Consider the following 576,716-nt stretch of genomic DNA (forward strand, 5'->3'; position numbering starts at 1 on the left):
AAACTCAGCCCTGTTTGCAGTGGACGTGAGGACAAGCAGAGCAGCTGGCTCTGGACAGAGCAGTGCAAAGGGAAGAAGCATGGAGATAGGACATTTGGGTGAGATGCAGTTGCTCCTACAGCCTGAGGGCATCTGCTTCCTTAGTCATGCAGCCAAGATGGCTTGTGCAGGGAATGTGGTTCCTTTATTTCCCTACTGTAGGGTTCCTGGGGTTTTCCTCACTAGGCAATGTCAAAATGAGACAGGCATGGGATGAAAGTGCTTGAAGAAGTGTGTGAGGTGGTGCCAGAGGTCTCACAGGTGACACTTCTTGTTTCTGAGCAAGAGTGGGGGTGGTGTGGGGAAGGGCATTACGTTGTGCTCTCTCAGATGAGTTGAGAAAGGAAGGTCACTAGAAAAGCTGCGTGGCTTGGTGCTGGAGCAGAGCTGTGTGTTGCAGCACACGCAAGGTTTTAAAGCCAAGCTGCGTGCACAGCTCCTCAGCCTCGCCTGGACTTTCTTGTTCTTGCAAATTAAGAAGCTTCATGCAAACCATCATTTCTCAGAGGAGCTGGATCAGGTGCTTGCTCAGGAGGATTCAGTAATTCGTTTTTTAGGCATCTGACCAGAAAGAGAGAGTTATACAAATAAGTTCCTTAGCAGAAAGGTCTTTTCCCAGACAGACTTCCTTTCACCCTCCTTGGTCTCCATCTCCCAGCAGGCGAGCACTGTGCTGCCACTCCCTTGGCATTTTGGAAGGGTGGGCTGATTCCTGTTGCTGTTAAGGGTGAGGGCTGCGCTTCAGTCCCCATGGAAACAATTTGGAGAGTTTTAGAGCTTGTGTAGCGTTGCTGTGCTGTGTTTTGCCTTCCTTTTCACTTCCATCAGGAGGGCTGCAAAGCTTTAATTCATTAATGTTTGAAAAGCACTTTGAGGTCCTTGAAGAAGGTGCTACAGAGCAGCAAAGTGTTATTACCTCAGATTAACTGTTTCTGTTTTGCCCTGGAGTCACAGCTGTGAGTGCTCCTGTGGTTGGTGGAAGCCAGAATAAAGGAGAGAGGTCTTCTTGTAACGATGGCCTCCTAGAGAGTTCTCCTGCTAGCATGGTCTGTGCTGCAGCAAGTGACCTCAGCACCGACGAGTGAAACTTCTGCAACTGCAGTCAGGCAGGGAATACGTTGTGGAAAGCTCAGCAGTCTGATTTACATCGGCAAAATGGATGGAATTCATGAGAGGAAGTGGCACTGCCTGGTTCCTCTGCTCTGGTGTATATCTAGACATGGCAGCCAGCGGGACAGAGAGGGTGAGAGCTTACAGTACTCTGCAGAGCAAGGGAAATGGGGAGCCTCTGCTGCCTTGGATGTGAGGGTCACCCCCAAAAGCTCTGTTAGAAGACATTATTCTCTGTTGTTAGAATATTGAGTCACTTCAGTGGTGTATATCCACTTAATCCAGCTGCAATTAGGAGGCAAATTTCTTCTCCTGACATTGGTGGAATGCAGAACTCTCTAGTATGACTTGGAGCAGATTGCACCCCGATGCTGTGGCAGAGTAATATGACATACTTGTCTGTAAGTCAGGAATGTAACAAGCTACAGCCTAAGGGATTTTACGTTTCTGTTCCCCACCAAATGTCTCAGCACTTTTCAGATATCTGCTACTCTCCAGCCACAGCTACACTCCTGGTAAACCCATTTGCACTTGGGAATCACTGCATAGCTCTGGGTACTTCTGCAATAATGAATGGGGCTCCAGTTTCCCCATCCCTCACTCCTCTCTCTGCTTCCTTGTAGGGGAAACTCCATAGGGTGGGTTTCCTGCAAAATCATCTTCAGCTTGTAGACCCATTGGCCTCTCCAGCTCTCGGAGAGGAGCTTGCAGCTGCTGACTAGGTTTCCTGAGGAGCCTGCCAATGTCTATTTTGTCTGGAATAGCCTTTTCTTTCTTCAGTTCTGCCTTTGTTTTCAGGAGATGGTGCTGCTGGCTTTATGGAACACAAGCCCTATGAGGAGAGGCTGAGGGAGCTGGGGCTGCTTAGCCTGGAGAAGAGGAGACTTAGGGGTGACCTTATCACTCTCTACAACTACCTGAAGGGAGGTTGTAGACAGGCTGATGATGGTCTCTTCTCCCAGGCACCCAGTACCAGAACAAGAGGACACAGTCTCAGGCTGCGCCAGGGGAGGTTCAGGTTGGATGTTAGGAAGAAGTTCTATACAGAAAGAGTGATTGCGCTATGGAATGGGTTGCCCGGGGAGGTGGTGGAGTCGCCGTCATTGAAGGTGTTCAGAAGGAGACTTGACGGGGTGCTTGGTGCCATGGGTTAGCTGTTTGGGTGGGTTGGATTGGTTGATGGGTTGGACACGATGATCTTGAAGGTCTCTTCCAACCTGGTTTGGTTTATTCTAATAAAGGTTTATTCTAATAAAGGTTTATTCTAATTTATTTATTTTATTTTCAATTAGTTGTGCTTTTTTCCTGGAAGTTGCAATTAATAAACACAAGCTAAATATGTACTGTCTGCCTTGTTATAGGTACAAAGAGCCAGGACCACACTGCCCCATCTCTACTCTCAGTTGCAGCAACAATTACAAAAGCCACTTCTAAAGTGTTTGACATTTAAACCGACTCTCTTCCCCTACATACTTTCTCCAGTTTGGAGAGATCAGCTGGAGTCCAACCGTACCAAAAAATGAAGGCATTGATTTCTATCTTGGTCAGGTCCTCTCCTGCAAGGCTATTCAGGCCCCAGGCAAGGGAGAAGAAATGGGGCACAAGCAGGGTGAATGCAGCCAGGAGGGGCCCTTTCTGTCACAGCAGTCTTAGGTCAGCTTGAGTCACCCCCAAGTACACCCTCACTTCATACGCCTCTTCCCCGGGGATATCCCATCCCCTTCCAGCCTCTCCCCTTGCTCCTCCACAGCAGGCACCAGGCTGCACTTTTATGCTCGTTCAGTCTGAGATTCCCCTTCCCCCTTCTGTACATCCTCTTGCTGCTGTTGCTGTGATTCATTAATGCTTCAGATATACCAGTGAATGGAAAAAAACTAACCAAACATCAGGTTGTGCTGCTCTGTACATTTTCTATAGTGACTCACAAGTCTGACCAGATAACTCTCCTCTCACTTAGTCACTCTCTCCCTCCCAGATAGGCTTGTCTGACTCCTCACTTTACTCCTGGCTTATAATTACTCTCTTTTCTTTGCCATTCCCTCTCCAGCCCTTGCACTATGGGAGAGCTTCAGGATGTGAAGTTCTCCCTCTCTGACCTGTTGCATACAATTGAAGAGCAAAGGAAAACACTGACTGCAGCAACTTTGCTTATGGAGAAACCATAAAGCAGAACTGCACTCTCACCACCCCCCCCCTCTGCTCCCCCCCCTCCCCTTTCTCCACTTGGGCTAGGCACAAATTACTTTGTCATTGTAGTGAAACAAATAAGGCTTCATTATCATTACCATCCTGATGGGAGTAAACAAGTTTATTTACACTTGAGCACTGCTGAAGAATAAAGTCGTAGAGAAAAGTTCAGGGTAGGTGGCCTGTCTTTGTCGTTAGGGACGGCTCACACAAAATCACTGCCCGCTCTGCCAGCCGGGCTGCTATTCAGGCAGGCCCGGGTTAAGCAAAGTACGGGCTGTGCTTGTTAAAAGGAGGACCACAACACTTGTAATCATGGGTGGTCACATTTTTATTTAATGATACGTATCCTGCCTTTCTCCAGCATCTGCTCCTAACCCTTTGCCTCCCACTCGCCTGTCCTCATGCCATGACTAATTATGACTCTCCAAGTCACATCTGATAGCAGGTCCAGATGAGCCTAAACCCACTCAACAAGTGATTTTTGTTTTTACAGAATCTTGTTATTAACAGCCTTGAGATTCCAAGGAAGCAAAAAGAGCTCAAAGCATGAAGGGCCCCACATGTGTAATCGCTGGAGTTAAAACAATAATAAAAGGACATCTGCAAACAAACTTGTGGGAAGAAAGGGCTGCAAAGCAGAGCGGCTTCCTTTCTTTCAAGGCCCTCGTGTGGCCCCAGTGATAAATCTGTTGCGACAAGGATACTTCAAAGGCAGAGGTCGAACTCTGCTCTTTCCTGTGTGAGTCTCACAACTCATATCAATAGAGTTACACCCAGGCAGGAGGCTCAGACCTGCTGCTCTGCTCTCACAAGTGCAATGAAAGACAAAGCCAGCCATGACAGGGAAAGCTATCTATTTATCTAGGAGATGACCTTGCTACAATCATGCTACATCAGGAAACATCAATGCCTCTCAGCTTTCCTGCTATTTCTTATAACTAGCCAGTCTGAAGTGTCCATAGCTGGAATATGAGGAAGTTCAAGCTCAGGATTTTTAAACACACACACACCACACACCCCCCATCTACTTGGTGTAATGAAGAGCTGGCAAAAAGGCACAGCTGGCACAGCTGACACAGAGGCAGAATTCACCACTGTTCCCCCAGTACTTTCACCTGCCTGTTGTAAGCGGTTACTTCTTTCTGTGGTCACACATGGAAAGTTTCTCTGCCTGTCTACCAGCACCACTGCCCCCACTAATTTTTGAGTTTATCATCAACTGACATCCTGAAGCCCTTCTCCTTGAGACCACTCACCCAGCCTATATTTGTGCTTGGGATTGCCCTGCCCCATGGTGGTTAACACCAGTCACCTCTTCATTTTCTGTATGCCTCAGCAAGGTCTTCAGAAGGATCTGCTCCATGATCTTGCTGGGCCTATAGTTTCCAGGGTCATCCTTTTCTTCCCTTTTTGAGGATGGGGGCTATGTTTTCCCTTTTCCAGTCAGCAGGGACTTCACCAGATTGCCATGACTTTTTGAATATGATGGACAGTTGTTTGGCAACTTTATCTGCCGGTTCTCTCAGGACCTGTGGGTGGATCTCATTGAGCCCCATGGACTTTTGCACCTTCAGGTTCCTTAGCTGGTCATTAGATGCATTAGTTAGCTGCAACCCATCTCTTTGGTTTCCTTACCAAATCAGAGAAGACATTCTCCTGCCCTGCTGTCATCTTATGCTTCCTTCACCTAAAAAGGGCTAAAACAGTCTATCCTCACATCCCCATCCAAGGCCCAGGGCAGCACTGTAACAGGAAGAGCTCTCACTGATACAGGAGGAGAAGGAGCAACATGAACACGTCACTGCCTGCCCTGGTGCTCCCAGCACTCCCTGCCCCTATTTTAACCTCTGTTTCTAGGTATATTTATTATTCCAGAGGAAACAGCCTGTTGGCTCCATGAGTTATGATAAGATAGAGAGTGATGGGCTTTCAAACTTGCAGCAGCCGGGTTCAGCAAAGAGAACTCAGGTAGCTAAAGATGTAATTCAGCACTGTTGTCACAAGTCTGTGGGAAATAACTTCAGCCAAGCTCCCATAGCTCCTGGGGAAAGGCTGCACAGGAACCAAGCTGAGAGACCACTGGAGACTGTCAGGAAGCTTGGCAATAGCCACAGGGCAAGCCACCCTCCTAGAGAAGTGACCAACAACCTCCTCCCCTTATTCTGCACAAAGCCACAGATGAAAATGGCTCTTATATTTCCCTTCAAAGCTAAGTGCACTCTTAAAAGCACAGGAACGTTGGCAGTGATCAGCATCGCCGAGGGGTTGGGTGGAGCAGTGAGATTGTGCCTTTGGCCCCAGAGCTCCAAGGTGCCGAGGAGGTGCAGGAAACCTGCCCAGGGTGGCTGTGCTGCACACAGCTGCTCTCCACACACCTCATCACCAAGGTGCGTGTGAAGACGTGTGTCAGGGGAAGTCTGCACAAACAAGGAGAGCGGGTGGAGCATCACGCTGCAGGATGGTGAATGGAAAGCATTGCTGAGGCTGCAGCTGACAAACAGGAGCATTGCCTCTGAAGCAGAGGATACAGATCTGTTACTTAAATAAATATGCTAAGATAATAGGCAATGCTGAAGCAATGTGCATTACTAATACTCGTTGCTTGAAAATCATTAACCTCTCCAAGTGTTTTACACATATTAGCAAGCAACCCATGGAGCCCTGCTGCTGTGTCCTGTGGGAGGCAAACTGAGATGCAGAGGGATCTCTCTGAATTTGGGAGGCCAGCACAAGCCCCTCTAAACTACAGGGAAAGCTTTGGAAAAAAAAAGGAGAAGAAAATTCTGATTTTTTGTTAATGCAGTAATAAGAATCATAGAATAGAATCACAGAATGCCAGGTTGGAAGGGGCCTTAAGAATGAATGGTCCAATCCTTCTAGGCAACAGCACAGTTTAAATGAGATGGCCCAGCACCCTGTCAAACTGAGTCTTAACACTGTCCAGTAAGAACTGTGTGTCTGTGCACACAGCAGAATGAAATCAGATGAAGAAAACTGAAAGTAAATATGGGAACCTCTCACCTGCCTTACTTCTCTGTGTTCAGAGGCAGAAGCAAACTCAGGCAGGAAACCAGCAACAGCCTGGCACTCCTCTGAGCTCTGTGCTCACTAAAGGAATCTCTTGGTGTCTTGCTTCACCTTTTCCTCTTTCTTTTCTGTCCTTTTCCCCATCAGAAGGAAGGAGACAGGGAGACCCTGGTGGTGCAAGGGTTAGTGAATGAAAGCTTGCACCTTGCTACAGTAAGTCAAAGACTTATGAGTCTTCATGCTGTCACCAAGGTGTTGCTGAGCTTACACTACATGAAAGATCCCATAACTCCTGCAAACTGTGGGATTTGAATTCACAGGCTATAATTACAGAGTCTCCAGCACCCTCCCACACTTAGCAATGCCTCCACAAGAGAGAGCAGCAAAAACACCTGTCCCAGGCTCCTGTGGGCTTGTAGGCCCTTGCCCACAGCCAGGCAGGGCTGGTTCCCTGGCAGGCAGCCGGGGCTGCGGGCTGACTGCTTCCAGCAAAGCTCCTGCCTGACAAGGACTGTGGGGTGGGAGTTGGAGTTCTCTTGGCTCCATTTAGGATACAACTTCAATGTGGAGTCACAGCAGTCATAGTTACAAACAGGTACTCACAGCCAGGCTAATTTGATGCCATTTTGCAGTCAGCTTGATAATTAACATAAACACAAGGCTGGGAAGACTTGGAGAGCAAAGAGCAGGAAAACAGCCTTCCTGGCTTCGGCCTGTGTGAGGACTCCCAGCAATGTTACTGAGTTTCTTTTGGACTTCCCCAGACCAACATCAGCACAGTGGAATTGATACAGGCCTGCTTCCCAGGGTGGGGCCCAGTTCTGGCCTTGGCTGCTGCTGTGCAAATCAGGTACATGAGAGAGTGGTTAAACTGATATAAAATGCCCAGTTATCAAAAGGGCAGTCCCATGGTACTTCAAGCTTATGTTAGGCCAGAAACCCACCTCCATACACACAGAGGCATCCCCTGCACACCTGGCAGGGATTTGGACAGCAGGCAAAGTCCCAGAGGCTTTGAGGCAGAGCACAGAGGCCCTCCAAGTTTCACCTGGGCCAGGCTGTCTCTGGTTTGCAGTATGTCTCCTCCATGGCTTGGAGCAGGTTCCCTCTGTGAATGTATGTCAGGGTCTCTTCCAGCATGTTGTGAAGCCACTTGTGAGCTGATGTCATGAGAGGCTCTGCCCAGACTGGCATAGGCAGGCTTCTGCACAGAGGTGGTTCTCTCTGCCTCCCAGGCACTTTTTGGAGAGCCCTTCATCAGCATCCTCCCTTCCCTGCCCCCACAGCCAAGCAGCAAGGTGAGGAGGAGAGCTTCCTTCCTCTTGCTCTTCGAGTTACAGCAATGCTAATGGCAGAGCCGGCAGAGCCACCTGGCCTCTGAGAAGCTCCCCAGGAACTCACTGGGCAGCAACTGAATTGCCTGGGGAAAGGGAGAGCCCACAGCTCACACCCTGGGCCACCTTGGGAGCACAGCTACAGCACCTACCCAACAAATCCCTGCCAAATGGGGTAAGTGTATGGGCTGGGGCTCTCGAGGCTATCTACAGCCACCAGCAAATGCAGTAGCACCAGGAGCTGGTGGTGCGTTAGGCTGTGTAGGGACAGTAACACCTACACTGTGTATGGTAACTGCACTGATGCTGAGCAAGCTCCTCAGTTTCTTCTATCCCTGTCCTTCTGCACCTACTCTTTTTGTTTATTTGTTTTTTAATCCTGTGCTGATGTTTATCTCATCCCACGGTAACATGGGAGGGGGTTTCTCATCATAGTGAGTTTGAGAGTCGATATTGGGTCCTCTGGTTTGGGGCTGAAGGTGCATTTAGTGCAGACTTGCAGCTATGCCCATGGCTCCAGCGTCTTCACACCCAAAATGGGCCTGTTTGCTCCTCAACATTCAACCTATCTCCTCCCTTCTGCCTGCAGTCATCTGCTTTCCTACTTGTTAGCTGCTTCAGCCACAAGTCCTGGAGCTGCAGGAAGGACCCTGCACAACCCCTTCAGCACTGGTCTACACGAACATCCTCTGCATGCTGGAGAAGCAGAGGTAGTTCTGAGCCTCCTCAGTGGGAGGGAGCAGGGCTCTTTGTGGTCTCTGCTTCAGGGTCTGCTGGTGGGATGTGTGCTGGGTCATCAGTGTGGCCGACTGCAACCCCTAAAGCAGCTCCTGCCTGGTCTGTGCTGGCATGACACTGCCTGAGCTTTCTACTGCTTATTTCTCTGATTCCACTCTGCCTGGATTTGGATTGACATTGAGCACCCCAAACACAACTCATTCACTGCTACCCATTACCATTGCAGCTGCTACCATAGGAGTCCTTCACAGCTGGTACTCTGCTGTTTCACTCTGAGGTGACTAACGCTACATCTGATAAAGTGCACCTGATACAACTGTGAATAGCTGATGTAAACTTAGCAGACAGTTGTATGACATGCCATGTGGGCAAATTAATAGACCCCCCAGTAAATTCAGCATGTGTCCCATAATCCCTCTTCAAGGGCATCTCTTATGTCAACATCACTAAGTTAGCTACTGTGCTCCCCTGGGAACACAGAACTGGAACTTTTCAGGTCAGAGGGATTCCCCTCTCACCACTGCGAAATGCTCCTGCTGAGATGGAGACAAGATGTGTGTTGTAGCTTAGAAGGCAATTTCCACTCAACAGCTACAAGAGGAGCACAAATTAACTCACTAATTTCTTTGTGGTGCCCAGATGGAAACAGAGTTTCAGGACTTCAGGTGCATTCCCTGTGAGAACAGACTCACCTGAAAGGGGGCACCTCTTGGACTGTCCACGGCATTGCAGGAGTCAGGTTTGCATTGAAAGATTTGGGAGCTCAAAAGCAGATTGGTTTCCAGCTCAAAGGGTCTGGTTCTCGCAGGGTTGGGTATCCCACCTGCCAGTGAGGTGCTCGGGGAGAATGGCACCATCATCTGCTCCCTACAGCTACCTGAAGGGAGGTTGTAGCCAGGTGGGGGGTGGTCTCTTCTCCCAGGCAACCAGCACCAGAACAAGAGGACACAGGCTCAAGCTGCACCAGGGGAAGTTTAGGTTTGAGGTGAGGAGAAAGTTCTTCCCAGAAAGAGTAATTGGCCATTGGAATGTGCTGCCCAGGGAGGTGGTGGAGTCACCATCACTGGAGGTGTTCAAGAGGGGATTGGATGTGGCACTTGAAGCCATGGTTTAGTTAGTCATGAAGTTTTGGGTGATAAGTTGCACTTGATGATCTTTGAGGTCTTTTCCAACCTTATTGATTCTATGATTCTATGTCTGTCATTTCTCATGGGTCACTCATCCATGCTGCCGAAAAGCTTTGATCAGCACCGCTCCTATACTGTGATCAAGGTGGTGTGAGACCCACAGTGACCACAAGTGCCCTGGAAAGGTTTCCCAGCAGGAGCCCTGCCTGGCCTGTGCTCTGCACTGGAGGCTGTAGGGCTGCTGGGAAAGGGTGGCCCTGAGCCTTGCTGCACTGCTCAGGGTCTTGCCTGAGCACCCTGTTCTTCACCTATAGAAAAAGCATCCAATTCAGTGCATGCTGGAGTGATGGCAGCATCCCCTCACATCAGAGGTCAGACATGTTCCCCCTTCAGAAAGGGCTTGTTCCCCCAGATTCCCATTGGAACCAACTATTGCAGTGATTATTTTGATCTTACCCAAATGAAAAAGGAAACTAAGGGATATGAAAAAGGCAGAAACAGAGAGTTTTGGCTTGCAGAAACCCCAAATCATCTGACTGAGGGGCCAAAGCATTTAAAACAGGATCCAAACCCATTCTGCATTTCTCATGGGACCAAGACAGCACTTCTCAAAGGGTTGCAAATTGCCATCACATCAGCCAGCAGCTTTACTGGCGAGCAGCACGATGCTGTGTCAGGGCAGCCAGAACCCCTCATGAGCTGCAGGCCACCCACAGAGCCTCCGCCTGCGTCATGCTTGCTCGGGAAGGCTGCGTCCAGCCGTGGGTGTCCCAGCTGAGGTCCCTCAGGGGCAGCTCTGAGCTCTAAGGTTCTCTGCATAGCAACACCAGGGTCCCCCATTCAACACTTGCATCTTCCCCTGCACTCTGCAGGATCACCCCTAGCTTCTTTTTTCCCTGGGCTGTCCTTCTGCAGTCACACAACCTCCCCATCATCCTCCCTCTGCTCCTCTGCATCCTTCCCCCAGTGGATATTTATTGGGAGGTCTTCATTAGATTATCACACCAACATCACTTGTACACAGCTACAAATTCATTTAGTCAGTTTGCATTTTAGCTGACCTGATATTCATTATATTCCAGTCAAGTGGCTGTGTTTTCTCTTTGATGGCTTGTTTCATGATAAGATATGTGGTCCAAAGTACTATACTTAGAAACAGAGGTAATATTTGCAGACACTCCATGCAAATACTGCAATTGCCTGATTAATTATAGTCCTTGCATTCAGTTCTGTGAATGACACTCTTAGCCCTCCTTTCCCCCCCTTTCCTTGTTGTCTTATTTGTGTATAGTAGGTAGGAATAGTCTTTAGATCAGTATAAACAAACTTGACAGGTTTTAGAGCCTAAACTCTCTGTGGTCACTCAGAGTCCCCCCATCTCTGCAGTGCTGCGGTGGCCTGCAGTGGATGGCAATGGCTGGGATGCCAGAGCATTACCAGTGCTGCATTTCAATAACAGTCTCTGTCCTGGAGATTGGAAATTGGAGTGTAAACATAGGCCTGAAGAAGGATGAAAAGGGAAGTTGAGAGGGACTTGGAAATAGTGTTAAACATGCAGGAGTGATATAATTGTGGTTCTCCTGTACCACACAAACCAAGCAAGATGCAGCCTGTGCTCTGGGGATGGACAGACAGACAACTGTACCAGGATACAGTACGTTGATACTTCTCGTCCCAGGAAGAACATCTGGCTTCCTTCTTGTGTGACACCAGCCTGCCCTTGTAACATCAGTGAAGTTGCTCCTGATGTACACCAATCTATGGCCTGTAGGTTAACCTTGTAACCCAAGCAATGGCTGAACTGTGCCATCTGGCTCAGGGTGGAGAATGGCATCAGCCCACCAGTGTTCTTCATGGGACAGCCTGGGGCAGAGGTGACCCTCATGGCAGCACAAATTTGACCTCAATGGAGAAGCCCAAAACAGATCAGTAGGATGGAAGTCTACTCTGAGCAGATGGCCATTGGTGTGCCATTGGGCACATCAGCACTCCAGATGCTCTGATGTGGCAAAGTACACCACCAGGACAGAGCGGAGAAACAGCGTGCCCCTAGTTTGACCACGTTTCAAACACTCTATGTGCTGGAGCCACGGGTCTCTTGTCCACTTAATGAAATGGATGTGTGTGATGGAAAGCAAAGCTGGACAGCTGGAAACTGCTTTGAGTCAACTGGCAATGGTGTGTGAGTGGGATTTGCCTAAGAGAACTCAACATGAAAAAGGAAGCAAAAGAAAGGAGCATGTGAGCTTGAGCTGGCCCCATCGCCCAGCTCATCCTTTTTGTCCTGTGTAGGACTCCTTCAGCCTCCCTCTGCTATTTCACCCTCTTCTCACATGGCTGGGGACTGCACATCATCATCCTCTGCTGTTCCTCACCTGCTCACAGGTACAACTCTTTCCTTCAGTCCCTTCCCATAATCCCTGCCAAATGCCATGCTTCCTGCCCCCTGCCAGGAGATTTCTTAAGGGCTTCTTTTGTGCTTAAGCACCTTATAGTCAGGAACCCTACAGCAATGCAGTTTCATTATCTGCATGCCAAATCCATCAGTGAGGGGATCTCCAAGGTGACATAAAAACATGCATAACAAATGAAATGCTCCACTGCTCTCCTTTGCCTCCTGCCATCACCGGAGCTCATTGTGGTTAGTTTTCAAGACAGCTCTTCCCTGCTAATTAACATTTAAAAGTCTTCCTCTGTCACCCTGCCACCACGACACAGGCTGAAACAGCCCAGGTTGTTTTCTGGAATAAATCATCACTGGAGAAACATCAGAGAGCTCGTTGCAATCCCACAGACCTGTCCTGAAACTAAACCTGTCCTCCTGCATCTGATGCAGTAGTCTCTGCAAAGACTGGCTCAGGAGTTTGACCACATTTGACTCTTAGGAAACTCTTCTCCGAGCAGTGTGTGCCTGGTTTGACACCCAAGATTTTGGTTTCCACACGGGTAAATAGTCTGAGCAACGAAACCCCTCTGTTGCAAGTCTCACAGTGAAAAATCACTGAATATACTCGTGTTTCCAAGTCTCCTGTTGAAATCCCACTCTTTCTTTGCACAGATCATAAGAAGCTGGAGAGAGATATTATCCTTTGCATATTTGCAGTGCTTAGTACAACAAGGGCCTAATTCCTCACAGCTTTGCTCTCGTTCTGCAAAACTCATAAGATACAATCCAGCTACATCTGCAGCTTCCCATGCAGGAGGAGAGTGACCTGGAGGAGAGTGACTTGTTTCAAAAGTGGCCTGATGTCCCCCTGGGCATCAACACCAGGAGTACCCCCAGCCTGTCCCCATCCTGGCATCAAACCTGTACAACACAGGAAATCCCATTCACTGCGACTCACATTCCATACCCTCAGGGTTTCAAACCATGATGACAGGGATACTCTCACTCTCTCTGTTTGTGGACCCCTGCAGCAGCAGTGAAGTCCAGAGGTCTTGGCAGGTTTGGTCCCACCTCTTTCCTCAATTGATGTTTCCACTGCCAGATGGAAGAGAGATTGGTTTTCCATGTGATCTAACTATCACTCAGCAAATGCTCCAGCCACAGAGCCTGGTTGTGCTCAGGCTTTCTGCAAATGCTTCTCAGGTTTTGTTAGCAGCCACCAGTGGATTTTGTGCTCAGACCTGTCCTTTGTATAGTCAGGGGAAAAAGCCAAAGAGTGAATCTGCTTAGCAGTGGCTCAACCTTGGAGGAGCAGAAGAAGTATTAAATCAATGACTGTTAACCTCTCTGGCCTAAACCAGCGGCTCCTTTTGCCCATACTATTGACATGAGAACAGGAGCACCCTGGGGCTCACTAGAGCAGTGCATCTTAGTTGGTTTGTCACAGGATGTGGCATGGGGCTTTGCAGGCAGGACCATGTGCTGCTCTGAAGGACTCTCTGTGCCACAGCATGTGCCATAAGTAGGCAACCATCACCTCCAAGACAGGGCTGGGGAGCAAGCCTCTCTTACTCTTGACTTGCTATTTTTCAGTGTGGTTATTGGTTTTGCAACACTGACCTACAGCAAGGTCTCCCTTGAAGACTGTGGGACACAGCCTCGTGAACAGAGCACGATCCTCTGGGAGCGTCTGGCTGGCTCTGCGCAGGCACAGCACGGCCCGTGGCCGCTATCATGGGCTGTGTCTGCTGGACCAACAGCCCTTTCTGAGAAGTGGGATGAATGACCCCTCACACCAGCCTGCTTGTAGCTACTCCTAATATCTCAGCACAAGTCTGACCTGTGCCACGAAGATGGTCAGGCTTTTTCATGATTCCACATACACCTGGCAGCAGCAGGTTGCCACCCTGTAAGCTGGGCACCTATCAAATCCACGTGAGATCCTACTGGGATTATTGTGACCCCCTTTCATTCTGCTCCCTTTGTGCTTTCTCTCCATCTTTCACACAGTATTTTGAAACTGCAAACTGTGGGTGCCAGCTCTAGAGACTGCTGCCCTGTATGCAGTTGTTTGGTATCTGTAGAAAGGGACAATGATGAGGATGAAGTTGCCCAGGCCCAAGGATGCACTGTGCTCGTTCTGTCAAGTGGATCTCCACCACTAAATAACAGGAAGCCAACAAGTGAGTCACTGTTGAGGCTGTTGTAAAAACTCTTCTCTGCCTAGATGTTGCTCTGTGTGTGTGGCAATAGAAGAATGGGAAGTGTGGTGTCCTGCTTTCTTTTGCTAATGAGTAAAGACCTGGTTCCAACATTCCCACGAACAGCAATTACCAGGTTGCTTTGCAGCACAAAGTACCAGGAGACACAGGGATGAGCACCAATCATTATCTGCTCTATGAGCCTGAAGGGCAGGAGCTGTGTGACCCAAGAGCTCCCTTGGAAGCCCTTGTCACAAAGAGACACCCAGCAGGGAAGTGTCTGTGCTGGTCTATAATGTCAAATGGCCCCTAGAAGTGGATTTTTTTTCAGTATAGCCTATGCTCCCAAACGTTAAGATGATGTGGTTTTGATTCAGGGCACTACAGAAGTATTTCAAAATGGTTCTTACTTCTCCAGGGCAGCTTTCTGTGAGATGCTGGTGAGCTTTCCTCCTCAGACTCACTAGTAGTCGTTGATAGGTGCCAGCGGGCAGTCAGGGCTTCTCTCCAGACCCTGGGAGTAATTTTGGCTAAAAGCAACACTTAGGTGTTCTTTGATGTTTTGTTAATTCAAGCAGGTCAGCAAATTATCTGCAGGCCCATTTGGGTATGTAACAGAGCATTTTCTATCTCTGCACATCAAATCCTAATCCTGATCCTGACCCTAACTCTAGCCCTGATGCTGTAAATCTACCCCTAAGCATGAGCCTATTGCTCCTGATCCTCAGAGGATCAGGAGCATCACTGTTTGTCTCTGGAGACAGGGCTTTCAGACTGTACACTCTCAAAAAGCACTTCCTGGCTGAGCTTTTCTGGCCCTATCACATCAAAACTTCCATAACTGGAACTTTTCACATGAACATTTGATAACTGGCTCTGTGGTTTTCCAAGAAGCAATCATCAAGACACACATGCCTGAGAGCAACAGCTCGAGGGATTATGCCTTCTCCGCACTTTCCCCTCTGGCACCCTTTGATAGAGGCTTTTGCATGGTCAGGTTGCTAGAGTTATCTGAGATTTTTTGTTTCCACCTGCACTAATGCAGGTTTATTCTGTAAAGCATGAATTTACACTTCAAGCCTGTGCTGCCTGCAGAGCAGTGAGGGAACTTGTCCCATGGCCTGGGCTCCATCCCATGGGTTTACTGGCATAAGCAGATCTTCTTCCTCATAGTGGGGACCTGCTTGTTTTCCCAGGACATCTTTCTGCCCACCTCAGGAAGAGTAGGATCAGCCATTGTTGCCTTGGTTTAATATTCTAAGGCAGGCAGGCTAAAGGACAGACAGACTTTTAACAAACTCAAGTTGCAAAACAATTCACTGAACACTTTCTCAGGGCTGTTTATTTCGCTATCAGCCCATGACACCATCTTAATGGCACAATGAATTATAGCTGCTGGAGGACGGAGGAACATGTTAATAGCCCTTTTCTACAAGCAAAGCTGTGTTTCTGAGAGACACTTTTTAGCTGCTATAATGTTCTATGTCTGAAGAGAAACAACAGCAAGTCATTTTATTGTTGTCTCATTGATAAAAGACTGCAGCTTACAGCTCGGAAACAACAGACACAGCACCCGAGCGGACAGCTCCGAAGGCAGGGATACCTAAATACCACAGCCTTTGGGAAGAAAGAGACTGTGGCTTCTTGCTCCAGTGCAAAACCAGGCAAAAGCATTTGGAGTGCTCTTTAACACACCAGTGCCCGTAATTATGGAAGTTTTGCTCTCTGCATGCCCCAAAAATATACGGATGTCAAGGAGAGGGCAGGAAATGCAGCTGCAAGCTCAAGGTAGGGAGAAGAGCCAGGTGATTGCAGCGCTGCGCACAGCCGCAGAGGTCTGCTCAACCTTTATCTTGGACTTTTAGTAGGACCCTGGGGAAAATCATCTGCAAATGTTCTGCTGCTGCTGTTTCCAAACTGCAAAACAAGACTAATGCATTTATCACTCCCCTTATGATCTCACCGGGAAGCTCTTTGCGACAAGGGACCGTGTTTTGCTGGTGCATTTGCTCAGCACCCAGTGCATCACAGCTCAAATTCCAGCTGAGCTGTGAGCACCCTGGTGAGATACAATTTGGTTCTGCTTTCCTTTAACTAGGCAGCAGCATCGCTCTCCCTATAGCTTCCTGCTTACCTACATCTCCAAACAGCCACATGTTTTGGTGTAATCAATGGGGGGGATGTTTCTAAGTGCTTGTTTGAAGGTTCCCACTATGAATCATCAAAATTGCTGTTCCAGCAGACAGTCCTAGGTCCCGAGCCTTCACTCCTTGGCAGATGTTGCCCATTCCCATGTGCCCACCACCTCGGGTGAGCTCCCTGGCAGCTTAGGATGCATCCCTCCTAACATGAGGTTTGTGTTATCACTTTCCCCTGTTTTTTCTTCCCTGCTTGTGTGTGATGGTGATGTCCCAGCCACTCTCCCCATGGCACTGGCAGGAGGACCCAGGACCAAACCCTAAAGCAGCTGGAAGGGTTTGGAAAAGGATGAGGTGCCCATTGCTTTGGATGATTTCAAGTTTTACAGACAAATCAGAATGTGGCACAAGGCTGTAAAGGCTCTGCCCTGGATAGAGCAGGAGGATCTGCTTTCGTGAGACTAGTTGGGAATGATACAATGAAAACCACCTGCAATGTGGGCAGACAAAGGCTTGTGCTCCCCCTTGCTCAGCCTCTGCTCAGCAGGGCTCCCAGTGCCCTCATTTTCATTTGCAACTATGGAGAAGAGAGCCTAATCCTGTCTCATTCATGGTCTGTTGTGAACTGGTATTTTGGATAGTGGGTCTAAAGGAGGTTTTAAAAATAGACCAGTGGTCGTTTCTTTTTTCTGCCCCTTCCTTGTTATAAACAGAAATTATTATCTCATGGAAACAGTTAACCTCCCATGGAACCTCCTCTAATTTTTGCCGTGTTTATTATAGCCTGTGAAATCCAAATGAGCATCACTGGTACAACTCTATATGATTAGTGAGCTGTGATAGGCCAGCTGGAAAACACTCAGCTGTCTGGATGAAGAACCAAAAGTTCTGATACCGTGCTGATCTTCATTGAACAATCCCAACCTACGAGGCAGCTAATGTTGGCTGTGAAAGCTCTGGGAATTCTCCTTTCTCGTTGTTTTTTATTGTTTCTCACCCTGGTCATGGCAGCAATCAGGAAATGGAGGAGTCAATGGGAAAAATGCAGAGCAGATCAAAAAGTCACTAGTTTGCTTGGGGAAAAAAAAGTGAATTAAACCCCACTAGTTCTACACCACTTCTTGTTGTACTTTTTCAGATTATTAAGAATGTCTGCAATGCAGAATGTTAGTATTCACATTTCCCATTTGGATGCAAGCCTAGATCATAGATTGATTTTACTGACTATAATGAATGTGTGAAATAGAATGCATAAAATATTGTCCTGGTTTTGCTGGGACAGAATCTCAGACCAGCTCCCAGCTACAGGGCATTAGCAATTTGGAGTCAACCAGGGCAGCTGACCTGATTTTGCCACAGGTGTATCCCAGCCCAGAAAGGTCCTGCTGAGTGGAAAGGGGGAAGGCTTTCTTGCTTAGCCTCCTGCTCTTGCTTGGGCTTCTGCTAATGCTGCTCTTCTTTCTCCTGCTCTTGGGGACTGCCTTCCCATTTAGTGTGAGCATTCTACCTTTGCTGGGCTGAGTGTATCTTTATATGCTCTATATTGTCAGGGGATCAGTTTGGCTGTTTCATTCATTCTGTTTTCATTTCAGTCCCAGGACTTTTTTTCCTTCTCCTAATTCCCTGTCTCTGCTAGGGAGGGGTCAGCAGGTGGCAGAGCCACTGCTACAGTTTAGGCCCACATATGGGGGCTAAATTTGGACAAATATATATAAGACACACATAATGCAAGTGCGATGGGGAGGTTTGGGCTGGCTGCACAGGAAGCTATCATTTTGGTTTCATTTCACTTGAGCCAGTACTTTTCCCATTACAAATTCAAAATTGAAATAACAGTTTAGGCAAATCTTTTCAATCCTGCAAACTGCTGTGATTTATGTAGGTTGGGGAATTCGAGGATTATCCTTTTGGTTCTGAGTCTGTATAGCTTCTGGGACACTGGCATCACATTTCATAGCTGGGTTTTCCAGCCATTATTCTAATAACCCTAACGATGGCTGCTAATGCATACAGGCATCAGAAGTGAAGTTTTCAGGACTCCTCACAGCTCAATGTATGCAATTTAAAAATAACTATGCTGATAAAGCTGTACAAACTCAGTCTGCTACACCTTCCCGTGTTTTTTCAAGTGGGGCAGAGACATGCTTTCCTCCAGGACTGATTTTCTGCAGGTGGGGTAGACCCCTGCCGCCACAAGAAGCACCACTGCTCTTTAACAGCTGCTGTTTTGGGACGTCTTCAAAAGCACTCCATTTGTAGTAGTACATTGCTGATCCATAGATTTGCTTTGGGAGGACCCTTCACCATCAGTGTAGGGCTCAGAAGGAACCTGCTTTCCAGTAGTGTCAGTACAATTGTTTGTACCAATGCTGATGGCCAGCATTTTAACATTTCATTGATGGTCTTTTAATTAACCAGGAGTAGGTAGCTGGAGCCAAGTATGGAGGCTGGGCTGCCCCAGGCTTGGAGTCCTGGGCTCTTCCCTTGATTTGCCAAGCACTTAAGCATTTGCTGACTTGGGGTTAGGGAAGGTGGAGGCATCAAAAGAGCTTTATTGACTCATGATATTTTCCAGCCCAGCTTGTTTGTTTTCATTGTGCACACAAGTCCTGTATACCTGGATCAAAGATGGCAAAATCAACAGCACTATGCAGACAGGGACTTGCAAAATTCCTATTGAAGGCATGACTGTGCCCAGACCTGTAGCTCCTGCTCTTCCCCCCCATCCTCCTTCTCTCTGCCATTGCACATTGTTTCTGCCTTACCCTACCCATACTGAGTCCTGTTTGCCAGGAAGCACCCCCAGCTGTTTGTCCCAAGAGTGGCAAAACAAAATTCCACTTTACCTAGCAGGGACTGCAGCAGGAGATGGGAATAATGAGGTGTGTGGGCACTGCAAGCTCCTCTTGCCCTGTGCATGATGTGGCTGTCCTAACAATTTTCAGTCTTGCACTAACATCTCCTGGTCATGATTGCTGTAAAGAAATGGCCATTTGAGTGCATTCCCTACTAATGGGCTTCCCTGGCAGAGAAGGCTGATGTGAAGCCTACACTCACTCTGCTAGGGTCTGCTCAGCTTTTGAGAGTTAGGGAGAAGCAGAAAAAAATTCAGATGGTACTGAAATTCTCTAGGCTGCAAGCAAGCCCCAAGCGAGTTTCTGCACAACCCCAGGAACAGCATCACTGAGATAAAGATCTTCTGTCTGCCCCAGCCCCTGGAAAGCTTCTGAACATGCACTCCTCAGAGGAGCCATTGCAGACATCCAGAACGTGCCGTAACAACAGAATTACAACTGGAGTTATGCAAAATCCATCTGCTGCTTACAGGTGTGATGCAATGGTCCAGCCTCAAGCAGCTCTTGCACAGGTTTTTGCAGCAGTTGCAATACTGAGGAGCCAACCTTAAGCAACATAAGGGGACCTTCAGCAGCCCTGTCAGCCCTCAGGAATGAGACAAAAGGCATTGGAAATGCTGTTTTCTTTTAGAATGTCTTTGCTCCCTCTGTCTGATTCCAATTGTTTAAATTTAAAAGGCAAGATAATTCTTTAGGTTTCTTCTGTCCAGCTGAAGCCTTCTCTCTGATCACAAGGGCAATTTTGTATGATGAAAGGCACTGAACAAACTTTTGCTCATGTTAAGAAAGCCTTTGTTAACAGGATGCCCACCTGTGGTCTTGTCTCAAGACTTAACAACTGAAATGCCATGAAGAAGCATTTGAAGATGCTTTTGGACTAATCCCCATTAACAGCCTACAAATTTCGTTTCCTCCTTCCTCAGCATCCCATAATTCCACCTATCAAAGCAAAACAAAAGAAGCAAGGCAAAGCCAGCTCTCATCAGCATAGGTAGCCACGGTGGGGATAGTTAGCACCCAGCAAAATCTGCTTTGCCTTTTGGTGGTACAGTGAGGTAAATTGGTGTAAAGTGGCCTCTATTTAGAGAGGAGCTGAGCCTGCCTGCAGGCTTTGCGGCTGGGGGGTTTTGTGTTTTTCCCCCCTCACTTTGCTCTGGAGGAAAGAGTTTTTTTTCAGTGAGGATCCAGGTTTGCGGGAGCGAAATCCACCCCACCTCTTGGCGTGCACCCCCAGACAGTCAATATGTCATGAGCAAAATATGTGGCGCCCTAAAAACCGGAGTGGAGTTTCACCGGGGTGGGATTGGGATCTGGAGGGAGACCTGTAGGTGCTGTGCACCCAGGGCAGCCCTAGAGCAAGGTGCCGGAGAAAACCACCCAGGTGGTTCCCACTGCCAAACCCCTGGCACCCCGTAGAAGATGGGCAGGACCGGGCGCCTCTCACCAGCACCCCTTCACCCCGAGCCATTCCCTGATCGACCGAGCACCGGGCACGGGCGGGTGGCTGGGCGTTAGCTTGTAGCGCCCCGAAACAGCCAGGCTCTCCTAGCTCTGAGGCTGCACGTTCAGACACACACGCAAGCAGAACGATTTCTGTGCCTCCACGGCTTCCATCGGATGTGGGTGGTCCCGGCGAGAGGAATGCGAGCAATCGGATCCACGTATCGGCTCGCTGCCGCTCAGCGCAGCGCGGAGACCTCCGGGGATTTTTCTGTAGGCGATTGACCCGGGGAGCATCCGAGCTCCAGCACGTTTTCCACGCACCTCTGATCACAACGACAAAGAAGAAATTGATTTCTCCCAGCGTAAACATCCCCACAATGACAAAAGGGTGGGATTTTTTGCCGCCCCCTCAACAGCAATAAAGGCGGAAAGAATAAAGTGTCACTAAACCCCTCGGTGCCTCACCACGACACAGATTTACATCTCTGAGTCAGATCTTTGCAGCTCCCTGCATATGGTCCGCATGATATGCAGTTTCTGGCTAGTGACTCACTCAACACCAATAGAAAGAAATCGTTTCAGACCGAGCAAGTAAACAGCCCGAATTTTGCCATCTCAGGCTCCCAGGAACAAGGGGGGGCAGCCTGGGCTGCCCAAGCCCGGCTCAGTTCTAGCTGGGATGAACTGGGAGTGACTCTTTTGGAGTCCTGTCACATGTATTAAAAAGCTTCTTAAATTTGTCTTTCTGTCTGATTTTTTTGCTGTGGTCTCAAATAACGTCTAGGATTACTAAAACTGAAGGAGACAAGAAGAATGGTTTGATCTCATTCTTCCCAGGTTGTTTACTTGGTTCATTTGATATCGCTCTGTGGAACGGGTATTTGGTTTCAATGTTTCCACTGTGGTCACTTTGGTAGTTTCCTTTCGTTCTTTATGTGGTTGGTTATAGTTTTGTTTTGCAGTTTTTGTTGTTGGTTGGTGTTGTTGGGGGGGTGGGGGGTGTGTGCGGTTGGTTGGTTGTTTCATTATAATGTAAAGAGAGTCAGAGGAGAAGTCTTTTAAAGTGCGATGGTTAGAGCCACAAAAACTGGCAGGTGGACTCGCCCGTGTCAATTCAGAGGAACAAAATCCAATCAGCCTCTCATTAATAAAAGAAGGATTTATTGTGGAATTGATTAAATTTCCAGTGGAGATTATGCCAGGGGAGCTCACAGCCCAGCTCTGTGGTGCCAAGTTGGAGTGACATTTTGTTTGCATTTCAGGTTTTGGGGATAGTTTCACATTTTAAAATCACTATCACGACACTGAGCAATAATTTCAGGGGAGGAAAAAAGTCATGGTAGGGCAAGTTGCTGATGTTACATCATCTAGAAATTTCCACAAAGAGGGTTGTCAGAAGCCCCATAGAAACACTTCTCTTAGTTCTGTGGGCTGAGCTGGTTCCCTGCACTTTTCCCTCTGCTTGTTCAGAATTCAGAACCTGGAAATACTTCCCCTCTGCAACTCAGCAAATACCCTTAAAAAAATAATCTGAGGAATCCAGAATTTATTCAAACAGCTATCTTGAGCCCTTCTTTGTTTGATTTAAAATAGCAATATGAAACCCAAAGCCATTTAATTAATTGGAAATTGTTACACTTATTCGTGTACAAAAAGGATGATTCAAAGGGATGTTACAGCCATTAAATAATCAAATAGCAATACCATTAAGTAAGCAATTAGCATGGGCAATAAATGGCCAGACTTGGTTAATGAGCTCTCTCATATATCCCAAGTTGGGTCTGATTCTTTGCCCAGGAAAGATCACTGAGCGGTGTTGTTTTTCTGCTGAGGGATGGGAACACGTCCTTTCCTTTTCCACAATATCTCCTACGTGCACAACATCTTCCAGCCAGCCTCAAGTACCAGAATTTGGCTTCTCAGCAGTCCTTCACCAAGGAAAGACTTCCATAAAGTTCCTGAGAATTCTGAGTGAGAAAATCAGGATCATTTTTCCTTTAGATCATTCTGAGCTGAAGTGCTTCCATACTCCCTGGTAGTGTAACTAGTTAAGCACCTGATTTCTGTGTTCAAGCACCCAGCCATTGACTAGTGCTGAAGAAGGAAGCAACTCAGACCATACTCACCTGATGACCCTTCTGTAGCTGTATGCAGGCATATCTGGGGGAGTAGCAGGTGTGACAGAGCGTGGCAACGAAAGACCATTAAAAGAAAAAAAAAGCCAAAAAGCACGAGCTTGTTTTGACTGCAGCTAAGGTCTGAGGAAGAATGAATGGCAGCATTGAGAGAAGGATGCTTCAAATGGTACCCAGATGATACGGTCCTAAATCTCTTTAGACATGTTAGCATGTGCTTGCATTTACCCTGAGCTGCTGCAGCGCCTCGCTGTGCCTTGGCTCCTGTACAGATGAGTGCACCTGCAGAGCCTCAGGACCAGGAAAATTACATTTGAGAGGATGAGCAAGGACAGAATTTTCTTGGCCAAGGTTGCCAAACAGGTCAAAAGGAACCTTAGCAATAAAATCCAGGACTTTGAAATGCTCCTCTGGAGATGGTTCCTTGGACCACTCTGCTTTCCACGTGAGCAACCCCACAGAGGGAGGATAAATGATATTTTTTTCGTATACCAGAACCTGGACCCCTCAATTTTGCAGCACAGCTGCCACAGAATCAGGCAAGACAACTTTTCTGTTCACCAGTAAAAAAGCCCCCAAGAGAAAAGATTCAAAAGCAACCCAGCTCCATTTCCAAATGATTTCCTGATTTTGACTGCTTACAGTCTACCACCCTGGCTCTGGAAAAGTTAATCCAGGCTGTGCACATTCCTGGGAGTGAATCCCACCAGACAATGTAACACTCTAATTGGGTAGTACCAAGGCAACTGTTTACAAGTCTCTTCCAAATGCCTCCCTTGCATTTGCACCCTCCTACTACAATGGCAATATTTAGTAGAAATGTCCTAGGTATAATTCTCCTGGGACTTATTCAAATGTCAGTCAGCTCAGCAGAAGTACACTGTGAAAATGGATGAAAACAAAAGAGGGTGAGCTGCTGTCTGTCTGGGGAAGCACAGTGTTTGTCAGTAGAAAGTTTCAATGCATTAGTGAATATTCTCCAGTAGAGACTGCCAGAAGTAAAACATGAGCCCACTGTGCAAAGGGCAGCCCCAAAGCCCCTACTTCATTGCTCAGGCCATATTCACAGCAAAAATTCATCTGACAGCCTGGTGGGACAGAAGTCCACACATCCCTGTACCACCAGTCCCTTCTGAAATCAATAGTAGCTCCCCTGTGGGGTACCTTGGCTGCTTGGTTGTAACACCACATAAACAGAGGATGGGAAAACACAGCCACCCTCATTAATGTTTCTCCTGCAGCCATAATTTATTGGTGTTTCTTGCTCTTGGAGAGGAAATAGGTTGTGCTGAGATGGGGTTGAAATGAAGCAGAAGATCTGATGGCTGAGCTGCTTGGGGAACACCACAAATGCTCCTATCACTGCGCATCCTGGCAAAGGAGGAGTCAGCTGGTGATGGAGAGACATAAAAACTGTGCTATGGGAGGCTCAGAGTATGATAGATGAGGTTCTGCTGTGGCTGGCTGCAATACTGTCCTTTTTATCCACCTCACACCATATGCTCTTGGCAAAATAGCGATAGCATAAAGAAATCACTTCACTTCCATTGAAATGCAGCTGTGTTAGACTGCTCAGCTGTAATCAATGAAAGAAGAATACTCAGTGCCTTTTAAGCTGTAAGAGGAATTTACAGAGGCATAATGAAATTATTCAGTGTGAATTCAGCTGGGCTAGGAGAACAGGCAAAACCTTCCCCTTCCAAATCCTGGAGCAGAACTTTATCCAGAAGTTGCTTTGGCTGTCTGTGATCACCAGATGAAAAATGACACAAAAAGGTCAAGGCTCAGCTGATACGACTGTGTCTGACTCAGAGCAGTGGAAACTACAGAGTATTGTCTGGGAGGGCTCCTGTGAGTTAATAAAAAGTTTCCTGGAATGATTTACAAATCTGTATTGCACAGAGGAGTACAATGAAGGGAACTGAGGAAACTCAGGTTACACAAAGCACTGCAGAGCATTTGTGAAAGTCATTTTCTAGCAGTTGTGAGTAAGGAGTTGAGGTGTATGAGTTCCTGGCATTTTGTACACTGCTAAGCACTTATTTGCCTTTGTATCCAACATTCCAGTTACTAAGAGAAGTAGCTTCACCTTTCCATTGTTTTGGGTTTTTTTCAAAGCTGTCCTAAGTGTGTTTTCTCCCCAACCATTTTGTACTTTGGAGTCAGGCTGAGCCACCCATTTACAGAAGAGGACTGAGTTAAAGCTTCATTCCTGTCTTGAAAAGCTGACCATCCAAACACTGCTTTGGGTATATGTGGGTGAGCTGAGGAGACAGTGGAAGAATAGAATAGTTGGTAAAATCTTCATTGAACAACAGAATAATGATCCTAACATCTGGCTTGTAACTCTAATGCAAATAGCATAACAATAAACCATGCCATCGAGTATTTACAATAGAATACCCAGGAAGATCATCAGACCTGTGACTTCAGTGGATCTCTGCTAGTTTTTGCCAGCTGGAGATCTCCTCGTTTACAACACAGGGAAGGGATTATGGAGATAGCATGCAGGTGTGGGTGATGTGAAGAAAACCAGGCTAGAGGGATGAACAGGAGGAAATAAGAGTAGATCAGTATGTATGTGATAAAGGAGGGAAGCAGGGGGTATTTTCATCTAGGACTGAACTATGAGAGGTACAGAGGATACCTAAGGTGACAATTTTTGTTTCATGGTGAATGTAAATGGCAGCTGAGGCCACAGAGGAGACATGGGTTGACCAGGATGGGTGAGGACATGACTGAAGGGACAGGGCTGGTACCTCATGTGAAGCTGCACTTTTCCTCCTGGCACATGTCTGCAATTATTTTGCTTTCCTCCCCCCATGGGGCCCCATAGCTCAGCTCAGGGTCTGACCCCTGGAAAGTGGCTGTTATGCTGCTACCAGTAAGGTTCAATTGGGGATGAACTGGGCTCAGGGATTTTCCTGTGACTGAAGAGGCTTCACAAGCTTCTTCTGCAGACCCCTGTTTTTGGAAAGCATATGCCAGCTGCTCACCAAGTCCCTCCAGCAGAGCTGTACATATTCTCCTTCTCTAGTCACTCAAATTCAAATAATATTCAGATAATAGCTGTAAAATATTAACCTGTTATACAACATGTTCTGGGGAAGTAAGTCCTGGTACGAAGGTAATTTCTTCAGTGTTAGGTACTGGTGAGAGACGACAGGCTGAAGATGAAAAGCAAATTCAACCCCCCCTGAAAGAATGGAGTGCTACAGCTGGATCTTCTCCTTTGTTCAGGGGCAGGCAGCTACCCTTGGACTAAGCAGGAGCCTGGAGTTACTACAGAAAAGCCCTCATCAATATGCAGGGAAGTTTTTTCATGGTTTTGTGGTGACAAATTTCTCTAAGTTTATCTGGAAGATTTCTAAACCGAACAGCATTTGTCGTATGAATATTACACAATTAATGTCTGGCTGCAATACCAGCAGCCTGCTATTAATTTTAACATAAGAATGGGAACATTAACGTTAGCTGAATTCCAATTACTGTGGGAAGGAGCAAAATACCACTAATGGGGGAAAAAAGCTCTTCTTTACTATTCCATTCTGTCTGGTGCTCGTTGCCCAGGTGCTGGGACACGTTTGCTATGAGAGAGTTGATTTAAGGCATTGGGAACCCAAAACGAAAGAGATTTTCTGGGCAAGATGCTCTCAGTTTGAAAATGTGATGACATTTAGTGTATCACAGACTTAATTTGTGTTAGCCTTGCATATGTGACAGTTTATTACCAGCACCCGAATCTTCTGAAGTGGCAAGGCATTGTACAAACACTGCTACCATCATTTTCCACTGCCCTTCACATCCCTCTTCCTGCTGGCAAGTAAAGGATGTGTTACAGCTACAGTGCTGCTTCTCGCTCAGCCACCCTGCCACGAAAGAGTCATTTCAGACCTGCTTTTCATAGGCACAATAGTGCTCTATAAAACTCTGTGAGCAATTCGAGCTGAGCTTGGGTTTCTTGCAATAGTGATCTTGGGAACATTCTCCATCAGGTTTTTTGGGGTTGGCTGGTTGTGTTGTTTCTTGGCTTTTGTTTGTTTGGAGACTTTCTGGTGAGTCTTTCTACAGGGATCTTCGCGTGGAGGCTCAGAAAAGAGACAAACCTGTGTGGGTTTGCGCAGTGACAGGAGGCTGCTCGAGGCATGATGCTCCTGTGACTCCTACAGAGAGGCAGAGGAATGCAAAGCCCAAAAGCAAGGCAATTTTTAACCTTAATTTCCAGCTATTCTCAGAGACTAGATTGGAAGATAGAGAGATATTCTGTTCTCTGGACCATCACAAAAATCCAGAGGCTGCAGAAGTGCCGAATGCCAAAGCTGTGGGGAGCATCATTCACATCTATATTTGGTGGGGAAGGGCTGTTGGCTAAACTGCAGTACAGCTCCAAGCTTTTCTGTGTAAACATGGACAAACTGACTTCCAGGAGTGCTCTCACTGGGGCAGAAGGGAAATAAGTTATCAAAAATGTTGATTCCATCTGAAGGGTTGGGTACAATGCTCAAAGCTTCATTCACACTGTGAGGATGTGTTAGGTCACACTGTGCAACACTGGAGACACTTCATGTCCTGACTTGGTGTTAAAGTGGGGAGGAGAGCTGGTTCTTAGAGAAGAAATCCTGGAGGGATTCCCACGAGGGTCTGAAACTTATTCTGCAGTTGAAAACTTTTCTCTTCTAACTGCAATTTAGGGGATCACTAGGCAGCAAAAGGCTGAAATCACATCCTTGATTTCACCAGCGTCTGTGTGGAAAACTCAACTTCAGTCACAGTAATACCACCACAATCCCAAGCTGCATCACCCAGCAGAAGCCAAGCATATACACAGCAAAGAGAAGAACATTTTTACAAGGGACTGGAAGTGCTGGAAATCACTCTCTGGTGTGCCAGAATTCAGAAGCAGCAGCACTGCTCATTATACAATATTAATAGTGTGATTTGGAGAAGCCACTGCTGCACTTGGGCTCTGAAGTTATATGGTGCCATAAGAAACTAACCACATAAGAATGTATTACCCTTTAAGATCTTGATTGTCTTCAGTTTATATGCCTGCTTGAGAGCGTTGTGCTTTACAAGGGACAATATTACAGTGTATGTGATAAAAATACTGTATCAGTACGGCCAGAGTGGCTCATGTTGTGCTCCTAGGGGCTAGGGGCACGTGTGGAAGCCAGGAGGCTCCAATGTTTACATGCCAGGAGTAATACATAGGATTCAGGGGCTGAGGGGGGAAGTGGCTCTACATGTCTTCTCTTCTTGTTCTTCAGGAGCAATGTCACCCTGGAAAGCTAACATTCTTCAAAGATTCTCTGTGAGGTTTCTGTTCTTCAGACCTGGTAAAGTCAGAAGATGCCTCTTGGTGGTTTATAAAATCTTTTTCTCCTCATGCCAGGCTTCACACAAATATTTCTAGTGAGAACACTGCAGCTTGAACTGATGCAGAATGGTGTTTTGGACCACCGGCAGAAAGAGTGTCGAGAGACAAAGGCTCTTCTATGGACCACATCTTCTGGCATTGCCTCTTCCATCTTTTGACTCAGAACAACTGAGGACGTTGTGTTGGGTTGTGTTCACGGTTCTGGCTTTGGCTAAGAAGCTGATAGTTCTTTAATATACTTTATCAGTTAAATGGTATATTTAAGGTGCACAGGGCACCAAGTGGCACTGCTGAATGACACAGTCCTGCTGTCTGGCTCCTTGTAGGAAGACACTTTGTAGAAATCTCCTCTCAGACTCAGGGTACTCAGTCCTCTGCCATGGTTTATCCTCAACAAAATGGACAAAGGTTCATCTTCTATGCACTTGTTCTTGATCCTTGAGACTGTGTTGCTAATCTTACATTAGAAATCTACTCTGAGGAGTCTACCTGCAGAAGACAAAAATCTGTATTAAGGGCCATTATTAAGAACCTACACTCGTGGCATGGTTTTATGTAAATTGTGAGTAATAGCTGCTACTATGAGTATCTGGAGTGGAGCAAAGGAGAAGCCACCACCTGGGAAGGAAGAAAGGTAGAAAAGAGCTTGAGCCTCCCTGGCACCCCTGCCATGCAGCTCGTGTTCTCACCAGGACAGCTGTGTGATGGAACTGCCCCCACTGCCTCCTCAGGAAAATGCCTGCAATTCTGTGTGTTGGCAAGTGAAAACAACATGTCACAAACATACACAGGCAGTTCCACACCAACTAGGAGCCAACAAGAGGATTTTTCAAAGGCTTATTGGACAGAGTACTTGGTACAACTAAATGCTCTGGAAGAATGCTTGGAGAACTTGAGCAGGTAACAGCATGGCCTTGTCTCTATCTGGATCAGGAAGGTGGAGAAAGTAGCCAGACATCTTCCTATCTGACTCAGCAGTTTCTCTTGAATTTACATAAACTAATCTATGCCAAAGTCTCTGATAAGATCATGCCCCTGTGATGATGGACACCCCTCTGCAAAATCTGCTCTCACCAGATTTTGCTGACGAATTGGAATCTCATGCCTTAACCCACACAGAAATTTTGCCTGGAGATGATAATGCTATTTTAATTTTTTTTACACTTGCTGTAGCAAATACTACGGAATGCAAATCCTCTGCCATGAAGATACAGTTATGTAAGACCTTGTTCAAAAGTGTCTTATTTAATAATGAACTTAAGCATATGTTCAGTTTTCTATGACACATCCTAAAGAGTGAGGGTCTTCAAAATGTACCTGAGAGTTTTCCTCCCCCCTCCGAGATTTCAGTAAAATAATCTCCCATGCAACAGAGCATTTTTCTCTGTGAGATGACTTAGCAGAAAGAGCATTTCTTCACACAAAATCACAGCCCTTTTCAGGAGAGATTCTTTCTTAAATGACTTGCAATACATGGTTTTTTTCAGTGATGTTTAAAAATCATTGCATAACAAATACTGGGTCATAAGAGAGAAAAATAAAAAGGGAGTAAATGAATTCTTTCTTTTAAGCCTCAAAAAAAAGAGGTGATCTTGGGCAGACAATCATTAAACAGGGGAAGTGTGAGCTCATGAGAACGTTTCAGATATTCACACTGAGGTACAATGGCAAAAGCAGCTTTGCAAGACTAGCAGGTATTTTTTTCCCCTACAATCTCTTGAAAAGACAGACTGACTCCTTTCCTAGGGACAGCAGAGAAGTGTATTATTCTTTGGGTCATTCCCTGCATTCAGTGAAGAAAGTTGTTGGGAAAGATGCCCAGATACTATGGACCAAGTTCAGCTCCAGCATAAGCAGACAGAATTCCCACTGAAATCAATGGGAGTTGCACCTGCTGACTTTGGAGTTGAATATGGCCCAATATGTGGATACTACAAAGGTTCTGTTTCCCAAGTTGCTTCTGGCCTGTTTTCTGGGAATGCAGACCTGGCGCCAGGAACGTCGGAAGGCCAGTAAATTCTCTATGGGAACTTCCAGGCAAATGACAGCTCTCTCACACAAAACAAATCCAGAAGCTCACACGACGCGGAGGGACAAATTGTCAGTGTTCCTCCAATTCATTTGCATGAATACCGGTTTGAGAAATGCTCGGAGAGAAGAAAATGGGGAGTGTGTGAATGGGAAAGAGACAAGAAGAAATGCTGTGATTGGTTTGTCCAGATTATTTGGATGAGTATTTTCAGTGTCCCAAATAGCTGTTAACTGGCAGCAATAGTGGTCCTAAGCCACTAAGGATGGTGTCATACATGTACACCTTATAAATACCCTCTGGAGGTATTCAAGACCCACCTGGATGAGTTCCTGCGTGGCCTGCTATAGGTGATCCTGCATTGGCAAGGGGGTTGGACTGGGTGATCTCTCAAGGTTCCTTCCAGCCCCTAACATTCTGTGATTCTGTGACAAATGCATATGAAATATATATAAATATATAATCAATAAAGATAGAAATATAAGGCTATTTGATGGCTGGTCTCAAGAGCTGCTATGCTACATCTTCCCAATTTGGACTGAATTTTAGCTGTGACTGTCTCCAAGAGCAGAATAGAAGTACAGACAGGGCTAGAGGAGCCCGTCCAGGAAAGAGCAGTAGCTTGAACATATCCACGTGGTGTTGAATAGAGAGGAGTTAACAAAAGCATTGTGTGAAGCAGACAGTTTGTCTCTGTTGGGGGTTATAATTGGCTGGTAACTGGGGTTTAAACAACTGAGATTCAAAGTCAGGTTTTTTGAGCAATTTCTCTATTAGGGCACTAGTCTCCCCATGCAGCACATGTCTTCTTGGCAAGTTGTTTGTAGGTAGAGGAAGTACAGAAAGAGAAAATTGAGACTGCAATGTAAGAAATAATCTTGGAGTCCCCATGTTAAAAAGAAGAAGAAGAAGAAAGTCAGTTTTAATTCTTTTAAAATTCTGAAGCAAACCAGCATTGGACCCATGTCCTTTATTTTGAGTTGACCTAAAGCTTGACAAGATTTTAAGTTGATATTTCATGTCCAAGTTCGCTTCATTAATACACAAAACAAGAGCCTTCTGTATCTCTGAGTTATTTGTTTAAATGCAGTAGTTTTCTGAATAACATATTGAGAAGGACACCTCGTAGCACGGGCATCATGCCCACTCTGAATGCTCCTATGTGGTATAAAACCCAAGGGCAGAGGAACGGGGTGAAGGCAGTGAGTGCCCAGTGCTGACGGGAAGGCATCTTTCAGAGGAATGTTGTCATTTTTGTATTCGGCATGCCCTGGAACAGACCAGTTAGAAAATTTTTTTCCAAGCTGCCCATGATTAACAACCTTCTTTCCACGTCCTTCATCTCTAGCCCACTGAACCTATGTGAGTCATCTGGTTTCAGACAGGCGGTGGCCATACAGCACACCAATGCATGCGCGCACCGAGTGGGTAAATGAGAGGGAAATTGGTGTCAAGACCTATCGAGTATGAAGGGCCTTTTAAAACCAACCTTCAGAATGTGCTAATATTTACACATTCCCAAACCACCTGGAAATATGTTCCACCTGCTTTAAAACATTTTCAGTATCACTTAGATGTATATGCAGCTATTCACGCTTGTACAGGAAATTACCCTAAAATCTAATGATAATCTGAGTTCTTTGAAAAAGCACCTGGCCCAATTCTTGCTTTTATAGGAAGTGAAAAATCCAATTGCGACCAAGAAGGAGTCAGGCTTGGGCTTTTTCCTCACAATTTTGGAAAACTTTTTCAGGGCTTTTTCCCCCCCCCCTTCTTTTTATGCTGGAGATCCTGGAAGAAACATCTTTTTTGCCTTCTTGCAACTTTTAAGGTAGTTTGGGTTTCATTCGGTTTGAAAGAGTTTTGATGCTACCATATAATGGAAACATGATTGAAAGAAAATACAATAAAAGCATTTAAAACATATTTAATAAATACAAAAATAGATTATAAAATATTTTATATGCAGTATTTAGCTCTTTTTATTCCATAGAGAATTCTACCAAGGATTTGTTATAAATGAGTATGTACAGCCCATGATTTAACACACTACTGACATTATTTTGGGTTCCATTTATATGTTGTGTCAAACTAGAACAAATAATATTAATTTTCATATATCCAGCTCCATCTGGAGTCAACTGCAAATATGGAGAGAAACAAGAAGTTTAGTTTGAAATCTATCAGAAATAAATTATTGTATACTTGAGGTTTAATGAAAAAAACCCCACAACACCAAAACCCCCAAACCTTACTAACCCCTGAGGTTTAAAAAACCCCAAGCCCCAATACGGGTGGTGAGACACTGGAATAGGTTGCCCACGGAGGTTGTGTATGCCCCTGCCCTGGAGATGTTCAAGGCCAGGTTGGATGAGGCCTTGAGCAACCTGGTCTGGTGGAAGGCGTCCCTGCCCATGGCAAGGGGGTTGGAACTGGATGATCTTTAAGGTCCCTTCCAACAAAAACCATTCTATGAGTCTATGAAACCTAGAAGCATTTATGGTCCTTTTAATTTTGCAACTAAAAGAGATGATCTTAAAGTCACTAGAGTCAATCTGCACCTGTGTTTCTTCCTGCTAGCAATAATTATCCTCTTTAGGAACGAACTGTGACATTTAATTGCCTATAAACACATTTTAAGATCTGAGGATGGATGTTACTATTCAACTGGAAAATGCAGCAAGTTTCTTTCACGTGCTGATCTGATTACAACCACTCTCAGTGCCATAGGTTGGCATCACGCTGTCCCACAGGGCACCTGAGTGGGCCTGGTTTATGTTCTACTGGATTCATGTAAATGAAAAGTTTTAGACGTGGAAACCCAAAAGTGCTCGGAGGGAAAAACAAACAGAATGTAATAGAGATAGATCCTTTCTGCCCACTACATGGGGTCAAATTCTGCTCCTTCTCCTGGTTAAGTTGGTGTAATTCTTGCTGGTAATAGTACATATTGAAGTTAAAAAAATATATGTTGCTTTGAAAGAGTTAATAGTACAAGATTAATAGCTGTTAAAAGCACGTTGCAGATATCAGGAGTTTGTGTTATAAAATGTAATGAGCACATCAACAGATGGTCTGGTAGATGCTTATAAGCCACGGTTACAAGCACGCGATTGACCTGTTGGACTCTGTAACAATCTCCACAACTGACTAGCCATGTATTCAAACACCTCTCAGTCATTCATTAACTCTTTGTAAACTATTTACACACACGCCATTAATATACAGTGTGATCATGTTGCCACCATCTGCAACAGGAGCAGGACAGAGCCCTAATTACTGGCAACAGATTATTAATTCAATGCATTAACGGTAGGCACGTTTCCACAGCCGTGGTGCCGGAGCGCGGAAGCCGACAGATGCTGGAAGCGAGTGGCAGCTGTTCCCCTGCACCTATCGCTGGCTCACGCCGCCGTGCTCACCTTTGAGGTATCTTTTCTGACTAATTTATCACATTTGGGAAGACCAGCTGGGAGACAAAGGTGAGAAGGTGGAGGTTTGGGAGGGAAGCGAAACCGCCGTGGCTGTGCCGCGCTGCAGAGGCTCGGTGTGATGGCAGAGTGCATCGCCAGCCTCCTAAAGCCCTGTCAGAAAGGCACAAACATCAGCATAATTTATTGGTGGCTATTTTAGGCAGGTGCACGGGAACTCTAAATATATGGCATTCTCCGCTTGCCGCCGTTGCTATGGATATGATATCTCAAGCCTGTAACTAGGGTTATAAATGCTGTTGTGTGCTTATTATTGTTGTTATTAAAACATGAATTTTATAGTTATTCCTGCTCAGCTGCTGCTCTAAATCGTCCATGTAACTGCACACTTCTTTGTTTGAAGGAGGAACGTGCGTGGGAAAGAAGTAATAAACAACCCCCGTTTCCCTTTTGCCTTTTATTTGCTTCAGAAGGGACCAACCTTGAGCCACTATTTGCAGTAGCATTAGGGCCAGGAGAATTAGAAAGCACTCAGAGCCAGAGAAATGTACTTAACTTGGGTCTGTCTGATCAGTAATTTGGTACTTAAGTCTTGTACACATCAAACATGTCCAATCTTTTTCTTTTCCTTCCCCCCACATTTGTCTTAAGAGGTTGGTCTCCTGCAGCTGCGTGAATTCTGCTCACCCTTCTCACTACTATGGTGATAGGATTCCTTCTACCCAAACCATAGCATGGTAGAATGGTTTGTGTTGGAAAGGACCTTTAAAGGCCATCTAGTCCAACCCCTCTGCAGTGACCAGGGACATCATTAGCTAGGTCATATTGCTCAGAGCCCCACCCAACCTGACCTTAAATTTTTCCAGGGATGTGGGGCATCTATCACCTCTCTGGGCAACCCGTGCCACTGTTCCACCACACTCACCATAAAAGAATTTCTTCTTTATATCTAAATCCTGCCCAGTGCTTCAGAACTGGGAAAGAAAACATGGCTGGTGGATGGAGAGGCTCTACTGACACCTTGACCACTGCAGAGGAGTCAACAGCAACCTGCCCGCCCAGCATCCATCCAAGTATGTGCTGTGTTCCTGTCCCCTTGCCAAGAGACAGCATTTTCCTGCAGTTGGGAGCTTGTGAAGGTCATTGGTATGTGATGCAATTTACAGCAGAGCAAAAAGGGCAAAATGTGGACAAGATGGTAAAAGTGGGCAACCTGCATTTTGCTTAGTATGGAAAGGCTTGTTATGAGCCATTTTTAAGTAGAGATTTTGGGGCAAAAGGAGCAATGTCCAAGGACTGTCTGCGACCTTCAGGTGTACATATCGCACCCAAGCTGTGCAAAAGATCTATCACTCACCCAGACAGAATTCCTACCTTCCTGCACTTGCTTTCCCACACCTACCTACAACATAAACATTCAGCCTGAAATGGAGCCTGAACATTTTGAGCTGGCAATATTAGGAGGAGAAGAGCAGGTGGCTGGAGGTAGGTGCTTTCTGTTGCTGGAAGCATGGCAAAGGCTACGCAAGGAGCTGCAGAGACCTTCAAAGAATCAGCACCTCAAGCAGACACAGGCAATGTTCCGCGACGGCTGACCTTCGTCCTGGGGAGCTGACATGGTTGGAGAAGGCAGGAGAATAAATTTCAACTGCTCCCTTATGCCGGTAATACAAAATGTTCAGATGCTGAAAGGTTGTGACAGGCTCGTGTCTGGGAAAGAGGTCAGTCTGCCCTGAAAGCGTTGCAGAAGCCAAAATAAAGTCTAGTCAAGCCTATGTGGAGCATGAGCATTGAGGCAGGGAAAATAGTAAGGCCTCTTTCTCCCCAGTGGTGGCCTCTGAAAGCGGTGGTAAGGCTGCTGTTAAAGTTGAAATATGGCTGAGCATTAGGATATTTGCCTTGGGCAGATAGATGTTTTGAGAGACCAGGGTCAGTGGCTGTTTTAACCACGTTGTTTCACCCCTACTGCCACACTTCCTGAATTTTCCACTTAAGTGGCATTTTAAACAGGTCACAGGTATGCTGGTGGCACTTGGCATCACACCCGAGAGAGTAAAGTGTGTGTGTGTGAATTCATGTGTTTCTTGGTGTCCATCTGTCTATCTCAAGGACCATAAACCAGCAGTGGAAAAAGAGGAGGCCTGAAGCCCAGCACCAGCAGAGAGGAGGAGTAATTGTAAGACCAATGGGACAGAGAAGAAAGTAATTTTCTACCACCAGGGAAGATCGAGTCATGATAAAATGAAAATTATAGACTTTAAAGTACAAAAGGAAAGAGGGAGAACCTTTGCAGAAATCTAGATGCATGATATATATTCAACAGTGCTTACCTTATTTTTAAAACATACTACTTAGTGGCCTCATGAAGGAGATACTGCCAAGGACTGGGACTCCAGTGAATTGCTACGGGACTGCTTCAGTTTATAGCTGTGCTGTTGGGCAAGATGCAGCAGGCAGAACAAGGGCAATGAGGTCCCAGCTGGGAGAATGACTGACAAAATAAACAGGTTACAAAAAGAATTGAGGGGTGGTTTTGCCAAATCTCAGTGAAGACTGCAAATGGCCACAGCTTGAGAAGCCTTCTCTTAACACATTCTTAATGTGTTCAGATGCCCTGTAGGAACTTCACGTTTTAACCAGCTCATTTAATCCACTGGCTGAAACATTTTCCTTTTGGAATGGGTGTCTTTATATTTGGTCAGTTTTGGTTTATAATCATAGAATTGTTAGGTTTGGAAGGGACCTCAAGTTCAAACCGCCCTGCCATGGGCAGGGATGCTTCGTACATCGGGTTGCTCAGAGCCACATCCAGCCTGGCCTTGAAAACCTCCAGGGATGAGGCTTCTACCACCTCCCTGTGAAACCTGTTCCAGTGTCTCACCACCCCCATGGTGAAGAACTTCTTCCTACATCCAATCTGAATCTACCCATTTCTATTTTTGTTCCATTCCCCCTAGTCCTATCATTACCTGACACCCTAAAAAGTCCTCCACCAGCTTTCTTGTAGCCCCCTTAAGATACTGGAAGGCCACAATTAGGGTCTCCTTGGAGCCTTCTCCAGACTGAACAGCCCCAACTCCCTCAGTCTGTCGTCACAGGAGAGGTGCTCCAGCCCTCTGCCCATCCTCGTGGCCCTTCTCTGGACACCTTCCAGCACATTCCAACAAAGCATTTGTAATAATTCTCAATCCAAAGAAAGGCTTAAGCCATCCAAGCTGCTTTTAGGATCTGATATTGTTCAGTCTGGAATAGGATGCCAGATCCAGGTTCCTGATAAATAAAAACTTCACACCCTTTATACCAACCTCCTTCGCACAGGTCTGTAGATAAAAGCAGAGGCACATAGCATTGAAAAGAAAATAGATTTCACCACGAAGCACCTTTGCACATTACCATGAAGATTAACTTTGATTTGTCCAAATGATAACTCTTCAATTTTGAAATGGGGCATGCACTGCAGTTTATGTGAGGTTAGAATAAACCTTGATTAGAATAAACCAAATCAGGTTGGAAGAGACCTTCAAGATCATCGTGTACAACCCATCAACCAATCCAACCCACCCAAACAGCTAAGCCATGGCACCAAGTACCCCAAGTCTCCTCCTGAACACCTTCAATGACGGTGACTCCACCACCTCCCCGGGCAGCCCACTCCATAGCGCAATCACTCTTTGTTTTCATGGAGGAAGATGCCAACGTACAGGAGCTGAATCTGATTAGAAGTGTGCACAGAAGCTGAGCACATGTATGTGCATGGCTAGCACTGAAAGCTGCCGAACACGTGAAGGACAGGTGAACGCCGGGCACAGCTCTCCTCTCAAGACTAGAGAGCTACGGGCATCTCAGCATTCACAGACAAACAGCTTCTCCCACATACCTCCAGAGCATAGAAGGTAAAGATATCCTGGCAGAATTCAGCCATATAATTCCAGTATATGAATTTCACACTGTTAGCTCAGGAGGATGGGAAGCACTGGGAGTGCCTCCATTAAATAAAGCAGTACAATTTTTGTGGCATCAACACCATAACATACACAGATGACACTCGCTCTGCTCAAGGTCTGGCACTAGTATTAGACATGGCTGTACACAGCAAAAGTATAAATTTACTGGACATGAAGATCTTTCTGGTCAAATTTAACTGAAGCCTTGAAAGCCTGTGTGCAGTTGATAAAGTCTATGTTATCCACATGTATGACAGTCTAGCACAGTCCGTATATGTGCATTTACCTTCTTAAACTGAATCTCAGAAGGGTTGTGCTGCCAACCAAATGGACATGCACCCGTGCTCTGACTTGTTATTACTGAATTACTGACATGATCCTGGACACGTGCATGTGTGACAACTCTGCCCTGTTGCACTCCCATGATCTTTCCCCCCTAACACCTGAGATGCAGAATAAAGTCTTTTCAACTTTCCTGAGGGGTATGAGAGCTAATGTGTAACTAAGACAACAATCCTTGGCCACTCTGATGAGGAAAGTGGTATAAAAACACACAGAGAAGAAAAATATGTATAAGATTGTAGAAAATGATATAGTAACATAGCTGAAGGTTATTGTAGTACCCAATGCTTGGGCTGAATTGAATGTAATTTTGACATTTGCATTAATAATGTGGCATTTGCATGTTTCTTCATGTAGGTGTGGTTGCTTGGGTCTTTTTTAACGAAAATATAACTAATGCTCCCAGTTGTCTGCGGTCTTCTACTTCAGCATCATTCTGCTATCTCCCCATGCCAAAGTACTGCAAATCAGCTGTGATGGCTCAGGACACCCACATGCCGTGCAGCACGGCTACTAACAGCTTGGGGGAAGCAGTGGGAACGCGGCCCACGTTTGCCCATCCCGAAAAGCCCAAACCTTGTCTCCTTTAGCTGATCCAGTCGATCCCCACTTGGTGCCTGGGCAGACAGGGGGCAAGAAGCGCGGAACCGGCAATGTTCGAGCGTTCGCTGCGGGCCGTGGGCACGGAAGGGGAAACGCTGAGCCGTTTGTTGCCCCAGGTGCGCCAAGCCCTGGCATTCCCTCCCCTCCCATCCGTGCAGCCGAGCGCTCAGGCTCTGCCTGTGCTTTCCGGAGATCGGCCCAGAGGGACTGGATTTAAACGCGGTAAATAAATAAATAGAGCACGTGCAAGCAGTGCTCCGCGTTTATCCGTGCCCCGAACTCTGTCCCGTCACATCTCTCTCTGCACACGTTTAATTTCAGGAGGCAGACGTGCTTTCTCTAGCAGGGGGTCGCTCATCGGCTCTCTCGCCGGGCGCCCCCAGCCCTCGGGGCTTTGCCGCCGCCTTTCTCTGTTAGCCCGGACGCCGGGGACGGAGCAGATGCAGTAGGCCGGGCCCGGTATCGGCCCCTCGCCCGCAGCAGCCCGCGCTGCCGCCGGCTTCCCGCTCCGCTCCGCGCTGCCGCCGCCGCCTCTCCGGCTTTTACCTCACGCCCGCTCGCGCTCCGCCGCCGCCGCCTCCGCGCGCGCCGCGGCCGCCGCCGCCTGGGCGAGGGGAGCCCGCGCGCGAGGGAGGCGGGGGGGTGGGGGGGGTGGAGGCGCGCGCCTCTGCGCGACAGAGGGAGCGTGCGTGCGCGCGCGCGCGAGCGCGAGAGGGCGGCCGCGAGCTCCGTCCCCGTGCGGCCGCAGAGAGGAGAAGCCGCGGCGGCGGGCGCGGCGGAGCGACGCCGAGGCCGTTGTTTACCAGCGTTCCTTCTCCGTCGCGCAAAGGGAGCCAGCGCGGAGGAGGAGGAGGAGGAAGGGGGGGCAGGACGCGGCAGCAGAGCGCCGCAAACCCTGTTGCAAGCGAGCGGCGAATTAATTGGGAGGAGCAGCAGACCCTTCCCCCCAACACACCCGCCGCCTTCCCTCCCAGGAGGAATTACAGACCCTTCGCAACGAGCGCTCCTGGGCTTTGACCTTCAGCAAACCGGATCGCCTTCCTCGTCCCCCCGCCGCTCCCCCCCGGCTTACACACGCCACACACACACACACCTCTTCCCGGCTCCCCCTCCCCCCTCCTTGGGCTGGGCAGCGGGAGGGGAAGGCTTGCAGCGCGCGCACACCCAGAGGCGGAGGGAAAAGAGAAGGGGAAAAAAAAGGAAAAGGATCTACAAATTCGCTGGGTGGTTTTTGTTGTTGTTGTTGTTGTCGTCGTCGTCCTCCCCCCCTTCCCCCCCCCGCCCGCCCCCGGCGCGATGGCAAGGCGGCTCTGAGGGATGCGAGGAGAGCTGCGGGGGGAGGAGGCGGGGTGCTGAGCCGCTCCGCTCGCCCTGCCGCCGCCGCCGCTGCTGCTGCTGCTTTGTGTGTGTGTCCTGGATTTTTTTTTTCCTTTTTGGAGAAGGAGCCTGTGGCAGCGGCGCCGAGGAGAGGAAGAGGAGGAGTAGGGGGGGAAGCCTTTTTAATTCATTTTCGTTCTAAATTCCGCATTTCGACCCCGCAGCCGGCCGGACTCGTGGTGTTGTTGTTGTGGGTGGTGGTTGTGCGTGGGGTGGTGGTTTTTTCCCACCCCCCTCCTCGCTGAGCGGGGAGAGGAGCCGGGGGGATTCCGCCAGGGCAGCCCCGGGCCCGTGCCGAGGGACGGAGAAGCTGTTGTTGTTTTGTAATAAGATTGTCTGGGTCGCGCTCCCCGCCTCCCCTTCCCCCTGCAGCCCTCCCAGTTTTTGTGTCTGTCTGCGCGCTGCCTCTCTGTGCGGTGTTTGAAAATGGAGGTTGAAGATGCAGACTGCCAGCTCCGATGTGCCTCATGTTTGCGACTCCTGTGCACGATGTACCACTGCAGCCAGCGCTGAGGGGAGACGGCGGCGCCCCCCGCCCCGCAGCCCGCCCCGCCGCCCCGGAGACAGCGTCGCCCCGGGGCTTTCATGCCTTCTTGTTGCCGTTAATACATCTTGAATATCTGTGTATTTTTGGTGTGCTTGCTCCGGAAGATCAACACCCAGGGACCTCAGGAACCCTCCGCTTTGCCAGTCCGAAGGGTCTTGGTTTTTTTTTTTTCATTTCTTGAGGCAACGTGGATTTATTTATCCTGCTTCTCCTTCGCCTTTTGCCTTCTGAAGTATTTTTAGAGAACGGGGAAAGAAAAGAAAGCGAACAGTTTCGGACTTTTTTGTTTTCGGAAAGGAAGATTTTGGCCAATTAAAGAGGAATGAAGTCTGGCGCTGGAGGAGGGTCCCTCGCCGTCGTCTGGGGGTTTCTGCTCATCTTCGCCGCACTTTGTCTGTGGCCAACGAATGGGGAAAGTGAGTACGCTGCGCCTCGGCCGGGGGTGGGGGGCAGATCGCCGTAGGGCCCCTGGGGCGTGAGGGAGCCGCGGAGGGCTTCCCAGTGTGGGCGTGAGGGCTTGCCTCCGAGAGGGTGGCAGGGCTTCGGCTGCCTGTGTGCCTGGGGGGGTGGGGGGCTCCCTGCCTGTGTGCCTGGGGGGGGGTGGGGGGCTCCCCGCGGGTGTGTCTGGGGGGCGTGGGGGGCTCCCTGCCTGTGTGTCTGGGGGGCGTGGGGGGCTCCCTGCCTGTGTGTCTGGGGGGCGTGGGGGGCTCCCCGCGGGTGTGTCTGGGGGGGGCGTGGGGGGGCTCCCCGCGGGTGTGTCTGGGGGGCGTGGGGGGCTCCCTGCCTGTGTGTCTGGGGGGGGGTGGGGGGCTCCCCGCGGGTGTGTCTGGGGGGCGTGGGGGGCTCCCTGCCTGTGTGTCTGGGGGGGGGTGGGGGGCTCCCCGCGGGTGTGTCTGGGGGGCGTGGGGGGCTCCCTGCCTGTGTGTCTGGGGGGGGCGTGGGGGGCTCCCCGCGGGTGTGTCTGGGGGGGGCGTGGGGGGCTCCCCGCGGGTGTGTCTGGGGGGGCGTGGGGGGCTCCCCGCGGGTGTGTTTTTGAGGAGCGCCCTGCATGTGTGTGTTTGGGGGTGTGTGTGTGTGTGTGAGGGGCTCCCCTCTGTGTGTTTAGGAGGGGGAGGTGCTTGTGGGGGGCTCTCTTGTGTTGCGTTTGGGGGGGTGTGTGAGGGGCTCCCCTCTGCGTGTGCGTGTTCGGATGTTCTTGTGTTAGGTGGTGTGTGCTTGAGGGGCTGCCGGGGTGCGGAGGGGCTGCCGGCGGGCGCCGTTTCCCGCCGCGGGGAGCGGGATTCACCCCAGCCCGCGGGGAGCTGCGTGTTTTCCTCCTGTAACGCATCTGCTTCTCTGGCACGTTCAGCCACCCGGGGCTGCACGTCTCCATCCCTTCTTTCCCTGGGCTGGTTTGACAAACGGGGTCGGCAGGGCCGCAGCCCCCAGCTTGCGGGCGGGCGGCCGTCCCTTCCTTTGTGTTTCCCCCACCTGACCCTCGTACTACTCTTAACCCCCTCCCTAGCCCGGCGCAGTGTTTAGACCTCTGCAGCCAGGGCTGCGAGCTGCGTAGTAAACACTTGCAGGCTGGGAAGAGCTGTTCTTGCTTTCCCCGCATGGAAGGCGCTTGATCTTTGTCAATATTTGGAAGCTGTATGCAATAACCTGCCATCGCGAGTGAAGGTTTCCTGGAAATAAGCGCCTTGCCTTTTATTGCCGCTTTATTGCCCTGGAAGGGTTTCACTCGCCCTGCTTGGGGTACAGAGTTACGCCAGCATCCCGCAATCTAAAGGTCACAGTCTGCTGTTACTATATATATATACTTTTTTTTTTTTTTTTTTAATAAATGTATGGGTTAATATTTTACGTTTGTGCGTAAATAGAAGCGTTTGATGCCCGGACGGGCTGTATTTTTAGAGGTGATTTTTGTTTTTTAAGCAGCTGCGTTGCACCCAGCAACAGGGTTTGTGCAGCTTCCTCCGCCTGTGCGGGCGCGGCGTGCTTCGTGCCGTGCGGCTGAGTCCCTCTTGCCGTTCATCGCCGGCGGATCGCCTGCTCTGTCGATCTGTTTTGCCTGGGAGTTGCCAAAGCCCCGAGTTTTGTTTTCATGCCTTTCAAACCTGTGGTGATATTGCAGTGCCCGCCCCCTTTGGGCACGGGGGAAAATAAAGAGGGTAGGGATGGCTGGCGCTGCGATTGATTAGACTGCAATCATCCCGGTGCTGATGGGTTTTCTTTCGTTGTGTCGGGCTCACGCTGGATTGAGGAGCTCTTGCTTGAAATTATCCTTCCCCTTGTTTTCTGGAGAGTCTCTGTAGGCAGGGAAATAGGAGTGTGCCGTGGAGCCCAACCATTTTAAAACCTGCTCTCTCTCCTTGGTGTCTGCAGAAGCAGGGATGTTTTTTTTTGCATCTTGATGCTTCGTTTCGTTGGCCGTGTGTTTTTCAGTTTGCTCCTTGAGCTGCTGTTGTGTGCACTCACAAGAAGACACTTGTTGGAGGGAAGGAACAGAGGGATCAATTTTCTCCATTTTAAATGTAAAGAATTTAGGAGCTGGAAAGGCTTTTGTAGAAGTAGTGTCAAGCTGAAAAGAGAGGGAAGTGGTTTGGATGAGGCTAACTGCAGAAGTAAAAAATGTGCAAGAAGCTCATGGATAGAATCTGTAATGCATGTTGAGTAATACCGTGTTTCATTAGCCAGTGAATGCTAATTAACTCCTTGCAAATTAAGGCCCAATTTAGGCTTTGGTGTATTGGTATGGCCAGCTAGGGCTGGAGAGCCACAGTCTTATGTCCACGAGTTGAACTTTTTGGCTTGAGTTGTTTCGAGAGAGATTTATCTCTGAGTTTAAAACCCAAATCCCAGTGCTGTCCTTTGGGGAAGGGCTTACAAAGGATTCAGTAGCATGGAGAAACAGGAGAGGAGGAGGAGATAGGGCATGTCCCTAAGGTGCTGGGATACATGCTTGCAGCTTTTTTTTTGTCCTTCCTTGTCTTACCTGGTACAGAACACTTTGGAATAAAAATGCTCGCCCAGCTCTGTCAATAAAATAGCACAGGAACAGAATGCTAGTATTTTAGGTTCCAGTCCTAAGTGTTTGTGGTTGCCACTTAGCTATAATGACCCATTTAAGAACCTCCCAACTGAATTTTTTTCTTCTGAAGATCTAGTCATTTAAACAGGGGAAGATATGCTGAAAAACTTGTCTTAGCTGAATACTGTCTCTAATAGATCGTCTTTGTAGTTTACAGTTTAATAGCCTTTGTTTTCACGAGTTATTGCTGAAAGAATTTTGCTGTTAGGGGGAAAAATGATCTTCAGAGCAGATGTTTCGCATCTCTTCATATTCTTCTCTCTCCCCACAATAGTGGAAGGAAGATTAATCTTAATTTTTATTTGTTTTTCATATATACTGTGTCATAGCTAAAAGGCACTTCCATTTTCGGTCAAACAAGCAAGGCATTCCTAAATAGGAATACAAAGGAGTTACAACTGGAGGGGAGAGACCCATCCCTTTAATGTTAAATTATATGTAATCTCTTCATGGTTATATGACAGAAGCCTCTTTAGAATTCAGGTAGCTTCAGTGGAAGGCTTCTGATTCCAAAGCGATCATCAAAAAATTCTGGGAATTCCCTGAGATTCTGTTACAACAGCCCCAAAATGAAAATAGGACCCTTCATTAAGTTAAAGTATGTGCTAGTCTGACAGTGCTTTTGATGTGTAAAGCTGCAACTGTTGGAGATTTTCATCCTGGAGGTGGGGTTAAGATGAAGCACAAACATGGTGTTTTCTTCCTTTTTTTACCTGGAGCGTGATGGGGTTTTGATTTTCGCCTTTGTGTACATCTCTGAACGTATTGTGTGCCTACAAAGGGAAAAGGCCCAGTGTTCCCCAGAAAAATAGGGAGTTTGGGTCTGATAGTACTTCAGATGTCTTGATTGATCTGTTCATGTTAGCTCTGAGTTTCTGTTTGTCTGTCCAGGCTGTATGTCATGTTTCTGATGTTAATGAACAGTAGCTCATGCTTGATGTTTAATTTCTCTCCCGGGTTGCTTAGTAAAAACACTCATGACCAGGTCCTGAGCGTTACACACACCTAGGCTTCACATCAGAGTTTTCACATACGCCTAGTGGTTAGTGAATGTTGTGAAGTATGAGTTGGATTATTCCCTCTCTCATTGTGGCTGGGAATAGAAAATGCCAGAGCGTTTAAGGAATTGGTGTCAGCTGGGTTCAGCAGGAGGAGAGGAGCAAAGTGTTCAGGGAGTGATGGTGATTAGAGTCCATAGGAAAGAGTAGTGTACTTTGGCTGTTTGATCATGTTAGATTGTGCTTTCAGAGCATTTCCATAGCAGAACTGGAGCAAAGGCTTGCATGACTCAGAAACTGAAAGGGTGAGGAAATGGTAGTGACTTAGCTAATATCAGGCAGAATGTGTTGAGAACGTGAGAGGGCACAGGAATGGGTGTGGAAGTGAGTATTAGAAGTTTCAGTGCTGAACCAACATTTGAGAAAAAGAAATACTCTTTGCATGAAGGAAATTTAACTTAGTTCTAGTATGTTGTGAGAAGTGAGGAAAGGAAGGGGCTGCAAAGATTGAGAAAACAAACGTGTTCAATTTGAGTACAGGAGAAGGCATGATTTGTTTGGGTTGATAGAGAGATTGCTCAGCTTGGATAAGCTCTTGTGTGCGTTTTAAAGGCAGCTTTTCCCTGCCCAGTTGTTCCTTCCGTCTAATTCTGGAGCAGAGGCAAAGCACGACTCCACTGACACTGAAATTGTTTTCATCTGGAAACAGGCATGCAAAATCTGGTGCTGAGGAATTTCCATGTGATGAGTTTTGAATCTGCTTTCACTGATGAATAATTAATTTCTATCGGCATACGTTACCTTGGGAAAAGTTGTTTCAAATCCTCTTTAATTTTCTGCCAAACTGACAGTTGCAAGGAAAATGGGGAGGAAAATGTTTTCATTGAGGAGATTGGGCAAGTTTTAATTTTTTTTAAACCATGTAACATTTACAATTAAAATACACTTTAGGCTTGGAACTGCTGGCTTGAAAGGAGAATTTCAGTTCATGTTTGATTGAAACCTTTTTCTCTGCCCCTGTGTTTTTTGTTTCCTTTTCACTGCTGTGAGGTAGATGTTGCTAGTGATCACTGAAACCATTAATTCAGTGAGACCAGAAGAGGCAGTTCTGTTAAATGATTAATTATATTGTGTGTATGTTCCATCTGTGTGAATTGTGAGCTACTGCAGACTTCATTGGAGAGAAGTTTGTTTATGGTCCTGAGCTTTGAGAAAGGGAAACGTGTGGGAAACCTGTTTTTCTCAGGTGATGTTAACTTTGCGATCCCCCACAGAAAACTTCTAGCTCATCACCTGTAATGGTCCTGTAGTTCATAACTTACCCAATGTACCGAATGAAATGATACGATCTAGAGACATCATCTGTTTATTTTGTGTGTAGTTAACTTCATGAACTTCAGAAGCATTAGTTTCTTGAGAAGGTGATGACTGAGGAGCAGTGGTAGCTTTCTGAAGGAGCTCAACTTTGGTTTATGAAATTCAGTATTTTTCAGATGTCATTGGAAAGCTTTGACAATTTGGAGATGCTTTGTGGTGTTATCAAGGTGCAACTTTATTTCTGTGTGTAGGTGCCCACACAGGAAGGGCTAAACTGCAGTTTATTACTGCAAACTATTGTGTATGCTAATCTCTTGAAGGAGCTGTAGTTCCGTTAGGAGACTCCTGAGACAGTTACTCAAAGGTGTCACAGATTTGTTTCAGTTTACTTAATGTTTTTCTGACAAAGTTGAGCTTTTAAGGTTTCTGGGCTTGGGTGGTAATGGAACATGCTGCTTTTGAGAGTTCCATGTTCAGAAAGATTTCAGGAGTGCAGTGATGTGTTTGAAAGGTAGAAATACTGTTTTAGTATTTTGATAGGCTTGACGTGTATAATTTTTCTATCACTGTAAATTGTATAGACAGCTGCTTTGTGTAGGTGAGTTGGATTAGTTTTTATGATTTATGAAAGCCACTTAGTTTCAAACTTTTTTTATTGTATAAAAGCAGAACTCAACAAACAGGAGTTGATGAAGACACATTTGTGGTTGTTAGCCAGCCTGTCTTGTATGTGGCTTTTTTGGGTTGGTTTTTTTCCCTCTTAGCCAAGTCATGACAGGTACAATCTGGACTGATTTCTCTAGTGCTATATTTGTCTTTTTTGTGTCCAGAACTGTCTGAGACAAACTTTGAGAGCAGCAAACGATTAGCAGCTTAGAGCGTTCATTCATCTATTTCTGTGCTCTGCAAACAGAGCTGTGTTCAGTCCTCAAACTCGAAAATGGGCTCTAGATCTTTTAGGCAGAGCTGCTTGTTTTTGCTAAACAAGTTTGCTAACATTTGCCGTGTTAGTTGAGGAGATGTGTTCTGGCAAGGGTGATGCTAGCACGGTGGTGTGTTACCAAGGTTTAACTTGCATTGATCACTGAAAGTTTTCCTTTTTAATCTTTGCAAATGCTAAATATGAGCAGTTCCCTTAGGATATCTTTCAAGACTCCAATTAACTTCCTCAGTGTTGATATCCTCAGGAAGATGCTGTTGTGGCACAAGATTATTTCAAATGTGCTGAAAGGCAAAACTTCCTTCTTTATTTCCATATTGATTTGCATAGGACTTGTGCACTTTACTGGCAGTTGGTTTGTTTATTAATTTTGGACTATCCAGGCATAGACATTTCTGCTGCTCTGTTTTGTATTTTATGTTTTGTTTTTGTGAACTTGATGGTAGGAGCAGAAGGAATCATCTATATATTACAGTGGCTCCCCAGACAGTGCTTTCTTGAGGTGTGAAGTCCTTTCTAACCGGGAAGGTAAAATCAGTCCGCTTGCAAAATGAAGATTATTCGTCTCGAGGAACAAATCTGCTGGTAAATATTTTGGTAGAACAGTAAATGTGTTGCTTTTGTAGCAGTATGGAGTAATTTGGGTAAAATCCTGGAGCAGTAATTCACATGAAGAGTGTCACTGAAGAAAAGCGCTAACCAGGTTGTGCTTTAAGAACTTGATGCTGTGCTGTTGACTTAAATGCATGTTATACAGCTGAGGAACTTACTAAGCAGGAAATAGGTGAACTGCATGTGTATGTGCTTTAATGGTTCAATAAATAGGTGTGTGTCCTTCTTTGTGAATACTCATTTTGTGAAGATGTGTATTTTGGGCAAGTCCAGTGACCTAATGAGCTCGTTTTTGATGTTGCCAGTGAAGCACATGTTGTTGAAGTAGCTCTGTGCACAGCCAGGGCCAGTGTTATCTGCAAACCTCTTATTGGTGCCATTACATGCTGTAAAGATAGCTCTGTTTACTTGGAGGTGTGAGCATCAGCTCTGATCAAAACACTTTCTCTTAACAGGTGGGCTTTTTTTGGAGTTCTTTGCTGACCATACCTTCTCCCTGTGGAGGAGGAGCAGTGTGACAAAGGGACAACATCTGTTAAATGTAAATAATACTCAGACCTCTCAGTGAAAGAGGCAAATTTCACCTGCTTTTTTTCCCCTGCTGTTTCGTGGGTAGTTGGTCATCTTTACTAATTGTTTCCAGAAGCTTTGTAGTTTTTTTTTAAGAGTTCATATATTAGTACAGTACTCATCTAAGCAGCTACTTAGAAAACACTTAAAATAGCAGAGGCCTGGTTGGAAGCAGCAAAGAAGAATTATTTGAAGTTCGGAACACATGAATACATGCTGAAGTAGTCAAAGATCTCTTGTACTTTATCAGGGAGCAGTCTGCTTGAATGAAAGGTACTGTACCTGCTGTTAAGTTTATAAGCTTGGTTTATACAGATTACTTCTTAAATTATTCATGATGCTACAATACAAGTGTATCTGACAGGTTTAAAATAAATGGCTTGATGGTAAGAAGGAGCATGCATAAATTACAGCTAGGATAATGTGCTCTTTGAAGTATCTCTTCCATTTGTTACTACTGGTATACAGTAGGTAGCTGCAGCTGAATGTGTGATTCTCAAGCATGGAGTACATCATTATCTTCAAACTGTGTTGTAGTGGCAGCTCTTATGTAAGGCAGATGAAGTGGTGGGGAGGACCCAAGGTGCTCCCGTGGTATGTAGTTACACGTTTCTGCGGAAACATGGAGAGCGTTTATGGGCTGAAACTTCTCTAAGCTCAGAAGTGGAAAGGATCTGCTAGTAGCTGTGGACAGCATCCCATAGTTTTATTTACTCTTTTGTGTTAGCATTGCTGTGGGTTTGTAAGTGTTTTAGCAAGGTAGTAGGAGGTTTTCCCTTGTACTTAGTGGGACGTTATTTACTTTGCTTGTGGATCACAGCACTCAAATGGAGAAGTATTGCTGATACTTAGGCACAGGAAGAGCTGAGCTGTTGTGTTTGAAAGAGGTTATTGGTGAGGAAAGATAATTCCACATCTCTAGAATGCAAAACCGGCTTCCCCAAATACAAATAGATACAGTGCTGGGTTTTCTGATTTTGTGGACAGCTCGTTATCTTTGAGTAGCAAGCTTCTGAAATAGTTTATGATGTAGTGAAAAAACCCTGAAATGCTGTGTGATTGAGCAGCCCTCAAAGAGAACGTGAGGTTTCTCTGAAAGTGGAAGGTCTTTTTATAGAGATGGATAATTCACATCTTAAGTCTTAATGAAATGGGTACAGCATCTTGGAGAAAGGTCTGTTCCAAGAACCAGTCTATAACCAAGCTTTTAAAAGAGAATTGGCTTGGTCTTTGGAAGGGCTTTATCTCTGCATCTCACTGGGGTGATTTCCTCATTTGTATTGGCTTCAGGTTAGAGTCGTCTCCACATTTTGTCCTTCTACAGATAAGTCATTTTGCTTCCCTGCTGCCTTTGCTACATCCTTGTGAGTCCTTGTGTGTGAGAGTAGTATGTACCTGAAAGGCTTGAAAGCACATTGCAGACCCCTCATGGGAGGAGTGCAGGGACCGGCACTGTAGTGTTGGAACAAATGTGTGTTTGCAGTGCCCAGCTGGTCTTGGAGTAAGATTTGGCTGTAGTGTTAGAGGTGGAATCAAATTGGAAATACCTTGTTTGTCCTATCCTCTGTGCCCTCTGCCAGTGCAGAAATTAATCTTATTGTGGTGTTTCTGTGGCTTTCTCCTGGGGCTTTTGATGTGTGGTTAAATTGTTACTATTGCCTTCTTCAGTCAAATTTCATGTATCTCACTGGGGATTTGGTTTGGTTTTCGCAATACTGATGGAGTTGACTGGTTCTCAGCTAAAAGAAAGCTAAAGATACCTGAAAGCTTACCAGGAACAATGTTAAGAGACACTTAACATGGTGTTGGCACAAACTTTAAGAGTTCACAGATGCACTAATCCACTGGGATGGAGGGGGGAGCCCACTGGAGTTGTGATGATGCCTGGTTGCTGGGAAAGGATTTTTAGCTGCTGCTTCTCTTTGGTCCTGTATCCCCAGCAGGTGGAAGCAGCTTGTGGTTCTATATTGATGGTAGCTAATATTTTTCAGTTCAGTGTGACTGAAGCTTTTTTCTTTGTATGTGCATGTTATTGGTCATGTGCAAATGCCATGTCTCCTTGGAAGTGTGGAGGGACTGAGCATCCAGCTGTGCTGAGATAGGCATAGAAGTTGCCATTACTGTGTGCGCTCTGTACTTCATCAAGAGGTGAGAGGTGCAGAGACTGGGGGAAGGGAAGTTGCAAACCAACAGGACCTATGACCATCTGTATGGGCAGGAGGATGACAAAAGTTGAAGGAAGTCTCGTTGCTTATGTATCTTGGATACAAAGGTTTTCCTTCAATATCTTACATTAATATTCCCTTGCCAATCTTCAAGTGGCTGCAGCCGTGATGGAAGTTGAGTCTTTGCAGTTGTCACCGTCAAAGGGGCTTTTAGAAAACCACCTTTGTTCCAAACTTGAGTATTGCCTTGGTTTGAGACTGACCTCAGCCTGCCCAGGTCCTGTCTGGGGGTGACTGAAGCTTTTGAGTGCTTGCCTGTTTTCTTTGTGTGTGTGCTAATCAAGTGTTTGTATTTTTGTCACAGTGGAGTAGGCTGACTACCTCGTTGGTATTATGTCTCAGCAAGAGGCACATAACATCTATTTAATACTTAAACGAGGTTTTGAGAGTCCCGTTTAAAATCTGCACTTTTATGTGCTTTGATGAGTTGTAGTTCTAAAATACGGCCAGGGTTACCAGTGAGCCAGCAAAAGTCCTTTCGAGTTGATTCAGTTGTTACCCTACAGAAACAAGATCCAGACAGAGAAACGCGTTTCAGTGTGTCTGTATGGTTCCAGACTTCTGCAGAAACACATGGGAAATGAACATCTGTTTTTACGTGGCTTGTGTTTTGTGTATCTCTTTTTGGTACTTCGTTGTTTAAATGAACATCTTCCATTAGCCTTAAGGCTTTAGTGCCAAATGCCCGCTGATGAGGTGCATTGGATTTTGTTACTCCCGTGCCATACTGAGAAACAACAGCTTCACAAGTGAGGAAGATTACCAAAAGAATTTGGAGTGGATCACCATCCCCACTTCAAAAGCAGTAACTTTGGAGTAACTGCTATAAGGCAGCGCAGCCCATGGAAAAAAGCTGTCATCTTAACAGATGCAGTGTTATTTTGGAGATTCCACTGTATAAATACATGGACTGTGGTTAAATTGTGATGGCAACAGATGCAATCTCGGTTCTCGATTCTTTCATCCCTTTAATATTTAAAAACACCTCACAAAGTAACAGGAAAAACCCCCAAATGACAACATCCAGGCTGAAAATACGCCTGCTGTAAGTTGTTGGGACTGTACTTTTTGGGCCTCATTTCATATCAGCTACATCACTACGGATTAGACTTGTGCAGAGTAAATGCTCGTCTCTGCGAGGGAGTCTCTGCAAGTGCTGCTACTCAGGGCTTATTGTATCATTTGCATATGAATGGAATTATTCAGCTGTACTTAACAGATGTCAGCAAGATTGAAGTCAGACTTAGTTAACCTGGCAAAAAGATATTTCCAGTATTTTTCATGAAAGGAAGTAATAGTATGAAGAGAAGAATTACACATTCCACTGGGTGAGCTAACATTGTCTGAGGATTTTCTTGCTGGTTTTGTAGTTGATATCAGTGACTTTATCTTTAAATTTTCCTGCAGCACCTTGCAGTGTTTGAGAGCAGGAGAATTGGATTGCAGGGAGCAGATACTGTGTTGTAATGCTGCACAGTTGTCTTCACGTGTGTTTTTCTTCCCAGATTTAGGTTAGGTTAAATAACTGATTGGACAAGGGTACATTGAGAGCAAGGGTCTTTTTAAAATGCTTATATTTTTGGGTTTTGGATGAACAGTAACTAAAATACAGCAAAATACTACCAGTGCATTCACTTCTATCCATCCACAAATTGAGCATAAACCCCCCTGGAGTTAACTACTGTAACTGGCTTTTAAAAAGGGACGAGGTAACTTCTGTGAGCAGCGGCATCGGTAGTCATGAATGCTAAAATAGGAGTGATCACATCTCGTGCTTCAGAAGCTGACAGTGTGCAGGGGTTGGGAAGAAATTGTATTCCTCCTCCAGGTGCCTGTATTTCTTACCCCATTTGTAAAACACAGAGAAATGCTCTCTTGAGGGGGGTCTAAAGACCTTTAGTTTCAGAACGCCAATGTGACTTCTGCTGTTTGTGTGACTCTCTCATCTAGGTGAGGGCACTCTTTGCTGGGAAGCTGTGCATTGGCAGGTACTCAGAAACTGTACTCCCAGCACGAGTATGAGGGGGTTGGAATCAGCTGGCTGATAGTATATTAGACTGAACATAAACCCCAGATCTTCACAGGCCTGTGATTACCTGCTGTCACATGCACTTAGAATGAAACAAAAGCTGTGGTTGTTAGAGCATTGTTTGGCCTCCCTAAAATGATGTTCTGTGATGCTGTTTGTTCCATGAGCCTTCTCTTTCATCAGGAGCAACTGCTCATGAAAATGTGCAGCTCTCCAGTGTTGCTTGCTTGTTGCATGTGTGCTTATTGCAAGGCCACAGACCTTGTTTACTGTGGTATCAAAATACTCTTCTGACCTCAGGATGGCTGCCACTGCTTGTGGCGTCTCATGCCTCTAGTTTAACAGCCTTGCAACTTTGCCCAGATGTCCTGAGATGAGAAGTGAATCTTGTTTCTAAAAGGGAAGTGGGAAGGGAAGAGCAGAGGGGCTGAGGATGCAGTTGCTGTGGGCACCGATTTTTGCAGGGGGAGAGGAAGGAATGCTTCATATAACGTGTCTGCATACCCTAGTTGGGTATGTACAACTCTCCTTCTGCATCGATACTCAACCTTCTGATGGTGTCATACACTCACTCTGTGGCTCCTTGATGCCTTGGCTGAAGAAGAGCATGACTGCAAGACTGTATTGGTGTTGAGCCTGGTGCCTGGAAAGTGATTAACATTGTTTTAGGCTGTGTGTCTGTGAGATGCTGTGCACCCTTGTAACTGCTGAGATATTCCGAGAGTGGAAGAGTACGTTCTCCTCTCAGCTGATTTAACCAGAGAGTTACACTGGGTGTGACGAGAGCCGGAGGGGATGGGATTGTGTGGTTGAGAACAAGGCAAGGGAGAAGGAAAGGAATTTGTTGCTTTAGCACAGTTCTCCAATCAGCAGTGCTTTTCCTGTCTGTGCCGTGAAAGGTGATTTTGATGACATAGCCGTGCACCATGCAGGATTCTGGGACTGGCAGGGGAAGCACTTCCTCTGGTTTAGGTAGTACTTGGTATGTGAATGAAAGGCTCTCTGCATGGGCTCTGAGTTGCAGCATTGCAGCCCACCCCTTGCTGGAAAGGGGCAGCTACCAGCAAAAGCAGGAGCTTCTTACTGACATGGCTGTGAATTTGTTTGTTACCATCCAGCCTTTTTCTTAAGGTGTCTGGATTGTTTTTACTGAAATATGAGGAGTTTGTTTAGCAAAGAGGCTTCAGTGAAAGCTGTAGAGGGCTAGGTAATAGTTTTACAGAACTAGACAATTATTCCACAGGACATTACAACTCTCTGCAGCTTTAACTTTCTGGTAGAAATGTGAATTTTGGTCCATTTTGTCCTTCAATTTGTTTATTCTTTGGTATGAAGGCCTCAGAGCACTATTAGCATATTACAATTTTGTTCCCCCTTTCTTTGAGACAAAATGATTTTCATAGTGACTTAAGACAACAAGCAGGAAAAGCTGGCTTTAAATGCACAGTTTTAGTTTTGCATAATTTTAGCTGGATTTTTTAATTGGTTGACAGCGGTTGGAACACCTTGACTTGAGAAGACATCCTTTTTGGAAAGTAGAGGCTTCTGGGTCAAAGAATAGCATTTGCCATTTGTGCACCTTAATGTAAATAATTAGATACCCTGGATACATTTGTTCAGAGCCTTCATGTTCAATCAACAAAAACATAGTTTGTGATTGTTTCTCCAAAGCTTAGCGCTCATAGACCTTGCCCACTGTCTGTCACAGGTTTGTGGGCAAGAGCCCTTTTTAATTTGGGATTAAGTGCTTCTTGAACTGAGCCATTTGTGTCAACTGAAATGAGGCACTTGCAGAAGCAGCTGTTGAATGTAAAAGCTATCTCAGCCTTTCAGCAAGGGGTGGCTCCAAGAGAGCACTAAGCACTAAATTCACCAGTCCAAACTTTGTTTTGGTGTAAATTAGCCGCTTGCTATTTTTATTGACAGCGCAGTGGGCATTTGCCCTAACACAGGCTGCGAGCGGGTGGTGCTGGGTCTGTAACGAAGGTTATTTTGGGGAAGGCGTTGAAGTGGCTTGGAGAAAATGATTTTCTATCTTTGTAAATGAAATAATTATTTTTTATTGACTTTTAATTTCATGCAAATGTGTTTTTTTGGCATGGAGGTTATGTAAGCAGAAAGAAATTAATGATTAGAGAGTATTCTCCTAAAGAACAGAAGATTCGTTGTCACTTGCTAGGGGCACCGGTAGGCAGAGTTAACTCTTACTTAGACGTGTTCAGATTGAGTGACAGATGTTGCAGAATGCATGCAGTGGGTTTATGTAATTATATTTTTCGATTACTCTCCCTGGTTAAGCTAAGCAAGCTCCATTGTCACTAGGTTGGGAATCTGCCAGGCAGATCAGGAGGGTGGTCATGGGGTGGTGGTATGTCAAGGTACCTGAATACCTTGCAATCCGTAGCAAATCCGAAGGACAACCGAGTGTTAAATGTGTGCGAGCCAGACTTGCTATTTTTAATTTGGCCCCGCTCTCGTGTCTCTTCACAGATGAATCTGAAGGCTAAGGGGAGCTGAGTGATGAGTCATTATTGAGTTAGCAAAATCACAATTGATCTCCATTTCCTGTTGATTCCAAAATTACCGAAGTGTGAAAGCCGAGAGTGACTGATGACTTCTTGGAGGGGAGTTTGAGGGTGGAATGTGGAAGTGACTCTATCTAAAGTAATTCAATGCTGCTCTGGGTGTTAGTACAAAAATGTCTATAGAGACAGGTGTGTGTCTGAGATGGGGGGCTCTGAAGAAAGTGTGATCGTCTAAGTTAAATTACCTAGAGGGAATGGTCATCTGGGCACTAAAATATGCCCTGCAGCAAGGTGGAGGGAAGAGTTGCTACTGCCAGAAGCTTGAGATTTCTCCCTAGTTGTCTCAGTATTGGAGATCTCTTCTGATTGACCTGTGTTTCTGGCACTGAGCTCAGAAGATTTTTATCTTGAAATCCCGCTGCTCCCAGGTGCTGTTTACCTTGAAAGTCTGGTGCTCTTCTGCAGCACGACTGCAGAATGACTGTCAGGCTGCTCAGGCACAGAAAACAGGGACAGCAGCCTTGTGTGAGAGAGAAATTCTTCTGTTTCTTGGTTATTGCTTATGATTGATTATATTGAATACAGAATTAACCAGGTTGGAAAAGAGCCTTGAGATCATCAAGTCCAACCTGTTGACGAATTCTTGATCTTGGCATTCTGAAGCTTTGTTCTTTTCTTGTGGTGAAATGGAAATAAAACACTTTTGACAGATACTAATTAGAAACACTCTGGTAACTTGTGCAGGTAAGATGCAAAATTTCCTTTCCTTCCCTTCCCTGCCAGAACTTACTGTTAGAAACACCTTTTTGTATTAGGAACTATTAAGTGACATTACTAAACTCTGCCCACATTGCTCACCTGAGAGCAGATGCTCCTGCAAGGGGATTTGTTGGAAGAAATCAAATGGAGGATGTATACTGTTCCGAGTTATGTTTGGGAGCAATCTATGAGGAAGCTTTCCAAGTATCACTTCAGGAAACTTAGCTTAGTTCCATGGAGGTGTGAGGTAAGGCTGTCCCTTACTGTATCCCTCACAACATTCTCACCTGAAAGATCTTTTTTTCAAAAGTATTTTGAAGGGCAAAAGACTCTCTGCTGACTCCTGCCTGTTCAGATGACTCTTGTAAACTTCCCCTGGATCTGCCTTCTGATGGGCTCTCTTGAAACAGGTAACTAGGAGGAGGAGACTTTCTCCTTGGAAAACGTGTGCAAGCTTTTCCTAGTGCTGCCATGTTTAGATTGTAGGAAACTGAGAAGGGTGCAAAAAAAGATGGTTCATCTTCTCTGAGAACAACTGGATTTTCAACTTTTTAAACATTACAGGACAAAAACCTTCTGGGCTGCTTGGCTGGCTGTGTGTATAGTTTTCACCTTCAGAAAAGCTGATTCAGTTGGTCTGGTGTTTGCAAGGGAACAATTAGAGAAGTAAATTACTGTCAGAGGATGTAAAGAACTTTTCTTCTAGAAAAAGTTGTGCAAACGTGGAGCACTGATGTGATGAAGCATCGAAGGGACACTCATTTTCAGAGAAGCATGATGTTCCTTCAGGCTGTTGTGAATTCAGAGTTAAGAGTTGCCACACAAAAGATGTCTCAGTCTTACTGAAGGTTATAGTTGCTGCAGGAGAGCTTAATTAGGAGTGATGATAGCAGTTCTCAAAGCTGTGGCTTGCAGAGGATCTTCCAATACTTGAAAGCCACACCTTCATACCTTATGACTTGTCTGTTGCTATGCCCCGGTACAAAGCACTTCGTTAAACCAATTAAATGCATAATATTTTTATAACACTTCTGGTTCAGGAAAATCAATCTGGCCAGTGTCCCTTTGAGATGACAAGCAGCCTGTTGTGCTGACAAAGGAGAATGGGTTAGAATGTGGCGCTTTCTATCCTCTCCAGAGTAAAGTGCTCTTGCTTTCTCCTAATCAGCAGGATGTTCTCCTGCGTGTCAGATTTCTTAGTCAGTTTTCTGATCTGTATCAGAGAAAAATGAAGGGGAAAATACATCAGAGAAAGAGAAGAGGTTGAAATGAGGTCTGTAGCCCTTTATCTGTTTTAGTAAAACTGGCAATCACCACATTAGTGTTGGACACTTTGTTTGTATTTTAAACAATAAATTAAAGAACAACTTGCCCTTCAGAAGAACATAATGCCTGGCCTGCTGAAAGGGTCTGGATCATAAGGGATGTAATTAACCCTCTTCCCTTAGCTTGGTTGTGTTGCAGAAGGCCATGCAAGATCTCCAAAATATGTGAAATGACTTATTTACCAGTTCAGTGAACTAAGGATTTTTCAAGTTGGTTGTCTGAAAATGAAACCTTTTTTCCTTCTCTCTGTTCCCTTTCCCTCCTTCCCTGATCTGCAGTTTCCACATTTGTCATAGGTCTAGTAGTGATTGCCTTTTTTTTTCTTAACTTAAAAGCAGCCATTGAGGAGGAAAGTTTATTTCCTGTCACTCTTGCTCAAGGCTATAGAAAATAGATCTTGAAAGTTTAGGCACTTGTTCAGGCCTTTCAGAGGAATTTATGAAAGATGCTTTGATTTTGATGCGGTGAAGGAAGGGCAACAACTTGAATGAACTGGCAGAACAACTGGGTTTTGGGTTCACTGTGTGGATGAAACCTTTTGCTGTGTTTTAGTGACTAGTTGTTCAAGTAGCACAAATGGCGCTTTTTGGTGGGAATGGGCTGAAAGGAGATAGAACCTGACATGCTTACAGCTTGTTGTTTCCATCTTGATTCTCCTTAAACAATGTGAATTAGTGTGGGAAAGTGTCTGTAGCTCCCACTGGGTCAAACACCTTGAGAGAAAGATGCATCTCTCTGTGTGTATTGTCATGTTGATCATCATGTGGTAAAGGAATTCCTTGCCAGTTTTACACTTCACTTGTAAATTTTAAAGGTGCAGTTTTGCTGCTGGCTCTGTGTTCAGACCTGCTTTTTGTTCTTTGATGAGTATCTTCTTCATGACATGCTTTTGACCAGCCTTTCTGTTCAGATAAAATGCTGTCCTTTGAATTGGTTAATGTGGCTGGAGCTCACCTGATCTGTTAGTTCACCAGCTACTGTCTTTTTCTTATGATACTTAATAAACTAATATTTTCCACAAAGACAGATTCCTGTCTCACCTCCTCCACCATGGGTGTGTACACACACCAAAACAAAGATTACTTCAGAGTCTCTCTTAAAAAAAAAGGCCAACCACCTGCTTTGTTTTTATCTGCTCCGTGCATTGCATTTTAAGGAGGAACACTGACCTGTGGGTCACTTCAGATCATCTCTTTTTCTTTGCTTTTTTCTGCATAACTTGTTCTAGTTGGGGGTTTTGATTAATGTGTGAATTTCAGATTATGACTTGGGGTTGGAGATGATGTTGTTCAAACTTTGGCAGCATAACTGAAGTGACTCTACTTCAATGCTTAGTTCTGTTGTGATTAATTTGTGCTGTCTTTTACTTTCCTCTTTGGTTTAACTTGACTCTGGCTATTTGAATAGAATAGAATTAACCAGGTTGGAAAAGACCTTCGAGATCATCGAGTCCAACCCGTCACCCAACACCATCTAATCAACTAAACCATGGCACCAAGAGCCTCATCCAGCCTCTTCCTAAACACTTCCAGTGATGGTGACTCCACCACCTGCCTGGGCAGCACATTCCAATGGCCAGTCTCTCTTTCTGGGAAGAACCTCTTCCTAACATCCAGCCTGAACCTCCCCTGCCACAGCTTGAGACTGTCCCTTCTTGCTCTGGTGCTGGTTGCCAGCAGAGACCAGCCCCCTCCTGGCTACAGCCTCCCTTCACTGAGCCTCCTCTTCTCCAGGCTAAGCAACCCCAGCTCCCTCAGCCCCTCCTCACAGGGCTGTGCTCCAAACCCCTTGCCAGCTTTGTTGCCCTTCTCTGGACATGTTCAAGTGTCTCAATGTCCTTCCTAAACTGAGGAGCCCAGAACTGGACACAGCACTCAAGGTGCGGTCTAACCAGTGCTGAGTACAGGGCATAATGTTCCTGCTGGCCACACTATTCCTGATGCAGGCCAAGATGCTTTCTTGGCCACCTGGGCACACTGCTGGCTCGTGTTCAGCTTACTATCAACCAGTACCCTTAGGTCCCTCTCTGCCTGGCTGCTCTCCAGCCACTCTGACCCCAGCCTGTAGCACTGCATGGGGTTGTTGTGGCCAATGTGCAGAACCCGGCACTTAGATGTGTTCAGTCTCCTGCCCTTGGACTCTGCCCATCTGTCCACCCTGGCAAGGTCCCTCTGCAGAGCTCTCCTACCCTCTAACAGATCAACACCTGCCCCCAGCTTGGTGTCAGCTGCAAATTTACTGATGATGGACTCAATCCAGATCATCAATAATGATATTGGACTGAGATTAAAGCGTGACTCTTCAGTGTTGTTTGCAGGATGCTGCCGTCCTGTGTTCTCCATATCAGGTGCAGGTTGGAAACACCTCTGTTTAACTTGGTAGCCTGCAGCTTTTCTCATCTGAAGTGGGCAGTAGGTATGTGCGTTTACAAAGAAAGATGCTGGGTGAGTGGCTCGGAGAGTTAGGCTCTAATGAGGGGTGCACAGAAGTGTTTGGAGAGTGAGAAGGATGGGCAGGCAGATATCTTCTGCCAGGTTGAGCACAGGAGGGGGATGATGGGGCAAATCTGCTTTTGTTGTCTGTAGAGGGCAGCAGAGATGGCTGTGGCTGTGGTGCCACCCCACGCAGTCATTCCTCGCACTGGGGGACTCGGTTTTTCCAGTGGGCACCGTTTCTAAACCCAAGTAGACCATTCTGTGTTCGAGACAGTATGTGACCTTGCACAGATGTGGGGGTGGCCTGCGAGTTCAGGACTTTCCCTCGGTGTCCTAAACCGCTGGTTAACTGTGGCGGAAGTGAGAGGAAGTCCTGGTTTCTGAATCTGAAGTTGAGTGAAGCTGGCGTGTGGTGAAGCAAAGCACGGGGTGCTCAGATGTGTTTTCTTAGCATGGAGCCGGCTGGCCTTGCGCAAATACCGTGGTTTTCTTTCACAACAGAAGCGAGAGGCCAGTAGAGCTGTCAGAAAAGCAAGGCAAGGCCAAGGACCATCCCTGAGCTGTGTTATCCAGGTGATTTTTGTGTTCAAGCCAGCAGCTGGACAGGAGATTTTGGTTGGTTGGTTTTGTCTTCCCGTTCAGATCCATTTTACCTTTTGGTTTCTATTAATCTGTGTTCTTGCTCAGATTAGACTTGGTTTAAAACTGCAGTGTAGCCGTGTGTAAATACATCTGTGGCACTGTTACTCAGTGCAGTTATGCCATTGAACATCTGCTCCATAGGTGCAGTTTGTGTTGGCAGGGGCTGTTTGGCTGCAGTGGCTTAATGCTGTTTGGGTAGGCAAATCATAAATACAGGCAGGACAACTTTTTTTGGAGGCGGTGGGTGGCTTTCACAGCACATCCTGTGGCGTAGAGATAAGGTTTTCCTTTACAGGATTGACAGCTGGTTTTACTATACCCTAGTGGAGACTGGGGGAAGATGCACAATGCTGGAGTTATTTCTGGGTCCCAGCAAAGAGAGGTGCCTAAAACTGGCACTCTCATGCATCCAGGTTTGATATTGCTGTTCGGTTTGCCTCTAAGTCTCAACCATAACTTCTTGGATCCCTTTCTTTCATTGCCCCTCCCCACAGTTTTGGCTCAGAAGGGGAGCAGAACAGATAACCTCTGGTGATGAGTTGCTGAATGAACTGTGCTGTGTTCTCTCACCCAGTTGGACCCACTGTTTTCTCATGGGAGGGTTTCTTTAGAAATGCATTGGGATGTCCTTTTGCATCCCAGACTGTCCAGAAGTACCTGCCAGAGGATGGATAATAAGTCTCCAGCTTGCTCTGCAATTCCAGCCCTCATCTAATGAAAGTGGGTATTGTTAGAACAATTGCAGTTGCTAACGCTGCAACTCAGTCGAGCAAGGCTGATTAAATACCTAAACCCTTGAGTTACCTAGAATTGTCATGTTGGTCATCGCCCACAGTGCTTACAGGCAGTGTCTGCACGCTGTCTGGAGGCTGGGAAATGCAGGGAAGGTCTTGGGCAATATTTCACTGTACAATGAAGAGTATGGGCTGAAATGTCACCTTGAACTTAAAAGCCAGCTGTGGACAGGCACTTGGGAATAGAGCACTGTTGGGACTCTTGACAAGGTGTTATGTTGGTTTTATGAGCTAAAAAAATATATTTTCAGTACTTCCCAGGGAAGGTCACAGTATCATCACAGTGTAACTAAGGTTGGAAGAGACCTCGGGGATCATCGAGTCCAACCTATCAACACAGACCCCATGACTAGCTAGTTGCTGAACAGAAGAGCTGCAAAGACACATTGAAAATTACATATTTAGGACTGGAAGGTGTCTTCCATCTTCAGAGAACAAAAGTCTTGGAGTTCTGGTCGCTGAACTCCAAGGGACGCCTACAGGGGCTCAAGTTTTCCACGCTTAGCACTATTTATCTGGTTGCTTCTCACCTGTGTGTACCAAGGGTGCTCTGTGGCAAGGCTCACCTTTGTGGGTGTCAGAACCGTGGGGGTCTTTGTTCCTTACTTCCCTGGTTGTTGTGCTGTGATTCCCTGTGTGAATGCTGGTGTTTGAAGCATAAAAGACAACCAGTTTTCCTTAGCTGAGCTGCATTTGTGACACTAAAACTGAGTTAAAAGCATCTGGTTGGCCAGGAGAATATGAGAACTCTGCTGGTGTGGCTACTTTGGTTTATATTTGCCCTAAATTGTGTTCTGGTGCAGCAGAGCCGCCAGTCACCTTCTCTCTGGTGCCAACTCACGTGTTCTACCTTGCATTTGGAGAGAAAGGTTCTTTTTTCAGTATAGTTAGCTCATTAACTGGAAAGCCCCACAGCACCTGCATATATATGTAATTTAATACTTTTAAAGGCCTTTTCAGGGGCTGGAAGTTGGTCGTATTTTAACTGCCTTGAGAGAGCAGGTTATAGCACGACTGCGATTTTAAGCTGTGGAGCTGCCACATAAAGGCAGGGGTGGGAGGTTTTCCTGTTCTGTTAAAGGAAGTTTGATAGCACTGTTGTGGTGGGGTGTTCTTTTCCTTTTTTTCTTTTTTCTCCTGTGCATTTAGGTGATTTTTTTTCTCTTCTCTTTATATTACCTTAAATCACTGTTCAGGTGGAAATACAGGATTAATGCAAGCCTTTGTCTTGTTGGTGAAAACAACCCTTAGTGCAGAAGACCAGAGAATGTAGGAGTTTTGCATTGGCTCAGGTAAGGGATGGTTAGTACAGGGTAGTAGGGCCATGTGTTGCATATTGTGATGAGTAATTGCATCAGACATCTAATTTTTCTGTGCATATAACTTGCTGATGACTCTGTTAAATCCTTTTGCTGATCATTTTGTATGCAATTACACGTTACGATACGGTTTTGTCAGTTTGTTTGTCATGAAGGCTTGTTTGTCAGTTTGTTTGTAAATGATGTGGCCTGGTTGGTCAGTCATTAAAAAACAAACAAAAAAAGAAGACTCCCCAAAGCCTTGAAAGGGCAGTGGCTTTCCTAGATTACTGCAGGATGGCAACTCAGCAAGCAGCTAAAAGCATAGCGAAGCCTCCCTGAATGTGAGTTGCTGAGCCCAGCCACACGATGAATTTTCACTCTGGAAGAATTGGATGCTTATCCCAGCTACCGAAGTGTATATCCCTTAGGTTTCTGTCAGCAATTGCTGAGTCATTTGGATGTGTAGAGATCTCCTTTAAAAATAAATAAAATCATGCATACAACTGTATTTTTGTCAAGGTGGAGAAGAACAGTCTCCGGGAGAGACAGTTTCTGTTAAGCTCTATTGTCATCACAGATTGTGAAATAGAAATTCAGTGTCAGAAACAGCTTGCAATTTCAGTCTTCCATTTTTGCTTTAGCAGGCATTAGACTGAAGCTACTGGAGTAGGGTTGAAACAGTACTATTATGGTTTAGAAATGTTTTCCTCTCCTAGTTATTGATCATAACACCCCACCTGCTCACTTCTGTAGTATCTGTTCTGTATAGAAGAACGTACTCTTAATTTGTGCTGGTGGTAGAAAAGTGATGATGCAGTGTAAGGTAGTGCAGGGGTTGGAAGTGTGCCTTTCTTCCTGGGAGGGTGGAGCTTCTCTTTAGTGATAAAAGCCCTACCTGCATGCTTCTGCAGGACTTTGTTTGTTTGGCTGAGATGATTTTCTCCCAAGCTGGCACACTTGACCATGCTGTGACTCTAAAGTGTGCAGGGTTGTTTATGGCATTATTCTGGAGCTGCATTCAGCAGATGCTTCAAAGAGCTTTCCTTTCCTTGTAAATACACAGAAGCATCTTGCCAGAGGTTTGGAGTGTTCAGCTTCAATCATAATGCTCAAGCAATGGCTTTCAGTGCTTGACCTGTACTGGCTGTTGATGGGTAAGGAATTTACTGTGGGTTTGATCTTCCTGTTGTTTCTGGGGGTCTTTTTTTTTTCTCTTCCTTTCCTTTTTTCTGCTCTGGTTGAGTTGCAGAGAATCTTGTAGACATTGTCCATAACCTAATTCTGATCTGTGGTGCCCAAAAGTTTGATGCTCTTTTGACTCAGTTTGATAGCTGGGGGCACAAGGGTGGCCGTGCAAGCTTGGCCACTTGTGTCTTACTAGCTCTCCAGTACCTTCTTCCATTTTTGCCCTGCGTACACATGAGGATGAACACAAGTCCATGCCAACTGAGCCACTCACAGTACGCTATTTCAGTAGCAGGAGCTAATAGATGTGGCTTCAGAGGAACCCCTGAGGGATGTGTTGGGTCAGTGAAGTCTTGGTAAGAGAGGATTAATTTGGAGGGATGACTTTGTCATGAGGATGTTTTCACGTGAGCTAGGCTAAATCTAGAGCCACTTGCTCTAGTGAGCTGTGTAGCGAAGGCATCAATCAGTATTATTAAAGGGATTCAGTTCATTTTGTTGGCTCCATTTTTTGCTAAGCTGCTGTTCCTGTTGACATTCAAAGTAAAATGTTGGCAGAGAGAAAGCAAGTCAGATGAGGGACAGAAACGTGATTGATTCTGAATTTTTTTGGTATAAACTTATGGGGAAGTTGGAGGAAGTTCATGGAAAGCAGCAATGCCAGAGTTATCTTTAGCCAATGACATCTGAAATTGCAAGAGCAAAAAGGCAGAGCCAGTTTGAGTTTGTGATGTGGGTCATAGTCCTTCTGTGTGTTATTTTTGTGAGTGTCTTGTTCTGGTCAGCTTGGTAACACAGTGACCCTTGGATTTGAAATATATAGTTGTTAGAGTGGTAGAAGAAAATGGAAGTAGGATGTGTGTCTTTTTCTCAGGGCTGTGGGAGATGAGAACATGTGCTCAGAGGGGGAATGTAATTGCTTTTTAAGGTATTTGTGCCAAATTTGACTGGCTTCCTGTGACACCACTTTGTCCTTCCAAAGGGGAGAGAGGAATGTGGGGAAAGACTGTTAGGAGTGACACAAGGTAAATTAATAGATCACCTTGTAGCTTCTGAGAAATAGCCATTGCAATACTACCTCCGGTCCCTTGAGTGTTTAGAAGATCCCGGTGGTCTGCCTTTGTCCTTAACTTGTAATTAAATGAAGAACCACCCCAAGCCCTCTTCCTGGACCTTAGATGTGTAAACAAGAATGTTCTTAAGACTTAAATTCAAATGGAAACAGTTGGTTTTCCTTGGGGTTAGAGTGTTCTCTTTCATGGTTTGCAAGTCAAAGATAGCAGCATTGTGCTAGTGCTAGAAATATGGACGACAAAATTCAATTGTGGGCTTCTTTGGCTGAAGCTAACATGGTTGACATTTTCTGGATATTGGGGTGCCTTTTATCTGTTCTCTTGCCCCTCCCATATAGAGAGATACAACTTCATCAAGCCTTGGTGAATGTGAAGTGCTTTAGGTAGCGTGTTTGCTGCAAAGGAATAGTTCAGTGGTTAGGGAGCCAGCTGGAATCGTGTGGCGTACGTTCAGTTCCCTCCTTGTTACCGATTCTGACATCCCAAGAGGTAATACAGAAGCTGGCTTCCCGGGAAGAGATCTAGTGATTGATGTGACACATGCAGGATAGGTGAGCTGAGAGAGTACAGAGATTTTGTGGGAGGCTGTGTAAGTACATTAAAGACACTAAAATATATATTTCATTCATAGTGTCACTATGAAGGCAAAACCAAGAGCTCAGTGGGTGGTGGAATTCTGTGTTAATGTAAAGTGTCATAAGCAATCTCTCCAACCACTGATTTCTGTGAACTCCACATTTAATTTCGTCTTTGCATAGTGTGCAATTAAAGAATCCTTAGACTTCTGTAGTAATTTTTTTGTCCTCCCTGCATCTGCAGATGGTGCAGCTATACTGGAACTTTTCGTGGGCTTGAAAGGAAATTGTGGCTGCTAATCAATTCCTTCTCAGAATTTCTACCTTCCAAGTCTTGGAGTGAAACTACAGCAGCAAATTAGGCTTGAGAGCAGGCCACGGCCCGCAGTATCTCGCTGTTCAGTGATGACTGAGTGAGAAGACTGAAAGATTTTTCTTCTTCAGGGCTGTGTGACAGTCCTGATGGTTTTCTTAAAACAAGCATAATACTTAACAGAGTGAAGAGAGAGGTTAGGGTCAAGTTTTACTTCTCCCTGTTTATAATCTGTATGGGGTAATGTTTTCAGATTATTCACTCTTGTTTCTACTGATCTGAACTTCTGCTTCTCTTCTGAGCAATTGCAGTTGTGTAGACAAGAGGCTCCTTATCTTCTGAGGGGCCTTAGTGTATGTTTAGTTCCTTTTTCCTAGCTTGATTCTAATCAGTTTTTCAGACAACCTGGAGATGAGGATGCTGTCATCAGTCAGTTGTTCTTTAACCTTTAAGTGTCTGAGGAAGTTTTTTTTGCACCTTTTTCCCCCCCTTTCTTTTTCCAGTGTGCTAGACAACCCTTCTATTGAGCTGATCTGGTAGATAGATAGTAAACATGCCAATGTGCAGATCTAAAGTCACTCAATGCACTTAAACTGTTCTTTGTTGTTGAGAGGCGTGGTAACTCTGGAGATGCTTGCCTTAAAAAGGAGGCAGCATGCAGTGGATCTGGGATGAGGGCTGCTGGCCCACAGCCATGTTCAGTAGCTGTTTCCAACTTTGTTTTTTTGAATAAGGACCTGCCATAGATTAAAAAACACGTGATGGAAAGGAGGTGGCTCTGTTGGGAATGACTAATAACGCTGTTCAGAAGCTATGCTGGTCTCCCAGAAAGGCGCAGAGCTCTGAGCTGATCTTACTGGAGGGTTATGTGGTCAGGCCTCTTTCATTAGAGGGGAGAGCAGTGTTGCTGTGTTCAGTAGAATTAGCTCTTGGCTGATCAAAGAGCAGCAGTAGGTGTTTAGGAAAGCAGACCTTCTGTGGAAGTGGAATGTGCTCAGAGAAAGCCCTTATTGGTAGAGTGAAGTTTTCCTTCTGGTGGCATGGGCAGGCTATTCTCTAAAGAGTAGAACTAGCCACAGTTGTGTGGGTGGGGTTTTTTGGGGGGGTGGGGTGGGGTTTTTTGCCTCGTAGTTCCTTTTTTGTGTAGGAAATCATCCAGCACTGATGGTCACATACTGTACTTGTTACTGCTGTACAGAATTTCAGGGTAGATGACAAGTTGAGCAACCTCATGCCCTGCCTTGAAAGAACCCTTCTGAACTTTGCGGCTCACAGACTGTCCTTGGAACAGCTGCTTTAACCCTTGGGCGGGAAGACACTGTGGAATTAGAACAAATTTTGCACCTTCAGTGCTTGCTTTCAGCAAGCAGTGTAAGGGGATACTTTTTTTTAGTGGAAAAGCTGAAGGTGTCCAGGCTTCTCACTTAAGTGAAAGCTGTTCACAGAAAGGAGGTCAGAAGAGGGGAACCAAAGGGAAATCCTAACTTGCTTTGGTAACATGCCATGAGTATACACAGCAAAGGAAAGGTGAACAGGAGTTGATGTCATGATTGCTCAGTAGGTGTTAATAGCAAGCAGTCAATCCTGATTCTTATTTCAGAAATGTGAATACCTGCACAGGCTGAGCAAGTCTGTTGCTAGGGAAAGCCTGACCCAGCTGGAGCAGGTTTAGGTTGAAGAGGCCTTAGGCTTGCAAATGGGTTGTGCTGAATTGACTCAGTGACTCAGAGCTGCCTTGGTGGTGCTTTGTCGAAGACTTTCTGGTGTTGAGAGAGCCAGATAGTGGTGGTTGCTCCATCTTTAATTTCTGGCTAGTTCAGAGGATACTGAGCCCCCTCAGTGTAGAACAACCCTTTAACATTACCCAGAAAAGTAAAAGGCCAAAGGAAAGGCTTCATGTGTGAATGTGTGTCCTTTGGCTGGTTGGTTTTTCCCTTGTAGTTTTATGTTTGTTTGTTTTACAAGAAAAACCTAAACAGGTGTGTTGCTTTAGGACTTCTACACAGGGTACCTGGGAGGCATGCATCATTTGAAAGCAATCCCTAGACCATGGGGGCCTTTAAAAATGTTTCAACATTTTTTTTTGTAGGAAATGAATTCTCTTATGGAAACCAGTCAGTGTGTGAATTCCTGCAATTCCTGTAGCAATTAATTTGTTAGGTGAGCATTGGCAAATCATAGTTACAGTTGAGAAGAAACTACTGAATTGCTGTAGTCTGAGCTTTCTAGCACACACGGCCTTTGCTTTAGTCTGCCCTGCCTGTGTGTACTTGGTTGTGTCAACTCCCTACCTGTGTGCTGTGCATTGTGTGTGTTCACAGTCTCTGTTCTGCTCCTTGATGCCCTGGCCTGGAGCATCACTTAGGAAGGAGATTCTGTCAGCTCAAGGAATAGGCTGCGGTCACATTAATTGCTTTTATCCTATGAACCTGTTATGGGCAGTCACTTTTCCTCGTAGTTCATTGACCCCTTCTCAGTTACATGATCAGGCTTGCATCTGTCTTCTGGCTAAGAATGGGCCACAAGTCCTCAGAAAGGTTGTGATGTGCAGTGGGGTTTTCTGTAACCTCTGGATATGAATGTGCCCTGCAGCGTGCTGCTCAGATGCTCCCAGAAAAAAACCCGAGCAAGCACGCTTCTTGTTGGATAACGGGTGAAGCTCAGCGCTTTTGGAGCTAGAGTGCTCCTTGCAGGGAGGCTTTTGTGCTCATCCAGGCAAAGAATGCTTTGCTTGTCTTTGGTAGTTACTGTATTAGGGAGTTAAACAAATAAATGCATATTTCTTTGAAGAGCTTGGCTTCCTACTCAGAAGTAGATAGGTAGTTTAGAGTAAGTCTGAGAAGTGATAGGCAGTTTAAGGAAAGGCTTGGAGATTGGTAAGCAGCTGAATGGAAACAGCATGAATGTGACTATTGGTAATTAGCTGGGGTCTTTACAATCTACCCAGAACTATTGTGGCAGGGCACTAAACAAATGTTGCATTTTTCTTTCCTGTTAGTGAGCAAAAGAAATACATATTAGTTGCTTTCCAGTTCTGAATTGAACATGAACCGAAGGTAACTCATAGTAGTCATGTAAAAAACCCCTCTGTTAACTGGAATATTGAAAACTATTAAATGAGGTATAAATGAAAGAGCATTTCATATGTACTTCATTGTGCCTGACATACCAGTTTAGATTGTAAGTCCAGACACACTTTCTCTAAAATGGGATCCAAAGAAAACCCAGCACAGCCGAATGGAAATGGTAGTTGACTTTGAGCTCTGATTAATTTGTGTTTCCTATAATCCTTCTCAGAGCAGCGAGAAAAATGTGAGAAGATGATTGTGGTGCAATTAACTTCCATGAGCAATGTGAACTTTAAAGCATTAAAAAAAAAAGAAAAGAAAAGTCTGCTGTAATTGGAAGCACTTTCTCCCAAGTGTTGGTCTGGACCAAGTGCCTGTCCTGTTTGTGTTGGGGTCTCTGTAGTTCTCGTTACATGCGTGAAGTCCCAAAAACATTAGAGTCCAGTGGACTTTATCCTTTTCCATGTTGAGGGGATGATGTTTCATAATTGAGGCAACCAAGTGCATACTTTTGCCATAAAGTTCTAGAGATCTCCTTGATTTATAATCGTGTTACATAGCTAAAATTGAGTAACTCTCGAGCTGAAACAAACATGAAGCTAAAAGCAGTATGACTTCTAAAGCCCAGCCTCCAGATAGAGACATGGGCAGATATAATGCTGTAGTTAACGCTTGCTGCCATTTCTCTTACAAATTGTTCTTTAGGGTATTGTAACTCAGCTGTTTTTAAACCCATCGCTCTGGAACCTTGCCTACAAAATGTCAGCACAAGTGCAAATTTTATTTCTTTCACAAAATAAAGGGCTTGGAGCAGTTAGGCTTTCTAAAATTTTATGGCAGGGAAATAAATTTTGCTACTTTTGCTTTGCCCTAACAGGAGCCATGCTGCTCACCTTGTCCTGCTAGCAGGTAGAGACAGAAGCTGAAGGAGCTGCACTGGGAGAACGCTGTGTGTTCTGACTTGCCCTTCTGAAAAACGAGAAGCCCAGCATAAGTGCAGCCATACTCGAGTCATTGTTGGGCTGTGCTTTGGGCAGAGGGCACTGTCCCTTGAGGGTGGGTGGAGGGATGGTTCTTCAGAAGAAGCTTTCAGAAATGCAGGGCAAGATGTCCGTACCAGCTTCAAAGGAGTTGAATGGGGTTTGAACTTGATTTTCCTACAGATTAAGGAGAGAAGCCCACACTTCTGCTGCACGTGCCTAGTACATCTCTTAGCATATCTACTATCTTGGAGCTCTTCAATGCTTGCTCTCTCATCTGGCTCCTGCAGCTGGGTGATGCCTACTCAGGCACTTCAAAAACCATTTTCTCAAAGCTGAAGTCTTGACACGTATTCCAGGCACTCGCATGCAGCTGGGCTGCAGCCACTGTGTACTGGCGTTTCCTGGCTCACTGGTCATGATGGTGAAGGGTTACTGTTGGTCCATTAGCTTTGGTGGCATGGGGTGGGTTTTTTGTGGCATTTTTGTTTTCTTTGTTGGTTTTGTTTTTAAAATGTGTAGGGAATTAACTTCCTTGGACTTTGAGCACAGCAAGTCACATTTCAATAGCTTCTGATTTCAGCTTGGATCTTTAGAGAAGGAAGATTAGGTAATAGTTTGTGTAGAAAACATCTGTTTCTTAACAAAGATCTCACCCTGTTGTTTTTTCATGTTGTCCCTCTAACAAGAAAGTCCTGTAGTCTTTCAAAGACTTCTGAGTCTTCAAGTCCTTTTTGGATAGCAGAATTGCTGTGGTTTTAGCATGCTCCTGCTCTGGAGTCTTTGTTAGCTTAAGTTATTAGTCTTAGATAAGTATTGTGGGATGAAAGGACTGCGTTCTATTGTCAGTGCAATTTCTGAATCTCTGGACAATTTGTCTGGGTTAGGATTTAAGTTTTTTGGCTCCAGTGTTTGTTTAGACCTTTTCCTTGTCTGAGGAAAAGATGTTGTTAAAATAATTAAGCCTAGCATGCATAAAACCAAATTGCTTGAGGTTTATTTAAGTTTGGGGTTGCTTAAATAAATGGGCATTTTGCTTTTGTTTGCTTACAAGCAGCTTATTATCTGTTCTGGGGAAATCTTTTTTCCCTGTTTTAAACAGAAGACCAGTTCTGAGGGTTTCCAAGAACAGCTCTATACGCTCTGTAGTTCTTTGTTTCACATCAAAGTGCCTTTTATGTGTCCAATTATTACATTATTAGTTCACTTTCCTTCCAGCCTCCCTAAAATTTTTATTGTGATACCTGTCTAATATGGAAGTATTTAATATGGACATTTATTAGGGGAATAATCCTTTTGGTTATGTTTTCTTGAGTGCATTGAGTTCAGTCTGTTGATTTAAAGGGAGATTCCTCACTGTGATGCTGTTTCTTCTTGTAAATAAACTTATCCAGTGTTTCTTAGAACTCCATAATCTTTTTTATGTCCTGGTTCCAAAATCAGTGAAACTTACAAACAGCAATTTGTGTTTGCTGCAAGTCCAAGCACTTTTCTTCTAGTCACAGTGCAGGAAGTGCCAACCAGTTCATGGTGGATTTTGTGTTTATTGCAAGACTAGCCTTCAAGGATTGGGGCTAGTCTGGTTTGTGACCTTTGGAAGGAAGAGCCCTGTGAGAACAAGTAATCATATGGAAGGCATTACCCTTTTTGTGCATGTATCTTAAGGGAGGTGGAGGAGTAAATTAGTGATGTAATGATTAGTGGATCACTGCGTATTAGCTCTAACTTGTCTGAAGTCACGGTGGCTGAACCCCTGGTCTGGACACACAAGTCATGATGTAACTTAGGCAGGGTTTGCAAATGCATTTCTTTAATCTTCATGCTCCTCAATCTAATGCAGCTCTTCTCAACAGCAGTAATAAAACAGTATTTGTCTGTCTGCTGCAGAATACAGAGAGATGCCTCTCTGAGCCGGTGCTGGCAGTGTTCACAGTGGTCAGTTAAACGAGATGCACGTTCAGTGCAGGTGTAAATCAAGTACTTATTTTCTGTTTAAAAACTGCAACCTAATTAAGAAGGTGAAAATTTTACGGCCCTTGGAATTGAGCTCCGATTTCGAAAGGCTTGAACGTCCTTGGTGTAGTAACTCTCCTCCCTGCATTTCTCTTGCAGTTTGCGGGCCCAACGTTGACATTCGCAATGACATCCATGAGCTGAAACGCCTGGAGAACTGCACGGTGATCGAGGGTTTCCTTCGAATCCTGCTCATCTCTAAAGCAGAGGATTACAGCAACTTCCGCTTCCCCAAGCTCACTGTCATAACTGACTATTTGCTGCTGTTCCGTGTGGCTGGCTTGGAAAGCCTCAGCGATCTCTTCCCCAACCTCACAGTCATTCGTGGGAGGAACCTCTTCTACAACTATGCCTTGGTCATCTTTGAAATGACAAATCTCAAGGAGATTGGGCTTCACAACCTGAGGAACATAACCCGCGGGGCCATACGGATTGAGAAGAACTCTGACCTGTGTTACCTCTCCACAGTGGACTGGTCTCTTATCCTAGATGCGGTGTCCAATAACTACATCGTTGGGAATAAACCTCCAAAGGAATGTGGGGACTTGTGTCCTGGAACAATGGAAGAGAAGCCATTGTGTGAGAAGACATCTATTAACAATGAGTACAACTACCGCTGCTGGACCACCAACCACTGTCAGAAAAGTAAGACTTGAGCAGTGTTTTTGTTACCTTTTATGAGTAAAGGTTAAATGTTGTGGCTTATTTTAAACTCCTCAGCAAACTAAGCTTTTATTCTAGTTGCTTGTAGTCAGCATAATGAGTTGTCTGGTTAGCACACACAGAGGTGCTTCCCTGGCCAGTGAAGGGTCATGTCACTTCTTTCTTAAAATACGTTTTTTGCTAACCAAAACCAAACTCACCACTACCAAAATAACTCCTCACAGATCTTCTGGGTTGCTTCCCCATGGAAAAGATGCAAAGTAAATATAGAACTAAAGATGTTATAGCAAAGCTGGAACCACTTTTACCTACCTGTAAGACTTTGGCAGGATGTGGCTTCTGAATGCCATCTCCCTCCTTGCTGAAGTGATGATACACGTGTGCCAGAGTCATTACCATACTGAAGCTGTTAACTGGACTTACTTTGACTTGGTTCTTTGTTTCCCTTGGCATGCACCTTCAGGAACTCCTGAAATGGCAGATTCTGTACATAGGAACCTTTATACTGAAATCAGTTTATATAGCATAGTCTGCAGTATTAGAGAGTGAGTAGATACAGACTCTGAATGAAATTACTCTTTCTCGTTTTGTCCTCATCTGTCATGACAGGGTTACTGTCTTGCTGATAGCAACCCCAAAATCTGATCTCTTCTCAGGTTTTAAAAATAGAGTAAACAAATACATAGTTTACTCAGATAACATGATTACATGGCAGGCTTTATGAGTTCATCCTGTAACTTTACGAAAGCTGAGCCCTGCAGTATCAGTAGGGCTTATTTACAAGCAGTCATCACTGGGAGGAACAGTTCCTGACTTCCATTAGCTGTCTGGCCCAAAGCTGCTGTAATGATAGGAAGCACCACAGTGTGAGGGTGAACAGGAACAGGGTGATATTCAGCTTACCTTCAGCAGGAATGCTGCCTTTTTTTTCTGAAGTGGCTCATCAGCTTCTTGGGAAGCCCTCATGTTCAGTTAGAACTGAAATAAAAGTACCTTGTAGGGCAGTGTCAGCCAAAAAGATCTCCAAACGTTTTGTAGGGTTGTGCTTCTTGCAGAAATGGGAAGTGTGTTTTTAAACAAAGGAAAGAAAACCCCTCAGCCTGATACTGGGAGACATTGATGTGTCCAAGGTGAGGGAAGTGAGCGGCATTGCTTTCTTACTGGCTGTTGATGTGAGTTGTTAAGCTTCTGCAGGCCAAATTTGTGTCTTCGTTAAAAGAGTGTAACTGTTGTCTACAGAGGGTGACCTGTGGGATTCCCCTGCAATCTCCTTGCTTTCAGTGGTTTGAATGCATGTAACTTAGAGTGTATTCAATGAGATATAACAATTCACCCACCTTCTGTTGTATGCTCTGGCAGTTTGGTGTAGACAAAAGTAATGTGCAAGAAAAGCTTGTTGACTTCGAGAGGATCATTGAAATAATTTGTGTCCCAAATGCACATGAGATCTGTTTAAATAAAACAAGGTCATAGTTACGCTATGAGGGCAGCACTTTTCAGCCAAGGCTGCTTTCTTTTCCTGTATGGTGGGAGATTGTGATGAAGAAAGCAAGTACTGGGGAAGAGCCTTGAAAAGCTTGAAAGAGCATTACACTGTGGAAAATCAGTGGAAATTAACAGTAATTTAGGATGCAGAGTGTATAAAGAAATGATCAAGTTCTAATCGATAGAAAGAGTGAGAAGGTTGGACCTATTTAATCTGTTCATCATGATGAGCCTCTGACTTTGAGGAAGAAGACTTTAAATCTGCCAGGCATTCATCTAAAACAAACCCCTAACCCTAATGTACTGCTGTTCTGAATTAAAACAAGGGAGGTATAAATGTGCAGTTGTTTAAAAAGGAAGCTTTCTGTCTCCTGCTAGATTGCTTGGACGCTTTGGCAATGAACTCCTGATCTGGAGAGGACTCTTGCAATATAAAATTACACCAGAACTGAAAAAGAATAGAAGTGAGGACTCTTGAGTGACCAAGTGTTTCAGGCTGTATTTTCCTACCGGTAGAGATGAGACCTAGGTTGTTTTCCAGGGAATATTTTACTAGTGTAGTACCTAATTTAACCCTGACATTCTCCTCATGTATCAGGATGTTAACATCTGTGATGTTAAACTGAAAGCGGTCTATCGCCCAGGGTTCTTTATGCCTTTTTATTTTCCTCTGCTCTGGATCTCTGGAGGAGTGTGTATTAAATCTCCTTTGTCCTTATTTAGGTTTTGCACTGAAAGATCTAAGGTTTGTGGGTAAATGTTGTGTGGGAACACTTGGTGCTTGAGTAGCCTGACTTCTGATCAGTTTTTCTGTTGAGTGGAAGTTGGTTTTGTCCTTCTTTTTCTTGCTCACAAACAAAGGAACCCCGTGTTTCCTTCAATATAACTTATGCAGGAATAATGTTGAGGGTGGAGGGAGCAGAGTGGGAAGGATATGCTGTGTTTGACCTAGAATAATCCATTGACGTGTCTATAGTGGAATAAGCTGCAAAGAAGATGTAGCTTTAAGGTTTGTTTTTGTTTCTTACTTTTGAAGGTTGGGCATAAAGAGTCAGTAGCCTCTCTGCCAGTGTTGTTGCCCTGGTTTCTGTGTAGGGTACATTCCTTTACCTTCGAGTGCCCCAAGGCAGCAGCCTTGCTAAGTCCGCTCGTTTGGAGCTGCCGTGTGCTGTGTTGGGCTTGGCCACCTGTCATCTCCCTGACTTGCACCTACTTTTCTTCTGGCATATCAAAAGCCAACTGTACAGGTCTACAGGGAAGAATCTCACCAGACAAAAGGAGAGTACTGACATTGTATGCATCAGTGGCTGTGCTTTGGGGCATACAAATAACTTTATGGCCTTCTGTTGGGTGTTTTGGTTTTGCGGTAGGGGTTTTTTGGTTGTGTTGTGTTTTGGTTTGTTTTTTCTGGCAGTTGTGACTGCTAGAAATGTTTATGGGAGCTGCCTGCCACCTTGCTTAGTGATTGATGTGAGAACTAGAAGAACTGTTTCTGCTGTACCTGTTGAAAGACTAGTCTCTGATGACACCCTTGATTCACTTGTCCATTGGTCTGTTGTGAAGAAAACTTCTGTTATTTTCTATATTCCTTTAGCTGATGACTAAGTTTGGAGGTCAGCTGTCATAGTCACTGTGCCTTTATAAGCCTGCGTAGCCCAAATGTGAATTTGAACCTTGAAAGCCTGCCTGGAAGTTCAGAACCTCTTGTCTACTGTAACGTTGTTTTCCAAACAGGTCAAGGTAATGCTTCCTGACATTTGCTGGGACCATCTGAAATGAACTAGGCAACCTGTTCATGTAGGAAAGCAATAGCAAGCCTAGCAGTGATTCTTATATCTGATCTATACTGTATGGGTGTGGTGTTTTGGGGTTTTTAACTACATCTTGATTATTTGTCTGTTTTTCATTCACTCCCCAGTGAAGTTGGAGGTACTTCCTGTCAAGTATTATCTGAAACCCTTTCTTTTCTACTTGGATCAAAGAAAGCCCAGGCTGTTAATACCTGCTATGAAGGGCTAATGGCTTCAACCGCAGCCTATGTATCAGGACAAGAGCAGGGCCTGGAAGGCTGAGCTCTCCCTCTGTGAGAGAGCAAATTATAATGCTGCACCAAGGGGATGATGTATCTCTGCTTCCCATTAAAATGATGAAGGTGAGGATCTGAAGTTTGTGAGGGACCTTTAAGATTAGATATGTCACTGGCATTAATAAAGCAGGTTTTAATTGGCGTTGTGAAGAGAGCATGGATTAGGGCCACAAGCATTAAGCACTCCTTTCAAAACCGGCGAATTTGATGTGGAAAACAATAGCTCACATAGACTGCTTCACAGTACAGCAGAAGAAAACTTTGAGCTTCTGAAGGTGTGAAACTGAAAAGCACAGAAAAGGCATGTGAGGATTTGGAGCCTGATAAAGCAGCAGATGGCAGCTAGGCGCAAAATGTTTTTAATGAAAATGTACCCTGGTTCCTTTCTGAATTGGCTTGAGAGTGGCCTGAAAAGATAGGGTGTACGTGAAGAGTGAGGAGCAGGAGGGAGAGAATGACAGTGAGTGGGAAGAGCAGTCCATATGTACCTTCCACTGAGATGTTTAAACATACGGGACAGTAACATGATGTATTAGCACAAATAGTCAGAATTTGCTCCTGTTTGTTTACAAGGAGCTCAGATGATAATGCAGTTGAGTGGTATCATCTGACATAGCTTCATTGACTTGTGCAGTACTTACCAGTGTCTGCCATCTGGGAATTTGCTCCCTGTTGATTCAGCAGAGTTAGTGGTGAAAACCATGTGCTGGGATTATTTTTACGTCCCCCCCCCCGCTTTCTCTCTTTATTGTTTCCCCCTCTGAGGAGCAGTCACCATGTTTCTTCAGAAGCATTGAATGTAACCAAACTGTGTAGATGTGAAGAGAGCCAGAGGTGCCTGAAGAGAGAGCCAGAGGTGCCAGATGAAATTGCACTTATTTTGCTTTAAATGACATCTGCATACTTGTTGCATTTAGGATTGTTTGTGTTCTTTCTTAAATGGCGAACTGTAGTAGAAACTGACTGTCAGCAGAGGACAAGGTGCTCTAAAAGTATTAACTCTCCTGGCAAGCAGGTCTGGGGTGGTATAATGTTCAGTGAAGCTAGTGTGTAACACCAATTCTACCTTCGGTTTGGGGGGAAAAAGAAAGCAGCCTATAAACCTGACCATATTTTGTAGTGGGCAGGTTGTTTGTCCACTGAGTCAGTGTGCAAATAAACATGTTCTGAATGGCATAAACAGAAGGGTAGGGGAGAAAAAAACTCACCAAAAGCCCAGCTGATGTCACTGAGTTAGAAAAATCTGGAGCATGTTGAAAAAATCTTGTTAGTATTTGTGTTCTGAATGAAGTTTTTTCCTGACTTTTGCTCCCCTCCTGAGAAGGCTGCTCTTTGGCCAGAGGTTTCCCAGAATTTTTATTATGGCTGTGAGAGCGTATTTAATTAGTAAGCTGGAATGGCTGCAGAGCAGTTCAGGCCAATCTGCAGTTAATTACTGTAGCAGTGGTTTATATTCTGAGAAAAGGGCTAAAATTAAACAAATGTATACTTGCCTTTTTCCTTTGTTCTGTTGCAAAGCGCCGTAACCTGGAAAGAACATTGTGAATCTTTCAGCCTGCACCACTCACCCAAAATTAAGTGCTAATGTCGAATGCTCAGCTTGGCTTCCTAGTTTTTTTTGGCAGAAAGATGCATAATGTTTTTGAGAGGATGTCAACTTTTGGAGCTTTGTTTTCCATTATGAAAAGAATTGATGCAGTTAACTAGGTGATACTTTGCCATGGGTTAAAAAAAGCTTTGAAAAAGCCTTTACAAAATGTAAACCTTTTCTCCACTTCATGTAACAGAGAATTAAAAAACCCCAAGCTTGGAAGCGTTCCTGGGGGTTTGAAAATACCTTGTGCTTTTTTTGCTCCTACCTGTACGTACCACATCTTTCTCCTTAGGAAACATTTCATTTTACACTTGCTTTATCTCTGTCAGCCCAGATGTGTGTTTATGTTTACCAGGAGATGTGTAGCCGTATTGCAGTGACTGTCCATGCCACTAGAGAAATTGATTTCTGGGGGTGTTGTTTCTGATAGTGGGGAAGGGGTAATCCCTGTGTTGTGGGATTGTCATTGTAGTCTGGGCTGCAGTGGAAGCTTGATACCTTGTGAGCGATAGTCGAGGTGTTTAAATGTGTCTGCCCATTTATTCCGACTGATACAAGTCCTGTTAGGCATGGAGGCCATTCTGGTTGAAGTGTGAGGATTAGCAGTTCTAGAGTTAACCCCTGACAAATTTGCTGAAGGTCAGAAGCGGAGGCAGAACTGTGCTTTACGTAAATGCATCTTGAAGAAGAGGGTGCTGTGGTTGAAACCTGGCTGGACGACACCTGGGACACTTCTGCTCTTCTTAGCTTTTCTCCTAGAGGAGGCTGAGGATGCTGCCGTCTTTAGAGAATTTTTTTTGTTGTTTTACCTTCCTGTGCTGCAGCACCACATTAAATCTATGAGATGGAACACGCATCTAAACTGGAACCAGATCTTTGATTAACCTGCTTATCATTGACTTCTCATTGGTGTATATTAGACAAATGTTTATTAGTAGAATAGACAGTTTTATTGGTTAGTTAATTACATGTAATGGAAGGCTTCAATTTTATGATGATGGGAACCAGGAATAGCCTAGCAGCATTGGAGGGGAAATGTCAAAGAAATGTCAAGTGTAAAACTGTAAGAAAGCTGTGTTTTTGCTGTGCCCTTGCAAATGTCGCAGGGACAAAGCAAACTCAGCCTGGTGTAGCATTTTCTCCAAGTCACTGTCTGTGGCCCTTACCTGTGCAAGAAGTCCTTGTGGTGGGTTGCTGGCTTTCCTGGGGATTCCTGTTTTGACAGTTGATGCTTGTATGGGTTTCTAACGAGGAGTGAACTTGAGCCAAAGTCTTTTTATCTTGGTGGAGGCCCTAAAAAAGATCTGCCTTCCACCCAGCTGTCCGTTTTCATGGAGCGTATCAAAATGCATCTTTTGTGATTACTGACCAACCTGCAATTGAGCTTGGCTGAAATGGGCTGAAGGCGAGTTGGGAGGTGGGTCTGGGAGCAAACTCACTGAACTTGCCAGCCAAAGTTTTATAAGTAGTAAAGGTAAAACTTAGGTTCAACCCTGGCCAGGAATCATGGCTTCTAAAATTTTTGTATAGTTGATGCCATTTTGCCTTTTTCCTTCCTAAAACGCACATGAACGTAGGAGTGAGTTGTCCTGAAGCATTCTCATGAATTGTGTTCATGTGGCAAACAAGTTTTCCAGTGTTAAACAGTGATGAAACAGCCTTTGTTTAGCTTTCCTTCCCACTAACAATGTGATTTCCTTCTAAAGTCTGTTTATGGCTCTGAGAATTAACTTGTAATAAAAAGCTGCTTGGATAATAGTATGTTAATACAGATTGTTGAATTGCCTTTTTCTTCAGAGGTGAACTCAGCCTGGTTCAGTTGTCAACTGTCTCTTCCTCCCCCTCCTCAGCAGACTTTTGAGTGTTTGGAATGGAATGTGCATGTGCTGTAAGCCAAGTGCTAAAAATGATTTAGCAAATAGCTTGCCCACCACAAAATGGTGAGGGTCTGAGGTGCCCATACAGAGGTTTTAAGGCTAGAAACCATACCCCATTCCCTCGGTTTTTTGCTTGTTTACTGTTTCTTGCTGGGCAAAGTAAACTTGTAGTTACCTGCTCCAAGTGTAGTTCTGTGTGCCCTGGCTAATTATTAAATACATTTGTGTAGCCCTTGAGTGTGTAGGCGAGAAGAATTCAACACATGACTTGAGGATCCCTGCTGAGAAGGCTGGTGGTTTTTTGGGAGTTTGGTTGCTGATTTGCATATCAGAGGGATTTGATAGGCAACTCAAAGTTCTTGTTGTTGCTAGTTCAGCTTATGCTCTTAGGTGGATCAGTCTGTTTTGTACACCAGTGTGACCTTCTTGATGGGCTTTTTCCTGGTTGCAACATCTTGGGTTTATAGGCACTTAACTGTTCTCCTCTTAATAAACAGCTCTGTAGCTGTTGAGACTCATCTCTGCCCAGCACACTCATCACCCCACTGTTCATGGCTTCTCTAACTTTTCACTAGTGTAGCTCAGCTGTGGGGGCTGTTTCTCCTGCTTTATTTCAAAGTTTCTGGTGATGTGAGAGGGATATGAATGCATAATTAAAGTTTATAGTTTTGGGAAATGATGCCATTTAGGAAGCATGTTTGAAGTGTTGAGCGTGCAGAGAAAGTCTTTTATATCAAGGCAGGCCTTGGGAGGAGGAGATGTTTTTCTATGTATAGAAACTTCCCGTATAGGATGGCAAGAGAAGGTTGCAGGGGGATTGCCTGTCTCTTTAAGTGGGTTTATAATTGGCTAGGAATTTTTGTCAGCTTAGTCACTGCAGCATTCAGCGGATGAGGGAAAAAAACCACAGGCCCCAACCGTTACAGGCCGTGGATAGGCTCTGTCATCCCAAAGGAATGCATGTGAACAAAACACTTTGTGCGGTGCAACCGTTGGCCTAAACAGTATTGCATTCTTAAAGCAGGCTCTGAGTCACATGGAGCAGATGGATTGTTTCACTAAAATGGAAGTTATGTATCACTGAGCGCTCCGATTGAGCTTTTAAGTGTGGTTCAAATGGGTCATGATATGTGAGTGTGATGAAGGGGTGGAGAGGCTGAAAAAAATAACAAATCAGGTCCTTATTCTGTGGTTCAAATAGTTTGTGTGGCATAAAAAAGGCAGGGAAGCCTTTTGCCTCATTAATTACTGGGCTGGCACATAGGTGTAAAGATTTCTCTCTGGATTTCAGATAAGCATGGCTTTAATTCTGAGGCACTTCATGTTCATCTGGGAAGCTTTATGCTATCCAAACTAATCCAAAGAAACCTCTGTTTAGGGAAGGGGGAGAAAACCTCCCAACCCAAACCTAGTGACTCCTCTCACAATGAAACCAGCTGCTCAGCTCTTCTTCCCTCACCCTGCCCAGCCTTTTGCCATTCTCTCTAGCGTGCACAGCATATCGCTTAGAGCTGCTCTGCCTCTGTGGGTGGTGGTACCCTTTAGTTGGCTTTATCCCTTTCCTTTAAGGGATTCGAAAGGATCTGATAGGAGCATTTCCAGTGCCCAGCCTTTGAAGCATGCAGAGGAGGAGCTAAACAATTTTAGACTTCTGCCTAAACAAACAGTGCTGCCAAGTGATTGATTTTATTTATTAATACAATGTTAAAAAAAGGAATAATCCCCTCCTGTTTTGTGGGTAATCCTTTTTAGAGAGTGATCTAGGGTTTAACTGCAAAGCCTAGCCTCCAGTTTGTCAATACTGACAACTGCTATCATTTGACAGGCTGTTGCTGTTTGGAGTGGAGTGAGCTTGGGGGTCTTAAGCTGGCTATTGCTGCAGCAGGTGTTTCAGAATTAGTGCCTCCCCATGTATAATTAATTGAATTTTAAATCATTATAACACAAAGGAGAAACATCAACTAAATTCCCTTCCATCTCTGGAGCTTTCCTCATGAAGGCAGTGCATGAATAGGAACCCTCTCTTACAGAAGATGCTTTACTTTTTAAATGCTGTTTGGCAGAATCAGAATTGACTGGTCCACGTGAAGCACTACATGCAGAACTGAAATTGCAGTGAGTCACTGTCTGCTCTCTTTTGTGATCTGAGAGACTGGGATAAAATACTGCAGTGGGTGTTTGAGATAAAACCCAGTATGCAAATCCTTAATTCAGAGATGAAGTGTTCTTCCTCTTCTGCTTATTGCAGTTGTTCATCTGTGTGCATCCATTCCTCTTTTGCAGAAGAGAAATGAAAATAATCAGCAATACCTTGCTCCAGAAAATGCAGAGTGATGGCAGGGAAAACAAATACCTCTTCCAGCAAACCAGCTGTGGAGAGTTTCTTGAGCTCAGGGGCTGGTTTGTGATTGAGTTGTTGATAGGAGAGTAATTGGAGAAGAGTAACTACTACGTATTGGAGAGATAGAAAAATGAATGTTCTTCCTGTGCAAAGATCTCACTGTGTGCTATGCTTGGGAAGCTTCTTGGTGCGGTTAGAAGTGTCTGCACGTGGCAGATTAGTGCTTTTAGGAAAACAGAGGAATACAGATATGAGAGAGTGAGAGGGTATCTCCAGAGTGGAGAATGCAGTGGAAAACTTTCAGTATGGCAGTGCCTGGTGAATGTGGTAGGCCACTGAAACCAGTGGTGATTGCAGGTCCCAGTCTCTAGCTTCTTGTCACTTGAGAGCTGGGCTGCTCGGTCAGGAATGTTGTGCTCTGCAAGCTGTGTGCTGTACCTGTGGTGTGCTGTTAGGGCTCTGGATACTGCGTCCATATGCTTCCTGGTTAGGTAAATTCAACACATGCCTCTAGTACCTTCAAGCATCAAGCTGTGAAATTTTCTTGCTCTTCTTGTCTACCTATTAAGTATATATTGAAATGATAGGTGGCCTGGGATGAGGGAGGAGGAAGTACTGACCAATGCAGGGCTCACCAGTCACCATGAATGGTGCAGAGCTTGATGCAGACCCTCCAAGAGATGTCGTCGTTTTACGGTACACCTGCTTAACAAACAGCATCTGTGATAAGGTTATTTCAGTGAAACTGTATAGCAAGGAGTAAAAACGTCAAAGCATTCTCCTCCTCTGTGTCTTCTGAGAGGGCAGCATCATCTGAACTGTATATGAGGGTGCTGTCTGGGCAGAGAATGTCATGAGAAAGGGGACAGCTGTTTTGCACAGATGTTCTACTCAGTCTTCTAGTATTGGGGAGTCATTGGAATGGGTACAAATAACTGTGTGATGCCTGGTTAAACATGATGCCTTAAACCAGGAATCAAACCTCTAAAATTATTACATCCTCGCTCCAAATCTTACTAGTGAAGAAAATGTTTCGTGTAGCTTATGTTCCCAGCCAGACTGACAAGGGTGGCAGTAACTTGCTTGGGCTCTCACAAGCTGTGCTTCTGTCTTCCTGTTAAGACCCCTGCATTTTCTGTTCTTGAGAAACTGGAAGCCTTCCTTTTGCCTGCCTGGTCCTTATCACCGTTCCCCGCAGCAGCATAGAAATGATGTGCCTATTTCATTCTGCCGCTGTTTGGTAATCTAATGAGCAGAGGCACTGCAGCTGCCAGGAGGAATTCCTTTCCAGCAGTTTTGCGAGAAAAGTCAGCAGGATTAGGGCCTGGTGAAAACTCGATGTTTCAGCAAATCTGCTATGCAAACCATTTGGGTGAGGAAGAGAGCAACCAGAGTGGCAACCAGCTTTGCTTGAGGCAGAAGTGAACTGTGGGAACAAGGAGGAGACTGACTTGTTCTCTGTGAGCCGTGGTGCTGCTTAGAGCGTTTTGGTGTGCTTATGTGTACTTTTTCTTTACTGCCGCAACACCACAAGTTACTGTCTCTCCTGGCTTAGAGGAAACAATTATTACAAGAGCCTTTCTTAATGGCGCTCTTAATAGCCTTTTGAGCTGCTCTGATGTTTTGCTGTTTTGATGTGCCTGCTCGTGCCAGATCCTGCACTGGATCTCACTGTTCTGGAGCACCTACTTAGTTATCTGTCTAGGCAGGGAGCATCGGGGCACCTCCCAAGTATTTAAAAATAGAAGTATCTCATGCTTGCTCTTCCTTCCTTGATTAAATCTATAGGGTTTGTGTTGGGCTTGTTTTGGTTTGTGTGGGTGACAGGGTGTGTCTTGTGGATGAACAAGTAATTGCAGGAGAGACAGAGTCAAGGCAATATGTTTCTACATTAGTTTAGAATCCTTGAGGTCTCTGGTCATTTTATTTTCTAGAGTCAGTTCACATGAAGGTTCTGCTTTATGTGCTTTACAGAGTTAATTTTTTTGGTTCCCAGTTACTGTCTAGAGAAATGCAGCTGCTGTGGAAGATAGTAGTCATAGCAGTGAGAGGTAGTCTCTCTTGGGTAGCTTTGGTCAGTGCCATGAAGTGTTTGAAGTATTTGAAGTATCTGAAGAGACCTTGATCTGCATTTCCTAGAGGAGTGGCTGCAGAAGGTAGATCTTGTCATTATGCTGTTGGAAAGACAGTCTGCAGCTTTCTAGGATATGGTAACTGAAGATGTCTAGTTATTGTAGTAGCCACCAGAGTCTACAGATGTGATTATAGTAATATGTGTTTGGGTAAAATTAGGTGAAGTAGGTATTGGGCTCTTTTTTTGCTTACTTACGTGCTTTGTTATACTAGTAATTTTCCATTCTTGTGAAGCAGGTGTGGCTTAACCTACAGTAATGAACACTTAGGCTTGTTGTATGTAATATAAGGAAAATAAGATTAGCAGAAATAATAAAAACACAGTGTTTGTATGGCTGCAGATGTGAGAGCTAACGCCAGAGGCAAGTGATGAACTAGTTTAGCAGGGACCAGGCACTCTGGTTTAACAAGCCCTTCTATTCAGAATGCAGGCAATGGATGCAAGTTAGACAGTGATTGCAAATTTGTTTGTTTGACTTTGCCTCAGTGCTTCCTGAGCCAAGTTCCCTTAATTATATGAAGGCATGGCTTCTCAAAATGACTTTCAGATAAATAATGACGTGTACCTGAATGACTCTTCCATCTGTAGCTGTTCTGTCTCCAGGTGAGGAAAGTATTCCTGAGGGTCTGTTCTATATGCATTTCCTTTGGAAGACCTCTGTTGACACGTTTGAATACGTTTTCTCACTGCCTGTTTTATAGGGATAACCCAAAAAACAGTGATTGTGGAGAAAAATACTCTAGGCCAAATGGTCTGCTTTGTAGCACACGTTATAGAGAGGGCTGTTTGATTTTTTTCAGCACTGTGCTTTGTGAATTGTAGCTGTGGAAAGCCTCCAGAGTAGAGTAATGGTTCAAAACCTTTTACATTCTGTCTTGTTGGGTAACTTAAAAATGGTTCATCGTTCTGAGAAACTTGTTGGTTCCTGTCAAAACAAAGGAAATGCTGATCTCCAGTTAGCTGATGGGAAAAGCCTTTGCAGATGTTGATAAAACACAAGAGTAAAAGCAATCTTCAGAAAGATTGCCTCTGTGGGCCACTGCCTACCTGAAAATGGCAAGCATCGTATTATGCACACGTTGTTATGCCTTTTCTTACATCTCTTACTGCTGCTGTTTTGGGCTGCTCCTGGGGTGGACAGACTGTGGTGACTTCAGGTAAAACGCAGACTAAGATGTGTCTGTAGAGGTCTGCTCTCATTAAGTGAGCTTACATTATGGAAGCATCTCTTAACTCCTGTCATGTTCTTGCTCTTTAGACACTCTGCCAAAACCAGTTTGCAAACCAAGGCTTCTGAATTAATGTTCTGTGCATGCATCGTGTTGTGTCTTGCTCCTTCCTTCGACATCATTGATAAAATCCAAGGCTTCCTACAATCTGTAGAAAGATTTTTATACATACGAACTGTCTGTTATTGACAGAAATGTGCCAAAGCCTTGCCACTGATTTCTTCTCTTGTTTCCTGTTTCTTGTGTCATTTGTGTACTTTTTTGGTTGTTTGGCTGGGGTTTATATCTATATATGAAGCAGTGGGGTCATTCTATAATATATTCTTTAGATTCTCCTTTTAATCCTCCTTCTCACTTTAAGGCCTCCTTTGGGAGGGAGGCTTGAGCTCTTCCCTGGACCTGGGAACTTAAAAAAAAAACGGTAGAATTTGGGTTTTTCAGTGATAAAGTCTGATTAATTTGATTTATGTTAGGAAGTGTTCTGGTCCACAGCTCTCTGGACAGTGTAACAGCTCAAATGTAAGGTTTCTGCAAACAGTTGTCTTGTTTGAAACTCTTGGCCGGAGGATTTCTGCAAAGTATAAACATTGACCCGTGCTATGAAAACAACCAAACAATTTGAGATCATTAATCAAATTCAGTTGAAGTCAGACAAGGTGTTTGACACGGCTGGTTATACCCAGGCTTTTCTGCCATTTGTGTATCTGGTTGATTTCTTAAATTGGTTGGCTTAGAGCAGGCCAACCAAAAGTGGCTTATTTAAGTGCTGTAGTAGTAATTCGTAGATTCTCCTTTTACGCTGAATGTAGTTTTTTTAAGTAGGCATCTTAAAAGTAATCTTACATTTGACTTCAGCAGAGGTTTCATTGGGTCTTTCCATGAGTTCCACCCCCCCACCACCCCTTTTCTGTGTTGGTTTTTTTGTTTGTTTAAGCCTGGAAGGCATCGAGCTTTTGGTTATTGCAGCTATGTCTGCAGATACCTGGTAAAAGCCGATCTGAACTGTAGAATTGGGGCCCATTCACCTCCCACTGGAGTCAGTATGTGGGTATACACTGCGGTTTCAAAGTGTTCCATGGTGGAAGCTCCAAAATCAGCATCTGGATCTCTGGTCTGCCTTGGAAGCAGAGAGCTGGGAAAGATGTTGCACTTGCGTCCCAGGGTGGAGCAACCTCCTTGGAAACGCTGCGGCTCTGTTCAGAAGCACACCTTGCTGGAGCTGCTCCCCTTCAGTTCTGGGGGGAAGGGGCAATGCCAGAGTAGTTAGTGCAGCTGTCTTGTAAGAGTTGCTGTCTCTTGTCAGCTCTCACTCTTTGCTTTTCCTTCCACCTACCCCAGCTACCTGATAAGAGCCAGAAGAGCACCTGAGACAGGTCGGTCATGCTGCCTTTCGCAAACATGCAGTGAAAATGGAGAGCTGTTGCAGGCTCTCTGCTATTAGAGGGGTAAACTCCCCTCTGATGTGGGCTTGAGAGCAATTTCACCCCATGCCTGGGTCACGTGGCTGTAATTTGGTTTATGGAATCTCCCCAGTCCTGTGTCTTCCCCAAGGTTTGTTGTTGTCAGACCTCGTTTTACCCCCCACACCCTTCATCCTCTTTTGTTAATCCATGAATTTTGGGAACGTCTGACTAGTGTTTATTGCTTTTATTGTTTGGGTGGGAAAATGGCCATGGAGCTTTGATTGTTTTATGGCAGGAGAAAGGCCTTGTGGAACCTCAGGCACTTTTTTTTTAACCCCAACTAGGAGTGCAGAAAAGTAAGCAGTAATTTAATTCCGAGTGAATAATCTCTTGCTGGCTGTAGCCTAGGGACATGTTTTATTTGAGTCCAAAAATCAACCAGAAAATAAATTTAATTACTTTCTAATATGTCTTGTTAAAGCATGGATTAGTTGTACTGCAGATGAGTTTTGGAGGTGCTGTTGAGAGAGAACGTAGACTTCAGTTTTGATGGCAGATTAACTGTTGGATGTCAGCGCTTTCTCTGATGATGATGTTGTTGAGCGGCATGCTGGCACAACAGATTGCCCTGCATGCCTGTAGCTGGCCGTGTAAGTTAACTTGGGACTTCAGCTTGTTTTGTCCTGCCTCATTTGGAAAGTTTTGATTTTTGAAGGGGGAAAACAATGCTGCCTGCTCTTAGGCATCTGAAAGAAAAGGGCAGAAAGCTGGAGTGGCTAACTTTGAAGCTTGTGAAAGAAGCTCTATACATTTCTGTTCAAAGAACAACTTTGTTGTATCTTGTTTTCTTTCAAAAGCTTGATCATTAGTATCACTAAGACATCAACAAAGTGATGAGTGTGTAGTCTTGCCTTGCCATTTCTTGCTTTTAAGGATCCCTTGCTGCAAGGTATGTGCATGTGATGTGTATTCAGTATTTTAGTTTCAGAAAGCTGCATGCTCTTGCATTTTTCCTATGAGGAAAGGGAAGAAATACTTTTAATAATTTAGTGTGTTCCCAACAGTTTCAAAATATTTGTAGACACTTTGTGTCTGTGTTAATTTGTATGCTAAACACTGTTGATAGTGATTTGAAACATGTCAGCTTGTTTGATATTTAATGTTTTCTGTATACAGAAATTTACATAGTTATGGGTTTAAGATTGTGGCATCTATGCCTGGTAAGAGAAGTAATTTATTGCTATTGTTCTCCACATAAAATACTTTGAATAATCTTCAAAGTGATCTTTTTGTTCAGTATTTTGGTATTTTACACTCTCTAATTGCACTGCACTGTTTAGATCAATCTGAGCTTGTTTTCATGTGTCTGAATTTTGAAGGTGTCTGCCTGTGTTCTGCTTGATGTGCTGTGTTTGTGTCTGCTCTGCGTTACCTGCCTGCGTATGGGCAGCTATTTAAAATGATCTCACACTTAGAGATTTTAGACCCAGCTCAGTCTAATTTCTCTGTCCTGTGCTTGCTTTATGGCAGAGTCACTTAGGCTGCAGTGTTCCATCTGTCCATTTAATGTGAATACTGTAGTGCACTAATTAATATGTTTAAAAAGTACTTGCAATTACCCATGGACAAGATAAAGAATCGATGAGCATCTCGGTTGGAAATTTTCTTGTTAAGTGCATTTTTATTACCGTGCAGCCCTGTTTTGGTATGTTGCAGTGGACCAGTGCTGTGCAGGACAGCTATAGCCATGCAGCTTGCTGCTTCTGGTAAAGAAATCTGTTTGGGTGAATATACTGGAATTCTTTTGAGAGCACAGTATGTGAAGCACATGAAGCAAAGGAAACTTAGATATATCACTGGAGTGTAAAGACCCAACAGAAGAGCTTACAGATTTTTCCTCCCGCCTCCTTCGAGACTTGAGATGCTGTAGGGGAAGGAAACTTTTGAATTGTTAAAAACTGCATCTTGGCAGCAGATGTGAGCATTACCTGTGAGTAGTGTGGACGAAACACTGTAGGAACCAAACCCTAGCTCTTCTAAAAGGTTGAAAATAAGGGAAGCATCTTACTGTAGAATTAATTCATGCTCCAGCTCTATTAGGAAGTTGTCTTTTACTTAATGCTGTCTTCATTAAAAATGAGACCAGACTTATCTCCAAGCCCAGTTAAGTTAGACATAGAAAGTGTGTAAGCAGTGTGAATCTAGCAGAGAATAGTCAAGGTGAACAGGAAAGTGAAATCAATTATCTGCTAAAATATTGGTGCAGGTATATCTTCAGGAAGATGAGCTGCTGTTCTGATGTTTGCCAAGAAGCCTGCAAGGTGTCTGCATCCTGACACCACATTTCCTCATTATGAGAGGGAAGAGACATTTTATAAAGAGACCCTGCTGTGACTGCCAAACCCCTCTTTTTCTTGCATTTGTAGTTGAAATGTCTCCGCTTTTTTGAGTTGTAGCAACAGTGGCATAAAAGCTGTTTGTATCCTTTTAGTATCTTTATCCAACCAAACTAAGTAAGCTATGAAGGACTAATGTATATTTGGCCTAGGAAAATAGGTCAGTTTTGTACTTAGAGTATCTTTTTAAGTGGTAGTTAGTGGGTAGCCTGCAGAAAGGAAGAGTGACTTCTGTTGTTTCATTGACATCAGCCACGCCACAGTCCTGCCGAGTCTGCCTTGCTGCCCGATCCGTTGTTGGTTGTGAAGAGAGGCCACTCCAGAAGCACAGAAGAAGCATCATTGGACCTGAAACAACAAATTTAGTGTGTCTGGTCCATCTACACCTTACCTGATACTTAGGAGCATCCTTTTGTAGTCTTGTAGGAGTGTGACTTTTCTTTGAGGTGCAGAAGAATTGCAGAAGGTTTGCCTGTAATAAACTAAGCCTTTAGCAGGCAAAAAGATTACTGTGAGGAGATTTTGTTTTATATGGCAAAAGTTATCTCAGGAATAGCTGGTTTGTGGGCAGCAAATACAGAAATTTTAATGTTATGGTGGGATGGTGTTGGAAAGATGGAGATCTGTGCACGTTTCTGAGAGTAAACCTTACAAAATTCTTCCAGTAGGATCCTTTCCCAGGACATACGATGTGGCTTGAAAGCCTGAAGTGAACTAGAACAAGTGAGGCTTAGATCTTGTGCATCAGGAAGAACATCCTGATTCTGTAAAGCATTTGACTGGGGGGTAATGCCATTGGAGGGACAGGAGGGAGTTTATGCTTGTGTATGGGGAAAATGAGATACAGAATACGTAAGTGACTTGATCAGATTCGCATGCCTGAGACAGTAATAGCGGAAGGAGAATCACGTGCTGCTTGTCGTGGTAATCCAGCTAGAAGGTTGTGCTTTGCCAGCTTAGTAGAAGAAAGAAGGACATAGCTTTCTGAGAGTTCCCACTGTGAATTGGCCATATCTGTGGATATTTAAACTAAAAAAGGTTGCTGTGCTTCTGTTCCATGTGAAACTACTGTCTAAAGACTAACATGAGAAGGCAGCATGGATCTGTTCCTTCATTCACCTCCTAGAATTGAGGACATGCTGAAGTGTCAGTGGATGGGGTGAGCATTTGAGGGTTGAAACTGGAAGATGCAATGGACTTGACTTTTAAAGAAGCTTAAGTCTTTGAAATAAATGGTCTGGGCAGTCATCGCGGTGTACTGCCTCGACTGAGCAAGACTGGCTTGGTCAGGTTCCGTTTGTAGAAGCAAACATGTCCTCCAAGACCCCAGTTACAATTCATAGTGCTTTGTCTATGAAGGCTTTTTCCCTGTGAGTTGGTTGGAGCACTCCAAGTGATCTCCTTGGCCTGTTTGGATTCCCTGTAGCTGGGTCTGTCCAGCGGCAAAGCACGTCGCCTTTGTGCGGCTCTTAATCCACCGTCTGAGCATCGTCCTTTAGCTTACTCACAAAGAAAGCCTGTGCTTGCAGGCAGCAGGGGAGGTCAGCTGGCAACATTTTTATCAATGCAATGACAGTGAGTCCAATCAAGTGGAGAAACAATGGGCTGCTTTTGTGGCTCACAGGTGGCAAACAGGTCTCTGTTTTGCTGTGGCTTTCAGATGAGACATCAAGGTTGCTGTTCTTGTGTTGCAACTTGATACTTCTCATCTGACAAACATGGACTAAGCTCTTTGGTCTAGCATGACTGCTCTGCCAAAGTCTAGGGATGGGCAATATTGAACTGTGACCTGCAAAAGTTTGCATAATTATCTTCCTTGTCCCTATTTCACACGGAAAACTCTCCTGGAAATGCCTAAAGGAAAGAAAGAGGGATTGGAAATGGCTGGTTGTTGCAAGCAGTAATGTTTTACTAGAACTGGGCCAATTTGAGAATTACTGGCAGAGTTCTGTGATTTTTTTCATTTCATTTGGCTTGTTTTGCTTTTTTTGAATAAGACTTACATGAAAGAAAAAATCTGGATAATGAGGAAGAAACTAATTCACTATTTTAGTTGCTCATCCTTACTCTAAATTGGGTAGAAGAGAGTGTTACCATCTCTATGCACCAGCAATATGAAGGTTGCAGACTTCTTTAGTCAACACTTGCAAAGCTCTACTCAAGACTGCTAAGTTCCCCTCATCCAAAAATAGTAAAGCTTTAAAAATATGCAAAGCTTTTCAAAGCTTTTGAGTACCAGTGTGCTGAGCTACCGAGTTTTTGCATTTGAAGAGTACCATTCTAGATGTGCCGTTGGCCTATTTGTGGTGTTCTGCAGGCGTGTTACCTTTGGCAGCTCCTGCCCTGTCAGATCTGGTACCTGAAGGAGGGTAAGGCCTAGTCAGTACTGGAAGGGACAGCTTCAGAGGAAGTGTAAATGGTGGAAGAACTCAACTAATTGCTGCAGCTTAGTATGGGAGGCATTGTTGTATTCCAAATGGCATCTTTCTGAGTGTTCAGTGGAGTTCCTCGCTGCTTGAACCAGCACATCTTGAAGGTACATTCTCCTCTAGAATTACACAGGCTAAGTAGTTCAGAGTGTGCAACTATCTGGTGTTTTCCTTGCTTTTTTGAAACTTAATTCTGCCATTGTGGCTTTGTGAACTTAACTGTGATGTGCTGTTAATCACCTCAGGAGCAGCTGCTATGTTGCTTCCAAGAAGTGAATGAAAACAGTGATACTGTTTGCAAAGCATGTTGGGATGTTTGGAAACGAAAGGCACCTAATAAACGTTATTTAGATGAGACAGTCTCTTTTATTGAGCATTTGAGCCATGTGCTGCAGGATGGTGTTCTGAGACAGGCACTTAGGTTGGGGATGGTAGTCTTGTCCTCAACCATAAAACCCAATTTAGTGTTGGAGAGTCCTTTTACATGAGGATTGTGTTAAAATTCTGCTGCAGATTGTCTTTGCATATTGCCTGATCTGAAACCCTGAAGCGCTGTAAGTTGTGGCTGTGGTGTTGGTTGTTGTGGGATTTTTAGACTTGGTCATTTCAAATCAAGCAAGTATAAAGGTGAAACAAAGAGCTGTGCTTATGTGCGTTTGAGTAGAAGCTGTGTGAAGCATTTGGATTTCAGATTTGCATGGAAACAATGCATTCTTTCAGACAATTAAATAGTTTACAAATTAGTCATACCTCACCTGGTAATTTTTTGCAGTAACCATAAAAGCGTTTATCGAGCTGGAAAAAGCCTTTTGTTGCTTCAACTCTAATGCAGATCAGTTGCTCTGATGCAACTGCCTAGCTTTGCCTTGAAAGTGTCTTAAACTTTGGAAGGCACAAATAAGTTCCAGCGGTGTACTTGGGAGCAATTTTGGTGTTCTAAAACAGCATTGTGTTGGTTTTTCACCTTGCCACACCCAGGAGATGATAAATCCCTGCATTTTGTGCTGGGTTGCAGCACAGTCACAGGGAAGTGTGCTCCAGCAGCTGCAGGCATTCAGTTGCTGTTTGTGACCACACCTACGTTAAGTCAGTGTTGAACATGAATTTTTTTAGGTTTGTGTTGGAAATAATGAAACTGTATCTGGGCATTATCTTTCTTTATAATGCATGCTCAAAGAGCAAAAGCTGCAAACCTCCTCTTGTTCTGTGCAAATCTGCGTTTTGAGCACCAGGGCAGTGAGCTACAAGGTTAGATACATGAAAGTAAGGCAAAACACTAAATGTTTGTAAGAGTAAAGATGTGCGTGGTGTTGTGTGTCTGTTTGAAGAATCATGACCTAATCTTATTTATGTTTCAAATGAAGAAGGAAAATGTTTTCCTTGTACATGCCACATCAACACCTGCAAAAGATGACTCTTAATTCCTTTAAAACAAAACAATCTGTACTGACAAGGCTGATTGGTGACACTCAGTGCTCATTTGAGGTCTTACTGACATACTTCTCTACCAGTAGAAGTTTGAAGTAGTAGTAAAAGTATTTTTGCCTGTGATTGCTTACATATAGTATCAAACAGGAGGATATAATTTGCATCATTACCTCTTCATTGAAGTTCATGTTCCTCCCCCTAGCTGGGTAGGTGAACATAAGCTGATGGTTCACAGTGTGGGGCTAGGATGTTGTTCTCATCTGTTGTGCAGACCCAGGTTGACATACCAAAAATCTTCTAGCTGTTACCACTGTGAAGAACTCCTTCAAAAGAAAAGAGGCAGTGGGGAACTAAAACCCCTGGAGCTGGAAATAAGTACTTGAGTTTGGATTATTTATATATATATTTATCCCTATCCCCCCTTGGGTCCCAATTTGAATTCTAGGGATCTTGTCTTAAACTAAGTTAATGATTCTTTAGGAGGGTCTGGGAATACAGGGATTGTATGAGGACTGCTGAAGTGGCCATGAAGTTGATATTTTGTAGGTATTAAAGGAAGGCAGGATGGCAATCTGTAAGCCCAGGCACAGCTGTACAGGAACAGCAATGCCTTTTTTCATTTATTTTCCTTCTGTAGAATGGCTGCCTTAAATGCTTCCTTGTCCTGTACCAACCTCTGTGTTGGTACAATTGTTTATGGGCTCAAGCAGTGACTAGGGGCAGAGTACTCCATCTGGGTTAAAAATAACTTAGTCCCAAAAAATAAACTGTATTTTTAACCTGGATCAAGTTTCCTGATCCAGAACACTGTGCAGCTCTGCAGAAGGTTGTGGTGACACAAGGTGCTGCAGCAGTCCCTGTGTGCAGCTGAGGCAGACTGAGCCAGGTTTTGCGTTGCGCCCCAAGTGCAGTAGGCTTGGCGGGCGGGTCGGGAAGGCGCTTGGTGCTGTTCCCCGCCTGCAGCAGAGGCACACGCTTGGTGGCTGTTGGCAGCCACGTTGGGTGCTAACTATTCTGTTACCATGCTTTACACTGTTGTGTAACCCATGCAGCATATTTGTCAGCAATAATAATTGTAAAAAGAAATTGTCTGTCTTAATACCGAAGTATTTTAGTGGAATGACTTGGGGAGTACCTGGCATGTGATGGGAGAGAGAAAGGGTGAAATCCAGAGGCTCCTGAAGTGCAGTCCCACACATTGTGTTTCCCTCGAGCTTGGTGGGTCTCTGCTAAGAAGGTAGGGTGGTTTTCAGGGCCTATCAAGTGGAGACAGAATACCATACCTTTTAGAGATAGGGAAGGGCTGCCAGCGATCTTTGTCACTCAGTGGAGACCTTTGGTATAAGTGTGTGTCATCCACTTGAAGGGATGTGCCAGTGCCTGAGTGGTCTGTCTGTTGTCTCCTGTCACCCACCCTAGGTGGCCTCATTCATGTGTCTTCTGCTCCCTAGAAGAGAAAGCACTAAGCCATCTGTTAGTCCCAGTGCTGTTACAGAGACAACCCAGGTCTGCTGACTGGCTTTTAGCAGGTAAAACTTGAGACGTTTTTGCTTCAGAAAGATTCAGCTGTTAATTTTAGGAAAAGTTAAGTCCTCTGTGTCTTACACTTGGGAGAAACTGAACACAGCTCTGAAGCAGTGAACTGTGTCATGTCTTTCAGCTGTAAATTCTATCAGAGGGCTGAGGATGTGGCTCTTCATTTCAGGCCTCTGGTGCAGCTTAAATGAATACCTTGTTTCAGTTTGTGGGTAGGAGGATGGAGGTACATGCCATGGGCCTGAGGATGTTGCTGTCATGGTCTTGAAACTGCATCTTGTTCAGACAAGTTGGTTGAGTCTGTCTTGGGTCAATCTTTTGCCCTCTTAAGAGTTTGCTTCTGCCTGAGTGTTAGGATGGGGGGCTGAACATGGGGAGTGAGCATCATCTCCCAGTGGAGCCATTGGCATTCTATAAACCATGGACCCATTTATGAAATAGGGTAGGATTTGTGAAGGGGTGGAGAGCTGGTGCAGCTGGGTTTTGGCTTTGGTTGGTGTGCGTGGTGGTTTTGTTTATTGGTTTTTGTGGTTGTTTAGAGATGTGATTTGAAGGTATTAGAAACAGGGAGTGAGAGTGAAACTTTTATTCCTGCCCCCCTTCCTCCCCTTGCACTTCAAAAAATACTCTTCTGGCATGGTAAATCTGCTTTTAGTATGGTTAGGGATCTAGTGATGGAATGCCTTGACTCCTAATATGGCAGATAGTACATCTGCTTCCTGTATGTTATCAGACATGTTTTAGGTCTGGGTTGTAATCTGCAAAGCTCTTGTGGAACTGCCCTGCCTATTTTAGAGGCCATTTCAGTCTGTGGTCCAGAATAACAGAGTAATCAGGGTCTCCAAGAGGACAGGGCTTAAAGTGATACTATAGGGGGGTGATGGGGAGCTTTCTTGGCAGTGCTTAGCCTGAAACTGTTTTGCATGCTCTCAGGTTGAGCCTGGATTTTACTGGGTTTTAGGGTGAAACGCGAGAAGGTCGTTTGACAGAAAGTTTATCTTCAGTATTAAAAAGTAGAGTGCTGCCATGAAGGGACTTTCTGGAGCTTCTCTGTTCCAGTAATTGAATGTAATCTGATTCTCCAGGGCTTCCGTTTTTTTAGAGATATATATATATATTTTTTTACACAACTACTATAGCTTGCCTAGTGTTTTATAGATCTATATGTATAAAGTGCAGCGAATGTTAGACACCGAAGTGTTTGACAAAAAGCTTTAGAGTGGCAGAAGTGGAGGAGGTGGGGAGAATTATGTTTGTTTGAAGATCAGTGCCCCCTGGAGAAGAAATTTATTATGATAGTATCAGAGTAAATAAAGTCCTCCTTTGGTGTAGTTTTGTTTGTGTCTTTCTAATTAGCATGGGTCCCTGGGGGCTAGTTTCTACTGGAGATTGACCTGCATGGCTTTCTATTAAGGGTACTCAAGAACTGGTTTTATTTTACTTTATTCTAAGCAGGTTGTTTTGTTTTCTTTACAATGGTCAAGTTCCAGAGAAGTCTTGGAATGCCTCTGGACATCTCCAGCACAGGATGGCCACAACAGTCTGGGAATAGCTTCACAGCTTTGGCAGTTCACAACTGGGACAGGCAAACTCTGCAAGCAGATGTGATTTAACTTGAAATGAAGAGCGTGTCTGCCATTTGGTCTCCCAAAGGCCCCCCCTCTGCTGAAGGAGCTAGTGTGCAGGGTACTTTGTCTTGTTGTATTGCTGCTTTTTTCTAGTGTTATTCTAGATCTGAGAAGCTACTGAGCCCCTGACTTTGTTGGCTTAGATGGATTTTATGAAGGTCATAACCTATTTGTCCAGTTTTCTGTAAAGGTTGTGAGCAGGTTGCAGTGGGACCGTCTTGATTTCTGGTACAAACACTGTCTGATGCCATGTTCTTGCTGGAGTGTTTATATGCTTCAGTTCATACGGGGTTTCCCTCCTCCTAGTTATTTGCCCTGAGAAAGCATTATAGCAACTAGAAGAACAGAAGTACTGGAAGCTGTTGTGCCCTGTTTGTTCGAAGAATGCATTCTCAGCTTTTCCAATAGTAAATTCCACTTAAGGTTGTGCTTGTAGGGATGTGGAGGTAGTGCAATGGCTTCTGCTCAGTGTCATGTCTAGGTTTGCAGGCTGGATTAGGGTAAATCCTGTCTTTGAACTTTATAATCATAAAGACACTGCATTTTTTCCAGGCTTTTTTGTTGTTGTTAATTTTCACATTGAACAGAGAAAAGGCAATAAATACCAACTCTGATTACAAGCTCCATCTTCATCTTTGTCCTGCACCTCAGAGATCAGCATTGCTTTGCTGCTTCAGTGGAACCAGTCACAGACTTTCTCAGTTGTGGCACAGTTGTTTTATTTATATTGCATAGAAGAAGAACTTTTTATGTCAGGAATAGAGGGTATCAGAGTTGCAGGTGAAACACACAGCACCCTGATAAACACTTACTTTTAGCTAAGATGAATAAAGCCAGGATCTGTGAATTCCTGGGATGTTTTAATGGTTCAGAAATGTGTGTCACTTCATTTGGTGTGACAGTTTCTTCCACCTGATTGCCTGCAACTGCTGATCATCCCCTTTCCTTGTTGCACATGAACCTTGTAATCTCCCCTGGAGTCACCCAGGACTGAGACGCTGCTTTGACTGTTGCCAGTGTGGGCAACTACTGCCCAAGGCTGTGAGCTGATCTTCTGCACCCTCTTCCAGGCTCAGGGGGTGTTGAACATCGCTCCTGCTAGTAGACTGAGCTCCCTGCATCACAAGCAGGGAAGGTGGAGACTTTCATCTGCTGTGCTGCAGCGCTTGGTGCTGGCTGCCACTGCATGGCAGGCAGTAAGCCCTGCTGCCTGTCCTGCCTGCTGAAGTGCTGCCTTACCTTCCCCAGCCAAGATTTAAAGGGTTAGACTGCCAATTAAATTAAGCTACTGATGTGTTTTAATGAAGAATTGAACCACATTGCATCCCCACTCATGCATTTAGAGATGCAGGAGTAGTTTTTCACAAAATTCCATGAATTATTGATTACTCTGGGCTTCCTTTAAGTCTCAGATCCTGCTGCTTTCATTGACTGCAAAGCTGAAAAGGTCTCTGCTCTACAGCGTCGCTCGGCTGTGGCAGGGAAGGGGAGACTCCATCACCTTCAGTGTTTCGGTGATCTAACAGGGTAGCTAGCGAGAAGCCCTGTTGGACACTGATAGTTCAGCACTGATAATCACCATTTTTTTTAAATGCTTATGTGGTTAGAAGCAGGTAGGAAGTACCTCTGGGTCACTGTGACCTTTTTTTTTTACCTTGAAGAAAGCAGCACAGTTGAAGAACAGTATAGCATGTACCTCTGATCCCCCTGGGATCAGGCCAAAAGAGACTTCAGTTGCAATAAGAAAAGTTAGCTAAAGCTCTCAGTATTTCTGTTGTATTTTTACTGATAGTGAAAGGGGAGAGGTGGGGGGAATAATATGGTGGGAAATCACATAGTGTTAACATTATGTACTTTGCTTAGAAAATAGCATGTTGCAGTTTACTTAGGTGCTGGGATTGAGAGCAGAGGCACACGGCATTTGTGTCCCTGAGCTGGTTGTGTGTGCTGCTCTCTGGCCTGAATCATGGCCATCTTATCAGTGCCCTGAGTGTGTGCATTTCTTGTCTCTTTTCTAAGAACTGAACACTGCTTTCTTGCCCAACTCCTCTACCTGACATTGCAGTGCTCCTTTTCTCTCCATGCAAGAAATCCACTCCTGCTGCCTGGCATGTGCTGTGCTCCTGTGGCAGCTGCATTTCGGTTGCTATGCAAATGCCTCTTGATGGAGGGACTGTAGAAATACCCATGATGTTGCTGCTGCTATAATCCTGGCCTTGAAAGCAAGAATGTTTCTGGAATCTTGGTCTTATTCTTTAGGTCTTGCATTCCTCAGTAAATAACAGTATTTGACTGTAAAATACCATTTGGGGTTTGAGTAAGGAAATGTATGAGAGGCCCAAATGCAGGAATAGGGATGCTTTCATTCTGCGGCCTGCGCCTTCCGAGCAGGGTGAACAGGATGTGCAGTCAGTTCATGAGGTTGTACTCCAGCTCTTTGCTGCATATCAAGTGTTTGAAATGTACATTGTCTTCCCTCTTCTCTCTCTAGAAAAGAAACACCCACCTGTCCAAGTAAATCTGTGAGTCTCATCAGCTGGGGTGGATGCTCAGTGTTCTGTCCGTAATACTCGCTGTAACAAAATACACTGAACCTGGTCCTTTCTGCTTGCTGACAGTAATGAGAGGGGTTGACTTGAGGCAGGAAGCATCTTCCCATCCTTCTCTGATAATCTAGTCAGCTTGGAAAAGCTTAATCACTGTGGCCTGCTTGGAAGTGTTTACTGTGTGCAGTCAGGGAAGAACTGCAGCACTTATCACCCCTCCTGTTTTTCCTGTTTTTAGAAGCTTGAAACCGTCACTCCTCAGGAATTTCCCATGCTTCAAATCCCCATTTCTCTTGTGTGCTCATGTATCCTAAATGACCCTTACCTGTGCAGGCAGGGCTTTAGTGACCAGCTGATCTAGATCTGGGTAGCCACTCTTTCTTATCTTGCCACACTGACTTCATTTTGAGAGCAGATTCTGATGGTCATGATTGGAAATTACTGCAGTTCTAGCTGACTCTCTGGCTGTTTGAGTCCTGCTTGAGAAGCTGGATAACAGTTCTTAGACAAGAACCCTTTAAAAGAAAAAAAAAAAAAGGGGGGTGGGTGGGTTGGGCCTTTTGGACTGTATGCTTTTCTCATGACTGAATATGAGGGAAGTAAATGTCTCTGCCATTACCTGTAACAAATTCAAGCAGATCTAGTATCCTGTGGTGGTTGTGCTGCTACACATTATAGTAGTCAGTGCAGGGGACGTGGTTAACCCATGCTGGTGTGATTCAGTCATTGCCTCTCATAGCTTTGTTCACCATCTCCCCTTTAATCATGTAAGATTCCAAAGGCAGCACATCTATACATTCTGGTTTAGAAGCTGTACTCTTTTATTGATTGATTTATTAATAAAACAGTTGGTTGGTAGGTTGGACTTGGTGATCTCAAAGGTCTTTTCCAACCTATTCTATTCTATTCTATTCTATTCTATTCTATTCTATTCTATTCTATTCTATTCTATTCTATTCTATTCTATTCTATTCTATTCTATTCTATGTTCTGTAAGGGCAAACACCAAGGCCTTGGTGTCTTGTGGCTGGGTTTTTTGACTGTTCCTTTTGCTAACTGAGCAAGGAATGATAAAAACACCGTGTGAAGTGGCTCTGAAAATCTACCAGCAGAGTGCTCAATCTTCTGTCCCACAGACACTGCTCTCTTCTGGGGAGGGAGAGTGGAAAGGGAGAACACACCAGTCAGTTTTTTCTTGGAAAATGCCTCTGTGTTAGAAGGTTCCAGTTGCACAAATGCAGAAAGGAGAGTGAGGCTTTGCCGACAACATCTCTGTCCCTGTGGTTCCTAAGTTTTGAACAATTAGTCAGTGTCAGATGTGGTTGAAATCTCTCCAAGGCTTATAGCTTATGTTGAGATCCACATGAGTAGTTTTCCATGTTAGAATGAATCCTTCAAATTCAAACTAGATGCATGTGTCAGGACAGTTTAGTTTACAGTAGCTGTCTGTGCCTGCTAGGCTGTTAGTCAACTAGATAGCAGGAAGCTGTGGCTTTCCATGCCCACCATCTAATTTTTAACCCATTGGGGGCCAGAACAGTTGCCTTTTCTTCTCAGTGCACTGTGGGTATAGATTTACTTCTTACAATCCTTTTAAGGTCCTCTGTCAAGGGCTTTTGGTATTAAAAGACATTTGCCTATAGAATGAGGCCTTCAGAAGAGTCTAGTGTGAGTGGTGCCTCCATAAATGCCTTTGTAGGTCATGCATGGTAGCTCAGGACCCTCTCTAGCATGAGTTGCTGTGTTGTCATGCCAGCCTGAAATCTTGAGGAGTCCAGTAGATGCAGGAAGTACTTGCAGATAGGAAGCCTACATATGACTGAAGAGAATGTTAGTAGCTTTTTGCAGGGACCTGTGTAATATCATTTTTTCCTCTATCTTAATGAAGCATTACGGTTAGTTTACATAGTGATATAGTAATTATTGTAGCAATGGCTGTGTGCCCAAGATGCCTAGAAAGCTGAATATGAAATCTTTATAATGGCATCATAATGGTATTTGTAAGTGTTACAGATTTCCTAGTGTTAAGTATAATAAATAATGCACATGATTTTCCAGTGGACTCATACAGCTCAACAGTGTGTACACACAGCAGAGAAACTGATTCTTTTCTGTGGCAACTTTCTCTGCTTAGACAGTGTCCAGCAGTGGAAACACACTACCGAGATAAGCAAACATTACACGGGGCTGGCTGGGGAGGGAACCTTGTGGAATTGTGGGGAGACACATGCTAGCTTTTGGAGAGTCAATTGAGTGTCTTCCTGTCTTCAGGAATAGATTTTGGTGCATTAATTTCTATTTTGTAAGTACTACATGGCATGAGGATGCACAGGCTTGGCACAGGAGGGCTTCCTTCCCCTCTCCATCTTTAGTCTCTCACGGGAAACAATCTGTAGCCAATGTGAGGTGCTTGTTCGTGGATGCTGCTTCACTTGGCAAACTATGCCTCTTTTTGCTTTGCCATTCCTGGCAAGGGTCAAACGTTTAACTACAGAAATCAGCAGGAAGCTGTTGGACCGAAGTGCATCAGGCAAGAGAAAAGCTGTCTGTGTGTGTTAGCTTTTTAAACTTCTTCCAGCAGATTTGAGTTAAAAGTTTGTGGCAAGTGTTAGGTCTTTGAATGTTTAATACTGAAATGTACTACTACTTCGTGTTTCAAATTCTATGCCAAGAATGTCTGCACCAGAATTTGTTGAAGATGGACCATGAATGTTCAGAGTTGTGTGTGGTCCCTGTGCTTAAGGAGAAGGGCTTCTGGCAGCTCTGTGGTTTTGGGATTCGTGAGTCAGGTAAGAGTTAACAGTCGAACGATTGTGATCTGAGCAGAACAAAATACTGCAGCCATAGCAACTACAAATGAGACAATACTAAAATCAGGGATTTTAAATCATTCTATGCCATATTTGTCATGTTCTGTGAAAAGTAAAAGGGGAACAAGTAATGAGAAAATATTTATATCTCTGGCGATTTTCAGAGCCATGATTGCTTTATTACTTTGTCTAATCTCAATAATTTGGCTTATTCCTTGTAAAGAGCACAGGATCTCAAAGGCATCTGGCATGGTGGTGTGGCACAGATGACTACTTGATGAAACTCAGCATTAGGGACTTATTTTTACTGTGACTTTGATGCTTTGGCAGAGAAGGGAGTGGAACAGAGATGAGAAAAAAAGGGTGGCTGGCGAATAAAATAAGTGGCTTTTTCCCATAGCGATACAACATACGTCCTCTGCCTCTTGAGGAAACCTTTGCAAGCTTCATTCCTTTCAGTTCAAGCAGAATTCAGAGAGGTCTTCTAAACAATCTATTTTCACTATGAATCTTGTCCAGCAAAACCTTCCCAGTGCTAGAATAGAATAGAATAGACCAGGTTGGAAGAGACCTTCAAGATCATTGCGTCCAACCTATCATCCAGCACCACCTAATCAACTAACCCATGGCACCCAGCACCCTATCAAGTCTCCTCCTGAACACCTCCAATGATGGTGACTCCACCACCTCCCTGGGCAGCCCATTCCAAGGGGCAATCACTCTCTCTGTATAGAATTTCTTCCTAACCTCCAGCCTGAACCTCCCCTGGCACAGCTTGAGACTGTGTCCTCTTGTTCTGGTGCTGGTTGCCTGCCTGGGAGGAGAGACCAACCTCCGCCTGTCCACAACCATTGGCCCACATGACTGTATTCTTACAGCACTCCCTTTGAATGAGGGCTTTGGGGTATCTCTCCAAATGTAGCTGTACCTAAGGAACAGTTCATACCTGACAGCCTTACAGGGAAGAACAACATTGTCAGGCAAGAAATAAAAGCTGAAATCTGTTTTAAGGCACAATTTCTTTTGCAGCCTTCTAAGTATGAAGAATTTCAACATGCCTTGTGGACCTCATCACACCCTAACTTATATTCCTGTTCTTGGGTGTACCATACTCCCAAGTGCCAAGGGACAGAATGAGAGGAAATGGCCTGAAATTGCACCAGTGGAGGTTTAGATGGGATAGTAGGAAAAATTTCTTTACTGAAAGGGTGGTCAGGCATTGGAAGAGGTGGCCCAGGGAGGCGGTAGAGTCACTGCCCCTAGAGGTGTTCAAGAAACCTGTAGATGTGGCACTCCAGGACATGGTTTAATGGTCGTGGTGGTGTTAGGTCAATGGCTGGAGTAGATCTTAGAGGTTGTTTGCAGCTGAAACAATTCTATGATTCTGTACTCTGTGTAGGGGAGGTTTGTGTAATGTGTGCAGGCATTTCCATTTTGTGTGTTTGAAAAGAGGTATACACATAATATCCACACACATTTAAATGTTTTTGTATCGTGTGTAAGGTGATTAATCTAATGAATCCTTTGTACTTTAATTATCCTCTGTCACCCTAAAGACTATTAATTCACAAGGCTGAGTAATTCCAGGCTAGTAGTCATCGATCATGTTTGGTGTTACTCTGTTGTAATTGTTGCTTACACTTAATTTCTAGTCTTAGCCAGAGACTTGTCTGGCCAGCTCATAATGCCCAGGTGCCATTTAGTTGCAGTGGTCCAGAGGCTGAAATACTGTGGTGGATGTAGAGGTCTCTTGTCTTTTCCAGGGTGACTGGAAAATGCTGGTTATGTGTTCAGTCACATTAGATACCAAGTGCTGCTCTGGTCTGTGAGCTCTTTCCTCCTTCAGACTCTTGTTACAACCTGATGTGCTGTAAAATATTGTCCATACCCTTTCTTCCTAATAGTTTAAAAAACCCCACAAATCTGCTTGCTAGGTGGAAACTTCATTGAGTTACTTCAAACTATGTTAAGTGGGCCCACTGATGTTTTATCACCTCCCTTTGGCTACTGGGTGGCTGCTGGTCAAACAGACTGGCAGTGAGGATTCACTGCCTTAGGCTAGTGCATGGTGAAAAATCTTCTTTGAGCAGGTGAAATGAAGTCTCACTGTCTGCAAAACCAATTAGTGTGGGGCTGCTTAGTGTTAGAGCCCTTAGCTCTGTGCACTGTGTCTAGGGGGAGTGCCTAGCTCTTCCTCAGAGCCTGCTACAGCCCCTAAGTCTGCTGGACTGAAATGCAGAGGCAGGTATGCATGAGTATTGGGAGTGCTGAGAGGAAACAGCAAAGGTTATGTCTAGTTAGTTACTACAGCAGCTTGCAGAAAGCCTGAGTTGTCTGTTGGCTCAAGCTTAGGGCTGGAGGTTAGCACATCCAAGGCTCAAATTGGGGACAGACAATATACTTCCTGTGACCCCGAGTCAATCTCATAATCGGAGTAAGCTTACTTTGTGGTTTGCGTACCTGTTTAAGGTAGGATTGATAGTGTTAGCTGCTGCTGCCTCTCTCAGGTGTGTCAGGATTAGTGGGTTAAATTTAGTTAAGACATGTCAGGCAGAAGTATGAGATAAGTGTAGTAAAAATACTGCTGTTACTGAGACACCGTCTCAGAGCAATCATCTTGCTGAGCCTTCCCCAGCACAGGCCTGCTTTAGGGAGGCAGCTTTTGAACCGTTTCAGGTGGAACGGGTACTCTGGTACTGGAAACTTGTGAATCACAGCGAGATGGAGTTAGCATTGTCTCTGGTAATTGGGAAGCAGGCTTGGTTGCAAACAGATCAGTAACATGCATCAAATGGAGCTGTCACTTTAAGGCTTCCCGTAGCATTTTGAAATGCCGCCTGTGTTGTGGGGGTCAAGTGAGTGTATTGGTTAAAAGGATGACAGGTTGCAGATGAGCTGGAGGAAATTCAAGTTGTCTCAGCTTCTGCACAGAGTGCTCACTACCATAGATTGTACACCCAGCTTGGATTACCTCCTTGCAACTCCTGCTGTCTGGCACAGATAGTGTTTCCCTCCAAAGGCTGTGGAATTGAGGGTTAACTGCCAATGGGAATTTTGACTGCCTGAGTTGGCTGCTTCTGACTTCACAACACGAGATAATGAGTTACCTCTCCCTGGTGTAATATCTTATGGGTTTTTTAAGGCTTTAAAGTAAGTCTTTCTTGAGTAGCAGTATAGAGGGAGCTGCCAATCCTTGGTGGGGTTTTTGTCTGGTTGGTTTTTCTGTTGTGTTTGGATTTTTGGTTTTGTTTTGGCTGGTGTTTGTTTGTTTTTCATTGGAGAAACTCTAAGCCTGCCTTGAGTCTGTGAGAGGGGATACGTGGGGGTTAGGTGGGAGGAGCTGCAGAAGAGGAGGGTGTTCAGGGTTTTGCTTCTCCCTTGCCTGGAACACTTGAAATTGAGTAACCAGGGTCTCCTCTGGCATATCTGAGGCCAGTGCTAAATCTTACAAAAGAGCTTTAGTCATTTCAGTAAACTAATTTAGCTGTTGTCCATCTACATCCTGTGCTTGTTGAGACTTTGCTGATTCCCAGCTGTTTTCTATTGCTTCTGTTCCAGCAGTTGCTCCACCTCCTCTCAAGAGCTGGTGGAATAATTTGAGTGCTAACTTCCTCCAGGCAAAGTCAGTCAGGTTTGTCTAAACCTCCTGAGTGATGGAAAGAGCTGGACTGGCTCAGGCTTCTGCAGTGGGTTGGGAGTGCTCCTGCAGTTCTTCATCTTTGCAGTTCAAGTGTCGGTGGCTTCTGTTGTTGCCATTAACTGCATTTGGAGGAGTGATTTTGATACCCTTGGGAGCATTTATCTTTAGTGTACACTTAAATGCACCAGTTTTGGTACTGTAGCAGCTTGCATGTAGTAGAGGAGGAGGAGGAAGGAAACAGCAGGAAAGCCTTCTACAAATTGCTTAGATTTCCTGGAGGCAGTAAGGGATGAGAATGTCACGGTAATGTTTAAATCTATGTGAAACAGAGCTTTTGCATGTAGTTGCAGGAAGACTGTTGTTAGTAAAAGAGTATAAGATTAAACAGAAGCTTATCCCAGAGGGTTAGGTTTCCAGACAAGAGGAAAGGTTAGTTGCAGTTTCTGTCCTTTTTTCCCCCCAATAATTTGGTTGTACCATCCAGGTTGATGTTCTCTGCCCTATCATACCTACAGAGGATGATGATTTGAGCTTTGTGGCGATCAGTCTGTAATCTCAGTAATGGTTTCTACATTCAAAACAGTCCTAGAGAATTGGTATACTACAGAAGGTGTTCAGATTTGTTTTTCAAAGAACAGGGGAAAAGACGTGGCCTGTAAATGACTGAAAATCCAGCTTCTCTTTTTCAGTTACTTTGTCCTTCTGATTCAGTAAAAATCTTCTAATGGAGTCACTTTGAAGACAATGTTTTCATTAATATAGAGGGAGCGAAAGTACAGGGGCAAAATGCCTAGAAAGTTCTTCTAGTGCTCTGGTTTTTAACAAACACAGCCTTAGGAAGCAAAGTATTTAGGGGATTATGTTATGATTCACTTTTGAACGCAAGGAATTGAGAGGCAGGGCTGGAACCTGGTCTATGGCTCTGAATGCTTGGAGGTCTTAAGCTCTTTGTATGTGACCTGGAGCAGAGGGAAGGCTGTAAGTCTGCCTTCAGTTAGGTTTGGCTGGATGATGGGGAGTGCAGACTTGGTCTGATTGTAGCCTGGGAGCCTGAAAAGGTTTCATGCTCTTGTTACTGCAATGCATCCATCCTTAGAGCATCTCTCTGCCCATTGCTCTCTACTAGTCCTGAACTACTATAGGGTTTGCTAGGATGAGAGTAGACTTGGTAGACTCTCGGAATACCGGAGGGCTTTTTTGAGTCCTGGAGGAAAACTAGAGAAGAATTACAATTTTCAACACTTCTTCCCGCTCCAAAGAAGTCTTCCTCCCCAGGCAACTCTAATTTCAGTAACATGGGTTAAGGGTGGTGGCACTGATCTCAGTGTTACTTCTGCCACTCTGTGGACAGAAGAGCTTGTTGTGTGTGGTCTTCACAGGCTTTTTTCTCTCTCCCCCCTCAACCCCACCACCCTCCCCACTTGCACTGTAACAGAGAGATTCTGCAGATTTTCAGTGGTAGTAGCTGCTCAGTGGGAGCATGAGAACTTGTGATGTGAAGCTCAGGTCTCACTTGAGACTTTCTTAGTAATTGATACAGGAAAAGAGACTATTGCTGAGCTGCATGAAGACTGACACTCACTGGCTAGTCAATAAAATGAACTTACAGAACTCTTCAAAATAAGGAAGAAAACCAAACCAAACCCTGTAAGCAGCAGCACTTCATTTTGGCAGTCTTGTTCTTGGGCAACTCTCAGCTCTGTAGGTGTGCCTGCTAACTTAAACCCCAACAATACTCTTTGTTAAGCTTTTACTAAGAAGGGGAAAACTTTAGTAAAACTTTATCAGGACTTGATGCAAGAAACCCTTTAAAAGTGAAGTGACTGAAATAATTTTTATAGATGAACAGGCTTGATTAGTTTAATATGAGCTGAATATCTAAAATGAGAGGCAGCTTCTTCCATTGGCTTATCTTCTTGCCTATATTTTGTTCTCAGTTAGGAAGGATATGTCTTCTGAGCAGGGCTTAGTAAAGTGGAATAAGTTATGGATATTTGGGAAATACATCTGCCCACACCTTATTTTCCTTCTGGGAGATTTGCTGGATAGGAGGTGGTATGAAAGCAATTAAAAGATGTAGAAGTTGTGTGGAAGTCACAGACTTTGTAAGCTGACTCCACCAGAACAGCTTCCTGCGATTGAGCTGCTATTGACACTTGTCGCCAGCAGTTACAAGGCTGAGGAGGGTGACAGGGCGCCTCACTGGTTGCAGGGGAGCAGGCAGAACTATTTTTATGTGCATTGTAAAGGTGAGATTTTAAAATTTCTATCACTGCCTGAGATATTTCTGTAAAGCTCTTCGGGGGCTTAGTGAATCAAGATTTCCAGATGCAAACAAAAGGTGTTGCTTTGGAGGTAGGCACTTTGTAACCGCTGGTGAGAGCAGAAGTCGAGACTGTGGTTACAGCCTGCGTGGTTAATTTTCTGAGCATCCTAATCTAGTAGTTTTTATCCGAGGACTCTGTTTCATCAAAGTTACTCAGGTTATAGACTTTTTTTGTCTGAAAGCTATTGGTGTCAGTTTGGGGATAATGAAGGGGGAAGAGGCTTTGGGATTAAAATGACTCGCTGCCTGCTGCGTGCTATAGATAGCTGTGAAAGAGTGTGGTGTGCTTGGGGACGGCTTTGCTACCTGGAAATAGAAAATAATCCCAGGGTGGAGGTGTGTCCCACCAGGCACATTTTGGAAATAAAGGAACCTTGTCTGGTGGGACAGAGGAATCTGCCTGGCTACAGGGCAGCCTTTGCCTTCTGAGTGGTGTCAGAGGCTTGCAATCGCAGCCCTGGTTTTAAGACATGGTACATTCTGCAATTCTGTGGTTAAAAGCAATTGAAATTGTGGATTGATTGGGATGGGGGCAAATAAAATGGTGTGTTTGATAAGTGCTCTTGAAACCTGTTTCTAATGATTTGGCAGCTCCAATGTGCATAGTTGAAAGGGGCTGAAACAAATCCTTTCAGGAATTAAGTACCTCTCTGCCGGTGTGCTGAGAGCAGGAGAGCCAGCCCGTCCGTGGCTGCCTGGGATGCTGAATAATAGTTTTCCTTCGTGCATTTGAACTCCTAGATGTTCTATTTCTGGTCAAAGTATGTTTTGTTTGTCTCGTGTTTCTGATAAAGATGTGGAGTTGAAGCTGGAATAGTTTATTTGAATGTATTTTTGTAATGAAATATTCATTTATTTCTTTAACGGTCAGTTGGCCAGAATCTAAACTTTGAACTGGCACTGCACTGCAGAGCGTTTCGAGTACTGGTGTTGTAACAGGGTCACTGTCAGTCTAATTTTATCTCTAAATATAAGTCTTGTTTGCTTAAAAAAAAAAAAAAGACTTAAACAGTAATTAAAGAAACAACACCGTGGAATTGTTTAATATGAACAAGAATGTTTTCTATTTCAACCAAAAGTTGTTGCTGTCTGTGCTCAGCTGTGGAGGATCGGCCCCAGTCCAGCAGCACTGATCTGATCTGCCTTCCTTTTGCAACTGAAAAGTGAAACTGAGAAGCAACACTTTTTGGAGTGGAATGGGGGAACATTTAACTTTGAGAGGCAGGAGAAAACAGTAAGCAATGAAGAAAAGAGGTGAAATACATTTTGAGTCTTTTTCTTTTGTGAGAATTGATGGAAAATGGGGGAACATTGCAAGCAATCATTCTAAACACTTTTGGTGTTTTCTAGCAGTCAGCCATACATCATTTTTATTCTCCTAGGTCAGTACATCAGTATGAGCTATGAAATAATTAATCTCCAGTGTGATTAATCCAGTGCTTGAAAACACTCCTTCCTTCAAAATAATGCCTTGTTTTGAAAAAGAGAAGTCTCTAAGCATCACAGCTCCTCCTTGCACACTGAAATGTGCCTTCACATCTGGTGAAGTGACTTGTTCAAGGTCACAGTCCTTGGCCTCACTTGATACAGAAGTCCAATGCCAGACCTGCTGTCCTCTGACATAACCACCAGACATGCTTCTCCCAAGTGCATTCTAGAGCTATGATGACTACTCCTAACTTAGGAACGTGAGAAAGCTTCTTGGAGAAGGAATGGATGAAGGTTTCAGCAGCCAGGGGTTTAGTTTCTGCATACACAGAGCCTGTTTTGAGTATGTAAAGGCAATATACACTCAGGTGAAGGAGTGGGAATTACTGCATGTCTGGAGAACATGATCCATATTAAAAGCATTAGGGTGAGGAATTGCAGTTTTTTTTAGTGTAGGCAAGCTGGAACCAAAGTGAATGTCACCAGTTAAATGTTGCTCTTACTATTTTACTTGAATTTTCATCGGTCAAGCAAGTATTCCTCGAATTCTTTCTGCTCTTGATAAATTATGTGAACAAATGTAGACTGTCCAGGCTTTATTGTGGTATCTGGTTGTCTGCAGTCTGCCTGTTGGGTTTTCTCATGGAGGTGTTGCAAACCTTTTCGCTCTTTGCTTAGCTAAATCTTCAACTCCAGAAATCCTTTCAGAGCTTGAACAGAACTGCCAAAGTGCTGCCCTGCAATGCATAGATATGTTTTGCACAGACTCCTGGAGTCTTTAAAGCTTCCGTCATGCTGCTACCAGAATTTTAATATGTTGCTAGGAGTTAAGGTTAAAGGGTAAATTTTCATTGCTGTATGGACAGCTTGTAACAGGGCTTGTGAAAAGCAAATGCCTGAGATGAGTAGAAAAGTTTTTTTCCTTTATAGGATATTTTTCCTCCTCCCTGAGTGTGCAGAAGATTTTTCAGCTCATTCTGGGAAAAAGATGCAGTGAGAGGAAAAGAGTAGGAGGGATTCAGCTCAGGTTTAGAAGCTTATAGAAATGCTTGTACTTGGGACAGTTGGTAGCCCAAATGCTTTCAGTCTGGATTGTGTGGATGGCACAGCTTCCTGCATAGCTTTTGCAAGAAGTGTAGCTTGCATTGTGGCTGTGTTAGAAGCAGAGACAGTGCAGTGCACTTCTATTCAGCTGTTTAGTAACCTCAATAATCAGAATCCCCTCCTTTGACCTGATGGCCATGCTGCTTTGTATGCCGGATACAGGTTTGATATGCACCGACGCATTCTGGTCTGTCTAAGCTTACACACATCACTGATCAGTACATACATCAATAGCCAAGGATTTTGAGAATGGCCTGCATGCTGGGAAAGTACAGGTGTTCTGGCACTTGGTGGAGAGCTTTCAGGTTTAAAGAGCTGCATTGCAGGTCTTCCCTTTTGTCTATAGAAAGCTGCTAAGACAAGCCACTTGTTCACTGGTGCCCTGATACCACTTAAGAAAGGGGTGTGTGAAATTTCATGCTCTGCATTTAGAGTAGCAAGGTTTGGTTTGTTTCCTTTCCAGAGCCTAGTAAACGTCTCTAAACGTGTCAGATGCCACCTTAGCACTTTGCCAGAGCAGCAGTTGGAGCAACAGTTGGTGGCACATGGAGGCATACCTGATGGCTTTAGTCATCTGAACGTTGCACTTTTGTCAGTGGTGCTGGAGAGGTGAGCAGAGGATCAGGGTGGCTCAGAAGCCATGCAGTACCTGCACAGTGGTTTGAAACTTGCCTGGAGGCAATAGCAGGCTTCTGAAACAAATACAGCAGAAAATACTGATGTTTTGTGTACTCTGTTGAAAGCTTTTGCTTGCTGTTGTAATCAGCACTGTCTCATCTTGCTAGAAGAGTTAGATACAGACTGCAAATGTGTTAGTTGATGATCTCCCCCATTCAAGTTTGATGCCTTTGTATGTTGGCTAAGTTTCTTGTCTGTAATCAGTGGCAGGTTTTTGTGCTTGGCCAAATCAGCTCGTTGAGAAGAAGCCGGAGTACATCCCACATGGTAAAGCTTCTTTATTGCTCCCTGGAGGGGAAGGAGGCTTCAGATCTACCACCTGGAGCCCTGCCCCTCTCTTAGACCTCACTTGGCTGTTGGAGCTTTCCTGGCAGCCATGGCTGGCTTGGGAAGCCTTTCATAGCTTCCTGGACTACTTCCTGAAAAGTCTTTAGGGGCTCAGTGAGATAAACCTGCTTGTTTCCTCTACATTTTCCTGATGACTGGTTTACAGTACAACTTTTCCTGTTTCTAAGCAGGGGGGGCAAGTTTGTTCTTCTCCACCCACTTGACTGGCCAGTCACACTTAATGGGGTGTTGGTTTGTCCATCCTTTAGCTCTATCTCTGTTTTACATTTCCTTTCTTGTGCTAGTTGTCTTGTTTTTTCCTTAGCCAGATGCTTAAAATGAAGTGTTTAAATTTTGCCAAAGCCCTGGTGGCCGTAGGACTATTTGCACATGCTTCAAAGTGGGGTCAGGCACAGAATTGCCAACCTGTGGTGCTGCAGTTGGTAACTCCTTGCTGGCCTTGAAGCCATCCAGTAAGCTATCCCCCCACTCCCCTAGCAGACCTCTCTCTTTGGGATCCCTCTCACTACTACCAGAGCAGTTGGTATTTGCCCTCTTCAGTCTTGAACCTCCTAACTTTTCTAGTGGTTGAGATTGATGAATTCTCTCTTGCATTTGGTATATTTGCTGATAATTTGTCATCAGAGGTTTTCCTATCGGCAGAGTGAAAATAGTCTCATCTTTGACAGTTTCCTTGCTGCTGTTTGTGTTACCAGCCAGTTCAAAACCCCAGGTACTCAGAGCATTAAGCTGACTTACAGATTGAAGGTATTGTGATCATGTATGGGTATATAATGTAGTCTATGTATGTTTGTAGTGTTACTTGTGAATGGATAATGCATTTGTTCTCTGTAAGGAGTTTGTTTCTGGATTCTTACTTCAGAAAAGAGAAAAGTTTTCTGCTGTGTGTAGTTGTAGTCTGTGTCATCTACTCCTTTACTGCCTAGTTATCATCCACTCAGTATTTTGACTGCAACTCCCAACTGATTTATGGTAGCTATTTTAACAGTAAAAAGAATTTCTGCTGTTTAAAAATAAGCAAATGTAGAGGCAGTGAATTAAGAACAGAAATGCAAACTTTTGTTTGGGTAGTGGAAGAGCCAAGAGTGAGTAGAGGCTAACTTGCAACTCAGGCTGTGAGTAGATCTCAGAAACTTGAAGTATGATTCCCTGCAGTATGTTTCAGGCTTGTGAATCTCCAGAGCTTTGAAGTGAAGGACAATCAAGTGCAACAAGCGGGGGGAAATTTTAGGGCAGTCAGTCTGTTACTTGGGAATAAATCTTAAGGAAAAAGGGGAACCCAGAAGTTTTGTCAGAGCTGACAACAGCCTAGATGGTCGTTAAGGAATTACAGACTCCCTGCACTTCCTCCTTGAGGAGATGCAGTTAACTACACACTTAGCTTATCTGGCTGCCGGAATCCAGCTGAACATTTTAACTATCTTTTTCCTTTTGGATAGGAGTTAAAAGTGTCCCCCAAGGAAGCTATTTAACATCAGCAGTCACTTCTTATTGAAAGGTCTTGATGGTTTCTGTATTCCAAGTTAATTGTTTTATGGAAGGGTTTGTTTCCATTGTGCAATTAGAAGTAACAAAATACATTGTAAAGATTGTCATTTAAGCAATGTAAGTTCTGTCGCCACTCCTGAACTTTCTGACTTGGGCACTCTCTAATTGTGTTGTCCAAGGGTACCCTTCTTACAGAAGGGCGGTGTGATGGGTAGTGTGTATCTGCTGCTAAACAGTTCAGCTGTGTGGAAGTGAGAATCTGGGTTTGGGAAGCTGCTGAAATGGGAACTTGTGGGGTTTAGTTGGCTTTCTTTTTTTCCTTGCTGTAAAGGAAATGCAGACCCAAGTGTTGCGTTTCTGTGTGTCTGCAAGAGACTGTATGACCTTTGCTTAGGTACTGACTTCTGTTTGACCTCATTTATGCAATGAAACTTGGGGAAATAATCTGAGGGGAGTTTGAGGACTTGATTGGGAGTGAGGGGCTTGAAGGCTTGATTGGTAAGCTGCCTTGCGTTCAGCTAGCAAAAGCAGTTTGATTCGGCGTGCCCGCCCCTGCGCGAGCCTGCGGTAGGAATGCCGCCGTTCCAGAGCCTGATGGATCCATTTCATGGAAGTCAGGGACAGTCGAGGCTGCAGGAGCAGCCTCTGTCACATGGGCAGTGTCTGTGTGATCAGACAGCAGTGATGGTTTTCTGGGTATGGGACCAGCGTGCTTTCGTACTTGTTAGGCAAGTTACTAATTCCTGTCTCTTATACACAGAAGCTCCTTTGAAAGGCTGAGACCTGAGCTCTGCACGTCTTTGGCTTTTGAAGACCTTGACCTTGAACATGTGGCTGTGTGTCTTTGAGCCACTAGTTACTCAGAACTTGTATTGCTCTGTATTTGTTCCCTTTCCCATGAACAAGTTCTTTCTGTAGCTGAAATGAGCAGGTAGCCTGATATTTTTGTTACCTGGTGAGGACACTGTTTTCATCCTGGCCTGCATCAGGAAGAGTGTGGCCAGCAGGAGCAGGGAGGTCATTCTGCCCTGTGCTCAGCACTGGTTAGGCCACACCTTGAGTCCTGTGTCCAGTTCTGGGCTCCTCAATTTAAGAGAGATGTTGAGTTGCTGGAAGGTGTCCAGAGAAGGGCAACAAAGCTGGGGAGGAGCCTGGAGCACAGCCCTGTGAGGAGAGGCTGAGGGAGCTGGGACTGCTTAGCCTGGAGAAGAGGAGGCTCAGGGGAGACCTTCTTGCTCTCTACAACTCCCTGAAGAGAGGTTGTAGCCAGGTGGGGGTTGGTCTCTTCTCCCAGGCAACCAGCAGCAGAACAAGAGGACACAGTCTCAAGCTGTGCCAGAGGAGGTTTAGGCTGGATGTTAGGAAAAAGTTCTTCCCAGAAAGAGAGATTGGCCCTTGGGATGTGCTGCCCAGGGAGGTGGTGGAGTCACCCTCACTGGAAGTGTTTAGGAAGAGCCTAGGTGAGGCACTTGGTGCCATGGTTTAGTTGATTAGGTAGTGCTGGGTGATAGGTTGGACTCGATGATCTCGAAGGTCTTTTCCAACCTGGTTAATTCTATTCTATTCTAGTCCACACAAGTCCTTACTGGTAAGAACTTGCATCAGGAGAGGAGGGGAAGAGTACAGCAGCAGATTGCAGGGTTGGGGGTTGGTTTTTGGTGTTTTGCTGTTTGTTTCCCCCCATCCCCTAGTGTTGTACTGATTTGTGTGTGCAGAACTGAAACTGGTTTTCATAATCTCGGCATCCCTGAGTAGCAGCAAGGTGAACAGCTGCAAGCATCTGCTCAGTAGGGACCTGCTGCTGCCAGAAATTGAGCTGATAATGATGAGTGGCTCAGGAGTGTAATTAAGGTCATGTTAACTCCAACAGCTCCTCCTACCTTAAACATAAAAATCTGAGAAGCCTATCATGCAGAAGAGCAGTTCAGGGGGGGGTCCTGTTAGGTAAAGAGCTCTGGATTCCTGTGCTTAAAAACAAAGGAAAGTGCAGAGAGATCTAAACGGCTCATAATGTTTGACACAAACATTGTTTGGTTTCAGGACATCTTTTGCATCACATTGCTGGAGGAGCTTCTTCAGCAACCCATCCACAGCATGCACAGCTCTGTGCTGTACTGGAGGATTCCTGAAAGTAGGTAGCTGGAAAGGTTTTGTTGCTTCTGAGGCTGGAGGAAGGTGCTGTATAAGCTTATCATCTGGCCTGCACTGTGGTGGAGAGAGTGGGGGTGAGAGGCTTAGAGATGCAGGAGATTCCTTCCAGCCTTGGTGTTTGTTCCAGAACTTTTGAGGTGTGATTTGTGAAAGCTATCAGAAAAATAGTGTCAGTAAATGCTGACAAGATTGAATGTGTCATTCAAAGGAAAATAATGCTCTGCTCAGAACGGGGAGGGTGTTCAAGGAATGCAGAGTAAGTGCTTGAAGTAGAACTGCATGTGGTGTAGGTGTGCTGTAAGGATGCTCATTTGCTTCATTTTCAATTCAGAAGACTCCAGCCAGAGCAGTGTGGTTGGAGGAGTTACTGTCTGCAGCTGGTAGGTGCATCTCCAAATGTCAGCTGTGGTTACTTTCCTGCAGTGAATTTCTGACCTGTAAAAGAATAACACCATCATAATTTTAAGCTGTTCCAAGAGCTTTTTTTGTACTTGGTGTAACTCACGTGGCAGATCTTTAAACCAAAGATTTTTGGTTGAGAAATGCTTCTGGGCTAAGATTTCAGAGTAATGTGTAGCCCAGAGGAAGTCCTGTGGAACCTAAGCATAGAGACTGTTAAATAGGGTTCATAATGCAGATTCTTAGCTGTAGCAGTATTAGTGGTGGGTGTTAAAGGGAAGCAGTTTTGCAAAACATGCTGCTTGGTATTAGTCAAATTGATTAAATTGGGCCTTTTCTTCTCCTGACATTGGCTTATTTCCCTGATACTGTGCTGTGGCTCAAAGAACTTAACCACATTTGAGAGCTTGGAAGAAAATCCCTGAGACAGTGCACTGGTGATAAGGGTGCAGCCTTGTGCTGCTGAGAAGTTACTGTGGCTTGGGAGCTGAGTGCCTGACCAAATGCAGGCTTTATCACAGCCTGACACAGCGTCTCATTGTCTTGCAAGGGCAAAATGACAAGTTCCTCTGTGCAGATCCTCCTTGGGTAGCCCCTGATGAGAAGACTCTGCTGCTTCCTTTTCTCTGAACAGTGATCTAAGCGTACCTGTCAGTAGTAGCAGTACAAGAGCCCTTCAGAGGAGTAGCCACGTGGGGTTGAAATGGATTTGCACCCTGTACAGGAAGGGTGTGCTTCTGTTGTATCTCTAGTGTGGCTTTTAAAGCTCTGCAAAGCCGAAAGCACCAGGAGAAGTAAGGGGGTTTGAGACATGAAAGAGCTGATGGGATGTGAACATGTTTCCGTCACTCTTGTGGTTTGTAAATTGGTCCTGTCATGAGGTGGCTGGTTCAAAAGCTTGTGTCTAGTATACAGCAGTGCAGGAGGAATGAGGAATGAATGTAGTGTGGCAGGGGCATAGAGTCTGATGTGACAGGGGTACCAGAGCTTTGTGAGGTGCTTTTCCCAAGCCCAATCAATAATTAAAGAAATGCCTGGAAACCTTGTTCTTGCACTTTGGTCAGGTTTAATGCATGGTGTTAGAACGAGTGAAGTGACAAAGTCTGCAGGATCTGTTCCTCACTCTGCTTGTTTTGATGGCTTAAAATTCTGTGGTAGCATGTCCTACCTGTATTTCGGCCTCCCCCCCTGCAAAGTGGCCATGGCAGGAGGGTTGTGAAAGCTTGCACACAGCAAACGCTTCCATATCCTCAGCAAAAGCTGTGCTCTCTGCTTCAGTTGCAGTCTTAATTCCTTAGGAAGGAAAGCAATTATGTGCTTGGCTGAAAAGTCTGGTTAGTACTTTGGAGCACAGGTTTCTGTGATTTTCTTGTATGTCTTGGGGTTTCTGTTTGGTTTGGGGGGTTTGCACTTTGGTTTTGCATAAAGATCCGCAAGAGTTGCTTCTAAAAGGCTTGCGGTCGTCATTCCCACACATGCCTGGGAAGGATGCTTGCTTCCTAATACTGAAAAGCTGAAGTGCAGTTTCTGCTCCAGGTGTCCAAATGAGCAGTTGAGCTCTCTGCACTGCAGCTTTCTGAGCAGAGGTGGTGTTCCCTTGTGCCAGAGGATGTTTATGTGCCACGGATGTGTGTGTTGTTCAGAGCAATACACGTGTGGAAATCACTGTGTGTTACTGATTGATTTGATTTCGGGGTGTGGTTATAGCAGGCTGGCTTTTTCTGTGCTCCAAGTCCTGAAAACAGCAGAGGAGCTGAGGGAGTTTGTGCTTTTAAAAGTGGTGATTGGGAGGGTAACTTGGTGCCTCTTTCTCCTGCCTTTGCGAGGCCCTGTGTCTGTTTTAAGCTGCTCCAGGCACTGCAACCTAGTCTCAGCAAGCGTGTCAGCGTGAGGCACCTCGAAAGGGGGAAAGGAGAGGGTCGCCTCTTTCTGCCCTTTTGTGTGTGTGTGGGAAGAGGAATGACATGGAATTTGGCTTTCCACACGGCTTTTTATACCCATAGCCCCCCCAGGCTATGAACTGGGGATGCTTGTTTGCCATTAGACCAGAGGTTTTGTTGTTGATTGTATCCCAGAAAGAGCTTTTTTTCTGGCTCTATTTATGAGCTAGTGCTGTTTGAGCTGGCTGTGATTGTGAGGAAGGAGGGAGGCAGTGAATGTAGTGCCCTCTTGTTTTTCTCTTGTACAGGAAGAAAAAAGCTGAGGAGCCTGTCCTCCTCCTCTGAGTCAGCTGTGGTTACGGTTTGCTGAGTAGGCGTGCATGTTTTGAAGGAAAAAGCAGCTTCAAATTAAGTCAGCTAAATACTGTGCCCAAATAAGTTTGGGGAGGTTCCCCCACTGCAGACATACTCTTGCTAGAGCTGATGTTTTAGGGTAAAACTGGTTTATCACAATGCTAAAACTCTTGTCTGCATTGGGTAATTCTAGAGCTAAAGAGGGAAGCAGGTTCTGTGCCCCGGTGAGTTTTCCATTTTGATAGCTGTTGTTACTGTAGCAAGTTGTGGTACTGCGCTGCAGGAGAACCTGGGATTGAGTATTACGCCAGTAGCAGGAGCTCCCTCCTGTAGGCACCGTGAGGTCTCGCTAGTCCGGCAGTGGTGACCTATCTGCATGTGTGCTGTGTGTTACGTTGGTGACTTGTGGTCAACACCGAAGAAAGAGAATCTGGGACCGGACTTCATAAAGTCAGAGGATCGTTTTGGAGGCAGAAGTGAACATCTTCCATGTGGTGGAATGCAAGGAAAAAAGGATGCCAAAGAAGTTCCTATCTGACTGCATGAAAAAGAAGTCAGCTGCAAGTAGATAGGTAAATGTAACTGTGCTGTGAAGCAGCTCTCTAACAGGGTTAGGAAAGAACAGATAGAGACAACCCCAGTTCCCCCACTGGCTGGCCTGTCATTGCCATACACAACCAAATCACTATGTTGAGAACGTCAGTTAAAATTACCAAAGGAACTGAGGTGTGAATGTTTGTCTTCAGCAAATGCTTCAAGTGTGTGCTGCACTGCAGCTTTGTGGTGAGTCCTGTTGATATCAGTTGAGTACAACAGGAAAGGGAAAATGAACTTTGGTTGGCACTGATTCCACATCAGACCAAGTGTATGCTCTGTGGGGTGTCCTGCTCTTGCAGTATCAGCTGTGCTAGGATGCTTCAGTGAGTTTTTTACTGAGCCACACACAGATGCTTTCAGGTCAAGTGGTGATACCTGTAGTCCCAATTCTTAGTACAGCACTGAACTATCAGCTCTAGGGGACCAGGAGCGGACTGACAGGTGAGGGAAGGGATTGGATGTGCGGGAACGTGGCAGAGGCCATGCAGGCCGTGCAGCAGTGAAATGGGTGGCCTGTTGCTGAGATAAAATGGAGGTAAGTGAAGTTCCTGTTCCAGCTGTGACTCGGGGACTGTGCTCAGAGGTTCAGTGCTAGAACACAGGATGCAGTAGATACTGGCTTGGTTTTTGCACATGCTCTCTCCAGTATTTCTCAGACAAGCGTGGCACTTCACTGAACACCTTCTCATGCAACTCGTTGTCGCCAGTGTGACAGGAAGTGTTAATTCCATGCTTTTGTCTTTAGTTGCTGTATCTCTGCTAACAGAAACAGTTTGTTCTTATTTTGTGACAGAGATGGAAGCTCGTTTGTTCTGCCTTTTTTTGTGTGCGTATCTTGTATTTTTTCCTGCCCAAGTGCACACAATATGATTTGTAGTGGTTACTGCTTGGACAGACTGCTCCGGAATGAGATGTAAATGACACTGTGTATTTTGCCAGCACAACTGGAGTTCGAAGTGTACATCCTGTTTGTTGGTTTGTTTTTCTGTGTTGTGAGGCCTTTGATCATGGTGAGGTTGCAAAAAAGTCCATAATGATGTTTAAGTGGAAGAGGAATGTATAAAAGCTGTTTTAATAATCATAAGCCAGTGCTAAGCCTCTATAAGAGACTTTGAGCTGCCACCCACAAGAAAAAAGAAGAAAAATATGTGGGCTTTGTGAATGGCTGCAAAATCAATATTTTGGGATGAATACTGAATACCAAATACTAAGCCATCTTCTCTAGGTTTCTCGTTCAACGTGAACAAGTTACTTCCACTGCTAAATATTGTCTTGGGTCTTGGTAGATTGCTGAGATTTGAGACCCATGTTTCCTCTTGAGAGATAATGATCACTGGCACTTGCAGTTTGTGGCTTCTGCATTTTGTATGGTTTTTTATTAGAAGCTTTAGGTTAGCTATAGGGTGCTCAGTGTTTTGTGGGTCGTGGTGTTTGGGCACACATGATGTGGGTGTCCTGTGGACCCTCTATCTCTGTGCTGCTTGAGGTTGTGCAGGATTGAAGTTAAGACAGAGTGACTCTCCGATTTTCATGGTTTCTGTACTGACAGTCGGATTCATGAGCAGTGTGGTGTTTATCTGAGACATTTGACCTGCTTTTGATACTGAAGAGAAGGGTATTGCAGAGCTGTAAAGGGTAATATGCGCTGGAGGTTGGGAGGTGTTTGGGTTACCTGTGAGGCTGTCCAGAGATTTAAGCTCATCACACAATACCTCTGCCAAAGTACTTAGTGTAGAGACAGATGGACAACACTTAAGGAAAATCAAGCAACTCCCTCGTTACTAGGTTGTTTCCTACACAATTGTGCTGTGGAGCAGTGATCAGAGGCTTACCTACCATGGAGCTTGGAGACAGCGCTGTGGAAGAGGTTGATCACTGTGTTTTGTTTTCTCTCATAAACGTGATTATTTGTCAGTTGTGGTGTTGCTCTGTTCATCGAAGCAGTGATAAGATGCACACACATCACCCATAACGTGTGGGTCTCAGGTATGTTTGTGTACATCTTTATGAACAGAAACATTAGTGCTAACTTCCCTTGGTGCTTTTCAGATGTGGTCAGTGCACAATAGCTTAGCTCAAGGCATGTGGCCTCGTGCGCTGACGGAGTGTAACTCTGTGTGTGCGCCTTGGCCAAACCAAAATGCAGTCTAGACAAATCAGGCCAAACAAGCAGCTGAATGGCCACTGTCCCCGAGTTATCTCTCACTCTGTTGTAAACAACGCTGCAGGAACGCTTAGCAAATTGTGTCCTGTTTGTGTGTGTGTCTCCCCAGCCTTTTTGCTGTTGAAGCGCCCCAAGTTGCAGGAGTCACAGATGATGATGTACAGAAGAGTTTGGTGTTACAGTTCTGCTCTAAGAATTTTCTGCTCTTGGTAGTGCTATTTTAATTAAAACAGTTCCACCAATGTAAATGGAAACCATGCCCATAGAAAATCGGTGCTGGAGTATTCATCAAGAAATGTTCTCTTGCAGAGCTTGTTGTTTCAACCCTTTCTGCTGGGATATACAATCTTTGGTGATGGCACCTGTGAGGAACAACAGTTGCAAATAATTTTCATCAAATGCCAGTGGGAATTTCTCCCCAGAAATATGCTTTAGAGTTACATAGGCAACTCTCACAATATGTTACAAATAGCTCTTTTGGGGAGAGGTGCCAGCTGTGGTTTGTGTTCAGATCTGATAACGATCTGCCTGCTTTTCAGAGGCTGTGACTGTGGGTAAAACCAAATTGTCTTCCATGGATGTGTGACAAGAAGGAATGGCACCCGAGAGGTGGGGTGGGAGGGAGTGTGGAATGCCTCCTGCATTTTTTGAGTGCCATTTTTGTGAATCTGAGCTGATTGATATATGAGTGCAGGAAGAAGTCATCTCCCAGGAGTGTTACTGCCTCTTTCTGGTAACTGAATACATCCAGGTGGGTCAGATGTGGTAAGGGTTGTCGGGGTGCTGGTTTGGAAACCCTGTGTTCTTTTGAAATGCCTGTGAGATGATGGATCACTGCTGAGGATTTTGTGCCACCTCACAGTAATCTCTGGGCACTTCCATGAAACTTGGACAGTGAAATACCGGTACCTTTAATCCACTTGATACAAGTTTGAACTTGTCTTAAGGCTTTTTTTTTGCTTGCTTGGTTGGTTTGGGGAGCAAATTGGTAGTGATAAAGATGAAGCAGGGATCTTGGGTTAATTCTGGAGTGCTTCTTTTTCCACTAGTGTAAGTGTGATCCTTCTTTTCTTCCCATACAGTTCAACCCAAACAAATCAGCAGGGCAAGCTTTCTTTTCCTGCTTGGGAGGCAGACTGCCTGCTCTTGCATGTTGTTTGGGCTGGGGCCCCCCTCTGGAAATTCAGCTAAACGGAAGAGATGTTATTTGTCATCTTCTGCATTGTCAAATTGTTCTAATTTTGGAAGAAGGAATTGCTTTCTCAAGGGAATTACTTATCTGCTTGGAAAGTTGGCTGTAAAAGTAAGCCAGTTATTAGATGGCTTTGTAAGAAGTGGATTAAAACTTCCTGATTTATTGTTTAGCAGGAGAATTCTTCATTGTTCAGCAGGAATTTATGGTTGTTTAGCAGAAGAATCAGAAATGAGTAACTGACTGGGGGTGATAATTTCAGTAAGTTAATTCATTTTCTGATAAGGAAACAAGGTGCTTGGTCAGGCCTTGGCCCTTCTTACATCTATCATTAATTACTCGGTTTTGGGGCAGTGCTTATCCATGTTTTTCTTGCTATTCCTCTGTCTGTGCCAATCCTGACCATAAACAGGTGGGTTCTTCACCCTCCTTCATGCAGTTTCCTCCCTCCTGTGCACATTTTCCATTTAATTCCCCCCCCCCCCTTTTTTTTTTTTTTAAAGCACTTTGGAAATTCCCCTTTGTAGCTACAAAGAACACACTGTATTGCCTGTGATTGGTACTGGTGTTGGTATGGCACACTTGAGTTTTGTTCTACTCAATTAAAATGTTCTGGAGGCATTCTGAGCAGCAAATAACAACTAGCCAGGGGTGAGGAGCAGTGGCTGTACCTGTACGTGCATGTATGCTGTGGATGCATGGCAGAGATTTTCAGTGCTTTCACACTAGCAAAATTTGAGGCAGTTACTTCTTCAAGTCTTATTTTACATGTTGTTTCTCTGTATTCACACATATACAGCTGCTTCCTTAGCATCCCGCTATGCAGACCAAGGACACCAAGGCAAGTTTTGCCGGGTCAGGCTGGCAGGAGTGGTGATGCTGAAGCCCAGGCTGAGCCTGCTGGAACTCCTCTGGTCCCATGCACCTCTGTCTACATAAAGACACTCTTGGTAAAGAAGCCTGCAGAGTTTTCCTGCTGCCCCACGTTTCAAGTTGAGGAAGAGGTTTGAGAGAGGAGAGAAAGCGCGGATGGCTCCGGAAAAGTACTGGGATACTTCTTAAAGCAGGTTTTGTCCCTCCGGCGGTGTGTTGGCGAGGGGCAGGGCTGCCTGCGCATGCGGTAGTGGGGCTGCAGCTGGAGCAGCCATTTATGAATGAGGCACCAGAAGGGGGAGGAGGGATTTCAGCTACAACAACAGCCTGCTACTAGCTTTCATTCACTCCTTGCAATCGCCGAGTAACTGGCGCTCTGTTTTAGTACTGTGCCCTATTTCCTTTTTGAAACAAAAGTCAGTCCTTCTTTTTCTACTGTTCTGTTGTTTACTTCCATTTCATGTCGTTGCCTTCCTGTATCTTTGCCCCTTTCCCTCCTGAAGCCCACTCACTTCTTGAAGGTCTCAGCTCCTGCTTCTACCTTTCCTTTAAAAAACCCTAGCAAATCACGCAGCTACTCCCTTGCTCTCCTGCTCCAGTCAGGAAGCCTGGGCAGAGCCTTGCACCTCTTGGCTCCCCTCACTGCTCTCCGTGCAGGCGCAGCAGCCGCACTCTGCATCTCTCCTGCGTCACCAACCCTGACATGGCTGTTGTGGAGGAAGCATCAGCCTGTCTGAGGCAGACGGAGGACTGGGTGAAGGAGGACTGTGGCTAGTGCAGAGCGCTTCCTCATTCTAGCTACTTTAGGTGGCCCATTATTTTCAGCACTTCAGACCCCTTTGTTGTGACTGAATTGAAGCTGGGTGACAATAGCACCCTTGCTTCCTATTCACAGCAAAATGAAGAGACAGGCCATTGTCCTAAGCATAATTGAGCCTCTATCAAAACAAAACCGCAAAGAGATGGGCAACTCAGTTAAAGCTGCTGCTTTGAGCTGTAACAGTGGAGGCCGTTTAGGACTAGAAACCTAATTACCAACAGAAAGCTTTTTAAAATCAGTTCAGCATCCCTTTTTAATATAAGAACTGCCATGAAGTGGCCCCAAAATAACCCATATGTCAGTTCATTTTCCTTAGCCTGGGTGGGAAGCCTTACAAGTCATTTCCACTACAGTGGGTCATTTGTCAGCTGTAGGAGAGAGAAAATGTTTGTGCCAGTTAGTGGTAAGGGGATGCTTCTGCTCATCATCCTCCTGGCTAAAACCTCAGTCTCTTTTCTGGTCATCCTTAAGTAAAGGGCAGTGCACATGGGGTTAAACCACTAAAAATCCTCTATATTGTTATTCCAAAGAAGTTAGTATTTTATTTTAATTATCAGAGGAAATGGTGGGATTTAATCTCTGTGCTAAGGAAGTGGTAATATCTAGGAGATACGGATCAGTGTGCGTCTTCTGGTGTGGCTGGTACGTGTAGTGAGCAGATGTTCCAGTATGGAAAAGCCTCACTAAAGAGCAGGGATCTCCAAGCTGGCCTGCCACTTCAGAAAGGCTTTTTAAAAGGCTTATTTGGATGGATATGGGGAAAGACTGGCAAGTATGGTGAGGGAAAGTAATTTCCTGGAGTTTTTGTGATCATTTGGGGATTGTATCTAGTGGGAATGAATTGTCCCAGGGATGCAAGGGAGAAGGTTCATCTTTCTTCTAGTCTGTTAATATTATGATTTGGGCTGAATTTTGAAACTATGTAAGCATTTCCCAGTTTTTGAGACAAAGCACAAACTTGGTTCAAGTTGTTGTTGAGCAGCTCCCAGTGCTGATGGCTTTTGTGATGGAGTGAGGGGAAGGCAGAAACACCGCTCTTTGTTTGGGTGGATAGAGCAAAATCTGGCCAAACTACTTTTTGTTCTGATAATACCAAAGCAGACAGTAATAAACTTGTACTGATACAGAACTCTAGTTCCCTAAGATCCATATCCTGTTTGGAGTTGAGGGCTTCTTTGTGACCCACATCTGTTAATATAAACACAATTCTCTGAAAAGAAGCCTGAAGGGATGAATAAGCTGAGATGACCTGGGAGGCTTTTGGGCTATGAAAGGCTGGCTGGCAAGTGGGATGAGACTTCAAGTTGCTACAGAAGATACCTGCAGTTTCTTAGCTCTTTGATGATGAACAATACACAAATGAGTAACTACAGTGCAGAAACCAGTTTTCATGTAAGGAATTAAGTACTTGGGATATAGTATGGGCATAGGGGTTGCTCCCACCAGACTGAGAGCTGTTGAGCAGTGGAACCAGGCAGACTGAGCTATTCTTTCACGGTGGGCTGCATACAGCCTTTTTTTTTCCCCTTCCCCTGAGGGTCAACCAAATCAGTGCTTTGTTTCCCTGTGACTGTAGGCTGCAGACATGGTTTTGTATAGCCCCACCAAAGTGGTGCAGAGGCATCTGCAAAATGCTGCTTCTAAATGTTTCATGGGCCAGTTTTAACTGAGGTACTGTGTAAACCAGGGCGATAGCTGGTGTGTTTTGGCCTTCTTTTCTGCAAAGACCTCTCTCTTTCTCTCTGAAATTCTCTGCCATTTGTATTGGTAGGATGCTCACCCAAGCACACACAGCATGAGGGTAGTTGGCTTACTGGGTGTAGTTCAGGATACAACCTTGATGCTGGAACTTGTGATCTCATGTGGACCTGGCTGAGAGCAGAAAGAGTTTTGGGGGTAGAAGGTTTGTGAGTTGTTGTCAGTGGTGTTGCTGCTTGTAAATTCCTGCCTAGCTATTTTTAATATTTGGAAATGTGCAAAGCCTGTCAGTGTGCCAGCTTCATAAAACTGTTGAAGAAAGTGTAGGCTAGAGCTCATCTTGCACCACATAAGTGAGCTCTTCCTGTCAAGGTTAAATAAGCGGGCTCTGAACTCCACCGATCAAAGGCAGGCACACTTAGCCAACCCCTAGCTGTAGAGGTTTAGCTCCAGGCAATGCTCAGCGGTTGCCCTCCAATTCAGAACCCTCTGCTAATAAACCTCCTTTCTGCTTCTCTGAGATTTTACCTAGTTGCACATTAGGGACTAGGATTTGGGAAGTGGGGAGGGATGTGTTTGTGGCTTTGCAGTTTTAGACATGTTCTTTGGGGGTTTTGTAAGCTCCTTAGTGAAACTGAGCTGCAAGAAGGCAAACACCTCCTGTTTCCTCATATTAATATATTATTAAACAAACAAACCCGTAACAATTGGGAGTCATTTTTGTTTTGTGGGCAATACATATTATTTTATTTTGTGGTTATCTTTTGGGAATTAAATTCATCTGTTGCCAGTGGTAGACAAGAAGAAGCCTGGAAGGAGCTAGGGGAAATCCCGCATTTCCTAATCTTGCTATCTGGTACGAGCTGAGCCTCTGTTCTGTGCTTGGTAGGTGATTTCCACTGGAGCAGCTTCAGCATAACAAAGTGAAAGATTCAGAACGAGCCCGTGGGGTAAACTGATGAATGGACTGTTCCCATTCTTCAGAGAGAAACCATATGGAGGGGGCCAAAGCTGGCTGGGGGCAGAGTTCTGCCCAGGTTTGTGGAGCTGTCACCTTGCTGCAGGTTAAAATGCTGCACAAACTGCTGGATACAATTTTCCTTTAGCACTTTTCAGCAGAAACTGCCCTCACACATCTTGCCTGCATCTGGTTTTAAAATATCTCTGTGATCTCCACGTGAATTCTTTTTCCTGTAGCATATCCACTAGGTGTGCAGTGCTTCCAGAGCTGTTTGGTGTTTTGAACACAAAGGACACGTTATCTGTGTCTCTGTCTCACCGACTTCTTTCGCTGCAGAGCTTTCTTGTGTGACGTAAGTTTGCCCTTGCTTATTTATGACTGGGGCAGAAATTTATCTGTGGTTCGGCAGCAGTGGGCTGATCAATAAGGTGGTAGTGTGTGATATTATTGTGGATTGTTGTGGAGTTTAGTTGATTCTAAGCTGCTGCAGGAATTTTTTAATTGCTACTGACTTGAGCACTTCTTTAAACAAACTGAGAAAGACCAAACCACAAGAAACCAAAACCCACCACCAAAGCAAAACATGGGCCTTCTCTGGTTTTGTATGCTGGAATCCTTGCCTTGGAGGTAATGAAAATTGTAACTGGTCTCTTTAATGGGATTTCTACACAGCTGTATTTTTACTAAGCATCTCTGGGTGCAGCTGGTAGAACAGAACCATAACAAACCTGAGAGATGGCTGGCATTGTACTCAGAGGTTCTTAAGTGTATGTATATTTCTTTATTGAAGAGCAGGTCCTGTACAGCAGCTTCAGTTATATCAGGTAGTCCAGAGAGCTTTTTTGAAGTGATCTTGGAAAGCACAAGTACAGTTAGGGAGGTGCTGGCTTGGCTCGTCATGCCAAGTGCATCTGTGTCCTCTGGTCTTACATCTGTGCAGGCCAGGTCATAGGTGCTGGGCAGGGGCAGTTGGGTATTATTTACCCATGTAAGCTTTGGAGATGTTTCTGGGTTTGTTTTTTAGGCTACTGCAACTTGTCTCCATGTACCTGTGTTCTCCATAGATAGAAAGATAGACTTGGATGTGGGTCAGAACTGCAATTGATTACCCTTGGGGGGTGACTTGCTACAGTTGTAGCTGGCCCCATCCGAGAGAACTTTGCAGTTTTTCCTTCTCACATCAGAACTCTCTACTGGGGACTCGACATCTCATGGTCAGGGATGAGAGTCTTTTATCATAATGTGAGCACCCTGACTTCACTGAAGACTAAATTCGACAAAGCAGGCCCATGGGGAGGGCAGTACAAGATGCCTTGGCAGCCTTGGATGGTACAGTTTACATAGTTATTCAGGACTTTTTGGGTATTTGCTCCTTGGTCTTGACAGAATCCTGTTCAGAAAAAACTCTGTTGTCAGCAAAAGCTTCTGGCAGTTTTGACTCTCCTGTATGTCATCTTCCTCCACAGTCCACACACAGGCGGCTCACCGCTCAGAGCCCTGCTCTGCGTCTGCTGGTATCCTGCCATGCCCATGCAAAGTGTCTTCCCATGTCAGCTCTCTGGGGTCACACTGACTCCATTTCTTTTCTGCAGTACTGATGCCAGGATCAAAATGCTTTTACTTATGGCTATTTTTCAGGTTGGCTACTAAGGTGCTTCCAGCTTGGAAACTAAGAGGTGGGGGGGGGACCAGGAACAGAGCTTGTGGGTACCTGCTGTGACTGCCCTATTCCTTTGAGTGGCCTGGGACAAACCAGTTGGGCACAAGTAGCTGTGTTTTTCAGTAGTGCTCCTACCAGGGTAGGGAGGCTGGTCATGTTAGGGAAAAGACAGGATCACCAACCTTTATCTTAATGGCAATGTATTGCCTATGAAAGCCTTGGCCTGTAGCCTGGGAGACTTATGCAAAACAAAAAAGTGATTGTGTGATAGCAGAGAAGGTTGTTGACCAGCCATATTTTGGTTGCTTGGCAGGTCTGGGAGACTGTCTGCTGCTGCTGCTCAGAAAACACAGAGCTCTGAATTGCAGCCTTGGGAAAAAAACAAGCCCAACAGAAAGCCCAACAAAATCCCCTAAGCAAGCAAACAGCCCTGCTACAGAAACAGCGTTCAGCACTGAACGTTTGCAAGCACTGTGTTACTACCTCAGGTATCTCTTGCTGAAGGCAGAGCTTTTGTTCACATGGGTTCTGTGAGGGACAAGGAGCCCAGGTTGGTGGCAAGGTGATGTTAAGGCAGAGCTGCTCAAAGTCTCTCCTTGGGAGTGCCTTGCCTGTCAGGAAGGCCCTGTTTGATGGGTGGTTGGCTGAGACAGCTGGCTTATGAGCTCTTGCTGTCGTACCTCCAAGTGGTTGAACATTTGGGGAAATAATAATGTATCTTGATAGATTCTGGGAGCTTTGTCTGAAGTAAATTAAAGTTTAGTAGACATTGGTCTTGTGTGCATCATCTGGCAGCTGAGAGAGGGGAATCAGAGTGAAGCCCTGACCCATGACACGCCGCCTGTGAAATCTTAACACAGTAGACAGCATTTTTTTTAATGCTCCTTAACTGTCTCTATCTTTGTCACTTAAAGTAGGACCTCCTTTAGTAGGGCTTGGGATGCTGCCTCTTAAGAAGAAATAATCAAGCTCTGGGTGACAGGATCTGAAGAATATTTTTCTTGGTCTAAAATAGACTGGTCATGCAAAACTGAAACTGAAGTGATAAGCCCTTGGTGATGCTACTGTTGATGAATAGGGAGCCAAGCAACATGCACGTGGAAGTTGTCTCTGTATTTCTTCTAACGTACTGGAGTACTGCATGTACTCTATCCAGATACTGCATGCTGTTTTCCTTCCATTGCCATCTGTTATCTCTCTTCTGGCCCTTATCTTTAACTCTGCAAATCCTCTTAGAAATTTCTTGAAAGTACTGAAGGGGGGAAGCTGTCTCTTAGGTAATGCTTTTATTCATGGAGCATTTGTTTTCATTTGCACCATCCTCTTGTTTCATCCTGGTACCTTTTCATGTGTTTAGGGTGCAAGGCCGGTGTGATCTCATGTACTGACTCCAGTAATACCATGTAATTCAAGAGCAAAGTACTAGAAATCCTAAGTTCTGTCAGCTTGTCCTTTCCTCAAAGTAAATAGTGTTAGATGTGCCAGCCATTTCCATCTGACTAACATCTGACATGTAAGCAGCCTGCTTTCATGCTCACAGAAACCTTTCCAGTTTCAGAGTGTAAGCACCTGCTACACATCATACTTGAGAACATCCAGGTAGTGTTCACCTTGTTGCTCCCTCCAAGGCAGCAGTTGGGGAGCCCATACTGTGTGTTTGTTGTGGCTGAAGGGGTTTAGTTTGACCTCGGGGGGGGGCACCCTGAATTTCCAGGATGCTCTCTGTGCATGATACTCAAGATCCTCGATTGGCATTTTAATGTTATTGCAGTGAATGCTCCTGATCTAACAAATAGGAGGAGTAAGAGGAATACAGACAATAAGATGCTAATGAAGTTGGTCATATTTGGGCTGTGAAAGCAAAGAGAATCCATGTTAGGAGTATTCAGTTGTGTGCTTTGATTTGTTTTTAGGATAAGAAACTACTATCTTTAAAAGCTGCAAGTCCTTACGGCTGCAGAGCTGCTTTTGAGTACTGAGAAGTTTCAAAATGGTGTAACAGAAGGATTGCTCTGCTTGTGAGGGTGGGAAAGGACATTCCCCCCCTCTTTTGGTAATGCAGCATGCTTTGCTTTGCTTGTTCTCCAAATGAAGACAGTCACAAGCGATAGCTGAATGTGATACTGTTTGTTCTGTTTATATAAATTCTGCTTTGAGCTGAGCTCTGGCAGCTTTGCCGAGTGGGAAGCTGATATGTTTGGCCTCTGTAATGGCTGTGTGGGCTGTCATTAGGAGGTGTTTTGCAGAAGTTGCCGTATCTTACCTTCTCACTTCGTTATAAAGCTTCAACATGCGATCTGCCCTCTCCCAGCTGGCACTGTATTTGTGGCTCTGAAGTGGTTTTGAGAACCTTGGGTTGCCAGGCTTGCACAGAGCATAGGTTGTGTTGTGGATTGGTGAGGAGCTGCCACCTCATCTTTCCGGTTCTGTACCCCAAGTATCTTTATTAGCCAGGCACCTGCCTTTGAATGAGAGCACCTCACTATGTTATGAAATATGCCTTGCATTGCAAAACAGGCTTTCCACATTCAAGTAACCCTAAACACGTGATCCTAACCTAGGCTACATACTGGTTTTTTGCTTTTGGAAATGGGGAGTTGTGTTAGTACAGCAAAATGTGATGAGCCGGAAAAACCTGAGGATGGTGAGGGAGAGATGAAGTTACGAGGTCAAACAATGCTATGTAAGGGGCTGTGCTTGACTGAGCGTGGCAAGAAGCTCCTTGCTATGGTAAGCAAGTAGTTCACCCTGCAAGTTCATAGAAATAAAGCATGTCAACAAATTAGCTCTTTAATAGGTGAGTTAAAAAGTGAAGTCAAATAGGAAAATTACCTCTTTCTCTGGCAATTCCTGCATGTGAGTTAAGGGTAAGCTGCTTGAAGACCACAACACTGCTCATGAAGGTATGTGGGAGGTGCTGATCAGTGTTGTCAAACGACTGTACCACGTGCAGGGAAGGGAAATACAGTTTCTGCATCCTCCAGAACAACAGTGGAGATTTCCCTCCACATGATCTATATGCGTGGGGGAATTTTAACTTGCACAACCATGAAATTCTCCTTCGAGTTTAGGCAAACATTCATTGTGGAGAGCTACAAAACATCAAGGCAGAAATGAGCAGAAGAACAGCTAGCAGATAAGCATTGCAAATGCTCAGATACTTATCTGAATCTTTTTGGTTTAGAAATTGGGTTTGGGAATCTTGAGAGAGCCTGTTCTCACGATAAGCTGCCTTGTAAAGCCCAGACTCCCGCTCGGCAAGAACAGCACACGCTTGGCTTTTCGTTTAAGGGATTGAATCCCTGTGCTGGGCTGGTTGGTCTAAGGTGTGCCTGGCATCTAAACATTACAGCTAGGGTCCTTGGGTAAAAGTTTCTGGGAAGTATGAAATTTTGTCTCAAACCCTGAATGTTTTGTTAAGTAAATGCTTTTCTTAGAGTGCTTGTGATTTTCCTGGGCCTATTTTAAAGTGTGATACACACATAACCCAGCAGTAGGAATAGCTGGAAGTGCTTGGGTGATCGTTTGTCGAGGTTTGTTGTCAGCTGTGTGAAGTGCAGTCAGTCCTTTTCCAAGGTGCTTCTATAGAATACACCAGGCATACACAAGTTGTGTGGGGTTTTCATGCACATCTTTTTATTCACTTCATAGTTGAGGCCCCTGAAGTCTGAAGCATTTTTACTTTGTGTGTTTTTTCCCTGAGGGTTAAGGTAATGCTTGAGCTAAAACCTTTACCTTCTGGTGACATTTTGAGATGCATACCACTTGTGAAAAAACCTTGTTTAGCTGGTGGTAATACTTAAAACAAAAAGGCAATAGAAGAGACCACCAATAGCTGCTGAACTCTCATGTGGAGATCAGGACAATGGCTTTGAGTTTATTCGTAGCAAACTGCCACCTTTTTGCCTTGAAAGTACCTGGGATCAGTAGTGCATAGGCCTCATGAACCACAAGCAACCATTGCCAGGGATTAGTTCTAACTTGTATTTGGGTTTTACTTTGATTTTACTGATAACTTGCCTACCTGGGAGCAGCTTGTGTTGTTAAATTTCACATCAGAAAGAAGAGTTTTAGAATGCACTTCTTGGTTTTTTTAACAGGAGTTTTTCTTTGGCTGTAATGAAATGTCTCTAAGCAAAAATAATTCTTCCTACTAAGCATGATGCTAATTGCAAGAGGGAGTGCTTCTCCCAAGCACACTAGAAATTTTTCACCCCAGTTTGTAGAAGCTCAGTCCAAGATGCTGTTTGGGTGAAGATTGACTTTGGAGCTGGCTGCGCAGAGTGTTGTCTCCTTTCCACTCTGTTGGCAGGAGGTGTGACTGAGCTGTGTGAGTGCTACCTCTGCGACCTGCTCTACGATGCCTCCCAGCAGGCACAGCCAGGAGGATGGGCTGTTGTGATTTTCAGCTATGCTCAGGGGTTTGTGATGTCTGGATAACCTCTAGAACTTGGGCAGCGGAAGCATGGAAAGTCCCATATGAAGGTGCTCTTTGTTCTTGTGCTTGAATACTTTTGGATGAGTTAATGCACTGTAATTCAGACCACAGGGTGTTCTCGAGGCACTTTTGTTTATGATTCAGAAAAGGGAGGCAGCCTTGCTAAATCCAGGGGGGGGTTAAAATTATAACAATTGCCTCTGCTAAGCCTGTAGGATGGGAGCAACTTTCTTGTGCCTCCAGGTGGCTGAGAAATGTTGTCCTTTTCTGCCACTTGGTTCTAGTGATCCACTCAAGGTCCTGATCCCCTGATGATAAATCAGGATGTGGCAGTGATCATGTAATCACCCTTCCACCAGAACCAGCCGTGCTGCTTTGGATTTTGGAATATTACCAGGCTCAGGCTGGAGCTTGTCATGACACTGGTGGTGCAAAGTAGTTTGTGGGATGAACTTCTTAAGCAGTTTGGGACTAATTTGATTCCCTGCAGAGTCCCTTGAGAAACAGTGGTTTTATCCAGTGTTTTTACTCTGAATGATCTATGCATGATGTGATTGTATCTGTCAGATAGATACACATGCTCCAACTTCAGCCAGAACCCTCTGTTACCTGAGAGAGAGGAGAACACAGAATCACTGGAACTTCCCAGGCAGCTCTTACCTGTATGTATTGTGCCAGCATGTTTGTCCTCGGCTGATGGGTGGCGGTGGATCTGGTTAAAAATAGACATCTATGCATAGAGAGCCAGGGGAAGTAAGCCTGACCCCCCCAAAAGTGTCTTTCACAGAAGTCTTCACTAATTTTTATATTTTTAACATTTCTTAGTGAAATTTGGTTGAGTCTTTATTAATTTGGGCACCCAGGCCAGCTGGCTGTGGTGCTGGGCAGAGGAGCACTTCGGGCCTCACCTGCTGGAGGGTGCTCTGTGGCTGTTGAGTGACTCCTTCTGCAGGGAGCACCTTGCAGGACGCAGTAGTGTCTCGAAAGCGTGTTGTCAAAAGCATGACCAAGTGAGGTCGGTGATCAGGTGGTTTTGCTCCACTGGCTTTTTTTCCATCTTTCTGGATGCCCCTGTGTCTTAGCCTATGGAGTAAAAGGCAGTGTCTCCATCTGTAGATGCATCTTGGAAGGTTGGTTGTTAGTTTGGTTTGTTTGTACCCTGTATTTTTACTCTGCGTTCTGTTTGGATTTTTTTTTTCCCCCCTGAAAGTTTAGAAGCAGTCATTTTGCATAAATTAGTAATAAATTTGATTTAATTGCTGTGGCTAGCACCTGTCTGTTGTGTTCCTTCCACTGTTTGATCTTTTAGCTGACTTGTATATGCAGTTTCCACAGAGCAGTATGCTGTGTTACGTTTAAACAGCACAGTGGGGTAAACCCTGGGCTTTGGGGAGATGGCAGTTCTGAGGTGGTGCCAGTATGGGCTCCTAGTACAGAGCAGATTTCCTGTGTATTGCAGGCAGGGTCTGGGCACTCCTGTTACTCTTGCTCTTTTCCCAGCCTCCGTGCTTCCTGATGTAGCCGACAAGAATACGTACATAATTAGATGTCTCATGTGCATGTCTCTGAGGTGGTGACCAGGTGGATAATCTGTTCGGAAGGGGTGCTTTGCCCAGAGCCCTGGGACAGCTAGTCCCGTAACTGGGGTTGGGGCGAATCACAGAATCACCAAGGTTGGAAGAGACCTCAAAGATCATCAAGTCCAACCTGTCACCACAGACCTGATGGCTAGCTGTGTAGCAGCGGCGCTGTCCGGGGCATGAAAGGCGGGCGGCGGTGCCTGCGCTGGCTGCCTGGGTGTACTGGGGAGCTCGGGTACTGCTTTGATGTTCCTGGGGCGGGTTGTTTTCTAATTCTGACGAAGGAGGAAGGTGAATCAGTGCAGGAATTACAGCTCTCAGGTTTCCCCACTCACACGGGTGGCTCTTTGAAAACACGGTATAGACAGAAAAGATCTTTTCATTGTTTTCCTTTAATATACCTGGAACAGCCCTGCCTGGCCTGCAGCGGCTTCCCCCCCCCAGCTTTTGTCGGCAGGACAATGAGAGGCCACTGGCTCGGCCGGGGGAGCAGCGTGGCAGGGCAGACGTGCAGCACTGGGTGCACACCGATGGCTGGTACAGGTCACCAGCACCCCAAAACCAGACCCCTGCTGGGGAGGTGCTCCCTCCCAGGTCTCTGGCCAGCCGGAGGGGCTGCATAACAAGCTTCTGTTTGTTTGCTTTGGCTTTATTGATTTATTTAGTAGCTGAAGCCCTCAGATGGCAGCCTGCAGAGTCCCAGTGAGGGAAGGCATGGGAAGGCGAAGGAGTAGGAAGGGAGCTATGCCCGGCGGAGCAGGAGCGAGAGGCCCCAGCCCTGAAAGCCGGCCTTTGTGTCCCCCCTCCCCCCGGGCCCTGCCGAGGGCAAAACATTACACAATCTGACTATTGTTTGCTTGGAAATGTCTACAGCATCCTATTGCAATTATTTATGAAAGAAAATATTTGATGTTTTTGTGGAAGGTGGGTGGGGGAGGCTGAATTTACCTCTCTTCTTGTTTGGAAGTAATATTTCTTCCTCTTGTTCTTCCTGTCCAGTTGTTCCAAAGTTTTTCTGAACAACGAAGAATGCCCTTGCTTGTAGTCTGTGCTGTTGTGGAAGTCTTGCTCTTAAGACAAAAAACATGCACAGATTCTACAGAACTTTATTTGCTGTCATAAGTGAAGATACCCACAAGCTACTTCTAGGGGTTTGGTTCATGCCCTTGGAGCTGTTGTCTAGTATGTTTTACAGTGGTAACATTTGGAAATGTTAAATCTTCCTCACTTTTCCCTGGAAGTGTGGGCGTAGTGAGAGAAGGAAAAGATCCAGCCAGGCTTTGGAAGACTGTGGTCCTGATGGAGAGGCTCAAAATAAATGATACAGCTTTAACCAGTTTTTCTCAGTTTGGGGTCCTCTCTACAGGTGTCTTATAAAAGACATCAGGAGTGCAGGTTAGAAGGAATACTAATAATGGAAAGTCTCTGCATGGAAAAGAGAGATTAATTAGGAAATGCTGAAAGTGATGAGTAAAGCACTTAGAAGACCTTTCACTTTGTGATGCTGCTGTGCCAAATAAATCTCAGAACCATTTTCCTAAAGGCCACGTGGTCCCTCTAGATTTGTTTGGACTGATGGGCTTCTCCAGTGTGGTTTCCAAAAGAAATCCCTTTGAGACTAGTGCTCAGCAGTATTACTTTATCACATGAATTGGGGGAGCTTGCTTCATGTGTACTTCAGGGCGATATTTTGTTTTATCTGGTGGATTTGGGAGCTTCATGCTTGTTAGAAACTGTAGGACAACTCCCCAATACCTTCCTTCTGCTGCAAGGTATGCTCAGGTGCAGGGTGGGATGTTGCTGGGGTTGTTTCTTGGCAAAAGTTACGGGGAAAGAGCGTTTCTTCTTGTGAGGGATGAAAATGCATTGCTTTGTGCAAAGTGGATCACTTGGATTTCTAGAGCATTCTGTCAAGTAGGTGATAAATGGAGAGATTGTTGTGTTTCAGGTCTGATTGCAGCCTGTTTTGCTGAAGTCAGGAAAAGCTTGCTGAGCCAGAAGGTGCTCTAAGCATGACCTACTCCCTTGTGATAGTAGCAAAGAGCATATCTATCTTCTAGCAGCTGTCTCCTGTCTGCTGCAGAAGATCAGACAGACTAAACTGTACCTGTGTTGTCCCTGATGCATGTGGGGCTTACCCTGTTAGCCACAATTGACACGTGTTGGTGAGAACAGATTCCTTGTTTTCAAGCCATTCCTCATATGGCAGCAAGGAACCTTTGATGGCTGAGATCACGGTTGGTGGAAAACACCATATTCCAAACCCCACCAGGTAAACAAACTGTCACTTCTGCATTTGCTTCATTTTACCAGTGTTTTCCCCCTATCTTGTTACTGTCTAGCAGCTGAAGCTGGAACACTTTTGTAGCATTTATAGCATTTTTATTTCATTTGCACATAAAAGCATTCCGTTTCCTCATGTCTGAGGAGGGCTGAATTACTGTCTTGGCAATATGAGGTAGGAAGCAGGATATATTACAAGTTAAGCTATTAAGACAATCTTCAAAAGTAGTTCTGGGGTTTTGGGGATCCTTTTTAAAATAAAGCTGACCACAGTGATGTAGTGTCCTGAACTACTTTTGCTCTCTCAATGCAGAAGAAATAGTGGCATTATAACATGGGAATGATTAGGCTAGTGATACTATATGTGACTTTAGCTAGAAAGGAAGTTATATTGGCTTGAATTGATGTAGTGTCTATATAGAATTGATTTATGGTACTACCTTTCTGGGATAAGATGTTTTCTTCTGAAAACCTTTCTTCACAGGATGTCTCAGGAATAGCCTGGCTGAGACCTACCCTCCTGCATGGTGTAATGCTGGCCTGTCTCTGTGGTGACGGGCTAGAACCTCAGGGTTTGTAGAGCAAGAATCCTTTGGGATTGTGCTTGTTCCATAGGACACATGGATGGTGCGGGAAATACTTCAAATGGATGGTGCTGGGAGTGTGCAGAAAATGCACTCTGTAAATAGAGGAGGTGGTTTCAGGAGCACAATTGTTTGCTGAATTGATTTTGTGTGAATTGTTCATAAAGCAGTTGTCAACTGGAGCACTGCAGGTAGGGTTTGAGATGTTGATAGGCGAATGCGGTATGCTGGCTCTGAGATGAGTTGCTCTCCATGCCACATTATGAACTCAAGCTCAGCATTAACTAACATATTTTTGTACTTACTTGAAACTTACCTTCTGCCTGATTGATCTGTGTTTATGTGCACATAATTCATACAAGTATGCATTGTCCATGTGCACACACACATCCTAGTGCCTGTGTGTGCTGCACAGAAATCCTTCAGGTTAGTAGGTGCACAGCGGCTGAGCAGCCCATTCTTCAGTTTATTTTTCCACAGCATTGTTGCAGACCAGATATATTTTCATATGGTTGTATGTGCTATAAAATAATATTTTTCAAGATGGGGAAAATACCAAGTTGCTTTTATTCTGTGCTTTCATGAAATCGCTTGAGAAATTAACATTCTTTTGTATCGGGTTACAGGCATCCGAGTTCAGAAGGGGCGAGCGCTTGAGGGGAAGCAGGATGTGAAGCTGGAACAAAGGCAGCCTCGTGTTGCAGAGGGGTAAACAGGAGATGGTACTGCCTTGTGTTAGATCCCTTATGGCTGGTAACAAAAGGGAGACTGGGCTGCTCTTGAGCAGTCCTTGGAGGAATTTGCCCTGCTGTACATGCTGTGTGTCCGTGCTTAATTACACATATACACAGGTGGTGTTAACTGCAGATGATCACAGGGTGTTAGGGATTGGAAGGGACCTTCGGATATCATCTGGTCTGACCCCAGTGGTTTCTGTTTTTCGGTCTTCAGGTCTTTTTCTGCAGCAAATTTCTGAAGAGTTTTGCTTTAGCTCTTGCTGCTTTGTGATAAGGCTGTGACCCTTGGTTATTCTCCTAGTGCTCTCCCCTTTCCCCAGCTCAGAATGCCAACTGAAACAGGGGAGGAAGAGGCCTCTCTGTTTCCCTGCTGCTTTTGTGCAGGGAAGCCCCAAGGTGGGGAAGGCAGGTCTGGGCTCCCCTGTGCTGCTCAGGGCTTGCTGCCTTGCTTCTCTCAACTTGGCGGAGCTGTGTGAGGTCTGGAGGTCCCTGAAAGGGGGAAGCTGAAATGCAAACATGAAGCTGAATAATAAAAGTGATGTCACTGGCAGCCAATCAGGAGAGGTCATGTCATATGCCTGGCAGCCCCTGTGCCCACAGAACAAGAGCGGCAGCCTCTTCGCACCAGTTGTCCCTTTCTCACCACCAGGAACTGCTGGGATCAAACCTTTTGAAGTTCATGATTTGAGACGTAAGTGCAGATAAAACACAATTCATCACTCCTGCAATTCATAAGAAGGTTCCCTGTAGAGCTGTGTGGGAACTCTTAGATGAACCACACCACAAGCAGGCAAACCTCTTTGTTTGTTTTTATAAATACCATTTGCTGCTCTGCCCTCAGTGTGCTGGGCAGCATATATGTTGGTATGTGTTTTATGGGTCAGGTTCTAGTTCCTGATTTATTTTGCACTATACACTTGAGTCTTGTTTCTCCTTAGCAAATCCCATAGATAAGCTCTACATTACTCACGTTATTTCTGTTCCCTCCTGTCTGGTTTAGCAGAGGCTGATTAGAACATCTTGGTTCAAGCTGTTGGAGGCTGTATGCGCTGTTTATCATTTCTGGGTGAAATTTAATAGGTTTTCAAACTAGAGAGCTGAGGCACTCTTTCTGGTACTTAAAACAATGACTGTATGGACAGTTTGAGGTCAATGTGAAAACAAACAAACAAAACCCAAACCCAGTTATTATACTGTGAGGACATCACTGGCACTGCTTTGGTTAGGCCGCACCTTGAGTCCTGTGTCCAGTTCTGGGCCCCTCAGTTTAAGGAGGACATTGAAACACTTGAACATGTCCAGAGAAGGGCAACAAGGCTGGGGAGAGGCCTTGAGCACAGCCCTATGAGGAGAGGCTGAGGGAGCTGGGATTGTTTAGCCTGGAGAAGAGGAGGCTCAGGGGTGACCTCATTGCCCTCTACAACTACCTGAAAGGTGGTTGTAGCCAGGAAGGGGTTGGCCTCTTCTCCCAGGCAACCAGCACCAGAACAAGAGGACACAGTCTCAAGCTGTGCCAGGGGAGGTTTAGACTCGAGGTGAGGAGGAAGTTCTTCACCGAGTGAGTCATTCATCATTGGAACGGGTTGCCCGGGGAGGTGGTGGAGTCATCGACCCTGGAGGCGTTCAAGAGGGGATTGGACGTGGCACTTGGTGCCATGGTCTAGTCACGGGGTCTGTGTTGATAGGTTGGACTTGATGATCCTCGAGGTCCTTTCCAACCTAAGTGATACTGTGATACTGTGGCACCAGCTAGAGAAAGAAGATGTGAGCAAACAGATCTACAACAAGTACTTAGTCTTAGAGGATACACAGAGTCCTTTATTAGAATTTCTAGTCTTACTTGTGTTTTTAACCTTGTCTGCAGAAACAGAGGGGGTGTAAAGGAGGAAAGAAGACAATAGGATTTGTCACACAGGTTTTGTCTGTGTTTGGGTTAAGGAGAAGTAATGTCCATGGGCACTGACAGTTTTAGGTTTTCAGGGGTAGCTAATCTTTTCCAGTCCAGGTACTGGAATTTCGTTCCTATTTTTGTCTACATTAGACTTCATGTGGCATGTACAAGAGATGTTTGAGCAACTTTAAGGATAGCCACATGACCCAAATTGGGATACACAAAACTATTGTTGGAGTGAGAGTTAAGCATGAGGCTTTGGAAAACAGTACAAAGGTGGCGTAACAGTTGTACTTTGGATCACTGGTGATGGTGAGGAGGTAGAAAGAGGTGTGGTGTCTTCAGGAGCTGAGGGATCACAAGGTAAAAAGCTGTGAACAGCTGATTTCTTCTGACATAGCAAGTAGTTGGTAAGTCAAGAGCTGCTGAAAGCAGGGAAGCAGCCTGCGTGTCGTCTGGTGGTGGTGGATACTGGTCACATCGTGACCCTAATGAAGCGTTCTTGTTTTCATAGTGCAGTATAGAAGTGATTTAATGTCTCATAATTGTTTTATTGGAGGAAAAATGATACTTCTGCAAGCTTCAGTTAAAGCTGCAGCAGCTGATGTAATTCATCTCTGAAGCAGTCAGAATTTTTTTACATGTATGCACCAGCATAAGGTAGCTGTCTTATTAAGAAACCACACTGGAGCTCTATATCAGAAGGCATCTTTGCATTAACATTTCTCTTCACTGCCAGGTATAATGGAGAGCTCTGTGTTATTAGGCCCATGGGAGAGAAGATTTAAAATCTGAGTCCTTCTCATCATTTTCTTTTGTTGTGAAGAACCCTGCCATACTGGCAAGCACTGCCATCAGAATAAACAGGAAAAGTAAGTAAAATAACATGACTTAAGTTATTTTAAAGTCACCCGAGGTGAGCTTGAGTTGATGACAAGGACAGGAAGACATTGCCCATATTATACAACTATCAACATGTTCCAAACCAGCTTAAAACACCTGAAGAGCCTCTAAAATATTCCAGCTGATGGATGGCTCTTGGTGTGGATTCTTACATGTATGTGTGTGTAAGAGGTACAGAGCAGATTTCTCATTCATGTGAATATGGAATGTGCCAAAAAACCAAAACATGAATTTTCACCTGAGATGAGCAGGAGAAGATGATCTGAGAGGAACCTTCACCACTATGCTCTTTACTGTTTCCTGAGCTCATGAAAGGCTTAGCTTGGTGCTTAAGTGCTTCTGCAGCAAGCAAGATGAAGCCCAAACAGACCTGAGCCCCCTTGAAATAGAGAAGTTGCAGCTTTCTGAATGGGACAGCCACTTGTTACAGGGCATTGTTGAAAAATAGCAACTAATTCTTTTTTCCCTCTTAATTTATAAGGCATCTCTCATACATGGCTTCCTAGAGGAACACTTGTTAGTTGGAAGCCGAACCAGCACAGCTCAAGTGTTTCTAGTTTTAGCTTGTGTAATTCTGGAAAGGTCTTGCATAGCTGAGTTGAAAACTAAAGACTAGACATAATGATCTGTTTGGTACTGTGACTCCATGTCCTTCCTGATGCATTGAAATAGTGGGGTTTGTGTTGTAACACCGATTGGAGATGCTCGTGAGGCTGTCTGCCAGCACGAGGACAGCAGATACTGTCAGTCGTGGAAGTGCGATACAAAACCGCTCCAGGCAGCGCGGCCCGGCCGCAGTGAGCGCACGAGTGCGTATCCCTGCTCCTCCACTGTGCTTTGTGAGTAGAAACAGTCAACAGTCTGCTGATTGTTTGTGGTGACAGAAATCATAATCTGACATAGGAAATGGTTTATCTGTAAAGTAAAAGTGCTGGAATGTTAATGTGCTGAATTGGGACAAAACTGCTGAGGTCCTTTTAAATCAGTTGTATGTTCCCACGTTGGATTTATGAGTAGTGTGAAGCGGAAAGTCTGTGGGCACTGCTCTACATCCACATTTGGATGCTAGATGGGCTTTTTTGGGTTGTGAGTCAGGAATTTCTGAACTATTATTGGAGTGTTTTACTTGTGCTGACTTGCTGATGGGTGTTTTTAATAATGAAATGTGGTTTGTGGAGTGAAGATTACCTACTCTAGCATGAAGGTAAGGGGAGGCGTTGTTTACCTAACTGGTAGGTGGAGATGACTCCCTTTTTGCCTGATGATTTGGACATCCCACTTCAGCTTGTGCACTACATCCAGAGTGATCCAGGGATGCCTCAGTAGAAGCATGAGGTGGTGGTGAGATTTTTCTCCTTTTAAAGCATGAACTGGTGTTGTTTAAGAGGCCAGATAAAGGAGGTGGGCACCCGTAGGCAGCTGGTTAGAAAATGTTGGCTGGTGCTAGTACAGGAGTTGAAATCCTGCAGCTTCTCTTTCTGTTGGAGACTTCTGGCATGTTGCATGAGCTCTAATTTTATATGTCAGTAGTTTGACCAAAGCTGTATTCTGAGGTTGAACTTCACTTTTGAGTAAGCTGATATTAAGTTTAAATTGATAGACAGAGTTACCAAAAGGGCTTGGATATATTTGTGCTTTTTTGTTCTCTCCTTCCTCTTTCCCACTTTCGTTGTTGGCAGCTGAAGTGACAGCTCTGCAGACATCTCCACAAGTGGCACAGCTGACTGTTCCTCAAGCCCTTAGTGTCTTAGCCAAGTGCTACAAGATGGCTCAGCTGCTCTCTCACTAAACTTCGCCTTTCCCTGGGGTGTAAATGCTCTGTAGGGAGCCTTGTGGTCTCAGTTCTGCTTCCTTCAAAACATCTATGGAGAGAGCAACGAGCGAGACAGGACACAGGACATGGCAATAATGGTCCAGGGTTCAAATTCCTTGATGTTTGTTCGAAAGCACCCTGAGCATGCTTTCTGTTGCTGCCCAGCAGCAGCATCTGATGGGAGGGGTTTTTTCATGGTTTTCTGGGGGATGCTGATTGTTGGTCCCCTCTCTGCCTTTCCTCCCTTCAAAGTGCTTCTAATTCTTTTGGTGCTGTGCAAACAGATAATGGAAGTGTATCCTTCAACACAGGTAACAAACAGGCAGTTTGTTTTGGAAGTGTGTACTTCTTTTGGGCCTGCTTTTCATCCTAGTGCTGCACTTTGAGATGCTTGCCTGTAGAGGTATGATGACTGCTTACGTTCAGTTTGTTTCTCCAAAGATATTGGAGGCGGTGGTTGGGGTTTTTTTCATCCCAAGAGAGCACGGTCCCAGTGACTTGAGGCTGTTTTGGGACATTTTGTGGCTTTTCAATCTTGTAGCATGTACCAATTAGGAACCTGAAGAGGGTGGCCATCTTGGCATTGCTCTATTGGAAATGTCTTCCTGGCCATGATGGTGCTGGAGACCAAACCCATTTCAATAGACAAGAAATGCTATCACCCACTCAGGATCTGAGTATGGCTCAGTAAGACTCGCTGCTCATACTGCTGCTTCCTTTTTTTTTTGGTTGTTTGGGGTATTTTTTGGGGGGGTAGGAATTGGTGGGGACTGTTTTAATACAGCCTTGGGTAATTTTACAGTGAGGAGACTTCTCCATCTGATTTCTGACAATACCTTCCCAGAGCCTCCGCTTCAAGGTACTCGCAGGGTATGAGTTCAGCTTGTTTATGCAAATCCACCAGGGACGGTTTGAAACCCACTGATGGGTGGTTGGGACAGGAGCATCTTGGGGTTTGATTTAGAAATAGTAGCTTTAGATTTCTCTGCAGTGTCATGTGTTATATGTTAGCTTAGGCTGAGTCCTCTAGATCGAGTTATAAACTGTTGAGGAGAGTGATTGATTAATGGGAATGCAAAAAGCTCACATCAGTACAGTGAGAAGTGGAGGTGAAATGTCTCTCTGCAGAGAAAAGGCAGCCTCTGAAGGTAGCAAAACAATTTTTTCAAAGAAGGTACTATTTCAAAGGCTGTGGGGTTTTGAAAACAATTTGATGCCAAAAGCTTAACCTGTTTTTCATAAACAGGGTTGCTGGTTGGAGCCAAAACAAACAATTAAGGTCCTTAAGTGAACTGAATTGAGGAATCATAGCTACCCAAGCAGACTGCTAAAAGCTGTACATGTAGCTAAGTGTGAGTCAGGAGGGAAGTTCATGAGTGGGAACTTGAGGGGTGTGCAGGGATTCCTGATCACTTCTACACCAGTGTTGCTTTTTTGTGAGGAGTGTAAGAAAGATGCTTTAGCAGTGAGAATTGAAGGGATTGGTGCTTTGGCCTGGCAACCAAGGTGTCTCTTAATTTGAGACAACTGGAGGGAAGGCCATTGAAGCTTGTGCCTGTGAGCCAAACTTATTACTGTGGTGGATATTCTAGTCACTGTCTTTTACTAGCTTTTCTTTCTGCCTTCTGCAGCATCCCCTGCCGAAGACTTCGTTTGCCTCTATGCAGTACTTGTGGGTCAGGTCGGAATCCTGGGCTCTGGCTGGATCAGGACCAGTTAAGCTTTGCTGGAAAATGTCCCTGCTTTCAGTGATCTTTACAGTCAAACAGCTTTAGTTGAAGGATGCCTCTAAGATGCTACCTAGAAATTTGTGCGTGTAAAGGGTTATCAGTAAAAGCAGGGAGGAGCTGACTGTGAGCACTTAAGGGCTGCAAGATAATAATCAGAATATATTCTTTTTCAGCAGTGTTAAAAGCAGCTTCGCCACACTGCCTTCCAGAATATTAATGGCATTACACTGGAGAGGATATACAACTACCTGAAAGGTGTTGTAGCCGGGAAGGGGTTGGTCTCTTCTCCCTGGCAACCAGCACCAGAACAAGGGGACACAGTCTCAAGCTGCACCAGGGGAGGTTTAGACTCGAGGTGAGGAGGAAGTTCTTCACCGAGCGAGTCGTTCGTCATTGGAATGTGCTGCCCGGGGGGTGGTGGAGTCACCGTCCCTGGAGGCGTTCAAGAGGGGATTGGACGTGGCACTTGGTGCCATGGTCTAGTCATGGGGTCTGTGTTGATAGGTTGGACTCGATGATCCTCGAGGTCTCTTCCAACCTTAGTGATACTGTGATGTTGTGCTTCTGTCTGCACTCCCTCTTGTGAGAGCTGGGCTGAGATTTCTCAAGGCTCCTCAGAAGTTGTGTTCCTCTGCCCTGCCTTCCTTATTTTTCCTGTTTCCACATGCTCCCTCAGCTCAGGGTGGCTACACTGAGTGTGAACAAAAAAGTGTGAAGCTTTAGAGAGTAGCTGAAGAGACCTTGTCTGCTGAAGGCATGGCACACATGCTGATGACAGCCAAGTTGTTTGAATTTCCACGAGTGATCCAAGGTGATCTCTGTGTCAAGATTTTGTAGGGCATTGAGAAGACTCTGGGGCCTGTGGGGATCTTGGGCAAGGCCTTTTTGGTTCATGCTTCAATTTCTTTTTCTGAATCACCTTTACAAAGATCTGCAGGAAGAGCCCATGCATTTTGCTTGACTATAAAATTGCAGATGCTGGTTGAGAAATGCACTGGATGGTCTTTAATGGCCTCAGCTGTCTAAAAGACTCGAGAGATACCGTAGCTAACCATCCTAGCAATTGAATTTCATCTCCTTTTGGTACACTTCTGTTTGTGCAATAGTTCAATCTATAGCAGAAAGCAGAAGGCAGAACTGTAAGCAAATCTCATTCTTGTGGACAAATACTCTGCCTTTGAGAGCCCCTGTGTAGCCATAGTGTCTCACTTACCTACCTTGGGAGGTTAGAGAAGCTGGGAATGAAGGTTGAGCTCTGGAAAGCTGTAGGAGCACTGTTTTTCTCTTGTGTTCCTTTACAGCCACAAGCCCTGGAAGGATGGCTGGCTGGAGGTGAGGGCTGTTTACAGCCATAAAACGGAGCGGTGTTTGAAGTGAGTTTTCAATTTGCCTACACAAACCAGCCACGAGCGGTAGGGATTTCTTCTTTTCACTGTGTCAGTGAGAGAAGTGTTCAGACTACACGTTGTTTACAAGCTGGACTTCTGCATGACCTCTTCACCTGATAAATGCCTTGTTGGAGAAAGAAGAGCTGGTGTGTTTAATTTTCCAGTCCTCCTGACTCCCACAGACGTCCCCTGATTGTCTGACTGGAGTGCGGGGCAGCCTTGGGCAGACTGGAGGTTTTTGCCGAGTGAACTTGCAGGAAGTACTCTGAGACAGATCAGCTGGATGTGTGCTCAGTTAACTGTAAACAAAATATTTGTCTTTAAACATAAACCAAAAGGGAAATGAAGCAAGGAAATGTTAGTAATCCTCCTTAAGGAGAGTAAGTAACAATGTCAGTGTTGATTCTTTCTGAAAAAACACATTCTCTGCCTGCTAAAATGTCTGGTGCTTGCAGAGTTTTGTGAACAGCACAGAATCCTGTGCAGTGAGGATACCTGCTGATGTTGGTACAGCGCCGCTTGGGCATTCTTAAAACAAGCCATTTCACCAGAATTCAGGAGCTCAGTCACAGTGTCAGGATCCACACACTGCTGGAGAAGTTGCTTGAAGAGAATAGGTAAAGCGTGCTTGGGAAGTGGTAATGACAACCTTCTGATGCTGAGAGTCTTGGGTAGTTCTGTGAAACTTTACAGTGCTCCCTGTCTCCTTGCTCCCTCCTGTAATTGACCAAACCTCCGAACTCAAACTGTTGCTGTATGTGACAGGCAGTTGGGAAGCTGTGGCCCTTGGTCAGTCAATTCTGTGTGCAGGAGCTGCTCCCTTCTCCTGGTGCCCTGGGGAATTCTTCCTTGTTGGGGCACTAGGAGAAAGCAGAGCTGAAGTATGGAGGAGGGCAGAATGAGGAACCACACCGAACAAATGATTTGATCAGCAGTTAATGCACTGAACTGTGAGTATGGGACAGTGCTGCAGCCCCAGACCTTCTCATCCCATACACTCTTGTGTCCAGCCTGTGGTGAACTGTTGAACCTTCAGCATTGTTCTGTTCTCTGCATGTGTAAGGGTAATGGCCTCACAGCTTTTTCCAGGCAGGAAAGCGTCTCTGTCTCCTGTTAAAACAGTTGACATATGTCCTTGGTTTGATCTGCTTATTTAAGAGAGCAAGTACAGCTTCTGTAGCACACTGTGGTGTAGTCTTGCTACTATTTGCTGTGCAAAATGGAGACTACCTCTTCAGTACTGGTAGTTCAGTACAGAAACCTGTTAGACTGGGATATCCAAAGCAGGAATCTCTCCTTTCCCCCATCTCCTCAGACTTCCTTCTCTGGTTTGTCATTCAAAGCAGTAGAAGAGGTGGTATCAACAAGCACTGGGTTTCAGTTATTGTACCTCTTACAAGCTCAGGATTATAAAGAAGCAGCTGTGTTTTCCCTTAGAATGCCATGGCTTGTGATCTGGTTGTGTTTCTGCCTTTGGGCACCATTCACCTGAGAGCCTGTGAATAATCTCAGGGTGCTGAGCAGGATTTGTGCATTGCTGCCTGAGAGCTGTATGCTGCTGATGCCCAACTCCTGCTCCGCTACAGGTGTGTCCTGAGCAAGACTGAAAAATTCTGTCCTTGTCCACAGGTGGAGATTCATGGGGGTGGACAAGTTCCTGGTGAGCTGCAAGTTTCTAGTAAAACTCAAGTTTAGTTGTTAGAGCATACTGCATGGGCCTGGGGTGAGAACTTAACTGACATGGGAGCCCTGCTTGTGAGGCAGCCTCTGTGTACCTTCACAGTAGTTCTTTCTGTGTATCCTTACTGAAAATCAGCAACATTTCCTCACTGATATCAATAGGAAATGAAACCTGCTTTAGCAGGTGTTCCCAGCTGCAATGGCCAAACGACAGAACCTTTACAAATAGTTTTAGTGAGGAGAATTCAGATGTTGGGTCTGCTGAGAGCAGTGATTTACTAAGTATGTAAACCTAAAGGACAAGAAACCTTGATTAGTGGAGACAAATCTCAGATACTTAAAGGCACTTGGAAAGAACGTCAAAGTGGCTGTTGCATGACTGAATACTGTGCAGGCAAAAGCTGAAATGAATATCAGTGTGAATTTCACACGGGGCAGCTTCTGCAGTTACTGCAAAATCACAAAATATCCTGTTTCCTTGTCCCCCCCCAACCAACAGATGTTGCCCTGCTCGTAGTGGTATAGCCCTCTGAGGAGCAGACTCGTATTTGGCAGAGCGCTGGAAAATTCCTGAAATGCTTGAGAACGTCTTTGGAAGGCAGTTTGGACTCTTTATTGCTTTGTTTCTGAAATACACGTTGGGCTCCTTAGCAGACAGAAAGAAATGAGGAGCCCAGGGCTGGGCTTTGTGCAGCCAGGGCTGCTGCTTCTTGTTGTTCCCCTCTTGCAGGAGGGACTTCTCTCTTCATTTCTGACTTTGGCACGCATTACCAAAATATTTGCAGAGCGGTAACATGTATTCTTTCATCTTGAAAGTGGGAAATAAAGCATATTTGTTCCTATATGTAAATACTCTTCTCCCACAAAAAATGTTTGCTTTGTAAATCCAGCCTGTTTTTCTCCTCATAGTGTGAATTCCTGGGAGCTCTGTTTCAAAGGGCAGGGACGTGCGCTTTCAGGTTATCTTGGTGCCGAAATAAAGGGGGCTCACTGATCTCCCCGTGATGTTGGCAAGAATAGGTGAGACTCCTTAAAGAAAGGACCCCTGTGTAGTGGCTAAAATGACCTTCTTAGGAAATGCCATTCATGCCAGAGCACATAACCTTCCTCCCCATCTCTTCCCCTGCATAGGAGGGGCTGTGGGATACAAAGACGCCTGGGAAAGGGAATGCACATTCTTCTGTACAAAGGAAGCTTGGAATCCCATGGTATATACATGGGTCTCTCTCTCTTCCCCCTTAAAATGTTTTTCTTTACCCTGTAATCAGAGAATTTTTTCCTTATTAATTTTACTTTGGGTGGAGAGCAAAAGGAAAGATGTATTGTTTGGTTGGAAGTCGCTGCCGGGGGGTGACAATTGGGCTATTGTTGGGTTGTAATTCTAGTGTGGGGCTCCAAAGGGAGGTGGAAAGGAGGAAGAGGAATATGAACAAAACCAAGCATTAACTCTGTCGTAGTCTCCTGTTTTTTACCTGAATGAGGGTAGCCAGAGGTTTAAGCCTTTTTGTCCCCCGAAGGCTAATAATGAAACAGTGTTGTTACAAGAGGTGATGCTGCTCTCCTGTGAGCATCTGGGAGAGGGGCACGAAGGGATTTTGGTCTTTTTCTTCCAGCTGAAACCATGCAGTTATTTTTCTAAAGACAAAACCAAAACTGTTAGTGAAAGGCAGAAACAGGCCTCAGGAAATGCTGTTTCTTCTGGCAGCAAGAGACAAAGATCCTTGTTCTTCAGACCAGCCTTTGTAGAACTCAGAACAATAACAATTTTTTTCAGTGTCTGATAAAGAACAAGTGATCATTATCATAATGTGTTAACAGAGCTATAATTAAGATTGTTGTCACTTTTTTAATATACCATTTTCCTTTGGGAAGTCTTAATTGTTGGAAAAAATTACTGTGTATTTACATTTGGCAAAAAGAGGCTTGGAGACCAAACCCTTTCGAGCAGCACCACTTGCTTTCCCTAGGTGAATGAGAGAGAGAAATGGAGGAAGGCTGAAAAGATCTGTGGGTTACCTCAGGTGTTGATCAGGCTCCATCCAGAATAGGAAGCAACTACTTCACTGCTAGCTTCTTAGATGAACTCTGCCTTCCTGATGTTTCTGGATCTCCCCATATATCCCAGGATTACTTTGGCATCAACCCCCACCTCACCTACCCCAGTTCCCTTCCCCCAGTACTGCATCCTTTTGAGGCTAAATAAGATCTTGTCTTAGTTTGATTTCAATTGGAAATGCTAGCTTTCCTTGTGCATTTCCTTTCTATCACACAGTATTGATCTCAAATGATGACTGTTTCTAAATGCTGATGCTTCCCTAGGCCTTTGAGTCTGTTGATGGAGAAGGCACGTGTGCTCCAATGAAGACTTCAATACTCAGTTTTCCTTTAAACTGTGACTTCATCCTCAGTGAGACATGGGATTTTAAAGCTGTTTCCATGTGCAGCCCTGCCAGGTGACAGTGCTGGGGAGGTACCTGAGACTTGTGCACCTTCAGCCTGTTGGCTGGCTGCCTGCCAGAAGCAGAGGAGGTTGCTAGTGATGCTTTTAGTTTTTATGAGCATTTGAGATTTAAAATGTTTCCTCCTTTACTCAGGGTGCTGTTGTTGACTTTGGTATGGTGATACAAATCACTTAGATCACTTGAGAATAAGATCAGCAAGCCTGTTGGCCTCTGAGACTTCTACTCACAGCTGGAATAGGAAAAACCCCCTCTGTACCTTGTCCAATTTTATTCTATCCTTCTTGAGCTAAGGCGAGCAGAGCTGTGGTCTCTAGTTGAGATGCAAGCACTCACTGACAGCAGTATAATGGAATTTCTTTCCCCACTGCTTCAAACCAGTTTGTCAGTGGTGTGCAGTATCTGCAAGGTGAAGCCCTCACTGTGACTTTTGGTGAGGTCACCTCTGGGTCCCAGAGGGAGGATGCAGTGGTGATAAGAACGAGGAGTCTTGTGCTCTTGGGCACTCTGGCGTCCTGTTCTGTGATGAAAAAGTGCTGAACTGTTTGTAGTGCACAAGTGATATAGTGGTAGTTGGAAAAACTTTTTGGCCAGCTTTGACTTGTTCTGTTTGTTAGTTTTGTTTGCACCCAGAGTGCAGGGAAGAGGATTGAATTAAGCTTTTGCATCCTCTCAGTTATTGGGCCAAATGCCACTGCTTTTGCTGCCAATAAAGCCTACAGAAGATGTGTAGGCATGAGGAGTGTGGGAGTTTCAGAATACACAAAATCTTCTAATTGACATGGGATTTGCAGCTTGTGTAACTGGTGATACCTCATCTCTCTTGTCCCTTCCAAGAGGCACGTTGCTGATCCATATGCTTGATGGAGGTGTTTCTTTGTCTAAAGGAGATAAGAATTGCATAGCTGATCAGAGATGCCTCTAATTTGTCTGCAGATGCTAGATGGAGGGTTTATATTTTGTTTTCCTCTTGCAAAAGGAGACAAATCTTCCTTCACCCTCCCCATTCCCCTTATTTTCAATGACAGAAAGAAGGAGGTGTGAGGATGAGGGAGGGGACTAGTGTGAGATGCATAATGGAAGGCTACACCTTGAAGTCAGGTGTGGTATGTTGCTGCTCTCCTCACAACTAGGTGGATGCATGAAATACTGCTCTGCAGGTATTTGTTACTTGATACAGTGCCATTCTTCCCGAGTGACTGCATGTCTAACCTTGCCTGATCCTCAGAAATTATCATGCCATTCACCCAAGCTTCCCTGTGGAAGAACCTGTTAGGACAGCAGTTAGAATGGCTCTGGCCTTTGGGGGTGGAAGATGATAGCTCATGCCGGCAGTGCTGTGTGGGGACTCGGGAGGGTGTCCCCAGGAAGCAGGTGATCTCTGAATCATAGAATCACTTAGGTTGGAAAAGGACCTTTAAGATCACCAAGTTCAGCTGTAAACCTAACATTGTGTAGTCAAGCAAAAGGCAGGTTTAAGTAACTGAAAGAGCAAGTCTTGAGAGACTAGGTATGTCCAGGAGAGCACAGGAAACTGGGAGAGGAAGAAAGGAGGATGACGTGTACTTTACTTCTAGGTATAGAAACAAGGTGTGCTGACATCTGTTTTTGTTTCCCAGTGTGGTTGTAGCCATGTACTGCATGTGGAATAGTTTGAGTCTATGCTGTGGGACAATCCTCCTTAAAAAACCAAATACACACAGCCCACCCTTAGAGCAGTAGAACTACAAACTCCACTAAGGCTACCGTCAGTAAGTTTGCTTTTGTTAACTGCTCACTTCTTAAGACTCTTTCCCCCCAAAGCCTGTGCATCCCAAGTTGAGCTTCCCTGCTCTGGAGGTTTAAGGCAGCAGTTGGTGACTTGGGCTCCTGTTTGACAAGATCCCAAACTAACTTCCCAGTTTTCAGCACAGGTAATTTTAATGTAGGTTCTTTGTAGTCTTAAAGTCCATCAGAGGCTTTTTTTCATTGTATCGGGAAAGTAATGGACCAGGCCTTAAAGCACCGTGTCGATTTCAGGTCATACTTTGCGGGTGCTTTACAACAGGTTTTTTCGGTCCTTCTTGTAAGCCCTTGTGCTTTGACTCTCAGCACCCCGACAACCCCTGTGTATTTGAACAAAGGAACAAAAGAATGAGTAGTGAGCAGCTGGGCACCAATCTGAAAGCACCTTTTTCTCCTTCCCTACACCCTCTCTCTTGTTTTTTGGTGTTTTCTTTTTCTTGTTTTGGGGAGTGGTGGTTTTGGGTTTTTCCTACGTAGTTTTTTGAGTCTTAGGAACAGGTTCAGTCTGTTTCTTTTTCTCTCTGTTTTGAGAGGATGGAAACAAAATGTCAATGATGTTTCATTTAAATTTGCATTTAATTTCGTGTTTCCTGATGTGTGATATGTAGGCAGTGGTGGCATTGATGTCTGTATACAGCTGTGTGAAAATTAGGATATGCTGTGTTCTTTGAGAGCGCTTGAAGAATCCATTGAGGCCCAGTTCTTGCTGCTTTATGATACTCTGCATGTTGCCATTGACATAGAGCAGTTAGGCTTTTTTTTCCTGTGTGTAGTTGTGCAGTGACACAGAGGAGGATAATTTTTTCCTGGTGATCTGGTTTTTAGTTTTGGGTGGCTTTGTTTTTTACCCCCATGTTGCAGGTTGCTGCTGGTGGCTTCTTTCCTCCCCCCCTTTTTCTCTCTTTAACAGTTCCTACGATGTGAATTGCTTTTAGAACGTGACATGGAGGCCATCCTGTCTCAAATACTTCAAATGCTTTCAAAGCTAGCTAGTTACAGCACCAACACAGACACAACTCTGTCCATCCCAAAAATAGTCACCTGAAGTGAAACCAGAGGATGAACTGGAGCTGCTGGGTTTCTGCCGTCTCCCCACATGGGCTGCGCTTGCATTCCTCAGTCCGGGGGCCTGGGCCTCTCTTGAAAGCAACCTTTCAGGCTTATGAAGCTGCATTGTGTAAACATCTTCAGCAATAATTTATTCTCTTGAAAGAGGCCAAACTAATCCTCCCATCCTGGTAAGGGCTGCCTGGGACTTTAAGTCTGAGCAGCACATTTTCTGCCCTGCAGCAAGCGTGACATCACATGAATATAGCAACAGAATGTGGTCAAATACCATTGAAAACAAAGTTTTAAATCCTGCCCCGTGGGGTGGCTGCACTGGAAGTGTTCTTCATCTGTGTGTTATCAAGCTAAACACCAAGTCCTGGTTTTGCCAGAATGTTTCTATATGTGTATGAAAGAAACCCCAGCCCTGCTGATTTCTGTGCATTGGTAATTTCCAAGCTTTGGTTTTTGTCTGGGGAACAAAGCTGTCAGGAAAAGGGGAGACAAAAATCTTCATAAAAATCTACCTGCAGAGCAAAGAAGTGAAACTGTTTGCCGCAGTTCAGAGCGTTGTGACCACAGCTGCTTGTAAACAAATGCTTCATGTCCTGCTGGAAAAACATAGACTTGAAATATATATATATCCCCCTGCCCCTTCTCTTCCAGGAGCAGCATTCTTAACTTTACCTCAAGAGGTTATTTAGTGCAACCTCAGAAGCTCCATGTTGTTTTTGTCCTGCAGTAACATTCACCTAAGCAAGGACATGGCATCTTTGGGGTTTACCTCTGTCTCCAGCCCCTGGGAGGTTGTTTACTACTTTCTGCCTGCAATAACAGGCCAGTCCACGGGATCCTCCCAGGGGAGCAGGATTATTGGCTTTTGCCAAAACACCACCTCGGTGCCCAGCCTGGCAGCAGGGCTGGTGGTGGCAGCATGATGCCCTTGGGAATGGTGTTGATGGGCGTGATGAGGCGCTGGCTGTGTGGCTGGTGCCCATGTGGCAGCAGAATGCCGGTGGGATGTGGGATGCTGCTAAGCAGCAGGGCAAGCAGACCCCCCAGCAGTGTGTATTCAGTCTCCTCTGGAGGGGGGGCAGAGAAAACAGTGGGACCCCTTTTCAGGAGTGAGGTGTGTTCAAGCCTATATTCAGATGCTACACCTCATCTAAATTTGGTTTCTCCTCTTTAATGCAAGAGCTGTTCTAATTGCCCTGCAGGGAAAAACATGGGCTTGCTCTAGAGTGGGTTATTCTGGGGCTTTTTTTCTCACCTTTTAAAAAAGGCCAAGGTCTGTTCTGGAAGGCTGGAGGGAAGGTGGAGGAAGGGGTGGAAAGCGGGAGGAAGGTCTGGTCTTGTGAGCTCCTTTGTGTGGCAGGAGTCCCGCGTTTCCCTGTGTTTCCCTCTTCACCTCCCATGGGGCCGAGGAGGGGGGCACTGGAATAGAGGGGGCAGTGCTCAGTGCTTTGTTTACTAATAAAGGCACTGAGGCAGGCATGGCTGTGGAGACGTGCAGGGTGGCTGTGTTGTGGGAGGGGGATCTGAACATTGTTGATTCCCTCTCCCTTTCCCTGGACAAAGCAGCCGTTGGATTTTCCGCAGGGCGGTGGTTGTCCCCGGGTCAGGGGAGCATGGAGCAGAAAGCATGGTAGCGTTGTGCTAAAACGAGTGGTTTTCTACCTTCTACTACGACCCGAATCGGGCTTCCCCTGTGCAGCAGCACGGTGTGCTTGCAGTGGGTGTGTGGTAGAGCAGCAGCCGAGGGGAATTGTTTGTGTCACTGCTGCTGGAACGCATGGAGTGGAGGCGTGCGTGGGAGCTGGTGCCTCTCGCCTGCCCGGCTCCTTGCCCAGCTACCAGCCAAGGAAGCCAAACTGCTGTCTTCTCTTGCACCGTGCTGGTACAACAGCCTTTGCCAGGGTCCTTGTATGCTTAGATGCATTGTCCTGAGTGCCAGAGATATTTCTGAACTGGCTGACTTTTGTGACAGGGCTGCAGTCAGGATGTGAATGGCAGTGGATTTGAGCATTGCTTTGTGCATCAGGGAGGCTGAAGGGTCTGGTGGTTTTGGCTGACAGTGTCCTAGTGACCTGGGCTGCTGCACACATCCAGCTTTGATGGGATGACCGGCAGAGACCTTTGCATTTGTGTGATGAGTGATTTGCAGTAATTACTTCCAGTTGCAGCAGCACACAGAGTGTGGCTGGATCCTTTAGGTACCTCTGTGCAGGTCCTGATGGAAGTAAAGTTTCAGAGAAGATGCTGATAAATATGAACATTATGTAAGAGATTCAGGCTCAAAAAATAAGGTGTAAAAATACAAGTGCATTGGGACTTTGGGTACTACATGTAACAGTCCAGACACCCTAAGGAAATAAACCAAAATGGAATCAGTTGCAAAAATTACTGAATGTTTGCTAACTCCTGCTATTAATCATTTGCATTATTTCAGATGGAAATGACAAATGCAGTGGTGACTTTGGTGTGTTTGAGGATACTCCTTCCCTTGGCAATTTGACCTAGTTTACTGGTGTTTTAATTCCACTCTCTTATTTTGAAGGCTTCTTGTTACCAGTTTTATCAACTGGTTCTAAATATTTTACTGTCTGCTCTGTTCCAGGGTCAGATGGGACAAGCATTACCTTCTGTCTAAGGAAGAGCCCTGCTGAAAGGCAGTACTGCTGAAATCCCTTTAATATGACAAACGTATCTGACTGAAAACTTACTTGTATGCTCCAAAATTTACTTTCCTCCTGCCCATCTCCAGCAGTTAATTGTTCTCCTATAAAAATCCTGTGCTTATGTCCTTAGACCAGTGAGGTGATTAAACCCTGCAGCTGGCCACTTTTCTCTCCAGGTACACTGAGATGTGGTGGGCTTTCTGTTTTACAGTTCAGATTCTGTGATTAACTTCCTAACTGGGATTTGCTTTTCACAAAGCTGTTTGCCCTTTGTGAAACTTCTGCTGGCATTATGTGTTTGCTGTGAATGCCATTGTGTTCTGTACAAGACGCGCCAGGGGAAGCAGGCAGGCTCCAGAGGCAGTATGTGTGTGGAGGAATCTTGCTCTGTTGTGATTCCACTAATTTCTGGGACACATGCACTGAACTAAGTTGTCGTTCATGCCATGCAAATCATGGATGGCACAGGATGGGACTTCACCAGCGGCTTTTGAAATGTGTTTTTCTATAAGGAGTGAGATGTGCTGCTTTCAGCAGCAGTCAGAGCCTGGAGAGTTACTTCACATATTTATCAATGAGCAAACCTGACAGGTCTTTAGATGGAAGCTGAAGAATTATGTTAGTGTTTATCCCTCTGACTTGGGCTCTAATATATTTTGTAGCAGTCCTCTTCGAATGCACAGCGTCTTGTGGATCTGATACAGTCACTTGCAAGGGGTTGGGCTCAACTCAGACAGTTCAGACCTGTATGGCTCTAGCAGCAATTAGCATTTCTACTTTGTGAATTTTGCAAGTAGTATTAAATCGCTGAGGTTAATCTCTTGTCTCTTTTTTGTTTCTTCCTTTCCCAGAACTCACTTCTGAATGAAAATTACACCAAAGCAATTTCTCCTTTTATAAGAAGCCGGGGGGGAGAAAGGTTTTCATGTGCTGTATGGTCCTTGCGTGTAAGGCATCAGCTCTTTGCATTGCTCGATTGTGAAGGGACACAAACTAGTGCTTACCTGTGATTGTATTTCTGGCTTTCCCAGTTACCAGTTTTAAAAAATCTTCACAAAATCCTTTCTTCTCTGCTCTCATTCCCCCATGCTGTGCAAGGGAAGACAGAGCACTTCTGCCCCAGGTGATCATTCTGGCCATCACGCTTTCAAAACCAAACATTTGTTTTACTTTTGAAAAGTCGTGAATTAAGTGTGGCTTTAAAACAAAACCAAACCACCAAAGATTAAGAGAAGAGCCTTAAAAACGCTTTCTGTGGTGTGTTACTGAATTGCTATCAGTAAGATACCTTTCATTTGGACTTGCCCAGGTTACATGAAACTCAGACAAATGGAATGCCTAGCAACGCAGGTTTTGTTACAATTAATCCATCTCTGCTGGGTGAGCTAGCACAGTTTCCATGGCCTTTAAAATGCAATAGGTAGAGTCTTAAAAAAGCTTTCCAATCTGACTGTATGTTAACTGATCTTCTTTCTGTAATGATTTCCTTTCACTCGAGGCTGCACGATGTGAAACGGAGCAAAAGGCCAGTACGATGCTCTCTGTGCAGTGTGCGCTCTCTTCCCTGCCCCTCATCTTCACTACCCCTTTGACTGCTTCCCACACTTGACTGGCACCCAACACTGCTTTCCTGGTGGTGTTCTTCAGGCAGTGTTTGTTGATGGTCTCCCTTTTAGCTTCAGAGTTGAGCAGCCCTGGCTTTTGTGAGCAGGAGTTCCTAAACTTTCATTTGGAAGTGAATCCCTTCTCCTGTGAAGGTTCCAGGATGTGACCTGTGTCTTCAAGGTTGTTGTTTCCTGACTGTGTCAGAAAGGGATAAAGTCTTACCAGTCTTACAGCTAACGTTTACATCTCTAGTTGATGGGACAGCCCAACTGAAATACATGCAGACTTTGAAAATAGCGGAGTAGCTTCTATCTAGGTCTCCCCTGCTTTTCTAGCCCGAGTAGGAGACCACAGTGCCTGATGCCCCTGCATTGCTTGCCTGGGACCTGGGTGTCTTAGAAGATGTGAAAAACCAAAGCTAATCCCCCAAAGTCCATCACCACAGCATCAGCTCTGAGAAGCATTGGTATCAATTATTATTCAGTGTATATAAAGTAAGAGTGCATCTAAGGCCCACTGGGTTTGCTACCTGCAGCTCCAGATTCATTGGATGTCTTTTCAGTGAGAGACAAATAGCAGCCGAGGGCTGATGGATGGTGGCTGGCCTGCGCGACAAATCAAGCCGGGGTGGGAAGTGGGGGGGGGCATAGCCTAGGACTGATAAGTAGCACTTACTGTAAGGAGCTTCAAAAACAGGACTAATGGGAGAGTGGCTGTAACTTGCAGGAATTCAGGTTATCTCACTTGTGGCTGCACTGCAGCTCTTCTTTTTATATCCTTTTGTCCTTTGAAAAGACAGGCTGGTAGGGTTGGGCTCTTATTTATTTATTTCTTCCTCACGGCAGCTGCAGTGCTCAGACTAGTAGGCTGAGATGCTAACAATGCACTGCCTGCTGCCAAGAAAAGGAGGCATTTGCATTCATTTTCACTTGCTTATTCTGAATAAAAGAAAAAACACCTTCAAAACCAAATAACCTCCCCGGACATAAAGCCATGCGCTGCTGCATGGGTTCGAGTGCTGGGTGGTGGTGTGGTGCATACACCAGCTTCCCGGGGCGGGGGGGGACTGCCAGTGTTCTTTGAGACAAAGCAGTTGTAATAGTAATCCAGAATAGCCATCATAAATACAATAAAAATACCAGCAATAGCTTTTGTAGCAATTATTTAAACCAGGTTATAAATGCTGTCTTGACTCATTTTTGCTGAATTGTTACCTTTTTTCCTCAGAATTGCTGGCTGTTGATACTGGTGTATCAGGAGCAGTCTGTGTACAAAAGAGGCAAATTGTTTGCGTTTTTCACTTGTCAAGTAATGCTGACAGCAAGGCAGGGAGGAATTGGAGACTTGTTTGAAGTTCTGCAAGTGCAATGTTTCTGGTGCAGAGCTGGGCGGTGGGGCGACTCCTGTGTGGGTTGGGATCGTTTGGGATGGGCGTGGGAGGCTGTTGTGTGCTGCTCTCTTCCTCTCCGTAGCACGAACAGGGAACAAATGGGATGGTCACCTTGCCGAATGTGGAGCTTGGGATGCTTTGGCTGCGTGATGAGGGCAGCAGTTTAACTAAAGGACACAAAGACAGGATGTCAGGAAAACCAGGGAAACCCAGAGATTGAAACTCCTGGTTTTGTTGTTTTATTTATTGCAGCATGTTAACCAAAACACATCAAAAATAACCCTATTGCTGTGACACTTGTTTTGTGTCTGCTTGCTTCAATAAGCCTCTCATTATGATTCAGAGCACTGCGCAGAAATCCTCTGTGCCGCTTTTTTCAACGCATTAAACGACCTACAGTGTGTTTCTTTTGTGGTAAGACCCCATTGCCTCAGCACGAAGCGTGCACAGTGTCCATGTGTCTTTGTTTAATGCAACATGTTTTCCTCCATCAGTACTGAAATAGGACATTTTTGTTCTTCAGTCACCACCACAGCAAAGCAATGCATTTCTGAGAGCATGTGGGGTGTTAGAAAGGGCTCTCAGGTACGTGCCCTGGATCTCCTAGCTGTAGACACACAAAGCCCATGTGCTTTTTATGAACAGCTCTCACAGTTTGGTGTGTCTTGAAGAAATTACGCCCAAGGAAACCGATATCTGCAGTTCTGAACTGGCCCCACTCTTGCATGCAGTTTGTGCTTGGTGTTCCCTTCCCATCTGAAACATCAGTGTGAAGAATCAGAGGGCTAAAGGGGGAAAAAAAAAAGTATCAAATAACCTCCAGTGTGGGATTTTTATCTCACTGTCTTTGTGGTAAGAGAGGTAGAGAACAGGCACTTGAAAGCCTGCGACGGTGTAGCCTGTAGGAGCTTTACAAATTGATTCAGTTGTTCCATTCAGCACAGAGATTTGATACAGGGTAATGAAATCAAATGGCTTAAAATAATCTTTTATTGATTTTTATGGAGAGAAATCTATACCTGCAGAATCAAACTGAGGCTATGGTAAGATCTGCCTTTAAATTTTCCTTTGTTTTGTGCATTTAAACCTGCATTTTTCTGCCCCGTGCCTTGAACGGCTGCTTCTGCTTCCTTCAGCATTCAACGTGGAGTCAAGTAATGCCTGCTGAAACGGTCACAGCATCAAAATGCTCTGCCCTGCGTACGTTGGCACATGTGCAGAGGATTGCAAAGGCATTTTTGGTGACTGTCTGCCGTGCTGCCCTGGTTTGATTCGGTGTGGGGGCGGTGGCTGTCCCCTGCCCACGGCGCAGGTCCCCGTGGGGCGCAGCAGGGGATGTGCCTCGTGATGCTACTCCAGGCTCAAAAACAAACTGTCACGTGGCTGTGAAGCCCTACGGAGCAGCATGCGGGCAGGGATAGACAGCCAGAGCATTATCCTGATTGGATTTCCCTGCCCAGCCGGTGCTGATCTGAATGTTTTGGAATGAGTGCCGAACGAAACAGTGCTAGGCACCTTTTTTTACGTTTTATTTATCCTCTTCCCTTCTTCTTTCTTCCTTTCCCCCCCCCCCCCCCCCCTTCTTTGTATGTTGTTTTGTTGCCTCCTTTTGACCTGCAGGGCTTAGGGTGCACAACTACTGAACCTGTAAGAAGCTTCTCTAAACACAGGAGCTTGTGATGCAGCCTGTTTTTCTTTCTTGGCAAAAACATGTTAGCATGAGCGAGCTCTGTATGCTCACTGTCAGGTGAGAAATGTATAGGTGCAGATAAAATAATATCAGACTTCAGACTTTAAAGAGTTCTGTTCTGTGTGTCCTTTTTTCTCTGTTTAACCAATAGAGGTGTTACTAAAAATGGATTTCTCCTTTGTTGGCATGCATTTCCTTAGACCCACCATGTACCTGGCTGCTATCTAGTTCCTTTGGCTTCCACTTAAGTTGAAGCTGCAATGCCCTGGATGCAAAATGATGCTTTGGACTGGTCTGCTAACCCTGGATTGTGAATTATTAGACTTGAAAAGCATTTACCTCTAAATGTAATTGCAGCTCAATTTCTCTATGTTGAGTCTTAGGCTTTACAGTGTGCACATAATGATCTACTAGGATACTGCCTGTAAAACAATACACACTGCTTTACTAAGAACATAACATAGATCATGAGATCAGATGTCCAGCTGAGTACTTCTTAGTTGTAATCTTCACATACTGGAGCTCAGCAATCCTTTAGTGTGTTGGATGAGCATCAGCACTGATGATGTATCAAGCCAACCCTCATCTAAACCAGAAGAAACTAGATGCCCACTTGCATGAACTTTGTAGGTTCTGGTTATTGGTAAGTGCTGCCAGCAGACGGTATTACTGTTTGGGAACTACCAAGTTCATGATGATGCTTTATTAATGGTGTGTAGAGGTTGCAGTTTTAGGAGTCTAGGGTAGGGAGGAGGTTTATGGTGTGATTTCGGAGCTTAAGGAAGAGACTACAGAGTATAGAAGCTCCTGAAGCATAATTCAGGCCAACAGAAGAGCAGGGGAAAAAGCTAATGCATGGTAGAAGCTGGCAAAATGAACCTGTTCTCAGGATGCTGTCCTCATCTGTCCAGAGATGAGGCAGATGTGAGTAAAGCTCTGTGCTGCCATGCAAGTAAGGTGACATCTGAGGGAGTGAGAAACCAGCCAAGGGGCTTGTGGGCTTGTAGAGTTTCTTTTAAGTTTAGTTTGGCAGATTTCAAGCTACATTTAAAAAGAGTTTGGTTTCCAGAGACATTACTATTAAGTTATTTGTGCTGAGCCCATTCTTTTTTTTTCTTTTTGTGATCCATTGCACCAAGAAGCACAAAATGCTTCTTGAAATTGTCATTTCTCAGAGATACTTGATGCTCAGGAACACGCTGACCCTCTCAGTCTCTGAGAGTTTTTAAGCCAGATACATTCGTTCATCTTAAAACAGGAGTTTGGAGAAATTTCTCTAGTTAGGATGCAGACGGTTTGGATCATGTCCCAAACTGTGCAGCTGTGAGTAGGTCATGTAGACTTCAGGTTCTTTATTTGTGCCCTGGGTGATGAAATCCTATTGCTTCCCTGCTCGTGTGCTGAGTAGGGCAGATAAATCCACCTGTGGCTGTGGGCTACTTGAATGCTGTGGCTGCTGGCTGAAAAGTTGTATCCTGGTTGTATAGGAGAGGTTCTATCAGATGTTGAACAATGGAGTTAAGTGGGGAGCAGAGTGGGGACCAAAGATGAGACTGAGATGATGGGAGTCAGGTGCGTCCAGAAGTGGCCAAAATAACTCTGTGTGTCTGTCCCACAATGGAAGAGGCTACCAAGGCCCTGTGAGCATGAAAAGGAGAAGCAGATTAATCTTTCTTTTCTTGAGTGCCAGATATGGCAGTGATAGCTCTTAAAAACAATTATTGGCATTAAGGTAGTTCAGAGAGACACAGTGGTGTGAGCATCTAAACTTGTCACGGTGGCACCATCTGCATCTGTGGTTGGAAACAACCCAGGAGGACAAAACAAAAGAAGCAATGCAGTTTAAAAAGTGAAACTAATCTGTAAAGACGTTTAGTTTACTACCTAAAAAGTCTCCAATGACCAAAAAAGCCTTGAGTCAAAATATCAAAGACAGAAACTTTTGGAAAAGATGCCTGGGTTACATTTGCTGAGGAGGATGCCAAGATTCTGGTGTACAGCCTTTTCTCTAGTGCAGTTTGTATACTTCTTCAGCTAAATCTTACAGTTAAGTGATGTCTTGCTGACTTGTTTGGGTCCATCATGGATCACTGCAAAGCCATTGGCTCAGCGCTCTTGCTTCAGACAAGCCTCAGTTCCTTCCATGCTGCAGATGGTGACATTTGTTGTTCTTCGAAGTCTGTAGAATCTTCTTAATCACAAAGGCCCCGAGTCTGATACCACAAAGGTATTTCCCATTTCAGACGAGGCTGTGGTCTGCTCCTGGAGTTCAAGGATCTGTTTCTGTGTGGTTGCTGACATAACCAGTGGCAGAGTGTTCTACAAATATCCCCCAGACAAGCTGATTTCTACAATAATTTTGAGAAGATAATCTGGCTTCTGCTTTGTCTTTTCTCTGTTATGTACTGACAGCCTGGCAAGAAAATATGTGAGCCTCCTGTCCCCTGAATTGTGTTCTGTAGTTGAGTACTGGAGTCTGTAAGTCAGGGCTTGATACATTTCAGAAATAATGTCATGTAGTGTCAGGGGCTTCTGTGCATCAGGACAAACAGCTGCTTCTGTTCCCAAACCTTTTGCTGTAACATGAGTAACTTGTCAGTTTTTACTGCATCTTTTGCCCTCCCTGCCCCTGCTTTGAAATACACACCAGAAACAACCACCTGATTAGATTTCATACTTTGTGGAGCGTTTTGAGAACTCCTTGTTAAACCATACTGCACAAATGGAATGGACATATTTTGCTCTTATTAAACATCAGTGGAGTTTAATTTTTAGGAACCAAGGACAAGAGGCTGCTGTTAGTAGGAACAAGCTCCTTAAAACCTGGGAAGGGGAAGCGGAAGGTTTAGCATACGAGCCATTGGTTGAAAAGCACTTCTCAGGAAACATGTAAGTGGATTAAAAGTGGGGAAGGACATGCATGCTGCAGGGAGAGGGGAGGAATCAGTCAGTTTGGAGATCTTCTGGGGCAGTTAATCCTCCAGTGCCAGCGTGGCCACCAGCAGATTCTCCATCCTTAGGGGGTGATCTCTGAGAAGCTGCTTTGCTTGAACAAGCCATTGTGCTTAGATAAAGAGCATCGAGTGCATCTGAGAACTGTTTAAGCTGAAATATGTATTAAGGGTAGCAGCTAGCCCAACCTATGCACTTTCCCCCACGTCGTTCCTAGTTCATAAAAACAAACCATAACCCCCCTTGAACTTTGTGCAAAAATCTGTTGCTGTTTAATTTGCTATTTAAATGATATTTCCCAGTGTTTGCAGGCAGAACCTATTCTGTTCCCGTCCAATGTAATGCTTTTAGTTTGTGGGAGGTGGGACATCCTGAAATACTAATTGTTTTTCTTTTCACCTCCCTTGTTTCTTGTTTCGTAACAGTCAGCAGGCAGGGTCTGCTGGTGTTTGGTAGTTCCCTTGTACTGTTTTTCAGGCAGGGCTGTGGATGCAGGTTTGGATGTGTGTGATTTTTGTTTTTCAATCAGTGTGGTTGGTGTGTGCTTTTAAACAGGGTGTTCAGGCTGGCGTTTGCATAATTACATGGAACTGCAGTGTGTGTGGAAGTCTAGGCTCATATAACAGCAGAGAGGGCAGGGCCTTCCCTGCTTGATGTAGAGACAGATTGATTTGTTGTTTCACAAATGCTGGAGTGAGCAATGGAGTGAGGATGGAATGGGAAAATGTTTCTCAAACAGAGTGAGCTGCTGGCAGGACTGCACTGTCACTGTGCGCCTGGCCAGTGCTAGCCACTGGGCTCCTCTTGTAGTCAGAAGTATCTGGACCAGAGATTTATAATGTCACAACATTTACAATGTCATCATTAAATGTTTCTGGGGGGGATAAGTATCGGTAACTCCAGTATAGCCAGAAATATTTCCTTCTTGGGCTGCTTTGTGCATTGTGAGTGTACACCTAGAGAACTCAGTGACTGGCATGGCTGGCATGTTCAGAAGAGATCAGGAGGAGGATGCATTTTTAGTAGTAAAAAGAGTGCAATGTCCTGAGGAGTGAAAATGGGAGGCGTGATGATGCATTCACCCTTTTGACCTCTGTAAACCAAGGTATCTGCAGTGATTGGCTCAAGGAGACCCACAACTAGAAGAGAAGGCAGTTGTGTTCTTGTTTACTGCAGTATTACTGAGAAATAAAGCTTAGAGGTCACTAAATACCAAGCTTGACTGTATTTGATTTGTCAAAGACTTCAATAATTTTACTCCCAGATTTTGATGGAAGAAAAAACATCCCATATTTAAATCCTTTCCCTAAAGTGAAGTGAACTTTAGCTTCTTGGGATAAATTTAGATCAATTTTTTTTCTTCCTTTGTATGAAATTCATCTTTTGCCTAATTTTGCTGTGTTTAGATACCTGCTGCAGTCTCTGTGCCACCTGTCTGAGGTCTGTAGTATGCTGGCTTCACTGAACTTCATGGTCTCAAGGGGGTTTAGGATAAAGTTTGAGGGTTTTGTCTCCTTTGGAGTTTGAGAGGCTGATGAATAGTCTGTTGGGCTTGGTCAAAATGGCTTGGATTTGTCTGGTACTTGTGGTGTGTCCGTAAGGTGGGGGACTGACGGAGCTGCTCAGCAGAGCAGGGAAGTGCTTTGGCTCGCCGGCACTGCTAAAATAAATAGGGTAAGTGTGCAGCCCTAGCAGTGGGCTTGGGCTGCAGATGGTGTATCAGTAGCATCGATGCACAAACCCGTGCCAGTTAGGCAATGTAATTGCACAGAAATGGTCTCTAATACCAGCTTCAAGAAGAGCTGCCAAACCCACAGCGCTCAAGGCCTCTCCCTCCGAGTTCGGCCAGTGCTCAAACGAAACAGCCCCCAGCTTGTTCCTCCGGGACACAGGCCTGCCTTGTTAGGAAATGGGTGAAGTTTGGGAACCCACAATACCTCACATAGCTGTGTGTACAGTAACGGAGGGTGGAAATAGGGCCATAGGCATGAGCAACCAGACGAGTTATAAATATAGAATACTCTCTCAATTCCAGTTTCGTTAGTCATGGGAGGACAGTGAGAGTTTTATAAACTTATAAGGAATATACAAACAGTTCTGAATTTAAAATAACTCTGTATAATTTTTTTAGTGTGTGAAAAGAATATTCTTTTTTGAGACCATCCATGTAAGTATCTGCTATATGCAGAGTGTAGGGGTCTGTGTATTTATATGTTCATGTGAACGCGACTGGAGATGACAAAAAAAGGTACAGGAGGAGAAAGGCATAGCTCAAACGTGCCAAACCAGCAGAAACAGAGTGGGAAGCAGCGTGCTTCCCACTTTGCACCAGCATCGAAAACGTGAATCCCCCCTTTTTCTTTAATGAGTGCCATCTGATGCAGTCTCCAGCTTCAGAGCAGCCAGGCAGTATCGCTGAGCTGGCTTTGCTGCAGCCGGGAGCCCCTGTCAGCTCCCGCGGTACAGCTCACCTTGACTGTCCTTCTGATAAAGAAAGAAAGAAAACTGTCTGGTTCTCCCTAATCTGATCACAAATCCTTACTACAGGAAAGGATTTAGAAAGTTTGAAGCAATGTCATTATTATTTTTCCAGCCATTCTAACAGGAATTCCTCAAAAGCATGTGTATAGGCAGGGAGGACAGCCACATCTGCCTGGGTGTTTGCTAGGAGGCCAGCAGCGGGGTGTGCGCTGTTTGTCCTGTCGGTGTGTGATGTGTGCTCCCAGGGTATGGGGGAATCGCACGGCCAAGCCTGCTTTCCTTTATTTCAGGTTAGTGATCAGTGTGTTGGAGGAACCAAAATAGCTCTGTCTCATAACGGAAGATGTTTGTAAAGATAGTGGTCTAAGTGCAGGCTGAACGGCATAAGATAGGAAAAAACACTGTGCAAGCCCAGATGCTGCTCCCATCAGTGTCCCTCACTGACCCAGGTTGCTTTTTCCCAGTATCTTCTAATCCAGGTGCTTCAGTCCTTTGCTTGGCTTGAGCAAATTGGGGATTCAGAGCTGCCGGGTTTGCAGAGGTTTGCTTGGAACTTCCTTTGAGAATGCAGTTGTGTCCAGTGCCTCTGTGATCAGGGGCATCCTTGTCATTCCCAGAGCAGGCTCTGCATCCTGACTCAGCTTTTTGTAGCTGCAAGCAGTCGTTCAGTAACCTGCAAGCAAACAGGCAACTGTTGCGGCAGTTTTGTTCTTTGGAGATTAAACCTTTGTAGGATGGAGTTAAAACTAGAGCTCATGTTCAAACAGTTGGAGATGATTTAGAGACTACGAAGACAATTTTGCATCAAGTCTGACAAGACCTGTAACATTTTCCTGTTTCCTTCTGAAACACTGAATCCCCAGTCCTGATGTATGGGGGGAAAGGAATTTTAATGCAGGTTTCAAGTCAGTTGTATCCTTCCACTGTCCCTGTTGCCTGTACGTTTGCTACAATACATTAAGGGATGGATTAATGTTGGATCTTGTCTTCTGCTTTTGAGTCCTACAAAATCTGACACCTTCTGTATTCCCTCTGTGTTTCTAGTAGAGGAAAGATTCAGAATGAAACCAAAACAACCTTTTGATTAATAAAACCAAGGGAAGAGCTCCCCTCTTGCTTGTTGTGGATCTCAAGAGCACAGCCTTCATTTGCTCTCAGATTTGCTTTCCTGTCACAACAAAATACTTTGTCTTATCATTTTCAACATAGTAGCCTTAATATTGTTTGAAGTGATGTTGGTCTTAACAGGATGCTTTCACTTGCATTGTGCAAATACCTCCCAGACCAGAGAGCATCATTTAGGACAAGTGCAGCCTCCTGTCTGTGCTAACGTTCCGAGCCATCGGTATTACTGTATCTTGGTTTTGCCATTCCATTGTAGTAATTATTTTCTCAAGTTCCTAAATGCCTAGATCTTAATCCTAGTTTTGCTGGGTTATCTCACTAGCAGGTGAACAGCCTGAAGGAACTTGCTCTGGGGTGAGGCAATTTGATCTTGCTCTTTCTGGCTGTTTTCAGCAGCTAAAACTCAACGTGTCTTGTTCTTAGTTTTTAATGCAGGTGTCCCAGTTAGAGATGAGCACAACCTTTCCAGGTTTGCTCTATTGTATGTGTTGTAAACATCAATTTTACTGAAGGTTGGGTTTTTTTAACTTCTAGTATAATTACTGGAGCGGTGGTGATGTGTGCCTCTAAGGTGAGCATTATGTTTCATTGCTTGTGCCAGAATGGTTAAGCCTGTTGATGGGCTTAATGCATAAACACAAAGGGAATTCCTGAAACAGAGCAGCAGTTGAGTCCTTCCAAACCCCTGACTTCTTTTTGCCCCAGAGTAAACTGCCGTTATCCTTTAGCATTAGGAGAACTACATACTCTAGGCCTGTGTGAGAATATTATCAAACTGTCTTCCTTCAGAATAAATCTGGAATGTGAATGGTATTTATTCACCAGCTGGGGTTTTGCCAGGAGACGACTGACCATCACTCCTTGTTTGTAGTATATTGGTAAGATCCTGTAAGCCTTACTGCCTTACACTTGCAGCATTTGGAATATAGGCAGATTAAATCCATCTTTAAGCAACAACAATCAATGTACTGCCCTTAATCTGGAGCAAAAAGAAAACCAATTTGCAGCAGCAGCCCTTTTCTTTGTCACTGAAGAGTTCAGGAACTTCAGTTGCCCCTTTAGAAATGTGAACAAATTTGTGAGTGATGGGTGATGGCAGTGCACAGGGAGTAGGGCTCACTGCTGCAAGATGACCCTCACTTCCCTGCTTTCATCCCCACTGGCATCAGTGTTACTGTTCTGATTTGCGTCTTACAGTGGGAAATTTCCCTTTCCAGAGAGGAAATGTTTCTAGAACAGTGCAGTACTGATGGTGAAACATCCCAACTGATTTGTTTACCTAGTGTTAGAGTAAAACTGGCCTGAAGGCCTGATAGATGCTTGTGTACATGCCTCAGCTGAGCTTGTTTATGTACTGAATTCATACTGGTGTAGAGAGACAAAATGGACTTGTTTTTTTTCCTCTTTCTTTTGAGTGCCAGCTGCAATGATGCCAGTCTGGGTTGTGCTGGGCAACATAAACTGTTTTGAAAGAGAATGCAATTCATGCTGCCTGGGTTTGTCAATAAGTTCTGTTTATTTGCACCTTCCTGGTCGTTAGTATTACGCACTTAGGAGCAAATGGAGTAACTGTGCTATCTATCCGTTCCTCTTGACTATGGTCTAAGGTAGTTGTTGTCTTCACTTGGCTTTCCATTTGCCCTCATTTTGGTGTGACACGAGTAGCTGTAACGCAGCTGGAGCTTTTAGCAGGGTTGATTACTTCACTTGCAGAAAAGCTGGAGGGATGGGAGGTTTTGCAGTGCCAAATAGTGTCCCCAAGTCCTTTAGTCACTCCAAATAAAATGGTTTTAGCACACATGTTGTTATGTGTCACAGTTGGGAAGCCTGGAATCTGTTTTGAGGTAACTTAATTTAGGGTAAAGAATGAATGGTAGATAGACAAAAGAGGGTGGTGATGGTGGGTCATCAAACTCCAGTGTATCCACTGGATTGTTTTCATCATTGTTTTTAATAGCCTGCTTCATTCTTTTCAGCTGGGAGGGAGAGCTACAGGTATGTTACTTTGAGGCATTTGTATGTTTGAGGGCTTACAAACCGCGCCACGGGCCTCGGGCTCCTCGTGGTTGTGCTGGTGTGTGCTGGTGTGTGCTGGTCTGAAATGCTTTACTTACTAAAACTGTTCTGAGGGGGAGAGGAAATACTATGTTGAAGAAAAAATTTGCAGAGTTGGGTGGCACTGAATACCTCACCACAACAATGTGTTCTGGCACAGTGTGTGCCATTGAATGATGAATGTTTTATCTTTGTTTCAGAGATCTTACTGCATCTGGTGGCTTCTGAGAGTCTCCAGGTGCTGAGTGATGCTGGGCTTTATTTTCCTACCTTCTCTCCTCTCCTTTGTTCCACTTCCTTTGCACTAGAATCATATACAGCTGCTTCCATCTGAGCATTTGGATCCAACTGCTGCACAACTGGCTGTGCAGATATTTAGGGTGGTATTGGTTTTCAACCATAAAATCCTGAGGATGAGGATACGACAATAGGTTCCTTTATCCATCTTTCATATGATTAAAACTTGAGTAGTTAGTGGACTGGCATCAGGTTGGGCAAATTCTGTGGGGTTATGTTGAAGTTCTAGTGCTTCATCACACCTCTTTCTTCCCATAGGGGATGTGGCATACAGCATTTGTGACAAAGTGAAACACCAAACAGCAATAGACTGAAAAGCTTTGTGTGGAAGCGACCAGATAGAGTTAAAATTCAGCTGGATTTGTATAGTGGGTGGAAAACAATTCACAGAACAACTTCAGAATCATGTTGTGATCCTTGGAAAGGTCTGTCAGATGAAAATGGGCTGGTAATGCCTGGGAATACGGAAACACATGACTAGCGAAGTGATCTTGAATCAGACATAGCTTGCAGGCTGTGGACTCAATGCCCTCTTCTTACTTCTTGGTGTAAGTTCATGTAGCCTTACTCAACTATTTTACTGGTGAGGATGATTGTGTACACACTAGAGGTTTAAAGAGGAAGGAGATGGTTGCTTCCAAATCTTAGTATCACTGCTGGATTAAAGCAAACCTTTGAGTCCTGGCATTTAATTTCTGTATCTGCCAAACTTTATCTTAACTATTAGACAGCGTGCTTGCCTTCATGATGTTCTGTGAATGAGAGAACCAGTTGTGGAGTGCTGAGGGGAGAAAAGAAAAGAGAAATACGGCATCGTTGGTATGTTGAAATACCTGGGTGTGGAGCAAGAGTTCTATACAGCTGCTCGAAGTGGCTTGCTCAGTTCTGTGGCGATGGCTTGCACTCGTCTTTCTGGGACCAGTGCACATTGTTGCTTGTATTTAATGTGTGTATTTCCTTATTGCAGCCTGTGTGCTGTAGGTATTCGATTCTGGCCCTGGCCATGAATCACTGGAGCTGGATTTTCTGAGTAATGTCTTTCCAGTCTCTCTATTCTCACAACATACTGGGCAGAAGAAATCAGGTCTTGTATAGGCTGCTTGAGCATTTGAAGTCAGCTGTTTGAAAGACCACAGCAAAGTTTAACCCATTAAAATGCAATATTTAAACACTTCTGTCATGCAGAGGGATTAGCATTCCAGCAATGATGGGCTTTCTCTCTTGGGGGATACATTTAGGCAGCTACTTTCTTCAGTGCTTGGCTAGCAGAAAATGCCCTCCTTCTCCTCTGATTGCTACTCAAAGCTAGACTTTTTCTCCCCCTTTTCATTCTGAAACATTATTTTACATGAAGGATGCCCTAAACCACCCAGGAACGGTGTAGAAAATGAAGGCTCAAATATTGTTTTACAGGGAGAGAGAGAATCTTAAAAAAAATATTTATCCCACACTTGGCAACCTTTTGCCTGCCCGCGTGTGACTGGCACCGTGCCACACTTGGCAGAGGCCAGGGCCTCAGCTTGCCAGAAGTCTTCCTCTTCTGGCTGCACGTTCACTCCCTGTGACCGCTTGTTTATTCACCTGATTTTTCTGTTTCAGCGTTGCTGAAGTCACGGCGTCTTGGAGCTGATAAGAACACTTGGTCTGTCCAAGCTGCACCATAGCCATGATGTCAAGGCAGAGCGTTTGCAGCCGGCCGCGGCTTTGTGCGCACTGCAAATAGCAGGGAGGTGTTAGATGTCAGGAAAACTTACTGCCAGCCCCCTTAGCGTCAGGCTGGCCAAAAAGGAGCTGCTGCAGCTACAGAGAGGTGACTTGCTGCTTGCTTTTTTCGGACAGACAGGTTTGAGGATTTTGCAGCCTTGCTTTGTGTTTGCAGTTTTGGTTTAGCACCTTGAGTCTCTTGGAACTGCTGCTGTGTGTTAAATCCTTGTACTTCGTTTTAAAGTATCTGTACGTCAGGTGTGAATCTGGTTTGTTCAGTAAGTGGGCATCTTGGAATTAAATACTTTGTGAGAGACCATAGTAGCCTGATAGTATTTGGAGAGCGTCCTGAATTTTGTTGGCAAGGAAAACTTGTCAGAAATTGGAGAGAGAATAAAATGTAGATGGTCAAAGAAACTCCTGTTGTTGAGTATGCTCCAGTACATTTGATTTGTGGTTGCTGGTACTCTTGTAATGTCCTTCTCTGAAGATCTGATGATTATTCACTACTTTGGCTCCCTGAATGTAAATAGACAGTCTGGTCTAGTCAAGCTGCTGTCATCTCTTCAGTAAAATCATGAACTGCCTGAGGGTCTGCCCTTTTCCAGGCCTTGCTTTGACTTCCTTCTTCCATGGCTGCCCTCCAAGGTCTTTGAAATTTTCCATTATCTTTGTAGTTCCACATGATGACAATTAGCATTTTTTTTTGCCCTTGTGCTTGTCAGCAAGGATTCGTTCAGGGCTTTTTATATAGTCGTCAGCCTTCATGATCCAAGGCACTGTTGTACCTGCCTGATAGATTCTGTCCCCAGCGTCAGCCCACTGTCTGCATGTTTTTCTCTTCAATGATCTTAGGGACTAATGTCAACAGTTTAAGTGAATTTCGGGGTTAGTTTGTTGGTTTGTTTTGGTTGGTTGTTTTGTTGTTGGTTTGGTTGGATTTTGGTTTTGGTTGTGGCGGTGTTGTCATAAGTATTTTGGAGCCTGCATTTCAAGTGCTGTGGTATAAATCTAGCAGGCCAAGCGGCACAGTTTGGGAGGGCAGAGTCGGGGGAAGGATGGATGGAGCTGGATTGTGAGGCCAGCCAGTGTTGTTCAGTAAGATTTCTCTAACAAGAATATCTGAGAGAACCTGGCATGTAAGGCAGATAAGACATTTTTGTTGTTCATAATATATTCTACACACAGAGGAAGGTTCTTGTTCTGTCTCTTCAAAGAAACAGGATACCCACATTGTCTCCAGGCTGAGAACTCTGCCAGTGTGAGCAAGATCAAGTGAAAAATAGGACTGAGAGAAAGGCGAGGTTGCTGAGCTCTTAAAAAAATCATCTGCAAAAAATTTCCAGGGATTCTTGAAATGGTTGTGATTAACATATGACTAGATTCTGAAAACCTGCCTCACTGATTGCCTTCTCCATGTGAACTTGTCTCCTTCTGTGCTTCAGTCTGTATTTCTGTAGACAAGAGTCAGCAGATTTACCAGGAGATGTCAGAATCCTATTTATATAGCAGACTGTTCATGAATGGCAGAGGCATTAAGGGAATACAAAAGTCTTTCCTGAGAATGAAATAAACTCAGATCTTTTTTCTGCTGTATTTTTCTGAAAACTTAATGTAGCAGCATTCATTTTTTGCCAGCTCTTTTGTTTTCAACAACAAAAAAGTAGTTGATCAATACAGCTGGTAATGAATTTTATGGAGGCATGGGGAGTGTGTGTGTGGTTTTCTTTCCTTAGTAGAGCTTTGAACTGGAAATGTAGCTGCCACACGAAATGCTGAGTTCTGGCACCCACTCAGCACAGCAGTCCATCTGCTAGCAAGACACACTGAATGTTTTTTAATCCCTTAGTAGTCACAAACACGTGTAGCACTGTGCAGAGTAAAGGGAGAGACCATTGCTGATGCCTTACTAAGGTGGCATCCAGGCAGATTTTACTTCCTTGACAGTGGTGTGGGTTACCAACAAAACAAACAAACAAAAAGCCAGACACAACCCCAGAGAAATCCACACAGCTGCATGCTTGTTTATTTTGTGTACAGATTTGCTGTGCATGTTTTTTCCTTTTCAAGGAGGGGAAAAACCCCCAACCAGCACCCACAAAACAAAGCAACAACCCAGCGTCTTTCTGCAGTGCATTATGTAGCAGTGATTTCCTCTGCATTCCTGCTCTCAGTGGTCTCACAAGTAACTGGCTCTGCAAAATTTTCTTCCTGTGGTATGTGTGTTATACTGTGCTGCTACCTGGGCAGGCATCAGCCATCCTCACGCTCCCATCTTCTCATGCTCATAGTCTTCCTACTTCCACCACCTTCTGTTTTCTTCCTGGCTTCACTAAAAACTGCAGGCGTGGAGCAGAGGTGGTAACAGCAGTGCTGTTGTGGTGTTACAGAATTGTTTTGTTTGGAAAGGACCTCTCTAAGATCAGCGATTGGCCGAATCCCACCATGGCTGTTAAAGCATGTCCTGAAGTGTCACGTCCACATGTTTGTGAGCACCTTCAAGGATGGCGACTCCACCACCTGCAGGCTGCAGGGTTGAATAGTTACTCTTTCCTAATTCAGAGAGACACTTAAGCTCTTGTGCAACTCCAGCAGTACCTTTTCACTCAGAGCTGCTGATTCAGTTTGCTGTATCCCAGCTATCTTGACTGCTAGCTGCTTGTGCTAGTGGTATGTGGCTGCTTATGTCCAAGTAATAGCACTGTCAGGTACTGTAAGCAGGTCTGCTGATGGTCCTTCAGAGCTACCTGCTAATGGAGGGGAGATACTGTTCAGGCTGTTGGGGAGTATCAGGTGGAGATTCCTCTGGAGATCTCTGAGCCTTAATTGTAGAAGGAGAAACCAGCTTCACACCCAGGTGACTAAACTTGCAGAGTTGGCAGTTAGGGCTTTGTAAAAAAGGCAGAGAAAAGGGAAGAAAAACAAACAGACAAAAAAGTCCCCTGAAATGAAAAATTAAGGAGGATGAATCTAGGACCATTTTGATACAACCCAGGAAATTCTCTGATGGCAGTTTCCCAAGTTCTCTTCAAGGCAGACACTACATTAAAGCTGGCAGAAAATTGCTTATAAAGCAAAGCTTGACATAGGATGCAGAGCTACAAAGAGGTGGTTTTGTTTGGGTGGTTGTTGTTGTCCAGGTTTGTTTCTGTTTTAGTTTGCATTTGTGGGTTTTGTTTGTTTGCTTATCTTCTTTTAATTACTGCTTACTAGCACTGCCATGCTTTTGGTCCCGTGTCATCGTTGTGGTGCTCTGCTCAGTAGAGTGCAGTAGAATAGAAGAGACCTTCAAGATCATCATGTCCCAGCTATCATCCAACACCACCTAATCAACTAAACCATGCAACCAAGCACCCTATCCAGTCTCCTCCTGAACGCCTCCAGTGATAGCATCATAAAACATACAGCAAAGCCTATGGGAAGAGGAGAGGGTTGAGGTTTTAAGGTGCTCAGTCCTGCATTAAAACAACACTGTACTTGCAAACTGAAAGACAAAATGCAATGCAGAGCTCTTGGGGGGGCTCTTGTATTTTCATCAGCATTGTCTCTCTCGGCAGGCTGGGCCCTGCTGCTCCCATGTTCATTTTGGGATGTTACCTTCTGTGCTGGTTATGTGCTTTCGCTCAGGTTGTTCAGTTTAAACGCCTTGTGGTGCTTTGCCTGGATCTCACTGGAGTGTGGTACTGAAATTTTGGGTTGTGCTGTTATTGCTGTGTTTTAGCTAAGTTAGAAAGTGGAAGACAGTTACTTAATGCAAACCAGATTCCCTATCTGTGTTTGTTTACAGAGCTTCTGGCACACAGCTCGCATGGCCAAAAGGCCATACAACGCTGTAATCAAAACGTTGTTACATAAATACAATGCTGCCACTTCTTTTGATGTAACAGTGGTGAGCTTGTCTGCTGGTGGTTCTGCTCTTTGCTCCTGTCTTCCAAGCCCAAAAGCTTTCACATGAAATTCATGTCTCCATAAATTTACATCCCAGTTCCCCCCCCCCCCCCCTTTTATATTGTGTTCTCTGAACCCAGAATGTGGGGATAAGGCACAATTCTGTAACGCTTTTCAGGGGGAAATAGTAGCTCCATGATTGCACAGTATTTGATGTCTACCATCTGTACTTCATTAAACCTCATTTTGCATACATAAGCAACATTGGGATGCTACATTGGGGTCAACCTAACCATGTGTACTACAGCACAGAATGCTTTGTCGTACAAGTGTAATTAAATTGTTTAAAGGAAGCTTTTTTTCTTGCCAGTGTGAGAGCAATTTGAAGTACAAATAGGAAAGGCAAGAAATGCTTTGGAAGACAATAAGCTCTTAAAAACCCCACAAACCCCCATAACACAATATTTGGGCTATGGAATAGGTTCCAGTGCTTGCCTGGTTCCATTATCCTTATGTTGATCTTGCTTTCAACAGTTTTTTTATTGTTATTCTTATTGGCTCATGGTATAAATCTGCTCTGAGGAAAAGATACTTTCGGGCAACTAAAAGTGAGAAGAGCAGAATTCAGTTTGTCATTCTTACAGGAGTTAGTTCTTCTGCAAAGCTTCTCCAGAGGTCAGGGACTGGGAGCTTGGAGTTTTCTGGATAAGGGCTTTCTCCTGAACGCCATTCTCTTTGGTCCCACCTGCTCACGCTGCCTGCCTTTCTGTGTTGCAGTGTGCCCCAGCTCATGTGGCAAGCGAGCCTGTACAGACCAAAAGGAGTGCTGCCATCCCGAGTGCCTGGGGAGCTGCACGGCGCCTGACAACAACACCGCCTGCGTGGCCTGCCGCAACTACTACTACGAGGGGGTCTGCTTGCCCACCTGCCCCCCCAACACCTACAAGTTTGAAGGCTGGCGCTGTGTGACTAAGGAGTTCTGCTCCAAGGTCCCTGCCACCGAAACCAGTGAATACGAGAGGTTTGTGATTCACAACGACGAGTGCATGGCGGAATGCCCCTCTGGGTTCATACGCAACGGGAGCCAAAGGTAACGCAGCTTCTGCCAAGGCCAGCAGCGTTGGCACGTTTTGTCACCCCCTATTCTGTTTCTGCTGCAGATGACATTAGGTAGAAATGAGAATATAGGATAGGGAAATGTGTGACTTCCTGGTAAAGGCTTTCTCAGATGAATTTGCCATTGAAAAGTCTGCTTCTATGTGGACCTGTACATTGTCAGCTGGCACTGATTCCTCTGAAGGACTTGAGGCGGTTAGGACAATGCAGAACCAGATCTTCAAGTAAGAAAATGAAAGGGAAAGTCCAGGAACACAGGGTTGAATGTTGGCTGATGACCATGTCACGGATCACTCCTGTCACACAGGAGTTGCCATGCTCTGTGGATTATTTGCCTTATGTGTGCTTGCATTTCAGGCAGATGTATTATTGAATGTATTTAATGTTAGTTCCCTTTTTGCACTGTTTCCAGGTGATAACAATTGTATGTTATAAGGGAGCAATCATGTAGATGGTAATAAAAATAATGCAGCAGCTGACAGCATTATACAGAATAATTTCTTGGAAGAATGTCACCTACCTGCTTTTCTTTGATCCTAGCAGTTGGAGTGCTGCACGTTTATGATTATCTTATTTTGCTAGTGGTCTAAGCAAGCAGCCAGAGCTGGACCCTAGGAGGTCATGGACTTCAAGTGGAGGATAGTCTGTACCAAAACTTGTAGTTCTGCAGTACTGTGCTAAAAAGATGCCTTTGTGGGCTCTTCTAAGATGCTGAGTTTTTTGGGAAGGTAGTTATGATGATACCTGCCCCAGTTGTGGTTTGTGCATGCCTGTGTGTCATCCAGCTGTTGGATGAAATACTAAGGCCATCTGCAGTTGAATTTCGGATGTCAGCAACTTCACGCTGCCTTCGCTCGAGTGCAGCTGAGCAGTGTTTCTTGTGTTACCTACTTGAGCTTGTGGTGCCAGTTGTTTGAACTGCTTGCAGTGCATGCTCCTCCTATCTCAGTGTCCTGTTCTGCTGATGAGATTGAAAGGAGCTGTAACTCAAGGCTAGTGAATGCTTTGTTCCCCAGAGGTGGTGTTAACAAATAGTTGCAAATGGAAAGAAAGCGTTTCCAGCATTCTTGTACACTGAGCTGAATGTCTCTTGCTTGTGTCTGCAGCTTTTAGTGGTTTGTGGCATGTTATAGGGTAGGATTTTGAAATAGATACATAACCCTAAGAAATGGAAGCTTCTTTCTTCTCTTGTTTATGCATGAAAAACTGTTGTTATCAGTGTAGGTGTTTCTTCAAGCCTCGGGAGAAAGTGGCTTCAGTTTCTTTTAAAAAGAATAAATACTAAGTCCCTGTTCATCAGTGCTGTCTTCAGAAGCCTTTGTCTTTGGAGCTGGGTTTGGTATTCCTCATTCTTCCCCACTTTAAAGCAATAAGGTGGGGTAAGTAAGAGTGAAATACGAAGGAAAATGCTAGAATAAATTGAAAAATAACAACTACTGTGACTGAGGAAGGACATTTCTCAGGAGGAGCGATCGGTTTCGTTGTGTGCACATGGGATGTGCAATTTTGAGGTGAATGTGCAGGCACTATAACATGGAGCCTTTAAAAAAAGCTGTTGTAGACAAAGGCTGCCTGGCCTGAGTTCTTGTTCCTTGAGTTTGGCCACTAAAAACAGCTTATGAATGCTTCTGAGTGTAAGAAGCAGGAGACATAAGCCTCTGCTTCAGTGTTTCCTCCCGGACTCTGGCATTCCATCTCTCCCAAGTTCAGAGCTGTGTATGTGTTGGTGTTGTACAGTCACTGCTGGACCTGTTCTCTGTGCAATCCATTTTGAACCTGCTTATGCTTCCCTCCTGTCTCTCCCAATTCTCATTAAAAATCAGTTTTGCCTTGTATCAAGATCCATCCTTCTACTTGTTTAAACTTGCTGCTTTTATAAGCTTGAAGAAATAGTGAGTAATTCACTGCTTGCTTTCTCCACGCCACTTATGACTGTATGCTCCCGTACTTGTCCATCCCAAGTTAGCAGTGCCAGGAGCATGGAATTCTCTAGTGCTGAGCTTCAAATGTTGGTTTAAGGGCATGAAGACAGACAACTTTATAAGAACTTGAGCAGTGTTTTCCCATCTCCAGTTCCCAATTGGCCTATTTTTGGAGGCTGGGCCTGGATTAGCACAAAACTTCGCAGCACTGTGAAGCTGTCTGCATACATGAGAGCGGTGGTCTTTCTGGATAGAACTGTTAGAGGAAGTGCACCAGTGCAGGGCACTGGGCTTTACCTGAAGTGCCTTTTACTTTGGAAGGACTTCAGAGCCTTTCAGAAGCTTGCAGGCAGCAGGTGTGGGTCCATTCTTTCATTCCTGTGTTGCTGTCAGCAGAAGGTACAATGCTTCAACCATGTGCTAAGTTATTTGCAGCCCTCTCCCAAAGTACGGCAGCTCTGATTCTAGCTTTAGAGGGGAATGCTTTAACTCAAAGCAGTCTGTAGGCTCTTGTGGCTTATTTTCAGTCTCCCTTTTTTTCCTGACAGCATGTTCTGCAGTCCTTGTGAAGGGCCTTGCCCCAAAATTTGTGAGGATGAGAAAACAAAGACGATTGACTCTGTCACATCAGCACAAATGCTGCAGGGATGCACAATTCTCAAGGGAAATCTGCTGATTAACATCCGCCGTGGAAGTAAGTGATTGCCCTCTCTTTATGGACCCCGATAAAGTTGGGTTTAATATTTTTCCTTTTGTCTGTCAGCATAATGATAAGAACATTAACAACTCAGCAAACTATTTGCTTTCCAGTCCATACAGTGCTCCTGTTTGATTTGGCCCTCTGTAGCACCATTCTCCACTGTGCAGATGGAATAGGTGTTTGGCTAGCAGGCTGTGAGGCAGTGAAAGCTGGTATTTTTTCAGCTTTCCTGGCAGGCCAGGGAACCAGGATTAACAGGGAGATGAGCAGTAGTCCCAAAGGAATAATAAGGGCCACAAAAGGTGGAAAAGTTGAAAATCCTTTCATCTGGGTAGGTAAATAACTTGTCTGCAATAAAGCATGGCACTGTAAGACTGCCTGTCCTCACTTTTTAAGGCAAGGTGTGGTGTTTTGCTGAAACATGGGATCCAAAGTGCTGAGAGCTCATAAAGCCTCATACTGTGCCTCTGGATGGTCAGCATTAGTGAGCTGGCCACCTTTGTCACATGTCTTGAACAAGCCCTGGATTAAATTTGTCAGAGCAGTGATTCATCAGCTGGGGAGGTGTTGACAGTTGATGAGCTCTTAAAAGCAGAGTAAAAATCACTGTTAGGTTTTTATTGGAAAAGCATCTCCCTTTGGAAGGTCCTTTTAGTTTCATGAATAAGATCGAAAGATTTAGATACATTTGGTTGCTTTCCTTCTGCTGAATGAAAACTTCAGGGTTTAGGAGCAGCAGCATGTGAGTTGTTTCACTTGTGGTCTCACTGCTGTAGGTAAAGTCTTCCTTTACAGCAGATGTTACAGCTACATGGGGCAAATGTAGGGGAGGCTTATTTTTTAAGTATTACCTTAGAATGCTGAGAAGCATCTACTCCCTCCCAGTTTATTTGCTATGGGAACCAACCATGGGTATCTGGTAATGGGGCTTCCCAGACATCTGTAGGGACTTTATGACAGCGAACACATACTGTAGTAGCTTCTCCCATCCTGAGTGCTTAAAAACCTCTCACAACTGCAGTGGAACTCGGCAGGATGCTGACACTAGGCAATGGGCATGGATCAGGGATTGCTGGAGATAAGGACTGCAAAGGTGAGCCTTGTGAAGGATGGGCTGTAGCCTAGGCAGTACAGAAGAGCAAAGCTTGCCCTGCGGTCATTTAAATCATTTCCTCTGTGGGACAAGCTGCATGGCATGAGGACATCTGTATGTTTTATCTTTGTTGATTCATCAAGAGGTCTCAGTTTTGTAGCCAAAGCCTTTTAGGTTACTGAAAGCGTTTCTTTATGCCCCAGACAAGACCGATAGCGTAACTCCACCTTTTCATACCTGCACCTCTACATCTTCTGTTTTCCAATGGAACTTCCTGCATGAGCTTTGCCTTCTAGCTGAAGAGCAGTTCCAATCTCATGGACATGTACATTTACACAAGGGTCTTTTTATCCCTGCCAGAATGCTGTCTCAACAGTTAGAGCTGGCTTCAGAGTGCAATGCCCATGGAAAAAGCAGGTATACCAGTATGGAAAAGCAAGACTGGTTTTCCACTGTTGCTCTGTGGCTTTATTTTGCCCTGCAACCATCCATCCACACAGGCAACTGTTACTGGGGGAGCAATGCCAGTGTCTTTCATTTTCAGAACTTAGAAGCATTTATTCCTGCATTTAGCAGAAGAGCAGCTAAAGCTCTGAATTCTGCAATAATAAAATCCTGTTTTTCTGCCTGTAGATAACATTGCCTCAGAACTGGAGAATTTTATGGGTCTGATCGAGACAGTCACAGGCTATGTGAAGATCCGTCACTCCCATGCGCTGGTCTCCCTGTCTTTCTTGAAGAGCCTGAGATATATTCTGGGAGAGGAACAGGTGGATGGGTAAGTGTTCAGATACTTAAAATTTCACTTGAATGGATAGCTGCAGAGAATGAGTCTCCTACCAAACACTCACACACCATTTCTAGGGTCTTCTCTTCCGCTAATAGGCAACGGTTTTGTCCCGATGAACGCCACCACACAGGCATTGGGTGGTTGGATTAGTGTCCCAATCAGCTTATCAGATGGAGTGTATGAGAAGTATTTTAATGGTAATTTTGTTGCTGTTTTTCATTTCAAAGAATCTCTTTAGAAAAACCTACGTTGATGAAGCATCTTTGATACTTTTTGCTCTATTTGATAAAAGAACATCTTGAGAAGCAATTGGATTTTCTCACAGTTCTTGCTGTTGGCTCTCAGCAGAGTTTTATGGACAGTATTAGCTGAAAGGGAAGGTGAACTTCAGTTGCCAAAAAGTGCAACTGGAAGTCACCCAACCTGTATGGAATAGATTGCAAGTTGCAATTCTTTGCAGCTTCTCAAAATGCTAGCATTAAATCAATTACATATTGAGTTGGTAAAAGACTGATCTGGAGAAGTAAAGCTGATCCCTTGAAATGTTTGCTGTGTGTTCTATTGCTTCTGTAATTATACAGTGTGTGATACTTCGTGCTGTATATGATTTCTGTTTCCTGGTGATGGTAAAAGACAGTCAACCTGGAGTGCTGAAATCATAGAAGAGTTTGATTTTGAAAGGACCTCCAAAGGTCATCTAGTCCAACCCCCAATGTGCAAACTGCTTTGCTCTGTCTTAGTCTGAATCAAGGAGCCATCCCAATTATAAACCAGCATTCTCTGGGAGAAATAATACTCCCCCAGTAATAATAGACCTATTAAATGAAGAATTATGGGGAGTCATATAAGAAAAGGTGGGAGAAGTTGTTCCTATCCAATTTATCTTCCCTGACAGGATAAAGTTACAGCACGAGGGATCCTTCACAACCTCCCTCTTTCTCTCAGGCTAGTTTTGGTCAGCTAAATTCTTAAAATTCCACCATCTGACAGAGTGAGTTAAAGGGCAGCTCTTCATGCTGCACTTGAAGAGGTTGCTGTCCTTTGCAGTGAGAGCACTGGCTCTGCAGAAAAGCTTGTTTCTAATTGCAGATCCTAGAGGCTTGTCACTTTGCTGAGCGCAAGGCTCGTTCAGCCCACTTACGGTGTGGTGTGCTCTCACAGATACTCCAGCTATTGATTTGTCTTTTCTTCTCCCTTGCTCTCTTGAAATTTGAGTTTAGCTTTGTGTTTCAAGTAGTAATTATGTTTATATAATTGTATGTCAGCAAGAAGAGCTGATGGAAGGGAGATGGCAGGGTTTTAAATCTGATTCTCCAATAGAGACGTAAATAGGTAGAGCTTTGAAGAGGAAAACAGGAATGAGTAGGGGAGGTAAAATAGATCTCTATTGAAGAGCTACTTGTGCTAAAATTCACCCATGCTAGGAAGTTACTGCAGTTACACACCTTGGGTCAGGGACAGTCTCTTCCTCTGGAAAACATTTAGCATAATTTAGGCATTACTGCATTTCCAAAAATCCTTAGATGGAAGTGGACACCTGGCAAGGAAGGATTGAACTCGAACCATTACCTTGGCAGAGCTGTGAACAGCAGGGAGGGGTCTTAACCCCGGAAGTACTGGGTACTGGAACAGTAGTTCTTTATGCCACCTTCCACCTTGGGGAGTGAGAGGGAGGCTAACTTGAAATCCATTATAATAGTTATTCATTACACGACTGACCCCACCTCTGCCATCCCTTTTCTTATTGAACTGGACTAACAAAACAGTACTTCAGCATTTCTCCCTTGCTTGCCTTGGTTGTCACAGAAAATGGAAAGTGTAGAGGGAATTCACTTGGTTTGCAGAGTACTGATTGTCTCTTTACAACACCAAGTCTGTGGTAAATGTGTTTCAATGGCAAGAAAAAAATTCCCTTTGCAGGAAAAGGTTTTTAATGTATGCAGTCAATAATTCAGTGGCTGTGGGTGCTCTGCAATTGGGGACACACATCATGTTGTGGGAATTCTCTCCTGTGGGTGTACACGGGTCATGCAGGTTGCCTTGGGGCTCTTTCTGGCAAGCCAGGGACCAGCTATGCCTCCTGCTCCTGTTCAGAGGTTCAGCCTGTCCTTTGGGCCATTTTCTCCATTCTTCCCCTTAGTTACTGTCTCCAGGGTTTGATTGGCAGTGCTTTGTTTTCCTACAGCAAATCTTTTATTCTTTCCATGCTATCTTCCTTGGCGTCCTGGTTTTTTTCCACACCTGTTAGAGCTGAAGTCTGGTATAATCTTTATTTATAACCTAAGCCTAAGTGCACTGTGGTTGGCCCCTGCTCCACCTTTCAGTCCGTGCAGTACTGCCCCTCTCCTGTGTCTGAGACTGTATGTAGCCCTTCAAATGTGGTTTCCTTGGTGCTTTGAACAGTACTAGAATAACTTCCACTAATTTATACTATCAGTGTATATAGGAGCCCTTGGGACCTGTTTGCCTTGCCTCAGGTGGCTGCTCAAACCTCTGCAGATGGCTTTAATGTACAAGCCACAGTAACTCCAGTTAGGCCCAGTTGCTGTGCAGTGGTGTAAAGCACCAGTGTGCAGGTGGTTTGCCTCATTTATTGACGCTCTTAGTCACATTCCTCCAGCACAGGAATTACCTCTAGTGTCTAAAGCATAATTGCCACAGCTGTGAGCAGGAGACAGACTATGCTGTTATTAAATGTTTAAGGTGTGTTCACACCTCTGTTGTGTTCAATCTGAGTCCAGCTTTTTGGGTCTTTCCTAAAAAGCTTAGTTGCCATCTCTTAATCACACAGCTAATTATGGTGATGTGTCATCTTTTCAGGAGTGCACAAGGATCTGCAGGGATTTTAGGCCACTGTAACAGTAATAGGTGTCTCAAATAAACAGATTTTGATGGTGTCTGTCAAATTCCTTCTGTAAGTTGAAGCATGGATCCTGTGCTGTGAAGTTGGTGCAGCTGTTTAGTGTCAGGTTCTGGTATAGAGGCACAACTGTACTTGGCACCCTGTTGAAACCAGGCTCAGAGGTAAGCTAAGACAGAGAGGCAAGGAAACCTCACTGTGCAGCTTGGAGTTGCTCTGTAATCATAAGCAAGACAGCTGTGCTCACAATGCTGTTTTATTGTCAGAATAAAAGCACTCTGCTTTTCCTTCCATAGGGTGTGTGAGGTTATTGCTTCCCATTTGCCTCAAAATGGAAAATCCAGCATAGAGACTGGCTGTCCAGAGGATATGATTTTAGATTCCTCACAGCAGCCTCTATACAATTATTAAAACACATGCTGGAGTGGGCTTTACATGGTGAAGTCAGCCTTGGAGTCCTGTGTAACAGTCGTTTCCCTGCTCTCTGAGCAAAGTGAACTTTCAGGAAGAACATGCTCCATGGGGGAGAAGAAAGTCCTTCCCACTGCTGAGCACCAATTTAAAGTAATGAGAGGAAACTGTTTCTAATGTTTTCTTATATGAAATTATTCTTGGTTGGAATTGGCTATGAATTAAAACTAATATTTTTCCTTCTAGGAATTACTCCTTCTACGTGCTTGACAACCACAATCTTCAGCAGCTTTGGGACTGGAATCATCACAACTTGACGATCAAGGAGGGGAAAATGTACTTTGCGTTTAACCCTAAACTGTGCGTTTCTGAGATTTACCGCATGGAGGAAGTTTCGGGAACCAAGGGGCGACAGAGCAAAGGAGATATAAATCCAAGGAACAATGGGGAGAGAGCCTCTTGTAAGTAAATGAACAAAAAAAGGTTGAGGCAAACAGCATAAGAGGGTGTCAGAAAAAATCCCCCAACGTACTGCTGTGTCGGTGACCATTGCAGTGTTTAGAGTTTAGAAACTGCAGGAAGCTTTCAGCAGTTCTCCTTGTTCAGTTTTTAAGAGGAAGCTGTGAAAATATCTTCACTGGCTTGGGAAATTATGTGGTTACACAAGTCACTATCTCATCTGCAAAAACTATGTGGTGAGGATGACTGCTTTCCAAATAGCCTTTTTTTGGTGACAGTAGCAGCATGTAATAACAGAAACACACCTGGGACATGAGAAATACAATCGAGTGATCTGGTGTATCCACCAAGGAGCAGTTTCTCCATTTCCTTCACAAAGGTACATGCATCACTACAGGTATTTCCCTCTCTCAGATATTTGCTCTTCCTTGATGCTAAGAAGGTTCCATAAAGACCTCAACAAACTTTCTGATATGTTCAAGCTTCTTTTCAGCTCCTGCCACATACTGTGTCTTGTTGCTAGAAATGCTTGTTGTAAACTCACTTTCCTGTGCTTTGTTTCCAAGTGACTCACTGTGGAATTGAGATCACTGTACGGTGTTCTACAGTATTCCTAAAATTCAGTGTCCCTTCATTTAATTTTGGATTCTGCACTGGTCAGAGTTATTGGAAAGTCCTCTTTTGGCTTCAGTGGTCTGCACATCAGATCTCCAGGTGTAACCAACACGTGAAAATCAATATCTCATCTAGGAATTATGACAACAGAATGCTTACTAATTTGACCTCAGATTCTTAGAACTGACAAGGCATTTTTCCTTTGGACTATTTGTGGTGTTCTTGGAGCTGAGTAAATTGAAATGAATGTTGTGTATAAGTCAAGTCCTCTTGTTCTGAATGGTGCTTACAAAACGAGGACACGTGCTCTGCTGAATGTCTCTTTTGGCATGATGCGTAAATGCAGATGGCATAGATCCTTGTTGTAGGCACACTCCATTCTTTGCACATTCAATAGAGCAAAGGCTTGCAGTTCTGGAGGAGTTACAGACACACAGCCAGTCCTTACTACCACTGAGGCCTGTGCCAGCCGCTGCCTGTGTTTTTAAAACCCCATTACAGAAAGCTTTCTGACTGAGACGAGGAAAAGAATCAACAAAAGCTAAACTGACTTTGGAAAGATAGCACCAATAGCGCCAGTGTACGAGAGTGAAAACTCCTTTATTTTCAGAGCCTTCTGTGGAACATTAGAAACTAAGTCATAGTTTAGATTTAGAACACAATTTCTTCATCCAAGAATTAAGTTTTTTCAATGCTGTTTTATTTTGGGTTGGAAAGCTCAGTGAGTTGGTAGTGGAAAGCCATTAATTTCAAAGCTGCCGGCTTCCATCCAGCTCTGTTCAGAAGAGTAGCTAGAAACTGCTGCCATCAAATGGCTGTGCTGTATATGAGCTGAGTTTTGGAGTTCTTGGTCCAGCCTCTTATGAACAGAAATATAACCTCCTTTGTACTTTCCATGCTGTCAATTCCCCAGAAACACAAAAGCTGCTGAAAGTTGTCCTGGCAAGTGAGAATGCAGGGGCCAGTTACTGCTCTGCACATGCGTCGGAGCTGAGCGATGAGTTTGGTGCTTCTGAATCAGTCCTATGAATAAACAGAACTTTGACTCCTCACTCAGGGAGAGTCTGAAGTAGTTTTCAAGAGCCTTCTGATGATGCATTAGAAGGAAATCTGTTTCAGAAAATAATAATAACAACAAGTAGCTCCAGCATATTCTAAAATGATTGCCAAGGTCACTGCTTACTCGTGAGCACTCAGATGTAGTAGAATGAAATACAAAGCTCTACAGAGACAAAAGGCTGTTGGCGTGCTGTAGTATCACAAGCCCTGTGGGAAAGACTAATTAGCTAAAACTGATACCCAAGGAGCAGCAGAACTAATGGGTGATTTGATGCTAACTGTCATGTCCTGTCCTTTTTTATTGCAGGTGAAAGCCACATTCTGCGTTTTGTTTCCAACACTACGCTCAAGAATCGGATTAAGCTAACATGGGAACGGTATCGCCCTCCAGATTACAGAGATCTCATTAGCTTCACTGTTTACTACAAAGAAGCGTAAGTAGATGTCGTCAGAGAGTAACTGGGGCAGTCCAAGAGGGAGACAGTTCTGTTCTGACTAGTGGATATCTCACCCAATTTGCTTACTTCACCCTCAAGTCTCACATCTGCTCAAATTGTTTTCTTGGTGGAGCACAAGTCCCTGTTCAAGAGAGAATTATTTTGACTGGAGCCTACAAATGGATGCCAAATCCTCAGGAAGCCTCAGATGTGAAATAAAAATGAGATGGGTGGCTTGGCTGTTCTCAGGGCTCTTAATTTGGAGCTGTTTTAAGTTGCGTTGTGTTTACCGAGGTCTTTCCCTTCTCTAGTCATAGCAGTGACTGCAGAGTGTCACAGGTCAGGAGTTTGTTGTATCGCCTTCACAACTCGGCTGCTCAGGGTTTGGGGTTATTTGGATTGTTTTCTGTATTATTACCTCTTGATATGAAGGAGTGGGGCAGTTACTGGAGAGATCCTAGTTTCTTGGGAGGTGTCTGTGCCTTCACACATCCTTGTAGTGTCTCAGATTGAGAAGAGCAAACAAAAGAAGCAAGTGCAGTGATAACTCCCCAAGCAGCCTGGGGATGTGAAAGGGAGGTTCAGAGTGCTGGTAATGACCTATGGAGCAAGGCTCTGAGACAAGTGTACATGTCCAGCATTGCTTGAAAATGAGTATCATGGTGACAGTGTACTGTGCTGCTAGAAACTCAGTGCTGAATGAGCCTGTAGTAATTCATAACAAGAACAGTACTTTATGTGCAACAGAATTATTTGGCGCTCCAAAAGCCTGTTGGACTGGTCATGATCAGCAGTGGAAGTTGGTTTCTCTTTAGTAAGATACGCAGCCACTATCAGTAACTGGTTCTGGTTGCTGCTGTTTCATGTGTCTGTAGCTAAATTCTAAATAAGTATGAGGCCTTGCACTGTCTGTTTTGCGTTACAAAAGATAAATGCAGTGCTCTCCTGGGGAAGTTTGCCTTACTGCCATTGACTGAAAGTAAGACCTGCAGCTAAAGCTGAACTTCTGTAGTGCTTGAAAATAAAACTAAATCCAATTCTGCTATGGGAAAAAGTTTTATTTGTTTCATTGAGCAAGGTTGAAGTGAGACAGTCTCATGAATGACAGCCTTCAGAAGAAAATAACCACTTGGTACTATGTTGTTCCTTTAATATTTCAGGCCATTCAAAAATGTGACAGAGTATGATGGGCAAGATGCTTGTGGCTCCAATAGCTGGAACATGGTGGACGTTGACTTGCCACCAAACAAAGAGAACAATCCTGGCATTCTCCTGCAGGGATTGAAACCTTGGACTCAATATGCCATTTATGTCAAGGCTGTTACTCTCACAATGATGGAGAACCATCACATTCATGGAGCAAAGAGTGAGATTGTGTATATACGAACCAATGCTTCAGGTGAGGTGCTGGGCTCTTGTGCAAGCGCTTTGCTGGTTGCATTATGATGCAAGTTCTGCTGTTAGTACAGAACCTGAAGTGATGTGCAGGAAGCTAGAAAGTTTCAGTGATGTCAAAAGCAAAATTAAGAATGAAATGAAAACTTGTTGGCTGCTCAGGCATTGTCTTACATTGGAAACGTAGGGGATTTGGGGATTTCAGACTGTATTCTATTGACAGAGGTAAATGTAAGTGCAGTTTCCAGTCAGGACTGTGTGTGGTTGCAGTTGAGCCCTCAATAGCTGCTGTTAGTGGGGCTGAAGGGGGAAATCTTGTTTTTGAAATCGCATGTTTTCCCTTCCACTGTAGAAATGGATTGGGATCAACTTCAAAAGCTTACATCAGCAAACATCGTAGAACTCTCTAGATTTAAACACCTTTCTTCTCTTTCCCTTTTTTCTCCTCCAGTGCCATCCATTCCCTTGGATGTTATTTCAGCATCCAACTCCTCATCCCAACTGATTGTGAAATGGAATCCTCCATCTCTTCCCAATGGCAACCTCTCGTACTACATGGTACGATGGCAGCAGCAACCTCAGGACAGTTACCTGTACAGACACAATTACTGCTCCAAAGGTAGGAAAACAGGATGTGATTGTGCTGAACGGGGCTCTGACTCTTACCTGTCAGTGTGCTTCACTGAGAAGAGTTAAAAGCCTTCGTAACTCTTTTGTGAGTAGCAACAAGCAGGAGGGAATAGGTAAGCATGTTCTGTTGCTGCGTGTTTAACAGGCAGAGAGCAGAAACAAACCTTCTCTCTGCTGTTCTTCTCAGATAAAGTCCCAATTCGAAGATATGCTGATGGGACCATTGACACAGAAGAAGCTACTGAACCCACCAAGCCAGAGGGCTGCGGAGGAGAAAAAGGACCTTGTTGTGCTTGTCCCAAGACAGAGGCAGAAAAGCAGGCTGAGAAGGAGGAAGCAGAATACCGGAAAGTCTTTGAGAACTTCCTCCACAACTCCATCTTTGTTCCCAGGTAATGGATTTTGGATACTTTTTCTTTGTAAGTGATAATAATTATTTCTTTCTTCAACATTTCCTAGATCTGAGGCTTCCTGAACATGAAAACATTTGTAGGTATCACCTGAAATGCAAACATTTTGCCTTTCCCTCTCTGTGAGACAATCCACTGCCTTACTCTGCCATTTCTCCTATTTTCTCGGTCAGTTTTAGCTAATAGTAAGGGTTCTTACCTATTCTGTTCAAGGATGCGATGGTTTCCTTTCAGGGTCAAGAGTCACTTGAGGAGCTTTGTCTATAAGGGTTTCAGAGATGAGCAACATGTGGCAGACAAAGGGTTTCTGATGTGATCTTTCCCTAAATAGCCATGAAGTGCTTGTGTTCCTGACTGAAAGATGTATTTACCTCTGAAATTGAGGGTGTAGTCACCTCACAGAACTGAAACTGGTCTTCCTTCCTCATTGCACTAATTGCAAAGGGCATATTAGTTCCTTGGGTCTGTGCTGCAGAGAAGTGTTAAGCATGCCCACTCTGCCAGGAGAAACACTACCACTCGCACACTAAGTGGAACAGTGACGATTTTGTGCTGCAACATAGAGTGGATACTACTGAATTAATTGGTGATTTTGATCCATGAGTTTCCAATTTATCTTCCATGTAAGCTGCTCTTACTTTAGATAATTGGATCCTGGGGCACACCACACGGTCTATAGCTGTTATGTCACAGTCTATAAGCACTCAGATCTGATTCATGCGTGTTACCTGATCTTCTCTATTGGCAGGTGAAGTTCATGGTGAAGTCCTGTGTTTGAGAACTCTCAAGTGTGTCATTACTGCTTATTAAAACTGGTTTATGTCACTCAGGAATGTGTTGGATTGACTTGTTTGGGGTTGGGCCTGTGATATGTGCAGAGCTTCTCAGCTTTACCCAAAAAATGAAGAACTAAATACTTGCCTCTCTTTGGAAGTGCCAAGTGTTGTATCTGAGACATTTAGCATTTGTGGTTGGACTCATGCAGTGTTTCCATACTGGTAATAACAACCAGCAGCGAAGATGAGGTCGAGGGAAGTAACAGCCACCATGGCTGGCCAGGGTGTAATCCCTGAGCAGTGTGAAATCTTCTCAATGTGATGTGATCCTGGACTATATGAAATAGCAAAGCAAGGAGTTTTGAAAGGTGTGAGTCTAGTCTAAACCACTTGCAAGTCTGTTGCAAACGACTTCATTTCACCAAAGCTTTGACATTAGAATGTGTTGTCTTCTCCTAATTTTCTTGCATTGCCCTCCACCCAAAGGAAACTCACAGAGCCTTGAACTCAGACACTTTCAAACTGACCAGTTCACAAAGGATTTTCAGATAAAGGCAGGAGGCTCAGAAACAGCTGCATAGCTAAGCATCTTTAAATAGAGACTGTATGTCATGGAAATTAAAGATTATGAGCTAGTGAGACACCTCCATGGGACAAACCTAAGCAGCTTGTTACTTGTCCATGTCTTGTCTTTTCTTTCCCTTTCCCAAGGGAGAGGTTAATTAATGTGTTAATGCAAGCCTCAATAGTAGTAGTTGTTCCTGATGTCCTACCTGTGTCTAGGATATTATGAAAGAGATGCAGCTTGTAGTACAGCCTGAAAATGTTTGACTGGGTAGTTTTAAGTTGTTTTTAAAGCAGCCTCTCGATGTGGTCATGTGTGAAACTTCTGAATGACCCCCTGTGTACTACTGCAGTGGTGAGCTGGATGTCAAACCGTAGGGCTCGGGTTACTCCTGAAGAGATGCTCACAACCATGGGAGGATGAGTTATCTTCAAGTATTTTGGTTCTCTAATGAGCAGGATGAGATGGAGTCTGTGTAGTAGAAGGTATCTGAGGAGTAACATTAAAATTGCCATGAAGTATGAAGAGTTAGCTTCTATGTTGTGACCCACATCTTTAGGTTCTTTCACATTTCAATTTGATGTCATTGTTACAGTGTTAATTTTAATTTACTACCGGCATTTGTCTTCCTGTCTGCCACAGAACAGATGAATTGTCTTGTTTTCCTCTCTAGAACTTTCCGTACTTCCTTAGATGCTTCTTTTTTCCCCTTTTCTGTGCCTTTCATGAAAGCAGGAAGCTGCTTGAGCAAAAGGCAGTGTTGTTAACTCTGTGTTTCGTGTTTGCCGTGTGGTCATCCTGCAGGTCTTTTTTGTCTTCCTGATATGACTGTAGTTTTCACTACCAAATTTTGTATTGTTTTATCTTCTTCCCCAAAGGGGAAGGGCTAAGACTGTACTCACTCCACCAGATACCATCAAAGACTTGACACTGTCTGCATCCTATAAAAGCAGTGGTAGATGAAGTGGTGTTTTGGGGTGTTGCATGGACACGTGCTTTTGTGGTTGATGGAAAAGAAACGGGGTTTTTGCTGCTTTTGTCATAAGATCAGTTCATGCCAGGCATCCCCTGTGCCTTTAGCAGTCCAAAAGTTTGTTGTTTCCAATGAGTTCAAGTAGTAAATGCAAGATAAATAGGTTTAGTAACTTTCTAGCTACTAGTGTAGAGGAGGCACACGTGCTTACCTCTCCTGTGCAATCCCCCCACGCCCCCCTGACGAGTTCAAACATTTGCCTCTATGTTGCTTGAAACAATTTCTCGGTGACTTAGGAATTTTTATCCTTGTCTATATTTCTGTGCTGTGGTTTACATGGCGTCTGAGACTGTCAAAATGACTGCTCAAGACATAGTAAAAGGATTTTGGAAAATTTTGTAGTGAACTCCTAAACAAAAAAATTTTCATCCACCCTCTTGCCAGAAGATTTCAAACCCAAGTCAGCCTGGTTTTGTCTCTCTCTGCAGCATTCTGTTTTGTGGCAGTATATTTGACAGCAAATTATATTCTCCTGTTGAGTCATCTTTCTTCCTGCTGTTGTGTGTTTGAAGGAGGCCCTTATTTGTCTGGCTTGTAACTCACTCTCTGATAGTAATGTGTCAGACTTCCTTTGCCCTTGAAAACTCTTGGACTGACCAGGTGCTGAATGGGCCCTGGTGATTTCAGGTGGGATAGGTTTTGTAGTGTGACTGTCCTTACATTCTTCTTTAACTCCCTTGGTGCATGGCTTTCCAGACATGAGTGGTCCTGCAGGCTTCAGAGACCAGGACAGCAGTAGCTGGGAAGGCCAGCTTGTCCTGTGTCATTAGTGTCTTGTGCAGAGCAGCCTTAGATTTGATACAAGACCGAGTGAGAAGTCTAACGTATGGCACTGTGCACTTGGTAGCCAATGCCCTCTAAATGTTTATAAGAATGTTTTCACGTTGATGCCTGTGCTGATGCCAGGCCTGCCCGCTGGGACAGTTTTGTAGGCTTGAGAGAAGAGTAGCAGTGTTTCTCTAAGTACTGAAGTGTTTAACTCTGCATGAATTCCATGCAGATGCCTGTAAGGCAAAGCAAAGTTGCTCAATGAACTCTTTGCTGGACACGATATTAGTTCTGTGCTTTCTTATACAGGAGGATTGTTCCTTTGCAGAGCTTTTGTTTGGGTGAGAGAAGGAGAGATATACAAATTACCACACGTTAGTGGTGGTTGATGTTTGTGGTCTTCAGCAATGCGTTCAAAGTTCATTCAAGTTTCATTGTAAGAGAAGAGAGAGTTAGGCCTGTTGAGAGCTGGCTTGGCTTTGCCAGTGCAGCAACCTTCCAAACAGATTTTCCCCTGACCTTTTCAACCTTTAACATCAGATTTTAATTTTAGGTGTCAACGTTGCTGTCCCTAAATGCAAACCTGGGATGCTGATTGAATAACAGTGAAGCCATTTCTTGCTGTTATATTATGTGAGGTCAGGAGTTTGAACATTTGTCTTGGGGTACAGCGAGAGCTTCAGAGTTTGGTTTCTGACCAGAACAGAGAGCAATGACTTGTGCTGATGTGCTGCACGTTCAGATTAAGAGACAGCTTTGCTCACGTTTCACAGTTTCCTTTATTTAGCCTTTTCAACAGCAGAGTTTTAGCTGTTTTGCCAAGGGTTTTCCACGTTTTTCCAGAGCTGGAGGAGAAGTGGATTTTCTCTAAAGAGACCTTTTCTGTGCCCGTTTGCTCCACAGACCAGATCGGAAGCGGAGGGACGTGTTCCGAATCGCAAATGCCACTTTGGCCACTCGAAACAGGAACACGACCGGGGCAGATCACTTCTCCAATGCTTCTGATGCGGAAGAGAATGAGGTGGAATACCCATTCTTTGAGACCAAAGTGGACGGCAAGGAGAGAACCGTCATCTCCCATCTCCAGCCTTTTACTCTTTACCGCATCGATATTCACAGCTGCAACCATGAAGCTGACACACTCGGTTGTAGTGCTTCCAACTTTGTCTTTGCAAGAACCATGCCTTCAGGTAATGCTCTCACAAGCATTGTAAAGCTTGTTTTGTTGTCTGGGGAGAGACCGGTCTCAGGGAGGACAGAGTCTCCGAAAACACTTAGAAAAACATAGGGGTCTAGTGAAAATTTTGTGCAAGAAAAGAAATTAAAGCTATATATAAAAGTCCTTGGCTGGTCCTCTGTGTGTATTGGGTGATGTGTTTTGAGGCTGCTCTGGTCTGGAGAAGGATTGAAGTGTGTGCACTGACTACAGAGGACATTGTGAGACAATCTGTTTCCCAGCCATGTAGGTGAAAGCCACAGACATGGGGTTTGAAAGGTTTGACCCTTCAGTTCCCGGTATGCTGAATGGAGACAGGGGAACATTTCTCTGCTAATGTTTAGTTTTGCTGTGTTCCCTCTGAGCTGTTTGCAGATGTTAAGAGTTTTGGTGGTGGGAATGTTTGCCAAATGTTTCTTCTGTGATGGAATGACCATGCATTTGTCCAGCCTGGAAACAGGAGTTGCTTTGTTGCCCCATCTACAGTACTTCAAACAGGAAGCATTCAATGTTGTACGCGTGCTTGGGCCTTTTACAGGTTGTGTTTCTTCTGAGAAGTGCAGAGATGATTTTAGTGTAAGCTCATACGCATCCAGCATATCAGCCTTCAGCACATCTCTGGAAATATTTGATGCAGAATGGTGGCAATTTTGTTTTGTTTCTGAAAGGAAAGAAAATACGGGAATCTGTACGATCAGGAGAAAGGAAATCAGTGTTCCCAGATTTTTAGCACATGGGTCTGAAAATTAAAGGCATAACAATAATGTTTTCTTCTAAACCTAACAATTGTGTTTTTTAACAAACTGGCCTCTCTTCTTGAGCTGAACCAGCCTTCATATTCCTGTTAACCTTTGAACAAAGCACACAATTGCCAGGAACGAATGGGGGATAAAGCGGTTCCTGAACCGCCTCTGAGGCTTGGACTCCTCTGGCTTCCTAAGGGTGGATGTTATCATAGTATCACAGTATCGGTCAGGGTTGGAAGGGACCACAAGGATCATCTAGTTCCAACCCCCCTGCCATGGGCAGGGACACCCCACACTAGATCAGCCTGGCCAGAGCCTCATCCAGCCTGGGCTTAAACACCTCCAGGGCCGGGGCCCCAACCAATGTTGTGAGGCAGGGATGTTTGTGGGGCAGATCGTGTGCATTCACAGCCACTTGCAGACAGGTAGCTGTTCACAGCCTTTTGGTGGGAATAGCTGTCTGCACTGTTGTGGTGTAATGGGAAGTCTGGAAGGTGGAACCAGATGCTGATAAACAGGTTTTTTGGCATACAGAGCACAGTGACTAACGCAGAGCTCAGACCTGGTGAAGCTGTCTGCATACACTGCTCTTCTGGCAGCCAGCAGTTGCTGATCCCTCCAGCAGGCCCCTAGCCAATACACTTGTCTCTGGATCTTTGAATAGCAGTGCAATGGTCGGATACCTAAAGATTAGTGCAGACCTTTTGTTTTCCTCAGTTGTTGCCTAAGTTGCTGCTTCAGTAGTAGGTTCTTCTCACATCACCTGTAAATATTTTACAGAGGGAGCAGATAACATTCCAGGAACAGTAACGTGGGAAGCAAAAGAAGAGAATACCATCCACCTGAAATGGTCAGAGCCTGCCAACCCAAATGGGTTGATTCTAATGTATGAAATCAAATATGGTCAGCACGGAGAGGTGAGAATTTGACGTTTCTCTGCTTGGAGTTACTTCCTGTAACTCTTAATTCACAAAATGGGATCTTTCTTAAGGCACTTCTGTGCAGTGCTGCAGACCGAACGCAGCCGCTGTGATTTCAGGCATGCAGCACCAGCCAGCAAGCCATTGCTTTGTTTGGTTTATTTCAACAGCATCTCCTTAAGGTGGTTGAAGCAAAACTGATCAGTTGGGGCTCTTAGTTCTAAACATCAACTTCTCCTGCAGCTATACAGTTTTCTTAAGGGTGAAAGAATGTGAAGGTGTCGACATGAACTGTAAATTGTTTTGTTTTCTCTCTTAGGAGAAGCGGGAATGTGTTTCCAGACAGGAATACAAGAAGCTTGGAGGAGCTAAACTAACTCACCTGAACCCTGGAAACTATTCTGCTAGAGTTCAGGCCACATCATTAGCTGGAAACGGGTCATGGACTGAGCCAGTCTCTTTCTACGTGCAACCCAAATGTAAGATGGATGTTTGTTGGCTGTGCCAAACCAGGGGACTGTTGTCATTTTAATGACTCCTCAAGTCTATGTGTGTAACTGGGTGTATGAGCCTCTTGGCTCTACTCCTTTTAGTTGCTGATGCTTCTTTGGAAACTCTGTTCCATTTTTTTGGCAAGAGTTGAGAACCAGGAGGTGTATCTGAAGTGCAGTCCTTTCCTTGTGTGCACTGTGTATATATATGAGAGGTGCAGCTAGATAGTGAGTGTGCAGAGCACATCACTGTGGCTTCCTGTACAGCTCTGTTGGGAGTGTAATGCCAGCCATACAACATGGAGTTGGATTGTACAGAACCTGTGGCAATAAGGAAAACCTGCTTTAAATGGCAAAATAGTTCAAGAAGCAAACAATTTGTGCAGATTTTTGTCAGTCAGGTTTAAGTATGAAGACGGTTTTTCATATGAAGTGTTCCAAGTGGCATTTGGTACAGATAACACCCTGCTGACAGGGTGGTGCTGGTCCTGACAATGGGGATATATTATTGTTGTGGAGAGCACCACTGTAGAGGTCACAGAGACCCTCTCAAGAGCTTTGGCATTAAGGTGTAGAGCAGATGCATTCCCAGAAAACTGCAGCTCCGTCCTTTATTCCTTTTTGATTTGCTGATGGAAGAACTTTGAAGAACTTGAAGATCACTGTGTATGTGTTCCAAATATAAGCATGAGCAATTGCAAGGTGAACAAAAGGTGGGAAAAGTGAGTATGCAAGTGAACAATTACATATTGTTCACTGAGGAATGCAAGTCCTTAAGCACGACTTGTGAAAACAAACCCCAGACAGATACTGTTTTGTACAAAATTAATGCTTTTCACTCTCTCTTTTCTTGTTCCACTCATCTGCAGTCAGGGAGTGTTCCTGAGTAGATTTTTCCACATCAGACAAGAAAATGAGCACTTTGATTTCTTCCCTGTATGGAAATACACTGAGTGGGTTTTGAATGTTTCTTTGTTAATGGAGGTTTATAAACGCTGATAAACTTGTTTTCCTGTTGGTTGCAGCAGCACACTATGGAAACTTCCTGCACTTGGTAATTGTGCTCCCTATTGCATTCCTGCTCATCATCGGGGGATTTCTGATAATGCTGTATGTCTTTAACAAAAAGAGGTGAGATGCTTATGCTCGTGGTTAAATCTGCAAGAGAGGGGAGGTGATTTTCAAATCTGCACCCATGGAGCAAGTCAGAAGTTAGAGAGAGATGGTTCAGAGGAGTCGGAAAGCTAAAGCAGATTCTGTCTTGCTGGTCTGTAAAAGGAGGGAGGTGGTTTGGAGATGCCAGCAAGCATCTGGCTGCTGCTTGAGATGTGAAAAGGCTTTTTATTATAGTGTCATGTTTGAGGGGGAAGAGGAAGGTTTGTCAGGGTTGTACCCACTGGGACAATAATGGCAAATACTGACCCTGTATGATCAGAAGATTTGACTGGCGTGCAGGTCAGTATAAACAAGGAAAACCTAATTCTGCTTGGGTTAATTTCATTTCTTGTCAATTCCAGAGGGTTTTTTTTAAGTCTTTACATCCACTTAACAATTACATCCTGGTCAGGGCAGTCCAGGGGACTGTTCTGTTGATTTGTCTTCCTCAATTTTTTGTAACTAGTGGTTTGAATTTTCTTTTACATTTTGTTGAAACACATAATGTGATCTTAATGGTAAGTCAGTGCAGATGTGCAGCCTTGCAACTCCCTCGGTTTTTCATTACACTTGTACAAATTATCCTCACTGAGTATCCCCTTATTTCCAGCTCTGTTTCCTTTAGGCACAGACAGTTCTACCAGTTCCCAAGCACTCCATAAAGAGTTTTTTTATCTAGTGAACTATGACACCCCCTTGGCCTTCCCTGGGGCTCTCCTAGGTGAAATGCCTCATAACTCATCCTTCTTTAAACTCTTCTTCTAGCCCACAAGAATGTTTTGTCTTTGATTTTTTTGAGGACTGATTGATCCTTTTGTTTCCACAGCCTATCTCCTGCAAGAGCCCTTACAGTGCTAAATAAATAGGCCTCATTTGGAAAATCACCCAGCAAAGGGGTACATGTGCTTTGAATAGAACAGTTACAAAACAGCTGAATGGTATTCCCCATGAAAAACAGTCTTGTCCTTTGCTCTCCCACAGTGGAGCAGATGATGTTCAGTTGTGCTCTCAGCCACAGGTCTGCTGGGTGTGTCACCACGAGCTGTCTTTCTTAAAGGAAGTTGACCCAGCAGCTACAAGCATTTTGTGTTTGTGCTGTTCTGTACAGAGAAGGCTGCAGGTTTCCTTGGAAGGCTCTTTTGGGATGTTTGCCTGTGTGGTATGTGAGGTGGATTGAGAGCTTGGGTTGTCCCCTTTGTCTGAAAAGCTCTCCACACACAGTAAATAAGCCAACAGTAGAAAAGATAGAGAGGAGGTAGTCTGAAATGTACTTAGGTTTAAAGATTAAAAAAGGGAAAAAATCTTTCCACAGGAACAGTGACAGATTGGGCAATGGAGTGCTCTATGCTTCTGTGAACCCCGAGTATTTCAGTGCTTCAGACGGTAAGTGGAGCCTCACTTCTGATGCTGTCATTTTTGTGGGACTGACTGTGAAGGCTCTGAACTCTACAGGGGACGTAAAACTGCTTTCTCCCTTAATTTTATCAGCACAGCCATGGAATCCAGAATTGCTAACACATAAATGCCACCTCACCTTTGAAATTGGGGTGGTTTTCAGGGCTTTTTCCCCTGTAGTTAGTTGAGCTGAGGCAGATGTGGATGCATTGGTTTCACTGTCAGATTACCGTCTACTCGTGGTAGATGAATTTGTGAATTCATCATCTTTCATATTTGTCCTTTTACACCCTGTTCTGACCTATCAGAACAAACCCACTGCTTGTTTCTGTGTAGTTCTGCTGTGGGAAATAGTAACACTTTGAAAAACCACTAGTATCTCCTCACTTCCCATCCCAGTAAAACTCTCCAGTGGCTTCTCACAGTTACAAGGAAGAGCCAGAGTGGTGCTGTGGACTTATCACATGCAGAAATTTTGTGTTAAAAGCAGCATGGGTGTTCAATGTCATCCATGTTTGTTTCTCTTAATACCTAGAGTGCAGATAAGCTGGCAGAACAGTGGTTTTTTAAGCTAGCTTCAAACTGACCTTAATGTATTTGTGACTGACAAATCTATTTGGCCATGACAATGCTTAGAGGTTTTAGACTGTGGCAGTGTTTAGATCCCCCTGGTGTATTTGTGCTGAGTGCTCTGCTAACAGAGTGAGGTAATTGTAGTTCTAAAGTCAGATGTGGGGGCTGCGGGGCATCTTTAATGTCTTACAGATCTCTGTGGCAGACACAGTGTGGATGATGCTCAAGTGTTTAAAACCATAAAGGAAGTAAAAATTCTTTAAAAGAAAACTGCTGTTCCTAGAACAGCTGGGTTTGGATTTGCTGTCTGTGTTATTTTCCTGTACTTCACTGTCACAGGAGGTTGTGCCTGCTAATGGTGTACATGAAAAACTTGCCAATTCTTTTGTTGGCTGTCCCTGAGCAGCAGCAGGAGCTGAATGAGTCTGGCAGTCCAGGAGTCCTCATCTCCAGAAAGCCCATGTGCTATGAGTGCCGTGGAATGAGAACCCTGGAAATTCAGCTGTCTGGCTAAATGAATTATGTTAAAAAGAATAAAACCCCCAAATCCACAACACTCCTATTGCTTGATGACTGTTTTATCCTTCCCACCTCCCTCCCAGGTCTGTTTGTAGCAAACATGCCTGTACTGTGTGGTTCATGGGACACATGTAGCTCTTAAAGTGCAGGAGGAAGTCAGAACATCAGAAGAATTTCCTTGAGGCATCAGTTGTTTTTATGGTTTAGTTTGGTGCTCCTGCTGTAGACTTCTTGTCAGAATAATGTTTCTCAAAGTCCCCAGGGAGGCTACTGAGTTTAGGCAGAGTGGCAGTGGAATATTCTACTGTTAATTTTCATAGCAGCACCATTAGAGTTAAAGGTCTGTCAGTGTTCATGCTATAATCCTCTATTTTTGCATCCTGTGATTTCACCCATCCAGAGCGTGTGACACTAGTGTCCCCTCTCTTGGTGACTGATAGGCAGCAGCATCAGTGACTGCTCAGATGTCTTCTTGCCTGAGGCACTCCTGCCTCCTGGCAGTCACCTTCTGAGATCTCCCTTCTGCTTCAGATCAAAGACTTGCAGCAGCAAGTTCTGCCTTTACTGGTGCAGTGGTGTGTGTGCAAGTGATCAGAATATTTTCATGCAAAGAGCCTACCAGATCAGAGAATCTCTTTCCTTCTAGTTGTAAAATCAATCTGTTAATAGAGAAGACAGAAAACACTAAACTGATACAGATGATCAAGTGTTTTTGATGCTGTCTGGAAGAATTAGAAAATGAAGGATCCCAAGAAAAGCTCAAGCCTACAGTATTGATTCAAGGCTTATCACACCCTGCTTTTGTGCTTTGAGGTTCCTTATTTCTATCCCATGATGTCAGTCTCACAGGGAGGCCACTTCAAGTCCATCTGCACCTTTTTTAAGATTTATTTGCATGCCAAGCCTCTACCTGTCTCTGTATGGGAAAGACTGTGGACTGCTTGCATACTGATGCAAGGTCTCAGCTTTGTGTCCAGGATTTTTTTACAGTAAATCTGTTTGGTTTCATCCAGCAGTGAATGATCACAGTATCTGCAGAAGTGGAACTTCATGGCCTGTTCTCTCTGTCCTTAGTGTATGTTCCAGATGAATGGGAGGTGCCCCGAGAGAAGATCACCATGTGTCGGGAGCTCGGGCAAGGCTCCTTTGGAATGGTGTACGAGGGAATAGCCAAGGGAGTGGTGAAGGATGAGCCGGAGACCAGGGTAGCCATCAAGACAGTCAATGAGTCTGCGAGTATGCGTGAAAGGATTGAGTTCTTAAATGAGGCCTCAGTGATGAAGGAGTTCAATTGTCACCATGTGGTAAGTCACGCAGAAGTAACAGGTTGTGATTCGTACAGCCCTGGTGCTGACTGGCTTGAGGCTGTTCAGGGCACGACTTCACCGACTGAGGTGGGAACTGGGGATTTTTCCTTCAGCTCCACACAGGTTTCTAATGTTATTTGAAACAGGAGTCAGAGGGTGGAATCAAACCTGCTTTCGAACCTTTCCCACAAGTTCACAGGTGTTTGGGGCGACATATTGATGCGGATGAATGATTGCTGCAATTCAGTTAGCTCTGCTTGTAACTGAAACCTGGGCTTCTCCTCTCCCAGGTTCGGTTGCTCGGTGTTGTTTCTCAGGGCCAGCCTACGCTGGTTATCATGGAGCTGATGACACGTGGGGATCTCAAAAGTTACCTGAGATCATTGAGGCCAGACACAGAGGTGAGTCACCAGTTGCTGAATGCTTTTTTATTTCTTCACTTAAAATCATCTTGAACAAAGCAGCCTCACGTTGGAAGCAGCAGGTGATTAGCCTTTCCTGCCCTTCTCCTTAAGCTCTAAGAAGAGCTGCTCTGTGGTCTGCAGCACCTTTTTTCACGAGGTAGCTATTGCAAATAGCTCAGTGTACAGCATGGGATAGTGTCCCTTCTTGTGTTACCTAGTCCTGTTTTCCAATTTTTAATTCAATCTCTAATTTCTCATCATGATACTAAACAAAAAATTGCCTGGCTCAAGTATGTGTGTTAGGATAATTGTTTTATGTTGTATTTCCTGCCTGTTGCCTCTGCTGGAAGCAAAAGTCCAGCATCTTAGCTAATACACTTACTCTGGTATGTAGGCCATCAGTTTAACAGCTAATGTTTCCACAAACAATACAAGGTCTGAGGGATAAAGATGACACACAGGTCACTTGCCACTGAAGTCATAGCAGACCATGTAGAAAATGAGCTCAGCAGTCCTTGCCCTTGATCAAGAGGTTCCAATGTGAGTAGCTTAGAGGAAGAGAATGTGACCACAGTCTATGCACAAGAGATTGGTGTAAATGGAGGGCACTGCGTGCAGCAAGAGCAGGTGACTGGAGTGACTGGGTACAGGAAATAATCACACTTTTAAATACAGCATTCAGCAAATGCCAGTAGGACTGTGGACTAAGGGCTTGGCTGGCATTTGTCATCAGGAGCGCTTCAGGTTACATCAGCTAGTTTTGGTTGAATTCAAAAAAGGGCAGTGACATTATATAGAGGTTACCAACAGCCGAGTTCTGTACTTGGCTTTCCTGTGTGCTGGTGTGCTCCAAAGCAGTCTGTGATAGGCCTATGCCTAGATTCCTTGGATTCCTCAATGTGCAATGTAAAGAGTTGAGCAAAATCTTCTGAGGAGCTGTATAGAGAGGATACTTCTGTAAGGTGTGAATGAAGGGCTTGCCTGGTCACTTGCTTTGTCAGTAATTTAACCATGCAGTTCCCATGCCTCTCTTTCCCTCATGGGATTCATTTGTACAAGCACCCATATGTCTGTGGATGGAGCAAGTTTGCTTGAAAAAAAATGGTCTTAGAGGCTTTTCTCCTAAGAGCAAATAAAAGTAATTCAAGAGACATCTAGACATCAGGTTATGGAGAGCTAGGGAACAGGGAGCTAAATCATTTAATATCTTGTGGTTATTTGTGAAGATGGTAGAACAGTAGCAATCTCTAAAATAAGCCCTCTGCTTTATATCTCAAAACTCAAGTGGCAGAAGGTTGGACACTTTAAAAGACATAAGATAATATCTTTATACCAAACAAGTCTTTCTGGCTTGTAGTCTCTCAAACAGAACAACCTGTTCTGAAAGAGATTTTGGGGAGTTGTGGTAGTAGCCTGCTTGGATGTGGCCAGCTTTCCCACTGAGCAGACACCATGGTGTATGTCACGGTGAGTTGCTGCTCAGGCTGGGTTGTGATCGTGTGATCATTTCTGTCTTGGTTAAAAGAGTGAAAACATTACAGTTTGATTTAGGAGTAGTTATTTTTTTTCTTTCCAGCTTACCTGTTTCATGTTCTTAATCTTGCTTAGAATAATCCTGGCCAGGCACCTCCAACCCTGAAGAAGATGATTCAGATGGCAGGAGAGATTGCTGATGGGATGGCATACCTCAATGCCAACAAGTTTGTTCACAGAGACCTTGCTGCGAGAAACTGCATGGTGGCAGAAGACTTCACAGTGAAAATTGGAGGTGTGTTGTCTTGGCTGCCACACAAACAAAAAATGTCTTTGAAGGCTTTTTGGTTTCTTGAAAGCTGTTTGAAAGATCTTTTAAAACTTAGCTCTAGTTTCAATTTCTGCAGAATGAAATATGTTCCTTATGAAGGCTTGCTGTGATTTAAGACCTGTGAGCAGTCAACATTGAGTTGAAACTCTTGGAATACCTCTACTTGCAGTTGTTCCAGTGAGGAAATAGTGCAGCATGTGGGTTTAAAAAGAGCAGTGCTTTGAGGTGCAGATGCTGCAGGCATCTGGGTGGATGGTGTAGTTACTACTGGAGTGTCATTGGCTGTTCTTTTAAGTGCACAAAAATAATTCCACCTCCCGTTCATTGATTCAAGAATAAGAATTTTAAGATTATTTTAAAGCACTTATGATTTGGAAGTGGAATGTAAGGCTTGACTTCAGCTGGGTGCTTTCCAGACAACAGAATAGCTTTTCTTCTGCACTGCTGTTAAACACCACTTTTTTTTCCCCCATCCCTTCACCATCCCTCCAAAACAGTGTCAGATGAGTTTTTTCAGGCTTCTCTCCGGAGAGAATGATTTTACGCTCTTGGCTGTTTTTGAGTTGTGCATATTAAAATAGCATGTATAGCAACAGCCTTCTGCTGTAGAAAACTAATTCTTTCTCTCTGAGCTTAACTCAGCTATTTTGATAATTTGTGTAAGTAATCCTGTCATTTGGGAGAAAGAAAAATGATTTCATTTTGAGTCAGTTAATTAGGAAATAAGATCTTTGGGGGATTTTGTGCATTTTCTGCAGGTTTGGTGGAAGTCAGCCTGAATCCTTCCCATTCCAGTTTTCTCACTCCTCCTTCCCCCACCAGCATGCTTTGCAATTCTCTGAACTGAAGATGATGCTTTTCTTCCCTTTACCAGGGTACATGGTTACCCCAAAAGTATTCCATGAAGTAGGCTGCACTGCTCTCGTCGACGTACCATTCTGAAGATCCCGCCATGGAGGGACAGTTTGAGAGCATCTTGCCTGGAACATGCCAGCTCAGACTGTTTAGATCTCAGAGGAAGAGCTTTATGCTCCCCTGTCCTGAGCTTATTGTTTATCTGCTCCTTATTTGCATTATGTTTTGAAAGAATTTTCCATTCAGCCAGGATGAAGTCACCCTGGTGTGAGGGAGGGAGGGAAGAGCTGCACACATGGGCATTTTAGTAATAATCACTGGGGGTACCAGTGTCCCTGGTAGACATGGAACAAGAAGGCTCAGTGGTCGGTCGCCCATCCAAGTCTGGTAACAGTGACACCCATAGTAACAGTTGGGAGGGCTGGAGGATTTCTGTCCTCTTTTCACTCCACTTCTCCCAGGAAAAAAAAAAGGAGCAACTAGAGGTTTTGTATTGATAAAATAGGCTTTGCTCTAGATCTGCTGTTTTAGGCAGCATTTAATACTAGTGAGAGATTTGATGCCATTTGATTTATTATCTTTCTGGTTAGTGTCTAAAAACATGGCAACTGGGTAGACCCGGCAGGTGTGTCTACCTAAAGCTCATTGTATAGAAAAAACAACTGCTGGGATAAGCCTGAGTGAGGTGAGCATTGCTAGATCCAAGTCTTGCAGATGCTTATTTGTTTGCAGCTAAGCACATGCATGAAACCTGAAGTATGTCTTTAATATTGGTTTGTGTTAGTCATAAATGAGTAGCCTAATCTTCTGCAGCGTTTGGGATGGATTCTTATTCCACAACTGGAAATTACCTTTGGAGAGGGGGTAAAAAAGAGGGAGAAGCATTTCTCTCAATGTGGCATTCTTCAATTAAAGACAACACTATTAAGTGCTAAATGAGCTCTTGACACTCTTCAAAAAGAAAATAAAATGAGAGCATTTGGAGAACAGATTGCTGAATTCTGTGGCTTTCTTAAGGCTTAGCTTGCTGCAAAGCTTGAGCATAAATCCTGGAACTTTTCATATTACTATATTTAAATCATTCAGACTTGTCAGCTGCTGAAGTCAGTGGTGAAATGGCCTGTTGGTTTGTTGGGAGGGAAGCTAACCAGCCCCAAGATGCCTGCAAAGTAGTGTCCTGGGAACAGATTGCAGGCTGTTTGTTGGCTACAATGGCTTGTAGTAAGGGGAAGTGTTCATCTCTTTCTCATGCAAACTCCAAACGTTTCTACCTTCTAGATTTTGGCATGACAAGAGATATCTACGAGACAGATTATTACCGCAAAGGAGGGAAGGGTTTGCTGCCTGTCCGCTGGATGTCCCCAGAGTCGCTGAAGGATGGAGTCTTCACAACACACTCCGATGTCTGGTAACAAAAAAGGGGCTCTGAAAAACTGGTTTAGCCCAAATTCTTCCTACCCTCTTCCTGTGCTTTAATAATCTTAACTAAGTGTACTGCTTCTCCTGTGCCTTCAAAGGTAATGCTCTCTCCCCTGTGAGGCATTCTACTTCATATTTCCATTGCGAAAGCAACAACTCTGGAGGTTAAATTGTGCTCTCAGAGGGGGCAGAATTAAATGGATTTCCAGAACTGGAGGTGGCAGCACGTTTCCTGCTGTGGGATGTAAGATCAGTTGTGCAGTGAAAAACATTACCTTTGCCTGGAAGAGCAGGTTGTCATTTTTCAAATTGCCCTCCTTCAAGAAAAGCATTAGAAGTTGCCAAGAATATGGAAAGGTTCCCAGTGCTGACCTGCTTTTCTATCAAAACCTTCTGTGTAAATAGCTCTACTTTCCTGCAGATGGTTTGTGCACACTAGCAGGTTTTTCCTTGGGAGTTCTCCCTTGTGTATATCTTGCTTCATTTGGAGCTTTGCTTGCTTGTTTTGTATCCCACAAGATGCAGAAATAGGCTTTTCTTTAAAAGCACATTGTTCAGTTGCTGTATCTGTGAAGTTATTAATAGGGGCACTCAGGACATTTCAAAATCTCCTTCTCAGAAGAAATAATACTTTGGAACAATTCCCCACACACACCCCCCACAAACTTCTGCAGATAGGTAGGGAGGGCTTGGCAGAAGATGAACATGCTCTGGCAAAACCTCTCTCTGTCCTTTATGGTTTCTCTCTTTTCCTAACAAGATGTTTTTACTGCTGATCTGTTACAGAATTGGCAGCTGATTGCCTCCAAATGTCTAGAAGTCAGTAGGGATGGTATTTTAGTAGTAAATGGCATTTTCTTTAAACAGCTTGAGGATTTTGGAGTCAGTGAACTGTGGTCCACAGTATCAGCTTTGAGTGAAAGATTCATAAGCGGAATTATGTAGCAAGTGAAAAAGGGAAGTGCCAGAATGTCATTTAATTATTTTTTTTTCTGCATATGGCTAGCAACTTATTTATGAATCCAGCTACCCTCAAAACTGGAAACAGATGAAAATAGCCACTTGGATTGAAGGGGAAGCCTTGTATCAATCATTTATCTAATGGAACAGTACAGGCCTGCTTTTGGCAGTAAGAGAATTTTGGGCCTGTAATGGTTTCACAAAGCAGACAGAAATTTGGAATGAATTGACAGAAAATCCTCAGATGTAGAACTGAAGGAGCCTGGAGTGAAGAGTTGGCAAAGCTGTCTGTTCTTGCGGCACAGCAGTAACTCTAAGGTCCAGCCGTCATCCCCATCCATGCTAGCAGCAGCAGACTGCAGCGGGTGGGGTGTTGCACTCTGGTGACGCACTGCTCCAGCTCCATACACACGTAGCTTTGAGCCTGGAGCTGCTGAGTGACGTTGCTGTTTAAGCATAACTCACATTCCAAACACAAAAGCCCCACAGATGTGATGCCAAAGCAAGCGTTGGGAGCAAATCAGTGCTGCAGTTGCCGTGGGAAGTACGTGAGTTCTACCTGCGGTGATAAGAGTTGGCACTTGGTCGCTCAGCCCAAAGCAGGGTTGAGCAAACCATATTGTAGTTTATCAGCAAAATATCCCAGTCAGGAGTAATGTCAAGGAAAGGAGCTGACTGATTGTAAGGTTGGAAAACTTGAGAGGAGGAGGAGTAAACTCTGACAGGTTTTTAGTTGAAGGCATAGAGGAAACAACTGCTTGACGGAGAGGAGCTCCACAGCTCTCATCAGTATTTCAGACAGTTCCTTGAGCTGCTTTGTTATCTTAGTTGTTGGAAGTGCCTTACTCTGAAACATGGCTCACATAGGTGTGCTGTCTTGAGGTACAGAACAGCTGATTCAAGTGGCCAGTGTGCTTTGTTTAGAACAGATGTGCCTTTGCCACATGTGTCTACTGCTAGAGATGCAGAAATTTCAGTCTGAATCCCAAATGTGGTGGAGCTTCACTTGTCACTGATTGTGAAACAGTGTCTGGTTGCTTGGTGTGCTTGTGGCCGAAAGGACCATCCCGGTTCACATCTCAGACCAAACACTCTACATTGAAAGCCTCTTCGTTCCAGGAAAAATTGCCTGACTCCTTGCATTGGTTCAGGTTTTGAAGCTGCTTCACACAAATCATGTAGCTGGGCTGTTTTGGGGCCATTTATTTTCATCAAACAAATGTTGAGTTTGTTTTTCCAGCCTTTTTGGTGTAGGATATTGTGACATCTGGTTCCATGTTCTTCGAGATGAGTTTTAGAAGCCAAAATGTCAAAGAGACAAAACTGTGTGACTGGTCAGAGTCCAAGATTTATAAGCTGTAAGGTGAAATGGCAAGCTGCAGAAAGAGCGTCTGGAGGTTTTGAAGGGTGGAGCTTGATTTTAGCAGTTCATTCTTTTATTGCTGTTCAGACTGCAGAGTGAGGTAATTAGGCAAGACTGTTTTGGTTGTAGTTAGGGACAGAGAACGTTTTAAACTGAATGGAGTACTGCACAGGGTGAGTGTGTATTTCTATAAGTAAGTCTCCAGCATCTTGCATTCTTCAGAGCTGGTAGTTGCCTTGAAGGAGCAGCATCAGTTTATTTATGATAATATGACTAGTAGGTGTGCAAGACTTGTTCTCATTAGTCCTGCAGTGATCAAAGGAGCTTCAAAGGCACCAAAATGTTGAGCTGACCCTCTGTCCCTGCCTTCCCTGAAAGGCAAATAATTGTGAGTCTGTTTGTGGCTTCTGGCTCCAGATGCAAACCATTTTAGATCCAGTGGATAACTGGAAGATAAAACCACTCTACCATAACCAGCTAATAATGCTGGGCTCCTGTTTTCACAACAGTTCCCTACTGAAACTGCACTTTGTTGCTCTAAGCTTGACTCAGCACTTCAGCCACAGAAGACAAGACAGCATCCAGATTTTATTTCTTTGCATAGCAGCTCTAAAAGTAGATGACTCTTCAGTGCAGGGCAGACAATTCAAGCCATGGCTGCTCAATAAACTAATTTTAAATGGAGATATTTTTAGAAAGTGTCAATATTTACATCCCAACTACCCAATTACATAACTATGCTTATCTTCCTTCCCTGGTAATCAATTCCTATTATTAGACAGGCTTCTTTTTTCGCTGCTGCTGTCCTTTGTAGTTGGTTGGAAGGTGCTGGAAGCTCGGTTTCAAGAAAGTAGTTGCATCCTTGTTGCAAAACAAAACTGAGTTTCTCCTTAGGGCTTGAATATTTTGCTGATGAAACAGCAAATTAATCTTGATACAAGGAGCTGGAGAACATTCACCTTTTTTCCATGTCTGCTTCAAAAATGGGTCTTAGTGCTTGCTGCCCTGTCAAATACCTTTTGACTTTGCACCTTTGACTTAGAATGTAGAGAAAACCAAAGCAGAAGGACCAATGGGAAGTGTGTGTGAAGAACAGAAGTTGGCTGGTTGGCTTGCTCTGAGTAGTGAGGCAGAGGGGGATGCACAGGAGCGGTTCATGCATTTGCTGTGAAGCTCTCAGCTTGCTAGAGCAGTAGGGGAAAATGCAGCTCTTCATTCAGATTTGTGTGAGAAGTATTTCTGGTGAAAAGCAGCTTGCACTAGAATGAGAGCTTACAGTTCTGCATTGGTGCCTGCTCAGGTGCTATCAGGAGTACCTGGGATGTGTCACATGAAGATTTTAATTTTCAAATGTGCAGATTCATTTTGGGTTTTTTGGCTGTCTCTGTGGCTGAAGGGAGCTTGTTGAGCTCACATTAAATTACCAGTCTCTGAAACTTCTGCACCTGCTTAGGTTTGATTCCCTCCACCCAGCCACAAATGGATCTTCTTGCACACTCTAATGATCAGGGGTCTAACCAGCCTGAGGTATCACAGTATCACAGTATCACAGTATCACTTAGGTTGGAAAGGACCTCGAGGATCATCGAGTCCAACCTGACACCGCAGACCCCATGACTAGACCATGGCACCAAGTGCCACGTCCAATCTCCCCTTGAACGCCTCCAGGGTCGATGACTCAACCACCTCCCTGGGCAACCCATTCCAATGCCGAATGACTCGCTCGGTGAAGAACTTCCTCCTCACCTCGAGTCTGAACCTCCCCTGGCGCAGCTTGAGACTGTGTCCCCTTGTTCTGGTGCTGGTTGCCTGGTCTTCTGTACAGGAAGCACAGAGACAGGAATTATTTTTTTTGTTACCTGTATTGTTCCTTTTCTCCTCTCCACTGTTCTTCCCATGTCACAGTCCTCCTCATGTCTTAACAGTGAGCTTGTGGTGGCTTTTTTATTCATTGACCTGTACAGAATCAATGTAAGGAAGCAATGTTGGACCACTGAGTGACCGTAATCATGACTGAGCTGTAGATTATGATATGAAAAGTGGAGATGTAGTGCTAACAGCCAGTTCTTAGAGGCCATTCTAAAGAGTTATTCAGAACAGGGCAGCTGTGTCTCACTGTTGACTAGAGGTGCTAGGTGATGTGGCTGTCACCATGGCTGCATGCTTTGTGGGCAACGGGACTTTTTTTTGGTACAGCAGAATACCCATGGATGCCTTCCTGCTCGACAGCATCTAAGAGAAATACCCTTGTGAAGCTTGCTTGGCCTTCCTGAAGTTCTCATTTGCTTTCCAGGTCTTTTGGTGTTGTCCTCTGGGAGATCGCAACATTGGCAGAGCAGCCATACCAAGGCATGACCAATGAACAAGTGCTCCGCTTCGTGATGGAAGGGGGCCTGCTGGAGAAGCCAGACAATTGTCCTGATATGCTGTAAGTGCCAACAGTTACCTTTGTTCTCCATGCACAGGTTATTCTTCTGAGCCCTTCATTGTCTGCTTCTGCCCTACCTGCCACGGCAGGAGTTGGTAGAGCGCGGTAGAAACACAAGGCGCTGCTAGAACCATCACTGTCAAGCTCATATTTCATTCAGAAAACACCTCTGCTTGTGGCTGGAATCTCACTTTGGGCTATCTGCTCTAATAAGGAAACAACCCCAAATCTCTGTTCCTCAGTAAAGTTAGGCTTAACAGAAGCTCATAAGTGACATTACCTACAGCAGTGGACTTTGTGCCTCGGTCCAGTCTCTTCTGCTTAAAGTATTTCTGGTGAGCAGAGAGAGAAGAGAGAGCAGAGGACGAGCTGAAAAGTCTTGTGCACAAACTGTGGAATTGGGGCTTTTTAGTTCAGCATACAGAGAGATTACTCCTTTGAAGCAGTGGTGGAGCTGCTGTTCCAGTCAGACCACTCATCACACCGAGATAAACACATCTCCTCTGCTAACAGCTTCCTTCCCTGTAAGCACCAAGAGAAGCAGGCAGAGAAACCTTTGCCTACCCCTGGAATCAACACAAAGCCTTGCAGCAGAGGAGGGGGTGCGGTGCAGCAGGCTCCAGTTTTTAGCTTTACATTGTTGAAATACTTCTGCTTCCTTCTGTGTACGGTGGTTTTAGTTGTTCAGACTGTATTGCTTTGATACACTTCCCAAACTGGCTTTTGGGAAGGAAATACTGCATCTTGCAGTTATTGAAATTAGTGGGAGGCCCACAGAAGGGATACAATCACTTACGGGCCGCAGCTGCTTGGGATTCTTAGGAGAAGAGCTTTTTTGGCTGGGGCGCTGGCTTTGGTTTCAGATGACAGGCAGTGTTGTTTTGTTGTTTGAGGGGGGTGGGTGGTACACACAGGGGGAGGTGTAGCTGCCATGTGATTCTTCAGTTCCACATTCTTTCCCTTCCATGATGCTGTGGAGAATTTCTGGCACTCGGATTGACTGGAGATTGTTTAGCACAGTCAGAGCTGTGTAATGGAGGGTGGGGGAATAGGCAGAATGGGGGAAGCACAGGGTGTGTGAAGGGGTCAGCTGAAGGGAGGAAATACCTGTGCAGTGAGAACAAACTCACTGCGCAAGAGATTCAGGGTTAGAAATTCCCCATTCACCTGGGTCAAGTGTGGTATGAAGAGGGGCAGGGGAAGGGTGTCACAGCAAGAAGCTCTCATAACTGCAGCCCACCTGGCCAGCTCTCCTTCCTCCTCAACATTTCTCTGCTTGCTGGGTGTGGCTACTGGATGAATCCACTTTCAGGGCTGACAGGCTTGTGAGGTGGGAGGATTTGCTTGATGAATTTGAGAATTTGCTGGCAGAGCAAATCTTTGCACTAGTGTATGACAGCAAGGACCTTTTCTGTGCTGATTTTAATGAAGAAGCTGTTGACACATTGGTTATGGCCACCAAGACCCATCCTGATGTTGCAGTGGTACAGAAAGGTAAAGTCTTGAATTTAGCAAATTCTATCAGAACAAGGAATGGGGCTGAACTCCAAACTAGAGCACAGCCAGTTTAGTGTCATCTCTTTATGGTTTGTGATACAGTTGTGTATAAAACATGATGACTGAGTCAAAAAGGAAAAAACGCCAAGAAATGACTTTAGAAGCTTCTCATTACTTGCTTTCAGCTCCCTTTCAACTTGTTTTGCCTTTGTATTAGGATAGACACCCAAGCCTGCTGCAATTCAAATAAGCTGTTGTAGGAATAACAGCAGGGAGCTCAAGGAATAATCCTCACCTTTGTTCCATGCACATGCATTTGGCACTCAGAACCTATTTTGTGTTAGTGTGGTGCTCTTTTTTTCTTTGAATGTTTTTGCTTCTCACCCTGTCTTCCACCCCTTTCCTCAAGATGCTTTGCAACACTGTAACCTGACAGCTGCTGCCAGTCTTGAACCTTACACATGTGGCTGCTGGCTGGCACAGACTTGGTGTCTAGGCAGAGTTCCTCTTCCCTCTCCAGCTGTCTGATAACCTGCCTCTTGGCACAGGAAGTGACAAGAACATCACTGAATGGACAGAAAGGTGCTTGTAAAAGAGCTGCCAAGAGCTGTGCAGATGCTTATGGACCTTGCCGTGTTTCAGGCAGCTGCCTTCACAAGTGCTTTGTGAAACCCTTTGTAAAATAGAGGACCCTTTTTGGTGGTGTTTGACAGAAGATTCTGTTTAAAGACAGATTCCTTGGTATGTCTCTGCTAGTGGAAGGTGGTTTTTAGACAGCACAGATTCTCACTGGTGGACACTGACTGGTCTGTGATAATTCATTCACTATATTAACTTGATGTCCAGAAAGCAAAGTCCATCTGCTGCAGGGAAGTCAGTACACTTTGTGTGCTTGGTGCTGCATGAAAGCTAGTGAGAAGGGCAGCCAGGAGCTGCACTTCTGTCTCATGTGGTAGACTGCACTCTTTGAATTAGTTTGACTTGTGTTCTGCCTGTAACTGTTTCCAAGTTTACCTTTCTGTAGAGGGAAGGGAGCACACTGACACACAGAAACCTCAAAAACAGGTGGAGGAGGTAGACTGCTGTAGGGAAACATAGATGAGAATAGAGAGAAGAATCTTGCTGCAATTGTCACCACATCTATTTTTAACCTTGCAGATGATGTGAGTATTGGCAGAGCCATGCATGCTTTCTCCACAGTGCAGTAGTTTGCATAAGGGCCTCTCATTGCCCCCTCTGCATGGATGCAGCATGGTGCAGATATTGTTGGACTTTCTGTCTCTCATAGGACTGCATTGCTGGTGACACTTGTTAATGACTCTGCTTTGCTAACCCCTGGGAGCATCAAGGCAGTAGGGTTTAGATGGAAAGAGACCAAGAACACTGAAGAACTGAAGAGGTTCTTCTCTGCAGCTTGGTTTTATCAGGTGCTCATGCAAAGGGGGATTGTACAGCATCGTTGTCTTGTGGTTCAGAGGTGGTGAATCCCCATGAAAGGGCTAAGCACAACGGGGATGGTATTTCTGCAGGCTTTTTACTCTTACACAGGGTGAAACAAGACTCAGTTCTGTTTATGCTACACCCTCTTGGCATAATTTGCGTGGTTTTACAGACAGAACTATGCAATAAGACAGATGGTTCAATGAGATGGTGCCAGGAGAAGCTTTGCTGGTTTTCTCCTCTTCCTGTGTAATAAAAGTTGTGTTTTTATGTACTGCCATTGTTAGGACACTGTTCATCAGGTGATGGCTGCGTGGCAAGAAGATTTCTTAGAGGTGAAGCTCTCAGACAGTGTGTTCCTGTGGGGCTTTTAAAAGTTGTGGAGGCTGGAATTCCATTCTGGTTTTGAAGCAGAATTGCTTCCCCCATATGCGTTGTAGATGACTGTTTATGCATTGCTTATTTTCGCTTGGTTAGAAACCAGGGTCTGCTATGCAGAGACGATGCCAGCGTGTAGCAACAGCCGAGTGGGACAGGGCCTTTCACTTAGCCCCACCAAACCAAGTCTGATGCAAAGCACAAACACTCAAATGGAATGTGGCTTCTGTAGTAATTTTCCATTTTGGGTTTTGTTATTTTTTTTACTGTCTCAGTTCAAGAAGTTACTCCATTTCTACTCACTCCTTCGAGCAGAAGATGGAGGAGACAGGCACTGGCTATTCTTCTGTCTCATGGTGATTCCTTCATCTCACTTGCCACCAGGCAGGAACATACTCTATAGAACTGCTCAGCCTGTAAAGTCTTCCATTGTCTACTGGAAAGAGTTGGGGTTTTATTGGGTTTTGTTTTGTTTAAAATAATGTAAACAAGGTCTTTGAATTCTCAGAGTTAAAAAGAAAAGAAAATCCTTTTATGGGAACTCTGTAGGGTTTTTAAATCTGGAATGGCTTAAAAGAAACATCACATGTCCTTGTTTGTGCTGATGTCACATGCATTACTCCACTGCTTGTGGTATCTCCTTAGCATTGCCCTTAGGCCTCAGGGCAAAGTGCCAGCAAATATCCAGTGTTCTTGGCTCCAGCCAAGGCTTCTATTCAGGGACACAGCAGTCAGCTGGAAAGGAAACAGCAATGAAGTAACAGAAATGGATTTTATATATTTATGTCTCAAGCTTTCCTCCCTGTTTGTGGGTGAGTGTATAGAGCAGTTTTATAGTTTGGCCTCACTTTCTCTGTGAAAGGCCTTTTAAAGTCTCAGGCCTAAGCAATAGTTGAACAGTGTTTGTGTCTCTACGTGCCTGCTACAACACAGCGTTGAGTACCCGGAGAGCTCTCCTGGTACAGGCTGGTTTTGCCAGCTTCTTTTTGGGTGTCACAAGGCTGTGCTCAGGTGGCTGACTTTGTTCATGCAGAGTTGTGCCAGCTGAGCTCTAAAAGGAATATTTGTGATTTCAAATGCACTTCAATTAAGATTGCTTTTGTTTTGGTTGAAGCACTCTCAGCAGTGTTTGCATTGCAAACACAGCAGTTTCCCCTCTCTTCGCTGGGTCACCTCAGCTGAGAACACAGGAGAGTTTCTCAAGGAGCAGGTTTCTGGGGGAGGAGATTTCTTCACTTCAGTTTTGTTTCAGGCCAGGGTTCCCAGACTATGCAAACCCCATTGTGGACAGTGATGCACAACAGCAGGGATTTCCAGCTCCAGGACAGCCCTGTGGAAAACTTCACGCTGGAGCTGGGACTCAGGAGACATTAAGACATTAGTCTGTGAGGGACTTAGGTGCTGTTCAAAACAAAAGAGTGAATTTTTGTTTGGTTTTGTCTCTTTCTTTAATTAATAAAATAATTCTACACACTGTTGCAAAGATGTAGTAAACTGTTGCTAGGGCACAAGGCAGTGAGAGCTAATTAAAGCATAAAGGAGAATGGCTTGCTCACTTTCTGAAAGTCTGTGGAGGCTGGAGAATAGTATTGTTGTGTTCTAGAATCACATCTAAAACTCCAGGTGACCTGGCTAACCCTATATGGGAAGGCTGGCAGTGGTGAGGAGACTGGCCCAGGCCTCTGGCCTGGCAAGGAAAAGGGGTCTTAACTGGGATTGCAGGTCACAGTGCTGAAAGGTAAGTCAGATGTGAGGGTTTCTCCAGAACATTATCTTAACCAAAAGATTTTTGTTGGGCTCTCTAGCACAGAAAGTAGTAGTTCTGGCCAGTGGTGGCTTCCAACACAGCTGTTTCTTTGAGTGCTTTGTACACAGAGGACTGGGTTGAAGAATTAACGTTAATCTTCCTTTTCTTATTTAAACTTGCGCTGTCATAACAGAAGACATCCCTCTTCCACCTTCACAGAGAGTAAAATCCTTTCTTGTGTTGTGTTTAAAGCTCAGGGTGATCTCTCAGGAATATCCAATTTTGCTGTGTCATGAAAACACTGTTTTCATTATGTCTGTATTACTGTTTCATTTTGTGGTTTTGTTTTGCCAGCATGGGCCGTTGTACAGATCTAATCATGGATGTGCTTACACAAATGATCTCACACTCCATAAAATATTAATGTTTCCTTGGCTGTAAATGAAAACAACATAATTTGAAAAGAAAGGATTAGAGAATGTCTTTGAGATTGGCAAATGTCTTCTGGGGACTACAATTAACTTTAATGTAATTTCCTTCTTTCAGGGGAGAAAAAAAAGTGGTGCTTTACTTGGTGTGTATTGCCCATTTCAGCATTTTTGATTGCAGTAGTGATAGGGTAGAGATTGATTGCTCAAAAAAGGTACTCCAGGAGGCATTATCATGTAGCTGTATGACTGAGTAAGCACAGGACATTCTGGTAGAAAAAGAGAAATACCAAGTTAGAACAAAAATGGGAAATGCTTCTGGATGTCAGGTATCCTCGAGACTGTTTAATGGGCCAGTGTGTGGAAGGAAATAGAGGAGGTTGAGGTAGGAGCTGTGGACATAAATCAGTGATTAGAAAGAAGATCGAAATGTGACGTGTGGATCTTGGCCTGTAAGAATTCTGTCAGTTCTCCTTCCATCAGCACTGAGTGATTTCCTACAACACGTGGTTCAGTTCACCTGTGGTTGGTTGGGCTCCAGCCAGGGCTCGTAAAACACCTCAGTGAACGTCTCTGCTCTGTGTTTCCTGTCCAGGTTTGAACTGATGCGCATGTGCTGGCAGTACAATCCCAAAATGAGGCCCTCCTTCCTGGAAATCATCGGTAGCATCAAAGACGAGCTGGATCCAGCATTCAAAGAGGTCTCCTTCTTCTACAGTGAAGAGAACAAGCCTCCAGATACAGAGGAGCTTGACCTGGAGACTGAAAACATGGAGAGCATTCCTTTAGATCCCTCCTCCACCCTCCAACCCACTGACAAGCACTCAGGACACAAAGCTGAGAACGGCCCAGGTGTGGTGGTCCTTCGGGCCAGCTTCGAGGAGAGACAGCCGTACGCACACATGAACGGGGGACGCAAGAATGAGAGGGCCTTACCTTTGCCCCAGTCTTCGGCCTGCTGATCCTTAGATCCAGAATCTCACAGAAACAAAACACAGAGAAACATGTGCATTGGGGGAAGAAAGAAAGAAGATTACAATATATTCAAAAGCCTACTGTACCTCAGTGGATCTTCAGAACTGCCATAGCTGCACTTGGGAGAACCTTTTTTTCAGTAACCGAGTTACCGTATTTTTCTTTTTCAATATGCAAGCAGATGTTTGTTTCGGTAAAGGACTCCATTCATGGGGCACACAGTCGGCCTTCTAAAACTCTAATGTTAACACTCAATAGCAACAGAAAACTTGAGATCTGATGTCTCTCTCTCTCCTCTCCTCTCTCTCTTCTTTCTCTTTCTTTCTGTCTCTCTCTTTGCTTCATAATGGGAAACATATCTGTGTGCAAATTCAACCGTACAGCACTTTTATCAGATCAAAGATATTGCAGGCCAGGTGGCTCCCTGGTACCCTTGCAAGCACCTGCCTGACACTGTAGGTCTTTATAAAAACAAAACAACCGACAAACAAAAGCAAACAAAAACCACACACACACACAAAAATCAAACCTAAAAAAGACTGGATTTTTAAGGTTGCTCTTTAATCTTTCTAGGAACACATAAAAGAACCCAAAAGGGCCATCATTTGCCCAAGGTTGGTACCATTTTCAACGCTGCCAAATTTTGCCAAAAAATAACCACGAATGAACTTTTTCTTTTTTTCTTTTTTTCCTTTTTTTGGTTTGGTTTTTTTGTAGGCATGGAAGGAGCACAGTAATCAGCTGCTCTGTTTAAAAAGAGATCCTGACCAATATGTTCTATTCAACCATACACTGGTCTTTAAAAACAAAAATAACTAAACAAATCCAATTGTCTAGAGCTTTTTTCAAAACTGGACAAAATGTGATTGTTTTTTGTTCTTGTTTTGTTTTTTTCTTGTGATGGAGAAGAAAAAGGGATGGGGTAAAGAACCAGCCCTCCCTCCACCCCTCTCCCCATCCCAATGAATTCTGGACAAAACTGGCAGTGGTGAGCTAACTAAACACGTGCATTTGCTACAAAACAAAAGTCAACCGCATGCCAAAAATGCAACACGAAACTAAGCGGCAGAGATCTCCATGGCTGCAGCCTGCCTTCCTCCACAGGCTTGCAAGGAAAAAACCACCTAGAAACACAAATTGGAGAAGACAAAAAAAGCAGTAACCGGATTCAAGTATATGATGCTTTGTTGACCTTTTCTCTTTATTATTAAGACTTCTCGAAGGGTCTTGCAGTTCTATGTTAGACCATGGATCATTTGCATACACATTGTCTTTTGTGTCACTTTTATAACTTTTTTACGGTTCAGATACTCATCTATATGTCTGTACAGAAAAAAGCTGCTATTTTTTTTGTTCTTTATCTTTGTGGATTTAATCTATGAAAACCTTCAGGTCTGCCCTCCTTCCCTTCCCTCTGACTCCCACAGATTTTCTTATGCTTTGTACTATAGTGTGTAACTTTACTTCCTTCTTCCCAGTAACTGATCCCTTTCATATGATTTGCCATGAACTGTTTAATGCCTTTTTATAAAGACATTTCCTCTTTTTTTTTTTCCCTTTTTTTTTTTTCCTTTTTTTTGTTTTGTTTTCCCATTAGTTGTTTTACAACATCTTGGCTGTATGGGCTACAGGGCTTTGGAGGGGGACATGGAGAAAGAAGGGACACCCCACACAGAAACACTAGCAGTGCTGTGGTGTTTTTAAGCCCCAGTTTTCCTTCCTTCCCACTAACCTCTGCCCAGACAGCATGCGAGTCTCTTACAGTGCAAGGCATGATGCAAACTCAGGTCAGAAAAAAAGGTTAAATATTTAGTACATTCTTGTTCAGTGTTTATATTCATTGTTGTACCAGGGTCCTACCCCTCCCTTCCCTCCCTGCTTATTTTGGTTGTGGCACACATCCACCCACCCATCCCCACACAGACACACACACACACACGGTTTGTTTTTCCCTTGCTGGGTACAACAGCAGACACCAGGCTTTTGGGTCACTAATTTTTAAAGACTATTTTAACCCTTCCACCCTGTGAGAAAGACCTATACCAGTTGCAGCTGGTGATGCCAGGCATTCATAGGGTGGCCGTTGCACACCTGGCTCCAGCAAACCCCAGCTCTTTGCCTTCTTGATGAGGAAGCCCTCGTGGAGGGCACCTTGGGCTGCACTTTGCACCCCTGTTCAAGAAAAAGCCAACAACAAAACCAAAACAACCCCCCACATCAGTTCTGTGGGGCTGGGTGGAAAGCACATAGCTGGGGCCAGTGGCTTGGCCAGCAAACAGTTAAGTGTTGGCAGCTATGGAAACCTGTACAAGTACAAGCTTGTTGCTTAAATCCTAGACCAAACCTCAGAACAAAAGAAAATGAGTAAGCTTGTTTGTTCAGATGCAGAAGCCTTGGTGAAAGGGGAAGGAGGGGGCCATCAGAAAGTCTACAACCAGAGTCGCACCAGTTGCTTGTCTTACCTTAGTCACAGCACCGAAGCCTTTGTTTAGCACTGATCCAACCAAATGATGGCAGTGAAGAGGTGGTTCTGGGATGGAAATGTTTAAACTTTTGAGTAAGAACAAAGAATTAAAGTATACTGATTGCTACTTTTGACTGGAGATGTTAAGAAGTTTGTAGTGCTTTTTGCTTGTGTAGTTTAGGTCCCATTATCTTCTCTTCCCTCTGTTCCATAGTTATTTTTCCCTTTAAAAAATGAAAAAGACAAAAAAGTGAATTAAGAAGGTATTCTATGTAGGAGTTTTTATTTATTTTTGTGATATCAGTTTAAATCACTGTAGAGATGCCCCATAATAAATTTAAATACTGAGGTAAGGGTTTTTGAGTATGACAGGGGGAGAGTTTTTTGATTTTTTTTTCCAAACATTTATCTACCTCACTCTTTTATTTTTTTATATGTGTGTATATAAAAAAGTACATCTCACATTTCTCAGCAGCCAATCAATGCCGTTGATACTGGTAACCTCTCACTCCATATACCACATGCTCTAGGTTCTGGAGGGGAACAGTCACTGCCTGCCACCAAGGGTCACTTCAGAGTATTTGCCTCAATTCCAAGGATTTTCTCTCTTGGGGTTTTTTTTGTTTGTTTTTTGCTCAAATTCACTTCTGAGGAGAAACCCAAGAGTTGTCTGAGTCCGGGGTGTCCATTCTGTAAGGAAACAGGCTGGCTTTTTAAATGTGCTGTCATGGCTGTCCTCAGGTCAGCAACAGAATGCTGTTTAGATGAGGAATTGGCTGGGTGGTTGCATCCAGAGGGTGATGCTCAATGGCTTGAAGTCCAGGTGGAGAGCAGTGACAGTGGTGTCCCTCAGGGGCCAGTACAGAGACCTGTGCTATTTAATATTTTCATCAATGATGTAGGCAGAGGGATGGAGTGCACCATCAGCAAGTGTGCAGATGACACCAAGCTGAGTGGTGGTGTTCACACAGCAGGACAGGATGGCATCCACAGGAACAGGCTTGAGAGGTGGGCCCAGGTGAACCTCATGAGGTTCAATAAGAGCAAGTGCAGGGTCCTGCACCTGGACCAGAACAATCCTCACTGTCAGTACAGGCTGGGGGAGGAGGGGAGAGAAAGCAGCCCTAAGGACAAGGACTTGAGGGTGCTGATGGGTGAGAATCTGGACATGAGGAGACAGTGTGAGCTTGCAGCACAGAAGGCCAACCACAAGCTGCATTGTCAGCAGATCCAGAGAGGTGATTCTGCCGCTTTGCTTTGGTGAGACCTCACCTGGAGTGCTGTGTGCCGGTCTGGAGCCCTCAGTACAGGAAGGACATGGACCTGATGAGGGACGTCAGAATGATCAAGGGGTTGGAGCACCTCTGCTATGAGGACAGGCTGAGGGAGCTGGGGGCATTCAGCCTGGAGAAGAGGAAGCTCTGGGGAGACCCAATAGCAGCCTGCCAGTACCTGAAGAGGGCCTACAAGAAGGATGGGGAGAGTCTGTTTACAAAGGTCTGCAGTGACAGGACAAGGGAGAATGGTTTTAAGCTGGAGAAGAGCTGATTCAGGTGGGATGTTAGGAACAAGTTCTTAATTATGAGGGTAGTGGAACACTGGAACAGGTTGCCCAGGGAGGTGGTTGAGGCCCCTTCCCTGGAAGTATTCAAGGTGAGGCTTGATGAGGCCCTGGGCAACATGATCTAGTGGAGGATGGCCCTGCTGACTGCAGGGAAGGAGGACTGAATGACCTTTGGAGATTCCTTCCAGCCCAGACCATTCTATGCTTCTCTGAGTGGGGACATAGCTGACCTGATAGGAGAACTTCAAATGATGAGCATTTACTGAAATGTTACAGCAATCAATTGTTTACAAAGTTTGAAGGTCCAGAAGAACTACTGAAGGGAGTGGTCTTTCTGTTCATCCTGTAGAATGGGCTAAGTCGTTCCTGCCACATTTTTCTCAGATGCCACAAGCACCAAAAAGACATTTGGCTGAATCAGCACCTAAAAATAAATTGGCTCACACAGCAATAGCATCACTGCCTCCACCGAAAAACAGGGACAAACGTGTCACGGGCTGCCCGACGATACTGCTACATTGAGTTTGCAGCTCAGGATCTTTGCTGCTTCTGTTTGATGAGAGCACTGGTTTTTATTATTATTTGTTTTCAAAACTAACATTGAATTGGTTTATTTTAACGTGCCAGTAAAAATTCAGTTCCCTTTTCTTCCCCGGCTTATATGCTTCATAACTGTGGATTCTGATGGACCAGCCATCAAATTTTAACCGCCCTCTGACAGCGTGTAACTGGTTTACAAGCACACAGGACTAACACGAGCTTGCCATCAACTTGATGTATAATGTTTCTCTTTTTCCGGCTCTTGGCAGCTGTTCCTGCAGGTGTTGGTTGTGGTATCTGAATAATGTGGTGCTTGGCTACTTTGAGCTGTACATGGCCTCTTGAACACACAGCGCTGTGGTTAAGTCCTGCAGAGTTTGTCTTTGGAGGGAACGTTTCTATCCGGTGCCGAGAAACCAGCATAATGTAAAGTTTTTTTACTAGCTTGATTTGGGTTCCTATTTTTTCCTTTATTGGGTTCCAGTGACCTTTTGCTGCAGTGGCTCTTCCCCTCCCTTGCACATATTGATTACCACAACTGGAGATCCTCAGATCTTTCAGCTGGCTAGGAGGGTTTTGTTAAACTGTCCAAGTTATTGGTGGTTACAGTTGTCCATAGGTGGTTTTCAGATGCATTAGGAAGAAACACTAACGATGTAGCACCTGTCATGATAAACATTTCAACAAGCACTCCAGTAGAAGACAGTCACGAGACACCACGTGCGTGATGACAGTCAGCTCTCCTGGACCAAACCACCTTCATGATACCATTGCGTTCTGTGTTTGCAATTCAAGCTTAATTCCCTTTTTTTGTTCTGTTTGTTTCCATAGCTTTTTTTTTTGGTGGTTGTTGTTGTTGTGTTTTGTGCATTTTGAATAGCTTTATTCACATGGGTTTTTCATGCAGACTTCCCTCGGACAGTAAATCGAGTTGTTTGTGCATGTGAACAACTGAGAATGTTGGCTTGATAGAGTCATAATATGGTTTGTAATGTTGTTCTTCTCTGAGACCACTGGCTTGTCTGGTATGGAAAATTTATTTAGAACTTCAGCTGTGTTTGAATAAAGTTAAAGTAACCCAGTTTGTTTATAAATTGAAAACAAAAGCCCACCCAGCCCTGAGAACCAGCATTTTGACAAATGGTACCAAGATGTTCTGATGCAGTAGGATCACAAACTGGTGTCACTGCAGGGAGCAGGCAGCTCTGCTGGTAGTGCTCGGCCACTGTTTTCACCTGACATTCGAAAGCTGCTCGGTGGCCCAGAAGGTGGTTTGGTCCCACAGGAATGGGGCTCCTGTGTAAACAGAAGTGTCAGCTGCCTGGTACTGAATAAGATGTTCTTTTGGGAGAGTGATAAACTGGATGCAGAAGCCGAGCGTGATGGAAAGTGTGAGGCTGGCCTGTGTGCACCAAGTCTTTCTCAGCATGATGCCCTGCTCTTTAAAGCTGGTTCTAAGTGATGTATGATTCTAGGCATGTGCACACTGATGCTTCTGTTGGTCTTTAAAAACAAAGGAAGGAGAGCCCAGTTTGCCCAGGACGACTGGTCACCAGATGGAACTGCTGTCAGGTCCTCTGGGAACTGTTGAGGGGTGTTTAGTACAATCTGAGTCTAAGTGAACAACACTCCTATTGTTGGTATAACTCCATACATATATATCTATATATACATATATATATATGCATATGTATATTTATAATATAGATATATATAAATATTTAAACCCTTTTCATTCCATTAGTAAAAGTAACACTTGTTTCCTGTTATTCTTATTTTGTTTGTCAACTGTGTATTTAATCACTGGGCTGAACAACAGCAGAGGAAAGTGTAAGGGATTCACTCCTTACTAACCAGTGATAAAAGCCAGGTATTGCAACTTAACCCATGAGTAGTTGTGCAGACAAGAATTTAAGAATGATGTGTAGAAACAACACTAGTGGCCGGAGGTGCTGAAGATACAGAACTTTAAATAGATAGAAGGGCTTCAAAGGATGCCTCAGGTTAGAAACTGGTTGCTCAGAGACAGTGAACAGCCTCTGAAATTGAGGGCAGCCAGATGAATCAGACTGGGAAGTGTTTGCGTGGAACACGTGAAAAGCAAGGACGTGGCAGTGGGTATTTACAGAGACACAGGGCTTGGCAGAAGTTAGAGGTAGTTTCCTGAGCATAAAACATGGGACAGCATCAGAGCTCAGGTATCACAATTCTGATCATTGGTACTTGTAAACGAACCTCTGGAGTTTGCAGCTGGAGTGGTACATCCATCACCAGCTGAGTGGTTGTTGCCGTCGGTCTGTGTGAATCGGTCTCAGCTTAGAGCTGCTCTGCTTTGCAAGTACCTTAAGACCATCAGTAGTCGGTGTGCGTGCGTGTGCGTGTGTGCTCATACTTTCCTTTGTGTGCGTTCCGTTGGTTAGCAACCCACTAGCATTTTCAATAGGGCTTTCAAGTCCAGTAGATTACGGGTAGTCAGTTGACGAAGATCTGGTTTACAAGAACTAATTCAATGTTTCATTGCATTTTGTAAGTACCTAGAATAATTTTATAAAATGTTTGTAGTTTATAAATGCCTAAGGTATAATTTAAGGGCACTTTGCTGTGTCTGTGTGTGTGTGTGTGTCTGCGTGTGATCAGGGGGTTTGATGGTACCAGTTTACTAGCTAGCTTTACAATATGCCAAAAAGGATCGCTATCTTGTCCAAGTCATGGCGTGTCCCTCTTCCCTACCCACCCAAGCTTTGTGTCCCAGTATATAGCAAATGAGTAAAGGAGTTGGGGAAATGTTCTGTATCTTCAGTATCCTGGTCTTCCAGAGCCCTCTGGTTGGGGTGGGATCATCTTAACTGGTCATTTCACTTTGCTGTTTAGGGCAGTTAACTTAATGGATTACAAGAACCTCACTGGTCAGGGAAACAGAATGGGTTTTGCTGCTACCCAGTCTCATTTGTGCTGTTCAGTACCTGCTTCACAGTGGCCATGTGGTTTGAAGGATGCAACTGCATAAGAGAAAGAAGGAAGACAGTTTTCACAATGACTATTGAACTATTTGCAGATTTCCCATCCCTTTAAAAGTTTGTGTGCAGCCTCTGAAGACACTGAGCACCAGTTGAAGTCTTGTTGAGATGAGCAAGGCAGGGTCCCTATTTATTTTTATTTAACAATATTAATGATCCCTTCCTTTCCCTTCACTCTGCCCCCACCCTCCCCCCAGATTTGACCAACCACATTGCTAAAGGGTTCTGATGATTTAGATACTGTTAAAAATGAACTCTTCTGTTTTCTGAACCAGTGAGGTTTGAGATTAAATGATTGGCCAGAGTTTGTCTACCTCTGGGACAAAAACAAAACTAGAAAGTGCTAAGGAATGGATGCAGTTGCAAATACAACATTTTCCAATTTTTCTTGTTTCAATTTTTTTAAGAGAAAATTAAACAATAACATGGCCAATTTATTACATAAAAAGACTTGCTGTGTATAAATTATTCCTAAAGAAATTCCTGTGTTTATATTAAAATGAATCAGTAGATTAAAAAAAAAATCAAAATGTTTTTGTATATTCTGTTGTAAGAATTTATTCCTGTTATTGCGATATACTCGGGATTCTTTACATTATGAAAAGAAGAAACTTTGTCTATTTTGAATGGCTGAAGCGAAGGCTCCTTTAGTTTCTCTTACTCTGCTTTTTTCTAGTAGTTTCAGTACTACATGATTTAAGTTAAATAAAAGAATTCTGTATGCATTTGCCTGTTTCTGAATGTGTGGCTCCTTCTGCAAAGTAAGTACAGGTTTGAAAACTCAGGGTCTATCTGCGTTTTTCTTCTGCCCTCTTTGGCTGCATTTCCTTGAGCTACTATGAGGAAATCTTAGCAGAAGTCACTACTGCCTTTATGTTGTGTTGGAACCAAAAGTGTTTTCATCCCCCGACCCTGAGCTCGGGGACCCTTTCTCAATGGGCCTTTGAGTCCTGTTTTGCATTAGGTAGTTCCCTTGAAGGAGGTAAGCATTTTTGTGTATTTCATTATGTGAAGGAAACCTGCGTACTCCCCTCACTGCTGTGCACAGATGGGGCATTCAGCTGCCCAGCAGAGTTACCAGGTTTCTGTAACAGCTGCTGGAAAAGGCAGTGGCACGAAAACTAGAATTACCATGGTGTTTGCAGTTATTTTGACTCTTGTCATTAAAACATTGACTGCTATCACAGAATGTTAGGGGTTGGAAGGGACCTCAAAGGATCATAGAGTCCAAGCCCCCTGCCAAAGCAGGATCACCTAAGGGTAGGTCACACACGAACACATCCACGTGGGTTTTATTTGTCTCTAAAGAAGGAGACTCCACAACCTCTCTGGGTAGCCTGTTTCAGGGCTCCATCGCCTTCACCTTACGTTGACATGGAAGCTCCTCTGCTCCAGCTTGCACCCATTGCCCCTTGTCCTGTCACTGGACATCACTGAGGAGACCCTGTGTCTTTCATCCCACCACTCGCCCTTCATATAGTCTTCTCCAAGCTAAAGAGCTGCTGGCTCCCTCAGCACCAGCAGGACCCATGGATTTATGGATGTTCAGATTGCTTAATTGATCCCTAACTCCATCCTCATCAACCAAGGAAAATTCCTCCTTTATCCTGCCTTGCTCAGGGGCTTCAGGGGCTGCCAGTTGAATCTCACTGGGAAGTGTTTGTGTGGAGACACATGAAAAGCAAGGACATGGCAGTGGGTATTTACAGAGACACGAGCCGACAGTGTGTGCTTGCAGCCCAGAAGGCCAATGGCACCCTAGGCTGCATCAAAAGAAGTGTGGACAGCAGATCCAGAGAAGTGATTCTGCCATTTGACTCAGGTAAGACCTCACCTGGAGTATTGCATCCAGCTCTGGAGCCCTCAGTACAGGAAGGACATGGACCTGATGGAGTGGGGGCTGCAATGCTTCTCCAAGGAGGACGGGTTGAGGGAGCTGGGGTTGTTCAGCCTAGAGAAAAGGCGGCTTTGGGGAGACCTAATAGCAGCCTTCCAGTACCTGAAGGGAGCCTACAAGAAGGATGAAGAGAGACTTTATAAAGGCCTGCAGTGATAGGATGAGGGGTAATGAGAGATTTAGTTTGAATGTTAGGAACGAGTTCTGCACCATGAGGGTGGTGGAACACTGAAAGAGGTTGCCCCGGGAGGTAGTTGAGGCCCCATCCATGGGTTTAACAAGGCCCTGAACAGCCAGATCTAGTGGAAGATGTCCCTGCTTGCTGCAGGGGTGTTGGACTAGATGATCTTTTGAGGTCCCTTCCAACCCAAATTATTCTGTGATTCCAGTTCCTGATGGATTCTGTTCTTTACTTTCTCTTAAGTCACCCTGGGCTCATAGCCTGTTTCTGATGGGGAAACCAGCATTTATGGTAGGTCACTGTAACTGTGACACATGACATCAACAGGATCCCTTTGTGTGCTTCCCCCCATATTTATGTATTTTTCATGTGGGCACTTTGTATGGCTGAACTCTCTTTCTGGACTTGGACAAGAACTGAGGGGAACCTTTGATACACCCATCCAGTGCTGAATGGCCTTACAGCTCTAAGCATCAGTCTTGGTTTAGTAAGGCTTCATTAATGTCTTTCTAACCATCGTAACTAGGGCTAAGCATCTAAAATGTTTTAATTCCAGTTTCACGCTTCTGAAATCTGAAGCACCTTTATCATTGTTAGCAATACAGCCTGCCAATCACTTGGTTTTCCTCTCAAGCTTTTTACACTGAGAGATGCAAATAGTTCTTCAGTTTTGTAAGGAGATTTCACTGAAAATAACACGGAATATCAAGTGCTTTAGGTAGAGGTCTTAAATAATCTTTACATTCCTTCATTTAAGAGGTAATTGTATTTGAAGAACTCCTCATGTTTTTCCCTACGTGATCCATCCTTTGCTGTTCCCCACACTGCTTTAACATTTCTAAGATAATTGTCTGTAATGCTTTTCCTAGAAAGTCTGCTGTTACCGACGTGGATAATGGAGGCACATGGATGAAGGCAGCTCTGCCATTGCCGTAGTACAGAGAGGTGTAGTAGGTGTAATCACAGATGTACCTGCAATATCCAGAGCAAAACAACACCAGAAACCTGGATTCAGAAACAGGCAACTTTGATTAAATGTAAATATTCTCTAAGTAGCCAAACCAGGTCTGGTTTATTAAATTATTAAAACCATATTTGCTTAGTGAATGAAGGAAATGCTGAAGTAAACCAGGTCTCAGAAACAAATATTCCTTTGCTGATTGTTTGGTTTCTCAGACACCCACCCAGAAGGAACTTTAAATTAAAAAAAAATCACAAGATGGGTTCTTTTCTAGGGTGCTGGAAGCTGTGGGAGATGGGAAAGGAAGCACGACCTGCTGGAACAACAACAACCACATAAGACAGTTTTTGGTGCCAGTCACACCATCTCACCACATGGAGAGTTTGGTATTCTCCTTGCCCCCCAACCTTTTAACTTGCAGGTGCCAATCCTGAAATGAAGGGCCAAGATTAGCTCTTTTTTTTTTTTTTTTTAGAACAAGATCATTTACTGTTTTGTTTTCCTTTCAAATGAAGACTTCAGTACTGCTGAAACACATAATGAGATCACAGACATCCTTCCAAAGGTACATCTAATTGCTCTGCTCTTCAGTCTGTATTTACATTTTGTATCCCTCCCAGCTGGGAAAAACAGATTAAAATCTGCTACTAGTCAGTGTTGCTTTCAGACTCTCTTGAAAGCCCAGGTTTACTGGGGCTGTTAATCACAGGGTGTGCTGTGTTGAAACTTGTTTCTTTTGGAATTTACAAATCCATGGAAAAATATCTACTGCCTGGAGTTTTTCATGAAGGCTGCTTTACATAAAATTTAAATTGATCCAGTTTCATACGTGTGCCCCTCTGAAGACTTTGCTTCCAAGTGATTTGGGCTGGAGTAAAGAAGACTCATTGCAAAGATTCTCCAAGGTTACATAAGCTGATTGAGTTACTTCTGCTGTTACTGTGAGACCCCGATACGCAATGTTTACCTTCCTGCATCTCTGGAGAAGATTATATCAATCCCTTCCAGTGAGATGTTTTTCCAGAGAGTCTTCATATTAATTGCAGATTCAATCTTTTCTGGGCCATCTAGTACGCAACAGCCACCTTCTGGGTGAAGCCCACAAACATCCATCTCTTGGTAGCCTTTGTTCTTCCCACACTGCTCAAGGATGATGAGTGCTTTGGCAGATGAAGCCAGCCCAACATGAACAGTAAGCTGTATTTTCCCACCAGAGTGAATAACAGGAAATTAAAAATGAGACCTGTTTTTAAAACACATCATGCAATAGTGCCAGGCAGCATGTGAAATACTAGCTTCAAGGTAGAGAGTCTGGCTGCAGCTTACGCCTAAAGGAAACTTCCGTAAGAAATTGTAAATGCAAACCAAACTGTGCTGTAGGTTGGGTTTGTGGTGTCTTCTCAACTCAGGACTGCAGAGCTGCAGTACCTTGTTAGCAGTTTCTGGTAAGTTATTTTGTTCCCTTTTTTCAGCGTGGAGTTACTCTGGGGAAGTGGCACAGGGTTCAAACAGTGTGCTAATTGCTCCACTATGCAGCTTGAAACCTTTATCACACTTCTAATAGTCACTGTCTAGCTTTGTCTGATGCACAGATTGTGCAATATTCTTACGGAGATCTGTTTGAAAGATCCATTCACAATAATGATACTCATAAATGGAAGGAAACATTGTGTAACTTTCTAATTACTCACCAGTGGCTGAAGAGTTGTCCATATCTTGAAGACTTGCTCTTTTGCTTTCTGGTAAACCACAGGCAGCTGCATGATATGGAGATTGATGTTTTCACCAAGGCCTCTCTTGGACAGTTCCTGTGTTTACAGTAAAAAAACACCATGTAAGATCATTGGATTTCTAAGACTGTGGCAAAGAAATCAGGCTGTCCCAGCTTCAAGAGCCATGTAGTGCTGTCTAAGCCCATGATTCCTCACCACTGGTCTGCAGTATGATCAATTTGTGATGCCTTCTCCTTTTTAGCTGGAAGAGACAAAAAAAGTGCTAAACAATTTCCTAACATCATATCCATGTGGAGACATCATGTTTCCAAAGGGATGTTCAGTCTCCATTGAGTAGGAGAGGTTGTTGTTTAGGGACTGCTCCATAGGGAACCATGAAATACAGCATCTCAGAACAAGTCCATGCTTGAATGCACTTAAGCAGACTTTGCTAGAGGTAAGTACTATTCCTCTGAATGATCTAGGAGATAAACCTGCACTATGAAGAGGAACAAATGAAGGAGAATTTGCATTAGCTGTCCACTCAAGTGACATGATCTGCTGTCTTGAACTGGTTCATGTGAGCTCTGCAAGAGGTGACTGTCAACATGAGGAATGTCTCTTTTTGAAGGCATTTAATTTCTTTTGTGTTTGGTTTTGTTTGTTTGTTTGTTTGTTTTCTTCTTGGTGTAGAATATGCTTTTCTAGTAAAAGGAAATGTCACTTACTGGGAAGTTGCTTCTGTGTCATTTATGTAGAGTTGAATTTCCACATGGGACCTTTTCCCAAAGGAAACAAAAAGGATGCCCAGAATTGAGGTGAAAGAAACAAAGACACCCTTCAAAGCAGCAGATTGGCCAGATGGTTGGAAGATGGGCTGGAGAATAAATGTCGTGTAGAAGGGATTCAAAATTATTTTGTCAGTGGAACAGCACTAAGAAACAAGGCATAAGCCTCTTAAGTGGAAGGTAGGCAGTTGCAATGGCAAGATGCAGAAGAGGTAGAAAGCTGTTGATAGAAAATACAGTAGTGGTTGAAAATGCCTGTTGCATTTGAGTAGACCACTACTAGAATAGGGTAGAGATGAGGTTTCCAAGGGAAGCAGCAGCAGAAGGTATCTGATTAGCCCAAGAAACCTGTAATTTTTTTTGTTAAAGCTCATTGTCTTCTCAAGTTCTCCTTTCTCACTGAGGATACTTGTGCAGATGAGGCTCACAGTTCTGTGCCATGCTAACTGGGAAATGTGCCCTTCAGCATTGGCTTCCTATATAAACTGTTCCCATTTTCTTGTCAGCGGAAACATTGATTAGCCGTGCTCGATAAACTATTTGACACAAGCAAGGAAACAATGCCTGTAGGGAAGTAAACACATTTAGAGAACAGTTCCAGCCTTTTTTCCTCTGGGCACTGACAGTCTTTGAGAGACCATTGCATCATCTTGCAAAAGAATGCTGGACTGTGTCTTGGCTTCCAAGAGAGAAAAGCCCAGCTGGCTCACAATTAGCATTTTCTTTTCTAAAGCATCTTTAACATTTAATGAGATTCTTCCTTTCGAACTAGAAGGATCAGAGGGCTTGACTGCCCAGAACTTTAGTACAGAATGTGGATACCCTCAGTAAGTTGTTAGGCTGTTCTCGTGTGTTCTCTGGAGTGACAGTTCTGTTGTCACTGTCTGTCATGGAGTATTTTTGTGCAGGACAAAACCAGAATCTGGCCAGTAGTAAAGGGCTGAGAACGTGTGTCAAAGGAAGATAGTTCATTATGTCCTAAGTGATTTCAGCATGTTATCAATAATATGTGTTGCTTTGTTGTCTAAGAATCCTAACCATGGGTTCATATCCCACTGGACCAGATGTTGTGCAACCATGGAAAAACAGCATAAAAAAAAAAGGGTGTTACTTGCCTCAGTCTTAACCAAAACCATTTTTGCATTTAAGGTGAGAGACTGAAGATGGTTAGAGGAGGATGACAGCCTTTGGGAACTGGAGGGGTTTTCTTGTTTGGTTATTTGCTGGGTATTTTTGTGTGTTTTATTTTTAATCCTGCAGAAATCTCTTTAGAGCTTTAGGGATGTAAGAAAGTTCTGGAACAGGAATTAAGGCAGTAAATAGCAATGTCTTTTTACTTTCACAGATGATGAAACTAAAGCAGAGAGGGAGAGAGACAGATTGAATGACAAATTTGCACAGACTTGAATGGTCAGTGGCAGGATGAAAAACTCCACCCAGAGATCTGATCCTCATCACCTGATGAGAAAACCTAGTTCCCAAAAGCAGTTGGAAAGTGACCTTTCACTTTCTTTTCACTAACAGTTTAATTACTATGTCTGTTGTCACTCAACTTACATATGCCCCCCATTAACTGGGGACTTTGACCCTGGTGGTAGACTGCCTTGATAAGTTATTAAGCTGCCAAGCCCCAGACAGGGTGTCTTCTGGAGAAGACACAGAAACAGGGTCAGATCAAGAGTTCTTGGGTGGGACCATCAATCTGTAATATGGAATAAATAATTCAGGGGATCTGGGATTCTGAGGGTCCCATGTGGTGCTGAAGAACTAACACATCATGGAAACTGATTGTGACCTGTCAGCAAACACGAGGTAAATGCTTGGTGGTGGTTTCCTTTAGAGAGAATGTCCTGCGCTTCCAGAGTTAAGTGCTGCTGGTGGAGCTTTTGTGTGTATTTTAGGAGGGTGTTTCAGGTGAATGGAGTTATGAGAACCATGAAAAACTTAGTGAGACAGGTTTCTAAAAGAGAAGCTGTCTTTCTAGTGCTAGACAAGCATGTTGGGCCATGTGACAGTGTCTATAAAAGCTTTGAAGCTTTTCTCAATGACCCTGAATTGACAGGTTCACCTGTATTTTCAGATCCATTTGACTGTCCTTTTCCCTGAACACTCAAGCTGTACTTGCTGAGGAATGAGAACTTCATGGATGTAATTGCTGATGAATGCCTTGTGCGTGAGTCCTCCTGTGCTGTGATGAGAACTTGTCCAAACAGCAGGGTGCTGCTCACATTCTTGGGAAATTATTTTTTGATATTACAAATCAGGCAACACAGGGCCATGCACTGCTGCATAGTATCAATAAGAAATGCAAGAATCCAGAACAAAAGCTCTCTATGAACCAGCAAAAATAGAGATTTGAAAAGTTTCATTAATGTTTACCAGCCAATTCCTGGAGATTTCAGAAAATGACAATGGACTTACTCACCAAAAAATGGCAGTGAATAGTTAATTTGAAAGAGAAATAACATCACACATCCATTTTTCTGAGTGCTCAATGAAGGCATGGAAGGGATGCAAGTACTGGAATGGGTTGTGTGCTCACTGGATCAATCTCAGATCCTCCCTATGGCAAGAGGAGAGGTACAGGAAAACAGCCGATCCCATCGGCACAGCAGAGTGCAGCAGCATCTTACAGAGGAGCTGCTAAGAGGGATTGTAAGGAAGCAGTTGTGTGTAAGAACAAGTACTGCTCACAGAATGAAGCCACTGCTCTGTGGCAAAGAATTAACTTCAAAAAAGCATGAAGAGTGAGGCTCTGCTTTGAGAATCAGGACTGTGGAACTCCTGTTGTTTGTCTTTTTATGGGATTTTTGATGCGTTCAGACCCTTCTGGGATGTGACCATGTATCAGTGTTAAAACACCACTGAGGGTACTTTTGCATCCAGGCTTTGGCTAAGAACCTGGTTCATTCTGAGGCAGTAATTAGGATGGCTCTGAATAATGCTAGAAAGGCATTAAACCTGCGCAATCATGTTTGAACAGCTCTGGCTGCTCAAAACTTTCCTGATGATGAGTTTGAGCATACTTTGGCTTGGCTCTCAGAAAAGAGACTCAGCAGGAGGGCTTTATGTCACTTCAGTGATCCATGCAGGAGCCCCAAGCCAAGCCAAGATTACTTCCAGATGTAAATACTAAATTTTGCTATCTTTAATATATGTGCATGAGCTTGCAGAAGACCATAGGGCTAGTCTGGTGAACAAGGCCAATGGAACAATATCACGAGACTGCTATTTAGTGTGGAGAAGCCTATCAAAATCCAAAGTACTTCCAGATTTACAGCAAATTTCTCTGGATTGCCTGGATTAACCACCTTCACCAGAGAACAGGAAACCAAAGCAGCATCCCCAGCGTGATTACAAATTAATACCACATCAGGGGAAGATGGGTTTGTTCTTTACAGGGAAGGACTGATATCTGCTTCATTATGGAATGCTGTATCCCTTGTTATATAACTTCCCAGTGTAGCCAGCACATGGTGTTTCACAGCAAACTCATCTCATCGGTGTCTTCTCACTTCAGGCTGTTTTGCTTGCAGATAAAAAACATGTTTTATTTTCAGCCAGAAGAAGATGATCTTGCACCCAAAATTAGAACCAATAGGAATCAGGAAATAATGAGCAAGAACATTGTGAACAGACAAATATTTGTGGTTTAGGGTACATGTCAAGTTGGAGTTAAGGTAATTTATGAGTCTCATGTGCAGGTATCACAGAAGTATTTTTGCTCCTCGTTAGCCTGCGGGGCTAACATCCCTCGTGACTTGGAGTGGGTAATACATTTAGTCTACTAAGTACCAAGCTGCACTCGGTGTTCTTCGGCTTGTTAACAATGCTAGAATAGATGATGTGCAGGGGTTGGTGGTGTTGCTATAGCTTTGGGCTTTGAAAAAAAAGGACCAGCTCCTTGTTTTTCAGACTTGGCCTGACTGTACTTCATTTTCAACACAGATCTTCACTACCTCTCACCAAAACTTGTCATGGGGTTGTAGTCATGAAGTCATCATCTTCCTTTCACTATAAATGCTTTCTTACAACCACCTTTCTCATTTCAGTGTCCAGAAGAATGAAAATATTTGTGGGCTTATTTTTTATCTCCATAATCTAACATAGCAACCTGAGTTTTTTATATGTTATGCTTTCCATTTTTACCATTATTTTCTGTCATTCCTAGTAGATATTGGACCAGTTTTTCTATTCAGTTTTACTATCTTGAATGGTCCCAAACTAGTTTCCAGTTTCATTGTGTAAACCTTCTTTGTAACTCGGACTTGCTAAGAACTTGTGTGGAAGACCCTCTCAAAATAACTCTGTTCACAAGTACGTTGTAAGAGTAACTGAGCTCAAGAAGGGCTGTTGTGCTAGAGAGGAGGAATGAACCTTGCACACAACTTGTACACAGACTGAGCAAACTCTGCAGCCATTCCTTCTGTTTGACTGTGTATATAGTGACATTTCACCCTTTACACTGAGATAGAGTCCTGAAGCACCAAACTAGTAAATGATTTAATTGTAGCAGACATTCTTTTGCGTACAGTTGTGGGGGTGCTTATTTTGTAAGATATATTTAAAGACAGAAGTTATGTCATTGGTAAAACTTAAGATTATATTTTAAAAAATAGTAATTCTGTTAAAAAAAAAAAAAAAAATCTGTGGATAGTTTTGGTGTGTTCCAAGAAATGTGAGTTCACACAAACTAACTTAAAAGAACCATCTTAGCAGAAAAGTTCCTGCTGAAAGCCAGGTATACAAACCATGTCTTTGTATCACCCAGCTAAACTTGTTCTAACACACCTATTTAGGAAATAATCAGGAATCAAGGCTCTGTCTTACACCTGTTACTAGTAGTCGAGGTGTAGGGGGAAAAGGGGAAGGAGAAATCTGAATTACTTTCTTTGCAATATAACTGTAGACTTCACTGTCATGTGAAAGTGGAAGCCAAAGCTGAAATGTGAAGACAGACTCAGAATTGGCATGCTTTGGAGTTTGTGTTCCTGAAGAAGTCTATAACAGCTCAGTAAGCTACACCTCACACAGACATGACAAAATGAGCTGTGGCATGAGATGGTCTGTTTACTGAAGACAGAGATAACCTGTACCATATGCACTAGTTGCAGAGAAGGCACCATAGGTGAAAAATACCCTTTTTAAAATCAAGAATAATATTTTTTAAAGGGCTTAAATATCACAATGGAAAGCCTGAAAACACTTTGTGCCAGTATCTCCACAAATTAAACCACCTCTAACCCTTTTTTCATTCTTACCTTCACTGCTTCCCAGCTGGAATTAACCAGATACTGTCTAAAGGGGCCAAAACCTGAAGAGAAAGAAAGGTGTAGACAGGTATGCACAGACATATTTATTCTTTATCTTCACATTTTTGGTTATGGAGGTTGAGAATTTTAAGATAAGGATTTAGCCTTTATCACACTTAAGGGAAAAGTATTTTCATGTTGTACATGCACTGCCATAAGAACTAATCCTGCACTCTTGATTCATGCTGCAACTCACTTACAAGATAACTTTAACGGAAGCTGGTAAATGTACTGGAGCCAAGAGGACAGATCATGTAAATAATGATTTGGGGCAAGAATCATCATCCATAGAAATACCATGACTAAAAGCCCTGGTGTTAAATACTCCCAGGTTGCAGTCAATGTACCATTCTTTCCATTAGAGATCATGAAAAGATGTGTATTTGTTGAAAATGCTTGAAAGAGTAGAATTTTGTATCACCTGTATTTATTTTATTTCTTTTAATTCTCAAATAATGGAAGCTTAAGTTGTCTGTCAGGGAAGATGTGCTCTGTGTGGTGCTGGGCTAAAGCTCTTCCTTCACTTTTTCCCCACAGGAGAAAGAGAGGAGGAAAGGGAAAGGGCTCATTGAATCCAAAGTACTAAATTTCATTTTCTGCATTTGGTTTTTGGTCAAAGACCCTTTTTAAACAACAAGGAAACACTCTCCTTCTGAGCCAGATGGGCCTTTTGTCATGAAAAAGTTTCATGGAAAACTCCCACTATCTTTATTGATCTCAAATACTGTTCTTAATCCAGACTGTTGCCATGTCTTAGATACTGGGTGGCACGAAAACAAGTTTGTGAAATGGTTTTAATGCTCTACCTTTTAAATACTTTAAAACCCTTAAATGTATAATATAACACTTAACAGCATACAATTGCTAGTTTGCACAGTGAAAAGCACTTGTATGTGGGGACAATTAAACCTAAATGCAGATTTATGACAGGTAATTAATGCTAGACTTCAAGCATTTCTTAATGTGTTAACACTTCATAAGTGTTTAATCTTTTTAATATCATGAAAAGCCTGGTGGTGCTAATATTTTTGACAATGTTTTCCCCAGGTTTAAGTTTGTATTATGGGGAGAAAACAAGGGGAACAGTACTTAACTACATTAAAAGGGAATATAAAACCTCACGAGTCCCGCTCTGCTTTCAGAACAAAACCAGGGTGACTCCTACTCCATTTTGAAACTGGAGTTGCTGTGTATGTTTGTTTACCTGTGTGTGCAGAACTGTAGAATTACAATGAAGTTATTCAGTAGCTCACAGTGAAGTACATGCACCTCAGTGGTGCCCATAAGACACTACCTCAGGAAGAAATTGTTCTGTGAAAATAAATGACTAAATGTAAAAGAGATTTACAGTATTGAAATACCTGCAGTAACTTGCAGAGCTAACTGGCTGAATATTATTAAGCACTACATAATAAAATGGGCCCACTGCCAGTGGGTTTATATTATGAGCAGGTGAAAATGTGACAGAGGCATGCTGTGAGAATCTGTAATATCTTAAAGATGCACCTATATCTTTAATGGGACACAGCAGTCTAAAACTGTTGGAACAAGTAGATTTCTGCACCTAAATGGCTGTCTAAGGAGAGGAAAAATAGGGTGCTAAGAAATGTTGCCCATTAAGGGTATGTGCCATAAATATCATAGGAAAGAAACAGATTGTCAGCCTTTTGTTAGGTTAGCAAAACCTCTTGCTCTGTTCTGCACTCCTATTCAGCTCAACTGCAGTTCTGTCTAGAGCAAGCCCAACTAGTTCTGTCCATCTCACAGCTATTAAAAGAAAAAAAACCAGTGTTTAATTGAAAACAGCAAGATGCAAATCTCTTTGAAGTAGCTTCACCCTCATTCTTCTGTCCTCAGATGACCTGCAGTGGAGAATTATCCAACAACTCGCATGTCAAGATATGTGTAATGATTGCCTTCAGATGAGCCAGTGGCAAAAAGAGCAGTCACAAGTAGAAGTATTCCTTAAGAGATTTAACCTTCTAAAGCTCAGGAGTCTCTAGCTGGTGGTTCTGACACTGTATTCAGCAGTAGATTTAGCCAGCAAGAGAAACTCCAAATTTGGTCCTTCGTACTGCATGTTCAGGCATGCTCCTTTGGTATGTTCAAATTGAATGGTCTAGGTGAGCAGTGATGAGGCAGCATCTCCTGTTTAAACCTGCCTTACCTTGCCATGAAACTGAGACCCTGAGACTTGTCATGTGTTGCTCTAATTTTGGACACTGACTGTGACATTGTGATGCAACCTGGTTTTCTTGCTTCAGAGCTCCTTTTGGGTAAGCTTTATCTAATACTAGCCTGCACTGCCTTGAGCTATGTGGTTTGGATCAGAGAGAATGTCAACAAAGATTAAAACATAGAGAGAATGAACAACAAACCAAACTGGATGGCAGTAAAGAGGGCAGACAGCAGTCTGTTTCCTCTGACATTCATCTGATTTTTCTTAAGAAGGCACAGCAGCAAGTTATTTTCCATTTGGAATTGTTAGTATGACCATTTGCTACTGGTTTTCCCTCCAGGGAACTCTTTGTGAGCATGTGTGCATACCATTTCTAGCTAAAAGAAGATGAAAATCAAAATCTTACCAGTAACAACCACAGTGCTGGAATTTGAATCCATAAAAATCTATGTTCCAGAAGGTGAAATCTTGCTATCTTTCAGTTCCAACCAGTATTACAATTCTTGTATCTGTAGCAGGCTTCTTCACTGGGGGCACCTTTTTTCCTTCAAAATGTGATGTGCCTGGATTCACATGACAGAGATGATTTGTGATTCATTTAACTTTCAGAGCAGAAATTGTTATGTCTCTGTATCAAAGATAGAAGGCTGACTGACTGGCTGCCTGTCTGGAACTGCCCAAACTTCTTACCCTTTCTTCAGGCATGTAATAGTATTTAGGAAGAACAGGTAAAGCTTAAAGAAACTTCTTGCAAAATATCTAGCAATATTTTGCATCATAAACCTGTTTACGTAGAAGTAAACAGAAAATTAACTGAATCATGGTTTTCCCTATCTCTGTGGACGTTCTATTTTTAGCACAGTGTAATTCACTTTAATCATGAGGAATGACTTAGCTACTTTTGGTTTTCCAGATCTGTCCATTTCCACTGTTCTTGGACTTTTTCTCACTGACTTAAAAAACTCAGTGGTAATTTTGTGCTGGGCTAACTGTTTACTCAGGGGTAACATAGCAGTTACCTGATGTACTAATCTTTATCTTAAGTTCTTTGTAAAAGTATCCAAGCACCCTCCACTTTAAAACCAAACACCAGCAGGAAAATGTGTGCATTTGCTAACCTAAAACATTTACACAGTGATATCCTTGAATAAGCAGCATGTTAAAAAAAATTTCACTCCAACTTGCAAGGTCAAAGGGACTCTAGACACTGGGTTATAGCTTGCTGAAGCTGGTGAGTTCAATAGCTGGTCTGTCTTCATTAAACTGAAGCATGAGAACCAGCAGGGGGGCCCTGAAATCAAAACATATGCACGTTGTCACCGCCCAAAACAAAAGCATATGAAAGTTCTCCTGAGAATTGTAACTATGTGGGCAGAGGGTTTTTCTGGGTCTTGTTTTGAGTAGGAAGTGTATGTGTGTGTGTGAGGGGAGAAATATGCTAAGAATAGAAAGCCACTATATAATCTCAAGAGACCTGGTGATTGTGAGACCTTAGGGGGAAAAAAAAACCTCTGACGAAATCTCTTGGATCAGGTGGTGGCTGGATGAGGTTGGGAGCAATGGCCTGTGTCTGTCATTTAAATCCTTCTGTGCTAAAACACAAAGAAATTTGTGGTTGGGGTTTTTTTGTTTATTTGTTTAATGAAAAGACCCTGACTCCACCATCCATTTCTTCTCCTGACTAATACAACTAATTTTTGCTAGCTCCTGAAGGAGCAGATAGTACAGTAAGTGCAGAACCCTCTGCAGCCTTCAGTAGGGCAAATTCTGCCACTGATGTCAGTGAATTACATCTAAAATTCTGTGCCAGTTAAGATTTTGTAGTTATTCATTTTTCTGTGTGACCCATCAGTAAAACTCCTATGATACTGGACAATGACATAGCAGCCTTCTCATAGTTATTTCCAGTTTGGACTCTGTTGAACAAGGTGCTCTAATGAACAACATATGCAAAGACTAATGCAAGATTTAAGATCTATATTTGCTTAATTTTTTACATGAGAAATGATGGTGTTTGTTTGGGACATTATAGCTGCTTCACAGATAAATATATGAAGCATATTGTTTGAATAAAATACTAGGTATTTTATTAGGTATTCATGCATATTGTAGATCTAAGTGCTAGATCCATGCCATCTGAAACAAATATTTGGACTGTAGCACTAGTTTTGAAAGTTTTCACCACTGGCAAAAGAGCAGAAAAATACAGATAAAAGAAGATTGTTTCACTACTCTTTTATGAAGGAGCTGATAGAAATGGAGGGCATGGGAAACATTCCAAAACGCTTTTTAATGACTGACTAGGTATTGTCTTCAGCAGGTGAGCCCCTTTCCATAAGCAGAGGTTTGCTGATGCGACAGTAAAGATTCCAAGACTTTCCCAGAATTGTTATATGCTTGTGCAAGTGCAGGTGGTTTGAGTAAACCAGAAATTTGACAGAGGGCATGGAAATTAATGACTTTTTTTGCACTGATTTAACTGATTATTTCTGTTCCCAAGTTTTACGTGTATGGTATTCAACTTGGAGGAATAACACACACATTGCAGGTGTGTTACATTTTTGCAACAAGCAAAAGGGATATGGTAATAAAGGATATGGTAGTTCAAGAAAGAGGGAAAAAAAAAAAATCTTCCAGCTAGGCCTAAATTCTGAAACCTTTTACTTCCTCTAACAATTCTTTAGCTGAAGTCAAAATTAATTCTGGCATTTTTGTGATGGTATGGTTGTGGCTTTAGTATTAGCACTCTCACGTGCGTGTGTGCCCATAACAATAGATACTCAAGTCACTGAATATTTGAGGTCTGTGTAAACTAATCTCCCCATCCATAATTAAGAAACCCAGCCCTGGACAGTTGAAGGCAAGTCACAGACACGGCTGACTCAGTTAAACACCAGTTGCTTTGCATCTTGCTATACACAAATGTGATTGGCAGGGCAGTCATCTTGAGGTAAAGAAGAAATGGTAACAACTCAGCTGTGGAAGTCCTGGTTATCACCTTGAATGTTTTTCTGTACAGTTCTCTGATACATTTTAAAATTGTTTGAACTGCTGAGAAAGAGAAAAATACATTTTCTGACCACAATGCAGAACTGCCAGAGCACTGCTTGAATAGCTTCTTAGTACTGACAGTAACAAGAACAGAATATGGCCTTCATTTAGAAATGGCTCTTTAATGTTTATCTTCTCTATTATTACTTACATATAGATTTTTTATTTCTTGTTATTGGCAGGCACTGACCAATGTTTTAAACTGTTAAGCAAAAGTGTTTAATATATTCCGATTTTTATCTCAGCTGTTCAACATTTAATGAGAGGAGGGAGAAATCAAGCTGTTATGCTATTTAACATTTAACTGTAATGGGATTTTAAGTAGAAAATTCAGGATCTAACACTATATTTCTTTTCCATTCTAATAAAAATAAATGATCTCCAGGAAAGACCAAAGCTAGTCTTTAGGTAGATGGAATGCAATGTCACAGAAAGAGAGGAGACAAACATTCCAGTGTAAAGTTCACTGTTCCCTCTGGACCAATGCCTCTTCTGTAACGAACTCCATTGAAATGGTAAATGGAAAAATGTTACAGCAGTTTAGCTTACCATTTTGGGGGGTCAGAAAGTATTCTGTATTTTATGTTGCCTTATTTATATTAGTTCTTCTGCAATTTATACCATCATTGTATAACAATGCTTAGCAATAATGGGGGTAAAAATTGAAATTGTATATCATTTAAATGGAGCCAAGCTGATGGGTGGCTGTTATTATTTCAGCTCTGGTTGTCTTGCAGTATTAGCAGTACAGTGCTGTGTGGGGACAGATTTTTGATACTTTATTTTCAACTGTTTATAATCAAAACAGGTAGAAAGAATGCAAACAGGAGAGCATGCAACTCAGGATCAATGGGTTGCTTTTGTTCAGGTGTAATTTACCGTGCACAAACAGGCTCCACAAGCCAAAGTCACACAATGTAAGCAATTATATATCACCTAATATGCAAAATAGATAGCTAGGACTAACAGATTACTAGGCCAAACAGTAACATGCTTACCACTCCTGATAAGAAAACTGGTGAGTCTTAGTTGGCCAGGAAGTTTCCATTATGCTGGGGAAAGTTGCTCTGTGCCATTTGTTAGCACGAGCTGATCCTTGGCATTACTGAATTATCTTCCCAGTTTCTATTTTTTCTTTCCTTCTGTACCTTTTATCTTAATTCTTTCACCATCTAACTACTCTTATCCCAACAACAGCACTTCTTGTCTTCCATGGCTTTAGCTCATGTACTTTCTCACAGCTTAACAATTTTCTCAGTAAAACCCAGATGATGTTACATAGCAATGCTGCATCAAACGAGGCCTGGCACAGGTGAGGGTGATAGAGGGAGTGGGGGGGAGATACAAAGCTTCAAGCGATCATGAGACATCCACCAGTCTAAGAAAATACAAATCTACTTCAGGGTGTGTTTTGAACCTTTTGAAAGAAGGAGCAACCCTCTGGGATATTTGAACTCCGTGCTGCCAGTGCAGTACCGAACTAACCTGAAGCGCTCGAGTGTTCCTGGATGGCCCAAGCGCAAGGGTAAGTTTCTTTCTCTGCAAATGTAACTGTTATTTCCATGAACTTTTCACCTCTGACTTGATACTTGTATCTGCTATTGTAGTATTAATTGAGGGATCATACACTTGGGGTAAGAAGGTTCCAGGAGTCAAACACCTGCCTTCTGCTCATTTTGAAAACCGGGTGCTTGTTTTCATCTCTGTACCTTAGTTTTACGATTTGCAATAACGAACTGCAGGTTTCTCTCCCGGGTGTTTTTAAAAGCCTCCTTCACATTGACAATGCTCACTATTGTATGTGGCTGAAGAATGCTATAAAAAGGTCGGGTTTGTACTTGTTTTCCCTCGCAAACCTTCTGCCTCTGCCGTCCAAGGTTAAAAAATCTGGAGCTCGCTTTACGGTTTGTGGTTCTGTGCCTTTCAAATGAAGAAGCTGGCACTTGCGTTGGGAGTTGGACACCTTTAGTGCAGCCCCTGGCTGGCACTTGCGTTGGGAGTTGGACACGTTCAGTGCAGCCCCTGGCTGGCACTTGCGTTGGGAGTTGGACACCTTTAGTGCAGCCCCTGGCTGGCACTTGCGTTGGGAGTTGGACACCTTTAGTGCAGCCCCTGGCTGGCACTTGCGTTGGGAGTTGGACACCTTTAGTGCAGCCCCTGGCTGGCACTTGCGTTGGGAGTTGGACACGTTCAGTGCAGCCCCTGGCTGGCACTTGCGTTGGGAGTTGGACACGTTCAGTGCAGCCCCTGGCTGGCACTTGCCGCCCGCCGGCCGCTGATGGCGGAGGTCGAGGGCTGCCCGCTCCGCCCGCGGCTGCTCTGCTGGGAGTTTGCAGCTAGCTTCCCCAAGCCTCTCCCGCCTTGGCTCCTACACAAACTTCGCCAGACTGTTTACTGTCACCTCCCCCGTCCTTTTGTTTCCCCAGACAGCCCACAACCGCCATCCCCGCCTTTCCTGCCAGCCGAACCCCAGCCCACTCGGCAGCTGCTCCCCGCCCCTCATGGGCCCGCCCTCCGCGGCTGCCCGAGGCGGGACCGGGCCGCACCGCCACCCGCTCCGGGGCGGGGGCAGCCCGCCTCAGAGGAAGTGATGGAGGCCGAGGGAGGAGGAAGAGCCGCCGCCGGTAAGAGGGGAGGAAGAGCGCTAGGGAGCTCCCCCGCGGCCTGGTCTCCTTCGTCCCTACCTCGTCTTTCCCCTTATGGCGGCCGTCCCGCTCGCTTCTCCTGCCTCCCGTTCCTGCCCTCGTGCCGGGCCGGCTGCCCACCCGCAGAGGCTGGGCGGTGGTGCCTGGCTGCCGCACCGCCCGCCCGGGCCGTCCTGTGTGGGGGCACCGCCGGCGCCAGCTCGCGCCTCCTGCGAGGCGCCAGCTCGCGCCTCCTGCGAGGAGCCCGCGGCGCGAAATGGCGGGCTTCCCGCGCGCGGGCTGTCTGGGAGCGGCCACAGCGCCGTGAAACACTCGGCCTTCCTGGGAAAACTTCGCTTGGTCACCTGCGGTCATGAGCGGAGGAAGCCCGGCTCTTGGCCCTGCTGTCACAGGACCGCTTGAGGGAGGAGGTCACCAGCACACTGTACAAAGCGAAGTAACCCTCTGCTACAGGGTTTTTTGCCCTTTCCTCAGGCGTACAGGGAACTTGCCTAGGTTTTAGGTTAGTCCAAACCTGTTCTGAATCAGAGAGGAGCTGGCCTGATGATTTCTATCCGCTTTAGTTCCACACGTGGTGCCGGTGACAGGCTCGTCTCCAGGCTGTGCTTGGTCTCGGCACAGGTGCCCGAGTTGAGAGCTTTAATGTCTGAGCACTTGAGACCTGTGGAAGAGCAGAGGGAGTGTTGCGTAAGAAAAAAGTCTACGTTTGTAAGGCCAGATCTCAGGCAGCGTCAGTAAGTGCTTACCCACACGGAGCAAAAGCGTGGTTTGACAAAAGCAGCATGGTTCAACGGGGACAAAGGGAGCAATAAACATGGTGCTTCTTGATCACAGATCAATAATTGGATTATTTTGGTGTGGAGATGAGATGCAAAAGGCTTTGTATGCTGCAAACTATTTACCCTTTCCTCAAATGTATTCAGTAAAAAATGTTACCTGCTGGCCCCAAGCTGACTGTGAAACAAAAAATACCAACACACCTGGCTTCCAATGATGAGTTGGTTGTTAATTTTTGTTTGGGGGGGGTGGCAAAGGCGGGGCAGGAAAAAGCATCTAAATCCTCATTTTCTTTCAGCAGGAGTTAATTGTTTGTGATGGTAGGCAAAGAGCTGCTTTGCCTAGCAGAGGTCAATAGAGACTACTTAGCTACTCAGTGCATGGTGGACTTAGAAATGAGCAAGCACTGTGTTGGTTCCCAAATGGCAATGCTCTTAGTGCTTGGTAAGGAAGCCAATTTTAGGACAGGTGGCTCTACTGCACATGCCCCACCCTGGATTTCCAAAGGAATCTGGTGTGTGAATATGAGCCAACAGTGTGCCCAGGTGGCCAGGAGGGCCAATGGCATCCTGGCCTGCATCAGGAACAGTGTGGCCAGCAGGAGCAGGGAGGTCATTGTGCCCCTGTACTGTGCTTTGGTTAGGCCACACCTTGAGTACTGTGTCCAGTTCTGGGCCCCTCAGTTTAAGAAAGACATCAAAACACTTGAACGTGTCCAGAGAAGGGCAACAAGGCTGGGGAGAGGCCTTGAACACAGCCCTATGAGGAGAGGCTGAGGGAGCTGGGATTGTTTAGCCTGGAGAAGAGGAGGCTCAGGGGTGACCTCATTGCCCTCTACAACTACCTGAAAGGTGGTTGTAGCCAGGAAGGGGTTGGCCTTTTCTCCCAGGCAACCAGCACCAGAACAAGAGGACACAGTCTCAAGCTGTGCCAGGGGAGGTTCAGACTCGAGGTGAGGAGGAAGTTCTTCACCGAGCGAGTCATTCGGCATTGGGATGTGCTGCCCAGGGAGGTGGTTGAGTCATCGACCCTGGAGGCGTTCAAGGGGAGATTGGACGTGGCACTTGGTGCCATGGTCTAGGCATGGGGTCTGTGTTGATAGGTTGGACTCGATGATCCTCGAGGTCCTTTCCAACCTTAGTTATACTGTGATACTGTGATATTTGATGCACTTGTTTGGCTAAGAGCCCATTGCATCACCTCAGCTTTTGCATGGCTTTCCCTCCTGCTCTGTTTTTATACTCTTCTTTCTTAATTTGTCACGCTAGCAGGTAAATGGAGAGAAAGTGAATTTATCTTCTGAAACTCATTGCGTTGCTGCCATTTATCTAAAGCACCTACTTCATCCCCTTTAGTAAAATAATGATGTTGTTCATTAGTTCCTGTAGCTGCTCATGGCTAAATGCACCGTAGTCAGATTGCTCTATTTTCTCCCTTCTATCAGCCACTTATGGAAGTCAAATATCTGTAATAACGTTATGGGCTTTTTTTGTTTGTTTGGTTGGTTTTTTTAAGACTCAGTTCTGCTGATGTCTTTAAATAAAATATCTCTAGATGAATGGGACTTGGTTTTTCATGTCCAAGCAAATGTTATACAGTTGTGTTCTTCCACTGCTGTTTATGTTTCCCTCCTGACTGTTTAATTTCTCTCAAGTCAGATATTTAGAATAATTACTCCATCCCCTTCCTCCTTTGGGACAGCTGGTATTAATTTTAGGTATCATCTGAGTTTTGACTTATTTAATTTTATATGCTTGTGTCTAAAATAGTTGCCAGTAGGTTGAGTATACAGTACACTGTAAGAGCATGATGAAGCCAGCCATTAGCTCTTCTTGTGCAAATTGTGCTTTTCAGTTTATGTTACACTGTAATTAAGATGCTACAGCTAGGTCTCCAGGACTGTCCCTGTACCTGTTTTTCACAGGGTAAGATTTCTCACACTTCCAGGTTTCTAAGCCCATTTAGAGGTCCTAGGCAGACCTTACTATTGAGAAGCAGTCTAGCTGTTGACCTAGAACTTGAGGCTCTTGTTTTGGATTCAGCCTCATCACAAAATCTTTTGATTTTTAGAACACCGTGGAAGTCCAGTTTCTATGTGTTAGCCATGTAACAGCAAGACTGGGAAGGACATTCAGTGAGTAACAATATATGGGTATGTATGACTCTGGAGCCTGAGAAATAGAGAGTTACTGGATGATAAACCTGTATGTCTAGTTTAACAATTGCATTAATGAAGCCTTAAATTTCCATCTGTCTCTAGGAAGATGGAAATCTTCCTACCTTCCATTAAATCCATGTTAATCAGTTTGCAGGCAGCAGTCTGGAAGGTGAAACTATGGTGTTCAGGTGGCATATAGGCACCTACATATCATGAATGTGGCCCCCAGGTCTAAAAAAGCTACTCAAAGCTCAAAGATGAGACTAATCAACAATGATACTCCTTCAAGTGTAACTGAAGTCTCAGGTATGGAACAAGTAGAATTTTACTCAGACTGAGCAGTATGTGTCTCCGATATAAGGGCTGTCATAACCTCTGTGCTTTCCATGCCACAGGTAAGGCGAGTTACACAACATAAACATGTAGTTATGGTCTACAAGGAAAGAAAACAGGAAACAAAATCCTACCTTTCTTGAAGAAAAAAAAATCAGTCCAAACCCCAGCAAACAAACCCAAGTCCCTTTCCATAATAGCACTGCAGTGAGTACACTCCTTCCCTTGGGGGAAAGTAGGAGAAAACAACACAAGAGAAAGTCTAGCTGGTTTAAATTTGCAAGTGGGAGGTGTGCAGACACTGTGATTGTGGACATGTTGTAAGAATCTATGTAGAACAGGCTGGTGTGTATTTTCCACATAGTGTAATGGTTGTGTACTGAGGCCCCCCAAAAGCTTTTTGTGTCAATGTTCAGTTATTCTGTGTTGTCCTTGAGAAGTGATTGGCAGACCCTGGCAGCCTGTAATAGAACAAGAGGACACAGACTCAAGCTGTGCCAGGGGAGGTTTAGGCTGGATGTTAGGAAGAAATTCTTCACAGAAAGAGTGATTTGCCATTGCAGTGGGCTACCTAGGGAGGTGGTGGAGTCACCATCACTGGACATGTTTCAAAAGAGACTGGATGAGGCATTTTGTGCCATGGTTTAGCTGATTAGGTGGTGTTGGGTGATAGGTTGGACTCAATGATCTCAAAGGTCTTTTCCAACCTGGTTAATTCTGTATTCTGTATCCTCAGGTTGCACATAGCTGAAGTAAAGTTTGTCCTGCTCAGTTACTGAGAGGTCTGTAGATGCTTTAAAATGTTAGGTTTGTAACCTTTGGAACTGCTGGCTGGTTGCTGGTCTTTATAGCATTACTGACAACAGATGGCAAATGGCTTTGCTGATGTAATTCTTGCTAGTGTTTCATTCCTGTGAAGTTGCACAGTTTCAAAATCTCAGAAAGTGCCTCCATATTTTCTCTGTGTAATGACTTCAAGCCAAATGAAATAAAACCATTTTATATTATTCAAATTCCCATGGTGTCATGTGACGTTTTGGTAGTGATTGCCTTGCAGCAGTTCCAGATAAATGCACGTTTGGTAGCAATTTAAGGCCTGTGTCCTTTAAGTAATGCTTATTAGTACGTAGCAGATGCTGTTTAGAAACATTATGCCTTTTAATAGGCTCTGCTTTTAGACTGCATGTTCTCATTCCAGGCAGACGGTGGATCAGGCAAGCTTGGAGGTATGCTGTCGTTTATGCAAAGCCTAAGTCAATTTTCTGCTCTGAAGTCAAGCCATGTGTTTTTCCTTGTTTCTTCCATTCTGGTCATAGCTGCCTTGCTGTGTTTTCCCCCCAGTCATATCTTTGGCTGATTGTCAAGCCATTACAATCAAAACCTTTTGAATTTTTAACCACCAGCAGTGGTTTCTTTTGTTCTTACAGAAGAGCCTGTGTAAACTGAATTTGAACACTCTCAGCCTTACTGTCAAGAGCACAGCAAGCACAGAGTTGGCCCTCTGTTACCAGCCAGTCTTCCCTTCTCTGCTTCTTCTTCCTCTCAAAAGGAGAAAAAGGGAAAAGCAGAGCCATGCTGATTTTGGAGCACCTTCAAAGGCATGTAGAATAGCTGACACAATGGTACAGGGAAACAAGAGAGATGTTTACATATTTCCCCCACTACTTGCAGCTGTTTATTAAAGCAAGTTGTGAGAGAGGTTAAGAGGCTTGTGATAGCTAGGACAGGTGATGTATTAATTTGCAGCCATGTAATAAATTCAACAGAGTGGAAATTATTGGGGGAAGGGATTTTTTTTTTTCTTATTTCCTTTTCCCTCTTGAATTAATTGCATTATTCTGAGATTATTCTGGCTGTATAAACTGCTCCTTGCAAGTAATTTGGAGAAAGGCTGCTGGGCTTTCTTAGGCAGGCTTAAACACTCTGCTGGTGGGAGCAGTAGATTTGGCAGATGGAATGCATTAGCAACTCAAATGATGTGGTATCTGAAACTGGTATCCCTGAAAATCTAGGCAGTTGTCTCACATTTTCATTGCTGCATTGTTTTGGGGAACATTGTCCTTTCTGACATCAAACCAAGATTTCCAGGTGCTCTTGCTATGCCACACCTACTGCCATGGTTGATGTGGCATGAAGATGTGTAGGGTGGTCTTAAGTTTCCCACACCTGCTTTGAATAATGGTGGTAATAGGGAAACATATTTAAAATGACATTTCAATAGTAGCCCTGATTGTGACAGTAGGTGTTTCAGTAGCAATTTTAAATGTTCCCTGGTCTTAAAATATGGCTGTTTCCTGAAACTGCCCTGTCAGTCTGTCCGGCTTCTCCCTGTGGGATGAAATCATCTTCATACGAGAATCCAAGTGATCTTTGCTTTGGATCAGAAGTGAAGCAATTGTTTGCCAAAATGAGTTGTCATTTCCTGCCATTTCACTATTCCTTGTTTATCACTGTGGGAGATGTTATCTTCCTCTTTTCCCTTCAGTTATAGGATGATTTTTGACCAAGACATCCTCCTTTCTGCCTTCCATCTTTGTAGGAGATTGTATTGCTACTACCTGTATTTGAACTTGTCACTCATAAACGTTCCACTGCTGGTCACAGAATCTTTTCTGTCATTTTCTTTTCAAATCAGCCTCTTTGAATAATGAAAGCACTCCAGTGATGTATTTTGGTGTCATTCCTATTTCTTCTTTGCTTCAATTTCAAGTGTCAGACCTTAATTTGAGGTCGGGCCTGGACTATTAACTTCTGCTGACAGAGCTGCTATGGATATGATAAAATGACATGTAGCACTGGTAAAACTGCTGGGAAAAAGTCACTGACATGGACACAATCCTTCTGGAAAGCTTGTGTAGGTTGTGGGGTTTTTTACATATGCAAGAAAATTGATACCACTGCCCTCAGTAGCTGGAGTAAGAGTTTTCCAGGAACACTTCTGCCCATTTCTTGTTTGTATGATAAACAGTACATAGTAAGGACTCAAATCTGATGTTCACAGGTTCAGAGGTATTAGCAGCATTCCCACTGAATCCATGGAATTTCCTTGAGGAAAACCTGATGTGGCCACAAACCTTAATTAACTGCAATCCTGAATGTCCCTTTTCTTCAGGACTACATCTTTCCTGAGTTTTTCTGTGAGCTTTTTTTTTTCTCCTTTTGTTTTTTTCATCTAAGCTCTGTGAAGAAGAGAGTTAAATGTGCAGCAGTCTGAATTCCTGGTATGTCATACTTACATGCTTCCATGCTTTAACAGCACGCTGCAGTTTTTATTTATAAGCCCTGTTTCTGGGCCCTAATACCTCAGCTTTTTTCAATTACATTAGGTTAGAACTTTGTGCAACTCATGCCAGTCCAGCTGTGCATTCTGTGTGTAATAGGACAGAGGGTAGTCTGTTTACACAGATGTATTTTAATTTATCTGTACTATGAGCTGGGTGTGGCTCTATTTTAATAACACTGCTAAAGACCCATTTGAGGAAAGATAGATGTTGCTGGAGCTTGTTTGCTGGAACTTTCAGTAATGGAGAGCTGCAGATTAGAGTGGAGCAAATACCCCTTCAATGTGTACTTGCCATTGTGTGATCCCTTCAATACACACTTGCTTTTCTAGCTTTGAAAACATCTTAAGGTTGCTTCATCTGAGTATTTTTTTCAAAGAGAGCTAAATAATTAAATCAATTGCTTAATTCCTTTGTCTGTTCCCCATTTCACAAATTGCAGATTGCATTATGTTTTGGTAAGTAAATTAATGTGTTTTATGGACCCTGGTGATAGGAGGTTCTGAGAGCCTTCAGAGCTCACTGAAGTTGAGTGGAAATTGAAGGTGCTTGATATTTTTCAGTTAGGTTTGTCTAGTCTCTGCCTTTCCTTATCTACAATCTGCTGTATATATATATATACTTAAAGCTTCTTTTTCCTCCCCTTTTCTGTAATCAGTAGTAAAACTGTGCTAGGAGGACTGCGATGGCCAATACGACAGCATCCTGCATTCAGCATGCCCTGCAGTTGAGTGGCAGTTAGCAGTAGAGACATGTATGGCAACAGGTGAACTTGTCTACTTAATCTGGTTACTTAACTGGGAATGGGATTAAGTTATTTATTTCCCTTCTGCCATTATTTATTGATTCCACAGCAGAAAATTACTTACAGACAGAAACTTGTGTTTAGTTGTCTTCTGCAGCCCTCCTTGCCACTAGCGCTTGCCATTGTGATGGAAGAGCGAATAACAGATGAATGGCGTTTTTTTAATTGAAACAGAGAAATCTGTTAATGCCAATGTTTTGGGTTTTTTTTATCCTTGGATGTTCCAGGAGTGATTTCCCTATTAGTAATGGTGAAAAGCAGTACAGTGTGTAGGGCATTGTTTTCATTAGTGATGTACAGCATGTGGTTAAGAGCTGCCTTGCCATTTTGGACAGACATCATACCATGGTGCTTGCCCACTAGGTCCATTGCCAGCACATGTTGTGATACTGAAGTTTCACTTACACTAGAACTTGGGTTTTTGACATACACTTGCTCAATTATATTCAGGATATGAGAGTCAGGTTCTGTCTGTACTTGTGGGAATGTGCCAAAGACCTCTTCCTTCCTCTGAAAGGTTAAACAAATATGATTGTCTAATGATAACCACATGCGTAAGAGATGTTTCAGCTCGTAAGAAGGAAAGGAGAAGAGTTGATGTCAAGCACTGCTGTTTGACACAGAGCTCTGACTCCTGTGAGAATCAGGAAAACAATTTTTAATATATGTACATGCTTTAGAAAGGCAAAGAAAAGTTCTTTTTAGATCCCAGACACTGTCATGGCTGTGCTGCTGTAGTGTGGCAGTGACAGGCACAGGAAAACAGAGAACAATTTATGTTATGAGTTCTTTGTCTTTTTATGTTGTGATTTCAGAAGTACTGATAAGGAAAACGCCCTTCTGAAGTGGTAGATAAGACATACACTTAACTGATAAGAAGGCAGAGAGAAGGTGAAGTGATTTGTTGGGGGCTGCAAAAGCACACCTGTGTTAAGAGTAAATCTTACGAGTTCTGGTCTCGGTTGCCTGGTTTAATTACAAGAACACTCACTCCTAAACAGTGACATGATACACTGTTAGTTTGTGTTGGTGCACATTTGTCTCATATTATAAAGTGGTTTAAAACAACCAAAACACAAACTTCTTGGGCAAAACTGTCAGAAACATTTAAAACCTCCTGAAAAGTTTTAAATTATTAAAAATAAATATTTTTTTTCGGTGGTGACATAAATTGAAAATAAAGTAAAAAATGAAACCAGTACTGCTGCTGCAAAGTGAAAGGGCAAAAATGGATGCAAAATAATCAAACTTGAAAGTCAGGAATGTTATTTTTTTTTATTTGTCCTGTTTCTGCACCACTGAGATCAGACTAAAGTATTTTTTATATTTTTGACCTGTAACATTTTGTACAAACGTGCAGAGATGCACAGTCCAAACACAAATTCTGCAGTGACTGATGGCTCTTCTGTAAACACCCAATTCTTAATGGATGCATGTAGTATCATCCTCTGTGTTTGTAGAACATGAAAAAGTAGTTGTAGGATAAATGATTAATTCACTTCAGGCATAACACTTTTCATGCTTCATCTACGGTGAGGTTGATGTATTTTGCTTTACAATCTGGCTGCATTCTAAATGGTCTTACAAATCTCTGAAATGGGCTTTTCAACAAGTAAGTCTTTCCTGGGAGTACCAGCAATACCTCAATGCATCTTAGTCAACCCAGTGGTGTGTCTGTGCTGAAAACAACTGCATTGTGACCTTTGTTGTCGTAAGGAAACAATAAGCTACATATGAATGGGTGAATAGAAACTGCTTAAAAATGAAAGCAAGTACCTAATCGTGGTCAAAAAGGACTTAAATATATTGGCAATACATACTAATGGAAACTTAAATTGAAATGTATTTACAAAGAGACAGAGTTGATTGCCCCGAGTTGTAGCTCATTTGTTAGCTAATGGCAAAATAGTAAAATTAATACTTCTTTACTAAAATGACTGGTCTAATGAAAGAGAGCTTGAGGGGTATAATGGTGATTTAAATTGCTGTAGCATTATATGAATAAGTCTGTGGTTATCTGTATTCCAGTTAAATTATTTCTATTATGGCACAAGATTTAGTTTCAGAGGATATAGAAGGATCATCACAAAGAGTCTTCAGAATATCTGATTAGGTTAAAGCATGTCATTCACCTTCAGGCATTAGAGCAATCTGTAGTTTGGCTTGTGGAATTCCACATACAAGTGCTTGTGCACCATGTGTTTTCTGTTGTATTGAGAATGAATTCTTTTGCCCATGGAAAAATATTTCCTGCTTACTTTAACTGATAGAATGAAATTCTTGCTGAATCTGTAATGATGAGGGTCTGTCTTTAATCTGCAAAAAATAATTTCCAGTTTAAGGTAGAACATTTTATGATTGCATTTGTTATTTATCTATTTGATGCAGAGCATAAGCATGTTCATCTTATCTGGCTGGATTCCCATATATTGGTCTTTGAGGATCGTAAGTGAGCTTTAACGTCTCAAGAAGGGTATTTGTCCACTTCATGAAACTATCATAAAATTCATCTCTCTTCTGGAGAAGATCAGGGGTGGAATAGCAGTGGGGCTTGAAAAAGCTACGTTCAGGAGTCAGGACTGAAGTAAGTGCCTTAGTTTATGCTTCACTGGCAGAGTTGCTAATGTTTTAGGTCTGTGGTACCTACAGTTGCTGGAGGTTAATATCTCATAAAGATGAGATATGAGCATTGCCTACTTGTTTCTGTAGCTGGTTTTGGCTGTAGCTTTTCACGTTAAAAATCACGTTCTTAGTGAAAACCGATGGCAGATCGCTAGAGTGAGAGGAGATGCGCTTACACATCCTCACTTGAGAATGTGGCCCAGACTGCTCCATGGAAACAACAGAGAGGAGAACCAGAAGCAGTGTTCGTTTTTGCTTAAAAATCTGTTTTCTGTGCTTGAAATGGAAATGTGCCCATTCAGATTTCTCATTTATTCATCTCTAGATAAGGAGGGTATTTTTTCAGTGGAATTGCATTCAACTCCTCCTCCTCTATCCTCAGTGTCAGTGCCCTATAAAAGCCAAGGTCTGGTACCTGTCTGTAAACCTTCATTGTCAGTGCAGTGTAGAACCTGCCCTAGGTGAGGTCTTGACCTTGTTTGCCAGCTTTGGCTTAATAAGATGGCAGCCACTTCAGCACTGATGGCAGGAATACCTCTAGCTCAGCAGGCCTCAGGGTCTAAATTTACTTTCCTTATGGTTTATGGTCCCTCCTCTGTCGCTGCAGCAAGGGGCCCCCTTTTTATGACCGCCCCTCCTGCTCCACTTCACTCTCCCCTTCGCTCCCTCCCTCCCCAGATGGTAACCCTTTGTGCACATCGCCTGTCTGAAAGAAGGGCTTGCTGGGTGCCTAGGAGATTGGCTGCCTCAATGTACTCTTTTGTTGCTGCTAGGTAGGATCAAGTTTGAAAGAAATCCTGTCGTTCAAATGAGGTTAAAAGGCTGTCCTTGGAACGTCACAATTTTGGGATCCCATGCTGCTGCTGAGGAGCCTCAGACTGAAGCAGTCACAGTAGTGACTGAGGGAGTAGTGCTGCTTTGCTTTTAAAGCAAACTTACATTGTTTTGCCTTTGATTTTGGAACCTTTGTAACATCCTGTTAGCCAGCAATAATTCTTGTATTCAAATGCTTAATAGCAACAATTATGGTTAGATTTTGCTGATTTGTTTGTTTGTTTTGATTTTCCATATAAACAAGAGGAGCACAAAAGGGACAGGAGGGCGAATACAGTTTCTTCAATTCATACTGGGAAAAACTGAGAAACACGTTAGTTAACTGAAAAGAAACCATCAAACCAAATCAAACTAGTGATTTTTCTCCTGCCTATGGCAGTTGAGCAGTGTTAGTGGTATCTGCATGTGTGTACAGGTTTGGGGAGGATGTTCACAAACACCAGCTTCAGCACAGCTGGCTTCTCAAGGACACTCCAAGATACCTAAAGTCAGACGACTTCTCCGTATTGTCTATGACGCAACCTCAGTCTTGCTCGCTCGCTTCCCCTGTTCCCTTATATACAGAAACCAAGACAGATTTATTTTCTTCATGAAAAATACTTAGATTTAGACCAGTTCAATGAAAGTCTAAGAGTTTGTTTGTTTTTTTAGTAGGAAAAAAGTATTTCCAGGGAAAGCTGTATTAATGGAATTGCTCAGTAGTTCTCCCTAATGCATCATTATTTAGTCTGTGACATTATTTTATCCTTCAGTCACTGTTAGCTTAGAATACAAGCATATGATGTACCAGAAAGTTAGCGTAACTTTGAAGGTGTTAGTTGCTCTGTTCAGTGAGGACAAAACATCGTGATTAATAAGTTGCTTTGGCAGGATGTAGCCTTGTAAGCAGCCTCTCATGAATAGTATTTATTAACATGGCTAATACTGTGCTTTGTGCTAAACTGAAGTCTTACTTGCTGCTCTTTGGCAAGGAACTAATTTACTGGTAAATTTACTTCAGAAAATTACTCAAGTTTTTAATAATAATATTTAATTTCTTTACCTTATATGGCTGTTTTGCTTGCTAGTGTGACACAGAGCGCTGGGGAAGGCTGCTGCAGAAGGAAATAGCCAGGGCTAAGCACTGGCTGGAATTTTATAGTGTAACTCAACTTGCCAGTGTAGCAATGCTGGTTTCTTTCCCATTTTGTCACACAGACCTACTATGAAAACCATTTACAGAATAGCTTCTGTTCAGCATTCTGACTTACATAGCTTTGCTGTCAAGTTTCAAGATGTAAGCTGATTGCTTGCAAAGGGCAGGAAAATAGTGTTTAAAACATTTAAAATGGTGCTGGGTGGTGGTGAATAATCAGTTTCTTACTTTTTTGCTGGATCACTACCAGAGGGAGGATGGTGGGACAGTAGGTGGTTGGTCTGACCCAGTACTGCCAATCCCATGCTCCCACTTTTACATTGAAAGGATTCATTTTCAACATGGTACTTCTGTAATTCATAGTTTCTGAATCCTAATACAGACAGTTCTTGCAATGCCCCTTGTAAGACTGTTCATTCTTGCAGTCATTTACTTTGTGCTTACTATTGGTGTGGTTATTTGACATTAAAGGTGGGCCATGGGAAGACAAGCCATGAGAAGATTCAGAACTAAGACTCCAACTATAGCAGTACGGTGGAAGGTTTTGTCTTCACTTTGGGGCTTACAGGAGTTGCAGGTGTAGATCGTTGATTGAAAGCCTCTTAAATTGAAACTGTTTCCTTCCTGTGACAGAAGACTGGCAGAATACTGTTACCTATCTTCTGATGTTCTTTATCTTGGGCTGCTGATGAACCACCACCTATCAGTCTGGTTTGTTTCTCAGGAGCACCAAGTTAGACCTTGCATTTAGCTGACAGGCATCAGATGTATGTAATTTTTGTTTGCATGCAATTAACAAATACCTTGCATGAATACCCTTTAACATTGAGTCACATGGAGTAAAAGTTATGTTGCACAAAAGATGATGGTTACTATTTTGGGAACTCTTATGTAAGTAAACATTTTTTGACATTATTTTATTGTTGTGAAAGGGTCTAACTGAAGTTACTAAAAAAAGAGAAAGAGAAAACTAATGATAAACAACAGATCATGGACTGACCCATGAAGGGGCAAGCTTCCAAGAAAGAGTGGAAGCTTTGGAATTCTTTTCCTGTTTTATTTTTGGACAGTAATGAGACTCAGGCTGTATTCTGGAGAATCTTTTTTTTTTTCCCTAGCTTTAAAGTAACTTACACCTGGAGAAATTTGAGGCCATGCTTGTTGAATTCAAAGGAAACAAATGTGGTTGGATGCTGTTGTGGTTCTATTTTGTAAAATTGCTTGTCAAGAGGTAAATAACATATAGATGGGTTTTTACCAGCCTTACTGGTTTACACAAAAGGCTCTAATGGGAACAATAAGGGCCCAGCTACACCAACCAGCTGCTGAGGAAACGGGTTTTAAAGTGCATGTTTCTTGGTTAATTTAAAAGGTAACAATACCTTGCCTCTTATTTTAACTACAGGTTGCCTTTACTTGGTAGATACATTTGCAGGAGACCCAGAGGTTCTGCAAGCAGATGCTGAAACCTACTATGAAAAACTCTTGAAGAAATCATCATCCACTCATGAAGTTTTTCTGATCCCTGGAGGAGAAGAGGTAATAGGCTGATGTTTTTCATGCTGCAAGTTAGACGCTTGCAAACTAATTTGTTGGTTGTACTCAGAGTCTGTCTGTGAATAAGGGCAAACTGGTGTGGCCGGACTACAAGTCTCTTAAAATCAGCAAATTCTGCATTATTTCAAGTCGTTTGCATGCTGCAAATGAGAGAGAAGCTGAGACTGCAAGTCTAAAACCCTCTGAGTGTGGCTGAGGGTTTGAAGTACTTAGTTGAGCTTTACATCTTGACCTGAAGGTCTGAATCTAAAGTATACTTGTTAGATGTTTGTACCACGGCACAGCTCTGTATTCTGCCTTCACTGTCCAATTTACACTGGCATTGTGATATAGTCTGGCTTTTCTTTCCAGTCTATCCAATGCTTACATTAATACTTTTAAATATAGATTCTCCCAAAGGAGTTCTGGTGAGATGCCTTTGATAGATAGTATTAATAGTGTCTGTGCCACTGCTTTAAGGTCCATCCTGAGCCACGTGAGGGGAGTGCACTGGAGAGGACTGAGCAGACCTATTAAAAATTCTGACTTCAGTCAGCCTAGGAAACCGTTTATTCTGGGTATTTTCTAGATCATAAAAGATGTGCTGGGCTAACTGTTACTGGGCTATCAAACCAATAAATGGATGAGTTGAAGTAATTGTTTGGAATATGTTGGCTTTTTTACAATTTAGGAAAACAATCTGCAGTATTTTCCAGAAAAACACTGAGGTGGGCGGCTTCATCTTTGAGGGTGATTGTAACCAGCTTTTAATACTCTTTTAATGCCCTCTAGTGGACCATGTAGGGTTAAATACAAACAACCTGAACATGCAAAGATTCCATATCCCTCAGTTTAGGATGTCTGTGTTCCTCCTCCAGCCTTTCATGCTTGATTGTACTGTTAGAGACTCATTTGCTGTTCTGTTAGAAGTGAGGGTGAGTTAAAATCCCAGGCAGTGCTTTGTATGTTCCTGCAGGAAGAACACGGTGAGATCAGGTAAAGGTGGACTTCTGGCTTTTGATTCAGAACTCTCTTGATTTTTGTGGCTTGTCATCAGACCTTAAATAAATCACATGACTGCTTTGAGTCTCATAGCAACACATTTCTTCTTGCATTCATTTAATTCAGGTCTAATCTAATCTGCAGTCAAACAGCTAGTCAAGGGCATGAGTAATGGTAATGTTCTTTCTGTATTTTTTTTTCTTTCTTATGCTCTATAATAAATAGTTCAAAGAATGTTGATATTTGGTAATTAACAATAAATTAAATGCAATAAGATAAAGCTCCTATCCCCAGAGAACGTCTCAGCTAACACTCTATTATATAACTATAACGTGAAGGAGGATGATTTTGGTGTCTGAATAATGGCTGCACTTACCAGGTTTTTCTTCCCTCTCTGCATCTGAATGAGAGCAGGTTTCAAGTGGCAGGAGTAGCAACCACGAATAATTATTTAGCAAGTGTTAAGTGGCTGTCAGCCCACTTGCTCAGGTCTCAGAACTTCTTTTTGGTATGGCATGGTCTTCAGTCAAGCATTCAGTACACAAATAGCAAGGATTATTGCAAGTCAGGGTGGAAGTGTCTTGGCAGCTTTCATACACAGAAGGCTATGCTTGGCTCATGCTGGTGGTGTTAGCACCTGCAAAAGAGCAAGTTACCTTACAAACCAAAATAACAGTCATAGCAGTATTGGAAATAGTACTGGCTTTTTGTTCCAGCAATGCTCCCAGGTGCCACAATGACATTGATGCTGTTATATTGAGGCATGCAAAATGTGGCTGAACCCCCAGAACAGACTGAGACTTCAGAAAACTCATAAATACAGATTTCAGGCAGTTTTCAAGTGTTTTTTCTTGGAGTCCAGTGTTTGCATAGATGATCCCAGGATTCTGGCACTCATAAACTAGTGAACACTGCTTTCAGCTTGAAGTTGTTATCTTGAATAATCCATATTCATAGTATTCCTTCCATGCAGTGAGAAATATTAAATGTGTCACGTGACTGATTTGAGTTTCATAGCAAACTGACAAATGGGGGCAATTAGAGAGAGGCACACCCACACACACACAATGGACCAGATTTTTGAAAGCACAGTACATACTGTGCTGAATTATACACGCTCTTTGCCTGTACCTAAACTTACATGAGAGCATTTGCAATATTCATATGGAAATCGTCATCTCCACGCATATAGAGCTGTTTGAGCGCAGTCATTTTGTGTTTATGTGCCACATCAGTTGGAAGTTTGGTCTAAGACTGAGAGCTTGAGAGCTGCATTTCGATTTTAGCTTTGCCTGCAACATAACCACCTTGTGCCAATTATCTACCCTCCCTGTGCCTCGCAGATAAACTGCCCAGGCACTGCCCTAATGCTTTGATACTCCCTGTACCCTGAAGCTTAATTCATTGTTTGCAAAACACCACAAATACTCAGCTGGACGATGCTGTAAGAAGCACAAGTTGTATTTGCTTTTATTTGATGTCTGATCTTTCATAACATCATTTGTCTGCATGTAACATTGTTCAAAGCCAGGTTGTGAACTAGTCATAAGAAGTCAGTACTAAGGTCTTCCCTAACTTGGGTAGCTTGATTTCTTTAAAATTAACTTTACTTTTCTTAACACATTATGTGTGTTTCAGTGCCTTGGAGTTCAGGATTGAGAGGCTGTTGTGCTAAGATTGTACTATAAATGTTAGTAAAATATATTGTGAGTGAGTTCTAACACATTAAATACTTCTTGTGAATGTTGCAGTGCAAATGGCTACAGGGCTTGTTTGTGTTTTAGGTTAAGCTTGAAGATTCCTCTGTGTGTTTTGTCCCTCTCTACCGAAATAATCCTGCTTGCAAAGTGCTGCTGTTAACTGATCCAAAGGATAAAGAGACAGGTTAGAATTGGTCAAAATATTTTGCTATTGTACTTCATTTATTTTAAAGATGGTCTGCTTGTTTATGTATTGAAATATTTTGGGGTCTGTTTTGAGCACAAAATAAATTCAATTTACCTGTCAGGGGTTTGTGTTGGTGGGCTACTGATGAGAGGGGAGGGCTGACAATCAGGGCTTCTGAATCCTCTGTGTAACTATTGATACTTGAAAAATCACCCTGGGTAAATGTTATTCTTTCTGTGTTTGTGACATTTTTCTAGTTCTAATTTCACTGAATGTGAAATGCAGTGCATTATAGTTTGGATAGAATGCTGAAATCCTTAAAGAAGAGCAAATAGAGGTCTTACTGACTCTTAATCATATTATTTTTACTTTATGGTATCTTCAGTCCTAGGTTTAATTGATTCTGTTACCAGTACTGAAGAGTGAGGAGTAAATCTGGAGTGAAACCATGCTCAAGAATTGAGTTAAATCAATTTTATTTGGCAGTTTTGCCTTGCTCACTACTAGTAGTGCTGGTGCTTTCCTGTTACAGCCATGTGTCAGCTGGACAGGGATACACTACAACTGTGTGACAGGCAGTAGAAGTCAGCATGTGCTTGCTGGTGTTGCATGAGTCACTGCTTAGAGCATCAACAGGTTATTAAGATTTGATCAATAACTGTAGCTAAGTTTTATCTTGCTGTTGTCAGGATCACAGTGTTACCAAATATGGCAAAGAAACTCTCTCAGGCCGATGCAGCATTCTTCTGAATTCATCGCCAGCATAGGGAGATCAATCCACCCAAACGTGTCAAATGAGCATTGTAAAGAGAATGCATGTTGACATTTTGTGCATAATCACTGATTTTCCAATAACTAATCAGCATATTCACATGTTTTCCTGGACCTCATTCATATATGCAACCGACACCTTGCTCATGCCCCTTAGCTTGTTTAGCATGATTCTCATATCTCATCAGCTTGACTAGTTTGCTTCCCTGTATCTTCCTGTCTTTACATACTTGATTGCTCAAGTTCCTTACCTTGTCAAGCTCAGCAGTCCTCATCCAGCCTCTTCCTAAACAATTCCAGTGATGGTAAGTCCACCACCTCCCTGGACAGCCCATTCCAATGGCCAATCTTTCTTTCTGTGAAGAGTTTCCTTCTAACATCCAGCCTAAACCTCCCCTGGCACAGATTGAGACTGTGTCCTCTTGTTCTGGTGCTGGTTGCCTGGGAGAAGAGACCAACCCCCACCTGGCTACAACCTCCCTTCATGTAGCTGTAGAGAGCAAGAAGGTCTCCCCTGAGCCTCCTCTTCTCCAGGCTAAGCAACCTCAGCAACCTCACAGGGCTGTGCTCGAAACCCCTCCCCAGCTTTGTTGCCCTTCTCTGGACTCGTTCCAGCAAGTCAACATCTTTCCTAAGCTGAGGGGCCCAGAACTGGACACAGTCCTCAAGGTGTGGCCTAACCAGTGCTGAGCACAGGGGCAGAATGACCTCCCTGCTCCTGCTGGCCATGCTGTTTCTGATGGAGGCCAGGATGCCATTGGCCTTCTTGGCCACCTGGGCACACTGCTGGCTCATGTTCAGCCTACTATCAACCAGCACCCCCAGGTTTTTCCTTTTCTAAAAGGATAAGCTATAAACTATGCCTGAAAAGCTTTAATGGCCAGTATTCTTCCTCCAACAAAGGCAAAGCAAACATATTTAGTACTGTATGTAAAGTTCTCAAATGTGTCATGTAACAATCCCACGCCCCTAGAACAGGTAATATTAGAATAAGTGAGTGTTCTTAGCTCAGTCCAGACCCTGTAACTGGGAAATTTCTTTGTAAGGACAAAACCCAGATTCAAATCATCTGTGGTTAGAGGTAGATTCTGCAATGTTTTCCGGGTCCTTTTACATATGATTTCAATTGGACATTTGCTAATGGGTTGTGATTCACATAGGTGAATGTAGGAGACTTTTCCAAGTTACTAACCTAGTCAAGAGACTTTCTGGTCCCTCTAAAACTATTGATAGAGAATTGTTGTCCTTCCATGAATTTATGTATTCCATTCACACTTTTCTGAAGAGAGATGGTCACTGGTGTGCCAAAGGAGAGAAGTGTCTGTGTGGGACAGCAGACTTGCTCTCTGAGTGCAGTTGTGTACCTACTGACTCGTGCTAACAATGTGCTTAAAACCAGCATGAAGTTAGTTTAAGCTGTATGACAGGAATGGAAGTCTGTGACAACTCCAATGCAAAAATAAACAATTATTAAATAAATGCAGGTGAAAGCAGTGCATTTAGCACACAATTTGAGTTAAATTATCTAATAGTATTAGGAACAACAAGAATTAATGAGATACATGTACACAAGGGAAAAATAATTTCCCACAGGAACATCTCAAACAAGTCCAAAATGAAACCTAAATTATATGATGGCTATCTACATTAAAAGCTTAAACCTAGCAGAATAAACACCTTATTATGTTATAGGCAACAGACTGACTGGCTGCTGTGACCCCCTTGCAAAACTTCAGCTTGAGTCACCAGCCCACAGTCACAGAAGTAGTCACAGGGATCAGCGAGTCTGGTTATTTAAGTAAGGCCTATATCATCTGGCTTTTAATATTTCCTTTCAAAGGTATGATTTAAAGGATTTTACTGGAAGTTCTTTGTTCTGGATTTTATATGCTATAAACATGTGGCCACACATTGAATCTGACTGATGAGGTTTTTTTCTGTAGATCAGTTTTAATAGTTTTTATGAGTTCTCAAAAGTCTGCTGGGGTGTGTGTATGTGTGTGTGCATACCTGGACGTATGGGTATATACACTTGAGGAGTTTTGTCCAACTATTTTCCCACAGTTCAACGGACTGGGAATTGACTCTTAAGGCAGTAGAATGTCTGAATAGAAATAGAAAGAATAGAATAGAATTACCCAGGTTGGAAAAGACCTTTGAGATCGAGTCCAACCTATCACCCAACACCATCTAATCAACTAAACCATGGCACCTCCAGTGATGGTGTGTGTGGCAAGTCTGTCTGGATTTGCTTACCTGTATGACCTTTTGTTGTGACTAGTGAACAGGTCAAATTGTTTCAAAACCAGTCCCTTCACAGAAGAGCAATATTTATTAACTTAGTCACTGTTACTGAAGGAGATGGGCAGAAAGTTAAAACACTAAATGGGTTGCATGATTTTTTTCCCTCTCTTGAGGAAAAGCTTTTCTTGTGAACATGAATTTCATGCAGACAGGAAAGGCAAACAATCTTCTTGTAGCTTTTTTTTGTCCTCCTCTTTTTCTCATATGCTGCCAGGAGCATCTGCATTTTAGTTTTACTTCACACCAGGGGTGTTCTTAGGAGCAAATTTTCTGGTTGTCCCCATGTATCATGCTTCAGTTCATATCAAGTAGTGGTCTCAGAGTGGATGAACTGGATTGCTTTGGGCTGAAATGAAATTACAAGGAGCAGTCCAGAAGCACACTGGTATACTCCAGCCTCTATTGGGCTTTTAGTTTTCAACACCAGGCTACAATTTGTGAATGTTAGGTTCTCTGCACCAGAGGTTTTAGTCTGTGAATTCAGTTTGTGTTAGTCTTGTTATCACCAATGTCATCCACAGATACTTTGTCTTGCAATTCCTTTGCACATTTCTGAAGTTCACTGGAGGAACGCAGCCAAGGGCGTCCCAGGATATGCCAGAGTACAGGTGTTTTATTGAGAAGCAATTGAAAACAGAGTGGAAATGTAGTTAATAAGTGTGTAGGGCATTTTCAGTTGTGTACCTCTCAGGTCCTTCTGTGGTGATGAAACAGCAACAAGCATTAGAATCCTCATTGCTTGGTTTTGTCACAGCTCAGGTGATGCTCTGGGAGCATATCTTGCTGTTCTGAAGAGGCACAACCTTTCTTGGCTTCAGTGGTTCTACTGACTGGTCATTACCAAAAATCCTAGGTAGAGACTTTGCAGTTTAGTTTTCTCCAGTTCTGTCCCTGACATGATTAGTTCCTTCAGTTGTGGTCCAACATCTCCACTTTTGCTCCTGGTGGCTCCCAGGCATCCCTCACCCCCTAAAATGAACTCTGTATAAATCTTTGTCAGTTACTGGGGTTAACCACACACCTGGGCAGCACCTTAATCTCAGTGGGAAAGCTCTATATACCTTTTATGTCTTCTGTTCACATGTGATGGGATTTCCCCTTTCAGCCTCATTTCTGTTTATATCTGTAGTCGTTAAGTGTTACATAGATAAAATGATGTATGTAATACTTATGCAACAATATCCAGGCTAATGTATTTCTTTTCCCCTCAATTCCAAGAAAATACTGTCTAGCTAAGAATTTTTGTTTGAAATTCTAATACTACAGACTCTGGTAAAACACTTAACAGCTAGCTACAAGTTTGCCTGTGAAGAGCTTGAAAGTTTGATGACATTTCATTATTATTTAATATAGGTTAAAGGGGGGTTGATTCCAGCACTGAGATTTATATCTAATCTTGATCAGTTGGGCTGTCCAGAAGTAATGTGTAGCTTGTAGTTTGAAATGCCCTGCATATTTCAAAGAGAAAGTGGATGTGGTAGCTTTTCCATAGGGCTTGGTCTTGGTTGGGTGCATTTTTAATTTATTTTTGATGGGCTGAGTATTCTGTTCTGTTAGTATATCTGTACAGATATTTTTATGAGCATGTAAATTGTGTTGTAAGGGCTTACAGAGCGTAGCATGGGTGATTAACGTCTTTATAACACTAAATAAACATACCCTATTGTGCCACTTTCTGTGTGCTGTATATAATAATTTACAATAACTGTTAGATGCCATGGAACATTTATCACAAGACATTTGCTACAAGTCACTGAGTAAAACTTGAATTGTAGAAGAAAGTGTAATTGGCTGCAGGAAAGATATCTGTCTTAGGTACTTGAACGGCTGCCATTGCTGCAGCATCTGCATGCCTCCCCAGCTTTAATGTATTTGTTTTGATAAGGCTCTTAGGAGAGAGAAATGATCCTTTTTCATCTTAAAGACAGGAATGTGGGGAACACAACTATTCAGTGTATGCCAGTGCTGCAGAATGCAGTTCAGTGTGGGATCTCTGAGCCTGCTATGTTACACGGAACTGCTTGTTGGAGTAATTTACCATTCTCCTCTTCCAAGATGGAAATTTGGCAAAAGCAGCCTCTCTAAGTGTGCCATCCATCTGAAATACTGCTACAATTAAGGTAAAGGTGACTTTTTCTAAGGCAAAGAACCTAGTGCATTCTGTATTTATTAAACAGACTCGAGTGGCATCTCTCGTATATAGCTTGTGACTGAGGGATGCCATTCCAGCGATTCAGACAAAGGCTGGGGAAAAAGAAGTCCCAAGCTTGATGCTGGCTTGTTTGTCGTGGTTTGGGGTTTGTTTGGTTATTTTTGGTTGGGTTTTGTTCTTTTTTTTTTTTCTTTCTTCTTTATGTGTAGAGTCATGATGTGCACATTTCATTCAAATAGTTGCACACCAGTGTGGGAACATTTGGCCAGCACAGCCTAGAAAATACAAATATAATCAAGGCCTGTGCTGGGAAGGGATCCATGTTTGCCTAGCAAAAGGAGACATTTCATAATCACAATTGCATTATGCTTAGTGTGTAATTCAACTCAGTGTTTCTTGGTGCTGCGTTCCAAATACCCGTAGTGGTATGGAATCGTGTGCTTCACAGCCTCTCAGCTTCTTGCAACACTCTGAACGTTTGCCTGACTGCAAGCAAAGTGCTGAGGTTCAGCAGGCTAGTGCTTCCAGGACAAGCCACCCAGCTGGGCATGGATGAGCACCATTAGTTGTGATCTGGAATGTATTGGACTCAATCCATTGCACGCCGTTGCGCAATCGCAAGATCAAGCACATCGAGTCTTGCAGCCCCGTGGTCATTGTAATCATCTGCATCATGATTCAGAGGGTTTAGGTGGTGTGTGTAACTTACTGTTGGCTATAACTTGGTCTCTGATGAGGCGAACAAAACTGAATGTCATGGAAAGAACAAGGCTGGGTAAGAAGAGTGAAGGAACATGTGGTCTCACCAAATATGTTTGCATTTGAAATAATGTTGCTCAAAGTTGATTATAGAATGAAAATGGGAATGTGGGGAAGCATGGAAGGATTTAACTGCGGACCAGATGTTGACTTGAAAAATTATAACAAAAAGCTAAGTACATATGTTTGTGTGAAATCTGGAGGAATGTTTTTCCCTCAAGGAAGACATCCATATAGATAAGGTTGCTCAAGTAATGTGATGTGACTGTTGCTATGTCAACTAGTGTTCTTTTCCACAGATTTAAATTATTGAATAGCACTGTAAATGTTCTATAAAAGGAGCTCCTTAGAAGATGGTTTTGCAGCTTCCTGTTTTCCTCAAAGATTTCAAAAACTTTTCTGACCTTTACTGAGGGTCTTAAATGTGTCTGATCTATGTGCCAACCTCTCTGGAGCTCCTGTTAAAGTTAGTGTTTGGCCCATTATGCCCTGTTAGTGTCTGACTCAGCTCCCTTTGTCACTGTGTGTTTCATGGATGCGTAACAGCGCAGCTACTGCTCGTTTGAAAGCAGAGTGAAGGGAGTGAGGGCACAAATTGAATCCATCACAGAAAGGGTATGAAACTCCCATGCAAGTAAGTGCATAACATTTAATGAATTGAATCTGGTGCTATAAACAGGCATCTGCCCTTGCGTGCAATGCTTTCTTCATTGTTAACCCAGTACACAAAGCTTTTTGGCACATGCTTTAATAATTTAGTTGAAATATAAGTTAGCTAAGCAGAATCTCCTGCTTTAAAGCCAGTGGGAACTGGTTGAGGCTGAAGCAAAAAGGGAAACTATCCTGTGCATACCAGTGTCATTTATATAACCTGAGGCTAAAGCAGGTAAATGATGAATCCTGTTAAAGCCATTTCACTTCCTTGTGTGTGAGTTTCTCTAACTCATAGATGGTTTTTAACTTAGATTTGTCCCTAGTTGGGTAGCTTAGAAAACCAGTAGACTGTGCACTCTCTTAGAATTCAAGTCATGAATGTCATGCTGTTCTTTGCAGCACATTTCTCTTTTTGTCTAAAAATGGGGATATTAGTTGCCCTATTTGAAGATAGTAAAGTCATTGGTGTTCTTTGCCACAGTTTCAGAATTGCCTATGTCCTCTCTTGAGGTGGATGTCACCACTGTACAGACAATAAAAGTTCCTTTTACTGGAATATTTTGCTACTTGATGCATTGGTGATCATAAATGATCAAATTTCTGTGTTTTTTTAAACCACAATCTAAACCCTTAAAATCTGTTCTATAGCCATTGAAATTTCCCTTGAAATTGTAATGGTAAGCAATGAATTCTGTAGATGAACATGTAGGAGTAGGGCTTAAATACTTGTTTCTGCATATGTAAAACATTCAGGGAGGATGGGAAGAAGCGGGGTGCAAGTTTTGCACAGCTCCTACACAAGGACTTGACTTATATGTAGGCTTATCAAACATTTTTGCTTCAGGGCAAAATATATCTTACTTTTGTGGGTGTCTGTCTGTCCTTTATTGATAGAAACCTCTCTGTGTGCGTTTGAACTTCTGTGAGTATCTGTCCATGCAGAGATTTAGGAGTCTGTACTCTGTAAAGGTACAGATACATAGAAATTCTATTGCAAAGGCAGCTGAAAAGTGATTTCATAAAGCAGATATGAAAACTTCTGTGTTTGATTTGCATGGGTGGAATTACAGGCATGCGTGCATGTGAACAGGGTGTAGCACACTGTCCCAAATGCCACTGAAACTTACTGTGCTGCTGAACAGATGTTATGCAGAAAGTGCTTCAATCATATGACACATGAGTTGTCACACCCAAGTCATGTCAGTTGTGGAGAAAAATTACTTTCACTTGATGCCTCCTGTGGTACTGAAAGTGAGTATCACTTTCAGAGAAGTGAAACTGTAATATAGTTATTGGTCTGCTGTCTCACAGCAGGTCAAACTGGAGTCAGCTGGAGGGAGAAGTAGATCTGAGGCTGCTTGTAGAAAGGTTGGGAACCAAGTTAGTGTTTATTGCAGGTAATGTGTTCCCTTGTCTTTTTCTGTTTGTAGTTTTGGCTGTTTATCTGAACCAGCGTTGGTGGCCTGTTGAAGATGTTGTAAAGACAGCTGATGAGTCTAGAGATGGGCTGGTTTCGGTAAGGATGCTGGTTTGAACACATTTATGCTCAAACTTCCCAGCTAAGGTTCTAAGGTGTTTGGGACAGACTCTATTTAATCTTTGTTTTGATAGTGTCTTGGTAGGGTCTTGGCCCTCTGAAGTTCTTTGATACTGTGGCAAGAGAGGTAAGAGGGGAGAGATAACCAGCATAACATAGTGAATCCTCTCTTTATTTCACTTTTGGGTAAGATTAGATTGCCTTGATCCTGTTTGCAAACCTGTGACTAGTTTGCTATGACTACAGTCAAGCTACTTCACGCTGCTTTAGAATTTCTCTGTGACAACAGGAGATGCATCAAGCTGTATAAATTGTTTCTAAGTTATTCTATGTCCTCTGGTTACAGGGTGGAATACTGGGAAAACCTGTTTTTGTTATTATATCTGAACTAATTCCTGAAGTGTTTTCCCCAAATGAAATGTGTGCATTTCCTGACCTCCTCCTTTCCAGCCCTTGGTAATTGGGAAGCCTTTCATGAAACACAAAGTGCTATTCTCTGCTTCATTTTTATTTGGTCTGGTTGTGTTTGTTCTCTAAGGTCCAGACGTTTGGAGAAAGGATCGTCCTCTTTGTCCTGAACTGCATTATTTTTGGAATGTTGGAAGGGAGTTCAGCTAATGATGCATTCTTTCTTCCTCACTCTGCCACTGAGTGTGCCAAGATACTCTGGAGAAATGGTGAAGCTGTAGCCTTTTACTCGGTCAAGATGAAAGGTAAGGTCATTTTAGAGAGGCCTTTCCATTGGTTCCTAATGGCTACAAATGTAATCCTTTTGTTTATCTTTCAGTATAAATAATCCTGGCTCTCATTTACATTTTTATATCAAAGCTGTGTCAGAATGAATCTGGGGAACAAACCATCCCAGAACCTGGAAGTCATCCATATTACTTTCATTTAAACGTGATGGCTCCAAACTCTATTCTCCATTACACTGAATGATCAGAGGTACTGACTTGTGCCAGTAAAGTGTGTTTCAGTGCAGTCAAGGGGAAGGTTATACATCTAGGAACAAAGAATGTGGAGCCTACCCACAGAATCATAGAATCAGTAAGGTTGCAAAAGACCTCAGAGATCATCAAGTCCAACCTATCACCCAACACTTCATGACTAACTAAACCATAGCACCAAGTGCCACGTCCAGTCCCCTCTTGAACGCCCCCAGGGATGGTGACTCCACCACCTCACCTGGGCAGCACATTCCGGTGGCCAATCTCTCTTTCTATGAAGAACTTTCTCCCCACCTCCAGCCTAAACTTCCTCTGGCACAGCTTGAGACTGTGTCCTCTTGTTCTGGTGCTGGTTGCCTGGGAGAATAGACCAGCCTCCAGATTGGAGGGCTGTGTCCTGGAATGAATGATACCTGAAAGAAGGAGAACAGATCACAGTGAAAAACCAGTTAATCAGGAGAGCCTGGTGGTGAGAAGTGATGATATCCTTGGATGTGTGAGGAGCAGTGGCTGTGTTGTGTAGAGGAAGGTGTATGACCTAGGTCAGTCCTGACATGCTTTGTCCGCTTGTGGCACTCTTAGTTTAAAAGGTAATGATTAATTGATTAACATAGCATAGAAAAGAAACAAAATGTATTTGATTCTTTAGGAATATCTGCACCAGTACAAGTTTGTAGTAGTGCAGGTACATTGCTATTAAGAGTGGAAAAGGCTTCCTTAGAATACCTCCTGGTATGTAGTTGAGTACATATCCCCATATAGCATTTGTGGGTGTCATCTTGATTCCAGCAACTTAAATGTAGAGAAGGTTGTATCTTTGGAGGTAAATGCATTGCTCAAGTCATCCATCAGCTGTCACCTGTCCAAAAAGGACAGATGAAGAAAGAGCTTGCGAACTGTACAGATGCAGATTGCTTTGGATCCCAGGGAACAGTCTGATGATGCCTTCTCTAATACGGTCTCAAAGCCCAGTAACCATAAGAGATGTTGTGCTCTTCTGCTACCTTGGCATGTGCAAATCCTTCTTCACGCTTTGGTACACCACTGTGCTGGTACAATGCTCTTCAACCACCAAGTCTCAGCCTATGATAAAGGAATCTTGTTTAGCTATGCTTGTGCTGATGAACTGGTCTGTAACTGGCAAACACTTCAAATGCCATAGTACGTTTTCCTTTAAGTCCATAAATATTTCTGAGCAAAGCTTTGGGAAAGAAGCACTTACATGGGCTCTAATGATTCATGCTTCAATAAAATGGATTTGCACAGTAGCCTGTTACGGGCGGAGTATTGGCCGAGATGAAACTGTTTCTGAGCGAGCTGAGAGTCACAGTTTGGTTTTAAACCAGGTCCACATAAAATAGAAATTCTTCAAGTCCAGCTCTGTCAGCATCTGTCTTTTCTTGCCAGTGGTTTTCTTTTCTGGGCAGCTATATTTGATAGTTTTTGGCTTAGGTCACAAATTGCTGCAGTCCTTTGCCAGAACCTTTTCGGGAAGCTCGAAACTGATGTTTTGGCCTCCTTTTGATATTTTCTGTATGCATTTAGAAAATAATTCCTCTTTCTGAAGTTCTAGGGTTTCAGTTTCATATCAGTTGTGCTCTGTTTCTCTCTATGTTCTGGAAGAGCTATGGATTTATTAGACCTCAAGTAGAATGAGATAAATATCTTCTCTTAGAAGTTGTATTTCACACGGTCGTTCTAGATATTTTTTATCATAGTGTAAGTTATTTTTGCCCTCTTACTGTCCTGATCAGAACATTTAGTAGGGCCAGCTTTAAGTATAGGATGTTATACTGTGCTGTTACAGCTTCTGGTCCTAGGAAGAAATAATTTTCCTCTGTGCCTACTATGTGATTCTGACTGTCTCTTTCCACGCTCTGCAATTACCTGGCCATTCTTTATAGATTTATTTTCTTCAGCAGGTAATTGAGACTCTGGTGCTGATGTTGTATTCAACTGTATTTCTCATCTGTGGATTTTCCATTATCTGCAGTATGACAATAAACGTGCTTCAGTGGAGCCAAATAAGCCAGAGCTGCTCTGTGGAGCATGGCTCTTTCAAACATAAGTCATCTGGGTGAACTATAGAGATGGTGACCAAGGCAGAGAGAGTCTGTTCTAGCTTTGCTACAGATTTAGTGTGCTGTTACGCAAACTCGATTTTCAGTGGACTTCAGTGATTCCAATTAACTATCTTGGCAATGTTGTAAAGTCATTTCCATTTGCCAGTTCCTAGGTGGCCTGTACAAAGTGAACTTGGTAATTCTGGTCCAGTTCCACACATCTATCTTATGACCATTCTTAACTGGATCTCTTCTGATTGTCTGGTTAAAGAAGGACAGATGGTCTTGTGCTCCTGCTTTGCTTGGAGATGCAGTAACTGCAAGTCAAGGTGTCGAGACAATTTGGCAGCTAGTGACACTGGCCATCCTGCACCTGTTGTGTAGATGCACAGAAGACTCATTCTTCAAGGCTATCACTTTTCATGAGCATTAGACACCTTTATTAAACCAAAATTTATTCATGACTACAGAGATCATCAACCTAGCCTCTCTGGTATGTGCCTGTTCCTGTGCAATGATAGGCATGCAGCATTTACCACTGGGTACACTAAAGATTGATGAGATGTACTAAGCCACTAATAAGGCTGATAAGACACTTTGTCACGTGCCAAGATAAATGTCTCCAATTTTATCTCTGTCAGCGTCTTCCATATTAGACAGCTGAGGAGTTAGACCTCGCTGAACGCAGCTACTTAAAGGTACCACAGGAAATGACAGCTCCCTGTGCCTTTCTTTCAGGCAGCAGCCTGAAAATGAAGTATTTTGCAGAAAACCTTCATGTAGGTACTTCAGTTTTGATATATGCTTTGTATTCTTTTAAGAGTTTGCTTCAGATTTTTTTCATGGTGTGCCCTAAGTCTGTGTGTAAACCTCAAAAGAATGTCTTTTGGGTAGTGATGTAGGATTGATGACCACAGTTACTGACACTGGTTTTCGTACAATGAGACCATGCAGTTTCCTGAAAGTGTTTCTTTTCTGTTTACTGAGGACTAGTAATTACTGGAAGTGGACTTCTAGCACCTGCACATAAATGTCAGGATAGTGCAGAAGATTCAAATGCAAATAAATCAGTAAAGAAGTTGCAGGGTGCTGTAAGCCAAGAGTGTCTTAATTCCTTCAAGAATAAAACAAAACAAACCCCCTCTTCTATATACAGCTTTACTGTCCTTCTGTTACTGTTCCTAGAACACAGAGGAGCTGCCCACTTGCTGTACCAAAAGCAAGAGTCAGATTGGTAAGGCTTGTCCCTTCCCAAGCTTGTTGTGTCCTTTTTGTCAATCTTTAGTAGTGAAAATGTGGACAGAAGTGGTGGTCTCTGTGCTGAGTCAAACCAGCCTTAACAAAATTGGGGCCTGAGAAGGCTGTAAAACATGCAGTTGAACCAGGAGTGATGCATTGTTGGCTTCTCATTTACTCTTCAGAGGTGCTCCAGAACATGATCTGACTACGAAACTTCAAAGCTCATACAGAGTTTCTGCCTTCTGCTGCCCCAAAGCCTTAGAGATGGTGTTTGGAAGTGCCTGCCCAAGCTGCAATCCTTTTCACACCTTTCTTAATACCAGCCTTTGCAAATTTCTTTTAATACCTTAGTAGGCCTGGTGGTATTCTCTACAAATAATCACTAAAACATAATAGGATTTTATTTTTCTCAGGTTGCATACATTTATTTGAGGAAAAAAAGGAAAAGTTAACTCCAAATTGAAGCTAACCTGACAGACAATTAGCTGAAATCTTGTTGGATAATTGCTTTTGTCTCTCTCTGTTTTCTAGCAATAATGTTTTTAATGTGCATTTCTGAGGCAGACTGAAGGTTCTGACTGTAATAAAAATTAAATGGCTACATACCAGTCAAGACATGAATCCATTAAATTTTATTGAAGCCAGAGCCTTTGTTCCCCTTCTCACATACAAACTCACACAATGGGTTGACCTTGGGATCTATTCAGCAGAAATATTCCCCACCCTTTACACAAGCACTCAGCCTCCTTAAGGCCTGTCCAAACATGTGTGCGCCAAGCCAACTTGTTCAGCAGGGAAATAGTCAGTATGCACAACCCTGTTTTGTTTGGGTCTGTTGGATGTGGGGACTGGATTGTTTTTTTCTGGTTTGTGGCTCTTTGGGAATGTTAATGGCTGTCTGCTTTCCTGCCCTTGTAATATCTGTTTACCGTTTTGCCGGCTCATAAGTTGGTCATTTGGCACTCGTGACCTAACCAAACAGATCAAAGGCTTTCAAAGGGCAGACTCTGTGAGTACTTCCATCTCCAGTGCCAATGCCCTTATTTCCCCCGTCTCCTCCCTCACCTCAAACTCAGTCCGTTTGTGTGTTTCAACAACGAACCAGACCTCTGAATCAAATGGGTGAGAGCTGAGTGGTCAGTTCTGGGCCACCATCGGCTTACGGTAACTTCTTTGCTGTTGGATGGGAGCCAGAGACAGAATGGCCTTTGTTTCAAAGGTTGGTTTGTTTATTTTATTTATTTCACAGGGCTGTAGGCTATTGCTCCTCTAATATGTTTCCCAGGGACAAGGTGAAGAATGGTTTCATGGGTTTTGTATTTACAGTGCCTTTAGACATTACAAGCTTTTGTTGTCTTCTCAACACAAAATTAGGAGTGCAAACATAAATCACTCAGCTCCTGGGATTGCTGCACAGCAGTCTCATCAGGATTTATAGGAGGCAGACTATATGAGATAATAATAAACTTACAAGGACACTTGCAGCATGCAGAAATCCTGAAAGCTATTGACTTCATGAGTTTGTCCCTTTCTTAGAATGTGTGGTGCAGCACTGCTGGAATCCAACATCTCTGCCGGGCTGGCATCTAACACTGGGACTGGGGATATACTCATTTTTTGGCTCATGAAAAGAAAGTAACTACATATCATGTATTACAAATATTGAAAGGTTATAAACACCACCACAAACCTATCCTGTTCCAACAATGTGCTTGAACATGTGTTTGAAGTTAAGCATGTGCTTTGATTAAGCTGGAGCAGCCCAAGCCTGGATCTGAATGGATTGGTTATGTAGCTACATACTCTTGTATGGCTGAGTATGTGTGAGATGGATTCTTGCTAAATGTAGAGCTCCAGCCTTGACAAAGCGGGGTCTAGAATTAAGCACAGTCATGTACACTTTGCTGAATTGGCATCTCAGAGAGAGTTCTTCCTCTTTGGGTGGTCATTTGCCTTCCTGTTATGTGCTGAGTTGTTGGGGCTGCCCAGTTTCTGCTCTGATTCCTGAAGGAGGTGAGCGCTGGACTCCTTTCTTATGGCCCAGAATCCCTGCGAGTGTGAGCAGTTAGGGATCTGTTTTCAGTTTCAGGTGCAGCAACCCAAACACTTTGTGTGATTCTTTTACCAATAAAGGTTTGAAGATGACTCCTGGATATGTTTTGGCAGATAATTGAAGGAGAGAAATATTCTTTCATACAGTTGTCTACAGAATTTACTGGACTAGGGGATCAAAGACTATGCAGGACAAGGGTTGTATAACTTTCTAACTAGTAAAAGTCAAAAGGACGTATAAATAATGGGGCCAGTCAAGTCATTTAAGACTATTATCATACCATTTGAAAAGGCATAACAGCAATGTATTCAGAGGCCAAGAGAGCTTCTCTTCTCTCCCTGCAGTCATGAAATTGTTAGCTTGAACATTATTGGAAAGCCTTCCCCACCATCTGGCTGCATCTGACAGTTTGCATCTTCTGAGCTTTTAGATCATACTCCATTGTGTAGTTCAGTGGATTTCATAAAGAGAGTTTGTGGGATGATTTACCAGAATAGCCAAAAGCTAAAGGAATATACTGAGATTACATTCAGAATATTTATGCCTTGTTAGCTGTAGCCCAGTTATATCTTCTAATGAACTTGCCTGTCTATGTTACCTGCATACCTGGGTGGTCTGGAGTCTGGACAATATTATGGTGAGTCCTGGCAGCCACATTATGGACATCTTCTCAGTTTAATTGCACAAATCATCCTCCTGCAAGGTGACCTCAGTTGATGTCATCCTCATAATCTGCAGAAAGATATCAGGACAGTACTTGTGGCTAGAATCACACAGCAGTTAGTGCAACAATACCAATTGTGTTTTCAAATTCCTCTGTTTTTCACTTGTCTGCTTTCAGGGAGCCTTTGTGATGGCACAACCAGTCAGTGTTACTTGCTGCCAGTTTTGGATACTATATTTGTCCGGAGAAAGTACAGAAGAGGTGGCCTAGGGATGAAGATGTTGCATGATTTCTGCCAGTCTTTCATGGCTGAGGATGCCTTGGGGATCAGCTGCCCTATTTCTGCTGCCATGTATCAAGGTAAATCATTTGATGTGGAAATGTTAGGTAAGGGTCATGTATAATGTATAAATTTCAATATGGTCTTGGTAGGATTTTCTTAACTGTGTAAGAGTTCAGTGCACTCATCTGAACTGGACCATTGTTAGCATGCAATCAGTTACTTTTCTTGAGCCATCTGGCATATCCTATGGAAAGGTAGGCCAATATTTATGTAAGACAATGAGAAGCACAAACCTCATATTGCCTGACACTTTGCATTCTTATCTCAGTCTCTCTCAGAAATAGAACTGTGTCATTGCCCTAGACAGTGACTTACCCATTTTGTATGACACCAGAGGGGAAAGACTCAAAAGATACTGTCAAACCTACACCATGCACACAATGACCTTGTAGATGCTGCATGTGTAAGAAGTTCTGTTTAATAAGCCAAATACCTAGGCTCTGCTCAGTCATCCAGGCACTTGTTTTGTGTTGACTGTTGGAGCATTTGGCACTTCTAAAAGATCCCTGAGTAGTTTCTGTCTTCTCTGTGTTCAGGCTGAAGTTCTGGTTTTGCTGGTAAAATTTACAGCAAATCTCTGTCCTAGTATTTATAAACCTGTTCTCTTTAGAAAAGCATTTTCACCAAAGTTGCTCTCTCATGGCATGCAGTATTTACCATCATTTCTGGGGAGGTGTTTCTATTGATTGATGACTTCACAGACTTTCCTTACCGCTGTCAGCAAAATTGGAATTGGATCTGTTTTTTCTCTTGTTCAGTGTGTGCCACTGAACATACACAGATGTACCTCAATGCATACAAATGTACCCTAGGAGTTTCCAAGGTAATGCTGTTTCTAAATTCAGGAAGGTATAGTCCTGGTAACAGTCTTTCTCTTCTCTTGATAGTTTCCATTTTCCCTAAGGTAGGCATCAATGGTTTCGACAGTCTGGATCAGAAGGCTGTGTTGTTTGTATGTTAACACTAGCAATACATTGCAAGACTGTGCTGTCATCTCAGCTGAGTTTAGAGTGAATAGATTTGACTTGTAACTTGTTCCAATTAGGATTTCTGGGTACTACTTTTATAAAATGCTAACACTGCAAGGTAAATTTTGAATTTCCTTACAACCACCACCTCATGCTTTGACAAAAGGAACCAAACTTTTCCTCTAAATCTGTGCACTAAATGTGCAGAGTGTTCACTAGTACGTGCTGTAGAGGCTTAGGAGGAGGCAAACCCACATGTGTCAGCTGTTTCTGGTTTGGTATATGTGTTACTTTCTGTAACTTTTATGGAAAGAATTGAGTTTGGATTTCCTTGGGTGGAATGAATGACAGGGATCTGCTCGTTGCCATAAGGCAACTCTTTACATACCAAAATTAGGGGGTTTGGTTTGACATCCCACTGTCAAGCTCGCCTGAATGTTGAAGATAAATTGCCCATTCCATTCTATACTGTGATGAGCTACAATGGACAGAGGAGAGCATGAAAATAACTTTTTGTGTACAGATCAGTGTCTTAGTATAGCTGATGGAACTGATAGAATGATGGTTAAGGAAAATGCAAGAATCTCCCTGCAATTTTTTTAGCTGTTAATTCTACCTATACACCTCCTCTTGGCTCTGGAAACATCCTAAGGAAACCTTTAAATAAGACAGATTTCAGTTTGGGAGTTTAAGCAAACCTGAATTTGATCATTTATCCAAATGATCAGCTTGTACTGGCAGTGATAAGAATCTGTGGGAATGCTGTTTAAAGGTAATCATCCATCTGACCCAGGTACTCCTGTTACTTCTCTTAGTTCTTCCTCTTCCCTGTTTCGCACACCCAAAGAGGGAAACAAACTCCAGCAATGGCGTACAGGGTAGAGGTAGTAAATTGGAGGGAAGTATTTGCCCAAGAACAAACTGATCTAAAGGTTTGGTTTGTAACTAGAAGTTAGAGTAGCATTCTTAGTGGTTAAAGCTGGAAAATACTGAAAGAGCTTTCATCTCAGAGTAGGAGGGTGAAAAACCCTGCCTGCTGTTAGTCTAAAACCTGCTTAGTGCCTGGAGATAGTCCTGTAATGCAGTGTCAGAAAAAGTGGGCTGAGTAAGTAATTTCAAGTCCTGTATTTCTGTGCTCACAGGGAAGTAATCTAGTCTGCAGGAGATGGACAGGATCCACTTGTTCCTGTTTAGGTCATTTCACACAGACTTTTCCTAAAAGCTCCAGCTAAAAGAAAAAAGAAAGAAAAAAAGGGGTGGGTGGGGGGGGGGTGAGGAGATAAGGAGGAGATGAAAGGACTTCCAAGGGAACTAATGAAAGTATGTCTGAGAGAACTTCCAGGCTAGAATACACTCCTCCTTCCACTGTGTGTTTCATTCATTTGTGCCTTCAATCCTTGGTTTCTCCTCTTCAGTTTGTCAGAAGTTCTTACAGATGTATCCTGAGGAGCAGAAGCGACTATGGGAGGTAGAAGCACCAGGAGACTGGAGCCAGCGAATGAATGTCTGGTTAAAACTTCAGATGGAGTCATCCCCTTCAGGAAGTGAGTTAGAATAAACAACAATGTGAACTTGGCCATGTTAGTGATATAAAGATAAGGGATAAACCCAAGGGTGATAGTGGATAGGTGGTTTCTTTGTTTGCACATGTAGAAACTACTGAGTCTGCAGTCCAGTTCGTGGCTTTCTTCCCAGTAAACAGGACACTGCTTAGAAATTATGAGCTAATGAAATTGAGCTAGAGAGTGTCTGAGAGATACTGAACAAAGAATCTTGGCTTAAAGTGGCCCTAACTCCCCTTGCAGTGCACTTTCTGCAGGTCAGAAGTTAGCCCCAGAAGTTCCTGTTGCACCACAGTGTCTGGCTTAGAGAGAGGGGTTTATTTCTCTGAAATTGTTACAAAGAAGAAAGTTGTATGGCACATGGGCAATGTCTTTAATTACCTTCAGTTTGCTGCCACTGCTTGGATGGAAACACAGACATTTTCATTATGTTTTTTGGAAGATTTAAAGTACTCTCCTGTGGGGTAAATCCTTCTTGCTGGGAACCTACTTCATGAAAGGCAGCCACAGAGTAGGGAAACCTTTGGACGGTTCACATGGGGATCTTGTTGATGTAATCTGTTCAGCAAGCCTGGGGATGCAGACAGGTCCCTCTGCTGCATGCACACAAGCTGTGCTAAGCACTAGGTTTCTAAAGAAGGGGACCCATTGTCTCTTACTGGGAGGGCAGCAAGGAGTGCTACAGAACAAATTGCTCCTATGCCTTCCCACATCTGTCCTGCCTATCTGTCCTATTGGCTTGGAGACCTTCAGTTGAGGCACTGTGTTTCATCTTGTCTACAGCATCCAGCAGGAGAGTTTAGTCAGAATTTAGCCCTAGGCAGGGTTCCTCTGATGCCATTATATTTATCTTCCCCATGCTTTAAACCAACAGAAAGTGGTGTGTTGCTCTTTCCTTTAATCCATCTTGCTAAATTCAGCTTCTTAATGACAATTGAAGAGAACTATGATCAGATCAGCAAACAGAATGGGGCTCCTGGAGGGGAGTAGCCTTCCTTATTTCTTTCTTCTTTTTGCCATCTTCTACAAAAATAAGCAAAGAGAGACAACCCAAACTGTGGATAAATATAGTTTCACCAGAGTGGCTGTCAGCAAAAGCCTGGGAACTGCATTGGCCAGATCTTCTTCATGTAAACCAGGTATCTCATACCTACAAAAAGAGGAAGGAGGGAAAGTATCAGCCAGAAATGGGCATGTGTGTTTTTTCAGTTTACATGAATTGTGAATGGCAATGTGGTCTTAACAGTGGAAGGGAGCAGAATCAGTTTATTTGGCACTGAAAGACATAATAAACCCCTGCTTTTTAAATCATCTTCTCCACTTTGGTGCACAGCTCAATGGGCATCACTTTCATTTACACTGAGTGCACTGAACAGGCCTTTTCCCACCCATCTTCACTGGAAAATAAACCCACTATAAATTCATTATTTAAAACAGTTTGTAATACCTTTGGTCTATCTGTTTTACAAATGATATCTACTCCTGTGCTTGTGTTATCCCAGTACTGTGCATATCATGCACCCAGGGAAATACCAAGGGAGAGCACAGGACAGATAGGGCCTGCTAAAATTAGGGGGATTTTCCTGGTTTTGCTTTGAGCTGAAGGCAGCATCACTCCTGCGTAGCTCTGTCTGACAGTTGATGAGGAAATAACAAGAGCATTTTCCAGAGTTGCATGATATTCCTTAATAGTTCATAAAGCAGAAACATTTTCTGAGTGCAGGAATCCACTATTGTCTGACCCGGGGTGCTGCTTACCATACGTGTAAAGAGAAACCTGTGCTCCAGAGCTGTGGTGTGAGGACGCTGAGAGGAAAAAGATGTGGCCCAGAATGGGAACCACTGGAGCTGTACACTTACATGTTCCAACACAGATGGTCATTTAGATCTTCTGCAAGTTTGCAGATGACACCAAGTCATGCCTGAGGGATGTCCAGAGGGACCTGGGCAAACTAGGGAGAAAGGGGCCCAGGTGAACCTCGTGAGGGTCAACAAGGCCAAGAGCAAGTGCTTGCACCTGTGTCAGGGCAGTCCTAGGTATCGATGCAGGCTGAGGGGGTGAAAGGACCTGGGGATATTGGTGTATGTAAAATTGGACATGAGCTGGCAGTACATCTTTGCAGTGCAGGAGGCCAATGGTATCCTGGGCTGCATCAAAAGCAGATTGAGGAAAGTGATTCTGCCCCTCCGCTCTGGTGAGACCTCACCTGGAGTGCTGTATCCCACTCTGGGGTCCTCAGCACAGGAATGACACAGATCTGTTGGAGTGGGTCCAGAAAATGCCGCAAAGAGGATCAGAGGGCTGGAACACCTCTCCTGTGAGGACAGGCTGTGAGAGTTGTGATTCTTCATCCTGGAGAAGAGAAGGCTCCAGGGAGGCTTTATTGCAGCCCTTCACAGTACTTAAAGGGGGCCTATGAGAGAGAGTGAGACAGAAGTTTTAGCACGGCCTGTTGCAATAAAACAAGGAGCAATGGTCTTAGACTAAAAGAGGGAAGATTTAGACTAGATAAAAGGAGAGATGTTTTACACTGAGGGTAGTGAAACACTGCTGCAGGTTTCCCAGAGAGGTGCTAGGTGTCCCCATCCCTGGAAGCATTCAAGGTCAGGTCAGATGGGGCTCTGAACAGCCTGCCCCTGAAGATGCCCCTGCTCATTGCAGGAGGTTGGACTAGATGGCCTTTGAAAGGTCTGTTCCAACTCTGACTGGTCTATGATTCTATCTTTAGGGTGTCACTTGGGAACATAGTGCTTCATTCCTGCCTGCTCTGTTATGTAGAAAGCAAAACATGATGTAATTCAATATTGTCAGCCCCAGTCTGGTCTATGGCAACCACCATGAAAACAGACAAGTCTTACTCTGCTCTGATTTCTTAGATCCCTGCTGGCATTTGCAGTGCTCTGTTTTGGAACAGAATAGTTGAGAAGAAAAATTGAATATTCTGCCTTTTTTTGGGGCCAGTATTCAGGATTTAATATTATTGATGTTGTTTAAGATTTCTGCAATCATGAATATTCCAGAAAAGGTTTCTGTAACCCTGAAGTCAGAATCTTAAATTTTGCAAGGTTATGTGGCTGCATCTAGTGGCAGTACAGCTAAACTGCAGCACTGCTCTCTGCAGCTGGTCTCCATACATAGACATAGAAATGCACCCCCCCCCCCCCTTCTGCCTGCATGTGTACTTAGGACTGTAAAGATCAAGCTCTTTGGATGTTGCACGTGCATTTCTGGCTGCATGCATACACAGGGCTACAAACATCAAGCTCTCCAGCATGCTGTCACACGTTGCTGCCATCATTCATTCGGAGTTAATTCTCATTGTTTGCAAAATGGAGAGATTTATTTACAGCAAATAGCCTTAGTCACCTGAGCACTGTGACGTGTCTCTTCTGGGAACAGAAATCATTTAACTGGCTTGGTCCTAGGTGCTAAACCGACCAAGCAGTAAATGGAGCTGTTTTGAAGCAGTTTAGTCATATCCATGAAGCATGGAAACATGAACAAAACAAAACCAAATAAATTACAAAAAGAAGCAAGCTGAACAAGAATTAGAATCAATTTCCTAATCCTCTACTTGAATTCTTCAGAATACCTCTGTTTTCTGAAAGGCAGGAAGCAATATGGGTTTTCTGGGTATAAGAGATGAAGAGATGATCAATTTAGCACAACACTCAGGCTAGTAAAGACCCAGAGGTGTTTTGTCTCTAGCATAGTTGTTCATGTGAGGTTTTCGTGGTAGTGTCATTGGGCACCCTGGTTTGGTTAAATGACAAAAGCAAGGCAAGAGCTTTTTTTTTTCTGCTGTGCTTCTTAAAATTGCCATGGAAGTCTGCTAACATTTTTTACCATTTAATCTCTTCTGGGACAAAATTATTCACTGAAGAGGGCTCTCAGATGGAAAATGCTCAATGCAGTAAGCCCAGAGAATCAGCTGTGGACCAGGTGAATAAGGTAAAGTGATCAGTTTGCTGTTTTGTCACTTTAATTAGTGGTCTTTTCCCTTTTTGGCCATTGTGAGGTTTAACTATGAGACCATCACAGACAGCTATAGGTGATTTTGGTTTACTGCCCACAGGTTTATGAAGATAGTATTTATACATATGCATATAAGTGGTTTGTATAGCTAATTTATATAGCTCTAGTTGGTTGAGAGGTTAAAGGCTGCAGGATAGTTTTTGCTAAATGTTTTAGTTTGATCCTTGCTGAGATGAGGGAACTGTGACCAAGCTGGCATACAACGAATGCCAAGGTGTACCTATGCAGTGGCATTCTGAACTGAACTGTGGCTTTTCCTGTGCCTGCACAGGGCTTTGAGTGTGACACCTTTATAATGAGTAAGCCAAGATCTCTGTGGTTCTATTTCATCCCACTACTGAGCTGCAGATCTGACTGCACTTAGCTTTTTGCAGGGTGGAGGTCTGAAACAGGCCAAGATGTTTGAAAGAAGCCTAAATCTAGTTAGGGGATACATGTATCTGAGAAAACAAATCACAGTAATGAAGGTTTTTCAAGTAACAAAGAAAGAGGAGAGAGGAGTGGAAGCAAAACAAAGAGCTGTAGGGGTTGTTTCCCTGGCACATTTGGGTTGCCACACAATTAACTCAGTTTGTTTTCTTCAGACATGGGTCTCCTGGGGAAGCTGTGACAGCACCGGCCCCTGCGGTGCACGCTCTTGCGTTATGTGCTGTGGTCATGGCTGCAGAGCCCACCCAGCCAGATCAAGGCTCCCTGTACTCCCTGTTTGCTTTATGCTGACACTTCTGGGAACTCGGGAGGAGCAGTGGGAATGAAGCCTGATCTATACAAACAGTGCAGCTCGCTTTCTTGCCTTGCATGCTTATGGTGGCCTTGGGTGACAGAAGCATTTTCTGTTGGGATCAAGTCACTGCTTATGCTGTTTGTGTATAATTTGGTGCTCCCTCTGTCTTGCTTCTTATTTCAGGATGTTGAATCCGTTCATGGTGCTGAGAAAGTGGCAGGAGATGCTACAGAAATAAAAGACGACCCAGCAGCACAGAGTCTAAACTCAGCATGTCCTGAAGAAGAGGACTTAAAACATGGTGCAGGCAACGCTCAGCGATTCAGAAAAACATTCAGAAAAGGAGTCAGAAGAAGAGCAGGCCCTGGGGGCTTAGTGGGAGACAAGGCTGCCAAACAAGTTAGAATGGCACCATAATTGTACTTTTAAAAATCAGCAAAATCTCAGTGTGGCCTCAAAAATTGTGACTGTTCACAATTTTAATACTGGAGGCATTTCTTCAGGTAAGAGACAATATTTTTGCCAGACTCCTGTTCTCCATCTTGTGTTTTGTTTTAAATAAAGCTTTTGTTTCTTAATTGGCCTTTTTTTTTCTTCTCAGCAAGTAATTAAGTTGTAGTTGAGCCTGGTTATTTCCCTGCTCTGAAAAGGTTTTATTGGATTGCATGAGATGTCCAAAAGGGAATAATTGGAGAGCTTGTAGATACTGATGTATGAAGATATTTCTATGGAAACCACATCCTGCATTATGGAAGAGAGATACTGCAACACACGTTGGTATCAGAATGACAGCTGTAACCTTCCTCTCAAAGAGAACAATTGATCAGGAATTGTTTCCCTTGGAGTTTTTCTAGCAGAAAAATCTGCCTTAAACCCCATGGTGGACAGGCTGGCATATAAACTCCATTAACACACAAGTTTGATGCAGAAGAGAAGAGTGAACAAGCTAGAGGCTTTAAACAGCCTTTAAATTCAGGCACTGTGATCGTGCTGCGTGTAAACTCAGGCTGTAGAACTTTGTGTGGATTACATGTTCCATGTTTTATTTTCTGTAGGCTCCTTCCTAATAATTGGCACTTAGAAAGCTTGGATGTATAACATGTTTCATTAAATTACTCATTATATGGTTTGGTAAAGAAATTTTCCTATTTCAGCACAGGCTGGTTCTGTGTTAGATTTTGTGAAGGGTTTCTGAAGTGGGGAATGTTTAAAGCTGCAGTGTTGTAGTAATGATACCAGGTGAAGCACTGCAGGGTCAGATCTTTAGTCCAGTGGCAGAGGCGGCTTTGCAAAGAGGTAGGCAGTAGGGACTTGATGAGCCTGAAGAGATCCAGCAGCCTGTAATTCTGAAGTGGATACCTTGGAACAAGGAGAGGTGGCTAGTTCTTTCCAGAAAGAAATGCAGCATTGCCAAGGAGACAGTTCTGTGGGCAGGCACTGTAGGTACACTGGGGGGATGTAGATTTCCCCCCGTTTGGCATAATGGCTCACGCGTAGTTCTGTCACCCTCATTTTGTTTAGGGTTGTGATTTAACATAGCATTTACTCACGTATCCAAGTAACTCCTTCCCTGTTGTGCTGCTCAGTAAACCATATGCCTGAGACACATCCAAACCAGACCTTTCTAGGCATCTCTTTTAAATAATAATAAAAAAAGCTATAATTGGAACTTACAAGAGTTTGCCAAGAGAATTAAAACACTGAACTGTGTGCCAGCCTTAATCATGTTGCTATGGTTCTCTTGTCTCAAGGATAATGCCTTCAGGACTAACTTTATAATCAGTCATCTTCAGGTTGTTGTTTAATCGAGTCACAAAGGGCACACTATAAAGACTTCTGGAAGCTGTGTGTTCTCCTGTTGTGTTCTTACTTAATGTATTAGTAAATGGTTATTTATTTCATACAATATTTATGAGTAGTTGCAATAAAAGCAGCTCCTAGGCCTGATAGAAAATGACTGTACCTCTCCTCACAAAAGCTGATTCCTGAGTTGCAGCAGCCTAGCAAACTAGCCTCATGTCTAGTGTACACATAACAGCCTACATTATGATTGTCGGGGTAAGGTAAACTGGAATTGTTCCAACAAGTGGAGACAATTCAGAAGTTTAATCTGATTTAAGTCTTTCAGCAAATTTTTATCTAAGAAGGCCTCAGGAAACTCTGCATGACTTTGTATTAGAATAAAAAGGGTGGATAGGTACTGGGTGTGGAATGGGCAGATACCCAGTCTGATTAAATTGATTCTGTATCTGGGGACACTTTTCAATATTCTCAGACTATGTTTCTGTTTCTCCTCTCTATTATCCAGCAATCCACTGGCTGCATTAACAGCCACATTACTTGCTCTTCTCCTAGAGAAGTTGCTTCTTTCCTCTCTATAAGAATTGTCGTCTTTGATTATGTTTAGCTTTTTGTTTTCTAGGGAATGCTTTTTCATCAGAAATGCTCATGAGAGCAACTGGGCATATTCTAGAAGTAAACCAAGGTGCATTTGATGAGGTGGTGTTGGCAGATGGCTTGGTGTTGCTGATCAAAAAAAGTGATCACACCATCCTTCTGATCAAAACTTGTGAGTTAGGGATGTTCTACATTCAGTTCATCTGCCCTGCCCTGCCTGGCACATGAAACACACCGAGCAGAGACAGCAGGGTAAGAGGATGCAGTCATTTGCCCATTATATATATCCAGTAAAGAACCAGAGCCAGAAGTTCTGAGGTCCTGCTTACTAATATTAAACTCCTGGGCTCCATGCTGCAGGAGGACACAAACTGACTGCCTGTAGGGTCAGGAATGCTGGCTCCCAGCACTTGTCTGAATAGTGATGGATTTTCTTTATATTTTTCTGTCCTTGTTTTCATTTAGCACTTTAAACTATGTGATTAATTTTGAAGCTTGGACCTGCAATGCATTCTTGTCAGTCTGAAGTGCTTCTTAAATGAAATCACAAGAATCCTGAGAGGGAAGCAGAAACAGATCCATATCTTCACTGTCCTAATAGAACCTAATAGAACAAAAATGCCCTCCCAACAGCACAGACTTTTTCTTCTCACAGTGGAAGATCTTTTACATAAAAGAAATCTGCATTTACTCAAGGATAGGATGGCTTCAGACTGCTGCAAAAGTTGGCAAAAGCTTGAAAGAGCATTCCAATTTTTGGAGTGGAGTTCTTAAAGCCTTGGAATCTACACTCTGGTGGCTGTGGCTCGAAGCGTCGGTGTTTCTGCAGCTCCACGCGAGGGTGTGAGGAGGAGGTAAGTGTGTGTGCATGAGGGGTGGCAGACCCGCTGAAAGGAAGTCTGTAGCTATTGTTCTCATAAGCACAGACACTCAAGTCAGGCCTACCAGCAAGATGTTAGACATCAGCATTAGTGCTAGCAGTGATCTGGGCGTGTGCCAGCTGAAGAAAGTATTTGAATGGCTCTCAAGACAAGTAAACATATGGATTTTAAGGCAAGAAGCTTCATTACATTAATCTGTCATGATGTTTCACATGTAATGGAAGCCAGACAATTTCATGCGTGGTTGCTGTATCACAAGCCATTGGTTTTGCTTAAAACAACTCATTTTTTAGAAAGATTGTTTTGATTTGACAGTTTTGCCTTTCAGATGTTGGGCAGTGGGAAATCTGCCAGGCTCATTGGCAAGTTGTTCTGAAGGGCTGTGTTTACAAGTGCACCCAATTTTTTTAGTCTGAATTAATGTTGTTCTAGTCTCCTTTGATGGGTTTTGCTTTTCTGTTTAATGCTAAGCTATGGCTCTGGTACAGTCAACATTCTTTCAGTGTGGGGATGAATACCCTGTGGTCCATCCTGACATCGATGAACTGCACTGGGTTTTGGATCTGTCTCAGTGAAGCAGATTTTCCTGACTTTGATTCATTCTTCTTGGCCTTTCAAAGATTTTCAGTTGTCCACATTCCTCTTAAGAAGCCCAAACACCATCAGAGACTCAGTTACAGTTACAATCACACTGATCATCACAGGTTAGCTGCTATGACCTGTGGTTGTAAATCATCACAGGAGTCTTCCGTGCTTGCGTACGTCTTAATCGTGAACACAGCCCGTAAAACTCAAGCAGCGTGGAGGAACTGATAGATACCTGTTTTACTGTGTTGTCTTTAATGGCCACAGTGGTTGCAGGGTACTACCGAAACGCTTGATCCAGCGTCATCTTTACTCTTACCACGAGATGGCGCCATTACCTAGCTGAACGTTGTCGTCATCTCCTGGCTGCTCCAGATGGTGCCCGGGTTTGAAATACATCCCTGGCTGGCTTGACTTCTTCACAGAAAGGTTACTGGTTAGCTGACTTCTTCACAGAAGGGTTACCAGTTCAGCGAAAGGAGGATGAGGATGTGGTAAAGCTTGTCTTGTGTTTGCCATTCAGTCTCATTGCATCTGTGGAGTTTCTCTCCAGTGGGCCCTGAGTTGATTTTTGTCAAATATTTGTGAGGTCAAGATGAAACCACAGAGTAGCACAAAGTGCAGACTGCACCCAGATTGCCTCTTCGTGCTCATGCCCTCTTGTCTCTTCAGGAAGCCTGGGTGGAATTTTTCCATGTTGTACTTCGTAGCTTCCCAGCATGAGAAGATTCTGTTGCAGTTGTTCAACAAATAACTTGAGCACCTAATTTTTCCATTTCTGTCCCTGCCCTGCCTCTTCCATGCTTTGCTTCAGAGTACTCCTGAGCATTTTCTTTGATTTTTGTTTTATTTAAATGTACTGACAGCTGCCATGGATTATACCCTTGATATTCTCACCAGTAGAAAACCAAAGGAGTCCCCATCCCTGGAGGGGTTCAGAAGGGGACTGGATGTGGCACGTGGGGCCATGGTTTAGTCATGGGGTCTGTGGTGACAGGTTGGACTTGATGATCTTGAGGTCTCTTCCAACCTTGGCGATTCTGTGATTCTGTATTTGCCCTGAGCTGCTTCCTTTGCTACTGTGCTTTGTATGCGACCATTCTGAAGGAGAGAAGAGCAGATTAGGCAAGCAGATGATTTAAGGATCGAATTCTTATTTAAAGTTGATTTTTAAATGCTTCATGCTTTGTTTAACTGATAAAGTAAGACTTCATTGCAAAGATAAAGCTGTACATTAAAGGCAACTCTTCAGCCTAATCAAAGATTGTGATGCAAATGTTTCAAAGAAGTCATTCTCTGTTCTGTCACTTGTTCTTTATAAACCAAATGATAACTCTATTTCTGGGGTGGTTTCCCAGTTCCCCAGGCCTACAGTATCACACTCCAGGATTCGTGTGCCTCGACACATCTGTCTGCTATGTGGTAGAAGCTCTGTGCAAGTCTTAGAGGTTAGGATGTCAGTAACTTGGGCCAATATTCCTCACTCTATCTCTGTGATGACTTCAATCCATTATGGAGCGAGTTTGGACAGTCATGGACAGGTCTTGGAGGATCTGCTAGAAGTCACATTATGAAACTTCTGATGTCTGTATGGGAAATTTGGTAGGAGTTTAGAATTGCAAATTCAACACTCCTCAATAACCCATTTTCTGTTACATTGTTTGATTACAAGAAGCCAGCTATCCAAAAGCCTGCTGAAGTAGGAATAACAGCTAACTTGTCTGAACTTGTTAGTCTGAAAACCAGACTGATTTGGCACCTTTGGATTGACTGTGTCCAAAACAAAGGCTCAATGACATCCTTAGAGCTGAGTGCCTAGCTGACATAATTGGGGTTGATTCTGTGTTCATATGGAAAGCCTTAGGAGGTCAGTAAAACACAAGAGGTGATTTGGAGTCGTTTAGGGGTGTTCAAATCCACGGTTTAGTGTCCTTTCCTATGGAACCTCAGTTCCTAGTTAGATTCTTCTTTACATTTGCATGTCAAGGATGTTACAGAAAGAGACAGAATTAACATGTCCAAATAGAGTTTCTGCTTTGTTCAATTTATTGCTCGACTGCATAAACAAGGAATGCATCCAGCTGTAGTTGTTTGCTATTGGCTTAGGCCTCCCTTTATATATTCCTTGTGACAGGTGAGCATGCAATAAAACTTAAGTACACAGGAGACAAAGTTAGGAGTTTGTAATGAGCCTGCTTTTCAATTTGTTTCCTCTTGCAATCTAACTCAATGGTAACATTTCAGTTTAATCTCTCTGTTTGGCTTGGGCTTTGTGCTTGCTTCATTGAATTTTTCTCTCTTGAAGGTTTTTGTGTTTGGTGGTTGCTTTTTGGGGGTTTTTGGTAGTGCTTTTTTGATACAAATTTTTACAATTGTAATTTAAACCAAAGGCTTCATTTTGGTCAGATCAATAAACTCCATCTGGAGGAATTCTCCAATCCTTTTCTCCCAGCCAGCTGACACTTAGAAGTTGAACATTTTTTGGTTTTAATTCTCAAGGTGGAGATCAGGGGTGGATGAGTACATTAGGGGATGTTGGTATTCATTCACCAGCATCTGATTTATAAATTAGTAGCTCACCCTCTCTGGTCTGTGGTATGTTAAAGGTCAGTGACCATGAGAGGAGAAACACTTCAGAGCCATGTGTGCCCTCTGGTCAACAGGAATGGCCTTGGCTTAACAGCATTAATTTCATGCTGCTTTTAAAAGATACAGATGTGCAGCATAACCTCAGTCCTGCTACCTGAAACCAGTAATTCTGTCCCAGCTTTCTGCAAGAAGTGGGGAGGCAGAAGAGAAAAACCCTTCCTAAACAGATTAGTTCAGCTGACTAATTGTCTGAGTTTCTCCTTGCTTGGCCTGTCCCCACTCCTCCAAGCCCTTGATAAGTATATCAACTAAGATGCATTTTAGGTAACTGCTGTCTTCAAGCCCCATGATACAAAAGAGCCTTCTGATTCCCTCACCCACTCCAGATCTTGGGGCTGGTTCAATCTTTTTTAAATCTATTTCTCTTGTGCTGCATGCAGAGCCCATCTGCTGTCATACAGACTGAAATGCTGCTTTTATCCTTGTTTGCGTAGAAGGTTGGTGGGTAAAGCAATTGGAGTGAAAGACACATTGTCCCTCTTTGCTCTGTGTCACAAGCACAAATATCTTTCTTTTAAAGTGTCTCTTGGTAGAAGCCAAAGCCTTTGGCACAAGCCACCTCTGCTAGTTTGACCTCTTTTGTGCATCTGGAATGGAAGAGCAGCTCTGAGAAGCACAGAACAAAACCAGCAAAATAGCAAGAGAAAAGGTCAAGAAGAGGTCTTGCTCCCTGTAGACATCAGAAGTTTCTGCAAGACGATATTTAGCATGTGCTGCCTGAACAGTTAAGGCATCAAAGACACTAGCACTTCCATGGGTAATATCCTTGTGAGCTGTCAAACACATAGCAAAGCACATTGCTCTGCCATGCTGGGGATGGGAGGGAGGGATCTCAGGTCTTTCTACTCATTGAGACCAAGAGCTTCAGAGAGCCTTTGGCTTCCAACATGGATATACCATGCTGTGCTCTGTCCTTGCCTGGCTTTTGACTTGCAGGCCTAAGCTTACAGAGTGTGCTGCAGTTCTGCAGAGGAATGGGAAGGCAGATTTCTACCACAGACAGAGCTAGCATCAGGTACAAGTGATAGATGTTCTTGACTTTTGCCTCTGGATTTTTGTCTTGTAGTGTCCTGGACCAGCCAGTATCTTGGATGCAGCATAGTTACAGTGATGCAGATGATTTCCTGTCCCCTTCCTGTCTAGCAATAGGATCTGAAGGGGAGGTAAGACTTACTCTGATAATTCACCTCTCAGTTTAGCAGGATCAGGACAAGCAGGATCTCCTGCCCTAGCTGAGGGGAAAAACAACGCCGGTATTAGCCAGAAATGCTGCAGCAGTTCTGATTCTCTGTTTGTAGCAGTGGATTGCTGTAGCTGATCTGAAAGAATCACCTTTGCCAAATCCCACAGCTGAAGCCCTTCCCAGGGCAATAAACTCATATGGGATGATGTGGGCTGAGCTCTGTTCTTCATTGTTGTTACAGATTTTTTCACAGTCCCTTTGTTTCATCTGCAGTTTTCTGTGCCCATGCACAGTTCTGCTCCTCTCCTCCTGTGTCCTGCCCAGGAGCAGAGTGGAGCCACAGAGCACTCTGCTTTCCCTCACAAACTCCTGCCCAGGATCTGCAATGGATGCCTGGGGTCGCCTCATCCTTACTTAAATATAAACATGGACTGTCAGGTTTTATATATAGTGCCTGAAAAAAAGGCAATAAAAAGGCAGAAAGCAACCAAGCACAGCAGAGAACTCAGCTGGTACAGACACATGTGATATAATGCCAGGTGGGTTAAAATATTTCCTGAACTCATCCAGGGTGAAACTCACCAAGTCACTGCTCTCTGATGCTGACCTCCCTCGTACAGCAGCCATATCAATGCACATCAGTCCTGCCTTTCTGGCCACAGCCTCTGCTTAGTGTGAGCCCTGCTGTGTCCTGATGGTGGGTAGTGATGGGAGCCAGCATCCCATGCTGTGTGCTGCTGCAAAGGGAGCAGCTTGAAGCCAGGGATGCTCAGGCTAAAGTTAGTAGCTGACTGATAGCATGACTTGTTGGGAAATGCCATTTGAATTATGTGGCTTCTGGTGCTGAGTTGAATATACTGTGAGCAAAAATTAGCCAGGATGTATTCTGGGCTTTATTACATTCTTTTGAAGCTTTTCAACTAATTTGCAGAGGTGTGGATGAGAGCTTGAGTGAGATGAGAATGAGACTGTTGGTTTGGAGAAAGGGAAGGGAGGAATTAAAGTGCCTCTGTGGAAGTAAGTCTCTTTTTGCATCAAACTGTAGTTTCAACCTTCCTAATTGATGATGTTGTTTTTCTTCTTACGGTAGTGTGAGCTGTCCTAGCCTGACCTCTTGGTTCACAAGATAAAAGGGGTTGGCTAATCAGAATGGAGATCCCCTTTACTGGCTTATCCAAGTCTTTTCTTAAAGTGTGATATTCATGAACACAAATAGAACAACACATCCAAGAATGATGTTTCTGGCAATTTAAAGGGGAAGGAGGGGTAAAAAAAGGAAAGAAGTCCATGTTGCTTTGAGGTTGTCTTAAAAACTGAAACTGAATGGGTCACTACCCCTTAAGCTTTTTGGTCTTTAATTCTCTTAATGGTCAGGCAGAAATCGTTAATTGTATTATTAAAAAAGCTTTGAAGACTGTATTAATGTGATGTGACCTCGGATCAGTCAAGATCACGTTTTCATTATGATTAAAAGATTCCATGTCCTGAAACATTGATCCTGTCTTCAGCTGCATGTGCCAGATGCGGAGGGGCTGCTCTCCTGGCTGGCAGTAGATGGCAATATTGCATTTCATTCCACGCTGTGCTCTGCTATAACTGCTCACTTCAGAAGGGGGCCATAAACTCTTCCCCTCAGCTTCCAAGTGTGGATTGGCACTTTCTTAGTGTATTAAATATCCCACAAGCAAAATAATTCAAAATTCTATGTTGAATCCAGATTTCTTCAGTGACTGGTGTCAGGTGCCAGAGTTACAAACTGCAGGACTCAAACAGTCCTAATCCTCCATATCAGCTCTGAGAATGGGCATGTGCATGGTGGGGCCCATCAGCATTATCTGTCTTGAAGCAGGGATTCAATGAGGCAGTATGGGACCTGGTAGTAACATCTCCTACTTGGCCACTGTGGATTTTCCAGAGTGAAAGTTGTATCAACTAGTTGCTATTTTACTGGTGAAGTTCAGAAAGGTACCTAGCTAACATGTTGTCTTCTTTACACTGTAATATTTGGACAGAGCTTGTAGCAGGTCCTGGAGAAGGTGAGAAGAGACACTTTGCACAAAGCTAGGAGCCAAGCAGCTGTGCGTTGCAGGGTCTTACACACGTCGACTGTGCCATGCCCTCTTGTGCTGCGCTGCCGAGTGGGCGGACGAGGATTTCAGAGTGGGAGTGACGTCTGGGCTCAGCGAGTTATGAAAATGAAATATGCTGTGGCAGCTCGAGGAGATGCTGTATGGAAAGTGCTACTGCTTCCTGGTCCTGTGGGCATATGCCACATGTCTCCACAGTTTTGTGAGGTACCAAGGTAATTGCCTTCAAACTCCTTGCTATGCAGGGCGTTGCAGGCTGCTAGCACACGCATTAAGTGATAGGAAGCAGAGGGGTGTGCTGGTTGGTGTTAAAGCTTCAGTGATGCTGACTTTTCTATAAATAACTGCTGTCTGCTGTAATTGGTCACATCACAGTCCATGGTGACCTTTTATATTATTGCTGGCTGCTGGAAAACTCCTGGAGGCACAAAATAGATACCAGGAAGATCCTGCACCCAGCAGTGTGTTTCCCCATGTGGCACAACGGGGTAAAACAGAAATGGTGTTTACTGGGAGCTGATGAAGAATTTTCTACAGCAGGAAGGCTGACAAAAGCCCCAACAACCCAAACAACAAAGAGAGTGCACCTCTGAAATGATAGCAGCAGGCCATCTCTCACACAGGGTGTTGCTGGGTCTTGTGGAAAGAGAAAATCTCCATCAAATTTCTTCTGGTGAACTGAATGGGTGTTAGTATTTGTGACCGTTTGAGGCTGTGCCTTTAAGAAAGGGACACTGTGACTGAATGTTTTATAAACAAAGGACAGGTCTAAACTAATTTCACTGGTGGATTGGCAGAGTACTGGCTTACGTAGGGGTATTTTTTGTCTCTCCATAAAATAACAGTGTCTAGCAAGAAACTGAAAACTAGAGGGGGAAAAAACACTGGATAGTTGGCATGTGAGATGTGTGGGGATAAATTGTCCTGAAGGACTCAGAACACTTCACAGACTAAGAATGCTGAATACCACCATCTCTTAATGTGGCCAGCTTGGATGGAGCATAACACAGAGCATCAAGAATCAATGTTTTTGTTAATGGGGGGCTGAAAAGTGCTGGTGTTAGATCTTCAGGAAAGGATCCCAGTGGAAAGGGTTGAACTGCCAGGCTTTGCTGGTTGTTGATGGTTATTATCCTGAGAACTGTAGTTAACAGCTGGAGGACTGTAGCTGCTCTAAGGCCACCAGGTGAGTGCGAGTTGTGTGTCCCCCTCCCCACACTTCATTTCTGTCGTTACCTTAAGCTGCATTTGCCCCTCTGCAACACACAGTGCAGTACACTACAGGCATTGTGGAACACATGCTTCACTGCCCTGTAAAAACTTTGCTTGTGTTGACAAAGAATTTATTAGAACTGAAATCTTTCCAGCATTACAGAGAAGCTGGCACAGAGAACAGGGTTGTGGAGAGACCTGTCAACAGCCTCTCAATTGACTTTTGCTGACTGATATTTCAAGATTAGGTGCTATTGTAGGGCATTTAATGCAAGAAAGGATTGCTGTGGCATCCTAGCTTCTGTCCTGGCTATTTGCTATTGGTGGGAACTCTTTGGATCCAGAAGTTTGGAAGAAAAATTGAAAGCCCACAAAGCTTTGGGTCAGAAATGTATTTTCCTTCAAAATATGCCAGGAAAGTGTCAGTGTGACAGAAGTGGGGTGAAAAGTCTACAGGGAAGAGAACAGCAAGGATGCGTTCTGTGGGAGCCCCACCAAGTGATTCCTGGGGCCTGGCTTGAAAACAAGCAGACACTGTAGGAAAGCCATTGCTCACTTGTGAACAAACTCTAGGCTATTCTGGCATGGATTTGCATATCCAGGGAAGAATTAATTTTCTGTAATTGGGCAGGGTGCCTAGCAGTAGCAGGATGTTATCTGCTCTACATGCTGAAGTTTTCAAAGCAGTGAAGAATCAGGCCCCTGTGCAGCAGAGCACTCCAGTAACATGAGAATAGGCTAAGCCTTAGTGCTGATCTTCAGCCATGGTGTCAGCCCTGCTGTGTGACAGCATCAGTTTGTGTGTGAAGATGCATAACCAGGGCACTATTCAGACCATCTGATGGTGCATAACTTTCCTTGTTTTCCTGTCTTCCAGCCAGGATTCACCAATGATATGATGAGTGCTTTCTGTTGTTCATTGTGCTCATGCAGTTGCATGCCTCCGTTTCTTGTAGGTGTCACCGTAAGTAGCCTGCATATGGCCCATGTAGATGGGCTGGTCTTGAAATATTGCAACAACAATGCAATGACTAATTTATGGCAAGTGCCCCTCAGGCAGTAAAAGAATGAACTAGAAGATCTGCAGAGGTAATAGACTGGAGAAATGGAAGGGAAAACTTCAGCAATGTCTGAAAATCCAGATGGAGAATTTCTGATGTTTGCCTTCATTTGAGTATTGCATAGGAAGAAATGACTCCTCCAACAAAGTAAACAATGTTGGGAGGAGACAATACTTGTATTGAAACTTCAAAGATAGTGACCTGCTCTGGGAGAGTAAAATCCCAGCAAAAGAAAAATGAGCACATCTGGTGTAGCTTCTTGAGACCCAGGAATAATCCTGAATGACCAGATTGTATTGAGAGAAGACAGCAGCGAAACAATGAATTATGTTTGAAGAAGACTTTGGTCTGCCAGCTGCAGCACAAAAGCTTTTTACACCATCTACCTTTGAGGACTGTGCACCAGAAGAGAGTCCCTCCATTCTTCTGAAGTCAGACTGGTGCTTGCCATGCCAGTCTGTGCTACTCTAGCACCTGCAGAAAGATAAAGGTAAGCTAACGAAACACATTCTGCCTCTCTCTCATTCAAGCAGTTCTTTCTCCTTCACACAACTGGTTCTCATTGTGAGTAACTAGATTTGTGAGGGAAGAGGAGTTTCAGCTCCTAGATTGCTGATGTAGAGTTAGATTTTTGTTTCACTAACAGTGGGTGGTTTTTTTTTGTTTTGTTTTGGGTTTTTTGTTTTATCTTTCTCTAGTCTTCAGGTACCAGGAGGAGAAACAAGCAAACCCCTCTGACACCAGTTTTCACCATGACAGTAATTTGAGTAGAAACAGCTTTGCCTGCAAATAAATAAATAACTATTGTATGAAAAGCTTTGGATGGAGCTGCTATGTTCATTCTTGTTTCTAAATCCCCCACAGGCCATGTCACATATATGGGTCGTGAGGTCTATTGATTATGTGTCAGACCCTTAGGTGTCAGTAATCAATAACACTAACCTGCAGAAAATGCAGCAGAGATTTGCTAATCCAACTCTTCACATTGTTCTTTTTCTTGTATTTAAGTTTTCTGTGTCCCACTAGCAGGATGCATACCAGCAAAGGCAGAGGAGACAAGAACGTCCTTTGGCTGCCAGCTCATTTACTGTCCATTTTCATGGGATTCTGCATGGTTCTTGGTAAGAAGGCTGGATGGGGAGGGGCAAGACAGGAAAGAGTATTTCCAATTGAATGGTTTCTGAGAAGTAGAAATGAAAGTGATTGAGTTGAGAGGACCTAAACATTTTGACCCTGACAGCTTATTAATATTTAACAAGGTGCCAGATTTTTCTTTGACACTGGAAATTGTTGCGACTGTCTGTCTCCAGCAGACTCAGTCTGCTTTCTCAGTCCACCATATCTAATGTACCTGCTTCCAGGCATGAGCAGTCCTTATTCACAAATGCTTTCCTTTATTTGCTGTTTCTGAGAATAAAGAAGGTAGTTTGGCAGATGAAGTTGTGGATTTCTTCTTTCAAACTTCCTATCTCTTTATGTTCTCAGTGGGTCACTGAGCAGACTGTGGTTTTCTTGTGTTGATTGTGGTTTTTAGAATCATTCTTCACATAACTTTTAACAAAACATTTATTTGCCTTTTCAATTTGCAGATTGCTTGTGAGCTGTTCCCTGTGACAGCTACATCTTTTAAATGTAAGCAGCTCTGATGAGATAAATACAACAATTTGGAGTTTGCATTTTTATTTGTATTAATGCAATACTTCAAGATGGTATATGAAATTGGGATCCTATTGGGGGTGGAAGAAAGGTCTATGCCATAAAGATAATGCATCATTGAATGAGCAATACTCAATAGAGGAGACAAAGGGTAGGAGAAAATAATATCTTTATGTATTATTTAGGTGGTCTGCATCCCCACTTGTTTGATGCCTGTCTCTGTCTCTCTGCATTATCTAGCTGGATTCGCTTCCTAATGTAGGTGCTTAGACCTGAATGCCTTTTCCAAGGTCACACAAAGTTTGTGGCAGTGCTGGGTATTGAATGTTTACCAAATCTTAGTCACATGTCCTGAATATATATATGCCTTTTAAAAAGGTCCATAAGCATTTATCTCTCCTTACTGCCAATGAAATCAGTGACAAGTTAAAGAATAGAATACAATTAACCAGGTTGGAAAAGACCTTCGAGATCATCGAGTCCAACCTATCACCCAACACCACCTAATCAACTAAACCATGGCACCAAGTGCCTCATCCAGCCTCTTCCTAAACACTTCCAGTGATGGTGACTCCACCACCTCCCTGGGCAGCACATTCCAATGGCCAATCTCTCTTTCTGTGAAGAGTTTCTTCCTAACATCCAGCCTAAACCTCCCCTGGTGCAGCTTGAGACTGTGTCCTCTTGTTCTGGTGCTGGTTGCCTGGGAGAAGAGACCAACCCTCACCTGGCTATAGCCTCCCTTCAGGTAGTTGGAGAGAGCAAGAAGGTCTCCCCTGAGCCTCCTCTTCTCCAGGCTAAGCAACCCCAGCTCCCTCAACCTCTCCTCTCCCTTTGTAAAGATTGGGTTTTAAATTGCATTACATGGAGAGAGAGGATCCCTGGATTAAAGAGCTGTTGGGTTGGCCATAGGAATGTCCTGCAAGACCACGAGTTCTCGGTGGTGTCACTGTGAATACTCCACTGCACAGGTGTAAACTATGAGAGCTCAGAGTTGAAGTGTTTAGTGTTTTCTCTTGGAGGTGCTTGTCCGTCTGCTTCATTCATTGCACTTCAAGAGTGGTGTCTGGGAACTTGTGTCTTTTTGGCTTGTTTGAAGATTAGTCCACAATCTCTTTTAAAATTGTATATTATCTTTTCATTGCTCCAGCTGCTCTGTAAAGCCTGATTCTGATAAGTCATCTGTTCCCCTTCACAGAACTAGGCAAACATTTGGTGAGCTGAGTTTACAGCATGTATTTATGCCTTGCCATTGGGGAATCAGCTTCCGTCCTTGCATTCGGAAAGTTTTAAAAGGAAATCTGAAAATATTTTCTCTCTCTTTACAGTGTTTAAATTGCAAAGCACCCTGTTGCTGCCTTGAGCTTGCTGCATTGTGCAGAATCAGTCATTTCAATGATAATCCACTTAAAACTGCTCAGCTATCCACTTGTGCTGTGAATTGACAAGCAGGAGATACAACCCATTGGAAAAGGTGGGTAAAGAGTGAATGCCAGGGCAGGTAAACCTGGAGGGAAAGGCTACCAGGGAGGAGAGGAATGCTTCAAGTTGAGAACAGAGGCATTCAAAGAGAGATGAATGTAAATAAGTAACTTGGTAAATGCTGAAGAGGCAGAGAATCCTGCAAGGAGAAATATCCGGAAGCAAAAAATACGGAAGCAGGGTGGCTTGGTGGATGAGGTCTGGGCTAGCAGATGGAAGAAGAGGCTCATGCTGGACTTTGCAAGTGAACTTCTGGGTGACCACAGACCATTTGTATGACCTTCTTGTCCTCAGTTTCACCTTCTGTAAAATAGGTCCTGTGGTACTTAACCTGCTGAGAGCTGGGTGGATGGGAAAGGCTAGACAAGAGCTGCAGTAGCACTGGTTATTCTGATTCATTGGTTTTGCCTTTCCTAAGCCAGCATTTAGTCAGTGGCACTCTGCCCTTTCACTTGTAGGCGAACTGAAAACCCAAAGAAAGACAAACACCCTCTCAGGAAAGGAAGGAGGCTTTTAATTATTTAAGCATCTCCTTTTCACGTTGCTTCTGGTTTTTGAATGGTTGTTAAGGCTATAGGCTCTGCATAAATCATTTAAATAAATAATAAATAAGTTATATCATTAAGTAATACACTGGTATTATTTATGGTTGTAGGGAGAGATTAAGAATGCTGTGGATAAGATTGTGTTTAAAATTAAATGATGCCTTTGTTAGCTTCATTCTAAAGACTGCCTTCTGGAGTTAAGACACTGGATTTTGGAAGCTGTGCTGGGAGGTAGATTTGCTGTGAAAGAATTAGCTACCGTGTTGACTCTCTGGTTCTGCTGCCCGTGGGGCACATCATCTGTCCCATGGTGTTGTGGGGTTTGGAATGGTGATGCTGTCCTGAGCAGACACTGCAGCACTGTCAGGCTTTAAAACTGCTCATGTCCTATGGCAGCATGTGGAGAGCATGGCCTCTAAGTGATTCCTTTGCTCAGGAGGATGAAAACCTGGGCTGCCCTGAAAGTCTTGTCTCATAGCTTTCCCACTGAAATCCCCTCTCCTTCAGTGTAAGCCAACCCAGTTGTTTGAAGCTGGAATATATTCATATTGATAATATTCTATCTGTGAACCATGTTAAGGGAGCAGCCCTTCAAAAGCTTATTCCTGAAGTGAACAATTAATTCAATAGATTGTAGTTAGATAGTGTTCTACTTATTTTTTATTTTTGTCTGGTTGTTTTTTGCTGGGCTGAATTTTCCACACAGTTTGTGTTTGAAAGGAAAAGCATTGTCCCAGCTAGTGGTGCTTGTGGCCCACCACTGCCGGCTGCCTGGGGACGCAGCCGGCCTGCAATCTGGTAAGCAGAACGGTTAGAAAAGAATTGCCAATGATGAGGAGAAGTAGAGTTTTATCTCCACTGAACTGGTACCTATAAATGCTTAACTGTTTTTCAGGAGGACTTCTTAAATCCCAATGAGCCACCTAGTCCTTGAGGCCTGCCTTGTGCGTGGCCACGCTGCTGTGTGGGAAGCCTGGTGCGCGGCAGTAATGACGTTCAAAACAACACCCAAGGGCAAAGCCTGCAGTGAAACCTTGCAGCTCCTTGCATGCACTGAGACAAGACAAAGCCAGTCAGCATCCCTGCCAAGCTGCTTAGCTGCTCAGGTAAAACTTTGGGTGCCCTTTAATCTTCAGAGAAACCAGGGGAAAGTGCTGGTTGTTCTGGAGGTTTTGAGAGAGTAGTGCAGAACCAAAAGGGACATTAGGAGGAGGCTTTTGCCATAGTGAGGTGAGGCGGGCCAGAGCACAGTTTCTGTTGTTGGGAAACACCTTATTGCTTCTTTGAGAGTCTTAGTTTTGACCTCCTCCTGAATGCCCAGTCACATGTGCAGGTGATTGCCATGCTGCTGCCTAATTTTTGTGCCCTTTAGGCCAACTTGGGTGGCAACCATGCCAGTTCTCTGGAGCAATGAGCTAATTTTCAGTGGCTGGATTTTCATGGTATGCAGAGACTCAGAGAGACACACAATGAAAATGTATGAGGCTGACTTGCACGTTGCCTCTACCTTTAAGAGAAACACACAGTGCTTAACCCCCCCAGCAAAATCCCACCCTTACATGCTGTGCTTTAATATCACATAGTGGAACCCAGCTCACCAGGACCAGGTAATGCTGCTGAAAGGGGTGTTCTGGATGAGCAGCAAGTGAGGAGCAGTGGGGCTCGTTCCCAAGCAGGTAGTTAGCTGTATGACCTGTGATTTCTTTATGCCTGAGCAGGTCCTTTATCCTTAAGCAGAGATTTAGTTTTGCTTTCTGAAGTGCTCTGTTCCACGAGCGGTTATGTGCCTGCCTCTTGCAGAGCTGAGGATAGAATGGATGACAGGTCACTGCCGTAACTTCCCCGAACTCTCTGATGCTGATCTTGTTTATGCCTCATTTGTGCTGTGCACAGCATTTCCACAGGAATCTTTGAAATAAAAGAGAAAATCGAATTTCAGGTTCAACTTCCAAGCACCTCTTTGAAATTCTAGGGAAACAGCATTGTAGAACTTACCTTCTCCTGTGTAACTCAGGAGTATGCTTTTCCACTGGCCCTTTGCTTTTAGATCAACTAGGTGGACCTGGCTCCAGCAAGGTGGAAAGACTTCGAAGCTCCTTTTCCCCTGGGGCAGCATTCATCCAACTCGTTGCCCGTGAGAAATGCCACCAAGTCAGCATGGCTAACTGTTGGAAACTTACTGCTGTCCTTACCCTTAGTGCAAGTCCCCAGCTGGGACTTCAGCTCACTGCACTCAAAAGCAGTTAGTGCATTTAGCCAGCGTGCTTTCTGATCCCCTCACCCAGTCCCACCAATCACTGATGTAGTTTCCTTCTGCTTATTCTAAATTGGCTTTCATTTTCTTTTAAATAATTTTTAAGTGTGACTTTTTCAGTACAAGACTGGGAACTATGACTAATTATAAAATCATTACATGATTAAACTCAATTAACTTCAAATAACCCTTGAAATTTGCTTAATGTCAGCCCTTGGCCCTGCTTGAACCAATAAATATTGCTCACCTTTTGTAATGGGTATGAAAAGAGGTGGTTGTAGAGCATGATTGTTCACTCAGCCGAGCCAGAGAACAGCCTTACAGAACAGGGTTAAACTGGTCCCAGCAAGCTGAATACTGCCACATCAGGAAGGGGAACAGAATCTTCTGCTCCTAACTGGGGATTTTTTTTTCCTCCCAATATTTTTTTTTCCACTAATAAAGCTTTGAAAATTCTTTCCAGCCTTCTATTCAATGATCCCAATCTGCTTTGCAAATGTTAATAAGGGTTAAACCTCACAAAACCACCAAGGCATGGGAAAGTACTGTCACCCCCATTTAGACAAGGGATACCAAGGCACAGATGAGTGAATTGCACAAGGGTCAGTGGCAGGAGCATAATCCTAAGAGATCTGATGCCTCATTTTATATTTTAGCTGAAGCTTTTTCTGGTGTCGTGCTGCAAGTTTCACACAGCTGTGCGAGGGGAAGGGCACATCTGGTTGGTGCGGTGTTTTGGTGCTGTTTCTGCTTGGGCCTTTCTCACTTTATGAAGGCACCTCTGGGTCCAGTCTATCTTGCAGCTAGATCTTGGCAAGAGAGCTGGCAGAAGCGTGCAGAAGAATCCCAGCAGCTCTGTTTCTGTGTTCAGTTCCTGTGAGGGCGGGAGGGGTTCCTGGCAGTCTGCTCTGGCTGGGAAGCCGGAGCGGCCAGCGGCATTGTTCTCGCCGAAGGTAGATGGCAGATGATGGATTGGCTTTATTGAATTCTTCCAATAGGTGATTAGATGGGCATGGTAACTAGATAGTGCTAGAGATGCCTGAGCATCTACTCACAGAATTTCCTCATATGGTGTGCTGACCATGAAATGTTCTCAGAATGTTATTGACATCCAGCCCTTCTCCATGAAGAATCTCAGATTCTTATGGGCCCTGCCTGAAAATGGATTCAGAGCCTCCTTGGGGAAGAGATTTTGCTTCTCTCCACCTTTCTTTCTTTTTTTCCTCCCTTTCCTTTTTGCTGGAAACAGGACATAGCTGTGCAATTGCTATTGAAATTATAGTATTTGAGAACTGGGCTGTTAAGGAGCCGGGAGAACAGTTGATTAATGCAGCACTGTGCACTAAAGCACTGTGTTTGTTCTTCAGATTTTTGGGCACACTGGTTTTTTTGTCCATTTATGATTAATGTGAGTGGATCATCAGTGTGGACTCTATTTGATAGTCTATTTTTTTGATGCCTGGAATTTGTGTAGCTCTTTATAGATTCTTGAAGGATATTGCATGAGGTCTCAACCCATTTATTAAACAATAGAAGTAGTGAGAGACAGAGCCAGGATGTAAACTCTCATCCCTAAACATGGATGTTTATATCTCCAGCTTGCTGTCTGAGTCTGGTTTCATGACTGGGAGTGCCCTCAGGCCATCATTGAGCAGCTTGTTCAACTGTGACTTCTGAATGATGAATGTCTCCAGTTAAATTACAGCTCACTAACCCATAACAAAAATCACCAGTATTATTGGTCTCCACAGGGGCACCACAGGGTGACTGGGCAGTGGTGGAGGAATTCACCTGCTACAACACTGCTTTCTCTCTGATATTGTATGGAAATTGGTCAGCAGTCTGTTTTGTAGGACACGCAGTGGAGGAGTTCAGCTCAGCACTTGCTGTTCTGTTTTTGACTATAGCCAGAGTTTCCCTGTCTGTAGTACTGCCTGTCAGATTAGTTAGGGTCAGAAGCTGAATACTTGGGGTTTTGACCTTTGGATGAACCCCACAAAAAATAGACAAGAAAATCGGTTCTGCAGTGCTCTGTCCAGTACTCGAGGATGGATTTGGGCATCAAAGGATGGCTAGTTCAGAAATACAGAGGCACAGTTGTGTTCTTAAAATCAGAAGTATGTATAAATTCCTCGTTGGGAGAAAACCCCTGCCCCATGGGTCTAGTTCAAGCTTACTGTTTGTATGTGTTGCTCCTTTTGCCTTGACAAGTCTTGATAAAACAGTTTAATTGTGGTCCAAGATGGCTGGGAAGGGAAAGGACCATTATGTTTAATGACTTGCATTAAAATGGTCTGCAGACTGAAATGAGTTGGGGAATGTCTGTCCTCCTGTTTATCTAAACAAAAAGCCAGTTATCACAGCAGACTGCCTGTTTGCTTTCCACCCACTGGGGGCAAAGCAAAGTCCTGTTTGCCCTTCAAAAATGTGCAAGTGTAGCAGAAGCAGCAATGGTTGGCACACAGTACAACTTTGGGCCATTGTGGAGCAAGCTGCAGCTAGTGCAGGGTTTAAGCAAATGTTTAGCAGCAGTTTTCTCACAGCAGCCAGTGGGTTTCCTCTTGCATTGGTTAATCAAGAGTGGTAATACCTCCCTGCTGCCCCTTGATAGATTGATGTTGACCCTTAACTTCCCCTTCCACCTGCTAATTGCTTGATCACGTTGTCTCCCAATGCCCTTTCCACCTGGTGGTGGCCTGGTCTTGTCATTCTACTGCTGCCATCTCCAGGCTCTAGCTACTTGTTCTTAAAATCTCTCCCTAAAATCCTCTCTTCCTCACTACCTTCCTTCTCTTCCCCAAGTTCCTCATTAATATCTCAAAGTATTTGGGTATTTTGGATATCCAGATTTTTTTTCTGACTTTGACTCTCAGCAATCTGGTCTCCAGTGCCCCCTGGTTGGTGGGAGCAGGGAAGGGGGACTGAAACTCAAGGGCTTTCCTTTCAATGTGTGTGTTGTTGCTTCTGGCTCGACCTTTAATCAGGTGTCTGGCTGTTGTTTGCTTGCTGATGGTTTTTATAGAATGGTCCTTTGTAAATATATCCAGAAAGGGCAGGAGGGGAACTGGAGAGTGTAGACCACCCTTTTACTTCTTCAGAGCCTCTTGAAGGTGGTTTCCAGTTTATCAGTCCATCTCTTTGTCAAGCTGCCTCCTGTGTCCATCCACTTGTGCATTTCTTTAGTGGTGATGCTAACTACCGTATCACCCTCTGGAGCTGTAACCGTGTGTTTCAGAACGCAGCCAGAGGTGCGCTGAACCCATTCTAAAAACCCCAAAGGGCTTTCCTCGGTGGCATTTAGCTCCATAAACACACTTTGTCAGGGGTGGCTTCATCTCCTTACATTTAGGCGATTAAATGTTGGTAAAAATAGCTTCAGAAATAAACCATGAAGAGAGCTCCTGGCAAAGCCCTGTCCGGTTTCATTCAGACATTAAATATTTGCTAGCAGGGTCAAAAGCTGAATGCTTAAATATTTTGCCCTTTGAATGAACCTAGCTAAAATAAGGACAAGGAAATCAGTTCTGCAGAAACTGCCTTCAGAATACTAGGATCAATTGAAACATCAAAGGATGGAGAGATCATACAGCCGGACAGCCATCTTATTCTGCACAATTAGTACTCACAGAGGTGTTTCTTCAGTTCTCAATCTTGTGCAGGGGAGATAATATTAACATTCCAGAGTTTTAATTATGTAAAAGACAGTCCTTGATCCCTAGCTCCTGAAAAACACAGCAGTTTATTTTGCATTAATGAATGTAGCAAACATCCCCCAGTCTGAACCTCTGCATTGATGCAATCTTTTCCCAGTCAGATTAGCATTTCTATTTCTAAAGGTAATTTTTCGACAGCACAATAAATAAATGATACGCCAGTAACCTCCAGCTGGATGGAGTGGTGCTCGTGCAGCATCTACAATGCAAATTGGCAGAGGATTACATAATGCTTGGCTCTGTTGATCTTGGGCAGTGGTGAGCAGGGAGGGCTGAGGAACCTTCTGGCTCTGGCGCTGGGCTTCAGAGCCCAGCAGAGTCCTGGTGTCCTGGCAGGAGTGACTCACCGGGCAGGCTTCAGCTCCAGCGAGGTTTCCCGGGGGGCAGGGTCTTGTGACTTTAGGTGCGCTAGCAGGATCTCTGTCTCAGGCTGCTAGGTTCAAAACACACTGTTGGTATGTGGTGTAGACTGACGTTCTGGAAAGGTTTCCCCACACTGGAACTTATTTATTTTGGGATTCAGCTCTCTGATTCTGAGGTCCTGAGAGGAAGGGAGAGAGCACTGGCCAATTGCTCTGAGCCACTGGAGCTGAAATTTGCCTGCAGGCTGCTCTAAGTCTGTACATCTCCAGGCAGGCTGCGAGTGCTTCAGGTTTCAACAACAGCTTTAATCTGATTCGATAATTTCTCTGTATGATATGGTATTGACCAGGGTTTCAGGGTTGGTGTAAATTATCTTTGTAGCTCAGAGTAGCGTTTTGGGGGGATTTTTGATGACTAAAATTTCACTTCTGACTTGACTGTTATCTCTAGGCACCTTAGTTAAGCGCCCTCATTTTTGTTACATGATTTCAAGAGCTCCTGTGCTTTTAAAGACCACACTGTGACTTACTAAGTTATCTACCTTCAATATCAGCTTTTTGCAAGGATTATTTTCTCACTGTGGATCTCGAGACTGTTTGTTTTTCAGTAGAGGGCCGGGTTGCATGATGTGGCCTTGAGCACAGTGTTTAGTTTTGAATGGCATCACGAACGGATTAAAATAAATCAAAGAAAGCTCAAGGTCCTGATCCTTGCCCACTGAAACAAGGGAGGAGAATTTTGTCACTGGATCTATCAGGGAAATTCTGTGTGGTGATGAAGTACATGGTGTTTGCCTAGTTTGGCTCATGTAGTAGTCAATGGAGTGACTTCAGAAGCAGAGCGTTGCCTTGCTGTAGGTAATTAACATTACAGTGCTGTGGGTTCTGCATATGAAAATCCAGGCTATTGTAAATTGTGGTTTCCTTGCCAACCATATCTCAGCTCTCACACTTCTATAGTTGTCTCTATGATGCTTTGTGCAGTCTTATTACCCCTCACCTTGTACTGGAGCTGGATGGGTCTGCAAAATCCAGCTATTATTCTTTCCATCTGAAATACATTAATATGAAAATCAATATAAAATCTCAGCTCTCTCCCTGCCTGGCTGATGCTGTTCTGGAAGCAGCAGAACAAACAGGCCTGATGCCAGGAATGTTTCAGAGATGGGGTTTGGGCGAACGCTCCTCGCTAATGAATTTACATTCATGAATGTAAGCATTTATAGCAGAGTTGGGATTAAAGCATTAAAACTGACTCTTCTGCCAAACTGTGGGTCACATAGCTTGAATTTTGTGTTTTGAAAATGTCATACTTAGAGCAAACTGCTTGCCAGCAGATTACAGGCCAAGACTTGTTCCCAAGAATTATTTTCTGGTGAAGTAGAAATAATGAATATATGCTTGTGTCTGTAGAGAGGGAGGAAGCTAATTTCACTGCTGGTGTTCCTGACTGAACACTATTAGGGCAAGGGGCCATGGAGAAGGCTGTCTTGAATTTCATGTTGTTTCTCTTTGATTTGCCCCCACAAGATATCCCTCTCTCTGGATCTGCAGCTGTGGGCAGGGTTCATTGGTTCTCAACAGATTTTTGCATGTTCTTGGCAGTATCTTCTGAATTGGAGAGATGTATTCAAGATGCTAGTAATAGCTGCAAGTAGTATCAGAGTTAACATGCTTATACTCCGTGCTCAAGGTATAAGCAAGAGCTTAGCCTTGCTCCTTCCTAGTTGAGAGTTCTTTGTGTTGCTTGTTTCTGTGTTACTGTGAACTAATATGTGGACCGGGAGATAAATCTTCTTACTTCTTGGTCAAGATTACTTTGCACATGGAAGTCCTCTAATCCAATTTATGCCATTCCTTCATGATCCCCTAGGATGCAAATGTTAAGGTATGTTAGGAAGGAGTGGCAGTCTTCCTCCCTCATGGTAATATGGTACCACATCAGGAATTAGTGAAACTGCGCTTTAAAGCTTGAGGAAACAGAGCAGGCTCTGACAGTGCCCGTCCCACAGGGGAAGCTGCAGTGTTTCATTTATGTACGTCCCTGGACTGCTGTAAACCAAAGGTAATCAGATGAGAACCACAACAGCTGTAGTTTGTTGGCCTTGCTCTCATCTGTGGAACACTGCTATGAGATCCTGCTCAGGGACCTCCACCTGGCTACACGTCCTCTCTGTACCTGCCTTTGTGATGTCCGTACTCAACATTACAGCCAGACTAACTGCAGTGTCCCAGGGCCCAGGCAGGGGTATTATCCTGCTTTTCTTGTCAAGTCAGAGATCCTCTCTGTTCTGTTTCCTTCACAGTCCAGGCTTGATAGAATAGGGAGTATGGCAAACTGTTGAAGCTGGATTAGTTCCTGGCTTGCAGTGCAGCAGTTAGCTGGGTGCAAAGGAAAGGACACCATGCTGTTCTGTGAGGACAGGGGTAAGGAAGGAGAATTTGGAACAACTTAGGCTGGTCCTGCTGCCAAAAGCAATGTATTGTCAAACTGTGGCCTAATTTTCTTACCTTGGGTGTGTTTAAAGAGGGATTGGCATCAGGAGCAGGCCATTAAGCAATTGAAACTCTAATAGAAAAAAACATAACCTTATCACAGATTTTTTTTTAAAAACCCTCAGAAAATAGCTCAAATATAAGGTTAATTGGAGCCAGAAATGTCAAACTAATGTAGCAATTTACCCTGGGAGACTGCCCTGGCCTTTGAGTATAGCAATAGTACAGACTACTGAGTAGGGTAGTGAAGAAATATAATAGGATTTTATGTAGTCCCCTGTCATATTAAACGTTCTTTGCAATTAATTTCTTGTTGCAGTGTTATTTTCACTGACCTATTTTTTTGTGACCTCCTACCATCTTTAAGCTACCAAAGTAGGGCGTAGGGGAATTCATATTTCTCAACAAAATGTGAAAAAAGCTTAGCTGAAACCACTGTCAATAGACACACTGCAGGGTAGTCTGAGAGCAACCCAGAGCAGTATAAGAATGGGATTGGCTCATCCTGGAATAGCCTTTAGTCTGTCAGCCGTACTGCTCTGTTCAGGAACAGCGAGCTCCAAAACATGGGGGAGTTTTCTTGGATTGAGAGCTTGAGCATGCCTGTCCTGGGAATGAAACATGAGAGGTGGTCCTCTTTTCCTCCTACTGATTGCTGCCTCTGATTCTTCTACTCTTAAATGGACCTCCAACTAGGCTATCTTAGTGTTGTGATCTGGTCCGATTCATACAAAACTGCTGGACTTGGTATTAACCATGATAAAATCCCAAAGTTGTGGACCAGCCTGGGAATCCTGGGGGGTTCCAGCTGTTCTGGCTCTGATTCCCTTTCCACAGCAGCTGGATACATCATCCATTTTCATTTTTTAATCAAACATTACTGAAGCTATGTGTTGCATATATTTTTATACAACTTTCACAGCTTACTACAGAAGCGGCTGTATTTCTCTGGAGGCCTTATGTTTCCTGGAAGGATCTCTTTGTCTGACAGTGTTTTATTATTCCAGAATAAATCATTCCAGGGAGCATGAAACATCCATCCCAGAGGTATAGGTAGAGAGTGAGATAGATAGGTAGGTAGGTAGGTGTCTGCTTGTGAGGGCAAGTCCCTTTCACTTCTGTTTTCGTGTCATTCTAAAAGAAGCAAAATGCTACCCGAGCAGAGTGTACCTGGTGTCCAGGTTTGCAGCCAAGGAGAGAGAACAGTACAGGCAACAAAACTTTCTGATCTTGAATAAGAAGTCTTACCATAAGCCCAAGTGTTTTCCAAGCAAGTGTCCTTAATGTTTTTCCCTGTGGTAGTAAGGATTTATATTTTTTTCAAGTGCAGCTGGAGCCAAGTGTCATTGAATCAGAGAAGCCAGTATTAATCAAAGCACATCAAAGTGGCTCCTCACCACTTGCCTGGAGCAACAGAATCTACAGCATATTACCTTTCTTATGCTAAGCTGGAGGAATTCAGAGAAGAGAATTTTGTGTGTTTGCTCTCAAATGAACACAGACATAGTATTTTCAAGGTTTCTTTAATAGTTCAGTGAGTCAGTCAGTTTAGCCATCAGTTTCTGAGTCCCACTCCTAGATTTCCTGGGAATGTTTTTGATATGAAAATCAATTGAACCAACCTTTAAAACCAAGTATGTGGTGGGTTGCCTCTCCAAGTTGCACGAGTGCTTCCCACTCTCACATTGTCTCTTTCTGGTCCCTCTGCCTCTTTTAGGACATTAAAATGCTACTCCTGTGACTCCTTCATTGCCTTGCTACAGATGCATTTCGTTCATCTAGTAGTGCTTAGAGGGAGCAAGCAACTTGGCATGGTTTCCTGTTCAAGTGGAAACCCCTTCCCTCAGGTCAGTATTTTCTGCTGTTCCCCCATACAGAGGTGAGGAGTGATTGTATTTGCTATCTGTTTCCAGAAGATCCATTTGTAACTCTAAACTTGGGGATGCTCCGTGCAGCCGAGCGCTCACTCAGGCGTAGAAGGGCCTAGATTTTAGATCTCAGACAGATCAATTCTTGCACTCGCTTGAGCAGCTGATGAAATGCTCACCAGCAAAGCCTCTTTGTCTAGCCCAGGGAGTTTGAGGGCAGCACTGATAGATACCCAGAGCTTTCATGGTGATTGCATTTGCCAGGAATAAAATCCAGCACCATGTGTTATGATCAGCCCACAGCAACACCCAGGCTGGAGCTGTGCTTTTATGGTTCTCTAGGTCACACGTTGTGCACCTCCTTGCTAACGAGTCCCAGAGCATTTCCCAGAGTGTGTACCCGTGGGCTGAGTCCCACAGCCCGGCTCAGGGCTGGAACGTGGTGGCAATTCATCCTGAGTGACTGGTTATTAAAAGAGGAAGTGAAGAACAGAAGTTCCCCATCTGAAACTGCAGGGGGAAATTTAGTGTGGTAGAATGTAATTATCCCAACTGGAATATGGCCAGGATCCTAGAGTTAATAATACCCTCTGCTCTTGCAAAAAGTGCTGTAGGATCCTTAGTGACTGCTAGTGGTCAGCAGATCTCAGAGACAGATATTAACCAGATCAGAAGGGTAGGTATTTTAGTCTTTCATATCACACAGATATTTCTGGATGGCCTCTGGCTTCAGCCTTCAGGTTCAGGAGGGAATTAAGTTAAACAGCCAGGGAAGAGACATTGGTCGTAATGAGAATGATCCCATTAAAGGCAAATGACGTGCAGTTGGTGAAGAGCAGCTAAGACATGCACTGAAATGCCCATAAGGTAATACTTAGGTAAACCAAATCATCAGTCATCTGCCTTGACCACCAGCACCCTGCAGTTTGGAGGAATGGGAAAGAGGAGGTTAACAGCACCCTTGCTATAACAGCTCCCGAGGAAATCCCTCTGGTGAGTTCACCCTGATTCCTGTACAGTGGAAGCTACGTGCAAATGAGTTGGGAAATGGGTGTGAGTGGTGAGATTACATCGTGTTAATTAGCCTGGCACTAACAAACCGTACAAAGCCTGGGAACTTCCACAGCAGGAAAGGGAGCACATCACAGAGATTCCCTTTCGTCACAACTGACTTGTGCTGTGGGACTTCAATTAAAAACCAGACCAGGCCACTTTTAATTGCTTTAATGAGAAATTACTTTAAATTGTTCTATTTTTTTTAAGCTGTCTGTCTGCTGTTGAACAGTGCAGCCCACCATGGTGGTAGATGAGGTGCTAATTATCTCTCTTGGCTGCTTTTTTGAGCACAAAGTTGGTTCTTCTGTAGTGCACCTGGCACCACAGGCTCTGATGTTTGGAATCAGTGGGCACTACTGTACTATCATCTGTAATGAAGAGTAGAAGGCCAATGATCCTGAATGTCTGTTGTTAAAATGAAGGAAGCCTTGTGGAGTTTTCCCTCTTGGCACATCCCAATACATTGGTACTTACACCATAACAGTATTATCTCAGGGAGTATAAGTCTGCTACAGGATATTGCCACTTTAACCACCTGAACTGCTTTTCAGTTCCAGTTTCTACTCAGTGTCAAAAATATTGCCCCTGTTTAAGATTAATTTGTGACAAAATGTCATATTAATACAGCTATATTTCCCAGGGGATAAATATGGCCTTTTGAAGAGCAGTCATGGCAGAGTGCTCTATAGGACTATGGAGAATTATCAACAGGCTTTTGCTTTAGCAAATGTCATGCTACCAGAAGAATGGTGCTGTTTGTGAGTAAGTACAGTTTGTGGACTCTCTTATTGTGAGAATGAAGTTGTGATATTTTCTTCCTATTAATCCATATCTCATCCTTAATTATATTAGCACCTCTTCATGACACCTGATTAAGAATCTGAGGAGGAATCTGTCAGTTGCCTATAAATCTATCAGCATTGTATCATGTTTATTTTTGGCATCTTAGCTATTTTAGGAGGCTAATGTTTACCTTGAGGTTTGTGTATCACTGGTAGAATTACTTCTGATTTACACCAATGGCTGTGCAATCACAGTCGAGCCCTCTAAGATGCCGAGGAATTGACTTGTGAGTGGCGAAATCTAGTACCAGTGGTAAGCAGCTGTAATTCCAGTGAAACCAATAACAGGCACACCTGCATGTGCTAAGGCTGACTTTGGAACAGTTTATCAGGGATTCTCTTTGTAGTGAAGTAGAACAAACTTTGTATTTCATTGCACCTTCGGTACCTGCTGTATGCCTTGGATATGTCTGAGCTATTGAAATCAAACTTCTTAACAGCTCTCAGATGTAAAGAAAGGGAAGATGAAAAAAAAGTCTAAAACGAATCTCTTGCCTCACAGCATTCCACCAAGATGACTCAGAAAATGACAAGGGAACCAAACTGCAAATTAGGCTTCCAGTGTTTGTGGGAGACGTTTGCCACAGGTAAAAATGAGTTATTGAAACAGTAAAGCTGAGGACTTCAGAGGAACTTTGATTGACAACAATAATTACAGCTATTCTTGTTCCTGTAAGAAATACAGCGCAGGCTAGGCATAATAAATGTGTGAAAATGTTATTCTAAATCCCAGCAGAAATAGATGTAGGTCCAAACAGCTTTAAGTGTCTTTTGTACAAATTTCTGTGCTTTTTTAGGTGTTAAAAGTAGCAGTAGTGTAAATTGGCTTTACATGACTGGTCAGCAAGTCATGGAATGTTCTCCCAATAAGCCTCTCTGAATAAAGGCTGTCATGTATCAGTAGTCTTCAGTCTGGTGGGGACCACTTTGGATTCAGTACCAAAGCCAGGCTGAGTGGCAGCCGGGTCAGGCTGAGGATTCTGCAGAGCCAATGCAGTTCACAGGATGCTTCCACCTAGCCTTTGTGTTCTGTCTTTGGAGGAGACACCTGAGCGGCATCCAGACTCTGTCAGAGTGGTCAAATGGTTTCTTTTGTAGCTGAGGACAGCCCAGTGCTTGGCCTGAGCTTCCACAACATTCCTCATAGGCAAAGAGGAGATAGAGTTGAAGCACGTGGCCTTCTCTATCTGCATACAGCTTAGTGCCTCATGTGGGGAATTGATGCAAAGACCTAACACTAGGAACTCTTCTTTTTGGCCAGCCAGGCTTAGTCACAGCTGACCTGTTTGTTTTACCAAACATCAGGGTTTTCTAGACAGTGCCTTTGAACACGGATGTGTGTGGAAGGGTCAGGGGTATTTGAGTCTTAGATGCTCTTCGTCATGTGTCTGTGTTGCCTGATGCTGTGGTGGGCTAACGTATGAGAATATAAACCTTGCTCCATCACATGTTTCTGCTGTGAGGAGATCAGCTTTCCTCTCCCCTGTCCTGGTCTGTGATCTGGACTAATTTCATCACACCAGGTAAAGTGTGGAAGAAAGCAGCACTATGCTAACTCTTCTTACAAGGCCACTGCAGTGCCAGGAAAGTAACTGTAGGCCAGTGGTTGTTTTTATTGAACTTGTTAGATCAGATTGCTGGGAGATGCCCAGCAGGGTCAAAATTGACTGGGAAAGGGAAAAGAAGAAGTTAGTCAATCCACAAGTGCTGAGAAAGAGTTAAATTAATGGGGCAAAAGAAAAAGACAAAAAATCTTAATGGCAGAGCAAGGTTCTGCTGGCTTACTTATCAGGCTCATGCTGAGCCCAGCCATAATTGGACTGTGCCCTGTGCAGGGTTTATTGGGTCCTGGGGCAGCTCCTTGCTCAACCGGTCAATTAATCCATTTTTTTTTAATGAGTTAGGGGATTTCCTTTTGTGGAAAATCACCAGGAAACCTGACCAAATGCCCACAGCTTGGGGAAAGCATGGCCTTAACATATAGAAAAGCCTTCCTCCACAATTAGGAGAGGAAATAGACCCCTCTCCTTATGGGTAGTGTACTTGACCAATCCAGGGACAAAACAGCTGAGGTTTCACCATTGCCTCGCAGGCTGTCGAGGGAGGATCGTCGTGAAACAAGATGACTCGAATGCAGCTTGGTGTTGAAGGAAATAAAACTGTTGAGTCTCCCTGCTGAGAGACAAATGATTTCCATTTAAAAACCTGTTTGTTCCATGCTGTAACTCCCAATGTAGCAATAATTAATGATATCAGAAGGTTACAAAAGACATTCTGTTGTGCTTGCTCTGTTCTAGGCATGAAATTGGATTAACATGAAGATAAACTCAGACTTTAAATCTGTTGAGGAAATCAGTAATTATGTCAAAATTCACAAATAGTAATCTGTTTACCTGTGTCAGGGTACTGTTCATCTATCAGCAAAACATCCTGCCCTGTCAGAATTCTGCCAAAAGGTTAATTTCTTAAAATACCTGGCTTTCCAGTCACAGAAATGTTGTCAAGATGCAGCTTACTGAATAAACGCAAATGATCCCACCTCTGGAAACACATTGTTCTGTTTCAGTAGCATCCAGCCTGTACCTTTTCTTGAGGAAGAATCAGTTTGCAAGGTACTGAATAAACCCTTGGGCTCTGCTGTGGAAGGGTGACCACCCATGAAAACAATGTATGGCATGAAAAAAAGTAAGGTATGACAGTGCACACTTACTGAGAGTGAAGCTCTGCTGCCAGTGAGCACACAAATGTGCTGCTGGCTTTAGAGTCAAGCAATGGGGCAGTTGCAAGGGTTCTGAGATTCAGTTGGGTAGAAATTCACTGGGTGTTTGGGAGGGAAAGGGACTCCTTATCTTATCTTCTCAAATGTTTAATGTAGTCCAGTGCTAGCCCTGAGTCTGCTGTAAGTAGATTTAATGTAGCTGCTGTGAAAAACACAGAGTTGATACGGTTGAATGAGTGTGTGTGCAGTGACACAGTCTGCAGTGAAGCTTGCTCAGGTGTGGTTTGGTTGCTACTGATGCTCATGAGGTGGAAGCTTGGTTTGGTATTCCTGCAGAAGCTGAAGTCATACCTTCTCGTTGCAGCTTAGATTTACCTTCAGGGAACGTGTTAGCCTTGGGTGCCCATTTAATTAAGTAACCTCATAGTGCAATTGCAAATAGAAAAAATATCCTGTGGTGCTAGATTCCCTTGTCAGTGGAAATGGAGACAGTGGGCACTTGTGTAAAACTGTTAGGCGTGGTCCTCAATACCATCTACCAGGACAAGTGCATCTAAATCCATTTGAGATGTAGGAGTCTGTCTAGTGAAAGAATTGCAGTAGTTTGTTTTGTTCTTCATTCAAAGTACAGGCTGAGTATACCTCGCATTTAGAAGGAGGCTTTAAAGCAGAATCTTACATTAAAAAGGAGGTTTCAAATCAGGAAGATGCTTAGGAGGCTAAGAAAACCATTTCTGTAGTCATCTGTTGTTGGGACATCACAGAGATAGTCTCAAGCAAAAAACTGGCAAGTCTGCTAGCAAATGTTAGTTTGCTTTTGTGCAGAGTGCTGGCAAGAAGAGAGGATGTCCATAGCATCAAGTGTGTAACAAGTGAGGAAGGTGCATTTTGTAGCTGCTGGATGTCAGGAAAACCTGAGCCAAAGGCTAACAAGCAACTTCAGCATTTTGCTGAGCAGGACTTGAAGCAGCTGGGTCCCCACTATCCCAGAAAACTGGAATTTTGTGTCCTTTGGTAGAAAGTAAAATACAATAAGGGAATCTTTTTTCAAATCATAACCATTTAAAAACTTATTCTCTTAAATTAAAAAAGCAAAACAAGCCCAAAAAGGCTTTTTATACATGTGTTGGCCATGCCTAGCCCCTTCATAAAAGTCTGTGGCAATAAAGAGTATTTAACTTCCACAGGTATTTCTTGTAGCCCTGAAGTGGTTTCTCGCACTTTAAAATCTCTGCTTCTGCTTAACTGCACATGCAGCCAGCTCCTTCACTGCTCCACTCAGAAAAAACCTTTCACTGTTTGGAAAGTATTTATCAAATCCATTACTTCTCTTCTGCTTCCAGGTAAGGTGTCACCTTAGTAAACATGAAGACACAGAACATGAAGGCAGAGAGCCGCTGCAGATACGCTTTTAACTCTGGTGCACGGGCAGGCAGCTGCTGTTCAGCAGGTCTGGTCTTTGCATCTGGCTGGTCCATGGACAGAGTGTGGCTTTTCCATTTCCTGACTCGAGGTGTTAAATCAACACAACACTGTGCTGTGCCATCTGACCTTACTGGTAAGTTGGGGATTTCTGCCCAGTACTGGATGCAGACATGTTTAAGTGCCTTAGCTGAGACCATACAGGTGCTGTGTGACTGGCAGGACAAGAAAGCTGAGGCTTAGCCTCCAGCCCCAATTGCAAGGCATCCCTTGCTGTTGTTGACTTCAGTGACAGCTACGAAATGTTTGTGTGTGTGTGAATTCTGTAAGTCTCTAATGTTTATGAAATAGCCAAACCACTTGATATGAAGCTCTGTGATGACCAAGTCAAACATCAAGAGATTATCTCATCATTTTTTCATTTTGGTGTCTACTCTCTCCTCACTGATTTCTTTTTCATTTTTCCCTATGCCCCTAACTTTCTTCCTTATCATAGCCTGCTTGCATGGGCTCAGCTATAAAATCATCTCTTTGTGGAAGAAACATCCCTCTGTTTATTGTGTCTATTTTTTTGTGATGACTTTTACTTTGAATTTACTTTATTTAGCAATACTCTGCTTCTTGCCTTTCACTACATTGTCACTGCTCCTTCCTGTGTCACTTGGAGCTGGCCGAAGTTGGCAGATCTCAAGTTTCTGTTTTGCTCTTTGAAACGCGCAGATCCTTTCTCCTCCACTGATAATGGGCATTGTGTTTCCTTAGAAATATTTTTGGGAGCCTATTATTTCTCAGCCACTTGAGTTGGCAAACTGAAGGCTTGGAAACAAATTAGCTTGGATGGCAGCCCAAGCTGTCAAAACGAACCTTCCATTCATTACTGAATCATCCACCTCTCGCATTTAGATCCTCAGCCCTGCTTTTCCAGGAAGCTTCTCAGTCGAGCTCTAGGAAAATTTTGTTCGACTCACTTTTGAACTCACTACTCCAGTCTACTTCACTCACAACCAGACAGCAAAGCTACTTCCCCATTATCTGAAAGTAATGAACTAAGAGCAGCAGTGTGGAGGGCAGAGCTGCTCGTCAGGTTTGGTAGAAGACATTAAAATTATCCTTTTCTCACATATTCTTTCTTTAGGGGGTACCTGAGGCTGAGGCCAGGTGGGAAAACTGACTCCTACAGGGGTATCATTAAAATCATATTCTTAGCCTTGCTCTGGAATGTTCTGGGGGTGAGGTAGGAAGGTCTTGTATCACTTACTTATTTCTGTCCCTTCAGTATTGTCCCCCATTGCTTTCTGGGTTTTGGGGGGTTTGTCTTTTCCTTTTGTATTTTGTTTTTGTTCTCTTCCTTGTCTTTGTCAGCAAATATCTCAGGAGAGCAAATCTCTCTCTCTTCACTTGGTGTTAAAGTGGACTTTGATTGTTAAGGGAATTTTCAGAATGGAATGTTTGGGTTTCAGACACAGATGGTTTTTTTCCCTCCCATGTTATCAAACTTCTTTGCATTTCTGTGTTCTAAATGCCTGGGTGGTTGGGCTTTTTTTGGTGTCTGGTGGAGTGTTTGTTTTGGTTTTGTTTTGGTTGGTTGGTTTAGTTTGAATTGAAAAAACATCTGCTTATTACAAAAAGGCAGTTAAAACAAGTTAAGAAGTTGGAAGGTTCCAGTACTACCTGCTAGTAAGCTGAAGGGTGTGGGGAAATTTGTAGTGTCTTTCTGAGGAGAAACTCTGCAGGCAAGACAAGAAGCCTTCAGATTTTTCTGGAATTTTCTTACACCACCCTCTGAAATTACCTTTGATTCTACAGTGCAATTCTAACTGACTGAAATCTAGAAGAAAGAAGTGAGAGAAAGCAAACTTCTTGGCCAGAGCCCATCTTCTCTACTTTACGGCATGAATATTAGAGGGTGAAGAGATTTCCACGGGCAGTGCAGTTGTTGGAATGGGATGCACAGGAAGGAACAGGTGTCAAACCTCTTCACATTTTAGAAGGGACAGTTAGAAAGATGTATGGGACAGAAAGTGCACTTCAGTTCTTCATTACTGGATTTGAAGCTGATGCAGAAAAGATCTTAGATTTCTTAAACAACTTCCCTTCTTATTCATCCCTAGAATCATGCCTGCCCCTCCGGTCTGAGTGTAGAACAGCCTGAGCTGGGACTTGGGCAGTCAAAGCCTTGGCCCAAGATCGCAGGGACTTCACTGCAGGTATGGGGAGAGAATTGAGGAGGATTTCTAGGCTCTGTAGCAGTCTAAAGAAGGTATCCTTGCCTGCTGCTGTCTTGTTTCACTCTCAGGCAATGTTTTGCTGCTTTTGCTTCTTACTGTCACTGGCAGTAGAGTTATTCATAGATGTGGCCTGGGACACTTGGAGCGTCAAGGCAGCCGAAGTCTGAGGTTTCTCTGGTTCTGCAGTCAGGTGAAAACAAGTGCATTACTCATGAGATTGATAGGGAGAAGAAAGTCACAGCAGGGCACACATGGGTTTTCTGTGATCTCTTGTGTGAGCTGGGATAATCACTAAACCATTTTCTGTTGTGTCCGCATAAAGGTAGACCCTCACACGACGGTGAGTTATCAAGGAAAATTCAACTGGTGTTGCCCTTCATCTCTTTTTGTCCTTAACCAACTTCTCTGGAATTCTGACACAACTGTAACTCTGTTACAAGCAGATAAATATTTAACTGGAAGATTGTATAGTATTGTTCTTCTAAGCAAGGCAGGCCTCTCCTCCTTTTTGTTATGCAAGAATGTTGCCTCCCAAATGAGCTACCCATCTGACAGAAATACACTGTGGTGATTATTGCACCTCAGGGACTAACGACTTCCTTTTGCTCTGGCCTTCCTACTAGGCAGCTGGTTGTGCCTCTACACTTATGGTGGTGAATTAATTCCCTGTGGATAATATAGCTTCACTTGTGGCCGATGTCAAGACTCAATCAGAATTTAAGTAGCCTCAATTACGTTTGCTTTAATTTGCTTCAAAGTGAAGTAAGTTAAATTGAATTAGGGGAGCTTTAATTCTGAATAAGTATGTCCACACAGATGCTCAACAGCTAATCTGTTCTAACAATTTATTCAGATGCTCCTTGCAAGTGTGCTTCAAAGTACAAACACAGAGCCTGTGGATGCTGGAGGAAAGGAGTAAAGAGGAGAGACGGTGCTCACTCTGAAAGTGTTTGAGCACATTTGGATGTAGAGGGTTGAGTTTTGGCCCACAAAGTTTCTTGGCTTGAACATAAGACACCGTGCTTGGCTGGGGCATGCTGGAAGAGAAGTATAATTCTGGTGAGCTCAGTTCCATAGCAAGCAAGACATGTTTGGAGTGTATTAATTGCTCATTATGGATTTTTCCTGTGCATTGCTGAGCACTAAACCAGAAGTGTTTCCTATTGCCTCCTTGGGCCATGCCATTTGTATTGCCTTCCCATCTTTGTATGTAGAATGCAGTTTAGGGATTAAGCCCATGAGCATGTGTGACCATCTCCTGTTAGTCACCAGCAGCAAGTACTGAGGTTAGCTAGTTCAGGTTTGACTGGCAACCTGTGTAAACATTGCTTACCAGTATCTGCCTTGAGAAGGTCTGTTATGTTGCTCCCAGCTGTGCAGTAGGTCCTGTACAAGCACATGATCAGAAGCCAGTTTTAGCCCAAAGAGCTTACAGCATAGCTAGAGAAGAGAGAAGTGACCTGCCTGCAGGAAGAGAACAAAAGGGAAAATACCTCAGGTATGATTAAGTAAGACAGAACAGAAAGTGGCGTTATGGAACTTACAAACTTAGGAGCCACCCATCTCTTCAGCTTGCAGTCCTGATCATCCTCTCCTAAAAAAGAGATGACAGGAAAAGAGAAGATCCTGTGGAAGGCAGCAAGGATGAGCAGAGTATAAAATGACTTTTCCTAGAAGAGATTAAGTAAACTAGAGCAGTTCAGCTTGGAAGAGAGACAAGTAACACAGGTGTGTATAAAGTCATAAATGGCACAGGAAAAATGGAATTGGGAGTGACTCTTCCCTGCTATAACACAGGACTAAAGAGGCAAGGAAGGGAACTCTCAGGTAGCTACTTTAGACCAGAACAAATAGAAGTGCTTTTTCACACAGTGCATAATTCAGCTGTGGAACTTATTGCTGACAGATATGGATTCAAGAAGCAATTAGACAAATTCATGGAAAATAGGTCCAGCAGGGGCTATTAAGCACACTGATGCAGAGGCAACCTTTTGCTCAGGAAATCCCTAAATGGAAGACTGCCAGAAGCTGGAAGGTGGAGGAAGCATCACTCTAGGCCTGACAAGCTTCTCTTCTTTCTTTCAGTAACCATTTAGTGTGGGTTTTAGGCCTGGATGGAAGATTGTGCCTTTTGGGCTTTTATTTACCCTTTCTTGAGTATTGCTCATATTTCATGTATCATTTAATTCCCTTTCCTTAGAGTGCTGTGTTATATTTTGGAGATTTGATGTCTGATGGTAGTTTAATTATGCAATAGGAAACATAAAGTCACAGCCTACCTTGGTGACACTAATGCATAAGAAGCCACCATAGTTAACCCTGTGGCAAAACACACAGGTTCCATGTCCCCATCCCTGCTCACATGGATGAGTGGGAAAGGCAGCTTCTGGCAGAAAACGGGAGGGAATGAATTCCAAAGTACCTACCAGTAGAAATTCATCCTTTTAAGCCACTTTCAGATTAACAGTCGCTGGTGACACTCTGTCCAGCCTGCCTAGCAACATTGTAAAGAAAAGCGCTGCATTTCTAGGCTGGATTTGGTCTCTCATTTTCCAGTTGTAGAAACCTCTGGATTATGTTAATGCATCTGTAGAGCCACCTGAGTTAAGACAGAGACTTTGCTGGAATAATGTCCCTGAGCAATGAAGAGCACCAGTGGCCCCTGCTGTGGCTCTGTTGATGGTAAGCCGCACCAGTCGTAGGAGATCCAGAGGCAGCTGCTGCCTCAGCACTGGGTTCTTGCACTGCATCTAGCAAATCCTCTGTCCTTCCAACAAACTGGTTCCCAAGGATGAATATATCTCCTCATGTTCAGCTGCAGAAAGGCCACAGCTTCATCCCTTTGTCTGTCTTTTTATTTCTCTTGGGCTAGGGCTTCACACAGTTCCACAACCCCAGCTACAGAGCAATGTACCTGGTGCTCTTATTAGCGCTGGATTCAGGCTCCCATCGCATGTTGGATGATACCCCACTGGTTCTGGGGGGGAAACTGTGGCTTTCTCCTTCTGTGACTAAGAAACAGCTCATGTTGCATTGAGCTCATAGACTTGTAAAGTAACCTTTGATTGTAAAAGTAACCTTTCATCATCAGGCTGCTGGTGCAATTGAAACCAGAAAGCCTTTGTGCAAGTGTCTTAAGCCAGGGGTGTGATCACGTAAGCTCTCACCCAGCTCCCAGTCAGCCCAGGCTTGACCAGATTCTTAGATGCTCCAGCAGAGTGCTGAAAGGTAGTTTCACAAATGCAGTGCTTTCTGATAATTTGCCATTGGGCTTGCACTCCCAGAGTGTGAGAGCCCAGTGACTCTGTTGTCTCAAAACAAGGTGTGACATTACCTGGTCTGAATAGACAGGGTGATGCCTTTGGTAGCCCTTAATTGCTCTGGAGGAGAGCTGCTGACAGGGCAGAAGTGTTTAACAAGAAGAGGCGAGAATTCCCTCTTTAAAACCACTGCAACAGCGCCACTGAAAGGCTAATGGAGACATTGCACCCGAGTGCACGCCTCACTCATACACACCTCTCCGCCGTGCAGACCACACCTGCTCAGCTTAGCTGCTAGGATGCTGTGCGAGACAGTGTCAGATGCTTTCCTGAGATCAAGATAAACCACATCCACTGCACTGCCGTCATCTATCCACCTGGTAATGTCCTCATGAAAGGCAGTCATTGTGTGAACCGGGTAGAAAAAGAGAAGGCTTGAGAGATGCAGGTCTATGCCTCCAGGTGTATTTAGTTTCCTTACTTTTAGCTTCTGTAGTGGAAATAAGCACTTGGAATGCCTTTAAAAAGCTGAGCTTCTCTCAGTTTGATAAGGAGAGATGCCAGTACCTGTGTGAGGCTGCTGCGAGAGCCTCACTAACGAGAGAAGTTTTCAGCTAATCTTCCTGGTTTTCAGGGTTTAAAATAGTGATAGTGAGGATCAGTGATTTTTCAGAGAGCCTACAGTTGGTAGTGGGAAGTACCTGTGGGAAGTACCCAGATCCCAGACCCATCAGTACTGAGGGCTGAGCACCGTGCACTGCTGTGGCTGTTGATTTGAAAGATAATGTTTACCAATAACTACACAATCTTACCGTGGCATGAAACAATCTGTAGTGTTCAAAGGAATTCACCTGCTGCATTGTTTACAGAAGTATTTTCTATCTGGGCATGAACCCTGCCAGATCCCAAAGGGAGATACTGAGAAAAGAGAAGGAGACTCAAGCAATCAGCTACAGGCTCTTTTGCGGTGTAGGGGGGAAATGTAACAGAGATGTGTGATGCATGTACAAGAACAAAGATGCTGCTGGATTAATTAAGGCCAAAAGTACATTGTCTTCCTGCCTTGGAAGAAAGTACCTGAGGAAGGAGATGTAGGAACAGGCTTGGTCCTCGTGGGTATCATGCCATGCTGAAGAGATGGGGATACCATGGGGGGCTGGATCCCAGGGGTGACTCAGAGAAGGGTGTCAGTAAAAGACTTGCCAGTTCTGAGGCTCTTTCCTCAATAGTTCATCTGGTTTGCACATTGCAATAATAATTATTGTTTATTAGGAGCCTATCCATCAACTGATGCCTGGGGTGCCTCTGGTGATTGGAGTATGAAATGAATTGGGCTGCTGCACCCAATAAAAAGAGTTTCCATCTCTTTTTTTCTTTCTTCAGAGCAACTGTGATGCTAATGTCATTCTAAGGTTAAGTGGGAAGTCACTCCTGGGAGCTGAGGCTGTAGGAGAAGTGTATGTACAAACAGTATCTTTCTCCAAACAGAAGAGGTTTGAGGGCTGTGGCTGCACTTAAGGCAGAGCAGTATGAGCAGAGTTTGAAGGCTGGAGGAATATCTCGGTGCTTCCCATTAAATTCCTGAGACGTGAGAACCAACTTTTTAAACTCTACTTTTATGATTGTCAAGTCTGTGACAGGTCACTGTTTAGTCTATTATCTTATCAGCTAGTGGCTACATATTCATTGGAGAGAGATGAGCTGTCCATTATATGTATTTTGTACTTTTATGATGAAAGATAATTTGTGTAAAAGCATCCAGAACATAGGCATTTTGGGATGCTTTTAACATATCAAAAGAATCTGATCTGTATCTGTCTCTTTCCTCTAGCCAAATTATTCACCAGGAATACTGATTCTTTTATTTCCTTCCATTCCCTTTCCACACAGTCTGTGTTAAACACACTTTCATTTTTTTCATATAAGGGAAGCAGAAGAGGGAGTGGGGGATAAGACACAAAGACATAGAAATATGGGCCTCTTGAATTATCTTAAAGAATGCCATTCTAATTATTTCTTGCACTAAAATTGGACAGTTTTTTTCTTCCCTTTATTAACTTTCCTCTATTGTTGCCTTATATTTGCTACACTGGGACAATTTAAAGGAGCAAAACAATCTGGAAGAGGTTGTGACTTCTTCATAAAACTCTACTTTGATATTAGGCTTACATTAAATGATTACTCTTAGTCCATGTCTGCAGTTAGCCAGCAGAGAGGCTGCTTCTCTAGCTGCCAGATGCGAAGCTTGGAGGCACTGTTAAGTAGCCAAGTGGGCTAGGACTTGGGTTTGTAGATCCCATTTTTCTGGAGATGATTTTGGTGAAGCCAGGGCAGTTAGGAATGGTGTTCAGTCTGTTGACTCTTGTGGGATGTTGGAGATATTGTGCAATAAATTCTTTGACCAGCACATGGTTTTATGTGCCTGAGAAGCTGTCTTGTCACCCCTGCTTTTCCATGCGTGCAGTGGTTGTATGCTGTTGCCATGGAGTTGTAGCAGGGCTGCACTACTCACTTTTGCAAGCCTCTCAAACTTTCAACCCCTTTCAATTTACCAGTCTTCCCCTGCCCCTTTTTCATCTTGGACAGGCACTCTTGGATTTGAGCCTTTTGACTGCTCTCTTGATTTTACTATTTTTCCTGCTACATTTCAGAGGGAGCCATGGACACCCAGGGCTCTGAAGACCAAATGAAAATCATCATACAAAAGATCTAGGAAGTTACAGAGCATATGAGTCAGGTAATGATTGTTTTAGTGGCGATGGCATTTACTCTCAGATGTTTTACAGAGCGTGTACAATATTTGTGAACGTTTCAAGTGACTTGGTATATGGCTCTTTGTAGCAAGGCAACCGATAGCTGTGAGCTCCGAGGGTTTGTGTGCAGGCTCTGTTCTTTGTGTTTTAAGAAAATGCTTCAAGCTTCTATAGCACTTTTCATTTTCAAGGGATTGCTCCTGGTCTATCAAAATGAGGAGTAACTACTTGATTTAAGTCAGAGATTTATTTGCAGTATAAATCACTGGCAAGATCAGTGGCTGGATGACATAGCTGAGTTTCTCCAGCACATTTCAACTTCACTCTGAAGCAGTAGGTCAGGCAAAAGAAGTAGTTTTGGTGGGAAAAGGAGAATAACGAATCGCCTCTGCTGCAGGTCCTTCTCCCTTCCTTTCCCTCTGATTTGGATTGACAGTCACAGTGTGCTTCCTCAGTCTCATCTTCCCATTATGTTGTTTCTCTTGCTTTCTGATCTCCCCCACTCCTCTTTCTGTATTTTCTGACACTGGCCTTTGCAACCCAGTTTGCCTGGTCCCTCTTCTCCCTTTGCAAGTTTACCGCTTCCTGAAGACACGGAGTTGTGCTGCTCAGAATGCTGCCTAGAGAGCATCCACCCTGTTCTCCCCTGGTATAGGTCTTCCTAAGCTTTCTTTAACTCCCTATAGCTTGTTGAATTCAATCTCTTAGTCATTAGTCTTATGGGTTTGTGAGAGGTTTTGGACTGATTTCTCCAATTATTACCTTATTTTCAGAGAGCCAGCCAGCCATCAGCACAATTAAAGCCACTCTCCTTCCCATTCCAGTCAGGAGGAAAGGTGCTCCTATCATTCAGTAAGTGCTTGCTTTACATACAAAAGTGCCTGTCTGCATTTTGCCTTCAGTAAATAGTGCTGCATGTTTAATGAGCTTGTCCCTAAGTAACAGATTGTGCCACCAAATGCTTTACATTTCTCTCTTTTCAGACTCTAAAATAAGTTTTTGCTGACTTTTGTTGGTAGTGGCTGAAGGGGGATGGTTTTCACAACATGCATGGCCAGCACTAGCTGGAGATTGCATTTTATTTTACTCATGCTGAGTGTGCTGGCCCTTTTCTCTCATTTATGCCAGGGATCCTTGTTCCAAGTGTCCCCTGCATACTGTAACTGAATCCACTGTAGGAACTCAAGCTTGTAGCATCTTTCTCTGGAGCTTCCTGAGGGTGACAATCTGCATTTAATGATGAACTTTGCAGATGGGAACCTTGTGTGAGGGACTACCCAAGGAGTCAGACAGGAAACTTGTCGTTGTGCTCTGTTTTAATTCTAGAGGTAAATGAGGGCACTACAGGTCATGGTAGTAGGTGTCAGCTTCAGGCCGAAGCGCTGAGCTCCTTGGCCCAGCGCTTTAAACACCAGCGTGTGTGGAGCCTCTGCCTACTGCTTGTTGTGAGCAGAGAAACTGGTATGAAGAGAAACATTCTCTGATTCTTTAGCTTCTGAAAGAGATTTGACAGTGTAAAATCCCAAGGGTGCAGTGGTGCTTTTGAATTAAACTCCAAATGAGTGACTTGATTCTGTTCAAGTGTTAGGTTGTAGGGCCAGCTTCCCTGCTGATGCTACTCAACATGCTCATGTTCGACAAAGCCATACTGCTTTATGCTTTTTAAGAACCCAGCCCCACACCTCTTACATAGATTTCATTATAAATGGTATGATATAGAAAGATAGTTTAAGATTTGGTTTTGAAAGAGGGAGCTAGAATGGTTTTGGGTGAATAGGAGAGAAAGGAGTTCCCAGGCGCCCGTGCGCAGCCACTAGTACACAGTATCATGTATAAACTTAATGTAATGCCCCAAAGGGCTGAGGCCTGAGAAGAACAGCTTGCCACCTGAAGCTGGTGTGAGCACATGAGGCAAACTGAAGGAGAGAAGTGTAACATGAATTTTATTTTTCATGGTGGTGATGGTTATTTTAATGTTTCAAAGTGAGGGAGAACGGTCTAACCTGGTAGAGTACTGTAGCCTGGTCAGGTTTCTGGCATATAGAAGTAACTCTGGTATGAGATGGGAAGAAAGTAATGAACAAGTTGCCTCCTGGGAGAGCTGAGGAGAGCCAGGATGAAAGTGAAAAGAGGGGGAAGTGGAGAGAGAGGGGAAAAAAAAAGAAGTACAAGGTGCTGAATGTGAAAACAATAAGCTTTGATGTGATGAGCATTGGCTGGGAAGCAGAAGGATCTGAGGATGGCAGAGAAGGTAGGTGACTCTGGATAAATGCACTGGAGGGGATGAGGGCAGAAGCCTGGAGGGGAGAAAGCTTCAGTGAGATGAGGCGTGAGATGACTAAGCTTTGGCTGGAAGGCCTTCAGCATTATAAATTGGGCAGGCAGATTTAATGGCAGCTTTGACATCTGGGAGAAGAGGGAGGAAGAGCTAAAAATGCCCCTAAGAATATGAGTCTGAGAGAAGGACATCGCCACTGGCAATGTGGAAAGGAAGGAGAAAACACATTAATCCCCCCCAAAGGCTAACAGTTCAGAGGCTGAAATTCTGAGTGCAGACAAGTAGGTGGGGGGAGCAAGGACCCACTGCCCCATTAAGCCCCTCTGGGTCTTGTGTGGTGCGTGGGTGGTGCATAGCTTCTCCTTCAGTGGAAGGAAGGGGTCACGTTTCTGCCAGTCCAGTGTGCCAGCCTCAGAGCTTGCAAGAGAGGTGGGAAGTAGGTGTTTTAAGGCTAAAGTGAACTACTTCTCCCAGAGCAAAAGGGGATGCCAGGGACATAATGTGTGGCTTTTTGTGATACCCATCTCCTGCAGAGTACACCTGAAGTATTGTGTCTCATCCTTTGCCCTTATCTCATCTGAAGCTCTGCTCTGGAGCTCTTTGTAGCCTGGCTAAGTAAGGCCTGGTCCACGTGGGAGGAGGCTTCTGCCTTTCAGGTCTGGACGTGGCTGCAGCATTCATGGGGAAGCTGTGTCAAAGCTCAGCCTTTTCTCTATAGTATATATTGCTGCAGTCCCTTGAGTTCCTCCTTACTATTCTCTTCACCCCTTCCAGTTAAATCTGGTCCTAGTTTCCAACTGTAAGTCTGCTCTGTGATTTGGTACTTTGAGAGAGAGCCACATCCTCATGCACTGTGGGCACTGGGAACGTGCACATGGGAAGGCCATAGGTTGGAAAGGCCTGGGGAGTGCTCTGCTCCCCTTCTGGCACTGCCCAGAGTTTCTGGCTTCTGCATGCACCACATACCCTGTGTTTTTCTTACTTTGTTTTTCAAGGGTTTTGTGGCTCCCTTTAGGCCACATGCAATGAAGAGTATAGAATGGCAGCTGTGAGGAGGCTAAGGTTGACCTAAAGAGCTTCAGTTTGTGTGCCTTTTCTGGTCTGGGTATCCCAGGCTGTGACTGCAAGGAAGCTGCAGACCCCTTTGCCTTGCTCCTTCCCCAGATATGCTATGTTTGCTCTGGCTCATGTGGGCCAGAGGCTGCTCCTCTCCTTCCAAAATGAACCACAGCATCTGCATCTTGTCCTGCACAACCTGATACACCTCTGCAGGGCACTGATTTTAGTGCTGCCTTTGTCAGTCTGGGCCTCTTAAGCTCTAAAGTTTGATGCCCACAATTTGTCAGTGCTTTGAAAAGCTTGTCCAGATGGCTTTATAAATGCAAGGAAATCAAATGATGAATGTCAATATGGCTCTGGTGAAAGTGTGACTGTTGAGGGATATTAAAAGGATGGCATTTCACAGGGAGTCTCTCACGTTGCCTTTTCCTTTTCTAAGAATGCCCAGTTTTGTCAGCAAGCCACTTTCCCATGTGCAGGCACTGAAAGATCCTGGGTTAAATTCATCCCTTCCACAATTCCAGGAAGTTCAATGGAGTTGCAGCAACACTTGTCCCACCTTTTGTAGCTGATTAATTTTACTTCTCTGCTGCCAATGAAGGGATTTAGTAGACCCTTATTGTTCCCTGCAGATACCTCCCCTCTGTGCATCCAGCTCTTCTGGGGCTTGGCATTGTTGTTCTTTCTCCTTTTGATTTCCTTCGTGAAACAGAAAGGGATTACGCTAGGGGAGCTAACTGTGTACTTGGCTCTCCAGGGAATTCAACACATCCTGCAATTAACCTGCATTTAACTGGCCATTGGATGTTGCTACTCCTCTACAATAAACACAGATGGTAGGCAGTTTTGACTGAGTATTTGTATACTGCAGGTTGGCACAGCTCAAGTCAAAATAAATACAATTTCCAGACGGCACAGATCCTTGCCTCTCCTTTCTGCTTTTTTGACAGGAGAGGGGGAAATCTGAATGGTCTCCAAAAAAGCTTCTTGTTTGGCCCCCAAAATAAATATTTCACTGAAAAGCTGAAGTTGATTTCAGATCTCAGCCCCACCAGTCTGTCTGGGAGACAGTAAAAGGGGAGAAAAATCATAATCAGGATTTAGCAGGGAAAGGAATGCAGTGGGAGGGCAAGTGCATCTTGAATTGCACTTAACAGCACCAGCTCTCGTCTTGCTGGTGCTTGGAACGTGGAACAGCTTCACGCCCTGCATAGGCTGCTGAGTTCTGTGGATTAAAATGAGAGTTTGGAGGTTTGTGGGCAAAAACACAGCTTTGTATTTGCCTCAGTCTTGAAAGTGAAGCAAATTATGTTCCAACTGGAATAGCTGTTTTCTGTTCTTGTTTGGGGAGGGAGACTGTGGGTTGGAGTGAGCTCCTCATTAGCTGTTAATGATTTTCCTCATTCACCAAATCGAGGCCTTTCCTCCATTGCCAAAAGTGGGCTGTCTGTGGGGAAACCTGAGCTCTGGGAAGCTGTCAACCCCCAAAATAAAGAAATAAAAGCCCACAGTTGTTAAGTTTAAAGAAACTGAGCTAAGCATATAAAAAATCTGCCACTAGGGTCAAACTTGATGCCATGTGCATTTTTAGGGTTTTTTTCATTAAAGGAGTGCAGATTTTGAGCCCAAGCTATTATTTCAGGTGACTTGAGGCCCTCCAGGGGCAGCAGTGAAATGGAAAAGAGCACGGCAGCCTGCTCTTGGAACTGATGCTCACTGAATCTGAAAGGTCATGTCATGTTTTCTGGCAATTGACTCAATGGGTTTGGATTCTACAACATAAGGTCGGGCTGTTTGCACTCAGCACATGTTTACTGGGGAATGTGCCTTCCAGTTGTTTTCACATTGACCTTATTACCCTGCCACACTGATGAGCCTGGCACAAAACCTACTTTTTGTATTGCTGTGTGCACCACACTCCCTCTCCTACCCCCCCAGCATTGTTCTTTTGGGGTGCAGATGGGTGATTTGGTTTACACATTTCCCCCACTCCTGACCCCCTGCTTTCCATGCCTCTGTTACAACACAGCTGCTCAGAAACCCGGCGACTGCACGCTTTGGAAGGACAAGAGGGTGCAATGGGACTGACTGGTATTTCCTTCCGAGGTTTGGTGATAGGAAAGCTGGGGAGGAGAGTAGGCACAGGCTCTGTAAACTTGAGCTGGAGGATTTAGAGCATCTGATGTAGCAGCCCTTCTCTGTGCTCCTGCAGTAGATGTGGCCGTGAGTCAGATAGATGCTGGGAAGGCAGGGCTCACAGCCTGGGGCTGGGACATGCTCTGCAAGGGGCAGTGTTAAAAGGGGTGGAGGTAGCAGTTTCTTCTTCTCAGGATAAATTGGCTCCTTCAGTGCAAAATACACTGGCTGAGCTTTCCAGGGATAAATAAAATACTGCTGCTATTTCTGCAAGCGCATTGGCAGCTCCCTCTTCTTGCAGCCACAGAAGTTCTTGAGCTGAGAACACAATATGTGTCTCTGCCACCTTTTCAGGCCTAAATAAAGTGTCTGGGGCTTCTGTCAATTTTAGACGAGGGGTTTATTATTACTTGGAAAGCTCCTGTGTTTTAAGCAGTTGGAGCTAAAGAGGAGCTAAGACATTTGCAAACAGTCATCCATAGAGACAAGAAAATAAACCCAGGAGAGCTTTGCTTAACCTTGTCCTGCCGCTGGCTTGTCAGCCCTGGCTGCCCCAGCAGGAAAGAAATGTTGCACTGCTTTGTCATTGTTTGAATACTGCTCTTTCAGTAAGGTCAGAGCAGACTTGCAGCAAATCCACTAGTCAGAGAGCGAGGCACCTTGTGATGTGGCACAGGAGTGTCAGGGCCTCAGGAGCTGAGAGTTTTGGTTCTGGCTCAGACTATGCTGTTGGTGCATGACACTGGCAGTTTTTTGTTTGGAGACAACTTCACAGTCTGCTGAACATGGTACTGTGTGAGACCTAAGGACCAGTTGTACCCTTGGATGTGTTTCTGTTAATAAGATGAGAGCCTGCCTCAGAGGCTTTGAAGAGTGCCTGTTGCATTCTCTGGGATGAGGGCAGATTTAAATATAACAAAACCAAAACCAACCAACTGAAACCAAACACCACCCCCCCCTCCCCCAAACAACAGCAACCAAACAAACCCCCCCAAAACCAAACAAACCAAAAGGAGCATGGTAGTCAGTCCTTATGTGCCATCAGGTTAGCTTTTCAGTGTGAGTTATATTTAAAGAGGAAGGTTGCTGGAGAACTGTGGAGGAAGCTTTCTCAGTGCTTTGGGGCATGTGCCAGGACAGGATTCATAATGTGGCTGCCTCCTCTGCTGCATGCTTGATGCTGGTGGTCAGGATATTTTTGTGGTATAAAGTGCCATGCAGAAATAGCCAGTGCAGCCCTGGAACAGGAACATACAGCTAAAGCAGTCTGTGCTGTATTTAGGAGCCATACACTAGCTGAAAGGATAATGATTGCTGAGGAGGAGGAGGGCATGTGTGTAACCATGGCCCAGGAGGTACTGCTGCTGCTATGTGGACACACCAGTGCTTGGCACCAGCTTCATTACCAGTGGGCAGTGTAGAAAAACCTGGTCAGGCAGCTTGTTCTCAAAGTGTTAACCAGAATGTACTTGTCCATGCCATCTTTAGAACCTTAATTTTTGCAAGCCATACAAGCTTACCTGATTCTGCAAGTCTGTCTTAATTAAACCACTGCCTGACTTAAACCCTCAAGTGCAGCTTTCTTGCACAAAATGCTGGCTCCTGTATTCCCCAAGTGAGCACTGCAGTGGAAAGCATGAGTTATGCAAGCACAGCAGCTTTACAAAATACTTCTAAAACTATATTTGTTGAAGTCTGGAGATGAGTATTCATCTCACCTAGAGGAGCAAGGCAAGACTTGAGCAACATGTGTCCCTTTTAGCCTTGAATAGTCAGTGCCATGTTGGTTCTGTGTGAAATTCCCTCGTTGTACAGTCACATCTCTTAGATGATTTACTTTGATTCCCATACATTGGAATCTGTTTTCCCAACAACGTTGTAGTGCTGCATATGGATTCATTTCAACTGGAAGCCATTGTGATGGATCAGATTGCTGATTTCACGAGAGCCTGAAGGGTAGAACTCCTTGGAAAGGTATTCAAAACTGAAGTAGTTTGTCTTGGAAGGAAAAATCCAGTTTAAACTGGGCAATAGCCTTTCTCAGCTGACTACAGATGCCCTGTGGCTGTTCTGGTCTCACTTTAGGCAACGGCTGTGGATTAAGAGCCTGAGGCTTTGGCTACTTCTATAAGCAAGGCAATCATCCCCAGGGTCTAATGCAAGGAAAGTTGTGCAGGTGTCATAATTAGCAGTTTCCTGCTAAAGCTCCACAAATGAGCTGTAATCCTCCAGGCACTAGTCTCCAAAACCCCCTTGCAGATTTGTTTTCAGACCAAATAATATTCATCTGTAATTTTGGTTCTTTTTTCTAATGGCCCAAGCTGCACACTTAACTACTCTGGGCCTGGTGGCACAGATTTTGCCCCAAATCAGATGTGAACAAGTATTAATGGTTCCAGTTGCTCTCACTGGCTAGCCACCATGCCGAGTGCAAGCAGCCTTTAAACGAGGCTGACGTGCACAATAGTTGAGTCAGGGCTGAACGGAGGACTTTGGTTTCCTGCTATCCCTCCTCACCCTCCAAGGCCAATAAACATGTCATAAAGGGAGGGAAAAGTGTGAAAAGTTAGGAAGCAAAACACAGCCTTTGAGCGTCTCGACATGTGTTACAGCCACCTTCAAGTGAAAGTTGAGGTACCAGGTTTTTTAGCACTTGGACAAAGAGTGCCTCCCCCCCAAGCACAAGGGCACGGGGGCTCGAACCCAAGCCTTCTGGGGCTGAACGGCGTGGGCAGCGTGCGTGCACTTGTGTCTGCCTCTGCAGAGAGGGGAAAAGAAAGAGGGAGCAGTGTGTTCATTACAGCGTGATGGTGTCACACAGACACAGGAAAGTTTCTCAGGTCCCATGATCAGCAGGGCATCTGAGGACTTTCATGTTTTTCACAGTACAATAAAACTACCGGTGCCAGCTGGAGTCTTCAGCCAAACTGTATGCCTTAGAGCTTATGTGTTTCACATCACTGAAGGCTACATAATACTTTCAGCTGGCATTGCATTCCGTTTGATATGTCTGGGGATGGAGATAGTTAGTTAAATAATCACATTGGCTGATGTGTTAGCTTAAACAATGGCTCCTTCCCCCTCTCTGCAAACACATTTTGGGAGTATTAGTTTGGGAAGAGGGGCACAAATTCTTCTCATTTCTGTTCTCTTGATCTGTTCAGTTCTTTGTTTAGCCTCTATGTGTTGACAGGCTGTGACGATGTTACTTCTCTTGGCATGAATTTTTGTGAGACCAGAAGAAAGATCTGGTCAGGTTTTTCAAACAGATCAGAGAGAAGTCAGAAAGAAATGAAAGCTTCAAGGCTTGTTTATTCTGAAGGGGAGAACTTAGCCCCTTTCCTAGATAGAGTGGGTTGTGGGTTTGAAAAGGAAAGCATTTAAAATAAACTCAGTATGTGCTGTCTCTTCAGGCTACAAGTCAAAACCCCAGAAGTTATATACATGTAAAGCACATGGCAACAGAATCATAATTTTACTATTTAAAGGAGAAATCCTTGATCTCCAAAAGTCCCTTTAAACTGTGAGAGCAGCACCTGGGTTACCAAGGTACTTATGGAATGATCTACCTGCTGGCGCAGCTCTGCCAGCTTTGACAATGGTCACACCCTTGTCTAGTTGCTCATGAGCCAAGCTGATATGCAGAGCTGCTGCAGAGGCACAAGGCTAACCATCACAAATAGTTCTCTAGCATTTTCTTTACTGGAGCCTTTGTTGAAGTTCAGGATGTGTTTTTCATGCAAAATTGAAATGTGGGAGCCAGGTAGATGTATGGGTCTGTGGCTTTCTCTGTGTGGATGCAGAGGTTGTGGATAGCGTGGGAAGGGGAAAAACAACAGGTAAAACTGTGGTCTGTTCATTTTGGAAGAGAAGCCTGTATTATCAACCAGATTTTAGTGATACATCTTGATTAGGTTCTGTTTGGAAGGGTGATCTTGCACAGCAAAGATTTCTAGGTCTGATGGAAAGGGATCTGAAGGGGGTTTTGAACTGGCTTTGCTAGCACAATGACGCAGCTGGTAGAGAAGTCCAGGGCTCAGAGAGGGACATAGAAGCATGGCTCAAGAAAACCCAGCTCCCGTAAAGCATGCATCTGTGTGCCCTTGTGGAAGACAGTGAAGCACTTGGCATTTCACAACACTGAAATGTGAAGGCAGCCCTCACACAAATGCTTGTTTTAGTGGAGACAAGAAGTCATGGGTGTTTCGAGGAGCCTATGCTTGCCAGGACATTAAAAGCAAGAGCAAACTGGAAATTCTGTAGTGAGCTCTTTGAAGAGAAAAAATTAATGCTCTTGGGATGTAATGAACCCCTATCTGAGCTTCCAGTTGTTTTTCTTCCCCCTTCTTGTAGATTTTGCTGTGCTTGTCTGCACAGGTACATAAAGGCCCAGTTTCGCTCCACCTGATCTCACCCAGTATTCTCTACCACCAAATCAAAAAGGTGGTCCTTAATCTTGTAACCCTGTGTGTCACATACAGCAAAATCCTGAGCAGATGGACAGCAGTAGATTCCAGCTCAGCTGGGCACCTGTAGAGCAAATGTAACACTTCATCTGCATTTCCTTTTTACACTTTGGAAGTACCTGTGTGAGTGCTTGGGTGAAGGGAAAGTTTTTCATGTGGCTGTAAAGTAATGAGGGTGAAGGACAGGTTAGGGCTCAAGTACCTATTTTCATTCTTGTAATGTGTGTTACTAATGAGTAGGAAAGAGATTTGGTTCCTTTTTGTTTCTGGAATGCTACAATTGCAGGTTTAATTCCTGGGCTAGAAACCACAAGGAGGGAAGGGTATTAGGGTATGCTCTGCATGTGTTGATGCAGAGAGGGTGTGTGAGATGCCTTGGTCCCTTCACTCTCCTGCTTCCCTGCAGATGGAAAGAGATTTCATATAGTGGATTTCATTCTCTTACATGGAGCCTTTTCTTTCAGAAACAGTGAACTACTTTGTCCCCTGCATCAGTAGCATTGTTTACCTGTGTCTTTTCTTTCTTCTGAAGTTTTCATATGAGGGTTTCCTGGGAACCTTGACAAGCTGTACAGCTCATGTAGAAGCAGCTATCTGACTCGGTGCGTACTTGAACTTGCTATCTAACGACTTCTTTCATGTCTTTATCCTTAAGTGTTGCTAAAACATAAGTTGTAGGTGTGCACTTTTCCCTGACAGAGAATTTTCTTGCCACTCTTGGCAAGGTGATAAAACCTGTTTTCCCTTGTCCTCACTTTGTCATGCGGTGCTGTATGAGTGCATGTAACTGGGGATAACTCATTGCAGTCTCTAAACCTGTGTTATGCAAACAGTTCTACACCTTCCTCTTTCTTTTCTGTGCAGGAAATCACTCTTACAAACAAACACAAATTGCTACTATAATAGTGTGAAACATATGGGTCTGTTGGAGAGGGGCCAAAGGCGGGCCAAAATCAGAAAGCTGGGGAACTTCTACTAGGACAGTCTGAGGGAGTTGAGTCTGTTCAGCCTGGAGAAGAGAAGGCTACAGGGAGACCTTACAGGGGCCTACAGGGAAGCTGGAGAGGGACTAGTTATAAGGGCATGTGGTGACAGAGCAAAGGGCAATGTTTTGACTCTAGAGCAGGGTAGATTTAGACTGGACTTTAGGAAGAAGTTCTTCACTATGAGGGTGGTGAGACACTGGAACAGGTTGCCCAGAGAAGTTGTGAAAGCCTCATCCCTGGAAGTGTGAGGGAAGGGGTGAGGAAGGGGTGAAGCTTTCAGCAACCTGGGATAGTGGGAGGTCCCCCTGCCCATGGCTATTCTGTGATAAGTTAGAAGGCCAGTTCCTCTTTGCTTCCTACATAACCTATGGAGAAATCTGAGCTGCCTCTTAATAGCAAGTTTTGAGTCACTCTTTGGAGAATCCTATCCCTTTCCATTGTTGTGTAATGAATTCTGATCTCCCAAGTGAAACACCTCCATTCATGCTAGATTTAAGTGGTATGCGTGACCCTGTTGCTTTCAGTTGTAGCTATCCCCTCTACATCTGTCTGAAGAGACTGAAACATTCATCTAATTATGAAGAGAATCCTGTGAAGAGAATTAGGAGTTTCAATGAAGAGTGAGCATTGGGCTTTGTTTGAAGTTGTTAAGCTCTCACAGTGGCACAGCACAGCAGTGTGCCTCTCACTATCTGCCTTGCTGAGTACGCTCTGTTAAATAATGAAGCCACCTTTGCACATGCAATCACAGGCTCTGCTGAGCTGTAATGTATGACATGATATTTAAGAAAAGCATGAAGAGTTCTGCATGAAAGGCAGGATCTTTCTTATTTCCTGGTGGCCCTTCAAATCTTGACCTCATTCCAGGAAGAAAGCAACCTGTGAAAACATCAGCTCCTGTCAGCAATTGCAGCTTGGAGAGAGCAGCAGCACATGCTCCATATGCTGCAGGAGCTGTGAAAATCCATAGAGCATCATGTGCCTGTGCTTAAAAAGCAGTGATCATTACACCTCTACTTTGATGGCAAATGTAACCATTTAATGTCCTCCAGCTCCTTGCTGTGGGTGCTGTTAATGCCACAGGAGAAAGCTGGGCGTAAACCCTGGTGCCTTGTAGCTTCCTCGCCGCAGGTGTTCAGCAGGAGTGTGTACCAGCAAAGAACCTCTCATTCCAGGTTAAAGTGAGCAATTCCCTCCTTCACCTTACACCAAAAAGTTACTGATACTGAGGGACAGAAGTGGGAGATAAGTTGACAGGGTGGTGCTGTGTCACAGAGGTGTGAATGGAGGACCTGAGTTTGTCTCAGTTCACCCTTCATACCTGCCTGGAATTAGGAATATCATCTTCTTCGACTTCAGTAGCTTGTCACATTAGGCCGCATTTTGTCAAGTTATTTCACTCTGGAACCCTATCCAATGCCCTTGATATTTTTTCACTGACTGACTTAAAGGGGGTCAATCAATAAATCAATGGCAATGAATACGGGGCAGAAAAAAGCAATGTTTTCTCATGCAACACAGGAACTTTTTGTCATAAGAGGTTACAGAAGCCAATGCTGTGAGTATCAAGACTGAACTGTGCAATGAGACTGCTGATCTTTGGAAAAAGTTATGCAGACAGGAATGTCTCCATCTCTTCTGCTGCTGCTGCTTGATTGTACCTCCTTCCTCGGAGCATTTGCTGTATTGTGGAGCACAACTTGTACTAGGAGTCATTAATTGTGTTGTGAAACTTGAGGCATGAGTTGCTCTGGAAAGCAGATCGACAGACTTCATGCCCCTCCAGGAGCACAAAGTGGGAGGAATGTGATATGACATCCAAAACCTGCTGGTGTTTCTTTAGTGAAGGAATGGTTTTTCCCCTTCTGTGATCTCCTAAACATCCCCTCTCTGCCATTCTGTGCAACAAAAGGCACCTTTCAATAATCAGTGCACAATGTTCTTCTTGCTGCTACTAGAAATGAACAATAAGCCATTTTCCCTGAGCCCCATAATGAAAATGGCCTGGTGAATTTCTAAACACTTGAAAATACATGCTGTGTTGATGAACTGTTGACAACTTTGACATTTCCTGTACCTCTCTGCATCTAGTTCAGTTTTTCCAAAGTTCATGAAGCTATTGTGGCAGACTGGAAGTTATCCTGCCATGACCTGGACACTGTATTGCTTCAGGCTCTGTTATTATCCCTGTTATTAATCTTATCATAGAAAGCCTCGAGTAACCTGACTGGAGTCTCTCAGTGATGAGCAGTCCTGGGTTATGCACCATTTTGATCATGAACTCTTGTACATGAAATTGCTCTGGGAGTGTCTGCTTGGAGTGTGTGTATGTGAGAAATACAAGAGCCATAGCTTCTGCGTTCTGCATCTACAGGGATAAATCTGAAGCTTAGCAGAGAATTCTACCTGTTTGTTATAGTCCCTGAGTTGTCTTTTAGCTTGTAAACAGGGGCTTTCATTAGAAATAGGCAATAACTTACCAGACTTCACAATTCCTTCTCCCTAATATTTGTGTGTGGCTTCATGAACATGCTACTTCTATGCACTTCTCTGCAGAGAATTAATTGGTCTCCCAGGTGATTTTTGTTTTGCTTAAGCCCCCTTCTCATGGTTGGATACTAGTAATCTATTCAAAGTTGCTGAAATTGATTTTGAGCCCCTTAATTATTTTACCAGTATGTATCCTCTTCATACATTATGAGCATTGAAGCTGCTTGTAAGAGTACAGAGTGAGGAGAAGGAGGAACTTTATCTGATCTCTTTCCTTGGTAACCACAGGCTTAGGCATTTTGGACAGTCAGGAGACAGAGGCAGCACTCAGAGTTGAGAACCTGAGTAGCTGTTTGGAACTGGATGATATGCTACATAGTGGGAAAGGTGCATTGGCTGGCAGTACATCTGAAGAGTCACGGGAGGAGGTGGATCAGTTCAGAATCTCTGGACTTGGATCTCTTTTCCCAGTCCTGGTGCAGCCTCCCTTTGAAGTCATGGGAATTTGCATTCATAATGCCTTTGGTGGAGCTCCACAAGTCTGTTTTCTTTTTCATGAAGAACCTAATTTTTCTTGTTTGCACATAACTTTAATGACCTCTCATTTTCCTATTGGAAGAGATGGCAAACAGCCCATTTCTGTCCAACCCCTCCAGACCACTGATGATTTTACAGACCCCTGAAATGATTTCTATGTCATCTCTTTTTGAAGTTAAAGTCCTAAAGAGTTTGTATTTCCTATTTCTTGTACAAAAGTTTTCCCTACTGTCTCTTTGAATCTCTTCAATTCTAATAGAGACCTTTGTGTCATGCATTGTCCTCACTGGGAAAAAGTGGAATTAGATACTGGACCTTGTGGGTTTAAATTCAAAGGATGTAGGATAGTCTCTTCCAATGCTGCATATCAGCATCCTTCTTGAGAGTGTCCTGTGTTGGGGGTGTGAAGGTGAGCTGCCTGTTTTCCTCATTTAGTTGTTCTTCAGCAGTATTTTAAGAAACAGAGGAAACCCAAAAGAAGATGAAGGGAAAATCTCCAATTGCATCATGATCACAAATCCTTGAAAATGAGTTGCAGATGAGAATGTTTCTTTTTTAAAGTGGGGTTTAGTAATGACCTTAGGAAGTTTCAGTTCCAAGCCAGTTTTACAAGCAGACCTTTCTGAAAGGTTTCAGCAGGAGCCACTAACCAAGCAAACATCTGCAGCAGAGATAAGTGATGCACTAGGTAAACTCAGTCTGTTTTCTGAAGTCTGTTTTCAACCATCTGTAACCATTTATCTTGGTTTCTTCCCTTTGCATGCAAAACACTAATAATGCAGAAGCCTACAACTGGCACAATGTCATTGTTTTATTGCCAGTACCTCCCGAGAATGTGGACTCAGTGCCCCCATGGTTTTTTTCTCTGTGGGAGACTGCCTTCCATAGAAACCAAAACACAACTGGATCCCAAACAGCATCCTAAATATAAAAGACTGGTTTGCCTGCTGCTGATAGAATCCCCAGTTCCTATAGAACTTTTTAAACCCTTCAGTCTAATAAAGGCACTGATGAAAACTCTGACCTCAGGCTGACAGATACAAAAAATAATCCAAACCCAATCCACCCTCTGTTTAAACAGTGAATTTTGGAACAATTAAAAAGATAAATAGCTGAAGCTTGAAAATAAAGACACAGCCTAAGGTCACTGCAACTGCTTTGGAACCCTCAGAGGTTTCAGGCTGAAGAGAGTTTTTTAGCTTTACTGCTAGCACTGGAAGTCAGCCTGGCTGTTACTGAGTTGCATAAGAAGAAACTTGCATACTGGCATCTCTTGAATGATTTTCAGAAGCAACCCTGACATTAAGGACCGTGGAGTTGTTTCCATTAATAGCCTTCACTGATTAAATGAGAGAGATAAGGAATAAAGGGATTCAGAAATGGAGGTCATTCTAAATGGGCCATTCAAACCCTTCCCCCCCACCCCCTTCTGAATCTATATTGGGAGTGTGAAATGTTATTACAGCTTTCAGATTTACAGACAAAACAGGAGCAAACAATGACCCAAACCACAGCCTGCAATTCTAATCAGCCACATGCCACTGGCCCTACAAAAGGAATCTCTGATTCTTTTCTTACAGCTGACTTCTCTTTTTTTTCACTCTCACCTGTGTTCAGGAACAATTCCCCAGTTGCTGCTCTGTGAGCCACCTGATCTTGACTCTTCTGAATTAGTTTCAGTGCTAGCAGGATAATGCTTGCATTGAGCTACAGCAGCTACTTGCAGCCCCTTCTCCACTTCGCTGGGCATGGAGGTGTTTCAGTTTCCTCCAACGTTCTTCAGTCTCAGTGCAAGAGTGGAAAACACATCGGCTGTCTCGTTTGTTCCAGATGCTCTAAACACTGTGCTAAAACTTAGATTGCTTATTAGAAACTCTGTGAGGGGTAAGTCTCCAAACCACTGTCTTCAGCTGTCCAGTAGTTGCTCTGTGTGACATTTTAGTCTGACTTATTTCAAATTATAATTAGGCGCTTGGGAGACTTGGACTCGACTGCCACCTTTGCTAGAAATACTGAGTATGCTCAGTGCTTGGCCTTGAAACAGGGACAGAAACACTTCCTGTGTCATCTTGTGAGATCAGAGCATAAGTTCTGAAGGCTTTATCACTCTCCCATCTCATTGTATGTACGTGGTGCTGAACTGAACAGCATCTCTGTTGGTACTTCTCTGTGCTATAACCACCTGAGTTAACGCTTAAATAAAGTAGGACATGCTGTGGCTTCTGTAGGGGGTGAGAGTAAAGATGACTCTTACCTTTCCTTGAGACTTCCACTGATTCATGCTGATGAGCTTTTCAGAGGATTCTTGCAGTCTTCTTTCAGAGGTGGTGTAAATTAAGTTCAAAGAGGGCAACACATTCCACAGCCCCCTGGTAGGGCACTGGCAAGAGGTTTGCCATCCCATTGTAGTTTGTAGTATTTATTTCACAGCAAAGTAGTGTCATGGCAAGTAGTTTCTTACTGTCAAAGGCACTTTCCATTCACTCCATAAATTACTATGAGCTTTGACAAGTCCTTCAAATTTATTTTCCCCTTCCCTTGCCCCAATGTGTTACAGAAATGGCTTGATGGATATTTTGAAAGTTGACAGGCCAGTAGCTCATTCTCAGCTAAAATATAGCAGCATCACATAAGCCCAGAGGAAAATAAGGGAATGATGTGAAATCATGTTCAAGGGTATTGTTTTCTACAGCAACAAACCATGAGCTTTTCCATATCATCTTTGGAGAGAGGGGAAATCTGGGTGTAAAAGCATAGATAACACCAGGGAAGCTCTGCTGCAAATGGAACTCGAGCGGGCTGCCTTCTGTGGCTTTTTTACTCTCTGCATATTCCATCTATTGAAAGCTAAGAGACTCTCATTCATTGCTTTTCAACTGTTGTTTCCCTGTTGCCTTGGAATCTTTTCCAGTAGTGTGCACTCAGTGACCTTGGCTGTTCAGACTAGTGAGATTAGCCTGTGTTTTTAATTTTCTGATCTCTCTCTTCCTTTTGTTTTGTGGTTGCTTTGTTTTGCTTTTGGTTTAGGGTGGTTTGGGGTTTTGCTTTGTCTTGTTTTTCAAATGTAGACTTTATTTGGCTCATTGTTGTGGATCAGGGAGATGCCTGAGCTTTTGGGTTGTCTTTTTTCCTGTTGGTTTTTTTTCCCCCATCAAAGCAGAGCACAAGATCTTTTTACAAATCTGTGCTTTGGTGTCATTAACATTTCATTCCTCCTTTAGAAAAGGGCTTTCTTAAAGTTACCGTTTATGCTTCACGTCAAGTTGCTGCATTAGACATCACTTGTAGTAATGTAGCTGGATGCAGAGTGTAGTAAGACGCTGTGAGGGCAAAGCCTAGCAAGGAATTTTATGAGAGAAGGCATTTGAAATGTGAGTTTTAGAAGTGTCTCTTTTCTTAGCAGTGTTCAACAGACAAGCTTGAGCAGACTCCTGAATTTAAACCTTAGTCCTAACATTTTTTGGTATCCTATCAGCTTTAGCTACCTTCCTGAAGGTATTGCTTGAACAGGACCATTTGTAAGATAATGAATCAGGCAAGGGCAAAGGGAAATCCTTAACACTTACTGAGTGTTTCAACTGAACAGAACCTGAGTAGGAACATCAGAATGTGCCTGTAATGCAGATTAATGATGTTGATGCTTTGGGGAAAACCAGCATCTATTTTATGGTCTAAGCCATAAAGTCCTGCTGTTTTGAGTATTGAATATTGATCAAGATACCAGCATTGTCCCCCATGCTTTGTGGAGAGTGTCATGTGATCTTTAATATGCAGCTGGACAATCAGGAGAAAGCCAGACTGGTTGAGAGTTTAATTTCTCATTTGGAGGGTGCCACTCACCATAATGCTTCCCCAGATACAAGCATCTGTGTGCACCTTGCTGTGGGATGTGACACACATTACTTCTGGATCCACAGGCAATACATTAGATAGAGGCAATGTGAGCAATGCTAAATGACTTTTACTACACATAGTCTTCTGGAGATCACTTGGAAGTGGAGTAAGGAGTTAACAGTCAGCAGTATGAAAACCTTGTTTCCAGATTTTATTTCTGGAGTACTTTTAGAAACAATTTCTGATGTGTGGAAATGTGAATAGAAAACATTGCTTCAAAAGAGAATTTTTTCCTGATGTTAGTGTACTCAAACATAAGCAGATGGAGAAGAGAACCCAGGCACTGACATATGCCTGAGAATCCAGCCCATTTAGTCCTTTGCTTTACAAATCTAAATTGAGGCTTTTCTTGGGGTTGTTTTTCTGTGTTTTGTTGTTTTGGGTTTGGTTTTTCTTTCTTTCTTGATTCCATTTGTTACCTTGGCACTGCAGATTACAGGGCTGTACATCTTTCATGAAGTGCCCTGAGATGTCTCAGTCTGATTAGGTGCTAATTAAATGGAAGTTGTCAAAGTGGGAAAAGGATTAAGAGTTCAGGGCTACCCAGTTTAGACAGCAGTTTAGTTGCTGTTGTTAGTGAAACTAACCAGGAAAGCTTCAGCCACTCCCCAAATCACTTAAGCTGATTCATATTTGGTACTCTTGAAACTGTATTGGTTCCGTTTGGTTGTGTACTCAAATGTCAGGGATGCATCTGACGTAAGATCTCTGGAGTCTCTAAGAGTGTGTCAAAAACATAGCAGTTCCAAGGTCTGGGAGATAGAGCTGGTTCTTCCAGCCTTCAGCACAGTGGCAAATTTCACCCAGACTGTCCTCATCTTAACTCTTCTCTTTTGTGGCTGCGTCGCATGTTTTGTACTGCTGTTAGGACTCTTCACAACAAACAGGATCTTGAGGTTGGCTGTTATTGAGATACAGTTGAAACTCTAAGGTCTGTGGAAAATATTCGTTCAGCAAGTGTATGTATGCATAGCTCTCATCTCCTGACAGTTCCGGGAATCTGGCTTCACATTTGGTCTGTACCTCTTACTTACGTAACAGTTTAAGGTCACTTTGAACGCGTCGCTAAATGTCATGCTCCTCAAATCGTAATTGCAAGCAAAAAAGTCTTAGTTGTTCTGAAAGATGTGAGGGGGAGACACAGCCACTTGTACTTACCTAGTGCTTTGTAAACAAAGCTGTACCCTTGGGGTAGTCAACATAATGCCTTTAGGTCAGGATGGAGCTGATAATGTACTTGGTACTAAGAGGCTCAGGTAAAGACCTAAGCTCTGCAGGCTTTTTTATGATGGATTTTTAGATGAGTGGGTTTGTTAACACTGAGTGTAGAGTTTCAGGCAAAAGTAGGTGGAGTTTGAAGACTAACTTTGTGAAGTGCTTGAGGGACATGAATTTGTCTTTCACTGAGGTGAAAATGAAAATGGTGAACATAGTACTCCAGATCTTTGTTTTCAGTTTCCTTTGAACTCTGCAGGGATTTTGTCAGTTGCTGAATTAGTTTTTGCCATGCTACATAGGAAAGAAAATACATTCTTTGGTTCTATAGCTCTGTATTATTTGGGCCACTGAGTCTGTAACAGCCCCAAATTTGGCTGAACTAGTTCTCCTTCATAAAGGAGACTGGAAAAGGCAAGGCAGGCCATATCTCTGTCTAGAGCTGAAACTGGAACCAGGAGACACGAAGAGGCATTCAGAATGTAGAGGTACAATTCAGAACAGAAATGAGATGTCAGGACAGGGGTCTGAACAGTCACAGATCTCAGCTTCTCCTGGAACAAAAGATGCTTCAGAACAGCTGCTTTCTCCACTTTGTCTTGCTTCTCTCCCTTGATTTTGCATTGCTGAGGTGGCAGTAGCTGTGGCTTCAGTGGCTGCACAAAGATGACTTTCCTGGCTGTGGCCTCTTAACTGGAGAGAGTGGTTTGGCCATTTGTAAATCTACTCTTCCCTTTGTAGCCTCTCAAAACCAAGGACTTTTATATATATTCTGGCATGTTAGAAAGATCAATGCAAGTGATAGTTTGAAATGATGCAGTCCCAGCATGTTGTGTCAAAATCCAAGAACAAAAATCAAATGGAAATTTGGGAGTTCACTTTGAATCTGCCACTGTTAGCAGAGTTCAGACACTGCTTTAGTATTCGCCCTGCTCCCTGCAGGACTTCCACCTTTCCATCATCTTGTCTTCTTAATGATGGATATTGTGTTTGCAAAAAGAAAACCCCACCACATTATCATGACAGAAGGAGGCTCACTATGTATTTTTTCCCCTCACCACTGTTTTCAGGACCTGAAATCTCACAGATAGAGGAGCCCAGAGCTGTTACATGAGGACAGGATCGATTCAGTCAATCAGAGGGAAAACCTACTGTCAGACTCTCAGACCTTTAACCTGCTCTTCAGAATTATTAGAACTCCCAAATCTCTTTGCAGGCCTTTTCTATCAGACAGATATTCCCATGTTTTGATTTTTTTGCTCCAGAAGTAATTTTTTTTATAATTACCTTCATTGAACTGCACTTACCATCTGTGAAGTGAGAGGCACTTAAATGATTTATTAGCCTGGGTTCCTAAAATGTGCTGAGCAGCAGGGGATTGATCTGGCTAGTGACAAATACAGGCTACATGACAATGGATAGGTGGCCAGGGTTTGATGGAGCATCATGCTGCTCTGATGGGGGCCTGCTCTGCAGGAGTGTCTTGGCTCTCTTCCAGTGGTACAGTAGATCAATAAAAGGCAGGTGTGCTTTGGCTCAGAAATACAAAGAAATATCTTGAAGCACAGTTCTCCTCTTGAAAAAAATCATGGGGCACTGTACCTCTTGTGCAGGCTCTAAAAAGCTCATTTGGCTGCAAAGAAAACCTTTCTAGAGTGCAAAAGTTGATTCAGAATCCTTCTTGTCAGTGCACTGACTGAATTCCTGAAGGCTGGTTTTGGTCCTCCCTTTGTTTCTCCTTTTGCAAGTGGTATCCATGGTATGTAAGATGCTTTCTGCACTTTTCCCTCGACCCTGTACAGCATGGTTAGTGTTCAGTGGGGTTCAGGATAAGTAGCACAGCCTGGTAGCTATGAACATAATTAGAAGGCAGTGAAAAGACTGTAGGTATAAGCACTACAGAAAGAAGGCAATATGATTCCTAGTGAAGCAGGAGGTGGGAAGGAGGAGAATCTGCCTTTCATGCAAGCAGAATCCTACCTCTGGTAATAGATGCTCCTGGCTTACATCGCAGGCTGCATTCTACGCCCAGCAGAGGCTGTGAGACCCTGCTACTTGCAGAGCAGTGTTCTGCTTCCCCATATAGCAGACACTCAACTTCTGCTGACCTCAGAACTCAGCAGGAGCTGAGATGAAGCAGCTCTAGCCCTTCACAGCTGTGAGATGCCACTAAGCAGCTGATCCCTCAGATACAAGTGACGGCAGGTGAGCCAGAGCCTGCTCCATGCAGATTACCTGGAGGGTCTTCACAGAAACATTGGCAAGGAAGAGAAGGTTGCAAAGCTAGTTTCAGCAGTGCACTCCTGCTGGGAGTTAAGGATCTGCCTTCCTCCTCTCAGCACAATTTGAGAGGAGGAAAAAAGTCTGGTACAAACACTGCATTGAGCTTTCTCTTCCCCTCCAGTTTAATGTAAGCAGAAACTCCCAGAACTGAGCTTAGAGAGAATAACAAAAGTGATGTGCATGTCTTGGTTTAGTCCAAGCCATGGAATATCTTGGACCACGACTGAGATTTAACAAGCTGGGTTCCAGATCTGGCTGTGGGTTGCAATAGTAAGCAGAGGCTGGGCTGTGGCTGGCAGTGAAGATGGCATGCAGGGATCTCTAAGGATGGTTTGCAGTAGCAGATACCTTGGTGGCTGAAATGATGCAAGTTGACAAGGATCAGCTAGAAACCCATGTGGCTTTTCTGTGCCCCCAGCTTGGGCCATCTTCCCTGCAGCCTTGGGCAGTATGGACCAGATGTGTGATGTCCTGCCTGGCAGGGGAGACAGTGGTACAAGGTGGGCACAAAGAAAAATCAGGTAGCTAATGAGCCAAGTAGGAACTGAGAGGGAAAGAAGATGTGAGGAGATGCTGGTGGGCTGCATGGAGAGGATGAGGTTTGTAGGGGGTTCTTCCTGTGTCCTGGGCTCAGCTTTACATTTATATGGCTAATGGCCTGGAGGCAAGCAGAAGGAAAGCCCTACCAGGGAGAGATTCTGTGGTACGTAGGGTCTGATCTGAGCTTCTGGAGTTCCTGGGACTGAGCTGTCATGCAAAGCTGCACAGGTTTGCATAGCTGTTACTGTGTTTGTACTTACATGACCTTGAGCTGAATTATGGAATCTGAGCATTGAGGTCTACCCAGATTCAGGGTGCTCTCCTGTCTTCCAGTTGTGATTGTTCATAGCAGCTCAGTTCCACCACTTCTATTTGAATCAACATTCACTTCCCCTGTCAGACCACTGATGCTGAGCAGTTTGTTCCTCCCCTTTTTCATGGTTATCTCTCCTGAAATAATGGTTCTCTTTCTTCTCTGTCTATTCTTTTTTTTGGCCTACTTTTCAAGACACCCTCAATAAGGCATCAGTGAAATCAGATCAGACCTGCAGTCTGAACTATCCTCAACTTGGAGTTATTCAAACTCAGTGCCACGTTTATGAGGTGCAGGTGGAGGTCAGACTTAGTTACCTTCAGGAAGCACAAAAAGAGTACAGGGAAAAGAACATCTCAGGTAATGTTCTTCTTGACTGGTTGATTCCTCCATATGCCCTAAAGAGCAGCACATGGCCAAATGGAGCTGGTGAGAAGCAGAGGCAGATGGCAGCATTTGATCTGGAAGGAACACAGGGTTTTACACCCAGTCAGAGATGCAAACCCAGAGCCTTGCATACACCAACCCAAGCCATTATCCAATGCCAGTGGGGGCCTCTATTACAAAGATTTATTCTGGTTTGCTCTCTAGTTTGAATCTGGCTTTCTTCAATGAACAGCCATTCCTTCTGACTTCCAAATGAGCCAGGAGGTCCATCCATGGTGGACAAGCAGCCCAGAGGAGCCAAGTGGTGAAGACAGATCTTTGCAGCTGGCAGCCCAGGACATGAGACAGCAACATTATGCTGCATTGAAAACTTTAAAGGGTTTTTCACCCCAAACTCAGATCTTACTCCTTCCATTTTGCAGATACTCCCCTGGCTCATTCTGGACCGGGCTGCAGAAGCCAATGTAGTAGCATGAATGTATTTGCTGGGAAAATTGCTATTCAGCAATGGTTTCCTGGGTGACATAAAATATTCCCCTTCCTGGAAGAGTGATGGCCACATTGCTTGCTGCAGACAGGTCCTTCCTTCCGCTGAGCTGTGCCAGCATTGCGCTTAGGTAAGAGGTACAGGAGGCTTAAACCCTTCCCCTGTGAGCTCCTGGGCTGGACAGGGGTGACTGCAGCTGGGGCTTGGTGCTAGCAGAAGGGTGAGCAGTGAGGCAGGATAGCTGCCAGATTTGTTCAGATACCACTTGTGGCTGGATTCAGAGGGTTTGGAATTTCAAGGGAGGAAAAACCCCAACAACCCAAACCCAAAACACATAACCAAAGATGTGAAAAAGGGCTAGAGAAGAGAGCAAAGTATTTTTAAAGCTCTGCATGTCAGTTCATAAGTGATGAATCTGCAGGGCACAATCCAGTTTACACTGGCTTTGGAAAACTGAGGATTGCTCACTTGTGCTTAACAATGAAAGGACTTCCGTGCTTTCCTGCTCGCTGCGCTGGAGTGAGTGAGGGTCTGTGCTGCACTGCTAACAGCGCCAGTGACGTGTTCCTAACGCTGTGACACGTTCCTCTGCGCACACAGCAAAGAAGAGGGCTTGTGGCCATGGGCCAGAATCACTTAGATCATTTTACCAGGGGCACACCAGAGACCAGGGGACCTCATGAAGGAGCTGCTTTTTCCAGCCTGTAGCACCCCATGTTGTGACATTGCTTGCGTTGCTGTCCCTCTGTGTTGCTTCTGACAACACAAAAAGCGATTGTTGTCTTTGGATATAAAAATCACTTTAACTCCAGCCAGGGTCAAACTGCTGCTGGTATATTCAGATCTATGTTTCAGCTTAGTTTTGTCACTCTCTGAGTTGGAAAATATCAGCTCTGAGTAAGGTGAAATCAGGGTTATAAACTTTCTTTGAGCAATTGAGTATGAGACAAACTCTGCTTTGCTCAGACACAAGTAACGCTGGCATGCCTGTTCTCCTCTTTAGAAGTGCAATCCTGCTGCTCCAGGTTGCTTTTAAATAATTCAGTTGTGCAAAGCAGGAGGGCTTGAGAAATCCCAGCAATAATGCATGCAAGAGGCTGGGGCTTGTACTGCTGCTGTCTGTGGGGCTCTGCAGCATCCTGGGGCGATGCTGGCCTGGGGGTGTGTGCCGGCGCTCTCTGCCTGCTCGCATGCACACTCACACACCCACGCTCTCGGCAGCAATTGATTAGCTTGCCCAAATACCTCCTAGGGATATCTCCTTCTTTCTGTGGCTCTGGTAAAATTTGTTCTTGAAATTACTCTAGGAATTGCACAATCCTGTGTTAAACACCCCCTCACTGATACAGATATAGATTGAAAGCTGAGAGGCATTCAAATGAAGCGATGTTTAAGTAATTGCTTTTCTGCTCTCAGGAAATTTTCTCCTGATTATTAGTTTCTCAGGAGTGATGTAGGTCCTGTCTTGGGCCAGGAGGAACTAGGTGACCCCACATAAGGTCCCTTAAAGCCTGTGAAATTGTAATTTTAAACACACAAACCTCTGAGGTGTCCCAGCAGAGGCCAGATTGCCACCCCTGGTTCCATGCCTCGGAGACAGGCCAGTCTCAGCTCACAGTGCAGGTGCCGTGGTTAATGAAGCATTTGCAGCGTCTCATCCCAGAGGAGCCAAACAGGGAGAGCATGGCCCCAAATGATGGGGATGCAGGAACCAAGGAAACAAAGTGGAGAAGCTCCTCAAAAGATAACAGTTTTTCCTGTCAGTATAAGTAGAGGTGTGAAGACAAGCCTGTGCAGAGGTGTGAAGCTGCAGACTCTCAGTTCCCCTTGTCAGTCACCATTTCAAGTATTGCTTCCTCATCTCCTGGGGCAAGACACCTGCTGACTGAACCATACAGTAATAGATTGCTCACCTTGGTATGTTAACTTCTTACCTATTGTATGATTTCTGTTTTATGGAATTAGTGCATTTCCAAAACTGTCAGACTCTTCACTCAAACACTATTGCATTTAGCCTTTGTTCTCCTGGTAGCATAAAAAAAGCGTAGTGTTCAGCAGTGATAAACTCTGCAGGCTGAGCGTGACCCAAACGGCAGTTAAAGGTAGCAGCATCTCCCGAGGGAGGTACTGAGTGCACCCAGGCACAGACTCTAGTTTTTGTGCCTTAACACTGCTGCCAGAGCACTGATGATGCATCCAGCATGGAATCAGCCAGTGGGCATTCCTGCCAGAACATCTTCCCTGGTACACAGTGGGAATCACCCTGTATTCATCTGATTTGTGCATAAATGGAGTGGGTGGTATGTGGGGAGAGTCTTACAGATTGTCTCCTGCCCTCCAAGCTTCTGAAGTGCACTTCCAGTTGATGTCCTCACCTGATGAAGACATTCCAGTTTTCTTACTTATTAGATTTCTGGTGTTCTGTATCGTTGTTTTGGTTCTCTTTACACAAATGGCACCTACTCTGTTTTCTGTCCTTCTGCCTGACTTGTTCTGTTGCCTGCTGTGTCCTCTACATGAGGATGCATGATTTCCATGGCTCTGTCCTTAAAGAAGCCTCGGCCAAAGCTGTTTGTGCCTCTGTGCTTGTTTGCTTTCCTCTGCTGTCCAATTTAAAAGCCTGCTCACAACCTTCCCGATTTTAAGTGCCCATAAGAATATTGTGTGATGAAACAGAGACCTCTGTCCTTCTGATACGTGCCCTCTCCTTTCCAGAAGTGTTCCCAGTTCCTGATGAATGTGCTCTTTCAACCATTTTCTCAGCCCAGTGTTACACCTTGGCTTTTCTGCCTCTCTTTACAGTCCTGCATGGGGGTTACAAGGAATGTTTTCAGAGAATATTCATTGTCTGTGGTTTCTTTTCCCAGAGCCTAAATTTTGCTTCCAGTCTCTCTTTCCTGCCCTTCTGCATAGAACTTGTGCCAAAATGAAGTAATCTTTTCCTCCATACCTCCTGAAAGCCAGCTGGGACTCTGGAGAGCTCTGCTGCCTTAGTCTTGGCAGTTACCATGCAGTCCTCTCTGGGGTCACAGCCCCACCTGCCTATTTTGTTGGTAGTAGGAATCAGCTCCAAGCCTGAATTATGGTTTTACAGAGATGCCTTGTTGGTGGTAGAAGGCTGAAGTCTGAGTGTGCAAAGAGACCAAGTTTCAAATGTGTGCTTTTGCTTGGCCTTCCCTGTTGTGCTGGCTCTTGAGTCTCCCTGTGAAATCTTTGCCAGCTGTGCACAGACATGAGCCTTGCTTGTTCTGCATTTTGTTCTCAAACTGGATAGCCCAGTGGCTAGATCCCTTTCTTGGGTGCTGGGCTGAGTGATTTGGAACCAGAATCAAGATTTGGAAAGATTTCCTTATTGCTTTTGGCAAAAGGCTTTGGGTTTAATGGGCTTGATGTCTGACAGTGCTCTTGGAGCAGTAGCTCTTACTAGGTCATTCTGTAGGTGGAAACCTCCAGCAGATGGGCACTAGGATCTCATGGACACCACCTTTCACATCAAGCCTGCATGGTTGTTACCTGACATCTCCTGTGCAGCATGATTGCAGCTGAGCTGTGAACTGAGCATGTGAACATATCCAAGGCTGCCCATGGATCCTAGTAGTCACTGGCTTGCTACTTGATTCAGTTGGTGTGTGCTGTATGCTGGGTGTACTACATGGGCTCTACCTGTTCTAGAATTGCTGCCAGTATCCCTTTGGGATGTATGCACTGTTAGTTTTCATAATGAGCTGCTCTGTAGTCTAACACAGAATATCCTCCTAACCTGGACTCCAGTGTGGAATTTATGGGCTTCTCTAGTGTCAGTCACTTCAAGACCTGCACAACTCTTGATTTCCTGTGACAAATCTATGCCAGTGAGCAATTGTTGATTGCTTCTTTAGCTGCATTCTGTTCCCTTCTTCTAAGCAGCAGGCTTTGTACAAAGTACCCAGTACAGTCCTACAAGCTATGAAGACTCATTTGAATGCAGCACACCCCATTGTCCTGCTGAGTGTTCTATCAATGTGCCAACTTTGCTGTATTAACCCAGGAGCAAGGGAAACTGCAAGTCAGTCAATCCTTGGACTACAACAGGTTTATTTTATTTAATGAAGTTTGAGTCATTTTGTGGCAGAACTGGGCTGCAATTCCAGCTGAGCCCTTTTTAGCCTGCACATTCCTCTCTGCTGCACACCTCTGGGGTGTGCAGCCAAAAATGTGAATTAATGAAGACAAAGAGGAGAGATATTCCTGACATGGTTATTCTTCTCTCTTGTTAGGGCCCTGATGCTCAGGCAATACTGGCAGAAGCTGCAATATTTTCACTTCACTCACCACAACAGTGTTAGCCTATTTGCTGGGGAGATCTGTGGCCACCTTATCGGTCCCTAGACTTTGTCTCTCAACCAGATCATCCTTCCCTGAAGTACTTTGGTATTCAATATTGCAAATTACCTAATGAGATTTTCTTTTTTTCTTCTGAATGTCTGTGAAACATCCAAGGTATTTTGCTGGGAAAACAAGAGAAGAATGGGTCAAAACTGGAGAGCTTCACAACTGGCATGTGCCTGTGATGGCTATGGCCCCAGCACATTGCTTTTTTAACTTTGCCATCCTTCTCCATCTCGTGTAATCATAAATAAGTTAAGTGCTTTGCAATCTGCAGAATGTGGGGTTTTTTTTCACATGACCACCATCTGGGCTGCTATTTCTGTGGCCTTTTGTACCTCTCTTTGTTGTTTGGGTTACTGATAGTTGTCTGTCTGGTGGTGTTTGATTTTAGCTTCCTCCCTTGATTCCTCAACAAGTTACACATTGAAACTTCCCCTAATTTTATCTTGGAGGCTTACACTTTTGCTGTCCCTAACAAGTGTATCTGAATTCTAGTTTATTCCTGTCAGTGCACTGTGATTCACTTTGAATAAGTGAGTGTTTGCAGGAGGAGATATCAGTCAGGAATAACTCTGGGTTATCACCTTATGGAAGCTAACATTTAGGGCTTATTGCCCTTTGGAAAGGGATGCAGATTATTTGCACTGTTACTCCAGAATCTGTGCCTTGTCAGGGAGTTTTAAGGCATCCTTTAATTTTTTTCTTTTCTATTTGAACTCAGCACCCTGTGTCGGACAAGCCTTAACCTCAGCCTTCATCAGATCTGCTTTCTCTTTTAGCTGAGATTGCTTCCTGGTGCAGTGGTACCCAAGGTGTGCTGGAGGTGGCTCTGTCAGACCGGTTGTGTGTTAAGTACTGGCTGAAGTTGATGGAAACCACGCCAATGACTCCCAGGACTATTGGGTCAATATCTGAGAACACTGAACCAAACAATAACTAGGTGTACTCCAGGCTGCCACTTCCTTAGCCCTTCTTTTATTATATTCCCCATCCCTGTATATTATCAGAATTGATTATTTCTTTTCACTTTTTCCCCCCCTCCTCTTCTGAGCAGTGAGTTCCATTCTAGCTGTTAAGGTTCTGAGATGAGAAAGGTAATTTTGAAAACAGTCACTCTCTCCTGCCTAATCTGCATTTCTCCCCCTGAGAACGGCTGAGGACAGTGAGTTCTGAAGCTTCCTGCAGGCCTTGGTTCGGTGTGTGTCAGTGTGATGTGCTGCTCCACTTGGCTTGCTCTGCTCGTGGGTAATTCGATAAGTGATAATCATGGCCTGCAAGGAATGCCAACCCTGTTGTTCATGCTATTCCAGTTCATGTCTGTATCTCATCTGGAAAAGCTACTGTGTCAGCAGCTAGTGGACTTCCTAGCCTTCCCCTCTTAAACAGGCACTTGTTTCTTCTTTTCTGCAGGTGAAAGACATCATGCAAGGTTTTAAAATGTTTTGTTTTGTTTTGTTTTAAAATATTTATGGAGTCTTTGGCAATGTTCTCTTCATGCCATGATCTGGCAGAAGAGATGTGTGTCACAGGCTGGTTGTAGTCTCTGGGAGGTGAAGGCCTGCCCACGAATTCAAGTAGACTGTCAGAACTCAGACTGGTCTGAGATATAAAGGTAAAAGAGGGAAAAGGAAGTAGCTAAAAGCAAAGAGGAATCAGAAATGCCAAAGAAGCATCTGTAAACCCTGACTTCATTCCAGCAATGAAAACCTGCTTAGCTCAGTCCCCCATCCCTGTCAAAATACTTGCATTAACTTTTGATATTAGGGAAACTGAAGTTGTAGGATGACATGATCACAGTAAGAGCCAGTTTGGCAACCTCCTGTCTGCTGCTCTCCAGAATTTACCTCTTTTCCTGTGAGCTTTTAGTACCTCTGTGCTCCCATCTTTATTCTAATTCTTCCCATTTGCCTTCTGCCTTTCCACTACCATATGTGCCCCCCACAGTTCCTCTCATTTCTAGTGGCCTTTACTTGTCCTTTAATTTGATCTCTCACAAAGGTCAGGGACCCACCAGCACTGAATTGCACCAGGCAGGCTAGCAGCAGTTCAGCTCATGCAGCTCTGCCGTGGAACCTCACTTGTAACTTGTTCAACTTTGGCCAGTTCAGGCTGTTGCTTTTAGGGCAGGCAAGTGAACACCATGAGACTGGAGAGGGGAGGTCTCCCTGCACATTGCTAAAGTGCTGTGTGCTAGACTTGCACCCTGGGAGTGCATGGGGCTTCTGCCTCTCTAGGTACCTGAACTGACAGCAGTCTGCAGTAGGCTTTGAAAACCCTTTTCTGGTCAGCTCAGTAAGACCTGATTGAACTTTGCTTTTGTGACGACCTACTGAAAAGATCTGAAGAGTTTGTGCACAGTGTAGTTTCGACCCTTGTCCATGGCTGTCCAGCATGTACTGTTTCTGGGGGCAGTGGTGGAGAAGCAGCAAAAACTCAAAACGATTTCTTCTAATCAGAACTGGAGCAACCAGCCGTGAGGAAGCTGTGGGGTGAAAGAAAATCTCCTGCTGCAGGGCTGCTTGTCAGAAGGTGCCTTACAAATGATGTTAGTTTCCAGCACTAGCTGCTGGGCAGTGATTCAGTGACCTTCACATCTTGAGCAGGGTTGCTTTGGTTGTTGTGTGTTTGGTGTTTATCCCAACTCAAACAGAAAGCCAGGCTTGAGACGTGTCGTGTGCCTGTCCCCTCCTGGCAGTGTGCTAGAGCTCCTGAGTTTCCAAACTGGAGCTGGAAAGATGTAGAAGTAAACTTTGGAGGATGGCACTAGTTTGCTATCCTGTTGAACATCAGGTGTATTTAGTTAGTCATAGATTCCTGAGCTCTGTAGAAAATAGGTTCAAACTTATGTCTGGTCACTTCTCCCTCTTTTACCTTTCCACACCAACATGCATCAGGGTTTAGAAAATACATTAAACTTCTGTCTGACAGTTAGTAAAAGTAGAAACCTGATTTCACAAGTGGGGAAGCAGAAGACGTAGGAAGGACCAAAGACAACAGCATCAGGCTTTTCATAGTTTCATTCAGGGTTGGAAGGGACCACAAGGATCATCTAGTTCCAACCCCCCTGCCATGGGCAGGGACACCCCACACTAGATCAGGCTGGCCACAGCCTCATCCAGCCTGCTCTTAAACACCCCCAGGGACGGGGCCTCGACCACCTCCCTGGACAACCCATTCCAGGGCTTCACCACTCTCATGGGGAAGAACTTCCTCCTCACCTCCAGCCTGAATCTCCCCACCTCCAGCTTCATTCCATTCCCCCTAGTCCTGTCACTACCTGAGATCCTGAGAAGTCCTTCCCCAGCCTTCCTGTAGGCCCCCTTCAGATACTGGAAGGCCACAATTAGGTCACCTGGGAGCCTTCTCTTCTCCAGACTGAACAGCCCCAACTCCTTCAGTCTGCCCTCATAGGAGAGGTGCTCCAGCCCTCTTTTAGGTACTCCTGTCCTGCAGTGGTACAAACTGTGGTTGGGCAGTGAGGGCTGGTGCCCTGCAGTGAGGGCTAATACTCCACGTTGAGGGCCAGTGCTCTGGCAAGGGTGCCTGGTGGTGAGTACCAGTGCTCAGCAGTGAGAGTCCAGTGCCTAGAGTGAGAATTAGTGCCTCTGGTTGGGACCAGTGCTCTGCGGTGAGGGCTGTTGCCTGCGGTGAGGGCTGTTGCCTGCGGTGAGGGCCAGCACTTGGTGGTGAGGCTGATGCTTGATGGTGAGGCTGGTGTGAGGCTGGTGCTCAGCTGTGAGGCTGGTGCTCAGCTGTGAGGCTGGTGCTCAGCTGTGAGGCTGGTGCTCAGTGGCACTGCTCTTGATAACACTAGAGGTCACTCTGTGACCAAGGATGAGGGCTGGCATTTGGGGGCCTTGGGAAGGTCAACGCTGCTAATCCGTATAAATTGCTGAACTACGAGCAAAATTTGTACCTAATTATGAAGTGCTTTGATGCAGCATTGCTGCTGTCCTAGCTTCAGAGTGCAAATTTCCGACGGGAAAAAGCTCCCCACCCTTCAGCAGCTTGGTCACAAGAGCACCCAGGACAGGGCCTGGTGTTTTAGGCACAAGCCAGGGACAGCTTTGCAAGTGCTGGTCTGGGCAGTGTTCCCCACTGCATCTTTCTGAGTCGGCTCTACCTGCCTGCCTCCTCTCCTTGGCACGCTGTCAGCTGTCTTACCAGCATGGTCAGGAATTCATGTAGCTGATGCTGGCTGGCATGTCTAGGGGTAAAGATGGATTTACCACAGTCACTAGGCATCTGCGTGCTAAACTCGCTGGCTGTGGAACCTCTAGCAACAGGATTGAATTTTATTCCCTAGTAATCCCTTTTCTCTCAAACAGGTCAGCCTGGAGAGGCTGCTGCTACTGCTGCTACTGCTGCAGCTTTCAGCCTCACTGGAGGAGCTGTTATTGGTTTCAGGGCTGGTCAGTCACACAAGACATTTGTCTCAGCACAGTTTTCCTTTATAATATTATTTTATTGGACTCGTTTACTCTGGCCACTGGAAAAAATCTTCTCTGCTTTTCTGTTCACTGAAATTCCTCTGCAGAAGTTAGTCTGAGTGAAACACTTCAATAGTTCCTTCACCTGCCTCTGAAGAGATAGATAATCTGGGGTCAGCTGAACTTATTTGGAACCTGGCTGCTATTAATTCTGGTTGAAAGAAAAAAAAGAGTAGGAAAAAGAGTTAAAGGTTAACAGTTTACATTGCAAAATATGTCTCATTTTGGCCAATAAGTAAGTCATGCTCTTACACTTCTCCCAGTCTCCCCAAGGATCAAAGGTGAAACAACCAATGTGAGACTGAACAAAATATTTTAGTTGACCTGAAGAATTTCTCCTAAGTTTATTTTTTTCACCTGGGACTGAAGAATTTTTCCTATGCTTATTTTTTCACTTTGGTCATAAAAGGCAGTGCCATTCATCTGCACAGCTTGATTTGTAAGGCTTCTCTTAGCTCCTGTGGAGGCCAGGTGTCTGCTGACAGGGAAAGGGATGTGTCCCACATTCCTTTTATTCCATGATACATACCATTAGTGACCCAGTTTTGGTGGAGGTTCTTAATTCTCTCAGAAGGGTTTCACGGGGTGAGGAGGCTTTGCACTCATTCCCCCATTACAGCAGGTAGCTGGTTGTGGCTGGATTCCATGGTAGTGCAAACATCTCACAAATCTAGTCAGAAATAATTGGGCTAACAGGGACGCCGTAGTCTTCCTTCGCTCAAGGGTCACAGGACGTCAGCTTTGACTTTGCCATTGAAGTCAGCTAATGTACTGGAAATGCCTTCATTTTCTCCCTCTGGAGGCTGGGTTCAAATCTGCCATAAATTACAAGTGACACGGGTTCAGTACTCTTAATTAAATCCCAGGAGGTTATTTTTGTGTGTCAACACTCCCCTTCTCCTCCCTTCTGCACCGCTTGGAGCAGTCGAAGGGCAAGGAGGACTCCAGCGCGGTAGGTGGAAGTTCTCGGTGCGGCACTCGTGGCTGGGGATACACCCAGACTCTCATCTGGCCTGGCATCAATCTTCCATTGAACTTGTGATGTAGTGTGTATTCTTCATACATTGAAAGCATTCGGTTCTGTGCAGGATCGTTACTCCTTGTAGGGAGATAACTGGCCATAGAGGATTTCTGTTATCCACAGCATCTCTCCAGCCTGCCATTCATTGATTTCCGATCTACTCTCCAAAGGTGCAGAATAGGGGTGATCAATGCTACAGTGCTGATGTGAATAAAGCATGCCTCCTAATCTGCATTATCAACAGCCCACTTCCTGATATCCTGAGCTGACCTGGTCATGACTGTCTCTTACACAGATGAATGTGCTGGCTGTTGCTAACATGGCTCGAAAGCCTTTCAAATGGGAACAAATCAGATGCAGTGTAGCTTTTCCAGGGAGTGGCTAGGCTGAATCAAACTTCTTTGAAATTAATGCTTTTGTAAAGGCACTATATACTGCCTTGGATTTAAATTCAAAGCTTTAATTGGTCTCTAGGTTTTCTTAGCAGCATGTTTAAAAAAGGGGGAAAAAAATAATGAAGGCAAGGAAAAAACCAAAACCCTGAGCCCCAAACCCTACCACTCGGAGAGCAAGTGTCTAGAGAGCAGGTTTGTATTTAATAAACAGTGATCAATTGAATTGATTAACCATGACCACATTACAGCAGAGTTTGTTGTTGCTGCTGCTGCTAATTGCAGCTCATGTGCAAGAGAATATTAAAGGGCTGTTTGCAGGATCATTTTCACGCTCTTTTCATTTAACAGAATGGAGAAAACAACAACTGTTGAGAGTGATTTTGGTTAGGACTCAGGCACTGCAGACTGTGCCCTCAGGATGCCTGTGCAATAACTCTATCAATTGTGGCCATTTACTCTGCACTTCCAGACATTCCTGCAAACCTTGCAGCTGGTTTTTTACTAATTCACTTGGTAATTAGATCTTATCGTGCTGGCTCCATGGCTTTACATAAACTGTAAGCATTTGGAGCTGCCATGCCAGACATTTTAGAGTTGCCTGTGTTGATTTGTGCTGCTCTGCAAAGAAAAGAGCAAGGTGCTCTGCAAAGAAAGAGCAAGGTGCTCTCCAAAAGCAGTGGAAACAGAGCAGCAATTGTAACAAATGAGTTCCTGCTTATTTAGGAAGGTTTCCATAAAGGAAAGGAATTCCTTCACTTAAATTGACCACTAGAAACCAAACATTATTGATGGGTTTCATCCTTCTGGATGCTGAGCACACACTGGGAGCTCAGCTTCTATCCTCTCCTTCACCCTTCAGTACACATCTTTGTCTTCAATAGAAGCTGGGGGCTTCAGTAAAAGTATTTTAGTGTTTTAGGTAGCTCATGGATGTTAAAGAGAGAAATACCAGGATCCTGTGAGCTCAGGTCAAGAGCTGCTTTCAGTCAGGCCTCAACAACATGGAAGAAAAGATGGTGAGGCAGCGAGCTGCCTTGACATGGCTTTATGCTATGGTAAGCTTAGTATGATTTGGGAACTGTGGATCTCGGTGTTGCTGTTTGTGGACACAGACCTATTAATCTCAAAGGAGAGGGGACTCTGCCAGTGGCTGCACAGCAAGGCCCTGTTCAAACATCAGAGCATCTGCTGATCTTCCCATACCAGAAGGAAAAGAGAAGTCTCTCCTGTGCAAGCTAACAATATGAGTGAAAGAGTGTTGATCCATAGCTAAAGACTTTTAGGACTGTATGATCTTTTCAGTTTGACCTCTTAAGTATGGTGGGATTGTAGAGCAAGTTTCTCTGTGACAGATCTACCCAGGCTGGTGGGTGCACACACCCCAAACCTCAGGGCAGTGAAGATGGGGAAGAAATACTTGAGTAACTAGGTGCAAGCCATCTCAGAGCCATGTAAAGACATTCTACTTGCCAGTCCTGGCCTAAACATAGTTAAACAGTGGTAAATCTCAGGGTGGTGGCTGGGGCCACGTGAGCTTACTGAGATAGCCATCTCCCAGCAGTAGTGCCGCAGTGTTCAGCTCCTGGTGCGGTGTGGAACAGTTGCAGGTCAGAATGTGTCACATGTGACCCTGATGAGTGACAGCTAGCTGTGAGCTCAAAAGCTTTTTATTTTCAGCTCACATCATGGTTCTGCCAGTTCTGTGCTGTGTATGGTTGAGTTTCAGGGCTGTGTGTGCTGTCTGTAGATCACTTTGGTCACAATATGGTTTTCTGTTTTGTACTCTGTGTGCTTTGCCCTTCCCCCAGGAGTCCAAGCGAGGCTGTGTGTGCTGCAGAAAAGTCTTTGCTCTTATGAACTGAGAGATGTACCTTGTGCCTGCATGACAGATTAAGTACCCCAGGAAGCAAATGCTTTAATTTGGAGGCAATGCTGTGCTAATACAGGACAAGAGCTGCTCTCTGTTCTGTGTAGGTATCTTGGCTCATTTGAAGTGACCTGAGATGTGTGTATGTGTAGGATGTGTTTCTGTGGATATGATTCTTGGGTCCAAGCCTGGCACTTTAATCAGCTGGGCACCCATCTCCCCTTTGCTGTGCAGTGTAGGCTGTCTTGGGAAGAATGCTCTTTTCCCCATTGTATGGGAGCACGTTAGAGAGGGAATTTACTCTTCAGGTTCTGAAAGCTCTGTGTGAACTTCAATATGAGAGTGCCAATTTTAATCAAAGGAATGTACTGTGGATGTCACCTGCATTTTTATGCAGTTCTCTTTGGCAGAAATAGAATTTAGAGTTCTGCTAGAGATAGAAAGGACAGAAAAAACCCACTCCTAAACTCATTTTGCTTGCTGTTATTCTGCTACCATAATTACCTCTAAACATAATTACAGGCAAGACAAATGACACTTTTAGCTTTGGTCTTTAAAGACAAGAGTTAATTTCAGGCTTTGACCAGAACTATGTTAATTAGCCTCCACTCACTCCCTTTGTATGGAAGTACATCACCTAGGACTTAGCACAGGTTGCCTTTCCTGTATCTTTGAGTAATGAAAGGACATGGCATGGCAACCAAATCAAGGGCTGCTGCATTAACAAGGCCACTTTCCTGCCCATTTATCATCTATTAAAGGTGCACTAGTTTGTAAAGCAACGCCACCTTCAGCAGGGCCGCCAAGGCTGGCTCCTCATTTATTTTCTGCATGGTTTAAGTTGGAGTTAGACCCACCTTGTAGCTCAGAGGTGACAGCCAGTAAGAAAAAGTACACTAATTGAGACATCTCAAGGGAGAAATAGAAGAAAACTGAAAAGGTAATTAGAATGAGAGGGTTTCAAGCTGGGTAAGTAAAATCGAATGGAGGTGCATATTAGGGGCTGTTACAGATGGGAAAGAAAGTACTTGGAGGATAAAAAAAGAAAATGAATATTAGAGAACAGAGAACCCTTTTCACACTTGAAGAATAGAGCAGAGGGAGAAAAAATAATGTAACAGTGGTGGTACAGGCTGGGGGAAAAAAGCTCCAGAAATATGAAGGACATATTTAAATGTAAAAGAGAAAGCATGGGGGGGAAATAATAGAGCTGATCAATTACTTAGAGCTGCAGCCAAAGAAGGAGAAACTGCCAGGTGAATATTTCTGGAGCTATGCAAAAGCCTTCATCCTTTGCGGGGGATGAAGAATGTGTTTGGTCTGCGCAGGAGGGCTTTCTTGTGGGGGCTAACTCAATATTGGAATTTGCTGCAGTGTCAGTAGCCCAAATGGAGCACTGGGCCGAATGGCTACCTGGGAAGAATTGCAATAAGTTGTTATTTGGCAGAGCTTGTAGCTGACACCAGACATTTTTGCAGTGGTTGAAGTTGAAGACCCTCAGTGCCTGTGTATCTCTTTTGCTTTAATGTCGATAGTTAGGAACGGGTTGAGGTCCAGTCCCAATATTTCCCAATTTAAACCTTCCCTTACCTGCAGGAAAATAATCACCCATGTTACCCCTGTGCCATTGCCACCTCGCAGCCAGAGGCTGATGGTGCACTACCTTCAGGCAAATACACACCGGAACGGAAGCAGGCAGTGACGTGAAGAGAAATATTCTCTGTGTGTGTGGCAAGAGTGGAAGATGGCCTTTGCTTTCCACTGTGGTCATAGGAGATCAGGCAGGATTCCCCCTTTTGGCCCTTCTGGAGGCAGGGGCCTGGGAGTGAATATCATCATTGATAAGTAGAGGAGAGGGAAGATGGCTTCCTCTAGTTTCAGGGCAGGAGGGTGGCACTCTAGACTCCTGGTGGGAGCCCGGGACATTGTGGGTAAGTTATTAACCCTGACACCCATGGTCTCAATGCACAGTGAGCTAGAGAGACCAAAGTGTAGCTGCACAGAGGTAGCTGAGCTAACTGGAAACAAGAAAGTTGTGCCTGCGAGTAAATTATTCAAGGGAAGTCACTAAGAGTTTTGTCTGGCTGTCTCCATGGGACTGGACCAGTAGCTAGAACATGTGTGTCCAACAGCCTATGAGTTTAACACTGGTTGTAGTTAGTAAGTTGTGTCCTTGAAATCAATATTCACTTACTGTAGGAATGGAGTTTTCTGATCCAAGAGCAGCATTTGTGGTGTCAATGGTTAGTCTTGCTGGAGAGTTGCCCTACGCATTGTCTGTCAGGGTTTTGGTTTGTAAACTTCACTGACAAAGTTGTCAGAAAAGAGGTTGTTGCTTCATAAAATTTGGCCTGGCTTCTGCTGAAAGTTTTGAAAACTTTGGCATTTTTTAGCCAAATGAAAATTTTTGAGCACTTTATCAAAACCTCTTTTCATGTTTGCATTTTAATTGTTCTGTATTTGAGCAAATTTGTCTAGAAACTGATTCTTGTCTTGGTGAGAAAGAACTAGATGCAGTTGAAAATCTGCTAAACTGGAAGAGAAGGGAAAACCAAAGCCACAAGCACCCCAGATCCTTACCAACATTTCAAAGAGAAAATTTAGCAGCAATTTAAAAGACAACAGAAAGCCAGGCCATGAAGGTAGACCTGTCTCGGCTATTGCACATCATTATAAAAGCCGTTTTATGGCAGGAGTGTTCATGAACAGTCAGAATGACAGCATTTGGTACTAGATGCTGTCCAAAGCCAGAAAGCAAATGTACAACTTCACCTCAGTTTCATTCCCTTAGTTATGGAAATGCTCTGTGTACTTCCAGGATAAGAGCTGCATGTCTGCTTTTCCCTTGCAAGACAGACATAGTCAACCTTCTGTAGAAGGGCACAGTGGTGAGTTCAGTGGAAAATGACAATGCTCTTAGCACCAGAGTTTCAAAGATCACAAACTCACTCTAAGGACCTGTAAGACAAAGAAAAGCCTGTGACAGAGAATATTCTTCTTCATTCATCATTTGAAACCCTGCTTCCAAAAGCACTAAGAGCAAATTATTTTCAGTGTGAGTTAGCCCATGGGTATTTGATAAAAGGGGCTTTTCTTTTCTGGCTGGCTGATGGAATGTAGTCTGCAGAAGACCTTGGTGACTTGGATGGCAGTTCCGAGACTCCCCCAGACTCAACAAATTTTTCTGATCCAAAGAACCAAAAAACAAAGATATGTCATAGGCCTGAGTGCATATGGGAGCTGAGTAGCCAGCACTCATTCATCAGTTCTGCAAGCCTGACAAATCTCCTGAGGAAAGGCGGAAAACAAATTAATATCCCATCTCCAAGCTCCTGTAGGTTCTTCAGTATTGTAAACTCTTCCAAGTAAGGAAAACAGCTTGTATAGTTGGGAGACATTTGTCTCACTTCCACTCCAGGCAGAGTTCCACAGATGTTTTCCTCAAAAAGGCAGCTGGTGAGGAGTTTCAGTCTGTCTGTCTGTCTGTCTTATGTAAATCCTCTTTTACCAATGCTAAGTGAGTATTTTCCAGAGCCACCTTCTGAAGTTGGTGTTGAAGATTTGGGATTTACAAAGTTGCCTTTCCTTCCTTGGGAGAAAACACAGACCTCTTAGTCACCTCTCTTAAGAAATGCCCTGTTCTAGACCTGCTGGACATTCCCTTCTGACCCCAGCTGTTCACCGGCTTGCAAACAAGCAGACTGATAGCTCTGAGGAAAAGCAGCAACCAGCAGGCCCATGAGGGGCTGGTTTTCAAATGGAAGGGTCCTGAAGGTAGAAGTTGTTCTCTCTCATGCCAACAATTTGCTGTGCCAGGGTGTTCTCTTACACAATGTAGACTGCCTGGTCAGTGCACAGCACTCCTTTGAATAGTCTTTCATTTGTTTCTGAAGTGGTCCATGCAGTTAAAGTACTGATACCACTGTAGCTGGCCACAGATAGAAATAGACACATTCAGATTGGCTATATTATCAATAATGATCAATTAATTTTCAATAATCATCACTGGTTACACCCACAAGAAATCAGACTTGGAGCAACATGTGTCAGAATGGGCCCAAAGTATTTCAAGGTTCACTTATGGTGTGATTTATATTTAACAATCAAGGAGCTTCTAAACGAACTTCACTGTTCTTAGAGTAGACATCTGCCTGGCAGGGACTGCAACCCTGTCACCAGACTGCCCCTGTTAACATTCACTTTGAGTGGAAGCTGTGAGCTACATTCCTTGAAACTGTCTCATTTTTTTCAGCTGCTTTTTGTTATCTGTGTTTCTGGTAAAAAAAAGTCATCAATGATTTCCCAATAGTTGAGTTGTGGCTTCTGTTTGGATTCTTACTGTGTATGATTGTGTACTGTCTATGTATAAAATGTGTATGTATGCTTGTCTGTTTAATCTCTCCATGCTGTGATACTGTCTGATTCAGTGTCCAGATCAAATGACAAATGAGATGAACACATGGAGGCTAGTGTCATAGAATATCCCCCAAACTTCACCCACATGTTCTAAACGGGTGGAGAGAAGAGGTAACACCCACCCCCTGGCTTCACTGGGGGGTATGGCCACAAGAGGAGTTTGATGCCCTTTGGCAGAGGATCTTGTGATTTCTCATCATCTTTTTTATGAAACTCTGCTTGCCCTTTTGAAAACTTTAGCTTAAACATCGTCATTAATTGGGTCTGACAGTCCAATAATAATTACTAATCCTGGGCACCACTGCCACTCAGCCTCTTTATTCCTCTGTTCCTTGCCTTAGGTTTTCTGTCACTTGGTTGGCTTTTTTAATATTTTTTTTAGTAGTGGGAAAAACACCTGAGTAATTCAGCAAGAGCCTTTCACATTATGACAAATATAATCAGCTGGCAAGGGTGAGATATCTTATTGCTACAGGATGCTAACTCAAATATTACAAGGCACTGCAAGATTAATGCCAGAGCGCAGGCAGTGTGGATACACAGTCCCCTCGTTGTTCAGGGCAGCACCACCCCGCCGAGGGCTGGGAGCAGGCTGTGTGCTCCTCGCTGTGCCTACCTAATGCCATTTAATAATTTAAATGCATTAATCGGTTAAGATGAAGACTTAGTGTTGCTTGACTCACCACTGCCAAGGGGAGGGTTTTTCCAGGCTAAATAAAAGATCTTAACATTTTGCCTTTTTGCAAGGGAACTGAGAGTACCACAGTTTCCTTCCTAACAGGCTTCATGTTTCATAGGGGGGATGAGGGTGCTCCATGCCGAATGCACTTAAGTAAACAATAATATCCTACATCATAAGTAGATGTCTGAGAACATTAGCTGTTTATTTCACTGATGTACTCTGAAGAGTCTATGGGGGACTCTTTCAAGAGTCAGGACCTCAATGTAATATACAAGCTTTGATTCTGATATTTCCCTTGGTAACTGTGCTCTACCATATTGGGGTCGGAAGTCAGCAAAGGTTCATTGGCTGTTGTAATGCTCACTGTCACCAGTAATAAGTACAAAGGACTTGCTTTAAAAGCTGGCTTATAAAAGTTTAAGGAAACTTGGATTGCTTAAGTGAACTTCCAAGGCTCTTCAGGGGCCAAGTGCACTTTGGTTGTCTACTTATATTAATTTCACAGGGTTTAAAGGGTCAAGCAATGCAGTTGGTGATGCTTACTAATTTATGAAACACAGAATCTTGCACTATCTTGCTTTGACCACTTTTGCTCTCCTTTTAGAAAATTTAGTATACATTAAGGCTTGCTAGACAAGGGTGCCCTCAAGGATTAAGCCCAAAGTTCACAGCTGGACTAAAAGGTTCAAAGATATTGTATCCACCACGCTGCTTTGATTCCAAGAGACGTTCAAACAATAGAACCACATCGTAGATGATTGAATGTGTAAGGAAACAGCAATTAGGGGAACACCACAGAAGGCAAAGGATTAGGATTTATTTGCCTTTAAATGGTAAAACTGATTCCAGTCTTATTCTTTCTTTCATGGAGGGATGTGTTTGATCACATCAGCTTTTGGGGTCAGTGGTTGTCAAGAACTTGTTTTGGTGCTACAATATAACTTGCCAAGCTCTAAATGCTGATGCAGTCCTATAACTTTACAGAATATATCTGACTGTTGTGGTGACGCCGAACTGAGTTCTGGGTAGGAAAATATTAGCCAGAAGGGAAGAAGGAAAAGAGAAATGGATAGCTGCTGAAGCAACAGGATTAGGATTTGGAAACCTGACATAATCCTATTCAGTGGTATTTCTGCATTCTGTTTACTTGCTTTTGAATTGCTTTGGTGTCTTGTCCAAGGAAGATAATTCCAGAAGTCATTCATGCCGAGGCTGCAAATTTGATACTGTGTTCAGGTGACAAATGGAGTGTGATTGCAAAGCTACCCAGAAAATTGGAAATCAAATTGGTTGTGATGGTTGGTCTGTGTGGTCTCCTTTTGGAATCAACAAGAGAAGAAAATGAAGGACAGGAAAGCGAAGTGTGTCCTACCGTACAGAAGATGAGTTTATTTAGCCAGACTTGGTAAAGGGGGAAGCAAATTGCACGCTGTGTCAGCTCTCATTCCTGAGGCCTTAGGGAACACTCACCTGAAGAAAGTGGTTTTACTTCACCAGAAATTTGCAAAGAGAGGCTCTAAACCCTGTGAGGGAGGCCCAGTGGTAAAGACTGTTTACATTGAAGCTGGGCGCAAACAGCCTCAGCTAAGGTGGTGGTACCCTGTTGTGCATCACATGCTAGGAGAAAGTCTGTGCCCGGAGTTTGTAAGGAAAAAAGGACAAAAATACGGGGTGGCAGACCAGAACTCACATGTTTGGGACTTCAGCAGCCTTGCCCTTGCATTTGGAACCTTTTAAACAGAGAGAACAATGAAGAAAATCCCACAGGACAGATGAGGAAAAGGCTTGTGCTGAATCCCTGTTATCATTTATTTGCAACAGTTATCACCTACTTGCTGACAGAAAATGTTTTCTTGTTCTTAGAATAACCTCTGAGATTTTCTGCTATGGGATGTTTGGTTTAAAATGTACTGTAACCCTCTTTTTTCTTTGTTTTAAAATTGATCACATCAGCCTTGGAACACTCAAATTAAAACCTGCTTGCTCTGAATATTGCCTCAGGACTTAGAAAGGTCTTTTTTGGAAACAGAAGAACGAGATGAAACAATCATCTGCAAAGCATGGTAAGAGAGAAAAAGAATAAAGGAACAAGTTATGTTTGACTTGTCTTCTTCCAAGAGCTGATTTTTTGGTGTGTGTGAGTTTGGGTTTTTTTGTATTTTTAGGGTAGGCTGTAGATGTGGGAGAAGTTGTGGGAACTGTTCTGTACATTTTGAAGGTGAAGTCTTATCACGGCACCTCTGCAGGTCCTGTAGCCTCTGCAGATGCATCTTGAGTCACGCGCACCGGGTGCCCCATATGGGAGAGAGCCTGAGAGGATTTTACCTTTCTTCTCATTGTCCCCCATTGGTCTTTGTCACAGAAAAAAGAGAGAGAAGAGAGCTCTAAGAGGTGAACTGCCCATAGACTTTGTCAAAGGTAAGTTTAGGAGGTAAAACTTTCTTCCTGATTGCGTTGGTATGTGAAGGATCCCTGAAAATTTCCTTGGCCATTCATTGTGTTAGGAACTGAAAAGCTGATTGTCTGAGACTGGAAACAAATGACTGTCTGGAGGTTCTTGTGCTGCTGGATGTAGTTCCAGTGTCTTGCTAGAACAAGTTTCAAAACACAGGCAGCTTTTATCCTTCTGTGTTCATTTGTAAACCCAAACCATTTCTCTGTTTGGATCTGCAGTAGGACTGCATTACGTACCACTTGAGTTGCATGAGAAACTTTCCTAATGACAGGTGTCAATCAAGTAAATGTTTGCTATCTCCCACCTGAGCAGAAACAACACTACAATTTTAAGTGTGTCATTAATAAACAAGAAGCCAGGGGATGCGAGGGCAATGGAAGCTTTATGATCACTTACTCTGAAAGGGATGATTGTCAGTTACACCTTGATGGCATCTGCTTGCAGATATAATGAAGAAAGATTATCATTGCTGCAAGTGACTGCAGCAGCTCTGGTCAGCAAATAATAAAGACCCTGTGGCAGTGACTGGACCTGCCTCCCAGGTTCTAACAATGTTAAGTGATATCTCAGTGGTATTTTGGATCCTGCCTTCTGTGACTGCAATAACAATGATAACAATAATAATAATAACGTTAATTTAAAAAAACCCACAACAAAACAACAACGAAGAAAAGCAAACAGAATAAAAGGACTCTTCTTTTTTTTCTGGCATAATTAGTTTCATGCCATTCTCTGCTATTCTAAACTCAGAACATGGTAGTGACCAAAGAGAGCTTATTTGTGCACCAGTGACTCAGAGGAAGAAGCAGTAAAAGACCTTTAAAGCAAAGTCCTTGGGTTTGTATCGATAAGCCTGCATAAAATGTCATTTCTCTCTGAGTTTCCTTTTGGATACTGATGGGGAGAGGAGAGAAAGTGATGCTAGCCATGGGTGTGAGCCATTTGCTGTGGCCTGTGGAAATGTAGAAATAAAATATTATTTTAGTATTCCAGCTCTTCCTGGGCTGCTACCTGCTGCTGGGAATTGTGCAGAGTCCACAGAATCCTTCTCTGTCTGCCCTTACTCGCCTGAATTTGTAGCTTCAATTAAAGGTGTTTGAAAGGAGTTTAGATATATGGCCCCATCTTCATGGAAAGAGACAAATGTGAGTAATAAAATGGACCAGCCCACCCAGTTCTACTGAAGCATAGATGAAGTAAGAAGCAAGAAGACTTCAAGACCTGCTTCTCTTCTACAGATCCAGTTGAGCATTCCAAAGGCTGCCTTGTTTAGCTAGCAGCTGCCCCTGGTTGCTCTGAGTAGGGTGGCCTGGGTAGCCTGGAAATTACATAAAGGGGGCAAGAGAAGTCTGTGACCTGTAAGTCTCCTTAACATCCCCAAATTTCTGTTGTGGTCACAGATGATACAATACAAATTCACTTTCTCTTATACCAGGCAGGGGCAAAAGGTCTGGGTTTTGCTTTGGGTTTCTTGCCTTACTCGGTGAGTATATTCCAACTCACTCCAGAACAAAGAGCTAAATCCTGCTGAAACAATCAGTCCCCAGGGGCCTGAGGCTATTGTCTAATGTACATATAAAAGTCAATCATACCAGCTGCAGATGAAATTGCAGATGAAATCTTACTAATTAATTGCATGGACTTTGTTTCTGCCTGGTTTGAGATTCTCTCAGCCTTGCATAAATATCTGGGCACCCATACTGTACACCTCAGCAGGGCTGTTGATTTTCTGAGGAAGACTAACAATTCTTGTGCTTAAAATAGCCATGCAATTACTTCTGCTCTCATGGCCCTGCAGTAACAAAATGGTTTCTGAAAACTGGTTTTGTTCCCACATGATAGCAAAGTTGCCCTCCGTTGTTCTGCCAAGTTAGGCACCGATTCAGGTTTATGACCACAGCATTAATATTTTAGTATGCATCAGTAACTGGTTGCTATTAATATGTAGTGAAACAGTGATATGAAAAGGGAGATGTTCCCAATCATTTGGCAGAATTTGCATTACAGCTGGATGAAATTTATAACACATCCTCTGCAACCTACTGGTCTGAACTCCTGTTATTAATTTCTGCTGTGTTTATTTCTCCTTTATGTTCACTTTGGGCAATATTCTATCAAGTTTCCTGGCAAGCACAACAGTGGATATAGCTAATTTCAGCTGACTGCAGGAGAAGGACTTTGTAGAAAGTGAATTTTGAGTTAGCACTAGTATTTGCAGCAAAAATCTCCCCCTGAGAAGCCTATTCCCTGCAGCCTGGTGTCAGCAGCACTTAAGTGCATGTGAATAGCCCTGTTGACTTCAGGTGGGCAGCTGCTTAATTACCTTCCTGATCAAGGCCAGGACCAGGAAACGAGTTCCCAGCTTTAGACCTGGGTGTCCACTTATCTCTCAGCTGCTGAACTTCTGTGGGTGACCCACAGACTCTTTGACTGGGCAATTTGGCAAATACTTTCCAGTCAGGAATGAATTGGAGGAAATCATCATCCAGTGCACAGAGATGTGAAATTTGTACAGTGTGTTTTTCATGATGAGGCAGCTATTACCCAGATTTATTCAGCCTGCTTGCCTCTTCCTGTTTTAATACTCCCAGCAATCACATTTCCCCCCCAGGTTTTCTTTAGGAACTCTGAAATGACAGGTCTCTTGCCTTCCTAGCAGAATGGTGTGCTGTACACAGCATGCTGTACACGGGAGGAGAAGGATGAAGGATGACATGCTACTCTCTAAGCTACAACTATTTTTTTCCAGACCCACATCTGCTCTTGTCCCTCTTCTGTTCTCAGATCACTCTTTGGCTTCCCTTAGGAATCCAGCTGTGTCATCACATTGTGTGGCATCCTAATATTTCATACTAAGCTGTAAGCCAATTAGGAATGACTACTTACCATGCTGAATCATAGGAAGGGAAAAGGATAATGTGTCCTTCATATAACGAACCTCCTCTCTTTTGGCAAGACAGATCACCTACACATTGTATTTATACGCCCTGTGGCTTTTCACTCAACCCAATTAGGATGCAGCTCCCTTTCACACTGCTGCAGTATTTTAAGGGACTGGTTCACAGATGGATGCTTATTGAAAGTGCTGACCTGCTACCATTACACCTCATACCACCTTTCATCTTCAGATACTGAAACAGTGGACAAGACTTGATGTTGTAATCACCATTAACGGGATGAGAACACAAGTGCAGCATAATGCAAACACCTTCTCCTGAGTTCCTAAATGAACTGGTGACCCCAGATGAGAGTATAAATGTTATTGCATGACACCCAGAGTTGAGGAAGGTGTTGATTAAAGTCAAACTGTGAAATAAAGCCTGTTATATCTAAAAGGAAGACGGATGAACCACGGATGTGTATTTATGAATGTGTGAAGTGTTTAGTAATGAGCATCAAAGAGAAAGATATTAAAATTTATTTCCCATGCTGGAGTAATTAATGGGCTGTTATGCCAGGTGTCTAAGCTGCCTGGAGGTCTGGGATAAATAGTGTTCCAGCAGAGGATGCAAAATATGATTTAAGATTAAATGGAATAATGTTTCTTCTAGAGGAGCACTCAGGGTGCCCCCCTTCCTCCAAGTGCTGTTTCTTCTGTGTAAGCTGCTCAGCAGCTATCAATAGTATTTATTGGCTGGGAAAGGAGACATTCCTGTAAATCTGTCTTTTCATCCTAGCAGTGTTGCAAACTGAAGACTCCCATGACCTGTCTGCAATACCTGCCAATTTTCAAACCTTGTCTAATCTTGTTGGTCTTCCCTGGAAGACCCTCGAAATGGCAGCACCCTCACTCTTCAGCAGCCAGTTAGCTACCACACTTGGGGCACAGATTTTGTGTACAAAGTTGGTTAGGGACTGCGCTTCCCAATAAGAGCCCTGGCTGTAGGTGCATCTAAGGAGAAAGGATGGCCTGGGATTCACCTTCCCAGACTCCATTTCCCAAGCCAAGTCCAGCCATTTTCATTGCCTCTGCTACTAACAGCTGCTAATAGTGGTTGTAGTGAAACAAAATGTGGGAGCCTCTAGTTTAAGGCTTCTTCGGCAAGCTCCAGCCGTACCCTGTTAGGGTTTAATTTGCTGCTTCACTGATCACATACCCTTGCTTTCCCTCACAAATACCTCTGAGACAAACAAGTTCTCCCACAATCTGCCAGGAAAGCGCAGCGGTGAGTCACAGCTGTGGCTGGAAGCATAGATGAAGGCAGCTGTAGCTGACTGGGGAGCCCCTGCTTTGCTTTCTAGGGTAACTAGTAACACCTGTGCTGAGGAAGTGTGAGGGCCCAGATCTTCTTGGTGAAATCTGGTGGTAATGTAGGGCTGAGCATGTCACAGTATAAGAGTTTCTGCAAGTAGAGGAAGAAGGTTTATGGTGTTTTTGATGGTTTGTTGCTTTGTTTTTTTTGTGTTTTTTTCACTAAGGGAAATCTTCACAACATTGAGGTTAGTTCTGCTCTAAAGGTTTTGTGCTTTCTGTGAAATAAAGCTTGTTTTATAATGTAGGGGTTTAGAAACCTCTTGCTCTTCAAGAGAAAACTGCCTGCTTGGGAGATGTACCTTTTAGCACTCTTATTCAAGAACGTCTCAGCTAATCATTGCTAAAGGCCTTCCCAGCCTGGGTGGCAAATGCAGCATCTACATAATTCATGTGGCTGCTCTCCACGTAGATAAAGACTTGTCTCAAATGTCAGGCTGGGGGAGGAAAGGACACCTGACCCAAAGGGCAAGGATATTGAATGCACTGGTGTTGGACTTGACATTCCCTTAGTATTCACCACGATAACATCAATCTCAGGGAACTCTCCCTGGTACAAATACAGAGCTGCTGCCTTTAATATCTATTTCCAGAGGAATTTCATAGTAATTGAGCATTACATGATGTCCATTCATTGTAAAGTGTTACTGTTTTTATTAAAAAGTATAAATGGGCCTTAGCAGAACAGAACACACCAGCTCCGTCCCACCGCCTCTGTGCATTGCAATGCTCATTGACCGCCTTTGCCGTGTTATTTCGGGACAGTTAACAATTTTCCCAGCTGAACAAATGAAGATTTGTGAGCAAAGAAAAGCACTGAGTGGATTATGTAGTGCCATTGATTTTTATTCTCCTTCTTTCACAGAATACAGTTCAAAGTCTTGCTGTCTCTGGGATGGGCGCTTGGAGGAGCTGGCCTGAGTTGGATGGCAGTAATCCACGCTGCTGTGTTGTGCTAGAGGTCTCAGCTCATGGAGAAGGACGTGCCAAAGCTGACCTTGGGATACATGTGCTGGATGCCCAGATATCACCCAGGCAGCCATGGTTTGGAGGTGTTTGCCAAGCGCATGGATTGCAGTGAATCATTATGAATGTGCATGTGTGAAGGAAAGAGGGACCTGAGGACTGCGCAGAGGGAGCTGGGCTGCCCGTTTGCAGGCAAGGCAATGCTGCTGTGGGAAGGGGGGGGGTCTCACTCAAAACCACTGAATCCTGAGAAAGATGATGGCAAATATTGGCATTTCCTCTCTGTAAAGATGAGGACTTTTGCACAGGTTATCGAAGCACCTCCCAGGTAGCCACTCCTCACTGCAGTTTTCAAAGCTGTTCAAGTTTGAAGAACAAAGGCCTAAGTGAATGGTGAGGGTTTGGTTCAGCAGGTGGGGAGTGTTGGTTACTTAGGGATGCTTCTACATTAAAAGTTCCTGAACAAATAGCTTAACTGTAAATGGGTTTTGAGACTGAAGAAGGGTAAGATTTAGAAATTGAAAACTGGTATTTATTTGCAAAATTTGACCCAAATCTATTAATTATTTTAGTCCCTTTGAGACTGCTAGAGGTAATTGGGTGGTCACAGAAGAAGTGATCTTAAAGAACATTGCTATTTTAGTGCCATTAAACAACAAATAATGAGCCAGCAAAATAGGAAGGGAACTGTGAATGGAAGTTACGACAACAGTAATTTCTCTGTACATTCTGGAGGCTTGAATGAGATGAGGTGTGTGTGCTAGAAATGCAGATCTGCCCATCCTTGGCTGACTCAATCAGGTCTGATGTGGTAGTATTTACCTTTGAGATTCCTGTAACTTTTATTGGATTTTGAGGCATCATCCAGCTCAGATTAGTAATTTGGCTTTTTAATTAACAGGGTTTTACTGTGGCCTGTTTGTCTCTGCTACTGCTCTGTGCATTAACCCCGTGGGAAGGTGACCAGGTATGTCTGAGACTTTCTATAAAGCACTAAATGCTCTTTCTGTGTAAGGAAGAAGTAAACAAATCTCTCATAGTGATCTATATATTTGTGCAAACTTTCTGATTTCCAGGGGAGGGAAAAGTCAAAAAGGGAACTAAAATGAAAGGAGGACATAGCTGCAGTTTTCTACAAGCACCCCGTCACAAATAACCCTTCTCTTTGTATTCAACCTTTGTGTGAATAAAGCTGCTGCTGAGGCTTCCCATGCAGCAGAATTCCCCAAAGTGTCTCCATTCAATATCTGAGATATCTGAGTGAGTAAGGAGAGGCCCAAATGCAGCCCTATCTTTGCCCTCACTGTTTATTAATGCAGGGAGTTCTCGCCCCTGCTCCTGCTGGAAGCCGTAACTGCCCCGTGTTGTCTGGTTTGTACACCAATGACAGGAGTTACACAGCCTTACTCCACAGACCAAACTTTTCACACAGCTCTGATAGAAATGAGCCCCTAGGGATTTTCAGGCTGCTGCCTTTGCTCTGAGACTCTGAGATGGCAAAGCTGGCTATCAGTTGTTAATCCCAACACGCCACACAGACACTTTCTATCTCCTCCTGTAATGTTAATGCAGCTGGAATTTCATAAATCAAATCTCAGCAGTAAAAAGGTTAATAAGTTTACACTATATAATTGAAAGCCATATTGGTGATTAAAAGGATTTTATATATCAGTTTTCTGGGTCACCAGCTAATTATTTTTGGTGGCCTGTAATAAAACATGGCACCATAGGCAGAGAGAGGCTGTAATCACATAATATATGGAAAAATGCATTCACGTTTATTTGAGAGGGGTTGTGTATGGCAGCTTGTTGAATAGCCTTTGAGGTATGGCTCTCCTAGTTTGGAGAGGATGGCAGAATGGCATGCTCCCTGTGCTTGGGTGGGTTCAGGCAAAGTTATTGGACTGAGTTTTGAGGTCTGGCACGCTCTCTCCAGAGCGAAGCCCAAGGGAACCAGCTGTCACCTGTGATGGAAAGGTTCTGCCAAGGCACTGGGGATCAGATTGCTATTATAATTCATTTTAATGCATTCTGCACCTACTAATCATTTATTGGAACAGGATCTTCTGTAATAGGGACATGACTGGGAAGAGACAGAGGCGATTGATCATCCTTCTGAGGAAAGGATGGTTAAAAACCAAACAAAAAAAGAACCCTCCTGTAGAAAGGGGCAGGTATGTGCATGTGCAAGAAGGATCAGGCTAGGGCTGCCAGGGCTAGGGCCCTAACAAGAAACACAAATAACTCAAACCTTGAACTGGAATCTCTGCATTTCTGAAATATCCTTTAAAGCAAAAAACTCTGAGCCGTTTCAAACTCAGGCCTCTGCTTTCCTGATCGTATGTTTTAGTCCATTTCTCTGATTGCATCAAGAAGCAGCAAAGGGCAAGTCAGATGCTGGCAGTGCATGAGGGTTTGCAGGGAGATGCTGCATAGGGGTGGGGGTTTGTGTGTATGCACAAATAGCTCACAGGTTTCTCCTGTAGTCTCCAGAGTCTCCTGTGGTCCTCTGCAGGGTAACACAACCACAGCCTGTGTTATGGTACAGCAGCCCTCTGCTGATCTCAGTTGTTCTGCCTGTTTAACAAAGGGCAAATCACAGCTGGCAAACAGCACAATACAGTGAGCACCGGGCACATCATTCCCGCCGTCAGGGCAGGAGCTGAGAAGGGATCAGATACAAATGACCTGATGTTCAAATCACTCCTAGACAATGTTTGCAGAACCACTTTGGAGAGTGTGAGCTATTGTGACAAGTAGGTTTCTGTAACGTTTCTTGGACCTTTTGGCTGCATCTTTTTAATTGGCAAATCATTAACCCTTAAATGCCCATATAGAGGTACCTATTACGCTCTAATGACTAAAGGTTCAAGTCCTTGACACTAAAATTCTTTGCTTGTCATGTAGCATGTCTAAATAAGAGCTCTTCTGCCCCCAAATTTGAATTAAGTTCTTAAAAGTGTTTCCTAGCAGCATAGCTAAGGGGATATTTGGTTTTAAACACAGGCTGGAGAGGTCAAAAGGGGCATGGCAGTTGTATGAATAATGGCCTATGAGTCAGTGGCTGAACTTGACTTGACAACCTGCATGCTGCCACCAAGACAGAAGGCATTTGTGTGACAGTTTGAGGGTAAAGAAATGAAAAATCAACTGGTAGAAGGAGGTACCAGGGCTTTCTGAGCAAGGACTAAGGAGAGGAGAAGTTAAGCAGTAATAGTGCAAATGGGGCAAGCATGTGGACATGTTTGAATTACCTATGCAGATGTCATGTGTTGGCTTTACCCCTCTGAAGTTCAAAAGAAAAGCAATTTAAGAGTCTGACTGCTGGAGGGGCTGTCCTGACTGATGCTGATTAAGCCTTTCTCCCAGGGGTCTTTGCAGCTATAACTTCCTTTGAACAGTTTGGGGCTAAGAAAGAGACAGATTACACTTTTGCACTCTGCCATTGGAACAGGCTGGAACAGCAGAATTGTTCCCTCTCTGTTACTTCCTTCAGTCTCTCTGCAGAGTGTTTTTTGTTGGTGCTGGATTGGTAACAGCAGGGAGTTGTGCACATGATCAGCAGCAGAAAGAGTGTGGTCCTGTTTCAGTGTCTAGGTGCTTAAAGACATCTTTGTTAAAATTGTCAAGGAGGGTAAGAACCAAAAGGAAAGAGCTCACGAGGTGACTTAGACTGCCTAGTGGTAAAGGTAGCGCATGGGGAGAGAGGGATCTCACAGCTCTCCTGGACAAGGACTTCTGCCTCTAACACAGCTGATGCAGCTCTGAGTAAGAAAGTCACAGCAATATCTAAACAAATGTGTTCTGCATAAGCATCCCTCTTCTAGAGCATTCGTGGAGCTAGTGAAAAGGAATTTGAGTGTCTGCTGTGTAGAGTTCGCTTTCTGGGACACATACGAAATGTTCTTTGGACAAAGCTTCTGCCTGGTATGTTTTAGGTAGCATAGGTAAGGAAGGAGAGGATCCTCCCCAAAACTGTTCTGTGTCTGACCTAGAGCAAGAGGTCAGGATCAGAATATGGCCTCTGGTACTCCTTGTCACTGAAATCCTTTCACTTCATGCCTTACTGCATAAGTTCAATATACTTTTCAGCTAAAGCTCTCCCGAGCACTTAGCTCTTTAAACTCCCTGCTCAGCAGGTGGCTTATTTAAATGTGGCTGTCAGGTTGGCCAGGGGCCAAACGTGAATGGCTCAATCCATGAACCACTGTGTTTGGACTTAATTCTGCTCTTCTTTCTGCCAGCAAAATCCTCCTGGCTCCGGTGGGGTTGTGTGGGGTACAAGTGAGTGCAATACAGGGCTGTCTGCTCCACTCTTTGTCAAATAAATCTATGGTCAGTCATTTGCATGATGTCAGCTAAACATTTGCCTGGTGCTTTCGTGTCTGTGAGCTAAGGAGGAATTCTGGATTGTTTGTAATGAAACCCATCTTTGTCAACTCTCACTTAACCAATAAGCATTTCTTCTGCAGCGTGGAGCTAACTTATTTTGCAACCCACAGCCTCAAAGAGGAAATGTAAAGTTTCTCTAAACATTCAGTAAAAATGGGGATATTAGCTATTAGCTACTTAATTGATTCTTCAAAATTCAGGCCTCACAGCTCCACAAGTGAGGTAGAAGGAGAAGGGAAACACATGGTTTAAATTAAATATATGGAAAATAACTGCTGAATGATAAAAATATATTTTCAAAGTAAGCAAACCTGTTTTCCCTCTGCCTCTCCACTGAATTTGTCAGGAAAAGGCCTTTACAACTAGGTGGTAATTAGAGAGAAAACAGCAGCGCTGGCAGAGCAGTCAATCTATCACATCCTCTAAAGCCTAAATGTTACCAGCAATTAAACAAGTTAGTAGGGGGAAAACTTGACAGGCAGGTTTTATCACAGAGTCATCTTGGTGGCAAAGTATGTGGGGCAGTCTCATTAGATTCCCTCGTGCAACCCCAGAGGCTTAAACCCCAGACCAGGAATACCTGTTCAAACCAAAGTGACTGTTTGCTTTCCCAGACTACCCAGGCGCAGGGAAGATTAGAATGCTAAAAATAAACCAACCTTTTCCACCTCCTCCTTCCTCACGCCTCCAAAGTCAAATCTGTCCAGGTTGACTGCTCCATTAAATCCAAGAACAAAAAGTTATAAATTGAAGGTAGGGAGAGCAGTGTCTTTTCTTAAAGTGATGTTTCCTCGCCTTAATGGATTTAGCTATGGCAGGGAGTCAGAGAGAAGCTGTCTTAACTAAATCTTTGACTGATTATGCATTTTTTTTCTATTCATACAAGATAGATTCATCATTCCAATTTGTCAAGCTGGCCAAGTTCCAATTAATTACACCAGGAAAAGCTCAAGCTGCATTAGGCCTCTGTCAGGCCTAATCTAGTGCCTCATTTACTGGAGCCCCAAATGAAGAGATATCAGAGGTGTTGTTCCTCTTGGTACTTAATTTGATGAATGCCCTAGCAGCACGATTGGTGGCAGAGGTGTATATGTGTGTGTCTCTTCATCAGCCACCACTGCTGAAGTCATCATGCTTTCTCTACTAATTTGAGGGCTCATCTGTATACTGGATGTTTTTTTGGAAGGCCTATTCTTCATAGATATGCCAAAAGGTGTCTTCTGTGCCTGCGTGTGCCTGGGTGCATTTCCAGAGATGCTGGACCTGATTCTGAGCTCAGTGATGGGATGAGACAAGATTCAAGGCCTTGAATATAACTGTAAAGCAATACAAATTAGATTGGATGTTATAGAGAGGTTTTACATTTTGACCTCCGTGTTGCTGTGTGTTTGCAGAGGAAGAGCAGATTCGTATCGTGTTTCATGTAGTGCTCACGAGTGTGGGTTACCATCCACCTCCACTACAAAGAGGTGTTCAAGGTGCTTGGATAATTTGCTTGAATAATTTGAACAATGTGTTTGCTACATGGTTTGAGTCTTTGCTGTAAGTACATACAGTGCGGTGAGTAAGTATGTGCAGGTACAGGCAGACTCGGTGATACCGTGCAGCTGGGCTACTATTGAATGTGTCCATCCCAGGCTAATGTTGGCGTGTTTGGGAGCCAAGGCACTCTGGCCCAGGAACAGACGCTGCTTTTCTGCAGCACTTTACGTACGGATTATTCAGCATAAGGTGCCAGAATGCCAATATGTTTAGCTTACTTTTGGCTTTTAACCACTGCTGTGATTAAAGATGTAAGTGCAGCAATGCTGTCATTCTGCACGTAGGTTTAGGTGTCTTAGAAAGGATGCAGCACTAGCCAAGAGTAAAGTAGCTGTGTGCTTTGGCTGAGTATAGTACTAAACATCTTCCTCTGCCAGCAGTTACCGTGCTGGGATTCTGAGTTTATTTTCCACCAACTGTATTTGAGGGACTGGTGTGTGCAATGATGATTTTTAATGGCAGCTATCAGACATGCATATGGTGCCCAGTAGGAGACCATATTCAGAACAACCAAGGAGAGAATTGATGTGTTGGTGACTGTAGTGTGACAACTCCTCTGTAGACAATTTGGACCTCAACTGGTGCTCGCTTTTGGAAAGGAGGACTTTTTATCCCAAGAGGTTGTTAATCCATCAAAGTTGCATCTGCTCTTAGTGTGTCAAAATGAAGTAAGCCCAGTTGTGTTGAAACAGGGGTAGCACCCTAAATTTTCTGTTAGGTGAGATCTTGTAAATGCTCCTGGTTTGTTTCAGAGCAAAATCCAATGAGGGAACATAAATCACTATGGAAAATGGTGAAGGTAGACTGCACTCTTTACACTCTGCACAGGAAGGTTTTTGCTGGACGTATACATTTGAGGTTGGGTCTTGAATGTTCTGCTTACAAAGTCTCTGTGGACCAAACCCATATGTCCCTTTCTGCAGTACCTTATGTATGATTTATTCAGCATAAGGTGCCAGAATGCCAATATGTTTAGCTTCTGGGTTTTAGCCTTATGTTTTACGTTATACAGGTTGTTCAAACACACCTGTTGAACTTGAAATAACTGAAAGTCTTCGTGCAGTCAGGACCAGGCAGCAGTCAGTGGATTAGGTGAGCTCTTGCAGTTTCCATGTCTCTAGACTGGTCCCCTGGTCATTGTATTTGTACCCACATGCTGTAGACTGACTTGAGTTTGCCCCTACCAGTTGCTTTCCTTTTGCTGGTATTTCTTTAGTTTACAAGCCTGCTGGGCTATTTTGTAAGTTGTTTCCATGTACATTACTGCCTGGAGCTAGCTGAGGCTGTCCAAGGCTGTAGCGGACGATGTTCCCACTCTAGGCGGAGATTGTCTGGGCTGATTCTTTTTCATATGCACCACCAACGTGGTCTTGGAATGAGCCCTAGCCTTCAGGGAAATGAGAAGTGTTTGTCCTTCTGCTGAGGAGACACAAGGTTGGAGCCTCAATGGATGTGTCCACGGGCTACCCATGTCTCTAGTCATGTAGTGATTTACCTAGGGGCTTAGCAGAAACATGCACCCAGAGCTGTACTGGACTTGAACTGTTAAAAATGTAAACTAACTGCCACAAAAGGAAACATACTACCACAGAAACATGCTCACCCTTCTTTGCACCAAAATGAGGTTTATTTGTTCCTTAAGTCTCACCTAGTCTTTCAAAACATAGCCTACGGACTGCAATGATCACACCCAGTGGCTTAAGACTCTGATGACTCCCAGGTCTTTTAAGTAGGACACAAATATTTTTTGAGGACACAAGTAGTTCTGAAAAGGCTACAATCCATCAGAAATTTCTTCTGCAAGGTTGAGACTCAGAAAGCTGGAATTGTTCTTCCTTGTGTTCTCAGTGAGTTTTCACCCACATTCAAAGCTAAATTCAAACTGCAGGAGTTTGGGTCACCACAGTAGCATCTGTCTCTGAGGAATGATTATAGAGGACACAGTCTCAAGCTGCACCAGGGGAGGTTTAGGCTGGATGTTAGGAAGTTCTTCATAGAAAGAGGAATTGGCCATTGGAATGTGCTGCCCAGGGAGGTGCTGGAGTCACCATTACTGGAGTTGTTTAGGAAGAGACTGGATGGGGCTCTTGGTGCCATGGCTTAGTTGTTTGGATGGTGTTGGATGATAGCTTGGACTCGATGATCTCACAGGTCTTTTCCAACCTGGTTAATTCAATTCTATTCTAATTCTATTCTAGATGATGAGTTATTACATTTAGATAAGGGGTAATTAGTGTTTCCCACTCTGACTTTAATGAAAGGATTTCCTGGCTTGGGGGGACAAAGAATTTATTTTGTCAGTAATGCCCCTCTGGGAGGGATTGACAGGAAGTCTGTGGTTAATAATTTGGAGTAACAAATAAATTTGGGCAACTTGTGATATAGGTATGGGAAAAGAGGCGTCAGATTTCTCACCGTGAATTATTCTGCCAATTCTAACAATAGCCCAGCTGTTGAGGAGGAAAAGAAAGCTACATCTGTCAGTGCAGACAGACCCTTTTGCTGTAATTCTATCGCTTACAAATGGAAAAATATAAACTTTCTCTGAGAATAGAAAATTAGATCAGAGAAGAAGAATGGGATCCCTGCTCCAGAGGCAGTTTTTTAGCCTGATGTACACTAATGGATGATAAAAGATGGTTGATTAACAAATGACCAGCACGCCAGCCAGCTGAGAAAACACACTTTGGCAGTCAGCATTTGCAAAGTCCATAGGTTAAACAGGAATTCAACCTCTGTCACTGCTCTCAATATAATCAGGTGCCCTTCCCCAGGTAGAGTGTTTTTGTGAAGAAAGGCCAGACTGTGTTTGTTTAGAATACATATCCCTGCGTGGCCACGTGCACATCGCTGACCACATCTTTAGAGAGATTTTGGGAGACACATTTCTGTGTTACCCCTGAAGGAACTTGATTAAATGGCAAACCAGTGTCTGACAATGGGGGAGCAGCTCTCAAGCTCAAGGGAGGTTGATCCAACTCCTGGCAACCCCCACCTGCCCTCTGACTGCCGGCAGGTGTATGCTCTTGCCTTGGGATTTTTCTTTTCCTTTCCTCAAAGGTGGTGGTGAAACATTGTCCATTAGCAGTTATGAGCTGCTCTCCTACCTTTCTGACACAGACAAATGTGGCTGGTGGCTGTTTGTGAGAGGATAGTGTAATTCATACCTTTGTATCAACCTTAGTGTTATTTGTGAGTAACGCTCTCTTGAGCCACCAAAGCTGAAACTGAGCAGAGTGTCCTTTCATTTCTGGATATGACAGCCTGGTCCCAAACTCTCCAAGAACCAAAAATTTCCCTCAGCTCTGCTAACTTTGAAGATAGCTAGTACAGCCTGAGCCAGAGCAGTTAATCTGAGACCACATGAGTTGTAAGGAAATAATGAGAAGGTTTCTGTATGGCTTTGTCATGTTTTAATGTATTGTCTTTAACTGTGTAGTGGGGAAAAAGATTCTCTGCCATATGATGCTCGGTCAGGTTTAACACTCTCATGTCAAAGGGTCTGAAAACATGAATGCTCCTTTGCTGATGAACCGTCTCCTACAACATTAATAAGCCCACCTGGCAGCCCGGATGTCATCCCTGCTTTGCGTCTCGCACGCAGTGTTCACGACTGATTGAAACGTGAGCTGCCCAGGGCAGGACCTGTGCGTTCCGTGCTGCCTTGCTTACTGCTGCTATTATAAATAATTAAGATAATTATCCAATATGTTTATGACAACTGACTGCTTTGGGCTGGCTTCTCTGAGGACTCCTGTCATCAATGACAACTCTGCAAATGGAAGGGGTTTGCGGGCTCTGGCGCCAGAGATGAATTACCTGGAAGCTTTCAGAGCTATAAACAATGCACTTTGCATTTGCCTCTCCATGCTGTATGGACTTAATCAGAACCTGTAATTTTATAGTGTGGGTAAATGGGTGAGAGACATCAACAGCATGAGTGAGGCAGAGGCATTGTTGCAGTGCCAAATGCCAGAATATTAAGAGTTTGCCAAAGGCATTTCAGAGATAGGTTTCCTATCTTCATCAATAATTGAAAACGTTCCCAGGTCTCCTCAGAGGAGCTCAAAATAAGAGCTGAAGGCACGGATGTCAGAAGGCAGAGTGACTCCCAATTAGTCAGGTAGAGCGCTTTCTTGTTGACTCAGCTGGGGCAAGGGTGGCTATAAAACCCAGGCTTAAGTCCTTATAGATTCCTTAATAGTTTTTCTTCCTTAAATCTGTGGTGATTTGTAAGAGATGAATGGGCAGTCCAGTCCCTCATCCACCGAGGTGCTCATTAGTGCCCCTGGAAAAACACAGGGGCGGTGGGGTAAGCTGGTGGATAGGGCTGCCCACAGAACACAGGTTGGAGAATCGGCACCATATTGTATGTTAGTGAGACCTGGAGAGAGGCAGCAGCTTTTAAAAGCTGCTGGAAACCATGGCATGACTTGGGGGCATGATCAGCCAGGGAGAGTTTGTAGTGATGCCTTCTGGATTGGGGCTTCTCTTTTTGCAAGCATTGCCATATAGAGGTGGGCTTTGGAGAAGTGATGATGGAGTTTTGCTCATCACACACATGGCTCTTATTAGAACATTTTTGTGTCCTGCAGAAAATTGCTTGTGGGCCCCTAGAACTGGGTCACATGAATGAGTTATCCTGAATCAGCCAATTTGCAGCAAGTCTCTGGCTGCATCTATCTGGATGTGTCATAAAACTCTGGAGTGCGCTGTCTGTTTTTGAGCATGTTAAACGTGTTTGTTTACCACACAGCTTATTGTGCATTAAACTCATCCACATGGCAGGCAATTTTCTAGTGCTTAGGCCACTATTTGACCCAGCTGCCATGGAGAAGGCTCTATTAAGTCCAGCTGATCATGGCTTTCTCTATAGTGGAACAGGAAATTAGTCTCTCTAGCTGTATGACTCTTGTCAGCTCTTCTACACATTTCACACAACTCATTTCCTAGGTTGTGCAGATTTTTCTACCTTTTGTGTTTAAGATTATGTTGGAATCCCTGATGGAATATTCAAATCTTAGGCAAAACACTAACTACTTTTTTTCCTTTCTTTTCTTTACTTTCTCCTGACACTGCCCACTGCACCTGTTTATGCCTCAGTGCTTTAGACTCCCTGCGATTCCATTCAGCACACCCTGGTTCCTTGCCCTTGTTTTGAAATCCTGTTCTGCTGCACACTCCAATGTTTTAATCACAGCTTTGCAGTGTTGAGCTGTGAAAACTTGGCCTTCTCAAAGCTGTCCCTTGTACTGCTGAGATCACACTGGAAGAGGTGGGGTTTTAAAAAAAGTTGCAAGTGTCTGAAGATAGAAATTTTAGAAGAGCTCTGGAAAACTGCAGTTTGAGAGAGGATGGGATGGCAGTGAAGTTTATTCCCCTCTGTAGGCTGGTGGCTTCAGTCATACAGAGTTGCAGATGTTGGCTTCTTGTGTCTACACAACACTAGGAGTCTCATTTCGAAAGAAAGAGATATCCAGCTCTGCAGCTCAGGATTTCAGAGGAAGGAGTATTTGTATTAATGATGCAGGCTGTGATACAATGTCTAAGACATAGCTTGAGTTGTCCTTCTAGGCAATGCCCCTCTGTGCTCCGAGCTCCTGGCAAATGAAAGGTCATTGAAGAATCTCAGATAAAGCTTTGGATCCTTGATGCTCCAGGTCTTGTCACTATTTTGTTAATATGGCAGAATTGAGTCAGCTGTAGAATATGGTTTGATGTTCAATCCCCTTTGTCCTGCATCCTTAAACTCCTTTGAGGCTGTGATCATTTGGAGGTCCAAATTGAGAGTCTAAGACAACTTGTCCTTGCTCTTCCCTGCTGTAGAGTTCCAACTCGCCTGTGCTTTGCCGTTGGGTTTTACTGATCAGGTGGCTAGAGATCTGGTAATGTGCCACTGGGCCAGTGGCTTAATGCAGGAATTACTGGAAGCAGCAATCTTGGAGTGCTTTTTATGAGGATAACAAGGCTTTTGCAGACATAAAAAGCAGGAGAAATGCTTATTAGTTATGGGGAAGGTGAAAGGCTTAGAAAACTGATTAGTGTAGCAGTGTGGTCAGATTGAAATGAAAGCTCAGTGGCATAATCGTTAATTGGGTGCTTACTTACCTACTAATTTGAGCTTGGATGTCAGCAGTACTGCACTTCATCTCAAACCAGGGGTCAGGTTTTAATGCTACATCATAAATTACGTAAAGGCACAACACTAACAATTAGATAATTATGGAGACCCATGCTGTTGCAATTTAACTGGGCAAGTTCAGGGCAATCATGACAGGAACAGTGCTTAACCCTGAATCTGCTGCCTGCCTTTCAATCTGACAGCCAAATATATGTGACCAAGGAGGTACCCAGCTGTCTGGCAGCCCACAGGTTAAAAGCATCTTCTCCTATTAGTCAAATTCATCAGATAGCCTGGGTGAACTCTGAGGCAATACTGCAGAACGTTAATTATGGCTCAGAACGCAAAGCCTGTGTTTCAACCTACAGGAGACTCTGGGCAGGGCACGACAGGCAGAACAGTTTTTGTCTGCAAGGCACCATTGTGGGTTCTTTATTTGGTTCCAGGCCAAGCCTATGTGTGTGTTTGGTTTATTTACTTTCTAAAATAAACCACTAAGCCAAAATTGAAGTTATCTGCAGGGATCTCCTTGCACGCATCCACGCTGCACAGGACAGACCCACAAAAGCTCACATTTTGAGTACTGGAGTCATTCAGTTGCCCACAGCCTTGGGCTTTTATCTGTCCAGCTGGCAGGGCTGCTTTCTGGGTCAGAAGTAGCATTGTAAAGCAGAGATGAGGCCACTGAAGAGAGTGTCTTGTCCCCAGCTGTGTTTCTGCTACACCCATGCTAAAAGGCACATTGCCCAGCTGCAGCCTTTGGCGGTTCCTGCCCATCGCTCCCGAGTGCATTCAATGTGGCTCCTCTTGATGCCCATGATGGCTTTAATGGGGAGAGTTTAATCAATGCTGGACACTTGAAAATTCAATCCACAGAAGAGATATTGAAGATCAGGGTGGGAAACATCAGTCAGGTGGATTGGGAAGTGATTGACAGTGAGGATGAAATTAATAACGTGAGGATCTTGGGTTGTTCAGCTGTGTGGTTTCAGACATGGGCAGCACACCCTCAGCTGGAGATGCCTAATGAACAGTGATCTCCGTGGGGTCTTGGAAGCCTACAGGCTTTATTGGATTTAGGCCTGGGCCTCTCTCCCCCCGCCCCCCCGCTTTCCTTTCATTTTTGCTCCAAGTCCTTTTGGCTACCAGGTAGATTACTCACACCATAGTATTTTATTACCTCTGTAAACGCTGAGGTTTTGTTCCTGCTGTGGGTGGGACTGACTAAACTCTGTGCACAGGAAAAAAAGAAAGGAATTAAGAACTGCCCACCACTGGCATGGGCATTTTATATAATCCAACAGGAAAATGGTCTTTTGAGGAAGTATCAGCTCTGAGTCGTCATGGTGTCTCATAGTATCCTGTGCAGTGATGTCCTGTGTCTCTCCTGGGTTGAGGGACAGTGTGTGTTTGATAGCACCGGACACAGCAATCTCTTGCTTTAGCCTCAGTAGGTAAAATTCATTCAGGTGCTAAGTTTTCTATCAAAGTGCCAGGAAACCCTTAGCTGTGGGGCACTGCTTGGAAAAACAATCTCACAACCTTTATATATCTGCTGCAATATAGCATGGTCAAGTAATGACACATCCAGTTACCTATTATTAAGGGTTGAGTTACGATATACTTTTTGTTTTAATTAGTCTGCAATAAACAAAAACTCAGGGGCTGTTCTGCTCTGGTAGTTCTCATTTTTCCTGCAGCCTTCCCTGCCCTTATGGGTTTATTAGTGTAGAAAAAAGTGACATGTTGTACTTGCAGTGCCTAGACCAAGCGGGAGGCTGTAGACTGGTCTGAGCTCAATGTCCATAATACAGTGCTGGGGTGCTCTGGGTGGGTCTCTGTGGCATCTGATTTGGCAGCTAGAGGCTACGTGCGTGCCCGTATTTGCGAGCAGCCCTGCAGGACAGGCTGCAGACAGAGACTCAGCCACGTTGTCCATTTTTGGGGTACTCTGCAAAGAGGAGATGCACCTCTTGGCTCAGGCTGCTTGAGAACTAGATTGCTATCTTTTCTTTCTTGTTTGTTTTCCCATTGGTACTTGTTAAAGGGGAAAGCAAAGCTGAACCTTCCCATAGGCGGTGTGGGTGTGGAGAGCCCCGCACCGAAGTTACTGGGCTCAGTCCAGCAGTGACTGGGAGGGGTTTTCTGGCCTTTACAGAGAGATGGTACAGAGCAGGGGTACCAGCACTCCCTTCGAGCACCAAATTCAATTCCATTCTTTGGCTGCAGTTCTCCCAGCACTGTCTGAGGGAGAGCTAGGGCAACAGGTGTTGAGCATGGCCTGGGGCTACACAGGGTTGTGCTGGGTCTGAATCAGGCTCTTAAAATATCTGTAATGAGTTGGAAATAGTCTTCAGTGCAGGGAACGTGCAGCAGTAGCCCAGCAGGCACATTGACAGTTTTGTCCTCCTCATAAATTTGACACTGCTCTGCTGCAGCCTTTGTGGGTATTTATTGCCATACACATGGCATGAGCCCTTTTCCAAAGGGGTAGGTGACCTGGGTCTGTGACAATCTGATCAGCACTTCAGACCCTGACAGAAAAAGACCAGCAATTCCTCTTGGCATGCCTGCCTGGAGGGTGGGGAGGGAAAGTGCAAAAGAAAACTCTATCCTTAGGAGGGTATGGACCCAGCTGCCTTCAACTGCAGGCCAAAAGGAACTGCTGTACTTACATGTAGCTCCTGTGCAGATCCCTGTGGCTGGCTGATTGGCGATTGCCTGCACAGCCTCAGGCCAGAGGCAAACCACTGCCAACCCTGGAAATGTCACTGCAGTGTTTGGTCTTTCTCTTAGCTGGAAGGAAGAGCAAGAGCTAGAGTTGCAGGTTTTGTTTTAAAAAGCACAGGTTTCTAGAGCTGAGAAAGCTGTGCAATGCAAAGCAAGTGTGTCCTCAAGGTTCAGGAAGCAGGAGGTGAATGCAAGGCACCTGCAGGGATTTCTTTCAGAATTATCACTTGATGTCACTCATGTGACCTCCTGACACTGGTGTCAAGACTTCTGCATCCATAGGGCTGGTCCCAGCATTCACAGAACAAAGAGCAGGAGCTGGTGCTGTGGTTTGCTCAGCTGGGCATGGTCCCAGGCAACTGTGGCAGTGAAATGCTGTGCCTGAAATGTATCATGTGTTTGCACTAGGGGTTGAAGACACAGCACTGATGAAGCACTTAATGCTCACAGAGTTTGGTGCTCCGCAGCACTGGTGCCCACTCACAGGGTGGACTCTGTAGCAGCCATTAGAAATCCTGGCCATGCTTCAATTCTATCCCTTCCTCCCCCTGCCCCTCACACCAGAAAATACCCACAGCAAATACAAATTTAACTTCATCAGTCTCTCTGCCTTCAAAAGCCCAGGCCTCTCCCACCACAATGTCCTGCATAGTGATTCCCACAGGATGTCTTGCTGGTGGATGGGGCTGAACTGAAGACCACCTGAACTGCACAGCTGGCCAAGTAAATTGTGCAGTCTCTGCACATTGGGAACAAAACTAGAGGTCCAGTTTACTAAATATCTGCAAAGACCTGAAAGCTGTGGCTTGTTCATTGCTCATCCACTGTCTCTCTGGGTTGCACTTTGGCACTGATAGTGCAGGAGGTCAGCAGCTCTCTGGGAGATCAGCAGCCCCTGCACACAAAGAAAGCAAAGAAATATTGACAGCTTTGCTGTGAAGGTTTTCTTTTGCTTGCATCAGTGCTTTGTTATTCACATGTACAGCAAGGCTCTGTTATAAAGTAAGGACCATTTGGGATTTTCTCTCTAGAGAGAAGTCATGTCTCCACAGGTCTCTGGAGCTTGGTGTTTTGAAATTAGGTCACTGCAGGAGCAGTGGTCTTGCCAGATGGTCGATTCCTCTGTCACTGAGGAGGATTTACGTGAGGTGGGGATATCCTGGTGAGACCTGCAGATGACCAGGGCAAACCTGGGGGCATATTCCCACCTCTCAGTGGCAGCACAGAATTTCATGTCCCGTGCTATATGGCCTCTGCTTGATGCCAGATCCACCTGTGCAGGCCTGGAGCTGGGGACTGGGGCCCCAGAGTTCAGTAATCCTTGCTGTAGGTCTGCATTGCAACCTCTCCTACTTTCCAGGATCAGCTCCTCGGACTCTGCAAAGCCTCATGCAGTGTCTCAGAACCATGTTTAAGGCCAGTGTGCTGGTCTGACTTACCTATACAGAGTCTAGATACTTTAGACCAAGTGTATGCTGGACATAAAGCTCTGTTTGATCTGGATATTTTCTTTCTGTTCTTCGGACTTTGTTTACACTCCAATCTGAAACTTAGTTGCCTTTGCTTTTGGAAAGCTGAAGTCAATGGTTTAGCAGAATCAAATCTTCTGTCTTGTGCATAGAGCAGAGATCTACCACTGCACACCAATGTATGGCTTAAATGTGCATTGATTGTTTTCCCAGCGAACTTCCAGTAAGCAAAACCCCATGACACTGCCACGTAGCCACCCAAAACTCCTTACAGTGTCATCTGCCTGTGCTGAGACCAGAGTTACCTTCTGGAAACCTGGCACTGTGTGACCTCGTCCACAGCTGCAATAGGTAATAGCAGGGCTGTTGCTGACAGTACTGCTGCTACACCTGAATGAATTTAAACAGGACTTTGGTGGCAGCCAGTGGTGCCCAACTTCAGTAGCTGCATGTTCCGGAGGAACAAATTCCATCTATTGGTGGTACAGCTGCCTTTGAATCAAAAGCTCCTGACTAGTCTGCCCCAGGTGGGACTGGAAATTAGGCAGCAGCAGCTGGGGCTCGAGTTCAATTCTTGGTGGAGAAAAAACCAACAACAAACAACCCTTAAGAATGCCTGTTGCATTAATATTTGTTTTTGATACAAATGGCAAAACAAGTCAGGAAATGGAATCTTTACAGCTGAGAGATTGAGTAACAAGACAAAGAAAATGTCAATGCAAGTTAAAGCAAATTTAATAAAGCAAATAAAAACAATATACTGACACTGAAATATAATCTTAATGCCCTGACTGCAACTAACTGAAGCCAGGAAATTCTCAGCTAAGTGTTCCCTCAGCCCTCTTAAATCAACTCGTTTTGCTTAGGCATTGCTGCACATAAGCGCCTTTATGAGATGGCCCCAAAACACTGGATGATAATAGGGCCACTAAGAAGATATTTATTTCTTCAGCTGTGTGTTTGGATGTATCTGTGATGGATGCATCAGCACTGGCTCTGCAAGCCTCTCAACAATAGCAAAACTTTGAGTATATGCTTACACAGTTTGCAGAATCAAGGTCACTGTGCTGCAGGAGAAGTGCAATCCCTAAGATGGTACTGGAGACACAACAGTATTACCAGCATCCATTTGTGGATACTCTGATGCTGCTATTCACTGGTACTAAAGAGCTGATCTTCACAAAATCTATCCATTAAGGGCCTTCATTTGCCAGATGAGCGTGTGAGGTCCTGAGAGACAGACTGATTTACTTGCAGTCTCAGAAGGTGAGGCAGTACCAAGACTTGAACCTGTACTCTCAGTGCCCCCATTCAGCACTTTCATCCCTGAGGTATCCCACTTTGGGACTGAAAAAGGCTTGGGGAATCCCAGCTGTCCTGCAGGTGTATTGTAAGTCAATGGCTTTCAGCTAGAGCTGAGAGAGGGTTCACTGCTGTCTTGCTGTGGGTTGGGAATTGTTCTGGGGGAACCGAGAGCTTCCAGGATGTCTTGGAATCCTTAGGACAAGTTCTGTGTCAGGATGGAGCTGCTGCACATATCTGCTCTGAAGGCAGGAGATGACTCTGAGATGGGTGATGGCATGATTTACTCAATAGCAATCTTTTTCACCTAAAAAAGATTCTCAGAGAAAATGTTTGCCTTGAAAAAGGAGATTATAACTGTCACTTGAGTCTTTTCTTCATCTTTCACTGGAAATCTGGCCCTTAAAATACATTTGGAGTTCGGATTTTTCATTCTTATGCACAAAAATTTCTTTCTCACATGAGTAATCCTGTGAAAGCCTTCAGAGTCTACTAAAATTTTTAGGTCTGCAGGTCTTTTGGGTGAGATAATATAAGTAACAGTTTGTGCCAAGTGCTTGTGCTTTTGTTCCCTCACCTCTGAAGAGTTAGACCAACCAAATCTGAACCTCCTGATACTGTTTACAGTTGAATAAGAAAACACCGACACCAGCCAAATAAGTGCCTTAGTTGTTCTTGCTTATGCTCAGAAAATGCAACCCAAGATTTCTCTTTCATAAGCACAGCAGAAACAAACAGATTTCTTGCCCAGATTTGCCTTGCTGCTGGATTGCATCGCCGCGAAACGCTGACCTGCCTCTGCCTCTTGAGTCGGCATTGCTAGTCCTGACTGTCTCTTTATTGAAGAGCCTTCACAGCCCATATCCATCCTGCTTATCACTCTTACTCAGTATTGACAAATCTATGCCCACTTCTGACAGGCCACAACTAATTGATTCTCTCCCAGCCAAATTTTCCACCAAACACTTTTGCAGCATCTGGCGTTACGAGTTCCCCATGGACCCAGAGAAAGGTGGAGAATATCTTCACGAGTAACTGTGTTTTGTAATATTTAAACTGCTTCCTCCCTTGTTTTCCCACTAAATGCCTGTACTAAGTAGGAATTCTTTATTGCTTTTACTTTTTTTTGTCCTCATTTTTTCTATGTGCTACCACACACAGGTTGCTTGCACATGGTGTTATGCTCGGACTGTGAGGCCAGTGGGACTGGGGCTGTCATTTTCTGCAACCCCCAGCATATTGGCATTGTACTCTGTGCTTTGGACTCCCAGAATTCGTGATGATACAAGCATTAAACAGTCTCCTCTGCTTGTGTTCAGGAAAATCCAGTAAACCTACCTGGACATAGCTCAGCCCTCCTTTTAATTCCTCACTGGTGGTCCACACTGCCTGTGGTTGACCGCTTTGGAAAGGCTCCGAGTGCTCTTACTTTAGCGCTCCTGAGCCTTTGGTCCTTCTGATCTTCAGCACACCCAGTGATTTAATGTGGGTACTGCTACCATGCTGAAAGGGGTTAGATGCAAAGATAAATACCAGCACATTTCTAGGTTACAAGACAATCTTGGTTTGTTCCTGTAGTCTGAGGGTAGGACTGGCTGACTTTTCTAATCTTTTACCTTTCCAGGACTACAGGGCTGGGCCAAATCACAGCATAGCCTGAGCTGTCAGTCATTTTAATAATCATTATTAGCCCCCTGCTGATGCTTTTCCACATGAAAGCAAGAGTGTCTTGGGCACTTTTCTTACTTTTCTGTAAAATGTGGAGGGTGGAATAACAAACTTCTTAATTAGCTGAGCTGGTGTTGGAAGGCTCCGTGTCAGATTTCCAGGTCAGTGTTTGATGGAGGAATGATAGGGGGAAGTGATGCATCGACATTGATTAAAGAGCAGTGATGAAGCAAGATAAAATTGACATTTAATTCTTCCCAGCCAAAGTAATGTGGCTGACAATACTTAAAGGTGAACAGTCTTGTTTCTTGAATCAACAATGCAACCTGCAAAGGCATCCGTCACAGCAGTCTTGTCTTAATTACTAACATCTAATTAGCCCCAAATCGCTGTAGCGCACTGATTAAAATAAAAGGTGCCTGCCACTCTTTCTATTTTGGGTATGTCTGAGAAGGGCAAAGGGTATGAAATTAACTGGCACTTCCAATTGCTTCATTCAGAGCCCTTGCAAAGAGTCCTTTGCTCCTCTCTCTCTTCTCTTCCATTCCCTAGTAAAACAGAACAGTATTCCCAGGTGAGATGTTTTTTTCCTGGATGCTGACCAGGGACAGCTCGCTGGAAGCTGAGAGAACCCTCTAGAGGGGTGTGGGCACATTGCAAAAAGCCACACTGCTGCCTTTCCTGCTGTTAATAATGGGGAGCAATTAATATTTTATAGGGTGAAACTTGTTATTGTTTTGCTTTTAAACGGAGTGAATGTGTAAGTTTCTTTAAACTAACAATTTAATGGTGCCTCACTTTACTGAAAGACTAACCCAGCCTCCTCCTTCACGTTGACAAAAGGCTTTTGATGATTGTTTCCCACCCCTTAGTGGTTTGGTTTTTTTCCCCCCTTGAAAGAAAGAAAGGAAGTAACAATGTAAATCCCTCAATACCTTATTTTTGACAAGGGGTCTGGAGTGCAGCTGATTACTCTGTGAATATGTTCATATTGCAGAAGAGAGCATTCAGGTGATAACGCTTGAACTAGCAGCTAGCGCTCATTTTCGAGCTCTGATTGAGTTGAAATATTGCTTGGTGACGAAGGGGAGGAAGACAGGAGATAAGATCCCGGAGAAGTAGCATCCTTTTATCAGTAGATGGTAGTATAACAACATGGAAGGAGTGTGGCTGCTCTGAGGTAGTCCCAAGATCTAAGCTCTTCTACTTGAATCTTCAGGGAAAAACAAGACAAAGAGAGGCAGAGAACAAGTTTAGAGTCCTGTTATGTTTTCCTTCTCACCAAATAGCAGTTTACAGCGGAGAGAATGAATGTATGTTTTTATTCATGATTTATGCATGGTTTGTCTGGAGCAGTGTGAATAATTGATTATTTTTGTTCTCTGGCACTACAAAAAATAAATTAAATATTCTTCTTTTGAAGCAAAAGAGAAAAACAAATAGGAAATCAAACTGTAAAAGGGAAGGAGCAGAGTCTTTTGTGTGAAAATAGATGTTTTATTTCTTTCCAAAGCAACTGTTTTGTTCCATAAATGCTTTGCTTTTGAGGACAGTTTGAATCATTTAACGTGAAATTAAAGGAAACTGCCAAACAAAACAGTTGCAGTTCAGTTCTGGCTAGCACCTATCCAAATAGTGGGTTTTAAACATTGTTCCCTTTCCTATCTCAAATGCAAAGAGTTTGGTGAAGCTGGGAGAAGCCTCTCAGAAGATGGCTACTGGCAAAACTGACATTAGCACGAGACTGTTCTAACCGCGGCAACAGCCAGCCAGGTTCTTGGTTTGGTCCTGAGTTTCCAGCTATGAAACTAGAGTAAACCTGCAGAGGGGCTTCCTCCTTCTGTAAGCCCACACCTGCAAAGCCTTTTGTTTATCATGTTGGTTTTTAATTAAAAGCAGACTTTTCTTGTATGTGAGCTCAAGGATCCCAGGGGCTGGATTCACAAGGGAGATGCACTTAGGCTAAAGCGAGCTGTATTGATTTGTAGCAGTGGAGGATCCGGCGCACGAGGAACAAACTCTGCTTCTGGATGTGGTATTGAATTTGTATGTGTTTAATTCTGTGCTTTGGAACTGAAATCAAGGATTTGATAGCAAGGAAAGAGGAAAGGAGGGATTTGCAGGGATACTGGCATCCACTGTTTGCACTCCTTGTCTTGTTAGTGAAAGCACCGTTGTAGGGGTGATGTTGATGGAGGTAAAGAGCTTTTTGGTTACTGCTGGACTCCAGTCCAGACTCTGGGTTCTTGGTAATGGTTGACAAATGACAACTTTTCTTTATGAAATTCTAAAGAGGAAGAGGATCAATGAGAAATTCAGATTTCAAACATATGCTGGCTTGGTCTGCAGCTCCTTGAAGAATGAGACTATTTTCTCTCCCCCTCTCTCAAATTCTCTGCTGCTAGAAGATGTATTTAAAATATGATCTGTTTTACACCCATTCCAGTAAATGTACCCCTGAATTAAACCCCATGCTACAAGATGAATGCAGGAATTAGCAACAGAAGAAAATCACTGATCGTGTATCCAAAAGAAGGAAGGGTTCATGATCAGAAGTCTGAGGTGTGAGTTCCCATGTTGTTCTATTTCATGTTCATGTGCTTTTGCAATTTCAAACAAGGTTGGGGTCTTAGTGGCTAAAGTATCACCTGGGATCAGAGATCACACAAAAAGAAGAGCTGGAAAGGGCTCGCTCTTCATAATATCATGGAGCTGTGAAGCCTCCTCAGGCCTGAGATCCATGCTGGTGCCCTCAGCTGCTGGTATTGGGGAGTGTGACCTACTGTTGAGGGCTGAGAATTTGTTGATGTATCAAAACTGCAACATTTTACACTTACACAGTGAGGCCTGCAGTTCCAGAGCAGGTGGATCGCCTTCCATTAGTGCCCAGGGCTGGGGGTGCTGTGGACAAAAGGAGACCATGGGAGGTCTTGGTGGTTCTTCAGTGAGAGGGTGGATCTTTGTGGTCAACCTGGACTTCCAGCCATGGAGGTGTCCCTTTGGAGCTGGAGCCACTATCAGAGACTGCTTTACAGTGGGATTTTTACTTTGACTTGTGTTGGTGAGCATCTCTCTGCAAGGGGTAATTCTGCTCTTGCAGGCTGTGGTGGGTCTAGATGTAACAAGAAATGGTCAGTTACTTTAGGGGCTGAGGTCAGTGTGTGTGTATGTGTTTGTGGATATCCATGTGTCTGTGTGTGTTTAGTGTCCCTGAAAGACATTCTCTGAGGAAAGCTCTGTACAAGCTCTTACTGCATATATTTTGCTCAGTCCTCCCTTGTACTCTCCTCTCATTCACTGCCGTTCCAGAGGCCGTGCTGAGGCTTTGCTGCCAGACACATGGTGTGATTGCAGGAGCTGTGGAGAGCCTGAGGGGAAGGCAGGGGAGGTCTTTCACCGAGAGTATCTGTCTCCATGCCTAAGAGGACCTGTTTTGTGTAGCGTTCTGGCCCTGGGTACAAATGGTGTGAGGCTGTGTGGCAGCGCAGTGGCTGAGTGCCCGTGGCCTGCCGGCGTCGCTGTGATCTGTACCTGAGAGCTGCCCGGGAACGGCTCTGCTGGCTGTGACCAAGCAAGCCTAGCACTTTAGGCTGCAGAATCTGTTAAAGTGCAGATATATTGTGAGCATGTGGAAAGGGAGAAGGCACACCAAGGCATTGCAGAGCACTAGAGTGCATAAAAGAGCTGTTGCTGGTACATTGGTACATGCAGTATTCTCCCGGGGACACTCAGGCTGTGTAGGTAATACAGTGACACCACAGCTGGTGCTGCAAGTGCATTCTGGCTGTGCCACAAGAGCTGTTACAGGAAGCTTTCCTTTTAAGCAGTTCCATCTAGGGGGCAACACAGAAGTTCGCAGCCATACCTGAACAAATTCTCTGGCTTCTATTGGGTTAATAATTGTCTGAATGAATTGTCTTCCTGTCTTAAAAAATAAAACCACAACAGAAAAGAAAAAAACAAGGGAAAAAACCCAAACTGTTGAAAACTATCCTGCCCAAACAAAAGCATCACAAACTGTCTGGATGTAGACAAACTCACCCAGCATACTTAACATAGAAGATTTCAGCTCAACATGAGGAGAAACTTCTTTGCAGTGAGGGTGTCTTTACAGGACAGATCACTGGAACAGGCTGCCCAGGGAGGTTGTGGACTCTCCTTCTCTGGAGACTTTCAAAACCCACCTGGATGCATTCTTGTGCAGGCTGCCCTGGGTGATCCTGCTTTGGTGGGAGGGTTGGACTTGGTGATCTCTGCAGGTCTCTGCTACCCTCTAATGTACTGTGATACTGTGGTATTCTGACTGGAGATGAATTTGTGTTACTGTGTATTGAGAGGAGAGATGGTACCCCGGCCACAGCCTCACCCGGGTAGAGATGTGTGTTGTACACACAGGAGGACCCCAAGAGATGGATGAAGTTTATGTCTGTGTAGGAACCTTCCAGGATGGAGAGATGAACCCTGTGCAGAAAGAATGGTGCAACTGAAGGAAAAGCCTCAGTAGTTTAGGGTGGTTTGAATTAAGATGATACTGGTACTATCATACCTGAGTGCCTGTTGTTTATATCTCGTGCTAGAAGGCCAGCTACATAAACATGGAGCATCTTGTGCTAATGGCTTAAATCCAGCTTGGCAGGAAGCTCACCGCTGCCTTCCAAAGCACAAGCAGGCACATCTGGGACTGACACTGACACAGCTTGGCGAACCTGTGCTGGGAAACCACAGTGAGCTTGAAAGCAGGATGGCTACTTGCGGGAGCTCAGACGAAAGAGATGCAATAAATCTTTGCTTTCTGTTCAGGTAGGGGAGCCTTCAGGTGACAGGATGGCCAAAACAATTCAGTTCTGCTGTCTCAATCCTGTTCCAGTAAAACCAACTTCCCAGTGCTGTGAAAGATGAATTCTCTGAGGAACTGAGAGGTGTATGTGTCTCTGGATATGCCTTGACAGGAGGTAGTCCAAGCTTTGTGGCTGAGGCTGGAGAAGGTGTTCTACAGTAGTACGTGAGGCCTTTCTCACCTGTGGGGAAGCCAGGCTTTGTGCACAAGGTGCTAGAGAATGAGCAGAGCAGCAACACTGTGCTGTGGGTATATAAAAAGCCAATTCCCAGCAGGGGATGGATGGTTAAGAAGGCCCTTCTAAGGCTTGGTGCCTCTGTAGGCTTGGCTGCAAAGACCAGGTTGAAAACAGATCTCCTCAGCAAGTGGACTCTATGCTTATATAGTTTAAGTCTTAAAACCAGCTTGCTGGTTAACTTGACAGAAGTTACTTCCAACCTCTAACATCCTATGACAGATTTTAGACAGATGAGCAGAAGAATAGGCTTTTACAGCACAGAGGTCAGGAACAATAAGAACAATTTAAAAGGATATTGGAGAGGAGGAAGAGTAGAGGAGAGACACAGGGACAGTCCACAGCCTGTGTGCAGTAGGAAGAGATTGCCCTGTTTCCAGCAGTCTCACCCCATGTGAAATACTACTCAACAGGTTTGGGAGAAATGACAGAAGAAAACACACCAGGAAGAAGTAAGTGTGGGGTGACTGACAGTTTTTGCTGTACTGGGTATTTTTTTGTCCTTGATAAAGAGGAGATATCCATGTCTGGATGCACCAGGGTGAGACAGTTCCCTGGCCCGATGAGGTGGGACCCAGCTCGGACAACCCATTTGCTGAGGGAGGAAGAGAGGGTTCCTGGTTTTTATTTGCACAGCTGTAGACCAGAGGTCTTCCAGGAATGTGGCTGCTCTTGCAAAGAGAGATGATGGCGAAACACAAGAGGGGTTTCCATTTCCTTCACTTCTGAGCTTGTGTCATTGAGGAGTTTGCACAGCTCCTCTGCTGCGCTCACTGGCTACAGTGACTGACAAGGAAAAATCACCCAGGTGTATCCAAAGCCAAACTCTCATCTGCAGGCTGCATCTTTGATGCTGGGATTGTTATTCACTTACACAAAGCTTAAGAGAAAGATGAGGAGCAGTTCAAATCCAGGGCAGAATTCCTATCATGCAGGTGCGTGCTGAAAAACAGGCCTGACTTGTGTGAATGCTGTGCTCAATAACAAAGTCTGGGATGAAAGCATTTCACAGGCTTCCCTGCCTTGCTGAAGGATTGACTGAGAGCATAAAACTGTATGTGTGGACAGAAGTTGTTTAACATCACTCCTAAGTGCAGTCAGGTTAGTCATTTTCTTTGTAATTTTTCCATGTTTATGTGCAAGTCACCTCTGGAGAGCACTTTCTGCACTCCCAAAATCAGGAGCTGTTACACTGCTTGAGTAGCTGCATTTAAATATACATTTGCTTTGGCATCATAAGGGCCACCCATATTTTGTCTGAAAAATATGGCAGGCTTATGCAATGTCTGATACTGTGTCTAATTAGCTAACACTCTTGAATCTTTGGTTTGGGTGGGGTTCTAGATAGACTCTGCTTAGAAACCTGAATGACTTCTCTTTGAGTGTGGTTTGGTTCATTAATAACCTGTAATCAACTGCATTAATAACAAGATGAAGTATCACAAGACTTACCTTAATTCTCCTTCCTGGAGTCATCCTTTCCCCTTTGCCATGGCAGCTCTTAGCTCCAGGGACAGGCTTCTTTCCATTTTGGATGGGATTCCTCTTCTGGTAGACTTCTACAGCTTGAACGAGTCATGAGGAGTCCTCTCCTATTCTACTCTTGTGAGAGAAAAAGGCACTTTTAAGGTGTGATTAATTTCGTCCTAAAATAGGAGTTTAAAGGAACGAGATGAATAGCATTCTAGGAGTGCTTATTTTGGTCTTGCCAACTACCTTAGATGTAGCATTCACGATGTCTAAATATAGACATGATGAATTTGATCCTCGGTGTCGTTCTGTTAGATCTGATGTAAAGACTGTTGCAGTCGATGGAAATACTGTCATGTAGGTGTAGTGAACTACTGCATTGATCTTATTCCCCATCCCTTACTGTGCATTTTAATTTGAGCCAATAACGTCTCCTCTTTCAAGAGGTGGAGAGAAAACACAGTCAATTACACCATGAAAGCCACAAAGCTCTTTCAGTGATCCAAACTGACTGGGAAGTTATGTTTGAAACCGTTCACCCATTCCATTAAAAAAATACTAGGGAGCGTGCATCCCTGTGAAACAATGATGGGCAGAATAAACCCTCTGAAAGTATCTTGCCTACTCCATACCATTTAATCAAGAAGCAGTGAGTGGAACTGGCCTAACATTTACAAAGGGAGAACTGACACAATGCATATTTGAACACCATGAGAAATAGCATCACCGGGGACAGAGAGTGAGTTTAGTTAATAATGAATGGCACATCCTATAAAATACCATTACACAGTGTTCAAGGCCCAAGAATGATGACATAATTATTAGGAGACTGGGAGATTAAGATATAATTTAAAAAAACATGACAGGGGAGGGTGTAATTGGGGAGACAAAATACACAGGAAGTTTGTAATTTACATGTCAAAATACCTTTTTCATGTTTTGATTGGATTGGACGCCGCCTTTCCACTTCATTTATCTTGGCTTCAATTAGAGGCAGGAGAAATGACATCTCATGTTCATATTCTTGACACACACTGCTCATAGACACTTTCTAATTCTAACAGACAGGGAGGGGAAAAGGGAAACTCGATGCTGCCTCCGTCATGGACTTTTTAGTTGACCCCTAATTTGTTTCTAAATGAGGCTGTCACCGTGGTTCAAATGAACGTGCGCTTAGGAATCGGGGCGCGCGTTTGGGCATTAGCTTGTAGGCAGGGCTTTGCCTCTTGCGTGGCTGGTTGGACCCAACAGCTGCTTGGCTGGAGGGGGAAGCAAAAGCAAAACCAAGGCAAGAACAGTTTACCCCCAAAAGAAGAACTTTCCTGTATGGGCAGTGAGGCTTCTTTTATCAGAAGAGCCATACTCCCAGCCCGCCTGTGAGCATGCAGAGCCATCTCCAAAGCAGAGGATGCGAGTTGTGATTTTCCCCTTTGGCAGAATTCTTGCTCTTTTTATTTTCTGTCTGTCTCTTTTATCTGGTGTCACCATATGTTTCTCATCGAGCTCTGAAGTCTGCTTCCATTTTTTTCCAGGAACTGTGCTCTGTTTTACACCCATCCCCACCCAAATACATACACCAGAAATGCCAAAGGTGTGTTTGAGATAAAGCCCTGCATTTCATCAGGGCCGAAGTATCTGCTCACCTGAAGGCATGTACTGAAGTCCTCCCTCTCTTGGCAATTATAGTTACCCTTTTAATTCCTCTTCATCTCACAATCTGAATTTTAGATTTTTCCACAGGCTGTTGATTTTGGTTTCCTATCTTTGCAGAGAAAAGTGCACTATTTGAGGTGCTGGAAAGAAGCAAAAATGTCCCCCTCTGTAGAACTTCTGGCCTGTAAATCTAGGGACCCTTTAAAGCATCCTAATGCATCCAGCTGCAAACGGAGGTACTCAAAATCATCAGCCACTTGAAAACATGGGAAGCAAGTTTCAGGCTTATCAGTAACTCTATTCACTGAATTTCCTTATAAAGCAAAATTACTCCTGGAAACGCTAATCAGGAAATATCAGAGAAATAGTAGTCCTTGAGAGGTCTCCTCTGAGAGGGACTTTACTCATCAGATGGAGAGAGGAATCAGAGCAGCTGTATGAGGTCTCTGCATATTCTGTGTGCCTCCTGAACTCTATCAGAAACCCCATAAGCGGCATGAATCTGGATGAAGTGGGGAGTGCTGCTATGGCTAATGCTATCTCGGTTTTGGTATTTGAGCTACCTGCAGCCAAGTTGGGATCTTTCACCCTAAGGCTCCCTCTGCTTCTGGCAGGAGCACACTGCTCCTTCAGCCAGGTCTCAGTGCCTTGAAAATGCTTTCAGCTGCAAGGCTAAGACTGTGGGATAAATAACTGGCTTAAGAAACACAGTTTAGGTCAGACCAATCATTCATCCAGCCTGGGTGTCTTGGGTGCCCCCAAAAGTTGTTGTTCAGGATGAGTATGTGATTCTAGCCACCTTCTGCAGCCCTTTCCCTTCCATATGCCTGGAGCAGCTTGTAATCATTGGATTAAAGATGTTAGGGGGTACATCCCTGCTTGCCCCTTTGGTGGGCTTTTTGTCTGTGACTTTTCCCTAACCCCTTTAAACTCTGCAGATACTGTCTGCCCCCACAGCCTCCTGCGGCAGCAAATTCCAGAAGTTCACTACCAGTATTGCTTCACACAGTTTTGCAAACTGCTTTACAAACATGCACTGTAAAGTTTACTAGCCATACCTAGAGAGGCTGAGTTGGATGTCCTAGGAGTAAAATGCTGTGAAGCTTTTAAATAGCTGTTTGAAATCTGAAATCACCTGAATAATATGGTCTGATTCCCCTGGTGTGTATTTGTGTGAAATGTGAACTATGCAAACAGAACCAATACAGAACAGACTAAGTAAATAAGAAATAATAAACCAACAAAATAAGTAAATGGGAAATAATAATAATGATACTAATAAACCAACCCTGAAATAACTTTGGTAGTCAGGCAGAACTTTGAAGGGCAATGTCTCAAGTGCTTCACAGTCTAATAGACCTTGGTGAGTTACGAATTCCACCTGAACAGGATTCAGATCATTCAGGAGCAGCTAAACATCAGGAGAAGGAATAGGAAATAACTCATGGATTAGTAAAGGCACCAAATACCTTTTTAACGTCAGTGAACTCTGAACAGTTTCAGCCTTTCATTTTGCATTTGAGCTAACGTGTGATACCTGGAATCACCAAAGTTAAGGATTGCTGCTTCCTGAGTTACTCACATGCATCCATCCTCTTTGTGCTTAACTTCCACGTATACCACAAACTCTTTGAAGGCAAGTATTTACTGGGTTTGGATTTCCTATAGCTCACTTGATGGTACTTGAGTGATAAATACATCCTTATGCTGACTGTTCTAATAAGAATTACACCCAGAAGGAGCATACAGTGGTGACAGACTGTCCTCAGGAATCCACAATTTACTATGAACTGGCAGCAAAGATGTTTGCCACTGCATTGTGTGACCCACTTTGAGCAAGGATAGACTGGTCAGCTGAAAAAAGCCCTGGACTGGCTAAATGAAAGAGCATGCAATAGAAATCTGTGTGCTTTTATTGCAGTACTCATCATGAACAAGGGCAAAATTGAAAATACAGGCCAAGGGCCTTAACTGAAGGCTGTGCTACCCCAAAGACTCAGGCTAGTGTACACTGCATACATCATTAAGCTACTGGCAACCACGTACTGAAGGCCTGCCCAAATTTCCATTCTTACACTTCAAATAGTCTCAGCTCTCACCAGACAAATGAATATTTAATGCCCAAGTGCATGCAGTAATATTCCCAACTGTGCAATCTAATATTAACAGCCATCTCATAAACCAACAAGGCCCCTTCAGTTGGTGACTATAGACTACAACACAACATCAGGCTGTAACAGCAGCCATGAAAACAGGATGAAGATACATGTTTGTGGGCCCATCACTAAGAAAGGAAGGTGACAATGTCAGTACCAAAAAACTCAGCATATAGTTCCAGCAAGGCCGGTCAGAGCCACAAAGGAAGCTGTGAAGCGGATTCCTTCTAGGGGCTGCAGTCTGCTTGTTGAAGCAAAGCAGATCCCATCCATAAGAATATATATAGAGAGTTTTTAATAAACTGGTGTGAATTCATGAGAATATGTGGCACCATCTAGCTTTCGTTTACTTATGCTTCTCTGTGGAGGTGGCTGCAGAACCCCCCTGTTTCTGTGTGAATTCTGCAATCCATGATTCATGGATATTTAATCAGGGTGGCAGTGAAGAAGGAAGGCAGCTTCACCTCTGTCTTTAGGAAGCCAATGATGCTGCACTTCACCTGATTCACACTGGTGAATTGGAGAGGTTGCAGAGAAGAGATGCCTGGAGTAATACAAGAGCTGAGGAAAATGGTTTGCTGTGAGACACTCTCAATCTTCTTAGCTTATCAAAAAGAAGATTGAGAGATGAGTTGTCTTCAGTGTTAAGCGCCTCCACAGCAGGAAAGCTCTAGTTTGTAAGAGCCCCTTTAATCTGTCAGTGAAGTTATAATGAGAAGCAGTGTGTGGATGCTGAAGTGACATGGCTCAGGTATAAGTTCATCTCAACAAGAGTAAATAGGCAGTGGGGAGTTAAGGGTAATGGTGATTCAAGAAGCTTTTCTGAAAAACATGCTTATTCCTTGGTGTTTTCTTGTTAAGTATGGAAGAGAGGAGCCCCATGCAGGATGCAGGCTTAAGCAGTCATTCTCCTATCTCTTCTTTCGTTGTCCAGGCTTTCAAGTGTGTTAGCCCCGAGTCCACAAAAGAATGTGGCATTTGATGTTGATGGCATTGAAACACATCTGAAAACTTTTCCCTAAGCAATTGAGATCTCTTTTTAATATCATTAAGCAGTCAGGAGCATATGAAGTGTCTTCAGATGACTGAGTTACTTTTCATCTTAGAAATAAAAAGGGAATAGTCTGAGATGAGGTAGAATAAGCAGGGTGAGATGCTGAACCAATAGAAATTGTGATGTTAAAGGTGACGTGATTTAAAGATGCAGAAGGGCGGATATTGGATGGTGATAGCCAGTCCTAGAAATGAGGCCCTAGATCAGCCAGGCATGAAAGCAAGGGTCCCATTATCATCACACTGACTTTTGGGGGGCCCTATGAATGATAATGAATGAGTGCTGAGCAAACAGGACATTGCAGACATCCTAATTCTCCTGTATTGTCAATGTTTTCTGAGTTCATCAGTTTCTGAACAGGAATAACTCTTGAATTATTTAACTGTATAAACCCACTCCTGCATTCTTCTTAAATGTGTGCCACTTGTTGTGCACAGTGCAGGCCTTTCATGACATGTGCAGCACTACATCTTTGCAAGTAGTCATCTGTGGTGCTCTGGTGTTTTTGATTGCCTTATTTTACATTTGCTAAATGAGCCCAAGCCGAGATCTTGGAGGCTTGTCTGAGCAGGCACTTCTAATGGAGGGCAATATATCATCCATCTGATAAGCAAGAGGAAAAAGGGTTGTCTGAACTACACTTCAGCAGTCCATCACCATGTGTTGGTATTCATGGCAAGGAATTTTAGCATCCTTTCCAACAGTTTCCTTTAGGCTCTATTAGGAATTTTTTTCAAGTATCCCCCCCCGCAAACAAACCAAACAAGTTTAGCTGCTAGACTAATATGAAAGGCCCTCAAAAGTTTTCTTAAGCATCCTCCTCTGCCCAAATAAGTGTCTTAAACTGTTCAGGGGCTCAGTCTGTGGCTTCCCACAAGCATGTTTGAACTTGCTGATTTTTGGAAGTAGGAGCAACCTGTTGATAGACGACTTGCAAGTGACAGATTGTAGTCAAATGTGACCCTGGGCAGAAGTGACCAAAAGCCAGTGAAGTTTGATGTCTAATCTGAAATGACCTGTTTGTCTCCTGGAAGGCTGAGAAGTTATTCAAATCAGAAAAAGCAGCGCTGCAGATGGTACCAACTGTCAGTCCTTGTTGGCAATCACATTAGGGAGGGCAAGAACCTCAGCAGAGCCTTTCAGATAGATGACTGCAGCTATCTGCCTGTTTGCCTGCTTGTCTGTTGGAGCTGGTATAAAAAGTAAATCTGCTTTGTGAGAAAAATCTATTAAAAAAATGTTCAAAACATACTGAAAGAAAGGCAGAAATTTTGACTACCAAAGCTGTGTATTTCTGTCCTGGTTTTCACTTCCTCTTCTTTTCTCCCTGTACACTGGCCCTTTAACTTTTTAACACCCCCCACCCCCCTCACTCTTTTGATTCTGGACTGGAGGATAGAAAGAGTAAAAAGAGGGAAAGAATCCCTCTGCAATGGAATGAAAGCAGATGTTGCCTCACAGACTTCATACCTGCCTTAACATTTATCTTCTTAATGGATTTTATTCTACTGAATAATTAGAAAGTAGCTAAGAAGCCTGCTTATGGATCAAAGTTTTGTCCTTGGGTATCTGGTTGTCTATCCAGGAGCCTTAGGTAGGAAACTACTGAGACAGCAGAAGGACCTTGGCAAGGTTCTCAGTCTTGTGTTGATTTCTGCAGAACGAAGCTCTGCCTGTTGTAACTCTATACTGCACCTGCCATGGGAAAGGAGGAGTGAGACTCGTGTTGTGTTTCTTGATGCTCTGAATGAATTTGTTCTCTTCTGTACACCCCTTCTCAGAGGGGTTGCCAGCATTTTCACTCTTTTTGGAGTGCCTATAATTGCCTAGATGTACCTTGACACAAGCCACAGGGATAACTGAGGGTCAGCTCATGGATGTTATTTGACCTGAAATCTGAAACAGTCTATAAGTCACTGGATGGACTGTGATGTTGAAAATACAGTGATCATAGTCCTCTTTATTCAGCCTCAGACACAGCAAATTAGAGTGATTCAGAAGGGGAAAAAATGTGGACCAGTCTCTCCTAGGATGAGGGAATATTATCTGTTGGAGTTGTAGTGGTTGATAATGCCAACACTGACTGGAAACAGCCTGAATTTTTATATCACTATAAGTAGGAAGAGCGATGTCTTGGGTGAAGCAGGCAACTTATAGGTTATATTATTGGCCCATAAGCTGCATGGAGAAGCAGCTGAGAGGCATGATCCTGACCTGGGGACACCTCTGAGTGCCTCTGAGCCACCAGACCTCGGTATGCTTCCAGGCTGTATATGGGGACAAAACTAAGCTGTTCATCTCGCCCCAGGTCTTCTGTCCCTATCTTCACTTTGCGTTCTACTGAAGGAGCAGAAGTAATGTGGCTGCATGAGTATTAAAAGCTGCCACACATGCTGGTCAGGTGCCCTAACAGGATGAGTGGGGACCAGAGGCCTGCAGTGTGCTGCAGCAGTGCTCAGTGCTCACTGTAGGGATGACCAGAAGACTTAGAGCTGTCCTTTTCTTGCAGGTGATGGTCGTTAGCACTTCACATCATCTCTCCTTGCTTTGATCTCCACACCTTTAAAGGGCAGGTGAAATCTTTTCCTTCTTTAGAAAAAATACTTGAAAATCTGCCTCCAAAAAGGACAGAGCAATAAGCAGTAGTTACTGCTCAAAAAGTGTTTTCTGTTTCTGCTTGGCATTGCCTGGGTTAATTCTGAGCTGCCAGTCTGCTCCTTGGGAGATGGTCTTTTGCGGGCTTCCTAATACTGCTGCAGGAAGAGCGCTGTGGCTTTGCACAGTATTATTATTCGCTTGGAAATAACCAACACAAAATGATTTCTGTGGGTTTTCTAGCAGGAATCTCAGGGATTCTCTTCTGCTGCATTACACAAATGTGCAGCGTGATGGGAGACCACAGCTTTCTAAACAAATGCAAATGATGGACACAGGACATGGTCTGGAGCACTAAAAGCTGTGCTTAGGAAAGCGGTGGCGCTCGCAGGACTCGCTGGCTTTGTTTTCATCTGTGTTGCTGTTCTTCAAATGGGGAATTTTAAAACTGAAAAATTGGAGTTTCTAAAATACCTTAGAGAAAAGGGGGATGGTCTGTAGGGAGTGTGCTAGCTCCAGAAGTCATGTGTGAAAACTTGGCTTTGAGTTGTAAAGCCTGCCATTAGGGGGGACTGCTTTTTTATGGGCTAAGGGAAATATTTCCTTTCCTTGGCACTTGAAGCCTTTCTCTGTTCTCTGGTTGTGTCGCCATGCTGAGCTACAGACCCCAGTGTGCAGTCAATTATACACTCATGCTGCTTTCAGATTCACTTACCCAGCGATGATGACTGTCTGTGAGCAAAATCCATCAGAGAGTTATTATCTCCAAAGCAAAAGCTTCAAATGTTCAGGCATCTAATCTGCCCCTGAAAATCAGTACCTGGTCTGGAAAACACAAGATCTCAAATGACTTATTAGTTTGGATGCTTGAAGGCTGGAAACACTTTTGATATCTTCTCTGTGGCTTAACTGTTCAGGGTTGTCTCAGGTCCACTGGCCAGTATTAGACAGTGCCAGAGGTGTAATGTATTACCTGTGGTACTAAAGGTCATCTGGATTGTGTTATAATTACATGAACCTCTTCATTGTGCGCTGCGATCCCCACAGTGATGCTAGCTAATGGTTTAGGTAGCATGCTAATTGGCTGTGTAAAAGAGTGTTTTAAGCAGTGAATCTCTAGCTAGCATAGTGCTCGTGACATGCCCGTGATTAGCAGATGTGCTTCTTGTTTCTACTAGACCTGTCATTCTAACCACCAGTTTAAGTCTAGTGTTGGATTTCCTTTCTTGCTTTCAGGACCTGGGATATCCAGGCTTAGGTTAGTCCTCTGTGGCTATTCTCCCTCCTTGCCTTCATCAGTTACTTGTTCATGTAATAGTTTAAGAGCAATTAAACCTAGTCATGGTGGTCCATGATACGGGACTAAATAGACAGGATGCCTGCTCTTTCAGCATCACAGTAAAGCTTTGGGTATTCCAAAGGGAACTTCCATCCTGGATTAGGGTCTGAGAAGGTGTAATAAGAAATTCCTGATGACCTAATCAGTTTATGTAGCTGTGCTCTTACTGCAGTATTTTTTAATCCTATTTGATCAGTGTAGAGATGCTTATGTGCTGCAGTTCCCAAGTCTTTCCAGGGTGCTGGAAGTTGCTGGGTCGTTGAACTCGGCAGCCATAGGATAAACTTGTCTGGAAGTTGGCATTGGGTTTGAGCCATTCCCAAACAGCTTTAGCTATTGCCAATTGAGAGAGAGGGAGAGGGCTGTCTGGAGGTTTAGTCATCTTAGGTGGAATCACCATAGACAAGAGGCCATTAAACAGAGCTAAAGTTAAGTGAGATGAAGTTATGGAGAATGGCCAACAGAACATTTCTCCTGCCTCCACATTCCACTGGCCAGAATACATTCCCTAAGACCTTTTAACAAACCTAACACCAAGCAAGTGTAGAAGGAAGACCACTGGAGCACTAAATATTGTTTCACTTCTGTCTCTGATCCTATCATGGAGTAACCCTTTTCAGGCTAGAACATCTTAACTTGAGACTATTAGAGAAGGTCTTACAAATGAGTAAGATTTACTGCACAGATAAGTGTTTTTTCAAGTGACTGATAAATTAGTATCTTAATGAAATGAAGGCTCAGTCGTTTGTCTTCATCCTTAGAAATGAACTGGAATTGTGGGACACTTTACTGTGGTCATTGTAGTGAAGGAATATTTCTTACCTACTGTGTCATCTTTGCACCAGTGCAACTGACTGTGCAAGTTGGGCTGTATGGAAATAGGATGTCAGGGGAGCCAAGGTGAGTCAAGCTGAATCTGTACCACTTCCCATCAGCTCAGGATTTCTAGCTACCGTGCTGCCCTTGCTGAAGTGCCTGTCCCCTTCCACAGGCTGGTGCCCTTTGGAGCACTCTTTGAAATGGGGGAGCACAACAAGCAGGGTTCTGACACAGCTTCCATGCAGGACTCCAAAACACCTTCTGGGACTCTGTGACAGTCCTTTTAGAAATCAGAATGGGATGGCAGAGAGCAGGGACAGCTGGCAGGTTCAGCAGAATGGATCAACTGCAGATTCCCCTGTTGGTGAACTTGGCCAGAAAGCTCTTTCAGCAGATGTTTGTCCTTAGGCGTTGAATGCTTTCTGGATGCATCTCTCCTCTGCCTCTCAGGAGCAAATGCCAGTGCAATGGAAATTCACATAAGCTCACTGACCAGCATTAGGAAATGTTGACCTGATGATGAGCTTCAGCATGTAAACTGGGTTCCTTGAAAGAACAGAAGCTGATGGCTCCTCCAGAGAGTTATAATGAAGGAATTCAGAGTGGAAGGGGCATTGGAGTAGTGTTTGTCAAGGGCTGTTAGATAAGGTCTCTTTTATTTTGGAAACAATTTCATCTTTCCTGGTGTCTATGATTTGAATGCTCTATACTTTCAAGCAGGTATATTAAAAATGCAAGAGGAACTGCATTTTGAAGGGGGGGGTGGGAGAAGAGAAAGGAAATAATTACTGTTACACATTGGAGCATATTAATGAATGCATTAATAATTGATCCACTGTTATGTTTTCCCCTAATAGTCATCAAAATCTGTATAAACCTGCACTACAATACATAACATCTCATTACAACGTTTGCTCAAAAAATCAATGCATATCTAAGTTATTTGTGTCAAAACTCATTTATTTCCACAATAACATGGACTGTCAAACCTTGACATCCTGTTAATAACATCCAGAGCATTTGCATATTATTCAAATATTTCCTTTTATGAAATGGGGGACTTCTACTTACACCATCCTGCTTGCAGTGCTTCATATATTTGCACATTAGCTCAATTCACACAGTTAGAGAAGGGTTACCTGTGGCAACTAATTATACTGCACTTTATGCATATTAATGAGCCTGGTGAGCAGCCATCCTCTGTGCTGTGGTGAGGTGGGGGGGGGAATAGCAGTGTAAGTGGGAGACCTATTATGGGCAAAACGCAGGCGAGTGGAAGCCAGATATTCTATAATGCTTTCTCTTTGATGCCCACAGCCTTTTAGAACAGACTAACCTGAGAGCAAAAATACCTCACAGCAGTCCCAGCAGCTTTGAGGTCAGATGTGAAAATATTACCTCTTTCTTTCTTGTTTTGGTTGGGTTATTTCTTTCTTTTCCTTTCCTCCCCCCCCCCCCCCCCCCCCCCCCCCCCCCTTCTTCCTCTACTGCTACCTTTAGTTTCTGGATCCTGTCTGTGAGGTGCTGAGTGCTGCCCTCAACCCTCGTTGAGATCAGCACCTCACAAGATCAGTCTTTTAATGTGTAGCCTAAAGCCACCATCTGCCCTCTGAAGTCATCTTGAAAAGGGCCTTTTCACCTGCATAGATGAGAGCAACATGTTTTGTTTTGAAGCAGCATTTCAGCAGCACATGCTAGCAGGAATGGAGACTCAGCTGTAGGCTGCTCAAGTAGTTCCTGTGACCAGGTGTCACAAGGACAATGGGAAGAGTCGAGCCATGAGAATGGGAAGAGTTGGCAACCCCACTGCAGTACAGAGAAAGGCCACATCCTGTGCATGCAAATGCACAGTGACAAAGCTTTCTTCTCCACTGTACAAGTGGCCAATCTGTCAGTCTATAGGTATTGCAAAAGGCAAAACCCATCAGAGGGGTGCATCAGAATGTTCTTGGAGGGCATGCAGTGCTGAAGGCTGAGCCCTGCTTCCTCGCTGGGGTGCTTCTTGAGATCGTCTCCACTTACTCTAAATAAAGAGAAAAGCTCCTGCATTGACACAATGGAAGACAGAAAAGGGAGATTTGATTTTATGCAACAGCAGATGTCTCCTAAGCAGTAATCACAGTGTCAGATAGAAAAACTAATCATATTTCAGTAGCTTGTTCAGATCTCTGATTAAAATTCAGTGATACCATTCCTGGATCCTAAAATGCAACAGTCATCAGAAACAAAAGAGAATGTATCATAATTAATGCAATTAAAAGAGCCCTTTCCTCTCTCTCTTTTTGTCTGGGTAAGCTATGCTGACCTTACTAGAGATTAAAGCCACTCTCCTTGGGACTAAAATATGACTCAGTGTGGGAGCAAGAAATCCCAGCTCCTTATAGCCCTCTCCTGAATGTGGGTACATGGGGTCTTGTGTGCATGGGAAAATTAATAGTCTTGGTTGCTTACTCCTTTCAGAAGAGGGGAGAAGGCAGATGGAGCTGTGCTCCCAGCCACCCTCATTTTCTGATACATACAGCTCTGTTGGTGATAGAGTTATTTAGTCAGGACTGGCAGTTAGCATTCCAATCTACTCTTTCTAGGACAAACCCAATCTCTGGATTCTGGGGTTTTTCTTCAGTCTGCCCCTGAGGCACCTGCTGTGCAAGTCAGGCAGAATTTGCTGAGTAAATCCTGCCTTAAACCAGAGCAGGGTCTATAGTTTGAATGTCAATGGAGTACTCTGTCCACGCAGTGCTGGAGAGATTCAAACTGGGGTGATGCTCCGTAGCCCTGGGTCAATTCCTTTGCCGTCAGCTGGCCTAGGTGGAAATCTGAATCAAGATAGGCAGGTTGGAGAGTGAAATCATCAGGCAGTGCCATTTCATCCTGGTTGCAATTTCAGGTCTGATAATCAGTGCATTTTCACAGGGGAAATAGTTTCAGTGAGGATTTATTTGTCTTCAGATATATGAACTATATTTTATCAAAACCAGAGTGCACATCATGTAAATTGTATGCAATAAAAAGAAATCTAAAATAGGCAAAGACTTTATCCCAGCTGGATTTAGGAGAATGGTTTTTGTCGCAGAACAGCTATGTCAGTTTGGTGGTGGAGGACTGGGGAAGGGATCCAGCAAGAAAGTGAATCTTTGATCCTCCTTTCCCTGTTTGTACCAGCTAGAATGACAATGCCTACTTAACTTAAAGGAAGACTTAGATACATTTCTTTTTATTTTTATTTTGGCAGTGGCAGTTGAAGACTTTTGTGGACTGTGTATTGTTTAATGCAGCATCTCAGCTAGGTGAAAAGATCATTTTTTATGCTGAGAATTTGACTCTAGTGGAGGTCTTCAGAGTAATTATTTTGTGCTGCATCCCATACCAGTTCACAGAGTTACTTAGTGGTAGGGACTGGAAGTGACCTCTGGAGAGCCTCTAGTCCAACGTCCCTGCTAATGCAGGTATGCCATGAGAGCACACTGCTGGCTCATCATGAACTTGTCTGCCAGCACTCACAGGTCCTTCTCTGCAGAGCTGCTTTCCAGCAGCTCAACCCCTAACCTGTACTGGTGCAGAGGGTTATTCCTCCTCAGGTGCCAGCCTCTACACTTACTCTTGTTGAACTTGGTGAGTTTCACCTCTGCCCAACACTCCAGCCTGCCCAGGTCTCGCTGAACTGCAGCATAGCCTGAGGGTGTGACAGCCACTCAGTGCCCCAGTTTTATCTTATCAGTATTGCTGAGAGTACACTCTGTTCCCTCACCCCCGTTGTTGGTGAGGAGTATGAGTGAAAGGCTAGTGAATAGATACAAGCATTAATTTTATTCCAGAGCTTCTGAACTTTAACTTGAAACTATTAGGTGTTAAAAAAATTATTCTGGTACTTCAGCAGAAAAGCTGACAACCTGCTGTCTTATTAACAGGGCTTGAACGTGTCTGAGAAACCCGACAGAGCAGATTGATTATGTTCATGTCTCAGCCTCAGTGCCCATGATGAGATGCTAGTAAAGATATCAATGCATCACCAGCTTCCAGTGCAGAAAGTCTATCTGTGACATTTTCTGAATGAGATATGAAAATGAGAACAGTTTGTGCATTTACTCTGCTCAAGTAGCTAAGTGGAGAAGGCTGCACTGTCAGGCAGAAGTGCACCTGGCACCTGATTAGCTGCGTGGCCTCGGTGGGGTCTGTGTGGTAGAGACATCACTCAGAGAAGCAGCGCAGCAGCTTGATCTGCAGATTCCCAGAAGCAGTCGATTTACAAAGACTGTTTCCTTCCTGAAGGAACAATGGATCACACTTAAGCTGAGATCTCGATCAGCCTCCCTGGTTCTGTTCTTTTTCTGGTGGAGGGGAGCATGGTTAGGCCAAGAAAGGAAGTGGATAATTATTGCCTTGAGGCAGGTTAATTAGCACAGGTAAAGAGCATGGCTACAGTGAAAAATATCTGTCTTTACTTCTTTCTTTTATAGATTTTATGTGTGACTAGACAAGTCACATAGGGTTTGGTTTGGGATTTTTTAACCTGGATGTAAAATGGGAGTAAGAATGCTTCCTTTCTTCTGTCCTTTATCTGGCTACCCATAGAGTGTTTTGCACAGGGGAGCTCCGAGTTCAGTTGTGTTACAACAAACAGCTGAAAAGGTAATAATGGTAGTGTGGGACATAATGAACAGGTTATTGCAAAAAGACAACATGAGAATGAACATTTCAATTGTCTAAGAGAACTCTGAAATGTCAGATTTGAAGTCCCAAGGGAGTTTTGTAACCAGGCACTGAGTTTCAGAGGAGGAAAGTAGCAGTCAGGCCTGGATTAGGGATCCTGTTTAATTTTTCATTTGTGGCAATTGAATTATGCCACTAATGCCATGCTCAGTGAATTAATCATGGGTATTCATACAGGTTAACTTGAAACATCTAAGTAAATACCAATTTATTGGGCAAATTTCTCTGGCATCATTGTACAACCAAAGTAGAGAGCTCCTTTGCAGCACCTAAAGGTTGTTCTGTTTGTCTTCAGGAAGATTTTTTCCTCCCAGCAGCTACCAGAGCACTGTGGGAGACCTTTGGACTGGTGCTAGCAGAAGTGAACTCTTCCAGAGCTTTTGGGATGGTGGGCAGCTGCATTCAACCCTGTAGCAAATTCTTTGGGCAGATTCACCCAGAGAGGCAGTCAGTGCCATAGCCAGATATCCTCGCCACTGTAGGGGGACAGAGCACATACAAGACTCAAACATCACTTTAGTTTTGAATTCCTTTTTGATACAGAAGCTAGTATGTGTGGCAGTGGGAGAGCGAATCAATTCACTCTTCTTCATAGATTCATAGAATGTTTTGGGTTGGAAGGGACCTTAAAAATCTAGTTCCACCCCCCCTGCCATGGACAGGGACACCTCCCACTAAGACCAGGTTGCTCAAGGCTACATCCAACCTGGCCTGCAATACCTCCAGGGAGGGGCCACCCATGATCTCCCTGGGCAGCCTGTTCCAGTGTCTCACCACCTTCACTGTAAAGAATTTCTTTCTAATCTCCAGTCTAAATTAGCCCTCTTCAAGCTTAAATCTATTCCCTCATCCTATCACTACAAGCCCTTTAAAAAGGCTCCCTTCAGGGTACTGGAAGGCTGCTTGTGAAGTCTCCCCAGAGTCTTCTTTTCTCCAGGCTGAACATCCCCAACTCTCTCAGCCTTTCCCCATAGGGGAGGTGCTCTCGGCCCTCTGATCATTTTCCTGGCCCTGCTCTGGACCTGTTCCAGCAGTTCTTGATGAGAAACATTCTGTAACCAAGACAGGAAATCAAAGACAGAGTAGCTGCTGGGATCATTCGAGGAGTCCATGTGTGATCTGATCTGGCAGTAACTGACTTGTATCCTTGCAGGAGTCCCCTCTCTGTTCAGGCTTGTGCTGCCAAAGGCACGTTGCTGCTGTAGACCTTTTTGCAGCTTGTGCTCTTAGGGGAATGGAGAGTTTCTACAAACAGCACCACTGCAACACTGACACTTATGGGGTTTTATTGCCTTTAGCAGCAATTCTTTCCTAATGTAAAACTGAGCTACTGTATCTTACAGGAAAGGACCTAAACAATGATGTATTCAGGCTGATGGGACTGGATTAACCCATTAATAAATAGGAGGTGAAGAGAGCAATCTTGTTGAATGTAATGTATGCTAATGATGTGACCTGGCTAATGGAGCCCTTTTCTATATTCTGTCATTGCCCACATCAATTATGCAGCCTCAATTATCATCCTGTTTTTGTATCATGTGGCTGAGAAATGAGAGACTTAATAGAGATGTTTCACCCAGCAAAATGCCTGATTAGGTTATGAAAGCAGAAACTCAAGGAAGAGAAGGGGGAAAAAAATCTTTGTTACATTATATCCTGATTTAATTAGCCAAAAGATATTATTCTCTGTAAGGGCCTTTGAAGTTATAGAAATATTGCTGTAGGCTTTGCAGCAAAGATGACTAACTGTCTTAATACCTACAGCAAATACACTGACATAGCACTTACCTGCAGACAGATCTTACCTAAGCATTGCAAATTAGGCCAAGATCATTGTTTACTCCATGTGGTTAAGGATCCTGATTAAGGAGAAAGGGAGGAGAGGGACTTTCTAGAGTCAGAGCTGCAGTTACGTCTTGGAGGAAGACAAGACAGGCCCATGCTACTAGTGACATCTTGATGCATGCGCTAGATTGCAAGGTGTGTGGGGGCCTTCACAGCAGTTCTCAGCTAAATGTGCTTCCTCCTCTTTGCTGAGTGGTCTGCTCCCTCTCCCTTTCTTTTTTGCATGTGGGTTACACCAAGCTGCCTTGAGTTCTACTGCCTTTGGGACTCCGTGTCCCTGTTGCAACCCTGGTGGCAGGTACATGTCGGATTCATTGACATTAGTCAGGCTCGTTCCTTGCCCCGGGATGCTTGTAGGTACTTCTGTTTCTGACACACAAGCAAATGATAGTCAGTCCTGCAGTACAGGGGAGGACCTTGGAGACAGCCCAATGTGTGATGAGAAGTTACCAGAGGGAAAAAAAAGCCACTCTGCAGTAGCTGAGCCCATGAGGGGAGATGTGAGCTTCAACTTGTGCTTACTAGACAAAATCTGTAGCTTTTGACAAGGTGGGAATAAATGTAGTGGAGGAGGAGCTGCTTAAGCAGTAGGATCAAGATAGTCTAAGGCACCTTTGCTGTCTTTAAGGCAGATCCAGACTCCATTGCTTTCAGCAATGTGGTGACTTTGCACCAAGGAGAAATGTGTTCCTTTCAGACCTGGTCTGAAGACAACTTTGAGTTTTCTTTCCAGTGGCAGGAACGTAACTGGAAACACCATGCTTTACTTTGTTTCAGAAATAACCAGCCAGCTAGATACTGATACAGACTGGGTCTAATTTACACAGGATTTTACTGAACTGCAATGGCACAGGAGGCTGGTGTAAAGCAAGGGTGAATCAGGTCCTTGGCAAGTGTCATTGTTAGTTTTTGCCTCCCCTCAGGGTCTCGCCTGCTGTGATAATGAATGATGTCATGCTCACTGAGAACATGAGTGGACTGACAAAGCACCCAGAGTGCTATATTTGCTCATCCCTTCTTGGCCAGTCCATCTTCTGGTCTCAGTAAATAAAACTGAAAGAGTCAGGGCGAAATAAACACCTGGCCAACTGCTCCAGCTGTAGCTCTTGGGTTGGAGTGCCTCCGCATTTGGATGTCTGTCCGGAGGAGCATTTATGGCCTGACTCTGAAGAGCTGAGTTTGCAGCTGAAGCTCCTTTTAACTGCAGATGTCTGTCGCTTCTATAAATGGTTGATACTGACCTAAGCTTTTAAATGCCTCCCTCTGCAGCAGCCAAATAAAATAGCAATAAAACTGTGACTTGCAAACTCAGAGCAGCAAGTTGTCACAAGCTGTACTTTAGCACTGGTGCTAGCAGGCTGTGTAAGTCGGCAACGTTTCCCAGTTACCCTGTGCTTTGTGGGCAGTAAGGGCTGCCTTGCAGTGCCCTGTTCCTGCCACCCCACCACTGTGCTTCTGAGATCTAATGTGCACAGCAGGGAGCACCAAAGAGCAGGAGTCATGTATATTAAATGGCTGAAATTGGCCAGGGCACTTGCTGTCTGCCTAAGGAGTGGTATTTGAAGACTAGGGAGGGCAACAAAATGAATATAATTGAGTATTTTTTTAATGCATCTCGTAGCTCTCCCTCCACCCCCCACCCCCCCATGGTTTTGTTCAGAAAAGAGGTGTCTGAAACTTAAGATGCTGTAAGAATTCTCAAATTGAAAACAAAACAAAACTCCAAGGTTAAGAAAGCTCTTGTTAGAAGCAATGAGATGGTTTGATTCTTTTCTCCTACAGATTTCTGACCAGTGACATGTAATCAGTAGAAATTGCTGGGGTTTAATCTATACATCCTGCTCCTTGCACACATACACTCCTCACAAGCTGCACTGCAAACTTCAGTTTCAATCTGTGTGCTTCTGTAGACAGGAGTGGGCTCATGCTTTTGAAGTGTATGTGTCATTATTGCTTTGTGTACTTTCCTATTGACTTCAGCACAGTATCTGACTTATCACTGCTTGATCCCTCATGCATCTCAAATGCAGCCCCAGCTTCTAGGCTGCATGTGTTACCTGATCTTCTTTCCATTCCTATGCAATGTCCGTATGATCTATCATAGCTCTGAAAATTCAGCTGCAGGGCACAGATTTCTTTGCCAGAATTGATCCTTCTCTTTTCCTCAGAAGCCATCAGATAAAGGAATATTTGTGCCAAATAACCACGAGAAAGATCACAACATTTGAAACTGTTTGCTGTATGCTGTGCTATCTCTGTGTAGTTTGGATAGGCCCTCAGTAACTTGTCTTCACATTTGGGCTAATTATTTGCTTCTGAATGATGAAGATTCTTGATCCCATTTTGACCTGCAGAACTTCTGATAAGGATAGATTTGCCTTCAGGCTTTGGGCCACAAAAGCCTGGTATTCCTTTTTTCCCCATCCCATTATATTGGTTGTAGAATCTGTACAAGATGAGAAGCTTATTGTAGTTTTAGGGCCATCACTGAATGCCTTTCTCCAGTGGCCTTCAAGCACTTCCACAAGGGTTTTCATATTGTCTCTGTTAGAATAATTGTATATACATTGTTGTAATTTCTCTATCCCTTTCATCCAGTTACTGAGGGAAGAGTACTTTACAATTACTAATCTGTTTAGCCTTGAAGCCTGAGAGTTAGAGAAAACTTCATTATGCCTAGAGCAGGGGTGGGTGGATTGAGAAGCACAGAAAGCAAAGCATGTGCTAATGGTCCTGGAGCTGAAGTTGTGTCTCACTCCTCTGTATGTGACTCAGTGGTGAATAAAATCAGGGCTAATATTCCTTCCAAGCAGTTGTTTAAGACAGGGTTGTTCTGCACATCTTGTCTGGAAGGGTTTGAGTTTTACTAAGCATGGGCAATTTGGAGTTTTCTGATAAAAGTGAAAATATACCAGATATTTGGGAGGAAAGCCCAAACACTGTGGTATTTAAATCACTAGAACTGGATTTTGTCAGAGTTGTAATTCAGGCACTGTATTCTCCATCCTTTCCCCTGTGGGGACCTGCTTTCCCAGGACACACTGCAAGCCACACTTTACATACCTGGTTTTGATGGAATATGGAAGATACAACTGGGATCAGAAAACCTGGCAGTGAGAAAGGGAGGAGAGCATGAGAGCTGCTCACTGCATCCCTGCTGTGGTGTCTCTCACAGAAAGCAGGTCCTGGTTGTGAGAACCCTTCTCTTAAACCTGCATTTCAGCTGAAACATCTCACCAGCTCTACACTTGCTTTCACTTGCAGTTTCTTCTGATGGTTTGCCCATGGGGTTTCTGTGCAACACAGAACGCCTCCTGATTCACAGGTGACCATTACAAATGTGTGCTAAGCAGGCAGCTTAGTTTGCAGGCAGAGCTGCAGCATCCAAACAGAACAGCCTTGAGTGTAACAATGAAAGGTTTGTAACAGCATTGACTGTGTCAAGACAAGAGGTTTAAAATTCAGCCCATGTGCTTTCCATTCCAGAGAGTTTTGTGGTTTGCACAAGAAGGGTTATTGATACTTTATCCAAATGGGTTTTGACAGGCCCTTTCACACATTCCTCCTAGGTGGTGCAGCACACTGGGCTGCTTTTTATCACTGCTGGTTGGATGTTACCCAAGGTGGCTGTTCTGCCCTTGTTCATCACAAAATGAGCCATAAAGCAAATTGAGATATCTAAATGCAGCAGGCTGTTCACAGATCCCACAGCAATTATTTTGGAGTGTTGGTTGTAGGAATGTTTGCCAGAGGTGGAAAGCAAGTTGAAAGCTATGTGAAATCTTTGCAAGTAGTGGCTGGTCTCAGTCTGCTCTTGCTTGCTTGAGGACAAGTGTGGTCTTGGTGAACAACCTCAGCATGAAATAGAAAGCATATTTGGAGCTGAAATATTAAGTGTAGCCCATCAGGGTTGGTGCAGGTTGGAAGTTGGACTAAAACCCCAAACTATTCTCTTCAGCTTCATTCTTTATGCATTTTTTAGCCCTTTCTTTAGCCACCCAACACGAGGGCTGCTAGACTGACCCCCCCTTGGCCATTGGTTATCATCTTGTGGTGGGGATACACGGAACCCACTGTCACTAACTGATGTGATCTCAAGGCAACATCTTCTTACACAGAAGAGCTATCCCAATCACCAGCCAGCTCTGTTGAGTTGCTGGGAGGTGTCCAGAGAAGGGCAACAAAGCTGGGGAGGGGTCTGGAGCACAGCCCTGTGAGGAGAGGCTGAGGGAGCTGGGGTTGCTTAGCCTGGAGGAGGCTCAGGGGAGACCTTCTTGCTCTCTACAACTACCTGAAGGGAGGTTGTAGCCAGGAAGGGGTTGGTCTCTTCTCCCAGGCAACCAGCACAAGAACAAGAGGACACAGTCTCAAGCTGCGCCAAAGGAGGTTTAGGCTTGAGGTGAGGAGAAAGTTCTTCCCAGAGAGAGTTGTTAGCTGTTGGAATGTGCTGCCCAGGGAGGTGGTGGAGTCACCATCCCTGGAGGTGTTCAAGAGGGGACTGGATGTGGCACTTGGTGCCATGGTTTAGTGGTTGTGAGCTCTTGGGTGACAGGTTGGACTTGATGGTCTCTGAGCTGTCCTCCAACCTTATTGATTCTCTGATTCTCTGATAGCTGTCACAGGTGAGCAGTATGGGTGATATATCTTCTGTGCCTGGCACACCTGTACACGTGTGCAGAGTGAATGCTCTCTCTTGGGGTCTGGCTATAAAGGCTGGGGAGAGCTGTGGGAAATCTGGACTTTATTTTTTCATGTGAAACATTACCAAATCATTCCTGTGCTGACCTGGTTGATCTGATTAGAGGTGGCTTAGGGGAAAAAAAGAAGGAAGTGAGCAGGTGGCAGACACAAACACCCAGCTGTGCATTATTGCTGATTTCATTGCTATTTTATAATGTTGTCCATGGTTACTTTACAACAGTTTTCTCTCTCTGTGACGTTGCTGTAAATCTCACTGTGGAAATGACCCTAAGGTGCATTGAATTCTATTAAGCAAAACAGGAACGTAGAGAATCACTTTTTTGTTTGTTTTGTTTGTTTACAAAAAGAGAGAGAGGGAGAGAGGTGGAGCTAGGGAAGAGCAGACAGCCGCGGGGAAAGCATGGGGGAAGCGGAAGGCTGCTTACGTAAGGAGGGTGTCTGGCGTGCGATGCCGCCAAAGCTCGGCGGCACGCAGCAGTAGCTCGGCGGCACACAGCAGTAGCTCGGCTGACCCACTAGGTGGAGACGGAAAGAAGCATTTTCTACACGGTGAGATTCCTGGTAGCTGCCTGCTCTGGGCTCTGCTTGCTTATTGAATGGCTTTTACTTACAGTATCTTAAGCCTATCCTTAAAGCAATTATGAGATTTCTCCAGGGTAACATTTGGCATGTGCAGGCTATAGCGAGGCTTTTAGCGCTGGCTAATTTGCCTGGCCTCATTTTGTGTGTGTTCCCATTTACATTCATGGTCAGTACCTATTGTAGTTACAGACTTTTTCCTATAAAAGGCACCTCGTTCTTTTCTTAATTTTATTGAGAATTAATACACTTCCTGCATGTCAGCAAGATGAGGCCAGAGAATTGGACATAATTTTCCTTCTGAAAAATCAATGTCTCGCTGGCTCTATCCATCATTAACTCTGCTCTCTTCTTTAGTACCTACAAAGTCTTTTGGGGTCAAGTCCTGTAGCTAGGACTGACTGACTGAAATACAGAATTCCCTCTCCTTTGGGATGTCCAGCACCAGTGCCTGCTCCAAAGTCCAAGGCAAATCTTGCATATGTCCTGTCATTAAAAACGTCAAATCCTCTGAAATGTTTTCCTTAGTGATGCATTCCCCCCCCCCATTCCCATCCCCCCACCTCCCCTTTCCTGAAACCCAAAGTTTACAAATGTCTCCAACCCAGAAATTTTGTGATTGAGGGGAAAACAAACCAACCTAATTCCTGGAACATGATGTTTCTGAGAGAAAAGGTTGTGGGGATCCCCAGGCCATGGAAGCCTGCACTCTGCACGGCTCCGCAGCTGTGCTGCCTCACTATGGTCATGTCTGGAGTGCTCTCAGCTCCTGTATGCTGCTGTGGCACCAGCACTGCCTGCGGTTCCAGACGCTCAGCTTCCTGGAACAGGGCTTGGAAGCCCAGCTTGGCTAGCAGAGCCTGAGGAAAGCAGGATTCTCACCCAGTTAGCACTCTTGGAATCCGTGCCTAGGGAGCCACTGTGATGCGTTGGAAGCTTGCAGAGCATTTCTGACAAAATGTTTTGAATCAGCAGAAGAGCATCTTGTACTGAAACGGTGTGCTGCCTGAAATTCTGAGCAGTTCTGCACTGATTGCTGTGGGATCTGGGGAAATACTCAGTCTTGGAGAATCTTCTCCATGAGGAGCTGACAGTCCTTGTAGTGTTCAGGAACTGGACCAGCATTTGCTGTTTTTTCTGAGAATCTCTTTTACTGAGGTTTTTCTAAGAGAGTTCAGTGTGACCAGGGCAGGCTAAGAGCTTGCAGCTGAGTAGCTGTGGCAGCTCTGCTGATGGATGGTGAGGCACAGAGCTGCTGCAGTTCATTTGCCCTTGACTGCGTGACCATGTCTTGGGTGTTGGGTTGCTTACCACCCCCTTCTACTGTGCAACAAGCTCTGTTCTCACAGTGTAGCTGCTCTGGCTAGGAAGGACTCGGGTGGGTGAGCAGAGGAAGCAGATTTGAACATGGCCATGAGTATTGTACAAATTGTCTAGTAACACCTTACAGGATCAGGCTCCAGCCATTGAGGTTGTGTCTCTCCCTGCACTGTTTGAGCCTGAAATTTGTGCTCCAGTCTCAAGGGAGTGACAGCTCCAGAGCTGCACTCTTTCTTTCACTCTTTACTTTTCTTTTTTGATTGCCACTCACTGCATGGGGCAGAGATGTCTGTGCATGTTTCTGCACCCCTCAGACATTTGGAAACGTGGATCCCAGGGCTCAACATGCTCCACACCTACTAGTCTTGGACTTTGCAGAGAAGAACCTAAGACACTTGTTAAGCTGTTTATTCAGTCTTGCTGTCACTTTCCATTCTTCAAAGGAGTGAGATCACATACCACTTCAGCAGACCCTTCTGTCTCAAGAACCAACTTCATGAATCACTTCCAGGCCTGCCAAATGTCAGCAATGTGAGCAGGAGTTCTAACACTTGGGGCTGCTCTCGCGAAGCAGCTTTCCCACACACAAGCTTTGGCCTCTACACAAGATTGTGGGTGATTTTTAGGAGGTGATGCTATACAAGATGTCAGAGGAAATGCTATAATGGTCTGCCGAGGGCTTGAACTGTGTGAACTCCACAAAGGAGAGAAGTGATGCAAGTGTCATTCCTCTAGCAGGGGCCACAGTTTACCAAAAGTGACCATAATTAGGAAACCTGCATGAGAAGAAAGCAAGGAATGTGTCTTGATTAGCTGGAGGGCTTGAGAGGATGCTGACCTGCAGTGAAAGGCAGGTCCCACCCCTGTGTGGCTGGCCTTTAATGTGGCTTAGCTGTGCTTTTTCCTAGACCCTGGCTCTGGAATTGCCCTGGCCACTTGTCCCTAAAACTGCCTCAGGAGGCTTTCTGCAGTTAGCAATCTGTTTTCATCCCCAGAGAGTTTGTTTGCTCTCATTCTTTAGCTCTTATGGCTGAGCCTGTGCCTGGCCTTCATTTCAGAGCTGCCCAAGTGCTTGCTTTAACAGCTGCCTTGTTGGAGGTGAATTTTCAGCTGTGCCAGAAAAGGCTTGCAAAGAAGTTTGTGTTATACTCAGTCATGCTGCTTGGTTCCAGCAATGATATTTGTCCCACAAGGCCATAAATGCAAAAATCACTTACAACTGCATAAGAGCCCCCAAAGCACTGAGCGCTAGGCAGCAACACTCTTTTACAAGCCACCGATTGCTTCAAAGGTCTCCCTGGCATTGAAAACCTGCCATTTGTTGGCCTTTTGTAACCAAATACACAAACTGTGTCTCTCAGGTGGCAGGGGGAGTTGCTGTCGCCAGGATATGCTAGAAAACAAGTGTTTGTTGAAAGAGGGTTTGCACTTTCCAGCTCAGAAATGTGTGTGGTTTTTCAAGCTGCTTGCAGCTCTCTCTTTCTCTGGAGAGGACAAGTGTGGTTTCTGGCTTTAAGATGAAGTGGAAGGAAATTTGAGTAAGGGGGCTGAGATGGGAGTTGAATCTTTTTTTGTTTGAAAGCCCTTGGAGGGGCAGCAGACAGCTCACTGCAAGCAACGATCAGGGCTCCCTGGCTCTGCAAAATTCTTCTTCCCCATGGGGAACCCCAACCTGCTGTCTGCTGTGGGGGATACACCATACTGGGTGCTTGTAACAACAGGATGCAGATGCTTGTAACCCCAGAAATAAAGTGTGTAGGAAAGGAGCAGGGTTCCAAAAAGGTGGATTGCTCTGCTCATTTTATTGTAGGTAAATATGAATCTAATCTTTCTATGCTCCAAATTCCTGCTAACCAGTGTCTTATGGCTTTTATTTCTCTAATGCAAATGAGTACACACTGAGCATTCTTATGCCATGGTGAAGCTGTGCTCACTGTTCCCAGCACACAGAACAAAGGGGGGGAGCAGGAAATCACACAGGACTAAGATGAGGAGTCGCTGTGTGATGAAAGCAAATCAGAACGTTTCTTCCATGTTTAACTGAGTAGAATTACTGTAATGGGAAGACTTTGGGATGGCTGGTGTCATGCAGGAGGAAGTGAGCATGAAAAATGCCTGGTGTGAGAGCGTGGAGAGAAGGAAAATAATCTCTCCTGTGTGATTAAGTGAGAGGGGAGTGGCGTGTGGTGGCACAGGCCCTCCTGGGTGAGGGAGGTCTCATGCCGTGAAGCTAACACTGCTAAAATTGAACGATTGGAAAGGGAAACCTGCAGGTCATCCTGACCTCTGGAGGTGGCACAAAGAAATAGTGGTTTGGTGCCCAGCTTTCTGTGCTGGGGGGACCATGACCCTGGACATCTTTAACACACCGCAGCACGCTAGAGACGCATGTCGCGTGTTTATCGTAGGCTCTGGCGTTTGCATGGTGTATGCTCAGGCATCTATTTCAGGGTAGAGCAGCTTCATTTAAGCTGCCTGGAAAGATTAAATTATATTATTCTCTTGACATGACAAGAGGGTGACAGACTCTGGTTTCAGCACACAATGGCACACAGTGAAGCGGAACTCGGAACATGTAGCTGCTGCCTCCCGGGGAGGGGCGCATCGATTGAAGAGCCGCGCGGCGCCTTAGAGGGACGAGCGAGCAGGGACTCATTTCGACAGCCTCATGTAAAACACCAGCATCCCCTTCTTGAGCTGACTCACAGAGTGGGCTTCTGGGCCTGGCAGGTGTCACAGCACAGGCAGAGCAGGGGACTCCATGGCACCGAGTGGGACAGAAGACCAGCAGAGGAATAGCTTTAGGGCTTCTCATCTTTGTTTTGCTGTCAGCTTCTGACCTGGCAATAAATAAATGCAACTTTGTGTAGGCAGAACAGAATAATCCAGGCTGTTTTCCAAACAGGAGCAAGAACAGTCCCATGTCTGGGGATGAGCTGAGCAAATAAACAGAATCTCACTTTCCAGTTCTTCTCCCTGCCCCTTGGCAGATCTGCATAGGTAAACCTTTGATTTTGATGGAAGTCTGGCACAGATCATCTCTGGGCCTCATTTTCTTGTTTGCAAAACATGATTTCTCCCTGCCTTATGGGAATGTTGTGACAATTCATGCATTAAAGCTTGTGAGATGCTCAGATTTGGGAGTAATTCATACAGGTGGTTTAGACAAATAGAGTCTGCTCTGCAGTGCAGTAGATAAGATGAGCTGGGCACGTGTGATTAAAAGACACTTAGATGGACATTCAGGGGTTGGTAAAGTAAACAGCAAAGCTCTGCTGGAAGTATATATTTGGCTTGCAAAACTGTCTATTCTCCTTAGTTTTGGCAGGACCTCTAAACCCTTCAAGCTTTTCTCTACTAACACAGTAAAGTGCTTCCAGTGCAAGTTTTCACATGTGCTGCAGAATTATTTATTGCATTAGGAAGAAACCATGGAGATGAGCTGATGGCTTAAGCTCCTGAAAGAATCCATGCAGTGGGAAAACCAGGCACTGAGTTAGCTCTGACAGTAAATCCTGCAAATTCTCATAACTAGTATCAGAGGTCCTGTAGACCTTCTTGTCTCCCATGTTGCTTAGTGCTTACAGTTCTTTACGGTACAGGATGGCTCATACACAGTGACTCTGGTGCTGGAATAGGCTCTTGCTCAGCACTGAAGGGAGCCAGTTACCCTGATTTGCTCTCAGGAGGAGGGGGATTTGTCAGAAGGGAAGATGACTTTGCTTCTTCTTCACACCCACTTTAAATAGCTTCTTGGTAATGCCAGACCTCTGCTTTTTCCCAGGTGAACACGTAGGGTCGGACTGTCCTGCACAATAATTGTAAACCTCCAGAGCTCGGAGCACGAAGCGTTTGGGAATGATGATAGCTCTTCTTGTATTGCCTTACCTACATGTCATCAGGGGAATGCTGCTTAAAAACTGGCATCACAAGGCTGCTAGATGACTACTGGCTGGGCTAAATACCTACCATTGGTCGTTGTGGAAGCCAGTTTGTTCTGGAAGGTTGAATTCCTGAAGACTCAAATCATACACACAACTGCTTACACAAAGCATTAGCTATGCTTAGTTCACTAACAAGATTTATGCATGCGCCGTGCTAGAGGCAGCAAGATCACACTGTGCAACAAATGCTGTTCTCTGACAAAGGCAACTCGTGCTCTGGGTTAGATACTGGTAATTTATCACAAAGGCTTGGCAAGGTTCACAGTACATCAGGTAGATTTACTCTCACTTTGAGTTTAATGTTCCTCTTTCTCCAGTGTCCTAGAAATGATTCTTTGGTGAGGCCTGGAGGCTGGCAAGCTGGCTGAGAGGTGTAATGGGACTTACTTCTGCCTATCATCCAATCTGAAATGGTTCCTTTGAATATTGTCTGCAGCCTTTAAGATGCAGACTGCAAGATTTTAATGCCACCGAAGTGTTTTTCTTGGTAGAGAAAAATCTTCCTCTTGATATTCAGCAGTTTCTTTATGGGGTTGTTCGGTCTCTAGACATGAGAAAATCCTGGCAATTTTGATCATTTGAAGAGAATGAGTAATGTGCAGTGCTCAGTACAGTGTGTGGCTCTTCAAATCACTGATTATGCTTTATTTTCTATTATGTTGAATGGAGTGATTCTATTATGGACTATCATTTTCTCTTTTTACTGCAGTTTATTTCAAGGATTCCTGCTGGAGCCCTATCTACAGAGCATTTCTAGATGACAATTGACTATCTAAGACTGTTTCAGGAATACTTAATGGGCCAACTCAAATTAGCCAATCTGAAGAAGTGAATTTTGGCCTTGAGAGCTCTCTGAGCACATGCCATTCTGCAAGCACAGGGAAAAGACTGTCTGCTGTCAGAATTTCGGTAGGTGTCAGTGTGGATTTTAAGCTGGATGCTCCTCCTGAGTATTTAGGTTCTTTGTGAATTTATCACAGTTCTGTTCTCAGCTCTTGGTTCAATTTAATGCCCTCTTTCCATGCTATGATCAAAGACTGCTGGTGATAGATGGTCACTAACTTACTTAGAGCCAGGACTGAGGGGTCCTTGCTCTTGTAGACATGTCTCCACAAATCCACAGCCTGAATATCCTGCCCGTGCAGCTGGGGACTGAGCAGAGCCCCACATCTGGCTGAGGCACAGGGTGAGACACTTCACATCCATTCTGGTGTGACCTTCAACATCCTTATCTGGCAGGAGTTGCTTGGGCTGCATGGGAAGATCAAAAGAGCTAATCTCATTCAGCCCATCAGCATTTGGGCCTAACTCTGATTGCTGTCAAGAGTACATCAAAGGTAAACACAAGAACAAATAGGCAAATAATGGCCAAGAAGAAAGGTGGGCTGCCAGTGAGAGGCCACCTAATCGTCAGGGAATGATATTCCGTAACAGCCTTCAGAGAGAACATTGGGGTGGGTGAAAGCAAACATTGTGAAAGGGAGAAGGCAGCAATCAGTCAGTTCATGGCAGTTTAGTCCAGATTTTGGGCAGTGTCTCACCACATTTCTGATTTGATTTGATTTATCTAATTGCTACATTCTACAAACTTGTGTGCTCTATCCTGGCAGGGGAAGCCCTGAACATACCCTTCAAGTTACAGAATTATCTACTTGTGGGTATTTTCTCCTTTGTTTTTTTAGCTTGAGGAAAGTATAAAATGGAAAAAAGTGAAATTAATGACTAGAGGTGCATCTTGTCCCAAGAAACCTCTCCTGTCTCTGATTCTGAAATCTTGCAGAGGTTTTAATTTCATAAACTGCAGTGGGTACAGAGGCACTGATCTAATACATTGTCTTGCAGATATTAAGATAGTATTAAGATATTATTAAGATGTCAAGGAATAATTTCATTTTCTCTCCACATGGTTGAGTTTTTGGGGGTTTTGTTTGTTTGGTTGTTGTTTTTCTTGACTGTTAGAGACCATCATTTATATGTTGTAAGTAGCAGCTGAGGAGTGTGCTGAGCATTCGGGGACCCAGGGATAAAAATGTCAAGGTGGACCCAAGCCTTTCTCAGCTGTTTTCTAGGTAGTCTTCATTTGAGTGGCATTTATCAAGTACAGAGAGCACCAGGAAGGTTGATATTCCTAACAGAGCAATGTAGAAGTCCTCGAAGAATTAAGACAGCAGCTACAGAGAACAAAGCACATCCTGGCCAGGGCTCTTTGTGTGAAGTTTCTTACCCCTGCAGGAGAGTGTGGGTTACACTAATGGACCAGCAAGGTCTGTGCAAACCTCTGAATCTCCCATCTGTCCACTGTGAGAGTGTATCTAACCAGCAGCCTTGGGATGTGCTTTGCCCTCCTCACTGCTGGTCAGAGCTATTGCAGACTTCATCAGCCTTTTTACCCCAGAGATGGTGGATGTTGAGATTGCCTTTGGCTTTGAGATTGGGTTAGGTCTTGGTAACGAGTGCAGCATGTGAAGCACAAACTTCTCGTTAGTTTCCTTGTTTAAATGAAGATGGAGTTAAGTGCATGCTTAAGCGATTTCCTGGTGGAGGATCCAAGTTAGATCTTTGTGATGCTAATTAAGAGGCCATTAGCCAATTTTTTATTTATGTTAGAAAAGATTAACCCAGTTTTGTTAGAAGCTCAGAGAAGAATGTGATTGACTCTCTTAAAATATTCCAGTGTGTTCCCCTGGTCAGGCTTTCATTGGGAAATATCACTTCAGAGAGGCCTCAATAGGTGTACCTGTGAAATCTCTTGTGTGTTTGATGTTGCCACTTCTCTGAAGATGTATTTTTCCAACACAAGCCTGAGTCAGTAACAGACAGCTCAGAGGAAAGGCTGGGCTCCAGGAACAAATACAGCTTTCCTTTCCTCTCTTTGAGGGCTGAGGATCACACAAGAAATGTAACCTGGCTGTTCGGTGTGTTTCTGTTCTGCCTTCAAAAGTCTGATGTGGAGGAGACCGAGAGCATTCAGTTAATTCCTGCCTTCATGGTTGCTGCCTTGCAAACTTCAAAGCAGAAAAGCTACTCTCTTTACACCTACAAGCACAATTTCCAGAGCCGAAGCAGGGTAATTTTCACATGCAAATTCAAGAGGAGAGCCTGCCTTATCTGGGCGGGTGGATGTGCTGTTTAATGGGACAACAGCACCTCTCCTTTCCTTCCCAGAAGGGGAGCAAGGCAGAAGAAACAAAAGGTTTTCTTTTGCTGTTGTAGAGGAAAGATGTGCACCTCTACAAAAGGGGAAAATGCCACCTCGTGCTTTGGTTTTAGGCTTTGAATTGTGTTGAATGCTGGAAAAAAATCAGAATTTGGTTTACCATCTAGGGGTTTATATTACATTTTTCATAAGCTGTTGGAAGCACAATGCAGAAATCAAAGACTTGGCAAAGGAACAGGTCAGCTTTACAGTCCCCCTTGTTCTCAGGCATTTGAAATACACAGATTTTTGGACATTAATCCTAACATTATTAATGTACTGGGAAAACAGGGAGCAAATTTATAGCATTTACAGTTCTCACTGTTGGTTGTTTTCATATTCTCTTTGGGACAGTAATTTCTCTCACTTGTTATTCCAAAAGCAGCCTTCCTGGTCTTGAATATTGGTGGGGTTTTTTTTCATTGACTCTAACAGTGGAATTACTGGGAAGGAAACTTATTCAAAACAGAGAAGAGTGAGTGCCAGGGGACCAGGCAGGATAATAACTGCTGCTGTGATTTAGGCAGGTCACTTTGTGAGCTTACCTACTCCTGCTAAGTCATCTCAGAATGACCTGAGGGGTTTGAGCTGCTCAGCTTCTGAAAACAGCTGTAGCTTGGGTTGGTTGTTTCTAACAGTTCTGCAAAGCAGGCTGTGGTTTTTCAGTGCAGAAATGTGGCTCTCATACTTCCTTTGCTTCCTGCCCATATTTGATTCTGCCTTTCACTGAGCTGTCTGTTGGTCACACATGGATGAAGTGGGCACATCTAGCAGGTTCGCAAGCCTGGCCTCAGGTGTTCGTTGTCCCTCAAGCATAAACTTGCTTGCAGGATGCTACAGATAAACATACAAAGAGCTAAGGCTCAGAAATGCTTGGAAAGCTGCATTTTCACAGCAGAGCCTTTCTGCATTAGCCTTCTGTGCAGGCCATCAGGTGTGTATTCAGCTTTTTAACATACTCAGGAAAAGGCCTCGTCTGGATGCAGAGTGGCTTTGGGTCAGGGAAGTACTTCTCACTGATCTGTTACTGAGGCTTGCCCTCCTCAAACAGCACACAAGGAATGTGTTCCTGTTCCCTGACCTGGGTGCACAGGCCAGTAGGGGTTGGCTGTCACCCTGCACCCACCTGTATCTCTCCCAGCTTTCTGGGAGAGAAAGGACTAATGACCTCTGCAGAAACTGAGGACTTCATTGTTAATTGCTATGGACTCTAAGTCTGATGACAATCAGCCTATATTAAATTAAAATAAGCTCCATCTGTTAATAGTGTGTGTGCCCTTCCACTGAAGACAGGGAAAGCAAGTCCAAGGGAGCATCAATCAGATGATATTCTTGTTTCAGTTAAGATGCAGAATAAAGAAGTGGCTCAGCCCTTGAAGTCTAAGCCAGATCACCTCAAGTCACCTGAATCAAATGAATCAAACCGTAACTCCAGCTCCAGTGGCACTGGGAATAGAAACCCAGATTCAATGGAATGAAACTAAAGGGCTTGGGCCCCATTTTCCAGTTGATGATAAATGTGATCCTGGAACTAGCCTGAAATCATACTGTGGGTGACATAGATTGATGGTTCCATTCTTGTGCTTCTTTTAAAGAACTAGATGTGTTGGGATGACATTTCTCCTCAGCTTTTCATCTGCCTCAGTGGGAATCTTAAGGTGAAGACATGCCATTTGGCTGGACCCTTGGCTCTCTAGGTTGTCATGCTTTTTCATGCCAATCAGATCCCAAAGTCAGTGAAGTGCAGAGGACTTGCCATTTGTATTTGGAGGTATGCATCTGCTTTCCCACTTGATGAAACCTTAACTCCCCCTTTGATATGTAAGCAAAATGATGTAGAATTGGGGTCTAAGTGTGGAGAAACCTTTAGTAAAGAAACCCAAAGGAATGACAGAAGAGCTGATAAGATAATGATGCCTGTGCTCCAGTCTCCCTTCTCTCCCTGAAACAGCCTCTTGGGGTATTTGGATTCTAGGTCTGAAGAGGTTGCTTAACACCATTTGAAAAGTCAGCACAGATAACTTGCTGATATGAATGACCTTGGGCAGGTTTCTGATAGACCTGATAAGCTAAACAACCTTTAGATGGATAAAGGAGAGCTCTGGAGAGGAAGACCCATCTCTAGGTCCGTGATCCTCACATATGTTCTGTCACCTTGTTTTTTGGTAGCAGTGGGCCAGCACACATGGAAACTGTGTAATCCCCAGGTGAGGGAAGCAATGCAATATCCATAGAGGTACCTGGAGCAGCCAGTGGTCTTGAGGGATGATGGACCTATATGAATGAAGAAGGCTAAGGAACCATAAGGCATCTGGCTCCCGTTTGAGAAACTGGGAGCAGATGCCATGTGCTTAGGAGCAAAGCAAGAGGGAAGTACATCTTACCTGACGTCAGAACAGGATATTCTCTGCAGTCATGCCCCAACCCTTATCCTACTACAGTTACCAGGGAGCTGGTTTTTTCACTTTAAATTGCAGACTGTTCACACTTTTGATTCTCCTGGGGATCAACTCAACTCTGTCTGTGCTTTCCAAATCCAGCTCACCTCTAGAGGATGGAGAATGAGAGAAGTTCATTTAATGAGATGCCCGTTTGAAATCTCCTACTCTCATTGGAATCAGTGATAGAACTTCCAGTGACTTCATGTAGGCTGTTTTTTTTCTGAGGTCACCAGACAGTGCAGTTGAGTGTCTTTGATGTGTTGCTTGAAGGTTAAGGCTCTTGTGAAGTCGGTAGTTCTTCCCGTGTTTGGCTGTGTTGGCAGTACCACCAGGACATCATTTTATGAAGCATGCTATACTCCATTCCTTGACCTTGGTCGTGTCAGCAAGAATGACTTTTGGTGTAGTGGAGGCAAACATCCCATAGCATTTTGAGGAGGTTAATTTGTGATTGTGAAGAAAATGCTAGCTGTTTGTTGCATATTCTGCCTCAGTGGGAGGAGAGCAGCTTCTCTTACGGTGACCCAAGGAGCAGATAAAATTAAGAAAAAGTTGAAGCTAGGCTGAACTTTTTATCAGGTGCTGGAATATTGTTCCAGAGGAAGTGGTGGATGCCTCCCTGTCTGAGGCTCTTGTAATGATGCTAGGCTGAACTCATGTTCACTAAAATGTGTGCAGTGGTGCATGAGGACATTGCCCTTCCTCCAAGGGAGGGACTCTGTAACCTCAGTGGTCTTTTTCCTGTTCATCTGTGTGATAGTGTCTGGCCTGTTTTGACAGTTCCCTTATCAGAGAACAGCCCTGTCCTGCCTGTCAGGTCTTCCCAATCAGTAAGGCTTGGAGAGACATGGCTGTGCTGTTAACTCATGCCTAGTTTCATGTCAAACCCTTTTGCCATCTAGTGGAAAAAATCTCTGCCAACTCAGACTCGTAGAGCCAAGCAAACTTCTTTGCCAGGGAATGAATTGCTTTTAACAGATATCAGCAGAGGCCCTGTGGACTCGGAAGGTGCCCATAAATCAAGATTAATAATAATGTTTAAAGGCTTGGGCAGAGCGCTCACTGGTTGATCAGGGAGGAGCCCTCAAGTGTGGTATGCAGTAGCCAAAGCCCAAGCATCAGAAGTAAGCAATGTGCTCATAAGGTATGGACACTGCAAAGTGTGGCAAGACAAGGGAGGAATCTTTCCCCATCACAGTGTAGAATGACCACACTGTGGGCTGGTTCTTACACTAGATAACAGCTGCTGTGTGTCCACAGGCAGGACCTTCTTCAGGTGTGGGGGCTGCAGGCTTGTCCAGGTTTGCACATGAAATCTGGGGGAAAATTGGGGAAAAAAAGGAAATAAAAGGAGACAACTGTGAGATGTTCATTGTCAGATCAAGTCAGCCTAAAATCTGTCCAACCAGCAGCATAAATCACGTCAAGTTATTTTCAAAGGACTCGAGCCCAACCCAGCATTATTCTGCCAATCCCAATCAATGCTACTGACTCTCGTGGTGCTGCCTACCCGCCTTCTGCGGGTACAATGCATCACCAGCACTGTCACAGGGCCTGGGACACTAAGGGCTTTCTAATTGAATGATTTGTGATGGTGGTCAAACTCCACTGGTGCTCCAAACATTCCAGCCAAGGCAGAAACGCTTCCTTTGGTTGCTGTCTTGGTTCCCATGCTTATATTCTAGCTCAGCATACTCAGAGCTTCTGTGATGTGTGTAAGCCATCATGCCTGAGATGTTCCTTTTTCCTCAGCCTCACTGGGTTTCTGCTGGAAGAGAGAATTCATCACATTTCCATGGCTGCGAGGGAAGACTGGGGTGTTGGCAGACCAGTTCTGGGGAAGACAGAAAAAGCAGCAAAATTTGGGAGGGAAAAGGGGAACCAATCCTAGTTGTTTTTGAGCAAGCAGCCAGTCTTGACCAGCAGTTAGCCTTGGACAGGCAAACTAAATTTCTGATGAGTCTGAGAAAGGCAAATTATCCTAGGGGGGCGTTTGGGTATTTGCTTGCAATTACATTTGTTTTAGCAAAGTGAGCACAATTTGCTCTTTGGATTTTCATTTCCATGCCCAGAGTTTCGAGTTGCAGGTACCACCTGTTAGCACTGTGCAAACAAAATCTAATTGACTCCCGCAGGAATCCCTCTGAAAGGCAGCACCTTGGGATTAAAGTTGCAGAGCCATCTATCTAAAATGATGTGGCAGATTTAATTAACGTGTCTAAAAATACACAGGCTGCAATCAAGCCTTTGCTTCTGCCCGTGCCTGCTCCCTGAAGGGGAATGCACACACATCAGTTTCAAAATCTTGGGTTCTGTCAGCCACCTGTGAGTTGAATTTATTGGTGCATGAGATTATCATAAAATTAATTTGGACACTGCTGAATTATGAGGTTGAGAAGTAGTTTCTCACCCAGTTTAAGCAATATGCTGTCAATAATGTTCTTTCAAGCCCATATGCAGAGCATTACCAGACAGCTACAGTTACAAACTGTAAATGCAGGGAGATTGGACGCATGTAGCCCCTCGTGGCAGAGTGAGATCGCTGTAGTGTGGTACCGGCAATGATTCGGAATGACTTGAATCTGAGCAGCAGATAACTACAGACATCAAATACATTTCACTGCTTGCCACTCATGAGACAGATCTTTGCTGCAGAGTCAGAAAATGGCATAGCAGGGAAACAGCTGAGGAGCCCTCAGTCAATATGTCTGTCTGCCTATCCATCGCTCGGGGTTTCGGGCTTTATATCCGCTTTTCAATTAAAAGCACTTGGTTTTGTTAGAGCAGTAGTGGGCAGCAACGAAATGCAGTTTGCTAAGACTGCAGTAAACATGTTAAGGAACGAATAGCATTTGGTATGGTGCTAACATGGTTTGCAGAGAAGTTGCTCCCAGAGAGCCTTCTTCTTGTGGCAGGTTTTGGCATTGCTTTTAAGCAGCTGTTCACAAAGGTCCTCCTAGGCTTTAGGGTGCTATAGAAGGTCTGAAGTTAGATGCCCATGGTCTGGCTGAATGAGGTTATATTAATGGCTTTACTCACAAGCCCAGATGGGAGAGTCCTGGTCTGGTTCTTCTCTGTTAGAGCTCCAATTACTTCAGTGAAACTCTTGCAGACCATTGAACTGCCTGAGCTAAGCAGCAGTGATACTCCTTGGAAATGACATCATGTTCTTCATTCAGAAATTTCAGATACCCTGGGGAGGTGGTTGAAGCCCCAGCCCTGGGGATATTCAAAGTGAGGCTCGACAGGGCTCTGGGCTCTAGTTGAGGATGCCCCTGCTGGCTGCAGATTACCTTTGGACATCCCTTCCAACCCAGACCATTCTGTGACTATGCTCTAGAAACATGTGCATAGGACTGAGGTAGGGAAACAGACTGCAAATAACTCTGGGCACTAACATCCTTGGTCAGATTGTGAAAACCACCCATCCTGCTGCACACACAGCCCCATGTGACAGGATGCAGCTCTGCTCAGAAGGGGCTCAAGGGAATTCAGGGTTTGGAGCTTGCAACCCAGGCTCTTGCCAGAGCCAACCAGCCTCTTAGGCTAAATTCATGTTTTGAGGTTATCTTACAGTCTAGATATTGATAAAACCACTTTTGAGAAGCTGAAAATTAGGGATCTGTGCCTGTGGCTCTTGGAAGAAGGGTTGTAGTGCATAGACTTTATTTCAGCCTGGCTGTGATGGCTGCCTCAATTGCCTGCTGATTATCTGCCTTCCTTAGCACAGCAGATGGCTGTCAGTGTCCTGGTAACTCAAGTGGCCTCCTCAGCCATTTTTATAACTACACTTCAGGGAATAGATGTAGGTGCCAAGGTGACTGTTCCAGCTTTAAAGCCCAGTAAGATAAGATGATTGAGAAAGCTTTAAATAAAAGCTAACCTGTGGAAATCCCTTGACAAATCATCCCTTTGTGAACTTTTACTTCCTCTTGCATTGCCTTAATCTCCTCCATCAGAGAGGCTAAAGAAAGTTCAAGGGTGCAAGAGAACTATTTTAATTAGACCACCAACCTCGTCCACTTTAACAGCTGGGGCTGTTTGCAAAGGTCTTCTGCAGGGGGGATAGCATGTTTGGGAGGGCTAAACCTGGGCTTCCTTCAACATAGGCTGAAAGCAAAAATCAGAAAGAAAAACTGTAAAATATTTACTTCAGATAACTAAAGGGAGGAGCAGAGAAGAGCTGTTATGCAATGCAAAATGCAAATTCATATCTCTGCATCAGACTACTTTGCCATCAGCAAAGGCCTGTGCTAAACTTTAGGAGTACATTTATGTCTGTACCATTGTCAGCAACTGTTTTGGTTTGTATTTCTGCAGGCAATAGCATTGCTGGGGTATTTTAGTGTGCCTGCAAGGATGTGAACTACCCAGTGAAGTCTGATGGGCTTCATTAGCCCATTACCATGTCTGGTAACATGCCCTGTTACCAGTTCAGGGCTGTACAGTCAGTGTTGTGAGGCTTAATGACTTTGTACAGTGTTAAATTCTGTATCCTCTTGGAGAGAGTGTTCTGGCTCTTTCTCAAGATCTATAAATACTCTGGAAGTTGGCCTGATTCCTTCCTGAGGACCGTGGGCACGGTGCAGGCTGGGTGTGTGTACACGTGTGCCCTGCAGGGAGCTCCTCTCTTGGTCCAGGGCCTGCAGTCAGACAGTTTTCTTTCCTAAAGAGATGGTGGAAAACATCACAGAGCCAGGAGGGTTTTGTTTTATTTACTCTTTCACCTCTGACATACCTTACAAAAGTGTCAGGAGGCCATTAAATAGCTCATCTGTTCCCTAGTGAGTGTCTTTCCCTCAGGTGGGGAGGAAGATGTCCATACCTGGATTGGATAGAGGCAAGCTGAGTCTTTTGGAGGAGGACTGGGGATGTGAAGATGAATAAAATATCCAGGGTTGTGACCAAGAGCTGGGCAGAGCTGTGAGACTTAACAGCCTTCGTGTCACTGCACCTGCCTGGGAGTGCACAGGGAAAGGCAAGGGGAAGCGTGGAGCGCTGCAGAGCAATGGGATACGACAGAAGTAGGCCTTCCATGTGGGATCTGCCTCCTGCATCTGTAAGAGAAAGAAATGGTTGCTGCAGCCTCCAGGAAATTCTCTTTATTATTTTATTTTGCTGCTTTTTACCCACGAGCAAGGGACTGAGAACAAGTGCACAGCTGACTGCTGATTGCAGATGGGCAACCATCCATTACCTGTGGGTCTGTGTGCTGCAACAGGAGGCATTAGGAAGCACACCAGGGCTACCACTGGCTCCAACAGATAAAGTTCTCAAAATTGGTTTTATAACAGTCACTGAGTAAGTCTTTCATACTCCAAAGTAAATGCTTCTTCTGGAACTTCTCAGTGGATTTTCATTAGAGCTGGCTGAGGCAGGAGGAAGCAGCCCCTCTGACGTCAGAGGCTTTATGTTGGGCTGTTTCCATTTTTATACTGTGCTCCTCTGGGCATTTAAGGCATTTCCACATAGCCAGTCCTCCTGGAACTGCTTCATTCCTTTCTGCTCTGATTTAAAGCAGATAGAAGTTCTTGTCTGTGGCCAATTACTAGAACGTGTTTCAGCCTAATTTCAGTTACCAGTTGGAGTTTGTCAGTGAATATTTAGTTCTTTGGAGCATGAACCTTGGGCAGCCCGGGTTTCCCATAAATAAGAGAGCAAGGATGCTGAGCCGTGCCTGTTGCTGGAGATGTATGATCACGCTGCTTTTCCCTGTGCGTTGTGAAACCTGTGGTGTTGCATCTGCTGGCTCCTGGCCAGATGTTTGAGTCTGTTTAGCCGTGGCTAGACTTGTTGCATGTGTTCTTCATTCATCACAAGCCGTGCCTGAGCTTGGCAAGTGCTGCCTAGGCCATGGGCGGCAGCTCTGCCAGGTGAGCCATTAGTGGCTGGTCTCGGCTGGAAGCCTTCTTCCTGCAGCTCTTGAACGCAGTTCAACCATGCTGAGCGGCAAACCGCAGCCACGCTCACGTGCCTGCAGGAGTGGAAACAGTTTGACACGCAAATCAGGAGTGTCACTTCATTTAGCCAACCACTCTTGGCTGAGGAAGACTTAGACTTGGACCTGCAAGAGACCAGATGGCTAATGTGGTCATCAGCCGTTGCACCGTAATCCCACATCAAAACTTGGCTTTCCACAGAGGTCTGTGAACAGGAGTGAAATGTAGAATGTTAAATACAAAGCAAAGCAGAACCACTCCATTATAACCTGCAGTGATGGGAATTCAGTGCTGCTTTTAAGCAGCAGGGTTCTTAACTCCAGGCTTTTTCTATTTGGTTTTATTTCCCAAACCCTGCATTATCTTGTTAGGAGAGACATTATTTCCCTTTGGTAATTTCTCTTCCCTTCCTCAGCTCTCCTGCATTTTGTGAGCTTGCAGTGGGGAAACTGGAGTTTATAGTTGCTGGAGCTCTGTCTGTCTGTATTCACCCCACTTCCTAAGTTTTCAACTCATCGTGTTAATTAAATCTGCTCCACTTAAAATGCAGTGCTACCTTCAGTAGGCAAGTCACATCTGGACACTCCTGAGCCAGTCCAGCCTTGGCAGTGATTCAAGAGAAGTCAGTGGCACTCTGCTGCAGTGAGGCTGGTGTTGATAGAGCCGAGTCAGGCCCCTGGTTATCTGAGCTACACGCAGTCAGCATGCTACTATCTGTCAGAGTGCGTTAGCTCACATGTGAGGTTATGTGAGCACAAGTACATTGCTCGTCTGGGTCAACTCAGGCTCAGCACCGGGTCAGACAGCTAGCAGGGGCAATTGAAAAGAGCCATTCACAACCTCTGCACCGCTCTGCTGTTTTGGGGAGGGTTTATTAGCCTGGGAGTAGTGTCCAGCCCACGGTGGCTCTGTGCTGCATCCACACAAGAAGGTCTGTGGAAGGAGTAGAGGAAAGATGTCAGAGCTGGCAGTCGGACTCCCTGTGTTGCTGCTTTTTGCTGTCAGGTTTATCCCATCCTCTCCATCCTAACAGAATGAAGAATGCTGGTAGATTCCTGTGCAAGCCTTTGGCTGGTGTGTATTAAGAGAGCAAGGGGAACTTCTTGGATTGATTCTCTAGTGTGGACATTTCCTTGGAGGTAGTACCTCAGCCACCCAAATTCACTATGTGTTTCCAGCAGGCTGTGGCAATTTTTCTCACGATCTGTCCTGGACTCCTGTGTTTCTCTGCACAGCTGACTCTCAGAAGTGGCTGCATTTAATGGTATGGGATTTTTCACCTCCTGACAGAGGTTTTGGGACCAGCCTTTGCATTCCCTTGCAAAAGATGAGCAAGAGATTTTGCAATGTTCACCTGAGACTTTGCTGTTGCAGTCAATCTGTTCTCCTTGTTTTGCCTGTGATAGAATTAATTTTTCTTCCTAGAAGCTGGCATGGTGCTGTGTTTGGGATTTAGTGTGAGAACAATATTGATAACATACTGATGTTTTCAGTTGCTCCTAACTAGTGTTTACACAAAGTCCAGGACTTCCTATTTTCTCCTGCCCTGCCAGCAGGAGGAGCACAAAAAGCTGGGAGGGAACACAGGCAGGACAGCTAACTCTGAGTGGCCAAAGGAATATTCCATAGCGTATATGCCTACAATATAAACTGAGGTTGCTGCTTGAGAACTGGCTGGGCATCAGTCAGTGGGTGGTGAGCAACTTGTTCTGTGTATTCCAATTATTTTATCATTGTAATCTGATTAGTAGCTCTTGTTATTATCATTATGTAATTCTTGTTATAATTATTGTGTTCTTCATTTTCTGTCTTACCAAGCTGTCTGCATCTCAACCCACAGATTTACCTCTTCTTTTGGTTTCCTCCTGACTCTCTCCCCCACCCCACTGGATGAGGAGAGTGAGCGAGTGGCTGCGCTCCTCTTAGCTGCTGGCTCAGGTTAAAGCGTGACATCCATCACAGAGCAGCAATCTCACATGCTGAGATAGATGCTTAGTCAGTAAATGGCTTTGAGGATTCTTTGGAATAAAAGATTCACATACTGTCTAAATAGAAGGGATCTGATTCTTTTTGTTGCTGGGGCTGTGCCAAGCAACCCTTCTGGGGAAGGATCTCATATTGCTATTCTACTTCTCTGGGGACAGAGTAGGAGACTCACTCAGACCCAAGAAAAACTGCTTCTGTGCCTGCCTCTAGTTCATGCAGCATGGTTAGATGCCCTGGGAAAGCCCTTGCAATACAACTACTTGTTTATGGGCAGACATTTAATTATCATATTACAGAATTCTCAGGACCAGCTGCCACATGAGATTTCTGGCTGGGACATTGAAGGTAAAATTAAACCACAGTGTCATGTGCCCATTTAGCTGAAAACCTGAGCATAGTATCTGCACTCTTCTGGTCTCTGCAAAGAGCTTCCTGGATGATATTTCTGTGTAGATTAGTCGTGAGCAGTCGGCATTGCTGTAAGCTGATGACGTCTTTGTGACAGGATCAGAGAACAAATATTGTGATCTGTTCAGCATGGGCTCTCTGCGAGTGATTAGATTTCTTCTCCACTAAATCTAGGTCATTTGCTAGGGTCAAAGCCCTGGGAATCTATGGAAAGGAAAACCAAAGTGGATTTTTTCCATGCTTCTGAATCCAAAGTTTTATTGGTAGTACTGAATGCTCTTGGAAAAAGCACGATAGCCCCAGCCCAGTGTGGAAATGAATGCTGCATGTTACTAATGCTGAGTAAAGGGAAGCTTGGAAGCCTATTTCTAATCCTCATATGATTTGCAAGATTGAATCCTTTTCTCAGGCAAGTAAGGATTGTATCTGTGACTAAAAGTGCTCAGGGCTGTGTTTCTCTCCCCATCCTTCTCTGCTTTTCCCTGAACCCATCACATCTGCCTGCTGGGTTGCATTACTGTCACTGGTACTATATGTGCTCCATGCACTGCTTCTCTTTCCTTCTCTTCCTGCCAGTTTGGTTCAGTCCCAGTGCCCAGGTTGAGATGTGCTTCTGGAAAGGGCTCAATAATTGTGGATAAACTCCCCAAAGGTGACACAGGAATTTAGACCTCTGTGGCTCTAAATGCATATTTCTGAAGCACCTAAATTGTCTTTTGGTGCTCACCTGCTTACAGGGTCTACAGGAGCTGAGTGCCTGAGGTTCTGGAAGCTGTAGTGGAAAACAGTGACAGCAACACAGAAATTCCTTTCCTGCAGATAAAGCCAACCAGAGCTATCTGCTGCTTTCCTGGTCGCTTTTAGTATGCTGTCAGGAAATGAGCCTACGACATCTTCCTACACCAAGAGCAGGGGCTGAACTGGCAGGAATGCTTCACTAATATATTTTTGGAGTACAAAATCCTACTTATGGGGAAAGATCGTCTTAAATGACATCTAAAAGTTGCTAAGAGGCTCTGCCTTGCCATGGTGCTGTGCTACAGGATGGATGAGAGAGAATTGCTCCAGGTCAGGACAAGTTCTTCTCTCAGGATCTGCCATCCATTTTTTGTTTCTCACTTCTGTCCTGTCTGTTCTTTGCCTGTGAAGCCATAAACAAACCCAAACACTGTTCTGCTTCTATGTGATAAGCTCACAGCTGTGGGACTCTCAGGAGTAGCTGTAGAGGTTTCTAACTGCAGGCTTTGTGGGGCTGTGGCTGGTGAGCTCTCTGGACCTGTGTGCTGCTGTCCAGAATCCATGCACAGCACAGAACGTGCTGTGACCTTTCAGCACTGGCTTGAGGTTTCTCAGCAATGTTGACAAAATATGGCCAAAGCAGCACAGCTGGGATGAGAGCCCTTGAAAGCTGCTTTGCTGGGAGCTTTTGCTTCTGCCAGGCAGCGTCTCGTCTCTGAAAAAAACCCCACATTTAATATTCCTCTGTCTTGTTCAGTGCCAGTAAGCAGGAAAAGGAGGATTGCTCCTGGCTTCATAGATACCTTGCAGCAGTAGAGCTGGTCTCTTTTTCTTCAGCATATGTAAAGCAGCCTGACACAAGGGTCAGTGGTCATCCTGGGCAACCATCTTCATGTCCACTGAGAGCTGGTTTGGTATTCAAGCTGAAAATGAGGCTTTACCAAGCTGTTTGCCTGGTGCAGTGACCTCTCTGCTCACCAGAGATATGAGCACATCCAAGTGTTAATACTGAAAGTGAAAAAGAGAACAGGGGAAGGAGAATCCTCAAGCATATGGGAGGCTGTCATTTGTTTATTGCAGTGTTCTTCTAATTTCCTTCCTCCTTTATCCTGAGGTCATGAAATGTTGTTTTTTTCCAGCAGTGTCATAGTATGAAGAAATACAAAACCACATACTCCTGTTGCAATATAACCTGGTGGTGGAAACCAAGTGACTGTTTGGAAAGACCAGGAGTTTCTTCACAGATCAGACTGGTTACTGTGTCTGAGCTGTAACTCAGGACACCAAGCATCTGCCCTGCATTGCCACACTGGATGTGATGTGAAATGACCCACAGGCCAGCAGGAACACAACTCATTCTTTGACACCCTGGGTGAGTGCCTTGAGATTTTGAAGAAAATACTTCAAAGATGGGCAGGAGAGGGAAGGAAGAGAAATAATCCTATAAAATACCACATGTAACAGCTGCAGGATTGGCAACAGGCTTCCAGCTTGGAAAAAAAGGTAGCCCAGGGACAGCTTTTCACAGCTGCAGTTTTGCGACTGAAGAGTTGCAGTACCCCTGGCATGTATTTTAGCAGAGGAGACAAGCCTGGGTTTGAGACAGGCAATTCATTTCCACTGCACTTCTGAGGGAAGCCTGAAGTCTCTGAGTTTCTTAGCCAGGGTGAAGAGGATGGAGAAGGGTTGTGGCTTCAAAGGCTCTCTCAGAAGGATGAGAAGTGCAGGCTGTGAAGCAGTGTTGCAATTGCCATTCCTGCTGGAAGCAGGAGTCCTAGAAAAGAACTGGGCATGGCTAAGGCAATTGGTGGGATTGGACTCCTGGGTTTCTCAGGGAAAGTCCCTTCTGTGTCTTTGGTCTGCTTTATTTGAGAAAAGAAAGAGCCAGTGGTTACTGGTGTTAGTGTTTCTGGGATGCCATCTGAGCTCAGATGGCTTTATCTCCAAGTGGCTAGTGGGCTTGGAAAGGAGGGAGTTCCCAGCCTCTTTCTGTGGATGCATCTTACATGCCCTAGCTCTTTCCAGGAGTGAAAACTGTGAGTTTCCCATAAGTCAGGCTTTTATTTTCAGTGACTCACATCATTGTCTTGCTGGGGCTGCCAAGATACCACCCAGAGAATCTTTAGTGAGGTATCCTAAACCTCACAGATGTGTCTTGCAAGAAGAAATACTTTTCTCCCCGAAGCCATGTTCAGTTCCCCTTTCACTTTGAGGACCTGCAGCACTGAGTCACTGTTGTAGGCACTGTAGAAGTTTGTGTGAAACCCATGAAGTTCCGGGGCTCTCAGGAGCTGCGTGACCGTGGCACGTCCGCGGCCAGCGCCCCAGTGAGCAGCAGCCATGTGGCTGTGGCTGGGATGCAGGCACACACACAGCGGCAGTGTGACTGGACAGGGCATCCTTGGCATGTGAGGCTAATGTAAGCATTGCATCTCTGAGTCTCACTGTGGGTTTTGAGGGGGGTTCTTTTTCCTCTTTGCACAAGCTGGGTTGTCACATATTCTTGAGTCACTGCATCCTCACAAATGAGATTGTTAAGGGAAGCTTTTGTGAACCAGTATGAAGTGACAGGACTGCAAAGTGGAATTTAAGGCATAATTAAGGACTTTTCTAGGATAGTATTTGATAGATGTTATTAAAAATGTGCTACAAAAGATTATCCCATTAAATTTCACCTAGATCCCAAACAGCATTTTCACCAAGCAATGCTATTACTAGATTTCATATCTTCCAAAACTCCATCTCAGCCAGTTAGGAAATGCTTAGCACTGAGCACTGTCAGATCTGGGGTACTCGTCATTACCCTGCTCCAGCAGGGCCTCGTCATGTCAGCTGACTTCAATTAATAATGATAATGTTCAGTTTTAATTACTTGGGCTCAAGTTCTCTTTTTTCAAAGGTGTGTTTGGCACATGCAGAAAGCTTTCTGATTTTTCACTGGGAGGATTAATCCTGCTGGCTTCATACTCCAAGCTCTGTGGGACCAAAAGGGACTGGGCTCCTTTGCACAGAACAATGATCACTTCAGCCTGTGAAATATTTCTGCCTTCTCAGCTGGCCTGGGTGTCTCCCAAAGCACTACCATGGCAGAGAATGAAGCGATATTTTGGCTGCTTGAGGATTCAGGTGGCTGCAAAGACCAAAACCTCCAGGCTCAGATGTGCTTCACCAGGCCTGCAGCACCCATCCTGCGGTCTGAGACAGCCCAGTGCTGATGGAAACACAAACAAGGTCTGTCAGAGAATGTCTGCTCGAAGGTCACTAGTAAATGACAGGCACTTAAATGTTGTTTTGTCTCTGTTCCACAAGCTGGAAAATAATAGGATTGGATTTTGACCAAGAACTCTGTTTTACTCCCCCCAGTCATTAGCTTTGTGGTCTCCCATACTGTGAGACAAAGCACAGCTGATGGCAGGGGAGGAGAGCTTTGACAGTTCATTTGGGTTGGGGACTTTCTATTGTTTTATAGTTCAGTTATTTCTATGCAGTGAGCACCACTGTCTTTGACTCAAGGTGTTTCTCCTGATGGTTCCCAGTCTGAGACTGCTGCCCAGGAGGCCAGCTGGCCGCTGAGCTCTGGCCCCTCTAATGGTCCAGCCCCCTGTGTGCCCCAGTGCCATCAGCTGGGGCAGAGCAACACACAAGCAGTGAACGTGAGGATTTACTTAGTATTTGATTCAAGGGCACAGCAAAGGTCCTTCCACAGGGAGCCAGTTTCTGTTCTGGACAGGGAGCCGTGGGTGATACTCACACCCCTGAGCCATGCAGAGGAGCCTCCTGACCAGAAGGACTGGGAGCAGAGTCACATTAGCTGTGAGCTAAACATGAGGGAGAGTGATCCTGCAAGGACTGGGAGCATGGGTTCTGGAATACTTGAAACAGATACCTTCTGAACTTTTCTGACATGATTTCTGATTGTTTTGCAAATCAACTGTTTGAGTATTTTTGGACAGTTAGGGTCATGGGGCTGAAAGACCCAAACCACCAAAACCAGCTTCCTTTTGGCCTTTTTTAGCATTAACATTCACTTTTAGCTTAGGGAGTGGGCTGGAGCTTGCATAATACAAGAGGCCTCACTGCTGGGTAAGTTTCCTGGTCCCTCTTGGGACCCACTTACACACCCACAGTTATGTGTGTATATATATATATGTATATTGATGTGTTCACATAAACAATGCCTTTTCCATCTGTCCCAGAGATGTGTCTATTGTGATCCAGATACTAACCCCCTTCTCCTTGAAGGGGAGTATCAGTGGATGATCATGTTAAGCTGACAGAGTGCCAAATGCCCTTCATACATGCTTCTAGAAAAGAGTTTTGTAGATGTTTAGCAGGCTATAAATAACAGGGACAGGAGCCCTCTCCATAGCAATATACACAACAACAGTGTTCCCTGGCTTCTTGCTGACCAGTGGGACTTTTCTCAGAGGCACCTACAGGGTCTGTTCCCCCAGAAAGTCTCCTGGTCTGGAGGTACTCAAAACCCGCCTGGATGCCTTCCTGTGTGTTACCTGCTCTGGGTGATCCTGCTCTGCCAATGGGGTTGGACTGGATGAGCTTTCGAGGTCCCTTCCAGCCCTTAGCATTCTGTGATTCTGTGCTGCTCTCCCATCAGCAGGGTGACTGGGGCAGAAAGGTTGAGCTCAGCTGAGGTGGCTTTCCCCTCTTCTTTTGTTCATGGGCTGCTTTGCAGATGAACTCCTGCTCTTGAAGGGGCCCATCCAATCTGTGGTTCTGGTCACCACTTTTAATGCCCAAATAGCTGTCTCAGACACTTTCTCTCCAGGCCTCTTGCCCTCCCAGCAAACTTTTGCCCTTTTATTGCTTGCAGTAGAGTTGGTTTTGTCTGGATAGCCACATCCAGAAACCCTTTCATCTCAAGAACAACATTTACATGTAGGGTCAGATTCTACCTTGGTACTTGGAAGTTCAGGATTATTCCTTACAGGACTCCATGTACAAGGGGCTGTCCAAAGATAAGTACAGGTAGCTCCTGCCTCACAGGCAGTGCTGTCTAAGCTTTGAAACACGTTTTGCGTGTTAGCACCGCATTCTTGGCAGCGTGTTCTTGCCTTCCCTATGTCTTTATTAGATGATTAAGATCATCTTCAAGTGAGGAGCAAAATGATCCAGTGTCTTGCAGAGCAGAAAGAAAAAGTCATTCATCTTTTAACTCAGAAGAAAAACCCTTTTCATTTGCAAGAGGTCCTTCATTTTCAAGAAAGCCTCAGTTCCCCTCCTTCCTGCCCACCCTTCCACAGCTCCATCATTGTGTGGCAGAGTATCACACCCTTGCCTGCTCCAGTACTTGAAGTGAGGTGTTGAATTTGGAGGTAATTAAAGGTTTCTACTCTCAGTCCTCACCCAGCAATGTACCCTTTGCACAATGTACCTCAGTGGAGACTTCACCCTGTGTTTCAGCATTGCTTGGTCATTTAATTTCTGATAGTCCTTCCACTTCCATTATATCCCCTGAGTAATGCCTGCTTGGAGGACAGTGCAGTGACTTCTCCCTAATCTGATTTCTGATTCTTAGTGGCCTGGATAGGCCAGCATTAGTTTGCTATTTCAATCTGATCCATCAGAGTCCTTTGCTGCGCAGGGCTGCGCTTTTGTATCACTTCCATGGCAAAACCACAGCTTGATTCAGCAGGTCACCAAAGCAAGGCCAGCCAGCTCAAGTGTCTGCAGAGCAGAGATGATTAACAGCCTCCTGCTGCACCAAACCGAGTGAAGGAGCTGGGCAAAGAGGTCTGCTGTTGGCCAGAGCTGCTGCTGGGAAGAGAAAAACCAGCCTCTGCAGGGTGTGTGGTGCAATGCAGTGATAACTTTTTATTCATTAAATGAATCATTAATTTTCTGGATGCTGGCAGGATTCACTCAACCCCATTATCACCAGTTCTGCAAAACCAGATTGTTTCTTGCAATAGAAATACCCCCAAAAGCGTTGGTTTTGACATGTCTCATAGAAGTTACAGCTAAGTCAGTCATCAGACATAGGTGAACAAGGTGAAGCGTCAAGGTGGGGACTGGCAAGGCCCTTGGGATGGAAGATCACTACACTCTCCTTTATGAAGTGCTATACTTCTCCCTGCTGTCCAAACCCTTACTAATGGATTGAAGTGTGGAAGGAGAGAGAAAATGAAAAGAGGACTAAGGGACCTGAGTGTGGTGGAGAGAAGATGCATCCACCATTCTATCAGAATATCTTGCCTGGGAATTAGGTGAGGTTGGTAATGTTCTGGGGATATGCCAGACTTGTGGGCTCCCAAGCTTGGAAGGATGTTGCAGTCAGATGTAGTCATTACCACCTACCTTTGCCTGAGAATGGCTGGCTCAGGAAAAACACAGTGGGGCAAATCACAACACAGACAATAGAATGAGGTAAGGGTCAGGATGGGAATGACTTTGGGACCACTGGTTCGACTTGTCAGAGTCTGGAAAAGATCTGCTTGATTCTGATGGAGTTTGGATGTCTTCCCAACTCGCTTTGGGGTTTCCCTCTCCCATGGCTCCCTATCAGAAGCATTCATTGCTCAAACCCAATGAGATCTCTTTTCTTGGTATTGCCTAAAGTACATGTTCAAACTGAATCTGAAGTTCCACCATCCTCCCTTGCTGTGTCCACCAGTCTGAACCTGCAGGAAAGCACATGCCTCTGTCAGTTTGGTTAACAGGGCAGGGAGATGAAAACAGCCCATTTGTTCCACATGCGTGTGGCTGACAGGGCGATGTGTTATGATTTTGTCAGCAAGTAAGAAGCAGAGACAAGGTTGAGCTGATGTTTCAAGGCCTCTTGCAGCTTTGCAGACTCTTTTGCAAAATTCAAGAGCTGTGAAACCTGGATACAGTTGCACAAATCTTGGTGCAGCCTGTGCCAAGGTTGTTCTGCTGCCTGCGTCACCTGTTTAGATAACCCAGCAGCTCTCTGCCTGCCAAACCTGAGCCTGAAGTAAGCAGAGAGGCGTGAATGAGAAAGTTTGCAGCCTGGGAGAGGGTGGATCTTCCCATAAACTGTTGCCTGTCATACAGCAGCATCAAAGGACCCTGCTGTGACATTTGAGAAAGGCAGTTTCATCCTCATGCTCAGCTCAAGTCAGTGTGAGAAATATCCTGATGAACTCTGGTGGGGTCTTGACTTAGGTCTGGATGTGGTGGTCTGGGTGTGGTAAGGGGCAATTTCCTTTACAGCTGAGTCAGAAACCAGTTGATTTGAGTCGAGAGCTTTCTAAGTATCTCCTGCACTGTGGTTCTCTCAACCTTCAGTGTCACTGAAATATGGCTGATGAAGGCTCAGAGCGAAATGGTTCCTTTACTGCAGAGAAATTGCTGCAGCTCCTCACCTGTCCCCTGCCCTGCTCTGGTATGAGAGCATGACGGGCATTTAGGGGTCACTCACTTCTGCATCCCCTAGGAAAATCACTGTGATATATACTGTAGACTGATTCTAGGTTAGATGGATTTCATGATTGGTGTAGAGCTTGTTGAGAATTTGGAGATTTTGGTTAAAAAGCTTAAACTTTTATTCTTATAAAGGGATTGAGCTGGGCTGTGTAAAGCCAGAAGCAGAAGTTTCTAGTACCTGAAATAAACAACTCTGAGCTAGGTAAAAGCAGTAGCAGACTTGTGTGAGTGGTGAATTCAGCACACAGAGCAGGGTGTAGTAAAGCCCAATCAGTAAGCAATATTTGGAATTTTCCAGGACAGGCTTACTAGAATTATGTGGAATTATGTGATTGCTAACTGCTGCCTCAACCCTGCCTGGTGGAACATGCTTTTGCATGCTGGTTGTGGGAACAGAGGCCCTCTCTCCTTTCCAGGTCATGTTGAATCTAGCCCTAGTGATACCAGGTCTGGTTCTGGGCCCAAGAGACTGAATCCCAGATAGATTTTTAAATCTTTGCCCCCTTTTTCTGTCTGTCTCTGACACCAAGAGGTTTAGGGCAGAGTGAAAATGTGCATGAATCTTGTGGTGCTCAGTGGCTCTGGAGGCAAGATCTAAGCAGAAGGCATTTACCTATCATACTAGAGCTTTCTTCCCCAAACCTCCTTTATCTGTTGCCTCCAGCCAGAGGTAATGAGTATCCAGTATCCTACAGAACAGCATGGTCTTATGTCTGTTCTCCATTTCCAAACCTGTGTCTCTGTTTTTCTCTGGATGGGTGGATCACAAAAATAATACCTAGCTGAAGCAGGCGCCAACACACCGTAAGTGATGGTGCACTCCAAAGAACAACAATGGTTAGGTCACCCTCCTGCTTATCTTGGATTCACATCCCTAAAATAAGGGCAGCAATAGTTTTGCTTTTAAAGAGCAGGATGAACTTGTTCACGTTTGAAGTATTAATTGCTGTTATTGTTATTACTCATGGGGATGACAGGGAAGAACCTAATGAATTCTGGTTGTGTTACAATAGGCTGTGACTACTGTTGTCATGACTAACAGCATAGGTTTACTGGCCTGACTGTTTATTCTAATGCAAACTCCACCACATACTTGTGGGTCATTACCAACAGATCACTGTGGCCAGGAAGTTCTTCTGGTGCTGATCGTTTTGTATGACACCTCCATCCTTCAAAAGACAGCACCCTTGCTCATCCCACAGAGTATCTCTGCATGGGCCTCCAAAGTGGAGCAGCCCAGCATGTTTCCTTACTCCTGCAAGCAATGGCAGGGTCTGTCTGTAGCAACTTCTTCCTTCCTTCCTTCTATAAAAGATGTAGAGAGAAGCAGCTTGGACTTGCAGCTGTTGATTTCAGATGCTTTTGATGGAACAGGTCCTTTCTGGCAGTTAAAGAATTGGTGCAGAAAAGCAAACTGCTTCCAAGTGTGACTTTGCTCAGGACTGAACCTCGCTCACCCTGTCTTTTTCCTTCATAGAGCGTGTTTCTAAGCTGTGCCAGGGGAGGTTTAGGCTGGATGTTAGGAAGTTCTTCCCAGAAAGAGAGATTGGCCCTTGGGATGTGCTGCCCAGGGAGGTGGTGGAGTCACCATCACTGGAAGTGTTTAAGAAGAGACTGGATGAGGCACTTGGTGCCATGGTTTAGCTGATTAGATGGTGTTGGGTGTAGGTTGGACTCAATGATCTCGAAGGTCTTTTCCAACCTGGTCTTGTCTTGTCTAGTCTAGTCTAGTCTATATTCTTCACTAATTTGATAGAAGTAACCTGAGGTGTGTGGGGTGAGGGACAGAAGGTTAAATGCATTTGGGTAAGGAGGAGTGGCATTGCCTTTGCTGTCGGCTATCACACAGGTGTGACACCGCTTCCCCCACTTGCAGTCATGGCACAGGGAGGGAGCAGTGTTACAGACGAGCTGTGCTCCCCAGGAGCTCTGCCCCATCCTCTGTGGGCTGAGCCACATGAGCCACACACTCCTCTCTGGTTAGGGCCACCTCTTCCTGGCTGCCGCTGACCTGTGGTCCACACCTCCACCCCCACATCCCTGCAGAGGTTGCTGGTGTTCACCTCTTGCTCCTCCCAGTGAATTTTCTGCCAAAGGCCACCCCTGAAAGTTGTGATGTGTTGCGTCAGTCCCTGCACAGCTCATGATTCAGCAGTAGTATGAGTTTCATACCTGCTAGGGACATGCCAGAAACCACAAATGTTCCTGAGCCAGTGACAGCAAAAGGAACTGAGAGTTTCCACTCAGCTGTAAACAACATCTGCAGTAGAGCCTTGCAAATGGGCTTCATTTGACTGCCTAAAGGTGAGAGCAGGCAAAGAATGGCAAGGGATGAGAACAGGAGAACCAGCATCTGTATTTCTAGAGCCCGGGAAGTCCGAGCTCCTCAAGAGAGCAAGTGGCACGGTACGCTCCACTGGAGTCTGTTAAAGGTCCTCCTGGAAGCACGGTGGTGAACTATTTTAGGAAAATCTCAGGCTGTGAGAGCAATTAAAACACTCCTGAGGTGCATGGGAGCAAAATGCAAACATCTCTGCAGGCGGCAGCTTGAAAATATCATTACTCAAACGAGTGTTGGCACAGGAGTGGTCGCCGTGCCGTGCAAGCTGTGTGTCATGGTGCTAGACCCCAGGCAGAAGGCTGCCCTGCTGCTGATGGAGCGGTGGGTAACCCAAGAAGGGGCATCTCCTGGCATCCCCCAATGCCTCCCGCCAGCTCTGTCTGCCAAAGAGCCAGGAAGGCGTGCCAGCAATGGCAGGATTGCCTCTCACTTAGTGTAGCAGGGACTGGGACACAGCCTTATTAATTTCATTGAGCTGTTGGCTCAAACTCCTTGAGCTGGCACGGAGAGCTGTGACAGCAAATGCTTGTGTTGTGAGCACAGGAAGCCTTGTTCTCTGCCTTCCTCCTCCTCATTTGCCACCCCTCTGTGCAGGGATTTTCAGATCGATGCAATTCAGGTGTGAGGGGGAAGGGATGGGTTGAACAATGGAGAGCTGGCGATAGGATAGGTGATCTTTGCTCTGGCACTGTGGCTGTGGTGTAGCCAAGGTAACAGTGACAGCACAGTTGTCTGGGAAGAGAGGGGAGTAAAGTGCAGCTGAAGGAGTGGGAGGGATTGCTGCCCGCTCCAGCCTGTGCCTGATGGCTTAGCTTGGCAAAATGGCTCCACTGTAAATGGGTGGAGAGTGTGTGTGGAGGAGAAAAACAGGGGCTGCAGAAGAACCAAGCCTGGTCCATCCTGCATTTCCATTCCTGCATGACATTAAAATGTCCCAGGGGCAAGGCTGATGTTGAACTTCTTGTTAGGCCATTCTCTCTTCTGTTCTTCCCCTCCCAAACAAAGTTTTCTGGCAGCATGTGTTTAACAGTGTGTGTTGCAGGCAGAGGTGGGGATCTCCTTGAACTGGGAGCTGTTGTAGGCATGGGAGTCCCACCTAAACAGCCGTGAAGTCATCTTCCCAGCATGCTTTGGATTGCAAGAGTGTGCCAGATCCCCACAAGGGCTGCATGGCTGTGATCAAACAGAAGGCTTAATGACAGGAGATACAAATGATTGCTATGGTTGCTGGTTGAAGAATGATCTGAGCAGAAGTAGGAGGCCAAGTTCCCACTGAGCTGCTCTGCACGAGGCTGGTGTGAGGTAGGGGCTGGAGTGGGGCTGGAGTCAGCCTGTGACGTGTGCCTTAGGCATCTGAGGTGACACAAGGGCTCAGCAGGCACGGGGGGCAAAATGCACACACATGGCTGGAGTGGAACTCTGAGCTCTGCTAGCGTTTGGTGTGGCTTTGAAGAAGTTGCATTTGATGAATAATTTAAAGCCCAAATTGAGTGCAGGAGGGAAGGGTGGTGCTCCTAGCACTGCCTGGGCTTTCCTACCAGCTCTGATGGTGCATAACCAGCAGATTAGCCACCACTCCCCATGGCCATTTACGGTGCTGTGTTTGATAGTGAAGTGTTTCACTGCTTGGTTTGGGTTTCTGCCTGGAGAAAAATACATACCTGGCACTCACCCAAGAGCTATTTATAGCAGGAATTCCTAGAAGAAAGTGTGACAACTTCAGAAAACAAGGAATTGCCAAATAATCTGGTAGAGTGCAGCAAATTAACCCTTGCCACACCCCCCAATAGTCTGAAATCCTAGGGTGAACCTGTACTTCATGGAGGAAATACCATCAGGGATCAACAAGGATAGTTGAATAGTCCTGCATGAAACACCAGATGATGAGCAAGAGCCCATGCAAAAGATCACATGAGCTTTTTGCCCTCCTGACAAACCCTGTGGAAACAAGCCCCGAGGACACGAAGAGTCGATTCTCCAGTGACATGGCACTCAGTGTCTTTGCAGACGCCTCCGCACGTAAATAGCGATCTGTGCCTCAGCCTCCTCCAGCCCTCACACCTAACCTCCTGGTTCGCTGCATGTCTTAAAAAGAAAGGTCTCCTAAAGAAGATAATTCTTCTGCAGCCTGGCTTCTGAAATGGGTACCCATGCAGCTGTTGGACTGGTTGTTCCAACCAGGTAGATGCAAGTTTTGCACCAAATTGTTGTTTCCTCTTTCATCACTCACAGCCTGAAAATGTTTCTTTTGCATTGTCAGGAGCTGGTGGGCAGAAGTCTGCAGGGAAACCCAGACTTTATTCTTCACTCTGCCTGGCTGGCTACTGCAACAGAGAGGCCTTGGCCCTTCCTGAGCTACTGGAATTCAGTATAGGATTGAGCACTGAAACTAAGTGCATAGAAACAACAACAAAACCCCAAGCCAGACACTACCTACCCTCTACGTGGAGCAGAGAGTCCTCTCCAGTATATCATACTGCCTCCTTCCCAGTTCCTCTCTGTAAACACCATTTACATTGTGTGTTTATACAATCCATACGCTCCCTGCAGTTCTGCAATACCTTCACCTGTTCCACCCACTGGACTAGTTGTAACAGGCACTAAATTAGGGTGTTTTTGTTGCTTGCTTAATTTATACACTTGCAATTTCCTGGCTTACATGTCCTGAGAGGTGGTGTTCTCTTTAATATTATTCATAAATTTTATTGAGTATTAACTTTGTAGAGCACCTTAATGGGGGGTGTCTTTTTAATTATACATGGCAAAACCTATAGGAACCAAGGAAAATTGACCCAATTTGTTAAGGCTTGCTTTACAGAGGGCTCTTGAGGTGACTGAGCACCACTTTCCCTTTTTATCGTGCTTCACATGTTTCCCAACCCCTGTCAGTCCCATCACATCTAACCTCTCTTTCCTGAAGCAGCCTCCACATGCAGCATGGCTGCCCCTTCTCCCTCTGGCACTGAGCCAGAACACAGTATCTTGGCAGCTGTTTTAGGCAGGAAGAAGACTGACATAGTCTCAGGGAGTTTTCTTTTCCTGCTGCTTACTGGAAATGTGCAGAATGCTGGTTTTCTGAGTGCTGCCCCGTGCTGTCAGACCTTGTGCTGGTGGTTCCAAAGCCTTTGCATGTGGTGCCTTGCACCAGAATGATTCCCCCGCCCTCATCTCGAGGCTACAGGCCCACTGCTTGCTCTCACGGCCCTCTTGCTTCCTCTTGTTTCTCCACTTCCCTTGGCCTGTCTGTCACAGGCACACAAACCTGCAAAATAAGAGAGAGCTGCTTCTCTGCCAGAAACCTGAGTGGGTGCCTTTCCTGAGGCAGCAGTGTGTGGCTGTGTTTCAGCTGGAGGCTGCTGTTGTCACAGCACTCTTCCATCACAAAGTTTGACTGTTTCTTACAGTCATCTTAAAAACCCCTTCTGATCCTGTTGCACTTCTAATGCTATTACATCTCTCACAGAAACGAGCAAGAAGCATGTTCTACAACTCTGTGATGGCTACTTGTGTTGGTTGATATCTCTCCTTTATGCAGCAGAAGCTGCCATAAGCACTGAGATAATCTATGTCCTTTTGGAGGCATCCATCACACCTTGTCTGGTGCATGGCTGAAGTGTGAGATGCAGCTCTGGTCTGCAGAGCTGGAATGTGTTTGAGGATGAGCCACGTGGTATCCCAACACAGCATTAATGAAACAGAAGGGCCCTGCTTCATGCCCCGGTGGACACGCATCCACACGGCAACTGTGAGCCTTGTCGGCAGCAAGAGATTAAGGAATTAATTGGCAGGGTTAATCTTCATGTCAGGGTTGGAAATGAATTGTTAATTTGTTTGGATGAGTGTAAAGTCCTCACCCAGCCATGGCAGGTGGGATCACATGAGGAAAAGCCTGCGAAGCTGCCCTTCCTGGGGACCTTTCTATTTAGCACCTTCTGCAAACAGACCTCCCCAGTTCTTTGCCCCCGATGTGCGAGACTGCCGCACGGGGCCGGCAGAGCAGGTTGTGCTGCTTGCCTGCGAGCTCACATCCCTGCAGGTGACATCCCAGCTGCTCTGGGCCGTGAGCTGCGAGAGGGACCGGCTGCAGCCTGCGGAGTCCCTTTGCATTAGGGCTGCTCTTTCGGATCCTGCTCCCTCGAGCTAAGCAATGTGATTGCCGTGTCGCAGGTACTGGGTCAGGCCGATGTGCTCTAGGATCTGAGAGTGAGGGAGGTGCTGGCACCAAAGTGCTGCTGTTGGGGCAAGTGGTACCAGCCTTGCACACAGCCTGCAAAACTGGATGGGTCTGTACCGACAGAAAATCCTTTCAGATGTCCTCCTCCAGGACACTACAGTGTGAGGATCTGTTGCATCAGTTAATGCTTTTCCCTCTCTGCTTTCATTTTACACTCAGAATATTTTCCATTGCAGTATCTTTCTAATCTGTTAAGGTCAATGCATTGGGCACATCGTGTTAAGACACAGGGGAAAAGTACTTCAGGGCTTTAATTATTTAAATGAAAATGTAACTTTTGGTCACTTGTGCTTTGATTAATCTAATTAGTTCAGCATTAAGAATCACTTTCTCCTCATGCTGTGGTCTGTATTTTGTGACTGACATAACCTGACTCTGGATGTGACAGCAAATAGGACTGGCCTGTACAGAAACCTGGGATGTTTCTGGGTGTGAGGCCACCCTACTTAAGACCTGTCAGTTAAAATACTGTCCTTTTGCCTGTGCTTCAGTTCCCACCACCAGCTCTTAGACCTCCTCCTTCACTTTCCCTGAAGCAGGGAAATGAGGAAATGCTCCTCATTTTTGGAAAAGCCTGTGGATCACAGGCCTGAGCACTGAAATAGGATCACACCTTGTCCGCAACAGTCCGTAGCAAGCCACCTCTCTCTGTGCCCAGCGCTTAATTTCTGGGGAGGCTGATGCTGTTCCAAGGCCTCGTAAAATAATGAGAGACTTTTCAGAGCCAAAAAGTATTTGGCTGGCTTTAGCTTGCATATCTGCATCCTGTCTGTGCATGTTGTGTGTCTGACGTGAACTCATGCCAGTGAAAGGATTCCAGAGCATGTGGCTCGTTTTAGTGCTCAGGTTAAAACCTGAGGCAGTCTATGTGTAGGTATCTATCAAGCACCAGCCCTTGCTCTGAATTTCAGCTTGCATTTCATGGTCTTCTAACCCTATAGTCAGCCAGATGGTTGAGTACAAGCCAAAACTAAGAAGGATTTCCTCTTTTTCTTGTGAAGGGATGGGAGCTCAGAGATTTATCAGTTCTTATCTATCATTTAGAAATAATGACCACTGACTGCATAGTTTGGAACAAGAATGTCTCCCTAAGCCATGTATAACATTTAAACATTGACAGGGAGTGACTGGGCTCATCACAGGCCTGAGTTCTTTAGGGAATCTGCTCTGTGCAGTAGCCTGCACTGTGTTCATGTTAATGGATTATGTAATCAGCTTTAGAAAATGCAGCAGCCTCAAAGCTGGTTTCTGTGTTCCTCTGCTCATTCACTAGCCCAAGGAGTGCACAAAAATGAGGATTTTGCTAGAAAGTAGCTATTTGTGCTGTGGGGTTTTTGTTTTGGGTAGTAGAGCAGGTGATTCTCTTCAAATGGAAAATGCTCCCCAAACACTTCCTTCTTGGTATATATAGCAGAGATTTTACAAAATGAGTTAGATGGTGCCTTTTGCTGTTCAAATTGTGTGGTGAAGTAGTGGAACATGCTCTTTGGAACATGCCCTAGGAGTTAACTAAATGATCTCTCCTACTCTGCGAGTCGTGCTTTTCCACACAAACATCAAAGGCTCCAGGTCTGCAGTATCTGCTCTACCCCTGTATGGCAGAGCACATCAGTTACTACCCGCTTAAACACTGTACTTTATTATAGGCAATTACAGCTTGTCAACAGAAATAGTCCCCTGTAAAACTTAACAGTTGATGAACTGGAATTGCTATGTGGAACTTGGTGAGATTTCAGCATCCTTTAGTGAGAAACATTTGAGAGAATTTGAGGTTTTGCCCTTTCATTTCCAAGGCCCCTTCTACCAGCTGTAGTGCTTGAACACATGCTGCTGAACAGCATCTTTGCTTTGATTTTCCAAGGAAAGGTCTGCTGTCTTCCCTCAGAAGGGGAAACAGGAAGAATTCAACTTTGTTGTTCTGCAAATCTTCGGGAAGCAGAAGCCTGACAGAGGTTTCATCATCTCATTTCTGGTAAGCAAGGGTGAGCCTGAGAAACCTAAAGGTGAACTACATGGTAGATAAACTGTCCCAGTTCCAGTGGTAGGAGGTACTCTGCTTTAGTCATTCTCTATTATGGTTGCAAGGTTGATCTGCTGTATTAGGGACCAATGAACTATGCAGCAGAGGTAATCTTGTCTGAAGGAAGCAGAACACCCTGCAAGATTAATACATGAGCTGAAAAATCCAGTCAAGAGCACACATCCTGCCACTTTGGGCAAGACACCCACAACCAAGTCCTGTAGATTAGTAACTGTAGGTGGGAGCAGGCCCTGTTTAATGTTGTTCTAAGTCTTGGTCAAAGATAGTTCAGGAGACTAATGACAGATGGAAGCAAAGTGGGAAGAATACAGGAATTTGACATTGCAGTGACTTGAAGACACAAACAACAACAACGACGACAAGATGACGAGCTGTGCGTAGGTTTGACACTTTTATTAACAAAGAACCCATAGGGCTCACTCATCAGTACAAAATACAATCATGTTCCTGTGTGTTAAACAGCATGGTTGTTTTTTTTTCTTTATTTAGTCTCTTTTAAACTGTTTCACAGTTATCAAAACAAAGCCCCTGCATATTGAACTTCTTATTGTGCAAACAGTGATTATTTTAAGGATCAATCTCTGCACTTAGCCCAGTGTCAGAGAGCAGAATTCAATCTTGTTTCCACCCCTCCTTTGAAGGGGCACCTGTGCTTCCAAGGAAACACAGTCTAGTTGTCTTTTTTTTTGCAGCAAACAATCTAAGGCCACAGTTTATCTGCAAATAATGACAGAAAAAAACCAAAGAATTTATAAAAAGGAAACCAACCAACCAACCCCAAAACCCAGAACATCTTTACCCTTCATGCTCTTGCTTGCTTGACCGTGTTTATACCAGGCAGCACACATCTCCTGTCGGGGGTATTCCAGCCCACCAAAGCACCCACTGCTCCTGAAGCTAGTATTTGGAATCACTAACATGCAAGTTGAGAGCCAGCCACATTGCTTTTCAAGTAACTAGAATGGTATCTGTTTATGGAAAATATGCTTGTTCCCTTTCCAGGTGATGGGAATGAAAATCCTGCATTGATTGTATGGGCACACCAGGAAAGAAAAAGGCATGAGAGCTACATCTTGAGACTTGCCACAAATGCTCCTTTTCTCAAGACTCTCCTTCCTGACTCTTGCACTCACATTTGGGTTAAAGCTGCATTTGCTATAGAAGACATGACTTCAGTTGCAAATGGAAAAGATAACTGCAGTTTGGAAACAAATCTCAATCAGTTTTGTCTTTTCCACAGGTGTGACTTGAGGTGAAGTGCTAGGAATCAGACAATGTAAGGAAGTCATACTAGAAGACTAAAAATATATATCCATGTATGCCTGTAGAAAAATCCCTGCTTCAGATGTCATAGGAAACCAGGTAAACTTCCTTAAACTGCAGTTACTGATGAAACCATGGAAACCTACTCCCTGTTCTTGTAGTTACCAGAAAGTACAATGTTCCACGACATGAAGCACCAGGTTTTGAACCCAAACCCTTCTGTAAGACACATGGAGTAGTCCTGGTAGTTCAAAATCCCCTGTACTCTAGAGGCTTGACTGTAAACGTGCACATTGCGAGCGCTGTGATTCTGCTTCTTGAAGCGATGGGTTGATGGTGGCTTACTTACTCCAATTGATGCTTGGCAGGAAACAAACATTCTACTGTAACTGAAGGCAGCAGAAGGGCCAAGTAAAATGCTGTGCCTTCACCCTTAGCAGCAACAAACTCTCTCACTGTTCTAATGACCTGAGGAAGAAAACATTTAAATATTGCACCAAACCAAAATTCAACAGCAAAAACAAACAAGGAAACACAGAAACAAAGAAATCAGCATGGCTAGCACATGACCAGTGCAGCCCCTGACACCAGATCTCTAGACAAAAATGCAGGAGTAACGAAAAGCTTTGTGCCGTTTCTGGAGGATTGTTCCCCTGATGTCCGCTTTCACTTCACTTATAAGCAATGTCTATTCTGGGTATATTTACACCTCTCCCTGTGCTTCCTGTCTCATTCACTAACCACAGAAACCATTTAGGGTCCCTTTTAAAGTACTGGAGCTTTAACAAGACTTTTTTTTGGTCTCAAATCTGACCGTAAGTAAATATCCAAAACAGAGGTAGGCTCATAAAGGCTTCGGAATAAATAAGTGTTGTCCGTTTTGCTAAGTACGCCTGCTGCTGGCAAGAGGCTCCTCCTTGCCATGCTTACCCTTACCATGCTATCCATAGGCTTAAGATGCAGAGAAACAACTCACAGTAGAAGAGGCTAGAACAATTCCCTTAAGAAATCCCTTGAAAGAAAGCATAGTGCATAAGCTCTTGTCAAAGTTCCGTGTTCTTCTACACACGTGTCTCTGGTTCAGCAGAGAGTTGCCTTCATGCTATTGCGTAACAGCTATTGCCATCCATGATGTCTTCAGGATCATTATGAATGATGAAACAGTACCGCTTGGCAGTTGGCAGAAGGGCAGGTTCTCATGAAATAGTTAAGCTGGAGTGAAGGCTTCGCTCCACATTTGAGTAGTGTTCCTTTCTTGGATGCAGACAGTGCAAAACTGAAGCCCCTTGAACACTGGAACCTTTAGGAAATGTTTTCTTACCCCACATTCTGTTCTGTGATGCAAGTTTTTGCTACCAAAGTTCTCAACATCAACATGATGAGAGAAATTCTTCCAGTGTCCAAACGAAATATACATTCTTTTCTCTTCAGAAGATCCTGTCATCTCCTCCTCCTACTTTATGTAGCATATCCACTTTTTAGAGAGCATTCAGCACTTTTGAGTGCTTCTCAAGTATCCATTGCTGCTCCAACAATCTCCTCTGTGCAGACTAATCCAGCAGATTCTCTTCCATCACCAAACATGCTCATACCTCTCTCTCCATCCTTCTCTGCCTTTCTTGTACACAAACTTAAGTTTTGAAAAAGAAAACTATTTCCTTTGTAGCTGCACTATCAGCTTAAGCAGCAGAAAGATTAAGACATTCATCACGATGCTCATTACAAATCCTCTTCAGAGCATGAATGAAACTGGCTGTGTTTCTTCTACATCAGTTGGATGGGGATCAATCTACAGGGAGAAGAAAGGCAACAGTTACTGCCTATAATTCTTGCACTTCTCTCTGGGGGTTGGTTTTTTTGACTTCTGACAATAAAACCACCACCTGCTGTTTATTTTTTTACCTCTGAATAAAGAGGTGGAGGCTGGAACCGGAACTCTTGTATGTAAGCAAAGACAGGACAACACAATTGTTCCTCACAGTCAATTGGTAGTGGATAAGCAGGAACATGTCTGGAGAACTCTTCTTCAGACACTACATCAGCATAATTTGGTGGTGCTGAAACACAAGAGATGCTATTGTCAAACTTCAAACTGTTCACTCATGGCAAGACAACAATCTGGTACAGTATCCAAGACCATGGAGACTGCATTTGTTAAACACTGTACAACTGCCAAATGGTATGAAGTGCCCCAGACTCCAACACTGCAGCTAGAGTGGTGTTTTTAGTAAGCTTGGGTAATTCAGCAGGAACACTATAGATACTGTTAGGGCTTACTCCAGCAACAAACCTGTGTTCTGTCAAGACATACTCAGTAATGATCAACTTTAAGGTCTCCACCTCCAAAGGAGAATCCCCACTATCAGAAGCTTGTTATTTCAAGATTCACCTGAAAGTCATTAGCTAGAGGTAAAAAGAGACTTAAAGGCTGGAGTCCTCTTAGACCTTGACTTAGATTTCTGTGCCTCCTTTCTCATGAGTCAGGCTTTAATGGCCTGCATCCCTAGCAAGTGCCCTTAAACTGGCACTACTATCCTTCTGTTGCAGACAGTGCTATGTTGTATTAAAGAGAGTTCAATATGTATTACCTTCAGGGTGTTCTGGCATGGTCAGTGCCAGCCAACTCATATCCATACTAAACTGGCTGGTAATGCTGGAGTTTCTGCTTGAAAATCCAATACATGGAATAGTACCAATCACCAGAGGCATTTCAATCATCAATTTCTTAGCACCAGGGATATGGATATACACCTATGTGACAACCCCCAAATGAAAGAAAAAAAACATCATGTGAGACCCCATTGAATTCCTGCTCCTAGAAGCTGTCCTACTCCCTACACCAGAGTGTTTAAAAATCAGGCCTTTTCTCAGCTCTGTTTAGCTAATACTCTGACAGCTTTCCTTATTATTAGCAGCTTCCTTCTTTCTGTACCTTGTGCCTAGATGACATTAAAAAAATACAAACCAAAAATAATTAAGCACTTGGCTCTCAGTCCTATCTCCCCATTTGTGAAAAGACTTCTAGAGGAACCCATGCATCTTGAACTACTTTCCCCTGAGAACTGCAGGCCTCTAAGCAAGCTGCTCTTTCCTCAGAAAGATCTCTCCTCCCCATTTATTACTATCTTTCTATTTCAGGGTCTCTTCACAACGTTTATCTATGTATATACCTATGGGGTATAGATGTTATTTATTTAGAGCTATTGTTTTACATAATCTAATAGCTGCTGAGTAGAGAAAGATCTTCTGTTCCCATCTCAGTGTAGTATTCAAGGGTATGTACATCTGCAGTAACAATCCATACTTACAGCTAATGAATATTCTACTCTAATAATGCAGCAGTCAAGTATAGAGGGGGACACAGGTGGGATTTTCAGCGTTTTCCCATTCCAGGTATCTGTACTCCCAGAGGCAATATGGTTTCCTCGAACGTTGGCAACCATCTGACGGAAAGTTTTTGTCTTCCCGCTGGCCAGGTAAGTTTGGGTTTGGAAAATGGCAGCTTTTGGAACGATCAAACGAGAGGAGCAGTTCTCAATTTCTGCATAGATTGGTATGGCTTCCCCTTAAAGACACAAGAAGTCCAGTGAATAATCTGCATGTACCAACTCTCCTCGGGGTGTATCAAAGCATGTTATGCAGCACGTACATCATCTGCAGTGTTGTGAGAACAATACTTGTTAGCTTCCTCAAGCTAGGCTTGTTTTATTTATTGATTTGCTGCAGAGTGGTATCCAGGCAGAATTACAGCCACCTACTACATTTCACATATAAACAATGATTCATTTTGAAACATTAAGCATAATCTGAACAAGCTGTAGAAGCTTTATTTGCTAATTATGTGCCAATCTCCCTTTTCTGTAGTACTAACTGAATTTCAGGATGTTTTATTTCCTCAGTGTATCTAATGTGATCAAGATGACGAAGAAGCTGCTACAGCTCTTTCTGAGAGAAGTATAAACCTACACCCAGGACACAACAGCCTGATTGTAGCCCCAGTTAAGTATTTTACCCCAAATAAAAGCATTTTGATAGTCTTTACATTCAGATGTACAGGCATGGCTTTTCCAGAAGATTACTAACAGAACTTCCTTTCAATTTATACTCCCAAGGGGGGAGTGAAGGGAGAGGCAAAATGGTTTTTCTTAAATTAAGCTCATACACATCTGAATTTGCTACCTACCAAATGGAAATAGTCTTTCAATGATAAAGTGCTGGCTTCACAGAGATTAAAAGAACTGAACTTATCAGAAGCTTAATATTCACATTTCGATGAGAACTACTCTTACCATTACAGTATCCCTTCCTCTCAATTTTGGCACTGAGAGACACTGGCCCAGAAGTGAAAAACCAACAGCCAACCATCTTCTCCTGACTTCTTAGGACAGGTGTCTATAAAATATAGAGTATTTTTCATTTTATGGCATAAAGCTATCAATCCCTTGCCATTTAATGTTATGCATATCAATCATTTAATCTAGACCTACAATCCACTCGATTTCGGTCACTGAAGTACTCGATGTGACTGGAGCTTTGCTGCCGTGTTAAAATGGAACCAAGATTTAGCTGTCAGAACACATGGCTGCTTCAGAAGCCCAGTCTGCACTTAGACCATTCCAAGCACTGAACACCAGTGTGCACTGGAATGCACGCTGCAACAGCTTCAGAAAGACCGCTTTAGCCAATTTGACGGGTGGGACTTCTAAGAGGGGTAAGGCAGTGCTGTGCTGTTTATGCCCATGTTCCTCACTGCAGAAGAATGCAGTTAATTTCATCTGCAATTAATAGTAAAGTGGAAGAACTGCTTTTAGCTCTGTATCCCTCCTAAGAAAGGCCCAATGTATACACACTGGGCTAAGGTGATGCATCTTCAGGACTCGTAAGCCACGCAAACCCCCAAAATATCAGGCTTATGACAAAACCATCGTAATTATTCCTGGGGACTGGCTCATTAGATGACATTTACACATGGTTCCAAGCCTGGATTCAAGCTACTTAAAATGATTTAATGGGAAACCAGTGCCCAGTCAGTATAATTATGAAATGTAACATGAGTGTTCTGCACTTTTTTGGTGGTAGCCTTGGAATCCATGAAGACAAACACTACCTGCACCCCTCTGCTGTGCAGTAACCTATGGTCTGCTCTATCCCTGCAGTATCTGGATGTGATCATACTTCTAACACACGTTGAACATAAAGACTGTCACTGCCAAAATACTTCAAGTTCTCTCTGGAAAGGTTAAAAATCATCACAGCCTCTCAAACCTCTCCTATCTATGTTCACATCAGGATGAAATGTTAAAATTGTCCCAGCATTTTAAATAAAATAGAAATTGCTCATTCATATTTAAATGAATAACCATTCAGATCCAGTTGCTATCATGAAAGTGCAAGGTATAATTTTATATTATTTTCATAATATGGGCTGAGATAAAAGAATCCAGCTCATTAGCTTCCATCTTGCCTATTTTCTCATTACTTAATGCCTGATCTTTCTTATTACTCTACAGTATTTCCAGCGCTTATTAGAAACTCAATGCTTTCATGTGGCCAAATCTGTCATAAGGAAATAACAGAAAAGATCTCTGAAGCAGCTGCATGCATGCACTTAATGTTAGAAAACGACATGCAGAATGGAAGGATATGTAACATAATGGCCACAGCATAAATGACAGCCTGGGCATGATTAATACTCTTCTCTAATTACTGTTCCTCAACCTACTATTATTGTAGAGTTTAGGACACTGCAGCCCTGTGAATGTAGTTGCTCTGGTAAGAGTAACTACTTCATGCTTCTGCATTAGTATTATTAAGCCTTATTTATGCATCTGAAGCCTGCATAACTTATTGGCAAGAGCATCTCTGCCAGCAGGGATGTAATCAATGGTATTAAAAAAAGCCGCTGTTATTCACACAACCTAAGATCATCTATTTATAGAGAAAAGCTTAGGGAGCTTATATGCTTTCAGAAGTCAGAAAATGACACTCCAGAATAACATGGAAATGGTTATGGCTGGATGTGAATGCATCTTGGAAGTGTGGGGTTTTTTGGCAGCTGGCTCTGGAAGGGGGAGGAGGAGTGGAAGACCCTCTTACCAATAAAGCTGGTGAACTGACATCGATATGGCTAATGACCTGGAGCTCCGTCTGTACACTTTGATCAGGTACTGCAGGTCTCTCCAGAACTGCTTTCACATAGTACTGAATACTGCCATACTTCCCAGTAAAAGAGGTCACCAGAGGTCTGAAACAAGCAGACATAAAAGCATCACCTTCAGTTTATAAACCAGTTCCAAACATGAATACTTCCTGTGTGCATAGATGTTCACTAGTTTAGAGCATGGGCTTTTAGGGCCTTAGGGAAACCAAAGCAAACATGTCTGGGTGGTGGCTGATTAAGACAAACAGGTAAAGCTGACTTATCAGTTTGATATTAAAAAACACCACCACCACACCACAAATCCAATTACATTAAGTTAATGTTCCACAACGAGCAGTGGCCAGCACAATCCCTTCAGGTTGGATTATTTAACTTACTCTTGGGGGAGCTGAAAGCTGAAGGGAAATTCGTGTCTTCCATCTAGAAGAATTAAGCTTTCCTCACCTGTTGGACAAGAATGAACAGTATGTTTTAGTTATTCCATAAATAGAAGAATAAAGCACAGCTTCTCTAAATTATTTATGTGTCCAAACACCCAGATGCAAGGGCCTAGGACAAGTTTTGATTGATCCCAGTGGGTTCTGGATTAAAGCCCATGCTTTATTTATGCTATGTAGCGATTTCAATGAGAAAAAAAGTCAAGGAAATGTGGAGACCTTGAGTTTCAGTTCAGGACTCTGGCCAAACTCTAATCCAAAATGGCTTCTGGAAAGCATAAAGTTTCTTTTCCTTTTCAGCAGATGACAGATTAATATAGCTTTTCAATGAACAATTCAACTAACTTTTGTGCTAAAATGCTGCAGTTTAAGGTCAGCGTTATGAAATACTGTTAGCATATTCAGAGGGCCTAAGTGTTTTTAAAGGCCTGTATATAAAGGCCACAGTTTTTAAAGGCCTGTATATATATTTCCTACACACCGAGATGTGCTTAACCCTTACAGACCAAAATGCCATTTCATTTCAGTGTTTCAATACTGCCGTAGTGCTGCAGTGCCTGTGACAAAGCTGCCAGTTGGAGTGACCTCAGAGCTTCCTCTGCTGCCTCAAGCCACTGCAAAAGGGGGCCGACTGCTTCGAGTGGCCTCCAGGAGCAGCTTCCCAGATGCTTGCTTACAGAGCACAACGAACTCGCCGGTGCACAACGCAATTTCCAGAAGGGTCAACCTCTGCAGGAAACCAGCGCAATGTAGGAAACAGCTGCGGACTTTCCTTCTGGCCCCGTTCCGCATTTTCCAGCCGTCTACACACACAATCGAGTGCCAACTGTAGCCAGCCTCCCCGGGGCACACACGTGAAAGCTGCAGCTACACCAGCCAGAGGTTGCGGGAATGACGTCCTCGTTGGCAGGACACCTACCCAGGCCTCACGCCGTTTCTCAGCATCGAAGTCTGATACCCAGTTCTCCTCGGAAAAGGTTTCAACCCTCATCCTTCGCCCTTTCTGGGAAACGCAGGCGTGGACGCCTTCCCGCGGCGGGATGCCCTGCGGCCCCTCCGCCACGCCCCGGCAGCAAGGGGGCTTGCCAGAGCCCTACCCTGCCGCCTTCCCCCCCGTGAAGGAGACGCCAGGGCCCCCGGTCCCACTCCCGCTGTCGCTGCGGCGGGCGGGCGGTCCCCGGAGCTCGCATGGCGGCCGCGTAGGAGCCCCCCCGCCCCGGGATTCGGCCCGCGCCCCCGCATAGCCATGTCGCCCGGAGCCTCCCACTCCTTCCCCCCCCGATCGCCCCTCACCTTCAGGTGGCTCCTGCAGGAGGCTCTGTCGAATGTCCAGGTATCGCACCTCCGCCTCCCGCCGCGGTCCCGGCCCCGGCGCCCTCACCGCTACCCCCCAGGTTCCCGCCCCGGGGACGGCGCCCGAGCTCTCGCTCCAAGCGACGCGGGCCCGACCGGCGGCCTCCAGGCGCAGTCCGCGGAGCGGCAGCGGACCCGCCAGCTCCAACAGCACCTGGCCGGATACCGTGTCCCCGCTGCAGTAGCCGCCGCCGCTACCGCTGCGCCGGGCCTCATCCTCCAGCACCAGGGCCAGCGTCTTCACCGTTCCGCCGGCCCCGGGGCCCTGGCCCGGCCCGGCCGCCATCGCTCCCCGGCTCCGGGGCAAGCCTGCGGCCGCCGTCGACGGTTGCTTTAAAACCCGCCCGTCTCCGCCAGACCCTGCAGCGGAAAGTCCCGCCCTAGCCCGCTCCTCATTGGCCACCCGTCAAGCCCTCGCCCTACTATTTGCCGCGGGCTGCCTCTAGGTCTCCTCTTCATTGGCTTCTCGGAGGGCGCACACTTGGACTGCGTCACGCTGCGTGATCGCCGCGGCAGAGCCAATCGGGTGCGGACGGCCGCGCGTGGACAGCGTCTCGATTGGCAGGGCGGCTGCAGCTCCCTGGCGCGAGGGCCAATGGCGCGGCACAGCCACCACGTGCACAGCCTGTGGATAAACAGGCAGGAGGGGCGGGGCGAGGCGGGGCGGCGGGAGGGGCCTGGGCAGGGCCTGTCGGCGTCGGAGGGGCCTGGGCGGGGCCTGGGCGGGGCCTGGAGGCGTCGGGCCCTGCTTCTGCTGCGTAGGGCGTGGCCATTTGGGACCTCGGGGTCTTAGCTGCTCTTGTGTCATCCCCGAGGTCGTTCACTGCGTTAGCAGCCCAGGTGCGTGGAGGGTTATGTGCTGTGGGTCGCCCTGGACCCTCGGTGGGCCTCGGTTTCTGTCATGGCGTCCATCGACAGCCGGCCTGGCTGAGAGTGTGAAGTAGGTGAAACGATTTTGCTGCTGCCATTTCTCCCTTGGTTTACCTGGGGGTTCCATCAGGAGGCCTACGCAGCCAGCGTGAGCCCTTCTGCCCCGCTGATGAGCAGGCACTGAAGAGGTTGAGGCTGTACGTGAGCTCTGCTGGATCTGTGCACGGCTTTGCTGGCCGCACCAATGCTGTGTTACTCTGCGTTGTGTCACACAGCTACTGCCCTGCTTCACGAGCTCAGTGGTACCAAGCCCCGTTTTCTGTTTGGACAGGTAAATGGATACCCTGAGCTGCGTGCTGCTGGCCTCAGCAGTGTGGCACAGGCGCCCCTACAATGGTCTCTAGTAGTACTTCAGGATGTACCACCTAGAATAAACACGAAGCTTGCTGTTATTTCAAATACCAGAAATACAGCCTTAGGGGAAACCCCAGCATCTCTAGAAGAGTGGCAGGTATCTCTGCGTTGGTAGGTGAGTACAGCCAGATCCAGCGGCCTGAGAGAGAGAGGCTTCTAGGGTCCCATGCCCCAGCTCGAGCCAACAGCCAGCCCAGTACAAGTTACAGAACAAGTGCTTTGCATGTGCTGGACAGATACTAAAATGACTGTTGTCCTGGGAGGTGTTGGCAGGGGTGCATCTTCCTGAAGGTGTGTACAGGTGACTGTCTGGCAGCATTGCCATTGGTAACAAGGGAGTCATTTCCCGGTCCGAGTCACCTGCCTTCTTGAAACTTCAGACAGCTGCATCTTCCTGCATACCTCCATCCCTCTCAAGTGATGAAAAGCACCGGCCTGGTGTTTCCCAGCTGACTCAGTTAATTACTTAAATTAGCAGAAAATGTCTTCCAGACTCAGAAGCTTTTACATAACTGACACCATAACGTCATGCTTCCTCAGAATCCCTGGCATACCTCGTGATGTCCTGACCTGTGATGTGAGCCTTGTATCTAGAGCGACTTCTGTGAGGAAGAAATTGCTGAGAGCAAGGTAGGCCTTTTGAACACCTTTACTTGGCTGCAAAGTAATGCAGCTCTCTGCTAATAGATAATAGTGTGGAAGAAGTAATGTGGTTACAGATGGGGTGAATTCATAAGCTTTGTATGGAGGCTTGGCCATGGGTTCCCCAGCTCTGCTGAGGAATTATCCAGCTGAAGAAAAGAATGCCATGGTGCTTGTTTGAGTACCTGCAGGGGTTTTGGGGTATTCATATCCCTTTGTGCTGTCCAAAATAGCAACTGCAGATGTTGTGTTATAGTTGGGAACTGTGGTGTATGAAATCAGGCTTAGTTATTTTTAGTTCAGTTAAACTAATACAGCTTGATTGTCTGTTTGCATAAATCTTTTCCTTATATGCCTTTTGGTTTTCCTTTTGGTTGGTTTTGTGTTGGTTGGGTTTTGGTTTGTTTGTTTTTTTTCCATTGGCAAGTACCAGATCAGTTTTGTAGCCATCCAGCAGCATGTCTCTGTCTCTTGTGCGTGTGCTGACCATTGCCTCATTCGCTGAATTTCCTTAGGTACAGCACGTGTGTGTGATTTTCTGCAACTGGTTTTGAAAGTATGATACATGCACAAGAAAAAATACACTAGAGCCCACACCTCCCTTCCCCCCTGCTTTAATTAGGTACTGTATAAAAAAAGTAATTAATTCTCTTATGGGTATTGTGCCACCCTTCAGACATTGCCTCCCCTTTATTCTTTGCAAGTGCAAATGAGCTGTAGAGAGAAATGAATAAACATGGACAATTGCATGTGAAACAAAACATTATACACAATTGATGAGAGTGAAGAGGCTGGAATGATGAGGACAATTAGCCCACAGAGGACACAATAAATAGGAAGGGTCTGTCACAGTCAGATGGTATTCGTTCCAGACAGTTGTTTGCCCTTTAGCAGACTTTTTTCCCAGCAGCTTTCAGACACCAGAACTTGTTGAAATGACCATGGAGCAATTGGTTTTCTGATCCATCCCTCTTGAGGAGGCTTTCTTGTACATGAGGCATTCTTACTGATCAACACAGTGAAATTGTAGCATGAATGGTGGCAACCACCACATCACTATTTTAGTCTCTGATAAGCCAGAAGGAAGGAACAGAAGATGAACACTCAAGACAGTGTGGGGGTGTGTGTGTGACTGGATATTTGTGTGTGGGTGTAGGTGTGAGCGAGCAAGAGATACATGAACGTGCTTGATTATATTTTCATTTCACCACTTTATTCAGGACTATGTAAGAGGAAGCTGCCTGAACAAGTTAATTAATGCACGAGTTAGCCTGTGAGACTAAAGAATGCAGGGAGAAAGGTCTCATTTGAGAGCATTCACAAAGCTGTGAACAGCTCTAGTGCTAATCACAGACTTATTTTGAAGGTGAAGGAGCTGGGAGAACATCTTCCTGCAGCAGCTGGTGATGTCCAAGCTCTGCTGGTTAATTTGGTGTGGTGTTAATTTGACCGCTGTGGTTATCACTGAATTTAGATCACGCTGACAGTGTAAGTTTCTACATGTAATAATTATTTTTGACTCATTTCAATGCACATACTGAAAATAGGCTGTCAGGGCTTGAGCTCCACATCAGCCTTTTTGAAAGTATCACAGATTCCAAGTTTCCACAGCAGAGAGGACAGTACCTGATCTATAAATAACTGGTTTTGAAGAAGACAAGGTTGGAAGTGGTCTTAGAAACACTGACCTCTGCCAAGAAGGTGGCTGTTTTTCAGGGATCCAAGCTATGACTGTGAAGGAAGTGAAAGACTTGATTAGTATTTGCTGTCCTCATCCTGCTTGAAGGGAACTGAGACAGAGCTCTTAATCATGAGTCAGGCATCAGCACTAGGAGTTTGCCAACTGAGTCTTTCTGATCTTAATCAATGGCTTGACAGTTTAGAGAGTGAACAGCTAATTCTGCCGCTGGAGGAGGGTTTGGAGAAGTGTTGATGAGAGCTGCTAACAGCTAATTTACAAACTGTGGGTTTCTTTTTTGAGACTGCTGTACTATAACATCTGTTCAAGTGTCTTTCCAAACACAACAGGCAAGAAAACCAGGGACTGAGCTGCAGTTGAGTTTAGGGGAAGAGCCAGGAGATGGGCTCTGCTTGAGGGGAGGCCTCATGAAGGCAGCAGATAGCCTGCAAACTCCATGCTGCCCTTCTTTCTGCGTGGTGGGGAGGATTTGCCCATGCACCTCATCCTTTATCTGCAAGTAGTTTCAACTCTCACCGGGTCGGACACGTTAGAAAGCTTTTGGGTGAAATGCTTTCTGAAAGCAGGTATTGTGGACTCTGAAGTTCTACAAAAGCTCTCAGAATACAGGACATTCCCCCCCCCCCCCCCCTTTCCCCCCCCATATTCTGAAATGCTCTTTCTGTGTTTGTTTACAGAGTCAGGACAGGGAGGGCTGGGAGGCCGCTCCTTTCTTTCCCTAGTTCCTGGCTTTTTACCAGTGCCTTCCTTCATTAGAGCTGTGCCAAAAATGCAGCCCTGGAGCAGGGTGTGACTTCTCCTTGGTGCTCCCAGTCTGCAGAAGAAGGTGACAAATGAGTGTTGGTGGCACTTGCTGTCACGTACAGGCTTTCATTACTTTCATTCTGTTAGCAGTAATTGAAAGGTCAGCCAAATTTTTCTTCCCCAATTAAGTGGCATTTACAGATAGGAGATGCAGGGAGCTAGAGGTAGTTTGCCAAGTGCTGCTGCAAACACAGTGCCTAGCTAGTCTGATAGCTCACCACCACCAATGTGTAAAGCACCAGGGAGCAGATTTTTGAGACTCATTCTGTATGTGGCCCATTGAGAACCACAAATGCTGAGGTGGTGGCCCAGGAATCTGAAAGCCTGCGTTTTGTCTCAGCGGGTGCTTGTTCGTGCAGCCCATCAGACACAGCACCATCCTCTTGGCCAGAGCATCAGTCTTAATGCAAGGTTGTGTCTGGAAGTGGGAAATCCCAGATGACAGATCCCAGGTGCTGATACAGGAAATCTGGGGCAGAACTGGTACCAAAAGTAGGTTGTGTTATGTTGATGACTGAGAACCAAACTGAGTGCGTGGCCTGTACAGCTGCCTCCTATGCTGTCCTAACCTTCTGAAGGGTGGGAATGAAGCATCTCATCCCTGGGCCTAGAGGCTAGGGGAGAGGAAAGGATTGTGGTGGAGACTTCAAGGGATCCTTTCCACTTTTGATGGCAGTGCAGTGCCAGGACCTTCTCCCTCATCTCCAGATGAACGGTCTTGCGATGTGTTAGCAAGCCTGCCTGCAGGGTGAAGGTCCCATACCCATTCTTAGCTGTTGGGGTTTAACTCCAGCCAGCAGCTAAGCACCACGCAGCTGCTTCCTCACTGCTCTGCCCTGACAGTGGGATGGGGGAAGAATTCAAAATAAGTAAAACTTGTGGGTTGAGATAAGAACAGTTTACTAATTGAAATAAAAATAGAATAGTAATGAAAAGGAAGATAACAAAAGGAGAGTGAAATAAAACCCAAGAAAGACAAGTGAGACATGATGTTGTTCACCGCCTGCTGACTGATGCCTAGCCAGTCCTCAAGCAGTGATTGCCCCCTCCCAGCCAACTCCACCCAGTTTATATACTGAGCATGATGTCCTATGGCATGGAATATTCCTTTGACTAGTTTGGGTCAGCTGTCCTGGCCATGCTACCTCCAGCTTCTTGTGCATCTGCCTGTGGGCAGAGCATGGGAAACTGAAAATTCCTTAACTTAGGATAAGCACTACTTAGGAACAACTAAACTATCAGTGTGTCATCAGCATTGTTCTCACACTAAATCCAAACCACAGCACTGTACCAGCTACTGGAAAGAAAGCTGACTCCATCCCAGTCAAAATGAGGACACTAGCCCAACACACTGGGACTGCATCCCAGCATGTGATGGAGCACTGTGTTGTTTTGTGCACTGGTAAAGAAAACACTTGAGTGACCTGTTGTTGGCTTAACTATTTATACAGTGAATGGCATTGCAGGGTCTGTTACAGCTAGCTCCCCTGCATAAAAGTGATCTAAGTCCAGCAGGCAGCTGGGCAGCAGAAGACTGCTTCAGGGTGGTTTTGGCTGTTTGTAGATCCTACAGGCTTTGCAGGGAGAAAAGCAGAGAAAAATGGATGTGGTTAGAACATCCCTTCATCTTGGTGTCCCCTGAGGACAGAAATGTTTATCTGGGTTAGTGGTGCCTGCACAATTAAAGTGGCCTTCTGGAAGTGCTCCTTTGGAGAAAGAGCTTCCTACAATGTCATTTCAGTGGCTCTGACTTCAAAGTGAGGTGGTCAGAAATATTCCTATAAATATCTGACAAAGAGGGAGGATTCAGATTTCTGCTGGAGAATCAGCTCTGAGACAGCAGCTGCATTATTCATGTGTGGCTGGTGGTTTGGTGTTGCAGCTCAAGGGAATGAATAGCCAGAAAGGGAAAGGGGGATGTTTGGGTTCTCAGCTTCGTGCTGCTGTAGCTGGTTCCCACCATGGGCTGCAGTTTGAGGGTTTGAGGGCTTTGTAAAGCCTCTTTTTAAAAAGATCTAAGCTGAAAAATGTTGACCTTGGAATGAACCCCAGAAAGCCTGAGAGTGAAGGGAAGTGCATGCCTGGATCTGAGCATGCCTGGATCTGAGCTCACCTGTTGTTAGAGCAGCCTGTGACCGGGACCGTGTGCCTCGTGCCGGCTCTTCGCCTTACCAGCTCACACCAAGCTATGACCTGAGGTTGTATCTCTGTTAGAACACTGGTGGTTTATCCAGAAATTCTGTAAGGATGGTTCCAAGTGCTGTTTGCTGGACAGCATCTGCTGGAAGCCATCACCCTCGTGGTTGTAGCTGGCTCTCAGCACAGTCCAGCAACACAGCAATTAGCAGATGCAGAGGTGCTGCACATGAAGCGTTTCTTTCACGAGACCATTTCTGATGGCTGCTCTTGTTGCCCAGGCTTAGAAAGATTATTTCAGCAGAAAATGGTGATAATGGAATGCTTATGCCAGAAGGGAATGTAGAGTGAGAGCTACAATGGATGGAAAGTGGAGTCAGCCGCCTGAGACAACACGAGTGGTAGGCAGGACAGGGAGCAGCCTGGGACTGCAGTTGAGCTCTGCTGATGGGAATGTGTGTTGTAACTTAGAATGGTGGTGGTTGGCTTTTACTGCTGTTTCAGCATGATTTGCAATACAGCCACACCATGCCTGTGTCATGAGGTGCTTGTGCTTCACGTCAGATTGTTGGATGTTGTTAGGATGTTTTCATTATTTGTTTCAGAAAGAACAACTCAGAGTTAGAATGCTGAGTGCTTTAGCATACTGTTTGCTTAGCTTCACTCAGCATGAGCAGCTGGATTTGCTGAAGCCTTAGGCCCCAGCCGTAAACTTTCACCTAGATGTGCTGAACTTGGGCAGAACTTGTATCTATTCGAGCAAGACAAGGCCTCCAGAGCCTGCACAAACCCCAAGATAAGGAGGGTACAAGGCAGCTACAGCTAGACAAGATAACAGCCTGCCTGGAGACAGTGAAGAAACCCAGCAAGGATGCAGAAGGTGTTGAAGGATCTCAGGCCAGAAGCACCACTAGACCAAAGGGTGTATGAAAGGCACTTGGAGATCACATGGAGAGCAGATGCATAGTCTGTAAGGTATCAATGCCCAGGGATTGCTATGTTCAGGAGCTCTTTCTGGAGGCACCCAGCTTGAGCTGACCCTGCTACTGTACCATTCTATAAAAGACTGAATATTGCCATAGAGATGCCAGGACGTGGCAATGCCAGTATTCTTCCTGCTCACCTCTGGTTTTCAGTCATTTTGCTTTAAGAAAATGATTTCTTAATTCAAATTAGTTGTTACTGCTTTCTAGATAGTAGGCCCTTGCCCTGCTACTTCATAAGAGGTCAAATCATTCCCATTACTGCATTTGTCTAGATACCTATCAAGAGTTATCACTCTCCCAAACCTTTCTGTTGATAAGCCGAAGAAGTTGAACCTTTCATGTCGTGTATCATGAGCCCTATTTCCCCAGTGGGAGTCTGTGTTTAAACTGGTGCCTTTTAAAACCCAGTAACAGGGTAAATGCATTTAAAAATACTTAAACAGTTCTTGGAGGTATTTGTTGGTAACCAGTTTGAGCTGTGATTAGAACAGAAGTGCAGGAGCTGGTCTGGTCATCGTTGTGGGAGGCCTGTAGTTCCTTTTAAAATGAGGTGTACAAATTGCTCTTCTCCGTAAGAAAAGGTTAGGACTTTCCATCATTTCAGTCATTATGTGCACATGCATTGTCTGTGTGTTACAGAGCTATGTCTGTACATATGCATACATATATATGTAGGCAAGAAAAATGTGCTGCTGTGGAAGCCATTAATGGTCAGCTAGTTGTGAAAAGCACAGGAGATAAGAACACCCTCACTGTTAACACTGTTCGCTTTCAGAATAGCAGCAGCTGTTTTGACACTTTCTTCTGAAACATGGAGGATTAGGCATTGTCAGAGCCAGGACACAGGGCTAGATGGACTTTTAACTGCCTGCAGTTGTGATTCTTATCTGCCTCTGTGGGGTGAATTAAAATTCTTTGGATCAATGGATGTACACAGTCTTTCCTTGTATCAGAATAACATTACACATCCTCTTGTCGTTCTAACACACCAGAAGATTAGTTTCAATGATAATGACAAGACCATGTCAATCATATGACTTTTGTAGTGGGAATTTGCTTCTTACTACATTTTTCATGTGTCAAATGTATCCTTTTTCCTTCATGAATTACCGCTCAGAAGTTGGTAGCAAAATGTTCAGAATTTAAGAGAGAAACAGAAAAGGTCTCCCTTCTGCTGCCACTGATGCTCCGAGTTATACAGGCATTAACTCCTCCTGTGCATCCGTGATTAGAAAAACGGCATAGGCAGAGCCTACATTTTGTTCTGCTTAAATATCTGTACAGATCACAGCTTCCCCCTGATGGACACCATTGTTGGAAAGCATTAGTATGCACTACCTGTATTTGTCCGTGTTCAAAGGAGGCAATCACAGAGCACTTCCTTTATTTTACCGAGAGCTCAGTAACTGCTGCACCGTTGCCGTTCTGCACAGAGGCTATTTTCGTGGAGAGGCATTATCATTAACAGGTTCTTTTCAAATTCCAGGAAGAGTGTGGTATTTTTGTTTGGCATAGTGAAGTCTGAGCACTTAGAAAATTTGATTGTTTCAAGGCCTTTAATTTCCTCCATACTTGAGCCTCTTACTTAATAAACTTCACCAGAATTTTCTTTGGTGCAGCCAAGGTCTTCAGGGCCCAGTGTTAGCTCCTGGGCTCAGTGTGCAACTGGAGAAAACTCTGACTGTTGGTGTCCACAGGATCTGGAAAGTGTAGAAGTAGATTACAGAAGATGCTCACTATGAAACAACTGCACCAGAAAGTTAATGTAACAAAGAGTAAAGATTTAGCTCAAATATTGATGGAGCAATAAGGTGCTGAAGTTAGGCAGTCCTGATCCTCTCAGTGTCTCTGGAAAGGAAGGAGCATTTTCAGATACATCTCAGACTGCCATGGATTTGGAGGTCAATCTGACTCTGAGATTTTAGGAAGTTAATTCAGGTTTTCCAGTGTGAGGGATAGGAGCATAAGGCTTCCTGAAAGTCAATAGCATTTAGGTTCCGAAACTGGGAGGATACTTTACAAACGGGGCTGCTTAGCACCTGGATTTAGCACATTTTATTTGCCTCTGTTTTAGTCATTCTGCACATTTTTGTGGGGGGAACTAGTTGTCCTTCTGATAAACAACCAACTTAAGCCTATTTGTAATTGATTAGTCTCTTCTAAGTCTTCAGTTTCATGCTTTGTTACTCTGTAAAGCTTCCCAAGAAAAATGGTGTCATAAGTGCAGTGTTTTGCACCTTGACATTAAGGATGTATTTCACTCATGGCCAATTTAAAAATCAAAATAGAAACTTTGTAATAATCTCCCTTTACAGTTTGGGTTATGAGAAGCTGAGAATTCCCTTAGGCTTGATTGATAAAACATGGCATCTATCCTATTCCTAGGACGATGTTCAGCAAACTTTATGACAGAGGGAAACAGCTGGCAAAGTGGGTTCAGGGAAAGGTGAAGGTAATATAGACATAAAAAACAAGAGGATAATGATTTTAAAAGGGATAATAGTTGTAATAACACCATTAACCTTTTGCTTCAAATTATTGAATGTGTGGTCTCTTCAGCAGGCTAATCAAAGGTTTGCATTAACTGCAATGCAAGAGAGAGTGGCAATATACAGCCCGAGGTTGTTTTTTTCCCCTCTTCCACTTACTCACTCTCAAGCCCATACACCCAAAAAACCCACCAGGGAGAAAAACCCAACCCTTTGGCTGCTGCAGACCCAGTTTTGAACTGAAGCTGACTTCCTTTCAGATGAAACAAACTCTAGCTGCCTTCTTGCATTGCTGGATTTTGCTCTCAGTTCAAATCCTGTGGATACACAGAGATACAAACAGGTTGCAAGGTGTTCGGTGGCACTGCGCAGAGGAGCATCTGCACGGAGCCTGCCTTGGAGGGCAGGTGTGCATGTCTCTTCAGAAAGAGTGTAGACACATTACTGCAGAGGCCTCGTGGCTCACTTGGGACATGTGAAGCTCCATGCTACTCTCTCTGTCCCAGTTTTTGGCATCTGAACAGCTAATTCAGTCTGGACCAGAAAAAACCACACCTGCCAGTTTCACTTTCATGTTACTTGCACGCAGGGCTGAGGAGCAGAGGCAGACGATGCTTTGACAGCTTATTCCCATGCTAAAAGGCAAAGGCACTGGTGGTGGAAAATTGCCATAAATGATGGAAAAACTCACTCTGGCTGGATGGAATTGATCAGGACATTGTCCAGTTAGGCAATTCTGCTCCATCATATGATACTGCAGGTGTCAGTCCTTATTGTTCACTTAAGGCATCTCTCCAGGATGCTCAGCAGAGCGCCTTTGGTTGGGAACTTCCCTTCTGTATGCAGTAAGCAGTGAGAGAACCACCTGAGTTAGACACCCAAAGCAAGATTGCCTGACTGGCTAGCAATGTGTCATGTCAATCTAGTATGAAAGCAGTAAGTGTAAAAGGAAGCTTGCATCGTTCTTCGCTGACAAAACCTCATACCATTAACAGCTCCGCTCTGTGGAATCAGAAGACAGCGAGAGGCTTCAGGAGCAGCGTGCCTTGAATTTGAATTAACCAGATTGAATTGAAAATCAACAAGCTGAAAGGGCCTGAGATAAGAAGTCAGAACATTCAGAGGAAATGAGAACTCTTCCAGGAGCTAAAGGTGAGAGAAACACTAAGTCATAAAAAATATTCAGCAAGAAGAGAGACACCTTTTCTTCTTCTGGGCAGCTGTTCTTAGAAGCTGTCTATAATCAGTAACCTTTCCCAAGCAGTTTTTAGTAGCTGAATCTTTTGTTTCAAAACCACCCATTGATTCAGTGCCCTAAGAGAGAAGTAATTAAGGTGGACAGCAGTCTTGCCTGCTGTATGGATGTATAAGGTGTAGAAGAGAGGCAGAAAGGGGAGTGAATGAACTTTTCCGAAGGCTAGCTCTCAGCACCCCTGTGAGTCTGCTGTGGTGTAGCATCAGATACCTGTGTGTGTGGCTGTGCAGTCCTGTTCACCTTCCTGCCTCTTGAGATGGTTATTTCCATATACACACACGTGCTGAGCTACATGTGTGTGTGTTCTCCAAAGATAATGAACTCTTTAGGCAGCACTTTGTCAGAATATCATTTAAAGAGTTACATCCTTTTAATGCACAGTAGTTTAAGCAAACGCCAAGGTTCTTACTTGGCAATAAACCCATTAAATCATCTTAAATACCATGTCATAATGACAATTTGATGCCACCAGATGTGGCACTAGGGATTTTTAGGTTTTTTATGCTTTCCTGGAGATACAGCTTCCTGAATTTTAAATTCTTTAGCCTGTTTGCACAGCTGTTAGCTCACAGAGCTCTGCCATCTTTTTGCCTTGCATCAGTTACTCACTAAATCATGTGTGGCATGACTACAAACTCCCTGCATCTAAAACGTTTAGGCTGGTATCCACTTCACCTGGTAAAGGCTGAGTAGTTGGGCTGTATGGGAGAGGATGAACAAGTGCTATAACCCAGCAGGAGCAGGGAGGTTGTTCTGCCCCTGTACTCAGCACTGGTTAGGCCACACCTTGAGTCCTGTGTCCATATCTGGGCCCCTCAGTTTAGGAAGGATGTTGAGTTACTGGAAGGTGTCTGGAGAAGGGCAACAAAGCTGGGGAAGGGTCTGGAGCACAGCCCTGTGAGGAGAGGCTGAGGGAGCTGGGGTTGCTTAGCCTGGAGAAGAGGAGGCTCAGGGGAGACCTTCTTGCTCTTTCCAACTACCTGAAGAGAGGTTGTAGCCAGGTGGGGGTTAGTCTCTTCTCCCAGGCAACCAACACCAGAACAAGAGGACACAGTCTCAAGCTGTGCCAGGGAGGTTTAGGCTGGATGTTAGGAAGAAGTTCTTCACAGAAAGAGAGATTGGCCATTGGGATGTGCTGCCCAGGGAGGTGGTGGAGTCACCATCACAGGAGGTGTTAAGAAGGAGACTGGATGGGGCTCTTGGTGCCATGGTTTAGTTGATTAGATGGTGCTGGGTGATAGGTTGGACTCGATGATCTCGAAGGTCTTTTCCAACCTGGTTTATGCTATGCTGTGCTATGCTATTCTAACCCAAGAGCAGCTGCTAATCCAGCTGTGGAGCTCCCTTATAGGGAGGTTTTAGAGGTGCAGTCAGAAGCCTCCCCTCTGCACACCCCTTTGCCCTGGCTACTTAGCAGCTTGGATCTGTGAAAAATAGACACCTGGCTACTTCCCTGGCTTTTCTCACCTTCTTAACCAGAAAGGCAACCAGGCTGGCAGGACAGCACCACTTCTGCATGAGAAACACATTAGAAGGATACATGAGGAGTCCAAAAAAGCCTCACTCAAAGAAGAACTGTTTCCTACAGTTCATATTTATATAGTGGAATAAGCCATGGGAGGCTGTAGAAAGAGTCAAGAGGCCAACAGAAATATGCTGAATGAGGAGCAGAATGAGTGGAGAAAAGATGCTTTCCTAGCCCTGGCATATAGTGGTTGAGCAGCAACCCCTAATCCAAGCAGTCCCTAACTTCTGACTGACAGAAAGCAGCAGACCACACTGTGGTTTGCCTGGCCAGCAGCACTGGACTGATCCAAGACAGGATGCCTTTGCTCTCATCCTGCCTGGGAGGACCATGTTGTCAGGAGTTCTGTTGTGCTGTGGGCTTGTATGGGTGAGTGTTGTGTGAACTGAAGTGGCAAACATGGCTGCTCTCCCTCTGAGACCTTCCATTAGACATGCATTGTCTCCTAAAAGAGAGGCATGTGTGAGAGAGAGGTTGGCAAGGATTTGAAGTGACGGTGGGATTTGGAGCTGCTTTTGAGTGGGTCAAAATCATGGTCTGTGACCCTGGCAGCTTGTTGTGGACATTTCTTGAGGGTCAGGAAGATTGGCACAAGGCACAGCCTAGCTATTGGTAGGTGACAAACACCTTCTCCAGCCTGGGTGTGATTTGGAGTCATCACAATACCAACCTCTTATCAGTGCCAAAGGAGTAATAGAGCTTGATTTAACATGATTTACAAACAGTCTTTGAAAGGCTGATTCAAAGCCTGGTGGAAAGGTTACCATTGCCTTGGTTTGATTAGCTGTTGAGCTTTGGGGCTGGCACATGAGGGTTTGAGTAGCTCTCTTTTGAAGAGGTTGTGAAATGCTGCCTAGATGATCCTCCAGTGAAGTGTAATGTTTGATAGCATCAGTAAATACAAAACAGAAACAAAATGACAATAGCATTTGAGCATCTTCTGATAGCAAATGAGGTGGAAAAGGTAAATGGATTTAGAAGAGGATCCCCAGAGGTTGGGTCACAGCATGGTGCTGGTAGGAGCCCTGTTGTTACCATACTGATACCAACATGTGGGGCTCCAAATCTTTTTGGATCGTGTCTGAACAGAGATTTGCTCATAGCTGCCTCTCCTCTTATTTGTAGTGTATAGGTTGTCCTCCTCTCTTGCCAGCCAACAAATAATAACTCTGTGTCAGCTCTAGCAGCATTTTACTTGGGAAAGCAATGAAACAATTTCAGGAGAGTATGAGCTGTAATTTTGGCTTTGTTGCTGTTGCTCTCCTGTCACTTAGCAGCTAGGAGGAGGAGCTGCGCTGATGTGCGGAGCCGGGTGTGTATTATGCAAACTCCTATCACAATCTCATTGACTGTTCATGGACCTCCATATCCCTCTCTTTCCATCTGTTGTTTTAAGACTAAGTTGTTTGGAGGATGTCCAAATTCCTTTCCCTTCCCCAACTTTTGTGAAGTACCTGCCTGCCTGAGGCTTCCTACACAGAGAGCAGAGAGAGAGAGAGGCTTCTCTGGAGAAGGTGATGTGCCAGGGGACGCTCCTTTCTCCCTTTCTCGCCCCTCCTTCCTTCCATCCTCTTCTCCTGACTGCACTGGCATCGTATAGGGTGCCTAAATACATCTCCCTAGTCAAGGACCAGAGTTGGTTGGGGTGATTTGGGGCTATACAGCTGTTTGCAGCTGGTCAGGGTTCAGAATTAAGATAACACAGGCTGTAAGGAGTACAAATATGTGGCCAGCCAATTGCCTGTGGCCCATGGCAGTATCAGAAGCTGCCATGTCTCAGTCTACGCTGCTCATGGCTGATGCAGTATTTCAAGAGATAACAAGGGAATGTTGAGCTTATCCAAGAGCAGAGGAACTGTGCAGAGTATAAATAAGCAGAGCATATAAACCAGAAATGCAGTCCTATTAAGTATGTTTTAATTTCTGCAAAGAATGACATTTTGGTGTTGGATTCACTGAGCAGGAAAAGATTATCTGCATCATTAAAAGGAAATGTTTTCAAGGGCCCTTTTAAAAAATGTATCCATGTTTGCAATTGCCATGTGCACAGTATAAAAATCAGAGAAGAGCAAAAACCCACAGCAAGCAGTGGAAATGGCCCATTTTGTGAATTATAGGAAAAGATATACCATCTGTGATTTAGTGCAGCTCCTGAGATCCCATCTGTGATTGAAGCACAGGCCTCACTGAAGGCTGAATTCCTGAGCTGTTCCATATGATAAAATGTTTCTCTTGGAAGACACTTGGGCTAATGGGATTGTTTTGCTGGAATATGGCTTTTCTAGATGAGACATAAAACCCTGGAGGCCTAATTTTATCTCCGGTGGCCAACTGCAGCTGACGTCAGGAGAAGCAGGAGTGGGAGGAGGTCAAAGATCTAACCACCTTCGGGTGCAGTGTTTCTGTACTACAGTTTGCCTGCCTGGGTTGTTGGGTCTAAGAGGTCTGGATGGTGATTTCATAATCTCTAGTGTCAGATATTGTGGTCACCAGACTCCTTGCATGAGCAGGGTTACTGTGCTCAACAGAAGCTCTGTTTCCTTTTGTTGAGAGTGAGAGAGTTTTTCCTCAAGCTGATGGCAGGCCTGTCATGCAGGTGCGCTGTCTTCTGATGCCTTTATATGTGTTGTCACTGCAGTGTCTTAGCCTTAGTCTAAAGGTGACTTTAGCTCTCTCAGGTATGTACAGAAGCCCAACATACTTCATTCCAGTCCTCCATTACAGGTGGAAGCCCAGACTGGCCTGATTTCAGTTACCACTGCCATGTATATTTGAATAATAAGAGCATTCACCTGTTTAATGTATGTTTATGTTTCCCACTCTATATAATTACATGCTGATTATACAATTACAGAAAATCTTTACCTCTTTGGCACAATTAGGCTGCTACTGCAGCAATGCCTGCAACAGAGCTGCCTCTGTGTGTTTGGGGAAACACAGCCAGGGTTGGTTGGTTCCTGGGTGTCCAGAGCCGGTGCAGCTCCCTCTGGAGCGAGGTGCTGCCGGAGCAGCCGGTGAGCCTGCGGTGCGGGTCACAGGTGCACCCTCCTGCAGGTGAGCCTGGCTCTGTTGCAGATAGCTTTGGCATGCTTAGAAACCCCTGTGCTAAGGATGTGCGTCCCACCTGATTTCCTCCCGCCTGGCCCAGCTCCCTCTGCCCCTTGGTTCTGATGCACAGCACCGGGTGCTGTTAAGCAGCTGCCCAAACACAGAGCCCTGGGCCGCCATCCCCTTGCGCTGGGGTCAGGTCACTGAGTCCCAGTCTGAACTTGCCTCTGGTAGTTTTAGGACAGACCTCAGAGCACTGCAGGCATTCTGCTAGGCTCATACTCCCCATCACCATGTGAGTCTGTGAGGATGGGGCAGATTCGTGTCGCAGTGTGTGGTGTCGTGCTGGAGAATGCAACTGCAGCTGGCTCTTGTGCAGCACTCAGGTCTGGGTGCTCTCCTGCTTGGGAGAGATTCCTGATCATTGGCTTATGAATAACCAAATGAGTAGTAGCCATTGATAGCATCAGCATCTGTGTTTGCTCTGGTGGTGAGTGAAATGATTCACCCAAGCTAACAACAAAGCAGTTGGGAGCAGGATGCCTGCCTCCCACCTGTCTTTCCTGGGATAAGCCTGTACAGCCCCTCAAGGAGGAAAAGAACAGGCCTGTTCAATGGGATAAACACACCCCTGGCTTTGCATCTTCTTGGCTGCAAAGGTCTGGCAGCCAAAGGGTTAAAAAGAAACGAGTGCATTCGGCATGCTCGGTGGCGTGCCCGAAGTCTGAACATGAATGACCAAATTGCTTTTTACTTTTTAAATTAAGCCCTCTGCTCACACACAGCTACCACTGCAGTTCCATTAACACAGAATCTGTTCCCACTCTGATTTTTAATAGGGTATGACCTTGCTGTTCCATCTCTCAACTTCACTGACACCAGATCTTATTAAAAACAATTCTTCCCCTCTCCTCCTTGAAATCTGAGCTTCTGATAGCTTCATCCACATTGTGTTTGTTTTATATACACAGCTCTGCAGCTGCTGCTTCCTCCTCTGAGAAATGATAGCAGAACTGTTGCAGCCACTAGAAAAAAGTAAATAAAATTACATGAGGAAGAGCACTACCATCTCTGGCAGAGAAGAGTAACTCTTTTAAGGCATGTATCTAAATTGTACAGCCTGATCTTAACTGTAAGGAGAATTCTTTGTTGTTTCAGGCAACTTGGAATGTGACAGCAAACTCACTCTTGGCAGCACATCCAGGGGGATTCGGTGGAGACAACGGGGACAAGTCTCCACAGCTGAAAGGAGTTTAAAATGTCTTTATTAGGTTATAGGGCTAGAGTCTGATGAGAAAGAATGGAAGCATGTGTTACAGTCTTTGGTTGGTGTGTCTGGAGGGCTTTTTGTAAGCACAGGCAGGCCCTGCGTGTGTGGCATTTGGTTGAGCGTTAGTGTTGGCAGTGAGGAGCCCCTTGACCAGCCAGCCTCCAGCCCCTCGGTCTTGCTCCCTAGGGAGGATCAAGAGGAGCTCCCCTCACACTCCTCAGCCAGGCTGGTCCCATGCTCAACTGCTGGCACTGATGTGTGACCCCATCTAGGCTCCAAGGCCTTTGTGTTATCATTTCTCTCTGTTTCATTGTCTCTGCCATTGCTGATAAAGCCAACACCAATGATGGTGGCCAGCAGCTGTGCGCTGGTAGTTACTGGCGTTGCTTAGCCATGGCTGTGGGACTGGGGTATGATTTCAAGATGTCTGTTCAGTCCTTAGACAAAAGTCCTCATGAACTTGCCCAGAGCTTGTCTGAGGAGCTGAGAAGCAATATTGAAGCAGAATGGAGCAAGAGAGAGTAAGGTGACCTCAAAATCTTAAGTCAGGAGAAGGCAATACCAGAAACTGGAAGTGTTTTTGAGACTCATCCAGCTTTTTCTGTAATAAGAGAAACCTGTGCAGATGTGTGGTTGCTCTTCTAATAGCTTGTCTTAACTCAGGAACTGCAGAGCTGAGATTCTGGGGGGAAAGCAAGCGGTTGGAGGGGGTCTAGAGCCTGCAGACAGTCACATGATTGGGGAGAAACAGAACATGGTAGAGTGATCTGATGGAGGAAGGGAGGAGAAATAGCTCCTTGGTGAGGAGGTAGGAAGGGAGGAGAGGACAAAAAAAAAAATTCCAAGTGATGGCTTAGAAAAAAGTAGAAATCTTTCATTTAAAAGGAAAAAGAGAGAGAGAGAGCTGTGAAAGGTGGGAAGTGCATTGTCTGTTTTGAAAGCAGCTAAGAAAAACCTTGGGAAAGATCAGGTTGGGCAGGAGTGCTGCTGCTCTAAGGGAGAAGCAACAGTTGCCAGTCAGCCAAGGTGGATGCCTTGACAAAAGCATGAAGGAATAATGGCTATAAAAAGAATGAAAAAGGTTTTCTGAAAAGGTGAAGCTCCACTAGTGGGAGATTTACCCTGGATGTTGCCTGGGAAATGTCTGGAGGAAGAGGTGAAGAAGGGCAGAGGCTCAGGAAAGCCTGCAGTGTGGCTGTTTGTATACTGCACAGCAGGACACAGCCTTTCTGCTCTTCTGGGTGTAGAGCTGGCACTCTTCAGTGCCCCGTGAGCAATGCCCTGGCCTTGGTGTGGCACAGCAGCCTGCGCAGGCAGCTCTGGCAAGATGCTGTGGGGAGTGATGCTGCAGAGGGGCCCATGTGCTGAGAGGGTGGGCACTTGCAGCAGTGTGCCTTGAGGGCAGCCTTCTGCGTGTTGTGCCTGCCATGCGAGTGGTGGTCGTTTGCCCTGGCACCTGAAGAGTAGCAGCAGGTTGCTTCCTGTGGCCTCAGCCTGCTTTCCTGCCCTGCGTGCAGGCTGCTCGCTGGGCTCCGTGCTGCCTGGAGGCCAGGCCTGGGGGAGGGCAGGGTGGAAACTCTGCTTCCAGGAGAGGAGGAGGAGGATACTCCAGACCATGTTCACATACCTGCTCTGCCAGGCAGGCTGAGGCTGGCTGTGGGTTACTATTTCAGCATAGCCTCAGGGATAAATAAAAGGAGCCACCTTCACATGGATGCTGGCCCTTGTACCAGCTCCAGGTGTCAGCAGGGAAAAGGGCAGCTCCTTGTCCTCAACTAACCTGGAAGAGTCTGAAGCACCTGCATGTCTCCCTGTCGCTGTTTCAGTGAGTCTCCTCTGCTGTGCTGCTTTGTCTCTACTCCATCACAGCATGGCTGTGGGTAACACAGCATTGCTCTGCTCCACTTGGCCCAGCAAATTCCGGGCACGAACCAAGGACAGCCTCGGGCCCTTTGAAATGATCCAAGCAGAGACAGGCTGGGGTGAAAGGCAGGAAGAATCTATAAACCTGAAGCAGCACCTTCATTTTCTGCTGCTGCAGTCTGGTAAGTGGGAACAAGGTCATTGTTGGGTCTGTTTTAGTGTTATTCAGGAGGAAGATTTACAGCCTTGGGAGTATCTGGCCTGGCCATTATCGTACAGATGCTCCTTGCATATGCTCCAACTTGAGGCGAAACACAAAGTAGCTTGGTATTAATATGAGATAGAGCTCGTCATGAAGTTATGTCACCAGAGATTTATCCTCTGGTGAAAGTGAGACTCTTTGTAGAATAAACACTGAATTAGAACCAAGGAGGTGATGAGGACATGGTGAGCTAAAAGTTCTGCCCTGTGAATGAGGGCAAGAAAGGAGGTTTTCCTTTCGTTGCATAAGCTCTTGACCTTTCTTGCTGCAAAGCGCCATCTAGTGTTCACAGCCGGCCAGAACCGGCGTCGGGCTACAGGCAGCTTGAGGAGGCTGCGGAGAGAGCAGGCCAGCAAACCAACTTCAGTTGTTGGCAGTCAGCTGTTACTGGGCTTTAGTACGCGGCTGTGGCAGCTTAGGCAAGTGAAGCTTCTTCGTTGTTGGATGGAACAGGAGATGTTCCGACTGGGTTAAATAATTAATCTTAGAAAGCAAAGTGGAGACTGTGCAGGAGGAACATGTTGTGGAATTTCATGCAGAGAGTGAATGCTCAGTGCTGTGTCAGATGTGCTTGAGCATCGAGCAGTGTGGCACTATTAATGCTGCTGGGGCTGCAGCCCTGCGCCTGCCTGCTCACCAGGGAGGTGGAACCGGGCACTGCACGCACAGAGCCGTGCAAGGTCATCCCTTGCCCCAAGTTTGCAAGGCAGCTGCAGTGTGCTGATGAATCCAGGAGAAGGAGAGCATCTTAATGACCATCATCCACTGTGTAGGTGCCTGCCTGTAGGTGATTTGTGCATGCAAATTAGTTGTGCAGTAGCCTAAAATCAGACTCAGCAAAGACACAGTTTAGCATCTAAAGTGCGAGAATCAGGGAGGGATGAGCCACAAGAACACTTTGAAATGGGAGGTGGAGGGGAAGTAAAAAGAAACTGCACAAAAATAACTGCAGCCAGACTTGTATCTGGGACATCTTTTGCACTGTGCTGGAGCTATCCTGATAGCCTTGGACATCTCCCTGCCACATCTGATCACTCCTGAAACCACCCCGAGCACAGACCTCAAACAAAAAGGTTGTTATTGTTATTTGTTATCTGGGACGAGCTGACAGCATTGAGGAGTGCCAGAAGATTCATGCCTTGGGTTGTGCTCTTACAGTGGCCAGGAGCAGAGTCTAATTAGCCCAAACAATGTCCATGATAGAGAACAACCTTACTGACAGGGAGCAAATTAGGTCTCTGACCTAGCAAAGCACTTAACAGTGTGCCACATTTTTTTGTAGCGTGTCTCTGGATTAAGACCTGGACGATGTAACCTTTCTGCTGCCTCTAATTTTTCTGATTGCAGTCTGGAGCACAGCTCAGGCTTACAGGCTCAGAAATCCCTCTATTAATCTGCTTTCTGGACAGAACACCAGGGTTTCCTCCTGAGCCCATGTACTTTCCTAGGCTTTCTGTAGGAAACCCCATCCCTGTGTTCAGCCCTCCGCAGCAGCTGGCTCCTCACTGGTGCTGGTCAGCAGCAGCCGTGGAGAGAGTTTGAGTACTGGCGCTTCTGTGGCAGCACCACTTGCCTGGGGGCTCAGCAGTAATGTAGACCGTCTCATGACAGCAGGTCACCCAAGGGGCTCTCAGTCCTTCTGTCCTGTTGTGCACAGGTGATCTTAAGGCTGTCTCTCCATGAATGGCAACAGCTTCTCCTTTCTGTTTGCTCCTTTGTGATCTACTGGATCTTGTGTTCTTTGTCTCACCTCAGCATAAATTGACAAAGTGAATAGAACAACAATGAAGAACTGGAAGGTTGCACAAACTGTAGGGGAAATAAGTAGTTTTTGTCTTCTTTAAGTTTGGGAAGCAGAAGTTAGTTGACTCTCAGCTTGAGGGAGTCACCTCATGGTCAGAACTGATATGACCTTTATGAATTTCTCAGGAAACTTTTTGGCAAGAGAACTTTATCAGGAGTTAAATGTGCCTCAAAGGGAGTTTTGAACTTAAGATTTGCCTTGGATCTTCTTATGTCATGGCAGAGACTAACCCTGTGCAGGACATGCTGGGAGCACGTCTGTTTTGCTTCCCAGGCCACATTACAAGCTTGGTGGTTTCAGGGTGGGGAGAACAGGAGGTTTAAGGAGGAGCCTCCAGCTGCAAAGTGGTGGGTGTTACACTTGATGATCTGCTTGCATCCCTGCTAAGGAAGCCCCTGGGCAGTGTGCCTGTACCTGTACTCATTGTTGGACATCTGAAATCACTGGTCAGATAGAACTTTGATTTGCCCCCATGTCACTGCTCTTATCTCCCACGTTCTTCACTAATTCCAGCCTCCCCTGTTCCACCCTGTAGGCTCTGTTGCTGTGACAGGGCTTGGTACCACAGAGGGCAGCCTCACTTCTCTGTCCCCGCTGTGCCGTTGTACGTATACACGCGTATGTTCCTGTTCCCAAGGCTGTACCCACGCAAGTACTGCCTGAAGCTGGTAGATGAGGTAGCTTTCTGTGGAGCCTTTGCACTCCTCATCATCTGTGTCTATCTATTCTGCTGGGCTGGGAGGGATACTGCTGTAGTGTATGCTGAGTCATGACCTGCTTGGGCTATCTGAAATTTTGATGAAAAATTAAAAGGAATGAAGGAGTTTATCAGCTCATGCTACAAGTAAAGGTGATGACTGTTTCTCCTTTGTGCCAGCCAGAAATGCCTGGTGACCCCTGAAGCTAGATGCTCACAGGCTCCTCAAGCAGCAGTACAAGCTGAGAAAGTTCTAAGTTATGGAGGGGCAGCCTCAGAGGTTTGCACGTCAGGGTTACACATCAGGTCCGTTTGCCAGTGGAACCGCTGCTGGTACAGAGTGTGCTGAGAAACTTGAGCTGGGTTTTGTTTATTGGCCTGTACTCAGAGCAGCAGCATTTGTGCAGATCAGGTCTGAAGATGGGGAGGGGGTGGAAGGCCCACTCCTCTCTGAATTAGTTACAGCAGAGTGTGTTTCTTCAGTGCCACCTTTTGGCCAGCAGACTAGAAGGTTTCATGGGAAGGCTGGAGCACCTTGGCTGGCCTACATGTGTTAAACCTGCTCTGCTCCATGCTAGTGTGTCATGGAAGAAAGGAAGCAAATATTGTAAAGTTACATAGAGGAATAACCTGAGATATTTGTATTTCTTTACTTTTGAATAAGCTTATGCTGGGATGGGCATGGCATAGGTTTTGATGTAGAATCTTGCCAGCTGGTGTGTGCTCAGCCTTTCAATACCATCATACCCCCAAAATGCCAACATTTAAAGTATAACATTACCACAGTATTATTCCCAACACACACACAAATATTAAAGGAAAAGATTAGCCAGCACTTACTTGGTTTAACTCCTACCAGCTGCACTTCCAACATATCATTTGAAACTATAAACTGTAGGGTCAGAAGGACCCCTTTGTGACACAGGAAATTTTTCAGGAAGCTTGAGAGTTCTGAGCTGAGCAAAATCACCATTGTTTTGAGCTGTGGTCCACCAAAACCAAAGTTCACAACTTACTTGTGAGGAGTCAGGTGAAGGTAACTAATACTAAACAAAGCAAGCTTAAGGTTCATTGCCCAAGAGCTGGAACGTCCATAGCAGTATGTTCAGAAACCGGGGACCTGAGAAAGTTCACACCCAGCTGTGGTAGAGAATGCTCTCTGTGTCCATCCCTGAGGGGAGGTTTCAATGATCATCCATCAGATCATCAGGGAATCTGTGAAAATAGCTCATTGCCTCCCCACAACATAAACCATGAATAGGGTTTGTAGCCTGAGTTTGTGTGGCTTCCATTTCTAGCTGCTGGTTTTAGTTACATCTTGATGGTGAACTCTCCTGACCAGGACTACCTGATTTTCTTTGGGACAGCATGGATGCTATCCTAATTACCAACTATTGATTAATGAAAGGAACTCAATAATATATTAGGAAAAATACTTTCTAATATGAATAACATATAGCTCAGCTTTATTGCCTCACTCACTGGCTGGAATGGTTTATCCAGGTGCTTATCTTTAAGCCTCAGTACAGTCCCACTGAACCCAGCAGGTGAAGGCAGCCCTCAGTATTAAAAACCAAATCTCCAACCCTGACATTTTACAATTTTGAGACCTAGCAGCCTAAATGTTTGCCAACTGCTATTGTTCTTTTCAGCTTGGCTTCTCGTGGGCATACTATTGTGACTCTGGTTTTACTCATTAAAGTCTCAGATTGTGCTTGTTTGTTAACAGCCGTTAGGGCAGGGGTTCTTACTCTTAATTGGCACCATCTGGAAATGGGAAGGAAATTGCTCAGGATGAAAGCAAAGATGGGGGAAGGCCTTGCACTTTCCCATGTCTGCAAAACTTGCCCTGTTTGGAATAGCCACCTGACCTGGGAACTGGCTCACCCTTTATTTCTATGGGGGCTGGAGACAGAGGGAATTTTCTTTCAGGAGTAAGACATTGTACACCTTGCCAGCAGAACCAGAAAAGAATCACTTAAAAGCACAAAGTTGCACAATTGGGGCTGCTAGCAAACTAGGCCTTTTTATGCAAATTGAGTAGCTTTGTTCCCAGTTTTTTTTCCAATCTTGTACCACTTGTTCAGCATTTCCTCATTTTCTGGCACTGATTTCCATAGCTGCATGCAATCACACTCTCTCACAGATGTCATTCCCTGTTCAAAGCACTGAATGCTACAGGACATATTAGTGTTTTTATGCTTTAGGTCTATCTTTGTGTAACTTCAGAGCTCATCAATATATACCATTTTGTGTGATTAAAAAACAACAACCTGGCACAACCTGGCACATGAGAAGCTTTGAACAGGAGAATAGATTGCAAGGAAAATGGTTTTCTTCTCATTATGCAGATTTTAAGCTAGACATGAGATGGGCCCAGTGAGCCAATGGACAACCTACAAGTTCTGCATTCCCTGACTGCAGCCAAGCAGACCATGTGTCAACCCCCCAAAAAAAAACCCACACCAAACAACCCAAACCTAGAAAGAATCAAACACTATTTGAAATGTAAAGATTTGCAGGTAATGCGTTCACAACAGTGGATGCAAATGAGTGAAAAATCCCACAGTGGTCCTTTAAGGCTGTTTGCAATCTCAGGGAAAGCCATTATCTTTTGCTTTGTGGTGAGCTAAAGACAGGACTGAGGAGTGGAGATACCAGAGTGATGGGCTCACTCCCAACATCAAAGAGCACAGACCAGAAAGATGTAAATACTCTGACTGTTGGTGAAGCACAGCTCCCTCAGCAGACACAGCCTGAAATGTTGACTGTGACACTGCTGTGCCAAAAAAGGATTAAGATTATGTGTGTCAGGGCAGAGTTCTTCTCCAGCTGTGGTTGTTGACTGTGAAGGATTGAGGTGATGAATATCTCCTGGACCAGAGCAGGTGATGGAGGAATTTTTCTGACCATCAGTTCTGACTTTCTGCCTGATAACATCAGCCTGCGCCCTGCTTGCCAAAGCACAGGCTGCGTTAGAAATGCACAACAGAAATTATTGCCCTTTGGGCTTGCATGCCTGTCCCTGACGTGGCTCTCTCCTGCCAGGGTGTCCTGATAACCTCCCAAGACGATCACACAGCAGAGGCTCACATTCTCACTCTTGCTGCGATGGCTGCAACAAAGATGAGCAGCAGGAGGAATCGCGAACCAAACCAGCTCAAGAACCAGCATCCAACAGCTTGGAGAACTGAAGGTAGGGAAACTGCTCAGGGCATTTGACAGTGCTCAGAATACAAACATGGTTCCAAGGGACAGGAGGATGTGTTTGTGTGAGAAAGAAGGGGACCAGTGTGGTGTGAAACAAAACTGACTGTTACTGAGGTATCTGTAATGCTGTAGGCATCAGTGAGCAAAGCAGGGCAACACTTCCCCTCCATCCCTTTGAGGATTCTGTATTTCTGAGGCACAGCTCTCCAGAAAAAAAAACCAAAACAACTTTGTGTTAGGATGGCTGGGAACCTGCCACTGTTGGGGCTAGGCTGTGGGAACCCGCCGCTGTCGGGGCCGGGCTGGGAACCCGCCGCTGTCGCGGCTAGATTGGGAACCTGCCGCTGTCGGGGCCGGGCTGGGAACCTGCCGCTGTCGGGGCTAGGCTGTGGGAACCTGCCGCTGTCGGGGCCGGGCTGGGAACCTGCCGCTGTCGGGGCCGGGCTGGGAACCTGCCGCTGTCGGGGCCGGGCTGGGAACCCGCCGCTGTCGGGGCCGGGTTGGGAACCTGCCGCTGTCGGGGCCGGGTTGGGAACCTGCCGCTGTCGGGGCCGGGCTGGGAACCTGCCGCTGTCGGGGCCGGGTTGGGAACCTGCCGCTGTCGGGGCCGGGCTGGGAACCCGCCGCTGTCGGGGCCGGGTTGGGAACCTGCCGCTGTCGGGGCCGGGTTGGGAACCTGCCGCTGTCGGGGCCGGGCTGGGAACCTGCCGCTGTCGGGGCCGGGCTGGGAACCTGCCGCTGTCGGGGCCGGGCTGGGAACCTGCCGCTGTCGGGGCCGGGCTGGGAACCTGCCGCTGTCGGGGCCGGGCTGGGAACCTGCCGCTGTCGGGGCTAGGCTGTGGGAACCTGCCGCTGTCGGGGCCGGGCTGGGAACCTGCCGCTGTCGGGGCCGGGTTGGGAACCTGCCGCTGTCGGGGCCGGGTTGGGAACCTGCCGCTGTCGGGGCCGGGTTGGGAACCTGCCGCTGTCGGGGCCGGGTTGGGAACCTGCCGCTGTCGGGGCCGGGTTGGGAACCCGCCGCTGTCGGGGCCGGGCTGGGAACCCGCCGCTGTCGGGGCCGGGTTGGGAACCTGCCGCTGTCGGGGCCGGGTTGGGAACCTGCCGCTGTCGGGGCCGGGTTGGGAACCTGCCGCTGTCGGGGCCGGGTTGGGAACCTGCCGTTGTCGCGGCTAGATTGGGAACCTGCCGCTGTCGGGGCCGGGCTGGGAACCTGCCGCTGTTGCAGCTTGGGCAGTCAGTAGTGGAAGTTCTGATGTGTAATCCATCCGATGCTCACTCAAACCTTCCAGAAGTGGCCAGGCAAACACATTTTCCCTGTCTTGCTCCTCCAGCTTGTGTTAAGGGATATGTGACTTGAGTAGCAAAGCTACTGCTTGGCTGGCTGGAGGCTGATGGGGTGATCCACACAACCCACAGCCACACTATGCATTTCTCCAGTAGTGCTGGGCAGCTTTCTCCTTCTTCACACTCAAAGGGACATACTGATTATATGCAACTATGACAGCAAATTGTGACTAATGTGTGAAATGAAAATCCCTGCCTGATGGCATGGGGATCTTAGACAGCTACTCTGCAATTACTGCCTCGCTGCCATTTCTGCCAGGTGTTCTCTACTCCAACACAATACCGAGCACAGGCAATTTAGTGCCTCTCATAAAAAAAAAAACTCATTAAACCCACACTATTTAAGACCAGGTAGGTTCCCAGCTCCCCTTTCTGCTTGGTGTGAAGCCTTGGAGACTGGGTGGCTGCCCAAGGGAAAAATCCCCCTGTGATGTGAAGAGCAGCAGCCGCGGAGGGGAGGGTGAGCTGTGCGCCCTGCAGGAGGCTGCTGAGCTGCCGTCTGTTTGCTCCCCGCCCTGCCCAGCCGGGGGGATGTAGCTGGCTGCTGAGAGTGCAGATGAGACGCAGGGAGGCTTGGAGCTAAGCAAGTCTAGCAAGTAGCCAGTGGCCTGAGTTTAATACTCATTTCTGTCCCAGGAGCAGCAAAACCCCTGGGCACTTGGCACTCTGTCCCACAGGATGATCTGTTGAATACTCTGCAAGATGCTGGCCCAGATTCTCTCCGCAGCAGCATCAGGTACTTGCAACTGCTGCTCGGAGCAGGCTGGGCCAGTTGGCAGCAGTGCGGGCATCCTGCAAATGTGCTGATGTAGCACTGACACAGGAGCTCCTGCCAGGGCCCTGCCTGCAGAAGGCTAGGCAGACATAAGAGCTATCTTTGTGCAGTGTAATTTACTGACAGCCCCAGCTGTCCTGTCTCCTGTTTGGAGGTGGTAGAGGCCCCCAACAGAGGTGCCACAACTGTGCCAGTCAGGGTGAATCAGACTCTCCAAACAGCCACCACCCAGGCAGGCGTTCCACCTTCTCCAGCTGATGGCCTGAGCCAGGAGATGGCATCTGTGCAGCCCAGCTTGTGTCGTGGTGCCAGCCGGCTGCGAGAGCTGCACGGGGGGAGGAGCAGTGCCCGGAGCAGGTGCTCCATGGGCAGTTGTGAGCCTGGCTGGGGGTCACTGCTTTTGGGAGATAACACACCAGAGATGGTCAGGGAAAGGGAGTTCACATCCCTGTGGCTGGAGACTCAATTCAATCCAAGAGAACAGGGATGTAACTATGGATGCTGAAAGCCCAGCAAAAACCTCATCAGTTTCCTGTTTTTTCTTCCAAGAAGTTGGAAATACATCTTTAGAGTGAGCTCATTTCCTTCCCACACCACCAGAGTTCATTCTTTTTATGTGATTTTTTTTTCCTCACCTTTGCTTTCCTTTGGAATATTATGGTTTATGGGAAATAGTTGATGTGGATGTGGAAACAACACAGTAGTGTCAGTTACCCAAGGAGAAATATTTGTATATACAGAGAGAATTTAACCTCAAACACTCAGTTCACCTATTCATGTGTGATTTATATTGCCCCAGGCTCTGAGGCAGAGTGAACATTGACACCCTTTGATGTTGAAAGAAGCCTAGTGACTGGCCTTTGGAGAGATTTGTGATGTCTCTATCAGCCTGTCAATGGAAAACCAGGCAGCAAAGCCAGGCCCCCTAAAGATTTCAAGGCCTTGTAGGCAGAGGGATCATGTAAGCATTTTACTTCCACTGAGTGCTTGAGAGCCTGAGCACAAGTGCTGGGCTAATTGAGTGCTTACAGGGTGCTGTGCTGTAGTCAGCATCTCATATCTCCAAGCCTGGTAAACTTTTGGCCCAATGGCCAGCAGCTGTGTTAGGAAAAGGTCTGGGCAGAAGGCAGTATCTTCATTTTGGTGTAACCCCAGGGTACATCCATGAAGATGGCTCATCTACTGCCAAGTCCTCCAATCCAGGCAGAGACTGGCTGTGGGCTGCTTTCCAGGACCCTTGAGCACAAGCTTCTCAAGCTTATTGAGCTAAGGCTTCTAGCTGTATTTTTAGGAAAGCCTTTGAGAATAGTCTTAACCTAAATGTTCGTTTAAGTCTTACTGAATCTTAGTAGAGGTGGATTTAAACATCTACTGAAACAATTTCCTGATTGCAAGCTGTAGCCCTCAGTGGGGTGTTGCTGCCAGTTTAGGGCTGATAGCCCTCTCCCAGGGTGAGTAATGTGCAAGTTAGTGCAGGAAGGATGAAATGATGTGTTTGCTGTCCTCCCCCCAGCTCCTACCCTCTGCAAATGTTCATCAGGGTTCCTGCAATCAGCACAGAAACCTTCCTGACTGCCCCACGTTTAGCGTAGCTTGTCAGGAGCTACTGAAATGACACGTGTGAGCACCAAGGCAGAGGGCATTTCAGAGTTATGACCTTGAGCAAGGCACTCACAAACTGCAGCTACAACACAGGCTGCTTACAGAGGGAGAGGGAATTAAAACACATACAGCTCAGATTTAACATGGAAAGTTATAAAACTGGGAACAGGGAGGTGAGAGAGTCTGGGGTTTGTCCACACTGTTTTCATGTGAACAGCTTGAAGGGTTGGAAGGGACATGCTGCTCAAATAAAGGATTACTTTTGCCTTTTAATCTGCAACATAAAGATGACATAAAATTTACCCTTGTGAGTTGCCATTTAAATGGATCCAAGTCAAATAATGCACAGGGAGCAACAAAGCAACCCAGCCCGCTCTGCTCTGCAGCACAGCCTTCGATTTGTGCGTAGGAAGCCCAGGAACTGGAAAAGGCAGGGCCGCTTCCCAGCACATCCCCCTGCCAGCCTCCCTCCTGCAACAAATGATGGGGTTTTGGGGTGGGGGTGTCATACAGGGAGGGAAAAAAGGTTGTGGAATCCGTGTTAGATGATGGCACAGATTCCTCAGCTACCAAACACGAGGGCCGAGCAGAACAAAGAGATTTGCATTCTAAGCGATGCAAAGCAGCCAGCAGTGTTTTAATGTTGTGTTTGCTCTGTGATGTCTTCATCAGGCGCTCAAAGGCAGCGGCTCTGGCAGCCGCGGGTCCCCATGAGCCTGTCAAACTCCGTTTCCATGGTTTTCCTTCAGGCAGCACCATCGGCAGACAGCACGGAAACGGACCCCTGCAACCTGTTTTGAACAGTGTCTCTGATGTAGGGCCCCAGAGCGGGCATCAAGCTAGCAACAAGCAGCAAGAAAATAACAATTTTGCTTTTCACAGGTGTCAGAGCGGCAAACAAAAGGCTGCTTATGAAAGATGCAACATCCCCGTGCTGTCGGGGTTGGCAGTTTAAAGTCAGCTGGGCAGCCAGCGAGTTGAGGAGGCTTTGGAGGGGCTGTGCTGTGAGGAAAGGAGCTCCTCTTGAGGAATTCAAATGGTTTCCTCTTTAATCCTTTAGTGTCACTAAACAAGACTTTCTCATCACCAAACCGATCGCTATTAACGGGGCTTCAGTTGCTCCATTTGAATCAAGGAGGAGGTCTGTTCCTTCAAACAATTACATCTTTTGTTGAGGGTTTTTTTTCCCAGACAAAGGAAGCATAAGGGTCTCACTCTTCCCTCACCTTGCAGAGCCCTCATTCATTCAAATGAAAAGTTCAGAACACGTAAAGCGTTTGAAGGCATGTTGCAGCGTTGGTAGTAAATATTCAAGAGGTGAGAAAGACAAGTCTGTGGTCTTTTGCCACCATGGCTGCCTGTGTGCAGTGATAATGTGGAAACACAGCCTGTGCTGCAAGGCAGGAGAGCTGGCAGCCAGAGCAGCTGGACATGGGGATTTCTGAACAACACTAGTTGGGGAACTTCACCTTTTGGTGCCTCAGTTTCACCACGTGTGGAATTTGAGCAACAATTTATTTCTGCTCTAATGAGGGAGATGGAGTTTTATGCCTAAACGTGATACAAAGCTCATGATTACCCTTGTGGTTATCATGGCACTAGTGGCTGGAGCCAAGGCAATTCCCTCAAGGAACAGTTTTCCATTAAAAGAAAATTGATGGGTCATATGCTGACCAAGTTAGGAGAGAATCTGCTTTTTCCTACCAATTAGCCAACTTTGTCACAGCTGCTCAGGGAGGTGCTGGGAGCCACCAGCCTCATTGGCTCCTGTTTCCTTTGCAGTGCATCTGCCAAGCCAGGGAGAAGCCAGGAGTTGGGAAGCTTTGGGAGCATTGGATACCAAGCTGCCTTTTTTCTGCTGTAGTGGAAAGACTCGAGTAGACATTTGGTTTTATGAGACTTCTGGCTTCTGTTCAGGTGGTCAGCTGGGACCTTACAACATGAGACTTTCATGCTCACCGGGGTTTTCCACATAGCAGGGTTTTTTTTCTCCCATCTGCATGTTGGAAGTCAGTGAACTGTGAGGACAGCAGTCCAGGATTCTTGGCTCTTCAGGGACTCTGAGGTCTTCTCTTTACCTTTCTAAAAGGAAGCTACAACCTTCTGTTGCAGCTCCTGATTTCATGCTTCCCACTGTCTCAAAGACAGTCTCTTGTCTCTCATGGAAAAGGTCAAAACAGTTGTGGTTTTGTTCCAAAGAGTGGAAGCCAATGGCAAAACCATCCAAGTCTCATGGAAAGCAGATGCATATTTCTGTAGGTCTCAACCTGAAGCATTCTGGATCATGGTTTGGCTGAAGTTAACCAAAGTACATTCAGCAAATGCCATTTCTGTCTTCACAAAACTCACCTCCTGCACTTCTAGATGCTTTCAGGGTAGGCTGATCTAGCACTTTACCTATGGCTAGTTATTTATTGCACAGTATCTGCATCCGAAGCAGATGGAAGTCACTAGGTGTGTTCACAGATGCTCAGTGTCAGGGAGCAGATAGAGGTGGTGCAGCACTGCAACTGAAATCCTACCCTCACCCTGTGTTTCAATTCTAGAAGGGGTTCAAACTGGTTATGGCATACTGTTATGTCAATAACCCCTAGTTGATATCCTGAGCATGGCATTCTATGGTATGGAATATCCCTTTGGCTAGGCTGGGTCAGCTGCCCTGGCCATGCTCCCTCTCTGCTTCTTGTGCATCTGCACACCAGTAAGATATGAGAAGTAAAAAGTCCTCCATTTCCTAGCAACAACTAAAAACATCAGTATATTATCAACATAACATAACAATTCCCATAACAATTCCCATACTGAATCCGAAACATGGCACTCTTCAAGTTACTAAGAAGGAAAATTGGCTCTATCCCTGCCAAAATCAGGGCAATTTATTGTTGCTGCTGTGGTTGTTGCTGCTGTTGTTATTCCAGACTTATAGAATAGAATAGAATAGACCAGACCAGACCAGACCAGGTTGGAAGAGACCTTCAAGATCATCACGTCCAACCCATCAACCAATCCAACCCACCTAATCAACTAACCATGGCACCAAGCACCCCATCAAGTCTCCTCCTGAGCACCTCCAGTGATGGTGACTCAGAGCATTTTAAAATTGAATACCATTTCTATTTACAACACTGATGAGCCCTAGAACAAGGCCAGGTACATTCATACTCACAGCTCAGGCAAAGTATTAACAGATCCCAGTATTGCAAACCCCTGTGTGCAAGGTTTCCATGTCCTAGGAATGGTTAAATTCCTTTGCCACTGGAAGAAACAACACATTTGTTCTCAGTGTATTACTGTACGGTGCAGCATTTGCTCTTTCTCAAGAGCCAACTATAGAGCAGAGCAAACATTCAATGAAATGAACAGTGGCTGGCATGAAGGGACAGGGTGAGCAAGCTACAGACTCTAGCAGAGATTGCTTTTGATCAGAGGAACTGCTCCTGACTCCTGTTCGGTCTCTCATGAGGCAAAAAAAAATCCTCTGGTGGAGAAAAAAAAAACGTTCCTGTGTCACAGCAGTCAGAAGCTGGCAGTGGGCAGTGCCTGGACTGTGTTTTTAATGAACACTTGTGTTTGCAGGGCATTGCATGATCACACAAAATGTGGCTTTCTATTGTTTCCCAGTTTTGCAAAGAGCTGTAAGTGGTGTGGGTTAGAGCAAACGACCAGGCAAAGCAGAACTGACCTCATTCAAGACTGGTTTGGAGCCATACTCCTGTGTAGCAGGGTGAAGGGGATGTCTCTGGGGAGTTACTGGAGGGACTTTAGAACAGATGCTTTTAAACTGAGGGCTTTTGAAAAAGAAATCTCATCTTTTCTGTGTAGCTGCACTGTTACTTATGGGGACTGATCTGGAGGGAGGGAGGGGTGCTTAGGAGGTGCTAACCTTGCATTCTCTCCAGTGCTTCGTGAAGTCAGTTTATAATTAGGAGATTTACAGATATATTTATTTTGGGATATTTTGTTCTGTTTGGATTAAACCTGTTCAGATTGGACTTGGCACCTGTGTGGGCAAGAGCTGATGGATTTTGAGACACAGGCTGCAATTGTAGAAGGGGAGAGCCTTACCCTTGTAGCCACCACCTGCCCCAGCAGAGTCAAACCACCGAGGAGAACAAACACATTGCTGTTCTGGAGTCAGATTATGCACAGAGTTACCCCAAGAGCTGGGCAGCGAGAAGAGTTTCAATGTTGTGTGCTAGGAACCAAGTGTAGCACCCTTGATCCCCATCCCCAAATGTTAACTATTCTGTGGGTGTGTTCCCATTGCCCTGCTTTGCTTTAGCAGCACAATCTCACCCCTTACCATCACTATTATTTTATCTGCTGTTCTTACAGTTGCAGCATTACTCTGCCAGTAATGTCAGAACTCTTTCTACTCTGTCAGATTTAGATTATTCTTTGGAGTTCTGCGTGGGAAAGGTGAAACAAAAAATGGAAAAGGACACAGAAGTTAGCAGAGCACAGTGTGCTTGAGGTACCCTGAGCAGAGAAAGCACACTGGCTGTCACACGCGGGGTGAAGCAGAGGTAGGAAAAAGTAATTTTATCTCAGCATTTGCTTTGGCTGACTTCTCAGTCGCCAATATATTAATGGCTCTTCCCCTAGCAACTACAGAGCTTCCAACATGCAACTATTCTTTGGTCATAAAGACAAAAAATAAAGGTTGCCAGAAGAGAGCTACCCCATTCTGGGCTGCTGACAACAGTCCCAGACTGTCCATATGCTCTGCTGCACTCAGAAGTGGTAAAGCAACATTTTTGCTCCCGCTGGTGCCGGTGGTGTCCCTGCGGTTGTTATTGTTCGCATCCAGACCTTCTCCTCTTCCCTGGAGCTCCTGCCTGTTTTGTTTCGGGCTGTACCAAGAGCAATGTCACAGAGCCTGAGTGCTGGGGAGAGCGAACAGATGTAGCTGTTGTTGCTTCCCTGTGAGCTGGTGGCATGGCCTGTCTCACTGATTCATAGAAATGCCTCGTGTAGGATGGCCACGGAGCGGTTTAGAGTGAAAAGGGACATGGAGGGAGCAGGGATGCTCCCACAGGGGAGGTGGATGACTGGCCTGTGCCTGGCAGGGACCTTTGGGTCTGAGTAATTTCTTCTGGTGGGTGGTGTGTAATCAATGAGGTGGGAAATGGGGAGTGAGGTGGCAAAGTGGCTTCCTGACAACTGTAGGGGACACAAAAGCACTTCTCAGCTCAGTCAGGTCACTGGAAAAGCTGACCGTATATCAAACCACGAATTTCTACCCTTAGCCATTAACAGTAGAGGGAAAAAAACCTTCTGATTCCTTTCCATGGCAGACAAGAGTGACCAAGATACTAGGTTCTTTCCACTGTTAAATTTATTGTCTTCCCAAACTCAGTCTTATCACAGCTTGCTGTGCTTTCGGAGGAGGACATTCTGTGCTGAATGCTGTCTTTAGGGTGAGGATTTCTGTGTTTATCTGCATGCTCACTGCCAAGGCAGATAAGAGACTTTATTCTCCACATTATCACTGTTTTTCTCCTCCCTAGGAGCCAGTCTGACTCTAAAAAGAGGGGTAAATGTTGGAGCTTGTTTTGCAGACCTGAAGTGAGCTCTGGGTTTCTTTAAATATTTATATCCACTACAATAATCAGCTTCAAGAGGCTTCTTCAGATTCTTTGGCTGAAAACTCCCCTTTTGCTAATATTCACTTGCTCTGTTCATTATTCTGTGCTAGGCTCTTCCTCCCCTGATTGCATGTTATCACCTTCAATGGAGCAGCTGTGTCATTGCTAAAGGGTGTTAATCTTCCCCTATCTAACACCTTATTGACAGCTAGAGTCAGAGAGGCCCTCAGTCTTTTCTGACTTGGGTGACTTCTCACAAATACTCCTTTTCTAGCTTCCTTTTAGTTTTGTACCAATCCTGCTGTAGTCTAAAACCCAGAGAGGTAGCCACAGCCCAGCACAGCCCCTCCTGGGCTGCTGCAGCCAGGTTTGAAACGTTCTGCCTCTATCAGGACTAGCAATTACAACCAGGAGAATATTTCCTGCCAGGGCCAAGGGACAATAAGCCGCAGCTTCATAAGCACAATACCTATGGCACCCTCGAGCCCAGAACAGAAACTGCTCCGGCAGGTGGGACAGCTGGCTTGAATTTTTATGTAGAGGTTGTGAATGGCACTATGGCTTTCAGCGAGGCGAGAGCAGCGCTGGCAGTGACAGCTCCCCTGTTGCAGTGTGCCACTGAACAGAACCAGCCACTCGGGCACACGCAGGGCACTTCCCCCACGGTTTGTGGTGGGCTGCAATTAGTCCAGAATTTTGTTTTTCTGAACTCCCTTTGCATGCCACCATTCTGCACTGCCCTGCAGTTACCAGGGTCACCTTGACTTAACATTTAGAGGTCTCTGGAGGGTCTGTGGAGCTGCCCTGACTCCAGAAGGATCCAGGGCAAATTTGTGTGCTGAGCTTGCCTTTACTCATCTGCCTGAGAATGGTCACTGCAGCAGTGGGCTCCTCAGTCAGGGCTCCTGCCATGCCTCATGACTGCTGGGTCCATGGGGGTCTTTTCCACAAACAGCCTCTTTTGCAACAGAGGAGCACCTTTCTTTTTAGTCTTGACTATTAAATAAATGAAGATATTCAGACCCCAAGTTGGCAACAAATTGACATTTCCTCTAAAGTAGATGGTGAAAGACTGAAACCACTGAGCCCACTTATGGCTGATGTGGCTTAGTAGAGGTCTTCCCATGGGTGATACAAGAAACTTCAAGCAGCGGTTCCTAAAGGAGGCACTGAGCAGTTAATCAACACCAGTTGTCCTGGCCTCCTCTTGGAGTCACTGTAGCAGAGTGGTGACCACCAGAAGTGTGACCTGAGCAGCCCACTGCTGGGCTTAATTTTCCACCAAGCCTTAACATTTCTGACAGTAGAAAGCATTTACCAATGGACAGCTGAGCAGATCAAGATGGATACAGTTCTCTTGTTGTTTGGATTAGGGGACAGGTCCAGGGACAGGAGACAAATGGGGTCATAACAGAAATGTAACATTTGTTTCATAAAGTGATTTACTCCTCCTACCACTCCCATACTGACAGAGGCAGCCAAGTGCAACACACTGGTGTGAGCACAGAACTGGGGGTGCAGGGGCGTTTGCAGGACTCCAGCTGAAGATCTAATTCAGTACAATTGCAGTTATCTAATTGACTGTGATTACTAAGTTTATTAGACTGGTCAAAGCTGGGGCAATACTAATGGGTGAGCTGTGCCCAGCGTGGCATTACCTAACAGCCAGTGTCCAGGTGCTTATTTGGTGATAAGCTATACCCTGCTCAGAAGATACATGTGCTGGCTATGACTGTCAGTTGGCTTCAGACTCGACTCTCACAACTACTGTATTCCCCTTCAGGTACACCTTCTGGGGGGCTGCAATCCCAAATATCCTGAGGCATCTCCAAAGCTGTCAGTGGATTTGTTTTGGCTGTGAACTGGGCCAACAACATTTTCAGGTAGGTTTGGCCAGATGTAGTTGTTAAAAGAACTGGGCCGGCCCAGAATGTTGTTAATGAAAGAAACATGGACCCCTGGGGAAAATATGAACATCAGTTTATGTGGCCACCAGCTGATTCCTTATCAATAAGTGATGCAGGAGAAGGCAAAGTTGTATTAACACGTGCTGAGAGGCTGCTTTCACATGGAGAGGCACCACACAGTATAATAACTTGGTCTCAATATTCTGGAGCCCACATCAATGCAGAACATGTTAGACACCCAGTTGTGGTGTTTGGTTTCTTTCTGTTTCTTCAGTTTTGCTTTTCACACCACACACAAATAATCTCCTCAGCTAAACAGCCTTAGCTGACTCCCACCACACAAAGCCTGGCCATGGGGAGCTGAGCTGGCTGGTCAGCACATCTGCAGGAGCAGGGCTTCAGTCAAGTCCTCGCTCACTGCCCAGGTGCACTTGCCCTGAGATAGTCTAACATGGTCATGAACTACAAACGAATCTTTTTCCCATCTCCTGAGAGAGAAAGCCATCAGAAACCATCCAAATACTTGATCTAATGTAAAATGAAAGAAAAATGCACCCAGCCTAGTAATAAGTTTGCTTCAGGATGTCATCTTTGTTCACTCTGGCTGTACTCTGTGCCCAGAGCTCACAGCCAGACAGCTAAGAGAAGTCTGAATGTTATTTGAAGGATTGTAAGGTGAGGGTGGCCTGAGCCAATCTTCTTGGCACTGCAGCCTGCTCCCCTCGGCCGCCTGTGCTCACAGGTATATTCGTGTAGAGCAATGCCATCCAGTGGTTGCTCAGATTCATCACAAAGCCAACGGCTCCTTCCTCAGGGACATCACATGAGCCAAAACGTTTCTGCTCTTGTTCCCAGCTAAGGCATTGCTCTGATATTAAAAGACTGTGACAGGGGCCAGCTTGCTTGCTTCCAGCTTCTTTGGCTTCTTGCATGTAAAACCCAGGTATGTTTTAAGTAATAGCCACCTGAAAACGGTTAATAGGCATTTGAAAGAAATAACATTTCATGATGCAGTCCAAATGCACAAATTTTGGTGTGGGGAGTGGTTGCATGGAAAATGATGCTGATTTTTCAGACAAGAATGCAGTCTGAATGAAACTTTAGCTGTCCAAAGAGCAGGAGATACTGAGTGCACTATCTGGGACAATTTTCCTTGAGGATGATGCCCAAGGTAAAGGACAAACATGGGCTGTGCTGCGCAGAACCTCTCTCCATCTATGTCACTTTTTAAAGAGCCCCAGTATGGCCAGCTCCCCAGGAGCTGGATAGTTTGGGATGGGGGAATTATACCTGCCTGGCCCTGTCCCCTCTCTTGCCACCTTCCACCATCACCTAGTGGCAGAGGCCGGTGTCCCACAGGGACTAAATGAAGAGGTCAGCTTCTTTCTGCCGGGTGCACTCCCCACGGTTAGACACAGCTGCACGTCTGCAGGTGTGGCTGATGTGCCACCCCGAACACCACGACAACAAGGCCTCCACCAGGGCCAGCCCTTTGCAGCTGGGCAGATGTACCCAGTGGCTCAGACCCTCCTCTGCATCCCGTGGGTCCCTTTCAGGCCGGCATGCTCCGCCTGCGCCGCTCCTGCTCAGCGGTGCAAATTCCAGTCAGACGCAACAAAGCCCACCGGGTGCTGCCGCCAACAGGTGTCTCATTAAACATCTCTCAACCTTACAGGCATTCGCATTGACAAGAACCGAACTCGCACTCAATCACAGCTTAATCACAGCCAAACTCTATTAACAAGTCATGCTAATTACCAACTTCTAACAATTTCTCAGGTTCAGAGGCAAAACATCCTTTCTTTTTAGATGAAAACAGACTCGTGATACTCCAACTCTGGCCATAATTAGGTCCTTTTTAAACAAAGCAAAACTAAAATACAAATCCAGACAGATCCCTTTGTGCTAACAGTCCTGGAAGTACAGTTGTACGACGAGATGTTTTGTTTGTTTTAATTTTGTATCTGCTATGTTGCCCACAAGGGTCCAATTAGCTTGTTACAGATGCTTGTATCAGTTTTATCCACTTGTCTCTTTTTTTTTTGGTAAGAGGGGTAACTTGTAGCACAGATTGCTGGCCTGCAGGCATCCAGAGAACAACAACCAGCTTTCTGTGATACCAAGCCCCCTGTGAAACAGGCAGTTCTTATCCACAGCATTCATAATGCAAAGGGTAAAAGGAACAGAGGGGAGGGAGGAGTTTGTGCTGGATTTTGGATTACTGCAGGATCATCTGTGTGTGTGTGTGTGTGTCTATGTTCAGAAGTGGCCTAAGGATGGCAATTCTGACATGGCTAACTCTGGCAAACTTTGGTTTCTACACCTTGGAAATTAAAACACAGGTGTCATTTTTAATAGCATGAAGCACTGCCTTGCAGTGAAACTAAAAGCTCTTCAGGTGAAGCTTTGAATTGTAGCTGTCACTATTTCTGCTTGCCCCTCCTATATTCAGCACGTGTAATGCCGTGCTAACCTGGGTGCTTTCCTCCATTGTCTGCCTGTATCGAGTGCCCCAGCACTTGAGAACTCACTTGTGTAATCAATAGGCTTACAAAAGGGTACATATAAATAACATGAAGAATCTGACTTGAACTGACAGTGGGGGTATCACTGTGAGGCTAATGCCTCATCCTTAACTCAAGCTGCTGCTGGAGAGGAAAAAGCCCCACAGAACAGACTGAGTTAACATAAGATTTCCTAGCATTTTCTGAACAGTGTGGTTCAAGGGAAAAAGCCTCCTCTGAGTACCTGCAGTGCAAAATCCAGGAGCTAGTTGTTTACCCAGTCCTGGGTTTAATTGCTGTTTGCTTTTCCTTTCCTTAATTTTAAAAGAAAATTAACATTTCTCCTGGAAGATGATAATGATGCAGCTCAGCAGAGACTCTCCAACTCGAGGCTTAGTATCACCAATTATTTTTACTTCCAGCACAGGCAGTTTTGTTTCTTCAGTGAGGCACAGCAGGATGAAAACAGGATAACTGATGCTCCTGGGAGAAGGTTGCATTTCCTGGGGTGGGTTGGTGTGATTGAGATTCCAGTTTATCTTGCTGGGAGGGTCGTTGTGTGATCTGGCAGCTCTGTGGAGCTGCAGGCACCTGAAAGCAGCTTCAGGGAAGAGCAGGAGTGGCACCCGGCCTTGGAGAAAAAAGGGACAAACCCACCTATGTTTGCTTCCTCTGGCACAGCCCCATGGGCTCCATCCTTGCTTGCCCACACTGCTGGAGACCAGCTGTGGCCTCAATATGATGAAGAGTGACACAATGGCATAATGGTAATGTAATCAGTCCCAAAATTATTGCTACCTGGCAAGAGCAGAAGGCTTTGGTTTAAGGATCAGTGTTGAAGACTTTGTCTTGCAAGGGTACAATCCTCTTTCCTGATGCTGCCATCTCCTCTGTGCTGACTGGGTGTGATGAAGTGATAGCCTGCCAGAGGATGGAGGACACTGGGACTCAGCCCTCTCTGCAAAGCATAATGCAAAGCAAATCCTTTCCTGCAGCTTTCATACTGAAGATGAATCAGGCCCCTGTTTCCCTGCTTGCTAGACTCCCACATGAGCTGGCAGCAGCCTCCCAAATGTGTCTCAGCAAGGAGATGTACCAGAGGGATGTGACAGAGTTAAATAAAGCTGCAGCTGAGTACAGGGACGTCCTGGGCTTACCTCATGGCACAGTGAGCCTTTGCCTTTACTGTTACAGCAACAATGGTACTGCAAGAGGTGACACCTCTAATGAGGACATTCTTGTTTCTACAGCCACGAGCAGCTGGGCTTGGAGTGACCACACTGCCTGTGACAGCTGCAGTGAAGACGAGTTTCAGAGGCTCTGGAACAAGGAGAGGTAGAAAATGCTTGTTTTCAGTGTAAGGTCCACTCCTGCTTGAGTAGCAGGAGGAAAAGAAGAAAGGTTCAGACCCACAGTAAGGCAGAACAGGAGATGAGACAGCCATATGCACTGGAATAAGCAGGAGAACATTCATGTAGTATTTGGTCAGGGGAAAATGGGAGATTTTGTCTATCATCTCATTCCTCATCATAGGAGGCTGTTTCAGACCAGAGCAGAGCACCCTTTTTCCTGGCTTTTGCCAGATGAAATTTGGAAGAAGAGCACAGCAGGTGCAGGCTTCAGAGGTTCATTCTGGTTCTAATGTTCCTTGAGTGTACAAGTCCAGGGCCCAAATCATCTGGCTTCTTTGGAGAGCGTAGCATGCATGATCAGCAGCAACCCTTCCTAGTTCTGAGATTTTCTTGGGTGTGTAAAGTTTTTTCTTCTTCATGGAGTTTCACTGCTAAAAGTCAGAAAAAGGAAAGAAAAAGAAAGCCAACAAGAGAAGCACAAAATAAATTAAACCAGTTGAAGCTTTACTGTGGAGCTGTCGCTTCTGATCAGAAACTGAAATCCTGCTTCACACTCCTTCAGTGTGGAAATCTGTCAGGTAAATAGGAATCACCTCATAAAAGCCCTTAAAGAGCTCTGCTTTATATTTTAATTGAGGAGCAGAACATTTTAAGCACTTTTATTGGGTGGCGCCTGCTGAATGACAGATGTCTGCGGCAGAGTAATGCTGAGCACACTTTCACAGAACAGGGCAATTCTTTGCTTAAAACATTTGCAATTAAAGGCTTGATTGAATAACAATGAGAGCTGTGCAAGGAGCTCATTTCTGCACTTGTTTGTGCACCTGAATGGGGCTGTGATCATTTGGTAGGTTGGATACGAGGTGCCAGTTGCTTTGTTCCGTGACCGAATAGTGCTCACGGGCACAGCTGGAAATGTGCCTTTGATTTTTCACTGAGATAGAGATAAGGTGCACTGTGCTGTGCTGTCAGACTTGCTAACACCCTCCTTTCAGCTGGGAGGCTGCTTTGCTGGTGTGGGTTTTTTTAAACCCTGCCTGTTAGTAACTCTCCCAGTTTGTCAAGACCCAGAGATTCCAACATGAACACTAATCCTTAGCAACTGAGAAAGTCTTAACTAGCTTCTGTTTTATTTTTCTGTCTAGGTCCTGTGAGCCCCATAACTGTAACACCCAAAACATCTCTTCTGGCCCTGCACTGCTCCCCACAGCATCGGGAAGAAGTCAGACTGGCATGAATATTGTTTCTGCCCTACATGGGGAACTGAGGCACGGAGAGGTCCGGTGACTCACTCAAAAGTGATCTTTGAGAAGGGGTGCCCGTGCTCCATGCACGTGATGACTTTTTTGGATGGCATTTAAAATTTAGCTTTTTGAATGTAGAAAGAGACTGAAAGAGAACACCAAACACCCAACAGCAAACCAGATGACATGGCACAAACTGCAACCTTTTGCTCAAGCCAACTAAGAGACTCAAGTGAGAAAGGCTTTGGAGTCTCATCCCTACTGAACTGAAAAATGCTGTGTCTAAACCAACATCAACACAAATTTGTGAAGGCACAGAGAATCCTAACAGTGAGAGCCTGAACTCTGGCAAAACAGCCTCACTTTTCTCCAAACACACACACCCCCCAAAATAGGAGATGAATCCCCAAAGTAGATCTTGCCACAGCAGAAGGAACATGTGTCTTGGGAACCGCAGAGGCAAAACGTGTCACGGGTAAATCTTGATGGATTCAGCCCAGGATGAGAATGTGCAAATTGATGCAAAAGTAAATGCAATTGAACAAGATAACACATATCCCAGCAAGGAAGACAACTCACAGCACACTTGCAAAAAAAAATGGAGTTTCAGTCCAAGGGGGGTGGGCTGGGGGGTGGAGTGCTGAGGATGTCGAAGCAGTCCCCAGGGACTACGTTTTGACAGGAACATGAAGGTTTCTCCAAAAAGGAGTTAGGAAAGTGCTGTAGGAATGAAACTAGGAGTAATTGAAATACAAAGGCTGGTTACAGAACTAAGTGGAAGATGTGGAACTTAACCCTCCTACACAACAACAAGCAGGTACTAAGTCATAATATAGTTTGCATGCTGCTAAAATGTCAACCTGTGTTTAACTTCTAAGTTACTGCATTTTTTTTCCCCTCTTCCTGGCCTGCTTTGTTGGCAGAGTGATTGTCAGGAGTTGCTGGTTTCCAGCTCTCAAGTAGCTTAGTTTCAGTTCCAGAGGAAAGAAAACTCTAAACCAGCCTTATTTACAAAATCTTTAAAGATGTGGTGATGTCCACTGGCTGTAAGGAAAGGGAGTACAGAACAAATGTATAAAGGAGTTTAACATCTAATGGAACAACCTGCCTTGTGGCATGAGCAACCAAGCTCTTTCAGGTTAAAGCCTTGATTTTTATTGCACTATTCTCCTATAAGTGACAACACAAAGCCTCTTGCAGGGCCATGCTGGCCCATCACCTGCCTTGACTCTGGCAGCGCTCACTGCCCTGCCACCCACCAGAGAACATTTGGGGAACCAATAACTTTCTACTTCCACATGACAAATCCATCTCTCCAGGTTGTCAGATCAGTCTGGCATGTCTTTGCGGCACCAGGAAGCTGGGGTGAGGAACCCCTGGTGGTGCACAACAGCATGGGCTGCCCCACTCAGCCCTTAGGAGCAAACAGACATTTCCAGTTACTCACAAAACCAGCACAGAGCAGGGAAAAGCATCATGTTTTGGGGCTGTTTTTCTCTGCAGAAAACAGGTGCCCTGATCCTGCACCCACAGTGGAGCTCAGCACAGCTAAAGCAGTTAGGCTGGAAGCATGTGCTGAGAATCTGGCTTGCAGCCCTGCCTTTGCACAGGGTCAAGACAATCTCACATAGGGCACAACTCTCTTCGTTTTGTTCTGGTTTTTGCTTGTTTGTCTGTTTGGTTTGGGTTTAAAATAATAATGAAGAAAGGGCAGCATTGGCTCTTTTCTGGAAGTGATATTCTGGTATGTGAGAGAAACAGGAACAAGCCCGTGGAAAGGGAAGGAGCACGGTGTGTCGGCTGCAAGCCTGAATACATCCAGAGGTCTGCAGCTGCTTTGCCCAGTTTTGTGTTTACGTGTGTAAGGTGACTTCTACCAACTCAGTTTTATTTCACAAGCCTCTCCCTTTCACTGTTAAGCATTCATAACTGCTGCCCACTCAGCCATCATAAATAATAGTAAGAAGAATGAATCTCTTTAGTAGATAAGCAGTAATTACAAAGCAGGATATATACTGCTCCACAAAGCTATTGGGGCTTTCTAACAGTACATGTGGTCCCCACCTGCCCCTTACTCAGTGGGATGTATTCTTTCAGCATTGACAGTGGGCTGAGAGGTCCTCTGCTATCCTGAGACATCAGCCTTAGCTGGGCACTGGCAGTCCTCAGAGGTGCTCTGTGATGAGGGTTGCCACAAAGGTGGAGCCAGGGCTGGAGTCAAAGCACAGCAGTGTTGAAGTGAGTTTTTCCAGGGATGTGAAACATTCATAGGTTTCTTCAACACCAACAAAATGAGTTCCTGTGCTGTATTCCCCAGGCTTTCTCCTAGACGTCTACCAGCTACACCCTTCCTTCCCGCCTGCAATTAGCACTTGGAGTGTTGCAAAGGGAGATGAGATTTGCTCTCCACCATCCTTCCTCAGAAATCTCTCACACCTTCCCCACTGGGTGGGAACACGTGCTGTGGGTTAGGCAATGTTCCTGTAGTGGAATTGCATTTGCAGCAATCCTGCCCCCCGCCTTCTGTTTACTTCTGAGTGTTGGACTCTGCTGCTCATTGTGGTTTAGGAGCACGTGAGCACTCAGACACAGCCTTTGGTTCAGCAAAGGCCCAAATCTCCGTGACCCTGTTCAAGCCCCCTGGAACTGCACATGAGCAAGCTGGGCTCTGTATATTCCATGCAGGGTAACTAAAGCTGGCTAAGTGTTTGCAGTTTTGGTGGAAGAGTAGAGTGAGGAAAGTGGCAGTATCTGACCACTGACCTTAATTAGAGAAGATAAAAATGTTGAAACATGATTCCTAAGAAAACCAAGGCAGGCCTCTATTGTCAAGTGCTTCCACATGGATGCCACTGAGAAGAGGTCAAGTGCTTTCTATATACTTTAAGTAAACAGTGGATTGTGAGTTCACAGTCTGGGCTGGATGTGAGCAGCCTCTGTGCTCTGCAAGATCATAATTGAGTCTTATGTACTTAAGATTTGATATCCACCAACATTATTACTTGAGGGTTGCCAGGAAATACAGTGGCAATTAAGAGTTATAAAGTTTGGGAGTTTAACTATGCCCAATGTCATATATGGCTAACCCCACACTAGAATGGTCTCAGACTCCTGCTCCAAAAAAGCAGCAGTGATGGAGTCTTTGCAAAAAAAGAGTCTCTGCTGTTGGTGGCTTTCTGTGACAGGTCTCCTCACATCTGCACTGTCCTGTAAAGAAAGGAAAAAGGCACACAGCCTGCCGAATTAGAAATGGGTTATCTGTCAGCAATACTTGCTGCTGTGAAGCAAGTCAAGCCCAGTTAAAAGGCTAAGCATGAAATTCTTCTGTTCATCTTTGCAGCTATCCACACTGAAGGTTAAGACTGAAAGTGTTGGTTTGTTTTAAAACCATCTCCATTTCCCTACCTGGAACTGGGATGACAGTGAAAGCAGACATGACAGCCTGATTTCATATCTGCAGGTTCAGCTCCAGTGTCAGTGCCAGCAATTGCAGTGCTAGCAGGCAGCAGCACTCATCTGGGGTGCTCAGCATCAATTCCATACCCTGGAGAGACCACAGCCTCATTAAAGGTCTTGTTTATGGACAGGGAAACTGAGTGAAAAGCAATGAGCCAAGTCCACAGAAATCAGTGGCAGACCATCCTGAGCCCCCAGCTAGATCCAGCAGACTTAGTAACTTCTTCAGCTATTACAATGAGGAAGAAAAGAGCAGGAGTGCTCCTAGAGGCATAATTGGAAACATCTGAGTCACTGGAAATCTTCCTGTCCATTCAGTGGGCTTCATGGCAGGATTCGAAAGAGCTGGGACCCAAATTGTTTGAGGTATATTGTGGGGAAGAGGGAACGAGGCATGAAACTTGGGAAGCTCAGTCCCAAAAACTCCTCTTGCTAGCCAGGATGTAAAACTTTCTATGCACCTGAAGCAAAAAAAAAATCCCTCCTCTTTCCCTGTTGCTGTCTGCCTGCAGAAAGGAAGAAAGGGCAGCGGATTTGTGAATCCCTTCTTGTTAGAGCCATGGGCTTGAAATCTCTGTCCTTGATTAAAGTGGGGAATGCAATTGCACAAGTCATTAATTATTACTGATAAACCAAAGTGGTGATGGAGCCAAATACAAATCTCCTGCCACTATGATCAGATTCTGAAAAAAGAGACAGACCTGGGAGCCTGCAGCCTATTTGCATTTCCTTTTTGTGTGAGATGTGTGTGGGAAGGGGCAGGTCTCCAAACCCTGCCTGCGCTCAGAGTACGTGATGTCTGTAGGTACAGATCAAGAGACGTGAACTTTACCTACACAGACAGCAAAAAGCAGCTTACAGTTCCTTTAACATGTGACCAGTCCCAATTATGGCTGCTTCCACATGACATCAGTATGCAACAGAGGAGCTCCCTTTTTTTTCTGTGCCAGAGGCAAATGAATACATTATCCAGCAGCGAGGCACGGGGCAAGCGGATGCGCAGCTCCGGGGTGATTTGGATTCCACGCTCGCACGGGGGTGTGAGCCAACCTCAGAAGTCATTTTCACTGATGCTGACACATAAGGCATCCCTCAGAGACCTGTCTATCAAACTGCAACATGCTATGCAGAAAAATTAGATTACTCATGCTACAATAAAGAAGGAAAAGATGACAATGATGGGGGGGGGGAAGGACTTCAGAATGTAACAGCTATTTATTAAATGAATAAAAAATCCTGAGAATGGGAAAGGATCCTGGAGACTATTTATTTATTTATTTACTCTCTCCCAACACCTTTCAAGGAGAGCCAGTTGGAAAGGCCCTATTAATTCAGACACTGCCTCTGGAAAAACAACCACTTCATCATGATTGTCACATTACTGAGGTGGTGAAACACCATCTTAAATACTCATTATGATTTTGCCGCTGGTCTCGCTGCGGCCAGGAGCAGGGTTTCCTCTGGCCTTGGCAGTGGCAGGATCAGGCCCTCTCACTCACTCACTCTCTCTGAATTGCAAAAGCAGTGCTCACGTGGCAGCTCAGTAACTAGGCAAAGTTCACAGTGCTCAGTTCAAAGCATGCAAGATGAGGCTCAGGGCATTTCACTCTCAGTATTTGCCGAGTTCCCCGGGTCTACAAAAGCGCTAACATGGTTTAATCCAAAATCCACAAGATCAACATTCTGCAGCTATGTGTGAAGCCCTGGCCAATAGAATCTCTTTCTTTAGGAAAAAAATACAAAGTAGTAAAACATACTTAGTAAAGAAAAGAAAAGGCTATGTGAAGCTTAGCAAAATCCTATAAACCAGGATGCTGCACAGCCTCAGGAAGGGTAATGCAAAATAAATCTACTGAGGAACATAGAGACAGAGAATCCAGAGCTGGAAATGGGCCTGGACAAGGGCCGAGGTTCAGGCACCTCGGATGGCAGTGCAGGACTCGTGTTACGGTACCAGGTACAGCCAAATGCTGGTTTTTCTTCTCAAGTAATAACAAACCTGTGCTGGGGCTTCAGCAGTGTTTGTTTCCTTGAGCTGTTCCCCAGGAATGCTATTTGGGAAGGCTAATTGAGATTTTTAACTCCACCTGCCCTGACTCATCTAATAGTTGTACTACTCACAGCTGCAAATTCTGTTTTACCTATTGTTATCATTTTTTTTTTAGGAGCCAGTTGTTTTATGTTGGCTTGACTTGTGAAGCAGCTCCAGCCATTTCCCATGGGCTTTACTTGAGTCTCTCTTCCAAATATTTCTTCCCAGAGATAAGGTTTGGTTTCCATCCAAACCAAAGTACTGTAAGCTCTTCTGTGGTCCTACATCATGCTCAGCCCCACTGGAGCTCGTGGCCTGCTGACCAGAGCACAGAACTGATGGACATTGCCTTTCCCTGCCCATTCTCTGACTGGGACTCTGCTCTGGGCAGAGCTGTGTACCAGCCTGGCTGCGCCCTTTGAGCCCTCCTGGTAGTTTTTGGGGGGTTGGCTTCTTGATACAGATAGGCAATTTGAACATGACCACACAGGGTGGAGGTATGCAGAGTTACAGGTCTCTTTAAAATTGTCGGGAGCAAATATGATCAGATCTGGTTCTTGATCTCATTACTGTCTAAGAGATTTGGCTGGCATTTTTAAATGCCATGATTTATGTCCTTCACCTTAACACGGCCCTCAGTAGTGTAAACTCAGTAACTCTATTATTCACCAGGGCAACTCTGGAGAGTCTGATTGGAGCACTTGCACAACACTGTGCCTATAAGAAAATATTAACATGGATTAAGACAAGTTGATAGATTTTAAACCAGGCTATGGAATGAGAACCAGGGAGAATAAATCAAATAACTTTGCCTAACTACAGAAAGTATTTGCAAAGCCCTGTAAGGTTTCCATTTCCTAAAGCCACCTGCCATCTCAAATGCCCCTAATCAGTCACAGATGCTGGATACCAACCTGCTAACCCTATGGCTTTGAGAGAAAATATTGCACTTTGTAAACTCATTCTTGGGTATTTCCTTAATTTTTCTTAAACTGAACTTTCATCCCTTATTTTCCACTTATATGTAATGAGTTAAATCAACTCTGACATTTTGCCCTGCTTACCCTTACAGTTCTGTTTAGCTGCTTTCCTACCTCCTTCCTGAAAAGTCTGAAGACCTCAGCAGGGTTTAGGTGTTGGGTTGTTTTGTTTGGGGTTTTTTTGGGGGGTTAATAATTAGGGTACCTTTTTTTTTCTTCTGCATCTCATGATCACTCTCCTGGTGCTGAGAAATCCTACTAAATGCAGGGGTTTGGTTATTCCTCTAATCCATTGTCAATGGGAAAATGAAGGTTTTTCTGCTCTCAGGTTTATGATGAACACGTACCAAAGACTGAGGTTTTCTGAAGTTCTGTGGAAACACCTTTCAACATCCTCCTCCCCCCCACCCCAAGTCTACTCATGAAGAAGTAAGAAGCATTTCAGAGGCTCCATCCAGCACCCACTGGATTCACAAAACCCAATTTCACAAATTAGGGAAGGTACCAAAGCAAGGCCTAGTGTCAAAGATGATTAGATGCTGTTCAGGCATCTTGGTGCTCAAGCAGAAGAGGGGTTTGGCTGGGCTCTGGAAGGAGCCATTATTCCACTTCAGTTTGTGAAGACAGGCTGGGAGTGGGAGTTGTAACGGAGGTAGGAAGCAGACTGGATTTTATTAGCCTTCCATCATCTTTAAGAGATCCCTAACCAGATCAGGTTTCAGCCTCTCCCTTCACTCTTGTGTCAACCTTTGGTTCTGTTTTTGCTGGAGGATAAGTTTCATTATATTAATAAGCAGCACAAGTGGTTCCAATTGTGGAAGAACCACTCTGAGCTGTCAGAAATGATCAGAGGAGAACTTTCAGCTTTTCCAGGATCACAGCCTCTTCTCCTGGTGCCTCAAGTCAGCACTTCCCTAGTGCACTTCACATTTTTAGCAGCCCCAACAATAATAAAAGGTAGGTTTACATTTCAGCAAGGGTGGGTTATTTTCAGGACCTTTATGCTCTGATCATGGTAGTCCATCAATGCCTGGAAACCGGACGCTGATGGGAGTAATTGGGCAAGCATCCAATCTGCTGGCTGGGAGACTAGATCTGGGCATGCACTTAAATGAAGCTGTGCATCTTCAATCTCCCACTGCAGTCCAATTTCAAACACAAACCTCTTTAATTATGCCACTAAACCAGTAAGTTTGCATTTCTTACTACCAATGATGAGGCTGCAAGAAAACAATCTCACAATGCAACACTCCAAAAGCTGAGATGGTTAGATCCCTATCTTAGAGTGATCCATTAGTGCTTACCAGCAATAGCACTTGGTGTTTGTGTCCTTCACAGCATCGACCCAAAGCAAAGGGGCTTATGTAGACAAAGCAATTAAAGAATCCCTACAAGGCTGGACATGTTACTGGATTAATGCTGCAGGTAGGAAAATGAAGCACAGAACATTTAAATTCATCTGAGTTCAAGAAAGTGGCCAGTAGAGAAGAGATTGTCTGACACACAGCCCTGTGCTCCAACCACTAACAGGAAGATGGGCACCCAGGGACAGTAGTCCTCATGCGGTGCTCACTGAAGCTGCTTGGGCTCTGTGCATGAGCACAGAATCATAGAACAGTCATAAGAGTTGGAAGGGACCTCCAAAGGTCATCCAGTCCAACTCCCTCTGCAGTAAGCAGGGACATCCTCAACTAGATCAGGTTGCCCAGAGCTCTGTTGAGTCTCACTTTGAATATCTCCAGGAATGGGGCCTCAAATGCCTCCCTGGGCAACCTGTTTCAGTGTTCCACTACCCTCATGGTAAAGAACATCCAACCTCTAGGCTGCAGGACTGGGGGTTGGGTTCATGGATTCACCATGGAATGACTGAGGATCACACTGCCCCTCAACAGGTTCCCCTAACACCCTGGGAAGGAACTGAGTGAAGTTTAGTTTTCAAATTAGACTCACCTGGGACTAGTCACTGAGATGTCATCTGTGTGATGGAACAGGAGGGAAAGAAAGAGGGGAGAAAGGTAAAAGGAAATCTTTGTAGCTGGGACTACCTTACTCTCCCGCAGTAGGGGACACAGGAATACTGTTTCATGTCATGGAGATGTAGTTAAAATGCAGACTGCATAGCCTTGTTCTCAGAATTTGAGAGGTGTGGTTTATGCATGTGGACAAGCCATCATTCCTGCCTTTGATCTATCACTTGATGTAGAGGAAGGCTTTTATGTGTTAGTCCCGTACAATGGATAATTTAGTCTGAAACCATTATGAGCAGTATTAGGCTTTGGGTACATATGCCTCAATTATTCTGGAGAGTACATGGAAATATTTTATGGCATTCACACATATTTCAAGTGAAAAGAAAAAAAACCCACAAAACCAAAACACCACCAAAAAACTCCAAACGAGCCCAAATTTTTGTTTACCATCTAAGCCAATTTCTTCTGCCGAGGCAGCTGTCCACATACTGTAACAGAAGTCTGCCATTTCCTGGATTTGCCTTTTTTGGTTGTTTTGTTTGAAGGGAGAAGGTAAACAATGTATGTGAATATTAAATAGCAACAATGTCAGAGTCATCCTTCATTAAAATCACCAGTGGTACACACTGCTCTTTAGCTGCACCTCCTTATTCCCTTTAAGAAAGAACCTGCTTAACGTAGAGGAATAAATTGAGTTAAATTCTTCCTGTTCGAGTGCACTTAGAGCTGAACTTTCAAATTAATCCTATCACCATTTTACAAGCAGAGAAGGCCCCAGGAAGGCCCCCACAGTTACCCATACAGCCATGAACTGCTGATATGACATGAGAGAGTCTGACAGTGAGCAGGGCTGCAGGATCCCCTTCTCCATAGGAACAGTTTCCATTGGGAGGGCATTGTAAGGAGGGTTTGGGGTTTTTTTGCAAGAGAAGGGTCTGGTTTTCTTTCCCCTTCCCCAAATGTGTTCCCAGTTTCAGGCAGCTGAACACCAGTCATAGGTGAATGCTGGAAGCAGTGTCACTGATGTTCTGCACCCTTGTGCCTCAGTTTCCCTATTTCTAAGTTAAGCATCCCCATATAAAGTATTGATTTTTCAGTCAGGAACATTATCCTACACAATTTAGCTGGATAGCTTCTGTTTTCTCCTATTGAATAAAAGGATGGCTGTGGCCCTCACAGTTAAAAGAAAGGATCAACCCAATTCTGTGTCTCAGAGAAAGAGTTTGGGTGGAAGATGTTGCCCTGTAAAGCATCTGAATTAAACTTCTAAAAGTAGGGCTGTTGGCATTGCTAATCCAAGCAGTGCAACTAGAGGAAGAAAAGGGTTAGCTCGGAGGCATTTTGAGGTTCACAGACTGCAGGGAGCACTATAAGGAGATGCTCTGCTGGTCATTTTGCCCCTGCTCTCGGGACTGGCCCACTCACCTTCCAGTTTTTGTCCCACGGGAGGTGGGACCCTGGCACTCCCATGGCTGTGACTCACTTCTTGAGCACTCCAGGTGGAAACCATGCCTACAGATTCTGGCTTCCCTGAAGTGGACTGAAAGAGCTGAAGGAGCCTATCTGCAGCAGGCACTTGCACCTACATTACAGCCAGGAGCACAGGAGGGGTGCTGGTCATGCACCAGGGTTCAGTGCAAGCCCCCAGTGTTTCCTGAGGCCTGTCTGTATTCAGTGCACTGCTTGAGCAAGCCCTTTTCCACACACCTGAGCCAAGCCCCAGCAGCAGTGCCCAGGCTCTGATCCCTGACCCAGCCTTTGCTGCAACCCATCTGCAGAACTCAGCCAAGATGAAAGGCCTCCAATGACAGGATACAAAGTGCCTGAGAGCTGTCAGCACAGGTTTATCCTCTGCAGACATCTTGCTGGTTGTTTTAAGGTCTTCTGCCTCTAAGTGGCACCATGCTGAGTGACTGAACATTGCTAGAATCTATTCTACCTTTTATTGTAATGATTTCTTACAGAGCTGCCACTTTCCAAACTCTGAACTTTCCGGAGTGCTGCCTGGATGTCAGAGCCCTTTCGTGGGAAACACCAGAGCCTTCTGGAATGATGGTCCCCTCTACTACAAAATCCCTTTGGAAAGACACAGCTCTTCCACTATCACTGAGGAAAGACTGAACTTCAGTTCTTAGAGAAGGCTGTCACATCCCTTGAGTTTGCAGTGAATGGTATTCAGAACAGAGCCAGGCAGAGCTTTTGCCGGTGTAAATTGCTTGAGGGTTAGACTGAATCGTGCCTGTGTATGACCTGGTTTATGGCTTTGTATTTGCTTAAAGTAATAAGGCCCAGACTGTCTCATATGCAACTTCTGCTCAGAAAACAGCAACAAACTATTTGGGAGCAGAAGAGAAGGTGTCCCAGAATGGATAGGTTCAAGCTACACACAGCCATGCACACAGACACCTACTCTGGGAGTCCTGAAACTGCTGAAGCAAAGTGTGCTCCTCAGAGCAGCCACCCAGCACGAGATGTGTAGCTTTTACACCAGAAGGAAGTAATCTCTTCAATGCCATAACGGGCTCACAATACTAAAATATTCAGGAGTTCAACCATCTACCAGTGAAATCTGCCTTGGCTTTACTATTTTATGGCCCTCACACATTTTGCAGAGTTCGAGGCAGTTTACTTCAGAACACAGCAAACTTTCCCTGCCCCTATATAATAAAACAAAATCCACAGCCCAAGCTCACAACAACAACAACAACAACATACAAGCCACGCAGCTGAGGAGAATTGTTGCCACTTGAAGAAGACTAGGAAAAAAGTACACAAGAGCAAAGCTTTTCTGTGTTTGAGGGAAAGTTGTCAGCATAGTAATATAGTGCAGTGAGTAGTGGAGACTGGGAAATTTATGTGCCAATTCTGTGCATGACTTATTTAGATGAATTGTTCTCTATCAATATGTAAAAATCTAATAAATATAACTCTGTGTGCAAAGGGTTGCTCCAGTCCCAGCGTCACAGTGGACAGCTTTGGCAGAAAGTCAGGATGTGCATTAAAAACACACTTTTTGAGAAGTCTAATAAATAAAAGCCCTGAAATATAGTTTCCTACTGAGAAAGGCATTTTAAATCATTTTGATAAAGAACTTAAATTAGGCCTTAAAAGGAGGGGGAAGCTGGGTCCCTGCAACTAATTATTTATAGGTATTTTGAATATAACAGTCCAAGAAAGCTGGCCTCCATCCCTGCCACAATAAATGGGAGAGAAACAGACATTCCCTTTTCCCCCCAACCAAATTAATTTGAAGTGTTAGAAAGGGGAGGAGAAAAGCAGACTGGAACTGGGGAACAGGCACCTGAACAGGGAAATTCAGAAGTCCTGATAGAATCCTGCATGTTTTTTTACCCAAATAAATGCTGTGACGGCGGGACAGGGTTTGTCCTCCACATCGCTCAGGAGAATTGAGCTGCTAACTCATTGTAGACTCTCATAAAAGGAATATACTGTTACTTGTTAAACACTAGTGGGAAGATTTTCAGCAGTGAACAAACACCTGAGCAGCCCTGCGCTTCCTGGACTTCAAAGCAATTTAGAGAGTGCAACAGAACAGAAATTGCTGGGGATCTAAGCTGCTTAGTTGCTTGGGTGCTTCTACATGCCTTATCCCAAAAGTGCAGCTGACAATTTGCATGTGTGCTGCCACCCATGGGCCCTGCCTGAGAGGATTTACAGCTCAGGGACCTGCTGCCACTCACAACAAAACCACTGGGGCTGGAGAAGCATTCATGTGGATGGGTCTGCAGCGGCAGTGGACACCTCCCAGTACTGGCTCTCACACCAAGCACAGAAACTCAGGGCAAGTTTGTAAGGCTGAGGAATGAGAGACAAATGCTCAAAAGCACAGTGCATGTGCTGGAGAGGTTCCTGCTATTGTGGTTGTATCTATCAGGCTTTCTACCAAGGTTACAGAATTACTAATCTCCAGGGACCTCCAGAAATCCCCTCCCTGCTCTCAGCAGATTGCTTCACTTCCTACTCCCTTCTGCTGCCAAGCATGGCTGTCTCTCAAGGCTGCAAAAGGAGCTGTTCATTCTCCTCTGTTCCATCAGGAGTGCTTCCCTCTGAACACTTTTAAATCTGACCTTGTTCATTTCAGGGCTACTACAGCAAGGGCCACCCCTGCACTTGCAGAACCAGGAGGTCACTAATAGGTGGCACTTTGCAAAAGAAAGAAAATGAATGCCTTAGGAAATTCGTAGGCACTTGAGACCTAGAGTTTAACAGTGGGTTTGCACCTACATTTGGCCTGGCTGTGTGGCCATAACTTCATGGGACACAGGAGCACACCTTTCATGACCTGGGTCCAATCAAATGCCAAGGACCCACTTCCATGGAAGATGAGACTGTCCATGCTTCCAGACATCTCCAACACTTTCCAGTCTCCAACACTTTTTCTCCAGTCCTGTATGTGCTCTAAGGTTGGAAACAGCAGAAGAGCTCAACCACACAGTGCTAGTGCCCAGCTTTTGTCTCCAGAGCTGACACAGAAACATGTGTCCAGGTTTTCAAAAGAACTCAACAGCTCGAGGGCTTTGGTGAACATCTGCCTCTAAACACAGCAGTGGGAACTGCAGGATGCAGCTCTGAAAATCTAGCTGAGGATGGAAGCAGTCAAAAAGCTGCCCATGAGCTTCTCTGGGAAGGTTGCCCTATATGACCAAATGGGGGAGAGAGACGGGTAAGCTGACTGCACAAAAAGAGAAGGTGCTAGCTGCAAGTAGAGACAACGTTTTGTTTCCAGCTCAAAGTGGGTTTCAGACCTCTCCCAATCTACCAAAAACAAGAGCTCCTGGACAGTCAGTCTGAAAGCTCAAAATATAAGAAAAGAAAGGACAGAAAAAGAGGAAATTTGAATTTAAATTGATACCTGAGCATTAAAAAAAATTACAACAACATTTGTGGCTGTCACAAAAACTTAAACCCAGGCTTCTGACGTTTTAAACTTAATAACCAAACCCATCAGCCATAATGATTTCTCCATCTGATTCAGCATTAATATTCAGACAAATGCCAGGGGCTGTCACTTCCCATACTAAGCCAATCCACATTCGTTTGCATCCACAACACCTATGAACAAACTGTAATCTTTAAGCTGAAATGAGAGAAATGAAGGAGGTGGAATAAGACTGCTGAGTGTCTTTTGACAACAATAACAACACAAACCACATCAAAATGTGTTTTCTTTTAAAGGCCTGAAAAAGGATCTGATTATTTAGGGCTCCTTTCCTCTTCACATCATTACCACGACGGCGTCAGTGTTGGGTTATCTAATTACTCAGCTAGAGCTTGAAACTTCATTTTCATGCATTGAAGAGTCAGAGGACTACCTTGTCTGGCTCAGGAGTTAGTACTTAAAGAGCAGCTGTAAAGAGCAGAGTCAGGAAGACTGCAGCACAAGGGGAAATCCTCAGTAGAATTCAAGTGCTTTACATCTGTCATAAACACACTTCCAGATCAAATTAAAGGAATTTCTTTTAACTTTATTCACAGTCTCCAACTATTCTGCTCAACAAGCTGCCTGAGATCTTAGTCATTTTAAGAAATGACTCATATTCTCCTTGTCATCTGGCTGTTCTCTGCTGACTGTTAATTCATTGTATATTGATTTTTAAGACTCTGTTAATGCATTTTATTTTCATGTTAAACCGGGGATGCTTTCCTTGCTGGAAAATCATGCCCCGTCCTCATTCCTCATAATACTCAGTTGTGTTCCTCCTCTGTTACTGAGAATGATTAATCAACACGCTACAACCAGCTTTAAATGGTTCAGTGAATTGTTCCAGGCTATTGTGCCACCTCCATGTTTTTCTGCCTTGTATTTAAGGTCACAGCATGAATTCTGCATATTAGACTTGTGTGTTTGATACACAACTCTTGATCAGGACTAAAGTATTTAAGACTAAAAGAACCAGAAGAAAGGATAAAGTCCTTAGCACACAACAGTGTAATTTGAATGTAGCTGTGCAATTAAGCAGTATATATAGGTATGAGACATTACCATTACGAGTACTCATGTTTCAAAAACTCACAACATGTTGAACTGCCTACACTTAACCCCATCTGGTAGGGAAGGAACAACATGAACGTGTATAAGGTGTCAAGCATGGCACCAGACTCATGTTTGAGCCCAGGAACGAGGAAATGTCAATAACGTTTGGGACCTAAATGAAGATGTAGCAGAGCCACTCTACCCCCCCTGCCCCATTATTGTCTGGGGGAGATTCCTTTTCATATCATAGGAAACTAAACAACAGATGCAAAATCCACTCACATGGATACATGAAATGTAGAAAAGAAAAAAGCCAGCACTGAGCAGACACCACTAATACGTAAAATTATGCAATATCCAACATGAAAATTGAGGAAGAAATTGAAGCTGAGAAAATAAACCTACTTATATAGCCTATTATGTAAGTAACACATAATACATAAAACCCCCAATTTAGGTTTTACCCAGTAATGTAAATTGTAACATAAACCTACCATTAAGAGTAGTTTACTCACTAATTTTGGCCAAGAAATACGTTGATGGGTAACTCACCCTTACCATTAAGCTGTAGTTTATTAAACATTTCATATCCCAGATGTGAATAGAGCAGAGGATGGAATTAGAGGTTCACTTCACTGCTAAGACTAACACTTGAGTCAATGCAAGATTGTGTCCATTCAACACACCTTACAAAGAGCAGACTGAGCTCTGCTTTCAATTACTGGGGTGCAACTTCGACTGAAGTCGACAGATGTTGCTCCTCAGTAACTGCTAGCAGGACTGCATACTGAATAAAAGGCTGGGGGAAAACTTGCTGCTGAGAACATTTGTGATGGAAGCCTGAGTTTTCAAATACAGGGAAGTTTTCCCCAGCAGAATACCCTGGTTTTCATCAGCTGTGCTTCTGCTAAACCCATGAAACACTCAGATTGCTAAGCCACAGGTCAGATTTGGTTTTCCTTTTTGAGAAAAGAAGTCAGGTCACAGAATCACAGAATGGTCTGGGTTGGAAGGGTCCTCCAAAGGTCATCCAGCCCAACCCCTCTGCAGTCAGCAGGGACATCCTCAAGTAGATCAGGTTGCCCAGAGCCCTGTCCAGCCTCACCTTGAACATCTCCAGGGATGGGGCCTCAAATACCTCCCTGGGCAGCCTGTTCCAGCGTTCTCACTACCCAGTGTTCCACCAATCATTTGACCTGTCACTGGCACAAAACTGCCTACGGATTGAAAAGACAAAGCCATAGCGAGAGCGCCAAGAAATGGGGATAGGAAGTGAAAGGAGAAGATGGAGAGCTGGAATCCCTCAGAAAGCTTATTACAAAGTCTCAGTTTAATAGTTTGATTTCTTAGAGTGGTCAGACCCAGGTAGGTAGGTGGCTTTCAGCATGGTGATATGGAAGTAGCTCATTAACAGGAATGAGCTGAAGCATAGGCTGGGCATTTGCTGGTGGTGGGTTTGTTACAAGGCCACCAACAAAAGAGTGGTTGGCAGAAACACACTGCAGCTGGAGTTCAGTTCTCGTGTGCTGGACATAATGCAGGAATAGGGCTCCAAAAAGGGAGGGAAATTAAGCTGCCTTAAATTTAGCAATTTCCCAGGGTGTAAATGCAAGCAGAGTTTCAGGAAGCAGAATGTGTGAAATAAGACAGGTGTCTGTCCCTGACCAAGGCTGTCTGGAAGTGTTTAGTACATACCATAAGTGTTGCCTCGTTTACTTCAGAGAGCTGCTGGGAGAGAAGCAAGTATCATGAACAAAAACCAGGGAAAAAGCAACTGCTTTGCTCACAACAGGGCAGAACCTCCCTGAAGGTCAGCCTGGTGCTCCGGGCCATAAAGGAGAAACGTGAGTGAGGCTATAAACTTCACTTTCATGGGAAGTCCGGAGAGTCCCATGAAGTCAACAAGGGCTATTGTGAGGATGAAGAATCACTCACATCAAATGAAAATTTCAGGATTTGGCCATAAAGAATGCAAAATATATTGTACCATGAACCGTGGGTCAGCACCACAGCACTACAGACATTACTCATGTATATGCTACATGGCTCTGCCAGATAAACAAACCTAATCTTCTGTTCTGGGGAGCAATTATTGGAAACAGAACTTCTTCAGCCAGTAGATGGAACTGGACCTCGACAGCTCAGCTGCTTTTCACCTAAGAGATCAGCAAAGGTATTTGGGAGAGCTGCTATTGCTCTGTGGCAAGGCTCCGATGTGCTCTCACCACTTGATCAACGTGTGATGATGTGATCTGTTTTGGCCACTGCAGAGGCTGTGTGGTGAGGCCAAGTGCTCATGCTCATCACGGTAGGCAGGAGGAAGGTGTGACAGAGTCTCTGACCAGACAGGGCTCTCAGTGTGACAGGACATGCTACATTAGTACAGTTAATATCTGAGGCTGGACAGTGAATCTAGAGTGTTACTCTGGAGGACTAAATGTCTATGAGTTGCATGTCAAGATCTCTGGGAGAAAGGACCAATTTTGTTAACTTCTATATTCCTGCTGTATCCAAAAGCCTCAGAGAACAGATCCCCTCATTTTTCAGGCACTGTGAAATGTGCATGAGAAGAGTCGCCGTCGCCCAGGCCTTGCCTGCTATTTTAAGGCAGGCTACTGAAGCGGGTGTGGGTTAGACAGACTGTGAAAGAGGGGGAGGGAGGGAAGGAGAAAGGTTAAATGGCAGTAGGAAACATGGCTAGAAAGGACTATTTGCACAACTGATGGTTCTGAGCTGTTAGATTGTGCTGACAGTGGATTAATCATATGTTACAGCCATATGCACGCACAATGATGCATTTATATTTGTCTGCCTAGAAATGAACATTAGATGTAAATATATGCAAATTATTGACTATTTTGCATCATGTTAATAGGATAAATATTTAAAATATTTTAAATACAAGAATCTTTTCACATTACCACCATCAGAAGAAATTACAAAAATATGTTTGTAGGAGATGAGCTTATGGCCTACACCAGCTCCCAAGATTTGGCTTGAAATCCCAGACTGTCCACACTCCTTCTGTAACTTAGCAAAAGCTTCCAAAAGCATCCCAGTGAGTTCAGAGGATAGCTCCTAAGCCCTGGCTTTAGAAAGTAACCTAAGCTACTAAGCAATCCACATGCTCTTGGGAGACTGGACATTTTTCAAGAGGAAATCTTGAAGGCACAAGAGCAGGCTGTCCCCATGTGCCAAAAGATGAGCTGGCAGAGAAGACGACCAGCCTGGCTGAACAGAGAGCTTTGGCTGGAACCCAGTTAGAAAAGCAGAGTTTATAACCTCTGATCTTAAAAGGTTTTCCCGACCAAAATGATTCTGTGTTTCTGTGACTTTCCCTTGGCCACTCTCGCTTTAAGTGTCTAAACCTGCTGCCCAGGTCCCTATATTTGTACTGACTTTAAGATCCCTGCTTTTGCCTTGTTTGTTTTAGATCCTGGCTCCCTGGCTTTTCCACATTCCAAGTAATTACAAATGTCTGTTGCCACGTTAGCATACCTTTGGACTACACTCCATTTCAGTTCATGACTCTCAATGAACTCGAGCAGGGTTAGTAATACAAAGGATGTCACTTTTTTTGTCCCCTGTGCCTTTTACACTGACCTGAGCTCCCAGTGTTTATAGGAGCAGCAGGAAACCATTTTGCCTGCTCAGTGAGGATGGAAGAACAGATTTTTCCCTTGCCTCAGCTCCCAGACTGACCTGTAACTGCAGGACCTCTGAGCACCTGCTGGATAAACCTCACTCCAGGCCAAGGCTTAAGTGGTGCACTGGGCTGCAGCTGTCACTGGGCACAGAAAGGTACAGGGAACACAGAATTAAGCATTAAGAACTCAGCTCATGCCTCGTTTCATCTCTGCTTTGCTACAGGGAGATCTTTGTTACGAAGCCTGTGGAAAAGGAGCAGTTAAAACCCCCACCTCTAATGCCTAGATTTTTCTGAGGATGTGTGTGGTGTTGCCTTGCTCTGAGACTATTTTCTAGATCCTTAAAATATTCTTGTCTCTTTTTTCATTAGTTTCCTTCCTTTTTTTCACTTTTGCCATATGCTGCCCCGATGACACTGCCTCTGGGAGGGAGTGTTTGGCCAATTTCCTTGACAGTGCTGAAAAGTCCCTTTGCATCCACCTCTCCTGTCCTGTTGCTCCAACTCCTGCACTGCTCACCATGGATGAATTCCTGCAGTGTTTCATCTAACCACCTCTCATATCCCTCGTTGGAGGCTTGTGTGCTCAGCTTACATCCAGTCTCATCAGGATGTCTTTTTGATTTAAGCCCTTGTCTTCTCCCCGCTAGGCCTAATACCTCATCTGTTAGCCACTGCTGGTTTTTGCATTGTTTCTTTATCCCAGTCATATTGTGTGCTGTGCCTAGGCTGACATCTTCTCCCTCACACTGTGGCTCATTTGGTCCCTTTTTAGGCCTGGCATGCTGATAGCACCTCAAACCGGCTGTAAACTTCCACTCTGGAGCTGTCATTGAGGTAAATCTATTGCCTGGAAGCAGCTTTTGCTTTGGGATATGGTTTTTGCTTGTTTGTTTCTGTATGTTCATGGGACACAATGTGACCATCAGAAGCCAGGAGACAGGTACAGGAAGAGAAGTGATGCTTATTAGGAATTTGCTGGCATATGATCAGAAGCAAGTCACCTTTGTTGAGAAAAGAGAGCATCTATGGAACCGTTCGGTCACTGCCTATACAGCAAACAGATTCTGTCTCCACCCCAAGACAAAATACACCCTCTCTCTTTATTTTGCTTTGCCATCACCTCCTCCTCCCATTTCATACCACACTCTTTATGAATAGAGTCTTCCTCTGCTTCCCTAGCAGCCAGCTAAAAAAATCACTACCACAGAAGCAGAATTGGCTGCACATAAGAGAGATGCAAAGGAGACAGCTAATGTATCGGCACAAAGACCGGCCTTGATCCCTCAAAGATGTCTGCATTAAAGTCAGTGCAAGATCTGAGTGCATAAAGTGAAGGGTATGTGTCTGTCTTTGGCAGACTGAGACCTTGAAGCCTGCACAGACATTGTGACTGGGTACAGACATAAACTTGACACTCGCAATGTTTCACTTAGCTTTGACAAACTGTGATGTTCAGGGACTTGCTTTAGCAAATAAATACAGACTAATTCCCTATTAGTTTTGTTACCCTTTCAAAGGAGCTTGGAATGGAGCTCTCCTGTTTGTGATACTTCCCTAGGAAGAAAAGGACTTAAAGGAGGAATTCTGAAAGAAATTTGGCCTGTTGTTTGCTGTCATACTGAGCCTTTTGGACCAACTGACAGAACTCTATGGATAGATACAGAATGAAAGAAAGAAGGAATTAAAGACAAAGCAAACTCAAGAAAGAAAATGTTCCAAAAGTGATTCTTGAAGATTTTCAAGGGCATTTGAGTAGCATTTCCCTCACTTAAAAATGCAGCAAGAAGGAAGAGTGAATGTTTACAAAGGTAGCACATCCTCATGGTTTCTAGGACCAGGTAACTGCTGGCTGGCTCAGGAAGAAAATGCTTCACCAATGCACAGGTCGCTATATTTTGCTGGGTCATTATCAACACTCTTTATGAACAAGGCACTGGGCCACATTAGGCATGGCTATGCTGTGGTCTTTCTCTGTATAGTCCCTTCACCTTAAATCCAAACAGACACTGCATTCTTTTTCTGCATAGTTGTACATGCTGTGTTATTTGGAAAGCTGCAATCCACCCGGAGCAGGAGGATTCGCAGACTCAGTTACTCAGCCAGTCTAGCACTGTGGTGGGAGATGAGGTGACTTCAATGTAGTACAGCACTCTGCTTAAACAGCACTTGCTCCATCTTGGTTGTGTTCTGCTGTTTCTACTTCTGTGTTTCTTGACATTCTTGTTACTATGGTGAATGACTGTCACAGAAGTGTACAGAAAGGATGTTTAACACAGGAGTAGAGACAGAAGCTGAAAATGGTAATGGACAGTGAGTTAGGAGCAGGTTCTCCTGCTTTCCTGTGGGAGGGACGAGGGTGAGAGCTGGCAGCTATTCTATCACTGTATTCATGAGAGACTACTGTACACCTCTTGTCCCAGTACTTCAGCTCAGTCCTGGCTCTTGCATTACAGCTGGTGAAGGAGAGACCAGCTACAACACAGGCAGCCTTGGATACTGCTGCTGGCATCTGTGCCGGTGACAGCAAGGAATTCTTGAGGTCTTGGTATGCACAGTCTCCTTTGGTGCCATGCCCACAACCCGAGGTGAAGGATCTGGAGGAGTGGGTGAATTTGTGGATCACTGTTTTGTTCTGATCCAGGGTACCCAGCCAGAATAACTTAGCTCTGGCTGTGTGCAAGTGCAGGCTACATGGAGTTAATAAAGTTGCGACCTACCCCTGTCCATCTTCATTCACCTGCACATTCTAATCAATAATGCATATTGCTTTTTGGCTTCTCTTCCCATGTGAGAGGCAAGGCCAATAGAGCAGTGCAGGCAGCATTACTACAGGCACATTTATGTTTGCTGATGACCCACAAGTAAGTAGGCTTGCCTGCCCTTGTGCAACCTTACCCTTGGATAAGGTCCCCCTGTTCCTGTTGTGAGTTTCATTCCCTGATGAAGATTGTTGAAGTCTTAAAGTAGTGAGTGTCTTTGAGATGGGAGCAAATTAGGAGACATGTCAAAAGAACAACTACAAGAGGAACTCTTAAATGCCAGGTCTTAAATCATTCTGGCAAATTGTCAGTGTGCTTATATTTCTGCCTCACTCCCCCCAGTTTGGTGATGGATGACCACTGATAGGAATAGGTTGGAACTCATGACTTGGCACTCGATCCCAGAATTAACTAAATCATCCCCCTGCTGCCACAAGAAAAAGCATGAATACTGATCCAGTTTGAGAACTTAGAGTAACCACATCAGGAAAATGAGTACAGCATTGATTTCTAGCTCAAAGGAAAGTGTTGTCAGGATATAGCACAAAATGTCAAGAAACTGCTTTTCCAGCTGCAGCCAGCCAGTCATTCTTTCTACCCCAAGGCACATGAAAAAGCCTCTGCAAATGAAAATTTGTGGGGCTTGATTTTTGGCCATTTCTGTGAATTAAGGCATCCAAAACGTTTGAATACACTGGCTTCTGAAGGAGATATTTAACAGGGAGAGGACTTGCACTGTTCCTCTGTAAGGTTGCATTTATACTGTATTTTATAGATCAGTAAACCGACAGAGATTAGGTAACTTGCTAAAGACCACATGGCTGGCAGGTGGCAGAACAGGAACTATAGCTTGGAAATGCCTCTTGTTCTTCTGTCTGCTGAAAAGTCAGACTACGCTGACCCGTGTGAATGTAATGAGGAAGGGAGCAAGAGAGAGCGCGCACAAGAACTTCTCTCCTTTTATCACACCTTTGCATGCCCACGAGGGCCCTGACCTCTCCTACACCAAGCCCTCTGCAAGAGGGCAGGTTCAGGAAGGATCAGGGTGAAATGTGAACTCACTATTTATCACTCTGAGAGGTCAGACTGAGAGTCTGGACGTGAGGCAGAAGCATCTTGGATTTCTTCCAAGGCTGGAGTAGCTGCTGCGGTATGTGCTGCGGCCCAGGATTTTTCAGGGCAAATTCTGATTCAGCTCTAAGTCTTATTAGAGGCTCTGCCTGAAATTTCTTTCATTCTTATCCTTTCAGCTGAGGGCACTGAGGGCAGCCTGACCACTAGACAATATCCCTTCGTATGCCGCAATCCTTATACCTCAGTGCCTGTAACAATGCAGCTTTGCAGCCAGTGGAAATTGCACAGCTCTGCTGACACAGGTTTATAGCTGCTAAGAATCTGGCCTCATATTTTGACTGTCACACACACAGCACAAGCAGCACTGCTCTTCCCTATTTTCATCCTCACCAAGAAGATTTTGTTTAGGACTGTAGTTTACAAAGATCTTATTATAGAGAAATGAAAAGAAAACTCATCTAAAATCTGGTTACATTGAAAGATTCCAGCTGTCTTGCAATTCAATGCAGCTGTGCTATCTAGGATCTTTTTCTCTTCCTTTTGCATCTCTTTATAGAACATTAGCTTCTATAGAAAAATGATTCTTTTTTTTTTAACCATGGTGATTTTTCTCCCCCCACCCTTTCCCTCTGCATTATTTGCTGGGTATTATTTCCACCAACGAAACCTACAGACTTGGACAAGGAAAACACAAAGATATTTTGAGACAAGGGAACAGCAATGAGGAGAAGGGGAAAAAAAAAGGCATTTGTGAAGAGTTTCTACTGGCAAGCTCTTGTCCATGATTTTTTTTTCCTTAAACAAACTGTAATATGATGATATTATGCAACTGCCTTCACATATTAGAATCATTATGAGCAGCAGCTTTGTGATATCATACAGCAGGTGCTAAGAACTGTTTTTGCTTTTCCCCCTAAGCAACTACAAAATTACTTAGGATTTCATTACAGAACAAACAACACTTTGTGGGGAGAAGTTGGCATTATTTTGTGGTTGTGTTGGGGGGAGGGAATAAAAAAGGTCTTGTCCTTCTGGGGAGTTTGCAGCATTCTCAGGGTGACAACTAAACTGAGTTCTTTTGTAGACAAATGTCTACCTCCTTAGGCAGGCAAAACTCTGATGGAATTGGAAAGTCTCCAGTCCTCACTCATCTCTCTGCCTCCTCTTGCAAACTCAAGTCTGCAGGGCTCTGTGCATGTCACCGGAGGATTGACTAGTGCAGAACTGTGGGCATGATTTAGTCCATCAGCCAAGACTGAAAGGGTCACTGCAAGAGAAGGTCTTACACTGACCTAACCTTTAGAATACAAACAAAACCGAAGTGTTAATCAAAAAAATTCAGCCTATGTGGGGGTGAGGCAGGTTCATAGCCAGGCAGATGTGAAGTCCAGCCAAAGCCTTCTGAGAGTCACCAACCACTTTCAAGCAACACATCTTTTATGTCCTCTCTAGAGAAACTCTGGGGCTTAGGGAAACCTCACCTTTGGTCATCTCGAGTTACTCCAGTAGGAACAATTCCAGATGATTCCTGCTCCCAGAGGAAGGGATAGCTGTAGCCCACGGTCTGCAGGTCTCGATCTGAGGCACACCAGCAAACTTATGGAAAGCTGCCTTTTCATTCCAACATCCCTGCCAGCTTCCAACACCCACATGGCAGCTGGACTGACAGCACCCAGAATGGTTTCATTCCTGTTAGAAACAGGGCAGAGGTTACTTACAAATTTTTAGTCAGGGAACCGCAGAACTGTAATGGAAATCTGCACTTGCCTGTTCCTAACCCCTTCAATTCAATACCCCAAAGACTGCATTTCCCATCCCCACACCCCCCAAAAATAATAAAGGTGATTAATATGCTAGTAAGTACTTTTACACTAAAAAAACAAAGTTATTGACTTGCAGTTTCTGTTCTCAGAAGATGCTTTGCTCTTATTTTGCAAATGTTTAGTACTCAACATTCCTGAAACTGAAAATACTTAAACTAGCTCTCTGTGTACTAAGGATGGACAGCAGAAACACAGAAAAAATCTATGCAGAAAGGAACATAAAAGTAGTGGGAGGCAGGGCACCCAAATGGTAACCAAATAGCTGAGAACACTTTTCCTCAATGTGAACTCCTAAAGTGCAAATCACAACATTCAAAGCTCCAGCAATTCAGTGTAGTTTTGGTTACATCTGAAAACAGAGATACAGATCAATTATATTCAAGAGAAAACACCTTAACAGCATTCCTTGCAAGAGCACAGCTTTCAGTAAGACCATGCTTAACAACAACGGTACTTTAAATACCCGTCACAGCCCATCGTGGTTTCCCTGCTGCAGGAAAACGCTGTAATAAAGCTGGTTCCCAGCCTCAGTGTCACATTAAATCAGAAGCATGGCCCTCAACAGCTCCTTTAAGCCTCTAGTTTCCAGAAGAGATACTTAGAGCTGGCTCACTGCTGCAAAGCAAGGGCAGAAAGCACTCGCTCAGGTTGTGTGTGCTCACCAGGCATGAGGCTCTCACTGCTGCTGGTGATGCTGTTCTGCAACCAACCAGCTTGAGGACCCCTCCGTGTTTCAAGACCTGCCGTGGTATTTCCAGCCAGAGTACACGGTTAGGGACAACAGAACGATCTTCTCAGCACAACTCCGTGCCACAGTAATTGCTGACTATCAAATTCATGACCCTGGGCACCTGAGGGATCTAAACTAAACCCCTTTTGCTAGGAAAAGAAAAAAAAAACAAACAATTTAAAAAGGCGTAAATGCTTTAATTGTGTAGCTGCAGAATTGAAATCATTACAGCTACACGAATGGATTAGCCCAGCAACAACCCATTTGATGTAAAAAAATGGCTTTCAGTCACCATTGCTGTGCAATCAGTACCACCTCCCTTGTTCAGACCATCTCACACGTGGCAGCTAGCTGGCTCTGGGCAGGTCTGGTGTTCCTCGGGCAGTGCCCTTGCAGCATCCATGCTGCAGAGCTACCGATCCTCTCCTGAGCCCGATTCTCATGCTCTGTAGGGTAAACAAACTGAGATCTGAAAACCATTTGATCCCGGGGTTAAGGGACTGAGCTCAGGTATGTAAATAAGCGATAAGGAGCCAGGCACTGACAAAACACATCCCTTCAGTGAGAAAACAAACGACACAAGAACCCACGACCTCCGCAGGAGCTGCGAGCTGCCCGAACGCCCAGCCTGGGCTCTGGGACCCGATGGGGCCCCCACCTGGATCTTATTAGGGACTGGAGATGCTCGGAGCGCTCCCCGGACTGCCTCCGAGGGCAACACCCCGCGGAGCGCGGTGGCGAGACCTCAGGACAAGCCCGGGGCGAAGCGTGCAGCCTGCGGGGCCAGCGGGCCCGGGATCCGCTTTGTGCTCGGCGCCGCCGCCGCCATGCAGCGCAGCGCAGCATCCGCCGCGGCCGGTAGATGGCGCTCTCGCACCGCGTAGGCGACCGCGGCATTGCTGAGCGCAGCGCTCCTTCCGCGCCCCGTCGCGGAGGGGCCGGAGCCCACTGCAGCAGCGAGCCCCGAGGTTGTGGGGAAGGACGACTTCCATTCCGGGCAGTGGAAAGCGGTGACTTGCTCAGCGAGAGGTGCACTGAAAGCTGCTTCCTTTCTCTCTCTCTTCTTTTTAACCAGGGTTTGTATCATGATTTTAAAAAAATAAGAAATTACCAGGAGTGAGCACACTTGCTGCACCCCCCCGCAGCTCTGGGGAATTCCTGCATAGAGATGAATATTGATGAAAACCTATATTACCCCAGGCACCAACTTAGCACAGGATGTTTATGAAATATTCCTGAAATGTAGTTTATTTACAAATCAAGTTATCCACTTATGTCAGACACTTAAAACATTTAGGTGGTTAGTGGGCAGTTCCTGTTATTACTTATCACTTGTTAAGCACCAGGTGCTCCGTGCTGTACAAGCCAGGCATGGAAGAAGTCAGTCCCTCCTGCTAAGAAGGCACAACGAAGGGGCCTGGTCAGCTTTCCTCAGGAATCAGACCACAGCTGACAACAACAATCTCAGAGAAACTGAGGAGAGAGGCAAAGCTTTAAGGATTCCCTCTCCCAGTCCCCCCCATTTGGTTTCTTTATTTGTTAGCTTCCCCCTGCCGAATAGCTGCTGAATCAAAGTTCATTCCAAGGAATTTTGATTATGAAATAACCAGATCAGAAGCTGCCTCTTTCTTCCCTTAAGTATCTGTATCAGAACCTTCTTCCTTCTTGCTTTGAGCGCTGGGCAGAAGAGATCGCCTACCCAGCCCTCACAAAACCCTGTTTCCCACCATGAAAAGAAAGACAAATTGAAACAGTTAGGAAGGAGTAGACAAGCTTCAGAAGAGTACTTTTAGCAAACTCCCGAGTACTAACCATTTGTAAAATGAGCAAAATTCCTTGGCAGCCTCGGAGCTGTATTGCAGCACCCGCAGCTCCCTGCACTGGCACCGCACAGTATGCAAATCCATTGCACTCGCTATTTCTGGCTGTAGCTGCTCTTCAGTAAGGGCAGAGGAAAGCACTCTCCCTGTCTCCTCTAGAAAGCTGTAACTATGCTCACAGGATGTCAGCTGTTGCAAAATGCTGGGGTTGCATTTTTTTATTATTTATTTATTAACGGTGATTTTGCATCCTTTTCCCCACACATCCGTTAAGGTTTTGCATCTGTGGCAAACCTGTACTCACTGAACTCTGTTTCAGAGGAGGAAAAAAACTTCACGGCCGGTAATCCATGCGGCGTGTGTCCTCGCCGAGCAGAGCGCCGCAAGACACGGACCCGAGCACGCCGCTACTTTAGGGCAGAGGGTGGCAATTCTTTTCATGAAGAAGAATCTCTCTAACTTATCAAAAGAGAGATGTTGCCCGAGCAGAGTTTAAAATCACAGCAAGAACTTGTTAGCCTTTCGCAACCTCTCTGGACAGAGTCTGTTTCTCCATTTGGTGAGGATGGAATCGCTGGAGGTGCACACATGACCCCTTCCCTCTAACTGCCTCGCCACCCCTGAGGGAAGGGATGAGATTCTGTGCTTTAGAGCAGGGCTGTTCTTTGTTTGCTGTTTGTGCCCTGTTCAGTTTTAAGCAGGTATTTCGAATAGAAGCCACCTAGTACAAATACCAGCCTCACGTTAAACACACTTACACCATCAACCCAATTCCACAGTGCCTGTGCTATGCATATTCTGCAGACAGCACAACTTGCCTTTTACAAAATCATCCCTAACCACCTCTTCCTGCCTATTAAAACTGCATTCTTTTCCAAGTAAGAGAAGTGGAAAATACACTCGTAGTGGTTGTGTGTTGTTACATGCTACTGCTCATCAAGTGTTAAACCCTTTCCCCAGGTAATCTTGAATTTTGCCAGTGTTCAGCTCTATCAGAGCAGCAGGAACAGACACAGAGCTACTCCTGTCAGTACTGAGCTCCCTCAGCACAGTCTTGAATTAGGTCCCACCAGCCTACCAAGGTATGGAGTTTTCTCTAGCATTATTTTCCTCATGAATATTGATCAAGGAAATAAGTTGGTAATGAATAGGGGGCGGGGGTGTGTGTAATTTTAGAAGGTGTAGTGGGAAAACCTTTCCCTAGCATGGAATTCAGTTAAAGCTGCCCCCCAACAAAAAAAAATCAGAACCCTCAAAATTCGAAGGCAAATACTCTGTCCTTAGCTCACCCCTTTCCAGCAAGGTATTACAGCCCGTTTCACACTGTTTAGAGTGTCGTGCTCTTTGCAGGCTGTTGTACTGTGTAAATATGAATGCACAGCAGAAGAGCCATCATTCTTCTGACTAAATTCCCTAAACTTTATGGAATTTAAAGACAGACCTTCAGCAGCATTTCAAGCCCTTTGGATATGAAATTTGCCCTTTCTCTCTTGAATAAAAACTGACAAGGACACCCCCCGCCCCAGCTCCAAAAGAAAAAAGAAGAAAAAGAACACATACACACACACCTCTGGATGTTTTAAAGTTCATCAAGCAGATAAACATCAATGCTGATGGAAGGGGCATATTACATATAGATATTTAAATGCAATTTCCGAACGTTCCTGTTTTCCTTTCAGTAGGGGCTGGGCAGAAACAGCCTGTAGGAGTTTTGGTGTCTGCTCTATACCACATCAGATGTCTCTTGTGGATTGAAATGTATGAATTTAGGAACTGCTCCAGTTATCTATGAAGTCATTGTCCCTTTGAGTTCAGGGAGGCAAAACTGAAGTAAAAAAAGCTTGAAGAAAATGAGCTTTTATTTGGTACTTATTTGAGAGGTAAGTTTCGTAGTTCTGTGCCTATATATATACACACACCTGTATGAAAGATTGTCTTAAATGGGCTTTTTAATGTAACAGATTCACCTCCTAGGAAGTTAGATTATTACATGAATGATCTCTTAAGAGCTGATTTTACCTGTGAAAACTAACATGGCAGAGCATGCTCACAGAGGCTGGAAGTATGCATGCTAAACCCATGTTCTGACAGGTTTGTCTTTTTTAATGGCTTCTTAGCAAAAATAGTTCCTATTTACAGTGAAATAAATTGCCTGCCTTTAATGGTCACTTTCCTAAAGCACCTGCTCAAAAGCTTTTGTCCATGTGCTACACCTGCTAAAATCAGATGGAAGAACCACCGACGCTGCTTTCCAAAGGGTTCATTTCTGGGAGGAGGGCAGGAAATTTAAAAAAGGAATTGCAGTCAGGAATTGTTTTAAAATGGGAAACTGAAAAAGTAAAATATTTGTGTTTGGTTTTTTAATGAAACAAGTAAGTAAAGACCAAGATAAAAGGCAGCAATAAAAGTCAAATTAAAGGCTCTCCATTGGTTAAACTTTAATTCCAAATCCAAGGTTGTGACCAAACTGAAGCGATTGCTATACCCAGCAAACCTCCAGTGGCTATTGAGTATTCCACAAAGAATAGATCTTTGCGTGTTACTGATTTTTCAGGACAGAAATGCATCACCTTAGCTCAAGGAAAGGGCATTTGGAGGATATTGTTTGGTAAATGCTAGGTTTTAATATTAAATAAAATATTAAGTTTACTATGAATTTGGTGCTCGAATATTAGGGAAGGAATGCTCAGCGCTTAGGATTCATCCTGACTGAAGGGCAGAAATGAAGAGAAGTGAAACCCTGACAGGCAGAGTGTTTGTTTCAGTAATTACTAACAAAGCCAACTGTGATGTACTTAGACAGGACAGATCAAGTATCATTTCTGCTTTAAATACTACATCTGCTTTCAATATTTGTGGTCATTTCAGGTCTCTGTGCAAAGTTATTTAATGTTGGTGCTTGTTGTGTAACACCAGTGTGTTCTCTGATATCAGAGTTCTGGAAGTTCAAAGGAGATGGCCCTACAGAGCATCCTTTTCATGTCATGGCTTTTGCTAAAGGCTTTTGTTTAAAGCATGCTTCCAGCACACTGTCTGGTCTCTCCCACTCTCTCTCTCTCTCTCTCCTGCTCATGTGTGTGAAATAGCAAAGTAATTTGCAATATAAATTACAACATCAACTGTTGAGTTTACAAATTGAATATGCATGAAAATATTGCATAATATTACTACCTTCCTCAGCCTACTATAGGTAAATATGTCTGAGATGTGTGTTGGTGGAAGAGTGGATATTTATATACTGTAGATATTAATTACAGTTGGGCTAATTTAAAGTTTCTGTTATTAATTCCTTTATAGTTTCACTGCCACCCGTATTAGCTGCATCCACCTACGAGCACAACCGTTTGGTAATATTCTTAATTACATCGAGGAGACATTCTTCCTACAGTTAAAACAGCACTTTAACAAGCTCCTGCCAGTCTCTTGTTTATTCAAAATAAATATTAGCCCAGGGGGAAAAAAAAAGGCACCAATGCTTAGAATAAAAATGGGCCACAGGGACTTAGACTAGCAATGATTTTGGCAAGTGCTTAATTTCTTGTTTGGTTGAAAAAAAGACTGGATTGGCTATTGACAGGTCCCTATCAATAGGCAGACCCCGGAGGTCTGGCTATTTGCACATGGCCTGATTGACTTGTCCTTAATAGACATATAATTGTTGACAAATACCTTCCAATAGACTGTGGCAGGCATGGCCGGGCAGACAAAAGAGGCTTCTCTACGACAGAGACCAGAGCAGAATGATTCCAGAGACGTGTCACCTTAACCAGGAAATAGCCAGTTTCCCCAAAGAAGCTTCTGGAGCAAAACCTGGAGATTCAAGCCCGCTTTCTACCTCCAGTGGCTGACAGGCAGCTCAGAGATACAAAGCAGCATTGTCCAAAGATCGTGTGGGATCCATTCAGGGGATCGTTTCTTCTAAACAGCTCCAAAATACATCTCAATTGTAATAATGAACATGTGTGCTTAGCCCTCCTCTTTTCCCAGAGCCTGTGGTTTTTAAAGATATGGCTGGATTTCTCCCTATTATTGTCAGGTGTTTTGTCCTCATGCACGCACCCACCCAGCCCAGCTATTACTAGGGGCACGATCCCAGGGTATGCAGATGCAAAGTCCTAATGTTTCCACTAGTTTATTAGATATTGCAATGTGAATTTTTACAAGCAGAATAATGGCATGCACTGACTGCAGGTGCCTGGTTCTGCGGCTTTCCAGTCTCCACTGATTCTTGCAGTCATTGTGGGTGGTTGGTGCCTCTGCAAAGAGGATTCAAAAATGACCGCTTAAGGCCGGCCACCTGGCTGTGAGACTTCCGAACGACTTTCCAAGGTACCTCAAGAAATCTGGGGGGGAGCCTGCAGTCTACACCTAAGGATCTGGGTCTAAACACAGCTTCATTTTTTGCAGTGCCTTTGCAGACAATTCCAAATGAGAGAGTTAAATAATACATTTACTGTGCTATTATTTTCTGCGTTAAAGAACGGCACAGAAAAGAAAACGAAGAGGTGTAGGCAAGGGGAAAGAAAAGATAATAAACTGCATTTATCTGTCCTCAAGATAATAGTTCTATATTAGATATGTTGGGGAATTAATTACATGGATTTTTAGAATGTTTAGTACATTATAGGCATTGCAATACTTGTCACAAGACAAAAGGCCCTTGAAATGATGCAGTACAGCCTTAGGCAGCCATGAAAGAACAAATTGTTCAAGTTTGGGCATCAGTGTGAGATCCGAAGAACCCTGGCTCCAAGAAAAAGTAGCAGTGACATTTAGAGAGGTACCTACTCCGTGAATTTACCCAGAAATGGGCTGAAACCTGGGCTCTGGCCTTTCATTCCTGGGCTTGTTGTGCCTGCCTTTCCCTGTCAGCAGCAAGCTGAGAAATCACTCTTGAAATTTTAGCTTGCAGGATTTCTTCCCGTGGTCATTTGGATTTAGTAATGTCTTCTCCCCTGGGATATGGTGCCTGTCAGGTAGAGGTAACACCTCGAGTGGCATAAGCCACTCACAGAGAGAAGACAGAGGTGGGGGAGGAGGGTCAGGAAGGGTGCTCCTTAAATCTCTAAGCTAATGTCTTCAGCCTCCCACCTCTAAGCTCCCCCACCTCTTTCCTCCCAAACTAATAAAAACAACCATTAAAAAAAAAAAAAAAAAGATAGAAAAGACACAAACAAAAAAGCCCAAACCCAGTGCAGACCATGATCACAGAGGCAAGCAAAGTAGGTTGCAAATTAGTATGACACCATTAAGGTGACACTGTAGACAACCTCTGACACCTGACACAAAGCTGAATACCTTGTGCCAAAAAGACCTTGAGCCTTGTCTTTGATTCTTATTGATCAAATACATAGATTAAATACAGTATCAGATGGCAAGGCTGAAGCCTGGAGTACTGCATACAGTAAAGACCCTCAGACACATAAGGACAGATATACAACAGAGAGAGAGAGAACAGTTGTATGGAGAATAAACAAATGTAGGCTAAGGCAGGCGATTTTATCTGGCAGATGGGCAGGGCTTCTTGTACTTACTGCACTTCTTACAGGACATGAAGCCTGAATGTCAGTAATATTAGGATTAAGGGCCAACATTTTTAGCGACATTTCTGCAATCCCCAAACATTCCTGAGCATGTGCATCCTGTGCCCAGCTGCTTCAGCATGGTGCATGCACTTGTGTGTGTGTGCATGCGTCCATTAATTCAGAATTACTCCAATTACAAGCTTTTGATGCTCCAAACCCCTCTTTCCAACCCAAAAGAGATGGAGAGCCCTCGGCCTGGCCAATCAGATCATTTTCCCTCCTGCCTGCAGCAGATGTAAGCAATTTACTTTTTTATTTCTACATATTCACTAGGAGCGGAGCTGTTGGTGACTTCTCACCCCGGAGCCTGCAGGATTCTAACCCTATCAAATTAAAGCATTTTGCTCACTTATTCCCAAGCGCTCGGCTGGTGCTTAGCAGGCCTCCCGCTGCATAGCAATGGCGGGCGTTCGTGTCCGCTCATACCCCGAGCCTAATCAGAGATTATTAAGGAAAATATACAGTGCTTTAATTTGATGAGACTGGTTATAGGTACTGCAGTTAAAGGTCACACTCTTGCGTGTATCTCCCTCAGTCACTGTAATATTTCCCTCTCGCTTGACAATCCTCAGTTCCAAACAATAGGCCAAGGAGACACGTTTATTTCGGTCATGCTGGGATGAGCTCAATAGGGACAAAAATGAATTATTTAAAGTTCATGTAAACAAACAACCCTGGGCCGGGTTCCCCTCAGCCCGCTCGCCCCCTCCGTGTTTTGGTGCACGTGTGTGCACACACTCGCTCTGCCTCTCTCTTGCCTTGAAAGAGCCTGCGAGAGAAACCTTCCTCTGCTGGGAAGCCAAGCTGCTTAGGTGTCAAACCCAGCTACGAAGGGCAGTGGTCACTGCCTGCTGCTGAGCAAGACCCTCCCCCACTCAAGACCTGCAGAAGGACCTGGGTATGTCTCAGTGTCAGGTGCCTGGAAAGGACTTTTCAGCTTCTTTGGCTCTGAAAGCTTTCCCCAGCCAGCAGGAGGTAATGGAGCTATCCAGGCCGAAAGAAAACACACACCAGCCCTGATACAGCAGGCTCTGAGCCTTCCTGCTGCCACAGTGGGCAGGGGCTCAGCTCAGTCCTGTGCAATTTAAAGGTTGAGGGAGCGAGGGAAGTGTATCAACTCCAACCTGCCCACCTCTGCCACGGTAATCAGCTCATGGCCTTGCCTAAATTCTCACTGCTTCTAGCAGAGGCTCTGCGGGCGTGGAACATGGGGGGAGGGAGGGGGTCAACTATTTTCTTCTGTCAGCCTTAACTCTGCTGCCATTCGTTAAGAGTGAGGTGGTTTAGTCTCTTACAAGAGCTGCATGGCAGGGAGGGGAAGAGTGAACTAGTGAGAGACGGGTGGGTTAATTCTAATCTCCTTTCGAGCCTAATGGTCTGAGCATATGTGTCCATGCAGCAGACCAACAGCAGGCTTATTTACCTCCAACATTTACATGAGAATTGCTTTATGCAGCTGTATGTAAAAATTCAAACCACACAGTGTCACTGTATCACACAGGTCAATCCGGAGCCCAGTGGCATTATAGCAAGAGACAAAAGCCTCACCACTTCACCAGGGGTTCCTTTAGGACTGAAAGTTGCTCTATTAAAAATGAAACCCAACCACAACAAAAATGAGAGCCTATTTCCACTGGTGCCCCCCTTTCAGGTTCCCTCCACATTCCTCAAAAGCTGCCAAAATTATGAGGACCTGGAGTCTGGATCCTGCTTTTGCTCTCAGCAGGCTGCAGGGAGGGCTGCAAAGGATGTCAGGATTGGGCCAGCTTCATTTTGTGTCTGTGAATAATCCCGTTAGCTGATCCCCAGGCACAGACTTTTTATATACACATTACTGATGGGCAAAGGCAGAAGAGTTCACAGAGGTGCGGTTTCAGTATTTATCCTAAACAGAGGCAGACAGGCTCAGGCTGCTTGGGATGCTACAGGCATCCTGGTCCGTCTGGTAAATTGCTTGTGATTGCCTGGCTGTTGGTTTGTTTTTCTCTCCCCAGTTTGAAGGGCCTGTGATACCTTCAGAAAAGCCACAGCTATATGTGCTGTGGAAATACAGGTTGCACACATTTCTTCAGAGAAATGGGGAATCCTGTGCTGCAGGAGCAATCAGGGTCTTTCAAAATCACCCCAGCTGTATTGTGCTATGCTGACAGCGTCCCACCTTTTGCCATACAAAAAGACGCTCTGCTTCAGGACCCCGATTCTGTTTCCCGAGTAATCCAAGAAGCTTGGACTGGTGAATCTGCCTGATGTTTCTAGCATGAGCATGGCCAGAGACAGCATTAGCAGGCTCTGCAGTGGAACTCCCTCAGAAAAGGCAAAAGTATATCGAAGGCCAAAAAGTTACCTGCACTTTTTTTTTACCTTCATAGAAACTTTTTCTGTGGAGGCTTGGGACAGTTCTTATTTTAGGCTGAACCAATTATTCAGCCTTAATACCTGGACCCTGGTATGCTTCTGTCTTTGATCAGAAAGAACTTGCCTGAAGGCCAGCTCAAGAGAGGTTCAAAGTCAAATGCTTTGATTTAAACCATTCTGCTCCCATCCATGAAAGAAGATGAGAAGAAACTCTCTAGTATAAGACACAGGTAAGTGCAATGCAGCATGTCACATACAGCATTACAATGCAAAGCATACGAAAGAGATGTTTCGGGGAGCAGAGGGCTTCAAACACGAATCACCCTAACAATCTGGTGTTCTTGGCAGTGCTGAAATTTCCTAGGGATTACAGTAACAGTCTCTAGCCTGTGAGAAACTCCATATATTCCACAGTAATGCAATAAATAGAGATCTCCAGCATGGCCACAGACCAAGACTCAGATGCTTGCAGTCTGAGAGCCCCTGAAACAACATTTGCAAGGGTCTGCTGGCACGGAGGGATGCTAGTATGGAGGAATGGATGCTGGTGGACCATTCCAGGTCTCTTAGCAATTCTTTCCTTGAGACATTTCCCTACATCACTCCAAAGAGTCATTTAACTATGTGGTTATAAAGATCTTTTCAGAGTTTATAAAACTTGGAACATATTAGAGACCCCTGTCCTAGTATTTTAGTGCATAGCAGGATGATATCTACTGCCTGCCATGGATAGGGACAGGACTCAGGTCCAGAAATGACTCTGGATTCTGCACAAAGAAAGGAAGCATTCTTCTGGTGGCAAGTGGAGTTTGTTCTCCTTTCTTACTTTCTACAAGTATTCTGATGAAAATTTCAGCCTCTGAACCCCCCCTATGCATTAAAAAAAAAAAGTCTCCTTGGGCTTCACACAGGAAATGAAATGCAGAAAGCACAACATAAAAACACAGCCTTCCACCGACTGCCTCACGGTTTTATTGCTTGGGCTGTAATCACTCTGGGGGAGTCATCATTTCCCCACTGTACACAGCAGCACAACAGGCAGGCTGCACCGGCTGGAAAAGCTGGGACAGGATTTTCCCCCTTGCCATTCAGAACTTCACTTTGTTGACAAGAACTAAGGAACTAAAAAGGAGAAGGACTTTTTCAGGTATCTTTTTCCACTTCTGGTGAATGAAAGTAACTTTCCTTTAACTATCAGTGCTGTGGTGAATACGTTTAGTCACTGTCTCCTGCTGGGTCTTTTCACTGGGGAAGGTTTTGATGGTAGAGCCCTTCTTTTCTCCACTGACTGCTACCTTAGGCATTTTCCTATCTTCTTCTTTTCATTAATTTGCCCCTATCTACCTCCCCTCTGGTGTCCTGATAAATCAAACAAGAGAAGCCCAGAATTCCTTGCAGCAGAATACAACTCTATTAAAGCAAACTAGATTTGATTTTTGCCCAGGAATGAGACCTGAAGCCTCTTTGGAAGAGAGCTCTCCAAACTCCATCCCCAAAACTGTACCAGTGGTTTCAGAAAGACTGCCCTTCAGCTCAAGCTTTGGTGGCCAAAGCCTCCTTTCAAAATGTACCTGGATGAGGAATTATAAATCAACCATAGCAATACATTCCAGGGCTGCTATGTCCCCCCACCTTGTGGTATCATACTGCTATACATCCTGCACACTGCACACCAGTGGCAGTGGTACATGCAAAGGAGACAAGGTAAGAGTTTCTAATATCAAAAGGAACAACTGAGGCCACAAAAAGGGAAAAGTATGAAGGCAAGGCTTTAAAACTCTTCTCCCCATGTGCCCACCCACAGCCCTCTGTCCCAATAATCAGCATAAGGGAATCTTTATTTAGAGAACAAATTTCTCTCATTCCATCTATCAAGACATATTTGTTCTTTTCAGGCTCCTGAAAGATCTGTTATGAACGTGTAATTCCATAAACAAAAGAACATAAATCCCAACATGCTAAAAAGCATGCTGGGACTGAGGAGACACAGCACAAGAGAGCAAACCATCCAAAGAGTAAAACAGTGTGAAGGATAACAGGAGCAGGAAAGAGAGAGCACAAGAGAAAGAGAATAATTATCAAACAGCATATGCTGTATAGAGCAGGAGAGTTCAGCTTATAAAAAGCAAACACTGGGCTCTCTTCTCTGCTTGCACAGTAATCCTGGTAGCTTTGAGATGAGAATGAGGAGAAACTAATTTCCAAGGCACACCTCAGATGTTGGGGCACAAGAATAGGGAAGACCACAGCTTGCTATCATCAACCAAATGCATCTAAGTGGTGAGACAGAAGTTTAATATAACCTACTCCATTAAACTATCCAGCCAGGCCTGTGAGGTGCTCATTTTCTGCTTATCAAATTTGAGTTCTACCAGTGCTCCTTGTGGTGCTGCTTCATTTAAACCACATCTCACTGAAGTTTACATACCTTTTCCACACACACTAGAAATGTTGTTGATAAAACAGAGGGAAATTTGACGCAGCTCTAAATCTAGCTAGGTGAAAGGCACTGTTGGAAACCAGGGTGGAAGGAAGATTAGTTACTTCTTGGTTCAAAAGTTCCTGTCATGTTCTCTCCCAAGGAATGATCTCTGCTTCTTTGGGATGCTGTCAGTCTCCACTACTGGAAATGAGTAAATACTGTTTCAGTGCTACTCTTGATATATTCAGAGGGTACCTTTCCTAGCCACTGCTTTTGAATAAAGGTTTTTTGACTCCCATGGTATGACCTTCCTTCAGAGAGACAAAACTACAGCGACTTGGCAAGAGGCTTTTAAACCTCTCCAAGCAGCTATGAGGCAGAAAGCAAAGAAAAAGAAGAGGCAGAAAGCAAAGAAAAAGAAGAGGCAGAGAACCTTGATGGGTTCATGAAATGTCATGGTGAGCCTTACAGAGCTCTGATCACTTGTGTTTCCTGCTGCAAAGCTCAATGCAGTGTGTGTGTGCAGCTAGCATGTTTTCTTCTACACTGACAGGAGCTGGATTTTTGGCTGGGCCACAAAACTCTGGACGTCAAGCAGGGATTCATAAGGATGCCTCAAAAGAGATGAGAACTCCAGAAAGATATGGTCGACTTCAGAAAAGAAATTAACTATTAAGAATATAATTTGAGTGACTAGCATGAGCAAGGGAAGAACAAGTGAAAGTTGCTAGGGGAAAAGGATAGGTTGAGAATGCAGAAAATTTCACAAGCCTCAAACAAACATCTTGTTTTTTTTCCTCTTAAGGGGGGCAACATCAAAGATTTAGGAACAACAAAACCATTGCCATTTAGAAATATACCTACATCTAAAGAGGAAACAGAATTAAATTGACAGTGGGTTTTGGCCTGGAGACTGTAGCTGAGAATGAGCATATGAAATTACAGTTCCAGCAGCAACTATCAGTAGCTTGTAGAGTAGCAAAGTGGTGCACTATAGGATGGGTAGGGAATAGCAATACCTACTCCTGTTGTACCTACATCTTGTGCCTTGCAGTATTTTGGTTTTCTTCTTAAAGTAAAAAAAGGAAACTTAGGGAAAACCTTTCTGTCAGTGCTTAATAGCTTAGTAGATTTTAGAACCAACGTGAAGAAAGAATCAAAAGCAGTGAATGGTAAAAGTTTCCTGAAGGTAGACTGTGCCAGGCTATCCTGAGAGGGTATTTTTAAACTAAAATGTATTCAGCCTTCACATGAGGTATTTCACATGAGGTATTTCACATGAGGTATTTCAGCAGGTGCCACTTGAGAACGGCGCAGTTCACTGAGTGAAAATAGGGAATGAGTCAGAACTCCAAGGTCTGGGTTGGTGACAGAGGAAGTGAAGGTGTAATATGCTACAGGGGGAAATATGGGGCTGAAAGGAAGATATTAGGGGAGTTCCTCAAAGATCAGCCTTTGGACTGATATCATTTAATGATTCATTAGTAAACTTGGCACAAAAAGTAAGAGTGTTCAAATGAAATTTGCAGATTGTACAAAGTTGGGAGGCACCATCAACACAAACGAAAATCGCAATATCATACAGGAAGAATTGGATGACCTTGAGGACAGAAGTAATAGAAATGGGATGAAATTGAACAGTACAAAATGCAAGGTCATGCACTAAAGGACTAATAATGAGAATTTCTGCTAGAAGCTGTTGGGAATGACAAAGGAGGAGAAAGACCTGGGTTTGCTATTTGATTACAGGATAAATATGTGCCATAATGTAATGCAACTGAAAAGGCAGATGCAATCCTAGGATTCATCACCTGTAATAATGCTAATAACAAGAGGAAAATATTAATGCTACTACACAAAGCACTGGTGAGACATTATCTGAAATACAGTGTAAATTCTAGTTACCCATGCTCAAGAAGGATGCATGCAAATTGGAGCAGAGGGTGCAAAAAGGACTATTACAATGATCAAGGATCTTGAGAATTTCTGAGAGGAATGTAAGAGAGAGTCTGCTTGTTCAGTCTACCTAAATGATGGCTTAAAGGGACACAGATAGGGCTGAGGAATTGTTACCAGCTGTATAAGGATACATATGGGAGTGACCCAAGAGAAATAGCTCTATACTGACTTTGAGTTCATGTAATTTGGGAATTACAAGATGTTTCTAATCACTGCAGTAAAAATTCCTTAAATGACCTTCCAGAGATTAGTGGAAGGGGAAAAAACATCCCAACCCAAAATACTGAAGTACATGGAGATATAAAACAATCTGATCAGGCTGTGAATCACAGAATGGTTTGAGTTGGAAGGGACCTTAAAGATCATCTAGTTCCAACCCCCCTAGCATGGGCAGAGACACTTCCTGCTAAATCAGGTTGCTGAAGACCTCATCCAACCTGGCTTTGTTGTAGCTGAATGCTGCAACATAAGATAAGATGGTGGCAGAAGAGTAGATTTGATATTCCAGACATGTTCTTAGATTTACAAGTAGCCCTTTCTCTTAGTCCTTTAACACCCAGGAAGATGGGAAGAGACCTCACCCTTTCATGCAAAAGGATGGCACCAGTAAACAAGAGACTTTACAGCATGAGAAGAAACCTTTGGAGGTAATAATGAATATCTTGAAAAGATAATGGAAAGCTTAGTTCGTGTGTATGACATGTTGAATTCATTTTAGGGAAAGATACTATTTCTTTACCTGAGAATTGTAGATAAAAAGGTGCATCTTTCCCCCCCGTTTTAGAGGCTGCTTGCCCAGCAGTAACATACGCTCCTTGGTTTGCTCTGGAAATGTGTCTTGACATCAATAAGTTGTTAAGTTGTCTGTGACAGCTATTGGTACTCATAGCCCATGGAAATAGTTCTGGTCTGCCCCTCCCCTCCTCCCCCCCCCCCCCCCAACTTATTTTCCTGAGAAAGATATGGATAAAATCGTGAAGCAATCTAGCACCTTCTGGGGCTCAAATCTGTGTGCACCAAAACACAGAAACTGGTGACATGAAACTCTCGTCTCCCTGACCTGCATGTCCACTCAGAAAATATTTTGGTAACATTCTGTGAGAAAGGAAGAGCAATTCAGAAAAAAAAGCAGAAATCTTTGCTGCCTGGGAGGACGAGTATTGACCTGATGGTTTTGAATATCATATCCAAGAACAGCGCAAGACTTCCTCAGCTGCGTAAGGGCACGAGCTCCACAAACCTTCTCCCCCGAGCGTTACAGTAAGTTGCTAACAGCAGAACAGTTCAGTAAGCACCACTTTTGTGCTTAAGCAGAGTACTAATGACATTTTCAGCACTGGGGAGGGCGTGTTACTTGCTTCCTAATCCTAGATGGAATTTTTCAGGAAATGAGTTTCCTCCCTGAAAGCCCTGGCTTCAAACTGACCACTGTTATCAGTGGATGCGGATAAATAGGCACCAAAAAATGCAAAAATATTCAGAGGAGTCTAGACACACTTTCAACATTTTTAACCATATACTTTGCTGCTTCTCTGCAGACAACATTTTCAGTCCAAATATTGTTGAAGCACATTAAAAACTAACATGAAAACAACCCAAGCCTTTCTAATATAGGGCAAGCAAAATATTTTTGATAACCCAATGCACTTTTGCAGGGAGGATTGATTCTTGTTGGAAACATTTTATTCCCCGCCCCCCAAATGTCAGAAATGTCAGCTAAGTCCTATTTTATAATTTTGTCTTTAATCTTAGCTACTGGATGAGAAAAATCAGTTATTCAGCTGCTCTAATGGCAACAGTTGGAGGGACAGAAGGGGAGATTTTACACTGCTGGATTTTAGACACCTAAGCTGGCCAGTGTTGCTTGTGCTTAGCAAATCATAATGATGAAATGAATCTTCTGTTGTCTAATGGATGTCTGGGGCCAGTGGAAGATATCTGTAATAGGAATTCTACCAGAGCTTCACAATAAAACTTGTGGGGAGTCAGGCTACGTACAAAATGTATAGGTATCTAGAAATAGGTGTATGAGTATATAAATAGCCATTAGGGATATATAAATGCAGTCAAATGACCTGAATATAGAACACATTCCTGCTTTGAAATGCTGCTCTGTATTATGAATGCTCTTGCTGGTTTGAAACCTTGGCTAAATGTTATACTAAGAAATGTTCTTCAATTACAAGCATGACAGCTACAGTTGTTTCTTTCTCTATTGACTTGATAACATCATCTCACTGTAAATTCTCGATTCACTTTCTAAGGTACCTGCAATGATGATCAGTGTGTAAATAAGGAACTGTGGGGATATGCTGTAGAGTGCTGCTGACTACTTACTGCTGCAAGAGAATAACCTCATGCAGTGGAATTCAATTTGCCCATTTACATGGATGTGTCTTGGATGGGAAGTGTCACTGTTTCGCCTTGCCGAGCACTACAGCCCCTGCTATGGGAACACAATGAAACCAAACAATTAGTTAGAAATATTGCTCTTAAAGAAAACTGATGTGATTGTCTGTCTTCTAAGACAAACTCAGTTATGGTATACTGTCAACCTTGGCTTGACTGGCAGTGATTTTCCTGGTCTAGTCTGCTGGGAACCTTAAATGAACAGGAGCAATTATAAACCCAAAGTCTTCAGCAATTTGTAAGCATTATCTTGGGATAATTGCCCTGAAACATTCACATTGCAAAGCAAAGGTAGATAATTTAAAAATCCATCTTCCTCTGTCTGCACTATGAGTTGGGTGTAACACTCTTCCCTCCTGTGGGCCTTGTAGTAGCATAATAGAGCTCAGAATTGGTCCTTTGAAAGTGGCTATTGCTGTCTTTTGGAAAGCAAAGAGGCCAAAACTGAGTTTAACCTCTTCTGGCTTTATTATTTTTATAAAATGAAGCCCAAGTCATATTTTCTGGCACAAACAGAGGAAAAACTGGAATATTAAAAGTCAAGGGAACAAACCTGCCCTGAGGAGCTCTGCACAATAACATCCATTGCAAGAAAGCTTTCCCGCTCCCTGGGTAAGATGAGTACCTCTAAGAAGGAAACACTGGGTCTTGGCCTCCTCATGGCTGTCCATGCACTAACTGAGCTTAATATTTTCTGGGAGTTTTACTTACAAGCTTCTAAAAGTGCTCACAAGTGCTCAGCTCCCTCTTACAAATGGGAAAAACCTCCTGAGAAGTGCCGAACATTTCTCTCTTCTCATGACTCACACAACTGCCTCATCTGTAGGTGGTTTCCTCAGTTCCTTGCCCTCATCCTACCGAGCAGGCAACTGAATGCATTCATTGCCTTACTGATGTATAACAGCTCTTCCCTCCACTGTAAGGAAAGAAGACTGTTCCTAGCTTACATGCAAAGCACAGTGATCTCTGAGCTTCTTTGGCAAAGAACTAGCAGGAAGAAGAATGTTTGGAGTAAGGAGGAACAGAAAGGGAAGAAGAGGCCCCCAGAGTAGAAACACTTGCTGCAGCAGGCATCTCGTACCTGTACTTCAGTTTGTCAAAACTAAAGAAGTCCAGCTCAGCATGTTCCCAGGAACTGTTAAAAATCAATCAGCAAAAACTAAAGTTGCATCAGCCCAAACAAAAGATTTGGTAGCAGAAAGACCATGTAAGGAGAATATTTACTGAACAAGCAATCAAACGATGTAACTGGTTTGTTGGACCTCTTCAATGGGTGCATTGGGTATTCACTCAGTGCCCTTCAGTTTGGAGTCCTTACTTTCGTATAAGGAGTGGGAGAAAATTCAAGGACCAAACACTGTCATCAAGGAAATAACCATGCAATATCCTGAGTTCCTTTACATTTTGTTGATTTTTGACTCTCTGATCTCAGGAGAAAACCTGAATTTGAAAGACTATTCCGGCTCATTCCATCACTCATTACTCATCTGTGAGCACCCCAAGGAGAGTGGGACTTGAAAATCTTCTGCCTTTTACATCCATGTCTCCTTTCTCTCCTCTCCCTCACTCCATCCTTTCACACTCAGGGTGTACTACAAAAATTGCAAAGTGCTGATGTTGACACCTCTTCAAACTACTTGGGAGTCAATAACAGTCAATCCCACTGACAATCACGTGTTTGTTACTGGAGTTTACTCTTGAAATGGGACTTGCTGTCAGGCAGGGCTTCATTCTATGCAGTGCTGGATGACTCAAAGCATGATAGGTGTGCAGGAAATTCCCAGATGTGTCAAACAGACCAAAGGGGAGCAGACACATGTTCTCCCTCGCTCTAGCAGTGTCCATTGCTGCAGCTGCCCCAGAACACTTGTTTTTATAGGCCCTGGAGAGAGGGCTCTTATTTAAAGAAAAAGAAAATATTGAGGCACAAAGTGAACAGAGGAGAGGAGAAAAGGGGAGTTCCCAGCAAGAGGGCTAGCTGAGTGAGGTTGGTGACCTGATTTCAAGCATACTGGGGGTACTCTGTGACCCCTGTAATTTTACTGCCTCCTGAGTTATTGCTTGTGATTTTCACTGGAGTGAAATGATACATCAGGGAACAGTAAGGATTCCAGCAGCACACAGACAGGCAGAATGAAAAGTACCTACCAAAACAGCTGCCATACTTCTGGCAAATATATATATATAATCCTTTTGAATGTAGACTCCAACTGCCTATCCAGATCCCCTAAGGCTTCATTAATTGAAAACACTACAGAAGGGAAAGTTTTTTTGACAATTGTGGTCCAGGCTCACAATGCAGAAGCTCCACAAGCTTCTGTGACATAACTCTCAAGGAGTTTAATCTAGATTCAAACATCCTCTTCAAGTTGTGGATCAGAACTTCTTCCCCATGAACACCTGTTTTCCTTAACGACCATACAATACAACAAACAAACAAACGATCCTCCTTTTTTTCCAGTGATGCTCTGCTCAGTGGAGTCCCACTAAACAGCAAGGGATTGTAATCCCAGGTACCTTAACACACACTGCTCTACTAGAGACAGCTTCAAAGTAAATATTCACTGAGAAGAAGCTGATGTCAAGAAGAGGAGATCATCCCTGGAAAAGAATGGAAAGAGGAGAGATACACTCTCTTTTTGGGTGGAATTCCAGCATTTTCTGCTGTTTGACCCAAGTCTTCAGGGTCATCATGGCTATCTTAAAAATGTAAAAGCAAATATGAAATTTCTGATATATGTCACACTCTGCTTTCAAGTTAAAAAATGGTACCTTTGTGAAAAACCAGTGAAGTCCTGTTTCATTTCTCGTTGGAAAGGGGAAAATAAGTCTTCATTTCAAATTGGTTGAAAAGAGCAAAAGGTAAAGCGACAGAACAGATAAGGTTATACACAGTTCCCTTTACACAGAGATAAATGCATTGAAAAACTTTAACCAAGACACTTCTGGCAAGATTTCTTGCTTGAATTGAAAATGCATTCTCCATTTAAAAAGTTCAGGCAAGGAAATTTTGACTGTGTGCACTATTCACACACCTGTTAAAAACTGCTATGAGCTGAACACGTAGATCTAAATCCCTCTGGAAAAGTCCTATAAAATTATTATCAAATAAATAGAATTGTATAATAATGACAGGAAACCATCTGTGAAATTGACTGGAGAATTAGTTCCCTGATAGCAAATGCAGACAGCAAGGCAAAAAGTGCTGTAGAAGTTTGTCCCCCTCCAAAATGTGAGTGTTTTTAATCATTCAGTGAAAGACTTTTTTTTCCTGGTAGATTAATGTGTGAAGAGTCTCTGCACCAGACGTGTGTGCTGAATTCATTACAATTTCTAAAGAAGTCCAATCCAGATCCTAACAGTGATGGCTTGCTTTCTATTTCAAACAAGATGATTTGAGCACTGAGGTTGCTGCTGTGCTTGCTGCTTGTATGGCAGTTTGTAACACGGACACCTGTTTCACCCTTCTCCCCTCTCGTTCCAGCCGGTGGTCACCCACCACACGACAGCATGCACACTGCAAGTGAAATAGGCCAGGCAGGAATCACTGATCTACAGCTCACCTAAACCCTGATGGCCTAATGCTGTCAGCAGGGAGTTGTTTCAGGGTCTAAAGTGGAGCTAGAACAGATCTCTTCATGTCCCAAATGAGCAGAAGATCAGGTGCTGCTCTGCAGAGCACAGGCAGTGAGAACTGTTGGGCATGCAGCTTTACTGCACCAGTTGGTCCTTCAGATCACAACTAAACTCAAGGTTTCTAATACAAATTTGTGTGAACTTTCCCTCCCTCCTGTTCCCTCTGTCGGCCTTGCAAAACCTTTTGGCCATTTCAAGTTAGAGCCTTAGGGTTTAATTATTAGTATGACAAGCAGAGCTTTCACAGAGGTGAAGGGGGAGTGCAGAGGTGAAGTGGCTGGAGACATCCTGCCTCAATAGGGCACAGGCAGCAGGAAGACTTCCCTGTGTTTCCCAGCTTAGCTGGCTGTGCTTTCACAGAACAGCTGGCTGGGGGCCCAGGTGACCTACAGTCAGATCATACCCTCAAACTCTCAGCTCTCTCTGGAGGGTGCCAAGCTGCTTTTGGGCCAAGGTCCTGCTGCGATCTGGCTATAGGAGTGCTTACGCTGTGTGCAAGATCACTGGGGAGCAAGAGGAAGCTTTTTATGTGTGTACATCCATGTGCAGACACACACATGTACTCCTCAGGGCAGAAACCTCTCCAAGTTCTTTTGACCTCTTAGGCCACCTTTCAGTTTTGATCCTTTAAAAGTCCAAGACTTATGCTTTAGGTTTTGGCACAAGATGAAAAACAAAATAATCACCATCATTAGTGGGCAACTCTCCTCTGTCCCCCCTACCCCCACGTCATCTACATGCTACTCACCCTCATAATATTACTGTATGTACCAGACAAAACCCTACTATTTCATTGCCTTAAAGAGGAAAATGTTTTCAACTCTCCCATGTGTTCTTGCCTAGTTCATGCCTTGATTTAATTTTACAAGGCAAGAGCTGGAACAATTATCTGATTCTTCATGTACAGCAGGCTTTCAGTGGTCATTTCTGAAGTTTTACTGGTTCATAACCTCTGTAATCAGAAGACCCAGTGGAAAAAAAAAAAAAAAGAAACTAAGTGAACAGGCAGGAATCTGTTCATATTATCCCTTCCTAGCTGTCCAGGCTTTCATCCTCTTTTCTCCCACACATGCCCTTATTGCTCTGCTACTCACCCACCAATGAGGGTCTGTCAATGGCAGTGAGAGGTCAACATCAAAGCACTTTTACAGCTAGCAGCTTGCAGCTAATGCTGGCATTATGGAGAGAAATAGAGAGAGAGAGAAGCATAGGGATTGAATGAATGGCCCTCTCATATAGAAAGAGACTGAAGAATAGAACAAAACCTCCTATTCTCCCACTCTTTATAATACTCCTGGGCTGAGTGTGCGTATGTGGTACACAGCTGAGTTTGAACTGCATTAGCACTCTTTCAGTTTACAAACAAGAGGCCTAATTTAGAAGAAAAATCTCCTATCTGATTATTTCTTTGTGCTCACCCATGTGGTAAAAAATGTCTGTACAGAGAAGGGAGGGGAGCTACAGAGGTGGCTTATTAACTTCTTTGGCTGTATCATGGTTATGAAGGGCAACTGAGAAAGCATTATTCATCCATAGTTTTCAGACTCAAGGAAGAAAAGTCCCTTGAAAAAATAATTCAATATGGATTGCTATTTTTCTGAAGAAGGAAACAGAGACTGTGGGTCAGTCCCACACCAACTGTACTACTGAAGCTAGTCTTATCCCCTGCCCACACAGAAACCCAGGAATTATTTTTGTCCCATGCAATTGACATTGAGATTGCATGTCTTCCTGTAAAGACATTATGGCCTTGGTATAGTGAGTTTCACAATTCGATGAAATTACCACCTCATGCTAGGTGGATAATTGTAATCATCTCTCCTGGCTCACCAATCTATAATTCTGTAACGAGGGAGAAGGGGATTCAAACCTTCTATGACTGCAGATTTGTTACCCAGAGACTCCAGCAGCAGGCTTAGAGATGAATTTTATTTCCAGGATTGGTAACAAGTATTACTGGGAATTTTGCCCCTCCTTGGGTCTGGGACATGCCATTCTTCCAGCATCACCTGGGCACATAATTTCATGATTTCCTGCTCATATAGAGAAATTAAATATTGGCAACATCTTTGATCTCTTCTGCACTATTCTAGTGGCAAGCTGAAGTTACAGCAGTTCTCTTTTACTACAAGCCTTACTCTTGTAATAAAGAGCCTCAGAAAAAAAAAAAAGTGCCAAAAGAAGTTGCACTTATTTCACATCTTTGCAGATGACACTATTCCTAAAAGGCTGAGTGAGATCTGTTCTAAATGGCCAAGTGCAGACATACAGAGCCTTTGAGGGAGAGAAAGGCAGCTTGAAACAGTGAGAAGGTCACTTGGGTTCCTGCCTTCCACTACTGCCTGAGGTTGTTGCAGTTGTCACTGGGGCAGACAGCTGGATACACCATCAACATACATCCAGAGTGACACATCTAGACCCAAAATCTCTCCAAAGCAGGGATTTCTGAAGAGGTGGCTCATACTCACACCCTAGCAAACTATTTTTACTTTCGTAGCTGGGACTTATGTCTGTGCATGCAGTAGATCTATAAATGCATCATACTAGCTGAAATGGTCTGGTCTGCTCTGCACAGATCTGCATAGCAGTAGCTATGGGGATACAAGAAAACAAGATACAAGTGAAAAATCTTAGTGACTTTGAAGGTTTCACCACATATTTCCTCCTTGCATTTAGGATGCAGAGATCACAGAACAGCTGGAAAAGTTCACAAGTGACAGATATAGAAAGACCCACCCCAGTTTGAAGGGCAGCTTGAAGAAAGTACCAGTGATCTTGCAAAACAGCTGGATTGGTTTAGGGGAGTCTTATGTTTGCTGGGGGATTTCAACTATGTTTTCAGAGACAAACCCTCCAAGTTTGACATGTAATGAATACAAAGACTTGCCTTTCAGGCATAAGCATCTTAACCATGCTAGTATCCACTACTTGCTGCTCAAAAAAATTCACTACCAGACCAAAAAAAGAAGAAAAAAGAATAAGTGAACTGTAAAATAAATCTGTCTGCGATGTAACTGCAGGGTGCCTTGATGCCTTTTGAGTGCTAATGCTTTTCTGGTTTATTACACATTTTTTCATGTTGAGTTTTGTAATTATTACTTTATACATTTCTGAATCAGAAATCAGAATAACCAGTATCACACAAATGTATTGCTTGTATCCTCTCAGAGGACAATATGTAACAGGGAACTCCTCTCACACAGAGGCCTCTTGGGTTTTATACTGTTCAGGATAATGATTGTGCAACTTAGCTTGTTATAGAACAGTTTATTTGAAACAGAAAGTATTCAGTAAGCTGAGAACTGTGCTCCAGCCATGTTGGGTAAAGGGGAGAACTGCAAGTCCACAGATCAATGAACCACAGAGTGATGGATCAAAATCATTCAGTGGAAAAAAGAACGACAACACAGGATCTCCCACCTGCCCTCTTTGGGAGCGTAAAACACCTGTCCCTAGGCTATGAACTGAAAAGGACTGAAAAGATTAATGGTATTACTGTCCTTTGGGGGAAACTGCATTGGCTCTTGTGCTCAATAGAAGGAAAGCAGATAAAGGATACAATTATTATTACTACTACTGTTTTGCACACTCAGTTGAGGCGAAGCCTGGCTACATATATCTAATGGTTTAAGGCCTGTGCCATCGATCTGTTTTGAAAGTCCACACAGGAACACTGAGAAGCCATTTAAGCAAGGAGTAGCCTTGCAGGCTGGTATGCCAACTCAAAACTTTTATTTATCTCTTGAAGATGGTTGTGGTGGTTCATTAGTTAGGGCATGTTCATAACTACAGACTGTTTCAGGCAGAAAGGAAGGACATAAATATTTAACCTTTGAAAAGGAACTCATTTACTGGAATCCAACTTTATGAACTAAGGTTATAAATAACTCTGATGTACTGCAATCAGCATAGTATAATGAGAGCACATGAATGCCTGAGTCGTCTTTAACCTTTGATTGTTTAAAAGTGTAGATATTCATTTGTACCAAGGATTAGCAATGATGGAACACTGCAACGAAGCTGAGTATCATCAAGCACAGGCTTGTATAGAATATGTCCCTGAAGTGAAAGTAGTCCCCTCCCCTCCAGTTTCTACCCCCAAGATTTCTTGCAGTCACTGTAATTCATTTGCAGTCTGTCAAAACACTGAAAGGGACAGGTATTTCTAATTTGTCTGCAGGGATTTTGTAATGCTAGAGTGGGGCTTTTTCGCTTTGCCAGAAGATGCCTCCTGAGAGGGGTCTCTTCATGTTACACACTTCAAGCAATTGTATTAAAATGCCATGTGTAAAATACATTTTAAAAAGTGTATTCTCCCACACAAGAGTCTCTGCTGCACAGTAGATGCACATTTGTGAGATTCAGAGAAAATTAGAGAGTTTTAGCTTTATGAGCTCCTTCCTTGACATTGTTCTTGCAGTTCCAATTCGCTGGAAAAAAGATGCCTGTTAGTAACTGGGGGAGAATACTTCTTACTGGCATTTTTGTGGTTAATCAGTTGTCTAAGCAGACACTTCAAAGCCAATGACACTGCAACTATCAGTAGTAATGCAGAGCACTTTCAGCCTTCTGAAGGCTTCCAAGGCATCCCTGGATTGAATCTTACAACAGGTGGGACTTTGCATGTACTAATGAATTGGACCACTTATCCCTGTATCATTAAACCCTTAATAAATGCAGAAGAGGAACAGCAAGGTATTTCTGTAATCTGTTACATTATACAATCCAAAGGTTACAAAAGACAAAGCGAAGAGACTAAAGATTTCCAGTGCTCCAACCATGCTTGTCCACAAGCAGGCTCATGCATTCCAAATACCATCCCTTAGCACAGCTTCACTTCTCTTGATCTGAAAGCACTTAATTTTGCAGGCGACTGCAATATAATTTACTGATCAATTTCAAGTTGAAACAACCACAATTTCAAACTCACTGATCGTTATATGAAAATAAGTAGCAGTCCCAGCCCAAAACACAGCAAATTACAGCAAAACCAACAACAACAAAGAAGAGAGATCCAGAAAACAGAACAACACGAAGACATTATTTTTTCCTCTAGTTCTGCTCACTTTCCATAATACTTTGGGCTCAAGTTTTGAACTTTTTTGGGAGACAAAAAGCTTCTTCAGTGTTCAAAGACATTGAAACTACCCAGTATATACTGCAAAGATTGAAGTTTTTGTCCATTAGGAACATCTGCCTATTCCAGGAGGGATATCAGAAAACGTGTCCAGGCAGAAACACAAATTGAGAAACGGCCTGTGGCAGCACATGAAAGAACCACAACAGGATAAATAATACAATAATTACCATGACACAGTAAGGCTCTCTCACCATGGCAGTGTGGAGCAGCCTCTCCAACAAAATACTTCCAGCATTAAGTCATGGAAGTGGTGTTGGAAAATGGTTCATTGTAAATTACGGCCCAGATTGCCATATATCCACTACACCTCCAGGAATCTGAACTCTGAAGTCATTTAGAGGTAGGGTTACATCTACAAGAAAGAATATCTTCCCTGGGAGATAAAACAATACAACACTTCTATGTTTTACAGATGTAGAGAAAGAAAAAACTCACAACAACATTGAAAGGGACATCATGCTGGGGGAAGCTTTTCTGAAAGCAGAAAGCTTTTTCCAGAAAAGTCAATTAAAAGAGCTTGTTCTTTGAGCATTAATACTAACCCTGCCCCTCTTTTGGCCTTTAAAATATAACAGACTCTGTTTCTGATTTGAATTTCATCTGCTCTTATCACTTGGATTGAAATAGGCAAAATCTTTGTCATCTATTTGATCACCATGGTGTGTGCTATAGCTTGCAAAGAACGTGCCAGCATGAATAATGTCAATAAACACATTTGAATCACACAGTATTCCATTAATCTGAATACCTTTCCCAGGCCTTTTTTTCTTCTTCTGATTGCAGAATTTGCAGCATCCAAACCAGCAGCTAATCTGTATCTGAACTACCTCAGCAACAGAGTCCCACCAGCATTACATTTGAACAGACTGAAAGGCCATGTATAATTTAAAGGTAAATGAGTTAATGCCATAGAACAGTGAGAGCCTGTTGTGAAGGAAACACACAAACCAGGTGACTAACAGCCACTGATTTATTACAATTAGATCTGCTCTCCTTCCAACACGATAAAACTAGCAGTTTGGATCTTGGCTGGGAAAATACTATTGCACAAACTCGTTAAACTGTTGAGCTGTTTGGAGAGATGAACCAAAGCATGGCACACGACTCACTCATAAAAGGAAAATCGCCCACAGATACCCAGGATATATACATATGTACTCACCAAGGGGCGCATGTGATGTTCCTTAAGTTGGGTTCTAAAGGGGAGAAGTTCCGAGCTGCGAGGGCTGCTCTTCTAGAGCAACAGCAAGACAGAGCACCTCTCCCTAGCAGACCTTCATTTATACCCCTGACAGCTGTGCTCAATTGCTCAATTAGCTGGTGGGCTGGGTTGTCCAACCAAATAAGAGACAAACAGCTGATAAAGATCAGCTCATCACAAGCCTCACCTGAGCTGGGGTGGGGACTGATTGCAACTGCCACAGAGCCAGATGAGGATTTTTCGAGGTCAGAAGTTTTGATGTCCTTTTTAAATTCATAAGCAGACTTGTCTTGCCCATGTTTTTTGATTCTTCTTGACTTTGGTAAAGCTGATTAATGACTGAATAAGGTAAAAAGCTCCAAGTTAATCCTTAGATGCACCTCTAAATATTAAGTGGCATCCCTATGGCACAGTTGGATATTATTGTCCCCGCTTACTATATACATGAAAAGACTGAGTGATTTCCTCAACATTACACAGGCTACTGGCATCAAATCTTTCAGACAAATCCAAAACTGCCATATTAAGCTGCACCCCATTTTTCTGGATTACACAATTTTCCTGGAGGAAATAAATTACAGTTAAATAAAAATTGAATGAATGAGGGAAAAGAAGCCTAAATATTAAAGTCTACGTGTTGGAAGAGAGCACAACTTTTTGGCTGATTCCATTGTGTCTATAAATTACAGCCTAATGTAATGTATCATGTCTCAGATTCCAGAACAGCACTGAAAAGAATCATTTAGTTTTCTTCTACAGAGAGTTGATGATGAATTGCCATTTACATGTTCCATCCTTCACTAGTACATATGGCTATAATTCAGGAATCGTGACAGTACAAAATCTATTACTGAAGATTTGTATCAGATGATTATCTTGATGGTTCCTGTCTTGTTCCTGGAGTAGCAGTGTACTCAAAAAGCTCTGTGAGTTATCTGTCAGCTCTGGAAGTTCTTAGATACCAGTGAACCTCCCTCCTCAATCATAAAAACGTAGAAGACAAACTAATGTTATGTCTATGTGTAGCTTTAGAACGCTCACATGCCCTTTCTCTCTGTTCAGGAGGACTGCAGCACACCACTCATGTAGCCTGTTCTTGACGTTGTTTAAGGGGATTCCATGAGCTGCATTTTTATCTCTGTGTTTTTTTTCTTCAACTTTTGTGTGTTACACAATCAGCTGCTGAGAACCTGGCAATTCTCTGCACAACACAAACAATCTGTTTTTCCAACAGGGTATTATGTTATGGTGTTACAGGCTGAACTCTGAAGGTCATTAATGCAATGATTTAATGTTGCATGGGATAGTAATTTTTTATTCCCCATACTTTGGGTATAGCTATAAACCAAAAGAAACCTTCAAATTAATTCTTTAATCCCTGAATAAGATGCAGATATTCACAAAGGCCTGTATCAGGAGCCATTTCTTTCAGTAGAAAACAAGTAAATATGTCACATACCACAAGGACATGGAATAAAGCTGTGAAATAGTTGAATCCTGAATTAACTATTGACTCACTGTGCAAGCTTTCCCATGCCATTTAGACTCCATAAATCTAGCTATGAGACTTCAATGAACACAAACCAATTTATGCCCAAATCCAACTGGGCCTATCTGGTTTCTGTCATGGTTCAACGTCACCTGCTTCATTTTACAGCTCAGCTTGCATTAGCAATCCATATCCAAACTCATGCAATATCATCTGTGCTCCACAGTCCACAGAGAGAAGACCCATCTCTTTATTCAGGTTTTTCAATAACTCAGTGAAGCTCTTCTTGGGCATAAATTTTCACTCAGTGCCAACATACTTCTTGCTATTTTGATCCTCTACCCTGCTCCATAAGGAAGATATGACATATTTTTGAATGTGGTCTCAACTTCCATTTTCCGACATAAAACTTGGCTTCTCAGACCAAGTATGATAATCAAATGCATTTATTGAAATTGTCTCTTTTATTTCCAGTGTCTTATCTAAGAAGTTCTTAGTGAGTCTGTCAGATTCCTTGATTAAATCATATGCTTCAGCTTTGAGCCTGTTTTCCCCTCAGTTGACATCTTGCCCTAACTACAAGCTCCTGCTTAGGGCTAGCTGTTCCTCATTCAACTTGTCAATCTTAAATTTATCAAAACCCAAGATGTGGATATCCTTTTAACCTATTTATCCACATTAGATAGTTCTTGACTTCACCCCAAGGAATATTTCTGGGAAGATTTCCACTCTTTTGTCTGCTTCTTAAGCTTCAAGATTGTCACATTTATGCAATGCGTTTGAGCCTGTGACTTCTGTTGCTTGCAGGAAATGACAACTCATACGTTGACTTCCGGATTCAAAAGGTCTCCTGCACACAGTACTGAGGCTCCATCTCTGAAGACAGTTTGATCATTCTTTTCCAGATTTGAAGATTCCACCTTTCCAACAACAGGCTTGAGTCCCTTCTGACATACAGCTGATTTCCATTACTGTAACATAACACTTTCAACAGAGTAACAGTCAGCCAGTCAGGGAAGAATTTGGACTTTTGTAAATGCCTAGACCTGGAGACTATCTCTATAGTCTTGGCCACAATTTACTAGTTAGAAAAGCATATTAAAAGATAAAATGGGCATGAATACAACCCTTGGAGTCAGACCTCCATAACTGAAAAAAAGAAAAGTGAAATTAGTTGCCTTTTGATGTTTTGTTTTTAACAGTGGGAAAAGATGCAGAAAAGTTTGACCATCACCTCCCCCTATTATCACCACTTTTCTGTTCTACAACTGGAAACAGAGTGATAACCTTGGATTAAACCACCCCCCTGTTCAAGCCTAAAGAGTTCATGTCTCAGCCTCTCAGACATATCCAGCTAGAACCAGTAATCTCACTGACCAGGATTTTTCATCAGTCAATCTTACAGAGTGAAATCCATGACGAGCAGATGCCTGTGAGGAGTAACTGCTGGTTCTGAGGACATCACGTGCATTGCATCAGGAATAAACCTGTACAAAGGTGTTTTGCCATGAAAGTTTTCTCTCCTGTCTGGAACCCTATCAGTCTTTCATACAGCATACTACATTCCCTAGATACACCAATGTGTCACATTGCAAAAACAGTCCCAAAAGAACCTTAACTGTAACCTCACTATGTTATAGGCACAGAATTGAAAATACTAAGGGAAAAGCACTTTTTTTGGAACCATACATTTGAATATGTAACTGTACCTTTCTCATCTGGACTTACATACAGAGCTATGACAAGCAGCTCTTGTGCTGCCTGTTACAGTGGTGTTGGACTGTCATTTACATTCTCTCAATGCATTAGCTATAGAGCAAAGTAGGAAGTTATAAGAAAGTGAGCAGGAAAATAGGATTAGCAGGTAAAGCATGGACTCAGGAAAAGGTTACAGCCTGTTAAGTGATAGGCAGTCACGGTCATGTGCTGACTTAGCCCTGGTCACCCTTGTAAAGAGCACACTCATACATGGCTATCACAGATCAGCAGCAGTAACTTGTAAGATCAGAGTCTGAATTCCTATATATGTCCACCGCACTAAATGGAAGTAGGTGTGTGCCAGTATGCTGCTGTGATTTTAAAAAAAGAGTTTGGAAGGCTAAAAATAGCTTCCAGAATACATTAAAAATAGATTTCTCTGTTGTTCTTTGTGGCACCCATTACTTATTTGCAAGAATGCTGCAACACTGTCCATCTTTGTGAGCCTATAGACCACACAAAACACACAGGAAGACTGAATCTCTTTATATGAAGGTTTCTCTGCACCCATCTGGTAATATAAGTAAAGCCAAGGATGGATGACATTCAGATTCCAGGCCCTTTAAACTGCTAGACTGGTGCAAAGCAAAAAGCCAGTGTCTAGAGTTTGTCTGACATGAAGCAAATCTATTTTTGTTTATAAACCCCTGTGGTAGATGATTAGAATTAAAAAAAACCCAACCCCAAATCCCCAGATACTTGTGTCTGTTGGAGGAGAGCAAGCTGAAATAGCGCTGAAGACTGTTGAATCTTCCAGGACATTAATAACCAAGAACCACTAGAAATAACCATGGTAACAAACAGTAGCTAAGTACAGTACAATCACCCTGATTACCATAGAATTAGCACAAAACAAATGTTTATTTTTCCTAAATACATGTATTATGATGATGATGATAATGTTAGTAACTACCCCAAATTACAGAGTATTTGCCCAAAATGGCCAATGGTATTGCATTAAATGCTTTGCTCTGCACTTGTTTTCAGACTTGCTTGTGGTAATTTGTGTAAGAAGTGTATTTATAACAGATTCTTTCCTCACTCTTTCTTCCACCCCACCCACCCCCTCTCTGATTCTCTACCAGCCCTACAAATGTGAATATCAGTTGGATTAATTGATCACTTCACAGCTGACCACAACACTTTCCTGACATTTGTCGCTGCACCATTAGCCTTTTTAGAAGGCTCCCACCTAGTAGACAGCATAGGCTTGATGTTAATTTACACTCAGTGTACTCAGGGAATGATACTACAATAAATGAAAAGATGAGTTTAAACCAGCACTGCACTGGGCTTCAGCCCATTGAGGGAAGAAAGGTATTATGTTAAATAAGGTTGAAATGTTGGTAATGCAATCATAGGGACTTCAGTTTGCTTTCCTTGAGCCTCTGTGTCTAATCCCACTTATTGGCTTAATTCGTCCTGCTAATGATCCTAGGATGGAGTCTGATTTCTGTGCTAAACTTTTGTCACTGCCACAAAGCCATTATTCATGATTGCCCTATCCTGGTAAGCACTTCTGGGAAGTTAACATGGCAAAAGTTCCTAGTCCCTGTTTTGACTGGGATAGTTTATCTCCCAAGGTGAGCACAGCACCAGTCAAACAATCACTAGGAATGACAAACTAAGCTGTAACATTACAACACATCCTGAGTTAAGATCCTGGTCTTCATCATTTGGTTAATTCCTACCTGTATGACTGGACACTTGCTCCTGTTTCTCAAGTAGTACTGCATTTTAATTCAAGATCTGCTCCCTGAACATTGAGAGGAAAATAAATTTTTGTTTTAAGGCAAGTAGGTTCTCTGATCCAGCTGAGACCTAGCACCACAGGTTTGCTGATACACCAAAGATGTACCAAGGATGGGAAGGAACAGCTGGAGACAGGGGAAAGGAGGAACTTTGTAAGTCATCTCTCTTGCTGGAGGAAGAGTTTTTTGGAACTGCTCCCTTACAATCCTCTATTAAAGCTGTTGAGTCTGGCAACTAAGGTCTAGAATTGAGATTGTCACACTGATTGACAGACATTTGACAGACCTGTTTGCCTTGTCACATGCACCTTATGTCAGTGGAACTGAATTGACTAAAATATAACTACTCCAAATTTACACTGGTGCCAGTGAGAAGGAAGGCAAAAAAAACCCCACAACCAGCCAGGGTTTATGTACACAGCCCAGGAGAACACCCAGTTGGTGTGCCTGAAACTCTGCTGAAGTTAACAGAGTTAGTTTGGTTTACACCAGCTAAGAGTATTTTCGGTGTGGACAGTGCACAGCATACATTCTACAGTTGCCAAGAGTACACACGCAGGCACACACATAAGCAGGTTAGAGTCCCATCTCTAGGCACATCCACTGTACATATTAAGATTCCCAGAAAGTTGAAGTTAAAATCTAGTCACAGACTATCAGGCTCACATCAATGTGAGCTGTAATGACAGCTGGCACTCGGCTGTTCTCAAAACCCCCTTTTACAGCACACAGCACCATGCTTCCACACGCCATTGAAGTAATTAGCTGCCGAGCGGCTGAATGTACCCCGCAGAGCACTGGTGTCTCGTCTGACACATCTGGGCACAGAAAGTAATTGAAACAGCTGCTTCTACCCATATGGCAGCAAAAGCTGGTGGTAGAGAGCCTGCTGGCTAGGCTATACCAACCTCAGACAAATTAGCCATCATTAATCCCAGAATCTGACCAGCATACGCGCAGCCACTAATCAAGACATCTGGGGGAGGGGTGCTGAGGGGGAGGGAGAGGGAGGATTGCCAGGGAAGAAAGGGGCCATTTAAGATTATTCTTAATGGCAACAAAGTGTGAAAAAAAAAAAAAAGTAAAAAGAAAAAAAAGTAGACCACCACAGCCCTCCCTCAGCAACACTTTTCTCAATCAGCTTGTCTAGGTGGCTTCGCCCACGCTGTTCATTAGAGGGCTGCTAAAATAGCAGCACTGCTTTCTGAAAGTGTCACACTGATATATGCACACGTCTGGCATCACACAAAGATTATAAATAGCAGTGTGGAAGCTAAGAACCTGGGGTATTTTTACATCATGGTGAATGCAGCAGTGAGGCTAGAGCTGCAGGTGAAAACTAGACCTGCCCTTATACGTAGGTACTTGAGGTGGAGCCTCCTGCTCAGCTGTTCCCTTCTGCTCCTGCAACACCATTGTGGCCCTGAACTCTCTCAAAGGAAGTGAAGTTGTACAAAACAATGTAGCTCTTCTTGGCATTGTAAAATCTGGCCTGCAAGTGGGAGGACAGGGAAAATTTACATCTCATAACCACAGAAACAGATTGTCATGGAAGCAAGCGGTTTGTTCTGGGAGGAGTGGATCCTATGCAGCCTGTGTTGTTGCATCTCGTGATCGGATTGCTTTGTATCTAATAAGGAATGAGCTCTAACCTGGAGTTCTGTTACTTGGGTATTTAGATTGTTCCTCTGGATTCCTTACAGCCTTTTAAAAATCGCATTCTTCTTCAGAAAGGTCACTGTTTTGGGAGGGTTTTTTTGCCCTATCTATCCGCTTGTGTTCCCGGAGTTACAGGAACACAGCACTTATGATCTCTGCCCAATATCACATGTTGAACAGTTGAAATTAACCAGCCAATTTGAGAGTTATTGAGGGAATAAGCATCTTGCTAACTGCATATGCCACGCTGCTTCGGACCCAATGCTAAAAGACCTTTTAGTGATGCCAAGTGCACACACATTAGCATTTTAGTTGGTTTCAGGAGTGTGCTTCTGATTAATCCTCCTTACTGTGCTTTGGCTCGAATTGTGGAATGGTCCAGGCTGCTTTGGATTCATCCATTCCTCTTGGATGATTGTAAAGCAGAAGATACGTGCCACAAGTGTACCTACTGCACTCCAGCTGCTAACGAGACTAGAAAAAGCCAAGCCAAAATCAGCCCCTCAAAACCAGAACAGTTTGGATGCCAAGTCCTCACTGCTTTTCACGACAGACCCACTCCCACCAGACTACTTGCTACAACACAGATTCAGCTCTGACAGTGTAATGCTCTGGTGGTGCAGTAGCATAAGCACAGTGGTGTGTATCACTTTGTTGTTACTATATGTACTTGAAGGGAACCAAAAGATGCTCTTACTAAAACCGGTTATAACTTGCAAGCAAGTTTTTGGCACTGCTGCTCTCACGCTTGTTTTAGCTGTTCTCTGCACTTCCTCAACAGTACAAAGTGGGATCACTTACTTGAGGTCCTTCAGTGTCCATTCCAAATACTTTTAGGGATAAATCTCCTCCATTCTGAAACAAACAGTGGTGCTGCCTGCTTCAAAGCAGTGGTGTTCCTACTCCCGGCCAACGGCTCTTCAGCTTTCAGATCCAGAGATAAGAGGCAGCTTATTCTGCAAGAGGGAATCCCTTCAAAGCGGAAGAGAAGATTACAATCAGTGAATTGCATTGTACCTAGACACCTTGCAGAGCAGGCTCTATTTGGCACTTCACTGGCACTCCATGGTGATCTTAATAGTGCATACCTCACTTTACCCATGTGGGATGACGAGTTTAAAACCACTCATGACTTGCAGTGGAAGGAGAGGTTCTGCCTGGGTGCTCAGGCAGTTGCAAGGTTATCTGGTGTGAGCAATCTCTCCCCTCTGCTCACATCTGGCCACATCCCTCTGCCTGATTGTTCTTTGAAATCTGCTTTATGAATGGAGTGCAATTTCTTACATGGCAAATGTGGGCACTTCTCTAAGTAAAGATGCAATGTCTTTCCCCATTTAGAAATGAATTCTTATTGGTATGCTGCTTTGTGATTGTTGTGATGAGAGATGCCATGGGAGTGCAAAAGTCTGTATTACATCACACCACATTACAGCTTCACTGCAGGCTCATCTGAAGGAAGATGAGCTACAAGACAGCAATTGCACTGGTAATTAACAAAGCAAAAGAAATTGTGGCAAGCATATGAAAGGCAAACATGATGTCTTGGAAAGTGTTTTCTGAAATGTTTTTCTCTCCAGTAATACACTGTGGTTCCCTTGACATCCTAGTCATGATTTATTTACTGTTTTAAACCAACCTATGTTACGTAAGGAAAGTTTCTGTCTGGATAGCTGCCCTGACAGTACAAGCCTGTGGTAACAAAGCAGGGCCATAAACTCCAGCACCTTGGAAGAAATAGTACAATGTGACAATTTTGACTGCTGGTAGTCTTAGTGCACTGGTTCTGTCTTGTCTGGCTTCTAACAGACTGCTGAAGACATACAGCTTTGTGGGATGTGCCTGGTTAGAGGCAGCAAGAGGAGAGAGAGGTGGCCCCTTGTGATTTGTTTACGAGAATGTTGCTTCCATCAATCTGTGTCGGTGAGGGGTGGAAGTATGGTGTTAATGCTTCCCTTGACACATGGATCAGGTAACGCTGCCAAAACACATCCTTCCCTTTCAGACATTCCACAGCTTCTGGATTCTGGAGGCAGATGTAAGATGTGCCTTCTATCAAGGCATCTGCAATGTAGTCTTTTATTTGGCTGCAGATTCCCTTATTCTTGTTTGTTTGGATTGCTTGGCTGGTTGGCTAAGCCACTCTTTGTCAGCAAGAAGGCTGTGAGAAGAGCCACAGGCTGCCATTTTTTAATCTAAACGCTGCTCCCTTTTTGCTGTCCAAGTTCCCTTTATTCCATGCAGTTGTAGTTCTGCAATTGCACATTACAAATATTCTGCAGCAGATTGGTTTCAGCATTACAAACCTGTGGGTATTTTCCAACGATCATATAGCACATATAATTTTTTTTTCAGGACTACTTCACAGCCTTTCCCAGAGATATATTTTCTTTTACATGTTGATAATGCATAGTCAGATAAATCAGCATCACTGTGCACTAGCTGATCCACTACTGGACACCTGGTGGCCACTTCACTCATTCCCTACCTAATATCCTGATATTGCCCTTCCCTTGGGCTACAGCCTAAACTGAATGCACTTGAAGTAAATCAGATTTCGGTAATTTGGTGAATCAACACGAAAAAGAAACCCCAAGCAATCAAAACTGAACAACCCCCAACACATGAAACTCCTCAGAGGAAAATTAACAATGCATTTTGAACTGAGCAGTTTAAAGTTTCAAATGTTGTTAACTAGGACTTAGGTATTTAATCTTGGGGGACAGTTTGCAGTTCAAACAAGTTGTCAGCACAAATTAACTGCATGTCAGTATCAACCTGAGTCTGGAGTCTTTTATGAGAAACTTTTGCTGAAAACATATTGCCCTATGACAAGGGAATTCAGGTGGGTGCAGGAACAGAGCAAACCAGGATCTGTTGTAATGCTGAAGCCTATGAAAAATGCAAATAGGTGAAAAGTCATGGTCGGAGCAGAAGGAGGTAAGGTGATGCTGGGAGAACTTCCCAAAGAGAAATTCACTGAGGTTGGCTTGGTGAAGTGAGGAGTAAGGTACCAAGAGTACTGTGAAAAGAAGCTTGATGAAATTCAGGGAAATTCCCTGATCAGGGAATCTTTCAGCCTCTTGAACAGTACCTGATGACTAGGTTCAGTTGAATCACTTAAAATCAGACTTTAAAATGTCACAAATCTTGGTAGGAAATTGGGTTCTAGGTCTGGAACAATGCTGAAACTGGAGAGAAAGAGACCTGGCACATTTGCACTGATTCTGCATTTCCAATTTCTGTCATTGAGAAGGGTCACAGGTTGCTGCAAAAAAAGCCTTTTGCTTTCTGCATGGGAGCTGGACACTCCACTTACCAATTCACATCACTTATCTGTGTATTCCTTTGAGAAAAAAAATGGAAGAGCATTTTTTCCTGGCCAAGCATGTGAGAAAGAAAATGTGTGTTTCTCCTTTCAAAGGAGAGAATTTGGGAAAGCATAGATTAGAATGGTTGTCTTTTAGCAGGGACAATAAGTACTCAGCATATGTGAGCACCTGCAAGGCTGCATTGGTACACATTTAACAAAGGGACCTCTTCCCCCCCAGCCCCCTGCCCTTTGTCCACTACTATATTTATGAAACTAATTACATTTTTCAACAAGAGGATCACTGTTTTCTTTCCAATTCCCTTCCCAATTTGGGCCCCGGGCGTACGTACCACACTGCACAATTAAAACAGTTAGCACAACACCTGGATTACAACTCTGCAGTCGATCTGGGGCCATGTGTTCTATTATTCTACCTCAAACGCTAGCCATGCATACACTCTCTCACAGAAACGTGCATCCCCCAACAGAGATTTCGCGAGCCTGTGCGCTTTGTTTCTTCGTACGAGTAGCTGTTAGGCAAACTAAGATTTCTGTGCTGAGCTGTAGCAGCCAATGGCCTGAGATGTTCAGTTTCCACACAGGTTTTCTTTCAGATATTTATGGGGAATTAAAAACAAAACAAAAAAAAAATCAATTTGAAACATCTGCAATTCTTTGTATGAGACTTGTCCTGAGGGTATGTTCTACCTGTGCCTGCAGCTTGCTGCCTGACCAGACTGGGTTCTGAATTAATTATTAATCTCCATCTTGTGTGCAGACGTGTGAAGGGGTTTAGGTGTTACCAGGCTGCCCACAGAAAGTAAATACTTCTCCACTCAGATATTTTAAGCAATGTGCAACATCTATTACCCACCCCTGTTAAAAGTGTGTAGGGTTAATTCTATGGAACTGACAGATCTGGATTTGCAATGAGGATATGAAAAACATGAAAATATATTTTCTTAAATACTTCATGAGGAGAATAATCTTTCAGTGTTCTGTTTAAACAGTTGGGTGCATACTCAAATAGTTCCTTGCTAAACAATATTTATCTGCATTTCACACCAAGACATGTCTCATAAGTGTTATTCAAACCCCCCCATGGCAGGGGGGTTGGAACTAGATGATCCTTGTGGTCCCTTCCAACCCTGAATGAAACTATGAAACTATGAAACTATGAAAACACTGAGCAAAGAAGGAGGCCAGCTCCAAAGGACTGACAATTTCAGAAGTCTTTCTTTCTGAAGGAAGCTCTACGACTTCTGAGCATGCAAGTTAATTCACAAGGGATTCCTACTCAGCAGGGTGCTGCTCCAGCTCTCCAAAACTTGCATGAAGACTCTTTAGCCTTGAGCAGACTGTGCACATTCCTGACCCTGAGTACTGATGATGCTGTGATGCTCTCTAGAAGGTCTGTGGTCCCAGCAGCTCAAATCACTTCATCTGTAAAGTTACAACCCCACCCGAGACAGAGACAGCAGGACTGTAAATGACACCATTCATCTTTCCTGCCAAGTGGTTTTACCCCAAATTGTGTTTCCTTTATTTATTTCACACTCTGCCTTCCTCTGACTTTGTTTTTTTTTTGTGGTGGGCTTCCTTTTATTTTTTAAAAAATTATTATTCTATAAAAAAAGTTCTAAAAGCATGGTTTTTATTATAATTCAAGGAAGAAAATATATGATATTGTTCGAGACCCCCTTGGAGCATTCTCAGGGTGGCTTGCTTATAAATCAAATTATTGAGGGCTTAATTGTCAACCCTTCTGTCTTGCAAGCCTTTACTCATCTGAGTAAGTCCAGGGAGACTTCCCAGAGGGTAAGTGCTCACTAACATGTGCACACAATCTGGCATTGCATGAATATCACCCTCGCATACTTTGTGGCCCAGTGTATTTCCAGTATTTGCAGCGTGCTAGATACAGTTTAATGGTAAACATCTGTTAAAAATGATTTATCAACATTATGGGCCAGTTTCTAACATCCTTACTCATCAGAGTGGTACCTAACTCCGTGAGGAGTCCATTTTGAAGGAGGAAGGATCACACAGTTGAACACATCAGAATCTGGCCCTAGAAAGCTCAAGTCTGGTGGACACTTTAAGCCAGTCCCCAAAGTATTTAAAGACTCGCTTCATTGTGGGCACATGCATATACCATACCCTGCAGCTCTCTCTCCTTAGCATCTAATTAGAGTTCAGTGTGTGCATGAGGCGTTTGTTGATTCTCCCTTAGACAACACCACCTTGCAGGATTGAGCCCACCCAGAAGAAGCCGTTTCAAAGCATATTTATCACCTAGAAGTTCTGCCAGCAGTGAGTCATTTTATTACTTGCTGTTTTTAAATCTATTGTATGTAGACAGGTGGCACAGGATTAAACTCTGGGAAATGTATTCATCAAAACACATAGAAAAGTTTTGCTTAAGAAAACTAAGATAAGCACATCCTAAGTAGGTACATATATAGTGGATATGCATAAGATGTGCATGTGTTGAGATTTCTTTCCTTTACCTCACCAAACAAAGACACCCCAACCAACCAATCAACTAGTCTGTTCCTAATCTTATCTTGATTTCAGAAGAAGATACACTCTAGCAGGTCCCCTTTGCAGGGACAGACACAGAATATCAGGATGATAGAATGGTTTGGGTTGGAAAGGACCTCCAAAGATCATCTAGTTCAACCCTCCTGCAGTGAGCAGGGACATCAGCTCTCTGGATCTGCTGGTCACGCTTCTTTTGAAGCAGCCTAGGATGTGATTGGCCTTTTGGGCTGCAAGCTGGCCCATATCCAGCTTCTCATCCACCAGAACTCCCAAGTTCTTTTCTGCAGGGCTGCTTTCCATCACCTCAGAGAAAATTAAATATAGACAAAACCAAGAAAAAGGAGACTGACACTTAGGTCAGTGATCACTCAGTGAGCTCACAGAACGAATAGCTGGAACCTCAGTCTATATTTCTGTTAGTTTTCAGGTTAATTTCCTACGTGTAGCCTCTCATGTGTGATTACTGCTTGATTTCACAGTGTATGATTAACAAAAGTCCTGGAAAGTCAGGCAAACATGGTTGGTTGTTATAGAGAATGCAGTTGGTAAGATGCTCTGCAACAACAGACCCATGCAGCCCCCAACAAAACACAGCGAGACATGCAAGAAAAAAAAAGGAAATTTAACTTTTAGTGATAGTGACTGCATGTAGAGCCTGAAGCAGTCTCATCCATCTGACCTTGCTTTGTGAACTACAAATGACCTCGCTGAAAAACAACAGAGACCTTTTCTTGCTCTAGGCTGTCTCTTGATTGTATCTCTTCCTTCAGGTTACTGTAACTGCTCTTTTCCAGGGGTTGGGAAGAAAAAAAGAGAGAAGCAGAGTAGAAACACTTAGCGGAAGACCCAAAGGCCCCCCAGGCCTTCTTCTCCCTCAGTTCTACCATCACTCTATTAATAACGGACAACGTTTTCATTAAACGATGCACTTTCCCGCTCCAGGATAGACTTGAGTTTTCTGTACTGATCATTATAGGAGTCCCAGGAGGGCTCCTACAACCACACTGTCTTCACAACAGAGACAAGAACTATCTGTTCCTACACAGACCATACGCTATACTGATCCCAAGAGTGAAAGAGACCTAATAACCCACAAGTGAAAGAGGCACGGAGCCTAGTTATCGAATTCCATCCTGTAGGATAAAAGCATCCCCCCTGTTCAAACTTCTCATACAAGGTCTTTGCAGATAAAAGATTTCTCCCAGCTGCTCCCGAATGGCAGGAAGCCATTTCTCATGCATGGCAATTACCCTTGTTTTATTTTATTCTAAATTGAAGAAACCTTCCTAATCACATTAAATCTTCAGCACTGGGTTTGTTGATTTTAACTTTAGGGAGCAGTCTTCAGTTTGATCCTTGAAGCAGTGACTTCTAAACAGGGGCAAATTATTGCTCCTTTCTATGATTTCTCTTTTCCTTAATGTTATTGATGCACATTTAACCCTCTGTTAGGAAAGCCATTATGTTGTGCAAGGGGCTGTAGGCTCATGTGGTGATACCACTCACTGGTCTGAGGGGTTTGCAGGCTAAAGAGACAGTGCACAGTTACTGCATCAGAAGCAGAGCACAGTTATCACCTTTCCCATTCAAGCATGGGCAATATCATCTCAGCACACCCTTTTAAAAAGGTAAATGAAATACTAGTTGTCTTTTCAAAGATACTGCTGCTTTCTTAATCTTTCCTTATGAAACCTGGATGAAGAAACTAAATATGTGTACATAGATAATTTAAAGCCAGAAATAAACAAGAGTGAATAACTGACCACAGGGAATTTCTCCAAGTGATGTGCTTGGAGCACTTGAAATAAAAGGTTATCAAAACCAGGTGCTCCTGCAATATTACCTCAAATTTGGCTAGGATATAAGCAGGTGTTATGGGTTGAATTAGGTCCCCCCAGCACTACATACCACTACGGCAGGTGTGTCCCAAGGATACTTGCATTAGAACTTTTAGTATCACTGAAATTCACAGCCTAAAAAAAACTTCTCAGAAACACAATCCCCCTAAAAAATAATGCAAATTGTACAACTAGACACTTTCTACTTGTGAAAGAGATGAGTGCTGAAAATGTTCCATTAGCATCTGGAGACAGATTGTGTGGCCACCACTAAAGTGAATGATGCTGCATGGCATGCCAAAGTCAGGGGCACTCCTAGTCAGGAAGGGTGAAATGAACCTTCACTTTTTAGGTGGTCACTTTGAGATGGCTCTTCAGGGTAAGCTGTTCTGCTCCAGCATGAGCTGAACATCTTAAACAGCCCTTGAAAAAGACGATGTTCCCAGTTTACTTGTATCTTCCAAATCATGGAATAAGAATAGTCCAGACAGCAACCACCTAAACCTTGCCATCAGCCAGCGCATCAGCAGTGGATAAACCTTCCCTCCCTGCCAACCATCTTTCATAAAGCCCTAGTCCACAAAAAGTATGGGCTCTAGATTTGTAAATGTCGGTCTGCCTTGGAAATCTATATGACATAAACTTCTGCCTAAAAATCAATTCTGAGTTATGATTTGATTAGCAGAAAATTGCTATCACATTTGTTTCTACATTTGTCTACCTCATGTCCTTTTCATTCATAGGCTGGCCGATTTAAGCTTTCTTTAAAAACTCCCCAAGAAAGTCTGTGACATTAAAATGTCCTTTGATGCTCTTTCACCAAGCAGTGAATATTAACAGTTATGGTGACCCTGTTCCCTAATGTGCCTCTGTTGGATCAATAGCAGTTAAGTGCCACTGTTTTACAATTAAAAAGGGGATCATTTTAAATTTTAAAGCTCATAGCTAATTTTCTTCTTGGCACTTAATAGCATAATTCATTTTTTGAAAAACCACATAGGGAGAGCATATACTTTACTCTTTGTTGGCAGCCTTACTGGGGCTACTTTTAGTATTCATTGTTGCATTATGGATAATTTACAGCAATGCCCAGTCAAGCCATCCACGTGGCAGGGAGTGTCATGTTGCTCCTAAATATGAGTTTGATCCACAAGCAAAAAGCAGAGGAAGAACCTAGTGGTTGTACACCTCAGTGAACATTCCTGTGATGTGCATTTTGTAGTGAATCACTTCCAGTGTATTATTTCTGCACTTTGTTAGACAAAGCTCAGCTCTTTGTAGGCTGACTGAGAGGTTTGTGCTCTGCAGAAGTTTCTGAAGTTTGGGCAGTCCAGTACTGTGTGCAAAATAATACACACTGAGTGGTACAACATAGTACAACATTGCACTTGATGCCTGTCAAAAGGCACTCCACCTTCATTCCTTTCATTCTATAAATTGTTGAATTGTTGTGATATCATTAGTAGGATTAGTAATGTATTTTATTTTTTTATTAGTTAGCGAAGCCAAACAGAATAATTAATGAAAGACCTATTGCCTGCTCCCCAACTCCCTTGCAGGTATTTTGAGCTGAAGCACTTCAGCTATGGAAGCAGTAGCTAGGTGTGTACCTGCACATTATTGACTGCCAATATCCCACAATTGCACATGAACAACCTTTCTCTTTTCACCTCCCATGTCCTAGAGTTGCACCAAAGTAGTCTGTAGAGGGCTTATTTGTGAAGGGACAGAAGTAAAGATGAAATGGGGAGGATTCCAGTGAGCAGAGGCATTCCTGTCTTCAGTGCTTTTTTCTCTTAGAATCCTAAGCATACTGGAAGTGAGAAGCAGCAAGAAAGAATTATCTTCATTTTCCCAAATTCTGCAGAGCCTCTGGAGAGGATTCAGCTACTATTGGAAGCAGGAAGTTTCCAATATAGGCACAGAAAGATAGTTTGTGGTCAGGGGCTTTTGGTTAATGTACTTTCAAAGGTTACATCAAACCATTTGTCCAGTGATCTTGAAGGAAATGAGCTCATTGAGGAAGGTTAGGGATGGGATATGAACTGTGGCTTTTCCATGTTTGTAAAGCATGTCAAAAGTCCACACTGCAACTCAAAACTCAGGCAGCACAGCGATTCTGTCTGCATCGTGAGACCGGGAGCAAAGGCACATTAGTATATAGAACAGTATCTATCAGTACTCATTAAATTATTTGTACTCCTCCTGGAACAGAGTTGTTGTAGCTTGACCTGGGTTTACTGCTACACTTACACAGGCAGTCAACTGTCTGACTACAGACAGAATACAGTAAAGCAACAGAAAAAGTACAGTGTAGTTAAACTGGCTTAAGTGCAAACCCATGGTGGTAGCACAGCTGTGCCAGTACCTGCAAATCCACAATGAAAATGCTCATTTGCCACTCAGGACTAAGGACTGCAATGTCTGGAGTCAATTCAAGTTATTCCTAGGGATCCTGAAGTACTGTTTGGCAGGAATATTCCAAATTTATATATAATAGCCAACAATGGCTTCAAATACCTCAGTGGCATCCACACAGAAAAACATTTGCATAGGCTCCTTTACTTCCCACTCAGCATCAAAAGAAAGATTCAGCTACACTTCCATTTCCTAAACAGGGCAAGATTGTTTTGGAAAATGTTACCCAAATACCAAAATATTTTGCATCAGTCTAATTATTAATGCCTAGCCTGTAAACAAATAGATACTAGCCTCCCTGACCCTTTATGGTATGCACAGTAACAGAAATGGCTATAATTAGGGAGTCAGGTGTAGCTGGGCTATTGCAGTCCATAAATTTGAGACGATCCCAATCTCCAAGCAATACCAACTATTTTCAAAGTGGGAACATGGACAAAGAACTAAGGAAAGTTTAGGACTACACTAGAACAAAAAGAAGCATGTCCTGAACTTCAGAAGTCAGCCTCCTTTGACAGCACAGCAGAGAGGAGTACACAGATGTAGCTAACTGCATCAATATTGGGTTTTGTCTCTCATTACAGCTACTGCCAAAACAGCAACACCAGTGTGAATCATCACCCAGTTGTTTCAGTGACTTCATGAAGAAGAAACCTACTCTTTGTTCCTCTTTCCCCCTGGATAATAATAATATGTGAGCTCTAAAAGATATTTATGGAAAACAGCACTTCTGGCCCACAGATGACAGTGACGTCAGCAGAGAAATCAGCCTCCCTCATTTACAGGTAAAGACTAGCTGGGGCTTTTAACGTGAAAGCCCATATTCACCCTGAATTAAATAAATTCTCTTTTAACAAATCACTGCTGTGCATTAGCAAAAACATCACTGGAGCCACTGAGCTGCTGCAGTATGATAAAGACACATCAAACGGAGGAAATGTTGGGGTTAATGCAAGCTGGCTCCCCCCGGGGACACTCTCACCCAAATGGTCATCTCTGTAACCCAAGTCATCAAGGGGACAAGGAGGCTGGAAATGGCAGTGGATCAGGTTCTAACAAAGTGTGCTGATCTAACACACCCCTGTACAACACAATTAACTGCTTACACCAGGCGTTGCCTTGTTTTTACCACGTTACACTTCTCACATTACATGTAATAGTGTTTGCAAAGTGCTCCCAGTTTTCAATTAGCCAGCCTTGGCCTCCCTTTGCATTCATCTTGCCTTTCTGACTGACTCCAGTGGACTTCTCAGAAGCTAAGGCTCACAGACACAAACTCTCCAAGCTTGTGTTTCAAAGACATTGGTGGCAGTCTTGTAGTTTTGGTATTTTCTTTTTTTTCAAGTCAGTCATTAGGTGTAATTTATTCTATACACTTCTGAGGAATCAAATGAGGGATATAACTTCCCTTTGCTTCCTTGCCCTAGGTGTACAAGAAATCAGTAACAAAAGAAGCAGTAACCACTTCATCTGCAGAATAACCTTTCTCTGAGTGTCCTTCTACCTATTGATTTGCTGATCTCCATCACAAAATCTTAAACTACTGCTTCATACCCCGCTTCTCTTTGAAGTAGACTTATGTAATTGCATACAGATTAAAAAACAAATAAAATAATCAAAGACCCAGGAGTTTTGTCTCCCCTCTCTGTGCCCTGCAATGAACACCACAATCACATTTGCCTTTGTGTAATTATCCTTTTATATCCTTTCATACCTGTGTGAAATATACGCCTTTTAAGAGAGGAGAAATGAGATGGAGCATTCTATAGGCTTGCTTTTCATCAGGTACTAAGTGCTTATAGGCATCTGCACGACTCTCAGTCACCTCAGGAAACACACCATGTGATTTTCTAAGGCTGCAGTGCTGCCTTTATGATCCATATACTGCATGCCACTTGAAACAGACTCAGGTAATACTGTAACAAGCAATTTCAAACTCTAAAAGGTATGCAAGTTTCAGATGTAAGGTGTGGTTCCTGACAGAGTTAGGGTTTATTTGGAAAGTGCAGATGCTGCAGGTAGCAAACTGAATGGCTCAACAGGTCATAGCTCTGGCTTGTAAACCTCAGGTGATCAGAAATCTTTAAGCAAGTTTGTATTTCTTACCCCAGCTTACAACGACTTTGAGAAGCAATCAAAGCAGCTTCTTGAAAGAATCTGACTTTTACACATCTTAACTCAGAAACCTCCCAGGATACAAACACTCCAAACTATGGAGCACAGAATTCTCTGTCTCACAGAGCCAGATGCAAATATGGTTCATATTCTCAGTTTTCAGAGCTGGATGAGAAACTTAACTAAAATAATCTCCTAAAATCCAACTTTTATTGCGAGAAATTGGTTACTTCCAGTTGCCTGATACAGAAACAAAGAAATGAGAAGGTGTCTTCTCTTGCCTTTTTTTTTCCCCCTTTCTTGTATTTTTGATAAAACATTAGATGAAAAGGAGGGGAAAAAAAAATCACTATTTCTAACATTTTCATGCCCCAAAAACATCAGTTGGGAATGATTAAAACCGTATTTGAGTATATCTAACTAACCATGCTCTGTCTTTATATATAGTAGTGATTGAAAATCTACCTTCTAATCAGTGATATTCAGCATGGCACAGGATCCTTCCTGGCAATCCAGAAAAGAAAAAGGTTTAAGGAAGCAAAATTGGGAGTATCTTAGCTCGGGTACTTGCTCTGTGGCCGGAAAACCTCTGTCTCAAACCAGTCAGCCTTAGTTTGGAAAAGCAATGAGCTGAAGCTGATTGCTTTCAGGCAGGAGTCGGAACCAAGACTGGAAATGGCTCCCCACGTACTGATATTTTACCAGACATTTGGGCATGTTGACAGTAAACCTCTTCTCTTGGTATTTCCACCATCTGGAATTTCCCCAAACAGGTCTACATTAGAGGCTGGGTATGGCCAAGGTATATGTGGAAACAGACCCCCTTCCTGAATATCAATTGTAAACAAAAGTATCAGCTGGAGGAATCTGACCTCTACTCTTTGCTAACATTCCAATGTCTGGAGAAGGAATCAGAGTTTTGGTTTTATACACTTCCAAAATACTCAGGCAGGTCTGAGATATCAGCCAGGCTGGAGACCTGATCTGGAGGCCAGAGGCCACCCCAATGACTTTGTGGATTTGGATCAGGGCCACAGAGAAACAGCAATGATTTCAGCTTGTGTTAGAGGACAACTGCCATTTGTAGGCAATGTGTGAATATTCAGGGACTTTATTGCATTGAATCCAGTAAAGTTTTACTCTCTATCAAGTTATTGCAATGTCTGAAACCGAGCTACAAAATTTTAATTAAAAAAATCATTACATTCCATATGGCTCCCAGGTGCTCCTCAGCCTGGTCCACACTTTCCCCTTTCCCCCTTAGCAGAAAAAGAAAAAAGGGATGCAGGTTTATACATAGAGATAGCCTTTCCTCTGCCACCATCCTGTTATTGTTGTATCCTGGGCTGCAGACAGAGGTTGGAGCTTCCTGCACAGCGTGAGCCCAAGCTTGCTTTCCCACATACAGCATTTACAGATGTTTCCAGGAAATTTGCTCCAGGCAGGTGAAGAAAAGGAGCAAACTTGGCTTTCCTATGTATTACTCTTTCCTCCCTTGTCCCAACACCCATGTCTAATTCATTCTCCATTCAACCCCAAGATGTCCACATTGCTAAAGAGGCATGAAACCAGTCAGGATTTTATGTTAGACCTTGTTAGGTTATTTTCAAAGCACATTTATGGGTCTTCTATCATTCAGTTATCTTACAGGATATTTACTATCTTAGAAGTCACTTCCAATATTTACCTTATAAATAAAAGGCTGTAAAATGGAGCACAAAAACCCTTTAATACGTTTCTTAGTCAATACACAAGAAGGAAATCATAGCAAGATTAGAATTGATTATTTAAAGATATTTCCCAGTTACAAACCAGAATGGATTGTGTCATACAACACCAGAGAAAAACACTCTCAGCCAGGGATTTTTCCTAGTTTTTTAAACTCAGAATCTCTAGAAATGCATTTCTCTGGAGTCTGACTTGAAAGTCTGCTGGCATGTTCGTTGCTACAGGTAAAACTGTCTTAAGCAGGTTAAATGAGGAGAATCACTCCAAGCCATGGAATAGGCTACCTAATCCTACCTGTGATTTCAAGATAAAGTAAATCTACTTCCCCAGATAAAGATTACAGTTGCCAGATCTGTTAGTTCCTAAGCCTCACAGGTCCCCAAACATTCCCAGACACTGCATGAGTAGTCAAGGACAAAAAAACAAAACTCACATGTCAATGAAAAGGGAATTTCATTTGCCTACTGAAGACTACTTTGGAGCACAGGAAAAGGACAAGTGTAGTAGAAACTGTACAAGGCTCAATTTCCTGGAATGCCTTTATTCATCTTTATACATCTTGGCCCAGGAAATCTCCACACTTGTGTCCAGCAGTTACTGAACCCTGCATAGCCTTGCTCAGTGCTCATTCTTCCCTTGCCTGTTCTCTAGGCTGTTCTGCATCTTCCTCACATTGCACTCTTGAGTTACCATTCAACAGAGTGCCCATCCAGACACCAAAACTTTTGCAATACATGTAGGTAGGTGGCAGTTGCCTGGGGAGAAGTCCATTTCCTTCCTTGGGCCCTTTATGCAAGATTTGATGTCACACGATTCCCTAAATGAGGATATTTGCCATGGCAACAACTGCAGCACAGTTTTGCAGAACTCACCCCTTAAGTGGCTTAATGGATATGGTATTTATTCCCTTTCTGAAAATTTAGCTCCAGTGACACATTAATACAAACATAAATGGAGCAAATATTTGTGTGCTGCTTGGGAATAACAAAGGCACGTTTATCTGATACACACAGAAAAGACATTTTTGAACCTCATTAATACATGAGTAGAAGTCAATGGAGGAAAATGGATCTTGTTAACTGGCTTCTTGGATACCAATAAGCATCTCATTTGCCTTAAACATATCAACCTAGCAACACTATTTATTCAATATAGAATAAGCAGTGACATTAGAGAGCCCCGGCATTGCACACAGAGGAATGATTAATCTATTATTCATTCCACAATAAAGACTCTGAGGGATTTACCATATGAAAAGTGATATTCAGAAAAGGAGGTGGTTGGGTTTTTTCCCCTGACCTGTATGGGAATTCCTGTCCTGTGGGATGAATACCATTGAATAACATTGAGAGGTTTAGTTGTGGGCTTTAAAAAAAATAATGTTTTGAAGTACTCTTCTTTCCTGCAAGGCAAGAGAGGTTTCAGGGGACTAAGGGGCTGAGCATGCAGTAGGAAGACACCTGGAGAAAAGAGATGGAATTGTGTTGATATGAGAAACCAAAGCACATTCTTGCTAAGACAGTTAGTGCTTGACCTAAGACTGCATGCACATACAGACACGTGTGTCTGCATGCCTGTGTGCACAGCAACACTTGAGCAAAATAGCTGGAACCCTCACGAGAGAGATGGCTCTGGAACTGATGAATGCCTGCTCTCCTTACCCATAGGGTATTGGAGGATATTTTCCTGGCATAGTTCAGCATAACCTAACGTCAACTCTTGTACCAGGGCACAGGCAACTACCTCTATGAAAGCCAGTGAACAGCTAGGCTGTGCACCTGCTTCACATAGTTCAGATGCAGTCCCTAACTTTTCCCCATCAACTTTAATAATTATTAAGAATCATTCTGCTTATTCTGCAGTGACAGCAATGGTCTGAGCTGCAGCACATCAGTAGTCTAGCCCTATGCCTAAACAGATGCACAGCTGTGTGTTTAATTGGTGTCAAGATGGCACCTGAAAAGCAGCTATTTGAATATAGATTTCACTAACAGGACAGGTGACTTGCAAGAGCTACATGTGCATTGGTGTGGGCAGCTTGGGATTCTGCTCTGTCAAGGACCAGAAGTTTTTTAAATGTTTCTTTTCCTCTTTTTTTTAGCAAGTTTCTTCGAGAAGCTAACAGGCACTGCAATCAAGGAGAACTTCTCTCTGCATAAGCACTAAGTAAAAATTGTAGAATTGGGATTTAGATCAGGAAACTGTCCAAAAGGCAAGTTGTTATTTGATTTTGAAATGTAATTGAAAATAAGAATAATGAAGATAACTCCAATTACTCTGGAATGGCCTCCTGCTCCTTGCAGGGTGTGTGGTGATTAACTGGCCTTTTATAGCACTTCATTCATATCCCCCAGTGATGGAAGATTTACCCAGGAATCCTTGAGTAAGAATAATTTGCTTTGGCAAAGATATTTCTAATAAAGGGAGGGTGCTAACCTCTCCCTCAGTTAACCCACCCACTTGGATGATCAGCTTTTCTCTGGGATGCCAGCAGAGGCAAAGAGAGAAACTCGTGGAAAGGATTCTCCATGCTGGTTTTGAACAGGCTAGCACAGCAGACAAAGCAGACTGCAACTTTTGCTTTTCTGGCAAGTGTGGAATTAACCTTAAGGCCTACATCACCAACATACTGCCCTCAGCACCTGCAAACACCATCTCTGGCAAACGCTCCCACTTAACATTGTTGGACTCCGAACAGGCACGCTGTTTTCCTTTCACTATTCATTCTGGAGAAGAATACATTTGTATTGACATTCATGAGTCATTGGTTGTCTTAAAACATGCTAGCAATGTACTAGACTGAAAGCAAAAGTATCTTCTCTGATCAGGAGCTCTATAGCACCTTACTGCTTGTCACCCATGTGCATCTTCATTGAACTACAGAGATCTTGGAGAAAACACTGAAGTTATTGATGACTATAGGGTGTTGTTTCGTGCCACAGTTTGGTTTAAGTTATACAAAACTCTGAGATATGCAAGGTGTAATGAAAGGAAGAACAAGGCCTTTAACTGACTTCATAATCCATTTCAGTTGAACTGTTAAACCCCTAAAAGAGAAGAGCAGGTTTGCACGCTGCTGACATAACCCACCTCCATCCACGTTATTCTCCGTGAGTCACACACACACATACCCTGAAGTGCATCACATAGGAAGTAGCCTGAATTAGCCTCTCTTCTTAGGCTTTGTATTTGATGGTGAGAACAGTGAATGTTGAGATAGGTTTGTTCAAGCTATCATCTACAGTTTGCTGTTAATTATAAGAAAGGAAATGTTTTCACTTGGAAATTCCAGGTTTTGTGCCAGCTACCTGCGTTTGTTCCTCTGCTGCTGTCAATAACTGCATTTACTTCAGACCTTTCTAACACAGCACTTCAGAAACTGCTGCTTCTCAGCCCACAGCAGAGTAATTCGATCTGTTAGGCTATTGTTCCTGTAGGAGACAGCATTTTTGTGTTACTGTCCTCTGAATTAGCTTGTAACAGGGGCAAATGAAGTGACAGGGGCAATTAAGAGGCAGAAGCATGAATCCAATA

General features: G+C 44.3%; 4 protein-coding genes and 1 long non-coding RNA gene across 9 annotated transcripts; 2 read left to right on the forward strand and 3 right to left on the reverse strand.

Moving 5' to 3' along the window:
- Window positions 1–26,256: 26,256 nt before the first annotated feature.
- On the reverse strand, window positions 26,257–38,910 carry LOC137443590 (uncharacterized). Its single transcript, XR_010987943.1, has 3 exons — window positions 35,891–38,910; window positions 30,450–30,554; window positions 26,257–28,589 (listed from the first exon to the last, which is right to left on the reverse strand). It is a non-coding gene; the product is annotated as an uncharacterized lncRNA (long non-coding RNA).
- Window positions 38,911–39,181: 271 nt separating this feature from the next.
- On the forward strand, window positions 39,182–222,024 carry IGF1R (insulin like growth factor 1 receptor). Of its 3 annotated transcripts, none has more exons than XM_068143346.1 (21): window positions 39,182–40,789; window positions 71,226–71,771; window positions 173,433–173,745; window positions 176,242–176,387; window positions 178,120–178,264; window positions 181,794–182,008; window positions 183,988–184,114; window positions 185,278–185,516; window positions 185,964–186,131; window positions 186,330–186,534; window positions 190,598–190,884; window positions 192,437–192,573; window positions 192,896–193,055; window positions 194,093–194,198; window positions 195,535–195,605; window positions 197,784–198,013; window positions 198,307–198,417; window positions 200,029–200,188; window positions 202,358–202,487; window positions 207,115–207,249; window positions 213,335–222,024. In XM_068143346.1, exons 1-21 carry the CDS (start codon window positions 40,696–40,698, stop codon window positions 213,699–213,701), a joined length of 4,092 nt encoding a protein of 1,363 aa, XP_067999447.1. In that variant the 5' UTR covers window positions 39,182–40,695; the 3' UTR covers window positions 213,702–222,024. The 3 variants fall into 3 exon arrangements, with proteins under 3 accessions (XP_067999447.1, XP_067999448.1, XP_067999449.1); XM_068143347.1 differs by having other exon boundaries at window positions 194,096–194,198; XM_068143348.1 differs by lacking the exon at window positions 39,182–40,789 and adding an exon at window positions 48,135–48,156.
- On the reverse strand, window positions 222,015–240,691 carry PGPEP1L (pyroglutamyl-peptidase I like). Of its 3 annotated transcripts, none has more exons than XM_068143354.1 (6): window positions 240,540–240,691; window positions 234,736–234,892; window positions 232,100–232,152; window positions 226,030–226,146; window positions 225,306–225,535; window positions 222,015–224,349 (listed from the first exon to the last, which is right to left on the reverse strand). In XM_068143354.1, exons 2-6 carry the CDS (start codon window positions 234,767–234,769, stop codon window positions 224,130–224,132), a joined length of 654 nt encoding a protein of 217 aa, XP_067999455.1. In that variant the 5' UTR covers window positions 234,770–234,892; window positions 240,540–240,691; the 3' UTR covers window positions 222,015–224,129. The 3 variants fall into 3 exon arrangements, with proteins under 3 accessions (XP_067999455.1, XP_067999453.1, XP_067999454.1); XM_068143352.1 differs by having other exon boundaries at window positions 240,517–240,691; XM_068143353.1 differs by lacking the exon at window positions 240,540–240,691 and adding an exon at window positions 240,065–240,238.
- On the forward strand, window positions 238,634–280,500 carry FAM169A (family with sequence similarity 169 member A). Its single transcript, XM_068143351.1, has 10 exons — window positions 238,634–238,692; window positions 238,784–238,905; window positions 253,376–253,509; window positions 256,293–256,392; window positions 264,466–264,551; window positions 265,111–265,285; window positions 271,716–271,898; window positions 274,265–274,393; window positions 278,296–278,363; window positions 279,355–280,500. The coding sequence occupies exons 1-10, from the start codon at window positions 238,649–238,651 to the stop codon at window positions 279,586–279,588; spliced, it is 1,275 nt and encodes a 424-aa protein (XP_067999452.1). The 5' UTR covers window positions 238,634–238,648; the 3' UTR covers window positions 279,589–280,500.
- Window positions 280,501–451,446: 170,946 nt separating this feature from the next.
- On the reverse strand, window positions 451,447–460,638 carry ARRDC4 (arrestin domain containing 4). The gene is made up of 8 exons (XM_068143350.1): window positions 460,228–460,638; window positions 458,875–458,941; window positions 458,434–458,581; window positions 456,627–456,729; window positions 455,646–455,902; window positions 454,926–455,088; window positions 454,240–454,394; window positions 451,447–454,126 (listed from the first exon to the last, which is right to left on the reverse strand). Exons 1-8 carry the CDS (start codon window positions 460,571–460,573, stop codon window positions 454,070–454,072), a joined length of 1,296 nt encoding a protein of 431 aa, XP_067999451.1. The 5' UTR covers window positions 460,574–460,638; the 3' UTR covers window positions 451,447–454,069.
- Between the last annotated feature and the right edge of the window lie 116,078 nt (window positions 460,639–576,716).

The sequence above is a fragment of the Melanerpes formicivorus genome, unplaced genomic scaffold (genome assembly GCF_026170545.1).
Source record: "Melanerpes formicivorus ecotype bairdi unplaced genomic scaffold, bMelFor1.0.p_v2 SCAF_10, whole genome shotgun sequence".
Taxonomy (NCBI): domain Eukaryota; kingdom Metazoa; phylum Chordata; class Aves; order Piciformes; family Picidae; genus Melanerpes; species Melanerpes formicivorus.

What these genes read in the sequence shown, in the direction of transcription:
- IGF1R (XM_068143346.1), top strand. Translation starts at nt 40,696, where the DNA reads ATGAAGTCTGGCGCTGGAGGAGGGTCCCTCGCCGTCGTCTGGGGGTTT. An exon ending in ACTGTTTACTACAAAGAAGC is followed by an intron (nt 184,115 to 185,277) that starts GTAAGTAGATGT and finishes TTAATATTTCAG; the next exon opens with GCCATTCAAAAATGTGACAG. An exon ending in TGCAAGAACCATGCCTTCAG is followed by an intron (nt 190,885 to 192,436) that starts GTAATGCTCTCA and finishes AATATTTTACAG; the next exon opens with AGGGAGCAGATAACATTCCA.
- PGPEP1L (XM_068143354.1), bottom strand. Translation starts at nt 234,769, where the DNA reads ATGGATTCAAATTCCAGCACTGTGGTTGTTACTG. An exon ending in GGACAACTCTTCAGCCACTG is followed by an intron (nt 225,536 to 226,029) that starts GTGAGTAATTAG and finishes GGGAAAATACAG; the next exon opens with CTTACTGTTCATGTTGGGCT. An exon ending in TTCTCCAGAGATGCAGGAAG is followed by an intron (nt 224,350 to 225,305) that starts GTAAACATTGCG and finishes TGGATATTGCAG; the next exon opens with GTACATCTGTGATTACACCT.
- FAM169A (XM_068143351.1), top strand. Translation starts at nt 238,649, where the DNA reads ATGATGTTACATAGCAATGCTGCATCAAACGAGGCCTGGCACAG. An exon ending in TCAAACGAGGCCTGGCACAG is followed by an intron (nt 238,693 to 238,783) that starts GTGAGGGTGATA and finishes AATCTACTTCAG; the next exon opens with GGTGTGTTTTGAACCTTTTG. An exon ending in GGAGTCATCCCCTTCAGGAA is followed by an intron (nt 274,394 to 278,295) that starts GTGAGTTAGAAT and finishes TATTCACTGAAG; the next exon opens with AGGGCTCTCAGATGGAAAAT.
- ARRDC4 (XM_068143350.1), bottom strand. Translation starts at nt 460,573, where the DNA reads ATGGCGGCCGGGCCGGGCCAGGGCCCCGGGGCCGGCGGAACGGTGAAG. An exon ending in AGCTTTCAGCTCCCCCAAGA is followed by an intron (nt 458,582 to 458,874) that starts GTAAGTTAAATA and finishes TGCTTGTTTCAG; the next exon opens with ACCTCTGGTGACCTCTTTTA. An exon ending in CTCCACCTCTTTATTCAGAG is followed by an intron (nt 454,127 to 454,239) that starts GTAAAAAAATAA and finishes TTCTCCCTGTAG; the next exon opens with ATTGATCCCCATCCAACTGA.